At 44.7% G+C, this 576716-nt stretch overlaps 1 protein-coding gene and 1 long non-coding RNA gene across 2 annotated transcripts; one reads left to right on the top strand and one right to left on the bottom strand.

Annotated features, from left to right (window-relative positions):
• Positions 1 to 97621: 97621 nt before the first annotated feature.
• On the top strand, positions 97622 to 145809 carry LOC146339000 (uncharacterized). Its single transcript, XR_014784738.1, has 3 exons — positions 97622 to 97707; positions 107383 to 107540; positions 142753 to 145809. It is a non-coding gene; the product is annotated as an uncharacterized LOC146339000 (long non-coding RNA).
• On the bottom strand, positions 111091 to 566621 carry CDH8 (cadherin 8). The gene is made up of 11 exons (XM_084813265.1): positions 566370 to 566621; positions 427329 to 427623; positions 371615 to 371734; positions 314575 to 314742; positions 278711 to 278898; positions 267043 to 267296; positions 253558 to 253694; positions 193327 to 193448; positions 169940 to 170057; positions 119221 to 119472; positions 111091 to 113301 (listed from the first exon to the last, which is right to left on the bottom strand). Exons 1-11 carry the CDS (start codon positions 566619 to 566621, stop codon positions 112808 to 112810), a joined length of 2400 nt encoding a protein of 799 aa, XP_084669391.1. The 3' UTR covers positions 111091 to 112807.
• Between the last annotated feature and the right edge of the window lie 10095 nt (positions 566622 to 576716).

The raw sequence follows: 576716 nt of genomic DNA, 5'->3' as shown, positions 1-576716 counted from the left end.
TCGGTTCCTGGAAAACACCATATCCTATGGCCATCTAGATACTGCCTAGCGGCCATAGGATCACTCCCGTAATGAAGTTACTGATGTAACACAAATGTACAGAATGAAAACAGGAATGGAAGGAGACTGGCATCAAAAATACATTCACAATCAAATTTTTATTTTTAAAAATTCATAGGGGGCAAAGAAGTCTGTTGGATTTATTGCTTGTCTGCCTAGGGCACAGAAAAGAGGGAATTTCAGGAGAAAAATGTTGTTGTTGTTATTATTATTATTATTAATAATAATAATAATAATAATCATGAGGCTCTGATTAATAAAGTCCCTGATACAATGTAAATGCACTGAAGAAAACAGGAATGAAAGGATAATGGCACCAATCATATTAGACTTAAAAAAATAAGTTTCAGAATTCAACAGGGGAAAATAAGAACTCAGTAATGCATGATGAACTGCCTGGCAAAGCAAGAAACATACAGAAATAGGGGATAATATAATACAGACATGTAGGAAAAACAGCAGGAGAGATAAATTCACATTATTTAATTTATTTTCCCTAAGTAGGAGAGGGAGAATTGGATTCACTACCTAATTCTACACAAAGACAAACACAGAGACAACACAGAATGAAAGAGAAATCAAATTCCACAGGGGTAGCCATATTTGTTTGTTGCAGCGAAAACAACAAAGCATCTTGTGGCACTGTAAAGACAAAGAAATTTATCCTGGCATAAGCTTTCATGGAGACTGTCCTCTCCCTTCATAATCCTACATCTCTGTTCAATAGAGAAATGAAATTAAAGTTTTGTTGCTGTTGTTTTGTTTTTGTTTTGTTTTTTTGGCAGAAGGCAAAAAAAGTCCCAGCATCTCCTGCACCTCTGAAACATGAGCTGCTAACAAGGCCTAATTTTGGAGCAGATTCTGTTCTGTTGTCTTCAGAGGGAAGCCCACTTCAATGGGGGAAGCAACAAAATTGGACCCAAGTGGCCCAATTCTGCTCAGGCTATGGGCTTCATCTGAAACCAATGCACATCTATACAATTTATCTGTCTCACCCACCTATTCTAACTGGCAGAGGTCTTTCAGATCACCTGCTGTTATAGATCCTTTTATCTGGAGATACCAGGGATTGAACATGTAACCTTCTGCTCTAGAACAGAGACATGGCCAAATATTACCTTCCAGTTTGCCTCTGATAAGGTGTCATGTGGAAAGCAGCCTCCCAGCAACTGTAGTGGCTGCTTAGTTTCAGTAGAATTGAAGGCATTCATCATTCACAGTCCTCCTTCCAGCTCTTGTCTCTCGTGATGCTTAAGGTGAGGAGAACAACAACATATATGTGTGTGTTGTTGCTGCTGCTGCTTTGCTGGAACATGAAAAACCTTGTCTTAGGGCCCATGGCTCAGTAGTAGAGCACATGTTTTGCAAGCAGAAGGTCCCTGATTCAAAAGTAGGGCTGGAAACAATCTTGCCTGAAATCCTGGAGAGCCACTGCCAGTCAATGTTAATAACACCTGGTCTAGATGGACCATGGATATGATTCAATATAAGGTGGATTCCTCTATTTCTTCCTAAGCTCGTAGTTTGATTTCTGTGTTCTCTATTGCTAAAACAAAAGGTAGTGCTTTCTCATCTGAAAGAACCCAAAGCTGATTCTGGTACTTCTGGGAAATCTCATCATTTGGTGAAGTGGAGACCACACAACATCTAGGGCTTAGATCTGGAGATAGGAATAGCCCAGAAGGGGGCCTAGCTTAGTTTGATAGAGCACATGCTTGCCATGCTGAAGGTGAGAAGGTCCCAGGTTTGATCCTTGGCTTCTCCTGGTAGGATGAGGAAAAGATCCTTCCTGAAACCCCCGGAGAGCCATTGCTACCAGTCAGTGTTGACAATACTGGACTAGATAGACCAAGGCACTCAGTATAAGGCATCTTCCTATGTTCCTATGTTCATGGGCCCATTTTAATACATGGCAGCCATGGGAAAAGACTAAGGCAAGGGTTTAGAAGCTCAGGCTTGGGGGCCAAAGCTGGCCCTCTGGGGGGTCCCAATATGGTCCTCTGGGAGTCCCCAGAAGGCCACACTCCCTTTCCCCTCGCCACTGATTGTTTGGTGGTTTCCTGGGTTTTGTGTGTTTCTTCTGCCATTTGAAACAGTTGAAATGCTTCTCCTAAGGCTTTGTTACAGGCAGTAAGTGCTTTAACCGAAAATAGGCTAGTAGTTTTGGTATTTGGGCCCTGCTCCTTTTGCCTTCAACCATGCCCACCAATGGAATGTGGTCCCTGAGAGCTTCTGAAATGGAAACCAGCCTTCAGGCTGAAAAAGGTTCCGCACCCCTTGCCTAGTCCTTTTTTGTATGCAATTTTGCCCAGTATACCCATTTTTGCCAGCCATTTCCCTGCTGTAACACATTTTAACACAATCTTCACTAGTCTAGCATATACATTTTGTGCGCAGTTTCCCCTAATATTCATACTGTATGTGCTGTTTTTAAAATAAATGGAGAACCCCATTTCAAAAATTCGATAAGTGCAAATGCTGAAGGATAACCTAGTTTCAGTTTGTGTATTGCTTCCAATGTGCAAAATTAGGTATGCTTGCATTAAAATACAAACTGAATGATTCCCCCATCCCCACCCCATCACTAGTGCTGCACCTGGATCCATTTTATTGGCACCAGCGATACAGAGCAGTGGTAGGGAGAAGGTAGATTGAGATCTACTGGTTGATCTTAGCGCTGAGCCGAGAAAAAAATTCCACATTTTTTTGACCATTCTCATACCATTTGATAGAAAAGAAATTGCTTTCAGAAAGTAATTCAAAGGAGGAGCAATTTTGGAGAAATTCTTGTGGGTTGAGTTTGGAGTTTTTGTGTTTACTTGACTTATGAGGTGGCTTTGAAGTGTGCATGAGTGTGCTGTCTGTCATTATGCAATAATCTCTGTGGCATCCTGTGGCCTCCTTGGCTTCCCACACTTCAGTTAAAGCCATTGTGGGGAAGACATCATAAGGCAATGCCTCTCATGGGGCTTTTTCAGTTGCCTGGGAGGCTGCAGAGCAATGGCAGCAAGATGTGTTATAGAGAGAATAAAACATGCACAGTGCCCTCGGCCACTTCACAGTGATTAGGTAAGCTCAAAAATACCTCCAAAAGAAATCCAATTGTGCCTCAAAAAAGTGGAAGCCTCAACACTATTGATGCTGTTGCTACCTACAGAAGCAGTGCAACAAACCAAAAACCCTTATGAAAAAAGAAAGAAGCTGTGCTACAAGCCCTGCCAAGAGTGAGCCCTATCTGTGGGAAACAGTTGGAGAATTTCTCCTCCCCTAGGAGAAATTTGGTGAAATTGTCCTCCCAGTTCCTCTGCCCACAAACAGGCTGGAGAATTTTGAGTGGCCATTTTTGCACAGCTCTACTCTTGCCTAAGGCTCGCCATCTTCCAGCCTCTTCGGCCTATGCCAAGCTTACCATGTGCATCATCGTCATGATGCCCTGCCATGAAATAAGCCTCCATTTAGCTTTTGGCATGTCACTACTAAATCACATTTAGAGCAGTTTACACTACAATAGCATGGCTGTATTGAAGTTTCTGTAATGTGTATAAAAAGTCAAGCAATAATGCCTTTATTGGCCCATAGGTCAATAAACAACAGGACGTTTCTCACATAATGTGCCATTATGGTGCTTAAAGGAACACGTTTAAAACATTAAAGATTGAGTCATTAGGCTCACTGATTGCTTTGCTTTGTGCTTAAAGTCAGTTTAATAGAGTGGCAGTTGAATGATTAAATATGATGATTGATGTTTGTAGTTGTTTGTCTTTTGTCACTTTCCAATGTGTAAATGCATTCAGTCTTAACACTTGATAAATGAGTCACTGTTTTTAATTGTTTATGGAAATAATCAAGAAGTTTAAGAATAAATGTTTTATTTATTTTAACTCTCCTATTATTCATGCTATTTCCCTGCCTCTTCTGGAAAAGTTATTTGAAATGAAGGAACTTTTTTTTTTTAAGCACCTTATTTTATGGCAAACTGATGTAACATTTTACTGTATCGGATTTCATTTTGTAGTATTTCATTGTTTGAACTTTTAAAGGCCAAGCTCTCACCTGAGATACCAAATCCCACTTTAATTTCTGGCTCATTTTATCCAGTTTAACATTTTTAAACAACCCTTCATCTTCGCAGATCTCTAGGTGGTGTACAAGTATGACTGAAATAATATAGTAAAAATACTAAAATCATGTCATTATGACACAGACAAAACAAGGAAGCAAATACAATATAACAGAAGAAAAATACACAAGCAACTAAATGCATGTGTAATCAAAAATGTTCTGAGCTGGTGCTGAAACAATTGCAGTTTTGGTGCCAGTTCATCTCCATGGGGAGAGTATTCCAAAGTCAGGTTGCCACAACCATGAAAGCCGTCTCCCTTATTGACACATAATGTACCCGAGGCATTCTATCCTCACAGCAGCAACGGAAAGTAGACATGGAAGACAATACTTCTTGGAGCTTTAGAGCACAATCTTATGGCTGCTAGACAGTGTCTACATGGCCATAGGATTTTTTTTTTCATTTTCTGGGTACTGAGCTTGGAGCCACTGCTCCGAGGCTGGTTCCCCGAAAACCGACTCCCCTCCCCCTCCCCCACTGCCTTGTAGGCAGCACTGTTCGTCCCCAGCTCCGCGCTTGCAAGACCAGTGTGGAGCAGTTGAAAAGGGGGCATTCCTGGGGGCAGAGAGGAGAGGGGATGGCGGAAGCACTGTTATGATGCTTCCCATGCATTGTCAGGCCTCTCCCGCACACACGCTCCAAGGTGCCTTGGCTAGACAGCCAAAACCAGCCATCTAGCCACAAATGCAGGGCAGCCAGAGTGCAGAGGAGAAGGTCCCCTCTGTGCTCTGCCCACCCTGCATTGGATAGCCAGTCACCGAGTTCAGAGGGCCAACTATCCCCATAGGATTGTGCCCTTAAAAACTAATGTTTTAGGTTTCAAACAAAAATTATTTATTATGTTTAGATTCCACCTCTCCTCTAAGATGTTCAAGGTGGTACATACGGTTCTCTCCTCCCATGCCATTTTTTTCCCAACAACTCTGTGAGGTACATTAGGCTGAGAGAGAGAGGAGGAGGGGAGGAGGAGGGCAAGAGAGACAGACAGACAGACAGACAGAGATCCCAAATTGGCCATTGAGTTTCATGGCTGAGTTGGGATTTGAAGCCAATCTGCCTACTCATATTCTGACACTCCAAATATTATATCATACTGATTTCAACAGTGCAGGTTAAGATAGAGACCAACAGACAAAGGAGCCTGCTGGGACAGATTATGGGTAGGGGTGTACGAACCCCACTTACTGTTCCACTTCGGGGTCTGCTGGGGGGGGGAGGCAATCCGTCCCTCCCACCGGAATCCTCCCCAGCTGGTTCTGCTCTGTGGCAAGTCCATAGAGCCGCCGGCCGGGGCCACCCACAGCTGGACTTCTGTCCGCTGCCGGGCTGCGGCCGCAAATGGCTTCCAGTGTAGGGAACGCCATTTGAATCCCTGCCCTTTGCCGTGATAGGCTACATAAATATTTACTGTTTGAAAATGCAGGGAGGCTTATACCTTCTACCGAGCCTCCTAAATTCCTCCCCCGGGGGCTAAAGAAAGGGGGGACATCATTGGTGTCAATTGACTTTTTTTTTAAACCTTTTCTTTAGCCCCTGCATGGGGAAGGGGTGAATTTAGGGGTCAAAATCAGCTAGGTGGGAACCTATCTAATTCATATTTCCCTAACAAATATGTTAACCAGAACTCAGTTACTATTCATATTTGCAGTTCTCCAAATTGTATATTAGTAAAAGTAATGTTCAAAATGTATATTAGGGAACATTGTTTGCCCCCCAAAAGTGTACATAAGGCAAAATTACATACAGAAATACATATATTGGGAAAAATTCACACAAAACTGTGTACAACTTTTGTGCCTGTTGTTGTTGTTGTTGTTCTTAAGTTGCAAAATGATGCAGAAAGCCAAAGGAATGAATTTAAGATTGGGGGGGATGAGAAACGGAGAGGAAAAAAATCAAAATTGGTGCATCTGTAATTAAGACCAGCCACTATCTCTCAGATTAAACTATCTCATAGGGCTCTTTCAAGATCAAATCCAGGTGGGGATCATTTTTGCCATCATGAGATCTTTGGAGGAAGGGTGGGGATACATATCCTCACCTTTCCTTCAGATGCAGCATAGGCCATCATACATTTCTAACAGCTTCACCAAAATGGGCTGATTGATATGTTCTGCCCCAAATCCATGTTATGAAAAGAATGATTCAATTTACTTCATGATTCAGTTGGCCTTGGACCATTAGGGACAGCTCTACTCCTGTTGATGTACATGGCTAGCTCTCTTCTTCTTCTTCTTCTTCTTCTTCTTCTTCTTCTTCTTCTTCTTCTTCTTCTTCTTCTTCTTCTTCTTCTTCATATACAGTATACCATGGACATTTTTTAAAAAACAACAACAACAACAGGAGCAGCAACAACCAGTAGACATTCACTTTAAAGAAGAAACCTGGGTATAAATGCTACAGGTGTGCACCAACCCCCAGCTTTGACTCAGAGCCCAGTTCTGCCCTTCAAAAAATGGACCAATTCTAGGGATGGCAGAGAATTCCACCACGGATCTCGGGAAGGCCGAATGCATAATTACATAGACTAAGATGGCGAAAATAAGGGGAATGCAAATAGCGTCCACTACGCTATTTGCGTTCCCCTCATTTTCGCCGCCTTAGTCTATGTAAATACTTACGTAGATTAAGACATCAAAAATAAGGAACGCAAATGGCAGTGGCCGTAGCCGCCGCCATTTGCATACGTGTTGTTGTTTTTTTCCAGAGCCCTCCGCGGCCGGAAATCCGGCTGCGGACGGCTCTGGCCTGGCTGGGCCTGGCCGGCTGCTCCGCGGAGCCACCGTGGACCACAGCCGGCCAAGGAGGATTCCGGGGGGGAGGAACATAGCGCCTCCCCCCCGGCCACGATTCCAGGGGGAGGGACGGAACGCCTCCCCCCCCATAAACATAATCTGCGAACAGGTAAGTGATTTTTGTCCATCCCTAACCAATTCAGCTCAGAGTTGGAGACTATCCACTTCGACACTCCACTGAACCTGAGTCAAGGTTTGGACATCCAAGGCTTTATGCCTCCCACTGACTATCATGCTATATCCATTGTTTATCTTCATCACAACTAGATGATAGTTGCAGGCATAGAAGCCCCTTAGGAAGTGATTATGCCTGCCCAATGTCAGAAAAATAGGTGCAGGCAATTTATGCCAATCTGTTTTCTATTTCTTGGCAGAACTGGATGAAAATTGTAGAGATGATTGTCCCTCCTGAGGGAACAAACCTGCCACATTTCAGAATGATCTCTGCTGGGAGGCTGTGCAAGAACAGCCTTGGCATTTTTAGGGTATCCAAAAGAGGACACACTTATCCCCCTATGTCCCTTGTGGACCACTGTTTGGAAAATGACAGCCAGACAAAAGTTGTTCCTAATTAAGAAACCTGCAAAGTTCCAGAAGGTTAGGTGAAAGGGCTTATGTGGAAGGGGAGCCCTCAAATCTGTTGGGTGTGTGTGATTTTCTTCTCCTTTCCCTCCCACCTGTGTTTATGTTAGGGATGGCGGAGAATTTCTCCCCGAAACTTCGGGGGGCTGAGCGCCAACGTGTTCGGCCCCCCGAACAAGTTTCGGGGAGAAATCCTCCAAACCCCCCCGCCCCCTGCACCCCCCCCCCCGGGATGGGACTTACCTTCACCGAATATCCCTCCCGGTGGCGGGTCCGGCAGGCGGTTCGGCGGGTGTTCGAGCGGGGTGGGAGCGGCAGCCGGTCTTTCGACCAGCTGCCGCCGCCGCCATTGCAATCAAAGAAAAAAAAAACACCCCCTGATAGGCTACGTGACGATTCACGTAGCCTATCATGGCTAGATTTGCAAAGTCAGCCGTGATAGGCTACGTCAATCGTCACGTAGCCTATCACAGGTGACTTTTAAAAAAAAAAAGCGCGTACGGATAATGGCGGCCCCCATAGGGAGCCGCCATTCCCGTTCCTTATTTGTTCGCTATAGTCTACGTAAAGATTTACGTAGACTACGGCGAAAATAAGGGCAACGCTATTTGCGTTGCCCTTATTTTCGCCGTAGTTGACGTAAACATTTACGTAGACTACAGCGACTAAATAAGGAACGCGAATGGCGGCTCCCTATGGGGGCCACCATTAGCGTACACGCTTTTTTTTTTTTTTTAAGTCACCCGTGATAGGCTACGTGACGATTGACGTAGCCTATCACGGCTGACTTTGCAAATCTAGCCATGATAGGCTACGTGAATCGTCACGTAGCCTATCAGGGGGCGTTCTTTTTTTAAAAAAAAAACTTCCGCGTTCGTGGCCGGGCGAGGTGGGAAGCCTCCTCCCTGGCCTGAATTTCGGCCGGGCGAGGCGGGAAGCCTCCCCCCTGGCCTGAATTTCGGCCGGGGTGAGGCAGGAAGCCTCTCCCCCCGGCCTGAACTTCGCGGGGGGGGCAGCGAAGTGCCTCCCCCCCACTGCGAACATCCTTCAACAAAAGGTAAGGGACTTTCGTCCACCCGTAGTTTATGAGCAATTTGTTTGAGAATGGATCACATCATAGAGCAGTCCCAAGTAGGGATGTACGAAAGTTCCGCCGCAGATCTCGGGGAGGCCGAATGCCAGTGCATTCTGCCCCCCGAAATACGTGGCGGAACGGCCCGCCACTCCCTCCACCCCCCCCCCGCAGGATGGGACTTACCTTGGCCGGATCTCCCTGGCGGCGGTGGCAGCGGCTCCAGTGGCGGTTCGGCGGTGGCTGCGGCGGCCGGTCTTCCAACCGGCTGCCACTGCCGCCATTTCCAGGTTAAAAAACAAAACAAAACAAAAAAAGTGATAGGCTACGTAAAGATTTATGTAGCCTATCACAGCTAGATTTTAAAAAAAAACACCGTGATAGGCTACGTAAATGTAGGGGTGGATGAAAGTCACTTACCTGTTGTTGAAGCTTGTTCGCAGTGGGGGGGAGGCGCTTCGCTGCTCCCCCCGTGAAGTTCAGGCCGGGGAGGAGGCTTCCCGCCTCACCCGGCCGCGACCTCCAAAGTTTTTTTTTAAAAAAAAACCGCCCCCGTGACGATTAACGTAGCCTATCATGGCTAGATCTGCAAAATCATGGCTAGATCTGCAAAATAGCGTTGCCCTTATTTTCGCCGTAGTCTACGTAAATCTTTTAGCGACCAAATAAGGAACGGGAATGGCGGCTCTGTATGGGGGCCGCCATTACCCGTACGCGCTTTTTTTTTTTTTTTAAAGTCTCCCGTGATAGGCTACGTGTCGATTTACATAGCCTATCACGGCTGACTTTGCAAATCTATCCGTGATAGGCTACGTTAATCATCACGTAGCCTATCACGGGGGCGTTTTTGTTTTTTTTTCTTTTATTGGAATGGTGGCGGCGGCGGCAGCCGGTCGAAAGACCGGCTGCCGCTCCCGTCCCGCACGAACACCCGCCGAACCGCTGGCCGGACCCGCCGCCAGGAGGGACATTCGGCAAAGATAAGTCCCGTCCCGGGGGGGTGCGGGGGGCGGGGTATGTGTGGAGAATTTCTCCCCGAAACTTGTTCGGGGGGCCGAACACATTGGCGCTCGGCCCCCCGAAGTTTCGGGGAGAAATTCTCCGCCATCCCTACGTAAATGTTTACGTAGCCTATCACAGTTGACTTTTTAAAAAACACACATGCGTATGCAAATGGCGGCGGCCATGGCCGCCGCCATTTGCGTTCCTTATTTTGGCACGTTTTAGTCTATGTAAACATTTACGTAGACTAAGACGGCGAAAATAAGGGGAACGCAAATAGCCTAGATGCTACACTATTTGCATTGCCCTTATTTTTGCCGTAGTCTAAGTAAATCTTTATGTAGACTACCCGGGCCCAAATAAGGAACGCAAATGGCAGTGCCCATGGGTGCCACCATTTGCGTACACGCTTTTTTTTTTTTCCAAAGTCACCTGTGATAGGCTACATAACGATTTACATAGCCTATCACGGCTGACTTTGGAAATCTAGCCGTGATAGGCTACGTAAATCATTACATAGACTATGACATGTGTGTGTGTGTGTGTGTTTTTACATTTACTTTGTAATGGCGGCGGTGGCAGCCAGTCGGAAGACCGGCTGCCGCCCCCGCCGAAACGCTGCCAAAACGCCGCCGGGACCCACCTCTGAGAGGGACATTCGAAGGAGGTAAGTCCCATCCTGGGGGGGGCAGGGGGTGGAGAATTTCACTGCCAATTTTGGGGGGCCGAATGTGTTGGCATTTGGCCTCCCCGAGATTCGTGGAGAAATTCTCCGCCATCCCTAGATAATTATTGAAAACCATTGGGAAAGTGGCCATGTCACAGTCCCATCCTTGCCCTCCTCCAGCGATTGCAGTCCCTGGTAAAACGTACCTTTGGATTAGAAGGTGGAACTGTCAGTCACTCAGTCACACTACCTCCTTCCTCCTACTCATAATCATTATATTTAGAAAAAAAATGAACCAAAATATGCTGTTTTCAGGAGTATTCAAAAGTTGTGTTGCTAACAAAACCTCATTCTGGAATGGATTCAATTCTGTTGGCATCAGAGGAAAGCCCACTTCACCTCAGGAAGCTACAGAACTGGACCAAAATGTCCTAATTCTGCTCAGGCCTCTGGCTTCATCCAAACCCAATGCACATCGCTAATAAACGTTTTGCTGCCTATAGTTGCCACTGATTTAATGGGACACTCTCATTATGTAGATGCATTCTTTACCTTATCTGCAGAACATGTTACAGGATCATGCAATGTCATACTAGGTGAACAGAGCCATCCAGGACGTATTTGACTGCTAATACTTCTGACTCCTGTGGCTGGAGTATATCTGCAAACAAAACAGTAGTCCTGTAAGTATTACCCTTACGGCACAATCCTATTGAGATAGGCGGCCGCCTCTGAACTCGGAGGAGGCCGCCTATCCAAAGCAGGGCAGGAGAAGCAAGCATAGAGGGGATTGTTCCCTCTGCGCTCCTCCTATCCTGCTTTTTTGGCTAGACAGCCAATTGCGGCTGTCTAGCAATGGGAGGGCTGAGCGGGAGAGGAGGCTGCTGTATGACACGTTGGATGTGTTGTACAGGCAGCTACACTCTCCCCACCCTGGAATGCCTCCAGCCATGCCCCTTTCTGGCTGCTCTGTGCTCCTCTTGCGAGTGCGGAGGTCAGGGCTGTTCCGCGTTGCCTTGGAGGCAGCACGGAAGTGAGGGAAGGTTGGTTCTCCAGGAACCGACCTTGGTGCACGGGTTCCGAGTTTGGTTCATGGAAAACACCATATCCTATGGCCATCTCGCCACTGTCTAGTGGCCATAGGATTGCTCCCTCCTTGTACTTCTTTTTTCCATAATAAAACTAGTTCACATTCAGCAGTATGAGGGCTGCTGCTCTTTTCCATTGAAAGAAAAAAAATAGACATATCACATTGCCAGTGAGTAATCTGCAAGCTAATCGTCCATAAGAATCAACTTGTCAAGAGGAAAGTTAAAAGTAAGATCCAGCCTACGAAGTCTAAGCTGCATTAGCGTCCCAATGGGGATAATTAGTTCTGCAAGAATAATCTTCCAGCATGACAGAATAGTCTCCCCCCATCACGTGCGCACACGCGCGTGCGCACACACACACGCACACACCATTCTCAGTAGACCAAACATCTTTTCAGTGCTGCCTGAGAAATGGGAATATTTAGTGTCAGAGCCACTAATCAGCTGACTTAAATACAGACACATCATGTAATTCAAACACATCGGAAGCTCTCTGTCTCTCTCTCTGTGTGTGTGTTTGCAATAGTGGAAGCATTTTAAGAGGGAGTTGTTAGATAATGGCACAGATTTTATGTTTGATACTTGGTGTCATGTGAAAATGTTGCTTTGCTTTGCTTCCATGAATAGGTCTTTGCACTCACACACCACTGAGTGGTGCATCCTTACACCTGATGATCTAAATAGGGAAGATTCCATGATTAATATTATATTTCAGTCATGCATCCCTTACCCAACACAAGATCATGGGGAAAAAAAATTCACACTGAGATCCACAAAGAACTAAATTATACGAATAATCCAATGAGCATTCACATCACACACAGGTCAAGCTGAAAATCACTACACAATACATAAGCCACCTGGAGGCTGCACATCCTGCATCCTGGGAAGAATATCATGGCAAGGCAGAGACCAGCCTAGCCCATATATTGACCAGGGAAGGAACAGTTCTGGGAAGCTTGATTCACCCTTCCCTGCCAGAAAGAACACCAATAAGAATTTTGACAGTAAGAACGAATGCCTCTGTTGTCTTTTCCTCCTCCCTCCCAATCCCTTTTTTTGTTTTGCATCGTATCTGTTAGATTGTAAGCCTGAGGACAGGGACCGCCTTAATATTAACCTTTGCAAGCCACGCTGGGAGCCTCTTTTTTTTTTGGCTGAAGAACAGGGTAGAAATGATGTTAAGTAAATACATACATACATTCATTTCATATAGTCTGTAACCCATCTCTTCCCACCTCTGATGACATGTTCTTCAGCTCCATCTGCACTAAGCCCATGCATGTACAAGCTGTATGTGTGTAGGCTGTCTTCATGCAATTGGAGAGACCCTGCTTTTTTTTTGTACTCACTTAGGCACTGTGCCCACAGAGTGGATGATGGTGGAGACTGGAGATGGAAACATTGGACCTGATCTCACTTTCCCCCTCAACATATTAACCTATTCACTGGATGTGTTTTCAGGCTGTCTGAAAAAAAGGGAAATACTGGGTAGGGATGTCAGAGAATTCCGCCACGGACTGAAATGGGATCGAATTCCCTTCAGTCCGTGCCACAGAATCCTCTGTGGAATGGCACCACGAGGTCCTGCAGAGCCAGCAGTCATGTGGCTTTTTTTCGTCGTCCTCAAAGAGTCGAGGAATTTTCATAATACAGTGTAGTATATTCCGATAATAAATACATAGGTTTTTTTAAAAAATGAATTGTGCTCATTGCCTTGTTTGCATTTTATTTTAATTTCATTTTAAATTGAAATTATTGTCTGATGGATAAACTCTTTGTTTAAAGCAACACTGTTTTAAAGAAAGAAAAAACATTTTCAAATGACCATGCCGCTCCAGGACCGGCGTGGCCATTTTAAATGGTTTTGTCTTTCTTTAAAACAGCATTGCATTAAACAAAGAGTTTATTGCTCAGGCACACCTAAGACAGCTTTCTTTTGGGAAGCCCCCAGGAAGAGGAAGTGTTTTGGCTGAAAATAAATGGAGACAGAGGATTTCAATTTTTTAAAAAATATGTAAATATTTATGAAAAATAACAGTTCTTATGGAAGTTATGCAGACTCACGGAAACAGCTGGGCACCGGAATTATGGTTTTTGGTACAGATTTATCTTCATAATTTTCAGAGTGGAAAAAAAAGAATTCTGGGGGCTTGTGAACAGCAGAACAGAGCACTGGCCACCAACTGTGGAAGTCAAGCGGCACTGAAGGTACACAATTCGTACATCCCTAATACTGGGTACTTTCCACAGTTCTGCCTTGCTTTCTTTTTACCGTGTGATCACAGTGTTAATGACATCACAGGGCTGGTGTCAAGGGTAGGCAGGGTGGGGCACCTGTGAAGGGCCCACAGCCCAACAGAGTCCCCACTGACAAGAATTCCCTGAACTTCTTCACCATGGCAATGTCCTTGTTCACCTGCCTCTTGCTCTGGCCCAATGATAGTGAAAACATTGAGCAGTAGTTGCCACTGCCTGCTTGCTCACTGGCTCTCTTCTTGTCAAACAAGAAAACAGTAGCAATGAGGAGAAAGAGGACGCTGAGCGATAGCAGCTGGTGACAACAGCAGTGAGAAGATAGGCTCAATGGGGAAGGGGGTATTGAGGGTGGCTTGCCCAAGGGTCCTCAAAACCTGAAGCTGGCACTCGAATACAACTTCAGGTAGGCCTGCACAGAACTCAGGAGGATAGTAAATGATCAGGTAAGCAACATTCATGTCCATGTGGTAAATCTGAGGTAGGTCCTGAAATTAAATAAGGTTCTGTTGTCAGTAGCAGTGGCTCAAAATGGTAAATTCAAATAAAAAAAAATATGCAGGAGAAATACATTCTGATGGAAATGTATTCTCTGTTTCTAGCTGGACAGAACTAGGAATGTATTTATCCTGCAGGATTCAAAGCTGAACTAGCAGTCCCTGAATTTAAAGTGCAAACTATGGATTTTAGAAAAAAGGAATACAGGTTTTCAGGTTCCCAAGCTCACTTTCAAGGCCTAGATAATAGAATCCAGGAGTTGGAATAATCCTAACAAAGGAAATTAAGCCTGTCCCCCTTGTCCTGCTTCTTAAATTACACAATTACATATAAAGAAGCCACAACCGGGACTCTGGTGTACAGGCAAGGATTGGATATGTAGATGGAATCTTAAGGCACTTCTAATCAGGTCAAGGAACAGTCCAATGATCCAAATGCCACTGAGGAAAATGTCTACTGGCAAAGACTCAGGGAGAGTTGAAAGGTTCTGTCATTGTAAGTTTTTCATTTGATTTTCATTTTTCTCCCATTAGCTTCAGGAACTGCCATAGGGAGTTTTACAGAGCTCTCATCAGTTATGAAACAAAAAGGAAGTCAAAGATGCATAATTCATATCACCAAAGTGACAAGTTTATTAGGCATAACTTCCAGCCTTGGATTATAAGAATGCATTGAATTTCTGAAAGAACATGGACTACCCTCCTGTGAACTTGAAAATATGTGGCCAGGATCCAAAGACCTGTGAAAGTAGTTCCATGTAGGGATGTACAAGAATTTAATTTACATTCGCAAAACGCTCAAAGAAGCCCCATTCACAACCCCGAACATGAACGTATGCAAGTGTTGCATGTTTCCGAAGTTCCGAGGTTATTAAAAAAATATGTATTTTTCAATAAGGATGCACATTAACACTTTAATAAATGGGGGGGGGCACATTTTGGATGTGTGCTTTTAAAAATGTACATTTTCTCCAATTGGAAATATACATTCTTCCCATTCGGAAAACAAAACAAAAGAAAAAAGATGTTCATGTTTGGGAAAGTGAATAAGATGAACTGAGGTTTGAGGAGGAGTTTGGAGAACCACAGTGACATTGAACAATACATGTTCACGCACCCCTACATCCATGAGCCCAAGAGGGATTTGTAGCCTCTCCCCACCACCACACTCACACACACACATGCACTACAAAGCCCCACCTGCCTGCAATTAGGGGTGCTGAACACATTCAAGATGGACTGAAATGAGCTCAGATTTAGAAGAATCCAATCTGCAGAATCCACTGCAGACCACCAGCACCAGCACTGCCCCCCCCACACACACACACACACCGGCCACATGGAGTCCATGGACTTCTGGATATTTTTCTCTTCTTTTTACTTTCCCAAAATTTAAGGATATTTATTCATAGGGAAATATGCCAGTTTCTGCTGAGACTGGTAAATGTGTGGGGAAAATTTGAATGGAATGCAGGACAATATGCTCAATGTTACATACTGAGGTAAATTATGTAAATTGTCGCAAACCCTCTTACGGAATTATTTGTGTATTTTTCTGCACAACTTAAAAAAAAAAGAAAAAGAATCCATCTGTGAATGGATGATGGAACAAAAGGTGCCTGACAATCCATGAAACACAGACACAGGATTTTACACAATCTGTATATCCCTACCTGCAAGGCAATAGCATGCCATCATGGCATGCAATAGTGTGGGGGGTGGCCATCAGTATAAGGAAAAGAAAAGCATTCTGCTGAGTTTTGTTTATGTGAGTCTGTGCAGTTCTTTGGATTCCAGGATAGACAGACAGACAGACAGACAGACAGACAGGATGGCAGAGAGAGGAAGGGATGTTTGGCCCCGTTGACTGTCTACAACATATAGACAGCTGAAATTAGACATGATCCAACACATCCTGATTACTAGGAAATTCCAAAAAACTGAACTTGGAGTATCCTAATCCTATGCATGTTGCCCTGGAAATAAGTCCCAATGTATTCTATAGGGTGTACTGCCAGGTTAAGTGTGCATTGGATTGCAGCCTTAATGTTGCTCATTCAAAATTCAGGTCAAGGAATCTGCCTCGAAATACCATCATCCAGCATTTCAGCATGAAGAAGCCAAGAAGGAACATATGACAAAAAATGGAGGTTGTAGAAGCCACCCTTTTACAAACACTGGAACCAGCTTCAGATCAGGGGAGGAGTGGATTTGCAGCAACAGCTAGGGATATAAGTCTGAATAGGAGCAGTAGCATCAGATGGGAGGGTACAAACAAACCTTTATACATACACTAGAGGAATATTTGGATTTCTGAAAGGATATTTCCAGTGGCAATCCTAAATGTAGCTGTGCTTCCAGATTTCAATCTGTATTTAGTGTGTGTGTGTGTGTGTGTATGTGTGAGACAGAGAGACAGAGAGACAGAGACAGAGACAGAGAGAGCAGTTTGACAAGTGAACCAATTACTTAGAAGGCTGGTGGGCTTTCACATGCTGGGCAGAGGTTGGACAGCCACTTGTTGCGGGTGCTTTATATATCTAGTTTTCCAGAATCAATCAAGAAGAGGGTTAGATTAGACAACCTACAAGGCCCCACCCAACTCTGTTATACTAGGATTCTATGGAACTAGTTGTAAACAGTGAAATATTCTCTTCAGTCCTAACTTTAGTATATGTCTTTTCCAATTAACTCATCTTGTTAAAATGTGAGTGTTTGTATTGCTTTCTCAAAGACAGGAGCAGAGATCTTCAAAGGTAGATTAAACCTATCAAAACAAACTCTTCTGTCTTTTTGTTATTTTCATCTGTCACCACCAATGGAATAAGTCCAAATATTCAGTGAAAATCAAAGTGAATCTTTGTATCTTGCTTTCTCTGTTCATTCTCTTTGCTGTGAACCAGTACACACAATGTTTCCCAGTGGGGCTAGAAGAAGAAAAAGAAGGAAAAAAAAGATATCTCAGTTGTCCATCAACTGCTCACAGCCAGAACACAAAGTGATGCCTGCCCACCCTCAGCCTCAGGAAAGGAGCAGACTAGCGGTGGGGGTGGGGGTGGGGGTGGAGGGAAATGCCAGGTTTAATTGTGATTCAGCTGGAGAAAAGGAGATAGTGGCAAAGGAAATGCACCAGAGGGAAGAAGTGTGTATGTGTGATTAGAAAGTGAACCGAATGAAGAAAGGTGGATGGAAAGTGAGACATGCATTTAGAAACACTTTTCTAGAGAGTGGCGGGGAAAGGATGAGAGACGATTTTGACTATTTTGTGAAGGCAGCAAAGACATTTTAGTTAGGGATGCGCAAATCAGCAAAACTAGGGATGTACGAAAGTCACTTACCTTTTTGAAAGGTGCCATTTGCGATGGGGGGGAGGCGCTCCGTCCCTCCCCCCGAAATTCTCTCCGGTTGGCTCTGCTCCACGGAGATTCTGTGGAGCCACTGGCTGGGGCTGCCCGCAGCTGGACATCCAGCCGCTGGGCAGCCTGCAGGGATGCAAATGGCAGCTGCCGTACCCACCGCCTTTTGTGTCCCTGTATTTTGCCGTGATAGGCTACGTAAATATTTATGTAGCCTATCACGGCAAAAGAAAAAAAAAACAGCCAACGCAAATGGCGGCTACGGAGGCTGCCATTTGCGTTCCCTTTTTTTTTTTTTACCATTTTAGCCTACATAATTATTTACATAGGCTATTACTGCAAAAGGAAAAAGGGAACACAAATGGCATAGTGGCTGCCATTTGCATTCCCTTTTTCTCGCCATGATAGCCTACGTAAATATTTACATAGGCTAAAATGGCAATAAAGGGAACGCAAATGGCGGCCGCCATAGCCACCGCCATTTGTGTTCGCTGTTTGTTTTTTTCTGTGATAGGCTATGTAAATACTTATGTAGCCTATCACAGCCTCCGCAGGGACACAAATGGCATCCCTGCATTAGCCGTGATAGGCTACATAATTATTTACGTAGCCTATCATGGCTATAATGAGGAAGCGAATGGCGGCCGCAGACGCGGCTGCCATTCGCAAGTCAGCGCAGACGGCAGCAGGTAGGTGCTCTGTTTCACGCGCCTCTCGTGGGGTGGGGGGGCGGGGGGCTTCGTTCTGCCACGGATTTCGGGGTGCTGAATGCACTGGCATTCGGCCTCACCAAGAGCTGTGGTGGAATTCTCTGACATCCTTAAGCAAAACACAAGCTCACCAAAGTTCTCTGAATTCCATCTTGAAGCCTGTTCTGGCTTGTCTCAGATCGCAAGCTTGGGGGGTGGGGGGGTCTTTCTCTTTCACATGAAAATCCATGTGAATTTTTGTGCATATTTTTTTCCAAATGTATGCATCAATTGTGTGCATGTTTGAAATATATGCATTCTTCTTCCACTGATGAAAGCACATTTGTGTGCATTTTTCAAAAGTACACATGTTGTTGAACAAATTTGGGGGGTCCATAAATCATATTGCAAGCTCGGAAATGTACAGATTTTGACTGCAAATTATGTCTGAGTCCATGTTCAGTCCAGAAGGTATGAACTGGATAAAATCCTGATCAAAAACGAACTTAAACAAATTTCTCATACATCTCTAATTTTAGTTGTGACTGGGAGATTCACAGCAAGTTTGTGTGTACTTTCAAGATTAAGACATGTAATCTGAAAAAAGAGATGGAGGAGAGACACTTTTGTGTAAATAAATTGCACCCCAGTCTAGGAATGTTGGAGAAATCTGCTATGGACTCCAGTGAGGCCGGATTCTTTGGAATCCAACCCCATGGAGTCCATGGCAGAATGGACTACCCCCCCCACCGCCACCCCCCAAAATCCCCCGGGGATGGAGCTTACCTGGCAGTGGATGCGCCAAGTCGGGTCGTCCTCCTTCCGCAGCCAGCCTGCAGAACGAAATGGCAGCCATCGTAGTGGCCGCCATTTGCATCCCTGCCCATGGCCATGATTGGCTACATAAGTATTTACATAGCCTATCACGGCAAAGAGCAGGGATGCAAATGGCACCCGCTATGCATTTGTTGTGTCCCTGCTCTTTGCTGTGATAGGCTACGTAAATACTTACGTAGCCTATCACAGCCTAAGGAAGGGACACAAGTGGTGGCAGGCAGCTCCGTGGCTTTGTCGTGGAGTGCAGCCGGCAGGGGAGGATTTCGGGGGAGAGGGATGGATCGCCTCCCCCCCAGTGTAAGCCCTGACCAGAACCAGGTAATGGATTCGTACATCCCTACCCAAGACAGACTGACAGACAGACAGACAGACAGACAGACATTAGATTACAAATTATTTCCCAGTATACTTTAACCAGAGATCTCTTCAAGAAAATTGGAGATCTCAAGGGAACGTTTTGTGCAAAGACGGGCATGATAAAGGACAAAGAAGGCAAGGACCTAACAGAAGCAGATGAGATTAAGAAGAGGTGGCAAGAATACACAGAAGAACTATACAGGAAAGATCTGAATGTCCCTGATAGCCATGATAGTGCGGTCACTGAACTTGAGCCGGACATCCTAGAGAGTGAAGTCAAGTGGGCCTTAGGAAGCATTAGTAACAACAAAGCTAGTGGAGATGACAGTATTCCAGCTGAGCTATTTAAAATCCTAAAAGATGATGCTGTTAAAGTGCTGCATTCAATATGCCAACAAATCTGGAACACTCAACAGTGGCCACAAGACTGGAAAAGGTCAGTTTACATTCCAATTCCAAAGAAGGGCAACGCCAAAGATTGTTCAAACTACCGCACAATTGCGCTCATTTCACATGCCAGCAAGGTGATGCTCAAAATCCTACAAGCTAGGCTTCAGCAGTATGCGAACCGAGAACTACCGGAAGTACAAGCGGGGTTTCGAAGAGGCAGAGGAACTAGAGATCAAATCGCCAACATTCGCTGCATCATGAAGAAAGCAAGAGAATTCCAGAAAAACGTCTATTTCTGCTTCATTGACTACGCTAAAGCCTTTGATTGTGTGGATCACAACAAACTGTGGCAAATTCTTAAAGTGATGGGAGTACCAGACCACCTTACCTGTCTTCTGAGAAACCTGTACGAGGGTCAAGAAGCAACAGTAAGAACCAGACATGGAATAACCGATTGGTTCAAAATTGGGAAAGGAGTACGACAAGGCTGCATATTGTCACCCTGCTTATTTAATTTATATGCAGAGTACATCATGAGAAATGCCGGGTTGGATGAATCACAGGTCGGAATTAAGATTGCTGGGAGAATTATCAACAACCTCCGATATGCAGACGATACCACCCTAATGGCAGAAAGCGAAGAGGATCTCAAGAGCCTCTTGTTGAGGGTGAAAGAGGAGAGTGCAAAAGCTGGTTTGAAACTCAACATTAAAAAAACTAAGATCATGTCATCTGGCCCTATCACTTCCTGGCATATAGAAGGGGAAGAAATGGAAGCAGTGACAGATTTTACTTTCTTGGGCTCCAAGATCACCGCAGATGGTGACTGTAGCCATGAAATTAAAAGACGCTTGCTCCTTGGGAGGAAAGCTATGGCAAACCTAGACAGCATAGTAAGAAGCAGAGACATCACCCTGCCGACAAAGGTCCGTCTAATCAAAGCTATGGTTTTCCCAGTAGTAATGTATGGCTGTGAGAGCTGGACTATAAGGAAGGCTGAGCGCCGAAGAATCGATGCTTTCGAACTGTGGTGCTGGAGAAGACTCTTACGAGTCCCCTGGACTGCAAGGAGGTCAAATCAGTCAATCCTAAAGGAAATCAACCCTGACTGCTCATTGGAAGGACAGATAATGAAGCTGAAGCTCCAATATTTTGGCCACCTAATGCGAAGAGAAAACTCCCTGGAAAAGACCCTGATGCTGGGAAAGACTGAAGGCAAAAGGAGAAGGGGACGGCAGAGGATGAGATGGCTAGATAGCATCACGGATGCAATGAATATGAACTTGAGCACGCTCCGGGAGAGAGCGCAGGACAGGAAGGCCTGGCGTGCTATGGTCCATGGGGTCACGAAGAGTCGGACACGACTGAACGACTGAACAACAACAACAAATACTTTAACTAGGGATGTGCAAACTCACCCCAATCCGGGTTCTCTGGATGTCCACCCCCCCTGCCCCTGCTTGGCAGTCCCCAGACCACAGTTGAGCTCCTCCCACACTCGGTGAGCAGCCTGCTCTCACCCCAGAGGCCTCGTTGAGCTCCGCAGTTGCCATTTCTTAAGAAGAAAGAAGTGGCGGTCACAGAAATGCTCATGTCTTTGTATGAACCAAAATGCACAATTTGCGAATGCACATATTCTCATGTGTGAAATGCACATTTTTGTGAAGGTGCACATTTGTGTGTGTGCAAAAAATGTTTTTGTTTTTTTTTTAAAAAACCATGCATTTCGCGAATAGGCAGATATGCGCATTCACAAAAATGCTCATGTTCACAAGTGCGCAAATATGCACATTTTTGCGATTGCCATTTTCATTTCTCCAAAAATGGTGACCACAAAGCTCGAAGAGGGCTCTGGAGTGAGTGCAGACCATTCGCCAAGCATGGGCAAAGGGCAAGCAGAGGCAGGGGCTCGGCAAGTGAGGCTCGGGGGTGCAGGCAGGGGCAGTTCCACTGGATTCCTCTACTGAATAGGGCGCCCACACCATCCCTAACTTTAACACAGTGTGTCTATAGGTCTACAGGTAAAATATTAAGAAAGTTAGGTAATAGTTGTCCAAAACTATCATTGACTTGCTATGAAGAAAAAGAATCAAAACCACTCATTATCCCACTGAAGTTAAAATGAGAAAAGTTAGCAATAACTCTTAACTGAAATCTATGAAGACAGATTTAAGCTCAACACAGACCGAACCACTGCGTTAAAGTCAAGGACTTTCATACCTACTTATTTATATATAGCTTGCTTTTTCCTGAGCATTTGAATTGGCTCCTGAAGATACCCCTCCCCCGCCTCATGACTTTGATCCTTTTGTCTGTGAATTAGGAATGTGTGAAATTTCACTAGTCTCATCAAAGGTGTTCAAATCATTGAATTTACAATCTTCACATCCTTATTTTTGCATGCTTTGCAGCAGTTAAAGGCACAAATCTTCCATCTATTGAAAGGGGGTAATCCTTAAAACTAGCCGACACAATCTGTGACCCAAGAAGATGAAGACATGTCAGAGTTGAAGGGGGTGGAGGACAAGATTCCCTGCAGGGGGTGCACCATCACCATGTCTCCCCAGTATACCTTACTCTGGTCACTCCCGTCCCCCACCACAGAGAAGAAAAGAGAGAACAATGCACCCCCTTCCCATTGCCTGGCTGTAGTGGTGGGGAACAAATGGGTCAAATTTTCTTTCTTTTAAGAAAAGAAAGAGGGACCCATTCACTCCCTCCCCCATTCACTTACCAAGTTGCATGCAGGAAGGCAAGGAGCAGATCCTTCTCTGTATCTAACTGTTTTCCAAACATTTCACAGACCTTGTCTGTGAAAAATAAAGACATTGTAGTAGGGATGTATGAAACCCACTTAACTTTTCGCGGAATCTTTCATGGTGGGGGGGATGGGGGGTAGGCGATCCAGTCCTCCCCCCCCCCCAGAATCCTTGATGGCCAGCTCCGCTCCGTGGCCAGGCCCGGGAGCAGCTGGCCAGGGCCATCTGCAGCCAGATTTCCAGCCGCGGATGGGCTGCTGCGGACTCAAATGGTGGCCGCTGTAGCGGCCGCCATTTGCATCCAGCCAGGCAGCCGTGATAGGCTACGGTTACGTGATAGCTATGGTTGCCACCTTTTGCGTTCCCTATTTTTCACCAATTTATCTTACGTAAATATTTACGTAAGATAAAACGGCGAAAAAAAGGGAAATACAAATAGCGTAGTGGGCGCTATTTACGTACCTTCATTTTTCGCCGTTCTAGCCTACGTAAATATTTATGTAGGCTAAAATGGCGAATAAAAAAGGAACACAAATAGCACCCACTATGCTATTTGCGTTCCCCCCTTTTTTTTGCCGTAATAGTCCACGTAAATATTTACATAGACTAAAATGGTGAAAAATAAGGAACGCAAATGGTGGCCGCCGTAGCCGTCGCCATTTGCGTACGCCTTTTTTTTTTATCCAGATGTGATAGGCTATGTAAGTCTTTACGTAGCTTATCATGTCTAGGTAAAAAAAAAAAATACAGACTGCAAATGGCAGCCGCAGCAGGCGGCAGCCGGTCGAAAGACCAGCTGCCGCCGCAGCCGGTACTGGAGCCACCACCGTCCGGAACATCTGCCCCAGGTAAGTCTCGTCCTGGGGGTGATCTGTGGGGGGTGGCGGGCCATTCCACCATGGATTTCGGGGGGCCGAATGCCAGTGCATTCGGCCTCACTGAAATCCGTGGTGGAATTCTCCGCCATCCCTACATTGTAGTGACTACTGCTGAGTTGACAGGAGTTTAGTGAGACTCATGTTCAGTTAACTTAGTCTGTGCCCAACCCAAAGTATTTTGCTAGCTTTGGATAAAAACTCTGGAAAGAGTTGTGCAAATAGCGTTGCCCTTATTTTCGCCGTAGTCTATGTAAATCTTTACGTAGACTACAGGGACCAAATAAGGAACGCGAATGGAGGCTCCCTATGGGGGCCGCCATTTGCGTACACACTTTTTTTTTTTTCAAAGTCACCCGTGATAGGCTACATGACGATTAACGTAGCCTATCACGGCTGACTTTGCAGATCTAGCCGTGATAGGCTACGTTAATCGTTACGTAGCCTATCACAGGGGCGTTTTTTTTTTCTTTTGAAGTTTGCGGCCGGGGAGACGGGGCGCTTCTCCCCGGCCTGAATTTCGGCCAGGCGAGGCGGGAAGCCTCCCCCCCCCGGCCTGAACTTCGGGGGGAGCAGCGAAGCGCCTCCCCCCCACCGCGAAGCAAGCTGCGAGACCAGGTAAGTGACTTTTGTACACTCCTACCTGGGAGAAACTTCAGAATTTCTCCTCCCCTTGGATAAATTTGGTGAAATTGTCTCCCAGATTTCTCTGCCCATAGGTAAGGTGGAGAATTTCAAGAGACCATTTGCACACAGCTCTAGTGTATATCTGTACACAAGGAGAACTCATTCTCATGAACATCTATTGGATGTTTATCAGAGGAGTAGAGAGGTGGCGTGTGGTTCCAGCGATGGACAGGGCTAGAATGTATGGCCATGCAGCCCACTCCATGTATTATTTTTTACACATAGAGGGGTGTGTGTACCTTCTTTTGATTACCTTCAGTGAAGTGGGGGAAGGTGCAAGGTAGCAGGAAGGTTATGAAATTGTAATCTGCCTTGACTGCCATTTTCTTGGGAGGAAGGTGGGGTGCAGATCAAATCAAATCAATCAGTCAACCCATTGCTAGTGTTGACTTTAGAACTTGGAGAGAACTTAAATAGTGGGTCCATTTCTTGGCTATGATTTCCACTGCCCCTTACCTTCTCCCTCTGAGCCCAATGTGCAGAAAAAGGAAAAGGAGGAGGAGGCTTTTGCTTCTTCACCCTGTCCCTGCTATTGCTTGTATGCTTGGAGAGGTCTGGTGAACAGGCAGCAACCTCAAGGAGGATGAAAAAGAGCAAAGCCAGAAGGCTCTGGAGGTCAGTGGTGGGTCCTCTGTTGGGTCATGGGTCTCAGCAGATGTCTGACAAGGTCGACCCCTGATGTCCCTCAAACCGCAGCCCTTGAGTTGGGAATATCCCCACACCACCCTTAATTTGTCAATTCAATTTGCAAATGAGTCTTTATTATTACTATTTTAGAAGGGAAGAAGTTTATTTTAAGAATCCTTGCTTCCCTTCCCAGTTCTCATATTGTATCACATATGTCATTGGTTTGGCCTGCAGCTTTCCTTACATATCAGTCCCAGAAGGAAACTGTAGTGTCAGAGAGGGTATTTTCTTCTTCTTCCTTGAATACAACCATTTGTTTCTACAGCTTGTGGGCCTGCAAATATTGAAGATTTTCTGTAGGCATCCCAGTTGTCAAAGAGAGTCTCTGGATTTAGTCTTGTGATGGAAAACAAATCTAGCAGGTCAACCAGAAGAGAACGTGCAGGCCTAAGCTGGCAAGTTCTGAAGAGATTTCATTGCTGGAAGGAAACTACTGAAGAGGAAGTTTGATCATAGCTCCAGATATTTCAAACTCGTGCATGTCTCAGTGGAAACTATAACTAAAATAGTGTAAACAGAAACTAGTATTTTGATGCCTCCTTTTAAAATATACATTTCCACCTGTGCTGTAGAATGAAAAGAGACACAAGCAACAAATGTATGGAGCTTCACTAAAGGGATGTGCAATAGGAGAACACTTCCTTAAAATGTACTATAGCTTCAACCCTAGCAGTGAGAGCATCCTGAGTGCTCAACATGAAACCCAGGAAAGCACTCTCCAATTGTCTATCTTAATTAAAATGGGGAAGAGCACCCTTAAGTACTGAATCAAGTCCACATGTTTTCTTTGCCTGCTCATCCCCACAGCTTCCCTTCACCCCAGATAGACAGCTCTGTATTGGATGAAGCTGCCAAACCTCAAAGGTAGTTCCCTCCTATATATCCTCTTGAGGTGGGTGGATATGAAATATAATTGAGTAAGCCCCCGTTACAACCAAGAAACCTCAAGATGCTCGCCATCCCCACATGCCCACCCCAACTGAACCTGCATACTGTGGATAGCATGCAGAAATCAAAAGGTCCAAGTATAGGATGGGGGAGTTCTGGCTTGGCAATTGTATATATTAAAAGGATCTTGGTGTCTACGTTGATTACAAACTTGTGATAAGCCATTAAAGCTGGCCTTCAGAGTTAGTTTAGTCTATCTCAGCTCCTTGAGGAAGCTAAACATTTTTCCAGCTTAGCCTTAAAGAAGAGATAGCTGGTCATCATGGAGGCTGAGGCCTTTCTCATCTATAGTCCTAGGTTCAATTAGAGAGCAACCCTATGCCCCCTAAACAGCTTCTGGGGAGACATAGGATTGTTTCTGGGATCCAAGGTCAGAAAGAGGGATCTGACCTCAGAGACCAGAAACTGTACTCCCCTCCCCATCTCCCTCATAGCTGGTGCAGTTGTCTCAATGCTGGTTACATCTCTGAGCTTGAAAATGGAGCACGGAGATGGGGAAAAGGGGGTGGTCCTGGGGGTGAAGAAGAGAGTCCGTGGAAGCTGTTTTACACAGCTTCCAATTGGGTCTCTAGGCTCCTTCCCCTCCCTAAATTGCCCTTCTAGACAAAATGCAGGATGGCTGGAGCACAGAGGAGAGGATCCCCTCCATGCTTCAGCCACCCTGCATAGGATAGTTGCCAGCCTCCGATTTTGGAGGCTGGAGACTATCCAGTGAGGATTGAGCCCTTAGTCTTTTAAAACAAAACTTGCATGTCTGCTGTACGGCTTCATACACAAGATGCCTTGTCTTCCACTAACCCCTTCCTCCTGTCCTTGGTCAGTTTTATAGTTTTCCCTTTGTGGCTTGATGTCATTAGCTGCACATGACACCAGCTCCCATGTGCTTTGCGAATGCTGCAATTGCTTTCTGGTGGAGTCGCGAAGCTAGCCAAATTTCCACCCATGCACCGCATCTCATGAAGCTGAACATGAGCCAGCAGGATACTGTGGATGCTAATAAAATAATATAAATGAGGGCAATATTAGGCTGCATTAACAGGAGCATCGTGTCCAGGTCACAAGAAGTACTCTTCTGCACTGATCAGACTGCAGCTGGAGCACCATGTCCAGTCCTGGCTGCTGCATTTTAAGAAGTCCATTGAGAAATTGGGCTGTGTCCACAGAAGGGCATCCAGAATGGTGGGTGGGCTGTAAACCAACTCCTATGAGGAGTGGTTGAAAGGTTAAAGGAAGAATGAGGATAGACAGGGCGATTGTCTACAGTGGAGCCTGGTGGTTCTGATTTCAGTGGGGCTGTGAATCCATTCTGGGTTTCAGTCAGAACCATCCAGAACTGTAAATGAGCTATATAAGGTGCTGGACCTATTTTGGGGATGGGGTTCAGAATGTTGGATAGCTTCTTTGGAGCTCTGGCTGGTTCTGACCGGAACCCAGAATGGATTGACAGCCCCACCAGATTTGGGGCCACCAGCCTCCACTGGTTGCATTACGCATCTCATCTCATCTGAAGGGCTGCTGTGCAGAAGATGGAAGAGACTTCTTCTCTGTCACGCCGGAGGGCAGGACTAGAACTAATGGGTGGACATTTCAAGGAAGCAGATTTCTGTTCATCATTAGGAGAAACGTCCTAATGGTAAGAGCAGTTTGACAGTGGAACAGACTGCCTCAGGCAATGGTGGTGGGCTCTCTGTTGCTGGAGGTCCTTAAGCAGAGGCAGAGCAGCTGTCTGTCAGGATGCTGTACCTGCATCCTGCATTGATCCTGCATTGATTATTGTCATCATCATCATTTGCATTTATATGCCTCCTTTTTTCCTCCAAGGAACCCTAGGTGGCATACATAACCCTCCTCTCCTCCATTTTATCCTCACAACAAGAACCCTGTGAGATAGGTTGGGCTGCGAGTCTGTGACTGGCCCAAAGTCACCCAGTGAGCTTCCATGGCTAAGTGGGGTCTAGAACCTGGATCTCCTGACTCCCAGTTCGACACTCTAGCCACTACACCACAGTGAGCAGGGATTGGACTAGATGACCTCTAAAGTCCCTTCCATTTTCTGAATTACAAATTCTAAACTTCTATCAAATAAGCCAAATGGTTCTCAGTGTGGAGGAGGCAAACAAGGTTTCCCCTAAGCCTGTTGTGGGGAATACCTACCTCACACCCCCCAAACTGCTACTGACAAAGTAGTGAAAATGTTTTGTGGCGGGTGGGGGAACACTGTAAAGGAAGGCTGCAGTGTCCTTCTGATTAACCTGGGACCATGGAGCACCATGCCAACCCACTTGGAGCCAAAGCTTCGCCTTGCACAAGAGTGGGGGAAACATGTCACCTGCCTGCAAGCTATGACCTGTCCTCCTCCTCCCCCTCCCCCTCCTCCTCCCCCTCCTCCTCCATCATCATCATCATCATCATGAAGTTTTATTTTATTTGAAAATAAAGTTAACAAAATAAAGGCAACAAAAAGAAGAAGTTGAAGAATGTACGTAATAATACATCAAAATCACCAAAGAAACAAAGGGATTCTTAGTCTATAAAAAGGTAAAGGTGTCCCCAACCAGTCGTGTCCGACTCTGGGGTGCGGTGCTCATCCCCGTTTCTAAGCCGAAGAGCCAGCGCTGTCCGAAGGCACTTCCGTGGTCATGTGGCCGGCATGACTGAACACCGAGGTGCACGGAACGCTGTGACCTTTCCCGCCGAGGCGGTACCTATTTATCTACTTGCAATTTCTTGCTTTCGAACCGCTAGGTTGGCAGGAGCTGGGACTGAAGACGGGAGCTCACTCCGTCACACAGCACTCGGGTCTCGAACTGCTGCCCTGCCAACCTTCCGGTCTGCAGTTCAGCGTCTTAACCACTAAGCCGCCGTGGCCCCTTTCTTAGTCTATAGCTGACCTGTTCATAGAAGATCTACAATGAAACAGCCTAATTAGGAGGTCAATACCTACTAACATAAGTAAAAAATACAAGATATACAACATAAAGGGCGTGTGTGTGAGGGTATGTTATTTTGTGTGTATTAATCAAAACCAATATAGGCAGTGGTGAACGACCCTTTCTTAATGTTATCAGCATGGTTAAATTGAGAATTTAGCTTTCCCTGCCCGCCCCCCTGCCCCCACCCCAAAAATCTAAAATAGGGTTTAAATTAGGGTATTAAATACTGACTTAATAAGGTGCCCTAGTAATTTTTTTTTTGCTATTTAAACTGGGTACCTCCTGGTTCATAGCTCAGTTTCAAAATAATAGTGCAACTAGGAATATCACCTGTTTTTATTTGTCCAGCTACCCCACTATTGTCTATTCTGATGGGCAACAGCTCTCCAATATCTCAAGCAATGTCTCAAAGACCAGTGCTTTCACATCACCTACTACTACCTAATCCTTGTAAGTGGAAATATTAGTGATTGATCTGGGGGCCTCCTGTATGCAAATCAGTTTCTCTACCACTGAGCTATGATGTCTCTCCCTTAGTTCAAACCTTCAAAAGTCCCTCAAAATTTGCTTGAAACAATGAATACTATCTAGAAGGAAATTCCACTACCCATAACATTCTTCACTCAGATCAAACAATAACAAGGAAGGTGTTGTGTCATGGAGATTCTATTGTATTTGAATTATTTCTTATTAAAGGAAGAGATAATTTTGATTACCAGCCAAGAGAATGAAAGAAAGCTGAAAGTATAAAAGGACATGTTTGAAAAGCCACTTTGGAATGTGCAAGCTATTGATTTGCTTTTCTCTTTTTGCTGTGACCCCTTGATCTATGATTTTATCAGTTTGACCTGCTTTAAATTAATCTGGCAGCACAGCAGAAAAAAAGTGATTGAAAGTGGTAAGACTTTGCCCTCATAAATTTGAAATGAAGAGCAGAGGCCGCTTGCTGAGTTGAGCCAATTGTGGAAATACTGGTGTGGGCAAAGATTTAAATCTAGGATTGCATGCTGGAGACAATATCACAGAGTTTTGGACTTTTGAGAAGATTTGTTTAAACAAAGAGAAGTAAGAAAGTTGGAGGAGGTGAAACAGTATATAGACTATGCTGAGTTAGGCCTCAGCTGTGGTTTTGCTCATTTTCTAGTGGTTCAGTGGTACAGCATCTCCTTCACTTCTAGAAGGTCCCAAGTTCAATCCCCAGTATCTCTAGGTAGGGCTGGAAAAGAGTCCTGCTGCCTGAAACTTGTTGGGAATATTGCAACCTTGTCTGCACATTACTAGAAGTGGGCAGTGTTGCATTTAGTTAGTTTATGGGAATTTTGACCACAGCTAGCTCTAGGATCTCTATAGCCTACAGTGTGGTTTCCTGTGTTCCTCCCCCCCACCCCGACTTCCTCCATTGGCATTGCTGAGAGCAGTTGCATTTGCTTTCTCTCTCTTGCTTCCGCCAGTGTTACAGAACACAGAATGGACTGGACACACTATTCTTTGAAACTGTAACCCTGTACCTGCATATAATGTGCAAGTATATTGTGAGTAAGCTCCTTTACCTTTCTTCACTAAAGAACAGTATGGTCTAGGGATGGCGGAGAAATCTGCCACAGACTCCAATGAGGCCGGATTCTTTAAAATCCATCCCCCCGGAGTCTGTGGCGGAATGTACTGCCCCCTGTGCCACCCCGTGAAGGCCAGTTGGGATGGACCTTACCTGGCGGCAACCAGTCCAGGTCCGTCATCCTCGCCTCCATTCTGCAGCCATCCATGGCAAAGAGCAGGGAGGCAAATGGTGTAGCGGACACCATTGGCGTCCCTGCCCTTGGCCATGATTGGCTATGTAAATATTTACATAGCTTATCACATCCAAGGGCAGGGACGCAAATGGCATTCCGCTACGCCCGACACCATTTGGTGGCAGCGGACGGAAGTCCGGCTGCAGACGGGCCAGGCTGGTGGCTCCGTGGACTCACCACGGAGTGGAGCCAGCTGAGGAGGATTCTGGGGGGAGGGCCAGATTGCCTCCCCCCCCCACCGTGGACCCCTTCAGCGGACAGGTAAGTAAGTTTCGTACACCCCTAGTGTGGTCTCCTTTTCAGCTGTGCGTATGTGGGACTGGTAAATGTTCATTCTGTTCTGCTTTTTTGTTTTTCTCTGCTAACTGCCTTTCTAATGGAAAACATCAATATGAAATAATTCCCATCAAAACCTTGGAGAGCAGCTATAGTCAGTACTGACCATACTGGGCTAGATGGACCAACGGTCTGACTCAGTATAAGGCAGCTTCCTATGTTCCTATGTCAGGGCTGGGGTATAGGCAGCAATCTGAAGTGAGCCAGGAACCATCAGCCAGAGGATAAGACAGATGTCAGGACCAAAGACAAACCAAAGCCAAACAAAGAGAAAGGAAAAAGCAAGGATACAGACACATGCACCAGAACTCAGGAAGACCTTGTGTCAGGAACGCCTTGGCAGCCTCTCTCAGTAGATTTTAATAGCCAACTCAAGACACAGACGAAAAGGAATTCTTTTCAAAGCTTTAATCCCATTACAACTTTCAGATGCTAATCACCAGCGGGTAAAGCAAGGAACAGCAGTATGGCCTAAGCTTCAGGCAGGCAGTTGATCCCCATTTGAAAGAGAGTCACTTGAAGACCCAGAACTTATGGGCTAGGGAGAAATCCTCCCTCTTTCCCTTGGGTCCATGGGAGGCGGCTGTTGCTTGCGCGCCAAATGGGCGCTATGCCTCCTTTCCACGCCCTCCATCGCTCGTCACTCTTGCATCTGCATCGAGCATCTAAGAAGCCCCCCTCCCGCACTCCCTCACTACCAGGGTCACTAACTATCTCTGGAATGCTGACAGGAGGAATCTCTGCCAGGTGCTGAGCCTGTGAAGGATGAGCTGGCCCCTCTCCCGCGGATTGCTGTTCCTCCTCAGAATCAGAACTGCTCTGGGGCTCTCTGGGCTCACTTTCCACGCTGACACCTTGCTACTCAGACAACTGGAATAGGCAGCTGTCTTGTACTCCTTCCTGTCCAAAGATCCAATGACCAGCCTGGGTTACTGAGGCAATCCAAGGCCTAGGTACATCACTGAGTTACTGACACCTGCAGTTCAGTGGTTCACTATACAGAGGAGCTTTTCACAGCTCCCAGAAATACGAATAGATGGCCACCTCTGTCTGTGCTCACCACCCATTTGCCGAACTGCCGCCACTGCCCGCCCCTGTTCACCACACCTGCGGCACAGTCCATGCATGGTCAGTCACTGAGCAGCACTCAGCTGCCCAACCCCTCAGCAAGCCACCATTTTGCAAGAAAAAAAGGTGGCTCAGGCTTTTCCGTGAAGATAATATTGCATAAATGGCAGCCGTAAAGGGACCATTTACCCAACATTACAGGTGTAAATGGACCATTTACATCTCATAGCACCATGAGTTATATGATGGAAGAAAGGTGAGATATAAGTTCAAAATAATCAAATAAGGAAATAGAGGAAAGCTAAACTTTAGTTTTACTATCTTTTAAATATTTGTTTTTAGGGGCACAGGGAGGGTTGTCCATACTATTGTCCTCTGGAGGGTCCAGCAAAAACTTCTGACCTTCAATAGTTGTGTAGAAGAGGGAATTTGCCATCGACAATCTACATCTGCTGAGCCTGGAGGATACTAAAAGAGGTTTTCATGGGCACACTGGTACCCACAGGCTGTCCTAGCAGGAGGAAGTTTCCTCTCTAGGAAGATCCTCTTATAAGGTTAAAAATAGAAAATTAACTCACTGTCACGGCAGCCCCCATAGAATAGTTAAGGAGGCAGTCATTATTATCATCATAATGATCTTCATCATCATCATCATCATCATCATCAGTATTCGTATTATTGTCACAGGCATCATCTGATTTCCCCAAATCAGGTAAATATAAAATGGCCACCGTAACAGTATAGATGCCATTCGTTGGGTCTTTGAATGCAATTCCCCCAGAATGAAAGGAACTGTTGAAATGGAGAGTAAAAACTAGAACCAGGCATGAAAGAAAGAAGTAACATTTAACTACAGGGCTACTCCATATGGAAGTAAAATGTAGTAATAATAATAATAATAATAATAATAATAATAATAATAATACTTTTATTTCCTTTTTAAAGCCACATTCATTTATTTTTACCTTTGTTTCCAGTGGACATCTACTCGGTCTTCTACTATGTGTAGCTTTGTTTTCTTTCATCCAAATGAAACCTGCAGGTATTTTACAAAAAAAAAAAAAAATACACAGAGAATCTGACGTGCCAAATTTCAGAAAGATTTCACACAGGATTCCAGTTTTAGAGACCACTTAAACGGAGCATCCAGTAACCTTTCAACTGCTTTCAACAGAAAACCCACCATATTTTTCTGCTTGTAACTTTGGTGTTTTCAATCCATGCCACCTGAAATTTTCAAGCCTTCTATTCTGCCAGGCTATTGGACTTGCTGAACTTCAGACAGACTGGACAAAAGCTCATTGTTTCAGAGGTAATTAAACTAAATAATTGTGCTCCCACATTCATTTTTTTCCACATCTTTTTTCTTTTTTTACATAGTGTTTGTTTCATTTGTGGGGAGAGATGTCTGGCAACTCCTTTCCTAACCCTCAGTCCTTTTTTCTTGGTCCATTCTGTCTCTCTGACCCATCTACTTGTTTGGAGCAGCTCATCCAATGGTAATCAGGTACCCTTAGGTTCAGGGGAACTGAACATGACCCTTCTCTGACTTCAGCCTTTCTGAGACAGCAGACAGCTGATTGGAATAATGGCTACCAGTCATGATGGCTGTATATTTCCTGCAGTATCAGAAACAGTATGCCTACCAGTTGCTAGGGAACATGAGTGGTAGGGTGCAATTATATCCTTGTCTGGTTGTGGACTTCCCATCCACATCTGGTTGGCCAGTGTGCAAAGAGAATGCTGAACTAATTAGCCTTTGCTTTGATCCAATGCAGCTTTTCTTCTGTTTATATGTTAACAGTGCCAGCAGATTCATCACTCCTGCAACAAAACCTCTTAGCACATAGATGTTGCCAAGATATGAATTGATTGGGCCTATCACTATCACGGTGTCATATAATGGCATCAGATGTGCCTGTGCAGAGAAACAAACATGTACAGGTTCAGTATGAAGTGTAGCATGAAGGGAACACTGCAGGGGAAAGAACAGACAAAACATGTTTTGCAGTTGTGGAATGGATTCCTTGTTGACAGTACTCAGGATCCAACTAGATCTGACAATGTAGGATCCCTGATCAGGACTCTTAGTGTTTCTGTTTTTTAAGGACAAATTCAGGAGGCCCTGATTAGGATCAGGGTTATGATGTTGGAAGGGGGTTCCTCCAGAGCAGTTTATCCCAACCAAGTCTCTCCTGCACACATACATACACACAGGCACGCACACAGACACATTTCATAGTAGTCCTAATGTGGTCAGTGAGGCTTGCAGTATACTCAGAGACTGAGCTCAGAGACTGAGCTCTCTGGAGAAGTTAGTAGTTTTACCTAGGGATGTATGAAAGGTACTCACCTTTCCGCGGATTATGCTGATGCTGGGGGGGAGGCGTTCTGTCCCACCCCCCGGAATCCTGGCCAGGGGGGGAGGCGCTCCATTCCTCCCCCCCCCCAGAATCCTGGCCGGCTGGCTCCACTCTGCAGGGATCATTCTGTGGAGCCGCTGGCCGGCTCTGCCAGCAGCCGGACATCCGGCCGCTGGCTAGCATGGACGCAAATGGTGGCCGCCGTAGCCGCCGCCATTTGCGTCCCTGAAGTCAGCCGTGATAGGCTACGTAAATGTTTACATAGCCTGTCACGGCTGATTAAAAAAAAAAACACGTGCGTACGCAAATGGTGGCGCCCATGGCCGCCGCCATTTGCGTACGCGCATTTTTTTTTTAATCAGCCGTGATAGGCTACGTAAACATTTACGTAGCCTATCACAGTGTTTTTTTAAAATCTAGACATGATAGGCTATGTAAATCTTTACATAGCCTATCATGTTTGTTTGTGTTTTTTTACTTGGAAATGGCAGCGGCGGCAGCCGGTCAGAAGACCGGCCACTGCCGCCACCGCCGAACCGCCGCCAGAGCTGCCGCCACCGCCACCAGGAAGATCCGCCTAAGGTAAGTCCTGTCCCGGGGGGGGGGGCGCGGTGGGCCATTCCGTCACCGATTTCCGGGGGCCGAATGCGCTGGCATTCGGCCTCCTCGAGATCCGTGGCGGAACTTTCGTACATCCCTAGTTTTACCTAAACCATCATAAAGTAACCCACTGATGTTTGTTTGATTTTAGAAATTATCTACCCACTAAAAATACTACTGTGAAACTTTGAAAATTAAATAGTAATGCTAGCAAAAGTTTTCTTTTTAAAAAGTCCAACAATTTTATTTAATAAGGGGGAAGAGGGAAGTAAACAATAGGGATAATTCAGAAAACTATATTAAGGTAAGTCTCAAACTAAAATAAAAATAGGTGGGGATGGAGTCCAATGATTCAGTTATTCATTAGGGAGTGTTTAAGGACTATCATCTCAGGCTTGACTGATGTTGCACAGCCTTGGGCAGTTGTAAGCCTCAACATGCCACTCTCTGGCTTCAATGCTGGCCCTGGTGCTGGATGAATGCTGTCTTAAGGCAACTGGCTGCAATTCTCTCCTCCTCTGTCTTCTTTAGTTGGCGCTTTTCAGTCACTCTCCTCCCAGTCTCCTCTACTTTAACCATATAAGTTATTTGTGCTGCTGCTGGATTTTTATGCCACTGTTTTAAACTGGGTTGTTTTCATATTCCTTGTTCATGGGACATATTCTGATTCTGTTATTCTTGTCATTGAGAAAAGCCCAGGAATGTGCTGTTTTGTGGGCAGGACACATGTTGACTGGATTTGAACATACATGCCCCAGGAAATATTAAACTGATTTGGTGAATTAGTTTCTCTCCTGAATCTTTGATGGGAATGGAACACTCAAGCTGGAAATAGTCTGGGGCTTCTGGGATGACATGCCCTAGTTGCACCTGGAACATGATCAAATGCAGGCCCTTCATTACTGCCATAAAGTTTGTGAACTATATATGTCTGTGTATTCTTACCTTCCAATTCATACAGGACTGGAGACATCATTTTTTGAATATGAAATGGTCACTTGCATCTTCACAGTAATTTAGTACTTTGTCCTCTTTGATGTAATTCATTCTTTAACCCTACTAATCCTCCTGTCATGTCTAGGTGAGAGGTGTCCCGAATATCATATTGTCCTTTCTGATGCTGAGTGGCCTGAATTTGACACCTGATCACATTCCCTTTCACTGTGATTAAGTATCCAGCCAGACACTGTACATACTCATAAGCTTCAGAGGTTTCTACTCCATTTAACAACTCTACAGGCAAACAGACCAAAGAGAACTTTGTATGATATAAATCCTGTGATGGATTGAACACTATTTCTATATGTCCTCACCACATATGGCAGCAATTTAACCCCATCCTGTTGATTAGCATTTACAAAGGAAGCCAGCATATCTCCCAGAGGTCTGTTGAGGAACTCAACTAACCCACCTGACTAAAGACGGAATGCTGTACTTTGCATCTTGTTTATCATTAAAAGATCACACACCTCCCCAAATAGCTGAGATTCAACATACCACTATCTGTGTGGATTATGGAAGGCATACTATGAAAACAAACAAAGTTTTCAACTAAAGCCTGTGCAACCATAACAGCTTCCTGATCCATGAGTGGAGAAGCTTCTCCCTATTTAGAGAAGTAATCTGTTCTGTAACTACTAGGATAAAATGCTGACCCTGAGGAGTAAATGCAAAATTCCAGAGTTTAGCCAGAAGAGATAAGGAATTATTTTTAAACAAGCAATGCGTGGAAGCAGAAGAAGATAATAGAATAGGAAGGACAAGAGACTTCTTCCAGAAAATTAGAAACATCTGAGGTAAATTCCAAGCAAAAATGGGTATGATCAAAAACAAAGATGGCAAGGACCTAACAGAAGCAGAAGAGATCAAGAAAAGGTGGCAAGAATATAGGGAAGATCTGTATAGGAAGGATAATATTATTGGGGATAGATTTGATGGTGTGGTCAGTGAGCTAAAGCCAGACATCCTGAAGAGTGAGGTTGAATGGGCCTTCAGAAGCATTGCTAATAACAAGGCAGCAGGAGATGACGGTATCCCAGCTGAACTGTTTAAAATCTTGCAAGATGATAGGGATGGCAGAGAATTTCTCCCCGAAACTTCAGGGGGCCGAGCGCCAACGTGTTCGGCCCCCCGAACAAGTTTCGGGGAGAAATTCTCTGCACCCCCCCCACACCCCGCACCCCCCCCCCGGGACGGGACTTACCTTTGCCGAATGTCCCTCCTGGCGGCGGGTCCGGCCGGCGGTTCGGCGGGTGTTCATGCGGGGTGGGAGCGGCAGCCGGTCTTTCGACCGGCTGCCGCCGCCGCCATTCCAACAAAAGAAAAAAAAAAAGAACGCCCCCATGATAGGCTACGTGACGATTAACGTAGCCTATCACGGCTAGATTTGCAAAGTCAGCCGTGATAGGCTACGTAAATCGACACGTAGCCTATCACGGTGACTTAAAAAAAAAAAAGTGCGTACGGGTAATGGCGGCCCCCATAGGGAGCCGCCATTCCCATTCCTTATTTGGTTGCTGTAGTCTACGTAAAGATTTACGTAGACTACGGCGAAAATAAGGGCAACGCTATTTGCTTTGCCCTTATTTTCGCCGTAGTCTACGTAAACATTTTTCGTAGCCTCCCCCCCGGCCTGAATTTCGGCCGGGTGAGGCAGGAAGCCTCCCCCCCCAGCCAGAACTTCGCGGGGGGAGCAGCGAAGCGCCTCCCCCCCACCGCGAACAAGCTTCGACGACAGGTAAGTGACTTTCGTCCACCCCTACAAGATGATGCTGTCAAGGTGATGCATGCCATCTGCCAGCAAATTTGGAAAACACAAGAATGGCCAACAGATTGGAAAAGATCAACTTATATCCCCATACCAAAAAAGGGAAGCACCAAAGAATGTTCAAACTATCAAACAGTGGCACTTATTTCACATGCCAGTAAGGTAATACTCAAGATCTTGCAAGGTAGACTCCAGCAATTCGTGGAACGAGAATTGCCAGATGTACAAGCTGGGTTTAGAAAAGGCAGAGGAACTGGAGACCAAATTGCCAATATGCGATGGATAATGGAGAAAGCCAGGGAGTTTCAGAAAAAAAATCTATTTCCGTTTTATTGACTATTCTAAAGCCTTTGACAGTGTGGATCATAACAAATTGTGGCAAGTCCTTGGTGGTATGGGGATACCAAGTCATCTTGTCTGCCTCCTGAGGAAACTGTATAACGACCAAGTAGCAACGGTAAGAACAGACCACGGAACAACGGACTGGTTTAAGATTGGGAAAGGAGTACAGCAGGGTTGTATACTCTCACCCTACTTATTCAACCTGTACGCAGAACACATCATGCGACGTGCTGGGCTTGATGAATCCAAGGCTGGAGTTAAAATCGCTGGAAGAAACATTAACAATCTCAGATATGCAGATGATACCACTTTGATGGCTGAAAGCGAGGAGGAGCTGAGGAACCTTATGACGAAGGTGGAAGAAGAAAGTGCAAAAGCTGGATTGCAGTTAAACCTCAAAAAAAACAACAACAAGATTATGGCAACCAGCTGGATTGATAACTGGCAAATAGGGAGAAAACGTGGAGGCAGTGACAGACTTCGTCTTTCTAGGTGCAAAGATTACTGCAGATGCTGACTGCAGCCAGGAAATCAGAAGACATTTACTTCTTGGGAGGACAGCAATGACAAATCTGGATAAAATAATTAAGAGCAGAGACATCACACTGACAACAAAGGTCCACATAGTTCAAGCAATAGTATTCCCTGTAGTAACCTATGGCTGCGAGAGCTGGACCATAAGGAAGGCTGAGTGAAGGAAGATCGATGCTTTTGAACTGTGGTGCTGGAGGAAAATTCTGAGAGTGCCTTGGACTGCAAGAAGATCAAACCAGTCCATACTCCAGGAAATAAAGCCAGACTGCTCACTTGAGGGAAGGATATTAAAGGCAAAACTGAAGTACTTTGGCCACATCATGAGAAGACACGATAGCCTGGAGAAGATGCAGATGCTAGGGAAAGTGGAAGGCCAAAGGAAGAGAGGCCGCCCAAGGGCAAGATGGATGGATGATATTCTGGAGGTGATGGACTCGACCTTGGGGGAGCTGGGGGTGGTGATGGCTGACAGGAAGCTCTGGCATGGGCTGGTCCATGAAGTCATGAAGAGTTGGAAGCAACTGACTGAATAAACAACAAACAACAACGAGGAGTAAATGCTAAAGACTATAGAATGTTTACTGCTGTCAGTTCCAATGTTTGGCTTGCCTGAGAAGACGTCTTTGGAACTCTTGGAGTTCTCCCCTTTCTGGAAGCCACATATGGTGCAACTTCAACACCAGTCTCTGACATCCTTCTTCCAGCCAACCCAACATTAATGTTCCCAACTCTCTGGCCTACTTTTTCCATTCCCAAATGACCTTATCCTGTTACTTCCCTCCCAACCACATTTTCTGATGTCCACTTCTGATGTCCCTGAATTGTAACAGTGCTTGCTATAGCTAGTGATGCCTCATGCCCAGAGACAGTCCTAATGGACTGCCATAGGATAAAATGGGATGAGAAACATACATTTTAAAGAAAAGAACTACAAACAAGTTACACTAATGCAAGGGCACAGCACATACTGAAGCTGAAACCCTACTCCACAAAGTGTTTTGGTGACTCATTTAGGAGGAAATTCCACCCTGTACATCTACATCTCCAAAGGCATTTTTGTTTGCATGCAACATGGTTTGCCCTGGCACAGAATATGATTTGCACAATGCTTCAGTTGCATGATAGCTTCAGTTGCATAGACTCCACGTGTTTATTCCAGTGAACAGACAGACCTGGGCTTAGGTCCACCACTATGCCATTGACAGACAGACAGCTCCAAGGTAGTGGTGAAGCTGAAACTAACCATAGCATAGGATACCATGCCTTATCCATATTGCCTAAACAATGCATCTGTTAAGGGGATGAGCCATTTTTGGAGCTTGAGAGTGGCTTCTTTAGCTGGTGTCATGACCCTCCAGTTTACCTCTGTTTTTAAAGAACACTTTCAGCAATTTTGTTTGTTTGTTTGTTTAAATATTTATTTATTTATCTGAGCAGCGGAAGTACGGTATTTTGTCTGAAAGCAAAAGAAAATGCCTTTTCCACTTGTATATTTGCACTATTCCTCTATACCACAGTACCCCCTAGAAGTTATGTAGCAGAAAAGCGGGAAAGGAAAGGCTCCTTATAGTGCTCAGCTCTCAATTTTGTGATGAAACCAAAAGTAGATATAGCAGATTAACAGCCTTGTGTAGAGAAACCCCCAGGTAAACATGGAAACCCCTTTACAAAACTTATTACATTGAAAGTTGTTGTTGTTGTTGTTGTCTACTCTGACTCGCAGCAGCTTCTGAGGTTTGCAGAAATGACTCTTTCCCAGCCCTACCAGGAATGTTAGACACTAAAATTTGGATCTTCTGCATGAAAAGCAGGTGAACTACTCCAGCTACAGCCCTTCCCCTAATACATGTCTGTGGTTAAAATAATAGCAGCTAAAAGCTGGAAAAGATACTCAGCAAGGGGATAACCCATTTAGGTGTGCCATACTGATGACTGAAAGAACACAGTTGAAGTGAGTGTGCACAGGGGGCATTAAAACAGCTTGGGCACCATCCTTCCACACATAAAGCTGAAGTCCCTGCATATGAGATTTCTAATACATTTTTCCTCAACCTCCCTTTTCTGTGCAAGTAAGTAGAACAGGGAAGGCCTGGCGTGCTATGGTCCATGGGGTCACGAAGGGTCGGACACGACTGAACGACTGAACAACAACAACAACAAAGTAGAACAGTGGGCCATTATAGGGAATGGGAGGTCCATGCATTCTCCCATTTCCCATCCAGTCCCCCTGTTCTACTTGGTTAAGTTTTTGATTTCCAGGATTTGATCGTTTGACCAAGCAAAATAGAAGGCTGGTTGGGTGTATAGGAAGCACGTCCCTATGCTTGCGTATGTGTCTGAGGGCCAAACTACACATGAAGTCACTAGTGATGCCAGTGCAATTAATACGCCTATTTCTGTTATGTAAATAGCAGCCACAGGGAAGCCTGGGCAACTTTGGCTCCATGGTGATAGAGAAAGGAAGTGCAAACATTTTTTTTTTTTTTCTGAAGAGCCGGTGTGGCAGAGTGGTGAGAGCATTGGACTGGGAGCTGGGAGATCCGGGTTCTAATCCCCACTTGGCCATGGCAGCTCACTGGGTGACTTTGGGCCAGTTGCAGACTCTTAGCCCCCCAACCTACCTAGCAGGGTTGTTGTTGTGAGGATAAAATGGAGAGGAGGAGGATAATGTACACTGCCTTGGGTTCCTTGCAAGAGGAAAAAAGGCAGGATATAAATGTGTGTGTGTGTGTGTGTGTGAGAGAGAGAGAGAGAGAGAGAGAGGGAGGGAGAGAGAGAGAGAGAGAGAGAGAGGGAGAATTTATTACCTTGCCACCGTCCTGACAAAAATATCTTTTTCAAGCTGTTGTCCTTCTGGAAATTCTCCAGCCTATCTGTGGGCAGAGAAAATGTGTGTGTGTGTGTGGGGGGCAATTTCACCAACTTTCTCTTAGGGGAGGAGAAATTATCCAACATTTTCTCACAGGTAGCGCTCACTATTGGCAGGGGGTGTAGCACAGCTCCTTTCATTTTTCATAAGGGTTTTTGGTTTGTTGCACTGCTTCTGTAGGTGGCAACAGCATCAACTGTGTGCTTCCGGTTTTTGGAGGCAGACTTTTGAATTTCTTTTGGTAATATTTTTGAGCTTACCTAATTGCTGCAATGTGGCCGAGGGTGCTGTGTGTGTTTTCTCTCTCTATTACACATATTTCCATTGCTCTACAGCCATCCAGGCCACCTGCACATCCTGAGCTGAAAAAGCCCCAGGGGAGGGATGGCCTCATGATGTCTTCCTCATGATTGCTTCAACTGAAGTGTAGGAAGCCGAGGAGGTTACAGGCTGCCACAGAGATCATTGTATGATGACAGACAGGACACTCATGTACACTCCTCAGCTACCTCCTAAGTAAGGTAAGCACAAGAACCCCAAACCCAACCCATAACAATTTGTCCAAAATTTCTCCTCCTTTGAATTTCTTTTTGAAAGCAATTTCTTTTCTATTAAATTGAAAGAGAATGGTCAAAAATATGTGGGAGAAATTTTTGAGCACAGCACTAGTATAAAGCAATTTTCTATGTTCCTAAGTGGAGTTTCCCACCACTCCCAAGAAGGCTGTGTGGGGGCCAGGGCATCCCATGTCAGAATTATACTTAAAGGAGAGGGAAGGTTAAAAAAAGAAAAGAAAGCTTACCCATGTTCAGAGTAAGAACAGCTTTGTCATGTAGTGGCAACAGTTACTGCCTCCATGTGATGGATATTTTGTGTAATGCAGCATTTGAGGGTGAATTGTCTTACCATGTGGATTGTCCTCCCCTCCAGCTAAACAATTCTGGAGGCAACTTTTGACATCATAGAGACAAGGCGTTTGATGGAGGCTCACTGCAGGTTGAGGTGAGCAAGACATGTACACATTCAATCAAGGGTGGGAAGCCCTTGGGACAAGCTAATTGGCTTTGTGGTGTCCTCAAAGTTGCACAGGGAATGGATTTCATGAAAGCATCAGCAATCACGAATAGGAGATTGTTTCATTGGCTCTCAGTCAATAGAGAAAGTGGGGGTGGATATGAGTACAGAACAATCCCTGCAGCATTGATTGGGAGATGGGATTGAGGAACAGAGGCACTTTGCTTTTGGCCCAGTCAAGGGCTACTACATAAGAACTAGACCGAAATAATGGCATGGCAGAGAGAATTCTCCATTAAACAATCCTGTTGTATCTCTAGGAAGCCTACTTCATGCTTTGAGACTCTTGCACCTTTGAGACCATGGGTAGGAATTTTTTTCCAGTTTGCTTTTCACCAGAATTTACCCAGTTTGCACCTCTCAGAACTGAACATGGACCAGTCTGTGGTCTGACATCCATACACTTCTGCACTTGTGATGTGATTTACATGTGCTTAAAAATGTGTCCATCTGAAAAATGTGTGGCCAGAAATAGGCTTTGTCAGGTGGGGGGGGGCGGAAATGTGTACAATTTTTTTAAAAAAATGCACAATTGATCTGTACGTTTGGAGTAACATGCATGGAAATATGGATCTCAATGTAGTTAATTTGCATATTTTTTGTTATGTCATTAGCAGCCACAGGGAAATGCAAAACAAACAAAAAAAGCTCATGATCTGATAGTGGACACAAGCTGGAACAAGATTTGAGATGGAAATCGGAGAACACTGATGAACTTGAGTTTTCTTGCACATCCTTACATTTTTAGCCTTTACACAGGCCACACATCCACAGCCAAAGGAGTAGAGAGAATGTGAATTTGTTACTCCTTATATAGATCATCGACAACATAGTTTACTAAAGCTCCTGCCTATTACATCTATGCCATTGTGCTGGAAACAAATAGGTGTTTGAAGTCTCATGCAGACCAATTTTGGCTGCAGAATTTTTATTACCAAGGTAATACCAGGGATGGCAAAGAACTGGCCCAGCTCTCTAAGCACCAAGGGTGTTTGTCGCATTAGCAGTTAAGAGACCCATTTGGCTTCTTTCGTTTGTGCTCTGCAGATGAACTCATTTGATGTACAATCATTGATAAACATGGGACCTCATAACACAGTTGTTTTTCAGAATATCTTTTCAAAGTGAAAGCAGCAAGTGTCCTCCGGAGGGATTTCAAAGGCGGTAGATGCAAGCCTGTCAATTTAATTCAAAAGTGATATATAGACAGAAATGAACTCTCAGAAGAAAAGCAGTGAGGTTAAAAACATGGAGCACGAAAAATGAAGCAGCGCTTAAAGTGTTATTATTCAAGTAATCTCTTTTTTTTTTCTTCCCCCTCTGAGAGACTCATAAAATAATTAGGCTCTCACCTCCAGAAAAGTGTATATAAGCTGATTTTTCTCTTGAATTGCTGTTAATGGAGATGTGGAGGACTTTGCTGTGATTGGGTACACCTTGCATATGCTGTAATTCTAGCAAGTATCTGGGAAATGGCCCTGAAACTAGCAGGTGTTATTGATCTTGCTTAAAATAAACTAGGCTAAACATGGACAATATGCTGCAACATTAATGGATTTCTTGTGGGTCATAAGTAAACCTCCAAGTATTGACTGGGCATAATAGAAGACAGTGCACTTTAGGGAAAGAGAAGAGGCCACAAAAAGGGAAGATGATGAATCTGAAGGTGCTTAGAAACCTTATTTAGAAAATGTCTAAATTTCTCTGAAAGTTGGGTTGACCGATTGAAAACTCAGAGAAATCCTAGGCATGTTTACTCAGAGGTAAGTCCTCCTGTGTTCAATAGGTCTTAATCCCTTGCAACTATGCATAGGATTGCAGCCTCTCAGGACCACTGTGGGGAATTGCACAGTGTGGCATGTAGTGTATGTGTGTATGTAAACCACCATTACAATAAGTGCTCTATCCAAGAATGGAGAGGTGCAACTTTGGGCAAGACAGTTTCTATTTATGGTTGATTTTATTTTATTTAATACATTTCTATACCGCCCAATAGCCAAAGATCTCTGGCCAATTCCCTTTTGCCTTCATAAACATGTGATTTTGTATAGGAAGGGAATATTCCCATGTTAGAGAAGGGATGTTGGAGGAATCTATCTAGGGAGTCAAGCCCACCAAGCTTTTGTTGGCTTGCCCCGCTCCCCCCCCCAGCTCTGGCTGGTTTGTCCATGAGCTGGCCCAACTCCACCTGTGCTGAGTCAGGCCAGCTTACAGACTTCCGCTGCTGCCATTGCCACTGCAGCTGTGCATAAATATCTGCTTTCTCCCTGCAGGCAATTCTAACACTGGTCATTGTGCACTGAAGTCTCCTTTCTTCCTGCTGGGTCATCAGCAGGGAGAAAGAAGACTTGTGCACAATGACAGGCATTGGGCAATTATTCCAGTGCCAGTCACTGTGTGAAAAAGTCTCTCCCTGCTGCTGCCTCAGCAGGGAGAAAGGCGACTTGTGCACAACCACCGACGTGAGAGTCCATGAGTTCTGGTGGGGAGATCTGTAGCTCAGCTCATGAATGCAACTGAGCCAGGGACTACAGGGAAACTGTCAAGCCCCAAGAGGGCTGGATTTCCCTGTGTCAGACATCCCTATGTTAGAGTTTGTCTCTCTGGCTTATATCTGGGTGACCAGCCAGTGGTGATTAATACATTTAATAATAATCATAATAATAATAATAATCTGTCAGAGAGACCCTTCCATGTTTATCAATAAAAAAGGGTGAATAGATGAATGGGCTGATTCTACTAAACACTGGGTGTGCACACATCGTGTTCTTGTGTATGAAGGAATGAGCCAATCTTAGCATTTATTATTTAATAGATGTATATACCACTTTCCACATACATACATACAAATATATAAATATAAATAATCTTTAAGTGGTTTACAAGGAGATTAAAATACATTAAAACACATCATAACATGCATTAAAATTCATCATAATTAATACAAAAACATTGCTATAAAACATTTATAAAACACATTCTCTTAATCTTATCTTAAATAATTACAGGGAATGAAAATGATGAATTGATATTGTTGTTGATGACATTCTTCTGTTTTGTACTGAGGTAAGAGAAAGAAAAGAATTGGACCAGATATAACTTGATTGGGGGATGGGGGTGGGAAAGGATCATAGTCACTTTATTGAAAGTAATATGAAGGCTATTTCTTCCAAATGTGTCTGCGCACTGGGATGCAGACTGCTTTACACATTTAGATTTGGGTAGATTAAGCTTTGGCTATAGGGCATTAGAGAAATGAAATTAATAATCATAATAATGATCATAATAATCAATGTGTCTGACACACTTAATCCTATGTGCATCATGTGTGTTAATGGATGCCAGGGTGCAGACAATTTGATTGAAATAGGAATAGCTGAAGCACAACCATGTGGACTCTAATGCTGGTCCTGACCCACGGGATGTCACATACCTATTAATTCCCCACCTAGAAGGGAAGTGTCTGCTGAATGGCTCATGTTTGCATCTGGGTTCCTCATTGAGGCTGTTTGTTTCCTCTCCCCTCCAGGTACTTACTATAAAGCTAGTGCCTTGCTAAAGGTGTGAGACTCAGTCATGGCAAGAGCCAGAAGGCAAGAGCCAAAAGCTCTTTGCCCATGGAGGGGGCAACTTGGGCCAGGATTCTGGCAGACTAGCCATGCCCCCCAAGCTGCTCCCACTGAGCTGCCCACAACTTTCCCAGGCCCTGTCCACCTCTGGTGTGATTGCCATGTTTTTTCAAAATCTCAACACTATGCACCTAGGAAAGGAAAGGTTCCTCCTGTGCAAGCACCAGGTCATTACTGACCCCTAGAGGGACGCCTGCTTACGCTGGCATTTTCATGGCAGACTATAGCGGGGTGGTTTGCCATTGCCTTCCCCAGTCATGACTACCTTTCCCCCAGCAAGCTGGGTACTCATTTTACAGACCTCAGAAGGATGGAAGGCTGAGTCAACCTGAGCCAGCTACCTGGGACCCAGCTTCCGCTGGGATCGAACTCAGGTCGTGGGGAGAGTTTCAGTTGCAATACTGCCGCCTACCACTCTGCGCCACACGAGGCTCTTATACATAAAATGGTGCTGTGAATTGCCCATATATGCAAGATTCACAGCACCATTTTGCATATATGTCTGTGTACACAATATTGCAATCTCCATGTTTTTTCAAAACATGGTGCTTGTGGCAGAGACGGATGGGTCTCAGGTAAGTGAGGGCAGCTCAGCGAGCAGGCATGGGGCTCGAGTGTGGGTTTGAGGACATGCAAGCAGGGGCTGGCAGGAACCCAGATAGCCCAGGGGGGCTGTCCACCCCTACCCATGGCCCTTAGCCCATGGCTCTTAGTTTGGTGCTGATGCCTGGAATCTCTGAATAGTAGATGTCCACCCACTACAAGAGAGCTCACTGAGAGCATTGCTGGGTCACCAAGATCATCCCTCAAATTGTAGGGATGTATGAAAGTCACTTACCTGTAACAAAATTTGATTCGCGGTGGGGGGGAGGTGCTCCGTCCCTCCCCCCGAAATTCTGGCCGGGGGGGAGGCGCTCCGTCCCTCCAACCCTGAATCCTGGCCGGCCGGGCCGCAAATGGCGGCGGCCATAGCCGCCGCCGTTTGCGTCCCCGCAGTCAGCCATGATAGGCTACGTAAACGTTTACATAGCCTATCATGGCTGAGTAAAAACAAAAAACAAAAACCCGCGCGTACGCAAATGGCGGCGTCCATGGGCGCCGCCATTTGCGTTCCTTATTTTGGCACGTCTAGTCTATGTAAACATTTAGGTAGACTACGGCGAAAATAAGGGGAACGCAAATAGCATAGACACTACGCTATTTGCGTTCCCCTTATTTTCGCTGTAGTCTACGTAAATGTTTACGTAGACTAGACGTGCCAAAATAAGGAACGCAAATGGCGGCGCCCATGGACACCGCCATTTGCGTATGCGCGGGTTTTTTTTTTAAACTCAGCCGTGATAGGCTACGTAAACATTTCTGTAGCCTATCATGGTATTTTTTAAAAATCTAGCCATGACAGGCTACGTAAATCTTTATGTAGCCTATCACTTTTGTTGTTGTTGTTGTTGTTTTACTGGAAATGGCGGCAGTGGCAGCCAGTCGGAAGACCAGCTGCCGCCGCCACCGAACCGCCACCGAACCACCGCCGAACCGCCGCCGAACTACCGCTGGAGCTGCCGCCAGGAGGATTCGCCCAAGGTAAGTCCCGTCCCGGGGGGGGGCAGGGGGGCAGACCATTTTGCCACCAATTTCGGAGGGCCGAATGCGCTGGCATTCGGCCTCCCTGAGATTCGTGGCGAAATTCTCTGACATCCCTATCAAACTGCCAAGCTGACAGATATCAATTTGTACAGCTTTATAATGGTTCTGACAAGAAAGAAGTTTTTGCTCTGTAAGGATTGTCCAGATAGTGGTACTTCTCCCCATGTGCAGCAAAAATCAAGAAGGGATTGTTGTTGTTGTTTCCCCAGGGGTTCACTAAGGAGAAGCTTCTAGATTGGCTGACACTTGGTTCTCTCTTCTTCTTGCTAACTTCAGTGATGATCAAGAGTCATATCTAGTCCCTGACGCCCTCCCCCATGCACACACACACACACACTCCAAGTCTTCCAGCGCAAACCTGGGAGAGAGGGTGGATTTCAGACAGTCCTATCCACACAAAGCAGGAAAGCAGATATCAATCTACTGTTCTAACTTCTCAAGGAACTTTGAGCCTGTCCTATATATTCCATGAGCCTTTATCAGGAATTAAGTAGTTCACAGTGGATTTTATGTCACAGGATGTCAAGTGGGGAATAAAGCATCATCAACAACAAAAAGTGTATTGCTTATATCCATAGGCCATTGCAAACACTACAGAAGTAAACAATATCTAAAACATTATCTGAATCTTATCTGAAATACCATATCCTCCCCTCTCTCAGTCCCACCACTGTCACAGGCACGTTTGGTGGGAACCCAGGAGAGGGCCTTCTCAGTGGCTGCCCCATGGCTGTGGAATGCCCTTCCCAGGGAGGCTAGGATGGCTCCCTTCTTGATATGTTTCCAGAGGCAGGCTAAAACATTCTTATTCCAGCAGTCCTTCAGGATATATTTAGAACCTGGGGGTAAGCTGGTAAAATGCTGTTTTAAAATGCTGTTTCAATGTTTTAATATAATTTTAATTGTATCATTGTTTAATTCTGTTTTAACTTTTGTATATTTTCATATATTTTAATTGTATATGTTTTAATGTTTGTAAGCCGCCTTGTGTCCCAGTACTGGGAGAAAGGCGGGGTATAAATAATAATAATAATAATTATTATTATTATTATTATTATAACAACAACAACATAAAACATAAGAAATTGGCCTTGCCAGTTGTCATGTAACATAGCAATGCTAACTGAAGTATATCTTTCATTAAAAAATCCTGTAGTTACTTTAACTTAATTTGCTCAGACTAGAGAGTCACCTTTACAGTCCACTGATACTGTCTTCATAATACCTGCTCAAATTTCCTTAGCTGCTTTTGCAGTCACCACAGTGTTCATTGCCACTGAGTCAATAAAAAAAATGCAGACTCTCCACAGCCCTCCCCCCTCCCCGATCCCCTTCTGAATGAATGAGATTAATATTCTAGATCCGGAGTCAGTTCTGTACAGTCTGAGCCACAGATCTTAAACTCTTGAAATTAAGGCCCTTGTGCATTTAACAGCTGCTGCTACACAAATGCAACAGGTGTAGCATTTCACCAATAGGAAGGTGCTGTGATGGGGAAGCTCTCCCTAATGAATTTCTGCCTGTTATGCAGCTGATTCAGATAGTGCCCCTTTAAACTTGGGGAAGGAAATTGTGGGGACATTTATGAAGAGGGGCAGTCCATCTCATCCAGCGTGATGAAGTTCTTTATTAACACTAGTGTTGTGCTAAAAATTTTGGGACTTCCAATTTTGGCTTTTGGGGATGGGGGGGAGAGAGGTGAGAATTTTCTCCTTGGCAGACAGGGTTTCCACATACCTTATTTGTTGTTTATTCAGTCAGTCGCTTCCGACTCTTCATGACTTCATGGACCAGCCCACGCCACAGCTTCCTGTCCGCCGTCGCCACCCCCAGCTCCCCCAAGGTCGAGTCCGTCACTTCCAGAATATCATCCATCCATCTTGCCCTTGGGCGGCCTCTCTTCCTTTGGCCTTCCAATTTCCCTTGCATTAGCATCTTCTCCAGGGTATCCTGTCTTCTCATGATGTGGCCAAAGTACTTCAGTTTTGCCTTTAATATCCTTCCCTCAAGTGAGCAGTCTAGCTTTATTTCCTGGAGTATGGACTGGTTTGATCTTCTTGCAGTCCAAGGCACTCTCAGAATTTTCCTCCAGCACCACAGTTCAAAAGCATCGATCTTCCTTCGCTCAGCCTTCCTTATGGTCCAGCTCTCACAGCCATAGGTTACTACGGGGAATACCATTGCTTGAACTATGTGGACCTTTGTTGTCAGTGTGATGTCTCTGCTCTTAACTATTTTATCCAGATTTGTCATTGCTGTCCTCCCAAGAAGTAAACGTCTTCTGATTTTCTGGCTGCAGTCAGCGTCTGCAGTAATCTTTGCACCTAGAAAGACAAAGTCTGTCACTGCCTCCACGTTTTCTCCTTCTATTTGCCAGTTCTCAATCCAGCTGGTTGCCATAATCTTGGTTTTTTTGAGGTTTAACTGCAACCCAGCTTTTGCACTTTCTTCTTCCACCTTCGTCATGAGGTTCCTCAGCTCTTCCTCACTTTCAGCCATCAAAGTGGTATCATCTGCATATCTGAGATTGTTAATGTTTCTTCCAGCGATTCATACCTTATTAAGTGTAGGCAATTCTTGAGGGGTCTTTTTTCTTTCTTATGTAAACACCTCCTACACTTGCAGGAGCTCAGAACTCTTCTCTAGCCTGACAGTTCTTTCCGAACTCCCAGGAGGCCATGTGACCTCACCCTCTCCAATAGGCATTTAGAAAGTACTCCTGGCTGGAGAAGAGTATTGGGATCCTGCAAGTGCGGGGGTGTTTAAAAAGAATAGAAACAAGACCCCTCAGGAATTGCCTATACTTAAAAAGCTATGTGGAAACCCTGTCCCCCTCCCCAAGGAGAAAATTCTCCAAAATTTCTCCCTCCCTGCAAAAGAAGCAGAAAACATGATGCCTCTTTCCCAGATAGAGAAAAGATTCCCCCAAAATAAGGGGCAGAATTTGACACAGCACTAATGATAACTACAGATATTTTAGTTTTACCCAGCAGTTAGAGGCGAGCACTTTCCTCCATCACAGGCTGAGTTTCTTTCCAGCTGCCCTCAGGCAATTCCAAAAGGTGTCAGTGGTCAGGTGATAAAGTCGTCAGGGGAACTAAATACTTTAATTAGGCTCTTCTGCCTGCAAACAACAAATCTCTAACTTAAGAATGTCAAAGGAATGAAAGTGACTTGCTAGCTGCTTTGTCAAGAAGTTGAAAACCTTTGAAATGCAAATGGATATGTTGAAAAAATAAATAGGATGTTCAGATCAGCCCCACTGAAGAGACAGAGGCAGAAGGACAGGAGGCAAAAGAGACTTTTAAAGCAAGTTAATTCTGAGAACCAAAACTAGTACTATCTTATTGCCAAACTACTTACTTACTTACTTCCCTTCAAAGAATCTCTTCAAAACATATATGAGGTGGGAGATCCATGATCAGATCTCCCAATGACTTTTCTCATAACTTAACATCTGCCATTGGATGGAGGGGACAAGGAAAGGAAACGGGCTTGGAGCATCAGCTGTTTAACCTCCCCCTGCCTGCTGTTTTCCCATTTGAACTCACCTCTGACTGCAAGCTGCTATTAATCTTACTGAGGGGGGGAGGATACTCATAAACCATATTGCCCCCCCTCCCCAGTGACACTATTACCAGCTTCAGGGGGTGGGTGTTATTGGGAAAACTGTGCTGGTAGAAAGGGAAGTGGTTAGTTCCCTCCCACAGCAGCAGTGTCCCAACCCAATTCATCCCCCCCACCACACACACACACACTTACTGTATATATTTATATTTAGGCTGCTTTTGAGCCTAACTATAAAAAAATACATTGGAAGATCTGAGCATGGATCTTTCATGTCCTGCGTTGCTCGATCCTTATAGCTGTTTCAGATTGTCTCTAGTTCCATGTGCATGGCCTTACCAATCATCTTATTGGTTTCCAAGGAAGAAGGAACAACAAGTTGGGCATAATTATAGCTGGAATGATTCATGATTCACTGCGGCGCAGGAATGTATACAAAATAATAAAACTTTTCCGAGATGCTCTGAATTGCTTTTTATTTAATAAAAGTGGCTTGTTAATGGAGAAAGCAAGTGCACTACAGGGCCACTTCTCCATTTGTGGTATTTTAAAATCCAATTGAAACAATTAGCGGAGATAAAGAGAATGGTTGTAAGCATCCATTAGAAGTGAAGCTGGCGAATTGTGACGGCTGGAGTTTCATTCTGCATCTGCAGCTGTGTACCCCGATGGCAAAGAGTCTTGTCATAATAAGAACAGGGATTGTTTCCTATAAGGGTATTGCTTGCAAAACAAGAGAATGCATTAACTCCATAGGAACTTTTCCATGATGAGCATCAGCTTGTCACCCAAAGGGAATTTAAATCGGATGATGACCGGCTCGTGGACAATTTAATTTGCTGCTTAGCTTAGCAGCTTCCAAGTCCCTCTGCTATGAATAACATTCAGTTAGAAAAGCTAATGGCTAATAATGAGACAATTGACCTCAGGGGTCAGACAGGCAGAATCCCCCATTGCTTGCTTAAGGATATTGTTGTCGGTGGTGGTGGAACTGCCTTACATAAAGTTGACATTCCAAACCAATCAGAAGGGGGAAAAGATCTAGATGGTCACAATCATGATTCTTACTGTACTGAATGAAACTGTCTACTGGTCTCTTCATCCTTCACACTCCCACCCACATCTGACAAGCTGGTTCCAAAACTTAGACTTGGAAGAATATCTCCTTCTGTGGTTATCAGATCACATTCCATTCCTCCCCTCGTCCAATTCCCAGGTGGCTAGGGAATTGCTGCTGGAACAAGATGTAGGGACTTTTTATGATCAGGACTCTGTCTGAATATCTTTTTTAAAGCTTAAAAGCAATGGAATCTTAAAAACAGTGGGGTACCTGTGCTGGGGAAAGGTGAAAGGGAAAGTGCCAGTAGAAACAGGATCAATAGCAGCTATAGAAAAAATCCAAAGGGGTGGGGGGAAGACAGTTGCACAAATATATGGTTCCCAACATGTTTTGAGGAAATTGTTAAAGGAAATATGTCATGCTTCTTGATTAGGGCTGTGCATAGGGGTGTACGGATTCCCCACATCTGTTCCAGTGGGGAATCTGTGTGTGGGGGGAGGCGATCTGTTCCTTCCCCCCAGAATCCTCCAGAGTGGCTCTGCTCTGCCTCCGCGAGGATTCTGGGGTGGTGGTGGAACCGGCTTGGGGGCTGCTTACCTTCCCTCCTGCCAGCCAGAGCCGTTTGCTTCCTCCCTGTCCCTGCCGATTGCCATGTCTTTTCTTAAAAAAAAAAAAAAGCGATCAGCAGGATGTGCCCATAGACTTATATGCAAATAGTCATGAATGTTGTGTCTATGTGTCCATAGGTGTATACGCAAGATTCACGGATCTATTTTGCATCTAAGTTTATGGGCACATCCTGCCAATCCCCCCCGCCCCTTTTAAAGAAAAGACATGGAGATGGGCAGGGACAGGGAGGAGACGAACGGCTCTGAATGGCAAGAAGCAGCCTAGTGCCGTTCCGTCTCCAGTCCTCCTGGAGCAGAGGTAAGTGGTCCCAATCCACTGTGGATTCCTAAGGCTGGATTCCAAAGAATCCGGCCTCATTTGAATCCACAGTGGATTTCTCTGACATCCCTAGCTGTGCATCGCTCTGGTGTTGACTCTGAATACTGACGGGGGTGCCTTGGTGAGATCCAAAGCAGATCAGAACAGCACCAAGGTGCTCTGAAGCAAAGCGGGTCACCGCACCTAGGTCTGCCTCAGAGATATGGAGCTACTTTGATGCCTTCTGAAGCCCAGACAGCCTGCCCCTAAAATGTATCAACTTGTGAAAGATCAGGGAGAGAAGGAGCTTTGGCAAATATCAACTCTAGTTGCCAGACTAGGGCTGAACTTAACCCAGCTGTCTCCAATCAGTGACAGTGTTGCGTGTGTGTATGTGTGTGTGTGTGTGTGGGGATATTGTATATATTGGAGAAAGCCTGTGTTTGTTTCATTGAGAGAGTGATAGCACGCACTATTAGAAAGAATTGATTAGTAAGATCCATGTGATGTGTGCGTGTTGTACTGTACTGTAGCTTTCAACTCTTTCTTCATAGTTTTCCAGCTAGATCCTTTGAACGAATGAATGAATGAATGAATGAATGAATGAAAAAGGACTTTCCTTATTCTTGGCTGTCACCCACTGCCTTTCTCAATTCCTGTATTCCTCCCCTTCCCATTTTTGAACTCTATATCTTTTCCCATCACCATCATCATCACCACCACATAAAAGCCTTTTCTTTGCTTGTACATAGTTCTCTGTTTGCTTTTCTTTTGCTCTTGTGTGTCTCTGTGTGTGTGCTTGCGTTGTGGTCAAGCAAAGCACACATGTCCACATTTCAAAATACATTGGGCAAAGCACTACACCCTAACATACATTATTTAAATTGAATATTACACTATGTGGCAATGTGAGCCCAATCCGAAGCATCTTCAGGGTCTTGGCATTGGGGCTGCCCATTGTGCAGATTTCATGTGCAACCAGTGCTTCTGTGCAACCAGTGAAAAGCTCTTTGCTTTAAGAGTTCGTGTGGAAAATGGCACAGCCTGCCTGGCAGGCTGTTTTCCCAGGTAATGTGTATTCCATTCAGTCAAAAAAGAGAACCTGAGGTCAGCAAGTGTGAAGCTGAACTTCAAGCGGAAATGGGAGAGGGGTTATTTGCACTTCAAAGAAACCTACAGCAGACATTAGCAATAGTGACCTCCTCCTAATCACCACTTAAACACCTAACCTCTCTATTTATTCCTTTATTACCTTTGGTTTGAATTTCTGAGAATAGCACATTTTACCTGTGCCTAGCATAAAAACTACTTGGCCAGACTGTGTGACATATCGCAGGTAAGATCACCTCCATAGGGACTGACAACTCTCCAAATTTCATTATTTATCTTGAAAACTGAAACGGTTATGGCAATTTATGTTTTCCAATGGGAATGAATTTGATGTCAATGAGAAAATGTCAGATATGAATGATTCGGATATCTGAATCTCACTTTGGATCCGAATCTGAAATGAAGCAGAGTGGCTCTGAGTAGGTCTGAAGTGAAGTGGGGCCACTTAGGAAGGTCTGACGCTGCATCTGAAGCTAAGCGTGGGGGTCCGTGCACAGCCTTATTCTTGGAATGGTCCCTGTTTGGGACCATATGGTTTAGGTATGATATTAGGTGATTTTTAGAGGTGTACGGAAATGGTCTCTCAAAATTCTCCACCTTATTTGCGGGCAGAGTTATTTGGGGTACAATTTCATCTAATTTCTCCAGGACAAGGAGAAAATTGCAACAGTTTCTCACAGGGTTCCCCATTGGCAGGGATTGTAGTACAACTTCTCCCTTTTTTTCATATGGGGGTTTGGATTTTTCATACTGTAATGTCATCAGCTGTGTTGGTGGACTGGCCCCCATTTTCATTCAACACAATACAGGGGTGAGGGTCCTGAGGGAGTGTTGTATCTACCTGAAGGAAAGAGGTAGAGTTAGTGCTGAGTCAAAATTTTGTGGTTTCATTGAGCTTACCTAATCACTGCTACCCTCCTGCTTGCACCTCCTGATCTGAAAAGGCCCTATGGGAGGAATTACCTCATGATGTTTTCCCCTGGGCTTTAATGGTAGGATGGGAGGCCAAGGAAGCTACAGACTGATGGAGAGATGATTGTACACTGAAAAACAGGACATTTGTACTCACTCCTTGGCAACCTCCTAAGTAAGATAAGTCCAAGAAAGCCAAACCCAACCCATGAGAATTTCTACAAAATTTCTTCACCATTGGATTTCTTTTCGAAAGCAATTTTTCTATCAAATGGAATGAGCATGATCAAAAACATATGGGAGAAATTTTCAGCACAGCACTAGTAATTTTGGGTTCTGGAGTTAATGGTCTTACAAATGGGTGCAGTGCGTGTGTGTGTGTGTGTGTGTGTTCCCTTTTTCACTTTATGGAAAACACAAAATGTGATCAGTTAGGAAGGAAAGGACAAGGAAACAAAGAAGGGGAATGGGGCTTGGACTTTGAATGAGAAAATCATATTAATTACAGCTCATATTGGTTGTGTGAAGGACTAGAACTGTCTGCCCTTTTTGTATTTAGTTTGATTTTAGGATATTATGGGGTCAAATCTTTTTTGTGTATGTCATACTGAGTTTTGGCCAAAGACTTTTGTCTAGCAGCCAAAGGTTTAGAATGTTGAGGTCAGGAAGTTATGTACAGAGGAGCAGGAGATTATAAAGTTCAACAGAAGATCAGAGGGAGAGAGAGAGGGGTGGGGAGAAGTTTCTACTCAGGCAAGTTAGTTTTTAGAAATGAACAAGAAACTACCCACCTGATTGGTTGGAACTGGGGCTCGTGAGAGAGACATGATTTAAAATATATAAGCCAAAGGCAGAAAGTTGGAAGAGCACAGAGAAGGAAGGGGGGTGGGAGGAAGGAAGGAAGGAAGGAAGGAAGGAAGGAAGGAAGGAAGGAAGGACAGATCCTTAGATGAAAGAAGGCATCAGATCTTGTAGAACTGGAGAGTTGGTTGAGAGAGTTGGACCAATGACAAGAAGATATTGCGTGTATAAGAGACCTGGATAAAATAGGGACATAGTAATGAGGTTAGCTGGATGTGGTATCCTTCCTTGTTTTATTACTCTATTGGTCATATGACTTTGTGTGCATTGAGTGTGTGTGTGTCTGTATGTTCATTCAGATTTTAAACTTTTTCGATTAAAAATTTTCTTCAGCAAATTTGTAAACTTTGTTATCTGAAAAGTTGGACTCTTTCTTTTCTTTCTGGGTTACCTACCCCACATCTAATAGCCAACTCCCACACTGACAGAAGACCCAGAGAGTGTTAAGACTGGTTTGGTAGAGGTAACCAGAGGGGTGGGGGGAAGGGGAGAGAAGATTTACACTTGGTGGCAGTGGAAAAGGCCACAAGAAGGGAAGGGCAAAAGGGGAACATTGTTTTGCCTGTTTTCCTTTCCACTCATGGTATAGGGCATTGCCAGTCTGTGACAGGATGTAAATCTGTTAGGCACAAATTGCTAGGAAAAAGAGAGAGAGAGAGAGAGAGAGAGAGAGAGAGGAAAAATCAGACATATGAGCAATCCAGGTAAGTATCCCTCTGCTATTGCTGATGACAGGCTGCGTGTTCAAATATGGAAAGGAAAGTGAGGTCCTCACTCAGTCCACTGAATGATTGGTGGTGGGGCTTTTCCTTCCAGTGCTGTAGTGCAAATTGCTCCATGACCGTTAGTGCTGTCATAGCCATCAGGTTATGTAGCCAAAGGTGGCGGACATCTGTGCAGTTGGTAAAAACAAGACCTGGAGCTGATTGTAGTTCAGATCACAAACTTCTTATTGCACGGTTTAGAATCAGACTAAAGAGAATAGGGAGGACCCACAGATCAGTTAGATAGGAGCTCACTAATATTCCTCATGAATATGCAGTGGAGGTGAAGAATAGATTTAAGTGACTAGATTTAGTAGATAGGGTCCCGGAAGAACTATGGACAGAAGTTCGCAACATTGTTCAGGAGGCGTCCCAAAAAAATGTCCCAAAGAAAAAGAAAACCAAGAAGGCAAGATGGCTGTCTGCTGAGACATTGGAAACAGCCCAAGAAAGAAGGAAAGCAAAAGGCAACAGTGATAGGGGGAGAGATGCCCAATTAAATGCAAAATTCCAGAGGTTAGCCAGAAGAGATAAGGAATTATTTTTAAACAAGCAATGCGCGGAAGAAGATAATAGAATAGGAAGGACAAGAGACCTCTTCCAGAAAATTAGAAACATCAGAGGTAAATTCCAGGCAAAAATGGGTATGATCAAAAACAAAGATGGCAAGGACCTAACAGAAGCAGAAGATATCAAGAAAAGGTGGCAAGAATATATGGAAGATCTGTATAGGAAGGATAATAATATTGGGGATAGATTTGATGGTGTGGTCAGTGAGCTAGAGCCAGACATCCTGAAGAGTGAGGTTGAATTAGGGATGTATGAAAATTGCTTGCCTGTTTGTGGATTATGCTGATACTGGGGGGGGGAGGCGTTCCGTCCCTCCCCCCGGAATCCTGGCCGGGGGGGAGGCGCTCCGTTCCTTCCCCCCAGAATCCTGGCCAGCCGGCTCCGCTCCGCAGGGATTCTGAGGAGCCGCCGGCCGGCTCCACCAGCAGCCGGACATCCGGCCACTGGCTAGCAGGGACGCAAATGGTGGCGGCCGTAGCTGGCGCCGTTTGCTTCCCTGCAGTCAGCCGTGATAGGCTACGTAATTTTTTGTAGCCTATCACAGCTGATTAAAAACAAAACACGCGCGTACACAAATGCTATTTGCGTTCCCCTTATTTTCGCCATCTTAGTCTACGTATATGTTTACATAGACTAAGACGTGCCAAAATAAGGAACGCAAATGGTGGAGCCCATGGGTGCCACCATTTGCGTATGCACATTTTGTTTTTTGTTTTTTTAATCAGCAGTGATAGGCTATGTAAACATTTACGTAGCCTATCACGGTGTTTTTTAAAAATCTAGCCGTGATAGGCTACGTAAATCTTTACATAGCCTATCACATGGTGTTGTGTTTTTTTAACCTGGAAATGGTGGCCGAGACAGCTGGTCGGAAGACCGGCCGCCACAGCCACCACCGCCAAACAGCCGCCGGAGCTGCCGCTGGAGCTGCCGCCAGGAAGATCTGCCTAAGGTAAGTCCCATCCCGGGGGGGGCAGGGGGGCGGGCCGTTCCGCCACCGATTTCAGGGGGCCGAATGCGCTGGCATTCGGCCTCCCTGACATCTGTAGCAGAACCTTCGTACATCCCTTGGTTGAATTGGCCTTAAGAAGCATTGCTAATAACAAGGCAGCAGGAGATGACGGTATCCCAGCTGAACTGTTTAAAATCTTGCAAGATGATGCTGTCAAGGTGATGCATGCCATATGCCAGCAAATTTCGAAAACACAAGAATGGCCAACAGACTGGAAAAAATCAACTTATATCCCCATACCAAAAAAGGGAAGCACCAAAGAATGTTTGAACTATTGAACAGTGGCACTTATTTCACATTCCAGTAAAGAAATGCTCAAGATCTTGCAAGGTAGACTCCAGCAATACATGGAATGAGAATCGCCAGATGTACAAGCTGGGTTTAGAAAAGGCAGAGGAACTGGAGACCAAATTGCCAATATCTGCTGTATAATGGAGAAAGCCAGGGAGTTTCAGAAAACATCTATTTCTGTTTGATTGACTATTCTAAAGCCTTTGACTGTGTGGATCATGACAAATTGTGGCAAGTTCTTGGTGGGATGGGGATACAAGTCATCTTGTCTGCCTCTTGTGGAATCTGTATAACGACCAAGTAGCAACGGTAAGAACAGACCATGGAACAACGGACTGGTTTTAGATTGGGAAAGGAGTACGGCAGCGTTGTATACTCTCACCCTACCTATTCAACCTGTACACAGAACACATCATGCGACGTGCTGGGCTTGATGAAACTAGGGATGTCAGAGAATTCGGCACGGATCTCGGGGAGACCGAATGCTAGTGCATTCGGCCCCCCCAAAAAAGTGTCGGAATGGCCTGCCCCCCCCCGCCCCCCCGGGTCGAGTCTTACCTGCTGGGGTGGATCTTCCGGGCAGCAGCAGCTCCAGCAGCCGTTCAGTGGCGGCGGCTGCAGTGGCCAGTCTTCCAAACGGCTGCCGCCGCAGTCATTTCCAGTTTAAAAAAAAAACAAAAACGTGATAGGCTACGTAAAGATTTACATTGCCTATCACGTCTGACTTTAAAAAACAAAACAAAAAACGTGCATACACAAATGGCGGCGGCTACGGCCACCGCCATTTGCGTTCCTTATTTTGGCATGTCTTAATCTACGTCAAGATTTACGTAGACTAAGATGGCGAAAATAAGGGGAATGCAAATAGGCGCTTCGCTTCTCCCCCCGAAGTTCAGGCGAGGGGGGGGAGGCGTCCTGCCTCGCCCGGCCGAAATTCAGGGTGGGGGGGGAGGCTTCCTGCCTCACCCGGCCGAAATTCAGGCCGGGGAGAAGCGCCCCATCTCCCCGGCCGCGAAACAAATTGTAAAAAAAAAAAAAAAAACGTGATAGGCTACGTAATGATTAACGTAGCCTATCACGGCTATATGTCCAAAGTCATCTGTGATAGGCTACATAAATCGTTACGTAGCCTATCACGGGTGACTTTGGAAAAAAAAAACGCGTACGCAAATGGCGGCGCCCTATGGACGCCGCCATTTGTGTTCCTTATTTGGTCCTGGTAGTCTACGTAAAGATTTACGTAGACTACAGCGTACAGCTTACGTAGCATTTGCATACGCGCTTTTTTTTTTTTCCAAGTCACCCATGATAGGCTACGTAACGATTTACGTAGCCTATCATGGCTGACTTTGGAAATCTAGCCATGATAGGCTACGTTAATCGTTACGTAGCCTATGACGGGGTTTTGGTGTTTTTTTACACTTTGTAATGGTGGCGGCGGCAGCCAGTCAGAAGACTGGCTGCCGCCCCCGCCCCCGACAAAAGGCCGACGAACCGCTGCCGGGACCCGCCGCCGGGAGGGACGTTAGCCAAGGTAAGTCCCATCCCGGCGGGGGGCGGGGGGTGGCGGAGAATTTCCCCGTCGATTTTGGGGGGCCGAATGCATTGGCGCTCGGCCCCCCAAAGATTCGGGGAGAAATTCTCCGCCATCCCTAACGGCTGACTGCAGGGACGCAAACAGCGGTGGCTACGGCCGCCGCCATTTGCGTCCCTGCTAGCCAGCGGCCGGATGTCCGGCTGCTGGCGGAGCTGGCCAGAGGCTCCGCAGAATCCCTGCAGAGCAGAGCTGGCCGGCCAGGATTCCGGGGGGAGGGATGGAACGCCTTCCCCCCCACCATCAACATAATCTGCAAACAGGTAAGTGACTTTCGTACATCCCTAGATGAAACCAAGGCTGGAGTTAAAATCGCTGGAAGAAACATTAACAATCTCAGGTATGCAGATGATTCCACTTTGATGGCTGAAAGAGAGGAGGAGCTGAGGAACCTTATGACAAAGGTGAAAGAAGAAAGTGTAAAAGCTGGGTTGCAGCTAAACCTCAAAAAACCAAGATTATGGCAACCAGCTGGATTGATAACTGGCAAATAGAGGGAGAAACGTGGAGGCAGTGACAGGCTTTGTCTTTCTAGGTGCAAAGATTACTGCAGATGCTGACTGCAGCCAGGAAATCAGAAGACGTTTACTTCTTGGGAGGACAGCAATGACAAATCTGGATAAAATAGTTAAGAGCAGAGACATCACACTGACAACAAAGGTCCACATAGTTCAAGCAATGGTATTCCCCGTAGTAACCTATGGCTGCGAGAGCTGGACCATAAGGAAGGCTGAGTGAAGGAAGATAGATGCTTTTGAAATGTGGTGCGAGAGCTGGACCATACGGAAGGCTGAGTGAAGGAACATAGATTCTTTTGAACTGTGGTGCTGGAGGAAAATGCTGAGAGTGCCTTGGACTGCAAGAAGATCAAACCAGTCCATACTCCAGGAAATAAAGCTAGACTGTTCACTTGAGGGAAGGATATTAAAGGCAAAACTGAAGTACTTTGGCCACATCATGAGAAGACAGGATACCCTGGAGAAGATGCTGATGCTAGGGAAAGTGGAAGGCCAAAGGAAGAGGGGCCGACCAAGGGCAAGATGGATGATATTCTGGAGGTGACGGACTCGACCTTGGGGGAGCTGGGGGTGGCGACGGCCGACAGGAAGCTGTGGCGTGGGCTGGTCCATGAAGTCATGAAGAGTCGGAAACGACTGACCAAATAAACAACAACAACAAGCCATCAGGTGGACCGCAAAGCACTGAAACGTAATTTATCAGTATATGTACAGCTGCAACCTTAAAACTTGTCTATAGAATAATGTTGGTATGCATAACAACCTTAGTCCAAAAAAGGGCCGCCACTTGGCAGAATCACATCATATGGATCAGGATGCAAGATCAGAGCAACACTGACAACACCTTGCTGTTGGAGATAGCTTTTTCTTGGTGGTAATGACCTGGGTCACACAACGCAGCAGGCTCATCAGAGGCTGCTTAACCCGCAATGAACCAGGTGACATTTTGAATATGCAATCCATGCTTGGGGGTTGTTTTGTCGCACAACCCCAACCACTGAGGGTTATTTGAGGGTTATACAACCCTTGCATAAGCCTTAGTTTGTTGCATGGTTATGTTAGGGTTGTTAAACCCTCAAATAACTCTTTGTGGCCAGGTTCAAACAACATGACAACTCGCGCTTGGGATTGCTTATTCCAAATGGCACCTGCACTCATCATTGTGGGTTAAACAACCCATGGTGAGCTGCGACATGTCATGCCCAATATTAATTACTTCACTTCCTTCAAAATAAGGCAAGCCATCCTAGTTTCATTTGCAGCCTCTTTTGTTCATTCTGCTGAGTGGAGCTGTGAAGAAATGCCATAGATATATATAGATATAGATATAGATATAGATATAGATATAGATATAGATATAGATATAGATATAGATATATAGTCTTGTTACATAATGTTTACTTTCTGTGGCCTCTGTGAAACTACAGTGCATCTGAGTAGGCCTGAGGCCTTCCTTTGTTACTGCCAAAGACCTGTATAGTACTAGGTTAGTGACATTCTGAAGGAAGAGAGAGAGAGAGAGACACTCCCTTATTGTTAGATAGGGCCTGTATCAAGTGAATTTGACTCTCCTTGGCTGGAGATTCCAGCTAGGTGAAAAAGAGCAGTTGGGAAATGACAGTTAAAGAGTTGGCAGTTGATAGTTAAGTTAGTCAGTCTGTGGTTGTCAGAGAGGGAGAAGGTCTGCTGATTGGTGGATGGTGTTTTAGAAGGACTAGGGGAAAGCAGAGGAGAAAGTGAATAGCAATGGCCTGAATATTAAGCTATTCCATCTCTGTGGGATAACCTTACATGTCTGTCGAAGATCTAGGGATGGCAGAGAGTTCTGCCACGTGAGGCTGGATTCTTTAGAATCTGTGGTGGAACAGCCTCCTGCCCCCCCCCCCGCAGAATCCCCCAGGACAGAACTTACCTGGGGCAGATGAGGTGGATGCGGCGGCGGCAGCGGTTCTGGCGGTGGCGGCTCTGGCGGCTGGTCTCCTGGCCGGCCACAGCCGGGCTGCTGCAGCCGCCATTGGTGACTTTGCAGCTGTGATAGGCTACGTAAGAATTTACGTAGCCTATCATGGCTAACCCCCCAAAAAAACAAAAAAAACCCAGCGTACGCAAATGGTGGTGGCTACGGAGGCTGCCATTTGCGTTCCCTATTTTTCGACCTTCTAGCCTATGTAAATATTTAATAATGTTGGTATGCATAACAACCTTAGTCCAGAAAAGGGCCACCACTGGGCAGAATCACATCATATGGATCAGGATGCAAGATCAGAGCAACATTGACAACACCTTGCTGTTGGAGATAGCTTTTTCTTGGTGGTAATGACCTGGGTCACACAACGCAGCAGGCTCATCAGAGGCGGGGAAAAAAAAGGAATGCAAATAGCACCGACTACGCTATTTGCGTTCCCCTTTTTTCACTGTAATAGCCTACATAAATATTTACGTAGGCTAGAACGGTGAAAAATAGGGAACGCAAATGGCGGCTGCCGTAGCCGCCGCCATTTGCGTACGCTGGTTTTTTTTGGGGGGGGGGTTAGCCGTGATAGGCTACGTAAATTCTTACATCGCCTATCATGGCAGCCTGGCTGGATGCAAATGGCGGCTGCTACGGCGGCCACCATTTGTGTCCATAGAGGCCCGTCCGCGGCCGGAAATCCGGCTGCGGAAGGCCCTGGCTGGCTGCTCTGCGGAGCCGGCCGGTCAGGATTCCGGGGGGGAGGACCGGATCGCCTCCCCCCATATCGAGGATTCCAGGGGGAGGGACAGAGCGCCTCCCCCCACACCGCGAATCACATCCGCGAACAGGTAAGTGAGTTTCGTACATCCATATGAAGATCAGGAAAGGGTGCAGGTGGCTTTGTTACACCAGGAGGCTACCCTTGCCATAGTGAGCTGCGACATGTCATGCCTGATATGAATTACTTAACTTAGTTCAAAATAAGGCAAGCCAAGCAGTTATATATATATATATATATATATATATATATATATATATACACATACATACACACACACACACACACACACACACACAAATGGACAAAAACAACAGGAGGAGCTTTGGGAGTTGGAAGAGGACAGTACCCAAGAGCTGGACGTGGTTATGAGTGTGATTTGGCTGAGGTGGAGGTGGAGGGAATTTGGCCTGAGCTAAAAGACGTCATTACGAGGCTTGTAGCAGCAGCAGTGTATCTTGAGTCCATAAGAATTTTCACTAACCAGTCTCTTGAAAACCCCCAAAGTAAATATTAGTAATTCCTTATCTACAAAATATCCCTTTAATAAATTAACTTGTTTAATGATTCATCTTGTCTCTAATATTGGTGCCCATCTCATGTCTAAGCCTCTTATATAGCTACTAGGAGGTTTTAAAGATTTCTAACAGAATGGTGGCAGCAGAAAAGGGACAGCTTGTAGAACTCTTAGTTATAGTGGCAGAGGTCCTGAAATGTAAGCATTTGCTTGAAATAAGAAACCCCATAGGTGGGATTGCCAAGTGAAGGAGAAGTTCCCCCATAGGTGGTAGCAGTGCTGGGAAGAGAAAATCCCCCAGAGGGATCCTGGACATTTCTCCCAAACTCCTGGCCTGACTGCACCACTGCTTAGGACAACTTCATGTACAGAGTGCCCCAAAAGTCGGTATACAGTTGTTTAGAATGTTGATAGGAGCAGGAGAGAATGTGTGAGTAGAAAATGTGTGGGTGGAGTCAGAATGACAGTTGGGAAGAGTGAGTGACAGGGAGTGACGGTTAAATCAGTTAAGTGTAGAGAGTGAGGGGAGTGAGGCCCTTAAGTAGGTATACAGTTGTTTAGTTTTTTAGTTATTTTTTTACTGATATTGTGAATGATGGCAGTGAACTTCATTCAAGAACAAAGAAAGTGGATTCTAAAGCAGTACTGGAAGACTGAAAATTCTCTCCCCCTCTGATCAACGTTCTAAACAACTGTATACCTACTTTTGGGCCACCTTGTATTTATTTTTTACTATAGCTCAGCTAAGCAGGCCACCTCAGTTGACTGCCTAAGATAAGTAGCTCTCCTACCCTAACTCCATTGCTTTACCTGTGAAACCCTGTGGTTTGCTGAAGGAAAGACATGTTTTACGTACTCTGAGTGCTTTGTCTTTATTAACATCAATCAATATATATAAAGAGCAGTTCCCCATGGAGTCATTTCCATCTGCTGGTAACAGAAGTGAGGTGGGGAAGAGAAAATTTCACTCTATCAAAAATCAATAGGACTTACTTTAGAGAAAATATGTGGGGACTTTAATGCAGAAAATATATTTGGGTGCTTAAAAGGGCAACCAAAAGGATAAAGGGGTTGGAGCAACTCTGCTATAAGGAAAGGTTACAATGTTTGGGGCTTTTTAGCTTAGAAAAAAAGAGAGAGAGTAAGTGGGGTATGATAGAGGATAATAAAATTGTGCAAGTTGTGGAGGAAGTGGATAGATATATGTTTTTCTTCCTTTCTCATTATCCTAGAACCCAGTGTTATCCAAGGAAGCTGAAGAGGGGGGAGGATTCAGGACAGACAAAAGGAAGTGACAAACAGAAGCAACTGTGGAACTTGCTAACACAAGATGCAGTGATGGCTGTTGGCCTGGACTGCTTTAAAAGGGTACAAGATAAATTCATGGAGGATAAGGCTATCAATGGCTACTAGTCATGATGATGGCTAGATATTTCCTCCAGTATCAGAAGCATTGTGTTTCTGAACACCAGTTGTTGGACAACACAGCCAGGAGAGTATTATTCTGGTCCTAACCTACTTGTGGGCTTCCCATTGGGGCATCTGGTTGGCCACTGTGGAAAATGTAGGGATGTCAGAGAATTCTGCCATGGATCTCAGTGAGGCCATATGCCAGTGCATTCGGCCCCCAAATCCATGGTGGAATGAAGCCCCCCGCCCCCCCACCATGTGAAATGGGCCCAGAATGGAGCACCTACCTGCTGCCGTCCGCGCTGACTTGCGAATGGTGTCTGCGTCTGCGGCTGCCATTCGCTTCATCCATATAGCCGTGATAGGCTACATAAATACTTACGTAGCCTATCACGGCTAATGCAGGGACGCCATTGTGTCACTGCAGAAGCCATGATAGGCTACGTAAGTATTTATGTAGCCTATCATGGCAAAAACAACAACAACAGCGGACGCAAATGGCGGCGGCTACAGCGGCCGCCATTTGCATTCCCTTTTTTTGCCATTTTAGCCTACGTAAATATTTACGTAGGCTAAAACGGCAAAAAAGGGGAACGCAAATGGCAGCTGCCATAGCCACCGCCATTTGCGTCAGCTGTCTTTTTTCTTTTTTCTTTTGCCACGATAGGCTTCGTAAATATTTACGTAGCCTATCACGGCAAAATACAGGGATGCAAATGGAAGTGGCTATGGCAGCCGCCATTTGCGTCCCTGCAGGCTGCCCAGTGACCAGATGTCCAGCTGCAGGAGGCCCTGGCCAGGGGCTCTGCGGAATCTCTGCAGAGCAGAGCCTGCCCGAGAGAATTTCGGGGGGAGGGATGGAGCGCCTCTCCCCACCGCGAATGTCACCCTTTGAAAAGGTAAGTGACTTTTGTACATCCCTAGGGAAATGGAATGCTGATGTAGATAGGCCTTTGGTCTAATCCACCACAGCTCTTCTTATGTCCTTATACCATGAATTCTCTTTCAGAAATCTAACTTGTGGAGTAAATAGACTTTGCCTTACTGTGCCCCCCCCCCAATGTAATATAATATAAATATTTCTAGTGCTGCCATTGAATTCCTGACATACTGGGGCGGGGGGGGGGAGGGCATGTCTACTAAGGAGCAAAGATAACTCTATCATGACACTTTCATGCTTCTAAATAAAACTTTTCCAAGCATCCAGCCTCAGAGGGCCAAAGGAAACGTTACTTTAAAGATGAGCAAGGAACTGCCGCTGCTGCCGCTGCTGCTGCTTCCTCCTCCTCCTCCTCCTCCTCCTCCTCCTCTTCTTCTTCTTCAAGCACATGGGCCCCAATCCATATCAGGACCCTAGCATGGCAGTTGCAGGCTTTACACCTTTCTCTCCCTCCCACAGTAGTCCCAATCCAGATCAGGCTTCCTGCACCTGCAATTTATATTGCCAAATAGTGATCTATTAAAGCAAAAGGATCATTATTTGTCAATAATCCCCCTCTGCTTATTCTTGAATGAAAAAGAAAGAAAAGAAGACAAACCTGCTTGCTACTTCTTTAGTGTGTGCTTTGGGTCAGAGTCCTCTTGTCTGTAGTGTGAAAAAAACCATCATGGCCTATGTTACATGTTTTCATTTTCTGCTGGTAGGTGGGGTCATACAAACTGCCGCACATGTTGAAAGCATTCACATGTTCAAAGGTTTGCGCTAGGCAGCTGTTGCATCCCTTCCAATGATGTGTGCGCTGGCTACATCCCCTGCTGGCATCATGGCAGGTGGCAATGTCAGGGACCCTGTGTGCATGCCAATCAGGGCCAAAACAGACATTGTTTTAATTTTTACTCTGCAGGGCCTTAATCTGGAGCTGCGTCCTCATATTGGATAAGGGATGCTGAAGGAGTTGCACTGGTTACCAGTTGTTTTCCAGGCCAAATTCAAGGTGTTGGTTTTGACCTTTAAAACCCTATATGGTTCTGGCCCAGCCTATCTTAAGGAGCGCCTCCAGCAACACCAGACAGGCCGCTTAACAAGATCAGCCTTGGATGGCCTTCTCTCTGTCCCATCAGCCAGGACAGCTAGACTGGTGAGATCAAGGGAGAGAGCCTTCTCTGTGGTGGCCCCCACTCTGTGGAACTCCCTCCCTAGGGAACTCCGCCATGCCCTCTCTTTAATGAGCTTCCGTCATGTAGGGATGGCAGAGAATTCTGCCACAGATCACGGTGAGGCCGAATGCCAGTGCATTCGGCCCCCCGAACTCCATGGCAGAATGGCCTGCCACCCCCCCCAGCCCCCTGCGGATCCCCCCTGGGACGAGACTCACCTGGGGCGGATCTTCCAGGCGGCGGCAGCCGGTCTTCTGACAGGCTGCCGCCACCGCCATTTCCACTCTTGTAAAAGAAAGAAAGAAAGAAAGAAAGAAAGAAAGAGAAAGAAAGAAAGAAAGAAAGAAAGAAAGAAAGAAAGAAAGAAAGAAAGAAAGACGTGATAGGCTACGTAAAGATTTACATAGCCTATCATGGATAGGTTTTTTAAAAAAAACACGACGTGATAGGCTATGTAAATCTTTACGTAGCCTATCATGGCTGGGTGGGTTAAAAAAACAACAACAACCCGCGTACGCAAATGGCGGTGGCTATGGCCGCCGCCACTTGCGTTCCTTATTTTTGCCCTCTTAATCTATGTAAATATTTACGTAGACTATGACGGCAAAAATCAAGGGGAACGCAAATAGCGTAGCGGGCGCTATTTGCGTCCCTTTTTGATTCCCCGTTTTAGCTTACCTAAATATTTACATGGCTTCCATGCACTTCTGCTGCATTGTGCCCCATTCCTCTGACTTAAATCCTGCATACTGGGCATAGGGATGTTGCAGGTACTTGCTACCGGGGTGGAGTCTGATGGACTCTCACCCCCCTGCTCGCCCCTCCCAGACCCCTGTTGGCAGACCACATGCACTCACCAGACTCATCCCCAATGGGCCATTCACACCTGCAATGCTGCATAGATCACCCCTTTATGGCCCCAATCTGTGCAACATTGTTGTTACAGAAAAATCTGAGCTCTGGGAAGAAGCAGGCAGCCCCATTCTGCTTGCTGGTCATTCACTGAGCTGTCAGGGGGCTCACACGGCAAGTGGGAGGTGGCTTAGGGAGTGACTAGCGACCCTGGATGGAGGTGAGTCTATCCCCGCCCCAAACTGGCTGTGCCTATGGGTGTGGCTGTGATCTGGCAGTGACCTGGGCAGGGGGTGGGGCCATCCCTTTTCCCCATTCCTTTTCACCCTCCATTGGCAGTAGCAACTTTGGACACAGGGTTCTCTTCCCACTTAGCACTATTACATAGTACCACCATTTGGCTGGTGGACTTTCCTCTGAGCAGGGGGACATTGAATGGGGGGGAGCAAGCCCCATTCACTGAGCACCTACAAGGTTGATTAGGTTCAGTTCTACTCGCTGGACTCCTCTCACTCAACCCTGAAGTATGGTGGCTTCAAGTGCTGTTTGAAAGTGGGTTTTTTTGTAGTGTATACTCTGCTTTTCTTGCTTCGTGAGCCACTGATGGACCAAAGCGATTTCATGAAAATCTAGGGATGGCAGAGAATTCCGCCATGGATCTCGGTGAGGCCGAATGCCAGTGAATTCAGCCCCCTGAGCTCCGTGGCGGAACGGACTGCCACCCCCCCGCCCCCCGCAGATCCCCCTGGGACGAGACTTACCTGGGGTGGATCTTCCGGGTGGCAGCGGCTGCGGCAGCGGCGGCTGTGGCAGCTGGTCTTCTGACCGCCTGCTGCCGCTGCCGCCATTTGCAGTTTTGTTAAAAAAAAACAAAAAAAAAACGACGTGATAGGCTATGTAAAGATTTACGTAGCCTATCATGGCTGGGTTTAAAAAAAAAAAGAAGTGATAGGCTACGTAAAGATAGCCTATCATGGCTGGGTTTAAAAAAAAAAAAACCACGTACGCAAATGGCGGCGGCTACGGCCACCACCATTTGCATTCCTTATTTTTGGCCGTCTTAATCTACGTAAATATTTATGTAGACTATGATGGCGAAAATAAAGGGGAACGCAAATAGTGTAGCGGGCGCTATTTGCGTTCCCCTTTATTTTGGCCGTCATAGTCTACGTAAATATTTACGTAGATTAAGACGGCCAAAAATAAGGAATGCTAATGGCCGCGGCCATAGCCGCCGCCGTTTGCATACACTGTTTTTGGTTGTTTTTCCCAGAGCCCTCCGCGGCCGGAAATCTGGCTGCGGATGGCTCTGGCCTGGCTGGGCCTGGCCGGCTGCTCCGCAGAGCTGTCGTGGAGCACAGCCGGCCGTGGAGGATTCCAGGGGGGAGGAATGGATCACCCCCTCATTGAGGATTGTAGGGGGAGGGACGGAACGCCTCCCCCCGCACCATCAACATAATCCGCGGAAAGGTAAGTGACTTTCGTACATCCCTAGAAAATCCAGATATAACCAAAAAAATGCTTCTGAAACTGTTTCCATGTAGATTGGGCCCAGGGGAGGGAAGAAGGTAGATAGGATTTCCTGGTAGATCTTTGAGTGAGTCATAGTGGATTGGTAAATTTTTCTGAGCCCTTTTTTTTTTTTTTTTAACAAAAGGAAGAGAAGAAAGATTTATTCTTCATACCTGTGTGTGTGTGTGCACGTGTGTGTGTTTGTGTTTGTTCTAGATTTCTCCCAAGCTTTCTTCATGTCAGCAGCCTGAGATTTCTCTCTCTCTCTCTCTCTCTCTCTCTCTCTCTCTCTCATCTGTCTCAGGTTTCTGACATGAAGAAAGCATTGTAGAAATCTAGAGGGGGGAGTTCCTGGGCTGAGCATGTGCTCAGAGGCACCCTGCAATTTAATTCTAAGTATATGTCTTTTGCACTTGACTCTTGTTGATGGAGCTTGGATTCTATTAAGCAACAACAACAACACAAAAGTAGATTCCACAAACGTGAAATCTGCCTATGTAGAGAATGAAAAACAACTGTCTTTGTTTTAAAGAGTGGCATTAAACATGGAGGGAAAACTACATATTCATATATATGTATATGTGTGTGTGTGTATGATCTTCTGATTCCATCTGGTTCACGTACAATATAACTTTCAGTAACTTGGTAGCAACTAGTTCATACTAAACATAGCATATGCCAGGAAGGAACAGTGAAGTTAGGCTTGCTGCTTATTATAAATCTGTATTCTGAGCAATTATAGACTGTGGGTGGATGGATGATGCCCCATGTTAATAAGTGTTCGCAATCCTAATCAGAGTGATATTCTTTGAATGGTGAAAATAGCTGCCCCATTTAGGTCTTTAAGCAGAAGAAAAAAGTCTGAGGATTCTAAAGTCTCCATGGCAATGCAAAGTGTCCATTTTCAATGACTCAAAGTTTTCAGGGACATCTTTACCCTGAAGAGTTGTCAACCAGACACTATTTTTTCTGGTGCTCCTTTTAAAATGGTGTTCTGTCAAGTAATTGGTACTAGAAGCTGAAAAAAACAGTAAATATTCTTCTATGCTTCATGTATAACCATAGAAATTCAGCCACTGTAGCTTGAATTTTGGGCTTCCAGAGCTCAAATACGGAGGTTTCACAGTGGGCCTGGCCTCCTTACCTTTTGTGAATCCTTACCTTAGCTGTAACTTTTAGAAGGCTTTGAAGGGAGGACATGATTGTCTAAAGTTAGGGGGGGACTTCTTGATTTCATTAAAGCCCCCCTGCCCTCCCCCTTTAATTAAAACACCACGGCAATTTCTCAGGCCATCCCCACCTGTGAAGGTTCCTGGTTGAAGTGCCAGTTGGAAGTTGGAACTGCTTCAGCCCAGGGATGTCCATTGCAGCTAGATCCGGCCCTTTTAGGCCCTGATGGACACCTCCTTCCTCCGGATTAGCTTGCCTTTCTGAGCCGAGCGGCTGTTCCCAAAATTCGGGAACTTTATTCCCCCACCGTAAACCCCTCTGTGAACCCCATTTCTGTAAATTATGGCTGTAATTTCTGCACATAATTTTTATTTATTTATATTTATTAAATATATTAATCACCCATCTGGCTGGTCACCCAGCCACTCTGGGCGATGTACAGCATACAATAAAACAGTTTAAAACAATAAAATTCTACAATAAAAACATTTTCTAAAATACCCTAACCCACCCCAAATGCCTGCCTGAACAACCACGTTTTTAATGCACGATGGAAGCTCATTAAAGAGGGGTCATGACGGAGTTCCCTAGGGAGGGAGTTCCACAGAGTGGGGGCCACCACAGAAAAGGCCCTCTTCCTCGTCCCCACCAGTCTAGCTGTCCTGGCTGATGGGACAGAGAGAAGGCCATCCGAGGCTGATCTTGTTAAGCGGCCTGTCTGGTGCTGCTGGAGGCGCTCCTTAAGATAGGCTGGGCCAGAACCATATAGGGTTTTAAAGGTCAAAACCAACACCTTGAATTTGGCCCGGAAAACAACTGGTAATAATGGGATCTACAGAGGGGTTTACTGTGTGTGTGTGTGGGGGGGGGACTTCCCACTCTGCCCTGCCACTGCGCAACCATCCCTCTCTCCCTGCCACCACCATCCCCCAGCCTGCCCCCCCCCATGCATTAGAAAGGTAAGGCAGTGGGCTCTCCAGGCTGGGGGCTGATGGTGGCAGGGAGAGAGGGGTTCCACTATCATCCTTCCGCCACTGTTGCCATTGCACAACCAAAAGTCCTCCAGCTTGCAGGCGTGGGTGGGGATGGAGTCAGGAGGGGAACAAGCCAGCAAAAGCTTGGCAAGCTCTATCCACCAAATGGATTCCTCCACCATCCCTACTCCAGCCAGTGTTTCAGTTGGTGATGTGTCTTCATTGTGCACAGGCTTTCCCTGGGCGGGGAAAGCCTGCATGCAGTAGCAAATCTCCCTGACCAAGGCGGCAGGTGTCAGAGTGGCTGGGTGGAGGGCTTTAGATGGCCTTATGGGTCTTATGGCTGGGTGGAGGGCTTTAGATGGCCTTATGGGTCTTATGGCTGGATGGAGGACTTTAGATGGCCTTATGGGTCTTATGGCTGGGTGGAGGACTTTAGATGGCCTTATGGGTCTTATGGCTGGGTGGAGGGCTTTAGATGGCCTTATAGGTCTTATGGCTGGGTGGAGGGCTTTAGATGGCCTTATGGGTCTTATGGCTGGGTGGAGGGCTTTAGATGGCCTTATGGGTCTTATGGCTGGGTGGAGGACTTTAGATGGCCTTATAGGTCTTATGGCTGGGTGGAGGACTTTAGATGGCCTTATGGGTCTTATGGCTGGGTGGAGGGCTTTAGATGGCCTTATGGGTCTTATGGCTGGGTGGAGGGCTTTAGATGGCCTCATGGGTCTTATGGCTGGGTGGAGGGCTTTAGATGGCCATGCATGTTACTTTGTGAAGCACACAGCTAACATTCATCTTCTCCCCACCATTCTGTGCTTTACAACTGCTTCTGCAGTCTTGATATGTTCAAGTAACAAACAACAAACAGTTTGCCAACTCTGTTTCAGAAAGAAATACTCTGAGCATGTGCAGTTTCACATTTTAAACTTACTTAAGCTGTAGCACTATCAGGACCATAGGAATATAATGGAGGCTTTTCTCTCTTTTTTTTTTAAAGGAAGGATATTGCAGCAACTAGCATAAGCACTAATGGGCCCCAGGGTGCTGATGCTGGGCCTGTTTGCCACTGTCCCCATCACTTGCTGCTCTCTGGTGGTCATTTGGGGGTCCCCTGGGCTGCAGGGCCCTGAACTTTAGCCTGGAATTATTTATTTATTTGTTTGTTTGTTTATTTCTTGGCCACCTTTCAGGGCAGAAGTCCAGCCCTAGCTTGGGGAGGGGAAGGAGCAGGGCTGGGGGAAGAAGCACACGCCTCCATGGGCAGGAAGGGGAACCTCCATTTGCCAGAAGTTCTCTATCCCTTTTTATACATATTTACATGCTTGCTTTAAGGCCCACCGAATAGGGATGTCAGAGAAATCCACAACAGAATCAAATGAGTTTGGATTTCTATGAATCTGACCTATGGATTTGGCAGCACAGTGGCTTTTCCCTAGTCACATAGATTCTGTGGACTTGCAGACCAAGGTTTGGGGGCTTTCTGGAATTTTATGCAAATTAAGTTGTAGAAAAATACATTAAAAAAGAAAGAGCTGAAATTGTGCATTTTCCCCATAGGCTAAAGTCTGGAAATGTGCATGGGGGGAGGGGGATTTGTGTATTTTTGGGAGTGTAAATTTTTGGAAATGCAAATTTGTGCAAATTCAGGAAATTGGAAAAAAAAAATCTGATTCTACCAATGAGCAGAGGATGGAATGAAAGTCACCTGACAATCTGTGGAACACAGACGGAATGGATTTTACAAAATCCATACATCCCTACCACTGAGTTCATTGGGACTTACTCCCAGGTATGCAGGTACAGAAGCAGGCAAGTGTGCTCAAGATTCCACCCATAATTATGTTCATAAAGAAATTATTAAGATGATTCCTGGCTTAAATTCAACTCTAATCTCCCATTTTGGAACAGAGAACTGCTCAGGATCAGGAACTCACAAGTGCAGGGATTTTAAACCTTTCAAGCAGATCTATCATTCAAGATTCCTTTTATTACATGAACAAGGAATAACGTTTCAGGGAGGTACACCCTAATATGGAAAGGACAGTAGAAAGGATGGCAACCATGACAATGACAAGTCCAGAAAGAATACTTTAAGGATTTGTCAGATGCCTGCATACAAATGGAGACTCTTCATCTACCATCCCTTTAGCAGTGTCAGTGTAATTTCACTTGCTTGATCCATTTCTTTCTGGGCTGACCCCCCCTCTGCAAGGTTGCTGACTTCCACTAGCACCTTTCCTCTTCTGGCATCTCTGAAAATCTCTACAGAGATGCCTTGGCTGATGGCAAAGCAATTACATTCAAAGCGATTCCAGGTCATCGTCATGATTTCCTCCTTAGCATGCCACTGAAATGCACAGCTTAAGCCAGCCAGCAACTCATTGCTGTTAAAGGATTTGTGTTTCCCAATATCAAGAACCACAGTATACACTGATTCTTTCACATGGAAGGAGTTTCCCTACCCCGTAAGCTCTCGGTTTTGCATAGGGGATGGTGTTGGGGCTGCATTGTGCACAGCTGGTGTAGCAAAGTTTCCTCTCTCGAACAGCTCTACCCTTTCTGCGAGGCTTAATGTTTTGTGCCTGGAATTGCTTTCCAGAATATCTGTGTGATACCACTTCTCTTACTCACTTTAAATCTCTCTTCAAAAACCCACCTTTTCCATGAAGCTTTTGCCACAATCTTTATCCCTACCGATATCATCTTTATCCCTACTGTATCCAAGCCTAAGTATGCACAAATGATTCTGTTCTTCCCCTGTATATTTCTTCCGCCATTTCATTCTCCTTCTTCTGCTGTCTCCCTGTCTCAAATTTTAGATGGTGGGAGCCTTGAGACAAGGATCTGTCCTATTGTACTTTGTAAAGCACTATGCACATTGATGGCACTATAAAACTGAATTCACAACAAAACCAACAATAAATAGTATGCCATAAAGAACCGCAAAGCTAAGTGGAGCTGTGTGTTGTTAAGTTTTATATAGCCTATATTCCTGGAGATGTTTAACTGAAAGTAGCTTTTTATACCTTTTGGTGCATGGGTGATTGGATTGGGCCTGTTTTGGGCAGGGAGTTAGACTGTGAACTCTTTACTACTTGGATGTCCTCATCCATTGTCAGGAGGGCTAACTTTGTCAGTTTAAGGCTAGCCTCTGCCTTGTTCCTCAGGTATATGACCCTCTTCCTCTCTAGATATGGAGGTGGTTGGAGAACATGTCTTGCTCTCCAGGAATTGTATTTAATCTATAATACAATTTAATATTAAATACACCCCCAAAGCACCCTGGGCAAAAGACAGCCTATGACTGGGGGATGATAACAGGTATGTTTCATTGACCTCTAAGGAAGCCAGAGAAATCTGCAAAGGAACCAAATGAATTCAGATTTTCATGAATCTAACCACTGGATTCCTCAGCACACTGGTTTCCCCCCATCACACAGACTCCACAGACTTGCAGAGCATTTTCCTACCTTCCCTAAACGTTTTGCAAATTTCATCATAGGAAAATATGCACAATAATAATAATAAAAAAACTGGCCAAAACTGTGCATTCCCCTCATAGGCTAAATCGTGAAAATGCACATTTTTTGGGGGGGGGGATTTGCACATCGTTGCACATGTGAATTTGTACAAATTTGGACCCCCTCCGATTCCATCCATGGGCAGACAATGGGATGTCTGACAATCCTTGAAACACAGATGTAACTGATTTTACACAATCCATACATCCCTATTCACCCCCTATAAACATCTAGACCAGTCTACCCCAACCTAGTACCCTTCAGATGTTTTGGACTACAACTCCCAGAATGCCTAATGATTGGCCATGGTGGCTGGAGCTGCTGAGATTTGAAGTCCAAAAGATCTGGAGGGCACCAGGGTGGAAAAGAATGCTTTAGAGGCAGATTCAGTCTCTCTCTCTCTCCCTCTCCCCCCTCTCTCTGTGTGCATGCATGTGTGTTTGTAACATAAAAAAATGCCATATATAATATTTGCCTCCACTGTACCAAGCCCATGGGAGCCAGGAACAGGGCCCATGCCAGATAACAAGTTTTAAAGATATGCCATGCTGACTTGGGTGATCTACAGAAGGATCAGTAGTCCAGCTCAAACCTGCCTCAGTTTTGAAAGCAGGGTCAGACATTCAGACAAGAAGGGCTTAGTTCTTGGATAGGTCCATAAAGATGCTGTTTGGAATGCTGGAGAAAATTCAGTCCTGCTACCCACCCACCCACTGGAAATACAGACTTGGAGTGAAGTTCAATATCTACCCAATGGTGAAAGAATACATATTGTGCAATCTTTCCTCAGAAAACAAGTACTTGATTGTCTGTACAGACCATAGCAGAGTGGAAAAGCACTAAGTCGAGTTTATTCAGAAGAGAATGAGGTTCCTGGATTTGACAAGTTGTACTTTAGTTGTAGCCTGGCAACACAGGGTAGCATTCTGTCTGAAAGCATTGTACAAAAAGTGTTTATTGAGTCCATCTCAACCTCTGGTGAGCAAACTTAATTACAAAACTGCCATGGAAACATCAGCATGGTTCCAGTTGATTGATAGCCTTTGTTATCTCCTAAAACACATAGAAAGAGGAAGATGGAGTATATAGGTAAATGAAGGTAAATTGGAGACAAAAAAAAATGGGGGGGGGTTACCATAAAGTTGCAATTGGGAAGGTAAGTTAAAAGAACATTTTGCTTATTGTAGAAAATCTATGGCTTTTGTTTGTTTTAATGTTAAGAGGTCAGGCACATATATTAATGTAAAGTAAGCAAAATGAAGTTTCTCTCCAAGCTCACCTTTAAATTGAAGTGTGAAGGTTGATCTCCAGGCAACAGAAAGAAAGAACAATCCTTGGGCACAGCACAAACTGATATTGGCACAAAAAGGTTTTGGTGGTGATCACTGTGTTCTCAGTTACACAGAGGATAAGGCCTCAAGAAAGCTTGATCCAAGAGCTTTTGAAATCTGGGAAAATCCACTGACTTCAATGTTTAGACTAAGGGCTATTCAAGATTATCAAATTTCCATGAGATAAATATTCCCTTGTAACATATCTGTAGGTGTGGTGTGTGGAAGCTGGGACCAAATGACTCATGGGCTTAGAACTTGACAGCTAAATTTTAGTTGCATGCATCTCCTGAGTGTTATAAATTGATGGCAGCTTTGGACATTACTCAGAAGTGCCCAAAAGTATATGATGGCTCCCTGAGGGTGGGGGGAATGTGTCTAGAAATCCCATATTACTGGGAAGATTTAGAATATAGGCACACAAATCCAATCAACAGGTCAAATGCAGTGGTATGGCTGCTTCCATGTTACTCCTGGTAGAACATTTTAAGTAAGGCAATCACCTGGGTAGGGCTGCTGATGTGGCTACTTTCTGTTGAAGAATCAACAATGATCGAGGTAACATGATCAAGGTGTGGAAAGTGACCATATCACTGGCCAATTTATTTGAATAGTTTTCTTCAAACATTACTCAGAGCACTATGGTAGCAGCCACTTCAAAATGACTTCCCAAACTATGGCCAGTAATGTACAAATCCACTCTATAATCTACTTCCAAAACAATTCTTGCCTACCTACTCTGTTGCTTCTTAATCAAGGGAATGCATTACTCCTTTCAAATCCAATTCATTTCTTTGTCCTCTACCCAACCTATTGTCCAACCAAAGCAGGACATAGAGTGATCTCACCACTCTATCTTCTATTATGTCTTCCACTTCCATAGACATAAATCTAAGTGCCATAATATCCATTTTCCACCTCTGAGGAGAAGCACCTCAGTATACCATTACTTTTGAGGACAGCCTTATATTCTAACATGGTCAGGTAGCTTCCTTCCTTAATATGTGGGAGAGCCTTTGTTTAACCTCAAGACACTGTGAGGGCAAAAATGATCCACACATTTCTTTGTTGAAGAGACAGTCTTAATTGACTTGACTGTTCCATTTTAATTTATTTTCAAAGACTATATAATCTAAAATACAATTGTCTTCAGTTGAGTAGATAAAGATACACATACATATGGCACCAGTTCCTAAAGGAGGACATGATCTTGGCAGATGAAGCTCCTTCTGCAAAAGAATTAGGTTTATTTTTTAGTGATCACCTCTCTTTATTCCAAAGTCATAGTAATATTGAAAACAAGTTGGAACAAGTTCAGAGACACTGCATAAAATGCTTCTAAAGGATCCAAGATGGATTTTTTTTTTTAACGATTCATTAAGTGACTTATCTGTGACTTAAGACCAATATAGCACCAATTCTCTAGGCCCTTTCAGCATTTGGTAGGGGTGAGTAGGAGTGTCAAAGAAATCCACAGTAGAATCAAATGAGTTCAGATTTCTGTGTATCCAACCCACAGATTCCACAGCAGACCAGATTCTCCAGAGTTGCATGGATTACGTGGACTTGCAGAGATATTTTTTTTAAACTTTCTGGAATTGTATTTATTTATTTATTTATTGCATTTCTATCCCACTTTTTTTCCTCTTGCAAGGAACCCAAGGCAGCTTACATTATCTTCCTCTCCATTTTGTCCTCACAACAACAACCCTGTGAGGTAGGTTAGGCTGAGAGTCTGTGACTGGCCCAAAGTCACCCAGGGAGCTTCCATGGCCAAGTGGGGATTAGAAACTGGATCTCCTGGCTCCCAGTCCAACCCTCTCACCACTATACCACACTGGCTCTATGCAAATTTTGTTGTAGAAAAATACTTAAAACAACAACAACAACAACAACAACAACTGAAAATGTGCATTTCCCCTATAGGTTAAAGCACAAATGTGCACATTTTGGGGGGATTTGTGCAATTTGGCAGGGCTTCACACATTTTCACTACACCCCTCCCCAGCACCACCAGAAGTGGATGCCGCTGCTGAAATCCCAGCAATTTTGCTAGGAAGCCATGTGCACAGGGAGTGCATGCCCTGGCTTTCTGCAGAATGGGGCTCCTGAGAGCCCACTAGACAGTTGTTTGGTGTGTGGAAGGGAGCCCCATTCTCCAGAGAAAAAGGCCACATGAGGGTAGGGATGTATGAAAGTCACTTACCTGAACCCGAAAGTTGATTCGCGGTGGGGGGGAGGCGCTCCGTCCCTCCCCCTGAAATTCTGGCCAGGGGGGAGACGCCCCATCCCTCCCCCCGAAATTCTGGCCGGGGGGTAGGCGCCCCGTCCCTCCCGCCGCGAATCCTGTCCTGCCGGGACGCAAATGGTGGCGGCCATAGCCGCTGCTGTTTGCGTCCCTGCAGTCAGCCGTGATAGGCTACGTAAATGTTTACATAGCCTATCACGGCTGAGTGAAAAAAAAACAAAACCGCGCGTACGGTTCCTTATGTTGGCACGTGTAGTCTATGTAAACATTTATGTAGCCTATCACGGTGTTTTTTAAAAATCTAGCCGTGATAGGCTATGTAAATCTTTATGTAGCCTATCAGTTGTTTTTTTTTTTTAACTTGGAAATGGCGGTGGCGGCAGCTGGTCGGAAGACCGGCCACCGCAGCCGCCGCCGCCAAACCGCCCCCTAACCGCCACCGCAGCCGCCGCCCCAAGGGACATTCGCACAATGTAAGTACCATCCCGGGGGGTCGGGGGGGCAGACCGTTTCTCCACCAATTTCGGGGGGCCGAATGCGCTGGCATTCGGCCTCCCCGAGATTCGTGGAGAAATTCTCTGACATCCCTACATAAGGGGAGCCATCTCTGCATGCCCTGTTTCTCTGAAGAAACAGCTGTTCTGTTGGGAATTGGTGTGTGGGGAGCATGTTTCCCAGCAGAATCACACTCCCAACAGCCCATTACATCAATGTTTGGCAGGCTGCTGCAAGCTTATTCTGCTAGGAAATGAGGTGTTTCCCAGCAGGGAGGTGGGAAGCTTGGGGGCAGCAACAGCAGGAACCAGGTGGGGGTTACACAAATGGCCATGATGGGGCCTCATGCAGCCCCTGGCCATGTGTTGCCCACCCATTTATTTATTTATTTATTTATTTCTATACCGCCCAATAGCCGAAGCTCTCTGGGCGGTTCACAAAAACTGAAACCAAACAACACACAATAAAACAATTTAAAATATATAGAACATTAAAACCACAATATAACAATACAACCACAATAAAACCTAGCAGCAGTATAGGAGTTTAAAATACAGATTTAAAACAGCAAAGATAAAAATTTAGAAAGCTAAAATGCCTGGGAAAATAAAAAGGTCTTCACCTGGCGCCGAAAGGAGTACAATGTAGGCGCCAGGCGAACCTCACTAGGGAGCTCATTCCAGAGCCGGGGTGCCATAAGAGAAAAAGCCCTCCTCCTAGTTGCCAGCCGCCTCACTTCCTTTGGCAGGGGCTCACGGAGAAGGGCCGCTGATGATGATCTTAAGGTCCGGGCAGGCACATATGGGAGGAGGTGATCCTTCAGGTAACCTGGCCCCAAGCCGTTAAGGGCTTTGAATGTTACCACCAGCACTTTGAATCGGGCCCAGAAATGGACTGGCAGCCAGTGCAGCTGGAAAAGTACTGGCGTAATATGAGCTCGCAGGCCAGTCCCTGTTAACAATCTTGCTGCCCTATTTTGGACCAGCTGAAGTTTCCGGACCGTTTTCAAAGGCAGCCCCACGTATAACGCATTGCAGTAATCCAGACGAGAAGTTATCAGAGCATGGATAACTGTAGCTAGGCTATCTCTGTCCAGATAAGGGCGTAGTTGGTATACCAGCCTAAGCTGATAAAAAGTGCTCCGTGCCACTGAGTTCACCTGTGCCTCAAGTGACAGTTCTGGATCCAAGAGCACCCCCAAACTACGAACCTGATCCTTTAGGGGGAGTGCAACCCCCTCCAGAACAGGTTGAATATCACCTAGCCGGGCAGACGAACCACCCACTAACAGTACCTCCGTCTTGTCTGGATTGAGTTTCAGTTTATTAGCCCTCATCCAGTCCATTACCATGCCCAGGCACTGATTCAGAACAGCCACTGCCTCACCTGGTTTTGATGAGAAAGAGAGGTAGAGCTGGGTGTCATCCGCATATTGATGGCACCTCAGCCTACACCTCCGGATAACCTCCCCCAGCGGTTTCATGTAGATGTTAAACAGCATGGGGGATAAAATAGAGCCCTGTGGAACCCCATGGCACCCATGGATTAGAGCAATGGTGTGTACATGTGTGTGTGTGTGTGTGTGTGTGTGGGTGGAGTTTAAACACCCCTCCCACTGCTCCACTGCTCTGATCCAATTTGGAGTTTCCTGTACTTATTTTAGAGTTTAGGAAGTTCTGAGACCAAATCACAGCTTTTGAGATCACTGCTGCTACTTAGATGGGAGATGACTAGAGTAGACAGGAGATGGAGACAGGAGATGGAGACAAGACATGGAGAAGTCTGTTGCTACTTAGACAGGAGATGACTGGTGCTAGTTGGTCAGAAGATGGAGGAAACTACTGCTACTGTTTATCAATAAGTTCTACAGTAATAAAGCACTAGTTGGAATATGGAAGTCAGAGCTGGGAGAATATGAAACAGGGAACTAGCAATTCCTTAGTGTTCTGTAGTGGTTAGGAAGATGAGCTAGGAAGCATTGTATATCCATATGAACCTGCCTTACATTGAGTTACTCAATTTATCTGCATAGTAGCCTAGCATTGTTTGCTGTGGCTGGCAGCAACCCTCCAGGCTCATATGTTTTAAAGTACTGCAAAAAGTCTGCTTTATTATCCCTGTGGACCTGCAAAGTTTTAATTAATGGGTCACGGGAGTGCACCTTTAATGAAGGGGAGTCACAAAATTGTGTTTCCTCATAAGCAACAAATAGGTGTGCATCTACTCACAGGAGGATTCCTCTAGCAATACAGTAAGGCTCAGATGTTAATAAGAAGATATAGGACCAAGACAAAATGGGGCATCTTTGCTGGTCCCAGGCACTCCATCCTCCCCATCTAGATTTGGGCCTAAAAGACCAAGGAAAAGTGTGGCTGCATGGAGGATAAGTTGTAAGCAAGCACAATTTGTGACATTGTACAATATCGTCAGTGATCATAGGGCATGTCTGTTGTCATCAGCCTTAGCTTCCCATTTCCTTGCTTTGTGCAGCTTGAGCCAACATGAGATATAGCCTTAATTTTGCTCTTTAACCAGTAGTGTTTTTATATGATTGAATAGTTCTTTATGTATACACTCCACCCTGCCCCCCTTCAGACAGAATAGCAATAGCTGATGTTGCCTCCCCCTCAATATGCTTTCAGTTACTTCATCTTGTAATGTGAGAAAATGAGGTATATAACTATTTATACATAGCTGTCAGGTAAGAGATGAAATGTCAAAGTGTTATACAGAACTACTATAAGGTGCTTTCCCTTGATGTGAAAGGCAATAATAGGAAGCAGGAAGGTGTATTGGGAAGATCAATGTACAATCCTGATGGTTCTGCTCATGAAGATTGTGTGATCCTAGGGATGTCAGAGAATTCCGCCACAGATCTTGGTGAGGCCGAATGCCAGTGCATTTGGCCCCCTGAAATCCGTGGTGGAACGGAGCCCCCCACCCCGCGAAATGGGCCCGGAACGGAGCACCTACCTGCTGCTGTCTGCGCTGACTTGAGAATGGCGGCCGCATCTGCTAAATGTAGATTAAATATTTTTGCTGAAGGCTAAAACAGCAAAAAAAAAAGGGAACGCAAATGGCGGCTGCTGTAGCAGCCACCATTTGCGTCCACTGTTGTTGTTTTTGCCGTGATAGGATATGTAAATATTTACGTAGCCTATCACAGCAAAATAAAGGGATGCAAATGGTGGTGGCTACGGCAGCCGCCATTTGCATCCCTGCAGGCTGCCCAGCGGCCGGATGTCCAGCTGCGGGTGGCCCTGGCCAGCGGTTCTGCGGAACCTCCACGGAGCGGAGCTGGCTGGAGAGAATTTCGGGGGGAGGGACGGAGCGCCTCGCCCCCACCGCAAATGTCACCCTTCAAAAATGTAAACGACTTTCGTACATCCCTATGTGATCCCATGTTCTAGAAACAATAAGGACAAATAACTTCAAACAATAATCAACTTCTGCAAAAATGCTTTCCAGAAGTGTGGCTGAGTGTAAGGGAGGAGAGGGAGTAACGTAGGAAACTGCCTTATTCTGAGGCAGATGAATATTCTATCCATGTCAGTATTGTCTGAAATGACTGGCCGTGAAACTTCCCAAATGGACATTGCTGGGAGGGACACATGGGAGGCATTCCCAGCCTAAACTGGAGATACCAGAGTTTGAAACTTGGATTCTTTGCATGCAAAGCATGTGCCCTGCACTGAGTTAGAGTCCTCAAAGCCTGCACTCTCAAATGTGGTGCTCCTACCTCACAACTAGGGATGTACGAAACACCTACCTGGCTCCGCGCCGGGCAATCAGCAGTGGGGGGAGGTGCTCTGTCCCTCCCCCCGGAATCCTGCCTGGCCGGCTGTGCTCCGCAGCCAAGCCACAGATCCGCCGGCTGACTCCGGCCACCCACAGCCGGACATCCAGCCGCTGGGCAGCCCTGCAGGGACGCAAATGGCGGCTGTCATAGCCGCCGCCATTTGCATCCCTGTATTGAGCCATGATAGGCTACATAAATATTTACGTAGCCTGTCATGGCAGGGGGGAAAACCCCAGCGTATTTGCATATGCTGGGTCCCCCCCCCCCGCCATGATATGCTATGTAAATACTTACATAGCCTATCACGGCCTCTGCAGGGATGCAAATGGCGTATTTATGTAGCCTATCATGGCTATGAAGAGGAAGAAGCGAATGGCGCGGGACAGCTGCCATTCGCAAAGCAGTGCAGACGGGAGCAGGTAAGTGCTCCGTTTCGCACGCCTTTTGTTTTGCACGCCTTTTGTGGGGTGGGGGCGGTGGGGACTTTGCCCAGCACGCCTTTCATGGGTTGGGGGGGTGGGGTCTTTGTTCCACGACAGATTTCGGGGGGCCGAATGCACTGGCATTCGGCCTCACCGAGATCCGTCGCGGAATTCTCTGACATCCCTACTCACAACCCAGTCCCTGGAAATATACCTTTAAATGTCTTGATGTTGGTTGATGCTTGCCTTTGTCCTTCATTCTGGTAGGGTGCTATTGTGCTCATGTTTGGCTTGTGGTCTTCTTCCCAGAGGCATCTGGTTGGCCACTGTGGGAGCAAAATGCTGGATAAGCCTTTGGTTTGACCTAGCACACTCTTATGTTTGATCATCTACCCTCTCTCTCACCAGCTTTTCCCCATCTTTGCTGGTCCCAGGCAGTCCATCCTCCCCATCTAGATTTGGGCCTAAAAGACCAAGGAAAAGTGTGGCTGCATGGAGGATAAGTTGTAAGCAAGCACAATTTGTGACATTGTACAACATTGTCAGTGATCATAGGGCATGTCTGTTAAGTCATCAGCCTTAGCTTCCCATTTCCTTGCTTTGTGCAGCTTGAGCCAACATGAGATATAGCCTTAATTTTGCTCTTTAACCAGTAGTGTTTTTATATGATTGAACCGTTCTTTATGTATACACTCCACCCTGCCCCCTTCAGACCGGTTTGAGATGTAGGGTGTCACCTAGTCCTGGGGAGAGAATGGATATGAGGAGCCACATCTTCCTTATCTCCCACATTACATTGGGGATGTGAGGGTATGCTTTCAGTGTTCAGATTCTGGAGTGATATAGCTTTCTATGTGCAGGAATATATGTATCAGTGGTCTCTAATCCTTTTTGGTCCATGGGCATGTTTGAGATTCCGAGAAAGTGTTGTGGGCAGAAGTCACAAAATGGCCAACCCCATGAGCATGACAAATTGCAAAATGGCTGTCCTTGGACATGGCAAATCACAAAATGGCAACCCTGTGCGAATGGTTGTCACAAAATGGCACCCCTGTGGCATGACAAATCACAAAATGCCCACCCTGGATCCATATTTCCCCACCCCCTTCCCAAATAAACCATACAGTGCAATCCTATCTGTGTCTACTCAAAGGTAAGTCTCATTGAGTTCAGTGGAGCTGTATGTATGTATGTACGTATGTATGTATGTATTTAATTTATATCCTGTCTTTTTTCCTCCTTAAGGAACCCAAGACAGTGTACAGAATCCTCCTCATCTTCTCTATTTTAGCCTCACAACAACAACCCCGTGAGGTAGGCTGGCCCAAAGTCACCCAGTGAGCTTCCATGGCTGAGGGAGGACCAGAACCTGCATCTCCTGACTCCCGGTCCAGCACTCTAGACCACTACACCACACTGGCTCTCTTACTGCCAGGTATGTAAGTGCAGCCTTAAAGATGCATCAATGAAAAAGAAACAGCTGCTCATCTTACCCCCCCCCACCTTAAATTTATATCCCAAACCCTAAATGTAACACAGAGGAACAAAGATACAGGGTCCCATCTGTATGTTAAACATTAATTCTTCAAGAAATGTGTTGCCATAGCTAACAGATTCAGGATGGGAGGAGGGGAAGGAGCAAGGAAAAGCTTCCCAGTGTCATCCCTTTAGTGAAAGGTGCATAGTTATATTTTTTTTGAAACATTTCAATCTGAATACAAATCTCTCTCTCTGTCTCTCTCTGTCTCTCTGTCTCTCTGTCTCTCTCTCTCTCACACACACACACACACACACACAGGACAAGATAATCAAGATTAAGGACGGGGGGAGGAATCCTAAATGCAGACCTCTGCAGAGGGTTGCCATAGTAATGCCAGGGCCCAGGCAGGTTTCCCCTCCCCCCAGCCACCTACATCCAAAATAAAATACACTTACAGTGCAATCCTATGCACGTTTACTCAGAAGTAAATGTCACTGAGTTCAGTGGGATTCACTCCCAAGTAACTAAGTATAGAATTGCAGCCTTAAAGATGCATCAATAAAAAAAAGAAGCAACAGTTCACCTTTCTTTTCACACACACACGCACACACACACACCATTAAATTTATATTCCAAATCCTAAATGTAAAAACAGAGGAACAGAGATACTGGGTTGCACATGTACGTGGAGCAGATATTTCTTCAATAATGTGTTCTCATAGCTAATGGATTCAGGATGGGGAGAGGAGGGAGGTGATATGGGTGGGTCAAGCCTTTTACCCTTTTATTCACAAACACATGTAGCAACAGGAATATCAAGAGTAGGGAGGGGAAAAGGTGAGCAGTGCCAGAGCCATTAGGCTATGAACCAAGTGTGACTGGCTGGTGACAGAGCTCTGCAGAGGGTTGCCGTCACAATGCCAGTGCCCAGTAGGTACGTCCATTGCCGGAAAATCCGGCCCTTTGGGAGCTTGCCAGATTTCCATGACATGCCTGGCTCAGCTTCCATTTGCGAGCCAAGAGTTTTCCCTGAATTCTGGGGATTTTTTTCCTTTTTAAAAAATTGTTTGTGGAAATACACATTTGCACAAATTGTGGCAGACATTTGTGTAATTTATGCAAATTGCAGCTACACTTTGTTCAATTTACACAAATTGAAGCTGCAATTTGTGCTAATTTTGCCAATTGTGGCTGCAAGTTGTGTAAATGTCTATTTCTTTTTTTAAAAAAGAAAAATCCGCTAGGTGGCCCAACTTGCTGTGGACTGATGAAAGCCCATGAAAGTTCATCGAGTTCCCCCCTCCCCCGCAGATGGATTCCTCTGACATCCCTAGTGCCTGGGGGCATTTTGTGCCCACCCATCCCAAAATAGACATCCCCTTTTGGAGCTGGTAGTATGTGTCCTTACTTTTCATGCAAACTCCCCTCCTCCATACTAACGAAAGAGCATGGGTGGATTTTGCCCTGCATCCAAAATAAAATCCTGGAGGACATCATTTTTTTTTTTCTGAATGAGCAGCGCAGACATATATGGAAAATAAAGGCAAGCAGGCTGTGCATGACCAAACAAGCTTTGCAAGCACAGCAGGCATGGTAGTGTGAGAGCGGAAATGGCGGGAGAAGCCCTCACTTTAAACCCTCTCCCAGCACACGTGCACCAGAAAACCAGGACAAGGCAGGAGGATGAATGGGCTCCCCAGAAAGGCAGCCAATAAATACTTAAAATAAATAAATACAATGAAATGATGCAATCCAGTAATTAACACCCCCCACACACCCCTTCTATATGCTCCCCTTTATTAGTAAAAATCCTGTAATCATCACCTCCACCCCACTCACTATCTGCAATCTTGATCCACTCTCCTGTCTCCCATCTCACTCTGTGTGTGTGTGTGTGTGTGTGTCTCTCTCTCCCCTCTCCTCTGGTCAAAAATGAAAGGAGGCAGAGGCAACCAATCAGAGATAACCAGGCATAGCAGAAGAGGCAAGATACATACATCCTCTTTAGAGAGCATGGATCTAGAAATCAGAGCAGTGGCAGCTGGCGACTTCAGTTCCAGAGGTGCTGTGATTCCATTCAGGGTTTTACTTACCACCAGCCAAAACTCTAACGGTGCTATCCAAGCACCTTGGATAGCACCATTATTTGTTTGTTTGTTTATTACATTCATATCCCACTTTTTTTTTCCTCTTTAAGGAACCCAAGGTGGCATACATAATCCTCTTCCTCGCCATTTTACCCTCACAACAACAACAACAACAACCCTGTGATATAGGTTGGGCTGAGACTGAGAGCCTGTGACTGGCCCAGAGACAGTCACCCAGTGTGCTTCCATGGCCGAGTGAGGACCAGAAGAACCCGGATATCCCCACTCCCAATCCAACACTCTAGCCACTACACCACACTGGCTCTACACCACTACACCATGCCATTTGAGTTTTGACTGGTGGTAAGTGAGAACCTGAATGGAATCACAGCCCCTCCGGACCTGGAGTCACCAGCCAGCAGTCACTCAGACAGAGTGGATTCAGAATTACACAAAAGTCCTTCTGCACACTGAGTTCCTTATGTGAGTTCCAAGAAAGAGACTGGTGGGTGCACCTGTAGGCAGAATGTTGCAGACCGTGTGTGTGTGTGTGTGTGTGTGAGTTGTTGTTGTTGTTGAGTCGTTCAGTTGTGTCCGACTCTTCGTGACCCCATGGACCACAGCATGCCAGGCCTTCCTGTCCTCCGCTTTCTCCCCGAGTGTGCTCAAGTCCATATTCATTGCATTGGTGATGCTATCTAGCCATCTCATCCTCTGCCATCCCCTTCTCCTTTTGCCTTCGAAGTTCAATCCTTCCCAGCATCAGGGTCTTTTCCAGGGAGTTTTCTCTTCGCATTAGGTGGCCAAAATATTTGAGCTTCAGCTTCAGTATCTGTTCTTCCAATGAGCACTCAGGGTTGATTTCCTTTAGGATTGACTGATTGGACCTCCTTGCAGTCTGGGGGACTCGTAAGAGTCTTCTCCAGCACCACAGTTCGAAAGCATCCATTCTTGGGCGCTCAGCCTTACTTATAGTCCAGCTCTCACAGCCATCTTTCTCCCACATTTCTATCTTTCAACCATTCTCATTCAATTAGAAAGAAAGGGAATTGCATTAGAAAAGAAATTCAATGGAGGAGAAATTTCAGAGAAATTCTCAGGGGTTGGGGTTGCGGTTCTTATGATTATGGGGTGGCTGTGGAGTGTGCATGAGTGTCCTGTCTGCCATTGCACAGTAATCTCTGTGGCAGCCTGTAGCCTCCTCGGCTTCCTGAACTTCACTTAAAGCCATCACGAGGAAGACATCATGAGGCAATTCCTCCCCTGGGGCTTTTTCAGTTCAGGAAGTGCAGGTGGCCTGGGAGGCTGCGTAGCAATGGAAAGATGTGTAATAGAGACAGAGAACACACATGGCACCCTCAGCCACCTCACAGTGGTGGTGGTGGTGGTGATGGTGGTTGTCATTATATTTATTTATATCCCACCTTTTTCCCAATACTGGGACTCAAGGAAGCTTTACAACATTAGTTAAGCTCAAAAATACAATTAAAAGAAATTCAAAATTCTACTTTAAAAAAGTGGAAGCCTCCCCACAGCTGATGCTGTTGCCACCTACAGAAGCAGTGAAGTAAACCAAAAAACTTTAAGGGAAAAACAAACAAACAAACAAACTGTGCTACAATCCCTGCCAATAGTGAGTCCTATCTACGAGAATCTGTTGGAGAATTACTCCTCCAATAGGAAATATTCAGTGAAATCCCGCCCCCATTTCTCTGCCCACAAATAGACTGGGGGATTTTGAGAGTATGGATGTATGAGAGTCACTTACCTTTCGCGGATTATGTTGATGGTGGGGGGGGGAGGCGCTCCGTCCCTCCCCCCGAAATCCTGGATGGGGGGGAGGCAGTCCATTTCTCCCCCGCGGAATCCTGGCCGGCCAGCTGTGCTGTGCAGGGATTCTGCGGAGCCGCCAGCCGGCTCCGCCAGCGGCCAGACATCCGGCCGCTGGCTAGCAGGGACGCAAATGGTGGCGGCCATAGCCGCCGCTGTTTGCGTCCCTGCAGTCAGCCATGATAGGCTACGTAAATGTTTACATAGCGTATCATGTCTAACTTAAAACAACAACAACGCGCATAAGCAAATGGTGGTGGCCACGGCCGCTGCCATTTGCGTTCCTTATTTTGGCATGTCTTAGTCTACGTCAAGATTTATGTAGACTAAGATGGCGAAAATAAGGGGAACGCAAATAGCCATTTGTGTACGCGTGGGTTTTTTTTTTAAAAAAAGTCAGACGTGATAGGCTACATAAAGATTTACGTAGCCTATCACGTTTTTTTTTTAAAAAACCTAGCCGTGATAGGCTACGTAAATCTTTATGTAGCCTATCATGTCTTTTTTTTTTTTAAACTGGAAATGGCGGCGGTGGCAGCTGGTTGGAAGACTGGCCGCTGCCGCCGCTGCTGCCGCCAGGAAGATCCACTCCAGGTAAGTCTCATCCCACAGGGGGCTGGGGGGGCAGACCGTTCTGCCACTGATTTCGGGGGGCCGAATGCGCTGGCATTTGGCCTCCCCGAGATCCGTGGCGGAATTCTCTGACATCCCTATTTGAGAGGCCCTTTGCTGTAGTGTGTGTAGAGGGTCATTCAGTCATATGAGCAGAGCACTTGAAGACTGAAATGGTACAGCCCAGACACAATTTTACCACCTGAAAAAAAGACAACAGAGATAGTAAAGAAAGAAGTCATCTTTAGGGCACAGAGGTTCTGAGCCATTTGAGACAATTTTCACTTATGAAAACTAAAGCTCTGCAAAATGTTTGGTAGAAAATTAATGCTTTCAGTGAGATGAAATATCCCTATGCGTGTGCGTGCATGTGCATGACCCCCCCCACACACACTTCCCTCATTTAGGGAACTCCACCATTCCCCCTCTTTAATGAGCTTCTGCCACGCATTAAAAACATGGTTGTTCAGGCAGGCATTTGAGGTGGGTTAGGGTATTTTAGAAAAATGTTTTTGTTGTAGAATTTTATTGTTTTAAACTGTTTTATTAATAGGGATGTACGAAAGTCACTTACCATTTCGCGGAATCTTTTGCGAAGGGGGGGAGGCGCTCCGTCCCTCTCCCCGGAATCCTCGATGGGGGGGGAGGGGCTCTGTCCCTCCCCACAGGAATCCTTGACGGCCGGCTCTGCTCTGCAGGGATTCCGCAGGGCCGCCAGATGGCTGCGCCAGCAGCCGGACATCCGGCCGCTGGCTAGCAGGGACGGAAACGGCGGCCGCCATAGCCGCCACCGTTTGCGTCCCTGTATTCAGCCATGATAGGCTACGTAAAGACTTATGTAGCCTATCACATCTGGGTTTAAAACAGAACAAAACACATACACAAATGGCGGTGGCTACGGCTGCCGCCATTTGCCTTCCTTATTTTTGGCCGTCTTAGTCTACGTAAATATTTACATAGACTAAGACAGCAAATATAAGGGGGAATGCAAATAGCGTAGCCATAGCTGCTGCCATTTGCATACGCTTTTTTTTTTAAACCCAGACATGATAGGCTAAGTAAGTCTTTACGTAGCCTATCACATCTATGTAAAAAAAAAAAAACAGAAGTGACCAGACTGCCAATGGCAGTGGTGGCAGCCAGTTGGAAGACCAGCCGCCGCCGCCAAAGCCGCCGCTGGAGCCGCCGCCGTCTGGAACATCCGCCCCAGGTAAGTCTTATCCCAGGGGGGATCCGCGGGGGGCGGGGTAGTGGCAGGCCATTCCACCATGGATTTCGGGGGGCCGAATGCACTGGCATTCAGCCTCACCAAGATCCGTGGCGGAATTCTCTGACATCCCTAGTTGTACATCGCCCAGAGTGGCTGGGTGACCAGCCAGATGGGCGATTAATAAATTTAATAAATAAAAAAAATAAAAAATAGGGTGGAATCCTATGCATATTTAGCCAGCAAAAAGTCCTACTACAACTACCATGCTGGCTGGAGAATTCTGGGAGTTGCAGGATTTTTTCCTGGCTAAACATGCATAAGATTAAACCTATATTCACCTTTTCCTGTGCTATTTGCTGTTTCTAACTGCCCTAACAGCAGCTGATTAAAACAAAACATACTGTTTAAAACAAAGCAGAATAGGGCTTCTTTTTTCTTATTTCTCACTATGCAACCTTAACAATCAGAGATCATGATGGTTCAGACCAAGATAGTTGAACATTGTCCCCATTGATTGAACCAATCACATGTAACTGTGATGATGTCACACAGACGTTTCATAATGGGGACAGTGCTTTCTGCCCTCACTCTGAATGTGAAAATTCTTTCACCCTGTGAACGTTCATCCCACCACCACCACCACCCCCCCAAAAAATCACCCAAAGAGGAGCAAATGTTTTTCACTGCTGATGACAACTTTCATGGGGGTGGAGTGGGGGGCACCGCCTGGTTCAGCTCTGCCCTATTATAAACACCTTCCACTTTGACTGGAAGGCAATAGAAAAGTACAGCAAGATAAAGGCTCCAGTATTTTTCAATAAATGTCATCCTTTTCTACTATTGTAAATCGCCTTCTAATTTGTTGTTGAGCAGCCTGTACAGGCTGCCCTTTTTTTCGCAACTGAAGGATTCTCTCTCTCTCTCTCTCTCTCTCTCTCTGAAAGCCTGCTCCTTAAGATATTATTAATATCAAGTAATTTCACATTGTATTATAGAACAAAGCCCCAGAATCTCTTTGGTGCCATTATGAAACATAGTCCTATGCAGAGTTATAAATCTAATCCTATATTGTCTTTTGCAATCTGGGAGCTTTTATTATCAAATTGGTATGCCTTTGAGGCATCCCTACTAGGTGCTTCAAATTGTGAACGGGGCAAGGTCTGATGATTTTCAAACTGAAATGAAATTCTCATACAGCCCTAGGGAGGATTGGCTGCAGTCCTGAAGGGGTGCTGACCCTGATGTGGCATGGAGGGATGAAGAGTGCCTGTAAGCCAAGCCTACAACATAAAGAGCATATCCTGATTAGGGATGCTGGAGAAATTCAAGATGGACTAAAATGAGCTCAGATTTCTCAGAGTCTGTGGACTGTGGAATGATGTTTTTCTTTAACTTTCCTGGAACTTATGCATATATTTATAAGTGTAGGAAAATAAACATGTATCTGCTGAAGAAACATTGAATAGAATGGGGACAATACACTAAATGTTATGAACTGAGGTATATTCTGTAAATACTTATGTAAATACTTACGTAATTATTTGTGAATTTTTCTGCATGATGAAAAAACATATTTGTATCTATCTGTGGGCAGACAATGGAACCAAAGGCTCCTGACAATCTGCAAAACCCAGACAGAGTGGATTTTACATAGTCTGTACATCCTTAATCCTGACAGGTGCATACACATGCATGCACAAACGTGCACGTGCACACACACACACACAGGGCTCCACTCAAATATAGCTCTCTGAGCATGTTAGAGTTTGTCTCAAGCAACAAAAGATACACACACAAACATTTTAAGAAGAGTGGTTTCCTTCTTCTGGATAAACAGTGATAGGAGGAGAATCAGTTCAGCATGGCTCATGCAACATGGACAGTGGGCTTTTCTACACGAGTCATTTATCATGCACTGACATTCTCTACTCATAGCTGTTTATGGGTTTTTCAGACAACATCATGACCCTCCAGCTTTGCTTCTGTGCCTAAACTAAAGAGCATTTTCAGCGAGCTTTTTAGACAGGGAAAATGCTGTATTTAATTGTAAAAGTGAAAGAAAACCCTTTTTTCACTTGTGCATTTGCACTATTCTGTTATACCACAGTGCCACCTAGATGTTATGTTGTGGACAAGCAGGAAAGGAAATGCTCTTTGTGTAGTGCTCTGATCTCAATTATGCAACAAAACTGAAAGTAGATATAACAACTTAAAAGCCTTGTGTAGAAAAGCTCAATGTCATGGGGCGGGTGTGTGTGTGAGATTGCTGGCATTATTAAGGAGGAGGGAGACTCACTGGCAGACTGCGCTGGGCTGCTTCCTGCACAGCAGAAGACACAGAGGTAGAAGGCATCACCAAGGCTGCAGTTTTGAGTCCATCTCTCTCTCTCTCTCTCCCCCTCCCTCCTACTTCATGGTCAGCAACATTGCCCACTTACCCAGCCTATCTCCAGCCTCCTCCATATCCTCCCTCCAAATCTCTTCCCTCAACCAAATGTAGACGAGCCAGAGGAGGAGCAAAGTTGGGAGGAGAAAGGTTGCTGTTGGATCTCCACCTCCTTGGGCAAGCAACTACTATATATCCTACTTGGGAGTTCTTTCTAGGGATGTGCATATCAGCAAAACTCGCGCTTGCTGAAGTTCTTCAAATTCCATCACAAAATTTGTTCCAGTTGATCTGAGCCCATATCCGATTGCAATGTTAGTGTTGTTGTTGTTGTTTTCTATTTGCATGAAAATCCATGTATGTTTTTGTGTGTCTTTTTCCAAAGGTACAGATCAATTATGCACATCTTGTGCACAGATGCTGGGGAACATGGGTGGGAGGGTGCTGTTGCACTCGTGTCCCGCTTGTGGGTTTCCCGTAGGCAGCTGGCTGGCCACTGTGTGAACAGATAATGCTGGAGTAGATGGACCCTTGGTCTGATCCAGCAGGGCTCTTCTTAGGTTCTTATGTCCCTGATGATTGAATTATGTTAGAGGTCAGCAAGTGACCTGGCTGAACCACACTCCTTGCTTAGCCAGCTTCTGGGACAAAACAGAGCTTTTAGAATCAAGGTGTGCACAGCATACCCCCCCAAAAAAAAATAGCAGGATAATAGGGTTTCTTGGTAGCACCCCACCCTCACAAAAGTGTATTGAAGACTAAAAAGCATTCTTTAGCATCACTTGTGAAAGCAGCCTTAGGAGTAAACGTGCTGCAATGTTAATGAGCACATTTCCCAAGCTGCCGCCAGACGCTGAATGGTTTAGCTTGCCTTTATTAAGCCGTTTGGAAGATGTCTTAGTTGCACTTCCACAAAAACAACTGTCGATGCTTTTATAGTTTCTCATTGAAAATCCTATGCCAGTACTTGGAGTAGGCCTAGTTCTCCAGCACTCCAGCCTCTATCAGTATTGTATAATAGAACAGCTCGGTTCATTTTGCAGTGTGATTACAAAACCCATCACGGTGAATTATGCAGTAAGCTAAATTGGTTTCCGCCTTCCACAAAGCCGGAATATTATCATGCACAAATAGTGTACAAATGCAGAAATAATATGTGTCCAGCTTATCTGAACCATGGACTATGGCAAGACACCCCCTCCTCATTCCATCTGTAACAGGCTTGCTGCTAATGACACCTGCTATATTATGAAAGCAGAGTCTAAGCATGCTGAATAGTCTTTCTTTTCTTCCTACAAAGCTTCAATTTTCTAGGGCATTTTGCCCAGTACGGAAGGCTCTCCAAAATGGAAAATTAATATTTTGGAGGAATCTCTACTCTTTTTCAGGCTGGCATAATACCTGCAAATGTTTGTCAGTCTGCTGCCTGAGTAGTGTATAATCCCTACACTTTTCTGTGAATAGATTTTCATTTTACAGACAAACCCTGGCCACAATCCAACATAGTTAGGTGTGCTTAATCCCACTGACTTGAATGGCTATAAAATGTGATTGACTTTGGCCACTTGATTTAATTGTCAATAGCTGTTCACTGTAACCTTCCTACTACTATTGTTTCTATTAGTACAGGGCCAAACTTTTGGCCCAGACAAGTGTTGTAATTTCAGTCCTAACTTAAAATATATGAGGTGTCCACTTTTTTTTTCTTTAAACAAACAAACAAAAAGCTTTTTGTTGCTGCTTTAAGCAGAAGCTCAGCAGTTTGAAGCAGTCTGACCATGTTCAAGGGCTCAAATGCCCCTGGGAAAGGCACCATTCCCAGGGCATTCAGGACCAGGGTGTGATAAGAAGACATTGTTTAAAAGTGTGTGTGTGTGGGGGGGAGAGGCATAACCCTTAGACACCTCATCTCTAAGGTAAGAGACCAACAGTTTTGTTACATTCCCCTACCTCAGCCCCCAAAGTTGCCAAATACCCACCCTCGTTTTCTTGGTGGGTTAATGGATCCATGAAACAGTGGGTGATGGGATATTCAGCATCCATCTAGTTGCTATAATGATTTAAAAACTGTATTTTTTGTTTTTCCAGATGATATTAAATTTTAGTTGTCTTTTAAATATTCTATTAATTGTTTTAGTATTATATTAAATTAACTACAACAAAACAACAACAATAACAAAACATGTGTTGTTAAGCCTTCAGTTTAATATGTGTTAGGGGTAGATATATATGTTGGGTTTTTTGTAAAATCTGCTCTGTCTGTGTTTCACAGATTGTCAAGTGCCTTTCATTCTGTTGTCCATTCATATGTATTTATTCCGATTCCCTGACTTTGCTCAAATTTGCACTCACACAAATTCACACTTCTGAGAAAATGGGCAAATCCCCCCCAATGTATAAATCCCCCAAATGTGTGCAATTGCATGCCTTAGCCTATTGAGGAAATACGCATTTTCAGTTGTTGTTGTTTTGTATTTTTCTATGACTGAACGTTGCTAAAATTCTGAAAAAAAAAAAACCACCCTGGTCTGCAAGTTCACGGAATCTGTGTGCCTCGGGAAAAGATGGTCTGCTGTGTAATCCATTGGTCAAATTCATAGGAATCCAAACTTATTTGATTCCTTTGCAAATTTCTCCAACATCCCTACTTAAGCACTTCCATATTCACTCAATTTCCAAAATGCTGGAAAATAATAACACTTGTTAAAGATCACACCCTTAACAGATGTTTTATTTAGGCAATATGCATATGGTATGTTATCTTGTGCTGTGGGTTGTTTCAGCTTCAATATTGGAATCCACTACCTTGGAATCTGATGGCTGCCAGTGGCAGAGTGGTGGACCTCAGTCCTGGATTTGTCTGTTTACTGAAATAGGCACATCATGGAGTCTATGCAACTACAGCTATTACACAACTGAAAAGCAATTCCATGTTATAAGTACCAACTGGTAAGCATTACCATTCTCATAGAATGACCAAGTTGGACAGACCTTAAAGATCATCTAGTCCAACTCCCTGTCACAGGTAAAGCATTTTAAAGTATCTTTCCTTTTAGCCGGTTAAGTGAAGGAATGGACAGGGTGGAGAGTAAAAATGGCCTGGTTCAGACTATCATGGGGGGAGGGAAAGAAGCCACTGTGGCTTCTTCCCCCACCCCATGCATTCTGCGTGCATGATCGCTGTTAGCATAATTACCCACGACACTTCACAGGTTGCGGTGTCATCTGAACCCAGTGTGGTGTGCAGCAGGGTGGCTTCTTACCCACACTGCAATCCATGGCTTAAAGTAAGGGTTGTAGGGTGGATAAGAAGCCACCTCCTGCATGGCGTTGTGGGCAATTATGCAAATGGTGATTGTGCACATGACACATGCAGGATTGAGGGGAGAAGCCACGGTGGCTCCCCCCCCCCCATGATTGTCCAAACTGGGCCGTAGTATTAGTTCCAGAACAACATCAAGCCTGGAGGTACCGCAACGTTGTGCATCATTGTGCACTGCAGAATTGGAGCTGCATTGTGGCTAGGGATGTACAAAGCATGCTCCTTCCATTCTTCTTGACTTCCACAGTTTGCATCCAGTGTTCCATTCTGCTGTTCACAAGCCCCAGAATTCTCCTCTTTTTTTCCCGCTCCAAGAATTACATAGATAAATCCGTACGGACAAACGTAATTCTTGTACCCAGCTGTCTCCGTGAGTCTGCATAACTTCTGTAAGAATGACTATTTTTTGTAAATGTTTACTTTCCCCCCCCTCCCCTGCCAATGCAGGAATTACTTTCAGCCAAAACACTTCCTCTTCCTTGTAGGGGCTCCCCAAAAGAAGGCTGTTGTAGGTGTGCCTGAGAGAGAAACTATTTTGTTTAAAGCAAGGCTATTTTAAAGAAAGAAAAAAGCTTTTAAAATGATCACGCTGGTCCTGGTGCTTAGCAGGGAGAATGATACATGGTGCAGGGCTCCAGGACTGGCATGGTCATTTTAAAAGGTTTTCTCTTTTTAAAAAACAGTGTTGCTTTAAACAAATAGTTTCTCTCTCAGGCACACCTAAGACAGCCTTCTTTTGGGAAGCCCCTAGGAAGAGGAAGTGTTTTGGCTGAAAGTAAACTCCCCAACGGAGAAGGAGGATTTCAATTTAAAAAGAAAACCCACAAATAAGGCGGTAAGCACAATTCATTTTTTAAAAACTTAGGTATTTATTATTGTAATATTACTATCCTTCTGATTTACAAATTATACTGCATTTTTATTTATGAAAATTTCATGACTCCTTGTGGACAACAAAAAAAAAGTGCCGCATGACTGCTGGTTCTGCAGGACCTCGTGGTGCTGTTCCGCAGAGGATTCCATGGCACGGACTGAAGGGAATTCGATCCCATTTCAGTCTGTGGTGGAAGTCTCTGACATCCCTAATTGTGGCAATGATCTTCTGTCCCAGGTCCTAGGTCTGTAATACACAAACCATGAACAAAAATTCATGCACAGAGTGGAATTCCCTGATAAATGAGTTGCCGGAACATTTTATGGAGTAGCATTCCAAATCAGAGAGGGTAGTTGAGTTCTGAGCCCCAAAACATTTATTTTTAAAGAGCAGACACACAATTTAAGAATAGAAAACCAATTTGGGTGTACTGCTGTTTCATTTATCATGCAGTGTTATGGGATTTGTTCCTCTCCAAGCTCCATAGCCACTTCCTCAAGGTTTTCTTCTTCCTTCACTCAGGGTGACATTAAGATGTAGATGTAGATCAGGATTGCAATGACAGTTTAGGGAGATAAATACTACTTATATAAAGTTTGTGCAATTGTTCAGTCCTTTATATACATATATATTAGGGATGTTAAGACTGCATTACATCCAGTCTGCACTGGGTCCACAGCCTGGGTTACATTTTCCTGTCCGCCCTCCACCAACCCGCAGACTCAGATTATTCTTTCCTGTCCAGAAAAATATGGAAATAAATTCAAAAAAGTTACAAAACAACTTTAAAAAAAGAAAAAAAATGTTCTGTATGTGGGGGGGGGCAGTATTCTGCTTACCTGCAGTAAAATGGTGAGCGTTGTGTGTGTGTGTTTTCTTTAGAACCAAGTATCCAAGTTTGTGGGGTTCCTATATCCATAACAAGACTTGGGAATGCCTTTCATGGGCATTCTCCTAAGTTTACTGGCTGGAAGATTGCCTGAGCATCTTTGAAACATGGAGGGAAAGGGCTCTTGCTTAGAAAGACTCAGGCAGTCCCCCAGCCAACAAACGTAGGAGAATGCCCATGCAAGGACCCCAAGTCCTTTTTATGGATACAACTGCACGGACTTGGAGACTTCATTCTAAAGAAAATCACAGACACACACAGTGGTCACTATGTTACTGCTGGTAAACAGAATACACTCCTCCCCACAACTGCATTTTGGAAATGGAAAATTGTGTGTCTGTTGCAGGGGGGAGTCACATGCCTGCAGAATCTGCTTGACCCACAGATGTTGGTTCAGCATGGGATTCACAAACTGGACTGCAAGAAACCTGGACTCATTTGAGTCCATTATGGATTGCTCTAACATCTTTAATATATATTGCTTTACCTAATTGATTACAAGGCAAGACTTTTTTTTATCAAGTGGCGAATGGCACAGTGTAAGACTGCAATATTATTATTATTATATTATGGGGAGCTACTATGCATAACCCCAGTACTTACATATGGCTTAGATTTGACAAGATTTGCATAATAATTATGATGCTGTTCAATATAGTTATGATGCTGTTCAGTAAGCTATGAAATCCAAAGTTCTTATGGCATAAACTCAAAAAGTACTTAAAAGTACCCCCCCCCCAGCTCTTTTGTTCATTCTGCACTATGGGGAAGTATGAACCTATTGTTCAGGACTTTTGTTTTGGGATGGGATTACAAAACTAACCAAACCCCTGTGTGGGAGATGTACAGGAGGAGTAAGGAGGAATGCTTTACCTGGCTTCTCCTGCACTGAGCAGGAGGTCAGACTGGCTGATTTTAAGGCACCTTCCAATGCTAACCAATTCTGTGTGGGTGGTATTGGTTGGGTATTTGTAATTTGGAATGGTAGCTTAACAAAATGAAGTTTGAGTAAATATGGAAAGCACTTAAGATAAAATGCTAAACTGAAAGTTTTTTTGTTAATTGAATTTGTTTACATATTGGGAAGGCTATGTGATTTTTTACCATGTGCAGTGGAGCTCTGCAGCATGATGGGCAGTGGGGGTTTTGAGAACTGTTTCCTGAGCCAAGAAGAGGCATAGGAAATAAGTATCAATTCTCTCCGGGGGGCCCTGCCCCACAAACAGTGTTGTGCAAGCCAAATTTTACCAGACAAGCATGTATTTCCATCAATTGTATTACCCTCCCCTCTCCCTGCAATGGGTGGGAAAAGGAGGCAGACTTTTTATTGTGGCAGCGATTTTGATTTTTTCTAAAGTACATCTCAAAATGAAGCATTGAAAGAGAGAAAAGAAGGCCATTTATCCAGTGGGAGCTCCAGTTCAGAAGTCACATGAAATGGATTCAACCCACAAGAGAAAAGGAGAATCCAAACCAAGAATCATTTTCCCTTACCCTCTCCCAACTGCCTAGTTTAACTGACATAAAACTCCCTCCTCTCCTGTATTCTCTCCCATCTCCCTGGTTATCAGCCACACTAATTCAAATTCTTATCCCCACACACCTCTTCCTGGGCAACAGAGGATCAAACTGAGCTTGCTCCTGGACAGGCCTTATGAACTTCCATCAAATACAATGGGCTGAAAAACAGTGTTTTAATAATCAAACAAAAAACACAAAAACTGAAACCACGTTATGGTACTACTATGGCAAAGCACATACTAGACTTTCCCTCTGACCTCACACAACAAATGGTTTTATGGTTTTATGTACAAATGTTGTACAGAGAAATGGACGCGTTAACGTTTAACCCCAGCAAAGTCTATGACAAAGAAAACAGATATTTGTCAAACTGCTAGAGGTCACTCATTAAATTTTAAACTCCTATAAATAAGCAATTTCTTACCCGGTCTGCCTCAAAATTAGCATGTACCATCCTCAAACTGACCTTGCCTACACAGCCACATTGCAGATCAATCTATTGAGCTGTTTTCTGAATAAAAGCCATAGAACCTCCTGCCTCCTGCTTTCTTGTTACACTGGCAGGACACCATTCATCTGACTCATCCTTAACATAGGGCCACAGCTGCGACCCCATAATTTACACTAGATAGCTGGGTTTCCAAATTGAAAAAGATGTGGGGGTTTGTGTTTATATATGTTGAAAACTGAAAGGCAGATCAGATCACAGAATAGGGATTCAACCTGTGCTGGGTGGGGTTACACTCCCCCTGAAGACTCCGGGTCACAGTTTGGTTATGCATTTGGACTCAGCCCTGGACCTGGATGGCCAGGTCTCAGCAATGGCCAGGAGTGCATTTGCACAGCTGAAGATCATGAGCCAAATGCGACTATTCCTAAAGATGTGTGATCGGGCCATGACCGTGCATGTCTTAGTTACATCCTTTAGGGATGTACGAAAGTCACTTACTTTTTTGAAGGGTGACATTCATGGTGGGGGGAGGCGCTTCATCCCTCCCCCCAAAATTCTCTCCGGCCGGCTCCGCTCTGCGGAGATTCTGCGGAGCCGCCAGATGGGGCCGCCCGCAGGTGAACATCCAGCCACTAGGCAGCCTGCAGGGATGCAAATGGCGGCTGTCATAGCCACTGCCATTTGCAACCCTGTATTTTGCTGTGATAGGCTACGTAAATATTTATGTAGCCTATCATGGCAAAAAACAAAACAAAACAGCGAAAACAAATGGTGGCGGCTATGGCAGCCACCAATAGCGTTCCCTTTTTTCCCACTGTTTTAGCCTAGGTAAATATTTATGTTGGCTATTATGGCGGGAAAAAAAAGGAATGGAAATGGCGGCCGCCATACCCGCCGCCATTTGCATTCCCTTACTTTTGCTGTGATAGGCTACGTAAATACTTACATAGCCTATCACTATGGATGTCAGAGAATTTCGCCATGAATCTCGGGAAGGCCGAATGCCAGCGCATTCGGCCCCCGGAAATCGGTGGCGAAACGGTCTGCCCCCCCGCCCCCCCCTGGGATGGGACTTACCTAGGGATGGATGAAAGTCCCTTACCTGGTCCCGCAGCTTGCTTTGCGGTTGGGGGAGGCGCTCTGTTTCTCCCCCCGAAATTCTTGGCGGGGGAGAGGTGCCCTGTCCCTCCCCACTGAAATTCTGGCTGGGGGGGAGGCACCCCATCCCTCCCCACTGAAATTCTGGCTGGGGGAGAGCGCCCTATCACCCCGGCCATGAATCACGTCTCCTGCCAGGACGCAAATGGCGGAGGCCGTAGCCGCCGCCATTTGCGTCCCTGCAGTCAGCCGTGATAGGCTAGGTAAATCCTTATGTAGCCTATCACGGCTGACTTTGGGGGGGGGGGAAAGTGCATACACAAATGGCGGCGCCCATGGGCGCCGCCATTTGTGTTCCTTATTTGGGCACGTGTAGTCTACGTAAACATTTACGTAGACTACGGCAAAAATAAGGGCAATGCAAATAGCGTTGCCCTTATTTTCGCCGTAGCCGACGTAAATGTTTACGTGGACTACATGTGCCCAAATAAGGAACGCAAATTTGCGTACGCACTTTTTTTTTCCCCAAAGTCAGCCGTGATAGGCTACGTAAGGATTTACGTAGCCTATTACAGTGTTTTTTGAAAATCTAGCCGTGATAGGCTACATAAATCTTTACCTAGCCTATCACGTTTGTTGTTGTTGTTGTTTTCACCTTGGAAATGGCAGTGGCGGCATCCAGTCGAAAGACCGGCCATCGCCGCTGCTGCACCACCACCGAACCGCCGCCGGGAGCTGCCAGCACCAGGGACATTCGGCAAAGGTAATTCCCATCCCGGGGGGGGGGACTGTTTCTCCACCAATTTCGGGGGGCCGAATGCATTGGCATTCGGCCTCCCGGAGATTCGTGGAGAAATTCTCTGACATCCCTAGACTTACCTTGTGCGAATGTCCCTGGCGGCGGCGGCTCCGGCGGTGGTTCGGTGGTGGTTCGGCGGCGGCAGCTGCGGCGGCCAGTCTTCCGACCGGCTGCCGCCGCTGCCATTTCCAAGTTTAAAAAAAAAAAAACGTGATAGGCTACGTAAACATTTACATAGCCTATCACGGCTAGATTTTTAAAAAATACCATGATAGGCTACGTAAATGTTTACATAGCCTATCACAGGTGAGTGGAAAAACTACAACAACCGCGCGTATGCAAATGGCGGCGCCCATGGGCGCCGCCATTTGCATTCCTTATTTTGGCACATCTAGTCTATGTAAACATTTACGTAGACTACGGCGAATGTAAGGGAACGCTATTTGCGTTCCCCTTATTTTCGCCATAGTCTACATAAATGTTTACGTAGACTACACGTGCCAAAATAAGGAACTCAAATGGCGGCACCCATGCGTGCCGCCATTTGCGTACGTGTGGTTGTTGTTTTTTTACTCAGCCGTGATAGGCTACATAAACATTTACATAGCCTATCATGGTATTTTTTTAAAATCTAGCCGTGATAGGCTATGTAAATGTTTACGTAGCCTATCACGTTTTTTTTTTTTTTTAACTATCACGGCTATGTATCACGGCTGACTGCAGGGACACAAACGGCGGCGGCTATAGCCGCCGCCATTTGCGTTCCTGGCCAGCAGGATTCGTGGTGAAAGGAATGGGGCACCTCCCCCCTGGACAGAATTTCAGGGGGGAGGATGGGGCGCCTCCCCCCCAGCTAGAATTTTGGGAGAGAGGGACGGGGCGCCTCCCCCCCACTGCGAATCAAATTTTGGTTCAGGTAAGTGACTTTCGTACATCCTTACCTATCACGGCTTCTGCAGGGATGGAAATGGTGTCCCTGCGTTAGCCATGATAGGCTACGTAAGTATTTACGTAGCCTATCACAGCTACATGGATGAAGCGAATGGCGGCCACAGATGCAGCCGCCATTCGCAAGTCAGCGTGGACGGCAGCAGGTAGGTGCTCCGTTCCGGGCCCATTTCGCGGGGTGCGGTGGGGGGCTTCATTCTGCCATGGGTTTTGGGGGGCCGAATGCACTGGCATTCGGCCTCACTGAGATCCGTGGCGGAATTCTCTCACATCCCTATGTGGACTAGGTGGAGCACCGCCACCTCCTCCTCCTCCTCTGCTGCTGCCACCACCACTGTCACCACCACCACTATTGTTGCTGCCGCCACCACCATCATCACCACTGCCAGCTCCTGAGCCCTGGAAGCACACCAGCAATTTTTTGCCGGGAGCCACCATTTTTAAAATGGTGACTACCTGCCCAGGGTAGGGATGTAAGAACTCACCCTAGCTCATTTTCTCCAGGCACTCACACCCCTGCTCGCACTTCCCCAGACCTGTGCTCAGGCCACCCATGAGCTTGGCAAGTTCCCCAGGCTCACTGCAAACCCATTTGGTGAGCGCCCACCATTTCTGTGCCTTTGATTTCTACATAAAACAGGACGTGAGAAAAAATTGTGCTTAAGCGCAGCTTGGAGCTGGGAAAGCTAAATAAGATAATATATAATATAATAATAATATAATAAATAATATAATATAATATAAATAAATATATAAATTAGAGGAATATTCCCTCTAATATTGCACTTATTTAGCTTTCCCAGCTCCAAGGCATGCATATTTAAATATGCACATTTTTTAACTTCCTGTTTTACGTAGAAATCAAAGGCACGAAAATAGCAGGTGCTCACTGAACGGGATTGCGGTGAGTCCTGGGGAGCATGAGCGGGCACGAGCAGGGGCGAGCGGGGGCGAGCAAGGACAGCATCTCGGCAAGCGCAGTCCGATGGTCGTGGGCGTTGGGAGCCAGGCAAATTCTCGGACCCAGTCGGGTGCCTGCAACATCCTTAGTCCAGAGCTCAGTAGCTGGTGGCAGTGGGTAGTGGCGATGGCGATGACGATGGTGGTGGAGGTGGCGGCAATGGAGGCGGAGGCAGCAGCCCAGGTAAGGAGCTGGAAGTTTGTGCGGGGGTGTCAGGGGGCCCCTGATGGCCAAATCCGACTTCAGGTTTGGGGCCAAGTCGCGTCAGGGGGGCGGGTGAATCAGCCCAAGCTGAATCAGGCCTGCCTCCGAAGCCACGAAGCGGCTTCCGAGTCAGACTGGGGGGACCCTACACAAGCCTAATCGTAGTTAGAAAGATTTGGGTTCAGAGTTGCCCTCTTGCATGTGGATGGTATCTTCTGCTCGTGGAACAGGAGTTTCAGACATTGTGCTACAGCTGCAGGAGTGACTTTAGGGTTATGGGATCTACTTTGTTCTTCACTAGAATCCTGGGGCCCAGCAAGGTGCCAAATTGTAGCTCAAGGCCAAATTGTAGCTCAATTGTAGCTCACAAGGCAGTTGTGAGAGGTGCGGAGCAAGGTGCCTCTGCACACATTCTCAGCCCAGTTTCAGTATCACAACTGGAGGTTGCGTGAAATTCTTTCTTATACAAATAAGGATGTGTCAGAGAAATCTGCAATGGGATCAAATGAGTTTGGATTTCTATGAATCTGACCCAGAGATTCTGTAGTGGACTGGATTTTCCTGAGTCACACTGGTTCCGCGGACTTGCAGACCATTTTCTTTTTAACTTTCTGGAATTTTATGCAAATTTAGTCATAGAAAAAAACATTATTATTATTATTATTATTATTATTATTAATAATAATAATAATTTTTAAAGACAGCCGGAAATGCCCATTTGCCCCATAGTCTAAAGTATGAAAATGTGCATTTTGAGGTGGATTTGTGCATTTTGTGAAACTAGAAAAAAAAATCTGATTCTGCTAATGAGCAGACGGAATGAAAGACACCTCGTAACTCATGAAATGCAGACCGAATGTATTTTACAAAACCTGTACATCCCTACATAGATGTTTACCCCATCCCCCCTGCCAGGCTTTCTTGAATGCAGCAGGCTAATTTAGGAGGAAAACTAGGCATTTTATTCTTTATTTATTCATTACATTTATATTCTGCCTTTATTACCTCCAAGGAGCCCAAGGGGGTATACATGATTAACCCCCCCCCCTCCATTTTATCCTTTCAACAATCCTGTGAGGTAGATTAGGCTGAGACTCAGTGACTGGCTCAAAGTCACCCAATGAGCTTCATGGCCAAGTGGCAACTAGAACCTACATCTCCCCAGTCCTACTCCAGCAGTCTAACCACTCTACCACACTGGCACCGGCTTTCAGTTGTCTTTGTTGTTAAATCATTGGGAGCCAGAAACCCTTGCTGACCTACTGCAGATTATCCAGAGATCTACCAGTAGAGTGTGATCTACCTTCTGCCAATGCCTGTGTTGGAGCATTGTGAAAAAAGAAAATAAAAAGTGAAATGGAATCCTAGGTTGTTCTGCCTGTGTAAACCAGTTGTGGAAATGTGAGAACTTTTAGAACCTATTCAAACTGTCTATGGCACAGCACAGGTGACTGTTTTTATTTTTATCTTTGAATCCAACCCACAATATGTCCCTACATTTATATCATTTGATCCAAGTCTATTGCTAAAATGTTATTTGCCTTTATTCCAGTTTTACTCTCGTCCATATTTTTCCCCGTTCCCTTTTGTTCTTTCAATCTTTGGTGAATGCAGTATGCAAATACAGAATAATTCAATACCTAAACAAAACAAACAAACAAAAACCAAAGCTGCACCTGTTGAAATATCCCTTCCCTTTTTGGCAGAACGTTTGCAGATTTCAACCATTAAATACTGTATGACAGACTGCGACAGTTGGCATCTTACCTTTTACCTTAGAATTTGATTACTTTCCTTCACTTAGTTGTATTGATGTTTTAAAAGTTGCATAAATGCACATATTAAAGCATCACCCACTGATGCTAGTGATCAGTATCTTTTTGACTGACATCGGTGAGATTTCTGTCATGACGCTGGTGAGATTTCTGTCATGCTTTGACTCTCCTACAGTGCAGGCAATAGGGTTTTTTTAAGGGGGGGGATCTTATTACTTGAGGTACTGCTGTGGTCTCTGTTGGCACTTCCAATCAAAAAGGCAATCAGAAGGTCATATGTTGAGAGTTTCTCTACAAAGGAACCTGTTAGGCACTACAAGGAGGAATACATTGAACACAGGAGCTACTTGGTCTAAATTCCTGTGTGACTATGAGCAGTAATTTGATCCATATATTGTGGCGATCATAGTTTTTACTGGAACAGTGGCATAAATCATATATTCCCAAGTTTTGTCTGTAGAGGCAAAACTTCTCTAAGGAGGGAGGTGGGGGCTGGGGGGAAGGTAGAAGTATCTAAGTCACAGTTCCATTGGGAGGCTTATGCCTCATACAGATGGTTCAGCTGGAGACTATGCATAGCAGAGGGTCATTATCATGCCTGCCCATGCCACTCAGCAGCAAGCGTGTTTGTTCTGGGTCCACTTGATTTTCATTATGGTTGTGCAAAACTAGGGGTGTACGAAACCCCGCTTACCTGGCTCTGCAGGGTTCTACTGGGGGGGGAGGCGCTCCGTCCCTCCCCCCGGAATCCTCGCCGGGGGGGAGGCGATCCAGTCCTCCCCCCTGGAATCCTCAAAAGCCAGCTGTGCTCTGTGGCGGCTCTGCGGAGCAGCCGGCCAGGCCCAGGCCAGGGCCATCCGCAGCCGGATTTCTGGCAGCGGAGGGCTCTAGGTAAGTTGGGGGGGAAAACACGTATTTGCGTTCCTTATTTTTTGCATTCCACTGCCATTTGCGTTCCTTATTTTTCTTCATCTTTTTTTTTTTTTACAGAGATGTGATAGGCTACGTAAAAACTTACCTCTCTGTAAAAAAAAGAGAAAAAGACAAGACTGCAAATGGTGGTGGCAGCAGCCTGTTGGAAGACCAGCCGCTGCAGCTGCCACCGCAGCCGCCGCCGAAGCCGCCACCGCCCGGAACATCTGCCCCAGGTAAGTCTCGTCCCGGGGGAGATCCGCAGGGGGGGCGGGGGGGGCAGGCCTTTCCACCATGGAGTTTGGGGGGCTGAATGCACTGGCATTTGGCTCACTGAGATCCATGGAGGAATAATAATAATAATAATAATTATTATTATTCCATGGAGGAATAATAATAATAATAAAGGGCAATAGCGTTGCCCTTATTTTCACCGTAGTCTACGTAAAGATTTACGTAGACTACAGTGACCAAATAAGGAACGGGAATGGCGGCTCCCTATGGGGGCCGCCATTATCCGTACGCGCTTTTTTTTTTTTTTTAAGTCACCCGTGATAGGCTACGTGACGATTTACGTAGCCTATCACGGCTGACTTTGCAAATCTAGCCGTAATAGGCTACGTTAATCGTCACGTAGCCTATAACGGGGGCGTTTTTTTTCTTTTATTGGAATGGCGGCGGCGGCAGCCGGTCGAAAGACCGGCTGCCGCTCCTGCCCCGGACGAAGACCCGCCGAACCGCCCGCCGGACCCGCCGCTGGGAGGGACATTCGCCAAAGGTAAGTCCCGTCCCGGGGGGGTGCGGGGGGCAGGGGGTTGTGGAGAATTTCTCCCCGAAACTTGTTCGGGGGGCCAAACACGTTGGCGCTCGGCCCCCCGGAGTTTCGGGGAGAAATTCTCTGCCAACCCTAGTGTTTTTCAAATGTACACATGCTGTCAAACACATTTGTTTTGGTCTGCAAATCACCTTGCAAGCTCAGAAATGTTATGTATGGACTTTGATCGCAGATTGCAACGGAGTCTGGGTTCCATCCAGAAGATGTGAAGTGGGTAAATCTTGATAAAAAATGAACTGAAATGAATTGCTCATACATCCCTAATCCATGCATTGCATGTAATGTTTGTACAAGGCCTAAGTGGTTTCAGTCTAATCAGCCATCCTAGTAGGAGTGGAAACACTGCAGTGCAATGCCTCCAACAACCAGCTCAGACAGCTGATCCCAGGAAACCATGGTGGGGATACTTGCGCGGGAGAGATGTTGAAGTAATATACCACAAGACTGTTCCAGTGTTTAATTATTGTTATTGTTTCTTTCTTTTGGGAGCAGGAGTGTTAAAAGGGTTGGGGGGAGTCTGTGGGACCTTGGAGGGTGTGGTATTGAATGCTTGCTTGGAAAATTCTGGATATTCCAATCCTATTGCCTCTGCCACTACATCATCCATTCCTGTCTCACTGCACTTTCTGTGATTCCGATGCCAATTAAAAAGAAACCAAAAAAGTCTTAAAATAATTTCAAATGATAGTGGGAGTCATGTAGCTTTGACTTTCCAAAGCAAGGTTCAGTTTCAGACCTGGGTCAAAGTGGGTGGCCTCTGAAATGGTCCAAGCCAAATCAGGTAGTTTTCCAAATTGTTGAATCGGCCTCTAACCTGAATCTTGTACTTGATGTGTTTGTGTGTGTGTGTGTGTGTGTGTGTGTGTGTTTATATGGACACATGCTCTTCTATATTTTTAGTATTACTTTTCTTCCATTTTCTACTTGGGTTTTGATTTCAGGTCATATCAATTGTCCATACCTCTCAATATGAGACAGCTTAAAATTGAAATATATAAAAACACTTTTCATTTTGAGCTGTAGATTAATAGAGCTTTCCCAAGGAGATGTTTTTTTCATGAAATCTGCAGTGAAATGTGTTCATTCTGCTTCATTCTGAACCATTAGTGAATGCAGATTTCCCTTCTTTAGCTTAATTCCTCATTAATTTTGTGATGAATCTGTGTAAGACTGCATGTGTAAGAGACAGACAGGCAGAAAGAGAGAGAGAGAGAGAGAGAGAGAGAAGTTTTGGAACACTTGGATTCATTTCAATGCTCATGAGACTTCATTAATTTGAATAAAACCTTTACAAGCATGTTGAAGTTGTGTTAGAATTAGGGATGAGCGAGAAGTCCAGTCTGTCAGATTTTTTTTTCTGGATTTCTCTCATCCACATCACCCAGAAACAGATGTGGACCAGACAGATTTTTTGGAGTGGAAATCCATACATTTCTGGACCTGCAATGCTTTCCACTGAACACAAAAATGCATCTGTTAAAATGTGCTCATTTGACAAGAAAATGTGTATATATTTTTTTATAAAATGTGTACCAATATGCTTTAGCCAGTGGGTGGATGTGGACAAAAATGCATTCAATTTGAAAAAGGCATTCAAGGGTGGGGGGGAGCACACAAAAATGCACATAAAAAAAAAATCCCAAAAAGAACTCAGACACGGAACCAGCTCAGAATGGACTTGGAGGTGACTTGGAGGTAGGAAAATTGAGGAAGTCAGTAGAAACTGACCATGCCATGTCTACTGGTGCCCTTAAGAATGGGATGGGAAACATTTTTTTGTAAATAATATGTGTGTTCACTCAGAAGTAAGTTCCACTCAATTTATTTAGGATGCAATTCTATGCATGTTTAGACAAGTTGGTTGGGGAATACTGGGAGTTGTAGGACTTGGTTTCTGTGTAAACATGCATAGGATTGTGCTCTTCATGTTCTTCCATGCAAGTGTTCATAGGATTGCAGCCTTGGTATAATCCACAGGGCAGAATGTTGGTTTGAAGTCAAATCCCAGTTTTATGTAGTGGACTTTGGAAAACATCTTTTTCCCACGCTCCCTTCAGGGTGTTCCAGGAGTCTGCCTTGGGTTAATTCACCCTGTTACATTTCATCCTTAGTCTCACTGAGGATGACATTCAGTGATTATCCAATGGCTGATATGGGGACCTCAACCTGGGTCTCTCCCTGGTCCAGGTCCAATACTTACTCCGGTATACCACACCAGCTCACCTATCACTGAGCCTCAGTACTCTGTTTGCGAAATGGGACCACCAAGATACAGATTTTGCAGCCTTTTCAATAGTATTAATGCCACAGTAATACTAGCATACATAATAACATTTGCAACTTGAAAATGAGGAATTATTTCTTTCCAAATCCAAATTTGAAATTGTCGAGAGCCTAAAACTGGTACAACCTCTTTTGGGACGTCAGTTCTGAACAGAAAAGCTATCTTTGTCTTATGAAAACTGCTAAAAGGAATTGCATTTACATTAAACTTGGAAGCATGCATATTTTTGTGTCCTTTCTCCCCCTTGATTTTTTTTTCTTCTTCCTGGTTTTCACTTGAAGATGACGTATATTTTTGACCCCATCTAACATTTGCTAGGGGTGCAGGGAATCTAACATTATGTGTCGAGTTCCATTGACCAGAAGGGCTGCTCCATTCACTTCAGTGAAGACAGCAATAAAGTTTGGCTTATGCAGAAGTTCCACATGAATACTGGAATACACAAAGGTTTGGGTAGGGGCCAATTGCCCCCCCGTTTCTTTTTTTCATTCATGACTGACTTGACCTGCTTTTAATAAATATGGAAATTCATATGATGGCCGAGAGCCAAATACTTCATTGATTCCTAAAAGGGCTTTGAAGAAACTGCAGCTCTCAGTAGATTCAACAGTCTGATGATGCATCTTTCTAAGATGCAGCTATAACTGAAAGAAACAGTGGTCACAATGAAGGTATTTATAAAAATATATTTCCACAAAGTAGGAAACAATACAGGAGTTTTGTTTTTGCTTTTGTCTTCTGAATACAATACATGGAGTAAATAAACAAAAACAATAGCATCAAAACAAAAATAGAAAAAAGTAAAAATGATCTTTCATGTACTACTTAATTTTATTATACAGTTGCTACTTCTAAATGGTAAGTTTGCATTACAAGTTGAGGATGCCAACAGATTCTAAGCCTCTGGTCTGTGAGCAAGATTCCTGTGCATACCCATGAATATTCTAGAAAAAAGGCTAAAACATAAGCAGGAAAATTATGTACACACTGGATCCTCTTCTAATAAGGTGGAGAACTAGAAGCATCTTTGACTTTACAGTGCAATGTGTGAAATTTTTAAAGTCTAGAGTGTGTGTGTGTGTTTCAAATATTCACATGAACCAAGTTTTGCTTCCAGCTGTTTGTGCTTGTATCAAAAACACCACTTACTAGGTTTATGAAGAAAATATAAAAATGTTCCAATATTAGTTTCCTCTAAGAACATTTTTTTTACCCTGCTAGCATTCACTTTCAACTTCTCTACTGCTAATGTTCCTTGTGTTTGTTTTCAAAAATGTACATTTTATTTAACTTTCATTATACATAGAGAACAACAACAAAAGATTCTAAAGTTTTAGTGATGGGTAGAATTTAGATGGTTCTCTTTCCTTACACTCTTACCAGTATTCAATCTTAATAAATAAAAACAGTAATGGACATCAATAAAATATTTATTTTCAAGGATTAAACAAATAAATTTGTTCTTTAGCAATAAAATCAGCTTTTGTTTCATATATGTGAGTCCATCCTCTTTCACTGATTCTCCCCACCTCCTTTTGCTTATAGAAGATGAAGTAGATGACAGGAATGATCCTTCTAGAAAACAATCCATTTTGTTTTAAATGTAGAGAACTTAGGGTCTCTTTCCCAACTCTTGAACTTCTGCACAGCTGTGGATTTTGAATCCTGTCACTGGAATGGATTAAGAACATGTGAATATTTAAGGCTTGACACAATATTTAAAGATGATATTCAGTCTGTAGTTTGTGTGGCCAACAATTACCATATGTACAACTTACGGTCACTGGCACTGCACAGTTATGGCCAAGAGGAAATTTATCAATGTTTTTGTTGTTGTTGTTTTAATTCAGCATTGCAAAGATTAGAAGACCAGATATTGCTTTCAACATTCTTCGTGTGTGTGTGTGTGTGTGTGTGTGTGTGTGTATGTCTGTAGTGGAATCTTTGTTGGCAATGTGGAAACAAGCCATTACCTCTCAACAGACTGTCAAAAGATACTCTTCATCAGCAAAAATCCATAGAGGTCCATTATGTAGGGAAGCATCTTCTCCATTTGATTTCCGTTCACATCACTGAAGACTGTCAAATCCAAACCCCCATCTTCAGAGTGGTCATGTGAATATAGAATATCCAAAGACTTCTAGACACTCTACGTACTTAACTTCACACTCCACAAGACTCAGACCTCCTAACATATACTTTTGATTTATGTACTCTTTTTTTTTTGGTTCAACATTACAATGTAGTTGATTTTATAGATGAACTGGCACTAAAGTTGCCCCTAAACAAAAAGCCACATTAGTCATAACTAACGGTAGTGGCCCTAGAATATTACATGAGTGTTTAAGTCAAGAGTGAAAAAAATAAAAGTTTGTAATCCACTGTCAAGTTTCTTTGTCACTTTCACCCACTGAGTAAAGTTCCCCAAGTCTTTTGAAACGGGGGCCCCATTCACTGAGGTAGTCAAAATTCTGATCTGAGTCTGACGTAGAAGACTCTAAGGAACTTAGAGAGCCAGCTACTGAGCCTCTTCCCTCATACCCATAAATCTGAATGGAATCGTATGGAGGAGCTGTAGGATCATTGTCAGCTTCGTGGAGCCTTACATTGATAAATTCATCAACATCAACGCCATTTGGAACGGGTGCCAGGCCCTGTCTGGGCATAAATTGAAGATCAGGTTTAATATCCTTGCGAGGCAAGAATCCATTTATTCCATCAGGGTTTTGCAAAGTTGCAATGTCAAATGCTTCTGTATCTTCTTCGCCACCTCCTTCGTCATCATAACGGATTATGTTTTCCCTCACATCTTCTTCATCTTTGATAATAAGGGGCTCATTTTTATGTCTCCTCAGTGTTACAAACAGCACCACAATGACTGCAAAAGAAACATCACAAGATCATCATCCTCTGAAAACAACATGTCATGCAAGAGAAAATCATTTCTGGGCGTGGTTTAAACCATATTTATTTCTATTAGGGCTGGAACAAAAGTTACCACTTCAGGCAAAATCCTTTGGCAGGTGATTTCCCTCCACTACCACAAAAAGAAACACGGGGGCTGGGAATTCCAAGGGCAGTGACCTGAGATTTTTTTTTTAAAAAGGATAAAAGAAGAAAGCCGCTTACACTGGTAGTTGCCAATGGTATTTTCTCTCTTAACCCCCCCCCCCAACCTTTAGAAAATATATATTTGTCACATAGCATCATCACTTACTGGTGGCTTCTCAGAAAAGCTCTACTGCTGCCACAGGTGATGGCAAAAGTTATGTATTTAATATAAAAACAAACCCCAAAGACAGACAGACAGACAGAGGGCTGCCAGCCAACGATTCACCACATGTGTCACCACTCAATTTTGAGAGGAACTTTTTACTTTGGTTTCATACTGTAGGTTTCCATGGGTGCGTGCGTGTGCACACACGTGTTTTATGTTGTCTTCTATGGTTTTAATTGTTGTGAACTGTCCAGAGAACTCCAGCTATTGGGCAGTAAAGAAATGTAATAAATGCATTAAAGAACAAACTGCATGGGACTAGCCACAGCAGCCAAAGACACCGCTGGGCACTAATAGGTAGAATAGGTTCTCGTATATGCTAGTGCTGTGTCAAAAACTTCATCCATATTTTTTGGACCACACTCCTTCAATTTGATGGAAAAGAGATTCTCACGAATGGGATGAAGAGCTCTTGCACTTATCGTTACTTTCACAGGGACCAAGAGGAGTGTGTGAAGGCCAAAGCAGATGCTACTTTAATATGTAGCAAGCAGCTATGTCTTTGTTTTATTATTAGTATTAGTATAGTGCAAGCACAGGGCCTCCAATCTGGATTGGAACCCTAGCATGAGGGGTAGGAGGGGCTTTGACTCTCCCCCTCCTGTCCTGCCCCCTATGCGCTATGGTCCTCATCTGGACCTCCCTTTCTCCACCCATGCCTGCAATGTATAGTGCCAAATAGTGAATCCGTTTGCTTTAATGCAGCCTTCTCTAAACTGGATCCCCCCCAGATGTTGTGGACTTCAATTCCTGCCAGCCCCAGACAGTGTGGGCAATGGACAGGAACTCTGAGAGCTGCACTCCAAAACATCTGGAGAGTTCCAAGTTGGAGAAGGCTGCTTTAGGGTACAATGCTATGTGGAGAGGCAGCCGCCTCTGAACTCAGACGCGACCACCTATCTAACTCAAGGTGGGAGGAGTGCAGAGGAGATCCTCTCCTCAATGCTCCAGCTGCCCTGCATTTGCGGCTAGATGGCCAATTTCGAGGTCAGAAAATGACCAATCCTATGGCTGTCTAGCCACTGTCTAGCAGCCTTAGGATTGTGCCCTTAATGTATCACTGTTTGGCACTATAAAGTGCAGGTGTGGGGCATCCAATCTGGATTGGGAGTGCAGTGGGGGAGAGGGTTAAAGGCCCCCCCCCCGTGCTAGGGTCCTGAGCTGGACTGGGGCTCTGTGCTTATACCACGCTAAAGAAATAACTTATAACTTAAATGTGTTCTTTGTCCCTGAGTGTCCTGTCCTCCATTGTATAACCATCTCTCTGGTAGTCTGCTGACTTGCCAGCTACCCATGTTTCAATTAAAGCCTAGGAAGACATAATGAGTCCCATGGGGCTTTTTTTTCAGATCAAAAAGCATGCACAGCTGGGAGGCTGCAAAGTGATGGAGATTTGTGTAATAAAAAGGGGAGGGGGAAACAGCAGCATCAGCCACCTTGACAAAAAGGTAACTTCACAAACACCACCCAAAGAAATGCAAAAGAAATTTGCTGAGAGTGGACAAACCAACCAACCAACCAACCAACCCAGAAGCCTCTTTGGCAGATGTCTGGAGGACAGATTTTGGTACAGCAATATCCATAATAGTTCAGCTGATACCTTGCTGGTCTGCGCACCACCTACTAATTTGACAGGATCCAGGCTGGCACAGCAAGTTTGACTGCAGTTTCTGAGGAAGCGGCACCCACTTTCATGAGCTATTCACCTGTATCCCCTACCGGAAAGTCCTCTGTGTCCTATAGCTTTGGGGGTGACTGACACAAGCAAGATCCTGTCAAGTGGATCCACCTCCCACTAAAAACATGATGCTTTGTTTTTTGTTTTGTTTTTTCACATGCAGGTCAGCCTATGTGCTGAACCAATATAATAGGAGTGCAGAACCTCTGGCTCGTGGGACACTCCAATCCAGGGGGTCCTCCTGGTGTTCCTTTGTGGGGTGTGGCTTAGCCTCCAAGCCCCTCCCCCTGGAAGAATCCCACTGGAAGGCATCATCACTGATATTGCCAAGCTGAGATCTGAGATAACAAACAGGATGCCGCTGCCAGCAAAAAAATTACAGCAAAAAAAAAGGGGGAATGAAAATGGCGGCCACTATGCCATTTGCGTTCCTTTTTTTTTTTTTTGCCGTAATAGCCTATGTAAATATTTACGTAGGCTAAAACGGCAAAAAAAAAAGAAAAGGGAATGCAAATGGTGGCCGCCATAGCCACCGCCATTTGTGTTCCCTTAGTTTTGCCGTGATAGGCTACGTAAATACTTACGTAGCCTATCACGGCTTCTGCAGGGATGCAAATGGTGTCCCTGTGTTAGCCGTGATAGGCTACGTAAGTATTTATGTAGCCTATCACGGCTATATGGAAGAAGTGAATGGCGCAGCTGCGGCCACCATTCGCAAGTCAGCGCGGACGGCAGCAGGTAGGTGCTCCATTCTGGGCCCATTTCGTGGGGCGGCGGGGCTTCGTTCCACCATAGATTTCGGGGGGCCAAATGCACTGGCATTCGGCCTCACCAAGATCTGTGGCAGAATTCTCTGACATCCCTAGTTATCACCAATCCCAGATGTGGTGGAGTCAGTGGCACACCAGCAGGGGTATCCCTGCTGTTATCTCAGATCAGAGACAACAGTAAGGATGCTGGGTGGCAGGACCTGGCCCATGCTGGGAAGAGAAGCCGCTCTTCCTGGTGCAGACCACGTTGCAGCACCAGGCATCCAGAGAGGTGTTGGGTGCCACATGAAGACAGGGACTAGGCTGGCACTGGAAGGAGCACCTGTTCCTCCTGACACCAGGGAAGTCTTTCTCTGTGATGACAGAAGGCACAAAACTCCATCCCTCTCCAAGCATGGAGAGAGAGAGAAGTGAGGGGATGATATTAGGGAGTGGGGCCATGCCCTCTGACATCGTCTGACTGACCCATGATGGGCCTGATGGGGGGCAATATGATGCCCACCCGTCCAAAACAGTTTTGCACCTCTGCAATACAGGCTTGTGGGATCTGTCAAGCTCAATATCGCTCTGGTTCACGAAGTTCATTCTCTCCCATTTCTGCATCAGACAGCTAATTTCTTTGTTGTTTTTCTTTCTTGTGTTTTAGTCTGCATGGACATGCATATGCATTTTCATGTGAATTTTTCAATATATACATTTTTTTCAAATGTATGCATTTTTGTGTGTACACGCTTCTTCAAATATACACATTTTTTGTGTGCGTATATAGTTTTTGCAAACCGCATTGCAAAGTTAACGCAAGTATGGATTCCAATGTCAAACTGCATTCCAGTTTGTGCTTAGGTTTAGGCAGTGCAAATTTGATGAAACAAATGTCTCACCCAGTCATACTTGTTGTTCTGCACAGGTAGGATGAAAGCTGAATTGGGACTTATAGATTAGACACTCCCTTTTCAGGGTTAGCATATTTTGCTATAAAATTCATTAAATGCAACAGGACTATTTTTTCCACTTCTCTATTTGTGAACTAGCTCACCATTATTACTGTTACCGTTATTCATTATTATTATTATTATTAGTAGTATCAGTAGGAGTAGAAGTAGTATATTGCAGATCATTAATCCAACAAAATGATTTTTTCTCTTACCATTTAGATATGCTATAGAAAAACTAAACTCAAACCTTCCACAATCAACACGAACACGTTCAAGATAGCCCTTGGAGCTCTGGTATTGAGAATGGTGCATTAACAACAAAAATATTTACCAATGCAAAGAACAGTAAAGGGTTTTTAACCTAATATGAACATGTTGATTGTAGAAGGTTTGAATTTAGTTTTCTACTGTGCATTTGAATGCTCAGTAAAAAAGCTCATTTTGTTGTATTCATGACCTAAAATATTTTGTAGAAGAATGTGTATTTCTTCACCAAGTTGTTGTTGTTATTGTTGTTGTTGTTAAGTGATTCCTTCCTTTACAAATCTATTTCAAACCATCACAATTTACAAGCACATTTATGTGAAGGCACTAAGCAAGCCATTGGACCAGTTAACAATCAATTTGCAGGGCAATAAGTCATTTTACGTGAGCTTTGCTTCCATTGACAGTTACTCCCACATGTGATGAAAATATCATCACTCAGCTAGTAAGGGATGCCCAGACTTCAGAAATACTGATAATAAATTAGCTCATTTGTCTTCAGATGCTTGTGTTCAGAGATTGCATGTATGAATATTTAAGTACAGCTATATTCAAAAATTAGGAGTGGAATTACATCAGTATATTTATCCTCTTCATTGGGCAATCCCTGTGCTGTGTTGCACCAAATGCTGGTGTAACACATTTCCAAGCATACTGGTGCAAAGTGCAAACCCTTTTTGATCAGTATAAGCCATGGACAGTATTATAAGAACCATTATCATTATGAGATTATCTTTTACTCTTGTGGCTGGTAAAGGCTTCTGTTATTAGCTGAATAGAGCACAGAAGCTATTACTCCTTTGGTCTGATCTAGAAAAATTCCTTGAAAAATTAGCTTCCAATTTCTTTTCCAACAAAATTTCAGTAGCAATGACATGAGCAGAAATATGACATGTTCAAGTCATGTGGCTTGTGAGATATGCAATCCAATCCAATTTTAATTGGAGCAATGACACCAGCGGCTCAACCCCTTCCACCCATGCAGTTCTCCTAGTCTGAATCATCCCGCCAGAGCTGCTGGCCCTGAAGCAGGAAGAAGAAGAAAAAAAGCATAACACTCATTCCCCCCCCCGCCCCGCCCCAATGGGGCTAAGAACAGCCTTTAGGGATTATTTAGGCTTGGAAAACAGCATGCAGGAAAGGGTTGAACATTGCTGAAGCTAAGCAGGTCTGGGTCTGGTCAGTGCTTGGAGGGGAGACCACCTGGGAACCACGTGTAGACACCTTGAGTTCCATGACGGAAGAAACGTGGGATATTAAACAAACAAACAAACAAATGTAGCCCTCCAAGAATATACAATGACTCAAGCAGGGTTTGATAAGCCTCCTGGTTTTGCTGCCTGCCTAACTCAGCAAAAAACAGAAGAGGAGTCAAGCGTTTGGAGGCCACAGTACATGGGCTGCCGACTGTGTCAGTCTTGCTGAATCACAACTTGCAAAATGCTGACCTACAAGGATATGATGCGAGCATTTTGATATCCAGGCACAAGTGGCATCCTAGATTCAACGGCGCTATCATTACATTTCCAGGATGGCAGACTCGAGGCGGCCTTCTGTTCTGACATGCATATAAAAGCCACAGGATTTTACTTAAGCAAACCAACCACTCAGCTCTCACTACAGCCCTTTCTTCTCTCCTCTGCTTAAAGCAATGTATGATGAACCAGTGATACAAAGACCTGCCTTATGCCGAGTCAGATCATTGGTCCATTTAGCCCAGAATGGTCTACCCTAGCTGGCAGTGGCCTTCTAGGATCTTGAGCAGTGTCCTTCCCAACTCCTGGGAGCGTCTGCATGCAAAGTATGCACTGTACAGCTAAACTGTGCTCCCTTCCCATCAGGAAGTCTTTCTGACCAGCAAATGAGTACGTACCTAGCAGCAGAATGATGCAGGCTAGTATTGCAATTAAAGCTCCCATGCTGAGGCCAATAGGGAGCACATATGCTTCGGCATTGCAGGACTGGGCAACACCCTCATTGCTGCAACCACAGACCTTGATGGTGAGGGTGCTGGTGCTGCTCATGGGAGGATTTCCACTATCGCTGATTATGATGGGTAGAAAATAGACTTCTTGCTTCTGACGGCTGAATCCGCTATGTTTCGTCAAAATGTTAAGGGTATTATCTGGAAGAGAGTGAGGGGTGCGGGGGAGGGGGTATTTTAGACAATAGCTGTAAAAGAAAGTCTACCTTTTACTAGGATTGAGCCAAAACTACTTACCTTGTTTTTCCATAATGTTAGACAAGTGTCTCCCATTTTTCCCAGTTTGGGGCACTAAATGTGAACAAATATGTCTTGCATTGATGCCATTCTCTGCACCATCCCCCCCCCCCCGCAACTTTGGTCTCATTTGAGACTATTTCAGACATTTGAAGGCGGCCTCCCACATAAGCCTGGCCCCTTATGGTGCTGGTCATTGGAAGACTTCTCCATATCCCATTGCTTTCAGAGGTATGCTTCGCTAGGACACAGAACAGGGATTTTTCTGTGGTGGGACCCAGGTTATGGAACTCCTTTCAAGAAAGACTAGGTTGACCCTCTCTCATATGACCCTTAAGTGAGTTGTAAAATCATGGCTCTTCTGTTAGGCATTTTTTTCAAATTGCTGCTTGGTTCTGCTTTTGTTTTTATGCTTGTATTTTGATTATTGTAGGCACAGTTGTGCCTCCAACAGATAAGGTCATCAGTCAAAAAAGGATTCCGCCATGTTAAATGGAAATCAGGGTGGGGGGAAGTATTCTAACCTTAATAATATTGAAAGGGTTTCACCAGCCTTACTGAAAATTGCACGTGCCAGACAGAAAAGTCTATTTCACATAGCCTGAAAATGTCAGGAAGATTGGTTAAAAGGTGAGGGAGAAAGGGAAGTTTACAGGGAAAAAACAAAACTCGGTCACACAGTTTTGGCACTGTCTTGGCAATGTTTTGTGCCTATCATTTGCCAAAAAAGCTGGAAGCTATATATGAAAACCATATATGTTTTCCCATTCCTTTTCTATTGTAGTTGGTGGAATGGAATTTCTTTTTTGAAAATTGAATTTACTTTTTTTTAAATTTAATTTAATTTAATTGGTATAATGAAGCCCTATGAGATTTCATAAGCCGGCACTCGGAATGTTGAGGGGGGGGGGAAATAACTGCTGTGTAGAGAAAAAGCAGCAGCAGCTAACTGAGTTTCTGGGTCCTCTGTGTGTGTGTGTGTGTGTGTGTGTGTGTGTGTACACAGACAGGCAATCCCCTTAGCGTGAACAGACCCCACGGCTTCTGTTTACTGGTCTGCACTCCCAGCCATTCCCCTTATTCCTCTGCTCCCCCCTTTCCCCTTAGTTGTTTGCATTACTAAAGTCCTTTTCTGGATTCAAGTGCTGGGAAGAGAGGCTTGAGACAGAAGCTATGGCATGGAACAGGAGTGAAACTTTGCTTCATAAGCAGGCCTGTCTTTCCTCAATGGCAGAATGTTTTGCTGCCTGGAGTTTGAGAAGCAGGCAATCGTGCTGACAAAGCTGTGGTCAAGTCATGGAACAATGGATCAGTAAATTCAGTATGAGAAAAGGTTATGTTTGTTACTCCCTGCAGATGGCAGCTTGAGTCTGGAGTGTTCCCATGTACCCTGATAAGGCCTAGAGTAACATCAGCTGCCTAAACCAATAAGAAACTGTCCCTGCAGGTTTCTGCCTTCCCCCGCCCCCATGTCATTCAGAACCAAATTTTACAGTTAGCAACTGCAGAAAAGAGCCGATCAAAAAGCAGAAAATAGAGGGCTGTCAGGGGATTTAAGAAAGCAACAGCGCCTGTGAAAAAGGCAGGAACCATGTTTGTTCCAATCTGGCTTGCTTGATTTTTACCTCTTGCTTAACTCTGAACTTTATTAGCAGAATTCGATTTGTTTTGAGAGCTTTTTTTTGGTTCTTGCCTCCCATTTGGGAGAAGAAAAGTCCTCTTTCCTCTTTTTGAATATGCTTTCTCTTGGCTTTGAAATTACTGTGGACTCTCTTTCCCCAAGCCAGTTTCTCTGAGCCAGGGACCTGGCACCTGAGCAGCTTGGTGTAGTTTTTGCCCACTATTTTATTTTGCTCACTGGTGAAGCATGGGCTTCACAACTCTTTTCAACTGAAAATATTGTCTTTACTTTCTACCTGGATTAATTTTCCCTACCTGGGCTTTGCTGAGCCCTACACTCTGGATTCTAGGAAAGGTGTCTTTCAAACTTCCACTGGGTCCATGAAAGCCTGGTCTTCAGATTTCTGCTTGGGATTGTCAAGGACAAGTCTTTACGGGGCCAAAGGTGTGGTGGGAAAGCGTTAATTTCTGCATAGTGTTAGCTGGTGTTTCAGTGTTTTATGGTAGGAAGGAGTGGGGCCCTGCAAGAAGATTTACAAGTCAGGCCACCTGGAGGGAGGAAGAGATGTGGGCCATGCTGGAACCGAAGGCGCCAGGACAGAGACCTTATCAGGGACTCAAGGTTGTAAACCAGCTCAGCCTGCCTAGAGGCCAGCGCAGTTGGAGAGGTGTAGAAAAAACCCAGCTCATCTTCCCCAAGAGAAGAGAGGGGGGACGAAAGAGCTAGATGCTAGGTAAGGAATAGGAAAAAGAAACGAACAGCCATCCTTCTTTGTCCTTTGGTTTCCCATCTGGTCCGGGTGGAAGGTGTTGGAGCACTGGCATTAGCAAAGGATCCTACTCGGAGGTGTGAGTAGACTAGGGTTACATAGTCTTTTACTGTTTTAGTCTATGCTGGGTTTCCAAATGGGGAATTGATATTTGGGGAAATTCTACATTGTACTTTGTCTTGCTTCTCTTCTCATTCCCTTACCCCTTACTTGTAAATAAGTATCTACCTCAAAATTATTGCTGCTCTTTCTTTCCTGGGTCAGTGCTGAATTCAGTGGCTGCCGTCTCCTCCACTGGGTAGGGAGGAGGTTGGGGGTGTTCTTGTGGGCTTGGCTGAGCTGGCCGCAAGAGGTGGGGGCAGAGGATCAAGTGGGGCTGGTTAAGCCTAGAGATCCGGCCTTCCTCTACAGGGATCTGCAGAGATAGCTATACATTCCTTTTAACCCCCAGCCCTACCCTGCCCCGCCCCGCCCTACCCTATCTTCCTTTTCTCTAAAAGTTTGGACCATAGTGCTATATAGCTGAAAGCTTCAAACACCGCGTTTCACTGATTTGGATTGGTGGAAGTTTAAGTATAGCTAAGCACAACTGAAATTGGTGCTGGGCTTACTTGGACATACTAATATTGCTTTGGGCCTAATAACATTGGGCCTACCGGGCCTACTAATATTTGTTTTTTAAAAACAAAATAGGCATTAACTAGGGATGTTAGAAAATTCCACCACGGATCTTGGGGAGGCCGAATGCCAGTGCATTCGGCCCCCCGAAATTGGTGGTGGAACAGCCTGTGCCCCCCCCCAGGATGAGACTTACCTGGGGCGGATCTTCTGAGCGGTGGAAGCTCCAGCGATGGTTCGGCGGCGGCAGCGGCCGGTCTTCCGACTGGCTGCCGCCACCGCCATTTCCAGCTTAAAAAAAAAAAAAGACGTGATAGGCTACGTAAAGATTTACGTAGCCTATCATGGCTAGGTTTAAAAAAAAAATCGTGATAGGCTACGTAAATGTTTACGTAGCCTATCACATCTGACTTTTTAAAAAAAACACGTGTGTACGCAAATGGCGGCGGCTATAGCCGCCGCCATTTGCGTTCCTTATTTTGGCACATCTTAGTCTATGTCAAGATTTACGTAGACTAAGACAGCGAAAATAAGGGGAACGCAAATAACGTAGCGTCCACTACACTATTTGTGTTCCCCTTATTTTCACTGTCTTAGTCTACGTAAATCTTGACGTAGACTAAGACGTGCCAAAATAAGGAATGCAAATGGCGGCGGCCGTGGCCACCGCCATTTGCGAACGCACATTGTTGTTGTTTTTTTAAGTCAGACGTGATAGGCTATGTAAACATTTACTTAGCCTATTACGGCTGACTGCAGGGACGCAAACAGCGGTGGCTACGGCTGCCGTCATTTGCGTCCCTGCTAGCCAGCGGCCGGATGTCCAGCTGCTGGCGGAGCCGGCTGGCGGCTCCGCAGAATCCCTGCAGAGCAGAGCCAGCCGGCCAGGATTCCGGGGGGAGGTGCAGAGCGCCTCCCCCCCTGGCCAGGATTCTGGGGGGAGGGACAGAACGCCTCTCCCCCACCATCAACATAATCCGCAAACAGGTAAGTGACTTTCGTACATCCCTAGCCCTTAGCAAGAGTTAAACTGTAGTGTATTTTGCATAGTATACACATGCATTTTCTTTGTAATTACTGCATGTTTCACATTTCCCTTCGGTATATGATGTTCTTCTGCATTTAATTTTCTTTCTAAACCATTAATAACTTAAGACTTCTTGTGTGGCATGTTTTCATTTGTTTAACAACTTAAAAGGGTATTCACTCTGTTCCTGCTTAGGTTTTAAAATATATTTTCAAACATACTTAACTTTTCAGTAAGTTTTTAGATAGCAGGGAGATGTATTGGGACCAGTGCTTTTCAACTTGTTCATGAGGCATTGTGGTGTAGTGCTTAGAATGTTGGACTGGGACCTGGGAGATCTGGGTTCTAGTCCTCACTCACTGACTCTGAGCCTAACCTACCTCACAGGGTTGTTGTGAGGATGAAATGGAGGAGGAGGATACCCACGGAAGCTGCCTTGGATTACTTGCAAGAGGAAAAAGAGCAGGGTATAAATGTAATAGTAACAAATGTAATTATAATAATAACAATAATAATAGTAACTATAATAAATGATCTGGAACTAGGACTAGGTGGCCAAGTTTGCTGATGAGACCAAAGTATTTTGGGCAGTTAAAACAAAGAGGAATTTCAAAGAGCTCAAAAAGGATCACTCCATAGTTGAAAAAATGGACTTCAAAATGGCAAATGCAGTTCTATGTAAGCAATTGTAAAGTGATGCACGGGGGGGGGGGGATCCCAACTTCACTCGTATGCTCGTGACAGACCAAGACAGAGATCTTGGGGTTAGGGTTGACAGTTTGATGACAATGTCAACCCAGTGTGCAGCTGCTTGAAAAAAAGGCACATGCCATGTATTTCAAGGCATTAGGAAAGGAATCGAGTCGACTTGGCTGAGAGGATGGGAAAATGCTGCAAGGCACTGATGTTTCAATTCACCCCTAGAGCCCCCGCCTCCCCCCATCCATGACTTTCTGGTCCAAGTCAGGTAAATACTGTATAAGGACAGTAATTTTGCATCTTCTCAGGGCAATTTCTGTGGATTCAAACAAAAAGAAAAGTGCAAACTTCCCAATTACACAGGATTCTTTGTACAACATAATTAGAAGCATGCCATATCATGCACTCATACATTTTCATTAATATTTATCACAGAAGCTTCCACACTGCCAGTCGCTTTTTCAAAACCACTTTTGAGTGAGAGATATAGATTGAAATTGTATGCAAGCCTATTTATTTATTTATTGCATTTTATTCTGCCTTTTCGCTCAAACGTCTCCCAAGGTGACTTACAAAGAGAGGAAATAAGGCAGCCCCTTTCCACCAGCTCACATTCTAAAAGATATAACACAAAAGGAAAGGGGATTGGGAGGGAGGAGGAAACACAGAGCCAAGATGGAGAAGCCATGTGGTGTAGCTGTTTCTCATAACACATTGCATGGTGCCGACAATAACACAATGCAAAAGGAGGATAATCAAATCAAGCATGCTAAAGGTTTTGGACAAGTCGAGTTTACAACCCAACAAAGTACATGCACACTGAACTCAAATAAACAGTAAGTGAAGACAATTCCTGCCTGTAGGCTTACAATCTAAAAAAAGACACGACACACAAGGGGGAAAAAAAAGAAGAATAGGCAGGGATGAGGGGGGAAAATACGATGCAATCCTAGGCGCATTTTGGCAGAAATAAGTTCTACAACTCCCAGCATTCCCTAGCCAGCCTTTCAGTAGGAATGGTTCTGCTTCTCACTTTCATTTCCTTCAGCACAGCCTGATGGAGTGGGATGTTTAGGCTGCCTTCAAGGGTAGACCTTATAATAAGGGTAGAACTTACAGGATCTATACAAATGGACAGGGTTTTTTTTTTAATAAACATTTTATTTTTGAAATGGATGATCTTTTTCTACAAGAAAATGGTGCTGATTCTGAAGTAAATGTGCTCAGCCTCAGGATAGCAGCAGCAAGCTCCATTTTATATCTGCAGTCATAGTTGTGATATAATTTAAGACAGTTTAAGGTATAAAAATGCCCTACCCCGTGTCTGGCTTGCCTGGCTGCAGAGGGGGTGTGTGTTGCAGGTAGGGATGGCGGAGAATTTCTCCCCGAAACTTCGGGGGGACGAGCGCCAACGTGTTCGGCCCCCCGAACAAGTTTTGGGGAGAAATCCTCTGCACCCCCCCGCCCCCCGCACCCCCCCCCCCGGGACGGGACTTACCTTCGCCGAATGTCCTTCCCGGCAGCGGGTCCGGCCGGAGGTTCGGCGGCTGTTCGTGCGGGGCGGGAGCGGCAGCCGGTCTTTCGACCGGCTGCCGCCGCCGCCATTCCAAGAAAAGAAAAAAACAAACAAACACCCTCGTGATAGGCTACGTGACGATTAATGTAGCGTATCACGGCTAGATTTGCAAAGTCAGCCGTGATAGGCTACGTAAATCGTCACGTAGCCTATCACGGGTGACTTTAAAAAAAAAAAAGCGCGTACGGATAATGGCGGCCCCCATAGGGAGCTGCCATTCCCGTTCCTTATTTGGTCGCTGTAGTCTACGTAAAGATTTACATAGACTACGGCGAAAATAAGGGCAACGCTACGGCTGACTTTGCAGATCTAGCCATGATAGGCTACGTTAATCGTCACGTAGCCTATCACGGGGGCGTTTGTTTGTTTGTTTTTAAACTTTCGAGTTCGCGGCCGGGCAAGGCGGGAAGCCTCCTCCCTGGCCTGAATTTCGGCCGGGGCGAGGCGGGAAGCCTCCCCCCCGGCCTGAATTTCGGCCGGGGCGAGGCGGGAAGCCTCCCCTCCGGCCTGAACTTTGCAGGGGGAGCAGCGAAGCGCCTCCCCCCCACCGCGAACAAGCTTCGGCGAAAGGTAAAGGACTTTCGTCCACCCCTAGTTGCAGATGACGGTGGGGAGAGAGACGTATGACGCCACCATTGGTGGGCTTAGGTGGTGCCACTGGGGCTGGGAGAGGGCCGAGAGGCCCTTTTAGCTCCCTAGGCCCCTCCTCAACACCTTCTTGAACCACAGCTTCCTCCCGCACTCCCTCCCTGTATGCAGTGTGGGCTCTGCTGATCATCCTTTTGGGGACTGAGTAGGAATTTTTGGCTCACAGTCTGCTTGGCCAGGGCTGTGTGTCTTTTTGCCTACTCCACACTGTAAGTGAGGAGGGTGTGTCCTACTAGGCAATTTTGGTCTTATTGGATAGTCACGTTATCTGGTCACATTTTCAGATAGGCTGTTAGGGGCAGGCAATGCAGATGAGAATAGGGATGGTGAGCATTCAGAGGCACTGTTTGGTGACAGGTGATGCCTGATGCCTCCCACTCTGGGTTTTGTGGTCCCATTGGGGGGATAAGTCTTACCTGTGAGGCCAACTCCACCCACCTGGTGTTTTGTGGCCTGGGAGGCGGGTGACAGGGGAAGTCCTTCCTCCCCCAAAAGGAGTAGTCCTGGAGGTGGCAGTCTCAAGGACGCCACTCAGCAGGCTTTGAATGGTTCACCCAATACAGTGCCAAGCTAGATGCTGGCACAGATTGGTTGCCCATCTAGGTCTTCCCCCATTGCAGATTGATCAATAAATGTAGCCCAATTTGATACCATCTATTTTTGTCCTGTCTCTTTATTTCCACCTCTGCACCCACAACTACACATGCTCAGAGCAGTATTATTTTTTAATCAGGGTTGGCAAACAATTGTACACCATGGATTGGTGAGGCAGGGGTGTGAACTTGTTTCTGTATTCCAAAGGCTGCTTTTCTGTGTGATTCTGAGAATATCACATGTTATTTTGATTATTATCATCATCATTGCTGTTATGGTTTGGGGCGTTTTTGTGCATGTGTGAGGTGGGGGGAGGGTTGCAAAGGGTTCCTGCTGGCTTCCAAGGGATATCATCATCATCATCATCATCATATACAAAGGGATGCCTATACTTTCTCCTCAGCAGTCCAGTCCTTTCTTCTTACAAGTAAGATATGCATAATCTGGAGAGCTTTGGCTATTGGTCATCGTAGAAATAAATAAATAAATTTGTACTGTGCTGCTTCTGAGTAGGCCTGCTCTGGTGGATGCTTTGTGATGGATTTTTGGATGATTTCAGAACAAAAACATGGATGTTGGAGGCTTTCAGAACTTGTTCTAATGTTCCAAAGGCTGCTTTTCTATGTGGCTCTGAGAGTATCACATCTTATTTTAACTATTATCATTGTTGTTATGGCTGTGTCTGCTCCCATTCATAGAATCATAAAATCATAGAATAGTAGGGTTGGAAGGGGCCTACAAGGCCATCAAGTCTAACCTCTTGCTCAATGCAGGAATACAGGTCAGAACATCCCTGACAGATGGCTGTCCAGCCTCGTCTTGAATGCCTCCAGTGTGGGAGAGCCCACCACCTCCCTAGGTAATTGGTTCCATTGTTGTATTGCTCTAACAGTCAGGAAATTTTTCCTGATGTTCAGCCGGAATCTGGCTTCCTGTAACTTGAGCCCATTACTCCGTGTCCTGCACTCTGGGATGTTCGAGAAGAGATGCTGGCCTTCCTCTCTCTTCCATTCATCATCTTAAAGTCACCTGACTCTATGTGAAATGCGAGTAATTGCTAGAACAGGAGAATGTGGATGCAAAGGAGTACTTTTGTGTGGTTATGTGATCTCCCCCGCCCTTGCATCAGTTTTCTCCTTCTGTGGTATGGGTCAGGATTCAAAGACTGCTCCTCATCCACTGATCCCCCTTGACTCTGCCTCTCATGAGCTTTTTGTTCTGACTGTCATGCCTCTGCTCACTTGCCCTCTGTCCCGCCATTCAGACTGGCCACTGGCCTCCACTGAGTGATAGTGGTGTTTAAAATTATGCATGGTTAGAGAAAGTGGATAGGGAGACATTTTTCTCCCTTTCTTATAATACTAGAGCCCGGGGTCATCCCATGAAGCTGATTGGTGGGAGGTTCAGGACAGGTAAAAGGAAGTCCTTCTTCACACAGCGCATAAACTATGGAATTCGCTGCCACAAGATGTAGTGATGGCCGCTAATTTGGATGGCTTTAAAGGGGCATTGGAAAAATTCATGGAGGATAAGGATATCAAGGCCTACTAGTCATGATGGCTTATAGCTATTGCACTCATGTCCTGCTTGTGAGTTCCTCGTGGGCAGCTGGTTGGCCACAGCATGAACAAAATGCTAGACCCTTGGTCTTATCCAGCATGGATCTTCTTATATTCATATTAGAGATATGACCTCAATGTTCAGAAGCACTGAAGCTCTGACTGCAAAGACAGAGAGAGAGAGAAAGACAGAGACAGAGAGAGTGGTGTGTGTGTGTGTGTGTGTGTGTACGTATACGTGTACGTATACGTACACACACCTTGACATGGCACAACATCATGACTGATCATGGGGCATGTCGGATATGGCATCAGCCTTAGCTTCCAGTTTCCTGCCTTTGTGGAGTTTGGACCAATGTAAGATAGCCTTATTGTCAGGTCTTTTAAACCAGCAGGTTTTTTTATGATTGAATTTATATACCGCTCCACATCAAAGATTTCAGAACAGTGAACAACAAGATAAAAGAGTAAAACACCATATTAAAACAATTAAAACATTTTAAAAGAAAGAGATTCTGAACTTAATAAACTGTGGCTTGTCACTCACGGAAGGCCTCTCAAACGTACACACTTCTCTCACACATTTCCCTTCTCAGCAATTATCCACTCATTCATTCATTCATTAGATCTTCATAGACATCTCCCAGTAATAACACTGTGTGATGTCAGAAATTGTGCTTAGAAATGGAATAGATATATTGGAGAGACACAATTTTAACCCAACAATAATGTTATTGTGCTCATTCAGATACTGGAACACACAAGAGCGGGGAGCAATCGCTTTAGCTATGAGAATTGGTTGTATATGGTTCATGGCTGATCATTCCTTCTGTTTTCACATAGTGACACTTGTTACCTTCTTCACAGCCCTTGGGTAGAGCTGACATCATTAAACTAGTCAGCATTTAACTTATGCAATTGCTGAATTTACAGAGGCCTGCATTCCATTACTATGCAAAATATAGGCAGTGCTGCAAATAAAGCTAATGTTTACCTCAAGTGAGGTAAGCATTGGCTTAATTTAATGGCACCTGTTGTGCATTAGTGGCAAATCAAATAATGAAGCATAACTTAGGTAATTACTTGAATTCACTCTCCCACAAAATGTATGAGATGTTTCTATTACCTTAAAAATCCCTATATCATTGACACTCAGCATCCCTCTCACCCCTCCACTTGTTAGCAATTCTGTGTGTGCCAGCAAGCACTTAAACATGTAACATACTTTGATTTATTTGCTTACTTAACAAGTCATCTTAGTTCTGTATTGCTTTATTACGAACACACTTTTGAATCACAGGTAGAATCTGCAACAAAAAGTTGAAGTGTGGAATTCAGGTTTTTCTATTTTTCTCTCCTTTTTTTCTGTGCTCATTGATCAATACATGTTGGAGCAGACCAAAGACCTATCTAGTCCAGCATTCTGTTCCATATGGGAAGTTCAGAAGCAGGACAGTACCCTCCTGTATTTTCCCCAGGACAGGGTACTGCTTCTGAGACTAGAGGTAGCATCATGACTAGTAGTTATTGATATCCTCCATGAATTGGTCTAATCCACCTAAGTTGGCACCCATCACCATCAGATCCTGGTTTTCCTAAGGAAAAAGCAGTTGGATCCATATTTAGTGACAGTTAGACCCACTGAAATTGTACACCCCATTGATTTCAGTGGGTGTCCTCTATGACTAAATCTGGATCCAGCCCAATGTTCCATGGGAAGGTCCAGTGGAAACTAGGGATGAGCAGATGAGATTTCTCCCTCTTCCATTCATTTATTGTTCCATAGATTCACTCTCCCACTCCTCCCAGTTTAACTAGAATGGCTAAAATTAATCCTACAACTATAGCATGCGCAGTTCGCTTCAGCTTTCATTTCCTTCAGATCCATTGCAACTTTTCTCCTTCATGTTACCTGCATACACTTTCATAAACCAGGGCTGAAAAGTAAAGCAAAAACAAAACTGATATGATTGGATATATGGATGGATAGATATATGATAGACAAAAAGACAGACAGACACAGACAGATGAGTGCATAAAAATAATGTTGTGAGATGTTCTACCCATGCACATAGGTGCTCCTGTGCCCTAGCAAATAGCTATTCAAAAAGTATCTTGATGCAATCAGAATCACACCACTTTTTCTTTGTTTATTGCTCAGTCAGTGCACGAGCACATCAGTAAGACTCAACATGAAAATAAACTTAATGCGATCATGTGTATGAACGCAGAAAGACTACTTTTTTTGAAGAGTATTTTCATTGTTTGCATTGGTAACATGGAGGTGAGAAGACAGGAATTAACTGAAGGAAGTGAAAACTCTGATATCAAAATTGTCTATGAACATGTTCTGTATAAAACTGGGATATAAATGAAACAAAATCAATAAATCCATCAATCCATCAAGGATGTCCAATGCATCAGTTCCTCTTCAGAAATAGGACCAGCAATTCAGAACTCTAAAATCTGGAAGGACTTTAGATCATGACAATTTAAGAAGCATCCATCATTACAACAAACAGGTGGTGGTGGGGGGGAAGATTTCTGTGAGGGCTTTGGCACAATGCCTTAGTCCGCATCCTCTACTGTAAGTAAGTCCATAATGAGAGAGAACGAAACAATACTTGGCCCATTCCCTGGAGATACAGTTAGAAGAGAATCCCTTCCACCTTTAATAGTGCTAGTGAAATAAGACAATATACAAGGGCCTTCAGGCACATAGTTGAGGGCTTCAGAGGTATATAATACACTGACAATCACATCTGCAATAGCTTGACCTCAGAATGTATATTGGTGCCCCTTGGGTTCAATTTTATAAGCACACAGGTGTAAACACCTATGCAGTCTACAATTCAGTTAAGCTCGTTCAATAACTCATTAAAAACAGTTTCAATCTATGTAAGAATTCTGAGCTTTTGTTAATGGCTTAAGCTTTGCACCTGACCAGGTAATAACTGATAAAACAGATGTGTTCTGTTCTGTCCTCAGAATCTTAGCTTCAAAATATGTTTGGGACACCTCTTTTCAAGCTTGTAATAAGTAGGGATGTACAAAAGTGACTTACCTTTCCGCGGATTATGCTGATGTTGGGGGGCGGCGTTCCGTCCCTCCCCCCAGAATCCTGGCCGGGGGGGAGGCGCTCCGTTCCTCCCCCCCCGGAATCCTGGCCAGCCAGCTCCGCTCCACAGGGATTCTGCGGAGCCGCCGGCTAGCTCCACCAGCAGCCAGACATCTGGCCGCAGCGCTGGCTAGCAAGGACGCAAATGGCGGCGGCCATTGCCACCGCCGTTTGCGTCCCTGCAGTCAGCCGTGATAGGATACGTAAATGTTTACGTAGCCTAACATGGCTGACTTAAAAAACAAAAACAAAAATGTGCATATGAAAAGGGCGGCGGCCATGGCTGCCGCCATTTGCGTTCCTTATTTTGGCATGTCTTAGTCTACGTAAACATTTACGTAGACTAAGACGGCGAAAATAAGGGGAACACAAATAGCGTAGGTGCTACGCTTTTTGCGTTCCCCTTATTTTCGCTGTCTTAGTCTATGTAAATGTTTACGTAGACTAAGACGTGCCAAAATAAGGAACACAAATGGCGGCGGCCATGGCCGCTGCCATTTGCGTACGGGCGTTGTTGTTGTTGTTTTTTTAAAGTCAGCCGTGATAGGCCATAAACATTTACGTAGCCTATCACGGTGTTTTTTTAAAATCTAGCCGTGATAGGCTACGTAAATCTTTACATAGCCTATCACTTTTTTTTTGTTTTTGTTTTTTTAACTGGAAATGGCAGCGGCGGCAGCCGGTCAGAAGACCGGCCACCGCAGCTGCCGCTGCCGAACCACCGCCGGAGCTGCCGCCAGAGCCGCCGCCGCCAGGAAGATCCGCCCCAGGTAAGTCCCATCCTGGGGGGGGGGGTGGCAGGCCATTCCACCACCGATTTCGGGGGGCCAAATGCGCTGGCATTCGGCCTCCCCGAGATCCGTGGTGGAACTTTTGTACATCCCTAATAATGAGCACTATTGAAATGGCAGATGGTTTTCATGAAGTAACCATGCACAGGCAAATAGAGGAAATGAGGAAATGGCCATGCAAGGAGAAATAACCAGGGGCAATTGACAAGAAATTAAAACAAACAAACAAAAAGTATTGATGAAAATGGAATAGAGATCATGTGTGTCTGTTTTTAAATGGAATCCAGTCCAGTTACTTGTGTGATGGTGGAATTCAATTTTTATTTCTGTTGTCAACACCTGTTTTTGTGTGGTGGGTTGGATCATAACCTGAAGGGGCTAATGTACTATCTCTGGTAAATCATGAATGTAAGCTCTGAGCCATCTTGCCTGTAACAGGGTTCTGATAAATACACTGTAACATGCAGGGTGGTTCACAACAAGTTCCTTTTAGGGATGCTGGAGAAATTCGAGACAGGCTAAAATGAGCTCGGATTTCTAAGAATCTGACCTGCGGAATCCACTTTGGAGCAACTCCCTCAGGCCACACGGAATCACACATTCCACCACAGATTTTGGGGGGCCGAATGCACTGGCATTCAGCCTCACCGAGATCCGTGGCGGAATTCTCTGACATCCCTGGAAAAAAAAGGGAACGCAAATGGTGGCTGCCGTAGCCGCCGCCATTTGCATTCGCTGTTTGTTTGTTTTCGTGATAGGCTACGTAAATATTTACATAGCCTATCATGGGCCGGTGTAGGGACGCAAATGGCGTCCCCTACACAGGACGCCATTTGTGTACACACCAGCCCGGCAGCGGCTGGAGGCCCCGCTGTGGGTTGGCCCGGCTGGCGGCTCCGCGGAGCAGAGCCAGCTGGGCAGGATTCCAGGGGGGAGGAATGGATCACCTCCTCCCTCCATCGAGGATTCTGGGGGGAGGAACGGATTGCCTTCCCCCCACCTGCGGAACCTGGCGGAGCCAGGTAAGCGGGGTTTCATATACCCCTAGAATATTCACAATGGTCGTTGGCATGCACTGGAGCCCGTCGGCATGCACCACAACTTAAATAAGCCCTGGTAGGCTGCAACATTTGTGTGAACTGACTGACACAGAACATCAGGAGAACCTGCTGAATGGGGTGAGCTGTGATGTGGGAGGGGGATTCCCAAACATTGGGTGGAGGGAACTTCTGCAAACAGAATCCTTCCTCTTGCAGAAGGCAGATCCTGGATCCAAACCACAGGATTATTTAGGGCAGACAACACACCAGCAAGTGCATATTTCATCTCCCCACAGGTGAATTGTCAGGGCCAGACCGGTCAAAAGAAAATATTCAGGTATTCCATCTTTCTCTCCTTAATGGATTTGCCGTGGTAAGAAAGAAAGAAGTGGTGGGAAAATATGGCAGGGTTCCAAATGGAAGACAATGTCATCTGATATCTTTGTAAAAGATTGTGAATGAGGCAGGGCAATAAATAAAATAAAAGGCTTGCCTGGAAGCATCCACAGTCCATGGTAGCTAGTTCCCAATTTCAGACCATGGTGAGCTCCAAGTTACATATGCATGTGTGTAACAAAACCCGGAGGGCATTTTTTGGAAGAGCGGGATTTTGGACTTCACAAGTGGTTGGGAGATGTGTGTGTGGTGTGCATGCAGGTGTGTGTGCACATGTGTGTGATGCTTAACCCTTTTCCCCACCTACCATTCCTCCACACCAAACTGAGCCAAAAGCAGCTGTCTCCCTTATCTCTACAGGAGTCCGACTGTGTTTGCCACAGAGAAGGCAAGAGATGAATATCATAATGACATAATATAAGAAGAGCCATGCTGGATCAGACCAAAGGTCTGGATTTGCTAGTCCAGCATTCAGTTCACACAGTGGCCAACCAGCTGTTGACCAGGAACCCACAAGCAGGACATGAATGCAACAGCATATTCCTGTCCATGTTCCTCGGCAACTGGTGTACATAGGCTCAGTGCCTCTGTTACTGGCAGTAGCACATAGCCATCAGGACTAGTAGCCATTGATAGCCTTCTTCTCCAGGAATTTGTCCAAATTGGTGGCCATCACTACCTCCTGTGGTAGCAAGTTCCATAGTTTAATTATGCATTCTGTGAAGAAGTCCTTTTATCTGTCCTGAATCTCCCACCAATCAGCTGAGTTCTAGGATTTTGAGAGAGAGAGAGAGAGAGAGAGAGAGAGAAATTTCTCCCTCTCCACCTTCTCCAGACAATGAATAATTTTGTAGCCCTCGTATCTCCCCTTACCCTCCTTTTTTTCCAAGCTAAACCATCTCAGCTGTTGTCACCTTCCCTCATAGGGGAGATGATCCCTTGATCATTTTAGTTGCCCTTTTCTGCACTTTTTCCAGGTCCAAAATATCTTTTTTTAGGTGTGGTGACCAGAACTGGACACAGTATTCTAAGTGTGGCTGCACCACAGACTTGTATGAAGGCAGTACGATATTGGCAGTCTTATTCTCAATATTGGCAGTTTTATTCTCAAATATCATCCATTCCACCCCAAATCAATGCTGAAGAAAAGAAGCACTAGGTAGGGAAATGCATTCAATTGCTGCATAACATTACTTGGCACTGCTTTCCATAGCCTTGTGGCATGGCGCCACCTCTCCTCCTTATTCCCTCTTTCCCTCAACTCCTTTGGATCCATATGTTGGTGCCTGACATGCTGCCTGGAGATTGCAGGGTGCTATCCATGGAAATATGCATTTTTATTGAGCTCCTGCAACTTGTAACTTGCAAACAGCCCATCTTCTTGTTTAGTAATAAAATCACTTCATTTAATTTATGTTCCTTTCCCAGCAGACACTTAAAAAAAACACACCAAAAAACAAATAGCACTTGGAAGCTGAGAAAACAGCAGGCAGCTCCTATAGGAGCAGACAGCAAAGCTACTGCACGAATTAGCTTCGACGCAGGTGCTTGAGAGGGTGGCGTATGGCTTGCTCTCCACTCATCTCCCCAATTAACCTCCTGATCCTTCATCATAGTGCTTTTCATGTTATTTATTTATCTATGCCTTGGTTAACAAAACAAATCACGTTTCATGAGGAAATATGCAACCTATTAATATGGGTTCTAAGTTAAATTGAAGGATAGCTGAGCTGTGCCTTTTATTATTTATTAATTGAGTCATTTGCTTATTTAAAACTCACTAACGTGCCTTTCTACTTTAGGAGCCCTCCAAGGTTATTAACAGGGTCCATGTTGCAGCTTGCAAACCATGAACACATCAAAATACGGAACTATTCTATAACACACACACAAGCGGTTGGATCCAGTATTACACTGGATCAACTCCAACTGGACTGACAGAAGTGGATTTCTCTGCCCCCTCCTTCCCATGGCTGCCCCTACAACCCACTGAAAATGCTACACAGAGAGTCAAAAGACCCTGCTGAATGGAGTGAGCTGTGGTGAGGAGGGCAGGGGGTCCCCAAAATTCAGGCAGAGGGACCCTCCATGAGTAGATCCCTTCCTCTTTCAGAAGGCAGATCTTGGATCCAACCCAAATAGTGTCCCTATTCCCACACCTGGGATCACTGCATGAGCCTTTTCCAACAACACCATACTGAAGACTCAGTTCTACTTGCTGTACATAGGATTCATTTTACACCTACTAGCCTGAATTGCACTGGCTTCTGAAGGAAGGGTGTGCTAATAAACTGCCCACAAATTTACTGTTTTGTAAGACATACAGTGCAATAAGTGTCTACTTAGACATAAATCCCATTGTGTTCAATTGGGCCCTCTCTGTGTGTGTGTGTGTGTGTGTGTGTGTGTGCGCTTGTGCTGTGTGGACAAGCAAACAGTGTGTGTCAAAGGACTACACACAGTCCACATTTTCAAAAACTGGGCAAAGCACTACACACATTAACAGCTATTATTTCAATAATAAAATACTACACTGTGTGTTGCAAAGCAAGCAAGCTGTGTGTTGCAAAGCAAGCAAGCAATATGAGGCATCTTCAGGGTCTTGGCAGGGGCAGAGGTGGGCAAGGTGCTGCTGTGCCCACCTGACAGGGTTGCTGTCTTTGCTTTGTGCCTACCAGCCAGTGTTTTCCCAGGCAATTCAGCCAAAAGTAGTACTATTTGCACTTCAAAGAAACCTACAGTAGAGTTTAGGGATAGTGATCTCCTCACCGCTTCAACACCTAACTTGATCATCCCTTTATGAACTTGGGGTTGAGTTTCTGAGAACAAGACATTTTACCTCTGCCTAGCACAAACACCTCTGGGCCAAACTGTCTGAAATATGGCAGATGGGATGCCCTCCAAATGGGCTTTACTTTTCCCAACTTTCATGCACTTCTGTGCAAGCAATGAAAATTTATCACCCTTTGCTTTGAGAGATTTCCTCGAAAAAATCAAATTTCTCCTGCATCTTGGCCCAAAACTAGTGGGCAGAACTATCTGTGATGTGGTGGTGGGATGACCTCCAGGGGGCTGAGAGTTCCCCAAATTGCATGTATTTATCATGAAAAAGTTATGGCTGTTTGTGTTTTCCCATCCAAATCAGTGGGAAAACTCCAAAAATGAGTGATTCAGCTGTAAAATCTTGCTTTGGATTTGGATCCGAGTCGAAGTAGATGGGGTCCAAAACAGTCCGAAGTAAAGCGCATCTGCTTCAGAAGGTCTGAACCAGCATCTGTTCAGCAAAGCACTGGCTCCATGCACAGCCCTAGCACTTACTTTCTTGGTAGGTGTTATGCTATGGTGTTGGTGTCAGGGAAAAGTTGTAGAAACAGAGATCAGGTAAATAGAAGCAGTTGGAGGGTATGCAGGGCTGGTCCAACATACTTTGTTGTCTGAGGCAAAGGACAAGATGGGTCCCCCTGCCCCCTTTCCACATACAGTAGGGCACTGGATTGGCAATGCAATTTATTTCAACACCTGCACTTGAGGGCAGAAGGCTAGTTTAGGGGGTGCAAGATAGACACACTCAGCTCTGTCTTCCAATGGAGCATTGTTGCTGTGGGCTCTGGAGAGAGCTGCCACTGCTACCTGAAGTGGTGGCCTCATTCTGCCAAATGGTTGGGCAGTACTGGGGGTATATCTTCCTTTCAGTTGCTACTGGCATTTCCTCATCATGCTCTGAGACTTCCCACTTGAAGTATGACTTAATTACACAGGGGGCAGGGAAGTTCCCCCTTTGCAGCTTTGTGGTCTTGGATGCAAGTCATAAAGTATCGTGACTGGCGGTCTGCAGCTATTTTCAAATGCCTAGCGATGGCAAAAACAGTCTATGGTCTCATTCAAATATTGCTCATCACACATAGAAGCTGCTGAAAATGTTTCCATGTGGTGTAAGGATGTGTGAAGCAGCAAAGCTCAAGCTCACTAAAGTTCTCTAAATTTCATCTCGATGCTTGTTCCAACTTGAGTTTATATCTGATTGTGTGTTTCATCCCGCCCCCGTGTACATATTTTAGGTGTATTTTTTTCCAGATGTATGCATAAATTGTGCATATCTTTGAAATGTATGCATTCTTCTCCCATTGATTAAAGCATGTTGTGTGCATTTTTCAGAAGTACACATATTGTAGGGGTGGACGAAAGTCACTTACCTGTCGTCGAAGGCCGTTTGCGGTGGGGGGGAGGAGCTTCGCTGCTCCCCCTGCGAAGTTCAGGCCGGGGGGGGAGGCTTCCCGCCTCGCTCGGCCGAAATTCAGGCCGGGGGGGAGGCTTCCCGCCTTGCCCGGCCGAAATTCAGGCCGGGGAGGAGGCGCCTCTCCTCGCCCGGCCGCGAACGCGAAAGTAAAAAAAAAACAAAACGCCCCCTGATAGGCTACGTGACGATTCACGTAGCCTATCACGGCTAGATCTGCAAAGTCAGCCGTGATAGGCTACATCAATTGTCACGTAGCCTATCACGGGTGACTTTAAAAAAAAAAAAAGCGCGTACGCGAATGGCGGCCCCCATAGGGAGCCGCCATTCGCGTTCCTTATTTAGTCGCCGTAGTCTACGTAAACATTTACGTAGACTACAGTGACCAAATAAGGAACGGGAATGGTACCTCCCTATGGGGGCCACCATTATCCGTACACTCTTTTTTTTAAAAAAAAGTCACCCGTGATAGGCTACGTGACGATTCACGTAGCCTATCACGGCTGACTTTGCAAATCTAGCCGTGATAGGCTACGTGAATCGTCACGTAGCCTATCAGGGGGCGTTTTTTTTTTTTCTTCTTTCATGGCAATGGCGGCAGCGGCAGCCAGTCGAAAGACCGGCTGCCGCTCCCGCCTCGCTCGAACACCCGCCGAACCGCCGGCTGGACCAGCCACCGGGAGGGACATTCGGTGAAGGTAAGTCCCATCCCGGGGGGGGGTGCGGGGTGCAGTGGGGGTGCGGAGGATTTCTCCCCGAAACTTGTTCGGGGGGCCGAACACGTTGGCGCTCGGCCCCTCGAAGTTTCGGGGAGAAATTCTCCGCCATCCCTAACATATTGTTCAAATTTATGCATGCTGTCAATGCATCTTTTTGGTCCACATATCACACTGGAAGCTTGGAAACGTATGGACATTGACCACAGATTGTGTCCAAGTCTGTATCTGGCCTGGACATTGTGAGCTGGGTAAGTAAATCCTGATAAAAATTAAACTGCAATGAATTTCTCAGATATCCCTAATGTGGTGGTATCCCTACTGCAGTGGCACTCCACCTTGCAGGATGCAACATTTCTATTGTGCGTATGGGACAAGGCAGGCGAATGGCATAGAACCTCAACTTGCCACTCATGGCCAGAAGGGGCATCACTGATATGGATTCCTTCACATTTGTCTGTCTCCTGCACTAGGACCAATACAAAAGTTATACCTTGTTGTGCGGAGCACCATGACATGATAGGGAAATGTGTTTTCAGCAACCTCTACCTTGGCTGACCAGTGTTTCCAAATATATCTGCAATGACACATATACAAGTCTATGTCAATGTAACACATTAACACCTGCACCTTTACAAGTGCATGGACACTGGAGTGCCAGGGTGTCACCTCGGACATGCTCAGCACACACTGTGGTTTGTGAGCTGAATTACAGATGTTAGTAAAGGCAGCTTGTGCAGCTTGGCTTGGATAGACGTTTCAGGGGTGCATAATGTTTGCCTTGTAGAAGAAGCAAGGTGCTCTCCTACCCTTCTAAACACCCCCCCACATTTCTTAATAAACACCCACTGTAGGGCAGTAGTGGGAGGAGAGTCATTGCATGGGGAGTGGAAAGGGGAGGATTGTCTCATTCTAATTCTCCCCTCCTTCTCTGGTGCCTTGTCCAGGATGAAAGGGCCAGTGATCCATGGCTACCTCCATTGCATTCTGGGGATCACAAAAGGCTGGGAGAGAGGAGGGATTATTTCCCAAACATCTCATTGCCTTGTGGGAGCTGAACTATTTCCAATTTCTTTTAGAAATAACTTGCTCATTCCCATCCCAATCCAATGTGAGCAGGGATGCTCACTCATCTCTATACTGGGTGGAGCAGTAAGCATATTCCTTTCTAAGCTCTCATTTGGTAGTTAAGCAGTTCTTAGACCTATTTAAATATACCTTTACTTGGGTGGGCGTTGCTTGCTTCATCTTTGGTTGTTCCCAGCCCTTTCTAGTTCCATTTAAATTATTCCACTAAGACAGTTTATCCTGATGTGATGCCACATTTGCATACAATGGAAATAATACTCCAGGTCATTGGGAGGTCTGACTTGGGTGGCATATAATCAAGGCATTAAAATGAATCACGTAGGTGGAAGACTTTACATACACATCTGGGAAACACAACCCTGCATGAGTAAATGTATGCAGAAAGTACAGCTTAGTATCAGGTCATAATTGCAGTTTATAACTTTAAGGTATTTGTTAAAATACAAATTTTACCATGATTAAGGTTTTTGTGTGTGTGTGTGTACCTGGTGCTGCTTTAATTCATGGTACTATCTTCAATATGTAGAGATTTGTAGATTTCCCTACTGTGTAGCCTTCTACCTTCCTAGCTAGTTTTCTTTCTTTCCCCTTTTCATTAAAAAAAGTTCTTAGAAAGATCAAATCATTAATGGCATTAAAGACTGTACTATACATTATATGTGCTGGTTATGTTATTTTTGAACAAAAAGAAAGAATTTTTAATTGGGAACTTTACAGCTGGAAACCTGAAGAGCTCTCAAGAAGGACATTTCTCTGTGTTTAGATAAAAGTTGGCTGACGTGAAATGAAAATGGTTATATTTGGGGGCCTTCTAAATACATGGTTGGGAACTAAATTATTTCTCTACATTACACCTAATGAGGTGACAGATTAGGTGAGATTTGAATTGGATTGCAGTGCACATTTAGCCAACCATTGTTCACCAGCCATTGGACTATATACCAGCTCACCTGATGGGATTTTGCCACCTTTAACCAGACCACACAACCACTCATTCCAGGTTGCTATGATGGGGCCGGATGAGATGATACTTCTTTCCCAAGCTGGCCAATCATGTAGGGAGGAGTGTCCCATCTCAGGTAATCCAGTACTCTTGTCCCACTGATAAGGACATTTTGTGGTGCTGCCTTGCCCCCATGAGGGAATATGTTTGTGGGAGGGACAGAGAAAGCAGGATGACGTTTTCTCTGAGAGGGCTATTTAAGTTCTCAGAACCTCCCCTTCCTCCTCTTTATAATTTATGGCTGCTGGAGTGAGCAGCATCTTGGAGACAGGGATAGTTCTTTAGGTGCACTGTTTGGAGTGTGTGTGTGTGTGTGTTTTCCCATCAGAGTGCTGTGCATAGTCACTGCCACTCAAGTGGAAGCTTGCCTGCTTGGAAACCAGATGGCTTGTGACTGACAGAGGCAGTTCCATCCAGGGATGCCAGGCAGTTTGGGGTAGCCTTGCCACGTGTGGGAGCTATTCATTTTGCCACATTTCTCCCCGATGCGCTCCCAGTGTGGTTGAGCTGGGCCTGGTCTTCTTCAATGGCCATGTGGTCTTGATAGAAGATGTTCTCACCCTTTGGGGGCAGTGGCCCAGTGTGGTCTAATGAGTTAGCCAGTTCATGGCCTTTCAGTGCTGCATGGACTAGCATGGCCTGGTCCTGCCAAGGAACAGCTTTGGCCTGGAGGGCCAGAGGGTGGTTGTGTGGGCCCTGATTTATTAACTGGAACTGGTGAACTGCCTGTCACCAATTGGCATTATTCCTTAGTGGCAGGTATTCTTTTTTTCTTTTCTTTTTTGCAATAATGCCACCAACAGGGGGCAAGGGGGAAAGAAGGGCAAGACCCCTAAGGCTCCTGCCAAATGGCCTCCTCCACCACCAGTTTCTTTCTCCAAGGAGGATGTATCCCCAGATATGGCTGCCATCTTCACATACTTGGATTGCCTGCATTTGCATGGAGGCTGCTCAAAGCCAATCCAAACGAATGGTAAAGAGGGAGGCCATACAGAAAGCCCAAGAGAAGGCTTGGCTTGCCATTAGATCTTAGGTAGACACTCTCAAGGTAAGAACCAGCAAGCCTGTGGTGAAGAGTCACTCTGCAGATGGTGCCACTGGGGAAAGCACAGTGCTGCTGTTTAAGACTATCCTCCATCTAAACAGGATCATGGTGAGTATGGCTCTTTCTTTCAGCCTTGGGCCTGTCAGTGTTGGGGACATATGGGTCCACGGTAAGGATGCTGGAGGAATTCGAGATGAACTAAAATGAGCTTGGATTTCTAAGAATCCGTGCTGCACAAGAGTCTGTGGACTTTGGGATTTTTTTTATTTTATTTTTTACTTTTCTGAAATTCCAAATATTTATTTGTAGGAAAATACACAAGTTTCTGCTGAGGAAAAGTTGAATGGGATGGGGGATAATATGCTAAATATTACATACTAAGGTAAATTATGTATATTCTTATGAAACCCCTTATGTAATGATTTGCTTATTTTTCCACATGATGAATATATGCATCCGTCTGTGAACGGACAATGGAATAAAAGGTGCCTGACAATCTGTGAAACACAGACGGAGTGGATTTTACACAGTCCATACATCCCTAGTCCATTGAGCCAATGCCCTGGCTATCTGGACAGATTTGACCTTATCTTCAACCAATTGAGATAGGGGCTCCTTGACAGTCTGGGTTTGCTTTTCAGGGGGAAGAACATCAGCATGATGAAACATCTGCCTCTGCTGGATCCACTACCTTGTCTGACTGTGAGCCCTTCAGAAGTTCTTCTTATGATAAATTCCAAGCCACCTTAGCTCGTGCTGCAGCATGGCAAAGACCACTGGGGGTCCTTCACATGTCCTGGGATCTGGGCAGCTTAACACAGCTGACCCTTTTGCAGGTACCAAGGATGAGGCAATTCCATTTGGCAGAACTTTTATTCCCTTAAGCCTTCATCTAATGTGGGCCACCAAGGAGAAAAAAAGAAAATGTTGGGGAAGATTTGTGGATGTCTTCTCCTTGCTGTTCCATCAGTCAGAAGAACTGAAGGAGAAGAACAACGGGGAATAAGATATATAGAATTTGGTCAAACTAGCTGGCTGGCTTTTTTTTACCTCTATGGGGGTTGTGCAGCAAAGGTTCCCAACAAAGGATGGTGTCTTGACCAAATGTTGTTCACTGCTCCGAAATCTTCTGATGTGGAGAGGTATATAAATATTGTAAATGAATGAATGAATGAATGAAATATGTACATCATGCATTGCATACAGAGTTCATCAGCCCAGCTTGTCTGGGATATATGATGAGATCTTTTGTATGAGGGCCTCCTTTGATGCTTCCCATCCTTTGGATAAGAAATAGCCTGATTTGTGGTTGCCATTCATGACACATTCCAGGCCTGTACAGGGTGACCAAGTGGACAGTGGACACATACTGGCAAGCTACAGCAAGCCTCTTCTTCTCATGGCACTATAGGTCAAGGGACTCAAGCCTACCTGTTATGCTAGGAGCCGTGCTGTGTCCATACCCCTTGTATATTTAGACACAAATGCCCCATTTGTGCAGGCCAGCAGCCTTTCATGACATGCTGTAGAGGTAGGGGGTTAACCAAGGGATAGCAAGGGGAATAGGAAGCAGGGATCTTGGAATCAGCCTCCTCTGAAAGGAACCCAGCCCAATTAAAATGGAAGAGTTATCCCATTTGCTTTCTCATTAACCACATGTGGTAGAAGCAAAATATTTGTATGAGGGGTTTAGAATTTATGTTGAGTCTTATTTTGCTAAGAATCAGCAATCTGTCCGGGGGCATGGAACAAGTAGTCAGTGAAAAGATCCAAAAAAAAGGTTTGGGCAGAAACCTTTTACATATCTGCCCCATCCCATCTTATGGGTATCACCACTGTGCATAGTCCAAAAGAGAGCTTTTGGGGAATGTAGACTTGTTGTTCCTCAAGAGCCATTCTGGGAACAATGCCATCCTGGCCACCTCTGAACAGTGCACTATATCTCTCACTATGTCTGCCATCCACCTGGTCCAGAGGTGTACCAATGGTGCCATTGTGGGCAAGTGTGACATCACATCCATTTTCTGCCTGCTGTTGGTTCATCCAGTTGCCCCTTTCCCCCCAGGGAGCTTTCTGTGTGGACAGGGGCTTGCCTGTGGGTTTCATGCTCCACTCTAATCAACCTTAGCCAAATTGCCATTGTTCAGTGGTTGGGCAAGCATGGCATGACAAGAGATCACCTCTACCCATCCTATTCCAGCAAAGTTGGGTGCGGAGCCTCAGCTCAGGTTCTGGTGTTTCACCTGGGGTGGGAGAGAATGACCTGGGTTTGTTGAAGGGCAAGACCCTGTTTTTGCAGGCTCAATTGGTTTTTGAGGTGATCCAGCAGTGTTGAATAGGAGTGGTGATAACTGATAACCCAGTGTAGTATCCTTCCCCTTACAGTCTGGAGGGGTGATGGGGACATGCATGTACTGAACAGGACCAGGAAAAAAATAAATAAGAGAGAATTGCATATTGTATTAGAAGGTCTTCCAGGGGTAGGGAGATTTGTCACCCAAGAATTCTGCTCTCTTGGGTTGAGCTATATAGGGCACATAGGATCCACCTTTCTGATGAAGGCAATGGCTTGTTCCTCTGCACAGGGCAGGATGATCTTCTGTGCAGGTGGGGTGGGGGGATGAGTGACTAAGCAGAGGTTTGTTGCTCACCTATGGCAGGTATACAGGGGAAAATTCCAGCTAGGGTTAGGAGAAGTGGCACATTTAAGGTGAGTTATTCCCAGGCCTTGCCACTCATATCTGTGGGACCTATTGGCTTTTGTGGTTAACTCTCCTCATGCACTCTGAACTGTGGGACCCTGGGAGGAGGTGACACAGGGAGGCCTCCCTACTCAGTTATAAAAAGTGTGACCAAGAGGAAGGGTGGCTGCACTATGCCTGATGGCCAGGCTGGACTTGCCAAATCAAGGCAAAATAGTCACCTGGCAGTTATGTTTATTCCCAGAGACACCCCAACAGATCCTGTTATATAAGTAACAGATCTAGCTTGATTTTAACCCACCTGCCTTGTCTCTCCTCTTTAATTCTTCCTCCACTCACAACATTCCTGCACATCCACACAAGGATGAAACATTTGAATGTGACCTATGCTCATATGATCAAATGCGTGTTGACTATGCATCACATTGTCAAATTCCCAAATACAATCCAGAGATCAATTGCAAGATTCTGGTCCATGCACATTAGATTTCATGTGTCTTAGACCATATTTGATCGTTATGTCTCAGTGGGGATGTGTGGAGATGTTTGAAGCAGGAGAGGCATCCTGGGTGGGCTGGTGCACGCTCCCCGCCTCCTACAGTGGGTGGCCTATAATTGGTCACTTCCCTCCTATTGGGTCAGACTGGGACAAGTTTTGTCCTATCCGACCCATGGTTAATATTGCCTTAGTTGTATGTGGAGCGATGCCAAATAAATAGCTTTATCACATGAGGCTTGCTTCTTGTCTGTGGCTACTTGAAGGCATCACTTTGGCCTGAGAGTGATACATCACTTCCTAAGCAGACGCAAAAAGTGAGGAAACCAAATGGATTAGAAGGGAACCACATGTTCAACAAAGCAAAGTCATGCAGATCATGTACAATGTATTCTTTATGAGAAAGTGTCTTTACATAAGCTTGACAATAAAGACAGAAATGTCCTGTTCAGCCAGAAGGCTTATTAAAATTATCAGTAAATAAATTATGCAGCTTTATGATATTTTGAAGCTGATTTACGATAACCAAGCTGTATGCATGCAGACGCATTCATGGATAATTCAAAATGATCCACTTTTTGCTCACATCAAAAATGTGTGGTGTGTGTTCTGGAAAATCAAATTGATGGCTGCTATCAAATTTCATATAAGGATTAAACAACAAAAACAAAACACTGGTCTATAACTCCAGCTCACCTATCAAATTATGCCACATGTCAAACCAACATGACTGTATAACATAGAATAAGTGATCTATGATAGAAATATATGATATGACATCTAAAGGTTCTTTTGGGAAGGTGTTGCAGCAGCGCAACTAAATATGCAGTGGTGACAATTGCTTGGGGACTGCCGTCCCAAAATATATTTGCTTGGAAAATAGTATTTTCCTGGCACACAAATTAAATTATTTTATTTTTTGGAGGACTGTGACCTTCAGTGTGTGTTCCTTCCAATAGTGAAATCTTATGGGGAATATGTTTATTCAAGTCTCAGGGGGGACCTATTAGACAATACCTGTGTCATATTTAGTGATGAGCAGAACAACTCATCCCCCATGCGTGTGCCATTTAAAATAAACAAACCCCACCATGATCCTTGTGGATGCTTTTGCGTCTAGCTAGGTATGGATGAATCTGGCTGAATGACTGGCCAGTGAATGGGAAAACAACTGTCATCCAGGAACTGATCCTGGATGAGCATGCTAGTCTGTATCATGGACACCTGGTTAGATAAGACTGGAGGAGTAAATCTCTTCCAACTTTTCCCACTTGGGCTCTCCAGATCGCAGCAGGCAAGACCTGGGAGGCAGGGAGGCACAGTCATGGTGGTCTGCCATGAGTCTGTCCCCTTGTCCAGGTGCCCCATCCCAGTCTTCCAGTTTTGACTGTGTGAATCTGAAGGTAGGTGTTAAGGACAGAATACAGATTCAGTTGGTATACTGCCTGGCCCACTGCCCAACAATTTCTTGTCATGAAATAGCTGGGGTGGTTCTAGAGTCTCCTTGGCTTGTTGTACTGGGGAACTTCAACATACATTCTGATGCCACCTTGTTGAGGGTGGCTTGGAACATTATGGCTTTCATTACAACCATGAATCTTTCCCAATTAGTATCTGGCACCACCCATTTGGCAGGGCACATGTTGTATCTGGTATCCTGCTTTAGGTGGGATAATGGTGATCTGGGAGTGGAGAAAGGTTTTATAGTTCTTTTGCCATAGTGAGATTTACACTTAGTGGGACTTGGGGCCACTGCATGGGTGGAGGACTGATTGATGGATCCAGATGGTTTTCTGACAGCTCTTGAGGATTTTCCTGTCACCTCAGCTGGCATCTGTTGAAGCCCTGGTTTACCTTTGGAATGGGGAAATGGCCCAGGTGGTTGACACAATTGCTCCTGAGTGTCCTCTCCCATGGTGTGGAGCCAAATGAGATCCCTGGTTACCCAGGGAGCCGTGGGTGATGAAACAATTGGGACGTCAACTCAAAATGAGTCTGCTCGAACACATGCTAGAACATCTTAGAAGGCCTACTCCATGGCAGTGAGGGTGGCAAGTAAATTGTAGTTCCCTGCCACCATTGTATCTGCACAGAGTCATCCAAATGAGCTTTTTCAAGTGCTAAAAAGCCTATTACACTCTGGGAAATAAGAAGAAAAGGTGGGCCACTTGATATCCCATTGTGACAATTTGTGGGACACTTTGCAGATAAAGTTAATCATACCCAAGCCAACTTTGAGGCAATAGTTGATACAGGTCTGGTGCATGTAATTTTGACCCCTCCACACACAGTACTGAAACAAGAAATAAAACAGTGTTTAACAATATTAACTTTGGCATAACTGAACACAAACAGGGAGTACAAAAAAAAATGCCATGGTGAAGAGCTGGTTTTCCTCTCTCTCTCTCTCTCTCTCTCTCTCTCTCTCTCTCTCATTCTCTCTCTCTCTCACCATTCCTTTTTCAGGGGAAAAAATGAACTTTAGGTAATTGTCTACATAATTTGCAGTTCTGTTCCTTTTGAAAAGTTTGAACTTTAGATAATTGTCTCTTAAGTATGCTGAAACTTTTCTCTGACCTTTAGTCCAGGAGAGTAGTAATCTTATATGGTCACTTCCAACTGAGTTGCACTTCTACTATTTCTTGTAGTTGGGTTTGCTAACACTTCAGAAGGGGAGGGGGGAGGCAGAAAACCTCAAGTTTCCAGGAAGTTCCTCAAAGAAGTGGCTTCGGACTCGAACTCTATTCCTATCTCTTTATATAAAAAAAAGTTCCCAACATTCTATCCTGCTCTCCCGAAGTTCCATCATGCCCAGGGTTGTCTGTCATGGGGAAATCTGGCCATTTTGGGGGCTGATGGATCCCTGCGATGGACCCGGCTCAGCTTGCATTTGCGAGTTAAGCTGTGCAATAGTTCCTCAAACCTGCACAAAACGGTGGTGGTAGCAGTGGTGGGTGACAGCAGCAGGAGTCCCTACCACTGCTGCTGCCCCCGCCATGTGCAAATCCCTCGTATGCTCTTTGCCGACACCGGCAAGGAAAGTGCGAGGGGGTTGCACATCACGTCAATCGTCACGTAGCCTATCACGGGTGACTTTAAAAAAAAAAAAAAAGTGTGTACGGATAATGGCGGCCCCCATAGGGAGTGCCAGTGCATTTGGCCCCCTGAAATCCGTGGTGGAATGAAGTTCCCCAGCGCCCCCACCCCACTAAAGGGGCCCGGAACGGAGCACCTACCTGCTGCTGTCTGCACTGATTGCGAATGGTGGCCATGTCTGCATATTTACGTAGCCTATTGCAGCAAAACTAAGGGAACGCAAATGGTGGCTATGGCGGCCACCATTTGCATTCCCTTTTTCTCGCTGTTTTAGCCTACATAAATATTTACATAGGCTAAAATGGCAAAAAAAAGGGAATGCAAATGGCGGCCACCGTAGCTGCCACCATTTGCGTTTGCTGTTTTGTTTTGTTTTTCCCATTATAGGCTACATAAATATTTACGTAGCCTATCATGGCAAAATACAGGGATGCAAATGGCGGCGGCTACAGCCGCCGCCATTTGAATCCCTGCAGGCTGCCCAGTGGGTGGATATCGGGGGGAGGGAATTTCGGAGGGAGAACGAGAAAGAGAATTTCGGGGGAAGGACAGAGCACCTCCCCCCGACCGTGAATGTCACCCTTCAAAAAGGTAAGTGACTTTCGTACATCCCTAGCGCCCACTACGCCATTTGTGTCCGGAGACGTGCTTACAACGATACAGCACAGCAATGGCTGCCAGCCATATCGACATTCGGCAGTGATGCAAAACAGGCAGCTGGCTCCACAGGATTGATGTGGAGTGGAGCTGGCCGGGACAGATTCTGGGGGGAGGGACGGATCGCCTCCCTCCACAGGTGGATTCTCCCACGGAATGACATGTTGGGAATCCGCCCATCCCTATCTCTCATTCAGCCATTCTTATTTTTTCCTAGGGATGTATGAATCTCTTACCTGGCTCCACGCCGGGCAATCCGCGGTTGTGGGGAGGCGATCCATTCCCTCACCCAGGAATCCTCCCCGGCTGGCTCCACTCCACGGCAACTCTGTGGAGCTGCCAGCCGGGGCCTCCCGCATCTGGACATCCGGTCGCTGGGCTGCACAGGGACGCAAATGGCGGCCACCATAGCCTCCATTTGCGTCCGTGTCTTGAGCCGTGATAGGCTACATAAATATATATGTAGCCTATCACGGCCAAAGACACGGATGCAAATGGCGGCGGCTATGGTGGCCACCATTTGCGTTCCTTCCTATTGCTGTGATAGACTACGTATGTATTTACGTAGCCTATCACGGCTCAAGACATGGACGTAAATGGCGGTGCCTATGCCATTTGCATCCCTGCCCTGAGCCGTGATAGGTTACGTAGATACTTATGTAGCCTATCATGGCTTGCCAGGGATGCAAATGGCGACCGGTGTGGTGGCTGCCATTTGCGGTCACAGCCCGGCAGTGACTGGAGCTGCTGCCGCTGCCACCACTGCCGTTGCCGGAGCTATAAGAGCCGCCGCCAGGTAGGTTCCGTTTCGCTTGGCTTTTGCAGGGTGGTGGGGCGGGTTGTTCCATTCCGCCACGGATTCCGGATTGGAATTCAGCATCCCTGGGATATGTGGCGGAATTCTCTAACATCTCTATTTGTTCCTAAAGGGGAAAGTAAAGCACTATATTCAGGGATGATTTTGAAATGCCTGTCCGTGGCCCCTTCCACTTGTTGGAAATAACAGTATACTTGGGAGAACACCAAGAGATGTGCACGTGCGTGCACCCCCCCAGTTCACACCTCCAAAAGCATCCCAGAGATTATTGAATATACATAGTGGCCATGGAATACACTAGTCTATCGCGGGGGGAAATTCAGATGTAAATAGCGCATTGGAGTCCACTTGTGGCAGTAAAGCCCTGACTTTGACCAAATTGCAGCCATTTTCAGCTGTGTTTTTTGGTCAAAATCAGTGCTTTACAGCTGCAAGTGGCGTACAACACGCCATTTGTATCTGTATTTTTCCCAGTGATAGGCTAATGGCAGCTGCCATAAGCGTATCGCTTTATATAGGGAGCCGGAGAGGCGCTCTGCAAACTGCCCCGGAAGTGGAGCAGCTCCAGAGTATTTCGAGGGGCCCTGAGTGGCACTGATGGCCCCTGTATGACCCCCCCAGACCGGAAAGTGTGGGGTTCGTACATCACTAGTTGCATGTCTGACTTTTGTTTCTCTTATTTTCCATGATGCGATCTGCATTTCCCCCTCTTTTTCATAATTAGTTGTCCGTTACGAGGAAAGCAGAGAGCTACACAGGGGACGGTATCCCCCTCCTCTGATTGCTGGAAATCTTATCCAGCAACTCCTCAACTTTCTTCATTTTCACCAGTCATTGTCCAGGCAGTTGGAAGCATTTCCCCCCTCTCCCATTCTTTACAGACATAAGACAATAACCACAGATATAAGGGCCACTGCTTTATTAAAGAAATTATTAAGGATCTTCAGTGGCCAAACAACAAAGGCTTAGCACTGGCACCTCTGGGTAAATCCAGGCAGCTGTCTGTAAGGCAGCAGATCCAATATGCACCATATCTACACCTTTTATCACTTTCCCACCATGAAGACAGGGAAGGGACCCTGACCCCTCTCCTCTCCTAGCCAACATTCGGTGGGGCCAAGTTTTCCAGGGTCCCAGGGAGGCCTCATCCCGCATCCTCTCGAGCTGCATGGCCAAGCCACCCCTCACCTTCAGGTGCCTCTGGGTGTCTGCCAGGTGCCAGCTCATCTAAGCTGACTGGATGCCTGAGCTACCTGCCTTTTCTGATGAAATAATCCAGTAAGTCAAAATGGTACCACTCCAAAGGCCCCTGATATATTAAAAAAGCACAGGGGGGAAAAAAAAGAAAGAACCACTCCACAGCCAACCAGGAAGTTCCCCTCAAATTCTTACTCAGCCTCTGTAACTGGATGACTGGCTAACACCTTACTGCAAAACAAGGAGGGCAGGAGGACTGCTGTGCCAGGGAACATAGGCCTGATAGTGGCCATTATACATTATACATTATATAGTGGCCATTATACATCATCTGATTTGCTAGGTTCCATGCCAGCCTCCCCCTTCATGGATCACTGCCTTGTTGTGGCGAAGGGGCTTGCATAACTCAGTGAAGCCATAAGCTATGCCATGCAGGGCCACCCAAGATGGACAGGTCATGGCAGAGAGTTCTGATAAAATGACCAGGAAGAGCAGAGGGAATTTCCAAGTAGTGCCAGAAAGAGTGAAGCGGCTGGGCCAAAGCTGAAAGGGCACTCAGCTGTGGATGTGTCTGGTGGCAAAAAGAAAATCCGATGCTGTAAAGAACAATATTGTTTAGGAACCTGGAATGTCAGATCAATGAATCAAAGTAACCTGGAGGTGGTCAAACATGAGATGGCAAGATTGAACATCGACATCTTGGGAATCAGCGAACTCAAATGGACAGGCATGGGCGAATTTAATTCAGGTGACCATCATATCTACTACTGTGGGCAAGAATCCCTTAGAAGAAATGGAGTAGCACTCATAGTCAACAAAAGGGTGGGAAAAGCAGTACTGGGGTACAATCTCAAAAACGATAGAATGATCTCAGTACGAATCCAAGGCAAACCATTCAACATCACAGTAATTCAAATCTATGCCCCAACCACTGATGTCGAAGAAGCCGAGGTTGATAGGTTCTATGAAGACCTACAACACCTTGTAGAACTAACACCCAAAAAATGCAGCGTTGCCCTTATTTTCGCCGTAGTCTATGTAAATCTTTATCTAGACTACCCATGCCCAAATAAGGAATGCAAAGTCAGCCGTGATAGGCTACATAAAGATTTACGCAGCCTATCATGGCTGACTTTGAAAATCTAGCCGTGATAGGCTTCGTAAATCTTTACGTAGCCTATCATTTTTTTTTTTTTTTACTTTACTTTTTTCTTTCATGGCCGGAGAGGCGGGGTACTCCCCCTGGCCAGAATTTCGGTGACGAGGGATGGGGCGCCTCCCCCATGGACAGAATTTTCGGCGGGGAGGGACAGGGCACCTCCCCACCCACCAAGAATTTTGGGGGGAGAAACGTAGCACCTCCCCCCTCCCAAAAAAAGCTGTGGGACCAGATAAGGGACTTTCGTCCATCCCTAGCTACACATGGACATCACCAGATGGTCAATATCGTAAAGATTACGTAGACTACAGCGACCAAATAAGGAACGCGAATGGCGGCTCCCTATGGGGGCTGCCATTTGCATACACGCTTTTTTTTTTTTTAAAGTCACCCGTGATAGGCTACGTGATGATTAACGTTGCCTATCACAGCTGACTTTGCAGATCTAGCCGTGATAGGCTACGTTAATCGTCACGTAGCCAATCACGGGGGCGTGTTTTTTTTTTAACTTTTTATTTCGCGGCCGGGCGAGGCGAGGCGCCTCCTCCCCGGCCTGAATTTCAGCCGGGCTAGGCGGGAAGCCTCCCCCCCAGCCTGAATTTCGGCCGGGCGAGGCGGGAAGCCTCCCCCCCCGGCCTGAACTTCGGGGGGAGCAGCGAAGCGCCTCCCCCCCACCGCGAACAAGCTGTGAGACAAGGTAAGTGGCTTTCGTGCACCCCTACCTCCAGCCGCTGCCGGGCTGGTGCGGACACAAATGGCGTCCTGAGTAGGGGACACAATTTGCATCCCTATGGTAGCCCTTGATAGTCTACATAAATATTTACGTAGCCTATCACGGCTAAAGCGGAAATACAAATGGCGTCCCCCATGCCATTTGCGTTCCCGCTCTAGCCGTCATAGGCTACATAAATACGCTAGGATTCTCCATAGGCTACAGAGAAAACGGGAATGCAAATGGCGTAGGGGACGCTATTTGCGTCCCTGCTTTAGCTGTGATAGGCTATGTAAATATTTACATAGCCTATCACGGGCTACCATAGGGACGCAAATGGCGTCCCCTACTCAGGACGCCATTTGCATCCGCACCAGCCTAGCAGCAGCCGGAGCCGCCGCCAGCAGAGCCGCAGCCAGGTAGGCTCCGTTTCACGGGGCTTTCGCAGGGTGGTGGGGCGGGTTGCTCTGTTCTGCCACGGATTCCGGGGGGGCGAATTCACTGGAATTCACCCCCCCCCAGATCCGTGGCAGAATTCTCTATCATCCGTAGGTATATTCCACAAAATCTGTGATTGTCACAGAAGGCTTTACAAGTAGATTAGATGTATTTGTGGAGGATAAGTCTATCAGTGATACCTGTAAAATATCTTTGTATTCAGTGACAATCCACCTCTGAATACCAGGTATGGAGTAGCAACAAATAGCTCATTTATTTGAACTTGTGGGCTTCCTGGTAGCATCTGGTCAGCCAAGATGCTGGAATAGATGGACATTTGATCTAATCCAGTGGGTTCTTCTATTTCCTTATATTCTTTTTTGCAGTGGGATGTGTGTGAGCTAGAATGTATGGGCTTGCTGACTATATGGGCTTGCTGACTATATGGGCATGCTTGGAGAGGAAAAAATAAAAAAGTCTAGAAGGAGAAAGATTAGTTTTGCTTTCCCTGGAGGAAGGGATACTCCTAAGCACAATACTGAAAAGTATGCTTGGATCACAAGATATTCAAGTCTGAGTTTAGCAATCTTGTTGAGATGCTCACTTTGATTTGATTTGCCATTCAGTTGTTGAATAAAATCGTCAAAAGTCCACCGTATATAATGACCAACTTTCTTGGCAGTTCTTTCTATCATCAAAGCTGAAAGGATACATCTGTATAAAAGCCACTGGTAAGTGATTAAATCGCTTGTCAGAAAATTTCCCTATGAAGAAACATTTTTATCAGCTAAAAGGCAATAATGGTGGGCAGGTATTGAAATGCCTGCACATTATAATCCCTGCTCATGGGGTTGGGTAACTGTTATAGCAGAATAATGTTTGCCTGCTTTGTAGAATTTCAAATATGGGCTATCTTCAGGAAGATCCACTGATTTATCATCTACAGTAGTTAGCAAAAAAGAAGAAATATCTAGCTGGGTGGGTCTCTATGAAATTAATTCATATTCTCGCTAGCAAGAAACATGAAGAATATTTTGTACAGCAACACACCAGAGCCAGAACAAGTGGCTGACAATATCACACAGTGACACACGGTGTGCACCAGATTCAGTAGAATCCCAAATCCAGAACTGAACTGGCCTGATTCAGCCAGATTTGGAAGACATCTGAATCAAAGCAGGACTCCTCCAAAGTGGTATAAATCCAAATCTGAACACTCCTGAAGATTTGGGATTCAGAAGGACACAGAGATACAGACATTGTGTCTCAAAAAACTCATACATCCCCGCCCCACACACACACACAACTCAAGCTCTGGGTAAATTTTATGAAGAGAAATAACAAGTAACCTTGGGGGTGAACATGTTGTGTTAAGCAGGGCTGACCCAAGACATTTTTCTGCCTGAGGCAGAGCAGAAAATGGGAGCCCTCACACACCCAAGCCAGGTTGCATAGGACGCAAAGCCAGCCATGTTATTTAGGCACATGAGGCAGAAAATCCCACTGGCACCTTTCCTAAACTCTAGCAGGAAAAATACAATATTAATGAACTGAATAGCTAACCATTTGCTGCCCTTTAAAATCTGCTGCCTGAGGCAGCTGTCTCACTCTGACTCGTAGTAGGGCCACCCTTTGCATTTTAGCTAGAGGGGTGTTTTTGCCCCTTTAGCTGAGGCATTGGGGAAGGGGAGGGATGGAGGCTGGGGAGGCCTCAGGATACGACATAAGCCGCCTCCCTGGTCTCCTTCCCTCCCTGCCTATGGGAACACCCCCTTTCTGTCCTCTTCTTCGGAGGGGCAGCCAGCATGGTTCTCTCCATGCTGGCTGCAAGGGGGAGGGGGAGAGGAGCTCAGACTCCTTTGCCAGAGGTCGGAGCACCATCTTTGACCTCATATCCAGGAATCCGAAATATCCTATGGCTCCCCAGATGCTGTCTAGGGGCCACAGGATTGCTCTCTTAATGTAGCAAATTTGGTAGGTGTCAGAGTCAGTGGCAAAGTCTGCTTTATATGCAGAAGACCCCAGGCTCAATCCTTGGCAGCTCTGCTTAAAAGAATAGCAGGTGTTGCAGAACTGAGAAAAGGAACACTCCAGCTGAGAATTTGGAAATTGAAACGATAGTACTGGGTAGATGTACCAATGGTATGACTCTGTATATGGATGGAAGTTTATATGTTCTTATGTAATATTATACAAGTCTTTTAGTATTTGCTTTGGGAGGGGCTATGTGGCTAAGTGGGTAGAGCAGATGTTTTGTATGCAAAAGGTCATACATTCTGTCCCCTACATTCATCTCTAGAGGAGGCAATATTGGATAGGGTAGACCACTGCTATTGTATGCAGGTATAACATGCTATACAATAACTCCTCTGCTTGTATCCCATTTTTTGGTTCTTTTATTGCTACACTGAACTTTGTCATGCCAAAGGCATGGTTCATCTTATCTTGAGCTATATCAGTTAGAGGTGTTTGGGTTTTTGATAGTTCCTTTCTATGTTTGCCTTTTACATCCATGTTCCTAATTTTAATTTCTGCTTTTCCTTACCTCATCCCTATTTCTTTTTGTCTTAGTTCATCTCTTTGTCACTGTTTTAAATTGATGCCATTTTCTCACACCTCATTGTACTGAGAAAGAAATGCAGTAATGCATTGGAGAGAATAAAGCAGAGCGCCACATTAAGGCATCTTTGTCTCATACACCTGCTAAAGCAAAGACATTTCCACTGTCTTTCATAGTCTCACTAAACACTCTAGCTTATTTGGTGTGCAACCTTGATTTCACAGATCTTCCTCCCTGCTCCCCGCCATCCCCAAGCTACATACATACACACAAATAGATTGCATCTGATTCTTAATTGGTTTGATTTATAAAATGAAATAAAATTGACTCCCTCTCAGTGCTGCATTCCCTGCCTTATGAATTAAAAGAAATGGAATGATTGTTTCCCCCCATTTCATTTAATGTGTGTTTAGCTTATGTCTGTTTTACAGAAATGCAAACAAACCAAGTGTTCACAAGTCCTGAGTTATATGAATGATCTTTCTCTAGAGGATATATTCCTGCACAAGTGCACAAGTAAAACTGCCCCTGTGCACATAGGTTCTGGATGACTGGCCAGAAAGATCTGAAGCTGGGGGATGAGAAGGAACCACTGAAATAAGGAGAGGATGAAGAAGATTTCAAAGGATATTGTGAGAATCTACCTCGAACATACATGGATGGCTGCTAGTCATTTCCCAGTTACAGAGGTGTGTTCAAGATCATTTCTAACTAACTCTGTGATTCTAAAGTGCTTACTTTAAAAAGCATCCTAGCTACAGAAGTGGAAAGGAAGAGCAGAGAGACTATGCTGACACATACAACTCCATCAGAGAAGTTTGATCCATTAGTTATGGTCTGTTATAATTTTGGGAATCCTGACGGACGTTGGCTTCCACCAAGGAATTAAGCTGGTGTTCCACTTTATATTGGCTGTGAGAGTATTAGTAGTGTGGCACTAGAAAAATCAAGAAGACCTGCCTATAAAACTCTGTGTCCCACCAGTGTGAGACATACACTATGATAGGATGTGGGAGAGGGCTTTTTCTGCTGTGGCACCCCAGTTCTGGAATGCCATCCCCTTGGAGGCCTGATTGGCACAGACATTGGTTTCATTTTGGTGCCAAGTTAAAACATAGCTTTTTATCAAAGCCTTTGAGGGCTAAATGCATTCCCTAAAGTGGCACACTGCTTTAACTGTTTTATTGTTTTAGATTTTAAATTGGTATGGTTTAATATGTTTTTAGCTGTTTAAATTATGTATTGTTTTATACTGTCTAAACTGATTTTATCTGTGTGCCACCTTTAGATCCTAATGATATATGGCGGGAGATAAATATTTTTAATCAATCAATCAATCAATCAATCAATAATACCTTGGGCAATTAAATGTGTGCTCAAGTTAAAATGCCTTAAATTTACATATCTGATATCCCTTAGAGAGGGGTAAGGGGTACCAGGTTGAGTGACATTGATAATTGTTCATGACAAATATATGTGACTAATCCATGTGATTAATCTATTTAGCTAATCTATATGTTTTAATTTTAAATCTAATTCATGTTTCTAACGTAAGGGTTTCTCTTATATTGTTTTGGTCCCCCTCCACAGGCAGATTGCAAGAAGAGAGGGGGGATATTGCTCTTGAACCATTAGGGAGCAATAGGGTTTCAGCCATAACTCTTATGGCAATTGGCAACTCCTTACAGATGTAGAGAAGGGAATTTACTTTTGCCCAAGAGATATGCAGGAAGAAGATGATGGAAGTTAGTTTACTTCCCACAATTTTGGGGGTCTTGGTTATGCCATTCTAGATGTTTCCCAGTGGTATAAGGGCACACTGGCTTCAGGTTCTCCTGGGCATTAACTCCTTGTTCTTTCCTCCTCCTGCTCTTCCCAAGTACCTCTAAGATGCTGCCCCTGTCTCAAGCAGAGGCCTTATGAATCCAAGCAGAGCATACCCATGGCCTCAGTGAACCAGCAGCCCCACTTCAGCTGGACTGTCCTTTGTTTCTAACTAAGTTTGACCCATTAGGTTTGATTATAGTATTGTGATCTTTCTGAGTTTCTGTAGTCTATGGAAGTTTCTAGGGCTTCTCTTTCCTCATATAGGGAGAGTTACAAACACAGACTAATTAAAAAACTAAAACAAAACACAGCACCTCTGAAGAAGAGCCTAAGGATGCCTAAAAGAGGACAAACAGCTTACCAGATGTCCTCTTCCTTGTGGACTTCATTCATCTGGTTGGCCTGCCCAGTCCAATGAAAACCTTGATGGATTACGTCTGAATTTTGGTGGAGGAGAGTGGGGGATCTGTCTGTCTGGATCCCTGCATCCTGGGTACAGGAGAGGAGTGAGTGAGGTTTTAGCTGGAAAGAACAGACAGTATGATGAAAGTATATGTGTGTGTGTAGGTGATTTTGGAAATACAGATTCTCTCCTCTGGTTTCAAGATTTTATGTTGAGCTGAAAGAGGCCATCTTTTCTGTTTATAAGTATTGTATAAACAATTCTGCCTATATCAGAAAGAGCAGGTAGCTCACAATGTAGGAGAGAACAGTCAACCATCTGCTAGAATTTTCTAAGTAGACCCATCTTTTATGAAAAAAACACAGGTTCCTCTCTATGGAGGAAAAAGAAATATGGGGCAAGAGAGATAGAACCACAAGACTCCAGGCAGATGCAAAGTGAGGTTGCTTGCAATGCTAAGGAAGAGATTACTATTGAGGGTTTTTTCCGCCCCTACTGGAATGCTCTTTCCTCCCCTAATCTGAGGTCACTTCTACAAATAATAGTTAGAATGCTGTAGTGTGGAAGACCGAGTGTTAAATATCCCTTGACTGATATGTGGCAAACAAAGATCACATAAAGCCATGTGATGGCACTAGGCTGAGCAGTAACCACACTTAGGTTTCTGAAAATCTGGTCATGTGCCTATGGAAGTGTTAGGTGCCAACCCTGATGCCCATTCAGAACCTAGTATCCTGGATCTCCTGGAGCCTCAATCCCTTGGGGTGACTCTCCCTGGTCCAGAAAAACTCCCCCCATAGAACCACTGTCTTTGTTCCCAAGACCCTTTTGTTCTCCACCCATTTTTCTCAGGGGAAAAGGAAAACACACTCAGCAAAGTGGTGATGGAGTGCAAGCTTCCAGATACAAGAATTGTGACTTTAAAGATCTGCAGTTATCCAAGAGCAGGTGAAGCCTGGGACATAGCCAGGACAGAGGATGATATAAGAGAGGGTTCAGTCTGGCTCCAGACCCTAGCCCTCTTCATTCATTATATGTATGAAAGGGCTCCACCAGTAGAAAGTAGAGATGTATGAGAATTTTCTTTCAGTTTGCAAGTCATCTGAACTTGCCCTGTTCACAACTGAGAATGCAAATGGGAGTGCATTTTCTAAAAATAAAAAATCAAAAATCACACATTCCCATACTTGTGAACACACTCAAAAAATGTGTACATTGTTGGAAAAATGCACACTATGAAATGCACATTAAACATATCTTTGATGCTTTAGTCAATGAGGACAAAGTGTGTACTTTTGAAAAAACAGGAGCAGAAAACTGCACTTTCCCCACTTGAAACACACACTGTTCCTGTTCTAACAAACAAACAAAACAAAAAAAACAAAACAAAAAACAGGTCACAAACAAAAATGGGAGCAAGCTGAACTGAGCTTCAATGTGAAGTTCAGAGAATTTTGGCAAGTTCAAACATCCCCAGTTGACCATCCATAGTAGGAAGGAAAGCAGGCTGTGCCTCTGGACCCTCCTCCAACATCACACCTCTCCACTGTCCCCACCCCTTGATGTTCATGCACACAGTGTGCATGTCTGTAAAGGAGTAGCACACATAGATCCTATACATTATAAGGGCCCCTGGTGTTGCAGAGGTCTGAGCTGTGCAGGGTGGCTACACATGACCACTGTTTATTTGTAGCTGTCCTGGAGACAGCCATGGCAATTGTGTAAACATCAGCGGGGGGGGGGGCAGCAGAGTATAAAAGGGTCTGCTCATCCTTTCATGAGATTGACTTGTGAAAGGAGCAACTATCAGGAGACGTTATCAGTCATAGAGCAGTCTGATATGGTATCTTGTTGCATCAGCCTAACCAAACCTGCTACTGACTGAATGAAGGCTACCATTCTTTTGATCCTCTGTCATGGCTGGTTCTATCCAACTATGCCAAAACTCCATCTTGTTCCATGACCACCCACTCACAATCAGGAGAGAATATCAACAGTAGACTTCAGAAGAACAAAATGCTCAGTGGATGAAGCCAAAAGGACACTTAGGACCAATGCTGAGTAGAATTTATACCAATATTTTGCCTAACTATAATTCATTATTTTTCCCCCCAAGGCAAATAGTATTTTCATGGAGTTTTTATCTGATGCAATTTTATTTTATTGTTTTGGGCTTTCTTTTTTAAATCTCTTATTAGAAGCTGTTTTTTTGTTTTGTTTTGTTTTTTCAGGGCACAAACCCACAAGGCAGGGTACAAATATTTAAACAATAAACACATGTACTGAATAATTCCCAGCAAGCTTTTACAGATCCCTGGGTTGTTCCTGGATTTCACGATAGCAACTCTTCGAAGTAAAATTGAAGATTCCTCATCCTCAGCTTCAGTATATTTTTGAGGGAAGGCCAAAAGAGTGTTGATAACACTAATGAAAGTTCACAGAGGGGGTGGTCAAACATGCAGCTGCAAAGTGATAAGAATAGATGCTGTTAATGATTGATGAAACAGTGACATTATGCCTGTAATGCTGGGGATGTTGCCCTTTTAAGGCCCCCATTTGCATAGATGGGAATCTTATGGACAAGAATGAGCAGCCATTTGAGTGGGAAATGGTGCTCGATGAGGGAACAGACGCCTGTGCACTTGCACAGGTTGGTGTGCGCTGAGCCGGGCAAGTGCTGGGGCTCATGGACTGGTAGTCGGGGGCGGCGGCCGGGGGGGGGGATGGCAATTTCTTGCTGGGCCTTAAGCCCCAATCGGGTACCCACACCATCCCTAAATAAAACTGAGGGTCCTGATGCCAAAGCTCACTGATGTGCAGACACATGTAGAATGCCCTGCAGCAGGTTCAATCCCTGACATCCCCGGTAAAAAGGATCCGGTAGCACGTGATGGAAAAGACAAAAGATGTCTGCCTGAAACCCTGAAGAGCCACTGCCAGGCAAGGTAAATAATACTGGGCTTGGTAGACAAATAGTCTGTTTGGGCATAAGACAACTGAATACGCCTGGGGATGTTGATGCTTGAATCTGAGGAAAAAGCTTTCGTTTAAAATGCCCATAATTCATTTCAATAAGTACCGATTGGCAAGCTGCTACCTGTGATGAAATAAGAGGCCTGCTTGACAAACTGCTTATCATAAGAATGAACTGCTCCCGTCCACTTCAGACAGTAGGTGGGAGAGGGACTTTGTGATTGAAATCTCCCTCATATAAATAAAGCTACCTGCAAATCATATAGTAGCCTGGTCTTCTCTCTGATAACCTAATTTTCTATGTGGAAGAATATTCTTTCACAGTCAGTCTCTCCCCCGCCCCCTTTCAGTCTGAACTGGCACAGTTCAGATTTACTATGTAATGCCCCCACCAGTCTAAATTGGCATGGTCCATGAACTGTTTGTGTAAAAACCAAAATGCTATTTATGTTTGTGTAGAGAGCCTCCAAGTGTTACATCTGATTTGTTGCCTTACAGACATATAAATGGAATGGCACCCTTTGAGCCATTATGGAAATCATGCATAGTTGCTCTCCTGAATTTAAAAAATAAAAAAATAAAAAAAATCAGCTGTCAATAAGATAGTTGGGATATCTGCCAAGATTCTGCTCATGAGATAAGGCTGATAATTAAATCTAAATTAATTCTTATTCAAAAAATTGTGGTCACAAAGCTCCCTTATGCACCAAGGCAAACAAATGAGGCAGCATTATAAATTATAAATTCAGGCCCACATGCTTAACCCTGAAAAGCTAGCATTATGGGAAAAAAAGGGAAAAGAAAGAAAGAGTTTTAGTTTGGATGATGATGACAATGATGATGTCCAGCCTGGAAATTTCAGTTCCAAGGGGGATACCTTTTCTAAATTTGTCAACAAAAAACCTGCCAAAACTGAAACGATTATAAAGAATAAAGCAGTGTGTTTTGTTGTTGTTGTTGTTGTTTTAAGAATAAATAAATAGGACTGAAAGGAAAAGAGCAGTACTCACTAGAAGCCACCAATGCCCTGAATGTTCCTGTGTGGTTCCCAAGGTTGCATGCTACCAACCATAGCTGAAACTGAAAAGACTTCATTACCAGAAGTGGTCTCATGGATACAAGGAGTCTGGAGGCCTAAAAGTTTGGAAAGTTATTTCTGTCCTGAGTGTCTCCATCTATCAGGGCAAAGGCAGGCTCCAGGTTTGAGGGGGCCCTGGACAAAGTGTCCTCTGGAGGACCTCCTCTTTTTGCTAGCAGACCCTTGATGGGCTTACCTGTCCATAGTGGAAGTGGTCCAGGCAGTGTTGAGCAGTCGTGTCTAGCCACCTTTTAAATTTCCCACAATGCACCAGAGCCATGGTAGTTTGGGGGGCATGATGGGAAATAAAAAGGGTGGCTAGATCCAGACCACCTACCCCTGCTCAGCGTTCTGGCCCAGAAAAAAGAAAGAAAAAAGAAAGTCCTGGACCAGAACAGACATCAGCAGTGGGCTCTGCCAGAGTGCTGGGGTCCTCAACGCTGCCTAAGAATGCCAGGTGCTAATGCTGGCCCCCATTGGGGCTAGCTAGCTGCATGGCAAAGCATGTGTAGACTAGCCCATTCCAGATAAGGAAAGATCAGCTGGTACTGGTGGGATCCAGGTCAGAAAGCTTTGCCAAGTTTTTGTAAATCTGTATGGAATATTCCCACTCATGCTCAGATCATAAAGCTGTAGTTACTCTGGATGTATGTTCCACGTGTACACAAAAAGTAATATTATGTTTAGCAATGTCCTTGTTAAAGCAATTTATACCTGAGGTGAGTAGGTTACCACTGAAGCTGGAGAGAGAACAAAGGAAAGGCTAACATCCCCCCCGCCCCAAGCACCTGCTATCGTTCAAAGTTCTATATCTGAGAAAGGACAGCTCTCCAAAGACACAGAAGGAAACTGTCAACTGATGACGGAGAGACAGACTGATCAAGAACAGCAAAAGAAGCATATTACAATCACGGGTGTTGTTTCAGCACAAAGCAAACCACTGGAGCAAGACGTGCGCTGACTATGCATAGCTAAAGAGTACAGAACAAAAGTTGCAATCTGAATACTGAGCTATTTTCTCTTGCCATCTTTAATGTTACCGATACGGGGGGAACAGAGTTGCTCAATGGATGTAACATATAGCTGCCTTATGCTGAATAACACCACTGCCCATCAAGGCCAGTACTGTCCTCTGTGACTGCCGGTAGGGATGACTTTTGCATCCCCTAACATGCCCCAGACTTAGTGTCATTCCAGGGTGCTGTGGAGGGAAAATAGTGGCTGCTAGAAACAAACGAAGACAAAAGAATATTTGGAGAAAATTCTGCAAACTGGCCTTTTTCTAGGGGGATGAAAAGAAAGGGAAATAATGTAAAACATTTTCTCAGAAAACTGTCTTCTTAAGAAATTCCGCTCAACTCTATGTCAAAGTACACATGTATGTGTGTATTTTATTCTTATTTATTTATTTATTTAAATTATAGGTGGGGGAATCAGAGATGTTCGATTTCTTCAAGGTTCTTGGAGCTCCACTCCAGTATTCAATTGGAATCTGGGGTTCTTTTCTACATCATTTGCGAACAGTGCACATTTCCATATACATTTTTTGAAAGTGTTCATTTCCCTCCCCAACACCATAGGCTAAAGCATGAAGATGTGTATTTGGGGGAAAACACATTTTTTTTTTAAAAAAAATGTACATTTCTCTGAAGTATGCATTTTGTTAATGAAGCTTCAGAATGTGCAAGCTTTCTCCAAAAGCTATGCCCCTGTTTGCATGTGGAGTTGTGAACAGGGCAAATTTGAGTTAAAAGCAGGTCAGAATGACATTCTTATATATTCCTAGTTTAAATGCATTTCAGTATATTTTTAAGAGCATTTTTTTAAAAAAAAAATTGTTGTGAGCTACTCTGAGTGGTGCATGGACACTAGAATGGCAGAACATGCAGTTCTAAATAAATAAATAATTTGCTACCTCTAGTTCTCAATTCCTAATTAAGATCATAATCCTTACAGGGCTGCTGTGCAGATGAATGACACAGCAAATATTCAAGAAATCTGTCAACAATATGTTTTGTAGTTGCAGAAGCAGCAGATGGGAAGAAGAACCAGGACAAGGAGAAGGAGGAGAAGGGGAAGAAATAGAGCTGCATATTATAATATTAGGTGTCACTACATTTCTCAATAATCTCAAAATAGCAGTGGATAAATAATATAGAGATTTAAAGAACAGAAGAATATTAATAATTGAAACATCATAAATATAGTTCTAACAGTACTTTCTGCCACAAGAATGATATCTAATTTATATTTAATGATACAGAAACTGTAGTCAACTAAAGCTTAATTATCGCAATGTAGACAACCATTAAAAGTCCAAATTTGTAAACTGATTAGGATTTCTTCCTAATTAACTGCATTTAACAGGATTGGGGGGGGGAAAGTAGGGATGCAAACAAGAATGTTGTTCTTGTTAGCAAATCATGTGAACATCTCCCCTTTGCAACCCTGAACACAAATGTGAGCAGGAAACAATTCTCAGAAAAGTTTTCTAATTTCTGGAACTTGCATTCACATTTGAATTCCATTGAAAAATTTGGAAAAAATGCAGGTTGCAAAGATTAACTGAATTTAAGTTTGAGTATAGGTTCAAAAATGCTAAATTAGTAAATTCACATTAAAATGCGAACCAAAGTAATTTCTCCCTATCCCTGGGACAGCAGATGTCCTGCTTCTCCTCCCTTCATATGTTGAATGTACTGTGTTTGCAACCACCTGTGCAGGGCTAGAATTTTGATCCATAGAGAAGCAAAGGTATGCTCCTCCTTACAAAGGTCACTCTCATTTCATCCTTAGAGGCTATTCATAACTTCTTCGCTGCATGTGTGAATGATTCATCCCAGATCAAATGGCACAGATGGAACTCTCAGACTACCTCACATTACCTCAGGAAGAATACTTTTCAGTGAGGGCTGTTCACACATTCATCTGCAGCTTATCGAGTGCTGAGTGATCAAAATGACTGGCATGCATGTCTGAACCAGCCCTGAGAACTATACATGCTATACATACACAGTTAGAATTTTTTTTTCCCTACAGAAAGAATAAGGAAGTGAGCTCAGTTGGTTTAAAATTAAAGATCATTCAACATTCATTTGAAACGAATAGAGATTATAATCCAGGAAGCAGGCTGTGTGGATTTTATGGACACGGGTAGCCTTGGATGTGTGTGCAACAAAACATATTAGATACATTAAATAAAAAATGATTTTACACACACACACACACACACACACACTCTATTCTGCGAACAGGCTTTGACATTGCTTTCCTAGGAAAAAGGTTACTTCCCTAATGCAATGCAATTAGTCACACAAAAATAGCATTGCACATATTTGTTTGAGGATACACTCTGTTTTAAAGGTCTATGTTCCTATGCCATTCAGCAAATGACTTTAGAGGAGGGAGGAGTAGGAAGTCTCTCAGAAGGGTGACATATTGAAGTGAGAAGGTTAATGAGTGGTATGGACTGTTTAGCTAAGCTCAAAAAGAAATGAAAATATTCAGGCATGTTTTGTCACAGAAGCTTGCTGCTTTGAGGCATTTACTTGGTCATTACGTTTAATTGATTTAGCGGAACTGAGAATCACAAAATCACAAAATCATGGAGAATCAAAATATCACAGAAAAAATAATAATCAAAAAATCATAGAGGTGGTTTGTAGGACACCTAATCCAACCCCCTGTTTGATGCAGGAAATCCAAGGCTAGAATATCACCATTGGATGGTTGTCCCAACTTCTGCCTGCAGACTGAGAGACAGCCTACCCATCTCCCTAATTGGTTCCATTATCAAACTGATCTCACCATTAAAACATTTTTCCTCTTGTTCAACTGAAATCTACTTTTGTATCTGCCCCTTCTTACTTAAGAAAGAAATTCCAGTATTTCTCAAAGATAGGGATGTGCGAACGTACCCCTGTCCAGCTTCTCCAGGAGCCCGCCCAGCTCCTGCTCCCACTCGCTGGTCCCCAGACTGCTCTCAAGCCCCTCACACACTCAGCAAGCAGCCCACACTCACCCCAACAGCCTTGTCGAGCTCTGTGATCGCCATTTTTTGATAAATAAAATGGCCATCGCAAAAATATGCATATTTGTAGATGTGCAAAAATGCACATTTTTGTGAATGCACATATTTGCGTATGCATGGAAATGTGCATTTTCACAAAAACACACATTTTAGTGCATACGCAAATATGTGCATTCACAAAAATGTACATTTCTGGAATTGCCATTTTATTTTTCAAAAAATGGTGACCACAGAGCTCGATGAGGCTTCCGGGGTGACTGCGGGTCACTCATTGGTCGCGGACAGGGAGTGAGCAGGGGCAAGGGCTTGGTGAGTGGGGTTGGGGTTAGGGCAGGGGGGATTCTGCCAGATTCCTGGACAGAATCAGGCACCTGCACCATCCCTACTCAAATAATATTTATTTATATTATCCTTCCATATCACCAACCATTCCTACAATGGAGGGATGCAGAACCTCTTTCAACCAAAGAGAATATCTCAGGGGTTGCATTCTAGTGGTGGATGGGAAGAAAAGAAAAAGGGGCAAGGCTAAAATACCAAACATACCAGCATATTGTACAGTTCTCATTGCCAGTCACTCAGCATTAGGAGAGGCATTTTGCCCTTTTAGAATGGGGAAAAAACTGCACAGAAGTTCCAATGTGTCTATAACTGTCTTACACTGCAGCACCCAGAACAGTGGAGCGTACCCCGAATGAGGTCTCAATAGAGCAGAATAAAGCAGAACTGTTATTTTCAATGATTTTGAAACTGTTCCATTAAGGCAGTCTAAAATCACATTAGCCTATTTTGCAGCCATATCACATTGCTGATTCACGTCCCAAGATCCTTTTCATGTGTACTACTGCCAAATAAAATACGTTGAATAATTGGTCCTGGATGTGTCTTTAGTTAAGACTGACTGTTCAAAGGTTTTTTTTTTAGTTATATATTGTTTGTGTATATTGTATAAGTGCTTTTATGTAAATGGCTTTTAAACTTTTTAATATATATTGTATTTTAAAGTTTTAACTTCTGTAATCTGCCCAGAGAGCTTCAGCTATGGAGCAGTATAGAAATGTAATAAATAAATAAATAGTCATGTATCCCCCATTCTGTACCCGTACATTTGATTTTGTCATTTTTGCCTAAATGCACAACCAAATACAGAGAATCCATATAGAACTGTGAGAATCAAATATTACAATCACACACACACACACGGCAAGGCAAGGTCTGAGGGTGAAAGTATGGGAGGTTGGGAACATCTCCGGCTTTGTCCCAGGGTAGCCCTCAATTCAATACTGAAAATATTAAAGAATAGACTTCTAAATGTTGCTTAGAATCTTGCCTCCTGAAACCTTCCCCACTCTGTGAAATCTAAAATGGCACCTTAGAGGCAGAGTGGAAATTCTGCAGGCCAGCTGTCCATCAGCACACATACAATGTATGAACAATCCATGGATATGCACAACTTAAGAGAGTTACAGCCACCCACTGCATCAATCAACCCGATGAAGAGCAGTCCCTAATGCGACAATCCACACATTCAGAAAATAATCTTTCAAGTCCGTGACTGTTTACTGTTCATATGCTGTCAGATCTTCAAGTACATCTGCGTGCCAGGAAATGAGGCCGGGGTAAATTTTATTAGTCAATGGCAGTAAAAGGAATCCAAATTTGTCTTCTTCCTTCCTCAGAGTGAATGGAATGACAATTCTAGAGTGTGACAGGATTAAAATGTACCCTTTCCTTTCCAAACAGCAATGCTAAACTAAGTTGTCCTTCAGACTTTGCTGACCTAACAACATTCTCACCCCTTTTTTTAGTATACGCTTGATAGCAATTGTCCTTTGTCAGGCTTTGTGTGACAAGCTCCCACCTGGAGATTCATGGAGGCTTTTGATGGAAGCTCTGTGTCTTTTAAACATAGGTGCACTTCCAACAATGTGCATTGTTGTTTCTGAAATGGAACCAATTCACTGCTCCATTTTAAAATGTCTAAATACTGTACAAAGCTCCATGCACTGTTTTCAATTCTTCTATTTCATTTGTGTGTGTTTTTCCTGTCATTCCCACATTGCCAATGCACAGATTTTGATTCCAGGGTTGGAGGAGCCCTTGAGCAAGATGCTCCCAGCAGGGACCCCTCCACCTTCTCACCACCACTGTGCCTCTCCCACGAGGCCCAGAGGGAGAAGATGAGGCATGCAGTGTTTACTTCTACTTTTACTCACTCCTCTCATTGCTCACCTCATCAGAGAGGGCAGGTAAACAAGCAGCAACAGGAAGGTGGAAAAAGTGGCTCCAGGGATTGGCAGTGAACACAGTCCCACTGGAGCATGAGGCTTGGCAGGTGCTCCATGTTGCTGACCCCTGTAGTTAGCCCTGCTACTGCATTGAAAACACACACACACCACACAAAAGCCATTTGGATTTTCATTTCAATTGTTATTGTGTGGTGTTTCTTTGAGACCTGTGTGTAAAGTTCCTTTCAAAATCCCCTCCATATTTGTGGGCAGAGAAATTGGGTGGCCGACAGGGGGGTGGGGGGGTATTTTACCAAAACTCTCCAGGAGGAGGAAAAATTCTCCAACAGTTTTTCAGGAGTAGGGCTCACTATTAACAGTGGTAGTAGCACAGTGACTTCTCCTCCCCCCCCCCCGCTTTAAAAATTGTATTTATTTTGTCGCTGCTGTACATGGCAACAGCAGCAACTGTATTCACAGACTGACCACCATTTTGAATTCCCCACAGTGCTGCAGACATAGCTTTGTTTGGGGGCATTTTGAGAAGGAAATGTCTGTCACCACACAAAAAAGTGGAAATATTCAGAGAAAATTCTGCAAAGTGGCCTATTTTTATTTTTTTGGTGTGGGGATGAGAAAAAGAAATGTATTTAATTTCTTTTTAAATAATTGTAGGACAGCTTTCATGACAGGAACCTTGCAAGGCAGCTTTCAACAATAACATCCCATATAATAAAAAACCCATACAATGATAAAATAGCAATAAAATAAAATAAAAACAATGATCCCCAGCAATAAAACATCTGGCCTAGCCAGTGCTAAAATCTACAACACAGTTGCAGCTACACACCAGAAAACCTCAGAAAATTTCTCAGACAAATATATTGTGAGAAATTTCAGCTCATCTCTACTTTTATCCATGCCCACATGTGGACCAGTAACATGTGGGGGGGGGGAGCAGGGGAGATGAACTAAAGGAGTTGAAAACTGCTGCAGACTATGAACACTGCAATTCTGGAACTGATTTCAAAGATTCTCCTAGTTAAATTAGAATTCAGTAGGAGTGGAAAGCAGAGAAGAGAGAGAACTGTCTGACCAACAAAGGACCAGAACGGAGGGATCTGTTCATCCTTAGTTAAACATGAAGCCAACATTTCTTTGTCAACAAATAATCAATACCATATTTTACACTAGATATCACCGACACATCAAAATTAGCAACAAATCTATGATAAGATAAATCTCTTATACATGACTTGGTGAACTAATTACTGTATCTTAATTCATTCTAGCCCAACTTCTCATACATTGCACCAATGCCAGATATCTTGAGAACATACCATTACACAGCCATAAAGATTAAAGCCAAAATTCTCATTAGTAAAGAACAAACAGAACAAAGCAATGAAAGAGAAATAAAGTACATCATGCATGACTCCACCATGTGATATTTACCTTGGTTTTTCTCAATTGTGAAATTGGGATTGTTGGCCATTTCAGGTGGAAGATTGTAAACAAAATAGTGTCCATTTTTAGGATCATCTTTGTCAATGGCTCTCATGGTGTGAATCACCTAAAAGTTTTAAAACAGGGAAAAGAACGTTTACCTAAATGTGAGACATTGCAGGGTTACTTCGATTAGACTATATGTGGGAAGGAAGAAGTTTACATGATTTAAATATAACATGAAACAGTAAATGCATTTGGTTGTATCCAGATTAAGTTAGCTGAATGTGTTTCTCATTGAAATCAACAGGACTTTTAAGTCATGACTAACTTGTCCCATTGATTTCAATGGGACCCAAATTCAAATAAGTCTAGATCCAATACTTCATTAAAAAAAAAGAGACCTATGTGGGATTTTTAACCTTTATTTGCAAGTTTTTACTCCTGTGCTTTAAAATAGTTTCTTCAGCAGACATCAGCGCACAATAACTATTGCATAGTCTTGTGATTTTTAATCATTTTATACTGAATTTTGTAAATTGGTTATTTTTATAATAGAAAAGTGGTATATAAATATTTTAAATAAATGGATTCATAAAATAAATCTGATGCCCATGCTGCGGAGGGGGAGAGGGGGAGCTCCACCTTCTGATTCCCACAGATCAACTTTTTGTGTTAAAGGTACAAGATCAGGCTAGTCTGTTTTTATTTTGTGGCCCATTCACAACCCTAGACATCATCCTTGTGGTTTTCACTCAGATGGAATGCTTTCAAAAAGGCCATGAGGAAAGATGAAACAACAGCACAATGTTGACATCATAGACTTGATTTAGACAATGTTAAGCACTTTTAAATCATCTTGATTTCAGTGCAAGAGAAACGTATGCTTCATTTCCCTATGCGATTCAATGGGCCATGACAGCCCAGCCCTAACTGTGTTTCCTTCAAGTAACTCGCGTTGATTTCAATTGTGCTTACTTTTTCATAACTATGTCCAAGGTTGCAGCCTAAAAGTGTGTAACTTTAGCTGTATTGTTTTCCGCATTAGGGTATTGATTGCTAAGTATCTCTTGACTGTTCCCTTCTCAGATATTCTGCAGCACTCAGTCTGTCATGAGAGTAGCTGCTGTTAGCTTTACTGTTTATTAACCCCTCCCTCCCTTGACAGGTGTTAAATTAGCATAGAAAAGATAGGAAGATTGTGTTCTCTCACCAATTACTGCTGTTGTGAATAGTTTTTTTGCTTATCTTGTAAGCTTACATATGTATATAAATGTCACAGTCTGTATTTCATGGTCTTTTGGCCCCACTGTTTATATTTCTTTTTACTAGTTAATAAATAGATCCCTTAGCTACTGTTTTCAGAAGGCTATGGAAGGGAGGGAGGGCGGTAATTTGGCTAACACATAAGGGACTTGGTAGGTAGAGCTTGTAGTTTTAATATAGGAGGGTTTCTCTATATTTCCTCCCGTAATTTGAGTACTGATCCAATTCAGGATAAGTTCTGTTTCAATATATCCAAACATCTGCACACAACAAGGTTCTGGCCTTCCACTAATTCACCAACCTAAGAGGAATGATTGTGGAATAAAGATACTTTTTCTGCAGACCAGCTCAGAATGTTCAATCCATGTTGCTGGGGTGTAACAACTTAACTACAAGTTTTGGGAGGAAGAATTTCAGAAAATATTAGGATTCCAGTACTCTTTCTTTCCTACCTACCAAATGTGTCTTGTGTCTTCAGCATTCTGTAATCCTGCAGGGAATATCCTGTGATAATAATGATTCCCTGTGATTCATTTTCCCTTCAAATCACGGTGTTAGAGAGCCTCCCCCATGCATGCATAAATGCTTGATCTTTTGCACACATTCCATGTTGGTGTGCACAAAACAGTCTCAGCCAGTCTTGGCCACCACCTCCTTTGCCATTGCCCCGTTATTCGGGTGGAAATTGATGCAAATTATATTCCAGCCAGGGATGCTGGGACATGTAGTCCCAACCCTTCTTCACCCCTGCTGCTACTTCCTCCCCTTCTCCTGACCTAGGTAAGGTTAGTGGACCAAGGCATGGCAAACAGCGGTGTAGCGGTGGCGGGTCATGCTGGGGTATTGCTCCAGCACTTTTTTGAAGCCAGCCCTCAGCGAGGTCACAGTCTAGGGAAGGAGGAGGGAGCAGAGGTAGTGTGGGTGGCTGCCTCTTGGCTGCTGGCCAAAGGAAGCAAGCGAGAGAGGAAGCCTGAAGGAGCTCTGCAGCCTCCTCTTGCCCCCCCCCCCTCAGCTTTTGGCTTCTCCGCCTATCCCTGCTCCGTGCCTGTGCACCCGGCGCTGCCCTCGTCTCCTGCAACACTGGCCACCTGTTCAGGGCTGCTGCTGTCCATGGCAGCAGCAGGAGAGTGGGGAGTGGGGTGCCACCATTATTTACTTATGGGGCAGGGCAGGAGGATGGTTTGTGCCAGTTTTTAGGATTTATCACACAATTCTATGCATGTTTACTCAGAAATCAGTCCTACTACGTTCAATTGCCAATTGGGCTTTCTCCCAGGTAAGTGTGCATAGGGCTGCAGCCTTAGCTGCCTTCCCACAATCTCTGTAAATTTAATTTGAAATAAACACCCATTGGATTGCACTGCTAATTCTTGAACATTAATTTCTACCATAAGCAGAACTGCCAAATGCAACCTGCTGTGTCAGCTACACTTTTTGGTACAAGGTTGGCATGTATCTGGGCAAACAAACCTTGGTGGAGCGGAGGGAAACAGAAAAAAAATCAGTTGGGGGGAGAGGAGAAAGAAGGTAGGTGTGTGTGTGTGTGTGTGTGTGTTTCAATCCAGCTGGATGTGTGGACGTTTCTGTTGCAGGATGGGAGACATATAATGAAGGAGCTTAGAAAAGGATAATGGGTAATGTTGTTGGGCTATGGGAGTGTGCAAGGGGGCTGTTTAAATGAGAAGGGATCTGTCCATGAGGGCTGAGTTGAGAGGTTGAAGCTTCCATAGAGTATCATATTTTGAAAACCTAAAATGTTGTGTTAGAGTGAGTGAGTGAAAAAAATTAGCACCCCTGCATTTTTTCTCGGACATCCAATTGAAATACTCCTGCCTTACTCTCAGCTGCACTGTTTTTGGATCCCAGGTGAAGGCTGTATATCTTACAAGGCTGTATAATCTTAGAAGGGGCGTGGCTGTGACTGTCACGGAGGGACCCTGCACTTCTGAATTTGTGACTACACTACTGATGGCAAGAGATGGAAAGCAGTGGAAGTGGCAGTGGATGTTCAACAATTGCAGCAAGTGCTTGTGGTAGGCCTCACACAGTATCCTTCTCACCCCATAACAATTACATGAAGTCAAACGGGCATATAATTCTATGAGTTTAGATCCCTACATATAACCATCATGATTATTAGCCAATTGATAGACCTACCCACCAAGTATTTAACTACTCTTGTTTTACAGCTGTCTAGGCTAGTGGGCTTCACCAAATCCTAGTGCAACCAACTCCATAATTAAAATAAGCTTGGTGTGAAGAAACACTTTCTTTTGTCTCTCCTAACTCCACTGTCAATTGATTTAATTGGATGACCCCAGTTTGTCATATTTCTAGAGCTGTGAGCAAATTGTTCTCCCTATTTGTGAGTAGAGAAATGGGGAGAGGGTTTTTTTCACTGAATTTGTCCAGGGGGATATTGCTCTGGGACAATGAGGAATGCGTGGGTGGGGGCATCAGACACACACACACACACTGGTGAAGAATATTCAAAGACCATATTGCAATGTGGCTTTTGGGGGTGGGGGGGATGGAGTGGGGGGAAGAAAAAGAAACATCTCAGAAGTTTTCTCTGAATTCTAAGAAATTGCAGCTCAACTCTAAACATCACGGGGGGTGGCACTTTCACTTTCTTCACACACCATGCTTAATTTTATAAACCTTAACGGTGTTGTTTCCCCAACTTAATCTCTGAGATTAAAGCAAGATTAGAAAGCCACATAACTGTGCAGAGGGAGGGTTATTAAATGGAATGCTTGAATCTCTCAGATATCTACTGTAGAGCTCCACTCAAGATATAACAGAAGTTGAGTAATTCTCACTCATCTTCACATCCAACCTTTGTTTTGTATTACCTTGCTTCCACCACCACCACCACCAGCAACTGTCTCTCCCTCAAAAGGATGTGGGATGTTGTGTGAAATAGTGCTGAGAAAATGTCACTTTTTTTGTTTCACATATTCAAGTCAAGAAAATAAGAGTCCGTGTTCCCATAGCAACCTTCACCTCACCCATGCACACATCCAATGAGATTTTTTTTTAATGTTTTTTAACCAAATATACGTCTTTGAAGTCAGGCAATCATCAGCTGTCAATGTTTCTTTTTTGTGAGCTCTGCTAGAGGCTCTGCTAGAGCTTGTCACTGCCCTGCTCTTGCTGTGCTAATATCCCCCTGCCCCACCCCTCAGTGCTGAGTGATTGCTTAATGAATGACCATTACTAAAGTAACTCCTTGGCACTTTCTAGCTTAGAGATTACAACATAAGAAAATTGAAAGGGAGAGGGGTGCTCATGATTGACCTGTCATTGTAACGTTTCCCAGAATGTATTGCTTTCCTATATGCATGCTGTGAATTGCCTGGGAAAATCTACCTAATAATAAAAAGTGGTCTGGAAAATATTGTTTGAAGAAAAAAAAAACACTTTTTTTTCAGATCGTTGTACATTGCCTTGATCTTTTTAAAAGCAGGCAAATAGTGTGTCTAGATTAGAGGCAGCATTAACAGTTCTTACTCTGAAAACATAGTAAAACATAGGCACTTTCCAGATAAAATTGATCAGATTAGGTGTGTTACTCTGCACGCTGTGGATACAGTTAGTGAGCAAGAGGCAGCCTGTGGCAAACCGGTTTTGTGGGATCGGTTCCAGCTTCTTCCTCCTGATGAAGTGGACAAGGTGCTTTCATCTGTAAGGCCGACCACCTGCTTACTTGATCCTTGCCCATCTTGGCTCATTATGAGCTGCAGAGAGAGACTGGGTGAGGGGATCAAGGCAGTGGTGAACGCCTCCCTCGAGGAGGGAGTGATGCCATCAGCCCTCAAGGAGGCAGTGATAAGACCGCTCTTAAAGAAGCCCTCCTTGGATCCTCAAGTTTTGAACAACTTTCGCCCAGTCTCAAATCTGCCATTTTGGGGCAAGGTGATTGAGCGGGTGGTGGCGGTGCAGTTGAAGGCACACTTGGAAGAAACTGATTATCTAGACCCATTTCAATCAGGCTTCAGGCCTGGGCATGGGACAGAAATGGCCTTGGTCGCCTTGGTGGATGATATGAGGAGGGGTCTGGATAGGGGTGAATGCTCCTTCCTTGTTCTCCTCGACCTCTCAGTGGCTTTTGATACCGTTGACCACGGTATCCTCCTGGACCGCCTGGAGGGGTTGGGCATTGGAGACACTGTATTGCGGTGGTTCCGGTCCTTCTTCTCCGGCAGGTACCAGAGGGTAGCACTGGGAGATGAGGTTTCGGACCCGTGGCCACTTACTTGTGGGGTGCCACAGGGTTCCATCCTCTCCCTGATGCTATTTAACATCTATGTGAAGCCGCTGGGGGCTATCATCAGGAGGTTTGGGGTGCAGTGTCATCAATATGCAGATGACACGCAGCTCTACCTCTCATTCAAATTTTCACCAAGGTTGGCCGTAGAATCCCTGTCCAAATGTCTGGAGATGGTGAGTGGCTGGATGGGGAGGAATAAGCTGAAGCTGAACCCTGACAAGACCGAGGTACTTTTGGTGGGAGACAAGAGGAGGCTGGGGGATGTTGACCTGGTGTTGAATGGGGTACGGCTACCCTTGAAAGACGAGGTCCGCAGCCTGGGGGTCATTTTGGATTCCCAGCTGTCCATGGAGGCTCAGGTGTCAGCTGTGGGCCAGACAGCGCTGTATCAACTCCATCTGATACGGCGACTGCGCCCCTTCCTTCCCGACCATCTGCTCCCATCAGTAGTACATCCCTGGTCTCCTCTCATTTAGACTACTGTAATGCGCTCTATGTGGGGTTACCCTTGAAGACGGTTCGGAAGCTGCAGCTGGTACAGAACGCGGCAGCTCACCTGATTAAAGGCAGCCGCCGGCGAGATCACATCACTCCAGTGCTGAAGGAGTTGCACTGGTTACCAGTTGTTTTCCGGGCCAAATTCAAGGTGTTGGTTTTGACCTTTAAAACCCTATATGGTTCTGGCCCAGCCTATCTTAAGGAGTGCCTCCAGCAACACCAGACAGGCCGCTTAACAAGATCAGCCTCGGATGGCCTTCTCTCTGTCCCATCAGCCAGGACAGCTAGACTGGTGGGGATGAGGGAGAGGGCCTTTTCTGTGGTGGCCCCCACTCTGTGGAACTCCCTCCCTAGGGAACTCCGTCATGCCCCCTCTTTAATGAGCTTCCGTCATGCATTAAAAACGTGGTTGTTCAGGCAGGCATTTGGGGTGGGTTAGGGTATTTTTTTAAAAAAAAAAATGGTAGAATTTTATTGTTTTAAATTGTTTTATGGTGTGTTGTACATCGCCCAGAGTGGCTGGGTGACCAGCCAGATGGGCGATTAATAAATTTAATAATAATAAATAATAAATATAGTGTGGCATTGGTTTTAAGTGTGCTTTCGAGAGAAACGGAGAGATCAAGTCCCCATCTTCTACAGGACAGCCTGTAGAAGATGGGGACAGATATTTGAAGGCTGCTATCATGTATTGCTTTACTGTTCTCTTCCTCTGGCTAAACATATCCAGCTCGTTCAACCGTTCTTCACAGGGCTTGGTTTCCAGAACCCCTCACCATCCCGTTTGCCTTCCTCTGGACATGCTCCAGTTTGTTGATGCCCTTCTTAAATGGTGGCACCCAGAACTGAACACAATGCTCCAGGCAAGCCTTGATCAGCTCAGAACAGAGTGTACATATTCTTCCAGTGATATGGACACTATGCTTCTGTCTATGCGGCCTTAGATTGAATTAACTTTTTTTTAGCAGCTCCATTGCACCGCTGGTTCATATCCAGCGTATATTCGACTAATACACCTAGATCCTCTTCAAAGTATATTCGACTAATACACCTAGATCCTTGTACTTCTGCCAAGCCAGGTGCTCCACCATCCAATACTTGCGCCTTTGATTAGGGATGGCCAGACTTAGAGAACTCCATCTGTGCTCGCCAGGCACTCACTGAACCCTCACCACTGCCTGTCCCTTAGGGATGGCCCAGGTGCCCGATTCAGTCTGGGAATCTGGTGGACCTGCTCCTGCCTGCAGCCCCGAGCCCCACTTGCTGTGCCCCTGCCCCTCCTCGCGCTTGGTGAATGGTCTGCACTCATCCCAGCAACCTTGTTGAGCAGCTTCACGGTTGCCATTTCCTGAGGAATAAAGTGTTATTTGCAAAAATGCGCAAATATGCACGAAAATACATATTTTATGACAAATGCACGTTTTCGTACACATGCTAATGCGTGCCTTTGCAAAAATGCACATTTTCATGCATACAAAACCCTGCATTTTTACGATCACCATTTTTTTTTTAAAGAAATGGTGACCGTGGAGCTCGATGAGGCTGCTGGGGTTGAGTACAGGCTGCTCGCCAACAGTGGGAGGGGCTCGAGCACAGTACCGGGACTGGTGAGTGGGGGCAGGGGCTGGGTAGGAGTCTGTATAACCTGGACAGGGGTGAGTTCGCACATCCCTATGCCCCTGCTTGCCATTCTCACCACTGGACAGCCCAATGACTGCCTGGCAACTGCTGCACAGCCACCCGGTCAGTTACCAAGTTGCCATTTTGTGTAAAAGTGGCAGCTTGTTATTCTGCATAAAAGGCCTTTTACAGAAATGGCAGCCATAAAGCTGCCTTTTAGGCAAGATTATTTATTTATTTATTTATTACATTTATTTTCCACCTTTTGCCCTGTTAAGGAACCCAAGGCAGCATACATAATCCTCCTCCTCTTCATTTTATCCTCACAACAACCCTGTGAGGTAGGTTGGGCTGAGAGTCTGTGACTGGCCCAAAGCCACCCAGGGAGCTCCCATTGCCAAGTGGGGACTAGAACCCAGATCTCCCAACTCCTGGTCCAACACTCTAGTCACTACACCACACTGGCTCAGATTAGAGGCATGAATGGTCCATAGAGGACACCTTCAACATCCCTGCCTTTGATTCTTTATACACAAATGGAGAACTTCATATTTATCTCTGTTGAAATGCATCTTGTTAAGTTTTGGCCAAGTGTTCCAGCCTGTCAAGATCCTGTCAAGATCCTGTTCCAGCCTGTCATGATGACACCCCTTCAGATATTTGAAGATAGCTATCATGTCTACCCTTAACCTTCTTTTCTCCAAACAAAACATACCCAGCTCTTTCAACTCTTTCCTCATAAGACTTGGTTTCCAGACCCTTCACCATCTTGGCTGCCTTCATCTGGACACAGGTTAGTCTGCATTATTCTAAAAATGCAGCACTAAGAAGTCAGTAAAGGCAGTCTTCCTAGTAAGGAAACACATTGCTTTAGAAGGAAAATCAATATTGTGCCCCTCAAGGGCACCAATCTATGTTGGACTGGGCAATATGCTAAAATTTCATATACGTTTTTCTAGGGATGTCAGAGAATTCCGCCACGGATCTTGGTGAGACCGAATGCCAGTGCATTCGGACCCCCGAAATCCATTGTGGAACGGCCTGCTACCCCCCGCCCCCAGCGGATCTCTCCCGGGATGAGACTTACCTGGGGCGGATGTTCCGGACGGCAGCAGCTCCAGCGGTGGCTGGTCTTCCGACCGGCTGCCTGCCACCACCGCCATTTGCAGTCTCATCTTTTCTTTTCTTTTTACATAGTAGTGATAGGCTATGTAAAGACTTACGTAGCCTATCACGGCTGGGTTAAAAAAAAAATGCATACGCAAATGGTGGTGGCTACGGCCGCCGCCATTTGTGTTCCTTATTTTTGGCCGTCTTAGTCTACGTAAATATTTACATAGACTAAGACAGCGAAAAATAAGGAACGCAAATGGCAGCGGCTGTAGCCGCCACCATTTGCGTACACATTTTTTATTTTTTACCCAGAGCCCTCCATGGCTGGAAATCCGGCTGCGGACGGCCCTGGCCTGGGCCTGGCCGGCTGCTCCACAGAGCCACAGTGGAGAACAGCCGGCCATCGAGGATTCCGGGAGGGAGGACCGGATCGCCTCCCCCCTGTCGAGGATTCCAGGGGGAGGGATGGAACGCCTCCCCCCCCCGAACAGAATCCACAAAAAGGTAAGTGACTTTTGTACATCCCTACATTTTTCAATACCATTTTTAGGCTTTGCCTTTTCTTTTCTCTTTTTATGTTTTTTACTCCATAAACATAGAATTTTATTTATTTATTATTATTTATTATTGCATTTATATCCCGCCTTTTTTCCTCTTGCAAGGAACCCAAGGCAGCTTACATTATCCTCCTCCTCTCCGTTGTATCCTCACAACAACAACCCTGTGAGGTAGGTTGGGCTGAGAGTCTGTGACTGGCCCAAAGTCACCCAGTGAGCTTCCATGGCCAAGTGGGGACTAGAACCCAGATCTTCCGGCTCCCAGTCCGTCACTCTCACCACTACACTACACTGGCTCAAGGTTCATTTACAGTGCTCTTGAGCCAGCACAGAATTTTGTGAATTTTGTGAATTAAAAACAGAATTTTGTTTTTAAGTCCATTTGCACCCTACCTTTCTTGAGGGCTGGGGGTGCTGGAATATGGGGATGACTCCATCTTATCTTCACACACAAAACCCCACAGTCATTTGATGTAGGTTTCAGAATGACTGGCTCAAGAGCACTGTAAATGAACCTTGAGCAAGGATTTGAATCCAGACTTCTCTGATTCAGGGATGATACTCTCAACAAGGTCCAGTGTCAAGAGTAGGCATGGTAGGGCTCCCACAGAGGGGCCATACCTCAGCAGGGGCCCCTTGACAAAAGCTCCCCTGGACTTGCTCTTCCTCTTCACTACTGCAACCTGCTTATTCACCTTCCTCTCATTCTGGCCCAGACAATGATTGTGTTGAGGAGAAGAACAAGGAGCCCCTGCCTATTTCCTCACTGGCTCTCTGCCTGTCATAGAATCAAAGGGTTGGTAGGGGCCTACAAGACCATCGAGCCCAACCCCCTGCTCAATGCAGGAAGCCTGATTCCCAGGTGGTCTCCCATCCAAGTACTAAACAGGGCTGACCCTGCTTAGCATCCGAAATCCGATGAGATCAGGCACATCCAGCCCTTTGCTTGTCATGCAAGCTAGTAGCAGCAAATAATGAGAAAAAGGATCAGGAGCAGTAGCACCTGGTAACAACAGCAGTGAGAAGGTAGACTCCCTGAGGGAGGGGAGCCCATATTGCCCAAGGACCCCCTCCCCCCCAAATAACCTGGAGCTGGCTAGGGATGTCAGAGAATTCCGCCACAGATCTCAGTGAGGCCGAATGCCCCCCCGAACTCCGGGACGAGACTCACCTGGGGTGGATCTTCTGGGCGGCAGCGGCTCCAGCGGCGGCTTCGGCAGTGGCAGCGGCCGGTCTTCCGACCGGCTGCCGCCGCCACCATTTCCACTCTTGTAAAAGAAAAAGAAAGAAAGAAAAAGAAAGTCGTGATAGGCTACGTAAAGATTTACGTAGCCTATCATGACTAGGTTTAAAAACACACACACACAACATGATAGGCTACGTAAATCTTTACGTAGCCTATCATGGCTGGGTGGGTTAAAAAACAAAACCAAACCGTGTATGCAAATGGCGGTGGCTACGGCCTCCGCCATTTGCATTCCTTATTTTTGCCCTCTTAATCTGCGTAAATATTTACATAGACTATGACGGTGAAAATCAAGGGGAACGCAAATAGCATAGCGGGTGCTATTGGCGTCCCTTTTTGATTCCCCATTTTAGCCTACATAAATATTTATGTAGGCTAAAACGGGGAATCAAAGAGGGACGCAAATAGCGCCTGCCACGCTATTTGCGTTCCCCTTGATTTTCGCTGTCATAGTCTATGTAAATATTTACGTAGATTAAGAGGGCAAAAATAAGGAATGCAAATGGCGGCCGCCATAGCCGCTGCCATTTGCGTACGCGGTTGTTGTTGTTGTTTTACCCAGAGCCCTCTGCGGCCAGAAATCCGGCTGCGGATGGCTCTGGCCTGGCCAGGCCTGGCCGGCTGCTCCGTGGAGCTGCCGCAGAGCACAGCCAGCCTCGGAGGATTCCGGGAGGCAGGAACGGAGCGCCTCCCACCCTGGCGAGGATTCTGGGGAGAGGGACGGAACGCCCCCCCCCATCAACATAATCCGCGAACAGGTAAGTGACTTTCGTACATCCCTAGAGCTGGCACTGTTCTAAACCCTTATCAATGTTCAATATGGGCACAACAAATGTGCATAGTGGCCAGTGCTGACTTGCAGCACCACAATCAGTGGCAGGTGGCTTTGAGGCACTCACCATTGTAAATAGCCACAATGCCTTGACAGAGTACCATTCTACCATAGAGAGCACTTGAACATGATGGATTCCCAGCTGCCCGTCACTGGGTCTTGGCAAGACCAGGCCTGAAGAGACAGGGGAGTGCAGGGTAGACAGGAAGATAGAGGTACCCATAACAGGTTCAGCACCACTGGGCCTTCCTGGGATGTTTAGTCCTCGGCACATATTACCTTAGGTTACATACAAATATTCCCTTCACCTCAGAGAAGGATCTTCTTCCGATGGAAGAAGTCTTCCTTTGGCAGAGGAACCTTTGGATCCAACCACCTAGTTACAAACAATTAAGGGTCAAGTGTAATGATTCTGGTATTTTTTTAGAATGCTGTTGACCTCTGATAATTTTCTTGAGCACCTGATCTTGAAGATGGCTATATTTAGGAAACATTTCCACAAGCATTAGTAAAAGTCTTTAGATACTGAATCCTCCCCATATCTTGACTAGACCTGGACTGAACGCTCCATTTTGGGGGGCTATTCAAGGAGATAGGTAAACTGACCCAAACATTGGAAGTACAAGAACATCTGTGAAATAGTTTTTGGGTGGGGTGATTTTGCTTGCTACTAGAGATGGGAAAATGAGCAATGTTCAAGATCACCATGAATGTCATCTTGCCACTCAGCTCATACCTGATTCCCATTTGTGTTTGTGATTGCTACTCACTCTGTGCAAATGGGAAACCTGCAGCAAACAAATGGACAATTTGTGCAAATTTTCCCAATTTTGCACAAAATTAACTGGGAACTGGGAGTGATATGAATGTGAACACATGTTTGGCAATTTATGAATACCTTTGGCAGACACGTGCTCGTGCTCACATTCAGATCTTCAAAGGGGTCATGTATGTTTGATGTTTTAAAAGCAAAAAGTGAATTCCCAAACATCTCTACTTGACACCTACCTGAAGTAACTTTATAAGGTGGCCCATTCTCTCTGCAGCTTCCCAGCCTAGCTGAACTTCTTAGAATGGGAACTATGCCATTTCATAAAGATATACAAAATAAGTGACACTCACTGAAGTTGTCTCCCCACTTGAAAGCAGTAGACACCCCCCCCTTTTCTTTTCTTTTTTGCACAGGAAATGAATGGACCTTTGAAGGTGGAGTCTGATTTTCATCCCACCTTCATTCTGGACAGTCACTGTGAGGGACAGTTTCCCTTTAGCTTCAAGGCAAGAGTAAGCGTTTTCCAAAAGTAAATTGAATTGCCAATAGGCTTGTCAGCTTTCAGTTTCAAGTAGCACGCTTTAGCACCTAATGAGTAAATATACTCATGAGAGTTTATTTGCCATCTAAAGCAGCAAGCTCGTTCACCTCCTTTAAATTAAATTACTTTGTTTCGCATTATTCTTTCATTGGTCTTTTTGACACTTTTTAAAATATACAATATTCAGTAGGAGCACAGGAATAAATGAGGGACAACGAAGGTAATTATGGACAAATCAATAAAGACAAGTGCAGCAGAAGATGTCTGGTGCAAATAAACCCTGGGACAGTGAAGCTACATGATCCTACAAAGTCTCTGGTGAGTTGGGTCAAAATTCCAAGCAAATTCAAAATGGGGGGGGGGTCAATTGTATTTCAAATATGACATAGGGATGGTGGAGAATTCCACCACGGATTTCAGTGAGGCCAAATGCACTGGCATTCAGCCCCCAGAAATCTGTGGCAGAATGGCCTGCCCCTCCGGCCCCCCCGTGGATCCCCCCTGGGACGAGACTTACCTGGGGTGGATGTTCCGGATGGCGGCAGCTCCAGCGGCGGCTTCAGCGGTGGCGGCTGGTCTTACGACCGGCCGCAGTGGCCGCCATTTGCATTCTGGCCTTTGCTGTGATAGGCTACGTAAGTCTTTACGTAGCCTATCACGGCAAGCCAATCAAAAACAAAAACAAAAAAAATGGCATATGTAAATGGCGGCTGCTACGGGGTCCGCCATTTGCATTCCTTATTTTTCGCCATTTTAGTCTACATAAATATTTACGTAGACTATTACGGCGAAAAAATAGGGGAAAGCAAATAGCGTAGTGGGCACTATTTGCATTCCTTTTTTATTTGCCGTTTAAGCCTACGTAAATATTTACGTAGACTAAAATGGTGAAAAATAAGGAACACAAATGGCAGCCGCCGTAGCTGCTGCCATTTGTGTATGCCGTTTTTTTTTTTTTACCCAGACGTGATAGGCTACATAAGGACTTAGGTAGCCTATCACAGCTCCCTGTCTGGACACAAATGGTGGTCGATAGGGATGGATAGACTGACCTCCATCCATGCTGTCGGGCACTCGCTGACCCACTGCTGTCCGCCCACCCCTGTTTGCCCCTGTGGATGAGCTGCTGTGTGGTTTCTGGGTGCCCAGCAGCCACCCAACACCTCAGCAAGCTGCCACTTTGCATCCCCCCCAAAAAAAAGTGGTTCGGGGGCTTCTGGATATGTAATGGTACGTAAATGGCGACTGTAAAGGGGCCATTTATGCAACACTGCAGGCGTAAATGGACCACTTACGCCTGAAATGTTGCAGAAATGGCCCATTTATGGCTGCCATTTATGTAACAATCCCTTTATGGAAAAACTTGAGGGGGTTGGGCGGCTGCCAGGCACTTATGGACTGTGTGGTGGCTCAGCAAGAGGAGTCAGTAAGTGTGGCAGCTCAACGAATGGGGTCCAGGAAGCCAAGTGGGGCAGGGTCTGCTGGACTCCACCCCCTCTCAGACTCCCACAATATCCCTGCATGCAACACTATATTTTAACTATTCAAATGGCTTTAGGGCTGCGTACCTACTTAGGAGCAAGCCTGAATGAACTAAACAGGATTTATTTTGGAATGAACACCAGGCTGTAGGTTTTATTATTTCTAAGGTGTCTTATAGGCCAATTGGGTTGAACTGTGAGATAACGATGGAATGAATGAATCTCTGAATAAATAAATACATGTCTGAATAAGGGCGCAATCCTATCCAGATAGGCGGCCACCTCCAAACTTGGAGGCGACCGCCTATCCAAAGCAGGACAGGAGAAGCACGGAGGGGATAATTCCCTCTGCGCTTCTCCTGCCCTACATTTTCGGCTAGACAGCCGATTGCAGCTGTCTAACCATGGGAGCACGGAGCAGGGGAGGAGGCTGCTGTATGACACACTGGATTGTTGTACAGGCATTTCCACCCTCTCCACCCCGGAATGCCCCCAGACCTGCCTCTTTTTGGCTGTTCTGCCCTCCTCTTGCGAGTACGGAGGACGGGGCTGTTCTGCACTGCCTCTGAGGCAGCACGGAAGTGAGGGGAGGTCAGTTCCCAGAAAACAAGATATACTATGGCTGTCTAGCTGCTGTCTAGCAGCCATAAGATTGTTTCCTCCATGAGTGAATGAATGCAAAGCAAATGGTATTAGGTATAACATTATGAAACTGATTATTCTTATACAATTTAATACAGTCAAACAAATCAAAAGTAAGTAGAATTAGGAATGTTGGAAATGGCTGAATTAGGAAAACAAAGAAAATTTGTTTCCAAACCCCTTCCCACCACCACTAAATTAGTTTCAGATTGAGTACATGGATTCTCTGGGTTTGCAGTAATTTGCAGCATGCACAAAACATGAGGAGCCTCAGTGTCAGTATTTTCTTCCTAAACTAGTGATTTATTAACATTAAATATCAAATTAACTTATCTGGTGTGAGTGGGTAGAAACAGGTGTGTGTGGGGGGGGGGGAGGAAGAGGAAAATCAACCCCTTCTAAAGGTGCGAAAATGTGTAAAGAATGCCAAACACAAAATGGCATGCTTTTTCAGCAGATCTGACTTTAGTATTCTGCTGTTACAGATTCAGAAGAAAAGCAAAAAGAATTCATCTGGCAACATTATACATCAATAGTTTTTAATGCATTTTGTCACGTCACCAGCAGCCGTGGTTGCCACTCTCCATTATATCAGGACCCAAAATAGAACACGTGGAGAAATGAACTGCATTAGATGGTTCACTCAGTATATTTACAGACTGCAAATAAGGTTTTCTAAGAGGTTGAGATGTAATCAGCTCCCTTAAGGTGATTCAAACTCAATTTAACTTAGCTATAAGTAACCTGCAAATGTGTAAATGTATTCAGATAGTAGAAAACAACTGCATTCTTTCTTCATGTCAGATGATAGAGATTTAATTTGAAAGAAGCAAGAGAATTTGGATCCAGACTAGAGGAAAGCCATCTAGATTTGTTTGGTTATTTCTGTGCATGGTTGTTAGTTTAAATCTGCATATGAAACTGAGTTCTCCTACACACACAAACACTCCACCACCTCCTTGGCACTCTGAGTTACAGTCCACTGTCCTCCCTAGCTCTTTGACAGCATTGGTTTGTAACTCCTTTGCTGGGATCCACACATGTGGATCACAACATGACCTACAGTGTCTCACACTAGTGGTGTCTCTGTTATTTAAAACAACAACAACACATTTTTGCAAGAGAAAGTTACAAAGATGGAAAGGGAACAAGCAAGAAGGTAAATGCAAAAGAGGACAAAGTTAAGCATTGTGAACGTGAAGGGAATTTAACATGTTCAGCTTCTCAGCCCTGTCTGCCAAGCTGAACCTGTCAACAACACCCCCCGCCTGCCAACTATTGAGATATAGGAATCCCATCCTTGAGATATAGGAACTCCATCCCCTTAGGCTAGCTCTTAAAAACCAAAACAAGGAAACAAGGAAACATGGAAACAAGGAAACAACAAACAACAAGGGGAAAGATGGACATGGATTATTTTAAACATTAATTTTTACTGCTGCCTTAGTTTGAATGGTATTTTAGATTGCTGCTTTCAGTTTATAATTGCTGCTTTGGGGGCAGTTATTGCGCTGTGTTAGGTTACTGTATGCTTATGTGGTGAAGCTGCTGAGTGCTCAATGAGCAGAAGTGTGGGGTATAAATAATAGTTTGATTGAATTGGTTGATTGACTGATTGATTGATGGATTGATTGACTGAAATTGTCAAGTGGTTGCCTTCTTGTATGTTTGACATGCTGGGTAGGGATGATGGAAAAATCTGCAACAGAATCAAATGAGTTTGGATTTGTAGGAATCCAACCTGCAGATTCCACAGCAGACTCCCCCCACCCCGCCCCCCAAGTTGCACGGATTCCATGGACTTGCAGACCTTTTTTTTTTTTTTTACTTTCCAGAATATTATGCAAATTTAGTCATAGAAAAAAACACACACACAAACACACACACCAGTCGAAAAAGCACATTTCTCCCATGGGCTAAAGCATGAAAATGCCCATTTGGGGGTGGATTTGCACATTTTGGAGGGAGGGGGATTTGCACGTATTTGCAAATGCAAATTGGCGCAAATTCGGGAAACTGGAAAACATCTGATTCCATCAATGAGTGGATAGCAGAATAAAAGACACCTGACAATCCCTGAAATACAGATAGAGTGGATTTTACAAAATCCATACCTCCCTAGTGCTGGGTCTAAAAGAGTTAAATATTACTGGTTTACAGAGATACTTCCTGTTCAGACCCTGTGTAACAGTTGCATTTTAAGCACACCCCTTCTCTTTTCCTCTAGTGCTTCTTCCTCCATCCTTCTCTGTCATCTGCCTATTTCACTTATGCTTCCACTAGGTTTGTCCTTCCTTTTAATCCAGTTCTATTTCCCCGTTCTTTCCTTGATCTTTTCTCTGTTCCTCTTTTCATTTCAACATTCAGATTTCTTGCCTCTTGTTGTCAGCAAAGCAAAACAATACAATACAATAATAAAGTTCTCCCATTCTGTGTCCAGTATTTCACTTCCAATCTGGAGCTTTTTCTCCTTCCATTTAAGAATACACACTGTCTGCCAACTTTCAATTACTGACTTTTCCCACAAAGCAGTTAGAATGTCCACAAACATCTGTCACATCACAGCCCAACCCATTTGTGCTTTGGGGAATGGTTCTCAGAGAGTTGACATATGGGATGCAACAGGCTGTGGTTGGCTACTGGTAAGTAAATATAACATAGGATAAAAGATGAAGAGGGTGGGGACAGTACAGGTGGAATCATCCCACTCTTAAATGGAAATAGTTGCTCTTCCTGGATAGGCTGTTACCTGCTCCTGACTCCTATCACTGCTTCCTTCATACACATTAAAAACAATTCTTAAAGTGTCTTCATCTTCGGGCCAAGAGAAAACTCAGCTACTTGATCTAGCCATTACCACAGTAATGGAAGACCAACTGAAAGGCAGTAATCTCTCTGAGTATTCTTGTTATATTTCATTCCAAGGAAACCAAGAAAAAAATTTAGCCTGAGAGGAAAAGTTTCCAGGGCAGGGTTCAATTGGAGCAGAGAGGTTTATTTCAGGTTGTTATTCTTCTTTGCAGCTTGGTCTGTCACAAGGATTTGATGGGAGGGATTGGAAGGGTGTAGTTTGTGGATCAAGGGGAGTACTCCCCTTTCCTCACCTTGACACACCTCAGATAGCAGTGTGTCGTATCCCTCCCATCTTTGTAGACACCATTTTATTTCTTTGCAGATACCATTTTATTTCTACTGTTTCAGCTATATCATCATCAATAGTATTCCCTCACCCTCTGAGATGGGTCAGGTGGTTACAGATGAGAGGGTCTTTTCAGTAGCTGCCCCAGGCTATGGAGACCCACCCACAGAGCTCTGCCTCTTTTCTTCTGGCAGATTTTAATGGCATGCGTGTTTCACTGAGCTATTGGTCCTCAAGCAATTTAATTGCCCATTAATTTCTGCTGATAGCTATTGATGAAGTCATTCCTGCTTAATAAGTTGCTATCTGAAATCATTATGCCTCTATGTAGGGTTTTTTATTATTTAAAATGCATAATTGTTATTTTCTGAATTAATTGTTGTTTTTGATTGTGTTAGCCACCTTGGACATTTTAGATGATTAGAATATATTTATTTTAAATAATATCATAGTCAATGTTTGTAAATCTGTCCTGCAATGACACTACAATGTACAGCAGGCATGGAGAACCCCCAGCCCATGGGCCGGATATAGGGAACTCCCTAGGCTTGCCCCCTCCCTCAGTAGAGAAAAGCTCTTATTTCCATTAAGCAGCTGATCAGGGATAAGAGCTTTTCTCTGCTCTGGAGAGGGACATTGCCTGGAGAAGAAGTTGCTGAGTCATTCAGTTCTGCTCATATCTGAAACTTGTCCTCCTTACTGCTGCATAAACATGCAGAAGCTAGTCCTGCTTATTTCTGAGTAGGCTTAAAATGGAGAAGAATCACATTTTGCCCCCAGCCATGCTTCCTTTGCTCACACCCAGTTGGTCCCACCCACAGATGGAACGTGGCTTCACACTCTGTGTTTGGCCACAACCACTTGGCTCCACCGACAGAAAGAAATTAGCAAATAGCGTTGCCCTTATTTTCGCCGTAGTCTACATAAACATTTACGTAGACTACAGCGACCAAATAAGGAACGGGAATGGCGGCTCCCTATGGGGGCCGCCATTCACGTACGCGCTTTTTTTTTTTTAAAAAAAGTCACCCATGATAGGCTACGTGACGATATCACGGCTGACTTTGCAAATCTAGTCGTGATAGGCTACGTGAATTGTCACGTAGCCTATCAGGGGACTTTTTTTTTTCTTTCATTGCAATGGCGGGGGCGGCAGCCGGTCGAAAGACTGGCTGCTGCTCCCGCCCCGCTCGAACACCGGACGAACCGCTAGCCGGACCCGCCGCCGGGAGGGACATTCAGGGAAGGTAAGTCCCGTCCCGGGGGGGGCGGGGGGCGGGGGGGGAGGATTTCTCCCCCAAACTTGTTCGGGGGGCCGAACACGTTGGCGCTCGGCCCCCCGAAGTTTCGGGGAGAAATTCTCCGCCATCCCTAGAAAGAATTGGGCCTCCGAGACCTTTGCTAGATTGGAATTCAAACCTTGGACTGAAAATTGTTCCCCACTCTTGATGTACAGGTTGATGATTTCTAAGGCCACACATTTTTACTCTGAGCATACCATTATGCTTGTCTACGTTATGTTTGCTGTGCAGCCCAATCTACTGCTTATTGCAATAAGATATGATCTGAAAAGCTGATCCCATGCTGAGGCTAGTTCAGAACTAAATGGGTTGAAAAATGTGGTATAACTGTTTTTAGGATTGCTTATAGTGTGGGTTCTAGGTGTTGGGAAGCCTTTGGGAAAAATGCCTTCAGTGGACCCCATTCCTCCACTTTGTCACTTTCATCTCTGCCCCTTCACATGCCCTCTTCCCCTGGGCCTAGTCTACATGGCCATCAAGAAGGAGAGTGGTTGAGTAGATGTTGCTGCTCATTCTCATTGCTCCTGTCACCGTTCACTTGCTTAGAGGGGAGAGATGACCCAGCAGTGACAGCAAGGAGGAGGAAAAGCAGGTCTAGCAAGCTCTGGGGTTCGCAGTAGGCTCTCCTGCAGAGGTTTGGGCAAGTGCCCAAAATTGTTGACCTCTGACACCAACCCTGATCACTTGCTAGGAGTTCCATTTCACCAATCTCATTCTCATTCTCCAATGGATCAATAGGTTCTTTACTATTGGGTTTTTGATTTTATTTTTGTATTTTTTAATGTATACAACCGGGCAACTAGGGCAGGGATTTGAAGAAATGACTGCTGGGAGGTGAAAACATTGATTGTTTGAAATAATCAAATCTTTGCAAACATAGATTCTTGTACTGGCCCACAATAGGAAGCAAATTCTAACTCTATTATCAGGTAAGCTGCTTTGGTAAATGGTGAATTTACTGCCAAACACCCACGAGGCACAAGAATACTGGATTAACAACTCTAGTGTCATGCTGTCAACTGCTGTTTATTTAAATTAAAATGTCACTACCCAGAAATAAATTAGGCAGCTACAAGGCTGCAGATTTCTGTCACTCAGTGTCTTCACAAGCCGGATAATAAAAACGATTTTGTTTCATTTGTACTGTATTCCTTCCTTGGAGATTGGGTTCTGTTGCATCATTCAACACAGCCCAAAATTGGGGATTTATTGTATGATAGCCAAAGTAGATGCTGTGGTTTCATGCTCCATATAGGACCTGGCCAGTATTTCTTTCCCTGATATGTACCTGTCTTCTTTAGGAGTGCTCCTGCCTTTAGGCATGAACTACACCCCATGCCACCCTTTTCCTTCCTTATTCTATGCTTCCCCAGACAGCATCTCTAATCTCAATCTTCTGTTTAAGAATGTGTGAGTTAGCAAGATCTTGCAATGTCTACTTAAACCTAGGGATGTTGGATAAATCCATTTGGGGGATGGAGTCCAACATGTTTTCCTGGGTTCAGCCCCGCAGACTTAGTTCCGGTCCTGCTATGGCACCTGACTAGGTTTGCGGCATGTTGGGCCAGTTCGTGGATTTTTTTGGACATTTTGTGCATTTTTCACAGGTTTTGCAAATTGCACAAATTTCTGAGCAATCTGCACAAATAAAGCAGAATTTGTGCAAATTCTACCCGATTCACACAGATCTGGCCACAATTTGCACGAATTTGGCTGCAATTTGCACGAATTTGGCTGCAATTTGCATGAATTTGGCTGCAATTTGCACAAATTTGGCTGCAATTTGCACAAACTGCTCCGACATTGGCACACATTGCTCAGAAATTTGTGAGAAGTTCAGAATCTATCAGGGAAAAAATGTGTGAAAAATGTTCCTGGAATTCGAGGGAAAGCCTACAGCTCAACTCACAAATGCAAAGCAAGTCGTAACTCCATCAAGTCAAAAAAGAACTGGACTTCTCAGTGATGGATATCCCTACTTAAACCAGAGATTGAGCAAGAAACTCTGCACCTAAGGGGAGGGGGTAAATTGTCCCTGTATTAATTAAGAACAATGGAGCTTTTTGGCAAGTACATCCCCATCTCGAAGCACATAACTGTAGCCTCTTTGCATGACCTGACCAATCTGGAGAGACCAAAAATATATTGCAAAGGGGGGGGGAGGATGCAGTGGAATCATTGCTGTAAGCCCCACCCCCAACTTATGCACATGTAGTTAGTCATGTGAACAGACTGTTTGTGTGTACAAACAGTCCATGTGCATGCTTGTCCACGCAAAAAGCAAAGTTGCCAATCACATGTACAGAACCTATGTGTGTACAATTTGTGTATGCATGAGGTCTACTCATATCATATGACTAAATCAAAGATGGCCAGGATGGCCACCTTCAGCCCTGCAGGTGGCCCTACGCCCAGTTTCAAAAGCCCTCTGCAAGCAATATGTTCAGACCTCTGGCAAGAGCAATCTGTCCCTCCCACAGCAGCCTGCAGTGCTCGATGGGAAGGAAGAGAAATAGAAGGATGGAGAGGGAGAGAAAGAAAGAAGGATGTCAGAGAGAGAGAGAGAGAGAGAGAGAAGGTGTGGCTCTACCCACTTTTGGCTCTGGCTAAACCCACCGGTCCCTTTGATCCTCTCCACCACCGGCATGTGCCCTCCAACAGATTACCTCTGAAGGAATGCAGGCTTTGACAGAAAAAAATGGTTCTCCACCCCCAAACTAAATGAACAGTCAGATGCAGATGGAGGTGGGACTTATTGCTATGACCCTGGTCACTCCAGCTTTTGTTCAATCTATTAGTTGGTCTGTAAAGTGAGTGAATAAAGCACCTGTCACCTTAGTCCACATTGCAGTACACATGCATCCAACTTTGTTCTCTGTGGTGGTGTTGTGCAGTGCAATGTTGGAGTGGTTGGCAGGAGTGCAGGACTGACTAGGGTGCTAATCTAACCAGGGTGCTCCTCTTCCTGTCCAGGTGAAGCCTTATTATTCCCTGTTGCCACGTCTGGTACCCATGCTACAGATTGGGCTCTTGTCAATTAGAATGACAATCTTTCATTATAAGAACTGACAGGCCTTCCCTACAAATGTGGCTGTACACACATGGATACAGCAGTTGAACAATATAAGAAATATAATATTTAATCATGGCATTTTTAAAAAATGTGATATACTTGTACAAAACAATGAGTTCACACAGACAACCAAACTAGACTGGAGTAAGAGAGCTTGCTTGTCTGCAATGTCTGGCCAAGGGTGGGTTTTGTTTTGTTTTGCCATAATCAGGCAAATAAGTATGTTTCAAATGTATTATCTCTATGGGATCAAATCTGACCCATGTATCAAAGTGGAGGGGCTGTGGCTCAGTGCTACATCACGTCCCTTGCATGCAGAAGATCCCTGGCTCAATCCCCAGCATCTCCATCTATTTATCTCAGGTAAATAGGGATGTACAGATTTTTTTAAAAAATCCGTTCCATCTGCATTGTGTGGATTATCAGGTGCTTTTTGTTCCATCATCCATTCATTGACAGAATTGGATTATTTCCAATTTCCCCAATTTGTGCAAATGCACAATTCTGCAAATTCGCACTTGCAAAAATGCACAAGTCCCCCAAAATGTGCAAATCCTCCCATGCACAAATCCCCACGCTCATTTTCTTGCTTTACCTGGGCAGGGGGGATGTGCGTTTTTGGCTGGTTTTTAAAAATGTAATGCATTTTTCTATGACTAAATTTACATAAAATTCCAGAAAGTAAAATAAACAAACAAACAAAAAGAGTTTGCATGTCTGAAGAATCCGTACAAATAGGGAAATGCCGGTCCACTGCAGAATCTGCAGGTTGGATTCATAGAAATCCAAACTTATTTGATTCTGTTGCAGATACTTCTGACATCCCTACGGGTAAGAGGCCTGGGATCTGGGAAATAACATTGCTGGAGACATTAGAGATTTGCTGCCAGTCAAAGAAAACTAGATGGCCCATCAGCATAAGTCAGGTTCATATGTTCAATTTCACACTGAACCAGGGGAAAAATATAGCTCACATTAGCAGACAGGTGACCAATAGGTTTTAGAGAAAACTACGCAGCACAGACAACATAGAGATATTTACTTTTCCGGTTTTTCCGTTTTCGCACAAATATGCTTCGTTCCCTGATGCAAGTTCAGGAGCGTTGTCATTCACATCGAGAACTTTGATAGCAACAGGCACTCGAGATATTTGACTGGGGTTTCCTAAGAGAAGAAAAACACAGCATGGAAAAAGAGAGAGAGGTAAGCACACTTCATTTCATACTAATGACATGAAGGACCTAAGGTAGATAGACACATCCATGCTGAAAGCTTGCTGTGCCTTTTCTACTTCCTATAATTGGGCTGCTTTATCTAGCAGCAAAGAGTGTGGGGGGGAGATAAAGAAGAATGGGCAGCATTTCACAAAAGAGAGACAGCAAATAAATCCTTATTGCACAGAGCGTTTGCTGGAGATTAGCTTGATGAAGACCTTCTTGGACTAAATTGGTAGATGGTTTTTTCCCCCTTTTTTCTGATGAAGTTAGGATTCTTTTATTGATAAAGGGCATTCTGCATGGGGAAAAGAGGCTGTAAACAACCAAGATTTATTTCGTTTCTTATCTTTGCCATTTTACTCTATTAGCCAGCTGACTGCACATCTATTATTTCTGTTTCGCAAAGAACAAAACAAAAAAAGAAAAACAAAAAAGGAAAAAGGAGAAAGAAAAAAGAAAAAAGAAAAAACAATATAACAGAAGTATTCTAATCAGATTTTGTAAGAGAGGTGAAGTGTGGAATTGATGCAGGTAAAAAGGGAGTATATTGTGAGATTATTCAAGTATTTGGGTTCATTAATCTGATCCAGACATGTGGCTTTGAATGCAAAATGTCTGTGCATTAAGGGAACAAAGGCTTTGTCCCACATTTATACCTACATTTTATCATATTTCTCTTAACTAATAGCCCAGTTTTCTCCATGGGATGTATTCCCAAATACAGCCCTAATCAGTTTATCCTAGTTTCTAATTATTCTAAACTATCAAACAAAAAAATACACCTGCTACTTTAAGTATCTGCCCTTCCAAATCCAGTTATTTTGAGTCTATGTTCTGACAAATCCTAGGTTCCTCAATAAGATCAGTAATGGCAGACTAACCTTCCTGAAAGGTAGTTTGTCGCAGATGACAGTTTGCTGGAGATGCAGCAATAATGGAGCGAATCTCCACATAATTCTGGTATGACTTAAGATTGCATCATTCTGGGAATCAGATTTTTAGTCTCATAAAAAAGCTACAGAAGGCTATGAACTGCCTGGAGACTCATTGAGAATTTCCATGCATACAAAAATATGCACAAAAATCTGTACAATTTTTCATATTGCCTCATAAAAAATGCAGACTGATGCAGGAACAGGATGGAATTAATTTGTGCTTGGAAAACATGAGATGGCATTATATGAAACTAACAGGTTCACATAGAGATGGGATAACAAGTGATGTTTCTGGTTGCCATGATTTTCGGTACAGCATTTTCTCTCTCACCTCATGCCCATATCCCATTTGCATTTGCAATCACTGCTTGCTTTGTGCAAATGGAAAAATCTACAAATTGAGCAGTGATTGAATGGGAGATTTGCACAAATTTCCCCAAATGTGCACAACTCTCATCCATAGGAGAGAGTGGGGTTGATTCAGTCTACAGAGGAAAATTTGCACAAATTAGGAAATTTGCACAAATTGAACTAGAAATCAGGAATGAGATGAACACAGGTACGTGTTCAACAATTTGTTAATATTTTCAGCACACACGTGTTTGCGACTGCATTTGGAGTTTCAAATGAGTCATGCTTGCATGTTTTCTGAGCAAAAATGGCATTCTCATGCATCCTTATTTTTACCTTATTATATAGCATGGAAAAGCAGTTCTTTTCTCTTCCCTATTTACTTTTTGGAGTGTATGCAGCCCATGGCAGCAGATGCTGGATGGGTTGCTCTACATACCTGCCTGCTGGGTGGGTTGCTCAAAATAAATTAAGGACCTCCAAATTTTTGTTGGACACCAACTCCCATCATCTCTGATCATTCGTCATGCTGACTGGGACTGATGGGAGTCCCACAATATCTGGATGGCCACAGGTTTCTCAGCCCTGTTCTACGCAAAGTGGTTGAAACAGGACTGATTTCAATGAATCTACTTCTAACTATGACTAAATCAGAATCCAGACCGGTATCTCCACTCTACATGCAGCATCACAATGTAGCATGGAGATTCTCTACACAAAGTAGCAATATATGAGAATTGTGTTTCAAGGGTGAAATCTCAACAGATATTTCTGGTTTGGCCATGGTGGATTTTGTTCCATTACCCCTTGCCGGCATCCATTCAATTCATAGCTACTTGATCCAATACAAAGATTCTGCATTTTGTGTGTGTGTGTTTTTAATGGTGGCAATTTGCACAAATTAGATCTTTTGGGATGGATCTTGAAATTTGTACAAATGGGCTCATTTTTTAAAAAAAAATATTGTGAACTTGCGCAAGTCCGCATGATTGCAAGTCCACTTGTTTGCTATACAGCCCTAAACAGTAGGGGTGCACGAAAGCCACTTACCTGGTCTCGCAGCTTGTTTTGCGGTGGGGAGGAGGCACTTCACTGCTCCCCCCAAAGTTCAGGCTGGGGGGGGAGGCTTCCCGCCTCACCCAGCCGAAATTCAGGCTGGGGGGGAGGCTTCCCGCCTCGCCTGGCCAAAATTCAAGCCAGGGAGGAGGCGCCTCGCCTCGCCCGGCCGCGAAATAAAAAGTTTTTTTAAAAAACGCCCCCGTGATAGGCTACGTGACGATTAATGTAGCCTATCACGGCTAGATCTGCAAAGTCAGCCGTGATAGGCTACATTAATCGTCATGTAGCCTATCATGGGTGACTTAAAAAAAAAAAAAGCACGTACGCAAATGGCGGCCCTCATAGGGAGCCGCCATTCGCGTTCCTTATTTGGTCGCTGTAGTCTACGTAAATCTTTACGTAGACTACGGCAAAAATAAGGGCAACGGAAATAGCGTTGCCCTTATTTTTGCCGTAGTCTACGTAATCTTACGTAGACTATAGCGACCAAATAAGGAACGCAAATGGTGGCTCCCTATGGGGGCCTCCATTATCCGTACGTGCTTTTTTTTTAAAAAAAAAGTCACCCGTGATAGGCTACATGACGATTTACGTAGCCTATCACGGCTGACTTTGCAAATCTAGCCGTGATAGGCTACGTTAATCGTCACGTAGCCTATCACGTTTTTTTTTTTTACTTTTATTGGAATGGCGGCGGCGGCAGCCGGTCGAAAGACCAGCTGCCGCCTCTGCCCCTGTCGAAGACCTGACGAACCGCCGCCGGGACCCACTGCCGGGAGGGACATTTGGGAAAGGTAAGTCCCATCCTGGGGGGGTGCAGGGGGCGGAGAATTTCTCCCCGAAACTACTTTGGGGGGCCGAACACATTGGCACTCGGCCCCCCGAAGTTTCGGGGAGAAATTCTCCCCTATCCCTACTAAACAGGCATATTCCTCTCTTGTAAATATCCTTGTCAGTTTCATCCTCTCACACACTGCTTCATTTAGTCCAGCAGAGCCTTATTCTATGCTTGTCAAATAACTTGTTATTTTATACTAGTCATTTCTAGGGACGGTGGAGAAATCCACCATGGACTCCAATGAGACCGGATTCTAAAGAATCCGGCCCCCAGAGTCCATGGCGTAATGGACCACTCCCCCCCTGCCACCCCCCAAAATCCTCCCTGGACAGACCCTACGTGCTGCCTGCCAGTCTCGGTCCATCCGTTGCTGCCGTCCATCCACTGCCCCTGACTGCAACTGCAAATGGAGTAAATATTTATGTAGCCTATCACAAAAAGAGCAGGGACGCAAATGGCATCTGCTACCCCATTTGCGTCCCTGGTCTTTTCAGTGATAGGCTACGTAAATATTTTCATAGCCTATCACGGCAAAAAGCAGGGACGCAAATGGCATCCCCTGTGCTGGATGCCATTTGTGGCCGCAGCCCAGCAGTGGACAGAAGTCTGGCTGCTGATGGGCCCGGCCGGTGGCTCTGCAGACTCAGCACAGAGCAGAGCCGGCTGGACAGGATTCCGGGGGGAGGGACGGATCGCCTCCCCCCACCCTGCAGACTCCCAGACCGGAACGGTAAGTGGGTTTTGTACAGCCCTAGTCATTTCATCCTCCACCAGTGCTTTCCAAGCAAAGATGGGTGGGGAATTGACAACTTCTTTGACAGGTACAGAATATGTAGGCATGGCAGAGAATTCTGCCATGGATCTCGGTGAGGCCAAATGGCTTTGCATTCGGCCCCCTGAAATCCATGGCAGAACGAAGCCCTCCCACCCCCCACCCCATGAAATTTGAAATTTGAAATTTGCAATTTGAAAATTGTGGTAAATTCTTATCAGAACCAAACTGAAATGAAATCCTCACCCATCTGCACTGGCCAGGTTCACTAGGTACAGCTATTCCCAGCATGGGGAGGGGCGGCTGTATCTGTCTGTATCTGTTAAAGATGAGGAGCCTGTCAGAAGAAGGAAGTGGCAACCTTAATAGAGCACTCAGATGGTTGAATACGGGGAGATTCAAACCCAGACTTTTAAATGCTAAGCACTCAGAGTCCTGAGCATGGATGGATAAATACACCAGTTTCAGTTTCTTGCACATCCAATTTAAAAACAAACAAACAAACAAACAAACCAAAACCAAGAACCTCACCATCTCTCTGTCCTGAATTTAAATAAATAAATAAATAAATAAATAAATAAAACGTGAATTTGGGTACGTTCTTATCAAAAATGAACTGACACTAAATTCTCACATATCCCTAGAAGGAGCTACTTTGCCTTGCTACATAATAGGTTAAAAAAAAAAAAGTCAGCCTCCCTTCCCACTGAAACAATGCGTTCATTTTTGCTTTCTACCACTGGAAATAGGTGAAATGCCTTCTCCCATGATGTGGGGCACAGGAAGCTGCCTTTCACCAGCCCAGAATATTTTTTCATCCTACCGACTATTGTCTACTCTGACTGGCAGTAGCTCTGACTGGCCACCAACATAGGCACATTGAAAAGGATGAGACAAATTCATGGTGGATAAAGCTGTCAATGGCTACTAGTCAGGATGGCCATATATTACCTCCAGTATCAGAGACATTATGCATCTCAATACCAGGAGTTAGGGAACATGAGCATTAAGATTCTACTCCATTAATATCCTGGTTGTAGGCTTCCCAGACCTGGAGGGATTAATCCTGGGATCTTCTACATCCAAAGTATGTGCTTTACCACTGAGTACGGTCCCTCCTTCTAGAGCCCTCTTTCATTCCAAATAGGGATGTATGAAAGTGACTTACCTTTCGCAGATAATGTTGATGGTGGGGGGGGGGAGCGTTCCATCCCTCCCCCCGGAATTCTGGCTGGGGGGGGAGGCACTCCATTCCTCCCCCCGGAATCCTTGAATGGCTGGCTGTGCTCCGCGGCAGCTCCGCGGAGCAGCCAGCCAGGCCTGGCCCGGCCAGGCCAGAGCCGTCCACAGCCGGATTTCCAGCCATGGAGGACTCTGGGTAAAAAAACACAAAACAACAACAACAAAAACAACCGCGTATGCAAATGGCGGCAGCTATGGCCACCGCCATTTGCATTCCTTCTTTTTAGTCATCTTAATATACGTAAATATTTACGTAGACTATGACGGCAAAAATCAAGGGGAATGCAAATAGCGTAGTGGGCGCTATTTGCGTCCCTTTTTCATTCACCGTTTTAGCCTATGTAAATCTTTACATAGGCTAAAATGGCGAATCAAAAGGGGACGCAAATAGCACCCGCTATGCTATTTGCTTTCCCCTCGATTTTCGCCGTCATAGTCTACGTAAATATTTACATAGATTAAGACGGTAAAAAGAAGGAATGCAAATGGCGGCAGCCGTAGCTGCCGCCATTTGCGTATGCATTTTTTTTAAACCCACCCCCAACCATAATAGGCTACATAAAGATTTACATAGCCTATCACGTCTTTTTTTCTTTTCTTTTTTTAACCTAGCCATGATAGGCTACGTAAATCTTTATGTAGACTATCACATCTTTTTTTTTTTTTCCACAAGCTTGGAAATGGTGGCGGCAGCAGCCAGTTGGAAGACTGCCCACCGCCGCTGCCGCCGCCCGGAAGATCCACCCCAGGTAAGTCTCATCCCAAGGGGAATCCGCGGGGGGCGGGGGGGTGGCAGGTCATTCCGCCACAGATTTCGGGGGGCCGAATGCACTGGCATTCGGCCTCACCGAGATCCGTGGTGGAATTCTGTGACATCCCTAATTCCCAATATGATTATTTCCAGGGAAAGGAGCACATACATAAATGCTACTCAGCCCCCACCAGTCTTTGCTTTGTCTTCATGGACATGAGGAATCCATGCAGTAATTTGATCAGGAAAGCTCACTAAACCTGGTGTACAGATAAATGCAACCAGTCAGCACATTCACAATTTATCACATGGGTCAGCACGATTTCATGCAGTGAATTGGCTTTGCTGAAGTGGTGTGTACATTTAACAGGGAACAATAATGTACTTCTTCTTCGGGGTAGGGATATAGTCACATGCAAACTGCATATTCAGAACATTTCAAGCACAATTTCTTTATCTGAACAAACAAACAACAAAAACAATAAGGGCATGGGGTTCTCAGTGTCAAGTGTCACATTTAAATACTAAAGATTTCCTTTTATTTAAATGAATGGAATGATGGTGTGGTTCAAATTTTAGAGACATTAGAGCGGAATGTAATTAATTAGATAAGCTTCTGAAGAAATTATTCATGCCTCTTGTGGCTAGCCCCATAATGTTTGTCTTTCATGTGAAATGCAAACATTAAACCTAAAGATATTATAATTAGAAACTCAATGAGAATTCATTGAAAAATAATAATTTGCTAAACACTAGAGAAGTATTTGCTGAGTTTGGACATCTCCAAGAAGGGGATACTCCTTGATGATTAGCTTGCAATTCATACTATAGTTGCAATGGACTGTTTCGTGCTTATTAATCAGTTAAATCATTATTTTTATTACAGGGCTGAACAACCTACAGAGGGGTCCCCACATATTTTAGGTCAGTGGGCACATTTGGAATTTTGAGGAAGTGTCATGGGTGCTCTCACAAAATGGCTGCTCTGTGGCCCAATTGCCCATTCATAAAATGGCTGCTATGGTGGGCATGGCCAGTCAGAAAACACTCATTTCCCAGAAGGCAAAGTGCTGAGACTACAAGAACAGTTACTTGCCTAAAAACCTAAGTTCAAGGCAGAGGCATGACCTAGGGATGGTGGAGAATTTGTCCCCGAAACTTCGGGGGCCGAGCGCCAACGTGTTCGGCCCCCTGAACAAGTTTCGGGGATAAATTCTCCGCACCCCCCCGCCCCCTGCACCCCCCCCGGGACGGGACTTACCTTTGCTGAATGTCCCTCCCGGCGGTGGGTCCGGCCAGCGGTTTGGTGGGTATTCGTCCGGGGCAGGAGCAGCAGCCGGTCTTTCGACTGGCTGCCGCCCCCGCCATTCCAATAAAAGAAAAAAAAAACGCCCCCGTGATAGGCTACGTGATGATTCACGTAGCCTATCACGGCTAGATCTGCAAAGTCAGCTGTGATAGGCTACGTAAATCGTCACGTAGCCTATCACGGGTGACTTAAAAAAAAAAAGCGCGTACGGATAATGGCGGCCCCCATAGGGAGCCGCCATTCCCGTTCCTTATTTGGTCGCTGTACTCTACGTAAAGATTTACGTAGACTACGGCGAAAATAAGGGCAACGCTATTAGTGTTGCCCTTATTTTCGCCATAGTCTACGTAAAGATTTACATAGACTACACTGACCAAATAAGGAACGCGAATGGTGGCTCCCTATGGGGGCCGCCATTTGCGTACACACTTTTTTTTAAAAAAAAGTCACCCGTGATAGGCTACGTGATGATTAATGTAGCCTATCATGGCTGACTTTGCAGATCTAGCCGTGATAGGCTACGTTAATCGTCACGTAGCCTATCACGGGGGAGTTTTTTTTTTAAAAAAAAAACTTTTGAGTTCGCGGCCGGGCGAGGCGGGAAGCCTCCTCCCCGGCCTGAATTTCAGCCGGGCAAGGCGGGAAGCCTCCCCCCCCCAGCTTGAATCTCGGCTGGGCGAGGCGGGAAGCCTCCCCCCCTGGCCTGAACTTTGCGGAGGGAGCAGCGAAGCGCCTCCCCCCCACCGCGAACAAGCTTCGAGGACAGGTAAGTGACTTTCATCCACCCCTAGCGTGGTCGCAGTTCCAAAATACAAAACCCCTCTATGGAACTCAAATGAAGAAAGCATTGGGGAGTACAACCTCTCTTTGTAGCATGCCAGCCTCCCAATTAGAAAAAAAAAAATTAATACAAATCTTAAGAAATAAAATAATAAAATCAGGAGGAGCAGGGAGCATGGCGACCACCAAGATAAGGTGTCCACAGGCATACTGGTGCCAAAGGGTTCCATGCTGGAGACCCCGACCCATAAGGAGACTGTAGCATGCAAAATAATATGTTGGGCCATTCCCAACTTAACCCACCTAATTCCTTCTTCCATGTAGCCGTGATAGGCTACGTAAATACTTGCATAGCCTATCATGGCTAACACAGGGACGCCATTTGTGCATCCCTGCAGAAGCCATGATAGGCTACATAAGTATTTAAAGCATAAGTATTTAAACCTTTTTTTTTTTTTTTGCTGTTTTAGCCTACATAAATATTTACGTAGGTTATTATGGCAAAAAACAAAAAAAAGGAATGCAAATGGCACCCACTACGCTATTTGTGTTCCCCTTTTCTTCGCCATAATACCCTATGTAAATATTTACGTAGGCTAAAGCGGCCAAAAATAGGGAATGCAAATGGTGGCCACTGTAGCTGCCACCATTTGCGTATGCTGTTTTTTTGTTTTTTGTTTTTTGGCTTGCTGTGATAGGCTATGTAAATACTTATGTAGCCTATCACGGCAGCTTCACAGGAAGCAAATTTATTTATTTATATATTTATGTATTACATTTATATCCCACCTTTTTTCCTCCAAGGAACTCAAGGCGGTGTACGTACTCCTCCTCCTCTCCATTTTATCCTCACAACAACAACCCTGTGAGGTGGGTTGGGCTGAGAGTCTGTGACTGGCCCAAAGTCACCCAGTGAGCTTCCATGGCCGAGTGGGGACTAGAACCCGGATCTCCCAACTCCCAGTCCAGCACTGTAGCCACTACACCACACTGGCTACAGTGGCTGCCATTTGTGTCCGCATCAGCCCGTCGGTGGCCGGAACTCCGGCTGTGGATGGCCATGGCCGGCGGCTCTGTGGAGCCGGACCAGGGAGGATTCCGGGAGGAGGGATGGAGCACCTCCCCACCACCACGAATCCAAGCTGCGAAAAGGTAAGTGACTTTCGATAGGGATGGACGAAAGTCCCTTACCTGGTCCCGCAGCTTGCTTTGTGGTGGGGGGGAGGTGCCCCATCCCCCCCGCTGAAATTCTGGCCGGGGGGAGGCGCCCCGTCCCTCCAGCCGCAAATCTCGTCTCCTGCCGGGACGCAAATGTCGTTTTAAATGCCGTTTGCGTCCCTGCAGTCAGCCGTGATAGGCTACGTAAATGTTTACGTAGCCTATCACGGCTGACTTTGGGGGAAAAAAAAAGTGCGTACGCAAATAAGGAACACAAAAGGCAGCCAAAGTCAGCCGTGATAGGCTACGTAAGGATTTACATAGCCTATCACGGTTTTTTTTGAAAATCTAGCCATGATAGGCTATGTAAATCTTTACGTAGCCTATCACATTTGTTGTTGTTGTTGTTGTTGTTTTACTTGGAAATGGCGGCGGCGGCAGCCGGTCAGAAGACCGGCTGCCGCCGCCGGGAGCCACCAGCGCCAGGGACATTCGACAAAGGTAAGTCCCATCCGGCGGGGGGGCGGGGGGGGTGGACCGCTTCTCCACCAATTTCGGGGGGCCGAATGCGTTGGCATTCGGCCTCCCAGAGATTCGTGGAGAAATTCTCTGACATCCCTACTTTCGTACATTCCTAGCTAGATGTTGTGAAAGGGTTCCTCTTCACCATGAGCAGAATTCTGCAGTCATCCACTTTAGTTGTCTTCTGTGGTTTGCCAGGCCTTTTGCTGTTGCTGAGCTTGCCAGTTAATTCCTTCTTTTTCAGGATGTTTCAAACTGTTGTGTTGGCCACTCCCAATGTTTTTGCTATCTCTCTGATGGGTTTATTTTGTTTCCTCAGCTTAATGATGGCCTCCTTCAATCTCATGGACACCTCTTTGGACCTCATGTTGGGAGTTCCAGTGAACAGCTACCAAATGCAAATGTAACACTCAGAACCACCTCCAGGCCTTTCATCTGCTTGATTGGTCATGGGGCACCTAGGAAACAGGCCACCCCTGGCCATGCAGCTGCTTGTCAGCCATTCATTCCATTACTTATGAGCTCCAATGATGGGTGTGTGTGTATGCCACTGGCTGTCCTTTCTGAATGGTTAGTGCCCCACTTTGATCAAACCCCTTGAATTACAGCTGGAAGTCCTGACTTCGCTCCCATCTGGGTGTGTTTCCTTTCAACTTCAATGGGGTGGTGTACAGAGGCCAACTGCCAAAACAGTTATCCTTGTTCCAATATTTCTGGCCCTGACTGTACTACCTCCAGTATGGCATACCTCAGGGGAAGTATACCTCTGTATGCCCATTGCTGCCGGGAACATGAGTGATTGTGTGCTGTTGCATTCACATCCTGCTTGCTGGCTTCCTTTGGTCATCTGGTTGGCCACTGTGTGAGCAAAATGGTGGAGTAGACAGCTAGGTCTTTGTTCTGATCCAACATGGCTCTTGTTCTTATGAAAGGAGTCCTGATGCTTGCGGCTTCTCATGTTAGCATTGTGGTACAGAAAGAAGCATGGTTGTTACAGGTTCCATGCTGCCAGAGTAACATAAAAATGAAGCCATTCAGTGCAATCCTATGCATTCCTACTCAGACGTAAACTCCATGCAGTTCAATGGGACTTTCCTCAAGGTTGGTGGGCATAGGATTGCTGCCTTAGAGCCATTTGACTCTATTGAAAACAAGATGGTAGAAAGACTCTATTGTTTATTGAAAACAAGATGGTAGAAAGGTGTTGTTGCTTGCAGCAACATCACTTCAGATTATAGTTGAACAGGTCATGTTTGAATGTACACTTCTCCCTGATGTGCTAGTTTTCTGCTTGCAGAGAGCACTTGCAGCCTGAAGCAGTAGCTTCAGGGATGGGTTTTCTATAATAGTAATACAAGCTGCAGAAGAGGCAGAGGAACTAGAGATCAAATCGCCAACATTTGCTGCATCATGGAGAAAGCAAGAGAATTCCAGAAAAACGTCTATTTCTGCTTCATTGACTACGTTAAAGCCTTTGACTGTGTGGATCACAACAAACTGTGGCAAATTCTTAAAGTGATGGGAGTACCAGACCACCTTACCTGTCTCCTGAGAAACCTGTACGAGGGTCAAGAAGCAACAGTAAGAACCAGACATGGAACAACCGATTGGTTCAAAATTGGGAAAGGAGTACGACAAGGCTGCATATTGTCACCCTGCCTATTTAACTTATATGCAGAGTACATCATGAGAAATGCCGGGTTGGATGAATCAGAGGTCGGAATTAAGATTGCTGGGAGAATTATCAACAACCTCCGATATGCAGACGATACCACCCTAATGGCAGAAAGCGAAGAGGATCTCAAGAGCCTCTTGTTGAGGGTGAAAGAGGAGAGTGCAAAAGCTGGTTTGAAACTCAACATTAAAAAAACGAAGATCATGGCATCTGGCCCCATCACTTCCTGGCATATAGAAGGGGAAGAAATGGAAGCAGTGACAGATTTTACTTTCTTGGGCTCCAAGATCACCGCAGACAGTGACTGTAGCCATGAAATTAAAAGACGCTTGCTCCTTGGGAGGAAAGCTATGGCCAACCTAGACAGCATAGTAAGAAGCAGAGACATCACCTTGCCGACAAAGGTCTGTCTAATCAAAGCTATGGTTTTCCCAGTAGTAATGTATGGCTGTGAGAGCTGGACTATAAGGAAGGCTGAGCGCTGAAGAATTGATGCTTTCGAATTGTGGTGCTGGAGAAGACTCTTACGAGTCCCCTGGCCTGCAAGGAGGTCAAATCAGTCCATCCTAAAGGAAATCAACCCTGAGTGCTCATTGGAAGGACAGATAATGAAGCTGAAGCTCCAATATTTTGGCCACCTAATGCGAAGAGAAAACTCCCTGGAAAAGACCCTGATGCTGGGAAAGACTGAAGGCAAAAGGAGAAGGGGACGGCAGAGGATGAGATGGCTAGATAGCATCACCGATGCAATGAATATGAACTTGAGCACGCTCCGGGAGAGAGCGCAGGACAGGAAGGCCTGGCGTGCTATGGTCCATGGGGTCACGAAGAGTCGGACACGACTGAACAACTGAACAACAACAACAACAAATACAAGCTGCCTGGAAGGAAGGAATATGTTTGTATCCCCTGCAACTGAACAGTTACTAGTGTTTTCATTTCTCCAAACATGAAATGGTATGTGCAAGTCTTATACTTCCAAATAATTACGTTTAGGATTCACCAAACATGCATACTCTGATCCACCAAAGGAGATCCATGCACTTATCATTTGCTGGATTATGAACTACAGATATAAATAAGATGTGCATTGCACACTGCTTCCAATGGGATGTGCATTTCATTGTTTGTATATAGTATGCCCTTTTTTCTTTTTCTTTTTACATGAAAGTTGAGCTGGATTGGTACCAATAGTAATAGCCTTTCAAAAATCTAAATATACTGCTGGGTTGGCTTGATATCTTGTCTGAAGTCCCCCCCACCCACAAGTTTGCAAAGTTGCTGTGTTAATATTTCCACGACGAGATACACATTTATCAGGACTGGTGGATCTAACAAGATAACCTACCTGCCTGATATTCTGTGCTGTTTTACATCTCCCTCTGCCCACCCCACCCATTCCTCAGTGCAATCTTTAATCTGTAAAAAAAAAACAGTGCACTGAGCAGCAATACTGACATGTAAGACTACATTATCGAATTCCAGGAATGGTGATAGAGTGAAATCTAAGGATAAGGCTGAGAATGAGATGTTTTCTCTGGATGGCACATAAATGGAGGAGAGCTAAAATTAGGGATACTTCTGCCATTCTTCTCATCTGGATTTCTCCTTAGCTTTCTGATTTCTGAATTACTTGAACCCTATCCATGCATTCGGAATCTGGGTAATGTAAACATGTGAGTAGGGGGAGTGTCTGTATTGATAGCCCTCTATCCATGGAGGGCAACTTTCTGTAGGGGAGAGCTCCTTCTATCTGTGGAGGCTCTCCACAGAATTTGGAACTGTGACTTTACCCAGATTCCAAATGCCTGAATAGGGCTTTGGTCTTATATCTGAAGTGGAACCAATATGTTAGGAATTCTCCATTGTTCACTGTGGCATTAAGACCACCTCTGAGAACACTTCTGAGATATTCTGATCACGTTACAACTATTCTGCACCAATTACATTTTTGAATCCAATTTAAGGTGCTGCTCTTAAATGACCTTAATGGTTTGGAACCAGGCTGCTTCTGGAGGACTGCTTCCACTCATATATTCTGTACCCTGCTAAGCATCTGAGTCCCAAAGCACATGTTTCTTTAATGATGGAACTAGCAGCTATACCTTTTTCTTATTAGTTTACTCTAAAGTAAGCACAGGGGCCCCAATACAGATCAAGACACTAATCTGGTGGAGATGGGGCTAGAACATGGAGGAGTGAGGCTAGAATACTCTTTCTCCTTTCAGGCTTAGTGAATACTCCTGAATAGGGCTTGGGTGTGGAACATATCACCTGACAGAAATAGAGGAAGTTGCTTTTGAGCATATGTTGAGTACATTTCCTTCCCAGCTTAGTCAGGTTAGGGATGGATGTATGAAACTGACTCACTGTTTCGTCCGGGGTCATTCGCGGTGGGGGGAGGTGCTCTGTTCCTCTCCCGAAATTCTCCCTGGCCAGCTCTGCTCCGCAGTAACTCCGTGGAGCCACTGGCCAGGGCCTCCCGCAGCCGGACATCCGGCCACTGGGCTGTGCAGGGACTCAAATGGCGGCTGCCGTATCTGCTGCTATTTGCGCTCCTGTCTTTTGCCGTGATAGGCTATGTAAATATATACATAGCCTATTGCAGCAAAAGACAGGGACGCAAAAGCCGGCAGCTACGGCGGCCGCCATTTGCATTCCTGCCTATTGCCGTGATAGGCTATGTATATATTTACGTAGCCTATCACGGCCTCCGCAGGGACGCAAATGGCATCCCTGCGTTAGCTGTGATAGGCTATGTAAATACTTACATAGCCTATCACAGCCATTCGAAAGGAGGCAAATGGCAGCTGCAGATATGGCCGCCATTCGAGGACACCAGAACGGCCGACAAAGGTATGCTCCATTCCAGGTCCATTTTGCGGGGTGGTGGGGCAGGTGGCTTTGTTCTGCCATGGATTCCAGGGGGCCGAATGCGCCGGCATTCAGCCTCCCTGGAATCCATGGAGAAATCCTCCAACATCTCTAAGTCAGGCATCTTAGATAAAAAGGGCAGGACTCTGAAGCCCCAAGATCATATTTAGTTGGTAACTCCTTCAGTTTAGTTGTGTAACTCCAGAATGTGTGTGGACTCAAGTGAGAATCAATAGGTAGAATGCTAATTTCTCAAAACATTTCACTCCAAATCCCTCAGAGAATAGATAGGGCTGAAAAACATTCCCCCACATTTCAAGCCAAACAGACCCCAAGGCTCTCATTGGCTAGCCTGTAAAGCAGCCAGCCACATTCGTCCATGCTGTTTCTACCCATTAAGATGGTGTCTCACAGCACAGCCAAAACACACACATGCACACACACAGGGAATCTGGGCAGCCATCCCTATTGAGGAGTAAGTATCTAGATCCATTTCAGTCAGGCTTCAGGCCTGGGCATGAACAGTCCCATGTTCTGTTCATGGGACAGAAATGGCCTTGGTTGCCTTGGTGGATGATATGAGGAGGGCTCTGGATAGGGGCAAATGCTCCTTACCTGGTCTCCTTGACCTCTCAGCAGCTTTTGATACCATTGACCACAGTATCCTCCTGGAGTGCCTGGAGGGGTTGGGCATTAGAGACACCGTATTACGGTGCTTCCAGTCTTTCCTCTCCGGCAGGTACCAGAGGAGGTTTCGGACCCATGACTGCTCACTTGTGGGGAGCCACAGGGTTCCATCCTCTCCCCGATACTATTTAACATCTATGTGAAGCTGCTGGGGACTATCATCAGGAAGTTTGGGGTGCGGTGTCATCAGTATGCGGATGACACACAGCTCTACATCTTGTTCAAATCTTCACCAAGGTTGGCCGTAGAATCCCTGTCCAAATGTCTGGAGACAGTGAGTGGCTGGATGGGGAGGAATAAGCTGAAGCTGAACCTTGACAAGACTGAGGTACTTTTGGTGGGAGAGAAGAGGAGGCTGGGGGATGTTGACCTGGTGTTGAATGGGGTACAGCTACCCTTGAAAGACCAGGTCCGCAGCCTGGGGGTCATTTTAGACTCCCAGCTGTCCATGGAGGCTCAGGTGTCAGCTGTGCGCTGTATCAACTCCATCTGATACGGCGGCTGCACCCCTACCTTCCCGACCATCTGCTCCCAGGGTACATGCCCTGGTCTCCTCTCATGTAGACTACTGTAATGCACTCTATGTGGGGTTACCCTCGAAGATGGTTCGGAAGCTGCAGCTGGTACAGAACGTGGCGGCTCGCCTGATTAAAGCCAGCCGCCGGCGAGATCACATCATGCCAGTGCTGAAGGAGTTGCACTGGTTACCAGTTGTTTTCCAGGCCAAATTCAAGGTGTTGGTTTTGACCTTTAAAACCCTATATAGTTCTAGCCCAGCCTATCTTAAGGAGCGCCTCCAGCAACACCAGACAGGCTGCTTAACAAGATCAGCCTTGGATGGCCTTCTCTCTGTCCCATCAGCCAGGACAGCTAGACTGGTGAGGATGAGGGAGAGGGCCTTCTCTGTGGTGGCCCCCACTCTGTGGAACTCCCTCCCTAGAGAACTCCGCCATGCCCCCTCTTTAATGAGCTTTTGTCACGCATTAAAAATGTGGTTGTTCAGGCAGGCATTTGGAGTGGGTTAGGGTATTTTTAGAAATATGATGTTTTTAATGTAGAATTTTATTGTTTTAAACTGTTTAATTATTGTACCTCGCCCAGAGTGGCTGGGTGACCAGCCAGATGGGTGATTAATAAATTAAATTAAATTAAGTAAGTAAGAAAGTAAGTAATAGTTTATTACAGTTGCAAGACCAGCAAAGTGAAGAAGCACTGTAAATACAATAATATAAACATGACAAGAGTTAGTTAAAAATGCAAGTAAATAAGAATTACACATAACCCACTCATAATAGCTAAACACACACACACACACACACATTATCAAACAATTGACATCATCTCACACTGACAAACAATTGCAGCAGAGTAGAATCTAGCCAACTTAGAGGTTACCTGAGAATTCTGGTCATCCAAGAGATAATCTGTATAAAACACATCAGATCTCCTAGGTTTTTCCTCTGTTGAGGAGGGATACCTTGAAGGCTTCTCCCCACAGGAAAACAAACAAACATATTGTTGCAGGACCCCTCACTTATATATTCTTAATTAAAAGAACTAGGAGAATATTAAAATTAAGGAGAGAGGATTTTCATGGATCTCTGTAGAATCAATCATAGTAATGCAAGAAACAATTCTCTCCCCACCCACCCCAAATGGTGAACAAAAACAAACAAACATGGTCGCTGTTTATCCTGTGGGAGCTCCAATTTAACACTCACACAAAATGAATTCATCCATGAGGAAAAGAAGCATCCAACCCCAAAAAACAGTTTCCATTACTCTCTCCCACCCACCCACTTTAACAGTTATAAAACTCCCTTCTCCTGGCATTCTCGCCTGTATCCCTTGTAACCGGCTACACTAACTCCAATTCCTACCCCCTCCTTCCTGGCCAAGAGAGGACTGAATGGAGCATGCTCATGGACAGGCCTTATGAACTCTAATATAATAAAATGGGCCATGGTGAAGGAACCCCACATGTTGAATAAAAGCAACAACCACATGATGGTACCACTAGAGCAAAGCATGTACCAGACATTCCCCCTAACCTGACACAACAAACAATTTCCTGGAAGATGCTGTACATATGGAGAAACCAGCCTATATAAAGCTTAACTCCAGCAATGTCTAGGAGAAAGAAAAGAGACAGCGGCCAGATCTACATCTTGTGTCATATCGTTGCAAACCCATCACAGTAACGCTATATCCCTCTTGTGCATTTATACCTTGTAGGACACGCAATGACATTTGTTGTGGTATTTTTGCTAATGTGGAATAAAACATAAAATAACTAGGGGTGTCAGAGAATTTCTCGCCAAAACTAGGGGGGCCGAGTGCCAAAGTATTCGCCCCCCCGAAGTAGTTTCGGGGAGAAATTCTCCACTCCCCCCTGCCCCCCGCCCCCCCCGGGACAGGACTTACCTTTACCGAATGTCCCTCCCAGCGGCGGGTCCCGGCGGCGGTTCGTCGGGTCTTCATCAGGGGCGGGGGCGGCAGCCAATCTTTCGACCGGCTGCCGCCGCCGCCATTCCAATAAAACTAAAAAAAAAAAAAAAACGCCCCCGTGATAGGCTACATGACAATTAACGTAGCCTATCATGGCTAGATTTGCAAAGTCAGCCGTGATAGGCTACGTAAATCGTCACGTAGCCTATCATGGGTGACTTAAAAAAAAAAAAAAAAAGTGCGTACGGCTAATGGCAGCCCCCATAGGGAGCCGCCATTCGCGTTCCTTATTTGGTCGCTGTAGTCTACGTAAAGATTACGTAGACTACAGCGAAAATAAGGGCAACGCTATTTGTGTTGCCCTTATTTTCGCCATAGTCTACGTAAAGATTTACGTAGACTACAGCGACCAAATAAGGAACGCGAATGGCGGCTCCCTATGAGGGCCGCCATTTGTGTACGCGCTTCTTTTTTTTTTATGTCACCCGTGATAGGCTATGTGACGATTGACGTAGCCTATCATGGCTGACTTTGCAGATCTAGCCATGATAGGCTACGTAAATCGTCACGTAGCCTATCACGGGGGTGTGTTTTTTTTAACTTTTTATTTCACGGCTGGGAGAGGCGAGGCGCCTCCTCCCCGGCCTGAATTTCGGCTGGGTGAGGCGAGGCGCCTCCCCCCCCCGGCCTGAATTTTGGGGGGAGAAGTGAAGTGCCCCCCCCCCACTGCGAAGCAAGCTGCGAGACGAGGTAAGTGACTTTCGAGCACTCCCAAAAATAACTGTACGGTAGCTAGGGATGGGGGAGAATTTCTCCCCGAAACTTCGGGGGGCCGAGTGCCAACGTATTCGGCCCCCTGAAGTAGTTTCGGGGAGAAATTCTCCACCCTCCCTCCACCCCGCCCCCCCCCGGGATGGGACTTACCTTTGCCGAATGTCGCTCCCGGTGGCGGGTCGCAGCGGCGGTTCGGCAGGTCTTCGACAGGGGCAGGGGCAGCAGCCGGTCTTTCGACCTGCTGCAGCCGCCACCATTCCAAGAAAAGTAAACAAAAACAAAAAACGCCCCCGTGATAGGCTATGTGATGATTAACGTAGCCTATCATGGCTGACTTTGCAGATATAGCCGTGATAGGCTACGTTAATCGTCACGTAGCCTATCACGGGGGCATTTTTTTTTAACTTTTTATTTCGCGGCCGGGCGAGGCGAGGCACCTCCTCCCCGGCCTGAATTTCAGCCGGGCGAGGCAGGAAGCCTCCCCCCCTGGCCTGAACTTTGGGGGGAGCAGTGAAGCGCCTCCCCCCCACCGCAAAGCAAGCTGCGAGACCAGGTAAGTGACTTTAATGCACCCCTAACGGTAGCAGTATATAGAATGTGTAATGTGCCCCAACAGTTATCAGTGCACTTCAATACTGCTATAAAGCAGTAGTGTAGATCTAGCCCAAATCTATCCAACTGCTGGAGGTCACTCATCAAATTTTTAACTCCTATAAATAAGCAATGTCTCATCTTTTCTACCTCAAAATCAGCAATGGCCATCCTCAACCCAAACTTTCCCACATGGCCAACTTTCAGATCAATCTGTTGAGCCATTTTCTGAGTACAGGCCATAGAATCTATGGGTTCTAGTCCCCACTTGGCCATGGTCTGGGTTCTAGTCCCCACTTGGCCATGGAAGCTCTCTGGGTGACTTTGGGCAAGCCACTGACTCTCAGCTCAAGCTACCTCACACGGTTGTTGCTGTGAGGATAAAATGTAAAGGAGGAGGAAAATGTAAGCCACCTTGGGTTCCTTGCAAGAGGAAAAAAAGGTGGGATATAAATGCAATCAAACAATCAATCAATCAATCAATAAATTGAGGTTTCCCAGCTTTTGTGCAGTTTTTTTCCCCTATTCTAAAAGGCTGAAATCCTCTTCCTAAGGCTTAGTTACTGACAGAAAGAGCTGGTAATCCTGATATTTTGGCCTCACCCTCTTTCACCTTTGGCCTCACTCACCACTAGAATGTGGTCCCCAAGAGCTTCTCCAAAATTGAATTCAGATTTCTGGCTTAAATAGGTTCCTCACCCTTGCTGTAGAGAAGAGGAAAAACACATGGCTACTATGTCTTTAATGTGTTCTTGGGCCCTGAAGCCAAATTCTCTGGTCCACTAGTGACAGCAGTTAGCTTGGTGGATACCAAGGACAATTCCATTCCTTAAGTGGGCCTGTATCTCTGGAATACCCTTCCCAGGGAAATACGTTTGCCTACCTTCTCATCCTTTAAGAGGTCCCCGAATATCTTGTTTTATTCTCATTGGCTTTTGAATGATTTATGGAGCTGTAACTGTTTTATCTGCTGCGCCTATGTTACCGTTGCTGTTTTAACTGCTGCTATTTTTATTTGATTGTAGTAGCTGATTCATTTATATGCTGCTGTCATTTTAATTTTCAAACATTGTTCTTTCTGTGTGCCCAGCTAGAATGGGATCCTAGCTGAACAAATGGGAAAAGTGGGGGGGGGGCACAATTAGTTGGGAGGTTCTCCTGCCCAAGCCTCATTCAATTTAAAGGGAGCTGCAATACCTACCGCTTAATTTTGCAAGGTGGAATTGGAATCACTGGGGGATGGTGGCCTGATTTTGGTAGGGCTAGAAATCCATCCTGGGTTTCAGTCAGAACCAGCCAAACTCTAAAGGAGCTATCCAAGGTGCTGAAACTATTTTGGGGATAGGGTCCAGCACCTTGGATATATGATTTAGAGTTTGGGCCACCAGCCTCCACTGCCCAGAGTACCTGGTCCAAGGATACTGGAAGGGCTGCCTTTTGCCCATATGAGAGCATCTCTCTCCCTTCTGCCACACTCAGTGTTAAAAATGTTCAATTCAAGCCCTTATTTGAGTACTACCACTCTCTGAGTCAAAATGATGGCGCAAAGAGAAATGCTCCAGAAATTCACATAATAAGGAATCCTGCTTTTCTACGGGGTTTGACTGCATGGAGAAATCCTTCTGAACTAGGGTTGTTTAGGGAATGCAGTCTTTGAAAATTACTCTTTGAGTTGTCTTGATCTGAACCTCTCAGAAGAATGCATAGACTGAAGCTATTCAACAGATTTTGCATTTCTCCGAATGTTGTAACCACTGGAGGTTGTTGGCTCCAATTTCACTGGAGCTATGATTCCATTCTGGGGTTCAGTCAGAACGGGCCAGAACACTAAAGGAGCTATCCAAGGTTCTGAACCTATCCCCAAAATGGGTTCAGCACCTTGGATAGTTCCTTTAGAGTTTGGCTGGTTCTGACTGAAACCCAGGATGGATTCATAGCCCCACTGAAATCAGAGCCACCAGCTTCCACTCGTTCTGATGCAGTTAAACATTATGACACTGTAACAGAGAAAGCACACTTAGGGTACAATCCCATGCATCTTTAGATGGAAAAGCAGTCCTACAACTCCCAGCATTCCCCATCCAGCCATGCTGGCTGGGGAATGCTGGGAGTTGTAGGACTGTTTTCCCATCTAAACATGCATAGGATTGCACCCTTACTATGCATCTCACATGTGCACACATACATATATACACAACAGAAACTGTGCGTGCCTAATGTCTCTGAGGAACACATTCAGCCAAACATTTTATGCAACCTCTCCATTCCTTTTCATGCAATTAAATTGAATACTGCACCACTTTGCGGTTATTCCAGAGTCATAACTAACACTTACTGCTAACTGCCTTTGATTATCTGATAAGTGAGAGATCCATTTGGTTAGTGCCCTTCAGATTTGTTGAATGGCAATTAGGGGTACACTCATATCTTTCCATTAGACTCTGATGGCTGTGTGACAGTAAAATCTCCTGAGACCGCATTCATAATTTTTTGACCACAATGAGTTCATACTCATGGTAACATGTAATTTGGAATAGACAAATCTTTCAATTTCACTTTCTTCTGCATTTTAATTTTTAAAATTTAAAATTTAAAATTAATTAAAATTAATTAAAATTAAATTAATTAAGTTAATTCAAAATTAATTTTTTTTTAAATTTAAAATTTAAAATGACCTGGTGTTGAATGGGGTACAGCTACCCTTGCAAGACCAGGTCTGCAGCCTGGAGGTCATTTTACACTCCCAGCCGTCCATGGAGGCTCAAGTGTCAGCTGTGAGTTGGACAGCGCTGTATCAACTCCATCTGATATGGCGGCTGTGCCCCTTCCTTCCCGACCATCTGCTCCCAGTACATGCCCTGGTGCCTGGTTTCCTCTCGTTTAGACTACTGTAATGCACTCGATGTGGGGTTACCCTTAAAGACGGTTCGGAAGCTGCAGCTGGTACAGAACGCAGCGGCTCACCTGATTAAAGGCAGCTGCCGGCAAGATCACATCAGTCCATTGCTGAAGGAGTTGCACTGGTTACCAGTTGTTTTCCAGGCCAAATTCAAGGTGTTGGTTTTGACCTTAAAAACTAGGGATGGCGGAGAATTAATCCACTAATCTCCAGGAGGCCGAATGCCAACGCATTCGGCCCCCCGAAATTGGTGGAGAAACGGTCCACCACCACCCCGCCACCACCCCGGAATGGGACTTGCCTTTGGCGAATGTCCCTGGTGCTGGTGGCACCCGGTGGTAGGGATGGCGGAGAATTTCTCCCCGAAACTTTGGGGGCTGAGCGCCAACGTGTTCGGCCCCCCGAACAAGTTTCGGGGAGAAATCCTCCGCACCCCCCCCACACCCCCCCCGGAACGGGACTTACCTTCACCGAATGTCCCTCCCGGCGGCGGGTCCGGCCAGCGGTTCGTCCGGTGTTCGTGCGGGGCGGGAGCGGCAGCCGGTCTTTCAACCGGCTGCTGCCGCTGCCATTCCAATAAAAGAAAAAGAAAAAAAACGCCCCCGTGATAGGCTACGTGACGATTAATGTAGCCTATCACGGCTAGATTTGCAAAGTCAGCCGTGATAGGCTACGTAAATCGTCACGTAGCCTATTACGGGTGACTTAAAAAAAAAAAAAAAGGCGTGTACGGATAATGGCGGCCCCCATAGGGAGCCGCGATTCCCATTCCTTATTTGGTCGCTGTAGTCTACATAAAGATTTACGTAGACTACAGCGACCAAATAAGGAATGCGAATGGCGGCTCCCTATGGGGGCCGCCATTAAGGTACGTGCTTTTTTTTTTTAAAGTCACCCGTGATAGGCTACGTGACAATTAACGTAGCCTATCATGGCTGACTTTGCAAATCTAGCCATGATAGGCTACATTAATCGTCACATAGCCTATCACGGGGGCGTTTTTTTTTTTAAAAAAAAAAACTTTCGAGTTCGTGGCCGGGCGAGGCGGGAAGCCTCCCCCCCCAGCCTGAACTTCGCGGGGGGAGCAGCGAAGCGCCTCCCCCCACTGCAAACAAGCTTCGACGAAAGGTAAGTGACTTTCGTCCACTCCTACCCGGCGGCAGTGTGGCGGTGGTTCGGCGGCGGTGGCGGCCGGTCTTCCGACCGGCTGCCGCCACCGCCATTTCCCAGTAAAACAACAACAATAACAACAACAACAACAACAAATGTGATAGGCTACGTAAAGATTTACGTAGCCTATCACGGCTAAATTTTCAAAAAACACCGTGATAGGCTACGTAAATCCTTACATAGCCTATCACGGCTGACATGTGGGGGGGAAGCTTGTACGCAAATGGAGGCGCCCATGGGATTTACGTAGCCTATCACGCGGCTGACTGCAGGGACACAAACGGCGGCGGCTATGGCCGCTGCCATTTGCGTCCTGGCCGGCATGGAGGATTCGCGGCTGGAGGGACGGGGCGCCTCCCCCCCAGCCAGAATTTCAGCCAGAGGGACGGGGCTCCTCCACCCCGGCCAGAATTTCAGCCGGAGAGACGGGGTGCCTCCCCCCCAGCCAGAATTTCAGCCAGAGGGACGGGGCGCCTCCCCCCCAGCCAGAATTTCAGCTGGAGAGACGGGGCTCCTCCCCCCCACCGCGAAGCAAGCTGCGGGACCAGGTAAGTGACTTTCGTCCAAGGTCCACAGCCTGGAGGTCATTTTAGACTCCCAGCTGTCCATGGAGGCTCAGGTGTCAGCTGTGAGTCGGACAGCACTGTATCAACTCCATCTGATATGGCGGCTGTGCCCCTTCCTTCCCGACCATCTGCTCCCAATACATGCCCTGGTGCCTGGTCTCCTCTCGTTTAGACTAGTGTAATGTACGCTACGTGGGGTTACCCTTGAAGATGGTTCGGAAGCTGCAGCTGGTACAGAACGCGGCGGCTCGCCTGATTAAAGGCAGCTGCCAGCAAGATCACATCACTCCAGTGCTGAAGGAGTTGCACTGGTTACCAGTTGTTTTCCAGGCCAAATTCAAGGTGTTGGTTTTGACCATTAAAACCCTATATGGTTCCAGCCCAGCCTATCTTAAGGAGCACCTCCAGCAACACCAGACAGGCCACTTAACAAGATCAGCCTTGGATGGCGTTCTCTCTGTCCCATCAGCCATGACAGCTAGACTGGTGAGGATGAGGAAGAAGGCCTTCTCTGTGGTGGCCCCCACTCTGTGGAACTCCCTCCCTAGAGACCTCCGCCATGCCCCCTCTTTAATGAGCTTTCGTCGTGCATTAAAAACGTGGTTGTTCAGGCAGGCATTTGGGGTGGGTTAGGGTATTTTAGAAAATGTTTTTATTGTAGAATTTTATTGTTTTAAACTGTTTTATTATATACTTGTACATCGCCCAGAGTGGCTGGGTTACCAGCCAGATGGGCGATTAATAAATAAATAAATATAAATAAAAATTGCATGTTCTTTCCATCACAAATATGAATAAATTGGTGAATTTTGGTCTATTCTTATCAAATCTGAGATGAAACAAAACTGTCACCAATCTACACTAGTCAAATGCAATAGATACGTCTATTCCCAGCATGGAGACGACCACGTTGTAGCTGTCCGCCATGTTGCTATTAAAGATTAGGAGCCTGTCTAGGGGTGAACGAAAGTCACTTACCTTTTCTCGCAGCTTGTTCGCGGTGGGGGGGAGCACTTCGCTGCTCCCCCCGCGAAGTTCAGGCCGGGGGGGGAGGCTTCCCACCTCGCCCGGCCGAAATTCAGGCCGGGGGGGAGGCTTCCCGCCTCGCCCGGCCGAAATTCAGGCCGGGGAGGAGGCTTCCCGCCTCGCCCGGCCGCGAACACGAAAGTAAAAAAAAAAAAAACAACGTCCCCTGATAGGCTACGTGATGATTCACGTAGCCTATCACGGCTAGATCTGGAAAGTCAGCCGTGATAGGCTACGTGAATCATCACGTAGCCTATCACGGATAACTTTAAAAAAAAAAAGCGCATACGCGAATGGCGGCCCCCATAGGGAGCCGCCATTCGCGTTCCTTATTTAGTTGCTGTAGTCTACGTAAATGTTTACGTAGACTACGGCGAAAATAAGGGCAACGCTATTTGCGTTGCCCTTATTTTCGCCGTAGTCTACGTAAACATTGACATAGACTACAGCGACCAAATAAGGAAGGGGAATGGCGGCTCCCTATGGGGGCCACCATTCGCGTACGCGCTTTTTTTTTTTTTTAAAGTCACCCGTGATAGGCTACGTGACGATTCACGTAGCCTATCACGGCTGACTTTCCAGATCTTGCCGTGATAGGCTACGTGAATCGTCACGTAGCCTATCAGGGGACGTGTTTTTTTTTTCTTTCATTGCAATGGCGGGGGCGGCAGCCGGTCGAAAGACCGGCTGCCGCTCCCACCCCGCTCGAACACCGGACGAACCGCCAGCCGGACCCGCCGCCGGGAGGGACATTCAGGGAAGGTAAGTCCCGTCCCGGGGGGGGCGGGGGGGGCGGAGGATTTCTCCCCGAAACTTGTTCGGGGGGCCGAACACGTTGGCGCTCGGCCCCCCGAAGTTTCGGGGAGAAATTCTCCGCCATCCCTAAGCCTGTCAGAAAAAAAAAGACCTGGCAATCCTAATTCAGATAACCAATCCTAATTCAGTGAACATGGTTGAATACACAGGGGTCTAAACCCAGACTTTTAAGAGCCAAGCATGCAAAAGCCAGTTTTGGATTCTTCTCCATCCTTTTTTCTTTTTTTTAATACATAAATAACACATTCTTTCCATCCTGAATATGAAGAAACTTGTGAATTTTAGTAAATTCTTCTAAAAAATAAACTAAAACAAAATCCACATCAATCCATACATGTAACCTAGATATATGGGACACATCACAAAGAGCAGATTCTTGAAGGTAAACTAGAAGCATAACCACTTCAGCTCAAATTAGCTACCTGGTGTCAGGAGCAACCCAATAAAGATATGGTTTTCTCTGCAAACAGCTAATGTGTCTTTGCATTAGATGTCGTATGTACATTTTGCCACTCACCCAGCAACCTACCATTTCCCCAGCACTAAGTATGGTATAAATATAAGACAGTCAGACGAATGGCCTGGTTTCAAATTGCCACTCAGCCATGAAGCTTACTGGGTGAGCTTTGCCAAGTCACCATCTCACACTACCTCACAGGGTTGTTGTGAGAATAAAATAGGGGAAGAAAAGCATGCATACCACCATGCATCCTTGGAGGAAAGGGAAGGTTATACACACACACACACACACACACACAGTTCAATCCTATGCACATTTACCCAGAAGTTAATCCCATTTTATTCAGTGAGGGTTACTCCCAAGTAAGCATGCGTAGAATTACAGCCAAATCTTGGATATGCATAATACATTTGCTTGCATTTTAAAGTTCACTGTTATGAACCTCATTCCATATCCAGATTGGCTGGAATTTAAAAGACTCGTACTATAGTGCTAAGATTAATAATGGCACATAAAAACAGTGCACATTAGAAGGGAGAATCAGGCACACTATCTCTAATGGTAAAAGACTTCTGATCATTGTCAAAGGACAAGTACCTGCAAATCTATAAGCAACTGTACTTACGAAAGCTACAAGTCTGATTAGAGATGATCAGGCCTTTTGCTGATTCACCTTCATGGATTACACACCTCCTTCAAGGTCACTGGCTATGTATGGGATCGATAGGTGGTCTGGAAACAACGAAGAGACCTGTGTCACCTTAAAGACTAACAAAATTTATTCTGGTGTAGGCCATAAGCCATAAGATGACAGTGTCCATGAAAGCTTATGCCAAAATAAATCAGTTAAGTCTTTAAAGTGACACAGACTGTTTGTTGTTTTCTCTGCTACAGGCCAACACGGCTTCCCCTTTGGATATGGAAATATACAGGCAAGGGTGAATTTTCATTGCCTGCATCACAAGGAATTTAGGATTCCTAATCAAATCAGTGTTGAGGTCCTATTCACAAAACCTTTTGAGGTGCTTGTCCAGCCATTTATGTCCTATCCATACTGATGCTGGAGCACTTTCAGCAAGCACTTCGTACAAATGCACCTTCTCAGGAACACATTCTGACACACAGGCTACCGTAAACATCTTAAGAAGTTTAATCAGAACTAAACAAGGGCTTCTTCTGACAATGCTGTAGCTTCTGTCTCTCTCTCTCTCTGTGTGTGTGTGTGTGTGTGTGTGTATGTTTGTTTGTTTATTTATTTGACTTCCTGGTTGCATGTGGATATCAGCAACATCAGCACAATGCCTAGCTGGTTGTGGAATCACATGCCTATACACATTAAGGAACATAGGAATCTGCTTTATATCGAATCAGGCCACCGGTTTATCTACCTCAATATTATCTACTATACTGCCAAGCAGCTGATCTCTCTACAGTTTCAGGCAGGAGTCTTTTCCAGCCCTATCCAGAGATGCCATGAAACTAGGGATGTCAGAGGATTCCGCCATGGATCTCAGTGAGGCCGAATGCCAGTGCATTCGGCCCCTTGAAATCCGTGGCAGAACGCCCCCCCTGCTCCACCACCCTATGAAAGGCGCGCAAAATGGAGCACTTACCTGGTGCCGTTTGCGCTGCTTTGCGAATGGCAGCCACGTCTGCGGCTGCCATTTGCTTCCACATTTTTGCCGTCATAGGCTACGTAAATATTTACATGGTCTATCACGGCAAAAAAAGGGAATGCAAATGGCAGCGGCTACGGCGACCGCCATTCGTGTTCCTGTTTTTTTGCCGTGACAGGCTCCGTAAATATTCACATAGCCTATCATGGCAAAAGACGGGGACGCAAATGGCGGCGGCCATAGCTGCCGCCATTTGCATCTGCAGGCTCCGCACGCCTGCAAATGCACCCGACCGGCAGCTCCGCGGAGTTGCCATGGAGCAGAGCCAGCCGGGTTAGGATTCCACCGCAAATCACCCATTTGAAAAGGTAAGTGACTTTCGCACATCCCTACATGAAACCAGGAACTTTTGTGTGAAAAGCATGTGCAATACCACTGAGGTAGAGCCCTTCTCCTGAGATTGGAACCTCTTAAATTCTGTGGATAATCAGAAATATTTTAAGTGGTCTGCTTGCATGCATGCAGCAAAAATGGGTAATATATGCAATCCAATAATCCTTCAATCTACTTTGCATAAGTAGGGCAGGCAACAGACGAACAAGTATTTGTATCTGTAAGCACTAGGGATGTACAAAAGTGACTTACCTTTCCGCGGATTATGCTGATGCTGGGGGGGAGGCGTTCTGTCTCTCCCTCCGGAATCCTGGCTTGGGGGGGAGGCGCTCCGTTCCTCCCCCCCCGGAATCCTGGCCAGCTGGCTGTGCTCCGCAGCGATTCTGCGGAGCCACCGGCTGGCTCCGCCAGTAGCTGGACATCCGGCCGCTGGCTAGCAGGGACACAAATGGCAGCGGCCATAGCTGCCGCCGTTTGCGTCCCTGCAGTCAGCCGTGATAGGCTACGTAAATGTTTACGTAGCCTATCACGGCTGATTTAAAAAAACACACACAAGCGCGTACGCAAATGGCGGCGGCCATGGCCGCTGCCATTTGCATTCTTTATTTTGGCACGTCTTAGTCTACGTAAACATTTATGTAGACTAAGACGGTGAAAATAAGGGGAACGCAAATAGCATAGCTATTTTTTGTTTAAGTCAGCCGTGATAGGGTACGTAAAGATTTATGTAGCCTATCACGGTGTTTTTTTAAAATCTAGCCGTGATAGGCTACGTAAATCTTTACATAGGCTATCATGTTTTTTTTTTTTTTTTTTTTAACTGGAAATGGCGGTGGCAGCGGCGGTCGGAACACCGGCCGCCGCCGCCGCCACCGCCGAACCGCCGCTGGAGCCGCCGCCAGAGCCGCCGCCGCCAGGAAGATCCGTCCCAGGTAAGTCTTGTCCCAGGGGGGCGGGGGGACAGACCATTCCGCCACTGATTTTGGTGGGCCGAATGTGCTGGCATTTGGCCTCCCCGAGATCCGTGGCGGAATTCTCTGACATCCCTAGTAAGCACTCACATTGGGAGGGGCAGTCACTCAGTGGCAGAGGACCTGCTTTGCATGCAGAAGGGCCAGGTTTGATGCCCTGGCTGGATCTCCAGGTTCAGAAAACAAAACAAAACCTCCGGCCTGCAACCCTGGAAAGCCACTGCCAATCAGTGTTGACAATACTGGGCTGGATGGAATAATGTTCTGAGTTGGTATAAGACAGTTTCTGATGTTCCTATGGTGAGAAAGAACCAAACACTCTCTAAACTAGGGAGGGACGAACCCACCCCCTTCTGGTATCAGTGGATGCCTGCTGAAGCGCTGCCCCGCTCAAGCCCCCAGACCCATGCTGGAGCCCCCACAAGCTCACCGAGCCACCTGCTCTCACCCTGGATCCCATCCGTGAGCACCTACATTTTGCTGAGCTTATTTTTATGGGGGGGAAGCAAGTAATTAAAAAATGACCTTATATTTAAATATGTACAAATTTGGGCTGGGGAAGCTTGATATATGCAATATTAGAGGAGTAAATGGGCCATTCATGCCTCTAATATTGCATAGATCAGCCTTTCAGATGAGAGAACTTCGGCTATTGGGCAGTATAGAAATAAATAAGTAAGTAAGTAAGTAAGTTTTGCAGCCCAAATTTGTGCATATGTAAATATGAGGATTTTTAATGGCCTCCTTTTCCCCATAAAAATAAGCTCAGCAAAATGGCGGGCACTCACGGACAGGTCCAGATGAGTACAGGGAATGTCCAGGAGGGCACGAGCGGGGGCGTGCAAAGCCAGAGACTTGGCAGGTGTGGTCCGGGGGCATGGGCATGAGCGGGGAGAGGTAGCCCGACAGACTCCTGGAACCAGTTGGGTGTCCGCGCTATCGCAACTCTAGCCCCCACCCCCATCCCAAGAGGTCTTGTCCTATAAACAAATCATTTGAGTCCCATTAGAACAGGAGTGTGCAACTTGTAGCACTCTAGATGTTTTTGGTCTACAATTCCCAGCATCACTCACCATTGTCTGGACTGGTTAGGGCTGATGGGAGTTGTAGACCAAAACATTTGGAGGACAAAAGTTAGCCTCCCCTTTACTAGAAGGAGGTCTGTTGAGATGTAAGCCCAAAGATGGACACAGATTCATTGTTACCCTTCTCCCTTAAAAATAGGGATTTTTCAAGCAACATTTGGAACTACACAATGGAATGTGATTGTAAACTGCACATGTAGGATGTACCAGGAAATCACACCTATGCATTTCCCTTATGTGTGCACACATACTTTATTGCTTGGAGCAGGGGTGGACAACCTGGGGTGGTGGTGTTTGGGCACCATTTTCAACATGGGGGGCAGGGCCTATTTTACAACACAAATACAGAAGAGGATTATATCCCTGCTTCACACAAGAAGCATCATGAGCTCCAACAAAACTTTATTTGGGGTGAGGGATTTTTTTAAAAAAATAAAGAACAAGAGGAGAGGAAGTGATGCACAGACACAGTACAGTAATCCTTCAAGCCTCAGGTCACTCCCTTCTTAGTACAAAGACTACATCAAATCCTGGAACAACCAGCAAGTCAACTTTTAGGGTGCAATCCTCTAGGTTGTGCCCTTGTTGACTGGAAGCCTCTGAACTCAGAGACTTCCAATCATCCAAAGCCCTGCCACTGCCAGGATCAGCATCCAATCATCCAAAGCCCTGCTGTCCTCCATCTTTAGTGGTGGTGGTGGTGGTGGGTTGCTTCTGAGCCTGTCTAGTTGACAGTGCTCCAGAGGGGGAGAGGAGGAGGCTGGAGAGACCTCAGGATATCTTGTATCCTGGCCCCTCCGGTGTCCTCCCCTCCTTGCCCACTGGAACACCCCTGTTCTCTTCTCCAAGGTTACTCTTCCAACCTCAGAGGGCAGCCAGTGTGGTTCATTTCGCACCGGCTGCAAGATTTCCAATTCCTCCTTCTGAGGGTGGAGTGCTGTCTCCGACCTCAGAAGGGGGATTCTAAGCAATCCTACGGTTCCTGGGACACTCTCCCAGGGACCATACAATTCCTCTCCCCATGAAATAGAAATCTTTCTACCACGTATTATATATTTATTTGTTTTGTTTATACCCTGCCTTTCCACCAAAAAAAAAAAAAAAAGGCACTCAGGCAGCTAATAGTAATACAACTAAGAATAAAATAAACTTTGTTCAAACAATCATATTAAGTGTATTGGTGGACTTTTTATGGTTTCTCTTTTTTAAAAGAGAAAGCATTGTGTGTGTTGGGATGGAGGTCTACAGCATGGCTGACTTTTGACTTGTAAGGAGACCAAGAGAATATTTCCATCAAGAGTGAAGAAGGATCTTAGGAAAGCTGAGATCTCATGTTCCCCAAGTATCTCCGAGGTCAATATGTGGCATTCTCGTTTCCATGATAAATCTCAGTAAAAACATTTCTCTCTTCCCAAAGCTCAGTAATTCTGCCCCAGATCATTGTTTTATTGTACTTGTGGAAAATCTTTAAATAGCTTCACAGAGTCTTATTTGGGGACCAGAGTGGCTACCATGCTGAGGCAATGCTTCCAGTTCCATCATGTACCGCTGCTATAATGAGGCCCCTGTTAAGAATGCTGTACTGTATTGAATATTTTCTGGCATCACACAACATCCTTTTCATAACATTGACAACTTAACATGACTTGTCAGGACACTGGTTCCCATAAGAACATAAGAAGCTATGCTTGATCAGACCAAGGGTCCATCTTGTCCAGCATTCTGTTCACACAGTGGCCAGCAGCCAGCTGCCTGTGGGATACTTCCAAGTAGGACATGAGTGTGATAGCACCCTCCCAGTTGTGTTGCCCAGCAAGTGGGGTACATAGACACACCACTTCTGATACTGGACATAGCATATAGCCATCAGGACTAGTAACCATTGATAGCCTTATCCATATTCCAGAATGATTTCCTTCATCTTTAAAACTGGTGAACAACACCAATGGAATCTGCAGGGATTGTCTTTGGCTGGGGAAAATGGATAAATGTAAACAATGTCTGGGGTTGCAGAGAAGCCTGGAATACTAGCTTTACTTTTCACACTGTTATCAGTCACTTTTTTTTACATCCGCTGACATAATACAACTTTTGAATGCTTTGACTTTTTGAAAGGCATAAATGTATTCTTGGCATTGCATCCCCCTGCCCCCGTAATGGCACATTTTGTGTCTGGTTGCATATTTAAGAAATGTGGCCTACAAGCAAGCAAGCAAGGAAGCAAGCAAGCAAGCAAGCTTCACTCTGTATGCCAGCCTTAGCCTCTAGCTTTCCTTCTCCAGACTTAGGAGCCATACCATTTTTAAACACTGAAATACTGGATTCTGTCCACGGATTTGAACAATTGAAATTCTGTGTCAAGTACAGTATTACAAATCATGTTTTTGTCAGTCATAATTGGGGCAGACATTTAAATGCAATAATGGGGGGAAAAAACATGCTATTAGAAAGTGATAAGGAATGCTGAGGGTGTTGGTGGGGGAAAAAAAGATTAATGCATGAAAAATACTAATACAAGACGAGGAGCAAACGTTTTTCAGACAAATTCATTGAAAAATGCAGTACTTGTTTATAACTTTGGTATCCATCATTTATTACCCCTTCTGCTTGTGCCTTAAGAACTATGGGCAAAATCTAGCCAATGCCATAAGCATTTTATGTCTTATTGATTTCAAAATAAGAGAGCTAAGAATGTAACTAACCCAAGACCCAAACTACACATTACTTTGAAGATGCAGCTGGCAGGTAACTCTTTCTTTCTTTCTTTCTTTCTTTCTTTCTTTCTTTCTTTCTTTCTCTAAGGTAAGCACAGGGCCTCCCATCTGGATTGGGAGCCTACCATAGGAGGTAGGAGCATTCTAACCCTTTGTTCCCTGCTGTGGCCCCAGTCCATATCGGGGGCACCATATTGCTCACCCCTGTTGTAGAGTATGGACTTGATCCCTGAAAAACAATGCTTTCTCTCTCTCTCTCTCTCTCTCTCTCTCTCTCCATCATCTTTTCTGGGGTGGGGGTGGGAGCAGTTACTGCCTGGAGATCAGTGTTCAAATCTGAATAACAAGACGTAAGAACACAGATGCACATTCTGCAGCCATTAAATTCACAAATAAAACAAACTCTCTTGACTTCAGGTTCTTAGTCATTTTGCCAATGCTATCATCAAATATTATCTATCCTTCCTTCCTGCCCCCACATCTCTCACACATATTTCTTTCCTAGAAGTTAACAAATGCTGCACCCACTGCACTGAGGTAGTGCACTCTGCCATCCGTCTCCTGGCTGTGTTCTTACAGCATAGGGATGCTTGAGGCATTCAACTTTTGTGAATTCAAGTATGAAATGACCTAAACTGACCTGCTCTGCACATCCTGAACCAATGTGCAGCTCTTCCTCCTTATGCCTATAACATTATATCTTCAAGGATGCATCAAGGGTAGGGAACTCATTATTTTATTGTGGGGGTGGTGGTGGGGAGATGACTCAGCCAGCCAGCCAGCCATGGGCAAAATGATGGCAGGGGGCAAGGCCATGCCCTTGACATCATTTGGTCCCCAGCCAAAGTGCCAGCTGGAGGAAAGATCCTTCATCTGCCCCATGCCTTTCCCACTGAGGAGGATACAAGTTGGGTGAAGCTAGGGGAGAGAGGAATCCCTGTTCTTACCTCTGATTACTAGTCAGAGATAACAGTAGGGATTTCTCTATGGGAAAACCCATACCCATATGCAGCAAATGTCCCAGACCAACCAAGGCACCAGTTGCACAATGGTTCCTCCAGCCAGTGCCTCAGTCAGGGCCAGGCTTTGCTTCTCCAGCTGGAGAAATCAAAGCTGGGTCCATGACTGAAGCACTGGCAGGAAGAACACTCCTCCAGTGAGGACAGCTTCACTTGCCCTACACCTTCAGCCAATGAGTGGGGAAGCAGCAGACTAAGGGGAATCCATGCTGTATTTCTGGTCAGTGATCAGAGATAATAGAAGTGATTCCTCTCCCCCATCTAGCTCCTAGCTTCGTCCAACCTGTGTCCTCCCCAATGGCAGAATTGTGTCCTGCCCAATGGGGCAGGTGAAGCTGTCTTGAAGTATTGGCTGGATGTTCATTCCTCCAGCCAGCACTGGATTTCTCTCCTGAAAGCTTTGCCCACCCCACATCCTACCCAACAAGGGAAGGTGAGGGGCAGGCAAAGCTTCCCCAACTGAAGCACCAGCTGAAGGAGAGTCAGTGTGGAGCTAAGGGAAAGCTCTCTTATCCTCTGTTCCCCACTGGTAAAATAATAATTTCTTATTTTCCCTCAGGACTGTTATGAGAATCAATGAGACAAAAGAATTTGCACTGCAAAAATGCTACAGAAGTGACAAATATTAATGAGTAATGCTGTGCTAAACCCTACGTTCCCTTTTGCAACCTCTTTGTTTCCCTGCAAAAGAGGCAGTCATCTTTCTGCCGCTTTCACAGGGATTTTGAGAATTTCAGAGAAATTTCTCAGGGTGTCAGGGCTTCCTTCACTGTATGGAGGTGGCTGAAGGGTTTGAGTGTGCTCTTTATTTTACTATTTTTAAAGCATTCTGTCCTGGCAGCCTGTCTGGTTCCTTGAGCTTTCTGAAAAGCCCCTGAGAGGACTTACCCAAGACATCCACTGTTTGAGTTTTTAAGTGAGGCTGCCTACTGAGTGCCTGAAAGCTCAGCAAAGCATGTATAGTTTTTGTTGTTGTTAAAAGATATTTTAACAAGGAGAACTGCTGCAACTAGAACAACTCCAGGTCAAGCAGCCAGAGAAGCTGCAAGTATAGAACAGGATAAAAATGGTAAAAGAAAGAGCACACACACAGCACCCAGCCACCTCCTTACAGTAAGGTAAGCGCTGAAGCCCTGCACCCAGATAAATTTCTCTGAATCTCTCCCCCCTTCCCACAATTTTTGGCTGTAATTTATTTTCGCCCCTCCCCACAACGAATGGTTGAAAATAAAAGGAAAATAAAATTCAGCACAGTGGTAGTAATAAGATCTACCATCTGTCAATACTTTTATTGAATTAACCTGGGAAAGAACTGATTACTTACAGCCTACTCCTCTTTCTCATTGAATTGAAGGCATGGGATTTTGCAAAGTGCTTAACAGTTATTTAGTATCATCTCCTCTCCCTCCCTCTCTCCAGGGGAGGAAATTATTACAGTGAAATTTGCTAATACTTGAAGTCCATTATACAAGGTGTAAGGGGAAAATGAGCAAACATTCATGATAACGACTTTGTTGCCCACAATCATGCACGGAAAGTGAAAATAAAATGGAAAAGTTAAAGCAGTGAACAAACTATTGGTGACATTGTAATGTGTGCAGGAGGAGGAGGAGGAGGAGGAGGAGGAGGAGGAGGAGGAGAAGAAGCAGCAGCAATATCCTGAGTAATTCTGCTACATCTTTTTCATTTTAATTTATTCTCATGCTATATTTTTTTTAAGTCACATAATTTATTGTCTTTAGGTAATGTTTTTCTGTAAAGAATACACAGTGTGGCAGTTACATTATTGTATATATTCTTGGTAAACCATAAAGATCATTTTTGGCTTGCTGACAAAAAGCATAACACAAACACACAACCTCCATTGTAGACAATGCAACAGATAAAAAAAAGTGTCTCTCTCTCTGTCTCTCTCTTTCTCTCTCTCTCACGCATGCACACACACACAGAGGGAAAGAGTTAGATAGGTAGTAAGTTAGTTTTGGTACACATTACATGGCTTCATCCAAGGGGAATAAAGGGTGGAGAGGTGTGAAGTCACATGCATCAACCCTTCTCCCAAAGGACACAGTCCTGCCAGCTCCACCATCAATCTTCCTTCATGGAGTGAAGATGTCTGAAGGGAAACTCTTTGTGAGTTTGACTGAACATACTTAGAAATCTCATTGCAGTCAGAGATCCTGACTGCACAGGGTTCCTGGTTATGGGGAAAACTCCAAGCATGTTCAGTTGAGTGCATAAAGAATCCGCCTTCCAACTAGTCTGCTCAACATGGAAAAGCCAGGGGTGGAGTCTTCAGTGATGAGGATGTTGGCAGCAGGCCCTTCACCCTTTCCACTCTTTATCTCCCCTCCCCCCACATTCTTTGAATGCCTGATGAGAGCTATAGATTGCAAACAGTATAACCTATAGAACTTTGGAGGTTCCCAATGTTCCTTGCTTTCCAGATGAAGAGAGAGACAGAGAGAGGATGAAGAATGAGATATTTGGTTACCTCTAGAGATATATGAGAGTTTCATTGCTCACAAAACTTGGGAGCATGTTCAAAGCCCCAAATGTGAATATGATCATGAACACATCCACCCAAAATGTTCAGGAATTGCTGGACATGCACATGTGTTCAATTTGCACAACTTTCCAAGTTTGATTTTGTGCAATATCCTAATTTGCATACATTTTCCTGTAGATTGAATTAGCCCTGTTTATGGAGGAAATTTTTCACAAATTTTGGGAAATCTGTGCAAATTGGGGGAATTCTGTGCAAATAGGGGGGCATCTGTGCAAATTTCACATTCGATCACTACTAGATTTGCACAGTTTTCCCATTTGGACAGAGTGAGCAATGATCACAAATGCAAACAGGGATCAGGCACAAGACAAGTGGCAAATCCTAGAGATCTGGAACATCGCTTGGTTGCCCATCCCTGGTTACCTCTATAAAGAGCTGAAAGGGGCATGGGTACATAGTCTATTCCCAATCTACACCCAAATTCTGGTGGTGGTGGTAGTAGTAGTAGTAGTAGGGATGCTGGAGAAATTCAAGATGGGCTGAAATGACTTTGGATTTCTAAGAATCTGACCTGCAGAAACTGCTGTGGACCATCCCCTTCAAGCCATGCGGAGTCCGTTTTTATTTTTTTGTTACTTTCCCAAAATTTATGCAATTATTCGTAGGAAAATATGCAAGTTTCTGCTTAGACATATGCCATTCTGGAAAATGTATGTGAGGAAAAGTTGAATGGAATGGGAGACAATAGGCTAAATGTTACGTATCATGTAAATTATGTAAATTGTTGCGAACCCCCTTACAAAATTATTCGTCTACTTTTCTGCGTAATGGGAAAAACAATTGAAAAAATATGTGAACAGACGCCAGAACGAACGATACCGCACAATCCACGAAACACACACGAGACGGATTTCACAAAATCCAGACATCCCTAGAAAGTAGGTAAATATGGCTTTTGTATTAGAAATTATAAAACACTAGAGGGGATCCACTCCTCACACATTTAAAGGATCTATAAGGGGTGCAGGACTGTGTAAGTTCCAGACCCCACATGCTGACATGACTGCTGGCCATGTCCCCTGCTGACCATGAATTCAGGAGCTATACGTGTATAGAGGGAGCTCCATGGGCATACATTACTGTGCATGTAGGGCCCCTTTTCACAATTGCAAAATGGACAGCCAGTAGAGGGCATACAGTGGGCACACCGGTTGGATAGTAAGGGTAGCCTCCATGACCTGCAGTTCCCTCAGACATGCTTTAAATTCAAAAGGGGTTAAACTAACCAGTCCCACAGGGCTGGACTATTGATAAATTTCACCAGTACTGTCAACCCTGACTGGCAAGATCTTGAGAAGAAGCCTTCTGCATCCCTGCTTTCTGAAATTCTCTTAAGTGAAGATAGAATGAACCTGAGACTTCATAAACTCTGCCACTGAGCAATGACCTCCCCTGTTCGGCAGGGGAGGTCAAGGGGGAGGCCTCTAACATTTTTAAAAAATATATTTTTCTTGTAACACATGCTTCCACACCAGTGGGACTCTGCTTCTAACCTCTACTGAGTAGAGGAGCAGGCACAGGCTAGTCTAGAACAATCAGAAAGCTAGACACAAAAAGGGAAAGAGGGTATGGAAGGACAAGACTCTCCAGTGGTGGTGACCTGCAAGGTGTGTGCAATGCTTGTTTTCTTGCCTGAGAACAACATGGCCTACACCTGCAACAAGTGTAAGTCGATCATGCTGCTGGAAGAAAAAGTAAGAGGACTGGAGTGGCGACTGTCAAACCTCTGGGGAATAAGAGAACATGAAGAGTTCTTGGACAGAATAGTGGAACTACTGGTGAGGGTTCAGAGGAGGGCAACAAAGATGATCAGGGGACTGGAAACAAAGCCCTATGAAGAGAGACTGAAAGAACTGGGCATATTTAGCCTTGAGAAGAGAAGGCTGAGGGGAGATATGATAGCGGTCTTCAAGTACTTGAAAGGTTGTCACAGAGAGGAAGGCCAGGATGTCTTCTCGATCATCCCAGAGTGCAAGACACGGAATAATGGGCTCAAGTTACAGGAAGCCAGATTCCAGCTGAACATCAGGAAAAGCTTCCTGACAGTTAGAGCAATACGACAATGGAACCAATTACCTAGGGAGGTAGTGGGCTCTCCCACACTGGAGGCATTCAAGATGAGGCCGGACAGCCATCTGTCAGGGATGCTCTGACTTGGATGCCTGAATTGAGCAGGGGGTTGGACTCGATGGCCTTGTAGGCCCATTCCAACCCTACTATTCTATGATTCCATAACCTGTCTCATATAAGAGATGAATGAAGGTGATGCCAAAACTGTTTTGAAAAATTCATGACCTTGCTATTGTTTACCTTGTCATACCATAGGTTACCCCTCCTTAAGGAGACTAGAATTGGTGAGGAACACTCAGGCATGTCCTTTCCTGTCTGGAGCTGCTGAGGCTAAAAACAGGAACATTCAGTTCTGTGAATGGCTATCCCATATGGTGAGCTATCAGAACAGCACCATAGAACATCTTCCTCATAGTGGACTTAGGGATGTATAAGAAATCGGCTTCAGTTCTTTCTTTTTTTTAATCAGGACTTTACCCAGTTCACATCTTCTGGACCAAACATGAACTCAGACACAATCTGAGTACGGTAGAAATCTGTACATTTCATCGGTTGCAATGTGATTTGTGGACCCCCCCAAAAAAGTGTTCAACAGCATAAACACATTTCAAAAATGAATTTATTTCAAAATGTGTACATTTCAAAAATGCATGCATTTCAAAAATGTGCACAAATATGCATCTGTTTGGGAAAAACCCACATAGAAAAACACATGGATGTTCATGCAAAAAGAACAAAACAACAAAAACAAAACAAAGCTCGCAATCTGATACGGACTTGAGTTGGAACTAGCTTCAAGATGGAATTTGGAGAACTTTGGCAAGCTCGGGTTTTGTCAGTTTGCACAGACCAAAGTGGACTGTCATTAGCCTCTGGACTGGGCCCACCAGATATGGCTGGTCTTGGGCACTCCTGGATATGACAGAATATAAAAGCCTTCGTGTTTGGGCTGTGACCTTGCCTGCACAACCATTGTCTTCCTAGCTATAGTTTGTTCCTGCACAGTCCTTGACTTTGATTCCCAGGCCTAACTTGGCCCTCATCTCATACTCTCTGGTACCATTATGGCATGGCTCCTAGTACCTGACTCACCTTTGACTGCTGCCTATGGCTCAGCCCTGACATTCCCTCACTGAGTTCACTTTGTATTATAAGGTGACCAGCCTCCTCTGCGTTGCCCGAGTTGCCAGGAACTGTTAAATGTAACATTTCAGTCTCCCTTTTCACCTTCTTTTATACTACTCCTGATTCCTCCTCACAGGCTCACTCCCACAGGAGCTATAGGTAGGGATGTCTGTCACTTGGAAGTCTGGCCCTTTGGGAGCTTCACAAACTTCCACTGTCTGCCTGAGTCAGCTTACATTTGCGAGCACAGTCATGGGTTTTCCCCAAACTCCATTTTTTTTTGGGGGGGGGGAGGTAGCCATAATTTGCACAATTTTGTATAATTTATGCAAATAGTGGCTGCACTTTGTGCAATTTGCACATATTACACGAATTTGTCCAAATTACAGATGTAATTCGCACAACAACAACAACAACAACAACAACAACAACAATTAAAAAACCCAGAGAAAATCTGGAGTGACTCACTGAGGACTGAGTTGGGCCAGTTAGTGAAAAACAGATCGAAGTCTGGGGGGCTGAGCCAAGAAAAACTTGTCAAGCTCCTCCCTCCAAACAGATCCCTCCTACATCACTAGCTATAGATGGTGTAGGGTACAGCTTTTCCTGTTCCCTTGATGACCTCAAATCTCTTAACAAAAAAACATTTTGCGTTAAAGAAAAAAAAACCAATAAAAAAAAAAGAAATTGAGTAAAAACACCATTCTAGTGCCTAATACTGAGCCAAACTTTCCATCACATCCTCAGGGGACAATTCATTCTGCACGAAAGAAATGGGAGAATTCTGCTCCATTGCAGCAGGTGAGCCAGTTTTGGAAAACCTTTTGATGTGGAAGGGGATTTGGCTTACCACACTTAAGGCACAAGCCTCTGCATATTTAGACAGAAAGAAGCCTTACAACATCCAGCATGCTCTCTACCCCACATGGCTGGCTAAGAAATGCTGGGTTTTGTAGGACTTTTTTCTGTCTAGATATGCATAGGACTGCGCCTTTAGTAGTTACAATGATGTGTTACGTCCAGGATCGGAGGTACTATGCCTCTCAATACCGGTTTCTTGAAAATAAGGACTTCTATTTGTTTATTTGTTATACTTATATCTCACCTTTCTTCCAAAGGTGGCTTACATGGTCTTCTTCCTCTCCAATTAATCCTCATAACGACCCCATGAAGTAGATTATGCTGAGATCCTGTGACTGACCCACAGTCACTCTAACCATTACACAACACTGACTCTCAAAATAGACATTTGACCTGATCTAGCAGGGTTTTCTTATATTGTTATGTTCTTAAATGAGGTACCAAGGTTTTTCCACATGCCTTTTTGACCCCCCCAAAACAAGCTGCATGCATCTGCTCAGAATAGATTCACAGCTCTCCAGAATCTTCCAACTTTGCTATATTTCCCACTAGGAGCAGTCCAGAGCTGCTTGTTCTAGGAAATCATGCTGGACTTCTTTTTCCAAAGGTGTTGTTGTTGTTGTTGTTGTTGTTTAATGAGCTCACACACTCATTTCAATAAGGTAAACCAAACCCTTCCCAACACCAGAAAGTTTGGCTAAATTCACCTGCCCCATCCTATCTCTTCCCATGAATGACCAGAAAAAGAATAAAATAAAAATCCTGGGAGTAGAATTTAGTTCAGCACTAATAATATCTGGTGTTAGGTAGGAATGGACCAAACGGTCAATTTCATTTCCTCCCATATTTGATTTTTGGAAGAAAGACAAAAACATCTTTAGTTCTTTCTCTTACTATAAAGAGATTTGTGAATGTTGGTAAATTCCTATTAAAAAGGAAATAAATGAAATGAATTTCTCGCCCACCCCCAGTATTAGGACAGAAACCCAGAAGAATATGTCTGTGGTCAAACATAAATTAAGGGAAAATGGTACAATGATGACTAACTGATGTACTTCACCCTCTTTCCCTGCTTTTGTCTTAGCTGTATTGTTATCCTTGGTGGCTCCCAGCTACATAAATTTCCATTTATATTTACTCCTGTTACATCAAATAATTAATAATAATTGACTATTGAGATTTAGGACATTGAACACCATCCTGGAAGCAAAGGATGTCTTGATATGCAGCTGTAGAAATAACATCTCCCGAGGTTATTGCGTTGCTCTAATAAGAGTGAAATATCATGTACATAGTACAGGGAGGGAAGGAGCAGTTTGAATTGTGACATGTGGACAATTGTGGAAATTTAGTACCCTGTAAGTAGAATCCTAGAGCTTGAGTTATCCAGTGTTAGACCTTGAATAATCAAATTGTCCTCAGCATATTATATATAGCAAGCATTAGTGAAATGGATATAATGCAAGTTAAAAATAAAATGCATACGCACATCCCACTTGATGTTTTAAAGCATTAGAAGAACTGTAACAACAATATTAATTGTGCATTTAAAGCAAAAGTATACAACCCACTAACTTTTTAATTGTCAAGCTGGAGACAAAACAGGACAACTTGACACTTTAAGAAACAGCTGGGTTCCTGGTATTCTTTTATGATTTCCTGCAATAAATGATAGGCCACAATTCTCAACAGAGGGAAGTGTGATTAAGCTCACTGAAGTCAATAGGTTTCAGCAGACTTGACTCAGATTTTGGATTGTAGCCACACTGCAATGCATAGTGTAGCACACTTATAGTTAGGGATGGTGCAGGGACCTGATTCCATCCCATGTATGCCTGCAATCTTGCATATATAGGCCCATAAATGGCACATTTACACCTGTGATCTTACATATATGGGGCATTCATGACACCGTTTTGCATACAACTAGGTGTGTGCATATTCACAATCACCATTTTTCCCCTGCAGAATGGTGATCGCAGCGCTCGAGGATGGGTCCCGGGTGAGTGCCAGTAGCTCGGCAAGTGGGGGGGGGTCGAGCAGGGGCAGGGGCTCAGTGATCCGTGGGGTGCTCAAGCATGGTTCCGAGGGCACACGAGTGGGGCACAGTGAGATGTGGGGAGCTCAAGCATGGTTCCAAGGGCGCACGAGTGGGGGCACAGGCTGGGCAGGTGCCTGGAGAACCTGACGGGGGGTGGGTGTCCATCCCCACTGGTGAGTCTGTAGAATATGGAATGGAGATGACTAGAGTGGTTGATGACATGATCACTCCTCAGCAACCTCTCCTGCTTTGCAGAGCCAATTTGGCTCCTTGGTGTACACCTTAGCATATTCACGATTGCCATGGGGGGGTAAAATGGTGATTGCGGCACTCAAGGACAGCTCCCGCATGAGCGCTGGCAGTTCAGAAAGGGCAGGGGGGTTGAGTGGGGGCAGGGGCTCAATGGGCATGGCTCGGGGTTGCGGTCGGGGGGTTGTCCGCTGGACTCCCAGACCAAATCAGGTGCCTTCACCATTCCTACTAACCAGAGCTTTGACAGGAGCACCAGTTATATCAGCTGGGAAATCCTCCAGAGCCCTCTGGAATCCATTGGAATCCATCCATTTCCAGGGGTGGACCATCCTAGCAGGCCTGGCACAAGCAATATGATGTTGCTTGTGAGACATGGATGTCTCCCATAAGTGTAAGAAGTATCCCAAGAGATCCCAATATAAACATGTCAATTAGCTTTCTTCCTTATTGCAGGAAAGTTGACTTTGAGTTGTCAGGTTCCTCTGTCACACAGTCTCTTTGTTAAGTGTTCAGACTTAACCATTCAGTCTTGGGATACATTCCTCATTACCTGGATAATTTCTTTGTAAAACACTAGGGAAGCCACAAAGTCTCCTAGCTCAGCCTTATATATGACATTTGTCAGTTCTCAGACACGAATTGACAGTACAAGAAACAGTTCCATTTCCCTGGCATATAAAATGAAGGGTCAATAACAGAAAATAAAGTTGATTTTTTAATATATATTCTAAGGACAAAATGCACACTCCTAGATATAAAGAGGTCATTTGGCCAACAAGCCAGAACCCTTTAGATTTTGATCCACTTTATCTCCTGATTTGATATTACTCCTGGCTCACAAAGGACCCTTTCCCTAGAGTGAAGCTGGATACAAAACAAAAAGGAGACATGAAGAATCAATTCATGGGGCCAGTAATTTTCACTCTCCCCTTTGCTAGGGTTTAATAAAAGTATTTCTCTCCTACACGTCTAGTTTTTACTTGAGAACAATCTCGGAAGCGAGGTCAAAGTCCTTTTGTGTGTACTCTTTTATCTTTTTTAAAAAAATCAATGTGATGTTTCATATCAGAGTAGTGGCAAAATAGGGGTAAAAAGGAATTGACTGGGAAAAAGGTTGTGTGATTGTACATTCAATGGAAGCTGGTGGCTCCAAATTTGGTGGGGCTGTAAATGCACTCTAAGTTTCAGTCAGAATCAGTCAGAACTCTAAAGGAGCGATCCAATGTTTTGAATCTATTTTAGGGATAGGGCTCAGCATCTTGGATATCTCTTTTGGAGATGTTGCTGGTTCCGACCAAAACCTAGAGTGGATTCACAGCCCCACCAAAATCTGAGCCACCAGCCTCCACTGTGTACAGTTGCCTGTGTTCTAACATGTTCTATGTTCCAAAATGAAATAAGACAGCATGGAAAGAGATAAAAGTTTGATCCAATTTGATTTCAAATTGGCAATTCCATCTACTAATGGGCATGTAATGTATTCGAATCCAATGTTTAAAACTCATATGCTTAGTCCCAATAAACACTGTAGGTTCATTCTACAAATAGTGGGTAGTCAGGATTCCATCTTTCCTGGCCCCATCCCCTCAGTGCACTTGATCTCCATTTATCAAAGAATGCATATATTGAGGTCTATGTGCAGGCAGGCCTATTTGCATACATGAGTTCCTCCTTCCACATCCTCTGTCCCCTCAATTTTTGCAGGTACATATCACACGTATAGAACCTTCATGCTTTTAGGTGTCTATGTTTATGTTCCTCTGTAGATGTGACCTCCAACACATGGAGGCTGCTTTCATAAGCAACCCTTTGGATTCAATCGATAGCTCTAAAATAAGGATGTTGGAGGAATCTTATCTGTCTGAGGGGTGGAGCTGGCCGAATGGTCCACCAGACTTCAACTCACTTTCCCATGAGCTGACCCAACCCAATCTGCATCAAGTCAGGCTACTACACAGATTTTTGCTTAAAAAAAAAAAAAGTGTAAAAAGCAATTTGCACAAAGTACAGCTGTAATTTGCACAATTGACCCACACTGCAGACATAATTTGTTTGATTTGCTCAATTTGCGGCCACAATGTGTACAAATTGCTTCTTACACATTTGTTGTTGTTGTTATTGTTATTGTTATTGTTATTGTTATTGTTATTGTTACTGTTACTGTTATTATTATTATTATTTTAAATCCCAGATTTTGGGAAGAAAACTGCAGCTCAGCTTGCAAATGCAAGCCAAGTCGGGGCATTTTGGAAATCTGGCAAGCCTAAAAATGGCCAGATTTCCTGGCAACAGACATCCCTACTCTAAAACCCATGTTTATTTTTTCAATCACCAGTTCAGGAAACAAGATGTCTGAAGAGGTTCCACTTCCAATGGAGTCTATGGATGTTGTGTTTTTGACATGCTGCAAAAAAAATCATTTTCTAAAAGCATGCTGGTAACAGATTCCAGCACTGAGATCAAGATCTTCCCCACAATCCATTTCTACTGAATTATCATTGTTAGACAACTGCAAAATAATGCTATATTTGAAGGGCGGGGGGAATGACTGATTAAGAACATAAGAATAGCCATACTGGGTCAGACCAAAGGTCTATCAATTAAAACAAATGGATCACTCTATGGCAATGAAAATGAGAGACACCAGGGCATGGAGTTGGGGAATCCAGATCAGGACCACAGCGAGGGGCAACGAGTTAAAGCCTCTTGCCCTGCACACTAGGATCATACCCCTGCACTTACTTTAGAGCAAGCAACCAAGCAAGCAAGATGTTGCTGCTAGCTTCATCTTCAAAGTAATGCGTAGCTTGGCCCTGATATTTAGAGGCATACCACCTCTGATAATAGAGGTAATATGTATCCCTCATGAGTAGTAGCCAGTGGTAGCCTTATCATCCATGTAGATCCACCTTGCCTGGAGGTGAAATCCCCCTATTATCTTCCAGACTATATTAGCTGCAGCAGAAGCACCTCAAATCATGCTCCAAAAATTCTCTATTCCTTGAGCTTCAAGAGCAGTTTAATTGTGACAAGTGTGAGATCACTATCCTGTCCCAATAGCTACACTCCAAACTTTCCAATAATTAAAACCCTTGATAAATATTCAGTGATAATTTGTTGAGATTGCCATTGTTTTTCACATGTTCAGCAGGAACAATTTGTTCTGTAGGAGAAATTGACTTCTCACAAGCATAAATCACAATTAAAAATGTAACAGCACCTCTCCACTGTAACTCCAGCCAACATAATTCTTTACATCCCTGAAGCGTTATATATATATATATATATATATATATATATATATTCCTTTCAGCCTAAGCAAAGTATTTCCCCCCCTGATGCATTGCACAGTTCAGTCTTTGTTTCAATGCAAGTGTCATATAATTATGCTGGAAATACAGACCATTTAACCAGCGGGAACTCAAATACACAGCACTATTCGACATCATTATTATTTTCACAGTTACTCCATAAAGAACAGTCTTTCCATGGTGATAAATGCTGTGGGTCACATGATACCTACTGACTGGGATCATATTAAAGAGGCTTGTGTCGAATTACAGCACAATCCTAGGCTGGTTTACTTGGAAGTAAGTCCCACTGTGTTGATAGGATTGGAGCCTTCTAGGATTGCAGCCTTATAGTTCTAAAAACCATCCTGTTGGGTTCTGATGCCTTATGCTTCTAGTGCAATTCCACTGGAATTGCCAGTATTCACCAGATCCCATTCCTCTTCTATAATTAAGTGATATCTGAGGTAAGTAATAACTAGCGCTTTGCCAAAAGTTTTCCCCACATTTTTTGGACTGTTCTCATTCAATTTGATAGAAGAGAAATTGCTTTTGAAAAGAAATGCAATGGTGGAGAAATTTCAGAGAAATTCTCAAGGTTTGGGTTTCTTGGGCTTACCCTACTTAGGAGGTGGCAGAGAAGAGAGCACAAGTGTCCTGTCTTTCATTGTACAATCATCTCTTTGGCAGGCTGTAGCCTCCTCAGCTCCCCACACTTCAACTGAAGCCTAGTGGAAGGCATCATGAGCTAATTCCTCCCTTAGTGTTTTTTTCAGATCAGGAAGTGCAGGCAGCCTGGGAGGCTAGCTGTGATTAGGTAAGCTCAAAAACACCACAAAAAGATATTCAACATAAAGTATAGAATGTCCTGAGAATAAGGCAGAACAGTGGAAGCCCCTTTCATGGGGGAAGACAACTTTCTGGAAACTGGAGGGCAGATTTTGGTAAAGCACTAACTCCACCTCATCTCTGGCACTTGACACAACAATCCCCTCACACCTGCATTGTGGTAGATGAAAAATGGGGGCCAGCCTGCCAACACAGCTGATGCGGTTGAGGAATGAAAAAAACCCAAGCCATTACCCAAAACGAAAGAAGGTGTGCTGCCAATAGTGAGCCCTAACTAAGAGAAACTGTTGCGATTTTCTCCTCCTTGGAGAATTTCAGTGACATTATCTCCCAAATTTCTCTGCCCACAAATAAGGTAGAGAATTTTGTGAGGCCATTTGTACACAACTCTAGTAATAAAACAAAGTTGTGTGGCATGTGTGTGTCTTCCTTCACATTTTGCAAAGAAACTACAGAAGTCATAACGGCAGCATTCTTTCAAAAGTGGTGACTCTTTGTGAAAGTCACGGTATGAGAGGTGTGGCGCTTGAATTCAGTCTGTTACAGAGCAATGCTATGGTTCCTGGGGCATCAACCCAGCAACCTCTCCTAAGGGCAGAGACATTCCTACAACCTTGGGAGGGGGAATGCGACATCAGGTCTGTCCCGTCCCCACCCCTCCTTGCAAATGCCATGGAAAGCACCAAACTGGCTTCTCTTTCCAAAGTACCTCACAATGAAGCATTCCAAGAGGCAGGAAATGGTGGATGTTTATTCTGTGGGAGCACCACTTACACAGAATGAATTCATCACCCCAAGGGGAAAGGTTTAACCCCCCCCCCATCACTTTCCTTCACTCTCTCCCACTTTAAGTGACATAAATCTGCCTCTACCCCTGCATTCTCTCCCATCCCCTGGTAACCAGTCACAGTCACTCCAATTCTTATCCCCCATCCCTCCTGGCCAATAGAGAATCAAAATGAGTGTGCTCCTGGACATACTTTATGGCCTCTATGGCCAAAAATGGATTTTATCCCTAGCCTAGTTCATGTCTGGTTTCAGAACCAGGCTGGGTGAAGACTGTCTGAAGCAATGGGATGCAACAAAGTGAAACAGGGCAGGGGGTCTGTTAGCTTCTCCTGTCATTTTCAGGTAAATAGATTCCTCCGCTGCTGTGTTCCTCAGCGTATATCAAGGATGGCTCACCCCCACACAAACGTGTCCAAACCCTGACTTCATCTCAGGGTGTTCTTTGGGTGGCACTGCCAACACCATCTGAGGTAAGTGGGTGACGACCCAGAAAAGTGCCTTTTCGGTGGTAACACCTTATCTTTGAAATTCCGTTTCTAGATAGGGTTATTTGACAATGAGTTCGTTACCTTTTTCATGTCTGGTGAATACATTATCATTGTTATTGTTATTTGTATTGTTATTATTTTGTTCACGCCTTTTAGATACACTGGTATTTATTTTATCTTAATGTTCTGTGGTTTTATGTTTGAATGTGATGGTTATTGTTTTTAATTCCTAGTTTTTGATTATTACCATGTTGGAAACATGGCTGAAGGGTAGGGTACAAGGGGTAAAACCCAACTTCAGTCCTCCTTAGAGTAGTTCCACTAAAATGAATGGGACTTACATTAGTGATGACCCATTTAAACGGGTCTACTCTAAGGAGGATTTATGTTGGATTTTACTCAAATACTTACAAATACATTAAAACAAAATATATGCAAATGGAACAGGTAATATGGATGATATGTCCAGGCCCATTTATTGGGGTTCTCAAATTCACAGTTTACCATTTCAGGCATATGCTAAAAAAAAGAAAAAAGAAAAGAAAAGGGAGAAGGAAACCACACTTACATTCTCAAGATGTATCATGACAACTCTAAATCTATTCCTCTGTAAGATTTGGATTTAGAGAAATGTGGCCTATTCATAGCACAGCCTAATAAAAGGTGTGGATGTTTTGCATCATGCTGAGACACCTTGTAAGGTGATGGCGACTGTTCAAACTGGTATTTCCATAATGTCTAGAGGACTGCCACAGTTCATTTTTCTTCTCTCCAAAGGTCATGATTCTTCCAATAGAAAACAAACTTTCAAGTAAAATCCTAGCCCACTGAGTCTTTTCCAAGGCTGCCTGATCTGTTGAAATGTCCTGTTTTCCCTGGCCTGCTCTCTCAATTTCTACAAAACTACTGGCTCATTTGCCAAAATTAGATAAATGTATTGTGTTCAAAGTGGACCGGGGGAATGATGCATAGCTATTTAAACCACAGGCAATTGCTTTACCTGTATTGCGGCATTTGATGGCAACACATTGCTTTCTTTCTTTTTTTAGTACACTTGGTATCTCCAGGCTCAATTGTATGATGATGCTTTATCTATGGAGGCCCAAATAGCTAAACCAGCATTCTTTAGTAATTTGTTGGGGAGAGACAGCCAGTTTTGCTCTACTTTCCAGAAACTCGCCTTCTCCCAGCTACACACAATTTGAATTTATTATAGAACTGATGTGGATCCACAATAAAGTGTTGCAGAATACCCTCAGTGCCCAACAGGAATGCTCACTCGTAGGTCAAGGGTGTTGATCCTCTTTCAGCCCCGAGGCCAAATTTGATTTCAGAGAAGCTCTTGGGGGCTGCATTCCAGCAGTGAGCCAGAGGAAAGGCAAGAGGCATCTGTGCCAAAGGCAAAAGGGGTAAGACCAAGAATATCAACAATTCCAGCCTATTTTAGCTTATATAGCCAAATTGTCCAAAGGGGATAGTCTGAAGGCACATGAGGCAGCCACCTTGCTGAAGCTAAGCAGGTCTGGGTCTGGTCAGTGCTTGGAGGGGAGGCCACCCGGGAACCACATGTAGCCACCTTGAGTTCCATGATGGAAGAAAGACGGAATATCAGTGTAATAATAATAAATACAATAAATTACATAAATTAAAGCTGCTATGGCCGGTAACTAAGCTTTAGGAGTGTCAGTTCAACAGTGTAGAGTAGGGAACAAACTGCATAAAAGCTGGGGAAAAAAAGTAAAGGTGTCCCCAACCAGTCGTGTCTGACTCTAGGGTGTGGTGCTCATCTCCATTTCTAAGCCGAAGAGCCAGCGCTGTCCGAAGACGCTTCCGTGGTCATGTGGCCGGCATGACTGAACACCGAGGTGCACGGAACACTGTCACCTTTCCCGCCGAGGCGGTACCTATTTATCTACTTGCAATTTCTTGCTTTCGAACTGCTAGGTTGGCAGAAGCTGGGACTGAAGACGGGAGCTCACTCCATCACACGGCACTCGGGTCTCGAACTGCTGTCCTGCCGACCTTCCGGTCTGCAGTTCAGCGTCTTAACCACTAAGCCGCCGCGGCCCCTAAAAGCTGGGAAACCACCTTACATTCACCTTACAAACAATTGGTGGTTGAGAAAGGTAGGTGGGGCATGGGAAGGGGGGATGGTCCTCTAGGGAACCCTGGCAGGCTGGATTGGAATCCTAGGCAGGCTGGATTTGGGCCCCAGGCCTGAGGCTTAAGACTTTGTACCCCTGTCTTAGAAGATCCATGTATCATATGGAGGATAGTTCACTGTTTCTGGGGTGCACAACCTTTCTGCCCCAAGGCAAAATCCAATGTCTGCTGGTAGGGGCCACACATGTGTGGCCCCTACCAGCAGACATGCTTACATGCATGCATCCACGTGCAAGCACACACACACACACACATACACAGACGCATACAGCTAGTGGGGACTGTCATTTCTACACTATCACTAGTGGGATAGGCAACCTTTTTCTATCCATACCTAAGCAAGACTGAATCCCTCAGCAGCATTTTCAAGTAGCATCCGAAATACCAAGCCTCTGCATATATACTCAGAACAGAAGTAAGCATAAGCAGCATGTCTACTTGCAAGTATGCGGGGCAAGAATCTGTGTGTCTACTCAGAAGTAAACACGACTGAATCACTCAGCAGCTTCTTCCCCAGGCCATGCCCCCACTCCCAGGCCAGGAAAAGCTCTTAACTCCAAGAGCTGTATGTTTTGAGCAGGTTATGCACCAATATTCAGTTTGAAAGGCTGTCCACTCCAAGTCTGGTTTAAAGAACTATAAGAAAGGAGAACTGAAGATTTGAAGCCGCCCATCAAGAGTTAGTACCTGGCCAGCAGATTGAGCAGGCACACTGGTCACCTGGGTACACTCTTCCCAACTATGATGAGCTGTGTTATATTTCTACTGAAATTATAGTCATTATTTGTACATTTGAATATGCATTTTTTTTTACATGTTGTTGTTGTCATCATCTGTATCCCTCTGACCCAAATACCGATTTCTAGAACATTATAAGTTGTTCAGGATTCAAATGGGCCAAACCCCATCTCCATTTTATATTGAGAGAGAGAGAGAGAGAGAGAGAGGGAGAGAGAGAGAGAGAGAGAGAGAGAGAGAGATCTACAGTATTCTGTGGCTCAACTGACCACAACATTCAGTAGGTTCTGGAGGCTCCCAGGTCCTCGCTAGGGCCTGTTTTTGTTTGTTTGTTTTTGCTTGTTAACTTTTTTTTTAAATTACAAATGCATATACTTCTGTATACATAGGTATTCCTAGGGATGGGCAGATTACTTATCCCATTCTGGTCCGGGGCATCCGCAGTGGGGGGGAGGTGATCCATCCCTCCCCCCGGAATCCTCCTTGGTCAGCTCCGCTCTGAATGTTTCTTGAATGAAACAGACTATCTAGATCCATTTCATTCAAGCTTCAGGCCTGGGTTTGAAAAGGAAACTGCCTTGGTTGCCCTGTGGTATGACCTTTTCCAGGAGAGGGACAAGGGGAGTGCAACCCTGTTGATTCTGCTGGCTCTCTCGGTGGCTTTTGATACCATTGACCATGGTATCCTTCTGGATAGGCTATCTGGACTGGGAAATGGAGGTACTTCACTGCAGTGGTTCTGCTCCTACTTGGATGGCCAATTATAGAAGGTGGTGCTGAGGAATGATCACTCTGTCCCTTGGCAGTTATGCCATGGGGTGACACAGGGCTCTATTTTATTCCCCATGCTGTTTAACATCTACATGAAACCGCTGGGAGACGTTACCTGGAGATATGGACTAAGGTATCACCAATATGCAGATGACATCCAGTTCTGTCTCTCCTTTCCATCAAACATAGGTGAGGCAGTGGGCATTCTCAACCAGTGCCTGGCTGTGGTAATGGACTGGATGAGGGCCAATTAATTGAGACTCAGTCAAGAGAAGATGGAGGTACTGTTAGTGTGTGGTTCACTTGCCCAGCTAAGAGATGTTCAACCTGTTCTGGAGGGAATTGCACTCTCCCTAAATGATCAGGGTCATAGTTTGGGGGTGCTGTTGGGTCCAGCATTGCCCCTAGAGGCATAGGTGGACTAAGTGGCACAAGAGCACCATTCATCATCTTAGGCTGATATGCCAACTATGTCCTTATAGCTTCAATTATCTATGCTCCGCCAACTTCTCTTCTGGATTACTGCAATACATTATATGTGGGGCTGACTTTGAAAAAGGACTGGAAACAGCTGTTCCAAAACAGGGCAGCAAGATTGTTAATGGGGACTGGCCGTCCTGACCATATGATGCTGGTACTTTTCCATCTGCACTGGCTGCCAGTCCATCTCTGGGCCCCATTCAAACTGCTTCTATTAACATTCAAAGCCCTAAATGGCTTGGAGCCAAGTTACATGAAGGATCATTTCCTCCAAAACACACCTGCCCAGACCCTAAGATCAACCTCAGCGGTCCTTTGGGACCCTCCATCAAAGGAACTGAGGTGGTGGCTACTAAGAAGAGGGCTTTTTTTTTCCTGCTGTGGCACCCCGGATGTGGAATGCACTCCCCAGAGAGGCTTGCCTTGCACCTACACTGTGCTTTTTGGGGGGGCAGGGGAAACCCTTTTTTATTTTCCCAGGCATTTTAGTTTTTCAGTTTCCATTTTAAATGTGGTATTGTATTTTAAATCTTTGCACTGCAGCTAGGTTGTATTTGATTATTATTATTTTATTTCTATACTGTAGTTTTATTTCTATACTGTAGTTCTACACTATAATGTAGAACTTTTAAATTTCTACATTGCATTTTATCACCATGAATTTTATGGTTTAAATTGTTGTGAACTGCCCAAAGAGCTTCAGCTATTGGGTGGATAAAGAAATAAATAACATATGCACTTTGTAAGCTATTTCTTCAATGTAGACATTTTTGTATGCAACTTTCCCTAACATACACATCCTTGTATGAGACTTTCCCTAATATATGCATTTTTGTATGCAATTGTTGAGCTGAGAACTGCATTGCAACATTCGGAGAAGAGCACAACGCAAAGGCTAACTATATCCCAATCCACATATTAACCAGGAAGTATGAATTAGGTCAATTCATTTTAAAATGCAGACCAAACAAAACGATCCACCATCCCAAGTGGTAATATTTTCCTAGTGCTCTATCCGTGTTGCTTTCTATAGCAATTTTTTTGCTTAGATCTTTTGTTCTGTTTTGCTTTGTTCAAGCCTATGGCATTTTGTGCAGGGAATATCCATAACAGGTAGGAGAGAGCAGAGGACAGGAAGGCCTGGCATGCTATGGTCCATGGTGTCACGAAGAGTCGGACACGACTTAACGACTGAATAACAACAATCCATAACAGGTAGGAAATTATAGAACATAAGTCTTCCAAGCAACATGATCAGAAGGCAGTAGACATAACCAATAGGAGGGCTTTTCAAGTAGTATAGCAATGCTTAAGGCAATTTATTTATTTAGTTATTCCTTTACTTCATCAAAACTGCTTCTGAGGCAGATTACAAATTATTAAAAAAAAAAACCAGCAAAAAGGATTTTAAAAACAGCAACAGAGTGAGATAAGAGCAGCACAGTGGATTAAATAAAAGCCTGCTTAAACACGCATACACCCCCCCTAAAAAACAAGAACCACTAAAATGACACACTGAGGGCCAAACTAGATGTTACTTTAATAGTACGATTAGCAATAGCAATCACACCTTAAAAAAAGAACGCACAGGGTGATTTGTATTAGAACTGCAGCATGCAGGAAAGGGAAGCTTAAACCATCCTGAAGAAAATCCCTCTGCCCCCTAGTGCATCAATTATCTGTAGGAAAAATTGACAAAAATTTCCCCAGCATGACAATTAGTATTAGGGGGAAAAAACTCCCTTTGGTGCCAATGGCAGCTTTTCCCTAATACTAATTGTCATGCTAGGGAAAAGTTATCAGGATTACATCTAGAGAGAAAAGCATTGAACTGCCACATTCTGTGATCCTGATGCAAATCACACACCCCACCCATATACCCTAGGCATCCATATATATATATATGTATGTATGTATGTATGTACGTACGTACGTACGTACGTACGTACGTATGTACGTACGTATATGTATATGTATACACACACACACACAAACACACACACAGAGAGAGAGGGGGGGGGCATCATTGCTAATCATGCCATTGAAGTAACTTCTGTATTGACCCTGAATTAAAATGTCTACATAAAGAAGATTTTTTTAAAAAAAAAAATCTGGCACCCTAAAAGTTCTCACAATAGATGCCAGATCCACAGACCTAGAAATGGCACTCCAAAGATGAGGTGCCACCACAGAAAAGGGCCATTCTCATATCCCACCTAGCCACAGCCAGCAGGCGAGTCCACAGACAGGCCTCTCCAGGTTATATCAGGATATGGACAGGTTCATAGAGTAGGCAGTCTCTGAGATAAAACAAATCCATTTTGGTTTCTCCCATTTAATTTTTCCAGTCTCAAATTCAATTTTGCCCAAACTTTGATACGTTTTCCAATTTGAAATTTGGTTTGTCCAAAACTTTGATTTTTAAAAAAGTACACATTTTGTATTCATTTCCCCTTACGCATGCATTTATGTAAGCAATTTTGTTTAATGACAACTTTTGGGGGGCGAGCACGTTTCCTAATGGAATGCGTTGTTAATGTTATTTTCATTTATATATACTTCGTATGTGTAATTCCCCCTGAAATATGCATTTGTGTAACCATGTTTTGACTGGGAAATTCCATTGTCAAAATTCAGAGAAGTGCAGATTTTGAAGGGCAACTGCATTTTGGCTTGCATAGTGGTTTGGAAGTGTGGAAGTTGACATTAATATGTGGACCAAATGAATTTCTCCCCTACCCCTAATCTCAAGGAGTATAAGAGGACTTGGCTAAGGCTCTGAAGTCAGGGACAGGGTCTATGTCCCCAGGAAGTTGCACCACTTACGGTCCCTACAGTTAACAGAAAATAGGTGCACCCACGAGAGCTGTCCGGTGTGTGCAAGGAAAGACATCCATCCTAGAGAAGCATGGAAAGAGTCCCTGTTGCTAGGTTGTGAACTGGATTTATCTACAGCAGATGCTACAAAGGGAATGCTAATAAAACCAGTGGCCTTGTTCAAGGCACATAGCATGTGCAGTCTAATTCTGGCAGCTTGCCTGCCTGCAAGGAAAAAAAACTGCTAGTTTTTCCCATAGTGTTACAGAGAGAGAAAAACTAGTCTTCCTTTGTAGCAGAAAATAAACAAAATTCTTGGGGCACGGCATCAAGTGGGTGCATATTCATAAGAACAACATATAGGCTGGTCAAAAGTGCTTAGTGATGGCTAGTTATATACTTCCGTTCGTCCATATGGAAGTTAAAAATAATGTGAACAATCTTCTAAGATTCTAGAAGAATACCTTTTCTATTCCGTCTCTAAGATACATAACTAAGATATATTCTCTATTATGAATTTAAAGTTTTTATTCATTGAGCACATCTGAATAGTATCCTGCAGCCAAAGAAATTGACCAGATTGCAAAGAAGAAAATGGCTTTTTTCTGGATTGAATTGGACACTCTAGAACTGTCAAATGAGGAGTTTCAATGTGTCCCAGGCAAATCCAGAAAGAGAATGTCTCATCTTATTGTGTCCATCAGCTGATGGAAGCTCTTCAATCCATTGTAGGCTTCTGTGAGCAGAAAGTGAGCAGAAATATAATTCTGCATATTCTCCCTTTCTCTTACACCCCTCTGCACTACTGCAGCAATCCTGTTCCAAAGGATCCCTCAGCCACATGGGTCAGACTAGGGGTAGGGGGAGTGGTGCAGGGGATAGGGAGGGAATGGGTATCAGTGGATATTACATCTCCCCCTTTCCACATATGGAAGCTTCCACTGGATCAAAAAGTTTTCCATCAGTGGAGGGACATAATAGGTAGGATCCAGCAGTGCCCTACCTCTAGGAGCAAGCACCACCGGTCCCTGGCCTGCCCTTCCAGAAACTTGTGTTTCCTGTAATTTGAGGGCTTGCCCCAGGAAGTGCTATATCACCATTGTTGGTGGTATAGGCTGTGCATGTGCACTGCAGTACTGCGGTCCAGCAGTGCTCACTGCTAGTAGTAGGATCTTACCCAATGAGATAGAACCCTGATTATTTCTGATTAGGGTACTAGTTCCCCTCTACTCAGCACTGGTTAGGCCTCATCTGGAGTACTGTGTCCAGTTCTGGGCACCACACTTGAAGAAGGATGCAGACAAACTGGAGAGGGTTCAGAGGAGGGCAACAAAGATGATCAGGGGACTGGAAACAAAGCCCTATGAAGAGAGACTCAAAGAACTGGGCATGTTTAGCCTTGAGAAGAGAAGACTGAGGGGAGATATGATAGCACTCTTCAATTACTTGAAAGGTTGTCACAGAGAAGAAGGCCAGGATCTCTTCTTGATCATCCCAGAGTTCAGGACATGGAATAATGGGCTCAAGTTACAGGAAGCCAGATTCTGGCTGAACATCAGGAAAAACTTCCTGACTGTAAGAGCAATATCACAATGGAACCAATTACCTGGGGAGGTGGTGGGCTCTCCCACACTGGAGGCCTTCAAGACAAGGCTGGACAGCCATTTGTCAGGGATGCTCTGACTTGGATTCCTGCATTGAGCAGGGGGTTGGGCTCGATGGCCTTGTAGGCCCCTTCCAACCCTACTATTCTATGCTTCTATGCTTCTATGCTTCTATGCTTCTATGCTTCTATGATTCTATCCAGAGTTGAGATGTTGTCTCTCTCAACTTCCAGAGTTGAGCACCAGTACATATGGTAGAGAGAGCCAACATCTCTACAAGAGGGAGTCACAACAGGCAGTGGTAGAGGCACAGGAGCTGCAACTTCAGCAGTGTGTGCAGGCATATCATTGCATAAAGGGTAGCAGCAGCCAAGGCAGGCTGCTGATATTGTGGACCATGCTTATGCTAGGCACTGCTACTCACTTAGAATCTGTGTTCCTGCACAGCAGCCTCCCTCCCTCCCTCCTCCCTCCCTCCCTCTGCTTTTCAACACCTTCTGGAAACAGCACTGGGCATATGCAAGTGTTTGGCAGTGTAAAATAGTGTTTCACCAGCAAACCATGGGGATGAGAGGATTCTACCTGTTTAGCTCCTTTATTGTTCTGAGGTTTCACTCTATCCTACATCTGACTCCCTCTGAATTCCAGTTTAACTAGGAGAATCTCTAAAATTAATTCCAGAAAATGAAGACGCATGGTTTGCCACAACTTTCATTTCCTTTGAAAGAATCTGTCCGGGTCTGTGTGTGTGAAGTTTGCCATGATTTCAGTAGCTCGTGGCCCCTGCCCCCAGGCTCTGGCTTGCTAACCTGTGAGCTGGCCTGACTCAATGTGTATGAGTTGGGCCGGCTGAGGGATTTTCTCCCCCCCGCTTTTAACATTGCCATTTATGCAATTTTTGGCATAATTTGCACAAATTGCAGCCTTAAATTATTTAATTTTGCACAAATGGCACCTGTAATTTGTGCAAACTGTGAGTGCAATTTGCATAAACTGCAGGCAAAAAATGTGTACACAGCACATGGATTAGGAGAATTGTGCACACACATGAATACACATTTTCATGAAAACTAAAAAAAATGTCATTTTTTTAATGACATTTGAGAAGAACTGAATTTAAGATTAGAAATGTTCTCGATGTTGAGGATGAAGTTAACACTGGACCAAAGAGAAACTGACAGAAACCAAAACTGACAGGTTTGTCCATCCCTGATCCTGATTGTACAGAGTTCCCTACTTGTGTGCAATGGGCTTCTCTTCAGAACTTCTAATACACATGCCAGCTCCACCTAGGGATGGATGGACTCACTCAAGTCCACAGTCAGCAGGTGCTCGAGGAGCTGCCGCCCACCCATGTGACCCAGGCTGCTCATGCCCCTGGAGGGCTCAGCGAGCCACCCAGAAGCACCCTGAAGCAACCCACTTCGCCATCCAAGCTGCCATTTTAATGCAAGATATGGGCTCTAGATTTTCATAAATCTAATGTTACACACAATGGTGGCCTTTAAGGGCCATTTCTGCAACATTAGAGGCGTCAAATTTGTGGACATGGCCCTTTATGGCCACCATTGTAGACAGCATTAGATAAAGTATATGAAAAACTAGATCCCCCATCTTGCATTAAAATGGTGGCTCACATGAAGGACGGGTGGCTGCCAGGCACGAGAGGATAGGTACAGTAATTCCCAGCCGATCACACTGCTCAGCAGGCAGTGATGGCAGCTCGCCAAGCCAGGCTCAAGGGGGCGAGTGTGTGTGTGGGAGAGTCCAATGGACTCCTGGACCCAATTGCAGCCCACAACTGATACACATGGAAATGCATGTCAGCTAGCATGTAGCGCTTGCTACCACAAACCCCCTCCTGTGTATTTTTTGTTGTACCAAAAAGTAATGTCCAAAAAAAGAGTGATGGTTTCATATCTACAGGGCAATCTTTACTTTGCATAGAAGGAATTACGATAATGATAAGAAAATAATGATAAAAAATATGCGCTGATATTGCTCTCACTTGCCAATCTTTTGTTACATGAAACTTAGTTCAACATCATCTGGATTAAGTGATTTATGACAATTAATAAGGAAAACCATTGCTGTTTCATAAAAAAGCAAAACCTGTCTGATAAAATATTTGGAGAGTAAATTAGTCTCAGACACAGAACTGTGTGTGTTTTTTTGTGGTTTTTTTTGTCATTTTGATTCTTTGTTTTAATTTGAATAAGATTAAAATTAAAACAAAGATTTGGGGGACTATTTTCTAAGGTTCAAGCTACAAGTTAGGCTAACTGTGTAGTACAGCTATATCTTCTGTTGTTGCTTTTTAATTAATTAAAAATTGCTATTGGGACTCTAGCATACAGGGCGGGGAGGTTTAGACTTGGGGGAAAAAATCCCAATGGATGATTTTCATCCCTATTATGGCTGGGGAGGAAAGGTATAAACCTCTTATCCTCACTCTTTGCACTCCTAATAACAGCTGACCCCTGTATCTGAAATCAATGAGAGAGAAAGAGAGAGAGAGAGAGAGAGAGAGAGAGAGAGAAGATTTAGCTACATGCTATGCATTTAGCTTAATATGAACTTTAGTCTTTATTTTATTTTTATCTCATTTTGTTTACAGCTGTTGAAATTCTAGTAAGCGACAAGTGAACTATTCACATAATTCATTTCTCAGTATCTTATGGATAGCAATGGAGCAAACTCTCCCAGTTAGGCTCATAATTGGGCTCTGAAAATTGTATTATTATCCCCCCAAAGAAAACCTTGTTCCTTCTAAGCCAAATTACACCCTAGCTGGACCCAATTATGCACCCAATAATATTATCAGGAGTGTGGCAAGGTCCAGTACTTCTCCCACCATGATTCTCTAAAATTCCTTCCAACCCCCCATCCCACCCACCCATCCATCCAGCTTGCTTGCTACTGCCCCAGTGGTAGCAGCAAGATGAAAGAAGAGAGGGAAGTCTCCTGTATCTTTCACTTGCCTCATATATGAAGCAAGCATTCGAAGTCAGTTAGATGTTTATTTCTGAACCAGAAATTATATATTAAAAAAAACACAACAACCTACCATTCTTTGCCAGTGCTATTTACTGATTTGTGTGTAACTAATGTGTTTTCTTAGCAAAACCATAAAGGAACAGGAAGAAAAGCAAATGCTTTTTGAAGAAGAAACCAAGAACACTCAATGTACCAAGAGAAGATACCTGGAAATATATCTTATGTAGGTGGTTATTTATTTGATGATGATGATGATGATGTCCATACACTGTGTTTTAGGATGGCAGTGAGGATGGGTAAAATGACCTCCCAGGTAGAAAAAGCCTATTTATTTCAAGGAAAAAGTGAGATGAGTACATGCCATAAGAATGTCAGCCCTTAGATGCTACTGCAAATCTATTCATTAGAAATAGCTATTCCATTCCTTCCTGGTATAATTTCCATTTGATGGGATATCTGATTAAAAACAACAGCAGCAGCAGCTAACAGTAATGTATGCAGAACAGACATGCTACATAATGCTTTTTAGCATTTCCCACAGCCTACATTATAAATAATGGTTCCTGATGCATCCTGATGCATCACCAGAAACCAGGAACACAAGACAAAATAGTCAAATAACAAAGTAAGCACTAATGGACAATCACTTACTGTCTTCCGTTGCTACAATAGTTATGTTGTGCCATGTGCTCGTTTCTCTGTCCAGCGGGGTTGCCAATGTTATTCTTCCATCTTGTGTATTAATGTTGAACTGTCTCTCAAGGTCAGTGTTCCGATCAATGGAAAACCTACAAAATGGACATCCTTGAAATTTACCTAAATACATTTATATGGCCTGAATGCATTGTAACACAATCTACTGTAATCCATCACGAACAGCAGTTTTATAGCCCCAGTGGATCTGAGGAGCTTAATCGTGTTATAATTTATAAGACAAAAATGATGGACTGAGAATCAGGATGGAATTATAGTCCAAGGAGTAATTAGCTGTATGCTCTCAGCATGAAGGTTAGAAGCTGTCATCAAGACCAGTAGGTAGCATCTTTTAAAATGTACTGTGAATCAAGAGTTAATTAGATGATCCATCACATTTATTGGACAGCTCGTGCTGTATTTCATAGCAACTACTGATAATTCTGTCGATACATTAAGCAGTCAGGATTGGGGGGGGGTTGTTTGTTTCTTTTTTAACAAGATGCAACTAACATTTTTATCCCAGCAAACACCACTTTTTATTAATTAAAGAAAACATGTCACCTGCTAATGTTTTAATGCAGTGCTGCAGGCAATTGCTGGTTAATAGATCACCCTTTACTGGTAAAATGCTTCCCCCCAAAACCCAGAGAGATCGACTGCTTTATAGATTAGCATCACTGGTTTGTAACAAAACAACTTCGATCAGACAGCTAAGCAGAGCTTGTAAATGAGAATATGCAGGTACATTATGCAGCTTTAACATAGAAGCCAGCTTGACTAACAAGAAAGAGCTTCAGTAAATTGTTCCAATGGTGCATTAAACAAAATGGTGATTTAGGACTCCCTGCAAGATCTCCAGGAAAGCTTTTATGTCAGTCCATTTTCATATAGTTGTTTTATTAAAGCATTACTTGTAAAAGAAACCAAACTGGAAAACTAGGTCTTCCAATTTCTTATGGGTCATGCACAATGAAGGAAACAGAAAGAGAGAGAGAGATTGGAAGGTACTGATATGGTATGGTAGTCACAGCTCTGCGGGGCTTCACTAAATCCTAGTGGTGAATTTATATAAGATACTTTAATTACTATTGTTTCAAGGTATGGCATCCCACAACATCATGCCACAACTGTTTTGCATCTGTTCAGAATTATGCTTCAGCATGCAGTGATAAATTAGTATGAAGCAGCGAACTGGGTTAGATATAATATACTGAGGGTAGCAAATGCAATAGGGACATGTAAGCAAATTAATCTTTGTAAGTACCAATATGAAATGATCTGATCTGCACCTCCTGGACAAATGTGAAGATCAGAACTTAGTTATCCATTAGCTATCCATTTGCACTTCCTGGGTGTTCTGATGCAGTTCTTGGGTCAAAAATGTATCACAAATATGTCTTAAAATATGTATTTTGAGTGACAATATGTTTAAAAATAGGTATTTAAATGCAAGTTTTAATGCACATATATTTATCCCTACACACGCACACACAAACACACACACTCATACTCATATTAATATAGAAATGGGATGGAACAACTTATGGGTGAATACATGGAAAGTGACACATGCCAGAAATAAACAGATTTGTCCATCCACAGAATGTGAGAATATCAGAATATTTTCTTTAAAAAAATGAAGTAATAATTTTCTGGATTAGGCCAAGCATTCTTGGCCAGTATTCTGTTTCAAACAGCAACCAGCCTTATGCTTCTAGGAGTTACAAGCAAAGCATGAATGTCATGCCTTAGTGCAGACTTTTATTGATCTTTTATCCCCATATGTAGTTGGGCTACATCTCTCATCATCTACAGCCAGCCTGACCAATGGTCATCCAATAACAGACCAAGGTTGGGAATCACTGACCTATTGTTTGATTCCAGCATTTCCATGTACACAGGTATACTGCCTCTCTATAGGAAGTTCTGTTTAGCCATCATGGCTGAAGATAAAGCCACTGACAGACTTGGTTTTCTCCCCATGCACTTGCCTAATGAAGTTTTAAAAAGAGATGGGTCAACATGTGATGTTCGTGCTCACTGAGGTTCTCTGAATCCTCCTCAAACCTCAGGTCACGTCGTTCGCGTTCCCAGACAGTTCCTGAGAATTGCGCTCTCACTTGTCTTTGCATTCGGCATTGTGAACAGGACATGTTTGCATGATTTGCAAACAGGAATGAAATTCTCCTACGTCTCCGCATTTAAATATCCAGTCTAAGATAGTCAGTCTTACCACAATTTATGATCTCGAATTCCGTAAGTCTATTACATATTTTCTGAATGACTCCTAGAGCTCAGCTGAAATTTCCCAGAAGACTTTTCCCCCCTGAAAACATTTCTAAGATCTTCCTTTTCCTCACCCCAAAGGGTCACCTTGCAGAATTTTCTACATAGATTCTCCCCACCATTTCCCTCCTACAATGCCCCAGAGTAACGTTAGGTCTGGTACTTCGTGGAGGAGGGTGGGAAATGGTGGCTCAGTTTCCATCTCAGTTGCTGCTGAGGCCACTTGCCGGAGTGGGGCGGGGGGGAACCTTGGTAAAAATGGAAAAAGAAAAGAAAAGAAAAAAGCTGTGCTACTGACACTGCTAATGTCAAGCCTTATCCTCAGGGAACTGTTGGAGAATTTCTCCTAATGGAGAACTCCAAGAGGCTAATTGTACACAGCTCTACATCCAGTGCTTCCTTTAGCTAGGCCTGAACCAATCATTAATCAGCTTTAACCACCAATGACTGCAGGTTCCAATATTTAGGAGAGCAACAACAGTGGAGGCCGGTGGCTCTGATTTTGGCAGGGTGGTGAAGCCCTTGTGGGTTATTTGGGGGATAGGGTTCAGCACTTTGGGTAGCTCCTTTAGAGTTCTGGCTGGTCCCGACTGAAACCTAGAATGGATTCACAGCCCCACCAAAAGAGGAGCCACCAGTCTCCACGGAACAACACATTTCTCTCTAGCCACTCCCTATACATTTCCTGGGTTTATAAACCTCTACAGCCCCCTTAATGCCTTTTCCTGAACATGTGAGGGCTAAAACTGGGGATGGAGCTGGGCTAGCCCTGTCCCCAACATTCCTGTGCAAATAGAAGTAGAACTCCCCTGCAGACCTTACTGATCAGCATAGCAAGGTCAACAATTTCAGGAGGGTGGGGCCAGCCCCTGATACCCCCCCACAAACACACACAAGCACACACAGGCTGCAGGATGCTGGGCAACCCAGAAAACAAAAGCTTTTTAATGAAATGTTAACGGGGGGAAATATCCATCAAAAGAACTACGTATCATCCCAAAGGTCAAAAATGAGCTTGCAATCAAGCGAAATTTGATCTTTGGGGCACTTGGTAGCACTCTAGACATCTTTTTTTATTACCCCCCCCCCCAGAAAACAGGTTTTTTTTCGGGCTTCAGGGGTTCATTGTGGGGCTGGCAGGAGGTTCTGAGAGTCCTTGTTCATGTTAAAAAAGAATTCTGAGTCAGCACTTAGTCAGTGTCCACTAAAACAACCTTCCCCAACCTGGCACCCTAGATCTGTTTTGGGCTGCAACTCCCATCACCCATTACCATTGGCCATAGTGTCAGGGGCTGATGGGAGTTGTAGTTTTCCTGTTTGCCTCCCCCCAAACCCCCCTGCAAGTATTTGAAGGCATACTGCCTTTGAATATAGAGGTTTCTCATAGCCATTGGCAGGCTTATCCTCCATAGTTTTGTCTGATTCCTTTCTAAAGCCATATAAGTCGGTGACCCGTTTTCACTGGGTAGTTTGCACAATCAGAGCAAGGGAAATAACAACAGGCTATGGGTTATTTGAGGGTTGCTGCTCCTTCAAACAAGCCATGGTGCCCAGGTTCAGACAACACGGCAAGTCATACAAGCAAGGGTATTAGGGAAATGGAAATCTATCCGGCATGCACAGGAGGGTTAAAAAGCCACCGTGGCTTGTTAACCACACTGCAATCATATGAACTCATCTGTGTCTCATCCCAACCCACCTAACACGGTTGTTGTTCGAACAGAACAGGGCAGCCCTAACTACATTGTGCTGAACTCCTTAAAGGAAGGGTGGCATACACATGAAATAAGGAAAGGTGAAGAAGAAGGAGGAGGAGAAGGAGAAAGGGAGGGAGGGAGGGAGGGAGGGAGGGGGAGGGAGGGAGGGAGAAGAAGAAGGGGGAGGGGGGAGGAGGAGGAGGAGGAGGAGACAAAGAAGTAGAAGTAGAAGAAGAAGAAGAAGAAGTAGAAGAAGCAGCAGCAGCAGCAGCAGCTGTTTACAAATATCTAATTCACCAAAATAAAAATATTTTGAGGACAAACAGATTCTGGTCTAATCACTACCCAGATTTTCAACTCATCTGTTATTCAATAATACAATGCTGAGATGCTAAACTAGCATTTACAAAAAAAAAAAAGCACACAAAAAAACAAAAGCCCAATGCACACTGGATATGCAAGACTTCCATTTTTGTTTAAAAAATAAAATTGTGAACCCTGATTCATATGTGTAAGCAAAAGTCATATTTCATATTGATTTTATTTAGCTAAGTAAATAAATGCCTCCCTTGATGTAATTCTATTTACAATCTCTGTGGCTATAAAACGTGTGGATTTGTGAAGGTTTCTGTATTGACTTTCAACAAGCTAGTCGCAACCTCAAAATGCATTAAAAAGTATAACAATTTCTCTAAACCAATGAAACAGATTTACAAGTTTGCAAGGAGGTAAAGCCCCCTCCTGACTCTAAATTAACATATATCATGTGCAGTGTTTGCAGCTACCTTGTCTTGCTAATGATATTATAGCTCTTTTTAATGAGGCCACACTGTCAAACATGTAAGCAATACATAAACACACATTTCTATAAAATGGGGGTGGGGGAAAGAAAGAGAATATCTGGATAAATAATAACCTTAGAATTTGCCTTAGTAACACCACAGTTTATTGGGAGTTTGTTGTTAGGTTTTGTTAGTGCTACAGGAAATAGGTGGTATGATCATACATTCAGCTGAAGGTTCCAAGGTGGATTCATATGCAATTTCCAGCAGTGGTACTTCCCTGCTTCTTTACTCATTTCTAGAAAATTCTTGTTACTTTGCAGGGATGTAAATGAAGGTTTATGACAGCACTTGGCATTATGAAGCCTCAACCCATCAGCACCACCATCCTTTTTTTGCTTTCCCCTGCTGAGATGTGAATCATAATATTGATGCCGTAAATCACTGCATCTCAGCAATACCATTCCAACCAGAGAGGGCATGTTACTAGGTGACTGAGATAAACAGCCATGCCTCAGGAAGGCATGAAATATTGTATCTAGGATTTTAGGGCCTGCTGTGAATTAAAAATAAATAAACAAAAAGATTTACTTTGCCAAGGATGAAATATCTTTGGGGTGTATGTGTGTGTGTTGGGTGGGGGGTCCTTTCAAGGGGAAAGAGGTGTCAAATGGGGAAGGTCTGACTCAAGACCTGACAGTTTCTGAATGTATGAATTTATGAGAACAAAAGATGCGTAGGAAGTGTGATAAATATGACTTATCCAAATTCAATGCATTTGGACCTGGATTTTTGACAAGAGTAACACTTAAAGCTCCCACATGAAATCTCCTGATTTCCTCCTCCTGCAATAATTTAGCTATTCGGAGAGGATTTCACACTTCTCCAAATATTCACGCTTCACCAGATTTCACACTTCTTCTTTGCAATTCTAGGCAGTTCAAGATGTATCAAAATGCACATTTAATATATATGTTGAGATGGGAAGTCACCTATGGAGCTTCATGGATGAGTGGGAAATTGAACCCAGGTTTCCTTGGTCCTAGTCCAGCACCCTAACATTTACAATAGTTTGTGGCAAGGGTTTTTGAATATCACCCATAATCCACCTGGGGACTGGGATTAACAAATTATAAAAAGCTAAAGATTTAAATTTTGAGCGTCTAAGAGAGCAATCCCATGGTCGCTAGGCAGTGGCTAGATGGCCATAGGATTGTTCAGTTCTGGGAATCAACCTTAGAGAACCAACACTCTGAGGTTGGTTCCAAGAACATCACCTCCCCACCCCCACTCCCACCACCTTGTAAGAGGTGAAGTTCACCCCGGGCTCCACACTTGGAAGAGCAGTGTGGAACAGGGCAAAAGAGGATGTTCCCAGGGGCAGGGAGGGGTGAGGAGCGTGGAAGTGTCTGTGTGATGCTTCCTATGCATCTTCCAGTCTTCCCCCTGCTGTTCTGAAGTCCCACTCTGAAATTAGCCATCTAGCTGTGAATGTAGGGTGGCTGGAGTGCAGAGGAGAGGTTTTCCTCCATGCTCCACCCACCCTGATTGGATAGTCAGTTGCTTCTGACTTCAGAGGCAGCTGACTATTCCACATAGGATTGCACCTTAAGACTTAAAAACACATGCACAGGAGATAGTACTATAGCAGGTGTAGGCAATGTGATGCTTATTGGTGCTTATGCACCCCCAGACACCTTTCTTGGCACCCATAAATTAACACATTTTAAATTAACACATCACTTTACCAGCAACTCAGATTGCTGTGAAATAGGTTTCTGTTGGGTTCAGCTGAAAACTGTGGGTTTAAAGGAGGTGTTTACTGTGTGAGGGCTTAGACCCCACCTCAGACCCCACCTCTGCCCTGTACTCAGTCTTTTCAACTGGTTACTTGTTCTTTGTGCCTAGCCACACCTCCCCTGGCAGCCATTTTGTTATGGTGCCCACATGTTTCTCCAAAGTTGCCCACAACCCAAAAAGGTTGCCTGCCCCAGTACTAGAGAACAACTTCATTAATGGCAGATTTTGAAGAACTCAAAAAGCTTACATGGGTCAATGATGGATAATGCTCCAATAAATAGATATTCTCTATCAGTATGTCAGGATTGATTCTGAGCACAGGGAGATAGTTAGCAGCTCAGATTCAGAAGAGGAACAGCTAGAACTGGGAGATGCATTTTCCCAAGCCAGTTCAGATATGCATAAGCATGCTTCTCAGGTTACTAACTACCAGATGGCTGGGCCTGAACCTTCCCCCTCTTGCCCCCTCTGTGAGAAGCCGGGAGGAGGAGGAGAAGAGTGGGGGCTGTGACCTAAGAGATGCTATACTATGTTGCAGAGCTAAGAGGGAAAAGTCAGGGGTGGAGCTCAGACGGGTGACCCGGTTAGCGATGTGTGAGAAGAAATATAGGGAAGCATCACTGGAAGGGTGGGACATCCCTCCCTAAGTTAGTCTAGCCAGCAAGCCTCACTTCAAACTGCAGACAATGTTGATGTTCCCATTTGAATCCGCTGAAGGCATTCCTTTGTAGCCTGAGAGTCTTCGAGGATTTGCATTTGTAATGAACCTTTTGATAATGAATTAAAGGCCTGAGACTGAAGCCTCTCTATTTGTGTGTGAGAGTGCATCAGGAAAGAGGGGGCCCAAGAGAAACATGATACAGTATTGCCCACCCCACTTTTCCTTTTTGTGATATCATCACTTAAGGTTTCATATTATCTGAGCAACAACCATCATTGTATAATCATATAGCACAGATGGCAGCTTCAGAGAATTTGATGGAAGGATTGTGCTTATGAGAATAGAGAGAGGCTTAACGTTTTTAAAAGCAATTAAAAATGAGGAAGTGCCTGAGGCTTGTGGAATTTTAGAACTCTCCCCTACCCCACTTTTCCCTTAGTTCCTATCATTTGAATGCTTATTTTGCAAATAAAAACACTTGTGGCACCTTAATGACTCCTTAGTGACATAAACGTTCAGTGGCCAGAGACTAGTACCTGATCAGATGCATGAAATAAATGGCCAACTAGGTAGGTTGGTGTCTATGCAGGGAGGAGGAAAAGGAAGAAGGAGGAGAAAAAGAAGAAGGGTGAGGAGGACAAAGCAATTCACAAAATGAGGTTGAAAACCCAAGCAATGCAAGACACGATAGGAAGGGCATCATATTACTATATAGAACACAAACAAATACAAGCATCTATCAAATGAATTCAAGAACCAATCAGAAGAGGTGTGACTCACTCCCAGCTAAGGTCACTGGTAGTGAATTGGTACAGTAAGATGAGCAGTATAAACAAAGATGCTTTCTGTGGTGAACTAACCACGGCCAGTCTTCACTGAGTCCCACTACCCTCTTGTTTTTGTGCCCTAGTACACTATTATTGGTTGAGGTTGTAATGTTATGTTAGTAATATTTTGCTGTTAGAGCTGACAAGGAGTGTCACTCTTCTCATTGATACATTATTTTTACAATTATTGAACAATTGCTGCTAGAAAAGAAGTGGGTAATACAACAGAAAAATGTGTATCCCCATTTACATTGTACAGTTGTTGTTGTTGTTGTTTATTCGGTCAGTCGCTTCCGACTCTTCGTGACTTCATGGACCAGACCACGCCAGAGCTTCCTGTCGGCCGTCGCCACCCCCAGCTCCCCCAAGGTCGAGTCCATCACCTCCAGAATATCATCCATCCATCTTGCCCTTGGCCGGCCCCTCTTCCTTTTGCCTTCCACTTTCCCCAGCATCAGCATCTTCTCCAGGGTATCCTGTCTTCTCATGATGTGGCCAAAGTACTTCAGTTTTGCCTTTAAGATCATTCCCTCAAGTGAACAGTCTGGCTTTATTTCCTGGAGTATGGACTGATTTGATCTTCTTGCAGTCCAAGGCACTCTCAGAATTTTCCTCCAGCACCACAGTTCAGAGATTCAGAGACAATTCTGTACACATTGTACAGACAGAGCCCAGCCCAAATCAAAATCCCTCTGATTTGGAAAATCTTGCAGACAGAAGTTATTATCAGCATTTACTTCATAATACAACTGAGAAGCCAAGGCGTTTGGGGGTAGGGGGTGGACGAGGGACTAATAAAGTAGGGATACAAAAAAGTGCACGTGCACCCAGACAAAACCCAGGGGGGGGGAAAGGGGGGGGAATGCCCAAGGAATGGGCATTATATGATTCCAGCGATAGAGCCTTTGCTCCTGGAGTGTCCTGGGGCATCCTAGGAAGCAGTGCTCTGAAGTTTCTGCCTGCTTCGTAGATGCTCTAGGAATGGTGCTTCTATGGCAGAAATCATAGAGCTTGTTCCTAGAGCATTTCTTATTTATTTCCTGGGTGAGTGGGTGGTTCTGAAAAAGTTCAAGGTAACTGAGTGTGGGATATCAAGAGCCTTCAGCAAGAGAGTGAAGTAGAAAGGCGAAGAACCAGGCTTCCTAGATGGCTGAGTGGTTGGATAACGAAAGTTTCTGGGAGGAGCATTGGTTCTGACTGATCAAAGCAGTTGTCGGGCCTCTGAAATGGTCTTGGGCAGGACCTGGATTTGAGTGAGTGAATGAATGAGTGAGTGGTGTGTACAGGAGAACAGGAGAGTGTGTGTGCAGTTGAGTAGTGTGTGTTTGAGTGAGTTGTATATTTGTGTGTGTGTGTGTGTGTGTGTGTGTGTGCATGTATCGATACAGATGCTTGTACATGTGCATGCTCATGTACATGCGTGCATACATCTGTGGCCCCCACCGGACACCCAAGGAGGTCCTCAAGGCCAGAAAGTTGTGTACCCCTGAAATAAAGCGTACCCAAGAAATACTCAATGAGCCATATTGAAATGTGCATTCTGATGGGTTGATTGCATCATGTGATGCCCCATCACAATTCTTCTCTGGGCAGATCAAGGCAAATGATAACAGTTCATGAGAACTTCTCCAGAATTAGATGAATCCAAGCATTACCATTTTTCCAAGTTGTGTTTCTAATTAGGGATATAGGGACTGTGTAAAATCCACTCCATCTGTGTTTCGTGGATTGTCAGGTGCCTTTTGTTCCATCATACATTCACAGACAGATTCTTTTTTTCTTTTTGTTTGGTCACATGTAAAATTATGCAAATAATTCCCTAAAAGGATTTGCAAAAATGTACATAATTTACCTTAGTGCATAAAATGTAGTGTATCGTCCCCCATTCCATTCAACTTTTCCCTGTGAATGTTTACCTGTCTCAGCAGAAACTTGTATATTTGACTAGGAATACATTTGTGTACATTTTGGGAAAGTTAAAAAAAGAAGAAGATCCAGAAGTCCATGGACTCCAGGCAGCCTAAGGAGGTCAGTCTGCAGTGGATTCCACAGCGAATTCTTAGAAATCTGACCTGGTTTTAGTCTGTCTTGAATTTCTCCATTATCCCTGTTTCTAATAGGTGTTCCTTGTTGAGGCTGGGGCTTTCTGGTAGTCCAAAAGTTGACCCTGTGTACTTCACCTTGGCTACAAAAGAATTAATACATTTAAATAAGAGAGGAAAGTAAAATCTTGGCGAGGAGATACAAATCCCCTTCCTCGAGTGCCTCAGGGCCAAAGTAAATATGACATAGAATGTGTCTTTGCATTTAAAAACAAACAACATGGTAACAGCATCTCCTAGGGTAGTGGAGGTTATCGGGGGATTTTCTCACAATAAAAATACCAGCTTCAGAGGAGGGATTTTCCTTAGGACTACAGCAGGAGAAGAAAGGGTTCACTTCCCTTCCCCGTTCAATGCTTGCTGCAATCCCATGTAGGGATCTACTCTTTTAGCGTGGGAAGATGTCCTTTAAGACAGAATGGGTACCATTTACAGCCCGTCACCAGGTGATAGGCCCAACAAAGTATTTTAAGTTTTGAACACAATGTGATTCGCAGTGCACAAACAGAATAAAATTGGCATTATTGTTTTTTTAAAAAATCCCCAGAAATATATAGTACAGAAAAGAGAATGAAGAAAAGGATGAGAACAATAACTTTCCAATTCTTTCTTCTATTGGAGGCCAACACTGGTGGGTACCCAATGGGACCCATGAGCAGTGGAGACTGGTGGCTTCGATTTTGGTGGGGCTGTGAATCTATTCTGGGTTTCAGTCAGAACCAGCCAGAACTCTAAAGGAGCTATTCAGAGTGCTGAACCCTATCTCCCAAATAGTTTCAGAACCGTGGAAAGATCCTTTAGAGTTCTGGATGATTGCAACTGAAACCCAGAATGGATTCACAGCCTCACCGAAATCCAAGCTGCCAACCTCCACTGCCCATGGCTGGCAGGCAGGTCACTGCTAACTGCTAGGGACCATTCTCCTCCTTTTTGACACCTCTATGTGCTTAGGAAGATAAGAAAGCAAGGTACCAGGCCAGCACAGAAACAAAACAGAGATGAGACCTCCTAGTGCTAACCAACAAAAGGCATTGTGCATCTTATCTTCCTTAAACTTTTTTTCATAAGGAAAAAAAAAAGATGGAAGAAGTGGAGAAAAAAACAGGGGGTACACATTAAAGATGACATAATCTGCTCCTGCCCCCATAATATCCCATGAATGAGACAGTGCAAGTACACAATAGAAGTCCATCAAGGCCAATATTGTCTACTCGGAGTGGCCACAACTCTCTAGGGTCTCAGGTAGATGTCTTTTCTATTATCTACTACCTGCTGCTTAAAAAAATAAAAACAAAACTGAAGATGCCAGGGATTGAACAATGGGACTGTCTGAATACAAAGTGTGTTCTCTGGTACTGACTGACTGGAGACTTGGAGTGGTTTTATTATTCTCTATCACCTTTGAGATCACTGTCACCCTCTTCCTCTGGTCAAAAGGGAAAGAGCAGGTGTTGGAGAAAGTCTCTACAAGAATGAGAAGGAGCAGCAACTATAGGGATGTACAAATCCCCTTACATGCCATCCGTGGGGGGTCCGCTGGAGGGGGAGGCAATCCATTCCTCCCCCCAGAATCCTCAATGTGGGGGAGGCAATCCGTTCCTCCCCCCCCCGGAATCCATCCAGGCAGGCTTTATGTCGCACCTGCAGAGCCGGCCGCCAGTTCCACAGGCTGGAGAAAGTCAATACAGCTGGCAGCCATTGCCATGCCGTATCTCTGTCTCAGTCAGTCCCCCAGATGCAAGTGGTGTAGCAGCGCCATTTGCATCCCTGTTCACGCGATAGGCTACACAAATATTTGTGTAGCCTATCACAGCCAAAAACAGGGACGCAAAAGGCATAGCGAATGCCATTAGCAGCCGTAGAGCTGGTCGATTAGCCTAAATGCAGCTGTAAATGGCTGCATTTAGGCTAATCGACCAGCTTTATGGCTGCAAATGCTGCCCACTATGCTATTTGTGTCCTGGGGACTGACTTAGACAGAGATAGGGCATGGAAATGGCTGCCAGTCATATCAACTTTCTCCAGCTCTGCAAAGCTGGTGGCCGGCTCCGCAGGTTCGATGTGGACAGAGATCCAACCTGGACGGATCCTGTGGGGAGGTGGAGGTGGGTGGTCCGTTCCACCACCGACTCTGGGGGGCCAGATTCTTTAGATTATACGGTCCTTATTGGAATTCTCCACCATCACTAAGCAACTGCCATTATTTGTTCACTTGGCTAGTCTATTCCTCTGAGTGGTATTGCCAGTTTAGGCCAGCCTGGGGCAAGGAGGGGGAAGAAAACTGAGTGCATCTTGTGGTCCCAAACTTGAAGCCAGCACTGCCCCCATTGTTCCAATGGCCTTGTTACTTTCCTTCCATTCAGGGTTACCACTCTCAGAGCAGCTTACAATAGTACTAAAACAATGAAAGCCATCATATGAAATCCACATTAAAACAGCAGAGCAGTTTAAAGCACACACGCACACACTCACAATGAGGGATGTATGGATTTTGTAAAATGTGAAGGTTTATCAGGTGCCTTTTGTTCTGTCTTCTGATCATTGATGGAATCAGAGTTGTTGTTATTGTTGGTTTTTTTCCAAGTTTCCAAATTGGGCAAACTTGCAATTGCTAAAATGTGCAAATACCTCAAAACGCACACATCCCCCCAAAATGTGCGTTTTCACACTTTAGCCTATAGGAGAAATACATATTTTTGGCCTGCATTTTTTTTTTCTTTTACGTATTTTTCTATGCCCAAGTTTGCATACAATTCTGGAATGTACAACAACAACAACAAACGGTCTTCAAGTCCATGGAATCCATTCCACTTGGGAAAAGCCTGTCCACTGCAGAATCTATGAATGGGATTCATCAAAATCCAAACTCATTTGATTCCTTTGTGGATTTCTCCAACATCCCTAGTCACAACCATGTTTCCACAAATCAAATAAAGCTCATTAAACAATAAATAGCACTTAAAAAAAAGTTCAAACAATATTTTTAAAGGCCTCGGAAAATAAAATGATATTTCCTTGAAAAGACATAAGATTAAGTCGTCGGGCAAACCTCCTTGTTGAGACCATTCCATGGATGGAGCACCACCAATAAGAAGAGCTTTTCTATGGTCTCCACCTGCCTAACTTCCAAAGGCTGGGGTGCACTGAGAAGAAGGTTTCCAAACATGGCCTCCGTGTATGGGCAAGTCCATGTGAATATGGGTGGTCTTTTGGATATCATACATATTATACAGTGCTGAAGCTCTTTGAAAGAAACATACTTCAAAAGTTTTAAAGCAGTAGTACCTTATAGAGCTGGAAGAAACATCAGGGTCATGGGCAGTCACCTGACCAATCACAGAGTTAATAGCAGCATTTTCATGCACTTCCAGTAGGTATGTTGGTGATGAAAAGACTGGAGGTTCGTCGGCATCCTCAACTACAATTTTTACTGTTGCTGTATCCTTGAAGGGTCCCACGCTGATGAAACGTGGATCAATATGTACATTAGTTGCCTCTACCTTCAGGGTATAGGATCTTTTGAACTCAAAGTCCAGGGGCTGTTAAGAATGACAAAGACAAATGCTTTTTCTAATGATCACAGCAACAAGAACAAGCAAATACAATGCCATTTAAGCTCCAAACAGTGAGATTTAATGCAATCTCTTCCACCTTAATTTGATTTGGGCTGTAAATTTTCTAGGCATTTATTGATATCTGTTTATGGGTCAAGTTTCAATGAAATCCCACCAAATTGGGGTTACTTTTTCTCTTTCTAAAAACAAAGAGCACAGACTCAAAGAACATTCTCTCAGTAAGAGATCTGTCACTACTCTCCTTTAGCCCTGTAATAATTTTTACTGCTTATGGCCTAGGTTGTATATTAATCATGTACCCAATCAGCATTCTGTGTGTTGGTGATAAGGAGCAAAGGGTGGGAGGGATACGGAAGCTTTATGTGGATTAAAAATTCTGCTGTTTGCAGAAGTGTGTGTATATACATATAAAACTTGGAAATGAGTGTTATTTAATAAGGCAGTACACAATCTAATCATATGAAAAAAGTGATAATATTAGAGAGGTCTGTCCGGCCCTTTTTAGGCTCGACTGACTCCCAGTGAGCGCCTGACTTGGCTCACATTTGTGGGCCGAAGTGCAGGGGATTTCCCCAAATCTGGGAACTTTTTCTGCTTTTTTAAAAAAATATTATTTGCATGAATAGAATTGTGCACAAATTGCAACCACAATTTGCATAATTTGCACAGTTTTGCTGCCATTTGGTAATTCAATTTTGCTGCCCTTCTCTGTGAGCCCCTGCCAAAGGAAGTGAGGCAGGTGGCTACTAGGAGGAGGGCTTTTTCTGCTGTGGCACCCCGGCTCTGGAATGAGCTCCCTGGTGAGGTTCGCCTGGCACCTACATTGTATTCCTTTCGGTGCCAGGTGAAGACCTTATTTCCCAGGCATTTTAGCGTTCCAGCTTTCTAAACTTTTAGCTTTGCTGTTTTAAATTTGATTTTAAACTCCTGCACTGCTGCTAGGTTTTATTGTGGTTGTATTGTTATATTGTGGTTTTAATGTTCTATATATTTTAAATTGTTTTATTGTGTGCTTTTTGGTTTTAATTTTTGTGAACCACCCAGAGAGCTTCGGCTATTGAGCGGTATAGAAATAAATAAACAAACAAATAAATAAATAAATAAATAAGATTCATGCAAATGTTCTTGGATCAAAGTGGACCCAGGCCTCCCCTCCTTGCCCACTGGAATGCCCCCTTTTTTACCCTCTACTACCCTCTTCTGAGAAACCATCATGGTACTTTCTGCAATGGCTGCAAGCGTTAGGGGGGCAGAAAAATGCATGCTCATATTTCTGAACCCAATGTCATAGCTGTGTCTACAGCTTTGGGGAAGATGTGGCAGATGCATGCAGGCCAGATTTACAAAATTGCTCCTTGCCTCACAGCTTGTTGTGATGTCTGAACCCAGTGAGGGTGGGTGTTTGGAGTGGTTAACAAACCACTCAGAACCCATGTCCTGTTCTAGGGTTGCTGGGTGGTTTGTTAACCACCCCAACCAACCACTTTTGCCTAACCCCAGCAAAGGGTAATTATGAAAATCCAGCTAGCACATAACAAGCATGCACCGGGAGGGTAACAGGCCACCATGGGTAATTAACCATCTTCATGTTGTGCGAACCAGGTCACTGTCTGAGAAAGTGTAGGACTGCTTGACCCATTGGTCTTAGGATATTATGTGGTTAATTCCTCTCTCTCTCTCTCTCTCTCTCTGCTAGGCAATTTCAACCAAAAGATTCATAGTTTAAGAAGTCAAAGATTTAATCAGAATATAGTGGTCAGAAGTTGTGCTCAGGTGCAGGAAGATGGGGGGGGGGAGGTTTTAAAACAGGAAACAAACTTAGTTTGCATAAAATGGACAAGAAATTACCCTCATGATAGGTTGGAGTTGGGGAGGGGATACATTTAGAAGATATCAACCAAAGCCAAAAAGGCAGACAGGCAGAGAAGTAGAGAGAACAGAGATTTCTAGAGGAAAGAAAGAGAAAGTGCTGCTTGAACTGGAGAAATGATTTGAGTGAGCTGGACCATTGAAATGACAGTATTGTGTGGATAAGGAACCTGGATAATGCACAGTCTAGTTAGGTTAGCTGGGTGCACCTGGTGGTTTCATTACCCCATTGCTCATATGGTTCTTTGTGTTCTTTGTGTATCAGTTCAGATTTTAGCATTTTTTCTCTACTGATACCCCCCCCCCAGCAAAATTTAAACTTTGTTATTTGAAACTTTTTTGTGGTGGGGGAAGTTACCCACCTCATATCTATTAACCAACATCCTCACTATCTATAGTAGATGCCTGGGCCCCATTCATCAAGCCATGGGGCACTAACGGAGCCAGCTGCTGCATGCCCTGGAGTTCTGGAAGCTTCTGGGAGTTGTCATCATTGCCGCAAACGCCCCAATCACTCTGGCTATTTCCTCCTTGCAAGGAGGAAATGGAAAGAAAGGCCAGCTGAGGTGTGCCTGGTGCTGAGGACTCATCCTGCCCCCCACAGCCTGTCAAGCAAGCCCTTATGAGCCAGTGGGGGCAGGATAAGACCTCAGTGCCTAAGAGCTCTAGCCATCTCCTTGTGAGGAGGAGATGGCTATGATGCTAGGGGCATGTGTGGCACTGAGGACTCATCCTGCCCCCACTAGCTTTCAAGCAAGCCCTTAACAGCTGGCAGGGGCAGGATGAGGCCTTGGCACTGTACATACTCCAGCCACTCTATCCATATCCTCCATGTGAGGAGAAGATGGCTGGAACACTTGGAGTAAGTGCAGTGCCAAGGCCTCTGGTGGTCAAGCCCCTGTGTACATAAAACCCTTGTACATACAAGGGCTTGACTGCCGGAGTCCTCAACACATAGAGGAGGGGTGGCTCATGCAGCTCAGTGGGCAGGGGCAGGACAAGCAGGGAGGCTCACCGAGCAGGTCCAGGCCACGTGAGCAGGGGCAGCAGCTCATTGAGCTCGCCTGCGCTCCAGATGGAGGTGACTCCATCTATCCCTGCTTTTTTGGGAGCCTTTATTCACAATAGCAGGTTTGACAACATTATTATGGGATCCATTGCCCCCTCACACACACACATAAGTGGCTGGATATGCAATTAAGTCAATTGTGCATGCTGTGTGCAAACTGATTTTTGTATCAGGAACAAATACAAAAAACCCACCACCCAGCATCTCTATACACAGCATAAGTGACTGGCAAATTGTGAATCAAAATATCAAATCATTTCGATAGTGCTTGCATAGGAGAAATTCCTGACTGGTTATGCTAAAAAAATTAATATGTAAAAATGGGAGACAAACAAGAAAGTGTCACAGACTTTTTAAAAATAAGTATCCTATAGCATCAATTTTATGAGCAAAGTTCATATCTGCTGCAACTTCAAGAAATCTACATGTGTGGAGTTACAATCCAGCTCTCTGATGACTCACGATGATTAAAATTTCAAACTTGCAAATTTGCCAAGCTTTGGAAAGATATGTAAATTTGCATTACAATGTCCCATAGAAAGGAACAAAGACACACAGAGAGGATGACACAGTAGCTTAAATCTGCAATGCAAATGGAAAGAGCACAAATAGAAATCACAAAACTCTTTCAGGAAGTCTCTGGAAGCTTAAACATATATTCGTACTTTCAGAAATTGTGTTGATTTTTAAAGATATGAATCCAGCTCTAATGGAACTTCACAATTTTTAGTAAACATGACAAGCACTCGCTTCTCTACTGACTCAGAAATTAAGCTTTTGTACCTATGAATAGGTGGCTGTAAATCAGCATATGCACAATTTGCCAATCATGCATCCTGTATCATTTTAGCCATTTCAAATTCGGCAGGCAAAAAATCATAAAACCAAAAGCATTTGTCAGTCTAGTAGTTCTCTCAGCACATCAAGGGAAATCTGTACTCCAGTTTGCATATTTGAAATAAAAATCATTGGAAAATGTACATTATGGTATGGGGCAACTGGAATCTGTGACCTGGTTGGAACCAGTGTCCATGCTGTGGATGCTTGACAGAGCAGGAAGTTAGGATCAGGAGAGCTTGTGCCATCTCCTGTCCTGACGCCTTGATAAGAACATAAGAAGAGTCATGCTGGATCAAACCAAGGGTCCATCTAGTCCGGCATTCTGTTCACACAGTGGCCAACTAGCTGCACATGGAAAATTCACAAGCAGGACATGAGTGCAACAGCACCCTCCCACCGTGTTCCCTAGCAACTGGTGTACATAGGCATACTGCCTCTGAAACTGGAGGTAGGCTAGCATATAGCCATCGTGACTAGTAGCCATTGATCGCCTTCTCCTCCAGGAATTTGTCCAATCCCCTTTTAAAGCCATCCAAAGTGGTGGCCATCACTACATCTTTCCAAAAAAAGAAAGAAAAGAAAAGAAAAGAAATGAAGATACATCTTGTGATAGGAAGCAGGCCTCTGACTTGGCTAGAAAGCAGGGGTGGGGGACCTCTTTCAGCCCAAGGGCTGATTTCCATTTCAGAGAAGCTCTCAGGGGCTGCATTCCAGTAGTGGGTGTGGCAAGGGAAAAGGGTGGAGCCTAGATAGATCGATAGATAACCCTGCATATTGTCACTTAAAGCTCTTATTAAACCTTAGGATTTCAACCTTTTAGAATGGAGAAAAAAAACTCCACAAAAGATCAGAAACCACCAAATGGTTGGTGGTTGGGGGGAAAGGGGTATCTGGGGAACTTCAGGAAGGCCAGATTTGGTGCCTGAGTTTCCCCACCCCTGCTATGAAGTTTGACTTTGAAGTTAGCTGAAGAGGATGGAAAGCTGCAGCTAAAGGCCTTTGTACACTGAAGATACCAAGGTGGGCAAGCTACTGTCCCTCTGAAATGGTTTTCACTTCTTCCTTCCGCAAAACTGTTGCAGAAAGAAAGGTCAGCCAAAAGTTTCAGGGGGCTGAAGCATCTTCCCAGTGAAGAAATTCTACTTTTTATTTTTTTTTTTAAATGTGACTAAGGAGGAACATGATCAAGGCTTATAACATTATGCATAGTATGGTGAAAGTGGATATAAATCCTTCTCCTACTTTCATAATATTAGAACTCAGGGTCATCCAATGAAGCTGACTACTGGGAGATTTGGAACAGACAAAAGGAAGGACACAGCACAGCCACTGTGTAAAGGAAGTTCCTGCTCCAGGATAAGGGATGGCCCAAAGCAGATGGCTTTAAAAGGGGAGTGAACAAATTCAGGGATGATAAGGCTATCAGTGGTTACTTTATGCTCCCTCCAGGATCAGAAACAGTGCCAGAGGGAACAACAGTGGGAGAGTGCTATTGTCCTCATGTGGATGTGTGGACTTCCCAATGGATCTGGTTAGCCACTTTGTGAAGCAGGATGCTGAACTTAGAAATGTATGAGAATTGTCTTTCAGTTTTCAGATCACTCAAAAATTCCCCAGTCATAATCCCAAATGCGAACAGGACCACTTGGTCTTTGAAAAAGTTCGCAACTTGCTGAACTTGCAGTTGTGTCTGCAAAATGTGCACTTTAAAAAATGACATTTCCACACTTTCGGAAGCAATCCTATGGCCCCTAGACAGCATCCGAGGGGCCATAGGATATTTTGGATCCCCAATCTGAGGTTGGAGAGAGCTCCTGACCTTGGAGGGAGAAATTGAAGCACCAACCCACACTCCCTTCACAGCCAGCGTGGAAAGAACATGAACTCAGAGAAGGGGAATAGGTGGCGTTTCGGTGGGTGGGGAGGGGAGGAGACTGGAGAGGCCAGGATGTGAGTTATCCTGAGGCTAGGGATGTATGGACTGTGTAAAATCTGCTCCATCTGTGTTTTGCAGATTGTCAGATGCCTTTTGTTCTGTCGTCCTCTCACGGACGGATGCATTTTTTTTTCATCATGTGGAAAAATACGCAAATACTTACATAAGGGGTTTTGTAACAATTTATATAATTTACCTTAGTACGTGACATTTAGCGTATTGTCCCCCATTCCATTCCACTTTTCCTAAGCAGAAACTTGCATATTTTCCTACAAATAAATATGCGTAAATTTTAGGAAAGTTAAAAAAAAAAAAGTCCATGGGTTCCACGTGGCCTGAGGGGGTCGCTCTGCAGCAGATTCCACAGGTTGGATCCTTAGAAATCTGGGCTCATTTTAGTCTGTCATTTCTCCAGCATCCCTACCTGGGCCCTCTTCAGCCTCCTTCCCTCTGACGCACCCCAGCTAGATAAGCAAAAAATCCCCAAAACTATCAAGGGTAATAGGCAAGGTGGGAGAATGGGGAGTTCAATATTGCCTCCGCTGCTCCTCCTGTCTTGCATAGGATGCTCATAAGCCTCTGAGTTCAGAGGCTTACAATCATCAAGTGAATGAGAGAAAGGTATGCACTTTTGAAAAAAGACGAAGTACATTTCACATTTGAATGAACCAAAAAACCCAGCTTGCAAACATGAACAGGTGCAAGCTGAACCAAGCTTGAAAGTAAATTTTGCAGAATTTCAGTTAACTCAAGTATCCCTGGTTCTCCCATCCCTAGTGGAACTTGATGGATGTTTGGTCTGCTCCAGTAAGGCTCTACTTAAGTTCTTATGACTCAAAAGAGAATATAATATAAAATTTCCATTATCAAATAATATTTAAACCAAAATGTCAACAGGCACAGAAACAATGTCCCTGAGCATGCAGACCATTACAAAAAAGTAAGCAAATCCTGCATACTGCAGAGAAGTAAACACAATGACCATACAAAACATTAACTGAAATTATGCCTAGTTTATTCTTTCCTATAATGTTAGAATCACTTAGAACAGGAATTGCTATTGTGCCTGAGACAACCATGCCTCTATATTTTATTACCAAAATACCCAAGGGTATGATCCAGCCAAAGTTTAGCCTCTTTTAAGGTTCAATCATTTCAGTGGGAGAAACATAAGTGACATAACTGGGAGTTATTATTTTATTTTAATTTATAGAGCAATCATATCCAGATGTAAGCCCCACTGAGTTTAATAGAGCTTAGTCCCAGGACATTGTACACAGGACTGGAGCAATCATTCAAATTATTATCATCATCATCAATTGTGTTTTCAAGTATTAAAGGGACTTGGGAATGCCCCTTTAATTAAGTTGCAAAAAATAAAATAAAAGTTCTGCCATTATAAGTCCCAATATTTTACTGCTGATAAAAATGACCCCTGTTTAGCTAATAACATAAAAGTTGGCATCCCTGATCTACCCAGTAAGGTACACAGTTGTGCAAAATGTCAAAGCAATCCAATAGAAATTGCCACAGGTACAGGCAAGTAAAGATGTGCTGAATATTGACAACTTGTTCATTTTTACTCTAAGCTGCAGCTCAACATATCATATATAACTTTCAAATTTGGGTGAAAACTACTGATGTACTTTGTTCAGTTTTGTCAAGGAGCTGTGTCTTTCATAAGAATGGCCACTGCAGGAGAATCTGGCAGTTTGGGGGCTTGCCAGATTGCCCCGGAGCTGCATGCTTTTCCCTGATATCTGGGAACTTTCTCATCCCCCCCCCCTTAAAATTGCCACTTACACAAATTTTGGCCATAATTTGCACCAATTCAAGCCATAATTCGCATCATTTGCACATCTTGCAGCCTTAATATGCTTGATTTTGCACAAATTTCAGGTGCAATTTGCACAAATTAGGCATATGAGAGCCACAATGTGTGCAACTTATGCAAATTGCACCTGCAATTTGCGTAAATGGCGACTTTCATTTTTATTTTAAACACTGAAACCCGTGAGATGGTTGGACTAAATACCAACTGAGACAGGCCAGCTTGTGGGTAAGTGAGCTGGAGTCCAGGGGGCTGTGCTGCTGGAAGCTTGGTGACCTTCAGCCCACAGACAGATTCCTTTGACACCCCAAGCCTTTCATTTGTTTGGCGAAATTCTGAGCAGCAGTTCAAAAGTTATTAACATTGTTTCTACCCCATGAAAGCCTATGGCAGCAACTGCTGGCAATGTTAGGTCAGGCATGCTCAGTTTCACTCTGAAGCTAGAATGCTTCTAGTACTTCAGTATTTGGGGAGCACTTCCAGTGTTCCTGACAGCATTCTGATTGGGGGGGGGGGCAGCAGGAAACTATCAACTGAGATAAGAGTGAGGTAATTTTGAAAGTTGAGGGAATCACTCTCACTGACTGATGAAGAGTGGATAGGGAAGGAAAGGGTATGTTAGAATCCTGTGCAGGCTGACTCAGGAGGAAGCTTTTATGAACATACAGGGACATATTTATTCACTTGTACACATCTACTCAGTTAATGACTTATTAGTGTGTGTGTTTTCCCCCCTTCCCCAGAACAATGTAATAATACCTTTTCTTTTTAAAGAACAAGACAATTCAACAACAAAAAATCTGCCAGTTTAAGACCAGAGTTAAGGCTACCATGTGTTTGCTCAAGCCCCACAAAGCCAGAAAATTGGAAGCTAAGGTTCATGCCTTAACAGACATGCCCTGTGATCAGTAATGATGTTCCACAATGTCACAAATTGTGCTTGCTTACAAGCAACAAATAGGTGTGGGTCAACTCACAGGAGGATTCCTCTAGCAATACAATAAGGTTCATATGCTTCATAAGGCAATACAGGACCAGGACAACGTGGTGCATCTTTGTTGGTCCCAGGCACTCCATCCTCCCCATCTGGATTTGGGCCTGAAAGACCAAGGAAAAGTGTGGGTGCATGGTGGGTAGGTTGGAAGCAAGCACACTTTGTGACACTGCACAACATCGTCACTGATCATGGACACATCTGTTAAGGCATGAGCTTTAGCTTCCAGTTTCCTGGCTCTGTGGAACTTGAGCCAACATGAGATAGCCTTAACTCTGGACTTAAACCGGCAGGGTTTTTCTTTTTCTTTCTTAAATCATTGAATAGTATGATGCTTGCAAGTATTAAAGTGCTCCATGAACACTAATTTGTAATCTTGTTTCCCAGTGTGAATGAAATATGAGTAAAGAAGCATTATTTTAGTTCTGCAAGTGGAATCACAAAGTGCATTTCAGATTGTCACGCCATTTCTCTTTCTCTCTCATGCAAATGTAAGGATCTGCAGCACACTTTTTTTATATAGTGTTGTACATTCCAAAACGTCTTTGAAATATTTCTTTTTTCTTTTTCCTTGATGGAAAATAAAGCCCAGGACTCCTATTGGAAATGTAAAAAGTGCCAAGAAATAGCACGAGAACTTTTATTGGTGCTTGCTGTAAAACTCAGCAACATAGAAAGCCATAGGTGTGTGTGGATCGGCGGAATAAAACAACTGGCCAAGACTGTGATTAGGGGAAAGCAGTAGAAGGAACTGTGGTGGCCAGAAGAAATCTCAGTTTGAGATAGAAGATAGGCTCCTCCTGACCCCCAGAGAGTTAAAGGTAGTCTAAAAGAGGGATCACTGTTCATGTTGTGAATACGTATCCTATTTTATTTTTTTAACCTCTGGTAAACTGTAGTGTTATTTTTTGGGGGGGTTGCAGGTTTTTGTGTTGTTTCAATGGTCTGGAGGAAAACTGAAGATGCCAGTGGAGCAAAAAAAAAAAAGGGAAGCAAATCCTCTCTTAAACCATGTTCAGCTCTTTTAAAAACAATGGGTAATATCCAGTCCTATCTAGAGTAGACCCACTGAAATGAATGGAATTTAAGTTAGTCACTACTAACCTAAGTCCCATTTATTTCACTGTGTCTACTCTAGGTAGTACTAACAATGGATACTACTCAATGTCTCTTAAGATTCTCTTAATGTCTCTTAAGATAATTCAGGGGGGATTATTTATAAATGGGAAGAAAATGACCTCTTAAGTAATAGGTTTTGATTGGTTAAATGTTCTTAAAATAAATATGCTTGGTTACCATTCATAACAGGTATGTGCATCTTCTCCAGCTAAACAGCTCTCAATAGCTTTTTCTTCAGACCAGATTTCCCTAAACTCTACCCAACCAATTTCTCATAAACAGGAACAGCTGCTATGCAGCCGTCTTCTCTGTCTCCAGCTCTCACTGCTTCTTCTAGCTTCTAAGATGTTTCATTTGTTTCAGGGCTTACTTGCTGAAGTTCCTCTGGGCCAGACATAAAATAGGAACCTAAAATGTATTATGTATTGGTTTGCTCAAAAAGTTATTATGTTTGGTATATTAAACGTATAGTTTATTCAGACAATACTTACACATTTACTAACTGGGCTTATTTATCTATTTTAATTATAAGTTTATGAGCAAAGCAAATGATACACAAAGCATACTGTTATGTTTCTAAAGTAACCAAGTAGCTTTAGAGCTGTAAAGAGTGCTAATAAATACGTACTGTATTTTTTTCCCTATTTCCCCCCCAAATTCCATTTTTCCTCATCTCGTGGAGAAAAAAAAAATCCCCCATGGCTTCAAAATTTCCAGAAATTTTATAACTCTAGCTAGAACATGATTTATAACTGGGGGGGGGGGAATTAACTCTTATGCTAAAGAACAAACCAAAAAATACACTATACGGAAGAGTCCAAATCAAGCTGCCGCCCGCAATATTACTTATTATGTGTATTTCTGTGTGGAGAGTTGGCATGCCTTGTCCCACTTATGCCAGGATACTTAAGAATTCCCTCAGCTACAAACATGATGGCCCTTCCCACATTGTTTGATGGGAAACAGGGAGGGAAGACATCCAGTGCCAGAACAAACAGACAAGGTTTCCCCTTGCTCAACCATTTTATGAGCCTAGCATCCATGCTCCACTGCCACAGTGATGCGCAGCATATCTGTGTGTACATATGTTTCCTTTGATAGATGAGAGAGACAGAGAGTGAGAGAGAGGAAGAGAGAGAGAGAGAGAGAGAGATGCAGGGCCAGCATCTAGGACAGGCATGGCTGGGTACCCACTGGCAAGAGCTTCCTGGACTTGCTCCTCTTCTTCACCTTTGCAACCTGCTTGTTCCCCTGCCTCTCACTCTGGCCCAGACAATGGTGGTGGTGAGAAGGAGAAGCAGTAGATGCAACTGCTTGCTCGCTCACTGGCTCTCTGCCTGTCAAGCATGCAAGTGGTAGCAATGATGAGGAAGAGGATGAGGAGCAAGAGCAGATGGTGACAATGGTAGTGAGAAGGTAGAACGTGAAAAGGGAGGAGGCCCATTGGGGATGTCTTGCCCAGGGGCCCTTAAAAACTTGGTGTGTGTGTGTGTGTGTGTTCATGTTCATGCACATATCTGTGTGTGTGTGTGTGTGTGTGTGTGTGTGTGAGAGAGAGAGAGAGAGAGAGAGAGAGAGAGATTATATGTCTAAGGTTTGAAAAATAACATGAAATAATTCAAGCCAGAACCTGCCATACTCTGATAACATAGAGATACTTTAAGGACTCATTTGTGCAACACCAAGTTCCACAAACGCAGTCTCCCAAGTTGCGATTTACCTTTCTCAATCTAATAATGCCTTCCTGAGTCTGGGAGTCTGAGGTGATTTCAAAGATATCCATTCCATCTCCTTCAATAATGTCATAGGATGACTTCGCATTCTCGCCAATATCCAGGTCATTTGCTTTAACTCTTCCTACCGGTTCACCAATAGCAATATCTTCCAGTACAGAGAAATGATACAAACCTGAGAGAAAGAAGGAAAAAGAGAGATGAAAACAACAACGATTGAACATGAAATCTGATTACAGCCTCTTTTATTCATGTTCTTCAGTTCATAAATGTGGCTCTTTTACTTACACATTGCATCATATACTCACTGCATGATAATGCACAGTCCATTCCAAGAATGGACCATTTTATTATCATCCCTGTATGGCAGTGTGGAGTTGTTAATGCAAAATATGAAGCTATTTTTGGCTAAAAAGAAAAGAAAGAAAGAAAGAAAGAAAGAGGAAAAAGAACAAAACAGAAAGAACAAAAGGTAGCTTACAAGATTCTGCCAGGCATTTTGGAATGTACCTCTGTATTTATGGGCTTGCTGTCCATTCCTGTGACACCCAATTATGAAATCTGTGATTTACTTATTTGTTTGTTTTGTCTGTGCCAGGGACTCAGGGGTCTGAGACAGACATCTAGCCTAATGAATTACTGTGGGGAATTGGTGGGCAAGAATCAGAACGCTCTTCAGTGACAAACGGGGAAATAAGGGTGTGCAACATCGCACTCTGATTGGTAAGCAATATAAAGCCCCTGGATTGACTAGGCCTGCTAGGAACACTAGCAGATGCCTTTTTGTTTTTGCATGGTCAAAAGAGTTGACCCTGGAACTTCAGGCTTGTCAAGGCTCCAAATTCACACTCTGACATTTCCTTCCATTGCTAATAGCCATTTCAGAGAAGGGTTTTGTTTTTGTTTTCTCAGCAGGGGAGAGGAAAGGTTTCAATTCCCTCTCTCTGCCTCCTTTGATTTGGATAAGCATCAAGCCCCCATTCAGCTGATGACTGCATTTTTTTTAAATGCATGTTAAATGCAAATACACACTTAATATCATGTCTTGTTTGCCCCTATACGTTTTGTAGTAAAATAACACTGTGGACTTATAACCTGTGTAATCTTTGCTGCAAAAATAGAGGTCAGTGGACCCAACTGGCATAACAAGAAATGGACCGTTCTATTTATGGCAATTGGCAAGTCTGACATACTAGGTGAGGTATCTCAAAAAGAGAAGAGGTAAATAGAATAGGGAGTTATATTAAATAGAATTTGTCTGGGGTCCTTCAGAATGCATATTTTAATCAAAATGTTTCCTTAATGATATTTGACTTCTGAGTACTAGGTTGCTGGGTCAGCCCTGCAGTTAGGCAGACTGAGGCATCTGCCTAAGGGAGATGGGTGGGGCAGAGGGGCATGGGACAGCCCACCCTATTCCCCCTTAGTCCCCTAAGCTTGTTTGTGCTGTGCCCTCAAAGCTAGCATTTTGCCCCCAAGTGCAGTAGAGAATTCCATCCCACCAATTGCCAGCCCAGTTGGATTCTATGTGGAATGGTGCAGGGAAAGATCATTGCCTTAGGCAGCAACATGTCTTAGACCAGCCAGGGTAGGTTGCTATTTGGATGTGATCATGTTTACATGTAGTATGTAATAATGGTACAATACAATGTTCATTCTTTTAGACACTCAATAATAAAGAAATAACAGGGGGAAATTTGGGCACCCAGCCTAATGAACTCCAAGTAATTTGGAACTCTATCCCTGGGAATATTCAGATGAGGAGAATTTTAGAAGCATTCTTTAAAAAAGGAATGAAGCTAGCAGCATTTCCCAGGGTTCTTGGCCCATTCCTAATTCAGATCCTAGGAAGTCACCTTTAACTGGCTTAAATTGGGTTCCAACAGAGTATTTTACATTACATCTCAGATTTCTCATTACTTAGGGAAAGAATCAAATTGCTCATTCTAATGACATCTCTCTTTGACTTTTAGCAATGATCTGGATGCCAGCAAAGCATGGATAACCTCTGGCTCCTGAACACATCTACAGATGGCCTAATTATGCATGCTTCTTGGTAATTCACTTGTTTCTGCTATGGGTAAGAGGTGAAATTATCAGTTTCAGGACTACTTATCACTGAAACCAATCAGATAAAAACCATGCATACCTGATGAGTCAGAGAGTCTTAGACAGAGGCACCAGGACCTATTCTTTCTTTTTTTTTTCTTTCTTTCAGGGACAGAATTAGTTGTGTCGTGTTTTAGCATAATTGTCATAACTATTTGCATATATTATAGTTGGCTATGAATCTCTGAATCGTTATGAAGTGCATGTGCTTAAGGAGATACATTTAGGGAAGTGTGTTCAGCATACAGAGTTTACAAATATAAAAAGTGACCATTATCCAGAAGATGACACTCTGCTTACTAATAATGTACTATCTAGTATAGCCACAGAACCTCCTAGGAAATGTTGTTTTTTTTGGAAGATCTCTTCCTCTTAAATGGGCTAGCAGAAAGGGGATTTCATTTCTGAATGAGAAGTAGAAGAAACAGGTGAGTTTGCTACTTATCTGGTGAAGCAGAGAGCCAACTGGGCATCAGGACATGGTCTACTAGAACCAGAAATTAAGGATGTCACGGGAGTCCAAAAGGCAGGTGGAGTCTGGAAGACCCTTCCCACCCCCTGCTCAGCCTGACAGCCCCTCAGACCCGGCATGCCCAACTGCCATGATTACTGGACTTGCTGGCCAAGCCACCATGCGGTCTGCAAACACCCAGCAGTAGGGATGGGTGGACTCACCTCCATCTGGGGCACAAGGGAGCTCGACAAGCTCCCCACCCCACCCCACTCATGTGGCCTGGACCTGCTCAGCGAGCCTCTCTGCTCACCCTGCCTGAGCTGCATGAGCCACCCCTCCCCTGTGCACTGAAGTGTCTGGCAGTCAAGCCCTTGTGCACACACAGGCTTGACTACCAGAGTTCTTGGTGTCATGCACACACCCCAAGTGTCCTGGCCCCTTGTCCTGGCCCTGCAGACTGTTAAGGGCTTCCTTGACAGCCAACATGGGCAGGACAAGGCCTCAGAGCTGCACATGCCCCAGCTGCTCTTGAAAGGAGGAGATAGCAAGAGTGGTTGGGGCATGCACAGCAACAACTCCAGGTTCTTCCCTGCTGCTTGCCGAGCTGTGGGGTGCTTGGCCACTGGGTTTGTCAGCACCCCATGCCTCAGTGGGCAGGGCTGGGAGGTGGAAGGCACGGGGAGTCTGCCAGCCTCCTGGATGAAGGCAGACACTCACAACATCCCTATCCAGCAACCACCTGTTTCCTCAGTGAGCCACCATTTTGTGAAACAATGGTGGCTTGGGTTTTTCCGTAAATGTAATGCTATGTAAACAGTGGCCGTAAAGGGGCCATTTACACAACTGGGCATAAATGGCCCATAGTTGCACAACATCATTCATTACTGAGCACGGGACACCTCTGTTAAGGCATGAGACTTAACTTCCTATTTATTGCCTTTGTGCAGTTTTAGCCAACACAGAATAGCTGTAGCTCTCCTCTTAAACTGGCAGGTTTTTGTTATAATCACACACACACACACACACGCACACACACTATTCACCATAAGAGGTCAGCAGACATTTCAGGCACGTGAATGAATTCTGTTACAAACTGACCTGATCTGTAACTTCTAGACTAATTTCAGAACTAAGTTACGCACTGGCCTTTGCAAATTTGCAAATGCTTTGACACAGTTCTCAGCTCAAACATGTGTCAAATCATGTTTACATATGCTTATTTCGAGAGAAAATACATTTTAAGATACGTATTTTTAATTGAATTTCCATGATGATTTCCTAATGTTTAAAAATGCAAGTTAATGTAGAAATGGGATAGAAAGGACTTCTTGGTGAATATGAAAACCTGGAATAGAAACAGACTGATCTCCCCATTTCTACTTCACATATGTATGTGGATATATATGTGCACAGAGAAAACAGTTAGATGCAACTTTGGATAACGTCATTTCCTGAAGAAGCAAATCTGAGACATGATGCTTGTAAGTCTCCTTGAAGGTCATTTGTCATTTGAGGTTACTCAAGACCCTTCATATATATATATGAAGGGTGTGTGTGTGTGTGTGTGTATATATATATATATATATATATGAAGGGTCTTGAGTAACCTCAAATGGCAAATGACCTTCAAGGAGACTTACAAGCATCACACACACACACACACACACACACCCTGCAAGGCCTTCATTTGGAGTCTTAAAATGCAACATATTTCTTATTCTGTTTTGTTCTCTATATTCAGTATTTGGCAGCCCTTATACTTGCATTTTATTCTGTGCTTACTGCATCAATTTAACACATTACTTTCACAAAATGGGTTATGAAACAGAACATCAGTTTGCTCTTTCACATTTCCTTCATTATGTGGGTGTGTGTGGGTTGTTTTAGGATAAAACGTAAGTACGGACAAACCCTAAAGTCATCCATAACAAAGTTTAAAACAAAAACAAAAAAACCTGACTTGCAATATTATCCTTCAGTAATTGATTGATGTGTTCGTAATTAATACAAGAATCCGCGTGTACCAGATAGCTTAAATGGTTTAAACAAGTAGGCATTTTTTCTTAATGTATTTAAAAAAGAGATATTACAAAGCAATGCACATGCTTCCTTCCTTGCTTTTTTCATATTTTGTAACCCATGGTTTCAAAATGTGCAAGATTTATGAAGAGGGGTCTAATCATGTGATTAGTGCAGTTTTGATAAGGGATTTCATCTAATGCCCCAATCTTGCACAAAGTTTGTAGTCCTAGACATGATTACTGCCATGACCCTGGGCACAAATCCAGATGCATGTTGCCAATACGTCAGGGCCAGACTTTTAGGAAATGTCTCAGCATCACTGGAGTGCACATCTTAGAAAACACAGATGTACGCTTTTAATGAGGGATGAGTGAGAATTTAATTTCATTTCATCATAATTTACCAAAATTCATGAAGGTCTCCATATTTGGGACAAAAAGTGCTTGATTTTTTTTTTTAATGCATGTGGGAGAAAACAAAATTGACAGCTTCATCCATCCGGTGATTTGAGTGTTTAACTCTTAAAAGTCTGGGCTCAAATCCCTGTGTATTCACCCTGCCCTGTTAGTGCTTCATTAGAGTTGCCATCTCTCTCTCTCTCTCTCTCTCTCTCTCCCTCCCTCCCTGACAGGCTCCTAATATTTAACAGCAGTACAGCCAGCAGGTACATTGTGGTCCTCTCCATGTCGGGAATAGCTATATCGATTGACTTTGGCTCATTTTGTTTCACTTCATTTTTAATCAGAACTTACAAACATTTGCAAAATTCATTGTATTTGGGAGCAAAAGAACTTGAGACTTAACAAAAATGGATGTGGGAGAAAGTGAAACCGACAGAATCACACAGCTCTAGTCCCTCCCCAAATTTCCCTGTAGGAAGGTGTGCGTTCTAGGTTCCATGGAAGAAATAGCTTTCAAAAGTAGGGATTAGACACAATTCTCACCCATCCCTAGGAAGGACCAAAACTACTCCTCAAATTTGCACACTATAGGCCCCAAGTTCAATCTGTGCCATTTCCAATTAAAAGGATCAGGGGGCAGATGATGGAGAAGATGCTTGCCTGAGACTCTGGAAAGCCACCACCAGTCAGAATATTTGTTTGTTTGTTTGTTTACAATATTTACATACCGCTCCACATCAGAAGATTTCGGAGTGGTGAACAACAAAGATAAAAGAATAAAACACCAGGTTAAAACAGTTAAAACATGTCTTTAAGTCAAATTCCAATAAGGTCGAGTTTAATAAACCGCTGATGGTCATGCAAGGAAGGCCTCTCGAAATAATGTCTTCAGGAGGTGCTGGAAGGAACCCAACATTGGTGCCTGCCTAACTTCCAAAGGCAGGGAATTTCACAGGAAGGGAGCCATCACACTGAAGGCTCTTTTTCTGGTGGACTCCAACCGGGCCATGGGTCCTTGTGGAACCACCAAGAACATGCCTTCTAATGACCTCAGTGATTGGGCAGGGTGGCAAAGAAGGAGGTGTTCCCTCAGGTATCCTGGTCCCAAGTTGTTTAGAGCTTTGTACATTTGTACTAATACCTTAAACCTGGCCTGGTAGCGAATAGGCTGCCAGTGCAGTTCCCTCAGCAAAGGAGTTGCACGCTGAAAAGGGGCAGCTCCCAACAAAAGCAGGGCTGCTGCATTCTGCACTAGCTCCAGCTGACAGACCATTCTTAAGGGCAGCCCCATATAGAGCACATTGCAGTAATCCAGTCTTGCGGTTACTAATGCCTGTACCACAGTAGTCAAGCTATCCCTGTCCAGGAGAGGCTATTAGGGATGTGAGAACACATCCCAGCTCGGGTTCCCCAGGCACCCCTGAGCTTTCCCCCTGCTCGCCAGCCCTCCGGGCTGCAGTCGAGCCCCCCCCCCCCCCGCATGCTCGATGAACAGCCTGCAACTTACCATGGCCTGTTCGTGTCTGTGCCGATGGCCATGTTTTAAAAAAATGGTGATCAGCAGCACTTGCCCATAGAGTTATATGCAAAATAGCTCTGTAAACTAGAGTCCATGGGCGATTCACAGTGCTTTTTGCATATAAGTCTATGTGGGCACTCTCAAGAAGGGAGGCTAGGGTGAGAGGCATAGAGCAGAGCCTTTTCAATGGTAGCCCCCCATTTGTATAGAAGTCTCTCCATTGGGAAAGGCAATCAGCTCCTTCCCTGTTGTGTTTTAGGGAGACCCATAAACCATTAAAAATAATAATCAGATGGCTTTTAATTAAGATGTTAGATTGCATTTGCATTTGTTCTCAGTGGCCCTGTTTTTAAATCATGGCTGGCTGAAATGGGATGAAACTGAATGAACTGGACTGATTGTATTGATACTCTGCTCATCATGTCTATGTTGCTTTTTTAATATCATGTGTGTGCGCATGTGTGTGCATGCGCGTGCATCTCTCTCTCTCTCTCTCTCTCTCTCGATACATCTGTGTGTAATTGATTTTGTTATACATTGCATCCCACCTTGGGAAAATCTCACATTTTGAATGGCAGTTAATAAATTCCATAACTAACTAAAAATAAGAAGGATATGTTCAGACTGCTTCACACGGAGCACAGTGTTGAGATATTGTGTATGTGCATACACTTGTTTTAAAACACTAGTCATCTGTTCCTATGAAAAAAATCTTAGAAGTAAAGTGCTAGGATTAAAAAAAAATGCATGACTTATAAAGTGCCCCTAAAATTATTTCCAAAGAAACCCAGTAGTTGGAAAAGTTAATTGTTCTTTTTCTAAGGCCCAGGGTGTCTTATTTGTTCAAAACTTCAGACATTAAACACACACACACACTTCAGTTTTGCCCAGGAATGCTAAACCTGATGACTCACTGAATATTATCTGGGTTCATTTTAATTTATTACAAATGTAACATGTAATGGGTTTTATGAATTTTGATCACCTTCTAAACCAGTGAGGTTCCACTGCAACTATGAACTTTTTGTTGATAATTTTAGGGATATACGAAATTGGCCCTACCTGGCTCTGCCGGGTTCTGCTGGGGGGGAGAGGCGCTCCGTCCCTCCCCCCGGAATCCTCACCGGGGGAAGAGGTGCTCTGCGCCTCCCCCCCGGAATCCTGGCCAGCCAGCTCCACTCCGTGGGGATTCCGCGGAGCCGCCAGCCGGCTCCGCCCGCCAGCAGCTGGACATCTAGCCGCTGGCTAGCAGGGACGCAAATGGCGGCAGCTGTAGCCGCCGCCGTTTGCGTCCCTGTAGTCAGCCATGATTGGCTACGTAAATCTTTACATAGCCTATCACGTCTGACTTTAAAAAAAAAAAAAAAAGCACGCGTATGCAAATGGCGGCGGCTTTGGCCACCGCCATTTGCATTCCTTATTTTGGGCCGTCTCAGTCTATGTAAATATTTACATAGACTAAGACAGGGAAAATAAGGGGAACGTAAATAGCATAGCGGACGCTATTTGCATTCCCCCTTATTTTCACCGTCTTAGTCTACATAAATATTTACGTAGACTAAGACGGGCCAAAATAAGGAACGCAAATGGCGGCGGTCGTAGCCGCCGCCATTTGCGTACGCACGTGTTTTTTTTTTAAGTCAGATGTGATAGGCTACGTAAAGATTTACATAGCCTATCACGTCGTCGTTGTTGTTGTTGTTTTTAACCTAGCCATGATAGGCTACGTAAATCTTTATGGATTTACATAGCCTATCACGTCTTTTTTTTTTTTAACACTGGAAATGGCGGTGGTGGCAGCCGGTCAGAAGACCGGCCGCCACCGCCGCACAAGCCGCCGCCGGAGCCACCGCTGCCCAGAAGATCCGCCCCAGGTAAGTCTCGTCCCGGGAGGGATCCGCGGGGGGGGCGCAGGGGGGCAGGCCGTTCCGCCACGGAGTTCAGGGGGCCGAATGCACTGGCATTCGGCCTCACCGAGATCCGTGGCGGAATTCTCTGCCATCCCTATTCAATTTTATATTCCAGGCATATACTCTTAAGAATGTTGCCCTTGTAACAACTATCAGAGATGAAGGGGGAATTGTATAGAGTTGCTTCTGCAGTTAATCTGTTTTGCTAGCCAGCACAACTAGGATCAGTCACTTTATAAGTCTGGACTGTCAACATCAACCAGTTACATACAAGATAAGGAAATGTTAATCCTTATTAGAAGTGAGTGAGGTTATGGTAGGGTTTTCACCTGATTCACACACACACACACACACACACACACTATCTTAGTCAATTAGCTGTATAATTGTATGATTTAATATGAAATCTTAGTCATATTCATTGTATGAGTTTAAGCTGAGTAATTAATTGATTAAATATCAATAGGTCTGAATCAGAAAACAAACAAAATAAAATGGTGGGTTGGATCCAGAGATGTGTAGAGTGGACTAGAGGATACTGGGGAACTCCTGCAGCCCTCTATGCCCTTGAAATCTCCTCTGGGTGGTTGGGGGAGCCTTTCTAGAACAGTTAGGGTTGGCGGAGAATTTCTCCCCGAAACTTCGGGGGGCGAGCGCCAACGTGTTCGGCCCCCCCGAACAAGTTTTGGGGAGAAATCCTCCGAACCCCCCCCCGCACCCCCCCCCGGGACGGGACTTACCTTTGCCGAATGTCCCTCCCGGCGGTGGGTCCGGCCGGCGGTTCGGCGGGTGTTCGAGCGGGGCGGGAGCAGCAGCCAGTCTTTCGACCGGCTGCCGCCGCTGCCATTGCAATAAAAGAAAAAAAAAAGCCCCCTGATAGGCTACGTGACGATTAACGTAGCCTATCACGGCTAGATTTGCAAAGTCAGCCGTGATAGGCTACGTCAATCGTCACATAGCCTATCAGGGGGCGTGGTTTTTTTTTTTTAACTTTTGCGTTCGTGGCCGGGTGAGGCGGGAAGCCTCCCCCCCCAGCCTGAACTTCGCGGGGGGAGCAGCGAATTGCCTCCCCCCTACCGCGAACATCCTTCGAGGACAGGTAAGGGACTTTCGTCCACCCCTAAGAACAGTGTGTGATGGCACTGGGGGAAGGATGATTTGTTTCCACACTACCCTCTTCCTCCAGCAGGGAGGCACCACTAAATTCTGGTTCCCTCTGCGAGTAGAGGTGGCCTGTTCACAGAGGGTCTCCCTGGATCCACTCTGGATCCAACCCTATAGTTCTAAAAGGGGGTCGGGATTTTTTAAAGGTCATAATACTTTGTTGCAGGTTAGTAGAGGCATTCTCCCTTCTTTCACACAGAGGAAGGGATGTCTCTTTGAAGACCGCACTTGCCATCTGGAATTTCATAAATACTTGTATGAAATATCTCTATTGCTATGTCTATATATTTAATGGAAGTACTAATAAAACTTAATTTAAAACATTTACATTTCACTTAAAATATTTAAACTTCTGCTGCCTGATTCATCTGCTGCCCTGTTAACTTTCTAGTCAACTAGACTGCTTGCAATCAATTCATCTAATTGATTAATCAATTGAGGGAGCAATCCTATGGCCGCTAGTCAGCGGCTAGTCGACAGACGTAGGATATGTGGTTTTCCAGGAACCGACCTCGGAGCCTGTGCTCCAAGGTTGGTTCCTGGAAAACCAACCTTCCCCCCTTCAGTGCTGCCTCACAGGCAGCATGGAACAGGAGCATGGAGCAACCAAAATGGGTTGTTCCAGGGGGCGTTCTGGGGCGGGGAAGGTAGAAATGCCAGTACGACACAACCTATGTGTCATCAGGCAGCTTCTTCCCCTGCTCCACCTTCCCATGGCTAGACAACCAAAATCTGCTGTCTAGCCACAAATACAGGGCAGGAGAAGCGCAGAGGGAATGATCCCCTCTGCACTTCTCCTGCCCTGGATTAGATAGGCAGTCACCTCCGAGTTTGGAGGCGACCGCCTTTCCTCATAGACTTGTGCCCTAAATGTTACAACTCTTTTCTTTAGATATATATGTAACTGCAGTTTCCAAAGAACTCTGGATTTGTATTTTCAAGTTCCCAACTATCAGAAGCAGGACTACATTTCAAAGCAGAGTGACATGGACGTTCTATTGACACTGAAAACATGAAACAACAACAACAAACTTTTTGTACCAGTCTTTCAAATTCCATTGTCTTGGAAGTCCTCAACTATGACAAATTGTGAATTGCCCAATGATGATGATGATGTGGGGGGGTCATCTTAATGTAGAGGGGGGGGGAATGTATATTTTTACTCTTACAGCTTTTGGGGTCAATTCTAACCCTAATGACTGGGATAACCAAGAAACCAAATGCATAAAGTGTTAGAAGTCAAAGTGTTGCTTAATTTATTAGTTACTTGTCTACAGATGCTTAGCCCAGTACCTGTTCATTTTGTATGAGAAAGAAACATACAGGGTGAAAACACAAGCAAACTTTTCTTGCCTGTTTTTGTAACTATTTTCATAACTTTCCTTGACATCACCACACATGGCATCAGGGGACAATAGTACCTAGGGATGGGCAGATCTGTCAGTTCCACTGTCTCCCACATTCAGGTTTTTAAAATTTCAAGGTCTTTCCCTCCTAAATATGAAACTGTCAAATTTTGGCACATTCTGGAAGTTTATGTAAGTTTTAGATGTTGCACTAGGTTTTTGTTATGATTTGTTTTGTTTTCAAGATAGATAGACCTTTGGTCTGATCCAGCACAGCGTTGCTTATGTATCTGCTCTAAGGCTTTGAAGATGGAGCAGGAGGGAAGACATACATGGGGGTTGTAAAAACGCAGCAGTATGGTTGGGGGGGGGGGTGGAGAAAGCATAGAACCGAGCTGAGGTGCTTGGTGTTATGAGTAAACATGCAAAGTACAGAGAGAGAGAGAGAGAGAGGGATTGCACAGGAGGATGCAATATCACATGACATACACTGAATGTAGCTCAGTTCCCTGGCTCTCTGTGTCTTACTTCTGAGTAAACATGGATAGACTGGAACTGTCCTCCCTGTTGCTAGCTTTGCTTTACTTCTGAATAACATGCATGCAACTGTAACATGGTAAGAGGTAAATTACATTATATTCTTAGTAAAAATGTTAACAGAAAAGTAGATTGATAATTTAAAAAACAAATAGGCTTTGCCCCTTTGGCTCCACACACCTTCCCTTTAAGCTCTACCCACCTCTGGAATGTGGCCCTCAAGATCTTTCCAGGATTCAAATTTGGCCCTTGGGCCTGAAATGGAAGGATTGCAGCTAGGAATGTGTTAACCCACCCCTGTTCAGGTTCTCTGGCGGCCTGCCCAGCCCCTGACTCTGCTCGCAGGTCCACGGAGCAGGCTTAAGCCCCTCCTGCGCTCAGCAAGCAACGCCCACTCACCCCAGTGGCCTCATCGAGCTCCACAATCAGCATTTTTTGAAAAATAAAATGGCTATCACAAAACTGTGCATATGACCATATGCAAAAATGTGCACTTTTGAGAATGCATATATTTGTGTTTGTGCGAAAAAGCACATTTTTGCCCTTACACAAATATGAGCATTTGCAAAAATGCACATTTCTGCATACAGTAATATGTGCATTCACAAAAATGCATATTCCCACCTATGCAAATATGCACAGTTGCAAAAATGTGCATTTTCGCGCATATGCAAATTGAGCATTTTTGTGATCACCATTTTATTTTTCAAAAAATGGAGACTGCGGGGCTCACGAGGCTGCCAGGGTGAGTGTGGGCCACTTGCCGAGCATGGGCAGGGGGTGGGCAGGGGCAGGGGCTTGGCGAGTGGGGCTTGGGGGTGTGGGTGGGGTGTGTGTGACTGTGTGCTCTGCTGGATTCCTGGACGGAATCGGGCACCATCCCTAACTGCAGCTAACCAGTGGTTATCTAAATATCTCCCAGTCTAAAGAGACTGTCTAACCTGTAATAGCCTGAATGTGGCTTACCAATGCTCAGCCTAATTTTGAAAGGTCTGTAGTGGCTAGGGATGTACGAAAGTCCCCTTACCTGGCTCCGCTGGGTTCTGCTGGGGAGGGAATGCGCTCTGTCCCTCCACCCGGAATTCTTGCTGGGGGGGGAGGTGCTCCGCACCTCCCCCCCCCGGAATCTTAGCCAGCCGGCTCCGCTCCGCGGGGATTCAGCGGAGCCGCCGGCTGGCTCTGCCAGCAGCTGGACATTTGGCCGCTGGCTAGCAGGGATGCAAATGGCGGCGGCCATAGCCACCGCCATTTGAGTCCCTGAAGTCAGCCATGATAGGCTATGTAAAGACTTACGTAGCCTATCATGTCTGGCTTAAAAAAACAACAATGCACGTACGCAAATGGCGGCGGCTACGGCCGCCGCCATTTGCGTTCCTTATTTTTGGCCGTCTTCGTCTACGTAAATATTTACGTAGACAAAGACGGCCAAAATAAGGGGAACGCAAATAGCATCCGCTACGCTATTTGCGTTCCCCTTATTTCCGCCGTCTTAGTCTACGTAAATATTTACGTAGATGAAGACGGCCAAAAATAAGGAACTGCAAATGGCGGCGGCAGCTGGTCAGAAGACCAGCCGCTGCAGCCACTGCCGCCACAGCCGCCACCGGAGCTGCCGCCACCGGAGCTGCCGCCGCCCGGAAGATCTGCCCCAGGTAAGTCTCGTCCCAGGGGGGATCTGCGGGGGGCGGGGGGTGGCAGGCCATTCTGCCACAGATTTCGGGGGGCCGAATGCACTGGCATTCAGCTTCACCGAGATCCGTGGCGGAATTCTCTGCCATCCCTAGTAGTGGCCTTTCAAATTATGAGCATCCTACAGTCTTAGCATATAGTGTTGAGTATTAGGGCAACTGTTTCATAATGGATTCATTGTGCACTACTTAGCCAATATTTTGTTATTCTAAAATTGACAGTGGAGGGCTGGTCTATGCATTGCAAATGCCATATGGAGGCTATCTTATACCCCTGCATATGGCTTCAGTTAATGCATATTAAGGCATTCAAGTGAAGTTTCTTACCATGAAGAATGGGAGATTTTCATCACAGGAGAGGGAAGGAAAGTTAGGGGATTGGATGGGTGGTTGTGCTGGTGTGGAGAGAATCAACCCCAATACATGGTCAATTGTTGCAAATCAAAGATTGACAACATAATGGCAGCCACATTGACCAATTTTCTGTGACTTGCATTATGTGATGCAGAGGGAAGCATGTTTTAAAAAATCTGACCCAACAGACTAGCATAGACTAACACAGATTATCCCCCTACATATTTTTATCCTCAAAAGCAAGCATGGGCATTATTAAGCTGTTAGCCTCCATGGAAATTGCTCACCAATTAGGAGCAGAGGAATATTTGCTTCTTCACCCTTATGTGTCTCCTTCATCAACTAGATCAAATATTAACTTATTTCCGTGTCTTGAGCAAAAACCCTCTGACAAGAGTATAACTATCTCTGAGAGAATTATAAAGCTTAAGTAGCTCGCAACAGTGGACCTCCAGTTATAGATTTAGAACTACCTGCACAGCTTCTAAAAAAACCTGTCTCTTCATATTATGGTGATATGGATGATAGAAGAAGTCTCATCTATAGATTTTTTCATCATTAAGGAACAGGTCACATTACATTGGCTTCTGCTATTTCACAAAGCAAATAAAGATGTAAGGCAATCTGATGTATAAACACAACTCTGTCATTGCATCTCATAATATGCAACTAATCTCAAATCCCCCCCCCCCCGAATATGGAGAATTTATGAACTGTAGTAAATTCTTATAACAACCAATCTGAAATGAAATTCTCATCCATCCTTATTGCAAGCCAGGACAAAGTGTTCTCTAAACTTTCTGGCAGCAGTGGCTGTGCTCCTTTCTACTGGTTAGCACCATTCCTCACCCCTTTTCTCCTTACACAACACCAGAATGAGGGCAGGAATGAATGTTCTTTTCATTCTGGACAGGATCGTTGCCATCACTCTGAACTGGCTGTGGTTCTGATTGGCTACAAGGCAACATCATGAAGCAAAAACAACAATGAGGGAAGGAAGGATTGCCCTCATTCTCATTTTGCTTCATGATGCTCTGTAGTCACCAATATGAACTTACAAATTAAATTCAAAAGGATTCTCAACTATACTGAAAAGACACAATTTATAACTTCTATGGAATACTAGAAGAGGCTGAGCTACAAGCTCACTGTTTAAGCTTGTAGCTCTTCAACCTCAAGTTTACACACACACACACACACACACACACACAACCCTGGCCATACATGTGCATACACACACACACATACACACACACACTAGCTCTCAGCATGGTTCAGCTCAGCTCTTCCCTTACAGCTAAGCTATGTTCCAAAGGAACAGCAAGCAATCTGCTGGCATCAGTTACTGCGTGAGAGAGCTGCATTTCGCCTTCTACTTTATCAATTAGCCTTGACAGCATGCTTGAGCAGCTTCTCCAGCAGGATCCACTGCTTATGACTCCCCTGTGCCCCCTTTTTTTGGGAGGGGGGAAATGTCAGGCTCAAGGATCTGCCATTTAAATTGTGGAAATGTAAAATGTTGGCTCTAGGGCCCAGCTGCTGGGCACTTAGCATGTTGGCAACATTTACTGCCAACAAGAGACCTGGAGGAGGTCCACTGATACAGGACAGGACACTTTTGCTTCGGGCTCCCTCAATCTTGGAACCAGCCCAGATCTTGATTACAGCAGTTGTTGTAGCTCTAGCCCCCTCTGCATCTCTCCATTCAAAGCTCCCTGTTTCAAAGCCAATTCAGAGTGAGGACAAGAAGCAGTGTCTCCAATCTTCATGGGAACACCTTGCAGCCAATTAGATTTGACTGCCCGATGATGTCTGAAGCCAAATTAGAATGAAAGCATTGTAGCTTGCCTTGCCATGCAAGGACAGAAAGAAAAAAAGTAATGAGCAGAGGTGGGGAGCATAGTCACAGCTCCTAGTCACCACTGCCACCAAAACCATGAACAGGCAGGACAGAAAGTGGAGAAATAGGTAATGGGGAGATTTTAGTGACACTTTGCATACACACCACTCCTTTCAGGCCAAACAACAACAACAAGTTGTTGTAAGACTTGCAGCCCTCCTGATGCTTTGACCTACAAATCCCTCCCTGTTTGCTATGCTGGCTAGGGCTGATGTTAGTTGTAGGCCAAACCATCTGGAGTGCCACAAATTGCCCACCCTTGCTGTAGGACATCTCCACTGCTAAGGCCCATCACTTAAAAAAGAAAAAAAGAAAAACATTCCAGCATGTAAAATGATAATGGGATGGAGGGTTGTTCTAACCTTCATAAATTCAAAATGGTTCCCCCAATATTTCTGAAATATAAAGCTGCCATAAAAGCTGCTGATTTTATACCCTGGAAATTTCAGGACAATTGGTGAAATATTGAGGGAGAAAGTAGTTTAAGGGGGGGGGACACTTTCCTCTGTAAAAGGCGACCCGTGAATTTCTGTTGGTGACCTTTTTGCCCAGGATTTGTGGAGGAAAAAAAGAAAGGAACAAACAAAGGGTTTTTGTTGTTGTTCTTTTACTAAAACGTTGATGATTTCCTATTCCACATGTATTGGGGTAGGTGAAATACTATATATGATTTTTAAATTTCTGTTTTGTTTTGTTCTTAAATATGCATTTTAACTAGGGGTGGACGAAAGTCACTTACCTGTCGTCGAAGGACGTTCGCGGTGGGGAGGAGGCGCTTCGCTGGTCCCCCCACGAAGTTCAGGCTGGGGGGGGAGGCTTCCTGCCTCACCCTGGCTGAAATTCAGGCCGGGGGGGAGGCTTCCCGCCTCGCCCGGCCGAAATTCAGGCCGGGGAGGAGGCGCCTCGCCTCGCCCGGCTGTGAACGCGAAAGTTAAAAAAAAAAAAAAATGCCCCCTGATAGGCTACGTGACGATTCACGTAGCCTATCACGGTTAGATCTGCAAAGTCAGCCGTGATAGGCTACGTCAATCGTCACGTAGCCTATCACGGGTGACTTTAAAAAAAAAAAAAAAAGCGCATACGCTAATGGCGGCCCCCATAGGGAGCCGCCATTCGCGTTCCTTATTTAGTCGCTGTAGTCTACGTAAATGTTTACGTAGACTACGGTGAAAATAAGGGCAACGCAAATAGCGTTGCCCTTATTTTTGCCGTAGTCTACGTAAATCTTTACGTAGACTACAGCGACGAAATAAGGAAGGGGAATGGCGGCTCCCTATGGGGGCCGCTATTATCCATACACACTTTTTTTTTTTTTTTAAGTCACCCGTGATAGGCTACGTGACGATTGACGTAGCCTATCATGGCTGACTTTGCAAATCTAGCCGTGATAGGCTACGTGAATCGTCACGTAGCCTATCAGGGGGCGTTTTTTTTTCTTTCTTTCATTGCAATGGCGGTGGTGGCAGCCGGTCAAAAGACCGGCTGCCGCTCCCGCCTCGCTCGAACACCCGCCGAACCGCCGGCCGGACCAGCCACCGGGAGGGACATTCGGCGAAGGTAAGTCCCGTCCCGGGGGGGGCGGGGGGGATGTGGAAGATTTCTCCCCGAAACTTGTTCGGGGGGCCGAACACGTTGGTGCTCGGCCCCCCGAAGTTTCGGGGAGAAATTCTCCGCCATCCCTAATTTTAACAAGTAATGAGTGTCAATGGAACTCACCACAAACCCACACAGACACAGAAGCCTCCCTAGTTCTTATCAGCTGTTGATTTAGAATGTAGGGGTGGGGGAGAATTTCTCCCCAAAACTTCGGGGGGGCAAGTGCCAACCCATTCGGTCCTCCTAAGGTTCGGGGAGAAATTCTCCCCCGCCCCCCCTGGGATGGGACTTACCTTTTACGAATGTCGCTCCCGGCGGCAGGTCCCAGTGGCGGTTCGGCATGTCTTCGTCAGGGGCAGGGGCGGCAGCTGGTCTTTTGACCGGCTGCCGCAGCTGCCATTACAAGAAAAGTAAAAAAAAACAAAAACGCCCCTGTGATAGGCTATGTAACGATTAACGTAGCCTATCACGGCTAGATTTGCAAAGTCAGCCATGATAGGCTACATTAATCGTCACGTAGCCTATCACGGGTGACTTTGGGAAAAAAAAAGCACGTACGCAAATGGCGGCGGCTATGGCCACCGCCATTTGCATTCCTTATTTTGGGCCGTCTCAGTCTATGTAAATATTTACATAGACTAAGACGGGGAAAATAAGGGGAACGCAAGTAGCGTAGCGGACGCTATTTGCATTCCCCCTTATTTTCACCGTCTTAGTCTACATAAATATTTACGTAGACTAAGATGGGCCAAAATAAGGAACGCAAATGGCGGCGGTCGTAGCCGCCGCCATTTGCGTACGCACGCGTTTTTTTTTTTAAGTCAGATGTGATAGGCTACGTAAAGATTTACATAGCCTATCACGTTGTTGTTGTTGTTGTTGTTTTTAACCTAGCCATGATAGGCTACGTAAATCTTTATGGATTTACATAGCCTATCACGTCTTTTTTTTTTTTTAACACTGGAAATGGCGGTGGTGGCAGCTGGTCAGAAGACCGGCCGCCACCGCCGCTGCAGCCGCCGCCGGAGCCACCGCTGCCCAGAAGATCCGCCCCAGGTAAGTCTCGTCCCGGGAGGGATCCGCGGGGGGGGGTGCAGTGGGGCAGGCCGTTCCGCCACGGAGTTCAGGGGGCCGAATGCACTGGCATTCGGCCTCACCGAGATCCGTGGCGGAATTCTCTGCCATCCCTATTCAATTTTATATTCCAGGCATATACTCTTAAGAATGTTGCCCTTGTAACAACTATCAGAGATGAAGGGGGAATTGTATAGAGTTGCTTCTGCAGTTAATCTGTTTTGCTAGCCAGCACAACTAGGATCAGTCACTTTATAAGTCTGGACTGTCAACATCAACCAGTTACATACAAGATAAGGAAATGTTAATCCTTATTAGAAGTGAGTGAGGTTATGGTAGGGTTTTCACCTGATTCACACACACACACACACACACACACACACACACACTATCTTAGTCAATTAGCTGTATAATTGTATGATTTAATATGAAATCTTAGTCATATTCATTGTATGAGTTTAAGCTGAGTAATTAATTGATTAAATATCAATAGGTCTGAATCAGAAAACAAACAAAATAAAATGGTGGGTTGGATCCAGAGATGTGTAGAGTGGACTAGAGGATACTGGGGAACTCCTGCAGCCCTCTATGCCCTTGAAATCTCCTCTGGGTGGTTGGGGGAGCCTTTCTAGAACAGTTAGGGTTGGCGGAGAATTTCTCCCCGAAACTTCGGGGGGCGAGCGCCAACGTGTTCGGCCCCCCCGAACAAGTTTTGGGGAGAAATCCTCCAAACCCCCCCCCGCACCCCCCCCCGGGACGGGACTTACCTTTGCCGAATGTCCCTCCCGGCGGTGGGTCCGGCCGGCGGTTCGGCGGGTGTTCGAGCGGGGCGGGAGCAGCAGCCAGTCTTTCGACCGGCTGCCGCCGCTGCCATTGCAATAAAAGAAAAAAAAAAGCCCCCTGATAGGCTACGTGACGATTAACGTAGCCTATCACGGCTAGATTTGCAAAGTCAGCCGTGATAGGCTACGTCAATCGTCACATAGCCTATCAGGGGGCGTGGTTTTTTTTTTTTAACTTTTGCGTTCGTGGCCGGGTGAGGCGGGAAGCCTCCCCCCCCAGCCTGAACTTCGCGGGGGGAGCAGCGAATTGCCTCCCCCCTACCGCGAACATCCTTCGAGGACAGGTAAGGGACTTTCGTCCACCCCTAAGAACAGTGTGTGATGGCACTGGGGGAAGGATGATTTGTTTCCACACTACCCTCTTCCTCCAGCAGGGAGGCACCACTAAATTCTGGTTCCCTCTGCGAGTAGAGGTGGCCTGTTCACAGAGGGTCTCCCTGGATCCACTCTGGATCCAACCCTATAGTTCTAAAAGGGGGTCGGGATTTTTTAAAGGTCATAATACTTTGTTGCAGGTTAGTAGAGGCATTCTCCCTTCTTTCACACAGAGGAAGGGATGTCTCTTTGAAGACCGCACTTGCCATCTGGAATTTCATAAATACTTGTATGAAATATCTCTATTGCTATGTCTATATATTTAATGGAAGTACTAATAAAACTTAATTTAAAACATTTACATTTCACTTAAAATATTTAAACTTCTGCTGCCTGATTCATCTGCTGCCCTGTTAACTTTCTAGTCAACTAGACTGCTTGCAATCAATTCATCTAATTGATTAATCAATTGAGGGAGCAATCCTATGGCCGCTAGTCAGCGGCTAGTCGACAGACGTAGGATATGTGGTTTTCCAGGAACCGACCTCGGAGCCTGTGCTCCAAGGTTGGTTCCTGGAAAACCAACCTTCCCCCCTTCAGTGCTGCCTCACAGGCAGCATGGAACAGGAGCATGGAGCAACCAAAATGGGTTGTTCCAGGGGGCGTTCTGGGGCGGGGAAGGTAGAAATGCCAGTACGACACAACCTATGTGTCATCAGGCAGCTTCTTCCCCTGCTCCACCTTCCCATGGCTAGACAACCAAAATCTGCTGTCTAGCCACAAATACAGGGCAGGAGAAGCGCAGAGGGAATGATCCCCTCTGCACTTCTCCTGCCCTGGATTAGATAGGCAGTCACCTCCGAGTTTGGAGGCGACCGCCTTTCCTCATAGACTTGTGCCCTAAATGTTACAACTCTTTTCTTTAGATATATATGTAACTGCAGTTTCCAAAGAACTCTGGATTTGTATTTTCAAGTTCCCAACTATCAGAAGCAGGACTACATTTCAAAGCAGAGTGACATGGACGTTCTATTGACACTGAAAACATGAAACAACAACAACAAACTTTTTGTACCAGTCTTTCAAATTCCATTGTCTTGGAAGTCCTCAACTATGACAAATTGTGAATTGCCCAATGATGATGATGATGTGGGGGGGTCATCTTAATGTAGAGGGGGGGGGAATGTATATTTTTACTCTTACAGCTTTTGGGGTCAATTCTAACCCTAATGACTGGGATAACCAAGAAACCAAATGCATAAAGTGTTAGAAGTCAAAGTGTTGCTTAATTTATTAGTTACTTGTCTACAGATGCTTAGCCCAGTACCTGTTCATTTTGTATGAGAAAGAAACATACAGGGTGAAAACACAAGCAAACTTTTCTTGCCTGTTTTTGTAACTATTTTCATAACTTTCCTTGACATCACCACACATGGCATCAGGGGACAATAGTACCTAGGGATGGGCAGATCTGTCAGTTCCACTGTCTCCCACATTCAGGTTTTTAAAATTTCAAGGTCTTTCCCTCCTAAATATGAAACTGTCAAATTTTGGCACATTCTGGAAGTTTATGTAAGTTTTAGATGTTGCACTAGGTTTTTGTTATGATTTGTTTTGTTTTCAAGATAGATAGACCTTTGGTCTGATCCAGCACAGCGTTGCTTATGTATCTGCTCTAAGGCTTTGAAGATGGAGCAGGAGGGAAGACATACATGGGGGTTGTAAAAACGCAGCAGTATGGTTGGGGGGGGGGTGGAGAAAGCATAGAACCGAGCTGAGGTGCTTGGTGTTATGAGTAAACATGCAAAGTACAGAGAGAGAGAGAGAGAGAGGGATTGCACAGGAGGATGCAATATCACATGACATACACTGAATGTAGCTCAGTTCCCTGGCTCTCTGTGTCTTACTTCTGAGTAAACATGGATAGACTGGAACTGTCCTCCCTGTTGCTAGCTTTGCTTTACTTCTGAATAACATGCATGCAACTGTAACATGGTAAGAGGTAAATTACATTATATTCTTAGTAAAAATGTTAACAGAAAAGTAGATTGATAATTTAAAAAACAAATAGGCTTTGCCCCTTTGGCTCCACACACCTTCCCTTTAAGCTCTACCCACCTCTGGAATGTGGCCCTCAAGATCTTTCCAGGATTCAAATTTGGCCCTTGGGCCTGAAATGGAAGGATTGCAGCTAGGAATGTGTTAACCCACCCCTGTTCAGGTTCTCTGGCGGCCTGCCCAGCCCCTGACTCTGCTCGCAGGTCCACGGAGCAGGCTTAAGCCCCTCCTGCGCTCAGCAAGCAACGCCCACTCACCCCAGTGGCCTCATCGAGCTCCACAATCAGCATTTTTTGAAAAATAAAATGGCTATCACAAAACTGTGCATATGACCATATGCAAAAATGTGCACTTTTGAGAATGCATATATTTGCGTTTGTGCGAAAAAGCACATTTTTGCCCTTACACAAATATGTGCATTTGCAAAAATGCACATTTCTGCATACAGTAATATGTGCATTCACAAAAATGCATATTCCCACCTATGCAAATATGCACAGTTGCAAAAATGTGCATTTTCGCGCATATGCAAATTGAGCATTTTTGTGATCACCATTTTATTTTTCAAAAAATGGAGACTGCGGGGCTCACGAGGCTGCCAGGGTGAGTGTGGGCCACTTGCCGAGCATGGGCAGGGGGTGGGCAGGGGCAGGGGCTTGGCGAGTGGGGCTTGGGGGTGTGGGTGGGGTGTGTGTGACTGTGTGCTCTGCTGGATTCCTGGACGGAATCGGGCACCATCCCTAACTGCAGCTAACCAGTGGTTATCTAAATATCTCCCAGTCTAAAGAGACTGTCTAACCTGTAATAGCCTGAATGTGGCTTACCAATGCTCAGCCTAATTTTGAAAGGTCTGTAGTGGCTAGGGATGTACGAAAGTCCCCTTACCTGGCTCCGCTGGGTTCTGCTGGGGAGGGAATGCGCTCTGTCCCTCCACCCGGAATTCTTGCTGGGGGGGGAGGTGCTCCGCACCTCCCCCCCCCGGAATCTTAGCCAGCCGGCTCCGCTCCGCGGGGATTCAGCGGAGCCGCCGGCTGGCTCTGCCAGCAGCTGGACATTTGGCCGCTGGCTAGCAGGGATGCAAATGGCGGCGGCCATAGCCACCGCCATTTGAGTCCCTGAAGTCAGCCATGATAGGCTATGTAAAGACTTACGTAGCCTATCATGTCTGGCTTAAAAAAACAACAATGCACGTACGCAAATGGCGGCGGCTACGGCCGCCGCCATTTGCATTCCTTATTTTTGGCCGTCTTCGTCTACGTAAATATTTACGTAGACAAAGACGGCCAAAATAAGGGGAACGCAAATAGCATCCGCTACGCTATTTGCGTTCCCCTTATTTCCGCCGTCTTAGTCTACGTAAATATTTACGTAGATGAAGACGGCCAAAAATAAGGAACTGCAAATGGCGGCGGCAGCTGGTCAGAAGACCAGCCGCTGCAGCCACTGCCGCCACAGCCGCCACCGGAGCTGCCGCCACCGGAGCTGCCGCCGCCCGGAAGATCTGCCCCAGGTAAGTCTCGTCCCAGGGGGGATCTGCGGGGGGCGGGGGGTGGCAGGCCATTCTGCCACAGATTTCGGGGGGCCGAATGCACTGGCATTCAGCTTCACCGAGATCCGTGGCGGAATTCTCTGCCATCCCTAGTAGTGGCCTTTCAAATTATGAGCATCCTACAGTCTTAGCATATAGTGTTGAGTATTAGGGCAACTGTTTCATAATGGATTCATTGTGCACTACTTAGCCAATATTTTGTTATTCTAAAATTGACAGTGGAGGGCTGGTCTATGCATTGCAAATGCCATATGGAGGCTATCTTATACCCCTGCATATGGCTTCAGTTAATGCATATTAAGGCATTCAAGTGAAGTTTCTTACCATGAAGAATGGGAGATTTTCATCACAGGAGAGGGAAGGAAAGTTAGGGGATTGGATGGGTGGTTGTGCTGGTGTGGAGAGAATCAACCCCAATACATGGTCAATTGTTGCAAATCAAAGATTGACAACATAATGGCAGCCACATTGACCAATTTTCTGTGACTTGCATTATGTGATGCAGAGGGAAGCATGTTTTAAAAAATCTGACCCAACAGACTAGCATAGACTAACACAGATTATCCCCCTACATATTTTTATCCTCAAAAGCAAGCATGGGCATTATTAAGCTGTTAGCCTCCATGGAAATTGCTCACCAATTAGGAGCAGAGGAATATTTGCTTCTTCACCCTTATGTGTCTCCTTCATCAACTAGATCAAATATTAACTTATTTCCGTGTCTTGAGCAAAAACCCTCTGACAAGAGTATAACTATCTCTGAGAGAATTATAAAGCTTAAGTAGCTCGCAACAGTGGACCTCCAGTTATAGATTTAGAACTACCTGCACAGCTTCTAAAAAAACCTGTCTCTTCATATTATGGTGATATGGATGATAGAAGAAGTCTCATCTATAGATTTTTTCATCATTAAGGAACAGGTCACATTACATTGGCTTCTGCTATTTCACAAAGCAAATAAAGATGTAAGGCAATCTGATGTATAAACACAACTCTGTCATTGCATCTCATAATATGCAACTAATCTCAAATCCCCCCCCCCCCCGAATATGGAGAATTTATGAACTGTAGTAAATTCTTATAACAACCAATCTGAAATGAAATTCTCATCCATCCTTATTGCAAGCCAGGACAAAGTGTTCTCTAAACTTTCTGGCAGCAGTGGCTGTGCTCCTTTCTACTGGTTAGCACCATTCCTCACCCCTTTTCTCCTTACACAACACCAGAATGAGGGCAGGAATGAATGTTCTTTTCATTCTGGACAGGATCGTTGCCATCACTCTGAACTGGCTGTGGTTCTGATTGGCTACAAGGCAACATCATGAAGCAAAAACAACAATGAGGGAAGGAAGGATTGCCCTCATTCTCATTTTGCTTCATGATGCTCTGTAGTCACCAATATGAACTTACAAATTAAATTCAAAAGGATTCTCAACTATACTGAAAAGACACAATTTATAACTTCTATGGAATACTAGAAGAGGCTGAGCTACAAGCTCACTGTTTAAGCTTGTAGCTCTTCAACCTCAAGTTTACACACACACACACACACACACACACAACCCTGGCCATACATGTGCATACACACACACACATACACACACACACTAGCTCTCAGCATGGTTCAGCTCAGCTCTTCCCTTACAGCTAAGCTATGTTCCAAAGGAACAGCAAGCAATCTGCTGGCATCAGTTACTGCGTGAGAGAGCTGCATTTCGCCTTCTACTTTATCAATTAGCCTTGACAGCATGCTTGAGCAGCTTCTCCAGCAGGATCCACTGCTTATGACTCCCCTGTGCCCCCTTTTTTTGGGAGGGGGGAAATGTCAGGCTCAAGGATCTGCCATTTAAATTGTGGAAATGTAAAATGTTGGCTCTAGGGCCCAGCTGCTGGGCACTTAGCATGTTGGCAACATTTACTGCCAACAAGAGACCTGGAGGAGGTCCACTGATACAGGACAGGACACTTTTGCTTCGGGCTCCCTCAATCTTGGAACCAGCCCAGATCTTGATTACAGCAGTTGTTGTAGCTCTAGCCCCCTCTGCATCTCTCCATTCAAAGCTCCCTGTTTCAAAGCCAATTCAGAGTGAGGACAAGAAGCAGTGTCTCCAATCTTCATGGGAACACCTTGCAGCCAATTAGATTTGACTGCCCGATGATGTCTGAAGCCAAATTAGAATGAAAGCATTGTAGCTTGCCTTGCCATGCAAGGACAGAAAGAAAAAAAGTAATGAGCAGAGGTGGGGAGCATAGTCACAGCTCCTAGTCACCACTGCCACCAAAACCATGAACAGGCAGGACAGAAAGTGGAGAAATAGGTAATGGGGAGATTTTAGTGACACTTTGCATACACACCACTCCTTTCAGGCCAAACAACAACAACAAGTTGTTGTAAGACTTGCAGCCCTCCTGATGCTTTGACCTACAAATCCCTCCCTGTTTGCTATGCTGGCTAGGGCTGATGTTAGTTGTAGGCCAAACCATCTGGAGTGCCACAAATTGCCCACCCTTGCTGTAGGACATCTCCACTGCTAAGGCCCATCACTTAAAAAAGAAAAAAAGAAAAACATTCCAGCATGTAAAATGATAATGGGATGGAGGGTTGTTCTAACCTTCATAAATTCAAAATGGTTCCCCCAATATTTCTGAAATATAAAGCTGCCATAAAAGCTGCTGATTTTATACCCTGGAAATTTCAGGACAATTGGTGAAATATTGAGGGAGAAAGTAGTTTAAGGGGGGGGGGACACTTTCCTCTGTAAAAGGCGACCCGTGAATTTCTGTTGGTGACCTTTTTGCCCAGGATTTGTGGAGGAAAAAAAGAAAGGAACAAACAAAGGGTTTTTGTTGTTGTTCTTTTACTAAAACGTTGATGATTTCCTATTCCACATGTATTGGGGTAGGTGAAATACTATATATGATTTTTAAATTTCTGTTTTGTTTTGTTCTTAAATATGCATTTTAACTAGGGGTGGACGAAAGTCACTTACCTGTCGTCGAAGGACGTTCGCGGTGGGGAGGAGGCGCTTCGCTGGTCCCCCCACGAAGTTCAGGCTGGGGGGGGAGGCTTCCTGCCTCACCCTGGCTGAAATTCAGGCCGGGGGGGAGGCTTCCCGCCTCGCCCGGCCGAAATTCAGGCCGGGGAGGAGGCGCCTCGCCTCGCCCGGCTGTGAACGCGAAAGTTAAAAAAAAAAAAAAATGCCCCCTGATAGGCTACGTGACGATTCACGTAGCCTATCACGGTTAGATCTGCAAAGTCAGCCGTGATAGGCTACGTCAATCGTCACGTAGCCTATCACGGGTGACTTTAAAAAAAAAAAAAAGCGCATACGCTAATGGCGGCCCCCATAGGGAGCCGCCATTCGCGTTCCTTATTTAGTCGCTGTAGTCTACGTAAATGTTTACGTAGACTACGGTGAAAATAAGGGCAACGCAAGTAGCGTTGCCCTTATTTTTGCCGTAGTCTACGTAAACCTTTACGTAGACTACAGCGACGAAATAAGGAAGGGGAATGGCGGCTCCCTATGGGGGCCGCTATTATCCGTACACACTTTTTTTTTTTTTTAAGTCACCCGTGATAGGCTACGTGACGATTGACGTAGCCTATCATGGCTGACTTTGCAAATCTAGCCGTGATAGGCTACGTGAATCGTCACGTAGCCTATCAGGGGGCGTTTTTTTTTCTTTCTTTCATTGCAATGGCGGTGGTGGCAGCCGGTCGAAAGACCGGCTGCCGCTCCCGCCTCGCTCGAACACCCGCCGAACCGCCGGCCGGACCAGCCACCGGGAGGGACATTCGGCGAAGGTAAGTCCCGTCCCGGGGGGGCGGGGGGGATGTGGAGGATTTCTCCCCAAAACTTGTTCGGGGGGCCGAACACGTTGGCGCTCGGCCCCCCGAAGTTTCGGGGAGAAATTCTCCGCCATCCCTAATTTTAACAAGTAATGAGTGTCAATGGAACTCACCACAAACCCACACAGACACAGAAGCCTCCCTAGTTCTTATCAGCTGTTGATTTAGAATGTAGGGGTGGGGGAGAATTTCTCCCCAAAACTTCGGGGGGGCGAGTGCCAACCCATTCGGTCCTCCTAAGGTTCGGGGAGAAATTCTCCCCTGCCCCCCCCCGGGATGGGACTTACCTTTTACGAATGTCGCTCCCGGCGGCGGGTCCCGGTGGTGGTTCGGCATGTCTTCGTCAGGGGCGGGGGTGGCAGCTGGTCTTTTGACCGGCTGCCGCAGCTGCCATTACAAGAAAAGTAAAAAAAAACAAAAACGCCCCTGTGATAGGCTACGTAACGATTAACGTAGCCTATCGCGGCTAGATTTGCAAAGTCAGCCATGATAGGCTACATTAATCATCACGTAGCCTATCACGGGTGACTTTGGGGAAAAAAAAGCACGTACGCAAATGGCGGCCCCCATAGGGAGCCGCCATTTGCGTTCCTTATTTGGTCCCTGTAGTCTACGTAAAGATTTACGTAGACTACGGCGAAAATAAGGGCACTGCGATTTGCGTTCCTTATTAGGACATGGGTAGTCTACGTAAATCTTTACGTAGACTACCCGTGCCCTAATAAGGAACGCAAATGGCAGCACCCATTGGCGCCGCCATTTGCGTACGCCCTTTTTTTTTTCAAAGTCACCTATGATAGGCTACGTAACGATTTATCATGGCTATATAATTTATCATGATATTAACGATTTATCATGGCTGACTTTGAAAATCTAGCCATGATAGGCTATGTAAATCGTTACATAGCCTATCACGTGTTTTTTTTTTTTTTCCCCATAACTTTTTTCTTTCGCGGCAGGGGAGACGGGGCGCTCCTCCCAAGCCAGAATTTCAGCGGCGAGGGATGGGGCGCCTCCCCCCTGGCCTGAATTTCGGTGGGAAGGGGCGGGGTGCCTCCCTACCCGCCAAGAATTTTCAGGGGGAGAACCGAAACGCCTCCCCCTGACCCCAAAAAAAGCTGCGGGACGAGGTAAGGGACTTTTGTCCATCTCTAGTGCCCACCCAGTGAGACCTTGCAACTTCTTTTTTGCCACAAGCCTCGTTTTTGCACACAACTGCAGGTATAGATATTTACAGAAATCCCGATTTGCGCAAAATCATGGCCATAAATAATGCTATTTATGTAAAATTGCAGGTGTACATGGTCTAATTAGACCATGTATGCCTGCAATTTTGTGCAAATTGTGCTATTTACAGCCACAATTTTGTGCAAATCGTGATTTTTGTAAATAGTTTTTGCACCAAATTTTGGCTTGCAGCAAAAACAAGTGGGAAACTGCAAGTTTCCCCAACTTGGCACCCACTGAGTCAGGCAAGCTCAGGGATCTTCCATCTGGCATTCAGGGGGCTGAGCTGGCAAAAACTCACCAAGCTCCACCCCCAAACTGGATTCCTCCACCATCCCTACTGCAGGCTTTGTGGGCCTTGTTTTTATTGAGGCAGCCATTTTTTTTTCTGTTAGCTGGTGTTTGGGGAGGAATCACAATGGATACCACTGTGTGTGTGCAGACACACACACACACACACACAAACACACACCACTGGCTGCCTCATTTGCCAGGGATATCTGCTGGGAAAATTGCCTGCTGGGAAGTTTAGTGGGCATGGATAGAGCAAGCAAAGGGAAGAAAAGCAGACCTGAATATTTTAAAGTAAGTAAATGCTTTAAAGAAATGCTGGTATAGATCTCTATGTGTGTCTGTGTGTGTGCGCGTGCGCAGACGCCCATGCACATCATCCTGCTTGTAAAAAAAAAAAAAGTATTGCAAAGTAATTTTACTTTGTTTCACTCTCTCCTTTTCCCCAATTACCTTTAAATTAATTCACTTTTAGCTTTCCAAAGATGTGTTACTGAATATCAGATGTTTAAAAGTATCGTGCTGTAACTTGGGGAGGGGGATCACAGATTGACAGTGCATTCCTATACATGCCTTTTCAGAATTTCTATTTCACCCCTAGTTAAGTGGGTATAGGACTGCAGCTTTGATCCCCAGCTAAGAATCATGTTGGTTGGGGGGGGATATGGGGGAAACGAGGACAACATTCATTTTCTCTTGAAAAGTTCCAAAGCCTATCTATGTTCTGATCCAGTATATGTTTGACTGCAAGAGTGATGAAGGGAAAGTTGGTGTGGGTATGTACAGGAAAAAAGGGACAGGAATCTTTTCTTTCTGAAAATTAGAACTTCTCACAAAGATCCAAAAGTGTGGCATTTAAAGGCAGCAACAGAGGTTTAAAAGGTTTCTCATTCCCTCCCTCCCTCCCTTTCTTTCTTTTGGGATGTGATGGATAGGGGAAGTGTAAAACCATAGATTCAGGTTGCAACCCATATATACACACTTACATGGAAATATGCTCTGTTTAAGAGAGTTGAGAAAGAGTGGGAATGGGGGGGTCAGAAATCCACGTGGGGCAGAGAGATATAATAGTAGTTTGGGATGTTACTTACTTTCCAGACTCCACAAAGGTTTTTACTCATACAGGGTATTAAACTTTTACATAGGTTTTACGGCTTTATCTTTTTCCCCACTGAATATCATTTTAGCCAGACTAACAGTGCAATCTCCTATGCTTATTGCCTCAAGAGCAATGCCCTAAGTTTTTTTTCCACAGGGTACCCATATGACTACAATGAGTAGTTCCATATGAGAATACAAATGTTCTGGTAGATTTGGATTGCCTAGCTATAATAACTAAATGGAACCTACATGTTCAGAGGCAGTACCCCTAAAAATGTAAGATGATGTGGGATAGCAGTGGCTAAGTTTTGGTGGGTAAAGCACTAGGTAGCTTGGGGAGAAATTATCTTTTCAAATCCAGGGAAATTCCATTTTCAAAAAAACAAACAAACTTGTTTGTTTAAGATTGGGGTTAAAGCTATGTCATGTTGGCTCAAACTTGAGAAAGCCAGAAAATTGGACGTTGAAGCTGATGCCTTAACAGACATGTCCTGTACTAGTAATCAGCAATGATGTTGTATGGTGTCACAAAGAGTGCTTGTTTACAGCTTACCCTCCAAGCACCCATACTTTTCTTTGGTCTTTCAGGACCAAATCTAGGGATGGTGGAGAATTTCTCCCTGAAACTTCGGGGGGCCGAGCACCAACGTGTTCGGCCCCCCGAACAAGTTTCGGGGAGAAATTCTCCGCACCCCCCCGCACCCCCCCCGGGACGGGACTTACCTTTGCCAAATGTCCCTCCCGGCGGCAGGTCCGGCCGGCGGTTCGGCGGGTGTTCGTCCGGGGCGGGAGCAGCAGCCGGTCTTTCGACCGGCTGCTGCCGCCGCCATTCCAATCAAAGAAAAAAAAACAAAAACGCCCCGGTGATAGGCTACGTGATGATTAACATAGCCTATCATGGCTAGATTTGCAAAGTCAGCCATGATAGGCTACGTTAATCGTCACATAGCCTATCACGGGTGACTTAAAAAAAAAAAAAGGGCGTATGGATAATAGGGGTGAACGAAAGTCACTTACCTTTTCTCGCAGCTTTTTCGCGGTGGGGGGGAGCGCTTCGCTGCTCCCCCCGCGAAGTTCAGGCCGGGGGGGGAGGCTTCCCGCCTTGCCCAGCCGAAATTCAGGCTGGGGGGGGGAGGCTTCCCGCCTCGCCCGGCCGAAATTCAGGCTGGGGATGAGGCTTCCCGCCTCGCCCGGCCGCGAACACAAAAGTAAAAAAAAAAAAAATACACGTCCCCTGATAGGCTACGTGACGATTCACGTAGCCTATCATGGCTAGATCTGGAAAGACAGCCGTGATAGGCTACTTGAATCGTCACGTAGCCTATCACGGGTGACTTAAAAAAAAAAGCGCGTACGCGAATGGCGGCCCCCATAGGGAGCCGCCATTCGCGTACGCGCTTTTTTTTTTAAGTCACCCGTGATAGGCTACGTGAATCGTCACGTAGCCTATCACGGGTGACTTAAAAAAAAAGCGCGTACGCGAATGGCGGCCCCCCATAGGGAGCCGCCATTCGCGTTCCTTATTTAGTTGCTGTAGTCTACGTCAATGTTTACGTAGACTACGGCGAAAATAAGGGCAACGCAAATAGCGTTGCCCTTATTTTCGCCGTAGTCTACGTAAACATTGACGTAGACTACGGCGAAAATAAGGGCAACGCTATTTGCGTTGCCCTTATTTTCGCCGTAGTCTACGTAAACATTGACGTAGACTACAGCAACTAAATAAGGAACGCGAATGGCGGCTCCCTATGGGGGCCGCCATTATCCGTACACACTTTTTTTTTTTAAAGTCACCCGTGATAGGCTACGTGACGATTCACGTAGCCTATCACGGCTGACTTTGCAAATCTTGCCGTGATAGGCTACGTGAATCGTCACGTAGCCTATCAGGGGAATTTTTTTTTTTTTCTTTCATTGCAATGGCGGGGGCGGCAGCCGGTCGAAAGACCGGCTGCCGCTCCCGCCCTGCTTGAACACCGGACAAACCACCAGCCGGACCCGCCGCCGGGAGGGACATTCAGGGAAGGTAAGTCCCGTCCCGGGGGGGGGCGGGGGGCGGGGGGGCGGAGGATTTCTCCCCGAAACTTGTTCGGGGGGCCGAACACGTTGGCGCTCGGCCCCCCGAAGTTTCGGGGAGAAATCCTCTGCCCCCCCGCCCCCCGCCCCCCCCCCGGGACGGGACTTACCTTCCCTTTGCAGATCTAGCCGTGATAGGCTACGTGAATCGTCATGTAGCCTATCACCGGGGCGTTTATTTTTTTTAAAAAAAACTTTTGAGTTCGCGGACGGGCAAGGCGAGGCGCCTCCTCCCCGGCCTGAATTTCGGCCGGGCGTGGCGGGAAGCCTCCCCCCCGGCCTGAATTTCGTGGGGGGAGCAGCGAAGCGCCTCCCCCCCACCGCAAAAAACTTCGAGGACAGGTAACTGAGTTTCGTCCACCCCTAAGATGGGGAAGATGGGACCAGCAAAGATGCCCCATGTTGTCCTGGTCCTGCATTGCCTTATGAAACACTTGAAAATTACTTTATTGCTACAGGAATCCTGTGGTCTTAAAATGGGAGGTTTTTTTCATCACTCAATATAGTAATGGTATGATCAGTGTGTGTGTGTGTGAAATGACTGCCGTCACTTGTGTGTTAACTGTGGGTCACAGTGTGAAAGAAACTGTCATAAAATACCAAACATCATGCAGTCGCTGTGGGATGGCAGCTAGGGATGTCAGAGAATTCCACCACAGATCTCGGTGAGGCCGAATGCCAGTGCATTCGGTCCCCCAAAATCTGTGGTGGAACGAAGCCCCCGCCCCCCCCCATGAAAGGCGCACGAAAGAGAGCACCTACCTGCTGCCATCCGCGCTGATTTGCGAATGGCGGCCGCATCTGCAGCCGCCATTCGCTTCCTCATCATAGCCGTGATAGGCTACGTAAATAATTACGTAGCCTATCACGGCTAACGCAGGGACGCCATTTGCATCCCTGTGGAGGCTGTGATAGGCTACAAAAGTATTTATGTAGCCTATCACGGCAAGCAAAAAAAAAACAGCGGACTCAAATGGCGGCGGCTACGGCCGCCGCCATTTGCGTTCCCTATTTTTCGCCATTTTAGCCTACGTAAATATTTATGTAGGCTATTACAGCGAAAAAAAAGGAACTCAAATGGTGTAGTGGGTGCTATTTGCGTTCCTTCCCCCCCCACACCATAATAGCCTACGTAAATATTTACATAGGCTAAAACGGTGAAAAAAGGGAACGCAAATGGCGGCTGCCGTAGCAACCGCCATTTGCGTCCGCTGTTGTTGTTGTTTTGCTTGCTGTGATAGGCTATGTAAATATTTACGACGCCTATCACGGCAAAATACAGGGACGCAAATGGCGGCGGCTACAGCAGGTGCCATTTGCATCCCTGCAGGCTGCCCAGCGGCCGGATGTCCAGCTGCGGGCGGCCCTGGCCCGCTGCTCTGCGGAATCTCCGCAGAGCGGAGCCGGCCAGACAGAATTTCAGGGGGGGGGGACAGAGCTCCTCCTCCCCCTGCAAATGTCACCCTTTCAAAAGGTAAGTGACTTTCGTACATCCCTAATGGCAGCCCAGAGTAACAGGGTAATTTTGTGCAAATAAGTGCCATAGGCACTTAAACTATTGCTTTATTTAAATAATGATAATGATAATGCACAATTAACACATTTTATAATATAGGTGAACCTCAATATATGCCCACATGTTAATTTCCTGGTAAAAATAGGAGAGAAAGATAAACTAACATAGTAGATGGCTGTATTAGAAAATTCTATTAGAATACAACTATTTTAAATAAAATCATTCCTCATTAAAATTCCCTCTCCCCTACTCCACCCTTTCATGCAGATTACAAAGCACTGCAGAACAGCTCAGCAGGATATCAAATTATTTTAACTTAACCCAGCATGACATACACTGGAACCCTCACAGTAAATATGGATTTTGAATTAAAGATCAACAATTAACTTGATCCAGACTTATACACTTTTATTTCTCCTCTCATCTCCAACTAGTCATTTCTTTATGTCTTTCATCAACTACACATGTATGTTTTGGAGGCTGTGTCACCCATCAGCTCTCAAGCTATAAGGGTAATCCAAAGTGGCCCTGAAAACACTGGGAAAACCAATGCAACAAATAAGAAATGGAGTGTGGGTAGGAGAGACATGGCAGGAAGAGGAGAAGGAAGGGATACAAAAATCACAAAAAGGTTATATAGAGATAGAGATATATTTTCCCTAACTTAGATTGGTGATCACATGTTGTTATTGCTTTAATAAACCTTAAATCCCATAAAATAATGTTGAGCTGAGTCAGATGGATCCCATCCCAGCCCAATAATGTAATGGCCTTTAAGAACCTACATATATGAATATCCACTATAAAATACTAATTAGCCCTTGTGCAATAATCTATTTGAGTGCCTGTGTGGAGTAAGCATTGTGCTAGACTGGGAGTGTGAAGATTAGGGATGTCATGGGTATCTGATTGGGGCTTGAGGCCCAGCAATTTCTTGCTGGCTTACACCCTCCTCCTGGATGCCAGTCTGCGGATCCCCACACTTACCCAACTCGGTGTGTGCCAAGCTGGGGAAGTATGGGGATCCCTGCTCCCTCACCAAGCCACAAAATGGTGGCTTCCCCCCTCCTTTTTGTAAAAGGCCATATTACATAAATGGTGGCCATAAAGCAGCCCATTTATGCAAAATTACAGGCATAAATGGTCTAAATTTTGCACAAATTGTCACTTTACAGCTGCCATTTTCATAAAATGGCCCTGGGGGAGGGGGAGGCCAGCCAAGCTGCCATTTTGCATTAAATGGCAGCTCAGTGAGGGAACAGGAGGCCACATGCTTTCTGATGGGCACCTGTGGGCCATGCATGGAGAACAGTGTCAGGCGGCCCGTGGGGGTCTGGCGAGTGGCACATGAGTTGGGATGAGTCTGTCCATTCTTATCGAAGATTGAGTTTCAAATCCTCATTCATCTATGAAGCTCACTGGGTGATCTTGGGCCAGCCCGTCTCTTTCAACCTAACCTACATGACAGGGTTGTTGAGGATAAAATGAGGGGAAGAGGAGCATGTAAACCACTTGGAGCTCTTTGGAGGAATGGCAGGATGGAAATGTAATAAGTGGATATTTGAACATTCCTGGTGCCATGGTGGAAGTAACATTGGGCTTGGCGCATGCCCACACTGACCGCTGCTGCTCCCCAGCTCAGCACAGTAGGCCTAGCATTCAACCCGCTCAGGTGAATCATGGCTGAAAAACTGTAGCAGTCAACATAGACTTGCCACAGTGCAGACATTATTACCTCTGCACTATTCTGTGCACCAAGGTGCTTGGCAAGATTTTACAACATACGAAGTGTGTCTTCATGACCATCAGCCAAAGTGGGGAAAGGCCATAGCTCAGTTCTGAGAGCCCATGCTTCGCATGCAAAGCCTCCCAGGGTCAATCCTTGGCATCTCAAAGTATGGCTCAGGATTGGAAGACTCCTGCCTGAAAGGATTCCCAGCTACACTGAAAAGGCACAATTTATGTGGAATAGTAGAAGAGCTACAAGCTCACTGAAACCCTAGACTCTAGAGACACTGCCAGTTAGTGTAGACATTGCCAAGGCAGCTTTCTATGTTCCTAATGGGTACTGTAGAGGTGTACTGTGAAGTTTGGAGGTTGCACAGGTCAATCGATACCCAAGGGCACTAATTGCTTCAGGAATAATGAAGAACACAGCAACTGGAATGGAACTGTGACTGGGGAAAGCAATGATGGCAACTGAGAGCACAGAAGCAGTTGTGGAGAAAAGAGGAGCAAATCGGAGAATCTAGGAAGAGGGGCAGTAACATTAGGACCTTCAACTGTTTGTGCAAGATGGAAAAATGGTGTCATAAATTACTCAAGCTGAGTAATCAGCAGCCGCTAGGATTACTTATTAAACAGTCTAAGGTCAAGAAGCCAAGAGTATCAGTCTGAACCCAAGGAAAACAAAAACAGATATAGGGACATGCTGAAGAATAGCTGGAGTCATTCTGGGTTTGAGGATAACCAGAGCTGGGTCCAGGAGCTGGCAGGAACATTTCCTGCTATGGATGAGCATCAACAATTGCTTCCAGCACCTGAACTGGTTTTGAGGCTTGTCTTTTATGCAGAGACTGCTTGATAAGTGAGGCCAGCTGGGTCAAGTTGCAGATGTCTTCTGCCTGCCCATGAGCTGGGCCCCTCCCCAAACACTCCCAGGTTGGAATGTTCTGTGTCCTCCTCCATCCCAAACAGAGGCACAACAAATGGTAGCAGAAAGACATAGTGAGAAAGATAACAAAACCACAGGGTCACAAACATGACTTCCCTGCATATATAGTGAATGATCGAACAACCTTGATCTGCTTCCTTGCACTCCAAAATATGACTCGTTTTATGCAAGCAACAAACCTTGTCTCTTTCAATAAATAAACAGAACACACTAAGAAGCACTCCAGTGATGTCTCATGAAAACCAACAAGGAAAGCATGCACCAGTGGCACCACTTACTCTGTGCAAATTTTGGAGGGTTGTCATTGACGTCAGTCAGTGTAATTGTCACAGTGGTGGTTCCAGACAGTCCACCCATGTGCCCACCCATATCTTTTGCTTGGATTACAACAGTGTATTCCTCTTTGGCTTCCCGGTCCATGTTTGAAAGAGCCGTTTTAATAATAGCTGGAAGAAAAGAAAGAGATGGCAAAACACAGAGAGGAAAGTTAGAGCTACATGAATGTGATTGAGAACATGTGTAACTATACGGATGCTTCTCTTGAAACAGTATGTGTTCAAAGAAAATGCAGCTGAGCATTATCATCATCATCATCATCATCATCATCATCATCATCTGTGCATCACTTCCCAATGCAAAAAAGCAATCTTGACGCAACTTAAATTAGGGATGGATGGATTACTTACCGTCCATTCTGTTGTCTTTTCCACTGGGGGAGGGGGAGGTGATCTGTTCCTCCCCCCTGGAATCTTCTGGAGCAACTCCGCTCTGGCAGGATTCCACAGAGCTGCACACTGGCTCCGTACCTCTGGCAATATGGTAATGGCAGCCACCATTACCATATCGCCAGTGGTCTGGAGCCAGTTTGCCATTCCGCCTGCAATCCTCCTGGAGCGGAGGTAAGTGATCCCTTCCGCCGCAGATTCCGGAGGCTGGATTCCAAAGAATCCAGCCTCATTTGAGCCTCTGGTGGAATTCTCCAATATCCCTAACTTAAACACATAAATACAGAAATCCATAATTAATGTTAAAGACAACCCAAATTCAATATAACCTAGTGCTGTGCCAAAAATGTATCCCAATTTTTTTTTTAACATTCCCATTCAATTCAATAGGGAACTAATTGCTTTCGAGATGAAATTCAACAGAGAAGAAATTTTGGAAAAATTATCATTGGTTGGGTTTGGGGTTCTAGTGCTTACTTTACTCATGAGGCGGCCATGGACCTTAATTTACTTATGAGGTGGCCATGGAGTGTTACGGATGTGCGAATCCCTTACCTGGTTCCGCGGGCGGGCGTCCGTGGTGGGGGGGAGGCGATCCATCCCTCCTCCCAGAATTCTCCCCAGCTGCTGCCGGACTTCCGGCCGCAGCCAGTCTTCGGACGCAAATGGCGTCCAGCTTAGGGGATGCCATTTGTGTCCCCTGCCTTTGCCGTGATAGGCTACATAAATCTTTACGTAGCCTATGATGGCAAAAGACAGGGATGAAAATGGCGTCTGCTAAGCCGTTTGCATCCCTTCCTTTTGCTGTGATAGGCTACGTAAAGATTTATGTAGCCTATCACGGCAAAGGCAGGGGACGCAAATGGTGTCTGCTACGCCGGATGCCATTTGTGTCCGAAGACCAGTAGCGGCGGACAGCAGAGGGCAGCTGGACAGACCGGACCTGCTGATGACCAGGTAGGGTCTGTCAGGGGGGGATTCCGCGGGGTGGCAGGGGGATATTCCATTCCACCATGGACTCTGGGGGGGCGGATTGTAAAGAATTTGGCCTCACTGGAGTCTGTGGCAGATTTCTCTGCCATCCCTATGGAGTGTACAGATATTCATTGTACAGTCATGTTTCTGGCAGCCTGTAGCCTCCTCAGCTTCCCATACTTCAATTAAAGCTATCATGAAGAAGACATCATGAGGCAATTCCTCCCATGTTTTGTAATTTTTTGTTTTTGTTTTAGTTCAGGAAGGGCAGGTGACCTCGGAGGCTACAGAGCAATGCGAAGATGTGTAATAGAGAAAGAAAACACAGACAGCCCCCCAGCTCCCTCACAGTGATTAGGTAAGCTCAAGAATACCACCAAAAGTACTTCAAAATTCTGCCTCAGAAAAGTGGAAGCCTCAACATTGTTGATCCTGTTGCCACTTCTAGGAGCAGTGCAATAAAACAAAAATGATTAGGGAAGGGAAGGGGAGGGGAGGGGAGGGGAGGGGAGGGGAGGGGAGGGAGGGAGGGAGGATGGACGGATGGACTATTGGCTACAAGCCCTGCCAATAGTGAGCCTTATCTGCAAGAAACTGTTGGATAATTACTTTTCCACTTAGACAAATTCAGTGAAATTGCCCCCCCCAATTTCTCTGCCCACAAATAGGCTGGATAATTTTGAGAAGCCATTTGTGCACAATTCTAATATCAACCATAACCAGCACAACAATACAAAGAAAAATAAGCACCACAAAAACTTAATATAAAAACGATGCAATGCAAATGCAATTCATCCGCACTACACAAAATCTCACCCACCACTTAGAAAGAATACCACAAAAGGACCCCACAACAATTGAACCATAACTACTGTCCAAATGCCTGAGAAAATAAGTACATCTTCCCCTGGTACCAAAAAGATGCCAGTGGCTCCACAAGGTGAGCTTCCTTGGGAAGACCGTTTCATAAATGTGGCTCTATGAAAAGACCCATTCCTGAACTACCACTCCTGAGCTTCTCTTATATAGTTCTCTTATGATGGAATCTTATTCATGTTAGGCAGAAAAAAGTCCCACAACTCCCAGCATCCTCCAGGCATGCTGGGAGTTGTAGGACTTGTTACTGTCTGAACATACATAGGATTGCATGCTTAAATACTCTTATTCAGGACCATCCCTGCCATAAGCAGAGTGAATTGACCTGCTTCAGATGGAACCAAGAGTGGGAGGGAGCATAGATGAAGGAATGAATTGGTGTCAAAATAGTGCAGCACATATTGGCCCTAAAGGGGTAGGGAACTGGGCTCTAGGCAGAGAAAAATAGTGGGCTGGCACTGCTCACTGTATTTATTTGGCTTTGTTTTTAGGGTGGCCCACTGCAAAAGAGCACAGAGCTCCTGCACCTTTAATAGTTGTGCAGACATGGAAATTCTCGCAGGTGTCATGCAAAATACAGGGCAGAGCTCTTCCTATGTACTAGGAATATTGTAGCAGAGAACTTGCACAAGATCAGTCCTTCCCTCCTCTGAAATGGAATATTGGGAAGTGCATTTTTTTCCATTTCATGTCAGAGAAGAACCAGTCTTTTGTGAGCTCGCAATCTCTATACCTCTAACATTACATTGCTCATGACAGCAAATGGCTTATGAATAGCTTTTCTTTTACTTTTTCCAAGAGTGATCGAGTGTGTGGTTAGTGATATCTAGTCTCCTCACACACACTCACACACATACCTTCTCTTCAATTTAGGAATTCTCACCTTACAGATGTATCTCCCCTAATGATTGCCCTTAGAGATACAGGGGGAAGAAAAAGTTTGTGAGCCCTAATGCTAATTATAGAAATTCCATAGTTGTACCATGATAGCCTTTGTGAATCAAAACCAGCCCTTTTCTAAATATCCATTAGGGTTTATATTAACCAATTCCATGTCTTATGAAATAAAATGATGTATAAATTAAGTAAACAATGAGCACTCAAGAGTCAGGTTATGTGCAAAAGTAAGTGAACCCCTTGTTGCATCCACTCAATTAAAGGGAATAATTAGAATAAGGTGTTAATTATGTCAATCTTCAGGGGTGAGTTTGGGAGGCCCCACCCTATAAAAGATCAGAAACTTCGTGAGTTTGGTCTTCACCATACGGTTCTGTGGAAACACGTCATGCCATGATCAAAAGACATCTCCAAGGACCTTGGAAAAGTAGTTATTGCTGCTCATCAGTCTAGAAAGGGTTACAAAACCATTTCTGAGGATTTGGGGCTCCACCAATCTACTGTCAGACAGACAGTCTATAAATGGAGAAGGTTCAAGACCAAAGTCATTCTACCCAGGAGTGGTTGTCCTACCAAAATCTTTCCAAGAACAAACCAGCACATCATACAGGAAGTAAAAAAGAACCCCAGAGTAACATCCAAGGATCAGTAGTCCACTCTCACCCTGGCTAATGTCTCAACAATCAGAAACAGACTAAACAAGAATGGTGTTCACAGGAGGATAGCCAGGAAGAAACCTCTGCTCTCTAAAAAGAACATTGCTGTCCATCTGAAGTTTGCTAAAGATCACATAGATGGTCCCCAAGACTTCTGGAACAAAGTTCTGTGGACAGATCAGTCAAAGATAGAACTTTCTGGCATCAATGAGAAACATTGTTTGGTGAAAAACAAGCACTGAGTCCGAACAGAAGAACTTCATCCCAATCATCAAGCATGGTGGTGGGAATGTGATGGTTTGGGCCTGCTTTGCTGCCTCAGGACCAGGATGGCTTGCCATCATTGACACAACCATGAATTCTGCAGTGTATGTATCAGAAGATTCTAGAGGAGAATGTCAGGTCATCAGTCTGTGAGCTGAAGCTGAAACAAAAGTGGGTCATGCAACAAGACAACGATCCTAAACATTCAAGCAGATCTACAAAAAGACAGCTGTGGAAGAAGAAATCTCATGTTTTAGAATGGCCTAGTCAAAGTCTGGACCTAAACCCCACCACAATTTTGTGGCAGGACTTGAAGTGAGCTGTTCATGCAAGGAAGCACTCAAACATCCCCGAGCTGAAGCCATTAAGTAAGGAGGAATGGGCCAAAATTCCTCGAAACTGATGTGAGAGACTGACCAACTGTTACAGGGAACGTTTACTTGAAGCCATTGCTGCTCAAGGGGTTGCCACCAGATACTTTATCTAGAGGTTCACAGACTTTGTCACACATGGATAATGAATGTTGAATCAGTTGATAGGGATATACAAAAGTCACCTTTCTGCGGATTATGTTGATGGTGGGGGGGAGGCGTTCCGTCCCTCCCCCCAGAATCCTCGACGGGGGGGGAGGCGATCTGTTCCTCCCCCCCGAAATCCTGCATGGCCGGCTGTGCTCCATGGCAGCTCTGCGGAGCAGCCAGCCAGGTCCAGCCCAGCCCAGAACCGTCCGCAGCCGGATTTCCGGCCGCGGAGGGCTCTGGGAAAAAACAAAAACCCGCATACGCAAATGGTGGCGGCTACGGCCGCCACCATTTGCATTCCTTATTTTTGACCATCTTAATCTACGTAAATATTTACGTAGACTATGACGGCAAAAATAAAGGGGAATGCAAATAGCGTAGTGGGCGCTATTTGCATCCCTTTTTGGTTCACCATTTTAGCCTACGTAAATATTTACGTAGTCCCGAGATGGGACTTACCTTTGGCAAATGTCCCTGGTGGCGGCGGCTCCGGCGGCAGTTCGGCAGCGGTTCGGCGGCAGCGGTTGCGGCGGCCGGTCTTCTGACCAGCTGCCGCCGCCGCTATTTCCAAGTTAAAACAAACAAACAAAAAAAAGCAATAGGCAACGTAAATCTTTACGTAGCCTATCACTTTTTTTTGTTTGTTTGTTTGTAAATCTCTACGTAGCCTATCATGGCTAGATTTTTAAAAAACACCGTGATAGGCTACGTAAATGTTTACATAGCCTATAATGGCTGAGTGGAAAAAAAAAACCCGCCCGTACACAAATGGTGGTGCCCATGGGCACCGCCATTTGCGTTCCTTATTTTGGCCCATCTAGTCTACATAAACATTTACGTAGACTATGGCGAAAATAAGGGGAACGCAAATAGCATTCCCCTTATTTTCGCCGTAGTCTACATAAATGTTTATGTAGACTAGACGGGCCAAAATAAGGAATGCAAATGGCAGCGCCCATGGGCGCCGCCATTTGCGTACGCGCGGGTGTTTTTTTTTTCCACTCAGCCGCGATAGGCTACGTAAACATTTACGTAGCCTATCACAGCTGACTGCAGGGATGCAAACGGCGGCGGCTACAGCTGCCGCCATTTGCAGTCCCAGCAGGACAAGATTTGCGGCGGGAGGGACGGGGCGCCTCCCCCCCGGGTCAGAATTTTGGGGGGGAGGGATGGGGCACTTCCCCTGCGGCCAGAATTTCGGGGGGAGGGACAGAGCGCCTCCCCCCCACCGCAAATCAACATTCGGGTTCAGGTAAGTGACTTTCGTACATCCCTAATTAAGATGGCCAAAAATAAGGAACGCAAATGGTGGCTCCTGTAGCCGCCGCCATTTGTGTACGTGGTTTAAAAAACAAACAAACACAGCCATGATAGGCTACATAAATCTTCATGTAGCCTATCATGTCGTTTTTTGTTTTTTGTTTTTTTTACAAGACAAATGGCAGCGGCGGCAGCTGGTCAGAAGACCAGCTGCCGCCGCCGCCGCAGCTGCTGCCGCCGCCACCCGGAAGATCCGCCCCAGGTAAGTCTCATCCTGGGGGGGATCCGTGGGGGGCCAGGGGGGGCAGGCTGTTCCGCCACAGATTTCAGGGGGCCGAATGCACTGGCATTCGGCCTCACCGAGATCCGTGGCGGAATTCTCGGACATCCTTAGTTGTGGATGAAGAAATGTTGAAAAGCATCATGCTTGTGTGTCATTTGTTTACTCAGGTTATCTGTTGTTTTTATCTAGGGTTATTGGGTTAGATTAAGATCTAATAACATTTTAGGTTGGAAATATGTGACAATCTTAAGGGGGAATGTACTCCGTAGAAGAAGAACAAGAAAAAAAAATGTGATCAATTAATGTCATGTTGTTGTGCTCTACCACCGCAGTGCTTACAGTGCTGCTATCGCCGTTGTTGTTTGTTATGATTAAATTAAATCTTTGTGTCTATTCCCACTGCAAAAAACGCAAACAAAACCCTCAAGGAGACTTACATACACAAATACAGAAATCCACAATTAATATAAAAGGAAAAAGAAAACCAAAAATCAGTATAAACCATAGGCAGCAATTTGTACCCCATCACTGAGATATAGCCCAAAACAAACAACGTCCTGGCTAAATCTACTGGGTGGTTAAGCTATGGGTGTGCCACTCCTATTACATTAGTCTAATTATATTCATGACGGTGGTGGGAAATACTAAAAATAAGCTAAGCTTTGATATGTTATTGGTGTCCATCTTGCTAAAAGTTTATTGCTAGGTCCCCCACCCACAATCCCTGAGCAGTCCTAAGCAGTAGTGCAGCACTACAGGGTTCTATTTTCTTTGAATGGCCTTCATAGTATCTGTTTATTTACAAATGTAGTAGATCATAGTGGAAGCAGACTCTTAAAGCAGGGAGAACAATTACTAATGCTGCATTCAATCCCCAAGAAGGAGCTGCCTTCCCAAAGGATGCTTCAGTCTTATCCAACTCCAGGTAGAAAACGGTCTGCTTCTGTCCATGTCCAGTACAAACTGAAAACTGCCTCCAGCAGTCACCTTCCCTCCCTCAAGCACTGTCCCTCCCCTCCAAAGTAGGGCTGTATGAAAATTTCACTTTTGCTCACAAAACTTGTGAGCATGCCCTGTTTGAAGCCCCAAACATGATTGCAAGCACAAGCACGTGTCAGTTGAAAGTGTTTGCAAATTGCTGGGTGTGTGCTGACGTTCAATTTGCACAATGGTCCCAGTTTGATTTTGCACAATTTTCCCAAATCGAGGAAATTTCCCCTATAGGCTAAATCAGCTCAATTTTAGTCTATGGATGAAAGTTGCACAAATTTGGAAATTTGTGCAAATTTGTGCAAATTTCACATTTGATCACTGCTCAGTTTCTGCAGTTTTCCCAATTGTGCAGAGAGAGCAGTGATCACAAACATGAACAGAAATCAGGCACGAGTTGAGCAGCAAGATGATGCTTGGAGAATCCTACTACCTTGAACATAGCTCGTTTACCCATTCCTACTCCAAAAGCATGGGAGAGAGCTTTCCAGCCATCAAGGAACAAAGAATAATATTAATATTAATGATGATGATATGCCAATGACTATCCATTAGTTGCTAGGTGATCAATCTGTTTACAGTAATCAAGACATAGCCAAACTCATAATGCTACCCTCGTTCTCTTGAAAGGATGCATCTCCCCAATGCACACACACGCACGCACACACGCACACAAATCCTGTTTTTGATTTTTTTAAAAAAATGAAATCATTTGTCTGTGAAAAGAGAGCAAGGAGTTCATGTTACAGAATCGTCTTAGTAATAAGTGAAGCGTTAAGAGTGTCAAGGGAAATTCAATCCAGCAGTGCAGTAGGCTTTTAAAATCACAGTGCTTGGGGGTTTCTTTCTCAGGCACAAGAGGAAAAAAAACAAAAACACTTCTCTCCAGGAGCTTATCCTCTCAGAGCTCTCTGCTGGAGGACTCTGCATATCTGGAAGCATTTACAATTATACACTAATGACCTGATATTCATTTTTATTTTATTTTTATTTTTATTTTTTTTAAGTAGTAATTGTATAACCCATGGTAATCAAAACAAAATGTTTGCAGGCAAGATCATGCACCCCTGTGATGATTCAATTTTAGCAACCCATTTCTTTCCACATGGCAAAGCAGAGAACATCTTTAGATTTCAATAACCGAGGATATTTCACTGCATAAAAATAAAAAGGCTTGAAATCCATAATTCAGGAGCCAACACAAGATAGGGCCTGGGAGCAGTTACAATGAGTCCCCAAAGCCCCTTTCAGAACCGTCAGTCGGTGGTAGAAGAGCACTAGATAATTTGGTGAAGTTCAGACCATAAACCAGCACTGGGGACCCAGCTTGATAATACTTGGGTTAAAGGAGAAGTGAGCATTGGCCCTCAGATTCTTCTTCAGCTTCAAATCCTTCGATTAAAATGAAATCTCAGCCAGGGAAAGTTTCCCAGTTTATGCCCTGCTTTGTAGATTTCCTCTTGAGAAAACTGGGTTTTCTCAAAGGGGGACATTATCCAACATAAAGGACCCTCTTACCTCAAAGGTCTCCAAGTAGAGATTTTCCTGGGGGAAGCCCTTTGAATTAGGTCCCCAGGCAGAGCAAGGGATGTATGTGAATGTCCTTTTTGCTTACCAAACATGTCCCGGTCAATCTTTACGTAGACTACGGCGAAAATAAGGGCAACGCAAATAGCGTTGCCCTTATTTTCCCCATAGTATACGTAATCTACGTAATCTTTATGTAGACTACAGCGACCAAATAAGGAACGCGAATGGCGGCTCCCTATGGGAGCCGCCATTAGCCGTACATGCTTTTTTTTTTTTTTTTTTAAGTCACCCGTGATAGGCTACATGATGATTTACGTAGCCTATCACGGCTGACTTTGCAAATCTAGCCGTGATAGGCTATGTTAATCGTCACGTAGCCTATCACGGGGGCGTGTTGTTGTTTTTTTACTTTTATTGGAATGGCAGCGGCGGCAGCCGGTCGAAAGACTGGCTGCCGCCTCTGCCCCTGTCGAAGACCTGCCGAACCGCCGCCGGGACCCGCCGCCCGGAGGGACATTCAGGAAAGGTAAGTCCCATCCCGGAGGGGGGCGGGGGGGCAGAGAATTTCTCCCCAAAACTACTTCAGGGGGCCGAATATGTTGGCACTCGGCCCCCCAAAGTTTCGAGGAGAAATTCTCCCCCATCCCTAGTCTCAACCAGACAAGTTCTCCAAATCTGGAGAGGGTGTCATAGGAGGAAACCTCCTGAAGAATGGGATGAACATTATTGAATTATAAGGCAGTTGAAGACTTCTTTCCTCCTCTTTTTCCACTTTGAAAAGCCAGGCCATAGCTAAGCACCCAGCAACCACATACTTTGAAAGGGGAGTTCCTAATGCCCATATGAACAATGCTACAGCTGTCTTTTTGTCAGAAGAATGGCCCTGTGAATGACGCTACATCATCACATGAGGGAAAGGAAATTGAAATAAATCTTCAGACCACCTCAGAATTCGGTTTGTAAGTATTACTATCGCCACTCCAAAAGTCAAATGAAGGCTACCTGGATCTCCCATTAAAAGCAATGGGAACCTTATAGGATTTGCAACATTTTAAGTGACTCTAAAACCTGGATCTTCAGTTAAATCTATCCATGGCCGAATCCTTGAAAGTGTAATAGAAAGTCTGAAAATGCCATGCTAACAGGATGGGATATGGTGAAACAGTCAGTAGAACACTGGCTGGATCTCCCACTGAACCCAATGAATGAAAAGGAATTACAAACATGAATGAACTAGTTCTGAATCAGTAATGAACTGAATGCAGTTCTAATAAATGAATATTAAAATGAATAAATAATAATAATGAAAATAAATGGTGTAACTAAACTTCTTCTTATCGTTATTATTATTATCAACATCTTTTTTTTTCCTGCACTGCACCCCACCCCTCCATGTAGGTAAGGTAATGTGTGATGCAAAGGCTTTGCACATATGGCAGTATTAGATGTAGTGCTATAGTAGGGATGGTGGAGAATTCCACCATGGATTCCAGTGAGATCTAACTAAAGAATCCGGCCCCCCGGAATCCGTGGCAGAACGGCCTCCTGCCCCCCACCCCCCTGTGGAATCCCCCCAGGACAGCACTTACCTGGGGTGGATGCAGCGGATTCAGCGGCGGTGGCAGCAGATTCGGAGGCGGTGGTGGCGGCGGCGGTGGCACCAGCGGCAGCTGGTCTCCTGGCCGGCCATGGCAGGGCTGCTGCTGCCGCCATTGCCAACCTTGGACCGTGATAGGCTATGTAAGAATTTACGTAGCCTATCACGGCTAACGTCAAAAAAAAAAAACGCAGCGTATGCAAATGGCGGCAGCTACGGTGGCTGCCATTTGTGTTCCCTATTTTTCGCCGACTTATCTGACATAAATATTTACATAGGCTAGAACGGCGAAAAATAAAGGAACGCAAATAGTGTCCACTATGCTATTTGTGTTCCCCTTTTTTTCGCCATTTTATCTTACCTAAATATTTACGTAAGATAAATCGGCGAAAAATAGGGAACGCAAATGGCGGCCTCCGTAGCCGCCGCCATTTACGTACACTGTGTGTTTTGTTTTTTGTTTTTACATTAGCTGTGATAGGCTACGTAAATTCTTATGTAGCCTATCACGGCTGTCTAGCTGGATGCAAATGGCAGCTGCCATTTGCGTCTGTACCAGCCCGTCCGCGGATGGAAATCCGGCTGCAGATGGCCCTGGTCGCAGAGCAGAGCCGGCCATCGAGGATTCCGGGGGCGAGGACCGGATTGCCTCCCCCCCGTCGAGGATTCCGCGGGGAGGGACAGAGCAAAGGTGAGTTTCGTACATCCCTACACTATAGTCCTTCTCCTCCCTGTCCCCGTGTTCATATCCATGGATCTGGCAAGTGAATGGAATTGTTGTGAACTGTACATTCTGCACTATTCAGGGCCAAATTAAATGTTCTTGTGATCATGTTGAGCTATGCATGGTTGGTTTATTTATTCCATAAGAAGAATAAGAAGAATAAGAATAGACACCATACATTTTCTGTTATATTGTAAATGTACTGATGGACCCAGGCAACCCCCCCCCCACAAAAACACACATTTGCAGAATCTTGCAGAGATCCCTACATTCAGTGATATAGATAAGATTAAATATCTACTGTCCAGCCCAGAGAGGTTTATAATGTTTAATATGGCTAAATTTACAGTGAAGGCTGCCTAGCTTAGAGAAGCTTATCTGACCTACCTTGAGATTTAAGGCTTGTATGTTTTATTTTCTGTACATGATAGACTCTATTTTATGTATGTTTTATTCTCAGAAGTGTGTATGCTTGGCCACTGGCAGGGATGAGTCCCAGTGCACTGAGATGTCTGACAGTTCCAACTCTGAAGCAGAGTTGGAACAGCTAGATCAGAGCCTGGGGGGGAGAGGCCCTCCCTAGTGAGCCAAGATGCTGGAAGGGATTGCTCAGAAGATTTTAACAGACAGATGGCCCAGATTGAGTTGCTGCCCCCTCTCTCCACCATGAGAATTCAGGTTTCTGAGAAGGAGGAGGAAGAGGGGCATGACTTGAAGGATGCTAGGGCATGTTGCAAAGCCAACTGAGAAAAGTTACGGGCAGGGCTCATATGCTCCACCAGGATAGCCACTCTTGGAAGCCAACATAGGAGGGAGCCACCCTGAGGGAGGGGCATCATTGTGAAGCAAGTCTGGCCATGAAAGGTTCATTCCCAAACTGTTGGCAACTTCTTTACCCCCACACACACAATTCATGTCTTCTAATTAGGAATCCCAGATTAGTGGTTTATGGGCCTGAGGCAATCGGAGAGTTTCTTGGAATTTGCATTTGTAAAAAGGCTAGTTCCTAGCAAAATAAAGTAGTGACAGCCTAAAGCTTTGTCTTCTTGTGGTGTTGATTGTGAAGGGGGAAGGACAATACAAATCCAACAGCTACAACCTGTATTTGGTTGCCTTACTACCAATGCATTGAAGGTTTATTTATTCCAGAGTAAGTGTGCACAGTCCTGATTTGGATTGAGATCATGGTACACCAGGAGAAGGTAAAGCTTCTGTAACAATTTTCATCCTGAATTTACACAAACACACACAAAGACGAAGGAGGAGGAGGAGGAGGGCACACGTCCATTTCTATGGTTGGTTCCTGGAAGCATGGATTGGGTAAAAATAACCACACACACAACAGGGCAAATTTTTCACCCATCCCTAAAGCCTATGTATGTTTACTTGGATGGGGCTTATGCCTAGTAAGTTGATGATTGTTGCCTGAGAGCCAAACTAAATATTGGTAATCCGTACATTTATGTGCTTGTGATGCATTCCACAGAGAAAGAAAAATGAGTGTTTGCCAATATGCATGGATTTTGACAATGCACAAAAAGTAGTGTGTACATTTCTAAAATTCACACAAAGATTTTTAGGCAATGGAGACATGGGTCTATTATTGTGTCCATCTGAAAAAAATACACACAAAAATACGTACTATTAAAAAACAATGTTTGCACAGAACCAGCACAGAATGGACTTGGGGATAGGAAAAGGAGGAAGTCTGCAGAAATGGACTTGTGAGATCCCCATCCCTGATGGCATTGTGCTGAACCCTTCATGCCAAATACTACCTACTTTTTCCAAGGTCTCTCTCTTCATCCCCCATCCCCCAATTCCAAATTAGCACTCAAAACCCAAACTATGAGGGATGCTTGGGGCTTTTGTTTGGCCCACACTGGTGGAGACAAAATCAATTCACAATCCTCAAACCACTGTGTAGACTTACCACATCAATCAGTTGGATATCCACAATTTTGTAATGCAGTTATCTATCTGTCTGTCTGTCTGTCTGTCTGTATTTGTATTTGTATTTGTATTTGTATTTGTATTTGTATTTGTATTTGTATTTGTATTTATAAAACACCTAAATATTCCAAAGTGGTGTACACCAATCATAAAAAAACATAAAAATAAAGACCAATGCATAAAATATATCATAAGCTGGAAGGCTACACAACGCAGGGGAGGTTTGCAGAAACAGATGGATCTTCAGCATTTGCCTAAAAATAAAGTGTCGGTGCACGTCTAATGCCAGAGGAGAGATAATTCCATATAGTGGGTGCCACTACACAAAATGCCCTGCTCCAAGACTGTAGAGCTGAACTCAGAATTATGTGGTACCACTACGAGCGCCTCACCAGATGACCTCAATGATTGAATTGTTTGATAGGGGAGAATGCAATCTCTCAGGTAACTGGGTCCCAAGTTTTCTAGGGCTTTCTCTACTAGCAACAAAATCTTAAATGAGGCCCAGCAGTAAATAGGCTGCCAGTGCAGTTTCTTCACATGGGTGTACTATACTGCTGATAGGTCGCCTGTCTCAGCAACCTAGTTGAAGCATTCTACAACTAGCTTCAGCTTCAGGACTAGCCTTAAGGGCAGCCCCATGTAATTGCAATTGCAATTATTGCATTTATATCCCACCTTTTTTCCCTCTTGCAAGGAACCCAAGGTGGCTTACATTATCCTCCTCCTCTCCGTTTTATCCTCACAACAACAACCCTGTGAGGTGGGTGGGGCTGAGAGTCTGTGACTGGCCCAAAGTCACCCAGTGAGCTTCCATGGACAAGTGGGGACTAGAACCCAGATCTCCTGGCTCCCAGTCCGTCACTCTCACCACTACACTACACCGGCTCTCATGTAAAACACATTGCAGTAGTCCAACTTCAAGGTGGCCAAGTATCTCCCAAATGCATAAAAGATGCCCCAAATGCAGAAAGTTTGGCCTGAAATTAGTAAAATATGGGCAAAATCCATAAAATGAGGGCAACATTTAGGCAATATCTTAGCATAATTTTGGGTGGGTTGGGATGGATAAAGAATACCATTTGACGCAGCAACAGGATGGAATGGAACAACAATACAGAAATGTGAGAAACAGAATGGAACTGAAATATGCCGATCCCCCAGTTCTACAAATTACAGCCTAGAAGCACTCCTGCCCCTCTGTATACTGCCACTAGTCTCAGCTTCTTCTCAAACATTTGTATTTTCAGCTCTTCATTGTAGAGAGATATTTAGGAACACCCTGGGCAGACTTGCCACTTACTGCCTTCACTGTCCTCTTGAGTCTAAACTCCCAGTTGCCAGACAACGCTTGTCTGCTAATGGGAAAAAGCATCACGGGGAATGAGAGCGTACTGTATAACTGCCTTGTTTAAAAGACCCATATAAGTGGACCCATGCAGAGTTTGCAATAACGGTGGCAATTTTTAATGAGCATGCAAAGCCATAACAGCAGTAAAAGAACAACAACAAACCTCTAGACTTTCATGCCATCAGCTTGCAAAACCCATGATCCTTCTGCTGCAGTGTGTTCGTTCAATTTTCTAGTTATCCCATTATATCTGTTAAATCCACAGAAATCCTTAAAGGTTACCGGAAAGTATTTTACAGCTCATCCCTGATATCTGCTGCCCATTGCTAGGAGGGTGTGCTTGAATTACCAATTTCTGCAATCTTTGCAATGGTCACATAAGACAGAAGAGACAGGGATGCTCACTCCAGCCAGGATCTGAGAAGAAACTCTTGTTGGTGGCTAAGGCAATGGGATTTTGAAGCAGTTGTTGTTCAGTCGTTAAGTCGTGTCCGACTCTTCGTGACCCCATGGACCATTGCACGCCAGGCCTTCCTGTCCTCTTCCAAAAAAGCTCTGCACATTTAGAATTGTGAATGAGTGGTGTTTGTAATATGCACTGGATATGCCATATGTAACTGGGTTATCGGATGTAGCCTGAGACATTCCTTGGGCAATCGAGACTACTGTCTCCTGCCCCAATTGTGTCCAGCTTTAGTACTGTTCTGGTGTTCAACCTAGGGATGTACAAAAGTCACTTACCTTTTTGCAGCTTGGCTTCGCAGTGGGGGGGAGGCGCTTCACTTCTCCCCCCAAAGTTCAGGCGAGGGGGGGAGGCATCCCGCCTCGCCCAGCCGAAATTCAGGCCGGGGGGGAGGCGCCCCGCCTCGCCTGGCCGAAATTCAGGCCGGGGAGGAGCGCCCCATCTCCCCGGCTGCAAAACAAAAAGTAAAAAAAAAAAAAGACCCCGAGATAGGCTACGTGACAATTTACGTAGCCTATCACGGCTAGATTTCCAAAGTCAGCCGTGATAGGCTACGTAAATCGTCACGTAGCCTATCACGGGTGACTTTGGAAAAAAAAAAGCGCATATGCAAATGGCGGCGCCCATGGGGCACCGCCATTTGCGTTTCTTATTTTGGCATGTCTAGTCTACGTAAAGATTTACGTAGACTACAGCGAAAATAAGGGCAACGCAAATAGCGTGCCCTTATTTTTGCCGTAGTCTACGTAAATCTTTACGTAGACTAGATGTGCCAAAATAAGGAGCGCAAATGGCAGCGCCCCATGGGCGCCGCCATTTACATATGCGCTTTTTTTCCCCAAAGTCACCCGTGATACGCTACGTGACGATTTACATAGCCTGTCATGGCTGACTTCGGAAATCTAGCCGTGATAGGCTACGTAAATCATCACGTAGCCTATCACGGGTGTGTTCTTTTTTTTTACTTTAGTTTTTTATTTTTTTGCAATGGCGGCGGCGGCAGCCAGTCGGGAGACCGGCTGCCACCCCCACCCATGACAAACCGCCGCCGAACCGCTGCCGGGACCCGCCACTGAGAGGGACATTCGCTGAAGGTAAGTCCCATCCCGGGGGGGGCGGGGGGCCGGCGGAGAATTTCCCAACCAACTTCGGGGGGCCGAATGCATCAGTGCTTGGCCTCCCGAAGATTCGGGGAGAAATTCTCCGCCATCCCTACCTAGAGAGGGATGAATGAGCGATGTTTGAGATCGGTAGGATTGTCATACGTAATGCCCATCCACATTTGCGATCGCTGCTTGTTCTGAGCAAATGGGAAACTTGCACAAATTAAGCAGGGATTGAACAGGAGATATAGGCAAACCCCCTCCATAGACTAAAGCAGGGGTGATTCAGTCTATTGAGGAAATTTGCACAAATCAAACAGGGAATTGGCAATGAGACGAACACGAGCACATGTTTGACAATTTGCGAATATTTTCGGCGGATACGTGCTCCTGCTCACATTTGGAGCTTTGAGCAGGGCATGCTTGCATGTTTTGCAAGCAAAACCATTTTTTCCCCAAATTTTATTATTATATTTATATCCCACCTTTCTTCCATTGTGGAAGTCAAGGTGGCCACATGTGGTTACCAGGTGGTCTCCCCTCCAAGCACTGACCAGACCCAGACTTGCTTAGCTTCAGCAAGGTGACTGCCTTATGAGCCTTCAGACCATGCCCCTTTCTCATACATCCCTAGTTCAACCCCAATTAGGGGTGTACGAAAGCCCACTTAACTGGCTCTGCTGGGGTCCACAGGTGGGGGGAGGCGATCCGTTTCTCTCCCCCGGAATCCTGCCCAGCCAGGTCTGCTCTGTGGCCAGTCCGTGGAGGCACTGGCTGGGCCGATCTGCAGTGGGGCCTCCACCCACTGCCGGGCTGCTGCGGACACAAATGGTGTCTTGCGTAGGGGATGCCATTTCCGTCCCTACGCTAGCCCATGATAGGCTATGTAAATATTTATGTAGCCTATCACGGCTAAAGCGGGGACGCAAAGGGCGCAGGGGATGCCATTTGCGTCCCTGCTTTAGCTGTGATAGGCTACATAAATATATACATAGCCTATCAAGGGCAAGCGTAGGGATGCAAATGGCAGCCGCTATGACGGCCGCCATTGGTGGCTGCAGCAGCCCGGCAGTGGCTGGAGCCGCCGCCGCTTCATCCGCTGATGCCAGAGCCACCGCTGCCGCATCCGCCATCACGTAGGTTCATCCCAGGGGATTCCGTGGGGTGGCGGGGGGGGGGAGGCCATTCCGCCACAGACTCCGGGGAGCTGGATTCTAAAGAATCCATCCTCACTGGAGTCCACAGCAGAATTCTCTGACATCCCTAACCCCACAATGCAATTAGGATTGCATGAGAGGGAGAGTACTATTTCACTCAGTGGCCCTATCTCCTCCACTGAATTCCCTTCTACCTGAACTGTCATTCTTCATGCACTGGAGGTAGGGGTGGACGAAAGTCCCTTACCTGTCGTCGAAGGACGTTCGCGGTGGGGGGGAGGCGCTTCGCTGCTCCCCCCGTGAAGTTCAGGCCGGGGGGGGAGGCTTCCTGCTTCGCCCCAGCCAAAATTCAGGCCGGGGGGGAGGCTTCCTGCCTCGCCCCGGCCGAAATTCAGGCCGGGGAGGAGGCTTCCCGCCTCCCCCGGCCGCGAATGCGAAAGTTTAAAAAAAAAAAATGCCCCCTGATAGGCTACGTGACGATTAACGTAGCCTATCATGGCTAGATCTGCAAAGTCAGCCGTGATAGGCTACGTCAATCGTCACGTAGCCTATCACGGGTGACTTAAAAAAAAAAATAAGCGCGTACGCTAATGGCGGCCCCCATAGGGAGCCGCCATTCGCGTTCCTTATTTAGTCGCTGTAGTCTACGTAAATGTTTACGTAGACTATGGCGAAAATAAGGGCAACGCAAATAGCATTGCCCTTATTTTCACCATAGTCTACGTAAACATTTACGTAGACTACAGCGACCAAATAAGGAATGGGAATGGTGGCTCCCTATGGGGGCCGCCATTATCCGTACGGGCTTTTTTTTTTTATGTCACCCGTGATAGGCTACGTGACGATTGACGTAGCCTATCACGGCTGACTTTGCAGATCTAGCCATGATAGGCTACGTTAATCGTCACGTAGCCTATCAGGGGGCGTTTTGGTTTTTTCTTTTATTGCAATGGCGGCGGCAGCAGCCGGTCAAAAGACTGGCTGCCGCTCCCAACCCACTCGAACACCCGCCGAACCGCCGTCCGGACCCGCCGCCGGGAGGGACATTCGGCAAAGGTAAGTCCCGTCCCGGGGGGGGTGCGGGGTGTGGGGGGGTGCGAAGGATTTCTCGCCGAAACTTCCTCGGGGGGCCGAACACGTTGGTGCTCGGCCCCCCGAAGTTTTGGGGAGAAATTCTCTGCAATCCCTAACTGGAGGACTAAATTCTGTAGCAGGGAGTTGGCTGTACTTGTGCAGGTGACCCAAGTGATTTAGAATCCACATCATGCAGAGTTCTAAATCATGTGGGAGCCTACATAAATAGAGAAGTCCAGCACATGAAGGACAAAGGTGCCATACCATATGAAAGGAATGCAACAGAGGGAGTGAGGATGTTGTGGGCGCCCGACTGGGTCCGGGAATTCATCAGTCTCCCCCTGCCCATGACCCTCAGACTGTGCCCGCCGAGACGCTGTCCTTGCTCGCCCCCTGCTCGTGCCTGCTTTTGCCCACTTGTGCTCTCCAGGACTGTCCGCAATCCCATTTGGTGATTGCCCACCATTTTCGCGCCTTTGATTGCTACATAAAACAGGAAGTAAAAAAAAAATGCATATTTAAATATGTGCAGTTTGGAGCTGAGAAATCTAAATAAGCACAATATTAGAGGGATTATCCTTCTAATATTGCACTTGTTTAGCTTTCCCAGCTCCAAACTGTGCATATTTAAACATGCAAATTTTTAAAATTCCTGTTTTACGTAGCAATCAAAGGCACAAAAATGGTGGGTGCTCATCGAACAGGATCACGGTGAGCCTGGAGAACTTGCCACCTCGTGGGCAGCCCCAGTGTGGGTCCAGGGGTGTGTGAGCGGGGGCGCTGCTTTGGTGAGTGCCCAGAGAAACAGAGCTAGGTGAGTTCTTACATCCCTAAGAGGGACTGGGGCCAATACATGCAGTCCTGCTCTCTCCCTCATGCAATTCCAATTATGTATAGGTGTGTCTATGTGTATGTGCGGGCAGGGGGGCACCTGGACAAGGCTACTGTGAAAATACTTCCTGTGTGTTACACCAGAGACCTGGTGTATCCAGGGTGATGCTCTAGAGTGCTCAGGAAATGACCTGGAACATACTAGGATGCTGTTTGGAAAACTACTGGGTGGTGAAAACATTGTCTGTTTGCCATGCTGAATGCTTGGAGCATGTGAGAATGCCCTCCTTGAGCACACTCATCTTATAAACCAGAGAGGAGATACAAAAATAGGACAGACGGGACTCTTTGCATATGCTCACAGTGAAGTGCAGAGGCTATGCAGCTTCTGCAATTCACTCTGGAGTTTGGGTTGAGCAGGATGGATGTATTCTCCTCTGTGGTAAAATTTGCATCTGCCCTGGGTGCAGAAGCTAGTAAAATAAGCAGCATTATTTGAAACAAACAAATTGTCCACAGTTGAATGCCACATTCCAAGAAAGACATTGGGCCCAATCAAGAGATGTATCACATTCATATCAATGGAATTAGCAGTGCAGTCCTATATATCTACTCAGAAGTATCATTACAATAAATGGAGCTTACTCCCAGGGAAGCGGCCATAGGAGTTCAGTCTTACTATGAATAGAAGTGCAATCCTATCCATTTCTACTCAAAAGTAAGTTCCATAGAGTTCAAGGTAGGTAGGTATAGGGTTACAGCCTTATTTTCTCTGGATCGTGGCCATTTAGTTGTGGGATGATTTCCAATGATTTCAGTGGACTTATTTCTAAATAAACATGCATTCAACTGGTGTATTTAGTGAGCAATAGGGCAGCATTTTCAGCTCAGCATTTTACAATCCACAAAGTGACTATATATTAAAAGTGTCTTAGAATGTAAATGTTCAAAGCAATTTGCCATCTTTTGTTTCCCATTAATACTAAAATATGCCACATTAATATAGGAAATGTTCAGCCATAAGACACAACATCAGCTCATATTGAAACAAATTGTAATTGCACCTTAGCATTGTTTTGTTAGTGCTGTTTTGTGTTTGTTTGTTTCATTTTGATGGGGTCTTGCTAGGGATGGGGGAGAATTTCTCCCCGAAACTTCAGGGGGCCAAGTGCCAACGTATTCGGCCCCCCGAAGTAGTTTCGGGGAGAAATTCTCTGCCCCCCCCGCCCCCCCCCCAGGATGGGACTTACCTTTCCCGAATGTCGCGGCGGTTCAGCAGGGCTTCGACAGGGGCAGGGGCGGCAGCTGGTCTTTCGAAAGGCTGCCACCGCTGCCATTCCAAGAAAAGTAAAAAAAAACAAAACACGCCTCTGTGATAGGCTACGTGACGATTAACTACATGACGATAGGCTACGTAAATCGTCACGTAGCCTATCACGGGTGACATTAAAAAAAAAAAAGCGTGTATGGCTAATGGCGGCACCCATAGGGACCCGCCATTCACGTTCCTTATTTGGTCGCTGTAGTCTATGTAAAGATTACGTAGACTACGGCGAAAATAAGGGCAACGCTATTTGCGTTGCCCTTATTTTTGCCGTAGTCTACGTAAAGATTTACATAGACTACAGTGACCAAATAAGGAACGCGAATGGCGGTTCCCTATGGGGGCTGCCATTTGCGTACGCGTTTTTTTTTTTTAAAGTCACCCATGATAGGCTACGTGACGATTAACATAGCCTATCATGGCTGACTTTGCAGATCTAGCCGTGATAGTCTACGTAAATCGTCATGTAGCCTATCACGGGGGCATTTTTTTTAACGTTTTATTTCGCAGCCGGGCCAGGCGAGGCGCCTCCTCCTCGGCCTGAGTTTCGGCCAGGCGAGGCGGGAAGCCTCCCCCCTGGCCTGAATTTTGGCCGGGCGAGGAGGGAAGCCTCCCCCCTGGCCTAAACTTTGCGGGGAGCAGCGAAGCGCCTCCCCCCCACCGCGAAGCAAGCTGTGAGACCAGGTAAGTGACTTTCGTGCACCCCTAGGTCTTGCACAGGAAAACCTTCCAGTGGCTTGCTCTGAAGTTCTGCAGAAAGAGCACATCTTACTAGGGATGTTGGAGAATTTCTCCACGAATCTCCGGGAGGCCGAATGCCAATGCATTCGTCCCCCTGAAATTGGTGGGGAAATTCTCCGACACCCCCCGCCCCCCCCAGGATGGGACTTACCTCGTGTGAATGTCTCTCGCGGCGGCGGGTCCCGGCGGCGGTTCGGCAGCAGCGGCAGCGGCAGCTGGTCTTCCGACCAGCTGCCACTGCCGCCATTTCCAAGTAAAGTAAAAAAAAAAACAACGTGATAGGCTACGTAAAGATTTACATAGCCTATCACGGCTAGATTTTCAAAGTCAGCCATGATAGGCTACATAAATCTTTACGTAGCCTATCATGGCTGACTTTGAAAAAAAAAAAAAGCACGTACGCAAATGGTGGCGCCCATGGGCACCGCCATTTGTGTTCCTTATTTAGGCACGGGTAGTCTACATAAAGATTTACGTAGACTACGGCGAAAATAAGGGCAACGCAAATAGCATAGACTACCCGTGCCCAAATACGTAGACTACCCGTGCCCAAATAAGGAACGCAAATGGCGGTGCCCATGGGCGCCGCCATTTGCGTACGCACTTTTTTTTTTTTCAAAGTCAGCCGTGATAGGCTACGTAAAGATTTACGTAGCCTATCACGTTTTTTTTTTTTTTTTACTTTTTTCTTTCATGGCCGGAGAGGCGGGGCGCTCCCCCCTGGCCAGAATTTTGGCGGGGTGGGATGGGGCACCTCTCCCCCAGCCAGAATTTCGGCAGGGAGGGGCGGGGCGCCTCCCCACCCACCAAGAATTTCGGGGGGAGAAACGGAGTGCCTCCCCCCCCCCGAAAAAAGCTGCGGGACCAGGTAAGGGACTTTCATCCATCCCTACATCTTACTCTGCTTTGAAAACAACTTGGGACCTAATCTTTACCCTGCGCTCATCACACAAGGGTTTTACTTCCGTAACCATTTTTGTGAAACTCTGGTGGAAATGACTAATCTTCCTTCTTTGTTCATTTAATCCCCCACCACTTTCCAACACAAACCATTTCTTTTAATGGAACCAAAGCATGACCATTGTTTTATCTAATTCTAGGACAGTGCCTTTGTCACTTCCCACACACATAGTAACAAAAGGCATCCCTTTCCGTCTTTCATTAGCACATATCAAATATTTGAGCAGCAATGTGCTATCTCCCCATAATCACCTTTTATGTAATGTACATAAATTAAATCCTTATCCAGCTAACATCTCATATCATATTCTATCATCTCTCTGACCTTAACACTGAACTCCCCCCCCTTTTCTAATGAAAGAATGTGTACATCTTTGCAATATTCCCACAGCAGAGCATTAAAACTGCATACTGCAGCAGTATAACAGAAAAAACAAACCCACCCTGAAACATATCCAAGATTAATAAAGTAAATAGTGATACAGGTTGAAGATGGGGAGAAAGAAAAGACAGAAAAACTGCAGGTAGACAGAATTTAAATTGTACAGAGGTAGCTGGCTTCTGACCAACAGTTGGCTTCCTAGTCTCTGGTCATCAGGATTTTGCTTAGTAAAGCTAGAACTCTAAACTGTTCCTAAGGAAGTTAAATGACATAAACAAAACGATGTTGCAGTGGTGGGGTTCTGTTGTTGTTATCCCTTATGAGTTTAAATGAAGTCCAGGTGTTCTGAAATAAAGGACATGTGCTTTAAAAGAAGGGACAGATGGTAACTCCATCATTAGTTTTAAAAGAATGTCCCTAGGTAATTACCTTTGTGTATACCTACATTTTGAAAACATATATGCAAAAATGCACAATAGAAAATATGCCTAAATGCCTTAGGATACAGCTGATGAATCTCAAAATTTATAGGAACTAAACTCATTTGGGGAATGGGGATGGCAGAACTTAAGTTACTTCGATAGCACGTGTGCACCCCCCCAAAAAAAACTGTTATATTTTCCCAAATGGTTAACACATTTTAAGGGCTTTTGAGATTAAGCACAGTTTCACCTGAAAACTTTAGCTATTGAAGATTGTGCTCCATTTAATAAACAGTCTTCCCCATTATGCACTAGTTCCATGTTCAGATTGATCTTGTGGTATATGGCCTCAACTGCATACCTGTGTAACCATGCAGCATTTAATGGATTTGCTCAGCTGTAGCTAAGGGCATTGCTGGAAGTTAATGAGATCGCAAAGATGACCTTGTAAATATTCCTGGGTTAATATTAATACAGTGTGATCTAGAAGACAAACTAGTTCAGTCTCTCAGGGCAGTACTGGTGGTACGAAGTGGATAATAGGTGAAGGGAAAAATTCAAATTTACAAGAGAATATTGGCATCATAAAAACATTTACTTAGAAGTAAGACCAACTGATACAAATAAAGACCAATTTCAACTGATACAGATAAAGACCCGGGTGGGGGGCACCGAGCCCTAGAATCTACCTAATATGCACTTTCAGAACCAATACACAAACTTTGGTATTTGTGCTAGGGTTGGTGGAGAATTTCTCCCTGAAACTTCGGGGGGCCGAGCGCCGAAGCCTCCCCCCCCCGGCCTGAACTTTGGGGGGAGAGCTGGGAAGCACCTCCCCCCCACCGCAAAAAGCTGCGAGACCAGGTAAGTGGGTTTCGTGCACCCCTAATTTGTGCATTTCCAAATTTTGCAATGCAGTTTTCCAATCCAAAAAGGCATACAAAAATGAATATTTTAAGGTAAAGTGCATGTGAGAATGCACATTAGTAAAAACAATGTACAACATGCAGTACATTAGGGAAAACCACATGCAAACATGCATGTATTAGCCAAAAATGCATACAAAATGTATGTATTAGGAGAAATGTCCACAACAATGCAGCTGATGCTGGAGGCTGTCCGACACAGATGAAAGTGCCAGATGCAAGTATGGCTCCATGATTGGACAACCAATGAAGTAGAATGCTAAGTTAGTAAATGACATAGTTTGCATTGGAAATGAGCAGAGGGAGGTAACCTATGCTCACAAATTTTGACAATGCAGTACAAAAAGATAAATCAACTGCAAGAATCCCCTGGCATTTGCAGTGGAACTGAGTAGGGATGGCGGAGAATTTCTCCCCGAAACTTCGGGGGGCCGAGCGCCAACGTGTTCAGCCCCCCGAACAAGTTTCAGGGAGAAATTCTCCGCACCCCCCCACCCCCCGCACCCCCCCCGGGACGGCACTTACCTTTCCCGAATGTCCCTCCTGGCGGCGGGTCCGGCCAGCGGTTCGTCGGGCCTTCTTCCGGGGCGAACGTGGCAGCTGGTCTTTCGACCGGCTGCCGCTGCCGCCATTCCAATAAAAGAAAAAAAAATGCCCCTGTGATAGGCTACGTGACGATTAATGTAGCCTATCACGGCTAGATTTGCAAAGTCAGCCGTGATAGGCTACGTAAATCGTCACGTAGCCTATCACGGGTGACATTAAAAAAAAAAAAGCGCGTACGGCTAATGGCGGCCCCCATAGGGAGACGCCATTCGCGTTCCTTATTTGGTCGCTGTAGTCTACGTAAAGATTACGTAGACTACGGCGAAAATAAGGGCAACACTATTTGCGTTGCCCTTATTTTCGCCGTAGTCTATGTAAAGATTTACGTAGACTACAGCGACCAAATAAGGAACGCGATTGGCAGCTCCCTATGGGGGCCGCCATTTGCATACGCGCTTTTTTTTTTTTTTAAAGTCACCCGTGATAGGCTACGTGACGATTTACGTAGCCTATCACGGCTGACTTTGCAGATCTAGCCATGATAGGCTACATTAATCGTCACGTAGCCTATCACGGGGGCGTTTTTTTTTTAACTTTTAATTTCGCGGCCAGGTGAGGCAAAGTGCCTCCTCCCCGGCCTGAATTTCGGCCGGGCGAGGCGGGAAGCCTCCCCCCTGGCCTGAACTTTGCGGGGAGAGCAGCAAAGCGCCTCCCCTCCACCGCGAAAAGCTGTGAGACCAGGTAAGTGACTTTCGTGCACCCCTAGAACGGAGCAGACCAATGCAGTAGTGTACACTCACAGTCCTAGAATCATCTGCACATCGTTTTTGATCAGGAAGCTTTGGGATTTGTCCTCATAATCCAATGACTGTTTGAATAAATACTAGACATGAGCCATGAAGGTGTGCTTTGAATGTTTTGAGGACCAAATGAGACCTTCTGCTAGGGATGTCAGAGAATTCCATGATGGATCTCGGTGAGGCCCAATGCCAGTGCATTCGGCCCCCGAAATCCATTGCGAAATGGCCTGCCACCCCCCTGCCCCCCGAGGATCCCCCCCGGGACGAGACTTAACTGGATCGGATGTTCTGGATGGTGGCAGCTCCAGCAGCGGCTTCGGTGGTGGCGGCGGTGGCGGCTGGTCTTCCGAACGGCTGCCGCCGCCGTCATTTGCAGTCTGTGTCTTTCCCCCCCCCCATAGACGTGATAGGCTATGTAAAGACTTACATTGCCTATCACATCTGGGTTTTTTAAAAAAACAACGTGTAAGCAAACGGTGGCGGCTACGGCCGCCGCCATTTGCATTCCTTATTTTTTGCCCTCTTAGTCTACATCACTACGCTATTTGCCCACTACACTATTTGCGTTCCCCTTTCTTTTCTTCGTCTTAGTCTACATAAATATTGACGTAGACTAAGACGAAGAAAAATAAGGAATGAAAATTGCGGTGGCCATAGCCATAGCCGCTGCCATTTGCGTACGCGTTTTGTTGTTGTTGTTGTTACCCAGAGCCCTCCGCGGCTGGAAATCTGGCTGCGGACAGCCGTGGCCTGGGCCTGGCCGGCTGCTCCGCAGAGCCGCCACGGAGCACAGCCGGCCATTGAGGATTCTGGGGGAGAGGACCAGATCACCTCACCCCCGTCGAGGATTCCGGGTGGAGGGACGGAACACCTCCCCCTCACCATGAACAGAATCCGTGAAAAGGTAAGTCACTTTCGTACATCCCTACCTTCTGCTAATCATGGAGGAGGGGAATTTAATGAGGACTCCCCCCTTTTCACCCCCACCCTCCGTATCAGGGGGTGGAGTGGAATTTCAGGAAGTTGAAAAGGGAATCTTAATGCCCCCCTCCTGAATTGCCATGGTCCTGATCCAATCACAGCCTCACGGCCTTACCCAGAGGTAAGTAAGCAAATCACGCTGAGCTCTGCAGAAGATTTAGCTTGGCCCTGAGCCACAAGGTGTACACTCAGTCTGCAGTGAGTCAGGCCAGTTGGTGGATTTTCTGTTCTTTTTGTGTTGTCCTTTACTTGCGGAATAGACATTTGCGCAATTTAATTTGCGCAAATTGTGGCTCCAAATTGTTCAAATGATGCAAACTGCAGCCAGAATTTGCAGAAACTACACAAATTGTGGCCACAATTTGTACAAATGTCTATTTATGCCCTTGGGGGGGCACATAAAAAAATCCCAGAATTTGGGGAAAACACTCAGCTCAGCTCCCAAATGCAAGCCGAGTTGGGCACCCTGAAGAAGTCCAGCAATCCCTAAAAGAGTTGGATTTCCCACAGACAGCCTGGCATAAACCAGCAGCCAGGGCAGTCAAGTATGTCACCAAAGTAATAGCATGAGAAGCACTCTCACTCTACATGCACCCTTCACCATGGGACTGAGCAGAGCTATGAAGCCCAGGTGCTTCACTGAGGTAGTAATGGCCAGCAGAAGAGGTAGTAATGGCCAGCAGAAGAAAAGCAGATGTGAGACCAGTCACACCACACACAATGCACTCTTTGCAGTGCAAATAAGCGGACCAATGCAGCCAGCACTCTCATCTCTTGAGACAGTTCAGAAACTTCGGCTGAGGCAGAATGCAGGCATTCAGTGTTGGTGGGGATGATTTGATTTGATCATATAATGCCTGTACTGCTCACAACTTCAGTGGTTATCAGTGTGTTTCTGAGCCCAATTCAAAGTGCTGCTGTTGAACTTGAACACCATTAACAGTTTGGGACCAAGTTATTTGAAAGACCACCTTCACCCATATCGCCCTCCCACACTTTAAGGAAGACCCCTCTCATTTGCCTAGCTGTGAAAGCAGTTCAATTGGCAACCACATGAAAGAGGGCCTTTTCTGCAGTGACCCACACCTCTGGAATAAGTTGCCATTGGAGGTCTGCCAACCCTCATCATTGTAGGCTTTTAAGATGGTCCTGAAAACATACCATTTTATTTTTGCTTTCCCCCAATATATTTTCTGTTGTTGCTGGTTTTTGGTGGGTTTTTTTTTTACTGTGTGTTTTATTGCTTTTTAAGACTATATCAGTTTTTGTTATGTGTTTTATTATTGTACACCACCTTGGGAGGGCTGAAAGGCAGCCAAGAAGTATTTTAAATTAATTAATTAATTAATTAATTAATCTTCACAGACCATACACTTTGACAGTTTGACATACAAACACAAGACATGTGAGGCCATAGGTGTACAACTTGAATTATACTTTGATTGAGATTTAGGATGAGCCTGTAGGCATTCTACTGAATCTGATACTTTGAACTCGAAAACATGTATTCACTCTGAGGTGTTCTTCTGATACTTCAAGCCAGAAGGCATACTTTGCCTGTTTGAACCCCACAAAGGTGTCTCTCTCTGTTGGTTTACTACTGGAAGATGAGGTAGTGACATAAAATAACAGTACAGGAGTGCTTGAGGCTCTAAGGTGGTATGAACTCATTTCTAAGGGGTGAAGTGGACAGCGATGGTAGCGGAGAACATTGAGAAAAGCAAAAATGATGCCACTTGGGATGTGGGAAGTAAGACAGTGGAGCTATGCAGGGATGAACCACCCCAGGCCTGCCCCGTGAACCACTCACCAGACCTCCGCCACTTACCCGCCCCGGTTCGGCTCCCTGGTTGAGCCAGTGGGTTGTCTGCAGGTGCTTGGTGAGCGGCACATGGCCACCCGACTCCTCAGCGACGTGCCATTTTGCGTAAAAACGGTGGCTCGTTGTTTTATGTAAAAGACATTTTACATAAACGGCAGCCATAAATTGGCCATTTACACAAGATTACGGGTCTATTCTACGCAAAATGGCAGCTTGCTGAGGAGTTGGGCAGCCACAGACTGCCAGCCAACGTGACCAGAAAACTGAACATGGCAGATAACTGGCAGTGGTCCGTGGACAGGAGTCCAGGAGGCCAAGTGGGTGGGAGTCCAACAGACTCCACCTCCCACTCAGTCTCCTGTGACATCCTTAATTGGAGCAGGTGGAGCCAGGCAGGAGGTGGAGCCAGGCAGGAGGTGGAGCCAGGCAGGAGGTGGAGCCAGGCAGGAGGTGGAGCCAGGCAGGAGGTGGAGCCAGGCAGGAGGTGGAGCCAGGCAGGAGGTGGAGCCAGGCAGGAGGTGGTGGTTGGAAGAATTGCTGAGCAAGAGGCTCCTGCTGGATAGTGCCCAATGCCACTACAAAGGGAGGCACCAGTCCAAATGTCACCTGATGGCAGATTCACCTTAGCTGTGAGGCTGCCACCTGCCAGCTCTACTGCCACTGCAAATGGAGTTTGTGTGTAGAAGTCAGCAGCAGGACTCTTCAGCACACCTGAAGCTCTTTCTGCAGGCTCCAGGAAAATGTGTGCATGTCCGCAGCCATGTGAGAAGGCCACCATGACTCTAGCATGAAATGGCATGCTCTGTGGCTGGAGGAGGTGAAGGAGGCTCAGGAGAAGAGGCAGGGGCCACCCACCCATACTGCATGAGAGAAGTTTCATCACCAATATATCTAGTAGTCAATTCATTAAGATTTTAAGGAGAAGAATGTGAAACACAGAACGAAAGACTGATTCCCCTTCCCCCCAGGGAAATGTTGTGTTGGATTGAACTGCCTGCCTCCCACAACTATAAGAAAAAAAGGACCCACAAACCAGAAAATACAGAGGGGGTCATGCACACAACCAGGAGATACAAGAGTGAAAGTTGGATTTACTCTTGCTCAGGGAATAAGTAAATCCATTGCATTGGAATTTTAAAAAAGGAAATAATATGAGAAAAGCTGGTCGGAACAATATGTCATATCTTATACCAAACAAATAGCAAAGGGAATCCAACACTTTTGTTTCCAAATACATAACTTGGAATTTTGGAAAGACAGACCCAGGAGAACAGGAATTTAAGGCGAAAAGAAACAAATAAACAAAACACTAGTAATATAGATATTTTGGGGTGCAATTGTATGCATGTTTAGACAGGAAAAAAAATGTCCTACAACTCCCATCGTCCTCCAGCCAGCATGTAGGATTTTTTTCTCTCTGTCTAAACATGCATAGGATTGAACCTTTAATTATTAATGAAGGAACAGTGGTCTACTGCACTGAATCACGAGGTGAAGCACTTCAGTTTCAAAATTCATAACTGGGGGAATTTCATAAACACATACCCAAGAGAACTGGAAATCTACTGGAAAATGAAATAATTATATTGTAATTAATTATATTATAGAAGAATGGTGATCAAAATCAAAATCAATCATATACTGAACGTTGGAGTTGAAGCAAAAGGTAATCGAACAACAATGAAGATCAAAATCCAATTTGGGGGGTCGGGGGGGAAATACAGTAAGGGTACACATGTAATCCCTCCAACTCACACTAGAGAACTTGCTTGAGAACTTAATTGAAATTATTATCATTATTATTATTATTATTATTATTATTCCTAACTAGGGGAGGGAGAATTGGATTCGCTAGCTAATTAGACACTAGGAGAAACACATACACACAACACGGAGAAATGCAAGTGGTTGCAAGAAAACGTATGACAGAACTATTAGGAGGGCAATGGTATACACGTTTAGAGAAAGAAGGAAAAATCTTCTACAACTCACAGCATGCCACGGCCGGCCATACTGAATGCCGGGAGTTGTAGGACTTCTTTCTGTTTAAACATGCATAAGGTTTCACCCTGAATTGTAAAAGGTTTTTAAATGAAATATGAACAAACAAAAGTTGAAGCCAAGCCTCAAGCCAGAAGCAAGCCACCTAACCCAATAATAACTGACTAACTAACTATCCAAGTTCCTTCCAGACACAGTAAACTGCTCTGCCAGTGTGCCCAGTAGACTGAGAAAGGCAGAAGGCCCAGAGATTTTTTAATGAAAGACAATTGCTGCTACAAAACACATTGATTAGAGCCACTAGTAAAACGTGCCCGAGGATTAGAAGGTGGCCATGTCAGTAACCCAACCACACTCCCTCCTCCCCTCTCGCCCACCCCCTGCAGTGTTAAGAGCACCACAACTAAAATACGGTTTTTTATTTATTATTGCATTTATATCCCGCCTTCTTTCCTCTTGCAAGGAACCCAAGGCAGCTTACATTACCCTCCTCCTCTCCGTTGTATCCTCACAACAACAACCCTGTGAGGTAGGTTGGGCTGAGAGTCTGTGACTGGCCCAAAGTCACCCAGTGAGCTTCCATAGCCAAGTGGGGACTAGAACCCGGATCTCCCGGCTCCCAGTCTGTCATTCTCACCACTACACTACACTGGCTGGTTTTGTATTTATTTTGGGAAACATGGAGTCTGCACAAGTGCACATGCATCCGAAACATCAGTCTGTGATAAAGCCTTCCTCAAGGTTGGGATCCGATACTCTTGGCTTGATAGGGAACCTCGTTTCAGCTTGGGAAACAACAGAACTGGACTGAAGCTGCCCACTTCTGCTCATCGTTCATGGTTCTGATGCACACCCCTACTAGTTTTATTTTTACCAGCATAAACTGAACTTACTTGGAAGTAAGCCCTATTAAACTGAGCAGGATTTACTTGCAAGTAAACACGTTTAGCCTTATGCTGCAAGTTTGTTAATTTACACTGTTTTATATTCCACATTTCAATTGCCATTAGAATACCGGGAGGTTTTCTTTCTCTTCTCTCCCCCCTCCCGCCCAACTGCCCATTTCAGAATTATTTCTAGTCATGATCATTTTAATTGTTGTTTCCCGTACATTCTCCAGTACTATCATATCCTGTTCAAGATGGGGTTTCCAAAACAGCATGAAATATTCTAAACAGAAACACATGCATTGCTGGTGCTAGATTAGAAGCCAGCGATCGTAACTGCGATCTAATCACATCTCTGCAAAGCTCCACAGCAAGCGAACTTGCAAGCAAAGCCTTAGAAGACACCACTTTAAATATACTAATGGCAGAATTAGAATGCAGCCCATCCACCATGGGTCATGAGAAGCTTGGACTGAAACAGGCATTATTGTGAATAATTTGGTACAAGGAGATTAAAGAGTTATTAGTTCAGGAGATGAATCAAATCAAAAATAAAAATAAACATTCATCGCAAATTTCCATAGGAAAAGAAATGGGGAAACGCTTCTTTAAAAGTTTGTAAAGCTATTGTTCTAACAAGCTGAGCCAAGGCTGAGCCTCAGACTTTGCTTTCATTTCTCATTTCCAAAATGGAAAGTAATGGATGGTAGCTCAGTTTTTTTGCACATGCAGAAACTCTCAGGTTCAGTAGCTGACATACTCAGTTAAAAGGATCAGTTGATGGGAAAGCATCCTCTCTGTATTTCTGAGCATGCTCATCCCCCCCACACACACACACACCTTCATTTAAAGGGATACAGCTTTCCAGGTAAAACCTTACATTTCTTATATAAATTAAGATCTACCTACAACTCCAGAAATCTTCATTTTTCTGTATCTCACTGTGCATTCCACCTGCAGATTAGTATAATCTCAATGAGTGCAGCAGTTTGTTTTAGCAAACTCATATGAAATGCAAATAAGTCAAATACAACTGATTTTTTTCCTGTTGTTATCCCATGTCTGTATTGCTGAACAAGGTGTTGCTTCAGATTATGTGCCATTATGATAACTGTAATGGTAATAATGACTGTTGCAATTTAGTAACTTTCCACACACAAGCTGAAAAAAATGAGAACTATTTCTGAGCGACTTCTAGCGACCAACCACAGGGGGAGAAACCTACAGAGGCGACTTGAAGACAGTGAGTTATTAGAAAAGAAACATTTGCATGACTTTATAAATAATTAGACGGCCAACTTATCAAGAACAGGCATAGGAAAAATTAAGTTATAGCCTCATATGAAACTGGCAGGCAATATTGTGATTTATAGAGGTTATAATGATTAGGGCCAGTGTAGGATACATCACTAATTTGTTGTCATTGCATAGTAAATTTATCCTGTCTGACAAGCTGTCTAATTTTTTTCAGGAATACACACACACACACACACACACACTATATATATTGTTTGTCTTTTGCTTTCTGATTAATGAAACAACTGCAGTGCTAAAACACATCGGTGTTTGCGAGCCTACAGACAGGATCAAGAGTTTTCTTCCATAGTGAAAATACTCATTTTTTAAAAAAACTTAAGCAACTGTGAGAGGAGATGAGAGTCAGGACTGAGCCTAGGCCGTCTGGTTTGATTTCAGACACTGATTCAGATACGCAGCTAGAATGAGGATGTCAGAGAATTCCGCCACGGATCTCGGTGAGGCCGAATGCCAGTGCATTTGGCCCCCCGAACTCCATGGCAGAATGGCCTGCCCCCCCTGCCCCCCCACGGATCCCCCCTGAGACGAGACTCACCTGGGGCGGATCTTCTGGGCGGCAGCAGCTCCAGCGGCGGCTCCGGCAGCGGCAGCTTCGGCAGCGGCGGCGGCCAATCTTCCGACCGGCTGCCACCACCACCATTTCCAGGCTTGTGTGTAAAAAACAAAAAAAAGCTGTGATAGGCTACATAACGTAGCCTATCATGGCTAGGTTTAAAAAAAAAAAAGACAAAAAAGACGTGATAGGCTACATAAATCTTTACGTAGAGTATCATGGTTGGGCGGGTTTAAAAAAAAAAACGCGTACGCAAATGGCGGAGGCTCTGGCTGCCGCCATTTGCGTTCCTTCTTTTTACCGTCTTGATCTACGTAAATATTTACATAGACTATGATGGCAAAAATAAAGGGGAACGCAAATAGCGTAGCGGGCGCTATTTGCGTCCCCTTTTGATTCGCCGTTTTAGCCTACGTAAAGATTTACGTAGGCTAAAACGGTGAATGAAAAAGGGACGCAAATAGTGCCCACTACGCTATTTGCGTTCCCCTTTATTTTCGCCGTCATAGTCTACGTAAATATTTACGTAGATTAAGACAGCCAAAAAGAAGGAACGCAAATGGCAGTGGCCATAGCCGCCGCCATTTGCGTACACGGTTGGTTGTTGTTGTTGTTGTTGTTTTTACCCAGAGCCCTCCGTGTCTGGAAATCCAGCTGCGGATGGCTCTGGCCTGTCTGGGCCGAGCTTGGCCAGGTGCTCTGCGCAGCTGCCATGGAGCACAGCCGGCCATTCGAGGATTCTGGGCGGAGGAATGGAGCACCTCCCCCCCCGGCCAGGATTCCGGGGGGAAGGACGGAACGCTTCCCCCCACCATCAACATAATCCGTGAAAGGTAAGTCACTTTCGTACATCCCTAAGCTAGAAGAAGCCCAGCAGAGAAACTGTGTAGGGGAGGAAATTCCCCAAGACTCTCAGGAGTCAGCAAAGAACCTTCCCAGGGGCTTATCAAGGAGGAGGGCTAGGCTCAGAGACCATCTCCCCCTGCCCCCACCGCCAGCTATGGTAACCCAGTCCCTGCCAGAGGGAAAGGGAGCATCAGAATTAACAGGTGCCAGAGCCCGCCACAGAATTAAGTGGGCAGAGCTGAGGGGAGGTGGGAGGCATCCCACCTCACTGACTGTCTATCAGAAGCTGGGCCAGGAGGAACCTCCCTGAAGGGGAGGAGCCCAGAAAGACCTGGCCAAGCATGGCAGGAAACCCATCCATTTTAGCTCAGAGGCAATTGCCCTGCTTTCAGTAGCTCCCTTATCAAAAGATTTATTTTTATAATTAGTGCTAGAGAACAGCTCTTAGTTTTTGAAGTTGCTTCAGAGGTGAAGAGGTGCTATTAGCTGAATAAAGAGTTTGCAGATTGCACCGTGAGGAGTCTTGGTTGCCTCATTACCCAGCAGGAGGGCTTAGAAACCCTGACAATGAGCTTCCTCTTGTGGGGGTTCAGGGGGCATCTCCAATGTGCGGAGACTCCCAGTGGGGCCTAGGGATGTTCAGATTGTATTTAATCTGTTCCATATGAGTTCCATGAATTGGGTGGAGTTTTGAGGTCTGTCATTCGCAAACTCACAAATTCGGATTGTTCCTGGCTCAGAAAAATGCATAAATAAATTTGCAGCAACTTACGGAAGTATTTATGTAACAATTTACAGAATTTATCTTTGTGAATCATGTAACGTTTGCCATCTGCCGTGCAGTTTTGCCTGCAAATTTATTTACGTAAATTTTGGATATACTTATTTAAAGCCACATGTCCACAGAATTTGCCTGATGGACAGATGCTGGTCTGACACACACTTTGCAGACCAGATTACAAGATATCTGGACTCATTTCCTTTCCTTTTGTTTCAGATTTCTCTGACATCCTTAGTGGGGTCCCTTTTAGGTGGAGCAAGAAGGCGGAGGAAATGGGTACAAATAGCCGAAAGTCACAGGGAAAAGCAACAACTCTAAAGTAGAACCTCTCCCCATCAGCCATCCCAGGAGAGAGGCACTCCTGCTACATCAGCCCAAGGTAACTCCCTTAGGGATGTATGAGAAATACATTTCAGTTCCTTATTTTGGTAAGATTTATCGAGTTTGCACCTTTCAGGCTCGGTTTGCAGACTGGGACACAATCTGCACTCAAAGTCCATGCATTTCCGAGCTTGCTATATGATTCGTGGAACCCCCCCCCCTGTCTTCGATATCACGTGTGCATTTGAAAAATGTGCATGCAAAAATGCATACTTCTGAAAAATATCCACAAACCTGTTTTAATCAATGGGAGAAGAATGTGTACATCTCAAAGATGTGCACAACTGATGCATACATTTGCAAAAATATGTACAAAAATACACACAGTTTTTGATGTGGAAAGAAGAAGAAAACCCACAATCTGATATGGACTCAAGTCAGAACAAGCTTTGACATGGAATTCAGAGAACATTGGGGAGCTTAGGTTTTGCTGATTCACACATCCCTTGACCTGGAGGAAGCCTTACAAGTGAACACCTTCTCAGAAGTAAGAACTTAGTTGTGAGGAAGGTAGCCATTAAATGGGCATGACTGGAGAGAGCTGCATATAACAGGCAAGGGAGTGAGGCCCAGGAGGAAGGAGGTCTGTGGATAACATGTTTAGAGGAGGAGACAACAGGAGGAGAAACTGGAAAACAACCCTTACGTTCGGGCAAGGCAAGGCCAAAAGGGCTTGAAGTTTGCCTCTTCTTCATACCACTTTTGAGGACCTGTCTACGCCAGTCCATTCCACCACACTTCCAAGACACAAAATCCATGTTGGGGATATGCAAATAAGAGCCACCTTGGTTTTCAGTGGCTGGGCTGGGTCATGAGTTTAGGAAAGTAGTGATGTGGTCTTTCTGGAAAACATTGAATTGAACATTATCCAAGAAAATGTTCCAATTCAGTACTGAAGATGTTCCGGTTCAAATGACCTTATGAAAATTAGGCTGAGAAGGGCAGTGGAGGAAGTCTCCAGGGCCACCTCACAATGCCTCACTTTCAGGAAGAACCCCTCAACGTACAGCATTAAGGCCTGAGCAGCTCTCCGGAGAGGCTGCCTGTCCCATCTCTTGTTCTGAGGAGACTCTAAGGGTAAGAGATCAGGCAGGCAGAAGCGTGCCAGCATGCCAGCCTGATCTCTCACTCTGGTAAAGTATTAGACTCTACCAGAGCCCTGCTGGCCACACTCCCACTGTGGTATGTGCTGCGGCAGCAGTGCCTGCGGGGACCTCCCAGTGGGGTTGGAGGGGAGCACAAACTGCTGCCCTCCTGATCTTCAGCCTGTACAAAGGGATTCACCATGCTCCATGGGAGCCCCCCCCCCCGCTGCAGTTGCCACAGGACCCCCCTTCCATGTGTGTGTGTGTGTGTGTGTGTGTGTGTGTTTGTTGCATGCAGGCATGTTTTCCTGGGCAAGTTTAAGGTGGTTTCCCATCTGGGAAAAGTATACCTTTGAAACCTTGCAGGGAATTGTCACACTATATGAAAACGGATTGGAAATGGAAATGAGGACTGCTCCTTTTCTGCATGAGCCCATGAATTGTCCCCTGGAGAGTCTGCACACCTGCCACAGAGGAAAGAGAAAGTGTGATATGTGAGAAGGAGGAGTGGTATGATATATACACAAGCAATTTATTGATGTTGATGATGACGACGACGACAATGATGATGACGGTCTGACAGTCGAACAGGTGACTTTTGAAAAAAATTGTGTTATTTATCAGTTTGCATGTGATTACATATATCAGTGTAGTTAGGGTGTTGGGCTGGGACTCTGGAGATCCAGGTTCTAGTCCCCACTCAGCCATGAAGCTCACTGGGTGACTTTGGGCTAGTCACTGACTCTCAGCCTAACCTACCTCAGAGGGTTGTTGTGAGGATAAAATGGAGAGGTGGAGGACCATGTAAGCCACCTTTAGTTCCTTGCAAGAGAAAAAAGGGTGGGATATAAGTGTGTGTGTGTGTTACACACACACACACACACACACTTATATCCCACCCTTTTTTCTCTTGCCCTCTCTCTCTCTCTCTCTCTCTCTCTATATATATATATATATTCCTCTTGCCCTATACACACACACACACACACACACACACACATATATATATATATATATATATATATATATATATATCCCAATTAGCATATCTGGTTCTTTTACAGATACCTGCTATGCTTTAGGGAATTTTTAAAAATTATTTACATCCCTCCTTAGCCTTCAATGAGCTCAAAACACTGTTCTTGGCGTTCCCCCCTTTTCTTCTTCTACTCACAATAACCATGTGAGGAATGTTAGGCTGAGAGGTAATGATTAGCCCAAGGTCACCCAATGAGCTTCATGGCTGGGCAGGGCTTTAAACCCACATTCCTAAATCAACATTCTAACCTCTATAACACACTGGCTCTCAAACCCTTGCTGGAGAGTTGTATTTATTTGATTTGAACCTCACCATTCTACCAAGAAAAATGGCATTCAAGGTGGCTTACATTTATACAATTTTTTTATACTGTCAGCTTTCTCTAGCCTAATTCTTTCCCTCATCCTTGACCTCCCCCTGCTTTTTCCTCTGATTATGAGTATTATGACTATTAATTATTACCTTAAAAAAGAAGATGACTCAAGGCAACTTTCAAATTCACAAAGCAAAACATACATAAATATAAAACAATTTAAAACAGCTAAAAACAATTATCAATAAGACACCACGGCCCATATAAGCAACTAAAACATCAGTGAAAACCATAAACAATTCAACGGATGCATTAAGGAGCCCATTATATGCCATCAAATGCCTGGGAGTAGAGGAACATCTTAATCTGGTGCTGAAAAATATGACAATGTTTTGTCAAGCAGACTTTGCCTGGGAGAACACAAAATGACAGTGAAGGGTGTTTGTTCATTTGTTTTTAAACTGTATATTTATTAACTTTGAAAATTTATTCCCCCCCCCCTTGTTTCTGTCCTGCTGCTCTCTCATTTGCCTTCTCCTTCTGGACCCAACGAGAGAGAGAGAGAGAGAGAGAGAGGCAGAGGCAGAGGCAGAGGCAGAGGCAGAGGCAAAGAGAGCACACAGCAAAGTAAGGGAAGGCAGCCTGAAATTCTCACTCTGGTCCCTGCTCTCATGTTCAGAGAACAGAAGTGAATAGCAAGGAGGAGGAGGAGCAGAAGCTGGGCCAGGAGGCTCTGAAGGTTGAGAATCCCCCCACCCCAGCAGGGGTGTGTTCCTTGGCAGTTGCTCAGCAATGCCTACCCTGGCCTGGCTCCAGCCCTGTGACAAGTGCTGTGAAGGGGTGGTATGGATTAGGGGTGGACGAAAGTCCCTTACCTGTTGTCGAAGGCCGTTTGCGGTGGGGGGGAGGCGCTTCGCTGCTCCCCCCGCGAAGTTCAGGCCGGGGGGGGAGGCTTCCCGCCTCGTCCTGGCCGAAATTCAGGCCGGGGGGGAGGCTTCCCGCCTCGCCCTGGCTGAAATTTAGGCCAGGGAGGAGGCTTCCCGCCTCGCCAGGCCGTGAACGCGAAAGTTTAAAAAAAAAAAAAAACGCCCCCTGATAGGCTACGTGACGATTCACGTAGCCTATCATGGCTAGATCTGCAAAGTCAGCCATGATAGGCTATGTCAATTGTCATGTAGCCTATCATGGGTGACTTAAAAAAAAAAAAAGCGCGTACGCTAATGGCGGCCCCCATAGGGAGCCGCCATTCGCGTTCCTTATTTAGTCGCTGTAGTCTACGTAAATGTTTACGTAGACTACGGCGAAAATAAGGGCAACACAAATAGCATTGCCCTTATTTTCACCATAGTCTATGTAAACATTTACATAGCCCCGCTCGAACACCCGCCGAACCGCCGGCCGGACCAGCCACCGGGAGGGACATTCGGTGAAGGTAAGTCCCGTCCCGGGGGGGGGGTGCGGGGGGCGGGGGGGGTTCGGAGGATTTCTCCCCGAAACTTGTTCGGGGGGCTGAACATGTTGGCGCTCAGCCCCCCGAAGTTTCGGGGAGAAATTCTCCGCCATCCCTAGTATGGATAGAGGTCAAGAGGCAGAAGTAAAAAGGTAACCAGTCACATCCCACACCATATTCAAGTGAAAAAGTATAAAACTAAAGGGAAGGTCCGGGTTATGGTCATTCCTCCCAGGAATACTCCTCTACCAGCATAAAGCTGCTGGTAATGCACGATCTGTGTTCTTCTAAGCTTGTAAGTTGTGTCTTCATTCCTTTGTTAACAAGTGCCATCGATTGTATGATCTTCATTCTGTAATGGTCATGACTTTGCTTTTTATCACAGTAAAAAATGATAAATTGCAGCCGACAGTGATGGTGCATTTTTGGTTTCAACTAGGGTTGTGCGACACTGGGGATTCTGTTCTATTTGAGCCTGGGATTCCACAGTGTTTCAGTGCTGGTAATTGTAGCTGATCATAGAGGATTTTTTCTCACAATTTTGGAATGTTTTGCACATTTTTTTCGGGTCCCACCATTTGCACAAACAATAGTTTGTGTGAATTAATTTTGGGGGGAGGTGGACCCCTGGTCTTTCACAGGTGCGCAAGAGTGCAGATTCAGCTGTCCAATATGTGTGGTCTTGCCTTGTCAATTTCCTAGTATGTTTAGCTATCTGAGGGAACACTAAACTGGATAGGGGAATTGGTGCCAATTTAAAGGCTGGGAAGTAAACCAAGGGGAGATTTGCACAACAGCAGTAACTGCTGTGAGAAGGAGAGCAAAAAAGCAGTGGGAGCCAACTCCCCTTTCTGGACTTGCTGGAGACCCAGGGAAGTGTTGAACAGGAAGAGGGCACTGATAAGTGTCAGTGCAAACCGTACTAGCAAGATGATTACATTGCCAAGAGGAAGATGTTGTCCTCCCCCCCGTCCCGCCCCGCTATGGTGCACTAATTTAATTTGTATTTACATTTTTCTTTTCTTTTCCAGTGCTTCTGAATTGTGAAAATGGGTTCTTCCTTTGTCTTACTATCCCCTCCACCAGGCCCTTTGCAACTGTGTGCAAATTAGTCTCATCGTGTAAATTTCTTTGTATGTTACCAACTCCAGTTCAGTGCTCCTGTTGTTGACAGCTGAAAACATACAAGGAAATTGACAAGATGGACAGATGAATCTACACATAGTGAACAGCTGAATCTGCACTCTTACGCACTTGCAAATGATCAGGGAAGTTATAGATATAAATAATATGACCCCATTGGCACAAATGTTGATCCACACTTAAAAATATAATAAAATAAAATTTGTGTAAATTGCTGCCAATTAAAAACAGAACAAAACATAGAATTGTGTATTGCATCAACTCACTACAGATTGAGTCAATGCCAGTGGCAGGAATCAGAATCCACCAGGGGATTTTGCCAGAATCCAAACTGGCAAAATCCATTGAGTTTTCACACCCCAGAGTTCTCATATATCCTTAGTTTTAACAACTGTGCTTTGTAGGCCCAAGAACAGCTGGTAATCAAGAACCTAGTTTTCTCCTGTGGAGTGGTGTTGTAAGACACATGTAAAGCAAGATCTGGCTTCAGTACAGCTATAAATTTAATATGAAGCTGCCTTATAGAAAATCATACTGTCGCTCCATCTAGCACAGCATTGTCTATATGGACTAGCAGTGGCTGTCTGGGACTTTGCAAAGGGATTTCCCCCTCTAGCACTACCTAGAGATGCTCGCAATTGAACCTGGGACCTCCTGCATGCAAAGCATGTGCTTTATTACTGGGACTATGCCTCCTGCCCAATGTCAGGCATGTCTGCACTTATTCTGTCTGCTATTATAAACAGTAATACCATTCAACTGCAAAACCATTGAGTTCCCAGAGATGCACTAAGAAACCTATATCATTTACATGTTTTATGCATGCCAACTTCTGCAAGGTTTAATTTAGAATGCCACAAACTGCTGGAAACTGTCTGTAGCTATGTTTGATCTATTACTCTTGGCTTTCCAACAACTCCACATAAAACCTCCATAAAAGTGTCTATGGTGCATACAAGATATTATCATACCTACTTCTTGCAAATGCTCGAGCTTATCAAGAAATATGGTGGCATGTTTCTTTCATCAAGCTGTGTTTTTTTTAAGTGCTTTTGCTCTAAAGCAGGTGGCTTCTTGAGTAATCCATTGCACACTGCTTTAATCTAAGGGTTTTATATTCCTTTATAGCTATAGGCAGACTGAATTCTACACCACAAAATTGTCTTCTGAAGTAGATCCATTTGCATCATTTATGTTATGTTGGAGGCTTTTTTAGACAGAGTTTCTGCTAAAACATTAAGGTGATCCAGATTTGGAAATAGTTCTGGTAACAATGCATGTGCAACTCACTGAAGTAATTGAGGATGCATATGTCCATCCATATTGCAATGAAGACAGCGTTGTGTAACCAATTCCATGCCATTTTGTTTGAATGGGGAGTGAGGTGGCGTCAGATGTGACAGTCCTTAAAAATGGTTTGGAAACTTCAGCTGATTCAGAGTACAATGGCCCATGTCCATTTCAGTTTCACCTGTATTTATTCATAAGCCCATTCTGTCCCTTTCCTCATCAAAGTTCTAAACCTGTAACAAATTAGTTGAGTGCATCACTTAAGCTGCTGTATAAAACCCTAAACAGTCCAAATCCAGAGTGCCTGAAGGAATTTTGCTCAGGTCCACAACATAAGCTGTGTTCTCAGGATGGAATGTGCCCATTGTTCTATAATAAAATGATTAAAGGGGCACAGAGGTGCCTTTTTAGTTAGTGCGAGTTGCAAAAAGAAAGAAAATTAGTTCCACCATTATAAGCCTCACAGTTCTATTGCTTATAAAAATGGTATGTGTTGTGCTAATAACTTGAAACTTGGCATCTATGATCTGCCTGAAGACGTCTACAATTGTGCAAATTGTGCAAAAATTCAAACTGATCCAATAAAAATTGTCACAGGTACAGCAAGTTACAAACTGCTAAAAATTGACACATTGATCCTTTTACCCCAATCTGTGGCACAGCATAGCATATATTTCTTTCAAACGTTAATGAAAACTACTGATGCACTTTATTCAGGCTTGTTGAGGAGATGTCACCAAACCAATGAAAGGCACGCTATGAGCAGAGGTTCAAAAGTTATTAAGGTTTTTCTGCCCCATTAAAGCTGATGGCAGCAACGGCTGTCAACTGCTGGCAAAGTTATGTCATGCATGCTCACTTTCATTTTGAAGCTCAAATGCTGCCAGTACTCCAGTGTCTTCAGAGTAATTATGTGTTACACAAAAAAATGTAGTGGACTCTATGTGTAATGTGTATTCCTTTAGTTATAGGGCGTGACCTCACAATGTCAGATGGCACGTTACTACAAGGTCTGAGATCTTAGCACTGGGGGAGGGGAGAGGAAGACTTTGCCCCCTGCTGTAATCCCAGTCTGGATCAGGTGTCAGACACTTACTTTTGAGTTAAAAAAAAAAAGGAAAAAAGGAAAACAAACAATGTTCCATAGATATTGAGGATTGGGACCCATTTCTGAAGGCAAAAATACAGAGTAAGGGCCCCAATCCCTGCTGTTGTTCCTTTCTGAGTAGCAGGAAAAGTATGTGCATGGATCATGTCTCACACTACAAGTATTCACACATTACACTGAACATGTATTCACACCCTATATGCCCATTAATAATTAAAATGTGGGAGTCTAGCCCTATTCAATCATTCTTATTTGTAAGGGTGAGGAGGGAGAATAGGTACAAATTTGGACCTTAGTGTGCGTGGGGGTTGGAAGACTTTAACACTTTGGCCCCTGTTCTGGATCCAGTCTGGATCAGGCCCCAAACACCTACAATTTACATTACCAAAAGATATCAAATTTGTAATGAAAATTGTAGGCAAATGGTGAAAGTTCCCTGCCACCACCACCCCTCTCTAAGATCCTGATCCGTGGGTCCCCGGCACTTAATTTTAAGTAAAACAAACAAACAAACAAAAAACAGGAACATGAGCCTTTGCTTTTATGTGAGAAGTTTCTGTGTAAACCATAGCAAAACCTTACTGACGGATTTAGGTTTGTTTGTTTTTAACACCTCTACAACACCATTGAGAGTGGCTGGTTAACAAAGCTTCAACAAATTCTGAATTAATTCCACACTGCCAGCCACTGTGGTGTAGTGGTTACAGTTACAGCTGTGCACAAATGGCCTCTTGAAATTCTCCACCTTGCTTGTGGCTAGGGATGTACGGATTCCCCACCTTCCGATGTGGTGGGGAATATGCCCGGGGGGGAGGTGATCCGTTCCTCCCCCCTGGAATCCTCTGGAGTGGCTCCTCTCCAGGAGGATTCTGCGGAGCCATACACCGGCTCCATACCACTGGCAATACGGTAATGGCAGCCATCATTACCATATCGCCAGCGCTCCAGAGCCGGTGTGCCTTTCTGCCTGCAATCCTCCTGGAGCGGAGGTAAGTGATCTGTTCTGCAGCGGATTCCAGAGGCTGGATCATTTGAGTCCGCAGCAGAATTCTCCAACATCCCTACTTGTGGACAGAGAAACTTGGGAGATAATTTTTATTTATTTTTATTTATTATTTTATTTAAAACATTTCTATCCCACCCAATATCATTAAGATCTCAGGGCGGCATACAGATAAAATCAATGTAAACAGTATAAAACAATAAATAATTTAAACACCTAAAAACATATTAAACTATTAAACAAGCTAAAACCAGTTAAACAGTTAAAACAATGTGCTAGGGAATGCATTTAGCCCTCAAAGGCTTTGGTAAAAAGCCACATATTTGCTTGGTGCCGAAACAAGACCAATGTCTGCACCAATCAGGCCTCCAAGGGGAGGGCATTCCACAACTGGGGTGCCACAGCAGAGAAGGCTCTCTCCCACATCCCACCACAGCAGATGTCTCGTGCTGGCGGGATGTAGAGGAGGGCCCCTCCAACAGATCTCAGTTCTCGGGCAGGCTCATATAACGAGAGGCACTCCCTTAAATATTGAGGCCCCAAGCCACTTAGGGCTTTAAATGTCATCACCAAAACCCTGAATTTTGACTGGAAGCATATTGGCAGCCAGTGCAATTCCTTAAAAGCCGGTGTTATATGGTTTTTATGGGGTGTTCCGGTCAGCAGTCTAGCTGCTGCATTTTGCACTAGCTGCAACTTCCAAGTCATCTTCAAGGGCAGCCCCACATAAAGTGCATTGCAGTAGTCTAATCGGGAAGTTACCAGCCCATGCACTACTGTGGCTAGGTTATCCCTGTCCAGGAAAGGCCATAGCTGGCAGATCAGCTGAAGTTGGCCCCAAGTACTCTGGGCCATGGAGTCCACCTGGGGCTTCGGTGACAGGGATGGATTTAGGAGTACTCCCAAGCTACGCACCTGCTCCTTCGGGGGAGTGCAACCCCATCCAGGACAGGTCACTTACCCAATTCCCGGACTCGGGAGCCACCAATCCACACAACTTCCATCTTGTCAGGATTTAGCTTCAGTTTATTGGCCCTCATCCAGCCTATTACAGCCTCCAGGCACTGGTCCAGCACCTTCACCACCTCAGCCGACAACAAGGAGAAACATAGCTGAGTATTATCAGCTACTGGTGACATCCCACCCCAAAACTCCTAATGACCTCTCCCAACGGCTTCATATAGATGTTGAACAGCATGGGGGATAGAATAGAGACCTGTGGCACCCCACAGCTTAAAAGCCATGGGGTAGAACAGGAATCCCCCAATACCACTCTCTGGAATAAGCCCTGCAGATAGGAACGGAACCACTAGGGATGGCAGAGAATTCCGCCACAGATCTCGGTGAGGCCGAATGCCAGTGCATTCGGCCCCCCGAACTCCGTGGCGGAATGGCCTGCCACCCCCCCGCCACCCCCCACAGATCCCGCCCGGGATGAGACTTACCTGGGGTGGATCTTCCAGGCGGCGGCAACCAGTCTTCCAACTGGCTTCCACCGCCGCCATTTTCAGTGTTAAAAAAAAAAAAGACATTATAGGCTACATAAAGATTTACGTAGCCTATCATGGCTAGGTTTAAAAAAACAAAAACAAAAAAACCGACGTGATAGGCTATGTAAATCTTTATGTAGCCTGTCATGTCTGACTTAAAAAAACAAACAAACTCGCATACGCAAATGGCGACGGCTACGGCCGCCGCCATTTGCATTCCTTATTTTGGCCTGTCTTAGTCTATGTAAATATTTACATAGACTAAGATGGCGAAAATAAGGGGGAATGCAAATAGCATCTGCTACACTATTTACGTTCCCCTTATTTTCGCCGTCTTAGTCTACGTAAATATTTATGTAGACTAAGACGGGCCAAAATAAGGAACGCAAATGGCGGCGGCCGTAGCCGCCGCCATTTGCGTACGCGCGTGTTGTTTTTTTTAACGTCAGACGTGATAGGCTACGTAAAGATTTACGTAGCCTATCATGGCTGACTACAGAGATGCAAATGGCGGCGGTTACGGCCGCCACCTTTTACGTCCCTGCTAGCCAGCAGCCGGATGTCCGGCTGCTGGCGGAGCTGGCCGGCGGCTCCACGGAATCCCCGCAGAGCGGAGCCAGCCAGCAACGATTCTGGGGGGAGGGACGGAGCGCCTCCCCCCTCCCAGTGGAACCCAGCAGGGCCAGGTAAGGACAATTTCGTACATCCCTAGGAACCACTGTAGCACAGTGCCCCCCAACTCCCATCCTCTAGAGCTGATCCAGTAAGACATCGTGATCAACGGTGTCAAACTCAAAAGCCACTGAGAGAACCAGTTATTTCACCAAATTACTCCAGGGGGAGGAGAAATTCTCAACACTTTCTCCTAGGTAGGGCTCCCCATTGGTAGCACTTGTAGCACAGCTGCTGTTTTTTTGTGGTTTTTTGGTAAGGGTTTTGGGGTTTTTTTGTGCTGTAACAACATGAACCCCCTTGGCAGGTTAGCCCTTGGTTTGCATTCACCCCAATGCAGGTGGGGGCAGTGTTGTGCCTAGCTCCAAGGAGGAGGTGGAGTTAGTGGTCTGCCAAAACCTGTCTTTCCTGAAACTTTTCTCCCCCCATGAAAGAGGCTTCCATTGTTCTGATTCATTCAGGATGTTTTATAATTTATTTATGTGTTGTTTTTGAGCTTACCTCATCCCAGCTAGCCTCCCATGCTGCCCGCATGTCCTGACCTGAAAGAGCCCTATGGGAGGAATTAACTCATGGTGCCTTAAACTGGGCTTTAATTGAAGTGTAGGAAGCTGACAAGGCTACAGGAGACCAGAGAGATGCTTGTACAATGAAAAACAGGACACACTTGTGCTCACTCCTCGACCACCTCCTAAGTAAAGCCAAGAAACCCAAACCCAACCCATGAGAAATTCACCACTGAATTTCTTTTTTAAAGCAATTTATTTTCTATCAAATTAAATGAGAAGTGTTGGGGAAAAATGTGGGAGAAATTTTCAGCACAGCACTGGTTACAGTATTGGACTGGGATTCAGGAGATCTGGGTTCTCGTCTTCACTTGGCCACAAAGCTCACTAGGTAACCTTGAGCCAGTCACTGACTCTCAGCCTAACCTACCTCACAGGGTTCTTGTGAGGATAAAATGGAGAGACAGAGGATTGTGCAAGCTGCCTTCGGTTACTTGCACAGGAAAAAAAAAAAGATGGGATATACATGTAATAATAATTAACCAAATAAATATTAATAGTCAACAGATACTATATATCTGACACATGCAATAGAGGTGAAAAGAAATGAAGCACACATCCCATTTATATTATGTACATTAAAGAAGAATCAAAATTCATAATCTGAAAATATTACATAGTTCTTAAATGTATAGGCTGCTTCTCCACAACAGAGACCTCAAAACAGCTTCCAATTAAGACGGGGAAAATATTTATGTGTTGTTTTTTTAAATCTTAACAGCAAATTCACATTACTAAAAAATAATAATAAAAAAAAATACAGCAGCACTACCGAGGAGGAGGAGGACGAGGAGGAGGAGGAGAAACTTATACAGGAAAATCCACTACTAAGAACTCAAAAAGGCACAGGGGAACAGATGAATTTCAACTGAACACTGAAAGGTCATAGAATTCAAAGAGCCCCAAAGTATTGCTTCCTGGAAAATAATTCACCATAGGCAAGAACTCAGATTCTGAAGATTAGTCTTTTCTGCATTCCAGCTGCCTTCAAAATTTAAGGCCTTGACTATTGTGCACCGTATTCATAATGCCATCCTTGTTGTTGGAGCCTGCATGAGATTGCAAAAAATGAATGGTTGTCAAGCACCTGGCAGATTATAATATATTGCTGTAGAGCCAGTGTGTGTGTGTGTGTATGTGTGTGTGTGCGCATGCGCGCGCTATACCTAGGTTTAAATTCAATAGAATTTGTCAGGGAGACTAAGACTTGAATTAGATACCTCAAGAGTAAGGATGCTTTTACAAAAATCTCATCATTCTGAATTACAGATAATTGTGAATTTCAGTACAAACTGAACTGACCAACACCTCCCAGATCAAGACCATCCGGTCCAAGCCCCTGCTCAGTGCAGGAAGCCTAATTCCAAGGTGGTCTCCCATCCAAGTATTAACCGGGGCTGATCCTGCTTAGCTTCCAAGAGCAGAAAGACAGACAGACAGACAGACAGACAGGACAACTCACATAATTTTTGCATGTATTTTTTCCACGAAATATGCATTTTGTACTCATTTTAGTCTAAAATATGCATTTTTGTATGCATTTTATCCTAAAATCAGCATTTGACAAATTTTGGTATTTTTGAGCTCCCCTAATAGAGTGTGGATTGGAATTTAGTTGTCCACCAACCTTCATATTTCCCAAATGTTAAAGAAAAGATGTTTACAAATGCATATTTTGAGATATAATAGTCTGAAATATATACATGCAAATTTCCATGCAGATTTTTGCAGAAATGGGACAGGCTTACGGGTCTGTCCCATTTCTGGGACAACAGATTGGATCCTCCATCAGCCCGTGAGTATTCCCTGTTCAAGGGCTGTCATGAAACCTGGTTAACAACTCTGGATAGTGAACAACTTTGAATAGTGTAGGCATTCCGGCAAAAGAACACTCTTCAGTACAGAAGGGAGCTAGTAAGTGAAGTATGAGCCCCTGTGATATATACTTGTAGCCAGGGCTTTTATATTTGCCTGGTCAACAAAGCAATGTATTTCACTAGCTACAATTCTGCTGTTAGCTTTGGCAATTTATAGACCTCACAGAACCAATGCCAGGACTCAGGTGTGCCACACATGACATTATATTCTACTCTGTCTTCCATTCAATCACATAACATGCTATCATTGTTTAAAAAGGATGCTTATGGAATCTACCTTTGCGGGTTCTACCTTGGATGCTGAAGGCGCACTTTACCAGCTATGTTTATTAGAATGGAAGTAGAAGTGTAAAATTTCTGGAAATTCTGAAGCCATCGGGGGGGGGAGTTTTTTTCCTGCTCCTTCCCCCCCACACACACACAAAATTGAAATTTTGGGAAAAAATGGAAAGTAAGCAATACTTTTTTAAAGAACTCTTTACAGATCTAAAGGCACTTTGTTACTTTAGGACAGCCTTCCTTCAACCTTGTGCCTTCCAGATATTTGGACTTTAGCACTTATCAGCCTCAGGCAGGATGGCCAACAGTCAGGAATTATGTATGTATGTATGTATGTATTGATTTATCTATTTAATTTCTTAATCGCCCATCTTGCTGGTCACCCGGCCACTCTGGGTGATGTACAATAATACAACAGCTTAAAACAATAAAATTCCACATTAAAATGTCGTATTTCTAAAAATACCCTAACCCACCCCAAATGCCTACCTGAACAACCACGTTTTTAATGCATGGCAGAAGCTCATTAAAGAGGGGGCATGGTGGAGTTCAACAGAGTGGCTAGGTGACCTAACAGAAGCAGATGAGATTAAGAAGAGGTGGAAAGAATACACAGAAGAATTATACAGGAAAGATGTTAATGTCCCTGATAGCCATGATAGTGCGGTCACTGAACTTGAGCCGGACATCCTAGAGAGTGAAGTCAAGTGGGCCTTAGGAAGCACTACTAACAACAAAGCTAGCGGAGATGACAGTATTCCAGCTGAGCTATTTAAGATCCTAAAAGATGATGCTGTTAAAGTGCTGCACTCAATATGCCAACAAATTTGGAACACTCAACAGTGGCCACAAGACTGGAAAAGGTCAGTTGAGTTTACATTCAAGTTCCAAAGAAGAGCAATGCCAAAGAGTGTTCAAACTACCATACAATTGTGCTCATTTCACATGCCAGCAAGGTTATGCTCACAATCCTACAAGCTAGGCTTCAGCAGTATGTGAACCGAGAACTACCGGACGTACAAGCTGGGTTTCGAAGAGGCAGAGGAACTCGAGATCAAATCGCCAACATTCGCTGGATCATGGATAAAGCAAGAGAATTCTAGGGATGGCGGAGAATTTCTCCCCGAATCTTCAGGGGGCCGAGCGCCAACGCATTCAGCCCCCCGAAATCGGCGGTGAAATTCTCTGCCACCCCCCCGCCACCCCCGCGGGATGGGACTTACCTTTGGCGAATGTCCCTCCCAGTGGCGGGTCCCGGTGGCGGTTCGTCGCCCTTTCGTCGGGGGCGGGGGCGGCAGCCGGTCTTCCGACCAGCTGCTGCCGCCGCAATTAAAAAGTTAAAAAAAACAACAACAACCCCGTGATAGGCTACGTAACGATTAACGCAGCCTATCATGGCTAAATTTCCAAAGTCAGCCGTGATAGGCTACGTAAATCGTTATGTAGCCTATCACGGGGTTTTGTCGTTGTTGTTATTTTTAGACTTTGTTTCGCGGCCGGGGAGACGGGGCGCTTCTCCCTGGCCTGAATTTCGGCCGGGCGAGGTGGGAAGCCTCCCCCCCTGGCCTGAATTTCGACCAGGCGAGGCGGTACAGCTCCCACCCCTCGCCTGAACTTCGGGGGGAGAAGCAAAGCACCTCCCCCCCACCATGAAGCACCCCTGCAAAAAGGTAAGTGACTTTCGTACATCCCTAGAGAATTCCAGAAAAACCTCTATTTCTGCTAGGAGTGCACAAAAGCCACTTACCTGGTCTCGCAGCTTTTCACGGTGGGGGGGAGGCGCTTCACTGCTCTCCCCCCGAAGTTCAGGCCGGGGGGGAGGCTTCCTGCCTCGCCCGGCCAAAATTCAGGCCGGGGGGGAGGCTTCCCGCCTCTCCTGGCCGAAATTCAGGCCGGGGAGGAGGCGCCTCGCCTCGCCCGGCCGGAAAATAAAAAGTTAAAAAAAAACAACGCCCTGTGATAGGCTACGTGACGATTAACGTAGCCTATCACGGCTAGATCTGCAAAGTCAGCCATTATAGGCTATGTAAATCGTCACGTAGCCTATCACGGGTGACTTTAAAAAAAAAAAAAAGCACGTACGCAAATGGCAGCCCCCATAGGGAGCCGCCATTCACGTTCCTTATTTGGTCTCTATAGTCTACGTAAATCTTTACGTAGACTACGGCGAAAATAAGGGCAACGCAAATAGCGTTGCCCTTATTTTTGCCGTAGTCTACGTAATCTTTACGTAGACTACAGCGACCAAATAAGGAACGTGAATGGCGGCTCCCTATGGGGGCCGCCATTAGCTGTCCGCGCTTTTTTTTTTTTTTTTAAGTCACCCGTGATAGGCTATGTGACGATTTACGTAGCCTATCATGGCTGACTTTGCAAATCTAGCTGTGATAGGCTACGTTAATCGTCACGTAGCCTATCACCGGGGCATTTTTGTTTTTTTTTACTTTTATTGGAATGGCGGCGGCGGCAGCCGGTCGAAAGACCGGCTGCCGCCCCCACCCCTGACAAAGACCCGACGAACCACCACTGGGACCCGCCACCATGAGGGACATTCGGGAACGGTAAGTCCTGTCCTGGGGGGGGGCGGGGGGCGGGGGGGTGCGGAGAATTTCTCCCTGAAACTTCTTCGGGGGGCCGAACACGTTGGCGCTCGTCCCCCCGAAGTTTCGGGGAGAAATTCTCCGCCATCCCTAATTTCTGCTTCATTGACTATGCTAAAGCCTTTGATTGTGTGGATCACAACCAACTGTGGCAAATTCTTAAAGAGATGGGAGTACCAGACCACCCTACCTGTCTCCTGAAAAACCTGTACGAGCTAGGCTTCAGCAGTATGCAAACTGAGAACTACCGGAAGTACAAGCTGGGTTTCGAAGAGGCAGAGGAACTAGAGATCAAATCACCAACATTCGCTGCATCATGGAGAAAGCAAGAGAATTCCAGAAAAACGTCTATTTCTGCTTCATTGACTACACTAAAACCTTTGATTGTGTGGATCACAACAAACTCTGGCAAATTCTTAAAGTGATGGGAGTACCAGACCACCTTACCTGTCTCCTGAAAAACCTGTACGAGGGTCAAGAAACAACAGTAAGAACCGGACATGGAACAACCGATTGGTTCAAAATTGGGAAAGGAGTACGACAAGCCTGTATATTGTCGCCCTGCTTATTTAATTTATATGCAGAGTACATTATGAGAAATGCCGGGTTGGATGAATTACAGGTCGGAATTAAGATTGCCAGGAGAATTATCAACAACCTCCGATATGCAGACGATACCACCCCAATGGCAGAAAGCAAAGAGGATCTAAAGAGCCTCTTGTTGAGGGTGAAAGTGGAGAGTGCAAAAGCTGGTTTGAAACTCAACATTAAAAAAACTAAGATCATGGCATCTGGCCCCATCACTTCCTGGCATATAGAAGGGGAAGAAATGGAAGCATTGACAGATGTTATTTTCTTGGGCTCCAAGATCACCGCAGACGGTGACTGCAGCCATGAAATTAAAAGACGCCTGCTCCTTGGGAGGAAAGCTATGGCCAACCTAGACAGCATAGTAAGAAGCAGAGACATCACCTTGCTGAAAAAGGTCCGCATAATCAAAGCTATGGTTTTCCCACTAGCAACGTATGGCTGTGAGAGCGGGACTATAAGGAAGGCAAAGAAAGCTTTACTGAAGCTGAAGCTCAAATATTTTGGCCACCTAATGCGAAGAGAATAGTCACTGGAAATAGGGGTGGACGAAAGTCACTTACCTGTCATTGAAGCTTGTTCGCGGTGGGGGGAGGTGCTTCGCTGCTCCCCCCACGAAGTTCAGGCCGGAGGGGAGGCTTCCCGCCGCGCCTGGCCGAAATTCAGGCCGGGGGGGGAGGCTTCCCGCCTCGCCCGGCCGTGAACTCCAAAGTTTTTTTTTTAAAAAAAATAACGCCCCTGTGATAGGCTATGTGATGATTAACGTAGCCTATCACGGCTGACTTTGCAGATCTAGCCAAGATAGGCTACGTTAATCGTCACGTAGCCTATCACGGGGGCGTTTTGTTTTTTTTCTTTTATTGGAATGGCGGCGGTGGCAGCTGGTCGAAAGACCGGCTGCCGCTCCCGCCCCGCACGAACACCCGCCGAACCGCCGGCCGGACCCGCCGCCGGGAGGGACATTCGGCAAAGGTAAGTCCCGTCCCGGGGGGGGTGCGGGGGGCGGGGGGGTGAGGAGAATTTCTCCCTGAAACTTGTTCGGAGGGCTGAACACGTTGGCGCTCGGCCCCCCGAAGTTTCGGGGAGAAATTCTCCGCCATCCCTACTTCCTGTCCTGCACTCTCTCCCGGAGTGTGCTCAAGTCCATATTCATTGCATCAGCGAGGCGCCTCCTCCCCGGCCTGAATTTCGGCCGGGCGAGGTGGGAAGCCTCCCCCCCGGCCTGAATTTTGACCGGGCGAGGCGGGAAGCCTCCCCCCCCCGGCCTGAACTTCGCGGGGGGAGCAGCGAAGCGCCTCCCCCCCACCGCGAAAAGCTTCGAGGACAGGTAAGTGACTTTCATCCACCCCTAACAGGAAGGCCTGGCGTGCTATGGTCCATGGGGTCACGAAGAGTCGGACATGACTGAACGACTGAACAACAACAACAACAAGGCTTGGTAACAGTATATAAACACCTTGTCTTAAATTCTAAAAGAAAATATTTCATAATTCCAAGCTGTTAAATTTTGCTAATTTTTCAAAAAAACAAAAACAAAAATGGTTGTTGGAAAAAAAATGTTACCCCTGCTCCCCAGTTCTTTCCCTATGTTTTCCTATTTTTTCTGGGCATTCCCATCTCTGAATAGAAGTCAAAAGGTCAGACATGTATATTCTTTTCACATAAAAATCTGTGCGTATTTTTGTTTCTATTTTTTCAAAGTTACACATCAATTGTGTACAGTTTTGAAATGTATGCATTCTTCTCCCATTGATTAAAGTGTATTTCTGTGCATTTTTTCAAGAGCAAGCCATTTTCATGTGCATTTTTCAAATGTACGCATGCTGTTGAACAGATTGTTGAGGGTCTGCAAATCCTTTGCAAGCTCGGAAATGTGGACTTCGACTGCAGGTTGTGTCCAAGTCCATGTTCGATCTTGAAGGTGCAAACTGGTTAAATCCTGACCAAAAATGAATGGAAACAATTGTCTAATACTTCCCTACTGAAAGTATCATGCAACTGAAGCTACTATTCCATGTCAGAAGTACCCAACTGGCAATCCATACTATCCACATGAAATGTGGATAGTATGGCCTCTCTAGGGGCCATAGGATTGTGCCATTAATTGGTTAAAAAGGAAAGACACTTTAAAATGCTTAACCTGTGACAGGGGATTGGACTAGATTATCTTCAAATGTCCCTTCCAGCTCTGTCATTCTGATTATATGTAGATGGTATTGGTTACCTACAGCTCTGTGTCTAGCAGCTGAGTGACAAGCAGAAACTCACGAGGTGGAGTTTTCCCTGGCATCTGGAGATGGGACCTGCACTGCTTGAACATCCACCTGTCATACAACTGAAGTACAGGCATACCCACCAGTGCTGCTTCCATCTTCATATGCTAAATAAAATTGTACCTATTGAATTTCTGCCTGCCATACAACTGGGAAGAGTACTGGGCCCTCTGTGCTTTACAAGGAACTTACATCATGCCTGGAGCTCTGTGTCTAACAGCTGAGTGACAGGCAGAAAGTCAGTAGGTGGCGTTTCTCCCAGATGGGAACTGCACCCATTGACTTTCTGGCTCTCATGCAGCTGAACTACAGGCAGGATGTCATAGGTGATGCTTCCATCCTCAAAGCTGCACCTGTTCAATGTCAGCCTGTCATGCTCCTGGTCTAAGAGTACTGACCTCTCTTCCTCTTACTGAGTACTCAGCAGCCCCTTCCCTTTATGAAGTAGAAGGGCAGAGGGTGGTAAAAGCCAGACAGGAGTCCTGAGGCCTAGCAATTTTGGGGTAAAATTTGGCCTAATGAAGGTGGCCACTCTCAGGCAGACACAGTCAACTGTAGCCCTATAATTCACATGCGCACATTGTGTACAGAGAAGAGAAAGTATGATGGTCACCAACTTAGATGAGTGTTTTTTTAAAAAAGAAAACCAAACACATAAAGCAAATTCATACAGGAGAGATCGATCAAAAGCTTCTACTTCATCCCCCAACTGATATATAGCTGCCTTCTCTGACAGCCAAATGAAACCTTCACGTTCAGAGATGGTATTTCTCTCTCACATCGACCACTATTGTCTAACAGAATCAAATGTTTTGGTGTGTCTGTCCATGTAGGTTTGTGTATATATGGGTGTGCGTTTGTACACAGGTGTACCTCTGCTGCTCAGGAAAGAACTTGTTTCTGTGGAACATATATGACCTGGTGAAAGGAAAGGAAGCACCTTCTTTTGAGTATATGCAGAGTCCATGTCCTGCCCAGCCTTAACCAGCCTTCCAGCATTAGAGATTAAAAAAAAAAAAATAGAGACATTTAATTCCGAAGGCCATATTTGACTACCGCCTCCACACAGAATGCCTCCACACAGACCGTTGTTCACTGAGATTCAACAGGTGGAGCTCTAACATTCCCCCAGCATTTAAAGCCAAACATACCCCAAGGCTAGTGTCAAGAAGAAGAAGAAGAAGAAGAGGAAAAAGAAGAAGAAGAAGAAGAAGAAGAAGAAGAAGAAGAAGAAGAAGAACAACAACAACAACAACAACAACAAATACTGCAGAGGTGGACATATTCCTCCCAGTGGAGGCTGATGGCTCCTATTGTGGTGGGGCTGTAAACCCATTCTGGATTTCAGTCAGAACCAGCAGAACTCTAAAACAGAATAAAGTTCAGCACTTTGGATATCTCCTCTGGCTGGTTCTGACTGAAACCTAGAATGGATTTACAGCCCCACCAACGTTGGAGACACCAGCCTCCACTTATTCCTCCATGCTGTTTCTGGCCATTATTAAGCTAGTCCTGTCAGCATATGCAGCACAGCCAATGCAAAACGTCAGAAGCTGGGAAGCCTTCTTGGCTGAAGAGGGATATTTTGAAGGCATCTTCCCAGAGAAACAAACATTTTATTTCAAAGACCCCCCCCCCCACACACACACACACAATTTATATATTCCCATTTAAAAGGACTAGGGGAATATTAAAACTGAGGAGGAAGGATCCTTATGGATCTCTGTAGAATCATGGTCATGCAAGAAACAGTTCTCTCCCACCCAACCAACCAAATGTTCTCATGCATGCCAAACTTTACTAGGCAAGTTCTTCCACCAACTATAATGGTGGAAAAGGTGGCATCAATTTTTATTTTCCCAAAGTACAATTCAAAATAAAGCAGAGAACAAAAACCGTGGCCGTTTATCCTTGGGGGCTCCAATTGGATGCTTACACAAAATGAATTCACCCCACACACACAAAAAAAAGGGGGGAGAACCCCCATCATTTCCCCTCATTCTCGCTAAGCTGCCCACTTTAACTTACATAAAATGTCCACATTCTCCCTGGTAACCAGTCACACTCAATCCAGTTCTTACCTCTTCAATAGAAGATAGAACTGAGCTTGCTCCTGGACATAGATTGTGGGCACCACTACCTAAAATGGGCTCAGAAGGTGGGGAATGTATTTTAATAACTACAACCATTTTACAGTACTAATAAGCAAAGTGAGTACTAGACCTTCCCCTTGACCTAGTGACACAGCAAAGAGTTTCCCCAAAGATACTGTAAAAACAGAGAAATTGTCCCATGAAGTTTAACTCCATCAGGGTCTATGAGAAAGAATACAGACAATACTTGTAAAACTGCTGGAAGTCAATTGTCAAAAACTAAACTCAGATAAATAAGCCATTTTTATTTTTTTTATCCTTTATACCTCATAATTGGCATGGACCATCCTCAAACTGATCTTTCCCATACTGTTACATTTCAGATCAATCCATTGAGTGCTTTTCTCAGTATACATTAGTATACATCACAGTACTGACTACCCCACCCCCATTTTGAGTTATAATGGCAGAAACTGATGTATCTAACTCACAATTTAGGGCCATACATGTGGCCCTAAAATATAGACTCCTGAGAAGAGACTATATCAGTGGCTCAGATGATAGGGACAGAGCTTTGATTAAGTGCCTTTTTACCTCTCCCACTGAATCATGATGTATGGCACAGTTGAGGTTGGGGTGTGGTGGCTAAGAGGTAGAAGGTGCCATCCTGAATCCTCCATAAGCACATTAAAAATTATTTTCTGGGAACCAGCAACCTGTGCCAGTGTCCTGTATAAAAAGGCAGTCCATGGGAAGTGTGTCCGGGATCCATGGAGGCTGAATAAGATACAATGTATCTATATCTAAAACCCTGTGCAGGTGTTTGCCTGTACATGAGTACAGTTAAAATGTGTAGGGGATTTGGCATGCAAGTCCACCCCCCAATCCCCATTTCCCCAAACACTCAGCTTCTTTCTAGATCTTTGTGCACTTAGTGTGATGATCTGCAAAGGGTTCTGTAAGCATGTTCACCAGAAAGCACAGAATTCCTGATGGTGGAAACGCTGTGTGTTCAGATGAACGGGTGTATAGAACCCTTGGTAGATTTTCACGCTCAATGCAAAGAGCCATTTGGATGCAAAATGTGTATTCCTCCACTGACTTATCGGCCCTCCCTTGTATACACACACACTTCATGTCAGTAGTAAAACCAAGGCTTAGTAACTCTGTAAGAACAACACTGCACCCAGGAACATTACCAAAAACTGTTCCTTCTCTTTGAAAGGCTTGAACAAAGACTATTAAAATATGCTGGAATGTTTCCATTGACAACGGTGAGCTTTTGACTTGGTCTTTTCTGCTATCTTGGTCTTGGTTGCCTCGACAGCATTAGTAAACAGACTTCTTTCTTTTCATCTCTGTACTTTGTCAGGCCTTTCTGTGCTACAGGGGGAAATGAGTCAGATACTTATTCTCTACAGATTGCCTAATGTTGACAGCCACCTACCTACGCATTATGTTGAAGCGCAATGAGCAAAACAGCATTCAACAAGCAGTGTTCCTTTCATATCACATAACCTGGGGAAAGCTGGCATTCAGAAGCACCCACCTGTATGTGGTTCGACTGAAAAGTATGGCTGGCCCTCCAAGATGCTGTAGACCAGCTTAGCACTGTTTCCATAAACAGGGTCATCTGCATCTGTGGCTGTCACTTTAGTCACATAAGTACCTAGTGGAAAAGAAAACAATATTTGATGAGCAGTTCAAGCCTTTGGAGTATATATCTGCTACCTGTTACAGAAAAATCCAGCACATGACCTCTCTTCACAATGGCCCTATTCAAACAGGAAGGGTGGTTAAGGTAACTAGGCTGGGTGGTGGTGGTAGGAAAACCATGATGTGCACGCCCATCACACAACTGGGAACCATACCATACCACACTCCATTGTTTACTTACCCATCCCTGCATATTAGCTCCCTGGCCTCCCACTGCTGGTTATCCCAGTGGCCTTTGCACTGCAAAAATGTGTGTGCCAACTGGAGCATCCAGTGCTACGTGATGGCGACCATAGAGTCCGGCCACAATGCCTAGAGTGTATTCAGAACTGTGGGATGCTCTAGGCTGTTGTCTCTGTGATCGTGGCCTAGAAACCACCTGGAGCCCATTTTAATCACTGGAGAGTCCACCACACATAATGGTAAGCCACCCCAGGAACCCTTAACCCTGCTCTAGTGGGGTGATTACCTGGGGTGGTTTACTAACCATCATTGTTGGGATTTTCTCCGCCTACATGACATGCTAAGCCACCATGGTTCACTTAACAACACTAACCACAGTGGCTTAGTGTTGCATGTGAATAGGGTTACTATCTTATTTGAAATCTTAATAGGAAAAACAGAGTACAGCAGCATCAGTAAAGAAACAAGTGAAAACAGAGCAAGCAATCCCGCAATCAGAACACCCCAAAAGCTCTTGGAATAAAGCTGCCTCTGCTCATTATCTGAGGACCTGAAGTGAGAGAAGAAGAAAGGTCTCCTTTTGGGAGAGATCCCCCCACCCTCTGTGCCACCACAGAGAAGGATTGAATCCCTCAGCAGCACTTTCAGTAGCAACCCAAATGCCAAGCCTCTGCATGTCTTCACAGAAGTAAGCATGTGCACCATGTTTGCTCACAAGTAAACGGGACCAGCCTCTGCATGTATACTCAGAAGTAATCAGGACTGAATCACTCAGCAACACTTTCAAATGCTATCCCAAGTACCAAGCCTCTACCTGTCTACACAGAAGGCAGCATCAGCTGCATGTCTACTCACAAGTATACAGGGCAAGCCAATGCAAGACAAGCCTCAGAAGTAAGCAAGACTGAATCACTCAGCAACTTCTTCCCTGTGCCTCATTATCTCCTCTATCTGGGATGAAAAATCTCTTCTCTCTGATCAGCAGCTGATCAGAGAAAAGAGCTTTTCACCTATGAACACTGAGAAAGAGAGCCATTTTCAATGCTCAGTAGGGAAAAAAAGGCCTTACTTCCTGTTGGAGACAAGAGCTTCTCACTGTCAGGAGTAGGGATGTACGAAAGTCACTTACCTTTGACAAAATTTGCTTCGCGTTGGGGGGGAGGCGCCCCGTCCCTCCCCCCTGAAATTCTGGCCGGGGGGGGTGCCCCGTCCCTCCCGCCGCAAATCCTGGCTGGCCGGGAACGCAAATGGCAGTGGCCGTAGCCGCCGCCGTTTGCGTCCCTGCAGTCAGCCGTGATAGGCTACATAAATGTTTATGTAGCCTATCACAGCTGAGTGAAAACAAAAACAAAAACCGCGCGTACTCAAATGGCAGCACCCATGGGCGCCGCCATTTGCATTCCTTATTTTGGCACGTGTAGTCTACGTAAACATTTACGTAGACTACGGCTAAAATAAGGGGAACGCAAATAGCGTATTTGCGTTCCCCTTATTTTAGCTGTAGCCTACGTAAATGTATGCGCAGCTTCTTCTTTTTTTCACTCAGCCGTGATAGGCTACATAAACATTTACGTAGCCTATCACGGTATTTTTTGAAAATCTAGCCGTAACAGGCTATGTAAATCTTTACGTAGCCTATCACTTTTTTTTTTTTTTTTAACTGGAAATGGCGGCGGCGGCAGCTGGTCAGAAGACTGGCCGCCACCGCTGCCGCTGATCTGCCACCGGAGCCGCCGCCGCCGCCAGGGAGATTCGCCAAAGTTAAGTCCCGTCCCGGGGGGGTGGGGGGGCAGACCTTTTTGCCACCGATTCCGGGGGGCCGAATGTGCTGGCATTCGGCCTCCTCGAGATTCGTGGCGAAATTCTCTGACATCCCTAGTCAGGAGATGGGGCAGGACCTGGGTAAGAAGCTTGCAGGCTAGATCAAGACTCCCCAGAGGCCATAGCTTCTCCATGACTGCTCTAAGGTAACCAAGAAAGAGAGCTCAGGATGAGAGTTCACCCATGAAAGCAGGCCTAATTCTGAATTAATGTAGCTATCAAGGGCAGGGAGTAGCTCTAACCCAACTGGAAGATTATCACTGAGTGCACCACCTCACTTCTTCCTATACATGGGAAGGGTTCCCATTCACCTGTAAGTGAAAAACTAAAGAGCTGAACTAGAGATATCGTTGCAGTGAGGCCAAAACCTAGCCTCAGCCTTTGACACTGGCTGCCACAGTCTTTATCAAGAAGCATCCCAACATTTGTGCAAGGTGCTGGTATCCTTGCAGTTTATGAGTCCTTCTCAACACACACACATCAACACACACATCAAATGGACGAGCATTTTTTTAATAAGAATAGTTGTCTCTCACTATTTAGCTGTTTATTTAAAACTTTCCCACCTTGCCGCTCTACTCAGGGAACAAACATACAAGCAAACCAAGCCATCAGTAACAATTAAAAATGAAAAATAGCAGCAGTACAGCATTAACATCTTAAATAGGTACAAAACCTAAGTTTTACTAAAAGCAGAAGAAAACAAAGCAACTTTCACCTGGTACCTAAATGCGAGACAATAATGCAGTCACCTGGCAAATACATCTGGGGAAACGATTCCCGAGCTAAGGAGCCATAATTGAAAAGGCTCCATCATTGCTGGCTACTAGGGATATGCACATGCTAGGGATGTTAGAAAAGGGAGTCCATGGCGGAACGGACCACCCACTTCCACCACCCCACGAAATTGCCCTGGAACAGATCCTACCTGCCTCTGTCCATGTCCGGTCTGTCTGCTGCCGTCCTCTGCCGGTCTGCGGAAGAAAATGGTGTCCAGCGTAGCTGACACCATTTACATCCCTTCTCTTTGCTGTGATAGGCTATGTAAATATTTACATAGCCTATCAAAGCAAAGAGCAGGGATTCAAATAGCATAGCGGATGCCATTTGCGTCCCTGTTCTTTGCAGTAATAGGTAGGGATGTCAGAGAATTCCGCCACGGATCCCAGGGAGGTGATCCTCCTGGAATCTGTGGCGGAACAAAGCAACCCCCCCGCCATCCTGCGAAATGGGCCCGGAACGGAGCCTACCTTGTGTTGGCCGTCCGGTGCTGCACAAATGGCGACCGCATCTGCGGCCACCATTCGCATTCCATCAAATGGCCATGATAGGCTACGTAAGTATTTACGTAGCCTATGACTACGCAGGGTTGCTTTTTGCGTCCATGTGGAGGCCATGATAGGCTACGTAAATATATACGTAGCCTATCATGGCAATAGGCAGGGATGCAAATGGCGGCCGCCAGAGGCACTGCCATTTGCGTCCCTGTCTTTTGCCATGATAGGCTATGTATATATTTACGTAGCCTATCATGACAAAAGACAGGGACGCAAATGGTGGCGGCTACGGTGGCCGCCATTTCCATCCCTGTGCAGCCCAGTGGCCAGATGTCTGGCTGTGGGCAGCCATGGGCGGCCCCGGATGGCGGCTCTGTGGAGTCGCCACAGAGAGGAGCCAGCTGGGGAGAATTTCAGGGGGAGGAACGGAGCGCCTCCCCCCCACCACAAATGACCCCACGCGGAACGAGGTAAGGGTTTCATACATCCCTAGTAATAGGCTATGTAAATCTTTACGTAGCCTATCACAGCAAAGAGCAAGGATGCAAATAGTGTCCACTACGCCATTTGCATCCCTGCTCTTTGCCATGAAAGGCTACGCAAAGATTTATGTAGCCTATGACGGCAAAGAGCACGGACGCAAATGGCATCCGCTATGCCAGACGCCATTTGTGTCCGCAGACCAGCAGCGGACGGAAGTCTGCCAGTTGCCGGAGCCGGCCAGTGGCTCTGCAGACTCGCCGCAGAGCGGAGCCGGCTGGCAAGGATTCTGGGGGGGAGGGACATATCACCTGCCCCTTCCCACGGACCCCCACGGACTCCAGGTAAGGGGGTTTCATACATCCCTAGCACAGACCCTCAGATTCAAGCCCAATTTAGAGCATCAGAAAATGGCCCGATTCGACTTGGACCAATTTGGAGTCTGTCCACTTTGACTCATCCAAAACATCTCTAACTTCTGGATGTGGAGATAACTGGAACAGGGCCTTAGTTTATTATCTTCAAACATGGGCAGCTTTGTGTGGGAGAAGGCTGTTCTCAGAATAACAAAGTATAACATGGATTTTTTTTAAAAAAAAAATCTTGTATTTATCCATCATTTATTAGATTGGAGCCCTACAGGAAATCAATTTTACCTCTTGTAGACTGCCTTGTGTATTTGAAGTGGTGATGATGATGATATGTGGGACTTGGAGCAAAATGTAATGGGTTATTCCTGTGCAGGGCTTGAGCTAACCAGCCTACCCCCATCCAGGATATGATTAGCTGTAAGGGCTCAACCATTCTCCCTTCTCCAGCCCGCCTGCCCGCCCTCACTTGCACTCTCTCTCTCTCTCTCCCTCTCTCTGTCTCTCTCTCACACACATAGAGTTTTCTGTTGTTGTTTTCTTTTTCTTTTCAACTGACACTTGGCAGTGGAGAGTAGCGCCAACTGAATTACTGTAGCAGCAGATTTGCTGCATCGGCAGGACGTTAGACCACATGATCTTTGAGGTACCTTCTAACTCTATGGCCCTATGCACATTACATGGCAATTTAATGAGACAATTGAGCTGTTTTGAGGATATATATATATATATATTCTTTATTTCAGGGTAGCTGAATACCTGGGGATTATCCTGAGCCTGTTGATCCCTCCCTCTTGTTTCTCACTGTCTCTGTTTTGGCTTTAATCCTGTCAGTACATGGGCACCGAGGACACAATTATACGAAGTGGTGGTAGGGATGGAAAAGATTATATCTGGCCTCATCATACTATTTCAAGGTGGATTACAAGTCAAATAATGGAATACAATAAACATTAAAGCATTAAAATAATCAAAGAAATGAAACTGTAATAAAACGTTAAATGCAGAGAGCATGAAAAACAAAACAGTAAACTGAAGCAGATATTGATTGATTATGCTTATATCCCACCTTTCTTTCAACCTGGAACTCCAGGTGGCTATATGTGGTTCCTAGGTAGCCTCCCCTCCAAGCACTGACCAAACCCAAACCTACTTAGCTTCAGCAAGGTGGCTGCCTCATGTGCCTTCAGACCATGCCCTGAGACCATAAAGGAACAATCTGAGTGTATCACCTGCACCACCCAAAAGTGTCAAAAGGCCTGGATAATAAAACTATGTTTACCTCATGCCCCAAACTTGTAAGGATAGGTATCATGTGCACAAATCTATGGAGGGCATTCCAAAAGCATTCCATATGTATTAAAATAATTGCCACCTCCTTTTCAAGGAAAAGTCTCCAAGGCAGCTAAAAAAACAGATTAATAACAATATAAAGCTGTATACAGGCACACATTTGGGGGGAGGGGGAATCTATTAAAAATGCATTTGTAGCGCAACATCAATCAGCAATACTAATTAGAACAGCAGAAAAGGGGAATGAGGAGATAAAGTAATCGGGGTCAAATGCCCCCCCTGTCAAAAAATGAGAGGATAATCTTAGCCTGACACCTGAAAACCACTAAGGCGGCCATATAAACGTCCTTATTTAGATTGTGGTTTATTACTCCAGAGTAAGTGCATGCACTTCCAATTTCAATTGGGACTATGGCATGGGGGGGGGGAGCTTTATCCCACCTATTTTCATCCCAAAATCCTCTCTCTCCATGGAGGAATTAATAAAACAGGGGGGGGGGGAGCCATATCTCTATTGGAGTATATGGAAGTGTTTTTAAAAAATGCAGAGGAGGGTGGAATTTCAGGACAAAAATGGTGAGGGGAAGCTTAAAATACTTCTCCTGGATTGCCACCATCCCAATGTGCTTACTCAGGAATAAATGAACCAATCACATAAAGCTGAGCTATTTTTGATGAGAATGTTTAGTTTGGCACTCACCTGTGAGTAAGCCCCACTGAACTCAATGGGGCTTACCTGTAAGTAGACACACACAGGATTGTATTGTAAGGAAGAAGCAATGCAAACTTCCCAAGGGAGGGAGTTCCCCAGTTTTAGTGCCACCACAGAGATGGCCTCATCCTATTTTGCCACCTACCATATTTAAGTTGGGGGAACACACATCAAGATCTCTGAGAAATATCCCTTAATACCCTCAAGGTATCCTGGATTCTTAGGGTTTTGAAATTATCAGGATTGTCAGCCAAGGCTTAAATAGAAATGCTCAAGGAATTTGACCTTTGTGAATTCTGATGTGAGCTGACCTGACCCAACACCTCCCAAATGAATGTGAGGATTGGAATACAGCTAGTCACCACCAGCTTTCACACTTCCTGAATGTTCCAACACAATTCTACACTGTGTGTGTGTGCATGTGTGTGCGTGTGTGCACATGTGTCTGTCTGTCTGTCTGTCTGTCTGTCTGTCTGTCATTCTGTCTATCTATTTATCTATCTATCTATCTATCTATCTATCTATCTATCTATCTATCTATCATGAATATTGTGACAGAAAATGTGTTTAGAAGACTGGATTTTAAGATCAAATATATTTTTGCAGTATATTATTTATTATATTTTAAATACATATTTAAATGTGAATGTTCATACTGATTTTTAAAATAAAATAAAATGCAGATTAGTCCAGAAACAGGACAGAACAGACTCACATATGACACAGGGCTTCTTTACACGGAGCTTTTAGCCTGCTACTGAGATTGCTCACTCACAGACGTTTGTGGGTCCTTAGATGACATTGTGAACCTCCAGGGCACAGCCAGAGGTGTTTTGGTTATTCCATCTCAAAAACATCCGGAAATAATGAGCAATTTATTAAAGTCAGGATGTTGTGCTATTAAAACAGCCATTACTTGGCACTGTTTAATTGAGTTCTACAGAACCTTGAACATTAAATGTTTCCCCTTTCAGCAATCACATGGTCATTGCTGTAAATGTGGAAAGGGTCCAAAATGGGAGGACTATGGTTTTTTTTCTTTAATATAAAGGCAGCCACAGACTGGAGATAGACTGATTTAGAACATAAGAACATAACAACATAAGAAAAGCCATGCTGAATCAGACCAAAGGTTCATGTAGTCCAGCATTCTGTTCACACAGCGGCCAACCAGCTGTCTACCAGGAGCCCACAAGCAGGGAATGAGTGCAATAGCACCCTCCCACCTATGTTCCCCAGCAACTCGTGTACATAGGCTCACTGCCTTTGATAGGTGGCATGTAGCCATCAGGAGTAGTAGCCATTGAGAGCCTTCTCACCCAGGAATTTGTCCAACCCCCTTTTAAAGCCATCCAAATTGGTGGTCATCACTACATCCTGTGGTAGCAAAGTCCATAGTTTATTAGGGGTGCACAAAAGCCACTTACCTGGTCTCGCAGCTTGCTTCGCGGTGGGGAGGAGGCGCTTCGCTGCTCCCCCCGAAGTTCAGGCCAGGGGGGGAGGCTTCCCGCCTCATCCGGCGGAAATTCAGGCCGGGGGGGAGGCTTCCTGCCTTGCCCGGCCAAAATTCAGGCCGGGGAGGAGGCGCCTCGCCTCACCTGGCCGCGAAATAAAAAGTTAAAAAAAAAAACGCCCCCGTGATAGGCTACATGACGATTTACGTAGCCCATCACAGCTAGATCTGCAAAGTCAGATCATCACGTAGCCTATCACGGGTGACTTAAAAAAAAAAAAGCGCGTACGCAGATGGCGGCCCCCATAGGGAGCCGCCATTCGTGTTCCTTATTTGGTCGCTGTAGTCTATGTAAATCTTTACGTAGACTACGGCGAAAATAAGGGCAACGCAAATAGCCTATGGGGGCTGCCATTAGCCGTACGCCCTTTTTTTTTTTTTTAAGTCACCCGTGATAGGCTACGTGATGATTTACGTAGCCTATCACGGCTGACTTTGCAAATCTAGCCATGATAGGCTACATTAATCGTCACGTAGCCTATCACGGGGGCGTGGGTTTTTTTTTACTTTTATTGGAATGGCGGCGGCGGCAGCCGGTCTAAAGACAGGCTGCCGCCCCCACACCTGACGAAGACCTGCCGAACCGCTGCCGGGACCCACCGCCGGGAGGGACATTCGGGAAAGGTAAGTCCCATCCCGGGGGAGGGTGAGGGGGGGTGCGGAGAATTTCCCCCCAAAACTACTTCGGGGGGCCGAATACGTTGGCACTCGGCCCCCCAAAGTTTTGGGGAGAAATTCTCCCTCATCCCTATAGTTTATGCACTGTGTGAAGAAGTACTTTTGTCCTTTTCCAGACTTAAAACTTTATTTTCATGGGTACCAGCTATATGCCATCAAGGTGAAGCTTTTGGAAGCTATGTACTTTTATTTTAGAATAGTCATATTATTTGAATTGCCTTTGTAAAATGTAGGATAAAGCTACCTATTAGAATTATGTGGACTTCCAAGTATTTGCAAAGGAATCATATGAAAGGGATACAAAATTCCAGATGAATAATACAATATAATATATTGATTTAAGTTTTCACAGTCACACATTTCAAAGAACCTGGCAATGATGCAGTTGCACTGAAAATCAATGGTTTGAAAATGTGATATATTTTCTTTCTTTGATTTCTAGCTATAATAGTTTGAGGAAGCCATTGCCAGAAATCTAAATATCATCTATTGTCTCTGAAATGACTTTGCCTTGCCCAGTTTCTCTTGTACTTTGCATTATCCAGGGTTCCAAGAAAATGTCAACAATATTTTAACTTTTCAGATCAGTCTTTGGAACCTGATTGCAAAGAAAGCTAAACTCACAACCAAATCACATCACCTAGCATTGCTGTAGGCATGCCTGTTAGAGTTGCATGTTAGAAAATGAAAATCCTGACATTAATTAATGTGCAATAAAGATAACAGGAAGAGAGAAGAGCCATTGGAAAGAGGCTAACATTGCAATCCCATACACCTTAACTTTAGAGTAAGTCCCATTGAACTCAGCAGAAATTAATTCTGAATAGAAATGCATAGAATTGCACTTTTAGACTACTCCACTGCTCTCCAAGGCTAGCATCATTTTCAGTAATAGAATTTGTTTTTTGCTTTCAAGTCCATCATATTGTCATACCAGGAGTTTGTCCTTATTTTGTCTCTACTATTTGAACTTGAAATACAGAACAGTGGGGGTGTACCAAGATTTTGTTCCTGCTCTCAAATCATGTGTGCGCACATACACAAATGTGCACACACACAACCCCCCCAAATCTACATGTTCACACTTTAGCCTATAGGGAGAAATACACATTTCCAATCTGAGAAAATGTACATTTTGAGGAATGCACATTTCCCCCTGATTGAAAATGCATTTTTCTTGGGGGCGGAGGGCAGGAAAGGTGGTCACATTCAGGAACATGAATGAGACAAACCAAGAACCATAACTAGTTTGTTTCATGATGACACATATTCTCCCAAGAACAGTGGACTTGGGTGGGTATGCAAATGTCATGTTAATATCTGTGTTCACGGGAGATTCTGTGTTCCAGATGTGCAAATAAACATACAACCAAACAGAATGCCTAACAGGTAATTAAACCAAAGACATGATGTCACCGCACTGCAAACAGCTTATAATGTTCTTCACCCTATATGTTTTCAAGCACACACTCATATAATATATTCCCACCCACCCTGCTACACAACCACTTGGGTAGTGGTTAAAGAGAGTTTGGGAGAGAAACATATATTGCATGATTTCATGTTTATATCTGTGTTTATTTTGCTTTTATTTATTATTACATGCATATCCCACCTTTTCTTTTCCTCTTGCAAAGAACCCAAGGAGGCTTATATGGTCCTACTCCTAGTAGTGGCTGGTGACTGCAGTTCCAGTGATTCAATTCTGGGTTTTAGTTACCACCAGCTAAAACTCTGAAGGTTTTATCCAAGGTGATAAGCCTTATCCTCAAAATGGTTTCAGCACCTTGGATAGCACCTTGAGAGCTTTGGCTGGTTGTAACTAAAATTGTGAATGGAATCACTAACCCTCCAGATCTGGAGTCGCCAGTCACCACTGATTCTATCTTCACAACCGTCCTGTGAGGTGGGTTAGGCTGAGAGTCACTGACAGGCCCAAGCAGTGAGCTTCACGGCCAAGGTGGACTAGAATCCAGCTCTCTCAAGTCCCAGTCCAACACTTTAACCACTACACCTCACCTGCCTGCCTGTGCTGTGAGACAAGACAACTTCAAGTTAATCGCAGTTTCATTTTATGTCACATTCAAGCATTTCTCTTTGCCAAGCATTTCTCAGCCAAGCATGAAAATGAATTACCCTAATAATTTCAGATGTTCCGGTTGACAACTTTGTACAGGTTGTAAAACCAAATCATCACTGACCAAGAAGCAGGGAACACCCTCCCTAATTTTTCTTTATTATGTAGATAGAACCACCAAATAATTTCATGTGCCACTCTTTCTTGCTGCTAGGGATTGACGAAAGTCACTTACCTGGTCCCGCAGCTTTTTTTGGGGGGGCGCTCTGTTTCTCCCCCCAAAATTCTTGGCTGGTGGGGAGGCGCCCCGTCCCTCCCCATTGTAATTCTGGCCGGGGGGGAGGCACCCAATCTCTCCCCGCCAAAATTCTGGCCGGGGGGGAGCACCCCTCCTCTCTGGCCACAAAAGAAAAAAGTAAAGTAAAAGAAAAAAAAGTGATAGGCTACGTAAAGATTTACGTAGCCTATCACGGCTAGATTTTCAAAGTCAGCCGTGATAGGCTACGTAAAGATTTACGTAGCCTATCACAGCTGACTTTGAACAACAACAAAAAAGCGCATACGCAAATGGCGGCGCCCATGGGCGCCGCCATTTGCGTTCCTTATTTGGGCACGGGTAGTCTACGTAAAGATTTACGTAGACTACGGCTATTTGCGTTGCCTTTATTTTCGCCGTAGTCTACGTAAATCTTTACGTAGACTACCCGTGCCCAAATAAGGAACGCAAATGGCGGTGCCCGTGGGCACCGCCATTTGCGTACGCGCTTTTTTTCCCCAAAGTCAGCCGTGATAGCCTACGTAAATCTTTACGTAGCCTATCACGGTGTTTTTTTTTTTTTACTTTGAAATGGCAGCGGCGGTGGCCGGTCAGAAGACCGGCTGCTGCCGCTGAACCGCCGCCGAACCGCCACTGGGACCCGCCGCTGCGAGGGACATTTGCACGAGGTAAATCCCATCCGGGGGGGCGGGGGGGCAGAGAATTTCCCCACCAATTTCAGGGGTCCAAATGCGTTGGCATTCAGCCTCCTGGAGATTCGTGGAGAAATTCTCCGACATCCCTACTGCAAGACTGCACTCATGGGGAGACCCGAGCTGCTACATCTCACTTTGGGGATTAAGATCCCCACCACCACCACCAACCAGGCTTTGTTAACACGTCCTACACAATGAGTCACTGGCAGAGGTGAGACTCAAACCCTGTCCTACATATGTGTTCAAATCCATTCAACCACAATTATTTGGAATCCACAACTCCATCTAGAGCTGAAATGAATTTATCTCCTCCCTGCAAAAATGTTCTTCTTTGACTTTCACTGTTGAACATTCTCTGTGAACACAGTGTGTGTGTGTGTGTGTGACAGAGAGAGAGAATATTCCAGTACTATTTAATGATCAGTATCAGCCTTTGATATGCACAGGTTCTGCAGCAGCTGTCAACATTTGGTAGAATCTAACAACCAGCATGCAGTAGCCATCCATATTTGACACAATATGACAGTGTCAGATAGTGACTTATAATGGAATTTAGTCAGATATGTATGTTTCAGACATTCAGTGAGTCAGTCAAAACAGGTGAAGGAATTTCACACAGCAATGTCAAATTCTAGGGATGTACGAAAGTTCCACCACGGATCTCGGGGAGGCCAAAGGCCAGCGCATTCGGCCCCCCGAAATTGGTGACGGAATGGCCTGCCACCCCCCCGCCAGCCCCCCAGGACGATACTTACCTTGGGCGGATTTTCCTGGCGGCGGCGGCTCCAGCGATGGCTCCAGCGGCGGTTTGGCGGCGGCGGCCGGTCTTACGACTGGCTGCCGCCGCCGCCATTTCCAGGTTAAAACAAAAACAAAAAAACGTGATAGGCTACGTAAAGATTTACATAGCCTATCACGGCTAGATTTAAAAAAAAACACCATGATAGGCTATGGAAATCTTTACGTAGCCTATCACGGCTGACTTAAAAAAACAAAAACAAAAACACGCGTGTATGCAAATGGTGGCGGCCATGGCCACCACCATTTGCGTACGCGCTTTGTTTTTTTAAAATCAGCTGTGATAGGCTACGTAAACACTTACGTAGCCTATCACGGCTGACTGCAGGGACACAAACGGCAGTGGTTACGGCCGCCACCATTTGCGTCCCTGCTAGCCAGCGACCAGATGTCCGGCTGCTGGCGGAGCCGGCCGGCAGCTTCGCAGAATCGCTGCGGAGCACAGCCGGCTGGCCAGGATTCCGGGGGGGGGGGAGGAATGGAGCGCCTCCCCCCCCAGCCAGGATTCCAGGGGGAGGGACGGAACGCCTCCCCCCCACCATCAACATAATCCGTGGAAAGGTAAGTCACTTTTGTACATCCCTATCAAATTCTGATCCCAAAATTCAACTGTTGATTGAAAAAAGGGAAAAAGCACACACCAAAATGCCATTAAAATCAAACTTTTGCAATTTGAACATGAAACAGATTTTGACATTTTGAAAAAAAAATGTTTATATGTATATTTTTCAGACCTATTCTCAACCCAAATGTCCAGGTTTCTCCAACCCTCCTAGGTAACCCTCCCAGAACAGTTGAAGAGGAGTTTTCACAGAACTCTCACCCAGCCAAGCACTATTGCATTTACTCTCAGCAGCACTGTTACAATGTAGCAGGGCATTATTATGCACATTTTACAGATGGGAGGGAAACAAAGAGCGTACCTAAGTTAAGGTTTTATTGTGTGCTCACCATTCCTCAGGCATGGAAGTTAACCAGTGCTTTACACAACATTGTTGACCTTCAGTGTTTCTATTGTGCTTTCTGACCACTTCCTGGTGGAAGGTGGGTGCAGATGGGGTCTTGTTTGAAATCAGGAAACAAAGCAAAACTTTCCACCAGGGCAGTCATTTTATATTCCACCTTGTTCCACTATATCGCAGTGCCACCTAGAGGTTATGTAATGGAAGGTACAGAAAGGCAGGAAGGGGAAAAAGTCTTGTGCGCTGAGATCTGATCTTAATCCTGAAGACTCTAGAAACAGAAGTATCAGTTTATAAGGCATCATCTAGAAAAGCTCTGAGGGTGCAATCCTACACTCACTGGTCCTTCAGCTGAGATGCCAGAAGGCTCCTAATGACACCGGAAGTGGAGATTGCTGTCTTCTACTGAAAACAAGACCACAGAAATGCCTTTGATGAGCACTGTGGAAAGACTCTGTTAGCTACGTTGTTCCACCACTGAGGTCTACCCATGACATGAATCCCTGAAAATGGGTTGGAGACATGGGCTGGGTGTGGGTGCTATGGGGGAGGAGCATAATGCTGATTGGCAACCCTCCTCATTGCATGAACATGCCTACAAACAGAGAAAGATCCAACCATGCAAGTGAATTCCCACGGATTCACTCATCCTGAAACAAATCCCCATTTAGCTCTTATGAGGGCACTTAAGGGAAAGGGGGTGTAAATGCTAACTTAAGAAAGTTATTATTTATTCATTAGTCATTATTTGTTTTTTTGTGAGTGGACACACACTTTTGAAGTTAAAAAAATAATATTCATCTTATACAATTCATAGGCACTTAAGAACACATAGGCCCTGTTCAGATGTGCTTGGGGAGGAGGTGGTTTCACTAAATACAGGGGGGGGTAGCAAAACAGTGACATCCCCCCCTCTCAGTGATCTTCCCAGAGTGGTTAGCATGCATCCTGTCATCCTCTGTGGTGCAAACGGGATCCAGGCAGCCGCTCTAGTGGCCGCCCTGGCCATGCGACCATAGAGAAAGTCTGCGGCAGCTAGAACATCACCGGCAGAGGTGGGCACTCTAAATGGTTGAAATTGCCTGGAAGTCATCCTGAGCCCATTTTAACCACAGGGGAGCCTGTCAGATGACACAGTAACCCACCCGAGGCCCCCTTGCCCTTTTACACGGGGGTGGTTAGCAGGGGTGGTTCTAGAACCATGGATTGTGGATTTTTCTCCCCACACATGACACACAAAGCCACCATGGTTACTGAAAATTCCCTAACCATTATGGCTTCGTGTCAAGCGTGAACTGAGCCATAGAGTTGGATCCTTACATAGTCATGCTTAGAGAATTCCCACTGAAAGCAAAGAGACTTAAATTAGTTGTGATTTAAGCATGAGTAAGTCTGGATTAAGCCTATTGACACTTGGGTTTGACAAGAGGGTTGCTCAAGTTTCTGTTGATTTTTCTTTTGGATGGGGTGGGGGATCACTAATTCTCCATTCCTCTCTTGGAGGCTTCCCCTGGAAACATACAGGGAAGGTTATTTGCCACAGTCCAACTTTCTTTTGCATTCTGGGAAACAGAGTGACACACATGAAGTCCGGGTCATCAGTGCTATCAAAGGACTTCATCTGACAAGAATTCCTACCAAAGATCAAGCACCCATAATACCAGCTGCCCTGCCCCAAAATATATACACTTTGTATGAGTATATGCAATTTTGAATGTATTTTTGTGGTGAGGAAGCATATAAATAACGGTTGACAAATGCTGGAGTTAAGTATTTGTGCCTTAAAAAAAAAAAAAAAGTGACTCAGGTTTTACCCAGAAGAATTAACTGCTAAAAAAAGAGATGTGTTTTGTTGTTGTTGTTGTTGTTGTTGTTGTTGTTGTTCAGTCTGGAAAGTATTCTGAGCTCATATGTTCCTCTGTCAATGACACAGCAAGCATATTTAGTCGGAGATTGCACATTTGACAACGTATCAGCTTTTGTTTTTACCAGTATGTTGCTATTATGACCTAAGTTGCTCGTGATCCTGCTTATTATAATACTTTAAGTGATTATCCAATGGCTGCTGCAACAACATTCCAAAGGTGTTTCTTCTTTCCTTCAGGAACACACCTAGTGTTATCTTATGTAACATTAGCACATTTTGGATAGACTGGGAAGTTCTAGCATGCTATTTTAACAACTTGCTGTATCTTTCCTCAAGACACTTTTCTGTAATGCTAATCACATGCTGGGTAAGTGCAGATTGCAAAGAGGTGCAAGGTATTTTAATTAATGAACAGCTTCTAATATGATTTAAATGTTAACCGAGAATCATTTTTTCATTCTCTTAGTGCCACTCTCAGAGTTCCCTCCATGCACCATGCTAACAATGGCAGTCAGAGGAAGATTTCATTTCATTTCATTTCTTACATTTGTATACTGCCCATTAGCTGAACCTCTCTGGGCAGTTTACACAAATTAAAAACTTCAAAGATGCATTATCATACATAGTATAGAAATATTTACATGTAAACATATAGACAGATATATATGTTTACATGTAAATTGCACACACACCAGCAATTTCAAACAATCAACAATAAGAAAAATCTACGACCTGATGAAAACCCCATCATATGCTGCCAAACGCCTGAAAGTAGAAGAAGGTCTTAACCTGGTGCCGAAAAGGTAACAGTGTTGGCACCAGACAACCCTCATTGGGGAGATCATTCCAAAATTGCTGGGGCACCACCGAGAAGGCCATCTCCCTTGTTGACACCTTCCAAGGTTCCATCGGGCCTTTGATGATGAATGTATTGTACAGGTAGGTCCTTGCCAGGAGAGGCACTCTGTCAGGTATTATTATCTCCAGAAGTAGATAATAATTGTTCTCTCCCCACTAGGGATGGGTAAATCTGTCAAGTTTGGTTTCTCTCAGGCTCTCACAGTGGTGGCACAAGATATCCCACTGCCAGTCTGTCTCTCATCGCCACCAACCCCATTGACACTGCCCGCCTAATGTCTTGCTCTGAGGACCCCTCATTGGGCAAGGATGGCACTGGACGTGAGGAGGTCATGGAGACCATGCAACTAAAACAAAACACAGTAATCTGCACACAAAATTGGATGCATTTTTCCTAGTATACACATTTTTGTATGCAGTTTCATCTCATATATATATATATATATATATATATATGGACATTTGCCCAATATACTCATATACACACAATTTCCCCTAATCTAATGCTGCTTTGTGTGTTTTAGTCATGAATATACTTATTTCTAGGGATAGACAGAAGTCCCTTACCTGGTCCCGCAGCTTTTTTCAGGGGGGGAGGCGCTCCGTTTCTCCCCCCGAAATTCTTGGCGGGTGGGGAGGCACCCCGCCCCTCCCCGCCAAAATTCTGGCTGGGGGGGAGCGCCCCGCCTCTCCGGCCACGAAAGAAAAAAGTAAAGTAAAAACAAAAACAAAAGCGTGATAGGCTACATAAAGATTTACGTAGCCTATCACGGCTAGGTTTTCAAAGTCATCCGTGATAGGCTATGTAAATCTTTACATAGCCTATCACGGCTGACTTTGAAGAAAAAAAAAAGTGCGTACGCAAATGGCGGCGCCCATGGGCGCCGCCATTTGCATTCCTTATTTGGGCACGGGTAGTCTACGTAAAGATTTACATAGACTACGGCAAAAATAAGGGCAATGCTATGGCGCCCATGGGCGCCGCCATTTGCGTATGTGCCTTTTTTTTTTCCTCCCAAAGTCAGCCGTGATAGTCTATGTAAAGATTTACATAGTCCATCACGGCTGACTTTGAAAATCTAGCCGTGATAGGCTACGTAAATCTTTACGTAGCCTATCACGTTTTTTGTTTTTGTTTTTACTTTACTTGGAAATGGCGGTGGCGGCAGCCGGTCGAAAGACCGGCCGCCACCTCCGCCAAACCGCCGCCAGGACCCGCCGATGTGAGGGACATTCACACGAGGTAAGTCCCATCCCAGGGGGGCGGGGGGGTGTCGGAGAATTTCCCCACCAATTTTGGGGGGCCAAATGCATTGGCATTCGGCCTCCTGGAGATTCGTGGAGAAATTCTCCGACATCCCTACTTATTTCTGTGCATAATTTTCCTAAATATGAACATTTTTGTATGCCCCATCCCCAACCTGCACCACAAAATTCTAAAAAGTGTGGTTACATTCCACTGTGAATATTGGTTTGTGATGAGCAAGCTTGGTACATTCTTTTTGAAATGTGAACTGAATGAAATTCTCACCCATCTCTCTGCATGTAGTACTTTCTGTTTGCTGACAAACTACATTAAAATCCTTCATAAAACAAACATATGTGTTTGCTGTTGCTGTTTTGGCTCTGGTTTTTTTATGTGCAAGCCAGGGTGCCAAATCTGCATATTACTGAGGAAGAAAAATGTGTACAGCACCCTTGAAAAAGGGAGGAAAAGCATGGATGGTGGTGTTCCATTTAAATGTGTGTAGCAGTGGGGGGCAGAGATAAAACTTGTATGCCCTGAAGAACTGTGTTCACAGCCTCTAAAATTTACATCCATTCATATTCAATGAAGAAGTCATTTTTTAAAAATAAAATAAAATGCAAAGTGTTGCTATACTATAGGCGAGAGCAGACTTCCTTATCCAAAGGGTTTTTCTGCTTCCCCACTCCTTCCCCCCCGCCATTTCTGAACTCTTGGAAACAGAAAATTCAGGAAATCTTATGCATGCTGTGAAGGTTTGAGGCCTAGAGAGGCAAGGGAAAGAAAAAGGTCCATCTTTGAGCCCTGGAGTGTTTGTTGTTATTGTTGTTGTTGTTGGGTATCCCTGAGAGGAGGAGTTTCATTTCCCTAGTTAAGCTTCATTTTCATTTCCCCAGTTAAGTTTCATTTCTTCCTGTTTGAAACAGTACTTTCAGTTTTAAGTGAGGAGGGTATAAAAAGAGAGAACCAGAAAGATTAGAGAAGTAAGAGCAGAGTCAAGAAGAGCAGAGCACAAAGAAAGAGCAGAAAAAGCAGCCTTGAAGAAGTCTAAGTGCAGCTAGCATAGACATACTTGCATTTTTGCAACTTTTATTTTCTCTTAATACCTTTTGTATCACTCTGCTCTATTGTGTAAATACTTGTAGTTGTGATTTCCTTGCTTTAATTTACTAACAAACTGTAGTGGTTAAACCCTGTGTCTAGAGTGTCAATCACCCCATGCCTGCAGACTAAACCCCACATTATTGGAAAGGGAAACATAAGAGAAGGAAGGTGGCAAGAGATCCTTAAGGAGTTGCTGAGGGGGTCCAGGTCATAAGAAAATCCTGACACAGGCTTACTTAGAAATAAGTCTCATTGCATTCAATAGGACTTACTCAAATGTCCTGTTTGTGGGTTTCCAGTGGGCAGCTGGTTGGCCACAGTGTCAACAGGTTACAGAATGCTGGACTAGGTATAAAAATTAAATAAAGAATAAAAATAAATAAATAAATAAATGCACCTTGGTCTAATGCAGCATGGCTCTTATGTCCATGCATAACTGCACTTTTAAGAGATCCTGAGTATTGACTTTTGCTTTGTATCCTTACAAATTATATCAGTGGACTACTGAGCTTTCAGTGAAAGCAAAGGTGGCCCATGTAATAGTGAAATCAACCCACCCGCTGCTCTGGGTCATATAACCTTTCTTTCCAAAATGAAACATTTGCTGAGTCCGCTCCCGCTCCCCCCACTCTCTCTTTATAATCTCATAGGTAGCATGATTGTTGTTGTCATGGTAACTATATTTCTTAGAATAACACTACAATAGTATCATAAAAACCTGTATAACTTGTTGACATGTAAATTATTGTTAGCTTGAAGTTTAAGAAATGTTCACTTTTATTCACTTTTTCTTTTTTAAACACATCAAAGTGAATGAAGTATGTTTAATTAATTTCAGGCTTTATTTATGCAGATTCATGGTTTATTGGAGGATAGGTATATCAATGGCTATTTGCCATGAGGGGTAACTTTATGGACCCTCTATGTTCAGAAGCAGCAAACCTTTTTAATGCCAGATGATGGAGACAAGCAGGAAACAGCTACTATCTTCATGCTCTGCTTTCAGCCTTGCAGGAGGCATCTGGCAGAACCCATCTGGCAGAACCTTGGTGGAAACAGAATACTTGGCTGGATAAAACTCTGGTCCGATAATAGTAGATCACTTTTTACATTGCTAGGAAATGTGTCCTCTAGTTGTTATATTTTCTCAATGTTATTAATGAGTTTATCTTTCCTGTACTCAGGCTTGTGCAACTAAAAGATCTGGTGGAGCTCCACTATCCCTAGTTGAGTTTGCAGAATGGCACCATTGGATACTGCCCAAAGTTTTCTTCATATGGTAGACCTACAGATTTATTTAGTGCTGTCCTGAAAAGTTCTTCTGCATTTTTCTGGACCATTCTTTTTCTTTTCTTTTTTTTAGAAAAGAAATTACTTTCGATAAAAGGTTCAAAAGAGAAGAATATGTTAGAGAAATTCTACTAGGTGGGGTGTAGGGTTCTTGCGCTTACCGTACTTATGAGGTGGACAAGGACGATGCATGAGCATGAGTGTCCTGTCTGTCATAGTACAATCATCTCTCCAGCAGCCTGCAGCTTCCCTGGCTTCCCATACTTAAAGCCCAGTGGAAGACATAATGTAACTCTTCCCCCATTGAGCTTTTTCTAGGGATGGGCAGATTCCCTACCTGCCGGTCTGTGGGGAATCTGCCCATGGGGGGAGGCAATCTGTTCCTCCCCCCAGAATCCTCTTTGGCCAGCTCCACTCTGCGGCAATTCCACGGAGCCGCCGGCCAGCTCTGAAGCACCAGAGATACAGCCACGATGCTGTATCGCTGGCTGAGGGGTATTGACTGAGGATGCAAATGGCTCCAGGACACCATTTGTGGCCTTAAAGGTCTTAGTTTAAGGTAGATGCAGCCGTAAATGGCTGCATTTAGCTTTAACTAAGGCCTTTACAGCTGCAAATGGCATCCTGGACTCCATTTGCATCTGCAGTCAATCCCCCTCAGCCAGCGATATGGCATGGCAGCCATATTGCTGGCGCTCTGGAGCCAGAGTATCCGGCCAAAGAGAATTCAGCAGGGAGGTGGGATGTGGGAGTAAGTGTTCCATTCTGCCACGGACTCCGGGGGCCTGGATTCTTTAGAATCCAGCCTCATTGGGGTCTGTGGCAGAATTCTCTGCCATCCCTAGCTTTTTCAGGTCAGTGTGGGGAGCCACAGAGGGTGCAGAGTGAAGGAGAAATGTGTAACAGAAAGAAAACATATACATAGCACTGTTGGCTACCTCAGAATTATAAATTAAAAAATGTTTTTAAAGCACACTGAGGATGAGGTAGGGGTGAACGAAAGTCACTTACCTTTTCTCGCAGCTTTTTCGCGGTGGGGGGGAGCACTTCGCTGCTCCCCCCGCGAAGTTCAGGCCGGGGGGGGAGGCTTCCCGCCTCGCCCGGCCGAAATTCAGGCCGGGGGGGGAGGCTTCCCGCCTCGCCCGGCCGAAATTCAGGCCGGGGAGGAGGCTTCCCGCCTCGCCCGGCCGCGAACACGAAAGTAAAAACAAAAAACAAAACACGTCCCCTGATAGGCTACGTGACGATTCACGTAGCCTATCACGGCTAGATCTGGAAAGTCAGCCGTGATACGCTACGTGAATCGTCACGTAGCCTATCACGGGTGACTTAAAAAAAAAAAGCGCGTACGCAAATGGCGGCCCCCATAGGGAGCCGCCATTCGCGTTCCTTATTTAGTTGCTGTAGTCTACGTCAATGTTTACGTAGACTACGGCGAAAATAAGGGCAACGCAAATAGCGTTGCCCTTATTTTTGCCGTAGTCTATGTAAACATTGACGTAGACTACAGCGACCAAATAAGGAACGGGAATGGCGGCTCCCTATGGGGGCCGCCATTATCCGTACACACTTTTTTTTTTTTTAAAGTCACCCGTGATAGGCTACGTGACGATTCACGTAGCCTATCACGGCTGACTTTGCAAATCTTGCCGTGATAGGCTACGTGAATCGTCACGTAGCCTATCAGGGGACGTTTTTTTTTTTTTTCTTTCATTGCAATGGCGGGGGCGGCAGCCGGTCGAAAGACCGGCTGCCGCTCCCGCCCCGCTCGAACACCGGACGAACCGCCAGCCGGACCCGCCGCCGGGAGGGACATTCAGGGAAGGTAAGTCCCGTCCCGGGGGGGGTGCGGGGTGCGGGGGGGTGCGGAGGATTTCTCCCCGAAACTTGTTCGGGGGGCCGAACACGTTGGCGCTCGGCCCCCCGAAGTTTCGGGGAGAAATTCTCCGCCATCCCTAGGATGAGGCAGAAAAATGTAGGAATGTACAAGAATTTCAGTACAGTCCTCAAATCACTCAAAAATGCTCCATTTGCAACCCCATATGTGCATGTAAGCACACATTCTCCAAAAATGTTCACAAATTGCTGAACTTGAGTTCACATTAAAAATGTTCACTTTTTTAATGCGCTTAAAAATGCAAACATTAAGAAACGCACAATTTTTAAAATGCACAACTTTCAAAATGCACAATTTAAATGATGCTAGGGCATTGTAGAGGATACAAAATGGCGGCCAAGCTTCCAACACAGTTCGCTGCTGCTTCCAGTTGTTGTGGCCACACTCAAAAACTCACTGTGAAAAGGAAAGAAGCAGTGATACAGCCGCTGCTAATAGTGAGCCCCAAATCTGAGAAACTGTTGGAGAATTTCTGCTCCTCCCTGGAGAAATTCAGTGGAATGGTCCCTCCCCCCAATGGGGTTTGATCCAGATTCATGCTGGATCAACAGGGCTGTTGTATGTAGGGATGGCGGAGAATTTCTCCCCGAAACTTCGGGGGGCCGAGCGCCAACGTGTTCGGCCCCCCAAACAAGTTTCTGGGAGAAATTCTCCGCACCTCCCCCGCACCCCACACCCCGCCCGGGACGGTACTTACCTTTGCCGAATGTCCCTCCCGGTGGCGGGTCCGGCTGGCGGTTCGGCAGGTTTTCATGCGGGGCGGGAGCGGCAGCCGGTCTTTCGACCGGCTGCCGCCGCCGCCACTGCAATAAAAGAAAAAAAAACACGTCCCCATGATAGGCTAACGTAGCCTATCACGGCTAGATCTGCAAAGTCAGCCATGATAGGCTAGGTAAATCGTCACGTAGCCTATCACAGCTGACTTAAAAAAAAAAAAAAAGCGCGTACGGATAATGGATTTACGTAGACTACAGTGACCAAATAAGGAACGCGAATGGCGGCTCCCTATGGGGGCCGCCATTTGCGTACGCGCTTTTTTTTTTAAAGTCACCCGTGATAGGCTATGTGACGATTAACGTAGCCTATCATGGCTGACTTTGCAGATCTAGCCATGATAGGCTACGTTAATCACCATGTAGCCTATCACGGGGGCGTTTTTGTTTTTTTTTTAACTTTGGAGTTTGCGGCCGGGCGAGGCGGGAAGCCTCTCCCCTGGCCTGAATTTCATGGGGGGAGCAGCGAACTGCCTTCCCCCCACCGCGAACAAGCTTCGAGGACAGGTAAGTGACTTTCGTCCATCCCTAGTTGTATGTGCATCCTAGGGATGGACGAAAGGGACTTATCTTGTCCCGCAGCTTGCTTGGCGGTGGGGGGGAGGCGCTTCGGTTCTCCCCCCGAAGTTCAGGCGAGGGGGGGGAGGCGCCCCGCCTCGCCCGGCCGAAATTCAGGCTGGGGGGGAGGCGCCCCATCCCTCGCCGCCAAAATTCAGGCCGGGGAGGAGCACCCCGTTTACCCGGCCACGAAAAAAAAAGTAAAAAAACAACACACACACACACCTGTGATAGGCTACGTAACGATTTACATAGCCTATCATGGCTAGATTTCCAAAGTCAGCCGTGATAGGCTATGTAAATCGTCACGTAGCCTATCACGGGTGACTTTGAAATAGAAAAAGTGCGTACGCAAATGGCAGCTCCCATGGGGACCGCCATTTGCGTTCCTTATTTTGGCACGTCTAGTCTACATAAAGATTTACGTAGACTATGGCAAAAATAAGGGCAACGCAAATAGCGTTCCCTTATTTTTGCCGTAGACTACGTAAATGTTTACGTAGACTAGACCTGCCAAAATAAGGAAGGCAAATGGCGGTCCCCATGGGAGCCGCCATTTGCGTACGCGCTTTTTTTTTTTTTTCAAAGTCATCTATAGATGTGACCTTGTGAGCATAATGCTTTGTTAGAATGGCTTCTTTATATCTTTCTCTGATCTTTGGGGTGTACATGGCGACTGCAGTAAAACTACTTCACCAACTGTCAACTATAGCATCATCTATTTCACTTCTGAACTGTGTGGATGAGATTAGCCGTGTTCAAGATTGTCACTTCATGAATAAGACTTACGCCAAAATGGGACTAGCAAGCATATGGGACTAGCAAGCATATACTAGTAACATAAGTTAAAAAAAAAGTATTTTTTAAAATAAATTATGTAAAAACATACTTTTGTAAACTGCCCAGAGAGCTTCGGCTATGGGGCAGTATAGAAATGTAAGAAATAATAATAATAATAATAATAATAATAATAATAATAATAATAATAATATAATAGTTCATCACATAGCATAGTTCTGGGGGATTCAGGTGGGAGGGAAATGGCAGCCACCAGATTTGTTTATTTATTTACAACACTTCTATACTGCTCCAAATCTATGTACATTCTGGAGTGGCCAGATGGCAAAACCCCCTCTGGCAACAGTGGAAATTTTCACCATCCAGAATATCCTCCCTCCCCAAAAAGTTCCTCAAAGGCACCTCACCTTCATGACCTAAGAATGAATTTGAAAAAATGGGGGTGGGGTGGGGAATTTGGTCACGTTCATATCCCACCTTTCCCCAAAGAGCTCAAGTGGTTATCCCAGGATATCCTTAGAACCTAGATTATTTTCAGGATTGTGACTTCCACAAGGACACCGTTGTGAAATTCATGGCTAAGCAGGGATTTGATTCTAGTTCTTCCTGAAACAATTTTAATATGGCTGGAGCAGAGATGTGAATCTAGGATGTGAACAAACTCCAAAGTGTCTGCTCAGTTCACACACTCTTTTTCCACTCTTCCCCTCTTGCACCTAAGATCTCCCCTCCCTTTCTTGTTTTAAACTAAAAATACAGTAATACTGCATTTCCACCTGTGTTTTCACTAGACATGTTTAGCTTGAGAAACTGATCTTCACTACTCCTATGGCAGATCCAGATCTATTCCACAATCTAGATCCCTCCATGATTTGTGGCATCCATTCTTTTCATCCATATTTCAAGGAGCTTTTCTTGATATCCTAAGAAAGGCTACGTCATGCAGTGTTACTTCTGCAGCAGGCCATAGAGTCTCACCTGTTCTGTACCAAATGTATAGAAGTGCAACACACCTACCGTATATTGCAACACACTTATCTAGCACAAGTGATTTAGACTGTAGTCTTGTACTCACTTACCTGGGAGTAAGTCCCATTGAACTCAGTGGGGCTCACTTCCGAGTGGACATGCATAGGATTTCATCGCATGAGAGTTAACCAAATCCTGTTATGGAGATGTTGGCAGGCTGATGCATCAGAGGCCAAGCAAAGAAGGAGGAAGTGACTTTTGTTGTTCATTGACATTCTCCTGAGCATCCAGAGCAAATATGGCAGTGTTTTGCAATTGCTCTCTGAGTCACCCTGTTGATGCCTTGTGATGCATAACTAAAATGATGGATAGATAGACGATAGATACAGATAGACAGATGATACTGAATCTGAAAATGTGAGATTCTCAAATCTAGAAAGTGGTAATTACATAGGGCGCCGCCATTTGCGTTCCTTATTTGGTCCCGGTAGTCTACGTAAAGATTTATGTAGACTACACTGTAGTCTACGTAAATCTTTACGTAGACTACTGGGACCAAATAAGGAACACAAATGGCGGTGCCCATAGGCCGCCGCCATTTGCGTACACGCTTTTTTTTTTTTTCCAAAGTCACCCATGATAGGCTACGTAACGATTTACGTAGCCTATCTCGGCTGACTTTGGAAATCTAGCCTTGATAGGCTACATTAATCATTACGTAGCCTATCACAGGTTTTGTTTTTGTTTTTTTTACACTTTGTTTCACGGCCGGGGAGATGGGGTGCTTCTCCCCAGCCTGAATTTCGGCCGGGCAAGGCGGGAAGCCTCCCCCCCCGGCCTGAATTTTGGCCAGGTGAGGCGGGACGGCTCCCCCCCTCTCCTGAACTTCGGGGGGAGAAGCGAAGCGCCTCCCCCACCGCAAAGCACCCCTGTGAAAAGGTAAGTGACTTTCGTACATCCCTACTTCAGATCTTCAGGGGAAGCCGTTCTCACACTGTCCCGCCACTTAGGGATGTCAGAGAATTCCACCACGGATCTTGGTGAGGCCGAAAGCCAGCGCATTCGCCTCCCCGAACTCCGTCACGGAACAGCCTGCCACCCCCCCCCCCGCGGACTCACGAGACTCACCTGGGGCGGATCTTCCGGGCGGTGGCGGCGGCTCCGGCGGTGGCTCTGGCGGCGGCTTCGGCAGCGGCTCCAGCAGTGGCCGGTCTTCTGACCGGCTGCCGCCGCCGCCATTTCCAGGCTTGTGTTAAAAAAAAACAAAAGATGTGATAGGCTACGTAAATCTTTATGTAGCCTATCATGGTTGAATGGGTTTAAAAAAAAAAACTGCATACACAAATGGCCACCGCCATTTGCGTTCCTTCTTTTTACCGTCTTAATCTACATAAATATTTACATAGACTATGATGGCGAAAATAAAGGGGAATGGAAGTAGCGTAGCGGGTGCTATTTGCGTCCCCTTTTGATTCACCGTTTTAGCCTACATAAAGATTTAGTTGGCTAAAATGGTGAAGGAAAAAGGGACGCAAATAGCGTCCGCTACGCTATTTGTGTTCCCCTTTATTTTCGCCATCACAGTCTACGTAAATATTTACGTAGATTAAGACAGCCAAAAAGAAGGAACGCAAATGGCGGCGACTGTAGCCACCGCCATTTGCGTACACGGTTGGTTGTTGTTGTTGTTGTTGTTTTACCCAGAGCCCTCCGCAGCCAGAAATCCAGCTGTGACAGCTCTGGCCCGGCTGGGCCGGTCTTGGCCGGCTGCTCCGTGGAGCTGCCGCAGAGCACAGCCGGCCGTTTGAGGATTCCGGGAGGAGGAACGGAGCACCTCGCCCCCGGCCAGGATTCCGGGGGGAGGGACGGAATGCCTCCCCCCCACCATCAACATAATCTGCGAAAGGTAAGTCACTTTCGTACATCCCTAGCCACTATCACAGGCATGCCTGGTGTGAACCTGGGAGAGGGCCTTCTCGGTGGCTGCCCCAAAGCTCTGGAACTCCCTTCCCAGGGAGGCGAGAGTGGCACCCTCCTTCATATGCTTTCGTAGGCATGTAAAAACTTTTTTGTTCCAGCAGGCCTTTGGGGATAACTAGTCTGGACCTGTGAAAATATGATGGATGGATACGATTTTTCTTCTTGTCTTTTAATGTTTTGATATTTTTACAATTTTAATATTGATGATTTAATTATATTTTTAACTTTTGTACACTTGCATTTATATTTCTATTTATAGGTTTTAACTGTATAAGTTTTAAAGTTGTAAAGCTTATAATAATAATAATAATAATAATAATAATAATAATAATGAGAGATATAAAGAAAGCCACCACCCATAGTCCCTTACTCCTACTTAAAAAGCTGCTCTGTTTAGAGATAGCTCTCTGGCCATTCTGTTTATACACATTTCATCAGAGCATTAGTGCCTTCTAAACAGATTTAGGGCACAATCCTATGCATGTTTAGAGAGAGAAAAGACCTACAACTCACAACACTCCCCAAAGCTGGCTGGGGAATGCTGGGAGCTGTAGGACTTCTTCTGTCTAATCATGCACAGGGTTGCACACTTAGTTCATGAGAGAATGCACTAAGGAAGGGCATGGTCTTCTTGAGGTCGAGTTCTTTCTGCCTACTATGTAGAGGATGGCGTTGTTACATTGCCTGTAGGAACTGCCTTATAGATTCCCAAGGAAGATGGTTTGTTAGGATTAAGAAGGTAATCTTTAGCTTCCATAACCTGTAGCAAAAAGCTGCAGATTTGGGTGTTCTACTTACTTACTTGCGTATGTATTTATTTATTTTAAAAAGAAACATATACTTTGCACACTGTTTTTAACCCTTTTGGCAATTGTTGCAGAAAAATATTGCTTGGTTGACTATTTTAAATGCCCCAAAACAAGGTGGAGGTGGCAGGAGGAAGGAACTTAGGAAAAAAGACAAGTGAGAGACATGATAAAGATGTTTAAACTATGCATCGTGTGGAGAAAGTGGATATTCTCTCTCATAATACTAGAATGTGGGGTCTTCCAGGACACAGTTTCAGGACAGAAACAAGAAGCAGTTGTTCACACAGCACTATAGAACCTGCTACCGCAAGAGGTTGTGATGGCCACAGTGCCAACTTGAACAGCTATGAAAGGGGATTAGACAAATTCAGGGAGGATAAGGCTATCAATGGTTAGCAATGCCTATCCATCATGATGGCTATCTTTTACCTCCTATATTGGATGCAGTAATTCTCTCAGATTCAATTGCTCTGGAATGTGAGTGGAAGGCTGCTTATTGAACATGAATGTGAGCTTCCCATTGGGACTAGGTAGGCATTTGGTCTGATCCAACAGGGCTGTTCTTATTTTGCATTCTGCAAGCTCACAGACATGTGTTCTTGGCTACAGCTGGAAGTCCCCCTTCCCCAAGTCCAGCCCATTTCAAACATGTGAATTCACACAGGCCAGCATCTTGAACTGTCCTGTTTTCCTCTGTGCTGGAATGTTGGTCGCTGTTTTGAGGTATACTTCATTTCCCAAGTTTGGCTGTCAGAGGTAGAAATGTCCCATTTTCAAGCTTTAGTAGCAATCTGTGTCCCTTGGGCTACAATTGTTCCAAATTTAAATTATCTAGGAGGAGCTGTGTAAGGACTAAACTACAGGAGGTGTTAAATGCATCTTTGAAAAACCTACTTTGAAGATGGATTAGATATGTTTATATACATATATGTTTTCAGTAAAATAAGATTAAAATGCCAGTATCATTTATTGAGACCGGCCAAAAAGAACAAAATAACATTTGTATCTACTCAAAAACTTGCACACTACTTTGTAGAATGGTCTTGTTTTACCATCATCACCATTTTGTCCCTACCCATTTGGGGGAAAGAGTGGCTAAGCTGGGTTTGGACGTACACGTTTTATTGTATCTTTATGTCTTGTATTGGTTTTTATTTATTTGATGGTTCTCTATATTTTTAATATGTTAAAGCCACTTTTGGCACCTTTCAGGGTGGAACAGTGGGATATATTTTAACAAACAAATGTACTATGATGCCCCTCTTGTTCTCCTACTGTTCCTCATGGTTTCCATGGAAGGTTGTGTGAATATTTAACTCTTATTTAGAAAATCAAGTCTGAATGTAGGTTACTCAGACTCTCATTGATCCCCAAGCCCCCAAGCTCTGAGGGATGGGTAGGCTGGGAATACAGAGAAATGATCTGCCTGACTTGTGTACTCCACCCCATTCTGCTACCCCTTCTAGGAGTGGAATTTGGGTTAAAAGCAATCTATTTCTCTCTAGAATCTAGATCTTTCTTTCTTTTTAATGCAGATGACATCAGCTGGGGAGGAGACTGGTAATTAATGGGATCAATTAATGGGACATGGAGCAGGAATTTCATCCTTTCCTCCTCCCCTGCTATAATTCCCAAGCTTGTATTTGCTTTGGAGAGAAATACCAGTAACAATCAAAGAAAAATTAATGAACAGCAGCTCACATTTGTCTAATTCATCAGCATTCATCATGCAGCAAAGCAAAGCAAACTGCCCATGTTTATAGGACTCCTATGATTATAGAAATTAGAATCTGCCCAGGTAATTTAAAAAAAGAAGTTGAACTGGATGATCCAAAAGGGATGGCCAAGTGGTTTGCTGAATTATAAAAGAACCAAGTTTCAGTGCAGTCCTATGTATGCCAATTCAGAAGTAGAGTTTACTGAGTTCAATAGGATTTACTCCCAGGTAACTACATACAGAATTGCAGCCTCAGTGTCTGCCTGTCTGCATGTGTATAAAAGACATGGTAAGTTAGCACTTTCAGTCTGCACAATTAATATATTCTCCCCACCCCCCAAAAGGGGAGGAAGATTTCTGCTGAATGTGACACAATTCGTGATTGCTACTGAATGTTCCCCCACTCCCCCTTTCTCTCTTTCCTAAAGGGTGGCTAGGCTAGGAAGCTCAAACCAGGTTGTGGGAGCAGATTTAGGAGCCATGCTCCTTTAGGCCACCACAGACAAACATATGGCAGAAGCGACCATTTGGCCTCCAGGCAAAGGGTGAAATCAAATTGAGCAGCCAGCTGTCTTCTAAGGGCTGATTCATGAGAAAATACTATTGACATCAGCTCCACAGGCAACATCTTATCTGTATTCATGGTGGAACATTAAGCACTGGGGATTCAGTACAGCCAGACAAAGGGAGAGGAACTGAGAGTTAAGCAGTACAAAAAGCTATCATACCGAGGCAAACCACCAGCACCAAAATGTGGATTCCAAATCAAGCCTGAATACGCATTTTCCAGGATTCTTTAAAATAAAATGCATCCTAAATTATGTTTTTCTCTTCCTCCCCTCCCAAATGGGAGATAACAGTGTAACTGTAATGCTGCAATGAGTATAAGATATCAAGATTAACAAGGGAGCCATTTAAAGTCATTTATAGTGCAGGCAAAATGCTGCTGTTTTATTCTAGCTTTTTGTTTGTTAAAACACACACACACATGCACACACACACACACCATTATATCCCAATTCCATTTTTCCCCAGAACACATTCTTTATTTATTGTATTTATTTATTAAATTTCTTAATTGCCCATCTGGTCAGTCACCCAGCCACCCTGGGAGATGTACAATAATACAACAGTTTAAAACAATAAAATTCCACATTAAAACAACGTATTTCTAAAAAATACCCTAACCCACCCCAAATGCCTGCCTGAACAACAACTTTTTAAATACGTAGTGGAAGCTTATTAAAGAGTGGGCATGGTGGAGTTCCCTAGGGACAGAGTTCCACAAAGTGGGGGCCACCACAGAGAAGGCCCTCTCCCTCATCCTCACCAGCCTAGCTGTCTTGGGTGATGGGACAGAGAGAAGGCCATCTGAAGCTGATCTTGTTGAGCGGCCTGTCTGGTGTTGTTGGAGGTGCTCCTTGAGATAGGCTGGGCTGGAACTATATAGGGTTTTAAAGGTCAAAACCAACACCTTGAATTTGGCCCAGAAAATAACTGGTAACCAGTGCAACTCCTTCAGCACTGGAGTGATGTAATCACGCCGGCAGCTGCCTTAAACAACATGAGGACTTCCACATAATGACATCTAACTTCCCCCCATTTTTGGAACACACATCTCATCCTTATGAACATATATAGCATGTCAATTCTGTAAAACAATTTAATAAATGCACCAGCAGACCAGCTCTCTGCACTGGTTCTAAGCCTCTTCATTCTTTGTCATGGCACGCACACTTCCCCCCCCTCCTTTTGGAAGGTTCTTCAATTTGCACAAATGTCTAAGCAATTTGTGCAGAGTACAGCTGGATTTGTGTAATCTGTGCAAATTCTGCTGTAATTTGTGCAAATTTGGCATAATGTGTGCAAATTGGTCAAAAATTTGCACAAATTGCAGAACCTTCCAAAAGAAAAGAAAAATCCACAAAAAAAGTTCCTGGAGTTCTGGGAACAGCCTGAAGCTCAGCTTGCAGATGCAAAGTGAGTTGTATTCACTGCAGGACTCCATCAAGCCACAAAAGTACCAAATTTCCCAATGACAAACATACCTATCTCCACCCAATCTATCCAGCATGGGAAAGAGGGGCCACGCCTTTGGGAGAAGGATTTTTACTCAGTAGTAGAATGCATGCTTTGTATGCAGAATGTCTCAGGTTCATTCCATGGCATCTACAGTTAAAACTTAAAAGGCTCAAGTGAAGCAGTAGATGATAGGAAAGACGTCAGCCTGAGACCCTGGGGAGCCACAATCACAATGTATACAGTACTTGGCCAAATGGGCACATTATCTTTTCTCGGCAGCTTCCTATATTCCTAACAGTGGAGGCTGGTGGCTCCAATTCTAGTGGGGCTGTGCACTCATTCTGGCCTTCAGTCAGAACCAGCCAGAACTCTAATAGAGCTATCCAAGGTGCTGAACCATATTCCCAAAATGGTTCTGACTGAACCATTTTGGTTCTGTCTGAAACCTGAAATGGATTCACAGCCCCACATAAATTGGAGCTACCAGCCTCCACTGATTCCTAAGTGTAGCTCTACCCTACTGCAAGACTCCCCATATCCCTTGTCTGCCGGTGGAATGCTTCCCTATTGTCATGGATCTGATTTTGTGCAGATAGGATAGGACAGTGAAGATGGTGGATCAGGTTACTAGCAGGGATATTGGAGAAACCTGCAACAGGTTGAAATGAGTTTGGATTTCTATGAATCCAACCTGTGGATTCCACAGTGGCCCATTTTTTTCCAAGTCATGGAGACTTGAGGTCCAGGTGTGTTCGTTTGTTTTGTTTTTATTTGGGGGTGCAGCAGGGGGATTTGTGCATGTGTACATTTCCAAACAGGATCAGACTTCTCGTACATCGCTTTAAAAAATCTGATTCCATCAATGAGTGGACGATGGAACAAAATATGCCTGACAATCCATGAAACACAGATGGAATGGATTTAACAAGATCTGTACATTACTAAGTTTGACTCTTAAAGGATAAGCAACAAATTCATGGAGGATGGGCCTGGGAACATAGGAAGCTGGTTCTTCCAAGTCAGATCATTCGCCCATCTAGTATTGCCTACACTGACTAGGGATGTCAGAGAATTCCGCCACAGATCTCGAGGAGGCCGAATGCCAGCGCATTCGGCCCCCTGAAATCGGTGGCGGAACGGTCTGCCCCCCCGCCCCCCCCCCAGGACGAGACTTACCTGGGGCGGATATTCCTGGCGGCGGCAGCTCCAGTGGCGGCTGCGGCGGCGGTTCGGCGGTGGCGGCTGCGGCGGCCGGTCTTCTGACTGGCTGCCACTGCCACCATTTCCAGTTAAAAAAACAAAAAAACAAAAACGTGATGGGCTACGTAAAGATTTACGTAGCCTATCATGGCTAAGTTTTTTTTTAAAAAAACATGATAGGCTACGTAAAAGTTTACGTAGCCTATCACGGCTGACTTAAAAAAAAAGGGGTTTCAGGCAGTGCTCTTTCCTACCCCTACCTGGAGAGTCCACGGACTGAACTTGAGGCCTTTTGCATGCAAAGCCTATTGAACATCACAGGTACATGCAGCTCTATTTTCAGACAAAGGCAAAAGAGGGAGAGGAATATCTATCTCACTTTCCTTGAGAGCTTCTCAGCAGGAACTGATTGCTTAGTGTCAGAGTCAGGGTGCAGAATACGAGGACCCCTTGGCCACTTCCAGCATAGACAGTTCTTATGGTGCCTCCAAAGCAAAATTCAAGGAGCTGCTTATGCAAGACATGTAGCAGCAGGAAAACAGGGGACCAGGGGATACAGTTTCTAACTGCTCTTACTTCACAGCCATATTTTATAACATCTGATAGACAGACAGACAGACAGACAGACAGACAGACAGACTCAACTATTGCACTACTTTCAGTTTACCCTTTAGGCTAATTTGTAATGCAGCCTGGTTAGCACAGGACCTTAAAAATATAGCACATAAAAATCAATGTAAACCTAGAAAGGGGGTGGGGGAAAATAAAGTTTAGTAGGATTTGATAAGACAACATGTGTGCTCAGCACCACCTTTCTATTTACTTACTTACTTACTTACTTATTTACATAACTGACATTGCACAGTGCTAACATAACACATTGGTTTCTGTTATTTCAAGCAAACCATCTGAAACTAAAGAAATGATGCTGTTTACCAGCTACTATGTAGCAGCAGCAGGGGGCAGGGCCTGCAGTGGGTGGTAAGGACCAGATAGCTGACAGCCAGATATGCATATGTGCATTGCAGTGGCCAATGGGAAATAGCTGCAGATGGGATATTTAAGGCAAAGGCAGAATCCCCCCCCCCGCACTCCACCCCACACACAATGTTGGAACACATCTCAACACCCACCCAACCTCCTTTGTTGCAGTGCAGGGTTAGAAAAAGCCTGCACTGTTTGGTTTGGTGGTTCCCCATCACCACCTACTCTGCATTGACCTTATCAGGGGAGCCAAGCTAGGTAGTTTGGCCTTAAGCAGGCCATAGCAGCCACACAACTGGTGGAGACAATGCAGGCAGAAAATTGAATAGAAAATATTGCTGAGCACCCTGAGATATCAAGTTTGCTGGGGTGGGGTTCTTCAGACCTGTCTCCTGGGGTATCTTGACCAGGAAGTGGGGACAAGAATATCCCTGGGGCATGTCTATCTTACATACCCATAGTTTTCTGGCTTGGGGGGTGGGTGGGTCTGATTCTGATATGGTCTCCCTCAATACACCATGAAGTGTGTTGTGAGAATGACATGGGGGGATGACATGCATTAACAGCGTCAAGGTCAGAGCCAGGTCAAGCTCAACCACAGATTATTATCCCTTAATGGGATAACTCTCATTGTTCCTTAGCTGACAAATGTTGCTTGTTGCAGATCCTATTAGATATTAGTTGTGGCCCAATCGTGCCCCCAAACTTTGTGTCTTGTGTCATTATTCATCACTGTCTCTGCAATGAGCACATGCCTCACATACCTGAAGGGGGGGGGAATCACGTTCTTCTACTTAGCTTAGGAATTCTCCCGACCCTCTAGCCCTATTCAGGCATTCTGTACCTGAAGAGGGTAAGCACGCAACAAGAAGGAGCATGGCAGGTACTCATGGAGGGCAATTGTTTGAAAGAGGGTTGTATGAGAATTTTGCTTTTGCTCACAAAACAGGTGGGCATGCCCCAGTCAAAGCTCCAGAACTCAGCGGTGTGTCCACTACGCCATTTGCGGCCCTGTTCTTTCACGCGATAGGCTACGCAAACATTTGCATAGCCTATTGCATGAAAAAAAGCAGGGATACAAACGGCGTCCACTACGCCATTTGCAGCCATAAAGGTCTTAGTTTAAGCTAAATGCAGCCATTTACGGCTGCATTTACCTTAAACTAAGACCTTTACAGCCAAAAATAGCATACTGGACGCCATTTGCATCCGCAGTCAATACCCCTCAGCCAGTGATACGGCATGGCTGCAGTATCTCTGGCGCTCCAGAGCCAGCTGGTGGCTCCGCGGAATTGCTGCGGCCAAGGAGGATTCCGGGGGGAGGGATGGATCGCCTCCCCCGACAGGCGGATTCCCAAGTGGAAGAACAGGTAGGGAATCCACCCATCCCTAACCAATTGGCAAAACTGTACTTGTAATTTCTTATTCTTATTATTATTATTAATCTGGTAACCAACTGGCCCAATGCTGTGTTGTAGACCTCTTACACCAGGAGTGTTTATACTGATACAGCTCTCCATGTAAGCCAGAACCTGGATTTTCCATCATGTTCAGGGGAGCCCCAAAGGTTTTCAGGAGTACAAAATACTGTTTATTTAAAACAACAACAACAACAAGGGACCCAGAAGAACAGTTCAATGAGGACTGTGTATGCTCAGTGACCATGTAATGCTGATTGACTGATGGTGGAAGGGAACCCACAACAGTGGGGGTGGGGGGTGGAATATCCCAGAAAAGGGAATGGCTGCCTGGAATCCTGTACAGGAGCATTCAACACTGCAACAGTTTCTTGCATGTCCCACTTGTTGACTTTTAAAGGGGAATGTAGAGCAACTGCAATTGGAGAGAAACGTGAGATGGGAGCCAAGACTGCACCCCACCCCTTACAAAGCTACAATGATGCTGGATGACAGGAACTGGATTGTCCTTCCCCTTCACAATCAACACCACAAAGAGACAAAGCTTCAGGCTAATACCACTTTACAATCTTAAAAATGATAGAATGTTCTCAGTACGAATCCAAGGCAAACCATTCAACATCACAGTAATTCAAGTCTATGCCCCAACCACTGATGCCAAAGAAGCTGAGGTTGATCAGTTCTATGAAGACCTACAACACCTTCTAGAACTAACACCAAAAAAAGATGTCCTCTTCATCATAGGGGATTGGAATGCTAAAGTAGGAAGTCAAGAAATCACTGGGATAACAGGCAGGCATGGCCTTGGTGTACAAAATGAAGCAGGACAAAAGCTAATAGAGTTTTGCCAAGAGAACACGCTGATCATAGCAAACACTCTTTTCCAACAGCACAAGAGACGACTCTACACATGGACATCACCAGATGGTCAGTATAGAAATCAGATTAATTATGTCCTTTGCAGCCAAAGATGGAGAAGCTCTATACAGTCAGTCAAAACAAGACCTGGAGCTGACTGTGGCTCAGATCATGAGCTGCTTCTTGCAAAATTTTGGCTTAAATTGAAGAACGTAGGGAAAACCCCTAAACCATTCAGGTATGACCTCAATCATATCCCTTATGAATACACAGTGGAGGTGAGGAATAGATTTCAGGGATTAGACCTGATAGACAGAGTGCCTGAGGAACTATGGACGGAGGTCTGTCACATTGTTCAGGAGGCAGCAACTCAATCCATCCCAAAGAAAAAGAAATGTAAGAAAGCCAAGTGGCTGTCTGATGAGGCTTTACAAGTAGCTGAGGAAAGAAGGGAAGCGAAAAGCAAGGGAGAAAGGGGAAGATATATCCAACTAAATGCAGAGTTCCAGAGAATAGCAAGGAGAGACAAGAAGGCCTTCTTAAACGAACAATGCAAAGAAATCGAGGAAAACAACAGAATGGGAAAGACTAGAGATCACTTCAAGAAAATTGGAGATCTCAAGGGAACGTTTTGTGCAAAGACGGGCATGATCAAGGACAAAGAAGGCAGGGACCTAACAGATGTAGATGAGATTAAGAAGAGGTGGAAAGAATAAACAGAAGAACTGTACAGGAAAGATCTGAATGTCCCTGATAGCCATGATAGTGTGGTCACTGAACTTGAGCCGGAAGTGGGCCTTAGGAAGCATTACTAACAACAAAGCTAGCGGAGATGACAGTATTCCAGCTGAGCTATTTAAAATCCTAAAAGATGATGCTGTTAAAGTGCTGTATTCAATATGCCAACAAATTTGGAACACTCAACAATGGCCGCAAGACTGGAAAAGGTCAGTTTACATTCGAATTCCAAAGAAGGGCAACGCCAAAGAGTGTTCAAACTACCGCACAATTGCGCTCATTTCACATGCCAGCAAGGTGATGCTCAAAATCCTACAAGATAGGCTTCAGCAGTATGCGAACCAAGAACTACTGGAAGTACAAGCTGGGTTTCGAAGAGGCAGAGAAACTAGAGATCAAATCGCCAACATTTGCTGGATCATGGAGAAAGCAAGAGAATTCCAGAAAAAACGTCACTTTCTGCTTCATTGACTACGCTAAAGCCTTTGATTGTGTGGATCACAACGAACTGTGGCAAATTCTTAAAGTGATGGGAGTACCAGACCACCTTACCTGTCTCCTGAGAAACCTGTACGAGGGTCAAGAAGCAACAGTAAGAACCAGACATGGAACAACCGAGTGGTTCAAAATTGGGAAAGGAGTACGACAAGGCTGCATATTGTCACCCTGATTATTTAACTTATATGCAGAGTACATCATGAGAAACGCCGGGTTGGATGAATCACAGGTCGGAATTAAGATTGCTGGGAGAATTATCAACAACCTCCGATATGCAGACAATACCACCCTAATGGCAGAAAGTGAAGAGGATCTCAAGAGCCTCTTGTTGAGGGTGAAAGAGGAGAGTGCAAAAGCTGGTTTGAAACTCAACATTAAAAAAACTAAGATCATGGCATCTGGCCCTATCACTTCCTGGCATATAGAAGGGGAAGAAATGGAAGCAGTGACAGATTTTACTTTCTTGGGCTCCAAGATCACTGTAGACGGTGACTGTAGCCATGAAATTTAAAGACGCTTGCTCCTTGGGAGGAAAGCTATGGCAAACCTAGACAGCATAGTAAGAAGCAGAGACATCACCTTGCTGACAAAGGTCCGTCTAATCAAAGCTATGGTTTTCCCAGTAGTAATGTATGGCTGTGAGAGCTGGACTATAAGGAAGGCTGAGTGCTGAAGAATTAGGGATGGCGGAGAATTTCTCCCCAAAACTTCAGGGGGCCGAGCGCCAACGTGTTCGGCCCCCCGAACAAGTTTCGGGGAGAAATCCTCCGCACCCCCCCGCACCCCGCACCCCCCCCGGGACGGGACTTAACTTCACCGAATGTCCCTCCCGGTGGCTGGTCCGGCCGGCGGTTCGGCGGGTGTTCGAGTGAGGCGTGAGCGGCAGCCGGTCTTTCAACCGGCTGCTGCCACCGCCATTGCAATGAAAGAAAAAAAAACAACGCCCCCTGATAGGCTACATGACGATTCACGTAGCCTATCACAGCTAGATTTGCAAAGTCAGCCGTGATGGGCTACGTGAATCGTCACGTAGCCTATCACGGGTGACTTAAAAAAAAAAAAAAAAGAGCGTACGCGAATGGCGGCCCCCATAGGGAGCCGCCATTCGCGTTCCTTATTTAGTCGCTGTAGTCTACGTAAACGTTTACGTAGACTACGGCGAAAATAAGGGCAACGCAAATAGCGTTTTGTTTTGTTTTTACTTTTGCGTTCGCAGCCGGGCAAGGTGAGGCGCCTCCTCCCCGGCCTGAATTTCGGCCGGGCGAGGCGGGAAGCCTCCCCCCCCCTGGCCTGAACTTCACGGGGGGAGCAGCGAAGTGCCTCCCCCCCACCGCGAATGGCCTTCGACAACAGGTAAGTGACTTTCGTCCACCCCTATGAAGAATTGATGCTTTCGAACTGTGGTGCTGGAGAAGAGTCTTATGAGTCCCCTGGACTGTAAGGAGGTCAAATCAGTCAATCCTAAAGGAAATCAACCCTGAGTGCTCATTGGAGGACAGATACTGAAGCTGAAGCTCCAATATTTTGGCCACCTAATGCAAAGAGAAAACTCTTTGGAAAAGACCCTGATGAATGGAAAGACTGAAGGCAAAAGGAGAAGGGGACGGCTATCCTTGACTTGATCCTAACCAACAGAGGTGACTTAGTGGATAAAGTAGCAGTTACAGGAACTCTGGGGGAAAGCGACCATGTTGTACTTGAGTTCTTGGTTCTAAGGGAAGCAAAAGCCGAGTGTAGTCAAACGCGTACCCTGGATTTTAGGAAAGCTGATTTTCATAAACTCAGAACAATGATCAGTAAAGTCCCATGGCAAGCGACATTAGCGAGAAAAGGAGTCCAAGATGGGTGGGAGCTTTTAAAAAAGGAAATTCTCAAGGCACAATCACAAACATTTCCAACAAGAAGAAAAGGTGGAAGACAACAGAAGAAGCCAATGTGGCTTCACAAAAAGCTTAAGGATGACCTGAAAACAAAAAAGGACACATATAGGAAGTGGAAAGAAGGCCAAGTAACAAAGGAAGAGTACAGGCAGATAGCACAGAATTGCAGGGGTGGCGTCAGGAAGGCTAAAGCTGAGAATGAGCTGAGGTTAGCAAGGGATGTTAAAAACAACAAAAAGGCTTTCTTCAGCTATGTGCATAGTAAAAGGCAGAGGAAAGAAATGGTGGTTCAGCTATTAAATAAGGATGGCAAAACGATAACAGATGACAAAGAAAAGGCAGAGGTGCTCAATTCCTACTTTGGCTCAGTCTTCTCCCCAAAGAGGGTCTATGACCCCCCTGGCAAAGGCGAAGTACAGGCTGAAGGGGCAGGATTGCAGCTTGAGATCGACAGGCATATGGTCAAGGAACACCTCATTACTTTGAATGAGTTCAAATCTCCAGGGCCAGATGAACTGCATCCTAGAGTCATAAAGGAACTGGCAGAAGAACTCTCAGAACCGCTGTCTATTCTCTTTGAGAAATCATGGAGGACGGGGGAAGTGCCAGATGACTGGAGGAGGGCTAACGTTGTCCCTATCTTCAAAAAGGGTAAAAAGGAGGAACCTGGGAACTACAGACCAGTCAGTCTGACATCAATCCCTGGGAAAATTCTGGAGCAGATCATAAAGCAATCCATCTGGAAGCACCTTGACAACAATGCCGTGATTACTCGAAGCCAACATGGATTTGTCAAAAACAAGTCCTGCCAGACAAATCTGATCTCATTTTTTGATCAAGTAACCTCCCTTGTAGACTGTGGGAATGCTGAAGACATCATATACCTCGACTTCAGCAAAGCTTTCGACAAAGTGCCCCATGATCTCCTGATGAGCAAACTAGCTCAAACTGGGCTAGATGAAACAACGATCCGGTGGATCCACAGTTGGCTACAGAATCGGACTCAAAGAGTGCTTATCAATGGGACCTTCTCAAACTGGGGAGAGGTAATGAGTGGGGTACCGCAGGGCTCAGTCCTGGGCCCAGTGCTCTTCAACATTATTATTAATGACTTGGAGGAGGAGGTGCAGGGAATGCTGATCAAATTTGCAGATGACACAAAATTGGGAAGGATAGCTAATACTTTGGAAGACAGAAATAAAATTCAAAGTGATCTGGATAGACTGGAGTGCTGGGCAGAAAACAACAGAATGACATTTAATAGGGACAAATGCCAAGTTCTGCACCTAGGAAAAAGAAACCAAATGCACAGTTACAAGATGGGGGATACATGGCTCAACCACACTACAAGCAAGAAGGATCTTGGAATTGTTGTCCATCACAAGCTGAATATGAGCCAACAATGTGATGTGGCTGCAAAAAAGGCAAATGCTATTTTGGGCTGTATTCATAGAAGCATCGCTTCCAAATCCCGGGAAGTACTAGTTCCCCTCTACTCAGCACTGGTTAGGCCTCATCTGGAGTACTGTGTCCAGTTCTGGGCACCACACTTGAAGAAGGATGCAGACAAACTGGAGAGGGTTCAGAGGAGGGCAACAAAGATGATCAGGGGACTGGAAACAAAGCCCTATGAAGAGAGACTGAAAGAACTGGGCATGTTTAGCCTTGAGAAGAGAAGACTGAGGGGACATATGATAGCACTCTTCAAGTATTTGAAAGGTTGTCACAGAGAAGAAGGCCAGGATCTCTTCTTGATCATCCCAGGCTGCAGGACACGGAATAATGGGCTCAAGTTACAGGAAGCCAGATTCCGGCTGAACATCAGGAAAAACTTCCTGACTGTAAGAGCAATACGACAATGGAACCGATTACCTGGGGAGGTGGTGGGCTCTCCCACACTGGAGGCCTTCAAGATGAGGCTGGACAGCCATTTGTCAGGGATGCTCTGACTTGGATTCCTGCATTGAGCAGGGGGTTGGACTCGATGGCCTTGTAGGCCCCTTCCAACCCTACTATTCTATGATTCTATGATTCTGTGATTCTATGATGAGATGGCTAGATAGCATCACCGATGCAATGAATATGAACTTGAGCACGCTCCGGGAGAGAGCGCAGGACAGGAAGGCCTGGCGTGCTATGGTCCATGGGGTCACGAAGAGTCGGACATGACTGAACGACTGAACAACAACAAAGCCTTTCTACAAAATGCAGATTCAAGGAAGCTCTCAGACAGCCTCAGGCCCTAAACAACTGATCTGCAATCTCTAATAATGGAAAATGAACCAGAGGATAGTGACGTTGCCAACAGTTTGCCTCACAGTCAAACTTGCTTTGCAGTGATGCCCCTCCTTTAGGTTCCCCCCCCCCATGTTGGCTTCTAAGAGTGGCTATCCTGGCAGAGCGTCTAAGCCCTGCTCCTAACTTTTCCTGCTTTGTGACACACCCCAGTGTCTCTGATGTCATGCCCCTCCTCCTCCTCCTCCTCGAAAACTTGAGTTCTCGTGGTGGAGGGAGGGGGCAGAGATTCAGCCTGGGCCATCTGTTTGTCAAGGCCTGCTGCAGAAGAATCTCTCCCAGCATCTTGGGGCTCTAGGGAAGGTCCCTCCCCTGAGCTCTGATGTAGCTGTTCCAGCTCTGATTTAGAATCAGAGCTGTCATCTCAATGGGCTTGGACTCATTCCTGACAACTCCACTATTAGGATCAGGTGTTACCTAATCTCGCCCATTACCCTGAGTGCAAGCACTTTAATTTAGGTCATCCCATAGAAATCATTGATTTCCCACAGATGGTATTTTATAAATACAAGAATAATACCATAATAACCTGGGGACAGGGGCAGTGTTTAAAGATTAGAAATTCACAGAAAAAAGACTTGGATGGGACCAGGTGGATAATATTCAGTTTTCACTCTCACCCATACTGTTATCACACAAGTGATCTTAACAGTGGGTTGGATCCAGACATAGCCATGCTTAGTGTCAATTAATTGAAATCAACAGGACAAGTTAGTCATGATTAACTTGCCCCACTGATTTCACTGGGTCAGTTCTAAGCAGGCCTAAGTCAGGATTCAACCCACTATGAACAAGGATCATATCTCACTTACTGTACACTTTAGCTGTTTGATTTAAGGGGTGGGGTGGGGAATCAACCTTGTCACTTTTATTTGTAGGGGGGGGAGGACATGATTTGATCTGGGTCTTCATAGTGAAGATCAGGATGCTTCTGCAAACACTTATTCCTTGGAGTAATGGCTTTGTTCTGCATGCCCTAGAACCAAGAGTGGAACTTTTATATGCCGTGTAGCCCTGAAGCAATGAAGATGTTGTACAAGCTATTTCATTTTTAGATAACTGAGGAGAAGCTATACATGAGATAGAGGGTGAGTGCATTAATCTCTCCAGCAACCCACAAATAAAAGGCATCTTTTCACTGGGATTTTGGCATTTTATTTGTGGAGTGCTGGAGAGATTAATGCACTCACTCTCTATCTCATGTATAACTTTATGCAGTTATCTAGCTCATACGATATATTTGTTGCTTAAAGGCTCCTCAACCAACATACACAGGTTCTCCTTTGGTTCTCAGTCATGCACAACTCTAACATAACTTCAAGGCACAAATATTTCCATCAGCATCCCAACCTTGGCTGCAAGAAAACCTAGATGAAAGCAAGCTGTTTGTGTATGAATGCACAAGGTTGATTTTTTTTTTTTTTAAGGCATATTGGGTTTGCCTAGGGATGTGCAAACACACACCAGCTTGAGTTCTCTGGGCATCTGCTGAAGCGCCGCCACCGGTCCCCCACCCCTAGGCTGACATTCGAGCCCTCCCGAGCTCAGTGAGTTGCCCACACTCACCACAACCCCATCCAGTGAGCACCCACCATTTTGCCACCTGTTTTTATGCATAAAAAAGGTAGTTAAAATGTGCATATTTAAATATGCACAGTTTGGGGGCCGGGAAACTTTAATAGGTGCAATATTAGGGGTATTATGAGTGAGGACAGTTACTGAGCCTGCCTGAGTTTTAAGATCTTTGGGGGAGGCCCTTGTCTCAGTCTCACCACCATCAGAGGTCATCTGATGCGGACACAAAAGAGAATCTTCTCACTGGAGGCTGGGGGCTCCAATTTCAGTGGGGCTGTGATTCCATTCGGGGTTTCAGTCAGAACCAGCCTCTTTAGAGTTCTGGCTGGTTCTAACTGAAACCCCGAAAGGATACAGCCTCATTGAAATCAGAGCCACCATCATCCACTAGACCTTCCTGCTTCCAGGTTCTGGAAGGCCTGGGTAACTCCTTTGTTGTTCTTCCACCAGCAGGCAAATATGTTTTTATTCCAGCTGGCCTTTGTTGCTGAAGGGGCTTTTAACTGGCTGAGTGCTGCTTATTTTATTTCTTGTTGTGTATAATTGTGTTTTTCATTGATTTGTTCTTGTTCTGTTTTCATTAGGCTTCTATTTTTAATTTGTATTTTATTCTTTTTCACAAACTTGAGTGCCATTTTTGGAGGAAAGGCAGGATATTATTATAATAAATATACAATACATTTCCACTGTATTAGAGTAAAATCACTTTGACAACCCTGATATGTGTGTGTGTGTATATATATATATATATGTGTGTGTGTGTGTGTGTGTGTGTGTGTGTGTGAATGAAATGACCTATAAAATGAGCATCTGTAATAGGGGTGGGCCAACATGTGATGTTCGAGCTTGCTGAGGTACTCCAAATTCCCCCTGGAAGCTGGGTTCATGTCATTTGTGTTCCCAAGTGCAAACATATTTTTTTTTGTTTTCCCCCATTTGGGAAAAGTGTCCATTTTTTATTGGGGAAAATGAACATTTTTAGAACTGCACACCCCAAATGTCCAGTTTTTCCACATTCAGTAAAGCACAAGAAATGTGCTTTTTTCCCCCTTTTTTTTTTTGAACAGGCTCACAGATTTGGAACTGCACACATTTGGGGCTGTGAACAGAGTCTGCTCAACTGTTTTGCTAAAAATTATTAAATTAATTAAAATAGCTCAATGTCCTGTGTCCTCATCAGTCAACATTAAAAACGTCCTCTTTCCTAGAGCCAAATTAACAAATTTAACAGTGCAATGTGTCACAAAATAATCTGTCCCAGCCAATAAACACTTTTTTAAATTATTATTTAAAGAAGAATTAGCTCTCACTCCAGGAGTAAGGGTATCAAGGTACTGAATCCTCCAGTCTAGATACAATGAGCATTCCAAAAGAAAATTAATCAAATCCTCTACCTTTTGGCATCCAGCTGGACAATGTCTATCCACCCTATTTTGGCCACTAACGTCCATTAACTGCAGGGTGTTCAATCTGCATTTGGTTAATAGCCATCTAAAACCATATGGGCAGATAAAAGACAAATAGGCAATTTCCCTAGAAGGGCTACAAAATCTGTATACAGCATGTTAGAATGGCACTTTGCACTAGTACTGTAGTAGTCTGAAAATCAACATCAATCACACACAGTGGGGCTTAGATCTGAGTAAACATGTAGGACTGTGTTGTCTCTGGCTCTCTTTTCCCCCTCCTCTATCACTGTAGTAAGTCTGACTTACAGAAACAGCAATGAGCAAAGCAATCATGAGGGCTGTGGGCTCATGTTTCAGTGGGAAAGGTAGAAAAACACATCTTGTTGCTTCTAGGGGAGAAGAAAATAGAAGCTTCTCTTCCTGCCTTGACCACGCTCCTGCAATCTCGCAATTGATACAGACATTGAGTCAGGCTGAGCTTCAAGGTGGGACCCGGAGAACCTTAACCAGCTCGAGTTTTGCTGATTTCCACATTCCTACAAGCAACTAATGTTAAGTTTTGGTTTTTTAAAGTGACCACTCAAAATGCGTTAATCCTGGGAACTGTTAGTAGCATCATCAGGTCATTAGAGAGCTGAAAAGCAAAGAAAACATAGAAAAAGCAGCAAACACTGAAGGAGTTGGAATTCCTTTGGGGAGAAGAGATTGGGAACATGGGGGTGTTCCTGGACAGTTACAGGGCAGGTAATGTAGGAGAGGAAAGGAGCAGTAGCTCACCTGTACAGAAGCATCTGTACGGAGCTACCCCACCAGAGCCTGCAACATGGCTCACATTCACTTGCCTCCCTCATTGATTGACTGCTCGCCTCTCAAGCTGTTTGAGAGGATCGTCTGTGTGTACCTCAACCAGCATGCATTCTATCCCCTCTCCTTTTCCACTGCTCCCCATCATCTGCAGTACTGGAGATTTGGGGGGAGGGGGGTGCTCTGAAGAAAGCGGCTGCAGGGCCCTGGGTGTTTGCCTGAAGGTCCAGCCATAATGGTGCCATACCCATACATAGAGAATTGTGGATATGTTCTGTTAGGGAACTGTGCACCCAACATTTGTTTTGCCTCTAACACTCAGACTACAGCAGAAACAAATGTTGGGTGAGCCAATTATCTGTCAAATTCTCTAAATGTGAGTTTCCATGTAAAAATCATCATTTTAACGTCTATATTTTGTATTTGCAAACTTCCCCTGATTTCAGCTATAGCTGCAACATAATAGCTCCTGATGATAGTCCCAGTTTTTCAGTTTTTTTTTTTTTTAATTATTATTGAAGTTGCTTGCTGTTGATAAAAGTCACTTGCAGCACGAAGGAGAATAGCAGAAGTGACAGCAATAGGAAAACAGCTAAAGCAGTGACAAACTCAGCTCCTACCTTGAATTTTCTACTACACTGAAGGTTAAGGGGAAGGGGTAGAACCGACTGTATATACCGACCTGCTGTAACAGTCATTCATAGCCCAAGTAATTCTATGGGACATACACATGCTGCTAAAAAGCAGCTGCTCCATCTTGGGGCTTACAGAGGGAATAAGGTGGAAAAAAATCTATCACTTCGAGCTTCTTTTGTGTATTAACTTGGAAGCAGCAGGTCTTAGAAATGTTTCACTGGGGGCAGGGGAACTATGAAGAACAAGGTTCTATTCATACTCTATTTACACAGTTGCAGTCTAAGCCCCTCCTCCTGCAATAGAGGTGGGTGGGAGGGCCTCTTTGATGACCCCAGCTGCAGAGATGGAGCAAAACAATGGCTACTAGTCCTGATGGCTATATGCTACTCCCTGGTGCAGAGACAGCATGCCTGTAAATTATTACCAGTTGCTGCTGGAAAACAACAATAGGAAGGCTACTGTCTTTCTCCCCTGCTTGTGGGCTTCCTGGAGGCATCTGGTTGGCCACTGTGGAAAAAAGGTTACTAAGAACATAAGAAGAGAAATGGGTCCATGTCAGACCAAGGGTCCGTCTAGTCCAGTATTCTGTTTTCACAGTTGCCAAACAGCTACCCACAGGAAACCTACAAGTAGGACATCAGTGCAACAGCACCCTCCCACCCATGTTCCCCAGCAACTGGTACACATAGGCATACTACCTCTGATACTGGAGGAAGCATATAGCTATCAGGACTAGTAGCCATTGATAGCCTTCTCCTCCAGGAATTTGCCCACTCCCCTTTTAAAGCCATCTAAATTGGTGTCCAACTCTACTAGTGCTGTGCTGAATCCTGCCCCTAATTTTGGGAAGCTTTTTCTCTCCTTACGAAAGAGGCATTGCAGATTCCTCAATTTGTGGCAATTTCTGAACAGTTGCTCAAAAATTTGCACAGCTCATCAGAAATTTGTGCAAATTGTAGAAACAATGGGGGAAAAGATGCCCAGGGAATTCGCAACAGGCCTGACTCACTGCAGACCAAGTTGGGCACCATAGCAGGAACCAAAACAAAGTCTGGAGAGCTGAGCCTAGGAAAACCCATTGAACTTCACCCTGCAAACAGATTTCTCTGACATCCCTAGCATGAGATTTCTGTGTTGACTGAGGCTGGGGAGATGGAGGTTCTACTGCGGATTCGTCCCCTGAGCTTGCTCAGAAGCCAAATCTTGTTTCCCCTATTAAATGTACATCCGGGCTGGGATCAAAACAACTCCCTTTCTCATAGTACTTGAACATGGGGTCATCCAGTGAAACTAAGATGAAGAATTCATTTATAGAATTTATTGTCACATATAGTGTTGATGGCCACTAGCTTAGACAAATTCATGGCTATCTACTAGAGGAAATTAACCATGATAGTTAAGAGGAACCTCCAATGTTCAGCAGCAGTATGCCAGTGAAATTATCAGTTGCTGAGGAAGACAGTGGGAGAGGGCTATTATTCATTACATTTCCATACCACCCAAAGGCCAAAGCTCTTTGGGCAGTCTACAACAATTAAAACCATATGATACAATATGATAAACTACTATATAAAATTCTAAAACTACAATATAAAATGAAAAGTCACAACCAGTTAAAAAAACCCTAGCTGCAGTGCAAAGATTTAAAATGCAGTAATAGTTTCGAAACAACAGAAACTGAAAGGCTAAAATGCCTGGGAAAACAAGGCACTGAAAGAGCACAACAACATAGGCACCAGGCAAGCCTCTGTCAAGATAGTTTTCATGTTCTGCTTGTGGGCTTTTCAAAAGATGTTTTGCATAGCATCCCTCAGAATTCCCAGACAGCATGACCATTGGCTATTCTGTCTGGGACTTCTGGGAGTTGCAGTCCAACACATGTCAAGGCCACCAAGCTGGGGAAGGGCAAGATAGACTTTTGTTCTGATCCAGCTGGGCATTATGAAAGCACATTGCTTTGACTCATGGGCATTATCAACATTTCAAGGCAGTGTTTCACTTTTTTGGAGTTTGTTTCTCTTCACACTGCCAAAGGTCTTGGTGTGCATGAGTGTTTGCAGCCCGTTACCAAAACGTTGGCAAAAATATAAATATCTAAACCAAACCAAAAGCCTTCACTGAGTGTGCCTCACTGTATAATTAACACATTAAACCCACATTTGGGTCATAGAAGCTGACACAGTGGTGGAAAACTCCTATGCCAATTTCAGCAGAAGTGATTTAAAGGAGCTAAGACGTCAAACCTCAGAAAATGCTATAATTGACAAGCCAGCCCAATCTTAACTCCACAAGCGCTCCTGGGCCCAGTCCGGTTAGAATGGAAGATGGCTTTGTACAACTGGTTGTACCAACTGTCAGAAAAATGACAGTTCTGCCCTCTTACGCTAATGTGTATGGCTGTAGTACTGTTTTAAAACTGCAATAGGGCAGTCTATTGTTTTCAGAACCCTGACAGGATGCAGCGATGGCAATAAAGCGTCCGGGCATTTTTCCAAGTAAACATTTATGAGCATCTCGCCTTGACAGCTTTATATTACTAAAAGTCACATTGTTGGCCAGTTCTGAACAAAACAAAACAAAACAAAACCTCAAAACAAAAACACTCTACTGTTACTTCAGGATCTCTTTACACATTATATGTGTATATAAACACTGATGCTGGGGGAGAGAGGGCAGGACAGGAGAGGGAGCCTGAGTGACTGACAGATCCACCTAATCATAGGGTAGGGTTTACCAGGAGATCTCCAGTCACTGTGCTTTGGGGGTGGAGAAGAATGGGACCATGAGATGGCCACTCTTCCAATTCCACCAGGCTTAAGTATGAAAAAAAGGAACCTTAAAATTGTTATTTTAAGCATCATAACTTCCTAGCTGCTGCACCTATCCTTCCAGAAATTTACAAGTTTAATGCCTCAGGACACCTCTATGGCATGTGCCATTTTCATAACAACTCCACACACACACACAATCAATGAGGGTAGGGAAATGGGAAATCACCCCCTCCTTAAATTGTGGACTCCCCTTCCACATGAACCATTGCACCTACCCTTCTAAAACTTTGCAGGTTTCCTAGTTAGGGGCGCCTCTAGGCTGTATGTCATTTTCAGTAGAATTGTATACAAAGAACATAGGAGAATAAGTGTGTCCATTTTTGCAGACCTCAAAATGTCAAGGCTGCCCTTGCACAAAGCCTTCTGCACCTATCATTTTGAAATGTAGCAGATCTTATCCCCTCAGAAGGGGAAACTCTACCTCAATTCTGTCCAGATTATATCCTTAAAAACAAATAAAAAACATAAAGGTGCCTCTCTCTCTCTCTCTCTCTCTCTCTCTCTCTGTCTCTCTCTCTCTCTCTCTCTCTGGGTAAGTGTCAGTAACATTTATATTTCTGAGCAGAACTGGACACATAAAATAGAAGGAATTTTTGGAGAAAAGCTAATGAATAATTAATATTATAAATTATAATTAGTAAATGCTGATGTAATGTAAAATGCACTGAATGAAACCAGGAACAAAAGTGTGAAATCAAAATGGACTGGGAATTATACACACACACAATCCAAATAAATAATGGGGAAAGAAGCTTGTTGGATTTAACTTGTCTGCTGAAGACACACAAAACATGGAATTTCAGAAGAAAAGTAATGAATGAATAAATAAAATATTATAAATTATAATTAATCGATGCTGATGTAATGTCATGTAATGCAAACTGAGTTGAATGAAACAAGATCATAAGGAGAAACGTGGTGCCTGTGCTCACAAATGTACACCCACCCAGACACTCTTCTTGGCACCTAACCCCACAACATCCAAAAAGAAAAGAAAAGAAAAGAAAAGAAAAGAAGGTACTTTTTCTTAATTGACACAGCTGGGATTGCTGTAAAATAGGTTTATGTTGAAGAAATTGTGTTCAAAGGAGTTGTTTATTGTGTTGGGGCTCAGACACCAGCTCTACCTTGCACTCAGTCCTTTCAGCAGGTTACTGTCCTTTGCCAAGGCTCTCATGGCAGCCATTTTGTGGCAGTGCCCAGGACAGCTTATCAAATTGCCAAATGTGCCCAGGGACCAAAACATTGTCTACCTCTATGCAACTCTGTACACCTGAGAGAAAATGGAAGAAAGCTTGCTTTTGAAATGAAGACTGAACAAAATCCTCAAATATTCCTAATGACACCACACTGGCTTTCTGTAATATACAGATGCAGTCATTATGGAGAGAAGATTAGCTATGGCTCTCTCTAAAGCGGCAGTGGGGGTCTGCCAGACCATAGGCTGGATGTGGCCTGCCAGCCCTTTCCGTAAGAAGGCTCTGGGGTTTGGTCAAGCCCCCTCGCTGAAGCCCTCCCCCTAAGAAAAGACTTGATATCTGTTTCGCAGGAGATGCTAAGGACTGAACTGAGAACTTTGTATATGCCAAGCTTGTGCCCGGTCACTGAGAATGACCCCTCCCTGAGCTACAGAACACCCCTTATTCCTCTCTCCTCATTTAGCAATTCTGCTTGGCATCTTCTCAGTTCAAGCAGTTAACTGATTAAATCCACTCAAAGACCTTACCATCCCAGGCATAACATCTTTCCTTTTAGTATTGCTAGCTAATTATAGTGCGGTGGGAGGAATAAATGAGTACATATCCTAAGTGGAGCATCTGTGTAGAGGAATGCACACAAATGAAGAATTAAACATCAACATAATATCAATAGAATTATAGTGGTGTGTTGGATCAAACCTTGATAAATCTTCTTCAGCTACACTACCCTAAGCGCAACACCGTGACTGGAATACAAACATAACTAGTGCTGGGCTGAAAATTTCTCCTACATAATCTTTAACCATTCTCATTCAATTTGATAGAAAAGAAATTGCTTCCAAAAATAAATTCAAAGGAGAAGAAATTCTGGATACATTCCCATGCGTTAGATTCAGGTTTATTGTGCTTAGCTTACTTATGAGGTGGCTGAGTTTTGTGCACAAGTGTCTTGTCTTTCATTGTACCATTATCTCTCTGGCAGCCTGTATAGGGTTGGCGGAGAATTTCTCCCCGAAACTTCGGGAGGCCAAGCGCCAATGTGTTCGGCCCCCCAAACAAGTTTCGGGGAGAAATTCTCTGCACCCCCCCGCACCCCGCACCCCCCCCCCGGGACGGGACATACCTTTGCCGAATGTCCCTCCCGGCGGCGGGTCCAGCCGGCGGTTCGGCGGGTGTTCGTCCGGGGCGGGAGCGGCAGCTGGGCTTTCGACCAGCTGCCGCCGCCACCATTCCAATAAAAGAAGAAAAAAAATGCCCTCGTGATAGGCTACGTGACGATTAACGTAGCCTATCATCGCTAGATTTGCAAAGTCAGCCGTGTTAGGCTACGTAAATTGTCACATAGCCTATCACGGGTGACTTCAAAAAAAAAAAAAAGCGCGTACGGATAATGGCGGCCCCCATAGGGAGCCGCCATTCCCGTTCCTTATTTGGTCGCTGTAGTCTACGTAAATCTTTACGCAGACTACGGCGAAAATAAGGGCAACGCTATTTTCATTGCCCTTATTTTCGCCATAGTCTACGTAAAGGTTTACGTAGACTACAGGGACCAAATAAGGAACGCAAATGGCGACTCCCTATGGGGGCTGCCATTTGCGTACGCACTTTTTTTTTAAAGTCACCCGTGATAGGCTACGTGACGATTTACGTAGCCTATCACAGCTGACTTTGCAGATCTAGCCATGATAGGCTACGTTAATCGTCACGTAGCCTATCACAGGGGCGTTCTTTTTTTAAAAAACGTTCTAGTTCGCGGCCGGGCGAGGCAAGGTGCCTCCTCCCCGGCCTGAATTTCAGCCGGGCAAGGCGGGAAGCCTCCCCCCCGGCCTGAATTTTGGCCGGGCGAGGTGGGAAGCCTCCCCCCCCGGCCTGAACTTCACAGGGGGAGCAGCAAAGCGCCTCCCCCCCACCGCGAAAAGCTTCGAGGACAGGTAAGTGACTTTCGTGCATCCCTAAGACTGTATCCTTCCTCCATTACTTCTTACACTTCCCACCCAGGGGAAGACAAAAGGAGGTAATTCCTCTCATAGGGCTTTTTTCAGATCAGGAAGCAGGGATGTCAAGAGAATTCTGCCGCCGACTGAAATGGGATCGAATTCCATTCAGTCCGTGCCACGAAATCCTCTGCGGAACGGCACCACGAGGTCCTGCAGAGCTAGCAGCCATGCAGCTTTTTTTCGTTATCCGCAAAGACTTGTGAAATTTTTGTAAATAAAAACGCAGTATAGTAATATTATGATAATAAATACATATATATATATATATATATATAAAATGATTTGTGCTTACTGCCTTGTTTGTAGGTGTTGTTTTTAAATTGAAATCCTCCTTCTCCATTGGGGAGTTTACTTTCAGCCAAAACACTTCCTCTTCCTGGGGGCTTCCCAAAAGAAGGCTGTCTTAGGTGTGCTTGAGCAATAAACTATTTGTTTAAAGCAACGCTGTTTTAAAGAAAGACAAAACTGTTTAAAATGACCACGCCAGTCCTGGAGCTTAGCAGGGAGAATAATACATCGTGCAGGGCTCCAGGACCTTTTTCTTTCTTTAAAACAGTGTTGCCTTAAACAAAGAGTTTATCCCTCAGGCACACCTAAGACAGCCTTCTTTTGGGAAGCCCCTACAAGGAAGAGGAAGTGTTTTAGCTTAAAGTAATTAGTGCACATCAAGGCAGGGGGAAAAAATACGATGTAAATATTTATGAAAAATAGCAATTCTTATGGAAGTTATGCAGACTCATGGAGAAGGCTGGGCACAGGAATTACATTTGTTGGTACAGATTTATCTACACAATTTTTCAGAGCAGAAAAAAAGAGGATAATTCTGGAGACTTGTGAACAGCAGAACGGAGCACTGAATGCAAACTGTGGAAGTCAAGCAGCACAGAAGGTACACAATTCGTGCATCCCTGTCAGGAAGTGCAGGCAACCTGGGAGACTGCAGAGCAATGGAGAGATGTGTAATAGAAACACACACACACACACACACTTCCCTCAGCCATCTCACAGTGATTAGGTAAGATCAAAAACACCACCAAAATAAATTCAAAGTAAATTATAAATGCACTGAGAACGAGGGAGAAAAATGGAAGCCTCTTTCATGGGGGAAGAAAACTTTCAGGAACATGGAGGTCAGATTTTGGCATGGCCCTATCTCCACCTTTCCCATGGAGCTGGACACAACAATCCCCCCCCCCCGCCACCACTACAGGGTTTTCAGGGAAAGAGTGGTATTATCAGCAACTGCATTAGAGGCAAGATGCATCCATGATCACCCCTCAGATATTTAACATTTGGAAGACCTTGGAGAAGGAGCTGAACTGTGAAGAATAACAGCAAGAGTTGAGTCAACATTTCTCAGCAGACATCTTTCTCAGAAAACTCCTGAGATTTTTCTTTTCTTACCCACTAGAAATAAAAGGCCATGCTGCAGAATTTTCTCCAGATTTTCTTCACCATTATTTTTTTTGTGGTGGCTGCATTCCCTTCCCCCACCCCATGCCCTGAAATGTTGGTACGAATGGGGTATTGTGGAGGATGCAAATGGGGGGCAGGCTGCCAACACAGTTGATGCTGTTGCAACTTGCAGTGGGAGTGCAAAAAACAACAAAGAAAATCCAAGAAAGAAAAACCTTAGGAAAAAAGAGAGAAAGTTGTGCTACAACCTACAACGCTTGCCAATGGTGAATCTTACCTGTGTGAGAAACTGTTTGAGAATTTCTCCTCCCCTTGGAGAAAAATCAGTGAAATTCTACCCCCAATTTCTGCCCACAAATAGGGTGGAGAATTTTGAGAGGCCATATGCGTAAAGCTCTAAATATAACTCATGTGTTGTTCAGGTGAGACATTCCAGTACAACTATTCAACGTTCAGAATGGTTAAAAGTATTGTTTCTAGTAGTGCTGTGCCAAAAATCTCTCCCACATGTTTTGACTATTCTCATTCAATTTGATTGAAGAGAAATTGCTTTCAAAAAGATATTCAATGGTGAAGAAATTTTGGACAAATTCTCATGGGCTGGGTTTGGGTTTCTTGGACTTACCTTACTTAGGAGGTGGCTGAGGAGTGAGCCCAAGTATTCTGTCTTTCACTGTGCTATCTTTCATCTAGGCATGGCGGAGAATTCCGCCACGGATCTTGGTGAGGCCGAATGCCAGTGCATTTGGCCCCCTGAAATCCGTGGCGGAACAAAGCCCCTCACCCCGCAAAACGGGCCCGGAATGGAGCCTACCTTTGTCAGCCGTTCCGGTGCTCCTCGAATGGCAGCCACGTCTGCAGCCACCATTCATGTCTTTCTAATGGACATGATAGGCTATGTAAATACTTACATAGCCTATCACGGCTAATGCAGGGACACCATTTGCATCCCTGCGGAGGCTGTGATAGGCTACGTAAATATTTACATAGCCAATCATGGCAAAAAAAGGGAACGCAAATGGCGGCGGCTATGGCGGCCGCCATTTGAGTTCCCTTTTTCACCATGATAGGCTACATAAATATTTACGTAGCCTATCACAGCTAAAAAAGGGAACGCAAATGGCGGCCACCATCGCCGCCACCATTTGCGTTCCCTTTTTTTTTTTTTGCCATGATAGGCTATGTAAATATTTACATAGCCTATCACGGGCTGGCATAGGGATGCAAATGGCGTCCCCTACACAGGATGCCATTTGCATCCTCAGCAGCCCGGCAGTGGCTGGAGGCTGCCCTGTGGGTTGGCCCAGCCGGCGGCTCCGCGGCCTGGCTGTGGAGCGGAGCCAGCCGGGCAGGATTCCAGGGGGGAGGAACGGATCGCCTCCTCCCCCGTTGAGGATTTTGGGGGGAGGAATGGATCACCTCCCCCCACCTGCGGAACCCGGCGGAGCCAGGTAAGCGGGGTTTCATACACCCCTATATCTATCTGGCAGCCTGTAGTCTCCTCAGCTTCCTACACTTCAATTAAAGTCCAGTTTAAGTCATCATGAGGTAATTCCTCCCATAGGGCTTAAAAATAAAATCAGGATGTGCAGGCAGCCTGGGAGGCTAGCTGTGCTTAGGTAAGCTCAAAACCCCCACAAAAAATAAATTATTAAACATCCTGAATGAGGCAGAACAATGGAAGCATTTTTCATAGGGGAAGAAAACTTCAGGGAAACTGGAGGACAGATTTTGGCAGAGCACTAACTAGGGATGGGGGAGAATTTCTCCCCAAAACTTCGGGGGGCTGAGTGCCAACGCATTCGGCCCCCCGAAATCGGTGGTGAAATTCTCCGGCCCCCCTGCCCCCCCCGGGATAGGACTTACCTTTCACGAATGTCCCTCCCGGCGGTGGGTCCCGGTGGCGGTTCGTCGGGTCTTTGTCAGGGGCGGGGGCAGCAGCCGGTCTTTTGACCGGCTGCCGCCGCCGCCATTACAAGGAAAGTTAAAAAAAAAAAACCACCCCCGTGATAGGCTACGTGACGATTAACGTAGCCTATCATGGCTGACTTTGCAAATCTAGCAGTGATAGGCTACGTTAATCCTTACATAGCCTATCACGGGGGTGTTTTTGTGTGTTTTTTCTCGGCCGGGTAGACGGGGCACTTCTACCCGACCTGACTTTCGCCAGCGAGGGATGGGGCGCCTCCCGCCCGGCCTGAATTTCAGCCGGGCGAGGCGGGAAGCCTCCCCCCCTCGCATGAACTTCGGGGGGAGAAGCGAAGCACCTCCCCCCCACCGTGAAAAAAGCTGCGGGACAAGGTAAGTCCCTTTCGTACATCCCTAGCACTAACTACACCTCCTCCCTGGGGCTAGACACAATACTGCCCCCACCTGCATTGCAGTAGATGAAAACTGGGGGCCAGCCTGAGAATATACTTGATACTGACGTTGAAGCATGAAAAACCCCAAACCCCTTATCAAAAAAAATAAAGACGTTGTGCTACAAGCCCTGCCAATGGGGAGCCCTGCCTGGGAGAAACTGTTGAGAATTTCTCCTCCTCCTGGAGAAATTCGGTGGAATTCCCCCCCCCCAATTCCTCTGCCCACAAGTAAGGTGGATAATTTCAAGATGCCATTTGCACACAGCTCTAGTTTCCAGTGGAAAGCCTTCATCAACCATGGATATGCAAATATGAGGTGGGAATGAAATATAGTGTATTTTGTTCATCAGCAAGTTGCTCTGAGTGCATCGATCTATATTTAAACCACAGCCTTGCAGAATACTTTGGAGCTATACACACTTACCCACGATGGACATTTCTGGAACAGTTGCATGATATGGACCATCAACAAACTCTGGTGGGTTATCATTGATGTCTTGAACCTTAATAATGAATTCCGAAGGGGGCTCCAGTGGTTTGTTTGTATCCCTATCGACCGCTTGGGCCGTTAGCGTGTACTCGGCTTTTTCTTCCCGGTCAAGTCTTTTCATTGCATGAATATCCCCAGTCTTGTCATTGATCACAAAGATAGTCCCAGCTCCATCGCCTGACAGGATGTACTTGATGTTGCTGCTTCCAGGATCCAAGTCTGTGTGTAGCTGAAATGGCAAAATAAGCAATTCAATGATAAAAGAAACAGCACACAGCAGTTTACGTTTGCATGGGCTTTGCCACACATTCTCCCCACCCACACCCACCATTTGTGCTCTAATCCAAGATTTATTGATCTATATTAAAGCTTGAACACAGAAGGAGACCAGGCTGGATTATCCACTGGGCTGAAGGAACTACAGCCCCCCAGCCTAACATCTTGGGGGGGGGGGCACTAACTAGCCCAGATTCTCAGCTTTCAAATAAGAAAAAAGCAAGTCTCTAGCTCTAATAAAACCCGAGATACAAAACGAAGTGTCCAGATTTCTATCCAACCATTTTTTTTTAGAAATAATCTTGTGACCACCTCTCAGTGCAAGAGTGAAGTCATATTCCACAATTAGAGATAAGGATAGAGTGACTACTTGCCTGCAGAAGGGAGTTCCTGGGTCATTTTGAACCCAGTTTATTTTGGTCTATGCTTTTGGAATAATGATAGCTGCCCATAGAAAACCATTGAGAAATCCAGAATTTGTGTAGCCATGATTCAGCAGTAGCTGGATGTGCAGTGGCGTATCCAGCCCAAATCAATAGGTAGCAGGAATGACAGGATGTTATATTCTTTCTAGCTCAGGTCTTTATGCAAAATAAATTATTATTAATCACATTTCTATACTGCCCATAGCCGAAGCTCTCTGGAGAGTTTACAGAAGTTAAAACATTAAATACAGTATAAAAAGTGTAAAAGCCATTTACATAAAAGCACCCAGACAATATACACAAGCAACATATAACTAAAAACAACTTTGAACTGTCAGCCATAACTAAAGACACATCCAGGACTGATTAAAACTCATCATGTGCTGCCAAATACCTGAGAAAAGACATAAATCTTAACCTGGCACTGAAAAGATAATACTGTTGGTGCCAGGTCGACCTCATCAGGGAGCTCATCATTCCACAGATGGTGGGGGCACCACTGAAAAGGCCCTCTCCCTCATTGCCCCCTTCCGAGCTTCCCTTGGAGGAGGCACTCGGAGGAGGATCTTAGATGCTGAACGTAGCAGACGGGTAGGTTCATTTTGGGTTAATTATTATATAATGTTATATAATGTATATAATAATGTTTATAATAATAATAATGCTTTTTATTACCACATTTATAAATTTATAAATTTATAAATAACCCCCTTGCAAATGCAAATAAAGTTTGCCATTATACACATATTGTGTGTGTGTGTGTGTGTGTGTGTGTGTGTGTAGTGGTGATGGTGTAGGTGAAGGGGGGGGGGAACCAATGGCTGAGTATGGGTTATGTCAGCCCTGCAAAGTGGTCCATTGTTGTTGCTGGGAGGGGGTGTAGTAGTGTACCGCTGCAGTATTGTTGTCTAGCCTGCTGGTGCTTTGGAGGTTTTTTTTTGGGGGGGGGATATGGTTGGGAGGGGTGTGAAGTTAAGAACTAGGAGAATGTTTGCATAAAGTTTAGTAACAGTGCAATCATCTACATACCAACTCAGATGTAAGTCCTACTGGGTTAATGGGCCTTAACACCAGGTAAAAGAGTGCACAGGCTATATTTTCTTACCTGGGAGTAAACTGCAATTAGCTCAAGGACTTCTCTGAGTAGACATGTGGAAATTGGGCTGTTTTTACTGTCTGTTCCCTCTAAGGAGAGCCTTGTGTGGTGCAGAGTGGTAGGCGGCAGTATTGCAACCAAAACACTCCCCATGACCTGAGTTCGATCCCAGCGGAAGCCGGGTCTTGGGTAGCCGGCTCAGGTCAACTCAGCCCTCCATCCTTCCGAGGTTGGTAAAATGAGTACCCAGCTTGCTGGGGGTAAGGTAGTCACGACGGGGGAAGGCAATGGCAAACCACCCCGCTACAGTCTGCCATGAAAATGCCAGTGTAAGCAGGCGTCCCTCTAGGGGTCAGTAATGACCCGGTGCTTGCACAGGAGGAACCTTTCCTTTTTCCTTCCCTCTAAGGACAGCTCAGCTGCTCCAACTTAAAAGTATTCTCCAGCTACTCCACTGTCTCCTCCCCTTACTGACAGACAGAAAGCCCTTGTCTCCCTTTCCAAGTGTCTGTGTGCATGTCCATGTGGGTACAGGTGTACGAAACCCCATTTACCTGGCTCCGCTGGGTTCCGCAGGTGGGGGGAGGCAATCCGTTCCTCCCCCTGGAATCCTCGATGCGGGGGGAGGTAATCCATTCCTCCCCCCCCAGAATCCTGCATGGCTAGCTCTGCTCCGCTGCCAGGCCGCAGAGCCGCTGGCTGGGCCAACCCGCAGAGGGGCCTCCAGCCACTGCTGGGCTGCTGTGGATGCAAATGGCGTCCTGCGTAGGGGACGCCATTTGCGTCCCTATGCAAGCCCGTGATAGGCTACGTAAATATTTACGTAGCCTATCACAGCTAAAGCAGGGATGCAAATGGCGTCCCCTATGCCATTTGTGTTCCCCTGCTTTAGCCGTGATAGGCTACGTAAATATATACGTAGCCTAACACGGGCCGGCATAGGGACGCAAATGGCGGCTGCTACGACGGCCGCCATTTGCGGCCGCAGCAGCCCAGCAGTGGCTGGAGCCGCCACCGCCGAAGCCGGAGCCAGGTAGGCTCCGTTTCGTGGGGCTTTTGCAGGGTGGTGGGGCGGGGGGCTCCATTCCACCACATATTCCGGGTGGCTGAATTCACTGGAATTCAGCCCCCCTGGGATCCGTGATAGAATTCTCTAACATCCCTACATGTGGGAATTTGAAATGCTAGTAACTCAGTCACTCTTTGTGAGATTTTTGCGGGCTTCATGGCAAAAGCGTTCCTCTGCCTAGAACAGCAGTCAGTTTCCCCTCCCTTAACATCCTCCTCCCACCATTATAGAAGAACAGCAACACATCAGCTCCCCAGTAAGTAAGTGCATTGAGTTTGAGTATCTCAGCCAATGTCTCAATAGTCATTGAATTCTTTCTGTGCTTTGCAGTAACCTGGAGGAAGGAAAAGGGGAGAGGGGAAAATATTTTGGCTGCGATTCTGTGCACACTTAGCTGAGAGTTCAGTTAAGTCTTATTGAACACAGTGGAACTCTTTTCTAAGCAGACACGTCTCTGGTTGTGTTGTATACTTTTATTTCGGAGTAAACCCCATTGAACACAATGGTACTTCCTAAAGTAGACATGCACAGGGTTGTACTGTTAATAAAGTGCCTTTGAGTTCATGCTCATGCAGAAGGTAGAGGCATGTAGGTAAGCATACGCAAAAGGCTGTTCCTGAACTTTCAAATGTTTACTGTAAGAGTTGGTGCCAGTTTTCAGGCTCCTTCCTTGAAGGGGTACTGGATGCATCTCCTGTAGGGATGTACGAATCCCTTACCTGGCTCTGCGCAGGGGCATCCGCGGTGGAGTTCCGGCCGCAGCTGGGCTGCTGTGGCCACAACTGGCGGCCATCGTAGCGGCCGCCATTTGTGTCCTTGCAAGCAGCCGTGATAAGCTACGTAAGTATTTACATAGCCTATCATGGTAAAGGCAGCCACACAAATGGTGTAGTGGCCGCCATTTGCGTGGCTGCCTTTACCGTGATAGGCTACGTAAATACTTACGTAGCCTATCACGGCTGCAAGGACGCAAATGGCGGCCGCAGCAGCCTGGCTGCAGCTGGTGGGGAGACCAGCTGCCGCTGCTGCTGCCGGAGCTGCCGCCAGAGCCGCCGCCGGAGCTGCCGCTGGAGCCGCCGCATCCGCCCCAGGTAAGTTTTGTGGGGGGACGGGAGGCCGTTCCGCCACGGATTCTGGGGGCTCACTGGAATCTGTGGCAGAATTCTCTGACATCCCTAATCTCCTGTCTAGTGCACATGCGTGTATATGCATGTTTCTACATTGAGCAAAACACCCACAAAAATCCATACACTTTCCAGAGCTTCCTACTTTCAGTTTCTCTGCAGGATTAGGAAGGGCTCCTTTACACAGCAGACATGTGGTTTGAACTGAGGGAGTGCCTCCTTCCCTCCCTGGCAAAGGAGCGGGGGGGGTCTTGTTTTTGTAGTTTAACTTCTACTGTACTCTTTTCTCACAGCCCCCAGGAAACCTCTGACTTCTGACTTACTTCTGAGTAGACATAAAATGTAAGATTGTGCCATTAAGTTTGCAACCCTTAGCACATTTACATGGGAGCAAACCCTGTTGAGCTCAATGGGACTTACTTCTGAGTAGACATAAGATCACCCTGTAAGTTTGCAACCCTCGGTACATGTACTTGGGAGTAAGCCCATTGAACTTAATGGGGGTGCTCTGAAACAGAGGACATTCCTTCTGAGCTTGGTGGGGTGGGGGATCAGATGTGTCTCCCTTCGTTGCAGGGAGGCATTTTACCCTCTTTTCCCTCCAACTGTGAAATGTGATCAAGCAAAGTCCTTCCTCAACAAGACTTGAGCAGAGGCAGGAGTTGCAATTGGTGGGCGATTCTTGCCCTCACACCTGTCAAATCTGCTCCTGCATGCCCCTCAGCCCATCCTAAATGTCCCAACAACTGAAAACAAATGCCCAGAGCAGGCAGACACAGCGGTTTCTTCTGCTATTGGATAATTTCACAAAATACCACATGTTTTGTGTTTGGGGAAAACACGGAATAGGCTGGGGGAAATTGTGGGAGGCAGCCTGGAGGGTAATGGTGTCATCTAAAAAGCCCACAAACTTCCGTGACAGAGCCATCTCAATAGCAGGATAAAACCTCTGTGTGATGACGCCCTATGTGTGTGCACACAGTATGGCATAATGCAGTTCACGGTTGGCCATTTTATATGCTAAGGAGGCTTATTATGAACATAGTGGCAGACAATTATGTTTTTCTAGAAAATCTATTTACTGAATTTTATTACATTTATGTTTTTCCTTTCCGCGGGAGCTAAATCCTTCCCCATTTTTAATCTCACAACAACCCTCTGAAGTAGGTTAGGCTGAGAAGCAGTGACTATCTCGAGGTCATCCACATGGGAGGTAATTGCTGGTCTGCATGCAGCAAAATGTTCTGGGACAGTCATGACTCTGGGTGTGTGAGTGTCCTGTCTGTTGTGTCTGAGGCAGTGAAATAGTCTGTGTCTCTTTTGCACGTGTGTGTGTGTGTGTGCATGCGTGTGCGTGTGCGCACACTGTAAAAGGGGCTGTTAGTGTTTGTAATTGAGTTCTCCAGCATGGATTAGATCTTTTGCTTCCAGGAAAGAATGGAAGATGATTTTCACTAAAATAGGTTGTGTGTGCACGTGTGCATGCATGTGTATGCATGTGTTACACATACAATAGCTTTGGCTTTGGGTGTGTGCATGCACAAATGTCATATGTGAGTTCAGTACTGGGGTGAAGGGGGGACTCTGGAGCTAACCCACTAGAGAGGGTTAGCTCCATGATTTATCATGACCTTGATCTAGGAATGGACAAACTCATTGGAGTCCATGCTCAGTGGATGATCCTGCTGCTGCTGCCACTGCCACTTGCCCACATGAGCCAGGCAGGCTACATGAGCCCCTGGTGTAGCGGCTGCCATTTGCGTGGCTGCCTTTTGCCGCAATAGGCTACATAAATACTTCTGTAGCCCATCATGGCTTGACAGCCACGCAAATGGTGGCCGGTGTAGCGGCCGCCATTTTCAGCCACAGCAGCCCAGCCATGGCCGGAATTCTGGCTGCGGCTGGCCCTGGCCGGCGGCTCCGCAGAGTTGCCGTGGAGCAGAGCCAGCCGGGGAGGATTCCAGGGGGGGCGGAGCACCTCCCCCCCACCGCTGATGCCCTGGAATGGATTGGTGAGTGGGATTCATACATCCCTAGAATCTGTCAGTTTTGCTTTCTCCCACATTTGACTTGTTTTAATCTCAGGGTTTTTTCCCATCCAGAATATGAAATAATTTGTGAATTTTAGTAAATTCTTGTCAGAAACAAAAATTTTACCCATCCCTACAAAACAGAATGTAATCAAAGGTATAATAAGGGTGCAATCCTATGGAGATAGAAGTCAGCCTCCAAACTCTGGGGTTGACACCTATCCAGTACAGGGCAGCCAGAGCTCAGAGGCGATGGCCGCAATCCTCGCTTTCATGCGTTGGCCGCCCTGCATTTTCAGGTAGATGTGCGATTTTGTGGGTCTAGCCAGGGATGGGGGCAGGGGGAGGCCATGGGCTCATAGGAAGCCTCATAAATGGCTTCTGCAGTCTCCACCCCTCCCTGCCCCTGAGACCACCCACTTTTCACTCTCTCTGCACTCTGCTTCTGAGCATGGAGAGTAGGCAGTATTGAGAGAACCACGCTGGCTATGATGGGGTGGGGTAGGGGCAGGCAACAGGGAACCAAGCTCGGAGCTAGGGCTCTGAGCTCAGTTCCCGGGAAACCAAAAAACCCTATGGCCCTCTAGACAGTGTTTAGTGGCCATAGGATTGCTTCCTCCAACATTCACCTCTTATACAACCAACTATTTTTAAAGCCCTGCTTCTATCATGAAAATGTATTTTGATCTATTATCACTCAAAAATGAACAAATGTACAAAATGCCCCCTAAGTGATTATATAAACGACAGAGTGAAGTAGTAACAAATACAATTTGTTTTGGCTAGTTTGTTTTTTTTCTTTCCACTTTTTTTTTAAAGCTTTTTAGAAGGAGGATTTGAGTACATTTAGAAAATTTGATCACACTGCTTTTGGCTTAGTTGACAGCACCAGTAAAGGATCCTTCAGCTTGACAGCTGTTTAATTGAATAATAGTAAGGAAAGACTTAAGTAGTGCTCATTTCCAGCGGGCTATTCTTGAAACAATGTTTTGCAATAACAAACTACTAAAACAGGATGAGAAGCTTTATTTTCAAAATAATTGTGCTCCCTGAATATTATGCAAACCCCTGTTCACTAGGCATTATGTAAGTCTCACTGGAATGATTGTTAATCACTTATTAATCACTTATCAAGTACTTTCCATGTATTGAGGATTTACTCATCTCCGAGGAACAGGCTTTTGATTTCCAGCACTGCATTGTGGATTTCCAGCCAGCTTACATTATTCTATATCTAAACAGGGTTATATAAAGTTGCCCTTTCTCTCCGTCCCTCTCCCCCTCCCTCACCCACACACATATTCTTCTTACAATATGGATACCTCTATACACCACTAATTACTGAAAATCAGCATTCGGCTAATAAATCCAAGGTGTTGGTTGTGCTTTATAAATACGTGGAGGTACTAAATGTCTAGTTACAATAAACACATGTTTGGTCTCTCTCTCTCTCTCTCTCTCTCTCTCTCTCTCTCTCTGAATATAGGGGAGGGGGTTGGAACACTCAAAATATCAAGTGCCTGTAAATAACTACATGCATTTAAACAATAGTCATTTGTTTTAAAATAGGAACTATAATTGCATGGCAACACCCTAGCCCAACCACCTTAAGTGCAATTAAAAAGGAGTGTTAAGTACATGATTTACTCTCCCAGTATATCTGTTGGGGGCTGGATCAGACAATGCCTATTCCCAGATTTGTCCAATAGGTGTGGTGGGGCCTGCCATCACTGCCCACCCACCAAGCCTGCCTTTTCTCTGTCCTCTCTGGAAGTCCACGCTAGTACCTATTTTTGAAATTTGAAACTGTTATGCATGTAAAGCCAAACTATGTGGTCAATTCTGAGATTTTATTTTGGATATTGACTGAAAATGGGCATAGAAACATTGGCTTTTATGCAAGTAGACTTTATTCAAACATTACAAACTAGGGTTGGGTAAACAAGCAATTTTTGTAATTTCCCAGATTCACCAAACACCATCTTGAAATTCGGTTCACCACATTTCCCACATTCACTTGCATCGTCATTATTATTATTATTATTATTAATATTATTATTATTTTATTGCATTTATATCCCACCTTTTTTCCTCTTCCAAGGAACCCAAGGTGGCTTACAGTCAGGGCCAGAAATATTGGAACAAGGATAACTGTTTTGGCAGTTGGCCTCTGTACACCACCACATTGAAGTTGAAAGGAAACAAACCCAGATGGGAGCGAAGTCAGGACTTTCAGCTGTAATTCAAGGGGTTTGACAAACTGGGGCACTGACCATTCAGGAAGTACAGCCAGTGGCATGTACACATCCCCATCGTGGGTGGCTCATAAGTAATGGAACAAACCAACATCATTTCAAACTGAAGGATCGCCTTTAATACCTGGATAAAAATTCTTTGCAGTCAATGACTGCCTGAAATTTGGAACCCATGGACATGACCAAATGCTGAGTTTCCTCCCTCGAGACGCTTTGCCAGGCCTTCACTGCAGCTGGCTTCAGCTGCTGCTTCTTTGTGGGTCTTTCTGCCTTCAGTCTTGTCTTCAGTAAGTGAAAAGCATGCTCTATTGAGTGGAGATCAGGTGACTGACTTGGCCATTGAAGAACATCCCACTTCTCTGCCTGGAGAAACTCTTGGGTAGCTTTTGCTGTATGTTTTGGGTCATTATCCATCTGCAGTATGAAGAAGCATCCTATCAGTTTGGCAGCATTCGGCTGCATCTGAGCAGAAAGTATAGCCCAGTGCACTTCAGAATTCATCCTGCTGCTTTGATCAGCAGTCAGGTCATCAATAAACACCAGTGACCCGATTGCATTGGCAGCCATACATGCCCATGCCATAACACTGCCTCCACCATGTTGGACAGATGATGTGGTATGCTTTGGATTATGAGCTGTTCCTTTCCTTCTCCATACTTTGCTCTTCCCATCATTCTGGTACAAGTTAATCTTGGTTTCATCAGTCCAAAGAATCTTATTCCAGAACTGGGCAGGCTTTTTTAGGTGTTTGCTGGCAAAGGCTAATCTGGTCTGTCTGTTCTTGAGCATTACCAGTGGTTTGCACCTTGTTGTGAAGCCTCTGTATTTACATTCATAAAGCCATCTCTTGACTGTAGATGTTGACAATGACATGCCTACCTCTGCAAGAGCATTCTTGACCTGGCTGGATGTTTTGAAAGGGTTCCTCTTCACCATGAGCAGCATTCTGCGGTCATCCACTTTAGTTGTCTTCTGTGGTCTTCCAGGCCTTTTGCTGTTGCTGAGCTTGCCAGTTAATTCCTTCTTCTTCAGGATGTTCCAAACTGTTCAGTTGGCCACTCCCAATGTTTCTGCTATCTCTATGATGGGTTTATTTTGTTTCCTCAGCCTAATGATGGCCTTCTTCACTCACATGGACACCTCTTTGGACCTCATGTTGGGAGTTCCAGTGAACAGCTACCAAATGCAAATGTAACACTCAGAACCATAGAATCATAGAATAGTAGGATTGGAAGGGGCCTACAAGGCCATCGAGTCCAACCCCCTGCTCAATGCAGGAATCCAAGTCAGAGCATCCCTGACTGTCAGAGCATCCCTGACAAATGGCTGTCCAGCCTCGTCTTGAAGGCCTCCAGTGTGGGAGAGCCCACCACCTCCCCAGGTAATTGGTTCCATTGTCGTATTGTTCTGACACTCAGGAAGTTTTTCCTGATGTTCAGCCGGTATCTGGCTTCCTGTAACTTGAGCCCATTCCGTGTCCTGCAGTCTGGGATGATCAAGAAGAGATCCTGGCCTTCTTCTCTGTGACAACCTTTCAAGTACTTGAAGAGTGCTATCATATCTCCCCTCAGTCTTCTCTTCTCAAGGCTAAACATGCCCAGTTCTTTGAGTCTCTCTTCATAGGGCTTTGTTTCCAGTCCCCTGATCATCTTTGTTGCCCTCCTCTGAACCCTCTCCAGTTTGTCTGCAACCTTCTTCAAGTGTGGTGCCCAGAACTGGACACAGTACTCCAGATGAGGCCTAACCAGTGCTGAGTTGAGGGGAACTAGTACTTCCCGGGATTTGGAAGCGATGCTTCTATGAATGCAGCCCAAAATAGCATTTGCCTTTTTTGCAGCCACATCACATTGTTGGCTCATATTCAGCTTGTGATCGACAACAATTCCAAGATCCTTCTCGCTCGTAGTGTGGTTGAGCCACGTATCCCCCATCTTGTAACTGTGCATTTGGTTTCTTTTTCCTAGGTGCAGAACTTGGCATTTGTCCCTATTAAATGTCATTCTGTTGTTTTCTGCCCAGCACTCCAGTCTATCCAGATCACTTTGAATTTTGTTTCTGTCTTCCAAAGTATTAGCTATCCCTCCCAATTTTGTGTCATCTGCAAATTTGATCAGCATTCCCTGCACCTCCTCCTCCAAGTCATTAATAAAAATGTTGAAGAGCACTGGGCCCAGGACTGAGCCCTGTGGTACCCCACTTGTTACCTCTCCCCAGCTTGAGAAGGTCCCATTGATAAGCACTCTTTGAGTCCAATTCTGTAGCCAACTGTGGATCCACCGGATCGTTGTTTCATCTAGCCCACTTTGAGCTAGTTTGCTCATCAGGATATCATGGGGCACTTTGTCGAAAGCTTTGCTGAAGTCGAGGTATATGATGTCTACAGCATACCCACGGTCTACAAGGGAGGTTACTTGATCAAAAAATGAGATCAGATTTGTCTGGCAGGACTTGTTTTTGACAAATCCATGTTGGCTTCGAGTAATCACGGCATTGTTGTCAAGGTGCTTCCAGATGGATTGCTTTATGAACTGCTCCATAATTTTCCCAGGGATTGATGTCAGACTGACTGGTCTGTAGTTCCCAGGTTCCTCCTTTTTACCCTTTTTGAAGATAGGGACAACGTTAGCCCTCCTCCAGTCATCTGGCACTTCCCCCGTCCTCCATGATTTCTCAAAGAGAATAGACAGCGGTTCTGAGAGTTCTTCTGCCAGTTCCTTTATGATTCTAGGATGCAGTTCATCTGGCCCTGGAGATTTGAACTCATTCAGAGTAATGAGATGTTCCTTGACCATATGCCTGTCGATCTCAAGCTGCAATCCTGCCCCTTCAGCCTGTACTTCGCCTTTGCCAGGGGGGTCATAGACCCTCTTTGGGGAGAAGACTGAGCCAAAGTAGGAATTGAGCACCTCTGCCTTTTCTTTGTCATCTGTTATCATTTTTCCATCCTTATTTAATAGCTGAACCACCATTTCTTTCCTCTGCCTTTTACTATGCACATAGCTGAAGAAAGCCTTTTTGTTGTTTTTAACATCCCTTGCTAACCTCAGCTCATTCTCAGCTTTAGCCTTCCTGATGCCATCCCTGCAATTCTGTGCTATCTGCCTGTACTCTTCCTTTGTTACTTGGCCTTCTTTCCACTTCCTATATGTGTCCTTTTTTGTTTTCAGGTCATCCTTAAGCTTTTTGTGAAGCCACATTGGCTTCTTCTGTTGTCTTCCACCTTTTCTTCTTGTTGGAAATGTTTGTGATTGTGCCTTGAGAATTTCCTTTTTTAAAAGCTCCCACCCATCTTGGACTCCTTTTCTCGCTAGCATCGCTTGCCATGGGACCTTACTCATCATTGTTCTGAGTTTATGAAAATCAGCTTTCCTAAAATCCAGGGCATGCATTTGACTACACTCGGCTTTTGCTTCCCTTAGAACCAAGAACTCAAGTACAACATGGTCGCTTTCCCCCAGAGTTCCTGTAACTGCTACTTTATCCACTAAGTCATCTCTGTTGGTTAGGATCAAGTCAAGGATAGCTGATCCTCTAGTTCCTTCCTCTACTTTCTGTAGGAGGAAGTTATCCGCCACACAAGTCAGGAATTTCCTGGAGGGGCCATGTTTTGCAGAATTTGTCTCCCAACAAATATCGGGGAAATTGAAGTCCCCCATTACTACTACATCATGCTTCCTTAAAACACTGGCTATTTGCTTTTCAAAAGTTTCATCCTTGTCTTCTCCTTGATTGGGTGGCCAGTAGTAGACTCCGACCACCAGGTTCCATTTATTCTTTGCTCCATTTATTTCAACCCAGATGCTCTCGATGGGGCTACCAAGCTCCTCCTCCTGTATTTCTGTGCAGAGATATGCATTTTTCACATACAGTGCAACCCCACCTCCCTTTCTGTTCCTCCTGTTCTTTTTGAACAAGTTATATCCTTCAATTGCTGTATTCCAGTCATGAGAGTCATCCCACCAAGTCTCAGTTATACGTATCAGGTCATAATTTCCCTCTTGTATTAAGAGTTCAAGTTCATTCTGTTTGTTTCCCATACTCTGGGCATTAGTATATAGACATCGAAGACCATGTGCTTCATAGTCTGGCTTTCTTCCTACATGTGTCTGAAGACTATTATTGGGCGCTATCAGAGCTGTTCTCTCCATTGCAGTGCATGCGCCTATGTCCATTGTTACCCCCAACATTACATCTCCCTTCCCCGTAGGATTCAGTTTAAAGCCCTCCTGATGAAGTTCTTCATGCTGTGGCCAAACACATTCTTCCCAGCCTTTGTGAGGTGCAACCCATCCCTAGCCAACAGCCCATCTTCCAGGAAGTATAGCCCATGGTCCCAGAATCCAAATCTCTCTCGTCGGCACCACCTTCGTAGCCAGTCATTCACCCGGAGTATTTTTCGTTCCCTTTCTATCCCTCTTCTAACTACTGGAAGGATGGATGAGAAAACTATCTGGGCCCCAAAGTTCTTGAGTTTCCTTCCCAAAGCTTCAAAGTCTGACGTGATCTCTTCGTAGCTCCGCTTGGCGGTATCATTTGTTTCCACATGGATGAGAAGAAAGGGATACCTGTCAGTGGGCTTTATGAGCGCAGGCAACCTTTCAGTCACGTCTCTAATCTGTCCTCCCTGGAGACAACATACCTGGTGAGTCCATGGGTCTTCGCGACATACTTGGGTCTTGATCCCACGCAGCTCGATCCCACGCAACCACCTCCAGGCCTTTTATCTGCTTGATTGGTCATGGGGTACCCAGGAAACAGGCCACCCCTGGCCATGCAGCTGCTTGTCAGCCATTCGTTCCATTACTTATGAGCCACCAGCAATGAGTGTGTGTGTATGCCACTGGCTGTCCTTCCTGAATGGTTATTGCCCCACTTTGGTCAAACCCCTTGAATTACAGCTGGAAGCCCTGACTTCACTCCCATCTGGGTGTGTTTCCTTTCAACTTCAATGTGGTGGTGTACAGAGGCCAACTGCCAAAACACTTATCCTTGTTCTAATATTTCTGGCCCTGACTGTACATTATCCTCCTCTCCATTTTATCCTCACAACAACAACCCTGTGAGGTAGGTTGGTGACTGGCCTAAAGTCACCCAGCGAGCTTCCATGGCCGAGTGGGGACTAGAACCCGGATTTCCTGGCTTCCAGTCCAACACTCTCACCACTGCACCACACTGGCTCTCGTATTTTCTTAATTTCATTCTAATGGAGAGAGTGCACATTTCAAATGTGAAAAATTAGCATTTTTAAAAAGTGCACCAACAATGTGCATTTCCCTCCAAAGCATGAAAAATGCTTTTCATTTCTTCTCTTCTTCTTCTTTTCTTTTCTTTTTTAAACATAATAGCAAACTATGGAATTTGCAAGCATTTTCAGAGAAAATTGGGGTTACAAATAGGACATGCTAACATAATGAACATAAATGAAATTCCCATACATCCCTCTTCTCAAAACACATATGGGATGGATCTGGGGACCAGTATCATTTCATCCAGTCTTAGGTTTTAAAAGTACACAACTTTGGTTATATTTCTTTTAAAAAAATCTCACAAGTTTCAGTATTACCATACAAGTGATGCTTGTGAAATACGTGCATATGCATTCCATTCATTCACAGACATTCATCTGAAAGATAAGATGGATAACTAAGATGATAAAGTGCAAACAAAAGGTTTGATAACCATCAGTTGTCATTGGCTAGGGTCAATGGAGAGCAAATATATCCTCCCCCGAATACTAATATCAGACTGAAATGGCAATCATATTTTCTCCAGTTTGAAGGAAATGATAAATGTGATGTTTACAGAAATCTTACTTTCCCTACTTTGTAGCAGATGATGGCAGTCAAAGACCATCGAGGCAGCTATATGAAACATTCATAAAAAAATATATTTTATACAAACCAACAAACAAAACATGATAGAAGAGATGACCTAGGCAAGGATCAAGACAAGTGTAGATTGCATCCACACATGGCAGTCACTTTGAGCCATTACATTTTTTTTCTCAAAACCTATGCCATTTTTTTTTGTCATAAAACAAAAAAATCAAAAATTATATCTGAAGTCATTCAGTGTGGCAATTTCATTCCCCAAGACACATTTCTTTAGTTCCATAAAATATGTATGAGAATGTAAAGTAATTGTCAAGATTCAGAACCCTTTGCTCATGTCAAGGTTAAAGATCATTAAGCTCATAATTATGTGGGGCCATGATGAATGGTGGAGAGAGAAAGGGAGGATAAATGAATGTGAATTTCCACTGCAGAGACATCACAAATATCAAAAATGTGAATCTGCTCTCTATACCTGTAGCATTCTTGTTTGCATTTGTTTCAGAATTATTCATTCATTCAGTTTCTGTACTGCCCCATAGCTGAAGTGAACTAACACAGACACATACACATACACACACACACACACACACACACACACACAGAGAGAGAGAGAGAGAGAGAGAGAGAGACTTGAAAAGTATGTATATCAGTGACATTATTCCAGACAGAGGGAGTACAGCTTAGGGCACCTAGTATGAAAATGACTCTTCCTTTCGGAAAAATCACATTGTACCTATTCTGAGAAACATGACGCAAATTCAACAGAAAGACCTATACTCAGCATCAAGCATTGGAGACTGTTTAAGTTTCCCTACTACCCCTGTCCCCAACAGTAGCTAATTGCCGAGCTCCTCATTATCATGGAGACACAATACAAGAATTGAAAAGTAGTCTACTATACTGATACTGCATCTTCATGCCAATGAATCTACTGCTGTTTTTGGCACCTAGATTGGTTAGAGGGCCAATCCAATGGCAGAGACACCTGGTTGACCACCTACCATGACAATCTCATTCTCACCTCTGCCTTGCCTGATGCTTCTTCCCTAGTATTAGGTGGTGGCATCATCACCAACACTACACACCAGGTGGAGGAGCTGTGGGTAATGCTTTCCCCAGTGCCACTATCACTTTCAATTAAGGGATCCCAGAAGAAGCTACATAACTTTCTAGACATCCTCATGCCAAATAGACTAGTAAGGATTAAGTCAGAATGGGAAAGGAAAGGTGGTGGTGGTGGTGGTGAATGGATGGAGTCATTGTGTGTGTTACTCAGCATCCAGCCATACAAGCAGCTTCTAATGCTTCCTCCCAAGAGGGGGCACTTCCGTGGTTGCACAGTGACTAGATGCATGATTTACTCTCAATTTCCCTTTCCTTCCCTTTTCAGATTAATTCTTACTAATTACATTGGAATATGGAACTGGAAAGCTGACACCATTGATAGTAATTTAAACTTAAAGAGGCAGTGAGTGGTATGGATGAGAGGGGAGAGAGCATTAGCTCCAATTCTAGCACTCTCCACATTGACATGACCTTGAGGACTAATTGTTAACCAGAATAAGTTGCCAGCTGCAGATACCTTATGACCATAATTTTGGAAGAAAGGATACGACTGTTGTGGTAGAGCTTACTCCTGACTCTTTACCACCACAAAATCACCTTTAGAACATAAATATCCAACAATTGTTAATCATTGTTTGATCCTCTGGGATCCAGCTCTGATCACTGGGTGATAAACATGTAAGCGTTGCATGTATCTTACTGCCACAAATCTTATTTATTGTACTGCAGTAATGAATGCATGTCTCAGGAAAAATTAAGTCAGCATCATGGATACACCTATATTCAGTATCTTGTGTGCATACCTCACATCGGACACACATAATAATTACAGGAACAGCCATTGTGTAAACAAATATGCTCAAAGGATCATGCATAGTAGGGAGTCAGAAAATATGTGGTTCTGTCCTAAAGTAAAAGCCTGCAGAGGAAGAAATAAACTATAGTGATTGTTCTGCAGGATGTAATGAGGTGTGTGTGTGTGTGTGCATACACATACACACACGCACCCCCCCCATCTTGGACTAATATACCATATTTGCATATCCACATCATGCATGGGAAAGTACCTTAAACATTTTGATAATCCTATCAGTCCTTCAGCTACACTCACACTAACTAGGAAAACAATGTTGTACCCCATATTCCAAGCTGCCCTGGTGACTTACATATCTGAAATGGAGACATTTCCATATATCTCCTTAGAAACATGGGAGATAAAGTCTTCCTCCCAAATGGTTAAAGTCATCCCAGACCACATGGAAACCTGATATTTGATGCACACATTGTTCAAGATGCTAGAAAAACCTGTAAGGAAGATATCTGTATGTCTCTCCCTAGAAATAGGAAAAATGAAGTTTACCCTAAAGAGTTACAGTACTTTCAGGACATCCAGTGGCTGAGATTTGTGTCATCTATGCCCACAACTCTGGATGGGGTAAGAAAGATAAGAATTCAAGGGTGTTTTAGTATGTGAATAAATTCTTGCAAGTAATTAGATATGAGAACCCCTGTGTCATCTCACCTCTTAAGCTATCCACTGCCATGTCTCCTACAACCTCTCCAGGTTCCTGATAGGGAAAGAAGAAGAAGAAGAAGAAGATCTGTACCTCTGTGACCTGCAGCCTGTGGGATGCATGCATCCCTTGGCTGCTTTTGATGCAGTCTTTGTAGCCATGGAGATCCACAGACTTTTCCTTGAAGCCCAGCTGATAAAATGGACTGCAGAGGGGGGAGGTGCTGTTCCGACATTGCTGTTCCAGACACCAGTGTCACTGGAAATCCCTGGGGGAGAGGCATTTTTCCCCCTCCCAGCACCCAGTGACCCCATCTGTGGGATCAGTGTTTCCCCACTACTACTACTGTGGAGAAAGTATTAGCAATGCCACTGGAGATCAGCAATCCGTAAATCTCAGTGGGCTGAGGTGTGTGTGTGTGTGTGTGTGTGTGAGTGAGTGAGAGAGAGAGAGAGAGAGAGAGAGATGTATGTATAAGTTTGGACATGCACAAATGTACTCCCCACCCCATTCCCCATCCAACACCAGATGAGGTCCTTTGGGGCAAAAATGTTGTGCACCCCTGATCTATGGGAATACCTGCTGCTACCCCTACTTCACCAACTGACCCAAGATATAGTATTCTTTTCTTTTCTTTTCTTTTATCTTTCTTTCTTTCTTTCTTTCTTTTTGTTTTGCTTTGTAGATGAGGAATGGGGAGGAGATAGTAGATCTGGCAGCAGGCTTCTTCAGTTGTCTGAATCACACACACACAAATAACCACTGTGAGGTTTCTAGAGCATTTGCTTCAAACTCTCTAAAAGCTCTGATCAATTTATAAAGAATGGGTGATCACCCATCCCTACATATGACACACAGATTATCAGAAAAGTCTGAAAATTGGGGCAAGAAGTTTATAATAGTACACCTCACTTCTTCATAGAGCAAACCTATCCATACATGGGATACTGTACATGGAATACATGGAAAATATCCCAAATGTGGGTGTGCATTTGTGCCTATGCCGGGATTCAGCTAGCAGCACAAATGAGGGTTAAAAGTGGGGTGGGGTGAGTGTGTGTATGCAAGCCCTGCTTCCAACATCCCAATGTGCCCATCTCCTCTGTACATATCCATGCCTTGAGCATGAAGATCTGCAGAGGGGCTACAAGAGTGTCCAGTTTAACGTTGTGAAGAAACAGAACTGCCCCCTTTTTTTGTTTGGTTTTAGGATATTATGGGGTGTAATCTTTTGTGTGTGTGCTTATCAGTTTCAGCCAAAAGTTTAATAGTTTAGAAGTTAACAGTTTAGTCAGAATGCAGGGATCAGGAAGTGATGCTCAGAGAAGCAGGAGATTATAAAATTCAACAGAAGGTGAGAAGAAGAGAGAGAAGTTTCAGCTTAGGAAATGGAAATTTAGATTGCAGAAATGAACAAGGAACTCTCCTGATTGGTTGGAATTGGGAGTGGGGGGAACAATTTTAGAGACATAAGGCAAAGGCAGATGGGAAGAGAATAAGAGGGAGAGTGAGGGAAAGAAGAGGCAAGCCAGAGTCTTAGATAAAAGTATCAGAGCTGCTGGAATTGGAGAACTGGTTGAGAGAGCTAGACCAATGACAGTAAGATATTTCTTGTATACAGATAAAATAGGGACACAGTCTACTGAGGTTAGCTGGATGCATTGATCCCTGGGTGTTTTTATTACCCTATTGCTCATATGGTGTATGTGTGCACATGCACGCACGCACACACACATGTGTTGTGTGTATCCATTCAGATTTAAACACTTCTTCCTATTAGCATTTTTCTTAAGTACAATTTGAAACTTTATTATTTGGAATGTCGTCATCTCTTTTCTTTTGGGGTTATCTCCCCACATCTAATAGCCAATTTTCACACTACCTAAAGTAGATACTTGAGATCAGAGATTTCCACCTGATGGCAATGGAAAAGGCCAGAGGCAGGGAAAGGCAAAAAGGAGTGGGGGCACACCATTTTGCATGTTTTTCTCTCTACTTATGGAACAAGGCATTGCCAGTCCATGACAAACATACTTGCAAACTCACCACCATCAGCCATTCAGGAAAGCTGATAAGGCAGAGTTCTCCATCGTAGGGAGGCTTGTAAGCACATTTACATGCTGAACATGCTTACAATCCCCCTCCACAGGAACCATTAGTGATAAACACAAAAGGTGCCTGCATACCCAGAGATGTTGAAGGTGGGGCTTCTGTACATGCCTTCACTCTACGATCATTTTAGCTTTCATGTGTGCTGCCCAAATACCTGCATAGGGCCTCTGTGTGTCTTTCTGTGTGTCTCTTTGTCTCTGTCTCTTGCCTGTCCTTCTGTGTGTGTCTGTGTCACTCTGTATTACATGGTTGAGCCCTGGCATTAAAATCAGTTTCAGGAAAAGGCCATGGGGCATCCAGGCTGTTTCTGTGAACTGCAACCCCATATTTTCATCAGTTGGTAATGGCAGAAAAGGTGCTGACATTGACAATAAGCAGGAAAGGGAAAAGTACAGCCAATTAGAACTATACTCTTGGATCTCTTACTTTAAGAGAAGTGGGGAAGATGCAACACAAAATATTTGTATTTGAGTTTATTAGGGAATAATTAATTCATCCATGTATAATTACAAAGGGATCACCTAGCTGCTTGATCAATGAGCATTGAAGAAGAGAGCTAGTCTGGACAGAACACTAAACCACAGTTTACTGTTATGAGAATGAGCCACAGCAAGTCTCTGTCAGGCCTCCTCCTCCTCTGGTGTAACCTCTCCTGATGCCTCCTCTGGCACGGTTGTAAAGAGAAGATCAGAAGTTTTTACTTCTAGTTTGCGGTGTCATCTGAATCTAGCCGTACCGTTGTCAGCTTCAGTTATGAAGTTGGTGTCTTTCAACTAACCATAGTTAAGACTAACCACAGTTTGGGGTTCAGATAACTGTGGTTAACCTAAAATAGAAGCAGACACTTCCAGTCTCCTCCTCACAACTGTCCCAGAGGCGGAGAGGGGACCATGCAACTCTCTGATGCTCATCCTCTTAATGCTATACCTTGGGCCAGCATTATGTCTGCAAACACGGTTGTGTATTAAAGCTGTTGTTCTTCAAACCTTGATCCATATTTCTGGAAACACCAGATGCAGTTCCCATTTTTTGTAGTAGCCATTGTTTTTGGAAAGTATTAATTTTGGGGTCATTACAAGGATCATTCATGAATCATTGGCTCCGTGATACAGATACAGATATATATATATTCTGAGGCCTGATAGGGGCAATCTTTTTGGGAAGTGTCTCATTTGAAGTCAGACTGTGTTTAATGAACCCAGGGACACAGCACCTTTAGCTTTCTGGATTCATTCCCAACTTTCTTTGAATGCTAAGAAGCCCCAGCTCACTTTCTAAGTAAATATTGAGGGATGTCAGTGGCTTTTGCATTCATTTATATACATCAGTGCTTCCAATAATTGTAACACCTTTCTCATGCTGTGAGCCTTTCCCTAGCTTTTTATTATTATTATTTGTCCAGTGTGACTTCTGTTTCTGCTAGATAGATGAAAAACCATTAGGTGGCAAGGAGAACTTATCTTAGTGCCACTGGTGTCTTGTGATACCTGAAGGATGATGGATGCATTCATCAATGACCCACAGTTTAAATGATCATTTACCAGTATAAGCATTCAAGAGAAGCGGCAGTTCATTTATTCTCAAGGAACAATTTCTATTGCAATTGCAGCTTCAATTCAATATGATGTATTGTTTCCTTCAAGGACCTGCTGGCCCTGTTAATAGCACTGAAGTGTAAACCTTTGCACCCTCTGGAGCATAGCTAGATGGATACTATGGGGAAACCTGCACAGTTGTGCACACAGAAGCATGCATGCATACACACATCCTACCCTGGCTTGAATTATTTGAGCCCAGAGAATGTATACCATGTGCCACAACCAGATAATATAAACCTTATAATTCAGACTTCTACTTAGCCACATACCTTATCACCTGTGCTGGGACAGAACTGATAAAAAGACAGAAGAGTTTGAACTCCTTCTCCTCCTCCTCCTTTTAGGACCCAAAGGACTACCATGGGTATATGTGTGTAGGTGAGATAAACATGCAAAAACAAACAAACAAACAAAGGGAGCAATCCTATGGTTACCAGCGAGCGGCTAGATGGCCATAGGATATGCGGTTTTCTGGGAACTGGCCCCAGAGCCTGTGGTCCGAGGTAGGTTCCCAGAGAACCAACTTCCCCCTCTTTCCATGCTGCCTCACAGGCAGCATGAAACAGCCCCGTGCTTGGAACAGGAGCATGGAGCAGCCAAAACAGGGCATTCTGGGGGGCGTTCCAAGGCAGGGAAGGGGGAAATGCCAGTACGACACATCCTATGTGTCGTCCGGCAGCCTCCTCTCCCGCTCCGCCTTCCCGTGGCTAGACAACCAAAACTGGCTGTCCAGCAGCAAATGCAGAGCAAGAGAAGCAAGGAGGGAATGATCCCCTCCGTGCTTCTCCTGCCCAGCTCTGGATAGGCAGTTGCCTCCAAGTTCGGAGACAGCCACGCCTTTCCCCATAGGATTGCACGCCCTAAATTGTATAATGATTTTGAATGACAAAATGGGCAAACGTGTAGGCCTGGATGAATCTATCAAGTTAGATTCCATTCAGTTTTTCAGTTTTCTTACTTTGTGTTTATTCTGTCCTATTTATTTCCACATCAGATTATAAATTTGCTTCTTCTTTTTTTAGGTGCACACTCATATGCGTATGTATTTTCATGCACATTTACTTAAATCAGCACAGTTTTGTGCACACTTTTCCAAATATATGCATGTTTGCAAGCAGTTTTTTCTTAAAACAATGTGGTTTGTGCACAGTTTCTCATAATATGCACACTTTTGTGTGTACTTCCCCCTATTGTACAAATTTTTGTGGGCAGCGTTTTGTATGTTTGCTTGTTTTTAAATTTGTGAACTGCACTGCAACGTTCAGGGAAGTGTGAATATTGCCATATCACTACATTCTGGTTCATGAGTAGGTTTTGGAAGCGTGCATTTGCTAAGTTTGAATTAAAATGTGAACCCAACAAATGTCTCAGTCATCTTTACAAGGTTAAAAGCAGGGCCAGATTATGATCTATTCTGACTTCTTCCAGGTGTGCTTTTACCCAGAAACATGGGATTCAATTTTCTTTGTTTCATCCATGTTGAGTTTCCTGTATTCTTAAGATAGGATGCTATGTTATATTAGTGAGACCATGGGTCCATTTAGCTCAGTATTTTTTCTTCACTAACTGGCAAGAATTTTTGAGGGTTTCAGAGTTCAGACAAGAATTCTTTTACAGTCCTACCCGGAGATGCCAGGGATTGAAGCTTGGACTTTATGCATGCAAAACATGTACTCTAAGACTGAGTTATGACTATTTTCTATGTGCAATAACCTTTCATGGGAGAGCACATTAACTATCTGAGCTTTGTATGCCTCTTGATGCTTACTAACTTCTTCTGTACACCCAGTATCATTTCAACACATGTTGGGAGATATATCTATATCTATAGCTATAGCTATAGCTATAGCTATAGCTATGGGGGAGCATTTGGGGCAAAGCCCAAAAAGGCACGAAAGGAGCCCATGCCTGAATTCAATATGGAGATAAAAAGAGGCTGACTGCCAAATACTTGTTAGGGTCCAAACCAGCAAGTGGAATTGTAGATAGCTGAGTAAAGAGGCTCTTCATCAGTGGATTGCTATTTACATCCATCCCTGGCATTTTAGGGGTTGCATCTTCCTTCAATCCATTGCACCCATGTGCAGTTCAGCAAATTAATTCATCAGTTATCAGTTCTATTTTCCTGAGGAACTTTTTCCCCAAAACTTTCCTTCAGAATCCTGCCAAAATTGAATTCTGCCTCATCAAGTATATTGACTGAAGTTATTATTCAAGTATTCTTCAAATTCATCTACTATTAGGGGGAGATTCAAGAGGAGAAAGTATATACGTTAGGAGAAATGTAAGTTGAATGGCTAATGTGCATAACAACTGGTGAAATACCCAATGAACAAAGAGTATTTTTGTTTTTGTTTTATAGTTCCTTATTTTAAAACACACACACACACCTCTTTGTCCATTGTGCATTTTACCAAATAGCAAAGGCACTAAGACATTTATAAATAAGTAATAATGGGAGTTGGCAAAGGAATAAATACACACACACACACACACAAAGCCACCTTTGTCAGTGGCAGTAGAATATCTCTATCAAGTTGTACAGATTACAATAGCCAGCCAGCACTTTACAGTTCTAAATTCACCCACTGAAAACACAGCCATGATGCAAAGCTTTTAACTGCCTGTTCCTCTATCAAAGATGCTGCAATTTACACAAACGCCATGATTCTAGAGACAATATATTAATATACCTTGTTTCTTACCACCGGAACCTGTATATAGACAGGAGAGTTTGTTACAGCTGGTTTGTAACATCATGAAATAACATCTAATAGAGTAGAGGAAAAGAGTAATTTGGAGACAGGTAACAAATACACAGATATAATGGTGCATGCCACAATACAAACTGAAATGTCTGAGTGTGCAGGAGTTGAGTGCTCTGGTTAAGACCACATAATGTGCAAAGCTGACAGTCCAAATAGAAGCTATCTCCTAGCAATTGGCTGTCAAACACATCTTGAATTTAAAAATACAAACATCAGCTATGCAGCCAGTATCTCTACTAAAATTGAAAGCCATCGGGAAGGTGACTTTTGGCAGTGCGAATGAAAAGAATGAGTGGCACCATGTGAAAAGGCTTTAAATGGGGGTTGTAACAGAGCTGGATTTTCATGGGGTTTGATTTTCACATCAAGATATGCATGCTCAATGAGGGAGGCACTTTCATTGGAAAACAAAGGACATTGCAGAAAGTGTTTCTTTGGTCTTGGTCCAAGACCCAAACACTAATCACAACTCAGAAAGGAATGGTGTGATCCCTGAATTAGCTCATACTACAATGAATTTCACCACCGATTTCAGGGGGCCGCATGCGTTGGCACTCGGCCCCCTGAAGTTTCGGGGAGAAATTCTCCCCCATCCCTAAGGGCTGTGCAAGGCTGGGCACGGATGTCTCCCGCCCCGTCAGATGCTAGGCATTGTTTGTCGCCAGTTATTCTTATAGGGCTTCGGGCATTGTGGCCCTCCATTTGCTCTTCTCCATACGAAGCCTCCCTCTTTCATGCTGCAGCTTTAACAGCCTTTTTTGGGGCCCTTAGGATTTCAGAACTGGTCTGGGCATCCAAATCTGACACCACCAGGAGGGCCTTGAGGTACTCCGATATCCAGATCCATCCCAGCTTGATTCACCTCCATATTCGATGATCAAAAACCGACCAGTCAGGCAAGGGAGCATTGGTGGCCCAGGCCGACGAGTTATGCCCTGTCAGGGCCTTGCAGGCTTTCATTGGGCACTGCGGGGCCAGTGAGGGTCCCCTATTTTGCCATGTTGACGGTTCACCACTGACAAAGTTCCAATTTTGGGCAGTCACTAAGTTAGCCTTGACCACACTGGGTCTGGGGCATTATCGTTTTGGGACTCACTCATTCCATATTGGGGCAGCCTCTATGGCAGCTGCCATAGGTTTTTCATCCAAGCAAGTGAAGGCGGTAGGGAGATGGCGCTCCAGGGCCTTCCGCTCTTACATTCGCAAGTTGCCTGATGCTTCATGATGATTCTCTTCGCCTTCCCCAATGTTTTATTTAGATGGGATTCGACCAATGCCGGTACGGGTGCTCATTTGTGGGCACAGTATGGTTTATTGGGCTGCCCGCAGAGCTTCTACGTCGGCCTTCGGATCCAGGCAGCAGTTTCCTCAAAAGGTGGCAATACAATGGCTCGGCCGACGGGGTATGTGATGGGACGCTTTTCTCCCCACACTCTTTCATCGAGGTTTGGTCAGTTTCCCTCCACAGGTCCTGGTGTTGCACCTAGGAGGGGCTGCAAGCCTGGAAAGGTCTTGATTGAGCAGGCATTGGCTGATCTGTGGACGATCCAACATCGTTGGCCGGGGGTGACCATATTATGGTCCTCAGTGCTCCCTAGAATCATGTGGAGGGCGCAGAGCAATGCGGCCATGGAACGGGCCCGGCGCAAGGTGAACAGAGAATTGGCACATGGGTTGTCAGAGCATGGTGATGGCTATATCAACCACCAAGGAATCCATTGGACTAGGAGGGAGCTTTACAGGCAGGACAGCGTCCACCTGTCAGACATAGGGAACGACTTATTTTTGTCCGATCTGCAAAGAGGCCTGCGGGAACTTCTTCTGCGCAGGTGGGGGGAGTTTCACAAGCAACAGGCTTGTGACTCCTGTGGTGGCTAGGACAGGCAAAACAGAAAAGGGAGTAGGGATGGTGTGCATGCAGAGGCACCTTATGGTGACAGGTGATGCCTGAGGCCCCCCGAACGGGTTGTGCAGCTCGGCGGGGGGATAAGGGTTGCCTGGGAGACCAACCCTACTCACTCACCCAGGTGTTGTGCGGCACCGGGTTGGGGGTGACACCGGAAGGTCTACCTCCCCCAGAAGGGGCAGTCCAGAGGGATGGTGAGATCACCGCCACCCCTCAGGCTGGGTGTGTTTTCGCCCAAGAAGTGTCGGATAGCTGCTGACACAGTTAGATGCCCGTCCTAGTTACCCCTTTGCAAATATTTCAATAAATGTGGCCCAATTTTCAACCCAAGCTTGTTGTCTGCATCTTCTTTGACCCATCTCCACTCGCAATGAGCTGAAGCTTGGCCAGAATCCATGTATATATTTGCTATAAGTCCCCCCTGACATGTTATGAAGCTCAGAGACAGCAGTGCCCTGAGGAGGACTCAGAATCTGATGAGCAACTGCTCACCCCAACTCAGTGAGAATGTTGCAACTCCTTCAAAAGCCTTCCTAGCCATATATATATATATATATATATATATATGGCAAAACTGCATACAAAAATGCATGTATTAGGAGAAATTTGAACAAAAATGCATACACATTTTCATGTGGACATTTATACAAATACTGGAAAAATGAGAAACTCAGAGAAACCAAAGTTGGCAGATTCATCCATCCCTGCTTAACAGCACCCTCAGTAGAAGGACAAGCAGTTAAAAGCACAGCATCATGGCTGTGTTTCCAATCAGTGAATGCAGAGCGATAAAGCTCTGACTGCTACAGCCTGCTCAAGTTGATAGAGAAATTCTACCACCTTTGACCAGTTTTGCGCTCGCTCTCTCTCTCTCTCTCTCTCTCCCTCTGTGTGTGTGTGTGTGTGTGTGTTTGATTCTTTTGCTGTGCAGCCATTTATTAATGTAATTCCACCACCTTCTATAGTTACCTTGACTAAATGAGAACGTCTACATTTTTTGTCACCAGTTACACCACAAAATCTTCACAAGTAGCAGAATGTTGTGGCATAGTTCTGAGGAACTGTAGCACTTCACATTGCAGGTGGCAGGACATCAGATTTTGTTAATGTTCTTTCAGGTAAAAAAAAAAGAACTAAATAAATGTAAAGAAAAGTAGCACATCAGGAAGAAAGAGAAAGCTGGGCTAGAACATTTCTCCCCAGTGCACCAATACTTGCAGGAATGTTTTTATAACTAGTATCCCTGGACATGGAACCTCTGCCTTTGACGTGAAATGGTCTGGCCCAGTAAGAGATCATTAACCTGAGTGTTCCAACTGTGCATGGAACAATACACAGTTCCATGCACAGTATGGCCTGGCAAGAGATGCATCACCTGGTCTGCATCATCTGGCCCAGCAAGAGAGATATTATCTGGAGATGCATAATGAGATTATCTGGAGATGCAGAGATGATCTTGAGAATTATTTTGAGACAAAACGAATTATCTTGAAATAATCTTGAGAATGATTATCTTGAGATTATCTTGAGAAAAGAGTTCAGATTATCTTGAGATGCATCAAGAGATGCAAGATGATACATCACCTGGCATCATCTGGCTCAGTAAGAGATGCATCACCTGATCATTCCAACTGTGTATTTTCAGGTTTCAGTGTTGGGACTACTGAGGGATAGACTAGGCAGTATCAGTAATTTTCAGTGTGATGTGTCTACTCAAATGCTCAATTACAAATTCCCAGATTGAGAGAGAGAGAGGGAGAGAGGGAGAGAGGGAGAGAGAGCAAGCACATTATTTCAGTATTGTTTCTAGAGACCATGACCTACTTTTGATGGCAATATCAAATGGCACCTGCATCTTTGTTAGAGTATTGTGAATTCCATAATACCTGTACTCATAAAGACATGTGCAAAGTTCTTGTAGCACTGATGACTCTTTTTCAGTCCAGCTAGTTTCAACCATCATGCCCACTCCTCAAAGTTCCCCCCCAAAATATCCCAGAATGTATGCTTGATCCTTATTTTACCCCAGAATAAGTCTAATGAGATGAAGCAACTTTTCCAAACAGCATCCAGAAATTTGAAATAGCAAGGTATTTTCAGTAGCCACATTCAATATGGCAGCAACCTTAGGGATATGGATGCCACCATTCTGAACAAAATTAATAAAATGACAGATTGATCAGATTTAGTTAAGAAGCTGACTGCCTTTATTATTTGGTTATCCTTTCCTAACCCATTTGCGAAGTGAAAGGGGTGCATACAGACATGCCATTCCCTGTGTCAAAATTCTGTCTTTAGTCAGTGAAAGGGCCAGTGCCTTTTTATGTAACTGTTGGCTTCTAGGTAGAAGGGTTTTGAGTTGGGGGGACTTATACAGGTGATGCTCCTCTGGAATTTCATGATCCCCCAAGAAGCCAACAGTTCATTCATTGCAGGGATGTCAGAGAATTCCACCATAGACTCCAGTGAGGCCGGATTCTTTAGAATCCAGCCCCCCAGAATCCATGGTGGAATGGCCTCCTGCCCCCCCTCGCAGAATACCCCTGGGACGGAGCTTACCTGGGGCGGATGTGGCAGCGGCGGGTCCGGCGGCGGGTCCGGCGGGTCCGGCTAGTCATAAATACTTACGTAGCCTATCATGGCAAAGAGTAGGGGTGCAAATGGCGTAGCAGCCGCCATTTGCGTCCCTGTTCTTTGCCGTGATAGGCTAGGTAAATACTTACATAGCCTATCACGGCTGCCTGCAAGGACATAAATGGTGGCCGCTACGACGGCTGCCATTTGAGGCCGCAGCAGCCCGGCTGTGGCCAGAACTCCAGCTGTGGCCGGTGGCTCCGCGGAGCCACCATGGAGCAGAGCTGGCTGGGGAGGATTCTGGGGGGAGGGACGGGGCACCTCCCCCCCACTGCAGATGCCCCAGCACGGAATAAGGTAAGCGTTTCATACATCCTTAATTCATTGGAATCTGGCAGCAAAAGCACCATTTCAGGATTCAAGGGACAGAATGTGGAATCTGGTACTCGTTAACCTACATAGGAAGGCTTAGGGAATGGCTTCATCTCCTCATCAGGGTTACTACTCAAGGTTTCTGTATCTGAGGACTCCTAGTTCAGGTCTATGACAACCAGTGACTTCTTTGCTGCATGCCCATGTGTGCTCTATATGACTGGGAACTCACAGAGGTTCCGATTGCATGGAGTACACATGTAGCTGCTCCTTCACAAACATCCCACACAACATGTGGAGAAGCCAGTGGGACACATGTTGTTGGGACCCAGCAGGTGGAGTCCTTCTTCCCTCCACATGTTTAGCGTATGCATGGAGGGAATGCAGGAAGAAGGCTGATATATCAATGATACCCTAACAAATCCACAAGAATATGGTCTACAAATAACATCAAAAACATGTTCAAGCTATGAATTGTGATCACCACCTCTATTCGCTCATTCATAATTAGTGATGGAGTCTTAGTTGCATGCACTGTGAACAATGCTACAAATCACCATCATACTAGTGTCATTGGGGGGCGGGGATCAGCAGTACTGAGCATTATTATTTATTTTAGTTCTTATATTTATTTTATCAACCTTTTGAGCTTGTAGCAAGCTGGAGTAACAATCAAACAAGCCTGAAAAGTTCTGAGAATAACCCATTTCTATGTAATCTTTTTAGAGATATTTTGTAGTGATGTACTAATCCCTTACCTGGCTCCATGCTGGGGCATCCGCAGTGGGGGGGAGGCACTCTGTCCCTCCCCCCAGAATCCTCCCTGGCCAGCTCTGCTCCACGGTGACTCCGCAGAGCCACCGGCAGGGGCTGGCCGCAGCTGGAGTTCCGTCCGTGGCCTGGCTGCTGGGGACACAAATGGCGGTCGTCGTAGCAGTCGCCATTTGCATCCTTGCAAGCAGCTGTGATAGGCTATGTAAGTATTTACCTAGCCTACCACGGCAAAGAGCAGGGATGCAAATGGCAGCCGCTATGCCATTTGCGCCCCTGCCCTTTGCCGTGATAGGCTACGTAAGTATTTACGTAGCCTATCACTGTAAAGGCAGCCATGCAAATGGCAGCCGCTACTCTATTTGTGTGGCTGGCTGCCTTACCGTGATAGGCTATGTAAATACTTACGTAGCCTATCACAGCAAAGAGCAGGGGTGCAAATGGCGTAGCAGCCACCATTTGCGTTCCTGCTCTTTGCCGTGATAGGTTACGTAAATACTTATATAGCCTATCACGGCTGCAAGAACGCAAATGGCGGCCGCAGCAGCCCCGACACAGCTGGCCGGGTGACCAGCTGGAGCCACCACCGCCGAAGCTGCCGCCGCCACCACCAGAGCCGCATCTGCCCCAGGTAAGTTCCGTCCCAGGGAGATTCTGCGGGGGGGGGGGCAGAGGCCGTTCCGCCACAGATTCCAGGCAGAATCCTCACTGGAATCCGTGGCAGAATTCTCTGACTTCCCTAATATTTTGCAAATATTATTGGAAGCCTATAATTGGGAGTAGGGTGGGGGAAAGCATCGAGACAACTGTGAAACTCACAACAGTCCTTAAGATAGAAACAGTTCCTCTAATAAGCAAATACAAATCAGTAAACTGTGATCTATCTATCTATCTATCTATCTGTGCATGCGCATGTGTGCGTGCACGCATGCGCGCACACACATACATATATATATATATATATATATAGAGAGAGAGAGAGAGAGAGTTTTAAAAAGATGGCAAGGAAGGCATCTGCTAATGACATGTTGAAAGTTGTTATAAGACCATGAGGGCATATTAAGTTTTGCATAGAAAATACAGCCATGAGCTATTTAACTTCCAGATGCCCCTTTACTGATTACATTTACAACGGATGTCTGCTGGATCTTCAAAGGCCTCCAGCAAGGAACAGACAAGCCATGGAGGACTAAGATAATGTTTGCCTTCAGGAGTCCCCTGAGAGTTTTACATTTGTTTAAGGCTTCTTCTTCTTTTTTTAAGTGAAAGTACAAGGCAGCACACAGACTGAATTTGACAACAACTGCACTTCTTAAGCCAACTGTAGAGTAAGCCGAAGGAACGTGGACACAATTAGAAGGATGAGAGAAGTCGCTTGGAGGGAAGTAGCATTTCCAAGTGATACCTACACAGTGAAGAAGTTAGAAGCGAGCAGCTGGACAAAATTAAGAAAAAAAATGTTCCTGAATTATGGACAGTGAGTTATTTGCACACAGCAGAGGTTTCAAAATTGGTTCCTTTTTATATATATATATATTGTGGCTGAAACACAGAATGAATGGATTGGAGGGAGGAGGAGGAGAGTTCTCTAGTAAGTTTATTTTTTCCTAGTTTGCTAATGGACAAAATGCATCTCATCACAGCCATGGCAACTGCATTTCTCCTGCTAAACAAAGGCTCCTGGGCCATAGATATTCATTCTGCATAGTGTCTCATTGGCCCTAGACAGCTACAGTTCCCTCCTGGCTGAGGTCTCCCCCCCACACACACCTCCAAATGGACATTTAACATCCCTAAGGCAGTAAACAGGCAACAGTCTGGCCATATAGCACAGCCTGAGCAGGCTGGATTGAAAGACAGGGCAAAAATCCTTTAGTCCTTCCCCCACTGTGGTCCAAATCTTCATCATCCCCCCACCCACACACATCTCCCATTTATATTGCCAAAAAGGAATCCAGTTGTAATGTAAATTGCAGGTGTAGGGCAAAGAGTTACCACCCCCCAGCCCCCACTCCAGGGTCCAGACCCATATTAGGTCCTATGTGCTTACTTTTAAGTAAAGCAAAACACAACTCTACATCTTTAAAGCAACATGTAGTTTGATCCTCAGGAGAGGAGGAAATGGGATGTACTGGTGGGGAAAAAAAACAGAAGCATCAGGGACCCATCTCATCTTTCTGAAAGCGGAAATGCAGCACAAATACCTGATCCATGATTGTTTTCCCACATGGTGGGTAAATGAAACATTGGAATCCAGGCCAATGTGCTGATTTTCTGAAGGTCTTGCCCCTCTCCATTTTATCTTCACAATCCTGTGAGGTAGGTTAGGTTAGGCTGAGAGTCAGTAACTGGCCCAAACTCATGCAGTGAGCTTTATGGTCAACTGGGACTTCAACCTGGGTCTCTCTGGTCCAGCCCTCTAACCACTGCACATGTGTCTCTTGCTGCAGCCCACAGACCACATCCTGTGAGCCAGTGTAGCACAGAAATCCTCTAATCCTATCCTCTGGCAGGGATTATGGCATTTGTAGTCCAAAACAGCTGGAGGGCACCAGGTTGCCTACCTCTAATCTACATTGTCAAATGCTGCTGAGAGGTCTAGAAGGAGAGCAGGAGTCATATTGATGCTCCCCAACTCTAGAAAAGATCACTGACCAGGGAAACATTGCAGATACATTGCAGTCTGAAACCCTGTCCTGTCTTCCTGAACCAATACATCTAACAACAATAGCATCTAGAGCCTGCAACAGTTGTCATTATATTTGCAAAACAGGCTGGAGACATCAAGGCTGTTACAGACCAATACATTACTCAGAATATTCTGGAATGTTTCTGGGAGTGGACCAATTTATCTGGTCCCCCATGCCAATAAAGACTGGAACATCCCAGTATCTGTGCCCTAGGCCATGGCGATGGTATACCTCTTCTAAAAGGTCCCTACTATTCTGAAATAGACAAACAGCTCTGTGTCCTGCCACATAAGAAGACATGTTGATGACACACTGGAGAAATCCCATGGTTGTCAGGGCAGCTATGAAGTTCTGAGCCACATCCAATTAGGCAAATTCCACATGGATGTTGAAGGTCCTCAGTGCTAGTAACCAGGGGAATTGTAACACCAACTCTGAAACTACCTCAGCACGCTTAGTCAGGGCAGAAAGGGCAGGGTACACCAAGAACATATCTAGTTTTTCCTGACACCCAGTATTACAACAGAATACAACTTTTCAGTTTCTCTACCAGGTACCTTGTATAGGTGATGGTACTACTTCAGGTAACAGCGAATCCCCTTACATCTTTCCCCACCCCCAAGAACTGGTAAAGCAACTAGTACTTAAGTTCCAACCGATGTTAATTTCAGCTACCCATTGACAAGAAAGGTGAAGCTGAATTACCCAGATCTGGGTCAAACCTTTTGGATTGTAAGACTCTTGGGAAGGGATTGTCTTGTTTTATTGGTTGAGTGTATGCTACTCCAGGACTATTTTTTGGCTCAGGAGCAGGACAAAAATACTTCGGCTGGGGAATGCCAGAAATTGCAGGACTTGTCCGTCTGTCTGTCTGTCTGTCTGTCTTAACATGCAGAATTTTGCACCCTAAGTAAGTAAGACGGCAATCCTATACACACTTATGTGGTCTCATTGAACTCAAAGGGGCTTACTTCTGGGTAGACAAGCATAGGATTGCACTCTAACTGGGTGGTGTTCTAGTCCCCAATTGGCCATGGAAGCTCACTGGGTGACTTTGGACCAGTCACAGACTCTCAACCCAACCTACCTCGCAGGGTTGTTATGAGGAAAAAATGGAGAGGAGCATTATGTACACTGCCTTGGGTTCCTTATGAAGGAAAATAGGTGGGATATAAATGTAATAAATAAATACATAAATAAATTCCTTAGTGGAACTGGAGATGGAGTTGGGTCCAGATCTGTACAAACTCATTTAGTTAAGTGTTAAAATAAATAGAGCTGTGCACAGCTGACCTCTCAAAATACCCTGTTTGTGGTAGGGATGGCGGAGAAATCTGCCACGGACTCCAATGAGGCTGGATTCTTTAGAATCCGGCCCCCCAGAGTCTGTGGCAGAACGGACTACCCCCTGCCATCCCCTGAAATCCCCCCGGAACGGACCCTACCTAGCAGCGGCTGGTCCGGCTCCATCGTCTTCGTTCCGCAGCCATCCACCGCCGGGGTGCAGAACAAAATGGCATGCAGCGTAGCAGATGCCATTTGCATGCCTGCCCTTAGCCGTGATTGGCTATGTAAATATTTACGTAGCCTATCACGGCAAAGAGCAGGGATGCAAATGGCATCCCTTACGCCAGACAGCATTTGCGGCCGCAGCCCGGCAGCAGATGGAAGTCCTGCTGCGGGTGGCCCTAGGGATGGACGAAAGGGACTTACCTTGTCCTGCAGCTTGCTTCGCGGTGGGGGAGAGGCGCTTCGGTTCTCCCCCCGAAGTTCAGGCGAGGGGGGGAGGCTCCCTGCCTCGCCCGGCCTAAATTCAGGCCGGGGGGGGAGGCGCCCCATCCCTCGCTGGTGAAATTCAGGCCGGGGAGGAGCGCCCTGTCTCCCCGGCCGCGAAAAAAGAGAGTAAAAAAACAAAAACAAAACACACACACCCGTGATAGGCTACTTAACGATTTGCGTAGCCTATCACGGCTAGATTTCCAAAGTCAGCCATGATAGGCTACGTAAATCGTCACGTAGCCTATCACGGGTGACTTTGAAAAAAAAAAAGTGCATATGCAAATGGCGGCACCCCATGGGCGCCGCCATTTGCGTTTCTTATTTTGGCACGTCTAGTCTACGTAAAGATTTACGTAGACTATGGCGAAAATAAGGGCAACGCAAATAGCATTCCCTTATTTTCGCCGTAGTCTACGTAACTCTTTACGTAGACTAGACGTGCCAAAAGGAACGCAAATGGTGGCGCCCCATGGGCGCCGCCATTTGTGTATGCGCTTTTTTTTTTCCAAAGTCACCCGTGATAGGCTACGTGACAATTTACGTAGCCTATCATGGCTGACTTTGGAAATCTAGCCGTGATAGGCTACGTAAATCGTCACGTAGCCTATCACGGGTGTGTGTGTTTTTTTTTTACTGTACTTTTTAATTTTGTAATGGCGGCTGCGGCAGCTGGTCAGGAGACCGGCCGCCGCCCCCGCCGAAACGCCGCCAAAACACTGCCGGGACCCGCCGCCGAGAGGGACATTCGCCAAAGGTAAGTCCCATCTCGGGGGGGGGCAGGGGGCCGGCGGAGAATTTCCTCAACACTTTAGGGGGGCCGAATGCGTCGGCACTCGGCCTCCCGAAGATTCGTGGAGAAATTCTCTGCCATCCCTGGGTGGCCCCAGCTGGCGGCTCTGCGGACTCGCCATGGAGCAGAACCAGCTGGGGAGGATTCCAGGGGGAGGGACGTATCGCTTCCCCCCCCAGTGGACCCCGGAGCAGAATGGTAAGTGGGGTTTGTACACCCCTAGTTTGTGGGCAGACAAATTGTATGAACAATTTCATCTAATTTATTCATGGGGAGATTTTCTCTAACCGTTTCTCATAGTTAGGGCTCAACATCAGCAGGGGTTATAACACAGCTTCTTACTTTTTCCTACGGGTGTTCTTGCTTTTTTGGTTTTTGCATTGCCACTGCAAGTGGCAACAGCATCAAAGGTGTTGATAGCCTGGGCCCCATTTTACATACTCCACGATGCAGGGGTGTGTGTGGGGGGGCGGTATTGTGTCTAGCTCCAGGGAAGAGGCGGAGCTGGCCTGGTGTGTCAAAATCTCTCCCCCAATTTCCTGAATGTTTTTGGACTATTGTCTCTAGCCCCATGAAAGAGACTGCCACTTTTCTGCTTCATTCTCAGGGCATTTTGTAATTTGTTTTGAATGTCTTTTGGTGGTGTTTTTTAGCCTAACTAATCACCGTAAGGTGGTTAAGGGTGGTGGGGGGGTGTTTATTTCTGTTACACAGCCCCTCTCAATTGTTCTTCAGCATCCACAGCTGCTTATGTTTCTTGAACCCAATGGGAGAAATTACCTCATTATATTTTCCCCCGGAGTTTAACTGAAGTGTGTGAAGCTGAGGCAGCTACAGGCTACTGGACATATGATTGTACAAGGAAAGACAGGACACTCTTATACATTCCTTTGTCATGTTATAAGGTAAGCACAAGAATCTAACCCATGAAAATCTCCCCCCTTTTTTTTGGAACTCAATTGCTTTTAAATTGAAGGAGAATGGTCAAAAGCTATTGAAGAAATGTTTGGGACAGCACTAAAAACAAATACGTACCTTCATCAAAGCCACAACATAACTAAAGCAATTCAGTCTGTTTACTGCAGAGAAAGTAAAATGAAGCTTCATGTTTTCACTTAATCAAATCAGTATCTTTTTTTATGTTATATGACTCACTTCATGAGATTACAGGAAGATCTTTTTGGGAGGTGAGGCTGCGCTTTGAAAATTCACTATAATAATAACCTGAGCTTCAAAAAAAATGTAACATGTACATATCAAAATATACTTTTGTTTTGCCTAGAGAGTCCCCAATATTCATGTAATTACTATAAAAATAATGCAAATTAGTATTTTTTTCATGTGTTTGGCCTGTCTGCAGGAGACAATTTGTTGGGTTTCTTTTGAAGTTTATAACAGCATAAACAAGGACATTGACATTCTCCTCATGGATTTAGAGCAAACACCCATTTTATTGAATGCTTTAAAGAGTTTAAATGAATGAGATAAGCAGCTCTTATTGGCATTCATCTAGCGTTTATTTTACATCTTTAAAATCCAATCTCAGATGGTAGTTCAGCATCATATAGATTAAGTTATCGCCTGTTAATATATCTCACCCATGGAAAATAGGCATTGTGCTTCAGTGATAAAGAGTAACATGTCTATAACTCAGAGGCTGAGTGTACAGTGAGAATAAGTAATCACATCAAGATGAGTTTAGACTGGGAGGGAAATCACCATTTATAAAGCCCCTGGAGAGTTCTTCTGAAATTATGTAAGATCTTTCAGGACTTATGTTTATTTACACATTCCTTTTCAAGAGAAATGAATAGAAGTTATTGACCCACGGAGTGTGTGTGTGTCTATCTTCATATACACACATGCCCTTTAACTAAAGAACCCCCATCATTTCCAACAGACAATCATACAATATTTGAACATAAACCAAAATTCATCCTGCTATGGTCTATCAATGTGTAACATTTAAGGACAAGGTGTCATACTGTTCCCCCCGCTTCCAGATGTCAAGCTATTTTCAAAAAAGCAATAGTGGTGTAACATTTTTATCAGGACTATCTGACATGTCACAAAGTAACAGACATGTTTTCAAGTTTACCAGAACTCTTCTTCCTTGTAATGCCTGTGTGTACTTAGACATGCATCTTCTACTCACAGGATCAGCCAGGTAGTATGTTCTGAGGCTGCTAGTGCATGGACAGACAGGCTGGCCTTGCTCAACTTGGAAGGCTGGCCCAGGCGCAACAGCATAGAGCCACCCCTCTTTCCAATGCCAAGAGAGACTGTAGCATGGCAGATGCTCAGGGGGATGCATACCTGCCACCATCCCACATGGGATGCGGCAGAATCTCAGAAGCCAGAGAAAGAATGTATTTTGGAAGGAAATACATTCAAATAATATTTGTTTAAATACAAATGTTCATTCTTCCTTGCCCATCCACTGACTTGCCCAAACCTCCATTCAGCAGGAATTCATACTTCTACCGCACACCATCCCCTGCAGGAGGGAACTACATGGAACAAATTCTTCAAATCCTAAAGCATATTGTCCGTGATGCAAAGGATTACTTGGAGTTGGAGGAAGTTGGAGTTCAACCATAGAGCTGAAGTGGTTAGACAGATAGAGGCCTGTGGTATACACATACTCATCCACCTCCCCCCCCCCCAAATGACAACCTCTGGTTAGGGGTGTACAGATTTTGTTAAATGCATTTCTGTTTATGTGAATCAGGAACCCTGATAAAGCAGGGTCTGAGATCTCACAAAGAGTTCTACTCATATTCAATTGAATGAAACCAGAACTCTCTTTCAGATCTTGCCAATTAAACATGGCAAGATCTGAACTGAAGGAGGTGGGGCGGAGCAGCATGCCTGGAGACCATTCAGACAAGCAGCTGTTATGTATTGATCCATCTGTTTCCAAAGTCAATTCCATAGGCATTTCTTTGAAGGTCCTTGTTCCATTTATTGATATACCCTAGTTGCTCATTTTTCATATTCAATAAATGTAGGGATGTCAGAGAATTCCGCCACGGATCTTGGTGAGCCCGAATGTCAGTGCATTTGGCCCCCCGAACTCCATGGCGGAATGGCCTGCCAACCCCCGCCCCCCCGTGGATCCCCCCCGGGACGAGACTTACCTGGGGCAGATGTTCCAGATGGCAGCGGCTCCAGCGGTGGCTGCGGCGGCTGGTCTTCCAACCGGCTGCCACCACTGCCACTGCCATTTGCAGTCTGTTTCCCCCCCCCCCATTCGTGATAGGCTATGTAGAGACTTACATAGCCTATCATGTCTGGGTTAAAAAACAAACAAACGCATACACAAATGGCGGCGGCTATGGCCGCTGCAATTTGCATTCCTTATTTTTGGCCGTCTTAGTCTACGTAAATATTTATGTAGACTAAGATGGCGAAAATAAGGGGGAACGCAAATAGTGTAGCGGACGCTATTTGTGTTCCCCCTTATTTTCGCCATCTTAGTCTACGTAAATATTTAATAGTCTATCCAGCTTATTGCCCTCTTCAAAAGAAAAATGTTGTTTGTTATACAGCAGGTCCTTATGTACTCTGTTATGATATCTCTCCAATTCCACAATTTTAGTTGTAATATACGATCCCTCTCTTTGTCTGCATTCTTAACATATGAGGGCATTGATAAAAAAAAACAACTGTCCTCTGAAAAATGCTTTACCTTCTTCACAAATACCAATCCTACTCATTGATTGTGCATTATTTATGTGTGTGGGGGGGGAAATGAAACAAACATGTACATGCATGCTTTATTTTATCACCTAGAAATAAGATTTTGAGACACAATTTCTTTTTAAGATTATTACCTATACTTATCTTCAGCAAAATTGGATTATGATCCACATAGATTGCCTCTAAGGTGCTAGCATCAACAAAAATGTAGGGACATATAAGAATTTCATTTTTGCCAACAAAACATGTGAGGGTGCCCCGTTCAAAGCCCCAAATGTGAGCTCAAGCTTGAGCACATACGTGTCTGTCAAAAATATTTGCAAATTATCAAACGTGCTCACATTCATCTCATTCCCAATTCCTAGTTTAATTTGCACAAATTTCCCAAATCATGCAATTTTCTCAGTACTCTGAACCATCCCACGTTAGGCTATGGAGGAAAATTGTGCACATCAGGGAATTTGCGCAAATCTCAGGAGATTTGTGTAAATCTCCTGTTCAATAGCTGCTCGATTTGCACATGTTTCCCATTCGCACAGAGCAAGCAGTGATCACAAACATGAACAGGAATTGGGCACAAGACAAGCAATGAGACAATGTGCAGAGAATCCTAGCAATTTTGTACATTGCTCGTTCACCCATCCTTACATGTATTGCCTTAAGATGCTAGCCTCTTTAACTGTATTTATCAGTCTTGGGTATAAGAAAGAAATCTATCCTTGAGTAATTCTCATGGGGGTGTGAGAAATATGTATAATCTCTTTCAATAAGGTATAGAAACCACCATATGTCCACTAATGAAAAACATTTAATTACTCACTTTCATTTCTCACATTTTTCACTTCTCACTAAGGCCAGTAATCTTGATTTATTCTGCCAGTCTTTTAACCTATCTGACTTATTATTTGAAACCCCACTGAAATCCTCTGCTAATGAAAGATATCATTCTGCAATTCTTCTTCTTTTTTAATCCTATAGAATGGTCCAGATTTGTATCTGGATCATATATATTAGCCAGTGCATGCCTTTTCCCTGAAACTGAACCTAAACAAATAAAATATCAGCCTCCTGGGTGTCTTCAAATTGTTTCTATATCAGAATCTATGTTTCAATATATGTAGCTACTCCTATGGTCTTCGTCGAATCAGAAACAAAATAATCATATCCTAATTTAAATTGCAGTAACAATTCATATATATTCTGCATGTTTATGTTAGTATTACTGCATCTGCATTTTCATTATATAGTTTCATAAACACTCTTCTTTTAATTGCATTATTTAAGCCTTTCACATTAACAAAATATATCTTCATTCCCTTATATGGAATGAAACTATATAATTTATATATATATTCCTTATATGGAATGAAACTATATAATTATATAATATATATAATTTATTATTATTATTAATAATAATATTATTATTATTTAGTAAGGCTGCAATCCTATGCATATCTAGACAGAAGGAAGTGCTACAAGTCCCAGCATTCCCTAGCCGGTTGTAAAGCTTTTTTTGGAATTTGCAGGACTTTTTCTCTCTCTAAACATGCAGAGGATTGCACCCTAGTTAGTTTGCTCTGTTGCTCTGTGGTTACTTTTTACCTTCCTTTCTGGTCTGAGGTTGTCTTGTCGTATACTGAAGCAAGAAGTTCTGCTCCTCGTTTTCCCAGTGACTCCTTCTAACTTAGTTTACTTTCCATAACTACTTTGCTCAGTTGTAGGGATGGGAAATCAGCTTGGTTTGAGCTCATTAAGGTTTCCCAACATCCACCTCAAATCTCAATTTGCCTCACTTCTGAGTGATTTTGTTCAACATTTGTGTTTTGTTTTTGTTTTTCAGTCAAATGAGAAAAGTGTCTGTTTCAGAACACATTTTTTGGAAGTGTGCACCCAAATATGCTCCCCCCCCCCATAGATTAAAGCATGAAAACACATTTTTTAAAAAAATGCACATTTTTTTGAATTATATTCACATTAGAAAAATGTGCAAGGTCGGGAACATGTGAGCTCCCCCCCGCTGCCCCAAATGTGCTCATGTTCATGTTTGTGTTCAGAGGTGCAAATGGAGGAAATCTGAGTAAAAAAAGGAAAATGAAATTCTTGTACATCCCTATTTAGTTATATCTGATCCTCAATTGCTTCCCTACTCTGTTTCCTACCTCTGTATTTTCTTGGCAGATCTCTCAGTATATTTCCTAAAAAAAAAATTACCTTCTCTTACATTATAAATCACCATATATTATATATTTTTTACCCTTGCAGAACACCAGCATATTAGAGCGTGATCCTATGGCCAGTAGACAGCAACCAGACAACCATAGGATTGGTTGGTTTCTGAGAACTGACCTTGGAGTAGTGGAGCAGATCATCCCCAGGCTCTTAAGAACAGCGTGGAAAAGGGGGGCATTCCCGGGGCTATGACATATAGGAAATTGGCCATCAAGCCACAAATGCAGGGCAGCTAGAGAGTAGAGGAAAGGATCCACACTGGAGGCATTCAAGACGAGGCTGGACAGCCATCTGTCAGGGATGCTCTGACTTGGATTCCTGCATTGAGCAGGGGGTTGGACTCGATGGCCTTGTAGGCCCCCTCCAACCCTACTGTTCTATGATTCTATGATCCCCTCCATGCAGCTCCTCCCACAGTACATTGAATAGGCGGTCACCTCCACTTTTGGAGGCAGCCACCTCTCCACACATGCTTGCTCCCTAAAGCAGAAATCCCCACTGGTACTTAATCTGTCTAAATCTCAACTCCTCCATTATCTTGCTAAACCCTTTCCTTCCAGATAGGGCTCTAGGGTTCAGAAATGCCTGTATTCTGGAGTCTTTAATCTGGGGCTTTATTAGCCCCAATAAATACTTGAAATACAAGCTGTTACTTCTGAAATTACAACTTCTTACCATAACATCCCTAGGTCTACTTTCCCATGCTACATTTGCATTTATTTATTTATTTATTTGTAGTGCTGTGCCCAAAATTTATCCCACTTTTTTTTTTTTTTTTTTACCATTCTCATTCAGTTTGATAGAAGAGAAATTACTTTCACCAAGATATTCAATGGTGAAGAAATTTCAGAGAAATTCTCATGGGTTGGGTTTGGGTTTCTTAGGCTTACCTTACTTAGGAGGTGATGGAGGAGTGTGCACAAGGGTCCTGTTTTTCATAGTAAAGTCATCCATCTGCCCACAGCTTACTATGCTTCCATTAGTCCTGCTTAAGGCACTATGAAGTGGTTCCTCCCATAGAGCTTTTTCAGATCTGGATGTGCAGGCAGCCTGGGAGGCTAGCTGTGGTTAGGTAAGCTCAAAAATATGACAAAAATAAATTATAAAACATCCTGAATGAGGCAGAACAATGGAAGCCTCTTTCATGGTGGGGTGGGGCGGGGGGGACTTGAGGGAAATTGGTGGATAGGTTTTGGCAGAGAACTAACTCCACCTCATCCCTGGAGCTAAACACAACACTGCTCCCACCTGCACTGTGGTGGATACAAACTGGGGGCCAGCCTGACAACCCAAACCCCTTACCAAAAAAGAAAGAAGATGTGCTACAAGCCCTGCCAATGGGGAGCCCTAACTTGGAGACACAGCTGATTATTTATTCTCTCCCTGGAGAAATTTGGTGAAATTGTCTCCCAAATTTCTCTGCCCACAAGGTGGACAATTTCGAGAGGCCATTTGCACACTGTTGCACTATTTATTCTATATACTCAGTTCCATACAATATTTTGTTCCCTCTCCATTTCTGCTGCTATTACTCTAATTATCAATTCATGAATAAATATTTGTAAAACTTCTATTACATTCTGTGGGATACCTCTAAGAATTAAATTATCCTTTCTTAGGCTAATATCCAACTCAGATATGAGGTTTATTCTCCTCTCTGTTGTTTGACTTAACCTTTCCTTAACCTCTGTTAATTCATTCTTAAGGTTCTAAATCATCTTATCCCTTTCATTATCAACTGCTTTCTATATACCTACAGTCAGGGCCAGAAATATTAGAACAAGGATAACTGTTTTGGAAGTTGGCCTCTGTATACCACCACATTGAAGTTGAAAGGAAACACACCCAGATGGGAGCGAAGTCAGGGCTTCCAGCTGTAATTCAAGGGGTTTGACCAAAGTGGGGCACTAACCATTCAGGAAGGACAGCCAGTGGCATGCACACACACTCATTGCTGGTGGCTCATAAGTAATGGAACTAATGGCTGACAAGCAGCTGCATGGCCAGGGGTGGCCTGTTTCCTGGGCACCCCATGACCAATCAAGCAGATAAAAGGCCTGGAGGTGGTTCTGAGTGTTACATGTGCATTTGGTAGCTGTTCATTGGAACTCCCAACATAAGGTCAAAAGAGGTGTCCATGTGAGTGAAGAAGGCCATCATTAGGCTGAGGAAACAAAATAAACTCATCAGAGAGATCGCAAAAACAGTGGGAGTGGCCAACACAACAGTCTGGAACATCCTGAAAAAGAAGGAATTAATTGGCAAGTTCAGCAACAGCAAAAGGCCTGGCAGACCATGGAAGACAACTAAAGTGGATGACTGCAGAATTCTGCTCATGGTGAAGAGGAACCCTTTCACAACATCTAGCCAGGTCAAGAACACTCTTGCAGAGGTAGGCATGTCATTGTCAACATCTACAGTCAAGAGAGGGCTTTATGAATGTAAATACAGAGGCTTCGCAACAAGGTGCAAACCACTGGTAATGCTCAAGAACAGACAGGCCAGATTAGCCTTTGCCAGCAAACACCTAAAAAAGCCTGCTCAGTTCTGGAATAAGATTCTTTGGACTGATGAAACCAAGATTAACTTGTACCAGAATGATGGGAAGAGAAAAGTATGGAGAAGGAAAGGAACAGCTCATGATCCAAAGCATACCACATCATCTGTCAAACATGGTGGAGGCAGTGTTATGGCATGGGCATGTATGGCTGCCAATGCAACCAGGTCACTGGTGTTTATTGATGACATGAGTGCTGATCAAAGCAGCAGGATGAATTCTGAAGTGTATAGGGCTATACTTTCTGCTCAGGTTCATCCGAATGCTGCCAAACTGATAGGACATCACTTCATATTGCAGATGGATAATGACCCAAAACATACAGCAAAAGCTACCCAAGAGTTTCTCCAGGCAAAGAAGTGGGATGTTCATCAATGGCCAAGTCAGTCACCTGATCTCCACCCAATAGAGCATGCTTTTCACTTACTGAAGACAAGACTGAAGGCAGAAAGACCCACAAACAAGCAGCAGCTGAAGCCAGCTGCAGTAAAGGCCTGGCAAGGCATCTCGAGGGAGGACACTCAGCATTTGGTCATGTCCATGGGTTCCAGACTTCAGGCAGTCATTGACTGCAAAGGATTTTCATCCAGGTAGGTATTAAAGGCAATCCTTAAGTTTGAAATGATGTTGGTTTGTTCCATTACTTATGAGCCACCAACGATGGGGTGTGTGTGTATGCCACTGGCTGTCCTTCCTGAATGGTTAGTGCCCCACTTTGGTCAAACCCCTTGAATTACAGCTGAAAGTCCTGACTTCACTCCCATCTGGGTGTGTTTCCTTTCAACTTCAATGTGGTGGTGTGCAGAGGCCAACTGCCTTGTTCCAATATTTCTGGCCCTGACTGTATATCTACTTCCATTATTTTGATTAGATCTCTTTGGCGCTCAATTTATCATGCACATTAATTTGGTATCTATCTTCTTTCCTACCCACTCCCAAGTTGTTGCTGTTTTCCTGACTTAAAAGGAAAAGAAAAGGAGAGAGGTTTGTAGCAATTTCTTCCTTTCAGCACAGATTTCATATTCTTTGTTCCTTGGATCAGCTAAATATGTGTTTAATCCTCCTGGATAAATCCTGCTTTTCTGCCCTGTGTCACTCAGGTTTACAAACGTTGAGCTCATCTCTTTTTTTAATGTCCATTCACCAAAAAGTAGGTTAAAAAATATACAAAAAAGTTCTAAGCAATCATCCTTATGCCATCCCAGCTTAACCCCCAACCACTTCATAAAAATAACAGACAATACTCACTTTTCTTGAACTGCTTCAGAACCTTGAGCTCCCGCAGTTAAATATGCAATAGTACGTGTGCATATTTGTTTAATCCCTACTTCTAACTTCATTAATTTACACTTACTTAATTAGAAAAAATAGCTCAAGGTTAAAAATATTTGTTGAGATAAGAGGAAACAAACTCCACAGACACTGATTTGTCATTCTTCCATCTCCACTTGCAGTTCAGTTTTGAGCTAAATCCCTTCAACTCCCTTCAGTATTCTACTCGAAGATACAAATGGAGGAGAGTCAAAGTGCCTCCCACCCACACCTGCCTGGGTGGGCACTGATTTGGGAGAGAAGAAGAAAATGTGAGTGAACTCCACTTCTTGTTGTCATGTGGCTGAGTAACATTTAAAGGAGACTTGCACTGAGGAGATATACAAGAACCTGATGTCACATTCAGAGCAGGGATGGGAGCACAAGGGATACTTGAGCTGACTGGGATTCTCTGAACTCCACTATGAAGCTTAATTTGCATGGCTTTCATTTTGTTTATGACCTGTTTTATTTTTGTTCAATGGGAAAAATGAACATTTCAGATGGGAAACATGCACATTTCAGAAGTCCACAATTTTCCTCATGGAATAAAATGTGAAAATCTGTATATTTATTTTTGAAGTGCATTTTAAAGTGTGTATTTATTTATTTAAAAAATGAATGTGATCAGAAGTTCAGGAATGTGCAAGCACATTTGGGGGGAGAAGGAACAAAAACAGAAACAGCTTCCATTCATGTTTGTATTCAGGTTTTGAGACTGGATAAGTTCTGATAATGTACAAACTGAAACATAATTCTCATACATCCCTAAGTCAGAGCTTCTCCAGCTCCCCCATGCAAGTCTCTTTTCAAACAGTACTCCAGCCACATGGACACAGGATAACTCACTCACACTTAGTGGCTCTGTTCAGACATCATGCTAAACCATGATGGTTAGCGTTTTTTAGCTAACCATGATGGGTTAGTATGTCGTCTGAATTATGTTTTCCCCCAAACCATGGATTAACCACGCTCACTAACCACTTGCTGCAACATGGTTAGTGGCCCCAACCATGGCTTAATGTGATGTCTGAACAGGCCCCCGTGGTTAACTAAGTGCTATCATAGAGCTCCACGGCAAGAACGGCCAAAATCAGCCCAGCCATTCCTGCTAGCACCCCAGATCTCCATGGTCAAAATCCTCCTAGCAACACATGACACTGGAGCGAGAGCCAGCCTCCTCACTGTCTGTCCCTGCCCACAGTACACAAATTGGAGAGGTACATGGGGAGAAAAGATGCTTTCAATCCCATGCCACTGTTATTGGCACAGTGACCTTGAGCACTTAGCACGCCCAGGCAGAAGCACAAGGACCTGTGTCTGCCACGATAAGGGAAAACATCCCCAGCTGGCCAAGAAGCAGCATCCCTGCCTCACATGACACCCCTGTCCCCAAACTTGCAACCCCCAGGTCCCACAAAATGACCACGCTCAGCAGCTTCCTCCAGAGGGTATATATTGGCCACCTGCAGCAGCTGCCTCCACTAAGGCTGCTGGGATGCATGGCAGCCCATCTGGAGGATGGTGGAGCTTCACAGTAATCATGGTGGTAACTAAGTGAGTGGCTAAGCTAGCCAGGTTGTGGGCCATGATTTCCTGCACGTGTGTACCTGTACCATGGTTAGCCTAACTAACCACCCTTTCCCAATGGGCCAATTTCTGAATATCAGTCTGAACAGGGCCAGTTTCTCCATCAGTATCCTTGCTGTCTTCAGCAGTGCCATGCCAAACATTTCTCCCACATTTTTTTTTCTCCCCCCAACCCTCTCATAATCCCTATGATACCCCTCCCACATGCATTCATTCCCCACCTTCGATTGTCTGCAAAGGGCTACTGACTCTGATAATGGCCTCTACAACATAGCCCAATTTGCTGGATACAAACATTGCCAGTATGAAAAGGATAGTTCCCTTTTGGATAGCTTTGATAAGGTATACTGGAACTATGAACAGGAAGTTCACAAAGTTTTCTCTCCAAGTTTGTGTGGGCTCAGCTACATGCATGGAACATTCTAAGCATTTGCAGTAATAAGAACCACAACAAAAAACTGAACCCGACAACTATTAAAGAGTGAATAAGTAGACAGATGTATAATATGTTTCAAGCTTCCCATGGGAGAGAGCCTGGGGAAATCAGAAATTTGGAAAAATGGATGTTTTGTTCCACTTTATAATCAATACAAGGAATAGATCAAAAAGTTTCTGGCACTGCAGCAATGGAGAGAGAAAGGGAGTTGAATAACGGCATACACTGGCAGGTGTTAAACCTCCCTAGGCAAATATCCTTGTTCAAAATCACACCAATGAAGGATGTAGCTGTCTTTTGAATACACACACACACACGAACCTGAGCTTGCTTATTTAAATAAATAAATAAATAAATAAATCCATTTCACTAAATGGGACTTAAATTATGCATAAGTACTGCAACCTTAGGACACGTTCACACATGTACACATACCTCACATGAATATATATATATATATATATATATATATATTCATCTCTTGAAAATCCAGTATGTTATAATTTATAGATGAATGTGACAAGTGGCTCCATTTAAATCATTGTGGTGATACAAAAGTTCTGTCTGTGGTGTTTGATCTGGAGTGGCCCATTTACACAGCAAGTCAACACTTCATGCTCTAGCCATCGCATATGACCAACAAATGATACAGACATTTTTTAGGGCCAAAGCAGACATGGTGGAATCAGGTCTCCCAACAGTTATTTTAACAGTTGCAATTTTGGGCTAGGGCAGTATGCTGATCAGAGCACTGATGCTAGGTGGGAGGGTAAACGTTAGCTCTACCATTTCCCTGATCTAAATCTCTTACGTATCCTGTTATTAGATCCACTAGGGGAAAATAACAGCAACAGTTACCTGTATCACACAACGTCTCTTCTGCCCCGCAGATCAAATAGTAGCTCTTGGCATCTGTTTTATGGAGCAGTCCTGTGCATACCTACCCATAGGTATGTCCTACTGAGGTAAATGGGACTGACTCCCAGGTAAAATTGGGAAAATCGAAAATGATGTATATAAAGTAGGGATTTTTAAAGAAACATTTGCATATTTATCCCATTTTTATTTAGTGTCTTTGGCCTATTTGGTCATTGACATGTAACTCTTTAGCTTGTTTTGCAGTTTTATATTTTAAAAGGAAAATCCAGCTAGTGTGATTATATTTTTATTTTATTTTTTTGTATCTGCTAATTAAGCACACCTATGTACCACACTACTGTTCTCCTATGGCTCAATCAGGCTAAGCATTAAGGCAAGCTAAGGGGCAATCCTAAGGTAAGGATTAATCCTTAGGGCAAGTTAAGGGGCAATCCTAAGGTAAGCCAATAAATGGTCAATGGTCAAAGGGTTTTACAAAGAACAACACAGAGTTCCAAGAGAGAGGTCTGAGCAGCAGCTAAGGTTCAAACACAGATAAGAAATTTCTCTTGGTCCAAACAGGGTAGTGAGATTACTAACAGGGACTGGCCAATGTGGTCATATCATGCCAGTACATTTCCAGCTGCACTGGCTGCCGATCCATGTCCAGGCCTGATTTAAAGTGCTGGTATTAACATTCAAAGCCCTAAACAACTTGGGGCCAGGTTATCCGAAGGATCATCTCCCATATGTACCTGCCCTTACCCTAAGAACATCTTCAGGGGTTCTTCCCTGGGAGCCCTTACCAAAGAAAGTGAGGCAGGGTGGTTACCAGGAAGAGGGCCTTTTCTGCTGTGGCACCCTGGAATGAGCACCCTCAAGAAGATCAGCTGGCACCTACATTGTGATCTTTCTGGCACCAGGTGAAGACCTTTTTTATCTTCCCAACATTTTAGCATTCTAGTCTTTTAGCTTTGCTGTTTAAATCTGTTACTGTATTTGAAATACCTGCATTGCTACTAAGTTTTATTCTGGGTGTACTTTAATACTGCAGTTTTAAGCTTTTATACTTTATTTTTGTTTGTATGCTGTACTTTGTGGTTTTAATTTTTGTGAACCACCCACAGAGCTTCAGCTATTGGGCAGTATAGAACTGTAATAATAAAAAAGTAAATAAACAGTCAGATACAATACCCAGTCCAAAAAGCAGTTGAGCAACAGCCCAAGGATCACTAGCATGGAGGTTCAGTCACAACTCACAAGGCAAGGTCAAGAACACACGACACTGCAGCTGGCGGACCAATGTTATTTCAGACACCAGAAAACTCTGACTGAAAGCTTGCTTGCTTGCTTATTTATTTATTTAATTAAGTAATTAATTAAATTATTAATCACCAATCTGGCTGGTCACCCAGCCACTCTGGGCGATGTACAACATATAACAAAACAGTTTAAAACAGTAAAATTCTACAATAAAAACATTTTCTAAAATACCCTAACCCACCCCAAATGCCTGCCTGAACAACCACATTTTTAATGCACGGAGGAAGCTCATTAAAGAGGGGGCATGACGGAGTTCCCTACGGAGGGAGTTCCACAGAGTGGGGGCCACCACAGAAAAGGCCCTCTCCCTCGTCCCCACCAGTCTAGCTGTCCTGGCTGATGGGACAGAGAGAAGGCCATCCGAGGCTGATCTTGTTAAGCGGCCTGTCTGGTGCTGCTGGACGTGCTCCTTAAGATAGGCTGGGCCAGAACCATATAGGGTTTTAAAGGTCAAAACCAACACCTTGAATTTGGCCCGGAAAACAACTGGTAACCAGTGCAACTCCTTCAGCACTGGAGTGATGTGATCTCGCCGGCGGCTGCCTTTAATCAGGCGAGCCGCCGCATTCTGTACCAGTTGCAGCTTCCAAACCATCTTCAAGGTTAACTCCACGTAGAGCGCATTACAGTAGTCTAAATGAGAGGAGACCAGGGCATGTACTACCGATGGGAGCAGATGGTCAGGAAGGAAGGGGCGCAGCCGCTGTATCAGATGGAGTTGATACAGTGCTGTCCGGCTCACAGCTGACACCTGAGCCTCCATGGGCAGCTGGGAGTCCAAAATGACCCCCAGGCTGCAGACCTGGTCTTTCAAGGGTAGCCGTACCCCATTCAACACCAGGACAACATCCCCCAGCCTCCTCTTGCCTCCCACCAAAAGTACCTCGGTCTTGTCAGGCTTCAGCTTCAGCTTATTCCTCCCCATCCAGCCACTCACCATCTCCAGACATTTGGACAGGGATTCTACAGTCAACCTTGGTGAAGATCTGAACGAGAGGTAGAGCTGCATGTCATCCACATACTGATGACACCGCACCCCAAACCTCCTGATGATAGCCCCCAGCGGCTTCACATAGATGTTAAATAGCATTGGGGAGAGGATGGAACCCTGTGGAACCCCACAAGTGAGTGGCCACGGGTCCGAAACCTCCTCTCCCAGTGCTACCCTCTGGTACCTGCTGGAGAGGAAGGACCGGAACCACCACAATACGGTGTCTCCAATGCCCAACCCCTCCAGGCAGTCCAGGAGAATACCATGGTCAACGGTATCAAAAGCCGCTGAGAGGTCGAGGAAAACAAGGATGGAGCATTCACCCCTGTCCAGAACCCTCCTCATATCATAGCTTATATAGCCAGAGCTTCCAGAGCTTCCAGAGCCCCACCCAGCGCTCAGCTGCAGTTCATTACAGGCCCTCTGACAGAAGTCCTACTCATAAAGAAGGCCTAGCTCCCAATGAGTCCTTCCTCTTGAGGGGTCCTCAAATACTTCTTCTCAAAGGAGTGCTACTGCCTCTTCAGGTGACAGTGCTTTGGGGGGCTGGGGAGTTGCTTAGCCTCTGCCTCAGAGGCACAGCCCTCCATTCTCACTGGGATGAACTTGCAACCATCTCCCCCAAGGGCCCAGGCTCTTCCTGATTTTCTGACATGGCCCCTTCTTCGTCTCTGGAAGCTCTAGCTCCTCCTCCTCTGAGGGGGATTCCTCCAGTAGGAGCATGACATCTACCATATCAGGCACTGAAGTGTATCATTTTTGTAGCCAATGGCTATTAAAATATGAATCACATATTCCAATATGTTAAAAACCAAAAAAAAACAGAAACAATGCAGGAAAATCAACATAAAATTAAGGAATACAAATGACCCCAAATTAAAGGCATTTCTGGAAGAACATCCGCTTGGAAGTTAACACTATTGTGGTTCAGGAAAGCTGCTCAACATTCTTGCTGCCAATGCATACAATGAAGTATGCCAGAGCTGGGCTTACAAGATGGATATCAGAAGTAGTCAGTGCCTTATTAAGGGATGGGACAGTTACAGTGGTGTTGAAGGAGGCAGTAGTAAAACCACAGTTGAAGAAACCAGGTATAGATATCTGAGCTATGGAGAATTATCACCCACTATCAAATCGACCTTTTCTGAGCAAGGACTTGGAGCAGCTAGTGAGCTCCAGGCAGTTTTAGATGATACTGAGTATTTAGATCCATAATTTCAATGCAGTGATCATTTAGAGAAAGAGTAGTATGCCTCCCTAGGAGATATAGTCTCTTAAGAACTACACTTCACAAAATTTCTTACATCTGGCATTTTCTGTTCATTTGCAAGGTGCTGTTTCTGTTGCCAACTTTCCAGACACCAGAAGGCCCCCAAAGAAACATATATAGTCTGAAAAGAAAAAAAGAAAACAACAACCTTCTTTTGAGCCCAGAAGAAAAGTGAGTAAGGGCATAGGATTGAACTCTAAGTAAGCTATCCTTAATTTACAAGTTCATAAGCTGTATTACCCCAGCCGTGGGCGTTGAACTCTTAGGTTAGAAGTTCCAAGATAGTGATAGAACAGACTCAAAGGTTTGCTTACAAGGAGACTTTATTGAGTAACTTACAGCACATAGGCGTACCCAGTGGTTGGATCAAACAGCTTCTCTGAACCACGAACCACTGGGTACAATGGGTCTTATACTCTACAGGTTAGCAATAAGCAGCATTTCAGCAGCGTTTCAGCAGCATGTGCCCCTAGCGTTCATTCTCAGCATAAACTAGCAGCACTTGGTTCTGCAGCTTTAAGGTAAACAAACTCTGCTTCTCAGGCTCATCAGTGATAAGACATTCTCTTCATTAGCAAGGAATGTTCTGAGAAGGCTGTTATCGGCCCTTTGAATCATCTTCACATGCTCAGAGACGTACTAGCAGGGGAATTGCACCAATAATGAACTTAAGCAAGCATTATGGATCTCTAGGATCCTCTAACACTATAAATGACTTGGCTACACTTCTGGGGCCAATACATAAGCCTGTAAGAGATTTATGTCAGTGTGATTTTGTGATAAAAAAATCTTTTAGAGTTCTGGATATTCATACAATAGTGTTAAATTTCTTCAAATAATAATAAACTTTTCACATTAAAATACACGTATCACAATATTTCTTGTTGGAATAAATGTGTGTTTCAAAAATGTATGCCAAAGTGTCCCCATGTTGTTGTTGTTCAGTCGTTCAGTCGTGTCCGACTCTTCGTGACCCCATGGACCACAGCACGCCAGGCCCTCCTGTCCTGCGCTCTCTCCCGGAGCGTGCTCAAATTCATATTCATTGCATCGGTGATGCTATCTAGCCATCTCATCCTCTGCCGTCCCCTTCTCCTTTTGCCTTCATTCTTTCCCAGCATTAGGGTCTTTTCCAGAGAGTTTTCTCTTTGCATTAGGTGGCCAAAATATTGGAGCTTCAGCTTCAGTATCTGTCCTTCCAATGAGCACTCAGGCTTGATTTCCTTTAGGATGGACTGATTGGACCTCCTTGCAGTCCAGGGGACTCGTAAGAGTCTTCTCCAGCACCACAGTTCAAAAGCATCAATTCTTCGGCGCTCAGCCTTCCTTACAGTCCAGCTCTCACAGCCATACATTACTACTGGGAAAACCATAGCTTTGATTAGACGGACATTTGTCGGCAAGGTGATGTCTCTGCTTCTTACTATGCTGTCTAGGTTTGCCACAGCTTTCCTCCCAAGGAGCAAGCGTCTTTTAATTTCATGGCTACAGTCACCGTCTGCAGTGATCTTGGAGCCCAAGAAAGTAAAATCTGTCACAGCTTCCATTTCTTCCCCTTCTATATGCCAGGAAGTGATGGGGCCAGATGCCATGATCTTAGTTTTTTTAATGTTGAGTTTCAAACCAGCTTTTGCACTCTCCTCTTTCACCCTCAACAAGAGGCTCTTGAGATCCTCTTCGCTTTCTGCCATTAGGGTGGTATCGTCTGCATATCGGAGGTTGTTGATAATTCTCCCAGCAATCTTAATTCCAACCTCTGATTCATCCAACCCAGCATTTCTCATGATGTACTCTGCATATAAGTTAAATAAGCAGGGTGACAATATGCAGCCTTGTCGTACTCCTTTCCCAATTTTGAACCAATCAGTTGTTCCATCTCTGGTTCTTACTGTTGCTTCTTGACCCTCGTACAGGTTTCTCAGGAGACAGGTAAGGTGGTCTGGCACTCCCATCACTTTAAGCATTTGCCACAGTTTGTTGTGATCCACACAATCAAAGGGTTTAGCGTAGTCAGTGAAGCAGAAATAGACGTTTTTCTGGAATTCTCTTGCTTTCTCCATGATGCAGCGAATGTTGCCGATTTGATCTCTAGTTCCTCTGCCTCTTCGAAACCCAGCTTGTACTTCTGGTAGTTCTCGGTTCGCATACTGCTGAAGCCTAGCTTGTAGGATTTTGAGCATCACCTTGCTGGCATGTGAAATGAGTGCAATTGTGCGGTAGTTTGAGCACTCTTTGGCGTTGCCCTTCTTTGGAATTGGAATGTAAACTGACCTTTTCCAGTCTTGCGGCCACAGCTGAGTCTTCCAAATTTGTTGGCATATTGAATGCAGCACTTTAACAGCATCATCTTTTAGGATTTTAAATAGCTCAGCTGGAATACTGTCATCTCCGCTAGCTTTGTTGTTAGTAATGCTTCCTAAGGCCCACTTGACTTCACTTTCTAGGATGTCCGGCTCAAGTTCAGTGACCGCACTATCATGGCTATCAGGGACATTAAGATCTTTCCTGTATAGTTCTTCTGTGTATTCTTGCCACCTCTTCTTAATCTCATCTGCTTCTGTTAGGTCCCTGCCTTCTTTGTCCTTTATCATGCCAGTCTTTGCACCAAACGTTCCCTTGAGATCTCCGATTTTCTTGAAGAGATCTCTAGTCTTTCCCATTCTGTTGTTCTCCTCCATTTCTTTGCATTGTTCATTTAAGAAGACCTTCTTGTCTCTCCTTGCTATTCTCTGGAACTCTGCATTCAGTCGGATATATCTTCCCCTTTCTCCCTTGCTTTTCGCTTCCCTTCTTTCCTCAGCTACTTGTAAAGCCTCATCAGACAGCCACTTGGCTTTCTTGCATTTCTTTTTCTTTGGGATGGATTGAGTTGCTGCCTCCTGAACAATGTTACGGACCTCCGTCCATAGTTCCTCAGGCACTCTGTCTATCAGGTCTAATCCCTGAAATCTATTCCTCACCTCCACTGTGTATTCATAAGAGATATGATTTAGGTCATACCTGAGTGGTTTAGTGGTTTTCCCGATGTTCTTCAATTTAAGCCGAAATTTTGCAAGAAGCAGCTCATGATCTGAGCCACAGTCAGCTCCAGGTCTTGTTTTGACTGACTGTATAGAGCTTCTCCATCTTTGGCTGCAAAGGACATAATCAATCTGATTTCGATATTGACCATCTGGTGATGTCCATGTGTAGAGTCGTCTCCTGTGCTGTTGGAAAAGAGTGTTTGCTATGATCAGCGTGTTCTCTTGGCAAAACTCTATTAGCCTTTGTCCTGCTTCATTTTGTACACCAAGGCCATGCTTGCCTGTTATCCTGGTGATTTCTTGACTTCCTACTTTAGCATTCCAATCCCCTATGATGAAGAGGACATCTTTTTTTGGTGTTAGTTCTAGAAGGTGTTGTAGGTCTTCATAGAACCGATCAACCTCAGCTTCTTCGGCATCAGTGGTTGGGGCATAGACTTGAATTACTGTGATGTTGAATGGTTTGCCTTGGATTCGTACTGAGATCATTCTATCGTTTTTAAGATTGTACCCCAGTATTGCTTTTCCCACCCTTTTGTTGACTATGAGTGCTACTCCATTTCTTCTCAGGGATTCTTGCCCACAGTAGTAGATATGATGGTCACCTGAATTAAATTCGCCCATGCCTGTCCATTTTAGTTCGCTGATTCCCAAGATGTCGATGTTCAATCTTGCCATCTCATGTTTGACCACCTCCAACTTACCTTGATTCATTGATCTGACATTCCAGGTTCCTAAACAATATTGTTCTTTACAGCATCACATTTTCTTTTCACCACCAGACACATCCACAGCTGAGTGTCTTTTCGGCTTTGGCCCAGCCGCTTCACTCTTTCTGGCGCTACTTGGAAATACCCTCTGCTCTTCCCCAGTAGTATATTGGACACCTTCCGACCTGAGGGGCTCATCTTCCGGTGTCATCTCTTTTAGCCTTGTGTTACGTTCCATGGGGTTTTCTTGGCAAGAATACTGGAGTGGGTTGCCATTTCCTTCTCCAGTGGACCACATTTTGTCAGAACTCTCTGCCATGACCTGTCCGTCTTGGGTGGCCCTGCATGGCATAGCTTATGGCTTCACTGAATTACGCAAGCCCCTTCACCACAACAAGGCAGTGATCTTCTAAATTGTGTGTGAGGGCCAAAACAAACATTACTTTGAAGATGTACCCCGCAAATACAGCTTTTATCATTTTTATTCTAGAACAGGGGCAGAGACCTGACATCAGACTCTAAAATGGTGTGTAGTGGGCCTTAATCACTTTCCCCTGCTATGGGCTGAATCTGGATTGTCCCACCTCCACATCTGCAATTTCTATGGCAAAACAGTGATCCATAAATCAAACGGATAACAATTTTGCTATAGAAATTGCAGATGCCTCCCCCATCTGGAGAGGTCCATAGCATATAGATGAAGGATTAAAGCCACCCTACCCAATCTGGACCCCCTCCCCCAATGCCTCTTTGCAGTTAGCAAAACAAAACATAGCTTTATGACTTTAAAGTAACACTGTTGACTTGGATTTCTTGTTAATTTTTTTTCTTTTCTTTTTCTATTAAGTTTCTCACATTCACTTTCAAGTTTGCCTGACCAGAGAATTTTAGGTATAGCCTTCTCAGAACATATTCAAATTCAATTTACAAATAAAACCAAAAACAAAACAAAAACTTTCAGTTTAAAACAATTTGTTAAGGGCTTTCCATCTTCACTCAAGCTCAAAATGCCAGGAAATTACAACTGTTAAGGACCATATTTGTTGTTCAGTCATTCAGTCGTGTCCGACTCTTCGTGACCCCATGGACCATAGCACGCCAGGCCTTCCTGTCCTGCGCTCCCTCCCGGAGTGTGCTCAAGTTCATATTCATTGCATCGGTGATGCTATCTAGCCATCTCATCCTCTGCCGTCCCCTTCTCCTTTTGCCTTCATTCTTTCCCAGCATCAGGGTCTTTTCCAGAGAGTTTTCTCTTTGCATTAGGTGGCCAAAATATTTGAGCTTCAGCTTCAGTATCTGTCCTTCCAATGAGCACTCAGGCTTGATTTCCTTTAGGATGGACTGATTTGACCTCCTTGCAGTCCAGGGGACTCGTAAGAGTCTTCTTCAGCACCACAGTTCGAAAGCATCAATTCTTCGGCGCTCAGCCTTCCTTATAGTCCAGCTCTCACAGCCATACATTATTACTTAATTAGTCCAAAAGAAAGATGATGTCAAGTGCTTTACCTGCAGCAGAGGGTTGAACTAGATGACCTACAAGGTTCCTTCCATCTTTTTCACTCTATGTGGATAGTAGTGTTAGCCAGCTGAGTACTTGTGAAGTGGACTGGTAGCTTCAGTTGCACAGATTCCATACATCTATTGCAATGAAGGCAAATCTGGAACTTAGGTCCACCACTCTGCCACTGATTGCCATCCAGCTCCAAGGCAGTGGTGAAGCTGTAACTAACCACAGCATAGGATACCATGCCTTATCCATATTGCCTAAATAACACATCTGTTAAGCATGTGGCCATTAACAGCTGTAATTTCCCAGCATTTTGGAGCTTCAGGAAAGCCCTTAAGACAACATGTTAAACTGAAAGGTGATTTGATTTGTTAATTGAATTCTGAAGAGGAAGTTAAATGTGCAGGGACATTTATCTAGCCATACCTCATGGTTCCCTTGCTTATTGAAGCAAGGTAATACCTTCAAAGAATACCTTCAGAGGGGAGGAAAATCTTATTGAGATGATCTAGACAATTGAAATTTCAGCCTGTCTGGATCTTTCCTCACAATGTATAACCCATTTCATATCTCTCTCTCTCTCTCTTACACACACACACACACACATGCTCGCCTTCACCAAGTTCCACTCATGTGATAAAGAACAAGAGAACCACCCACTCTCGCTGCTCCGAAGCTTCAGCTAAGTAAAACAAAAAAATGGGAAGGTTTACAGCAGAATCCAACACATGTCTATTCAGAAGTAAATCCCACTGACCTCAACTGTGCTTATTCTCTAATAAATGTGTTTAGGACTACAGCCTTAATCATGGATCTCCTACATCATATCTTCTTTGGCATTTTGTTTCCTTTTACAACATTGCAGGAGTGAAGCCTGCATGTTTCAACCGTAACAAAATCACTTTAAAAGCATCTCAAAGCACTTTAAACCATAGCTCTTGCTCCCCCCTTTTGTCCATTTCTTTGTTTGCTTGTTTTTAAATATATGGAGGCTGACGTTCTTGATTTCTGTCTTTCCTCCCGACCCACCAAGGGCTGAGTTTTATAATACCTCAACCTGAATGAAGCTAGTATTATATTTTGAAAGATCAAGGAAGTACAATTCTGCTTTGACTGATCGTGACCCAAAGCTGTGCTTTGAACTAGTAGAGAACCCTTTCAGGGCAAAAGCTTAAAGAAGCTTATAAAGATGAAACTAGTCCTCTCTGCAGTTTCTCTCATTTAATTTTCTTGAGCATTATGGCAGAGAATTCTCAAACATTCTCCTATTCTCCAAACATTTTCATAGATTAAAATAAGGAAAATTTTACAAACCCCTCTTGTCTCAGTAACTGTGTCACCTACACTCTGCCCAATTACACACAGTGAAATTCACTTATCCACCTGCTGTACAATAAATTTGTTGTAACATCTTGTTGGTTGGTTGGTTGGTTGGTTTGTTTTAAATGAATGGATGAATGAAAACTTTAGAAAATCCAGTGTTGAATAGTGCTCTGGGGGACATGGGTCCAAAGGATGGGTGGAATTTTTGTTTCAGTTCATTTTTGATATGTATTTACCCACATTTGTAAATTTCTTCATATCCAGGATGGAAAGAACTTAAGATTTTTAAAACATGGAATGCAAAGGAAAGAAACATTTGCAAATTCATCCATCCCTAGTTCAAATCCTCACTCATCGATGATGCTTACTGGGTGTCTTAGGTCCAGTCACTTTCTCTTAGCCTTCTTTGTCTAACTAGACTGTTGAGAGCACAGCAAAGGGGAGGACAACCATGGATGCCACCTTGACCACCATGGAAGACAAACAGGATGCAAATGTAATAAATAAACAATCTGGTTACAGATGTGCTGCAAAAATAAACCCATTGGGGAACATTATCTGGGTAGCATCTGTTGGGCGGCACAAGGGAGTTAAAGGAAAGTAGTGCCCTATCATTTTGCGTTTGTGGATATACATTTCCATGGAGGTCTTTACTATCTCCCCCTGACCTCAAAATTGGCATTTCAATCGTATGCATTCATTTAAAATATGTGTTTGTACACTTTACAACACATCTGGTTTCAGAATTTCTACAAAAACAAACTGGCGATGTTGGAGAAGCCCATTTGGGGTTGGAATTCGATGACTTTTCCTAGGCTCAGCCCCTGAACTTCATTTCGGTTCCTGCTGCAATGCCCAACTCAATCTGCAGTGAATTGGGCTGATTCATGGATATTTTTGGAAGGCTCTGCCATTTGTGCAAATGTCTGTGCAACTGTGCAAATTACAACCAAATCTGTGCAAATTACAGCCAAATTTGTGCAAATTCCGCAAAGTACAGCAGAAGTCACATAACTTGCGTGAATTCGCTCACAATTTGTGCAAATTGTGGAAACTCCTCCCCCCTCCCCCAATGCACAGAAATGTCCCTGGAGTTTGGGTAACAGCCTGCAGCTTGGCTCACAGATGCAAAGCAAGTCATCCACATTGCAGAACTCTGTAGAGCCCGAAAGAACTGGATTTCCCAGAGATGGCCATCACTAAAACATACACAACCCTCTGTTCCTAACATAAAAAGGTAAAGGTGTCCCCAACCAGTCGTGTCCGACTCTAGGGTGCGGTGCTCATCCCCGTTTCTAAGCCGAAGAGCCAGCGCTGTCCGAAGACGCTTCCGTGGTCATGTGGCCGGCATGACTGAACACCGAGGTGCACGGAACGCTGTTACCTTTCCCGCCAAGGCGGTACCTATTTATCTACTTGCAATTTCTTGCTTTCGAACTGCTAGGTTGGCAGAAGCTGGGACTGAAGACAGGAGCTCACTCCATCACGCAGCACTCGGGTCTCGAACTGCTGACCTGCTGACCTTCCGGTCTGCAGTTCAGCATCTTAACCACTAAGCCACTGCGGTCCTAACATAGATCTGACATTTTCCCAGTCACTGTGGAGTATCTCTGACATCTTTGAAGGATGGGTGCAAGCTGCCAGTTACCTTAACCCAAGGGTGCAAAACCTCAGGTCTGCGAGCCAGTTGAGGATCTGGGGGCAGGGGGCGGGAAGTCTGGCCCTCTGGGGTTCTCCAGGGCCTACTTCCTCTAGCCTCACTCCCTTTCCCCTGACCACTGTTAGTAGTTTCCCCCAGCTTCTGTGCAGTTTTCCCCTCATTCTAAAAGGTTGAAATGTCTCTTCTAAGGCTAACGTAGTGGCAGTATGAGGCTTAAGCAAAAGAGTACTGGTAGTTTTGCTCTGCCCCTTTTGTGTTTGGTTTCACCCATCACTGGAATGTGGCACCTAAGAGCTTCTCTGAAATGGAATTTAGCCCTCAGGCTGAAAGAGGTTCCTTAACCATACAAGGTGGCTAAGGGGTTTTGCTTCTTCTTTTTTAACATTAAAGCCAAGTGTTCTGTGTTACATTTTCTGGAATCCTCAGCCACCTCAGATGGTCACAATAGACAGCAAGCCCACCTCATAGATTTTGGTGACCCCCTTCCCCAATTTCATGTGGCTTTGATTCACCCCCAACTTCCCTGCAAATGGCTGAAGAACAGCTGGGCAAAATGTCTGGCAAAGCTCTAGCTAATATAGTAAGTTTAAAGGCACAACTAAATGTTTTCTGTAACTGTTTAATTGGGACATACATTAAACACATACACATAGAAAAATATGTTCCTTCCTCAAACAGAAGCACCACATGGAGACATAAACATAGCTTCCAGCCAAATGCACTTAATGGAAATAAATTAATAAATAGGAATTTCTCAGAACATTTCAGTCTAATGGAAAGGAAGAACATATTAATCCACTTGCCAACTGAAATTTTGTACAAGCCCTTCTTCAGCTGTCCCTGCCTTCAGAGGTTAGGCATGTCCAGGAAGAGTCCTCTCTCTCTCTCTCTTTCTGTGTGTGTGTATGTGTGTGTGTGTGTGTGTGTGTGTGTGATGGCACCTATGTTCTCTACCCAGATTCATTACCACAGTCCCTTAATTGTTATCCTTTAAATAAACAGGAAGGACGTCTCCTGGCATCTAAATTTCTAGTGGTTTTTCAGATCCCTTTATCCTTGTTTTTAGTTGCTGTTTTTAATGTGTTTTTAAAATGTCTCATTTATTTCTTATGGCTGTTTTGTTTTCCTACAGAGTTTTCTGCTTCGTAAAACTTTTATTAAACTTCTTTATTGTTTTAGTACAGTCTGTAAGCTATCAAAAGGTGGAGTATGCATTGTGTTGAATCTACGATCTTCCCAAATCGGTAGTCATTTCCATTCAATTGTTCTGAAAAAGTGGGAGCCTAATCCTTCCACAAATTTCTACTTAAAGCAGGATGGCCATGTGCCCTTACAGAGCACAGTCCCTTATTTGAAACGCTATTAAAGGACAGTTCTGTTTGAAGGCATGTCCAGTCCAAGACCACTTTAGAGATAAATAACCATAAGAAGCGAGAGCTGCAGGGGATGAACTTGCCCATCAACCGTTTGTACCTCAACAGCAGGCTGAACAGTGGGCAATCACAGGGATGTTGGAGAAATCCATCCAGGGAGTGGAATTTGATCAGCTTCCATTGATTCAGACCCCCCAAACTTTGGTCTGTTTTTATTCTTCAGAGCCCAACTTGCTCTGCAGTAAGTTGGGCAAGTTTATGTTTTTCTGTCTTTAAAAAAAAGCAAATTACAGCCACAATTTTCATGAATTTGCATAATTTGGAGTGCAAATCTTTGCACAAATTATGGCTGACTGGACAGAGTTTGAGGGAAAAGCCAGGGCTCAGCCCATGAATGCAAGCTGCAGAACTCCATCAAACAAAAAAGCGAGACGGAATTCCAAGTGACAGACATCCCTAGGCTCACATGTCACCTGGTCACAGTTTCCCCTGCTATGGTAAGATGCACTGTATTGTATTTAAATTATAGTAATATTTTCTATATTTCCATTTATAGTTATACATTAGCATATGCAAATTGTATGCAAATTGGTATCCTTTTCTGGTGAAACATTTCCATATATATATATATATATATATACACACGTTGTTGTTGTTGAGTTGTTAAATCGTGTCCGACTCTTTGTGACCCCATGGACCATAGCACGCCAGGCCTTCCTGTCCTCCGCTCTCTCCCACAGAGTGCTCAGTGACAACCCTGAATGCCTAGGGTTGAATTAAATGGTGGCTTTGCCTTAGTGGAACACATTTCTATTTGCATAAGGTGGGACACCCATTTTTGCTATGTGCCTTCCTTCCCACTTAAGCCCCCACCTCCTGAATAGCTGCAACAGAGGATTGGAAAACATAATGTACTTTATGGGATATGGTATCTGTGGTAGGTAGGGGGTGAAAATTGGGTTGTGCAAGCAGAAACACTTTCTTCTAAGGCAAAGTCACCATTTGAGGAAATCCCTAGACCAGGGCTCCCCAAACATTTTGGGGCAGTGGGCACATTTGGAATGCTGAGAGAGTGTTGTGGACACAAAATGGTTGCCATAGGGGCCTTTACCATTCACAAAATGCCTGTCATGGGGAGCCTGCCTATTCCCAAAATGGTTGCTATGGGGAGCACGGCTGCTCAAAAAATACCCTTCCTAGAAGGAAATGGGGTGAGACTAAACGAAAAGTAACATGCCCAAAAACCTAAAGAAAAAGGTGGGGTCTGACCACAAAAAGACACTCTTTCAAAACCACAGATTATTACTGCTCATTCCATTGAAGGCAAACTGCTGAGGCCTAGAGACAACTAACTTGACCAAAAAACTGAGTACAAACCAGAGCCAGGGCTGATTTTCAAATGCCAAATCACATATTTGACCCTAAAATGCACAACAAAATACCCATTTCAGAAAAGGGAAAAGGTGATGCACAGAGAAAGAAACACAGATACATACACACTGCCTACCAGCAATACACACACACCAGGCAACACACACACACACACATACACACACATGTGTACACGCAGATCAAGACACACAACATGCCAAAACAAACCAACCAACGCATACATGGCACGGCACAGGCAAAACATCACTCCCTATCACTTCCAGTGTACATTTTTCTTTCTTTCTGGGCAGCTGGGAATGCTTTAAACCAAAGTGCTGGCCTACAGCCACCCACTATTTTCATTTTCTGAGAATGGCTCTGGGGCCCACAAGGGGCACAGGGGCATTCTGGGAAATAAAGATGGTGCTAGAGGCTGGCACCTCATTTTGCAGCATGCCAGCCGCCCAGCTTAAAAAAAGAAAATGGTTTGATCTAAAGTGCCTTAACCAAAATCAGGAGGGGTAGGGATCATTTTGGGCATGTGACCATGGACATACTGGTGCCAGTGGGCACCACGCTGAAGGCCACAGCCTCAGGTTATTTCCTCATTTTATTTGAAGGAAGATATATTTGTGTGGTTTAACTTAATAAATAAGGCATCATTTTAGGCACTAAACATAATAAACTCTCATTTGCACAAGCAGATTCATAAATTCATGCTGTTAAAAAACTGTTTTCCATCAGAAATGGCCCAGTCTCCTATGGTTTTCATTCAGACTCTAGTTGTAAACAGCAGGAGGGACTTTGCCCATCACAAATATACCCTTATCATTAGAGAATTCCCCTTTAGTACTTGAAAACCAATAGAGAAACTCTCTGAAAACATTTTCAACTCAAGCAAAGCACACACGGCTGTACATTTCTGACTCCCATCTTTCCAATTTTTGCAGTGAAGTGTATCACATTTTTATGCTACACAAGTTCCACATAATGAACAGGGATGAATAATAAGTGGGGAAAACATCAAAAACTCTTCCAGTTGTTCATTATTCTAAATAAAGCAGGTAGGTATGTTGTTAGCAACTTGTGCCTGCACACTGATACATGTTTACTTAGAAGTAAATCCCACTGAATTTAACCATGCTTATTCACTAGCAAGTATCCATAGGATTTCAACTGAAGGCTTAATCCTAGGGAGTAAGGCCCATTGAACACAAGGGAAATTACTTCTGACTAACTATGCACAGGATTGGATTGCATGCCTGTAATCCAGAACACAATTATTATGGAGTAAGCTAGAAATTGATCAAACTGATGCTTTTGCTTTCACCCACTTTCATTAAAACAAACAAACCTCAAGTTATTTCCATTCCAAATAATAAATTCATGCATTTAAAATTTTGATACATTCTTACAAAAAATGAATGGAACCAAACTCTCACCCCATTTACACTGGACAAATTCAACAGGTACATCCATTACCAGCATGGAATCTGGAGAGAAGCATGCTGTAAACGCATTCTCCTCTCCCGACTCCACGGTGCTCCTCTTTTTAATTGCTATTAAAGATGAGGAGCCAGTCAGAAAAAAAGAGGTGGCAAGCCTAAATGAGCACCACAAACAAGGTGGAATACACAGGGAATCAAACACAGGGCATCTCTACACCAACCTAAAATCCTGCATTTAAAATGGGGCTTTCTGCTTCTGTTTTAAATGCAGGATCACCACTGGCTCCCTTTACATGCACTGCCTCCTCCGCCCTTCTGAGTCTTGCATTTTCTTTCATTGATCTCACTCCTCTTCTTGCCACTTTTCCTCTTTTCATGGAGGAAACTGAAGCTGAACACAATGGGGTAATTTGATAGTTCATTATCTGCGATCTATTTGAAAACAGAACAAAGAGCATTTAGTGCAGGAGGGTTATGGCGTCATATAAAGAGCCCGCAAACTTCCATGAAAGCACAATCTCAATTGCAGGATAAAAGCTCAGTGTGGAGGAGGCCTCAGTCAGACTGTCAAGAGGCAAGCACTCAAAGCTCTGGGACTGGATAGATGAACTTGGCAATTTTGATTTCTCTCACATTTCATTTATTTTCAATCTCAACTTCTGTCTGTCCCATTTATGAAGAAAATGGAGAACTTTTCTAAGTTCTTATCAAAAAATATACTGAACAAAAAGGTCACCCATCCCTCGCAATCCTATGCACACTTTTCTAAGAATAAGTCCCATCAAACACAGTGGGAATGACTTCTGAGTCACATGCATAGGACTGCTCTGCCTGCGTGCTTACATGTGTGTGGCTACAAGGGAGAAGGCCTTTTCACTAGGGTCATCCCATGGGCGAAATACCTTCCTCAGAGAGGCTCACCTGGTGCCTACATTGTGGTCTTTTCAGTGCCAGGTGGAGACCACTTAAAAAAAAAAATCCCAGACATTCTAGGAACTGTTCTTAGTGCTTGTAAATCTTTACACTGTTTTATCCCTGCTGCTGGTTTTACTTCTGGTTGTCTTTGTGCGGCTGGTGATTTTATCTTTATTTTTATCTGACTCATTTTATCTTGTTTTTATCTTACTAGTTTTGTTTTTTATTGCTCTTTTTTTTGTACACTGCCCAGAACCAGGTCGTTTCAAATGTGAAAATAAACAACAAAACGACATGAAGGATTGTTGGACTCACCCCAACAACCCTGCAAGGTTGGACAGGCCCAATTCAGCCACAAGTTCTCCCAAGATTACCCAGGAGCCTCCCTCCCAGGCCCATAGGCACTGTATTTAGCACTGAAGTTATACAGGACACACCACACCAACTGGAAATTGGAGAAAAGTTTATTGGGGGAAAGGCACAAAGAAGAAGGGAAAGGAGCGAGGTGGTCGGTTGTGCAGAAAATCACAAGCAAGATTACAATACCCAAAAGTCAGAAACGCCAGTCACCTGGACACCCACTCCCAGGAGCAAAACAATAAAATTAGCTAGCCCATCCTATACATACCAAAGTATGGGCTTCTCAGGATAGCCATCAAGCAGCAACACACCCTAGTACCACCAGGGCAAAAGAAGAGACAGCTGTCCCTTTTTTCCCCCCACCCCCTTTATTGCCCTGCCCTAGCAACTCAAGGCAGATTTGAAACACCCAATCATAGCCCAGTCCCAGGACACCCCACTCCACCCTCCAAGGAGACTGGATATTCCCACCAGACATGGCTGTTATCACTTTCCCAGTTAGCAGGAGCAAAGTGTGGCCTTGAGCTGACAGGCTGAGAAATGGCCAAATAACAATCAGCTTCCAGGTGGCTATGTTGTAGGTGACAACCAGGTCTGCCATCATGGCTTCTACTACCCTCATTCTTGACACTATACAGTAAGCCCAATTGGGTTGGAGTTACTTCTAAGGAAACATCCATAACATTGCACTGTACAACTTTAAAAATGAAGAGTGCGTTGGAATGATTCCACCTGACTATATGCCAGCAACATATTTTTATGTCAACACATTTCCAAATAACTATTAAAAAGAGAGAATTCCCTAAACCCATAGCAGTAACTATCTGCAGCTGAAATCTAATAATGGAATCACAGAATTAGAGGTTGGATGAGAGAGCTCGAAGTGCCATTTTAAAAGACAAACTAGTCCAGGAAGCAAAATTAATTATACATACACCATCTGACAAATAGTCAAGTTGTAAACATCAAACAGTGGGGATCTCACTGTCTCCCTCAGTAACTAGTTCAATTTGCAAAATAGTTTTTCCCTTAACTTTTTAACATTTTTTTTTTTGGGGGGGGGATGTTAAATCTATGACCTGACCCAAGTCTTGGGGCCATTGTGAAGATGCAAATATCGTTATGACTGAAAGCATGCCTGAATACCAATATATTTTAGAAGGAAAATATGTCTGTTTTGTGAAAAGTCCATGCACACTTATTTCGCTCCTGCACTTTCTCACCTGCAGCCACACATCTGAGGAGAATGTATATTCTTCAAGTTATTGCTGAGCCATGCAACAATGAGGAAAATGTCAAGCAAAGGGCTGGATGCACTGGATCTCATCTGATCTTGGAAGCTAAGCAGGGTCAGCCCTGGTTAGTACTTGGATGAGAGACTGCCTGGGAATTAGGCTTCCTGCATTGAGCAGGGGGTTGGACTTGATGGTCTTGTAGGCTCCAACCCTATGATTCTATGTGTCAGAGGTTATGCAGTTGTCTTCAGCAGCCCTAGTTTCATACAGTCTGCAGAAATGGGGTGGCAGCGAGAGAGAGCACTATATATAAGCCTACTAGTTTGGGCTTTAGCTCTGCCCACTTTTGGTTCTGGGTCCAGCTCCACTCACTACCAACCACCATGGGTATGTGCTCTGTGACAGATTATTCCTGAGGAAATGTTGCCCTCGACAAGAAAAAAAAAGTTTCTCACTACTCATCTGCAGCTGTAGGTAGATACTCCTAGAGGTGTACACAAATTGTGTTTCTGTATGCAACATATGTTGTTTGCAATCCTGAATGCAAGCAAGAATGCTTCTTTTCTTTTCGAGAAATGTTTGCAAATTTCCAAATTTGCAATTGTGTTCAAAGATGTGTATGTCTTTAAAAAAATAAATAAATAAACATTTTCAAAATACACTTTGGAAAAAATATGCACAGAAATGTGCACTTTTCTGGTTCAAACAGGTTAAAAAAAAACCCATCAAAATCAAAAAAGGAGCAAGCTGAACGGACCTTTGAAATGATTTTCGGTGAGCTCAGAAATGGCTGGTTCTCCCATCCCTCGCTATTCCCTTGTCCTCTGAACACTTGGAGTCATTCTGCACACACCACTTGACAAAACGAAGCTCCCTGAGCAGTGCCATCTGGCTTGCAAATGATAACACTAGACAAGAAAGAGGATGAGCAGAACTGGTGGCGATGGAGCTTGGCGGAAGGCTTTGGAGCACAGGTCATTAGCAGTCTGGTTGTTGGTCAGGCCATGTTCTACCCAGGCATCAGTAATGAGGTGGTGATGAGGTGACACCGTGGCAGAGACCTGAGATGGTGGAATGGATTGCATCATTTCAGATGGCAGGTCAGTGCATGTATGTGTGCATGCATGCAATTCTCTCTTACAAGCAGAAGACTATCCCAGCAGAGTGGGCTTTGCCCATTATTTCTCCATAATGTCCTTTTGCTTAAAGCTTTCGGGGTGCTTTTCTCATCTGTTTGTATGTTTACATGGGGGAATATTTTATATTCCCCATGTGCAGGCTGAAGCAGTATAGTCTTGTTGCTTGTTCAGAATCATGTTCAGGGCTTTACAGGCTGAGGAAATAGAATCCGGTCGTAGAATTTTGGACTGTACCACTTCACGTGCGCGCACAGGGATTTTGTGCTTTTTGGATGCTTCTCAAGACGCTAAGCTCCATGCATTCAGTAAATGAGAATACTAGGAAGAAAGAGAGGCATAATTCTCTCCCTGATTTGCTGTTTCATTAAGTGGAGGGACCTATTTACATGGGAGGGTAGCATTCAAAATTATGACACCCCCCCCCACGCAGTCTGCTATTATGAAGCTCCACATTTCTATTACTCATTCTGTGTAGATAGGGTGAGAATCTGAAGCGTGGGAGGGTGATTATGTGCCTGAAATGTTGTGAGCAGAATCCAGATAGGCACAGCCAGCCTCCAGCAAGCCCCATGCCTCAATTCTGCATGCACCCGTAGCCTTCCTGTGGCTGCTGTCCCCCCTCCCAAGGACAACAAATCACTTTGGGGAAGGAAGATGATATAGTCACTGGTAGAAGGCACCAAAGAAGAATGGGAGCTCCTGGGGAACCCTCAGTCATTTTTTAACCCCAGCCTTCAGAGTGCCATTCTTGCCAGGGAATCATGGGACTTGTAGTACAGCTCACGACTCCCCATTCAGGGAAGAAAAATCCCTCTATTAGGGAAGCACAGCCCTTGCAGGTGACCCTCTTCCTGCAAGGGTTCCCAATAAGGGTGGATGTTTGCCCCAGAAGCAATTTCCTAGGTGCAGACAACAAAGGTTCCCTACTTTTTGGAAGTGTTTCATCTGGAACAATGGCTTTTGGGGAAGGGAAAATGCCTCTCTCCTTCCCAGCTGGAGAGTCTTTTATCCCAAGGCTGATTTCCCATTTCTTATTCTGTGTAGGGTGGCCATGTGCCCTGCTTTACAAAGGACAGCCCTATCGTTGTTGTTGTTGTTGTTGTTGTTGTTATTGTTACTACTACTACTACTACCACATCCATATCCCACTTTCCCCCTTCTTGCAAGGAACCCAAGCCAGCTTACATAGTCCACTCCATTTTATCCTCTCAACCCTGAGGCAGGTTAGGTTGAGAGTGAGTCCAAAGTCACCCAGTGAGCTTCGCGACCAAATAGGGACTAGAACTTAAGTTTCCCTAGTCCCAGTCCAACACTCTAATCATTATTTATTTATTTATTTATTTTATTTATTTCATTTCTATACCGCCCAATAGCCGAAGCTCTCTGGGCGGTTCACAAAAACTAAAAGCAAACAACACACAATAAAACAATTTAAAATATATAGAACATTAATATATATTATACCACACTAGCTCTTAATCTGAAGTGCTATTAAAGGAAAGTCTTCTGTTTGAAGGACTTTCCAGTCCAAAACTGGTTTAGAGATTAAAAAACCATAGAGAGGCAGAGCAGGGGCTTGAACTTGCCCAACCACAATTTGCACTTTAACAGCAGACTGAGCAACTTATGTACACACATCACATGGTCACAGTCTCCCCCACCATGGTGAGACATACTGTCCTTCTATATAAGTTATAGTAATTATTTCTAAATTTGCATCTATACTTATAAATTAGCATATGAAAACTTTATGTTAAATGTGTATCCTCTTTTGCTCTTTGTGTGTGTGTGTGTGTGTGTGTGTGTGTGTGATGCATTTGCTCCTGTGTGTAACTTGCCACCTTAATCCCATGGTACATACAGAATAGCTGTCAGTAAAATTTCATTACTCCAGTAATATAATGGTAGACTTTTTAAAACAGGGGAAAGTGATATGTTCTTATAATTTATACAACAGCAATCACCCTTTTCAGCACGGTCTTAATTTGTGAATGAAGGCATGATGATTGTAACTCATTCTCTAAACATAAAGGCATATCTTGTCTAAACACAATAAAGGAGGTCAAGTGTGTTGGCAAGGAGAAGAAGAAGAAATGGGTTTTCTGAATGAGGATTGGCTGCCAACTTGGAGAGCTCCTTTAGATTATCAGTGGAAAGAGCCAAGGGTGAAGAGGTGCATAGGCAATGCCATATCTATGAAATTAATCTGGTAAGAAAGCTATAGTCCATGGCAAAACACTTGTCAGTATACCCTGCCAGCCCTGCATTGACTGTCGACTACAACCATCTATTCAGTATTTTGTAGTAAAAACTTTGTTTTCACTTCAAGGTGCTTAATACTTTTCCTGGTGTTTGGGTCATGAACATGCTGAGAAACTAAAGGTGCATATATTAGGAGAAACATGAATAAAAAAGCCTTTGACTTACATGTGGAATATATATATATATATATATATATATATATATATATATATATATATATATATCAAGCAAGCTGATATAGAAAATAGATGAAACAAATTTAAGGTTATATAAAAGAAGAAGAATGAGACACTGAGCAAAATTGAACTTGAGAGATTTATCTGTCCCAAATTACAGCAAACAAAGTAGATTAATACCAGGAAAGATAAGGAATATAAGAAGTGTACTTTCATCCAAGTGATTTTTAAGCTTTTGCTTAGGGATTTGCATAATATTATTTATCTGTTGGAGGGAGCAATCGTATGGCTGCTAGTCAGTGGCTAGATAGCCATAGGATATGTGGTTTTCTGGGAACCAACCTTGGAGCCCGCACTCCGAGGTCAGTTCCTGGAGAACCAACCTTCCTCCCCTTCCTCACTGCCTTGCAGTGGAGCCTCGCGCTCCATGCTTGAAACAGGAAGGTGGAGTGGCCAAAATGGGGCATTCCTGGGGTGTTCCAGGGCAGGAAAGGCAGAAATGCCTATGTGTCATCCAGAAGCCTCCTCCCCTGCTCTGTCTAGCCGCAATTGCAGGGCAGGAGAAGCGTGGAGGGAATGATCCCCTCTGTGCTTCTCCTGCCCTGCATTGGGTAGGTGGTTCGGAAGTGGCCACCTATCCTCATAGGATTGAGCTCGAATTATTACTATTTATAATTGTTAGATGCTTTACAGCACAGGTTCTCTAGGAATCATATAAGTTCGATTAAAATATTACAATAATAAATAAAATCCAACTAATCTTTAAAAATCCAACCCAGCATTAAAACATCAGTTAACTAGGGATGGCGGAGAATTCTGCCATGGATTTCAGTGAGGCCAAATGCACTGGCATTTGGCCCCCCAAAATCCGTGGCGGAATGGCCTGCCCCCCCTGCTGATTCCCCCCAGGACGAGGCTTACCTGGGGCGGATGTTTCAGATGGCGGCGGCTCCAGTGGCTGCTGCAGCTGGTCTTTCGACCGGCTGCCATGGCCGCCATTATCGTCCTGGTCTTTGCTGTAATAGGCTACGTAAGTATTTACGAAGCCTATCACGGCAAGCCAAGCAAAAAAAAGAAAACGGCGTATGCAAATGGCGGCGGCTACAGCGTAGTGGGCGCTATTTGCATTCCTTTTTTTTTTTTTTGCAGTTTTAGCCTAAATAAATATTTACGTAAGCTATTATGGCAAGAAAAAAAGGAATGCTAATAGTGCCCACTACGCTATTTGCATTCCCCTTTTTTTCGCCGTAATAGCCTACATAAATATTTACATAGTAAATATTTACACATTGCTAAAACTGCAGAAAATAGGGAATGCAAATGGCGGCTGCCGTAGCCGCTGCCATTTGCCTATGCTGTTTTGTTTTGTTTTTTGCCCAGCCGTGATAGGCTACATAAATACTTACGTAGCCTATCACGGCTGCCTGGCTGGACGCAAATGGCGGCTGCTACAGTGGCCGCCAGTTGTGTCCGCAGCAGCCCATCTGTGGCCAGAACCCTGGCTGTGGATGTCCCTGGCCGGCATTTGTGTCCGCAGCAGCCTGTCCGCAGCCAGAACCCTGGCTGCAGATGGCCCTGGCCGGCTGCTCTGTGGAGCCACCATGGAGCGGAGGCGGCCAGGCAGGATTCCGGGGGGAAGGACCAGATCGCCTCCCCCACCGAGTATTCTGGGGATCGCCTCCCCCACCACGAACACAATCCACGAAAAGGTAAGTGACTTTCGTACATCCCTACAGTTAACAAATACCAACACAATAAAAGAAAGAAAGAAAGAAAGAAAGAAAGAAAGAAAGAAAGACAGACAGACATCACAGGAGCTCAAAATAACATTGGGATCTTTAAAAGGCTGGAAGAATAAAGAAGTGTTAGCCCAGTGCCAAAAGGACAAGTGTGAACCCTGCAAGGCCGCCACCATGGCTTTGAGAAGGGAAGTTGGAGGAATCCAGTTGGGGGGTGGAGCTCAATGGACTCCATTGCACCTGATCTCGTGAATTTAAGCAGGGTCAGCTCTGGCTAGGACTTGGATGGGAGACTCCCTGGGAATCAGGTTTCCTGCACTGAGCAGGGGATTGGACTCGTAGGTCTTGTAGGCCTTTTCTAACCCTACGATTCTGTGAGTCTATGATTCTACCAGCTAGCCTGACTCAGTGTGGAACAAGTGGAGGCCGCTAGTAGGGATGTCAGAGAATTTCGCCACGAATCTTGGGGAGGCCGAATGCCAGCGCATTCAGCCCCCCAAAATTGGTGGCGAAACGGTCTGCCCCCCCCGCCCCCCTTGGGACTTACCAAGGGACTTACCTTGGGCGAATCCTCCTGGCGGCGGCGGCAGCTGCAGCGGCGATTCGGCGGCGGTGGCCGGTCTTCCGGCCAGCTGCCGCTGCCGCCATTTCCAGTGAAAAACAACAACAACAACAAAAGTTATAGGCTACGTAAAGATTTACGTAGCCTATCACGGCTAGATTTTTAAAAAATACCGTGATACGCTATGTAAATGTTTACGTAGCCTATCATGGCTGAGTCAAAAAAAAGTGCGTACGCAAATGGCGGTGCCCATGGGCGCCATTTGCATTCCTTATTTTGGCACGTCTAGTCTATGTAAACATTTACGTAGACTACGGCGAAAATAAGGGGAACGCAAATAGCGTAGCATCTACGCTATTTGCGTTCCCCTTATTTTCACTGTCTTAGTCTCCGTAAACGTTTACGTGGACTAAGAAGTGCCAAAATAAGGAACGCAAATGGCGGCGCCCATGGGCGCTGCCATTTGCACACGCACGGTTTTTTTTTTACTCAGCCATGATAGGCTACGTAAACATTTACGTAGCCTATCACGGCTGACTGCAGGGACGCAAACGGCGGTGGCTACAGCCGCCGCCATTTGCAGGCCCGGCTGGCCAGGATTCAGGGGTGGAGGGGCGGAGCCCCTCCACCCCCGGCCAAAATGTCGGGGGGGAGGGATGGAGTGCCTCCCCACCCAGCCAGAATTTCGGGGAGAGGGACGGAGCGCCTCCCCCCCACCGCGAATCAAATTTCGTTAAAGGTAAGTGACTTTCGTACATCCCTAGCAGCTAGTGGAACTTCCATAAACAATTTTCTTTTGCCTAAAAGGTTGTGCAAATCAGGCCCGTAAATTGCACACGTTACAGCTGTATTTTGTGCAGCTCATGCAAATCTGTGTAATTTGTAGCCATAATCGATGCAAAGTTTTATTTGCCCAAATTGCAGCCAAGACACACAAACGAACATGCATTAACAGTCCCTAGCACTTGGGGAAACCATGTGCCACGGGAGTCCAGTGAGCCCGAAATGGGCCAGATTCCCTGATGATGGACATCCCTAGCCTTGAGTGCCATTTTCTTGGTGGAAAGGTGGGGTATAAGTCAAATCAATAAATCAATTAATATGTCCTCTCCTTCATAGCCACCCTCCAAACTTTAGATTGGGGAAGCACCTGGAGAAGCGGCCTTCAATAGATGACATTAAGGCATTAATAGTTTCATATAGCAGGGAGGAGTTATGTCGGGTGCCAAGGTCCCAAGCTTTGTTATATCTGGGCAGCATCCCACATTATTTCCCCATGATTATAAAGATCAATGATATATGGGGCAGGGGGGGAGATGCCTCAAAATAAGAGGCATTTTGAGCACAGATGGTACCATTTAGAGCCTGGTTGCTGCATTTGGCATCTAGGTTTTCAAACTGGACCTGTGATTCATTAAAATAAGAATAAATCCAAACTGGGATTTCTTAAGGTCCCTACATAGCATTGGGCATGCCTATACGTCTCTAAATCTTGGCTCTTAGGGATAAATCCTGAGGTCTTTTCGATATGATTTGGGACATCTTCACCATTCCAACAGCTGCAAGAGTTGTATGAAGAGATGAGTGAAGGCCTCATTGGGGCCTGAAATCCTGACTCCACAGAGGCCCAGGATACCACTAATACATATCTGGTGCATCCATGATATTATCACAATAGCAACAATGTAAGTACATACACTGGAACCACCAGAGGCCTTCAGAAGTGAATCAAGCCCTCTCTGGTGCCCCTGAAAACATGTCTTCAGTAAGTTAATAAGCCAATAATTTTAATAATAAACGTCAAATTACATATATAAAATGTAACTTTTTTTTAAAGCAGGTATTCCCTAAATCATGCAGATGTCCTTTCTGGCAATTACAGGTGAAGTCTGCAGTGGTCATTGTAATGTTTTATACAGAGGCAATTATTTGACCTTTCCTCAAACATTATGAGTGTTGAAGAGCATAAGAAAATCTCCCATGGATGATGTTACAATAAAAGGCAGTGTATGAGTGCCAGAAAGGCAGTATTCAGCATTCAGATGCACATTGAAGCCAAAGCTGCAACTGGCTGTTTGTTGGAATGTGAACTCCCTTGATGAAACCCTTTAGAGCTTGTGGAGTTGCCACCAGAAATGCTCCAGTTTCCAAGCTAATCACTCAAGAGCTTTTTTTTTTTAACTAAGGCAGCATTCACCAGGAAACAAACACCTGACCATAATTCATTCCCTAGATATGTTATGTCTACAATTTTAAGATAACTGTTGGTGGATCTGTTCAGAGGGGAATGTCAAAGCTTCCCTATTCTATGACTTCTAGACAGGTGTTGGCAGAAAATATCTATGCATTATTCTGATTGGTTGACTTACATCACTAACCAAAACATAAACAAAGAAAGGTGTAGGGGCTTCAACAGAGATGGGAGAATCACCTAGGTTCTCCAAAAATCAACTTGGTGCTCATTTCAGCCTACTCCTGTTCACAATGTCTTTTTTGGCTTATTTGAAGCACACGTTTCAAATGGGAAACATGCATTTATATGCATATTTTTCAAAACCGTGCGCTTTCTTCCCTTTGAATAAAGTGTGAGAATGCATATTTCTTCAGAAATGCACATTTCAAACTGCATGTTTAATACATTTTTTGAACATGATCAGAAATTTGTGAACATTTCTTGAAAAAGTGTGCTCATGTTCACCTTCAAGATTATGGATGGGGCACGTTTGCATGATTTGCAAACAGACTAAATTTTCATACATCCCTAGGCCTTGTGTCATTTTGTCAAGGTCAGGGTAGAGCCCTTCATCATGGCTCAATGTAAGTTTCTCTGTTAACCTCTGTCATCAGTTGCAACTGGTGAAATTGGCCTGTAGGTGATGCACTCTTTTTTCTAGGGATGTCAGAGAATTCCGCCACGGATCTCGGTGAAGCCGAATGCCAGTGCATTCGCCCCCCCAAACTCCATGGCGGAATGGCCTGCCACCCCCCACCCCCCGCGGATCCCCCCGGGATGAGACTTACCTGGGGCAGATGTTCCAGGTGGTAACGGCTCCGGCTTTGGCTTTGGCAGGTTTGGCGGCTGGTCTTCCGATCAGCTGCCGCCACCGCCATTTGCAGTCTTGTCGTTTGTTTTTTTCTTTTTCTTTTTTACAAGATGTGATAGCCTACGTAAAGATTTACGTAGCCTATCATGGCTGGGTAAAAAACAAAAAAACAAAAACCGGCGTACGCAAATGGCGGCGGCTACGGCCGCCGCCATTTGAGTTCCTTATTTTTGGCCGTCTTAGTCTACGTAAATATTTGTGTAGACTATGATGGCGAAAATAAAGGGGAATGCAAATAGCATAGTGGGCGCTATTTGCGTCCCTTTTTGATTCACCGTTTTAGCCTACATAAATATTTACGTAGGCTAAAACTGTGAATCAAAAAGGGATGCAAATAGCGCCCGCTACGCTATTTGCATTCCCCTTTATTTTTGTCGTCATAGTCTACGTAAATATTTACGTAGATTAAGATGGATAAAAATAAGGAACGCAAATGACGGTGGCCATAGCTGCCGCCATTTGCGTACACGGGTTTTATTTTTTTTTCTTACCCAGAGCAGTCCGTGGCCGGAAATCCGGCTGCGGACAGCTCTGGCCTGAGCCTGGCCGGCTGCTCCGCGGAGCTGCCATGGAGCACAGCCAGCCGTTGAGGATTCCGGGGGGGAGGAACGGATTGCCTCCCCCCCCGTTGAGGATTCTGGGGGGAGGGATGGAATGCATCCCCCCCACCATCAACATAATCCGTGGAAAGGTAAGTGACTTTCATACATCCCTACTTTTTCCTCGCAGCTCACCTTGGTGGTTTTGTAACCCAGGAGTCTGGCTCTTCCTGGGGCAGCCATGTCCCTCTGTTAAGGTTCTTTTCTTTCACGTTGAGACTTAGGGTGCAACCCTAACTACATAGGCAGCTACCTCCACCTATCCTAAGCAAGGCAGGAGAGGCACGGGGGGATCGTTCCCTCTGTGCCTCTCCTGCCTTGCTAGTTTTCACTAGACATCCATTTTCAGCTGTCTAACAGTAGGGGGGAGGGGTGACCAGGAGAGGAAGCTGCTGGCTGGGGAATGCTGGGAAATGTAGGACTTTTTTCTGTCTAAACCTGCATAGCATTGCGCCCTTAAGGGTACAATCCCATGCAGGTTTACACAGGAAATTGTACTACAAATTCCAGCATGGCTGGCTGGGGAAGGCTGGGAGTTCTAGGACTTTTTTTTCTTCTTCTTTATAAACATGCACAGGATTGTGCCCTAAATAAATAATATTGCCCATTAGATGGCTGTTGAAGACAACATTGTTCCATTGAGCAGCTTTCAATAGGGATTATTGTGAGAGCCCACGGGGTGGTGGTGGTGGCATCCAATGGACTCCCCCTCACCCACCCTCCTGCACTCAACTCACTAAACTGCGGGGCGCTCTCAGACCCGCTCGGCGAGCCCCACAGCTTGGTGAGCACCCAGCAGCTGCCCCTTCCTCCTAACGAGCCACATTGTGCACAACACAGTGGCAGCTCGGGTGCTAGTGCTACTGGGTAAGTAATGTTGTGAAAGTGGCAGCCATAACGGGCCCATTTATGCAACATTACAGGCATGAATGGAGCATTCATGCCTCTAATACTGCATAAATGAGCCCTTCATGGCTGCCAATTAGGCAACATTACCTACCCAAAAGCGCCTGAGCCACCATTGTTGAGTACAATGCTGGCTTGCTCAGAAGACAGGCAGCCCGGCGGCTTTGTAGGGCACTCGTGGGCCCATGACAAAGCTCATGCAGTGCTGTGAGTAGGGGTGGGCAGTGGCAGCAGCACATCGAGCGCCCAACAAAGTCAGGCACAGATGAGTCCATTCATTCCCAGCTTTGAATAGTTCCTGCTGCTCTGTTTTTGTATTAATCCCTAGTTTTATTGTATAAAAAGTTGTTCAGCTATTTGTACTTTCTGTAGTTAATTATTTTTTATTGTTTTCATTTGCACATAGCCTCAAGTGGTCATTGAATTAAGGGGCAATCCTAAAATAGTAACAATAAATGAATAAGTTTCTCTCCCAATTAGATACGGTTTCATTCTTCTGCTCTCCTTGGTTATTTGTTTTGAGTTGTTATGTTATCTTCACAAACAAGTGTTGGAAAGGCAAAGCCCTGTGTGGAAGGGGGAACCTCCATCTCCAATCTAGAGATGTACAAAAGTCACTTACCTTTTGCGGATTATGCTGATGGTGGGGGGGAGGCGCTCTGTCCCTCCCCCTGGAATCCTGGCCAGCTGGCTGTGCTCCGCAGGGATTCTGCAGAGTCGCCAGCCGGCTCCGCCAGCAGCCGGACATCCAGCCACTGGCTAACAGGGACGCAAATGGCGGCGGCCATAGCCACCGCCATTTGCGTCCCTGCAGTCAGCCATGATAGGCTACGTAAATGTTTACGTAGCCTATCACATCTGACTTAAAAAAAAACCACCGCGCATACGCAAAATAAAAAAAACACAAAAAAATTCACGTATGCAAATGGCGGCGCCCATGGGCACCACCATTTGCATTCCTTATTTTGGCACGTCTTAGTCTACGTCAAGATTTACATAGAATAAGACGGCAAAAATAAGGGGTACGCAAATAGCGTAGCAGACGCTACGTTATTTGCGTTCCCCCTATTTTCACCGTAAAGATTTACATAGCCTATCACGTTTTTTTTTTTTTAAACCTAGCCGTGATAGGCTACATAAATCTTTATGTAGCCTATCATGTCTTTTTATTTTTTTACTGGAAATGGCAGTGGCGGCAGCTGGTCAGAAGACCGGCCGCCGCTGCCGCACCACCACCACAGCCGCCGCCACAGCTGCCGCCACCAGAAAGATCCGCCCCACATAAGTCTCGTCCCAGGGGGGTGGCGGGGGGGTGGCAGACCGTTCCGCCACCAATTTTGGGGGGCCGAATGCGCTGGCATTCGGCCTCACCGAGATCCGTGGCAGAATTCTCTGACATCCCTACTCCAGTCCAATCTAGTTTTGCAACAGAGGTTGTCTCTCACCATTCCCCCCTTCTCAGTGCAGCTTAGAAGGAAATGGCTAAGGCTATTCAATCACTAACCTGTTGATTTAGCACTTTTGGACTCAACTTGAAGTACCAAAATCAAATGGAGGGAGTCCATCATGAAGAAGTTACTTCCCTCTCTCCTTTCAAAACCAGTAAACAAGCACTTTGGGCTTCATATTTACAGCTGATGGTTGGTTGATCCACTTTGTGATCAGAGTTGAACAAGATAAAACAATGTTGTGTCCACATCTCTACATATCTGCACTACAGAGATACACAGTAGCCCTATGCAGGTGTTCTCCTAGATGTGTTCTTCTAGAAACAACATGTGGCGGTGGGGGGGGGAGGAATGAGGACAATGATCACACTAATTCCACTCCCCTAATAGCCATCACCATCACCCTCCACAAGTTGGAGGGATAACTTCTGAAGTGGGGAGGCTCTCTGTTTGTGTTTGCTCCTGATATGATGTAGAACCCTGGAATAGAACAGAGTCCTCTATTCAGATGTCATGGAGTTACCCTAATCATATTTGTCCCCCCTACTCCCCTGCCACCATACGTTGTTTAAACCTAGATGCAGCCTGAATATGGCTGGACTGGTATAGTAGTTAGAGGGTGAGCCAGGACCATTCTAACATCTCTACGCAGATCACTCAGTGACATTCCACCACTCATGCTCTCTCAGCCTGACCTACCTCACAGGGTTATTGTGATGACAAAAGTGATGGGGAGGGGATTAATTATGTACTCTTCTGGGAGACTTTTGGAGAAAGGGCGGTATAAACACATAAAGAAATGAAAATATTCAGGATTTAGAAGGTTACCTGAAGGATCGCCTCCTCCCATATGTGCCTGCCCGGACCTTAAGATCATCATCAGTGGCCCTTCTCCGTGAGCCCCTGCCAAAGGAAGTGAGGCAGGTGGCTACTAGGAGGAGGGCTTTTTCTGCTGTGGCACCCCGGCTCTGGAATGAGCTCCCTAGTGAGGTTCGCCTGGCGCCTACATTGTACTCCTTTCGGCGCCAGGTGAAGACCTTTTTATTTTCCCAGGCATTTTAGCTTTCTAAATTTTTATCTTTGCTGTTTTAAATCTGTATTTTAAACTCCTGTACTGCTGCTAGGTTTTATTGTGGTTGTATTGTTATATTGTGGTTTTAATGTTCTATATATTTTAAATTGTTTTATTGTGTGTTGTTTGGTTTTAGTTTTTGTGAACCGCCCAGAGAGCTTCGGCTATTGGGCGGTATAGAAATAAATAAATAAATAAATAAATAAATAAATAATTAGATGGAGTTTCAAAACTTCAATGCAGCTTCCTAAGAGGGCATTAACAAAATCATCATCTTCACCATTATGAACATCATCACCACTCAGTATATTGTAGGGATCTATATCGGATCTGGATGAAGCCCAAAGCCAGAGCAGAAGCCAGCCACTTTAGTCCAGTTCTGTTGCTTCCCAAGGCGAAGCAGGCTTCCCTCCGAAGCCAACTGAACTGAAGCCAGAGCCAAATGAGGCATTGGTACAACTCATGTTTCAAATACATGGGAGATATGGAGACCATACATCTCCTGCAATGTGTCTTTTGGTTTAATTTCCCTACACACAGGGAGAGGTGGGAGGAAGTGAGTGCAGTTGAGACTGAAAGGTCCACCTTCTAATCCTAGGTCATGTTTTACCACGGGCTCCAATCACTGTGCTTTTGGGAGAGGACAGAGTTGGGACTGTGAGATGACCATTCTTCTAACACCATTAGGTTGCACAATGAAAAAAGTATTGAACTGGCTTTAAATCATCATAACTCCCTAGCCTCTGCACCTTTCCTTTTGAAACTTTGCAGGTTTCTTGCTGGGGGAGCCACTATGAAGAGTGGAATTTTCATACAAACTGCCTCCCCTCCAAAGGGGGGGGGAGAATTACTCACTGCAAACAACTGGTGATTCCCCGCTACAGAGGAGGGGCTGTGGTTTAGTGGTAAGGTAGATGCTTTGCATGCTGACAGTCCAAGTTCAGTCTCAGGGATTTCCAGGTTAGGGATGTCAGAGAAATCCACAACAGAATCAATTGAGTTCAGATTTTTATGACTCCGACCTGTGGATTTTGCAGCAGGCCAACTTTTCCCAATTCACACAAATTCCGTGGACTTGAGAACCAGTTTTTTTTGTTGTTTTGTTTTATTTTTTACTTTCTGGAATTTTACTCAAATTTAGTTGTGGAAAAATAAATAAATTCTCTCTCACACACACATACAGACACACACACACACACCAGCCAAAAATGCACATTTCCCCTGTAGGCTAAAGCATGAAAATGTGCATTCTTGAGGGATTTGCACACGGGGGGATTTGCATATTTTAACAAGTGTGAATTTGCACAAATGTGAATTTGCACAAATTCAGGAAACTGGAAAAAAAATCCAATTCCATCCATCAGTGGATGACAGAATGGAAAGCACCTGACAATCTGTGAAACACAGATTTTACAAAATCAGTACATCCCTATTCCAGGTAGAGCACAAAAAATGCAATCCTGAAACCCTGGAGAGCCACTACCAGTCAGTGTCAATAATACTGGTCTAGATGGACTTGGTAAAGGGGAGGTTCCTATGAACTGCTGCACCTATCCTTCTGAAACATTTCAGGTTTCTTACTAAGGGGCACCTGTAGGCTTGCCTGTAATTTTCAGAACAACTATCCAAAGGGAACATAGGGGCATAAGTGTATCCTCTCTTAGAGTCTTCCAAAATGTCAAGGCTCTTCTTGTGCAAAATAATATTTTTTTTAAAAAAAAATCCTCCATATATCATTCTGGAATTTGGCAGGCTTGTTCTACTGAGAAGGGGCAACTTTCCTTACAAATTTCATCCAATTCTTCCAAGAAATATATATAGGCAGAATTGGATGAAATTTGTAAGGATATATATATATATATATATACACACACACACACACACACACACACACACATATTTCTTGGCAGTCTTGTATGAAATTTGTAAGGATAGTATAAATTCCTTTACAAAAGAAATCAAAATATAAAGACATGTAGCATGAAGGCCCCTGCACCTATTTTTCTAAGGATGGGATGCAGGCATCCTAGGGGATACAATGCCTGCAACTATCATCCAGTTCTAAGATTAGATAGATAGATAGATAGATAGATAGATAGATAGATAGATAGATAGACAGACAGACAGACAGACAGACAGACAGTTATAGCTATTCACTGGAAAGCATGAAGCCTCAGATTTACAAATCTCAAACTGGGTTCTGTACTGAGTAGAATCAGATGGATCTGGTGAAGTTCAAGCCAAATGAGTCCATTTTTTAAAGAATTGAATCCGGGTGCGAGCCACAGCTGGGCATCACTGAACATCTCTAGTATATCGGAGAGAATTCCTAATTACAATAAAGTTTTAATAATGTATAGCCATCAATTAAAAATGGTGGGTTTTGTCCATTTGTCTTTGAGTTAATGTCTTGCCATTCATTTCAGTGAGATTCAACATTTTAGCCACTGGACTGATTGAATGGACTAATCTTCCATCCTTTCTTGAGCATGGTTAAGGAATAACATTTAGATTGCAGTCATAGAGGTTCATGCTAAACTAACAAGGCTGGCACTTTTTAAAAACCATTTTGCTGACTGGCCATGTTTTGCCAATGCATTCAAAGCAAATCATACAAATGAGGTTTCGATGAGCAGACAGATCGACAGAAAGATTTAGAGATGGGTGAACCAAGATATGCTGAAACATGGCCCTTTGTTTTCAATTTTGTTGTCGTTGCAAAATTTGCAACCATCCAGAGACCTCAGAATATATACATTGGCATAGCCTACTAACATATGAGGCCCCAAAATACAACATAATATTGTCTTCTGCAGACAGTGAAAAATCTCAGAGGCAGCACTATCCAGATTTTGGTTTCCTTTGGAGAAGAGATCACTGCTGCTTTCTGGCTTTTTGTAATGTTTGTTTTATTTACTGATATCCATGTAGGATACAATCAGGATAGCAGCATCTGAACTGCTACCAAGCATCAGATCCATGTCCCTGCATAAGGGGGCTTTTCACTGGTGGCCCTCCACCTCTGGAATCATTTTCCATCAGGGGTTCATCAAGCCCCTTCTTTGCATGTCTTCAGGAAGACTTTGAAGAACTACCTGTTTTCACTGGCTTTCCTCTAATCTGCATTCTGCATGTTTTATTAGTGTACTCTGTTTTCATATTGTCACATAGTAATTTATAGTAAATTAATTAATTAATTGTGTATTTCTATGCTTCAGTATTTTTTTCTTTTAATCTTGTATGCTACTTTGAGAGGGCCCTACTCTAAAAGGCAGCCTAACATTAATTTTAAATAAAAACAAACATAAAAATACAGATCTCTAGAGAAGGTGCCTTTGACTTGCAGCTCTATCACTGCTTCTATATTTGATCCAAAATTGCTTCTTTTGTTCCTATGTGCATGTGTGTACATGCACGCACCCACACAGTCATGATCCTGCCTTCAGTAGCACCCAGGACTCTCTCACAAGGGGGCAAAGAGGTTTCATCAGGAATATCAGTCATGCAAGCTGTGGAGGGGATGAACCCTGATGCAGGCCCGGAGTCTGAACTGGCCAGCCAGGAGCCCCTCAGAAGAGAGCCAGATTTCAGCAAGGAACCAGCCCTGTTTACACAAGAGGCCTCCCACTCAAGGATGGGTGAACAAGTTATGTTTGAGATATCTAGAATTCTCGAAACATCTTCTTGCCACTCATCTCATGCCCAATTCTCATTTGCATTTGTGATCACTGTTCATTCTGTGCTAATGGGAAAGTTGTGCAAATTGAATTGCAGTCGAATGGGAGATTTGCGCAAACCTACCAAATTTGCACAAATCTCCCCAAATTTGTACAGTTTCCCCAAATTGTGCAAATATTCTCCATAGACTAAAGCAAGGCTGATTTAGTTTACTGAAAAAAAATGTGCAAATTAAACTGGGAATCAGGAATAAGACCAATGAGAGTACATGTTCAACAATTTGTAAATGCTTTGAGAGGACATGCAGTCAAGCTTGGGCCTTCAAACGGGGGATGCTTGCATATTTTGCAAGGAAAAACAAAATTGTCATACATCCCTACTCACAATGCCCAGAGCTTGCTTCAAAGCACTGGCAACATGCAAGGTAAGAGCTGACTGACAAGTGATGGAATACTAGGCTCCAGGCCAAAAGACTACCCTTTTAAGCTTCTCTATTTCAGGAAGAGATGGAGCCAGGGAGGGGCATTCTGTTCCAGAGTAGAATAAAAGGTCTCAGTTGAGCTCCAGAGTGATGGCATAAGTACACGTGATCCTAATGTGTCATTGCCAATCACATCAGGGTGTTGTGTTAAATACTGTGTGTGTGTGTGTGTGTGTGTGTGTGTGTGTTATTGGGACTGGAGTGCACAAGACATTAGCCCACTCTCACCAGCATTAATTATAGGGAGAATATCTCATTGGTTCTAATAGAATCTTTTTTCCTAGCTCTAATTGCAATATAGAGGGCAGTTTTCAGGGAGGAAAAAGGAAAGGTTCCTCCTGTGCAAGCACTGGGTCATTACTGACCCCTAGAGGGATGCTGCTTACACTGGCATTTTCATGGCAGACTATAGTGGGGTGGTTTGCCATTGCCTTCCTCAGTCGTGACTACCTTTCCCCCAGCAAGCTGGGTACTCATTTTACCGACCTCGGAAGGATGGAAGGCTGAGTCGACCTGAGCCTGCTACCCAAGACCCAGCTTCCGCTGGGATCGAACTCAGGTTGTGGAGGGAGTTTCAGTTGCAATACTGCCACCTACCACTCTGTGCACTGCAATCCCAATAACATCTCCCCCTTCCCACTTAATATCAAACAAACAAACAAACACAAACAATTGGATTGGTTGTCAATAATGCATTTGGGCATCATGTTAAGAGTCCAGATCATGTTGGAGGAACTTGTTTTCTACTGGGAACTACCTAAGAACTTGCTATTCTATCTTGAGCCTATCAGCTCTCCTCATGTGTCTGTTGTACCTTGTGGATTCTTGGCTTCAATCAGGATAGATATGTGCACACATTCACCTTACATTAGTCTCCTCTCTTTAGCTGGGTGAAGTTGGGTATATCCCCTTCACCAAACCCTGATGGCATTCTCATTTCAAAAATTCCAGGGAGATCTCAGTAACAACAAAGACATGCCCTGGCCATCTTCAGCCAGTAAGAAATATTAACATTCTTATGTCAGATCCCAGACTCTGATCAGACTTTTCTTTACAGGGAAACCATAGTGATAAGCTTATTAACCGTAACCAGAAAGCAAACTCACACAACACTGTACACAGTTTAATTTCTCCGAAACTATCATGACATCAGACTATTAAGCATCTCTTTCACACAGGTGTTTGTTAATATTCATTTCTTGGGTTGAATCATAATGATGTCGAGCATTTATCTTCTCCTTAAAAGTAGGTATACTATTCTTGGACCAAAGAGCTATTTGAAATAGAAGCCACTCTGCTTGGTGACATCACTGGCATAAGGGTGACTGAACAATGCAAAAGGAGACAAGGATTTTCTGCCTTTTAGCAGTTGTGAAGACAGGAGGATATCAGTATGTGTGGCTTTCATTATCCCTGCTTGACCAAGCTGTGACTGCTGAAATTTTCTCTTTTACACTAAAGCTAATACTAAGAATTCTTAAGGGATGCTCAAGATTGTGCTTTGCTGAAAACCTACCTGCCCTTTCTCAACGTCTCATTTCCCTTGCGAAAGAGGCAATCATTGAGATGTTGAGAAGGTTGGAGAAATTTCTCAGGGGGCAGCGCTTCAGTGCTTCTCTTACTGTAAGGAGGTGGCTAAGGGACGTGTGTGTGCTCTTTCTTTTATCATTTCCCCCCACCCCCCGTTCTGCCCTTGCAGCCTCTCTGGCTGCTTGAGCTTCTTGGAAAGCCCCCTAGAAGACTTAGCCAGGACTTCCTTCCTTGAGGCTTTCCAGTGCTGCCGCCTGGTGAGTGCCTGAAAGCTGGGACAGATACCTTTTTGGTTTTGCTTTGTTGTTATTAAAAGTCATTAGAAGAAGAAGAAGAAGAAGAAGAAGAAGAAGAAGAAGAAGAAGAAGAAGAAGAAGAAGAAGAAGAAGTGGCGGTGGCAGCAACAGCTCCTTCAGCTTTGAGGCACTTAGTGAGGGAAGCCCTGAAGCCCTGCACCCTGAGAAATTACACAGAAATTCTCACCCCTTCCTAGAATGTTCAGGTGCAATTTTTTTGCCCCTCTACCCCAACAAATGACAGAAAATGAATAGATCAAAAAAATCCAGCACAATGCTAGTTCAAAAGACCCCACTCCACATATATAGCCAAAATATGGAGGGGGCAGCAGGACTACACTCACCAGCCCTGTCCTCAATGACTATGAGATCTCTGGCCAGGCATTCAGTGGAGCATCATAAGGTAAACCTACATTAGTGGCGCACAATCTATGGCCCACAGACTCGATGCAGCCCCTTGTTGTGAGCCTCTGGTGCTGCTAATGGTGGCTTGGAAGCAATAATGCCAGTTGGAGATGCAAGGAGATATAGGAGGCTAAAATCTCCTCCCTTCAATGACCCTGAAGCAGCTGACATTGCTGCTTCCACAATCCTGAAGGTGCCTCCCCTACAGCCCAGCAATCTTGCACAGGATCGCTGGGATAGGGGTGATCTTAAAGCCTCCCCATTTCCCAGTGATCTTGCATATGTTTGTGTATATGAGAGAGCACACATAGGTTTGTGTGTGTGCACCCTCAGGGACAGAAAGGTTGTACACCCCTGACCTGCATGCTTACAGCTGTCCATTCATAGGTTCTTCACCTGATGGGGAACCCAGAACACACAGGATTCCACATCCAATAGAAAGCCTGTACGTGCATAGGCTGTCCTTGCAGTTATTTTGCTAAATCGCTGAACATCAACAGGTAAGTCAGAGGGTGCATAGACTCTGTGGCAGAGTTGCTGTGCTCTATGCATTGGCCATAGCATTTCTATTTTACCCTGAAGTCTGCTAGATTGACATCAGGAAGTGTTATTCTCTGTCTGACACTTCACCACAATGGTACATCACCACATTGTGTCAGTGTGAAGCCAATTAAGAGTGAAGGCTTCTTGCTATCCAGGACAGCTTTTCCCAACTAGATGTCTAAGGAATCCAATTGGGGTGTGAGGGTGGAGCTCAATGAGCTTTCATCATCTTGGCCCCTCGGACTCCATTCTTTCTTCCATTAGCTGTCCCAACTCAGTGCGCAATGAGTTGGGCCAGCTGATGGGATTTGTATAAATGTGTGTGTTTGTTGGTAAAAAGAAAAAAAAGACGTCTGCACAAATTATGGTCACAAATTGGACAAATTTACATAGTTGGTGCAAATTTCAGCTGTAAATTGCACAAATCTGCATAATTTGCACAAATTAAAGCCATAGTTTGTACTAATTATGCACATTTCTGCATAATTTGCAGCTGAAATTTGCACAAATTAAGCAATTTACGATGGCAAATTGCGTAAATGGCACCCATGGGTGCCTTGTCAGGGATTGTGGGGAAATAGTGTTTAGAAAAGAAAACCCCATTAAGTTCCCAGATTTTTCAGGGAAAAAGCCCATGGCTCAGCTCACAAATGCAAGTGGACTGCAGCCAGGAGCTCCGGGGAATTTTGATGAGCAAAAAAGGGGTGGATTTCCCCGTGATGGCCATCCTATTCCCAACCTAGGGTCCCACAATATTGCTGAATTATAATTTCCATCATCCAGAGCCAGAATAGCTAATGGCCAGGGATGATGTGAGTTGTAGTCCAACTCAATCTGGCAATCCTAGGCTGGAAAAGACTGTTCTGGGTAATTTCTGGGTTAAAAAATAAATAAATTCACCAATTGGCCATTGGGAGGAATACCACCATTGTGCAATGGGTAGCAATAGCAAGAAGAAGAAGAAAGAAGAAGAAGAAGAAGAAGAAGAAGAAGAAGAAGAAGAAGAAGAAGAAGAAGAGTGAATGGGGACAATTTGTGGGAATGTTTCCAGAGTGACTATCTTCCCAATTTCAATTTTAACTGCAGCTGGGGAGTGATTCTTCCACATGTTGAAGCTACTTAGAGAAGACCATTCCAGAAGAGAGAGGAGAGTTCCAAAATATTCCCTAAAACCAGCGGCATCCTTGGCATCAAAGGAAGTCTAGTAAAGGGCCTTGGCTGAGACAGTCATCTGTTTGCAGCCCCCCCCCCTGTGAGGGGGAGGGGCCATGGCCTAGTGGTAGAGCACCTGTTTTGCATGCAAAAGGTCCAAAGTTCAATCCCTGGCATCTCCAAATAGGGCTGGAAAAAATCCTGCCTAAAGCCCTAGAAGTGCTGCCAGTTAGTGTCAACAATACAGGGTCAGATGGACCAATCGTCTAACTCAGTAGAAGGCAGCTTCATATGTTCCTTCCTATGTTACTATGTGCTTAAAGAACAACACCATGTTCCACATTCACCAGTTAAAGTTGGAGATGTGGCAGTGACCATCTAACCTTCAAATCAAAAATGCCGGGAGCTGTGGGGTGGAGATAGAGTAGAGTTATGACTCTCTGACATAAAAGAGCTCATTCACATTTCGGGGAGGGGGGTTGTGTGTGTGTGTGTGGGGGGGATATTTCATTTGTTCCATGTTTGGAGAGTGAGGGAGATTTTACTAGAAGGAGGGGCCCTTTTTGACTCTTGGAAATAAGGAGCGGGTAACAACATAACCACCAACTTCAAGTAAGCTGTGATTCCTGTCCCAGTATCTGCAGGGAGCTCCCAAATGTATTCTGAACAAAGGCGACTCTAATCATAGTGCATTATGCTTCCCTTTGCTCTTACTTCACCCACACACCACTGACTGTTGCACAATTCAGGTTTATTATAGCCTATCTTGATTTTCTTTACCATTTTTAATGCATATGAAACAAAAGTCTGTAGGGAAAGGTGTTTTTTCTTTTCTTTTCCTTTTATAAAAAGGGATGTTCTTATACACATTAAGGAAAATTTGATGTAGAATATCTAGGAACACTGCAGTTGCCTTAGCAGCTTGTCACTGTATCCTCATGGGTTTTGAACACTCAGTCTTCTGTTTTGCCAGTCTGCTTTTAGGTTCTAGGTAGGTTTTGGCATCTGTCTTGTGTTATTATGAAATGCATTGTTGCTTTAGTAGCTATGGATAAGAACTTTGTTTCAGTTCAGTTGATAAGAATTTGCCAAAATTCACAAAGTTCTCCATAACTGGGAGAAAAAAAAGAAAATGAAAATATTTGAATGTGAGAGAAACGGAAACTCACAGATTATTCCATCCAGGCCCAGGGCTTTGATTGCTTAGCTCTTAAAGTCTGGGTTTGAATCCCCATGTATTTAACAATGTTAGGGTTACAACCTCTTTTTTCTGACAAGCTCGCTATCTTTAACATCTATATAGCAGGCAGATATATAATGGTCTTCTCCGTGCTGGAATAGCTGTAACTATTGTATTCAGCATGCCCAGAATGTTGTTTCAGTTTGCTTTTTTATACGAATTTACCAAATTTGCCAAGTTCATATTCAGAAGAAAAAGAACCAGTGTTTTTTGTGTTTTAATGCAATGTAGGAGGATGCAAAACTGACAGATTCACTCATCCCCATCATTCAGTAAGGGACATTGCTTATTCTGTCTGACTGGCACCATATTTAACCCTTGCCCTTCTTGCCCATGTACTATGTTAGTTCTATAAGCAATTATCTTTGCAAGTGAAGATAATGGGAGTTCCTAGTTCCTACTCTGCTGCACAAGGCACTGATGTTGCTTAGAAGCCCTGACTTATGACTAGTGAGACCTAGCATAACACATGGGACACACACACCCCATGTCAGATGCCAGTTCCATACATCTATAGCTTTGCTTACATTTTTTTAGCCCGTCTTATCTGAAGGTTTTGGGTGGCTATTAGCTAGAAATATGGCCCATACATAGCCTGTGATGATAAAATTAAACGTATCACAAATATTGGATCAAGAGCTCTCTCATGGCTTGCCTCCATCAGTGCTTACTTTAAAGGACAGGTGCCCTGTGGTGTGGACATCTATGTTGTGGAAGGGAATGGGTTTCATCCCAGCTTTAAGGAACAGGGAAAAGATGGGTGGTGAGAGGCAGGCTGTGTAGGAGCAAAGCCACCTGTCTTAATAGCACCCCCTTTCCTTGTGCTGTTCAATAGGAAGGGGAAAGCACATGCTCATTGACAGTTTCCTTAATGCTTAAGGGTGCGATCCTATGCATGCTTCAACAGAAACAAACCCTGCAACTGAGTGGCTGGGGAATGCTGGGTGTTGCAGGGCTTGTTTCTGTCAAAACATACATAGGGCTGTACCCTAAATCACATTATTCGAGGACTTACTCTATCAGTGCAGGTACAAAATAAGCTGAAGACATTATGAACTTTCTGTGGAGCCAGAGAGGCAAACTTTCTCCAAAGGACCTTGCTCCTTTCCTTTCCTTTCCTTTCCTTTCCTTTCCTTTCCTTTCCTTTCCTTTCCTTTCCTTTCCTTTCCTTTTGGTTAAATACTGAATAGCAGCTGGAAAGGAGGGTTGGGTGATATGGAGCAGATATTTGCTCTGAAGGGAATACACTGTTGTTGTTGTTTTCATTTGTGTAGCATGCAAGCAAGGGAGGTAAGACTGTGCTTAAAAATGAAACCTTTCAACATGTGTCTAGTCTACATCAGGCAGCAATAGATCTTCAGGGCCAATCTAGATGCAACATGAAATGAATCTTCACATTTAACGGGCATGTGTTTGTTCGTTTTTAAAAATAGCTGTGCGTGTGTGGTGGGGAAAGGCTGGTAATAATTGGGACCTCAGTCAGTGGGGAGGGGCAGCTTCACTCTTTTCTCCCATGCTGCATCCCTTATGAAAATCATTCCTCCAAAGCTGCTATTTGCCTCCCCTCCCTGGCCGCTGATATCCTCATAAGTACTGACCCTACAGCGGCTACCTGCATTTTTAAACAGCATGCACATTAAATATAAAGACATCTTTAAGGCACATCTATGCATGCTTAGACCAAAGAGAGAGAGAGAGAATGAGATAGAGAGAGTGTGTGTCCTTAGGTGTGTATGAACCCCACTCACCATTCTAGGTGGCGGCGTCCGCTGGGGGGGGGAGGTGATCTGTCCCTCACCCCGGAATCCTACCCAGCTGGCTCCGCTCTGTGGCGAGTCCACGGAGCCACCATCCAGGCCCATCTGGACTGCCATCCGCTGCCGGGCTGCTGCAGCTGCAAATGGCAGCTGGCGTAGCAGCTGCCATTTGCATCCCTACGTTAGGCCGTGATAGGCTACGTATATATTTACGTAGCCTATCACGGAAAGAGCAGGGACACAAATGGCGTAGCGGCGTGATAGGCTACGTAAATATATACATAGCCAATCATGGCCAGGGGCAGGGACACAAATGGCAGCCGCTACACCAGCCGCCATTTCATTCTGCAGCCCGGCAGCGGATGGCTGCATAATGAAGACAACGACCTGGAGCAGCCGCCGCCAGGTAGGGTCTGTCCTGGGGGGATTTCGGGGGGTGGCGGGGGGTAGTCCATTCCACCACAGACTCCGGGGGGGGCGGATTCTAAAGAATCTGGCCTCATTGGAGTCCATGGCAGATTTCTCCGCCATCCCTAAGAGTCCTACAACTCTCAGCATCCCCCAGTCAGCATGGTAGTTGGAGTACTTTTACTGTCTAAACATGCCTAGGATTGCACCCTAAATGTCACATCTAGTTTGTCCCTCATTGGGAAGGAAAGGAACACTGTTCATCCTCAGAGCTGTTCATCCTCAGATCTATTTTCCTTATTACATAACAGCAAAGCAAAAAAAAAAAACAACAACAACAGCAAAAGTGGTTAAGTATTAGTTGAGGATTAAGCTTATATTCTTAAATTGCACATATAGAGGGAGGTCCCAGAAAGTAACCCTTAGGAGATGGGAGACAAAAATCAATTTGAGTATCACTAGCTTAGGCTGTTGGCATAGTTTTATTGTTCTGCATTTCTTCCTTTCTTTTTGGTCTCTCCAATATATCACTCTGTGTCTTTAAAAAAATTGTGTTCCCCTTGGGGACAACAATTTATGCTACCTGCCCTAGGTAGGGTGGATTATAAATCAAAACAATTATATCTTTTCTTTTCGGTAGGCATAACATAAATTAACATGTCAGGTTAGCAGAGTAGCTCAGGACTAGTTGGCTGTTTGTTTGTTTGCACCTTTTCTTTTGTACTCAAAATGTTCCATCAAATCCTCACCCCCATGCTCTGTGGGTGGACTGGGCTTTTTGTTAGATGAAAGCAATGGATAAATATTTCTATAAGAGTTATATATTTTACAGAGTACCCTCTAAGGTGGGCCTATGCTAAAACAACAACACTACTGACTCAAATGGTAATACTTGTTTAAATATTTCCCTCTGCTGACAGAGTCTCACAATAATTTCTTTAATACTTGGGTTTTTCTGGACGTTTACTTGAGTTGCTGCTGGGACTAAAAGAGGTGATGCGTTAGAGAAGGTTGATAACCAGTGTGAAATTAAGCTTACTTTATGGTTTGTAAGCAAAAGACTTGATGGTAAAGAGGAGAAAAGGAATCATTTATATACAATTTTTTCCCTGTTAGATTTTGCAAGATATAAGGGATATTATTTGTGAAGGAGGGGTTATGAATGGTGGTTTATTGTGTGCAAGACACACATGCAGCTTCCACATAAATGGCTGAGATAGTGGGAAATCATGATTAAATGGTTATTGACTCTGGCTCATGCTCTTTACAAGAAAAGGCCAGAAAAGTGTCAAGGACAAAGCTGGGTACAATTTTGGTGTGATGCAGTCAGTATAAACAAGGACCCATTACCATTCATATTGCCCATCATTATTGCAGATGTAAATGGCACGATATATCTATTTTTTATTTGACAGCACTACTGCTTGCTTTCTGTCTCAGTGAACCAAAGAGAATAAATTCCTTACTGAGGTTGAAACAGGGGAAACAAATAAGGCAGCACGCATTTCCAGAAATCTAAAGAGGATCATGATTACTAAAGCAAAACACAACTTGGATTTGTATGTGAGCAAAATGTTAATTTGTACACCACACACACGCGCAACACCAGAATAAGAGATGTTGAAAAGCAAGAAGGTGTGTAACGTTGTGATGCTTGTCTGATGGAGGGGGCAAGATGTATGCCTTTAGAAGCACACCTTTCCATTGGCCTGTTTCCATGCAATGTGGCCACCATCCCTGTGCAATTGTGTGAGACTAGCTAGTCATGCCAGAGGGCTGATTGGGAAGTTTTTAGTGTCTCCTGATTAGCTTTCGGTACATCTTTTTTGACTGCTCCTCCCTGGAGCCATGCTCCTTCCTGGGGCCATAGCTCAGTGTGATAGAGCACATGATTTGCATGCAGAATGTCCCAGGTTTGATCCCCAGCTTTTCCAGGTAGCACAAGGAAAAAATCCTGCCTGAAACCCTTGAGAGCCATTAACAGTCAGTGTCAACAATACTGGGCTATGGTCTGACTCAGTATAAGGCAGCTTCCTATGTTCACAGTGATGTGGGTGGTGCATTTTGATTTGACTAATTGGCCATCTTTACTCATGGTCAGACCTGGTGGGTAGTGCAGGCTTGAAGGGAGGTCAGAAAGACTACCTTGGGGAACACCTGGAGGCACCTAGAGGCACTTAACATTAGGGATCCTACAACATGAGGTTAGCTGGCTTGAGAGGATGAGGAAGGGCCATCCAGGCTTCATCATATTTGAACATTGACCAGCAGGGATGGACTGAAGCAGTCATGGGCTTCTTTGGCCAGCTTCATGGTGGGCAGGTGATGGAAGGTGTGGATCATCCACTGATTGCTCCAATGCTTCGAGCCAGCATGGTATTGCTGAGATTGAGGCAATAGGTGCTCCCTGAAGTCTCCTTAGGTTAGAGCATTCCCACACATATCTGCTGGATGATTGTTTGCCTCCTTGCAGATTCCTATTACAAGTTAATATAAACTGTGACTCTTTAACAAAGTTATGTCCAGTGCCTTCATTCCTGTGGTTGATGATGCCTCCCCTATGACACATGTGTGCATCTTGTAAAATCCAAGGAAATATGTTTCTTGGTTCAGAAAGTGAGCCATTTTCTTGGTAGAAAGCTGGGGTACGAATCAAATCAATCAATCATAAGATCATTTGATCCATGCTGGATCAAAACAAGCACCCATCTAGTCCAGCATTCTGTTCACACAGTGGCCAACAGCTAGCTGCACATGGGAAACCCACAAGCAGGACAGGAGTGCAACAGCATCCGCTCACTCATGTTCCCCAGCAACTGGTGTACATGGGCTCAGTGCCTCTGGTACTGCAGGTAGCACATAACCATCAGAACAAGCAGCCATTGATAGCCATTTCCTCCAGGAATTTGTCCAACCCTCTTTTAAAACCATCCAAATTGGTGGCCATCACTATACCCCATGGTAGTGAATTCCATAGTTTAACTATGTGCTGTGTGATGAAGTATTTCCTTTTATGTATGTGTCCTGAATCTCCCACCAATGAGCTTCATAGGATGACCCCAGGTTCTAATATTTTGAGGGAGGGAGAAAAATATCTCCCTGACCATGTTCTCCACACCATGCATAATTTTGTACACCTCTATCATGTCCCCCCTTACCCCCCCCCACCAAACTAAACAATCCCAGATGTTGTAACCTTCTCTGATAGGGGACATGCTCCAGCCCCTTGATGATTTTAGTTGCCCTTCTCTGCACTTTTTTCCAGCTCTACTTTTTTTTCCTTTTTTTCTTTTTAGGTGCGGTGACCAGAACTGTACACAGTATTCCAAGTGTGGTCACACCATAGATTTGCATAAGGGCAGTATGATATTGGCAGTGTTATTCTCAATTCCTTTTCTAATTATGCCTAACATGGAGTTTGCCATTTTTACAGTGGCCACATACTGGGTTAACATCTTCATTGAGCTGTCCGCCACAACCCCCAAGAACTTTTTCCTGGTCAGTCACCACTAGCTCAGATCCCATCAGGCTATACTTGAAGTTGGGATTTTTTACCCCAACATGCACCACTTTGCACTTGCTTACATTGAACCACATTTGCCATTTAGATGCCCATTCTCCCAGTTTGGAGAGATCCTTTTTTGGAGCTCTTCACAATCCTTTTTTGTTTTAACCACCATAAATAATTTGGTGTCATCTGCAAACTTGGCCACTTCACTGCTCACTCCTAATTCCAGATAATTTATGAACATGTTGAAAAGCATTGCTCCTAATACAGATCCCTGTGGGACTCTGCTATTTACTTCCCTCCATTGGGAGAATTTACCATTTATTCCTACTCCATGCTTTCTGTTCATTAACCAATTACTGATACATAAGAGGACCTGGCCTCTTATTCCATGACTGCTAAGTTTGCACAGGAGTCTTTGGTGAGGGACTTCATCAAAAGCCTTTGAGAAGTCCAAGTAAACCACATCTACTCTGGATCACCCCTGTCTTCAAGTTTATTGACACTCTTAAAGAACTCTAAAACGTTAATGAGACAGGATTTATCTTTGCAGATTTTGATTCTTTTTCAGCAGGGCTTGTCCTTCTATGCTTACTCATTTTATCTTTAATAATGCCTTCAACCAATTTACCTGGAACAGACATTAAGCTAACCAGCCTGTAATTTCCTGAATCCCCCCTAGATCCTTTTTTTTAAAAAAAAAAAATGGTGTTGCATTGGCCATCTTCCAGTCCTCTGCTATAGAGGCTGATCTTAGGGACATGTGGAGTATTTTTGTTATAAGATCAGCAATTTCATATTTGAGTTCTTTGAGAACTCTAGGATGGATGCCATCTGGGCCCGGTGATTTATTTACTTTCAACTTATCAATAAGGTTGAGAACTTCATCTTTTGTCACCACTGTTTGCCTCAGTTCCTCAGACTCCCTTCCTGAAAACATCAGTTGAGGCACAGGTATCTGTCCTATATCTTCTGCAGTGAAGATGGATGAAGCAAATTAATTCAACTTCTCTGTAATCTCTTTGTCCTCCTTCAGTACTCTTTTAACTCCATTGTCATCCAGTGGTCCAATTGCCTCCCTATATGGTTTCTTGCTTCTGCTATATTTATTTTTTTTTATTGTTGGCCTTGATGTTGTTAGTGATATGCTCTTCAAAATGCTTTTTCGCATCTCTTATTGCCTGCTTGGATCACCTTCGTGCAAGCTTGTGCCACCTTTTGTTTTCCTCACTAGGGCAAGCCTTCCCTTTTCTGAAGGAAGCTCTCTTTTCTCTAATAGTTCCCTTAACACTGCTTGCACCACCATGCCAGCAACCTCTTGGACTTGGTGCTACCCTTTCTAACTTCGTATACATTTTAGCTGGGCTTCTATTATTGTGGTTTTGAGTAATCTCCAAGCATTTTGAAGGGATTTAATCCTCTTGACTCACCCTTTTAACTTCCTTTTCACCAGTTCCTTCATTTTAGAGTAGTTTCCTCTTTTGAAGTCAAATGTGACTGTGTTGGACTTCCTGGACAATTTTCCACTTAAATATATATTAAATCTGATTGCACTGTGATCACTGTTCGCACTTGGTTCAACATTTACATCTCATACTAGGTCCTGGGCAACACCCTTTAGGATTAAATCCAAGGTCACCTCCCCTCTGGTTGGTTCCATGACCAACTGTTCTAGGGCACAATCATTTAGGATATCGAGAAATTTGACTTCTTTGTCATGGCTGGAAGATGCATTTATCCAATCAATGTCGGGGTAATTGAAGCCACCCATTATGACAACATTTTCTTGTTTGGACACCTTCCTGATTTCGTTTTCCATCTCAAGGTCACTCTGCATTCTGATCTGGGGGACAATAGTATGTTCCTAGCACTAAACTAGTTTGGAGCCTAGTATTGTCATCCACAGTGCTTCTGTGGAAGAGCCTATCCTTTTTAAGTGTTCCAGTCCACTCGACACTATGCCCTCTTTAACATACAGGGCAACACCTCCTCCAATATGCCCTTCCCTGTCCTTCTTATAGAGCTTATATCTAGACATAAGCATATCCCACTGGTTCTCTCTGCTCCATCAGGTGTCTGTAATGCCCACTATATCCAGGTTTTTCTTTAAAATCAAGCACTCCAACTTTCCCATTTTGGCTCAGAGGCTTCTAGCATTCACATGAAAACACCTATACATGGTATCCCTCCCCAGATGCCTCTGGTGTGTGCATCTTTTGCCATGGGACATTGGCCCTTTTGATTGGCTATTATGTTCTACCATGTACTCCTGGCCTATTTCCTCCCCTTCTACATTTGGGCAATCAAAAACATTTTCATCATCATCCCTTTGGGATGATTTAACACAATCTGAAAGCTTCCCAGCTCCTGTCAGTTTTCTGTCAAGGTTTAGTTTAAAAGCTGCTCAGCCACCGTGTTTATGTTTAGGACCAGCAGTCTGGTTCCATTTTGCTTCAAGTGGAGCCCGTCCCTCTTGTACAGGCCTTGCTTGTCTCAAAATGTTCCCCAGTGCCTAAGAATTCTGAACCCCTCCTCCCTGCACCACCATTGCATCCATTCCCTCAGCTTCACCTGTCTCCTTAGCTGGCCCAATGTGTGGAACAGGCAGCATTTCATAGAAAGCCACCTTTGTGGTCCTGGATTTCATCCTCCTACCTAGCAACCTAAATTTGGTTTCCAGGATCTCACAACTAGGGATGTCAGAGAATTTCTTCACGAATCTCAGGGAGGCCGAATGCCAGCGCATTTGGCCCCCCGAAATTGGTGGAGAAATGGTCTGTCCCCCCCACCCCCCGGGACGGGACTTACCTTGCTCGAATGTCCCTGGCGGCGGCGGCTCCGGTGGTGGTTCGGCGGTGGTTCAGCGGCGGCGGCAGCAGCGGTTCGGCGGTGGCGGCCGGTCTTCCGACCGGCTGCCACCACCATTTCCAAGTAAAAACAAACAAACAATCAAACGTGATAGGCTATGTAAAGATTTACGAAGCCTATCATGGCTAGATTTTCAAAAAACACCATGATAGGCTATGTAAATCCTTACGTAGCCTATCATGGCTGACTTCGAAGAAGAAAAAAAAAAGCACGTAGGCAAATGGCGGCGCCCATGGGTGCCACCATTTGCGTTCCTCATTTGGGCACATGTTGTCTACGTAAACATTTATGTAGACTATAGCAAAAATAAGGGCAATGCTATTTGTGTTGCCCTTATTTTCGCCGTAGTCTACGTAAATGTTTACATAGACTACACGTGCCAAAATAAGGAACGCAAATGGCGGCGCCCATGGGTGCTGCCATTTGCGTACGCGCTTTCCCCCCCCCCAAAGTCAGCCGTGATAGGCGACGTAAACATTTACGTCGCCTATCATGGCTGACTGCAGGGACGCAAACGGCGGCAGCTACAGCCACCGCCATTTGCGTCCCGGCAGACAACGATATTTCGCGGCCGGAGGGACGGGGCACCTCCCCCGCAGCCAGAATTTCGGCGGGGAGGGACGGGGCGCCTCCCCCCCAGCCAGAATTTCAGGGGGAGGGACAGAGCGCCTCCCCCCCACCGCGAAGCAAGCGTCGGGATCAGGTAAGGGACTTTCGTCCATCCCTACGTCACAACTACATTTCTCCACATCACTGGTACCAACATGGACCACAACCACTGACTCTACCCGAGCACTATCTACCAGGCTATCTAGATGGTGCGTGATAACGGCATCCTTCACACCAGGCAGGCAATTCACCATGTGGTCTACAAGCCCATCACAAACCCAGCTGTCTATGCATTTAATGATTGAATCTCCCACTACCACAACCCTCAGTCCCCCTGGAGGCATATCTTCAGTGCAAGAAGATACTTGTTTCTCTTCCAAGGAATGGGTCCCATATAAGGGATCATTTCCCTCTTCCTCAGAATAACACCCTCCTTCCCCAAGACCCGCATTCTCCATGTCAGCAGAGGGGCTGTCACCCTGGGAAGGGGATATAGCTAATAAGTCCCTCAAGGTCTCATCCACCAACCTCTCTGCCTCTCTTAGCTTCTCCAGGTCAGCAGCCTTGGACTCAAGGGAACACACTTGTTTCCTGAGAGGCAGGAGGTCATTCCTCCAAGCACACACCCATGACTTCCGTCCAGCAGGTAGATAGTCATACATGTGGCACTCAGTGCAATACGCTGGATAGTCCCTGCCCCCCCTGCTGGCTTTCTACCTTCATAACTGTACTATTATCATTATTATCATTATTATTATTTGAGTGTGTTTTCCCTGGAGAACTTGATTGTTTACTACAAGAAGTTGGGGGAGGGGATATAGTTATTTATTTACAGTTACTTACTATGAACACAGAATAGGGAGGAAAGAGTAGGGATGTACGAAAGTGACTTACTTGTTCACGGATTCTGTTTGCAGTGGGGGGGGCTCTCTGTCCCTCCCCCTGGAATCCTTGACGGGGGGGAGGCGATCCGGTCCTCCCCCCGGGATCCTCAACGGCCAGCTCCACTCTGCGGCGAGGCCACAGAGCAGCTGGCCAGGGCCGTCCGCAGCTGGATTTCTGGTTGCAGATGGGCAGCTGCGGACACAAATGGCGGCCGCTGTAACAGCCACCATTTGCGTCCAGCCAGGCAGCTGTGATAGGCTACGCAAGAATTTACGTATTCTATCATGGCTAACCCCTAAAAAAAAACAAAAACCCACCAGCGTACGCAAATGGTGGTGGCTACGGCGGCCACCATTTGCGTTCTCTATTTTTTGCCTACTATATATAAAAAACTAATATCTACGTAGGCAATTACAGCGAAAAAAAGGGAACTGCAAATAGTGTAGTAGGTGCTATTTGTGTTTCTTTTTTTTTTGCCGTAAAAGCCTATGTAAATTTTTACGTAGGCTAGAATGGTGAAAAATAGAGAACGCAAATGGCGGCCACGGTAGCCGCTGCCATTTGCATACACTTGTTGTTGTTTTTTTTAGGGGTTAGCTGTGATAGGCTATGTAAATTCTTACGTAGCCTATCACAGCTTGGAGGACGGCAATGGCAGCCGCAGCAGCCCAGCCGCAGCCAGCCAGGAGACCAGCCGCTGCCAGAGCCGCCGCCGCCACCACCGAATCCGCCACATCCACCCCAGGTAAGTTCCATCCCGGGGAATTCCGTGGGGGGGGGCAGAGGAGCAGGAGGCCGTTCCGCCACGGATTCCAGGGGGCCAGATTCTTTAGAATCTGCCCTCACTGGAATCCGTGGCAGAATTCTCTGCCATCCCTAGGAAAGAGTCAACTGCCCTGGCTTCTCATCCTGTTGCTAAAATCACACAGATGCTTAACTTGCTTGTTTGCTGAAGTTTCCTCACTGGGGCTCCTCGTGCTCGGAAAGCTGGCTCTTTCTCAAGTGTGCCTCCTTTTACAGATAGGCCCAGCTGCTGCTGCAGTGAATCTGATTGGAGGGCCTCATTTGAAAAGCAAGGGAAGCTGTGTGTGAACTCCTGACCAGCACTGGCTTTCAGTGGCTGGGAATGTAGGTCAGTTCCCCCCTCCCAGGAATATGGATTCCTCTTTAAGAAGGAGTATTAACAATAGTGAATGGGAGACTATTGAGGGGAGATCCTCTGTTCAATGGGTCGGTGAAGGGGACAGCAGACAAAGGGTGGGTGGTTTGCGAAGGCTGTGGCTTGCAAGGTCTGGATCATGTGTGTGTGTGTGTTTTAACTTAAATGATATGCTGAACCCTTAAACTTGCTTTATTTGGTGAACTGCTCTTTCAGGCCTAAAGCCTGTGCCCAATTTGAAGCAAGCCTGGACTTTTTCCTGCCTTAAGCTGACTCCTATTTCCCCTTTCTAAACTTAGGGTTAGTCTAAAATATGCAGCTGAGGTTCTTTTCAATAATTCAGTGGTCTTTGTTAATGCAAGGCCAGTAAGTCCCTGTCATTTAGCTCTCTTTTGTAAGTCTGTAAGGGGTTACCCCTCTGGGATTTAACTGTGCCCTTGTTTTGGCTTCGGCTGTTATTTATCCATTTTAATTTTTTATCTGAGGTACTTTAATAGATAAGTAATTTCACTTATCTTTCCCTTGCACAGTTGCTTAACTCGCTTGTTTGCTCCTGCTTTGTCACTGGGGCTGAGATGCTTCATCACTGGGGGTACTCGGAGAGCTGGCTCCCTCACAAGCATGCCTGCTTAGATAGATAGGCCCAGCTGCTGCAGTGAATCTGATTGAAAAGCAAGGAAGGCTTGGTTTTCAAACGAGGTAGATTGATTGAGCATTGGCTTGCTCAATCCAATCAATGCTTTTACAGTTTCAAATTTAATTGATATATTGGTTCATCAACTAAGGCTGCAATATTATACAAGATTACCTGAGAGTAAGTCTCACTGAACTCAATCAAGCTACTTTCTGAGTAGACATGTATAGGATTTAAGGATGGGTGAGAAATCTGTTCTATCTGAATTTGTATGCTAATTTAGCGGATTTGCACCTGTGCCAGGCCAATGAGTTGGACACCAACATTTACACTTTCTTGCATTTGGCGCTACAGTTTTTACAGTCAAACCGAATGTGCACAAAAATGTTTGCATCAGGGAAATGTGATCACAAAACATCCATATGCTATGAGAAAGTGTGCACACAATAGTAAATAAACAATGCACAGAAATGCATTATAGGGAAAATAGCTTACAAAAATGCATCCATCTGGGGACAGCTTGCCCCCCAAAAGTGTATATTAGGACATTTGCACACAAAACTTCAGACAATTTTTTGTGCAGACTTATAAAAATAAAATTTGTACATTGATGCAGACTTGAGCCAAACTGAACTTAACTTCTGAAAAAAATGAGAAACTAAACAGAACCAAAATTAATAATTTGCCCATCCAAAATAGGATTGCACTGTAAAACTCATACAATTAATTTGTTCTAACATTTCTTAAATGGGCTGCAGCCCTGATATATATTCTGAGCAGTTACAAAGTTGCCTAATCAGTCAGGCTTTAAAAAATAATTAAAAATGGTTTTGTAATGTAAGTACTTATGGGTGGCAGACACCCTCTTAGAAAAGGCATTTCCCCTTACCTCACACATTTTGAAATGCCTCTTCCAAGATAGTCCGTCCAGGTGTTTTGGCCTATAACTCTCATCATTGGATGGCCTGTCCATGCTAACTGGGGCTGATGGGAGTTGTAGCCTAGGAATATATGGGAACCCAAGTTTGGGAAAAAGCTGATCTAGGCCTTGGTTGCATGATGAAACAACCTACAGTTTGTTAACTATGGGTTGTTTTGGAGAGCACAGGAATGAATGGGTGTCCTGCCTCCCAACTGCTTGCCTGCTTCCAGTGTCCTAAATGATACAGGGATGTCCTATCCCATGATTGTTCTCTGTGATGTGTGAACCTGGAACTCTGGGTTGTTGAAGAAGAAACAACCCAGAGTTATAAACCGAGAACAAATCGTGAGTTATCTCTCAGGGTTGGTTTTTCCTCAACAACCCAGTGCTCTGGGTTCACATGTCATGAAAAACAGCCCAAGCATTGGACATCCTTCAGTTGTTTAGGACACCGGAAGGAGGACAGCAGTCAAGAACCAGCATGCTCGCTCGGTCTCATACATTCATCGTACAAACTGGGCCCTAAAGTCGGAGAGGATTTTTTTGGTCTTCTACAATTCTGAATTATTGTTTCATTTGTATGCAAGCATATGCATATTTAATCATTTAATTTGAAATATGTGCAATGTATTTTGCGTAGTGTGAATTCATGTTACTGGAATGCACTGGGAATGGTTTCCCTGAGACTGGATCTCATGCCACTTCACTGTCTGCAGGAAGGAACCACACCATTATTGGATTAGGTGAGGCGGGTGTAATCAGAGTTCATTCACAAATTACAACCACATATGCAGTAAGAAGGGCCTGATGAGCAAGCAACTTATGAGTGTAGAACAAAGCTGCCCATTAAGTGTGATGCAAGAATGCCTCCTGCTGCATCCCCCCGGGGTTGGTATCTCATTCCACCTCGAATCAAATAAACACACATACACACACACACACACGATCAAGTTGAAGCTGCATATGATGCCCCCTATAGAACTAGGAGGGTCACCTTGACCCAGCCACTCCAGATATATGATTAAGCCCCAAACTATGTTTTATTGTGTTTTTCAAATCTTTTTATGTGAATCAACCCTCCTTTCCTGGGATTTGCACTTATGTGAAAAAGAGAACACTCTGCACAGTTCCGCACTCTTTTTCTCTACAAAAGTAATAAAAACAGACAGTTCCCTGACTAAAAAGGGAGATGACAGCCAAGGTACAGTCTCTTGCTATGAAATGTCTGTTTAAATAAAGTACCATTTGTTGGTTTATTTTTTACCTGGCACTAGGCTCTTTGTTTCATTAGGTGGAAGATAAAGCTTTAAAAAAAGTGCTTGGGAGATGAACGCTGCAGGCAATCTGGCAAGCATACTGAATGAACTGAGTTGGCAAAGCTATCAGAGGGCTTTTGCTTCTCATTCCTGAAGGGCTGGGCATGCTAACAAGACTAAGAGCAAAATTCTGCTGACACTCCATGGGAAAGGAAACTGATTTTGGTACTCCCCAGTGGTACTCCTGGTTAATTTGGAGATGATGCTACCATTCTCCTGAGAAGTTGCATTTAACTGTTCTTAGCTGCCAGCATGGTTTGCTGAGGAAGGCTGGATAATGAGGAGAGGAGAGTAAGAATCCAGAGGAACTTGCAGGAGAGAAGGACGTTTTAAACTCAGCAGTTACCTTGGTGACAAAAGAACCTAGGGCAGTGTTCTGCAAGTAGCAACTCTTCTTAATGCAAGCACCAACACTTGCTAGAACAAGAAAAGAAAACACACACACACCATCCTGTCTCTTACTCCAGTTTCTTCCTGCATTTTGAGACGGAAAAGCCAGGCCTCTATCTATGTAACATGGCTGTTGTTATGCCCTCTCCTGCAGACCTGAGTCCAGGTTTGGGGGAACACTTTGGCAAGATGCTGTCAGTGGGACACTCTGCTCCTCTCCCCTGTAACTGCGCATTTGATCTCCTTTGCCTTCTGGGCCCAATCTCAACTAATGTCCACCAAGTAAGAACAGATGAGTGAGAAGGCAGTGGCAGCAGTTGGTCCTTCTGCTCACCCCAATCACTTTCTTGACCCTTTCCTTGGAGCCAGAGTGGGTGAGCAGGTGACAATGGCAAGAAGATCAACACCAGTTTCAGGGGCCTCTTATGGTCAGCAGTGGGAGCCCTTCAGAGGCCTGGGCCTGGGCTCATGCCCAGCAATGCTGACCCCTGATGGTGGCCCTGCATTCCCATGACTACATTGTATTGACTTATGCTGTGGTAAGTCAATGAAGCAACGTTTGAACTATTGCAGGTTTTTTGCTTGCATCTTTGGCCAACAAGCATCCAAACGTCTTCATCTCACTGATTTCCTCCACCCACTGTGTCTTAGAGCCATTCCATCCATTTCATGGGAGCAAGGCCTAGGTTTGCTACCAAGTGTATATTTGACAGGGCTCCACAGCTGCTCTCTGAGAAGTGATTACTGGAGGCAATCTGGCAAGGATACAGAATGAACCAAGATGGCAAAGGCTATTGGAGGGCTTCGCTTCCAATTCCCGGGAGGGATGAGTGTGCTAATGGAAGAGACAAACTCTGCTGACACACAAAAGGGATGGACATTTTCTTAAATAACACATTAGAATTCAGGGTCAACTAAAGAAACAGAGTGCATGAAACAATTTTCTTCTATCGCTTTCCTGATAGATTGGCCAAACATTCCTTCCTTCCTCCCAATTTAACATGGAAAAAAACCTAAAATTAATTCCAGAACTGGTGCATTCACAGCTGGCCACAACTTTCATTTCCTTCCATTGAATCTCAACTCTGCCCCCACTTTACAGATACTCTGAAGCGATCATTGATGAAAGCAACCCATACAAATACACAGCCAGATTAGCAGATGAGCACAGAAGCAATTGAGCACATAAGGGCATCAAGATTCTGCCCCCCCTCAACTTTATAAATTCACACAAGCACTTGGGTGCATCACACAGGCAGAAGGGGGGGGGGAACGGGAATGAAAAGAAATAATTTCACAGTGTGGCAAACTTCACACATGCAGCTGTTGCAACAAAGTCTGACTATCAAAGCAGAAGAATGATAGATTCTTATGGTACTGGTGCCTAGGGATGGATGGATGCACCTCCATCCGCTCCCTTTGGGCAGTCAATGGGCCATCTTCACTGTCTTCCTGCACGAGCTGCACTGTGGGAGCTGCAAGATGGGTGGGTGACTGGTGGGAAGTGCTCTGAGGCTGTCCATCATCTTACCAAGCTCCAATTGTGTGCAGAAATTGCATCTCAGGTTACTTCCACAAGTGTAAAGTCGTGTCTATGGCCGCCTTAAGGGGCAATGACTCAAGATTACAGGTGTAAAGGGCTCTTTACACTGTAATTTTGAGCCATTGCCCCTTTAAGGCAGCCATAGATGCCACTTTACGCATGCGGAAGTAACCTGAGATGCAATTGTGCACACAATCGCAGCTTGGTAAGGGGGTGGGGAGGGAATGGCAATCATGAATTCACTCCTGCAGCAAAAAGAGTCAAGAAAGAAGTATAGTTTTGCTGCTCTTTACATTCTTGTTAGCCCAATTTTTGAACCAAACATTTTCTGAAAACATTCAATTCAGCTGCACTTCAGATATAGAGAAGGGTGCGAATGTTGGTTCAGTTCAGTTTTGAGAAGAATTTACCAGAATTTACAAAGTTCTTCATATTCAGGACAAAAATAATTTCAGATTTTTTTTAAAAAAATGAATGTGAGAGAAACCAAAACTGACAGACCCATCAATCCAGGTCCAGGGATTTGAATGCATAGCTGATAAAGGTCTAGGTTTTAATTCCTGTTTGTTTATTTATTTTCCTTTGTATCCCACTCTTTTCCTTCTTACAGAACCCAAGGTGGCATACATAATCCTCTTCCTCTCCATTTTATCCTTACAACAACAACAACCCTGTGAGGTAGTTTGGGCTGAGAGTCTGTGACTGGTCCAAAGTCACACAGTGAGCTTCCATAGCTGAGTGGGGACTAGAACCCTGATCTCCAGACTCCCAGTCCAACACTCTCGCCACTACACCACACTGGCTCTATATGTATTCAGCCATGGGAATGCTGAATTAGGATCGCTCCCCCCACCCAAACGCTCCGCATCTTTAACAGCTTAATGGCAGGCAGGTATGTCATGGTTCTCGCCATGCTGGAAACAGCTGTATCTACTGAATTCATTACAAGCAACAAACAATTCAGAGGAGAATTTCTCTAGCAATAAAGTAAGGTTCAGGTGCTTCATAAGGCGATACAGGATCAGTGGGGCATCTTTGCAGATCTCAGGCATGTCATCCTCCCCATCTGGATTTGGGCCTGAAACGCGAAAGAAAAATGTGGGTGCATGGAGTGTAAGTTGGAAGCAAGCCCGATTTGTGACATTGCACAACATTTTCAGTGACCACAGGGCACATCTGTTAAGCCTTAGCTTCCAATTTCCTGACTTTGTGGAGTGTGAGCCAACATATGATAGCGTTACCTCTGGTCTTAAACCAGCAGGGTGTTGTTGTTGTTTTTTACATTATTATTAGTATTACTCTTTTGGCATTAATATGCCATGCACATTACACAATGTCAAAACAAAGCAATCCATTCACCAAGGGATGTATAATTTACATTAGATGTATACATAGGGAAATGGGAGAATAATGGGTCTTTCAGATATGATGCCAAACTAGGGAAAGCCAGTCTTTATATATATGTATCTATATATCTATCTATATATCTATCTATATATATATGCATGCATGCATGCATGCATGCATGCCGCGGTGATTTAGTTGTTAAGACGCTGAACTGCAGACTGGAAGGACAGCAGGACAGCAGTTTGAGACCCGAGTGCTGCGTGACAAGAGTGAGCTCCCAGCTTCAGTCCCAGCTTCTGCCAACCTAGCAGTTCGAAAGCAAGAAATTGCAAGTAGATAAACAGGTACCGCTTCGGCGGGAAAGGTAACAGCGTTCCATGCACCTCGGTGTTCAGTCATGCTGGCCACATGACCATGGAAGCATCTTCGGACAACGCTGGCTCTTTGGCTTAGAAATGGAGATGAGCACCACACCCTAGAGTCGGACACAACTGGTTGGGGACACCTTTACATACATACATACATACATACATACATATATAATCTTTTTAGAGATTGCTGAAGCTGATATTAATAATCAGAAATTAAAATGGCTATTGGAGGAGGAGGAGGAGGAGGAGGAGGAGGAGGAAGATGAAGATATTACCTGTGATATGACTATTTCTGCATTGCCAGCAACTTTGAAATGCTGAGAAAAAATCCTAGATGAGAATGTTGTTGATTGGAAAGCTGGGTGTAACTCCCCCCATTTTATAGCATCATTTATGCGGGGGGGGGCATTTTGAGCCACCTTGGAGAGGGTAGTGATGAATTCTACCATTTTGAGAAGAGGCAGCATATGCAATTATCAGTTTTACTGTAGTAGTAGTAGTAGTAGTAGTAATGCTTTGCCACAATTTCAGATGTTGCCTGAGCTGTGAATAGAAGCCTTGGAAGCATGTCAAACCTTCTGAAAAATGGCTCAGTTGGAACAATGTTTTGTCATCATGTAGTTTCATTCCAAGGAGAATTATTAGTTAAAAATGATGGCTACCTCTACTAGCTGCTGTTTGAATTAAAATAAAGAAATAAATGGAAACTTCTACCATGTCTGTCAAAGCAGTAAGCCATCATACCTTAAAATTTTAAAGACATCATAGCCAACCCCCAAATACTGCCTTTATTCAGCAAGTCCTTTTGTTCCACCCCAACTTCCCTGAACTTGGAATAAAAGCTGAATAGTTGATATGTATCAGGATGATAGAGAACTGATAGCTGTGCACTAACTTATTCTGTTTTAACTACAATGATGGTCAATCGGCTCTTGTGCTTTTCTATTAGTTCTTGTTTAATTTTTGCATAGTTTGTTTTGTTTGCAGTTTTTTTGGTTCATGGGTAATCAGATTTATTTTGGCTCTGAAAGCTGATTTGCGCAAGTGATTCATGCAGTTCTTGTGGTTTCGTGTAATGTCATAATGGGAAGTTGCACGTCTTTCCTGCAGAGGGAGGTGTAAGTTGTCCCTGCCTTAGCTGCAACAGGTGGAGAGAGTAAATTGAGAGACATTCTTATCTCCTTCTCTCTCCCAAAACGCTATAAGTCAAGGTCAACAACTGTAACTTAGATGCAGTCATTGCTGATCAAAAGGTAATGCTTCTTCACCTAAAAAGTATAATTAGCTAATGGATTTCATTGCATTGTAATAGAATGTTGTGATCCCCACTAGGAGAGATAGATAGTAAATGGATTCAGCATAGATGATAAGTCTATTTTCCATGACAGTTAAAAATAGAAAATGCCTAGGGATGGGGGAGAATTTCTCCCTGAAACTTTGGGGGGCTGAGCGCCAACGCATTCGGTCCTCCGAAGGTTGTTCGGGGAGAAATTCTCCGCCCCCCCGCCCCCCCGGGGATGGGACTTACCTTTCACGAATGTCCCTCCCGGCGGCGGGTCCCGGCGGCGGTTCGGCAGGTCTTCCTCAGGGGCGGGGGCGGCAGCCGGTCTTTTGAATGGCTGCCGCCGCCGCCATTACAAGCAAAGTAAAAAAAAAACAAAACGCCCCTGGGATAGGCTACGTAACGATTAATGTAGCCTATCACAGCTAGATTTGCAAAGTCAGCCGTGATAGGCTACGTTAATCGTCACGTAGCCTATCACGGGTGACTTTAAAAAAAAAAAGCACGTACGGCTAATGGCGGCCCCCATAGGGAGCCGCCATTCATGTTCCTTATTTGGTCCCTGTAGTCTATGTAAATCTTTACGTAGACTACGGCGAAAATAAGGACAATGCAAATAGTGTTGCCCTTATTTTCGCCGTAGTCTACGTAAATCTTTACGTAGACTACAGGGACCAAATAAGGAACGCGAATGGCGGCTCCCTATGGGGGCCGCCATTTGCGTACGCGCTTTTTTTTTTTTTTTGAAAGTCACCCGTGATAGGCTACGTGATGATTAATGTAGCCTATCATGGCTGACTTTGCAGATCTAGCCGTGATAGGCTACATTAATCGTTACGTAGCCTATCACAGGAGCATTTTTTTTTTCTTTTGAAGTTCGCGGCCGGGGAGAAGGGGCGCTTCTCCTCGGCCTGAATTTCGGCCGGGCGAGGCGGGAAGCTTCCCCCCTGGCCTGAATTTCAGCTGGGCAAGGAGGGAAGCCTCCCCCCCCCCGGCCTGAACTTCGGGGGGAGCAGCGAAGCGCCTCCCCCCCACCGTGAAGCAAGCTGCGAGACCAGGTAAGTGACTTTCGTGCACCCCTAAAAATGCCACATTGACAGTCAGAATGTACCCATTTATCAGATACTGATGGGGAGGGACAAAACCACAGTGGCAGGGCAATTGCTTTATATTATGGATGGATCATTCTGTCAAGTTTCTCTTTTGTCCACATTCATATTTTTTTTTAAACCTCAAGTTCTTTCTGTCCTGCTTATAAAGATATTTGCTAATTTTAGTGATTTGTTTTTTCATTTAAAACAAAACCAAACAAAATTCTCACCATCTCTGCTGGCCACATTTGCCAGGTACAGCTATCCACAGCATGGAGAGGATCAGTTTGCACCAGCATGTCTTGTAGAATTTAAAAATGAGGAGCCTGTGAGAAAAAAATAGTGGTGACTAGGGATGGCGGAGAATTCTGCCACAGATTTCAGTGAGGCCAAATGCACTGGCATTCAGCCCCCTGAAATCCATGGCAGAATGGCCTGCCCCCCCTTCCCACCACGGATCCCCCCCCGGGATGAGACTTAACTGGGGTGGATGTTCCGGACGGTGGCAGCTCCAGCAGCAGCTGCGGCGGCTGGTTTTCCGACCGGCTGCTGCAGCCGCCATTTGCAGTCTGGTCTTTTTTTTTTTTTAACCCAGATGTGATAGGCTACGTAAAGACTTACATTGCCTTTCACATCTGGGTAAAAACACACACACAAAAAACAGTGTACGCAAATGGCGGCAGCTACAGCAGCCACCATTTGCGTTCCTTATTTTTCGCCGTTTTAGTCTACGTAAATATTTACGTAGACTATTATGGCGAAAAAAAGGGGAACACAAATAGCATAGTGGGTGCTATTTGAGTTCCTTTTTCATTTGGCGTTTTAGCCTCCATAAATATTTATGGAGGCTAAAATGGCAAATCCAAAAGGAACGCAAATAGTACCCACTATGCTATTTGCGTTCCCCCTAGGGATGGCGGAGAATTTCTCCCCGAATCTCTGGGAGGCCAAATGCCAATGCATTCAGCCCCCCGAAATTGTTGGTGAAATTCTCCACCCCCCCACCCCCCCGGGATAGGACTTACCTCCTGCGAATGTCCCTCCCGGCAGCGGGTCCCGGCGGCGGCTCGGCGGCGGTTCAGTGGGGGCGGGGGCGTTGGCTGGTCTTCCGACTGGCTGCCGCCGCCGCCATTACAAAATAAAGTAAAAAAAAACAAAAACGTGATAGGCTACGTAACGATTTACGTAGCCTATCATGGCTGACTTTGGAAATCTAGCCGCGATAGGCTGCGTAAATCGTTACGTAGCCTATCATGGGTGTTTGTGTTTTTTTCCACTTTGTATTTCGCGGCCGGGAAGACGGGGCGCTTCTCCCCAGCCTGAATTTCGGCCGGGTGAGGCAGGGCGGGGTGCCTCCCCCCCTGGCCTGAACTTCGGGGGGAGAACCGAAGCGCCTCCCCCCCACCGCGAAGCAAGCTGCGGGACCAGGTAAGTCCCTTTCGTACATCCCTAGTTCCCTCCTTTTTTTTTTGTAATAGTCTACGTAAATATTTATGTAGACTAAAACAGCAAAAAATAAGGAACGCAAATGGAAGCCGCCGTAGCTGCCGCCATTTGCGTACGCATGTTGTTGTTTTTTTACTTTGCCGTGATAGGCTACGCAAATATTTATGTAGCCTATCATGGTTAAATACACGGACGCAAACGGCGGCGGCTACAGCAGCCGCCTTTTGCGTCCCTGCTGCCCAGCGGCCGGATGTCCGGCTGCGGGCGGAGCTGGCCGGCAGCTCAGCGGAATCCTCGCAGAGCGAAGCTGGCTGGGCAGGACTCTGGGGGGAGGGACGGAGCGCCTCCCCCCCACTGCGAAGCAGATCCGCGAAACGGTAAGTGACTTTCGTACATCCCTAGTGGTGACACTAATTCAGAATCTCAACATGGTTTACATAGGGGTTCAAACCAAGACATATAAGAGTTAAGCACCCAAAGCAGTTTGTCTCTATGAGCAAATCTGTCAGTTTCACTTACTGCCATATTTGATTTTTTTTCATATGTGTTCATTGCTATGGATATATACACATTCATGTATCTACGTATATGTGAAGGTTTGAGGCCTACAGAGGCAAAGGGGGAAAAGGTCAGGCTTAGAGGCTGACCTTTTTTGTTTGTTTGTTCATTTGGGGGGGGGGACATCCCTGAGAGGAGTAGTTTCATTTCCCTGGTTGGGTTTCACTTTCATTTCGCCAGTTAAGTTTAATTTCTTCAGGTTTGAAACAGTAGTTTCCATACTGTAGACAGAGAGAGAACCAGTAAAAACAGAGTCGGGGAGACCAGAGCCTGAAGAGGGAGCAGGAAGAAGCAGTCTGGAGAAGTCTCAGTGCAGGTAGGGTAAAGCACCTTGCATGTTGCAACTTTTATTTTCTCTTAATGCCTTTTGTATCACTCAGCTCTATTGTGTAAATGCCTTTACTTGTGATTTGCTTGCTTTAATTTAATTTAAACTGTTGTGGTTAAACCCTGTGTCTAGGGTGTCAATCATCCCATGCCTACAGCTTAAACCCCAGATTATTGGAAAGGGGAAGATAAAATAAGGAAAGTGGGATTCAAGGAGGCAGAAGATCCTTAAGGAATTGTTTGGGGGCTCCAGGTCATAAGGGCAACCTTGACAGTATATTGTTAAAGAGTGCAAAAAACAATAAGAAAAAAAAGATTTTTCCAATCATTCCCCCCGCCTCCCAGTTCTGAAGAAATTTGTGAAATGCTGTTATAAGAAGAAAAAAAAATGAAAGTCTCACCCACCCCTATTTTACACAGAGAAGATCCCATGTTCTTCTATTCTTTCTTTTTTTGGTCATCTCTGGTTAACAAGGAGTGGGTAGCATTTGATAGGAAAGACTGCGCTTGGACTGAGACTCTGTAGAACCACTGCCATTCAGACATCCCCAACCTAGTTATCTCCAGATGTTTTGGCCACAATCCCCATCTTCTGTTACCATTGGTCATGCTGGCTAGGATTGATGGGAGTTTTAGTGCAAAACATCTTGAGAGCACAAGGTTGGGGGAGGTTGGAGAAGATGGAGGCTGCTGGCTCCAATTCTGGTAGGGCTGTGAATCCATTCCATGTTTCAGTTAGCACCAGTTAGAACTCTAAAGGAGCTATCCAAGGTACGGAACCCATTTTGGGTGTAGAGTTCAGCACTTTGGATAGCTCCTTTAGCATTCTGGCTGCTTTTGACTGAATGGATTCCCGGCCTAACGAAATTGGAGCCACCGGCCTCCACTGGTTGGAATAGACAATATCTGGCTAGATGAAGAACATCTGACTGGGCAAAAGGCAGCTGCTTCTGTCAGTTAAGGATAGGGATGGTGCTGGTGCCCGATTCCATCTGGGAATCCAACAGAAACCCTCTGCCCGAACCCCTGAGCCTTGCTTGCCGAGCCCCTGCCCCTGCTTGCCTCCTGCCCCCTGCTTGCCCCCTGCCCATGCTCAGCAAGCAGCCTGCACTCACCCTGGTGGCCTTGTTGAGCTCCACAGTCACCATTTTAGAAATAATAATAAAATGGCAATCACAAAAATGTGCATATTTGCATAGTGCAAAAATGCACAATGTTTTTGCACATACGCAAATATGTGCATTCCCCAAAAATGTGCATTTTTGCGCATAGACATATATGCAATTTTTTGTGATTGCTATTTTATTTTTCAAAAAAATGGTGACTGCAGAGCTCAAAAAGGCTGCCAGGGGAGTGCGGGCTGCTCACCGAGTGCAGGAGGGGCTCAAACACAGGCAGGGGACCAGTGAGCAGGGGATGGGCGGGTGCCCAGAAAACCCAGACAGGGGTGGATTTGCACATGCCTAAGGATACTTCTTGGTGATATTCTGAACCAGCAGTGCAGAACCTCTTTCATCCCAAGGGCCAAATTCCATTTTGGAGAAGCTCTTGGGACCGCATTCCGGTGATGGCTGAAAGCAAAAGCAGGCCGGCAAAAAAGATGGGGCTAAAATCTCAAATATACCAGCATATTTTTGCTTAAAGCTCTTACTGAGTAACTGAGGAGAAGCATTCAGCCTTTCTTAGAATAGGGAAAAACTGCATAAAAGCGGAGAAACCATCAAATGATGGGTGGTTGAGGGAAAGGGGGTGTGGCTGGGAAAAGTGGGTGTGGCTATCTGGAGAACCCCATTTGACCAGATTGGGACCCCAGGCAAGCTGCATTTGGTCTGGGCCTGAGGTTCTGGAAACCTGCCCTATACCCAGGAAGGAAGTATAGAGGAATCTTTGGTGGCTCCACTAGAAGTTAAGAATTCAATTCTATTTGCTGGAATTCAAAAGCGTAACGAAATAAAAATCCTCTATCTATCTATCTATCTATCTATCTATCATCTATCTATCTATTGTCATCACCATCTATCTACTATCTGGAGCACTATAGAAAGCCTCCAGCAGCCATTGGGTCAACTGCCAGCTTGTCACAGAGGGACTGGATTGCGAAAGGCCCTTTGATCTCTTTGGAATCTTTGGTGATAGAGTAGCTTTTAAATATCTAAATAAATGAGAGCATCCCTGATTTGGAAATTAGCTATTCATCATCCTGAGGAATTTCAGTGTGATCAAGTCTTTCTCTCTCATTCTCTCTCTCTCTCTCTCTCTCTCTCTCTCTCTCTCTCTCTCTGACAGTCTCTTTAATGCAGCCACATTGTTTCTGCACATGAGTACTTTAAAAACGTGTTTTTTGTGTGTGTTTTAAGAAGTGCTGACTTTGTATTAATCCATTTTTATGGAATATATTTTGCTTCCTTGCAGCCAACCCAGGCTTGATTTCCACAGCTGAGCATCACTGACTATTTCATATCTGAAGATTAAACAGCACAGCCTCTTCCGGACCATTAACTAGAAAGCAAGAGAGAGTGTTTGCAGATTGTAGCCATTATGTGAGTCTTATAATGCTATGCACTATAGAAGATGCCATTCCAGTACAGGAGAAAGCTGTGGGGTGGGGGTGGAGGGGCTGAATACAGGTTTGTTCAACCAAGAGTTTAAAGGAGTAGCAAATGGCTTTTATTTTTTCTTTTCTCCCCACACATTTTAACTTATTTTTACTATAACATTTTGACAGAAAGAAAGAAGTCTACATACATTTGAATATTTTAGTTTCAGTACATGCCTCTGAAGTGTGTGTGCATGTGTGTACATATTTATCTATATGAAAATACAGGTTTCTAAGAACTATACATAAACTTCAACACAAGCAGATCAAATATCTAAATAAATATCCATTTGCAGGTGGTGTCTATACACCACCCGTTCAAATATTGAAAGCGTTGTAAGGTCTTCGATCCATTGCATTATAAGAGGTGAGCATTTATCCTTCCGATGTTGTAATATCAGTTTTTTAGCTGTCAGAAGGGTGTGGAGAATCCATTTGCACTGACCATGTGTAATCTTCCAGGAAGAAGGCAGATAATTTAAAAGAGCATGTACATCAGTAAATATTAAGGAAAGTTCCAACGCAACATTTATCGTATAATTATTACCTGCTCTCAAAAAGGGGCAACTACTGGGCATTGCCAAAACATATGCTTAGAAGAAGCTTTAGCTGTGTTAAACACCTCCAACAATTAGCCAACTTAGACAAACCCATATTAAAGAGATGTGGTGCTCATCTCCATTTCTAAGCTGAAGAGCCAGCGCTGTCCGAAGACGCTTCCGTGGTCATGTGGCTGGCATGACTGAACATTAGGGGTGAACGAAAGTCACTTACCTTTTCTCGCAGCTTTTTCGCGGTGGGGGGAGCGCTTCGCTGCTCCCCCCGCGAAGTTCAGGCCGGGGGGGGAGGCTTCCCGCCTCGCCCGGCCGAAATTCAGGCCGGGGGGGGAGGCTTCCCGCCTCGCCCGGCCGCGAACACGAAAGTAAAAAAAAAAAGTCCCCTGATAGGCTACGTGACGATTCACGTAGCCTATCACGGCTAGATCTGGAAAGTCAGCCGTGATAGGCTACGTGAATCGTCACGTAGCCTATCACGGGTGACTTTAAAAAAAAAAAAAAAGCGCGTACGCGAATGGCGGCCCCCATAGGGAGCCGCCATTCGCGTTCCTTATTTAGTTGCTGTAGTCTACGTCAATGTTTACGTAGACTACGGCGAAAATAAGGGCAACGCAAATAGCTGGTCTGCAGTTCAGCGTCTTAACCACTAAGCCACTGCAGCCCTAGAATGCAAAAAACTCATCATCAGTACCCACTAGTTGATCCAAGGTAAAAATGGCTTTATCAATCTATGTCCACCACAAAAACATTTTTCTTACCAATGTTAAATTTGGATTTCCACATAGCCTCAATTTTGCATGAGAAAATGGATCAAAATGTAATTGATGTGACATTATATTCCACAAATCTCTAACAGCCATAACTGTGGGAGGGACATTATCCATACCTAGAACCATGCCTAGAACCTAATGCCATCTGTTTAGAGAGAGGGGCAAAACAAGAAGATTCCAAAACAGACCAAGATGGAAAATCTGGTCTAAATGGAAAAGACCAGCATTTAGTGCAAATCAACAAATAAGCCTGATGATATAAAACAAGATCTGGTAAACCAAACCCACCTTCTTTAATTGGAAGTTGCATCTTTTTCAAAGAAAACTGTGGTGGAAAGGACCCCCCCCCACACACACACACACACACACACAATTTACAAAATAAAGCATTGATATTTTTTAAAAAAAACATATTTGTCAGTTAGAGGAATACCACATGTAACATAAACAATCTGAAGTATAGCATTTATCTTGAGTGTATTTACCTTGCCCCACAAACTCAGCTTTAAAGATGTCTCAATCTATCTCAATCCTGAGAGATGTCATTAATCAATTTATTCAAATTAAGTCTGACCAATCTGAGATATGTTTCTGTGAATAGGTATTCCTAAATAGGTAATAACATCTGGGCACCACTGATATTACCAATCAGCTAATACATTTCGAGATATAGTATCTTCTAATTGGCATCAGTTCAGATTTTGACCAATTAATTGAATAGCCAAGCAAATTACCAAAAGTATTAAAGAACTGCATCAAAGCTGGAACAGGAGACTGGAGTTCCGAGATTAAAAAAAAAAAAGATCATCAGTGTAAAGAATAATTTTAAATTCTAAGCTGCCATGCACAAAGCTGTGAAATGTAATTAATTAATTAATTAATTAATTAATTAATACTGTTCTCCTCATGCATACACATGTTTCCACAGAAACACTGAATTAATGCATTTCTTAGTGTGAACTGGCTGTTTGGCCTAGGGGCTATTGTGACTGATAACACACAGACTGAATGTGTATATCCATATATATATTAGTTCTGTGCCAAATATTTCAATTTTTCCATTTTTGGCAATTGGTGGGGGGACTAGGGCGAAATGAAAACTATTGTGAAAGAGGCTGGGGAGGTGGACAGGATTTCCACTTAGCTTTTAAAGTGTAGGTGGTGGCTGAGGGATCTTCTTTCTATTTTATTTTTATTTTATAAAATCTTATAAGATAAAAAAAAAATACCACCATTTCAAATGTTGGCAGAGCTGCGAACAGAGGCCTGGCAGCATGTCAAATCTCCTGCAAAATGGCCTCCTTTTCTTTTCTTTTCTTTTCTTTTCTTTTTTCTTTCTTTTTTTACTTTGTAAACTTCCCCTGCACTTGCAACAGCCTGGAACTCTTTTACAGAGAGGCTTCTCCAGTCCAGCAGCTCTTCCTGAACTTCCATGAGACCATGTGACCTCGCCCTCTCTCATAGGCATTCAGGAAGCACTTTCGGGGTTCAGAAACCTCTCTGCAAACCAAGAAGAAATGGGGCTTTTAGAGCTGATGTGCAGCAAAGCTCAGTCCCTGACCAGAGCCATCTGGAAGAGTTCCAACTTCCAGTTGGTGTTTCAGATGGTGACTGGATGGTCTCAGGGGTGTGTGACCCTGCCCTATGATTGTGTCCTCCCATATGTGCCTGCCTGGAACCTAAGTTCATCCTCAGCAGTTCTTCTCCATGAGCTCCTACCAAAGGAAGGTGGGTGGCTACCAGGGAGAGGGCCTTTTCTGCTGTGGCACCCTGGCTGTGGAATGAGCTCCCTAGAGAGGTTCCCCTGGCACCTATGTTTCATAGCTCCTTCCAGTGCCAGGTGAAGACCTTTTTATTCTCCCAGTATTTTAGCATTTTAGCTTCCTAGTTTTTTAGCCTTGGTGTTTTAAATCTCTGCATTGTTGTCAGGTTTTATTCTGGTTGTACCATTATATTGTGCTTTTAAACTTTCATATTTTATATTGTTTTATGCTGCACTTTGTGGTTTTAATTTTTGTGAACTCCCAGAGAGCTTCAGCTATTGGGCAGTATAGAAATGAAATAAATGTAACAATTTTTTTTTTAAATCACCTGATAACAGGGGCATAGTCCCACCCTTTGACATCATTTGGTCTGTGATAGGCTTGGTCATTCAGGCCTCCACTCAATTTAAGTCCCCAACCATGTTGTAAAAGAATTGCTTAGAATCTATATCAAGGGTGCAGAATCTCTTTCAGGCCGAGTGCCAAATTCCATTTCAGAGAAGCTCCTAGGGGCTGCATTCCAGTGGTGAGCAGGCTAAAGGCAAAATACCAGAAGAGCCAGCATATTTTAGCTTAAAGCTCTTACTCTTGGTAACTAAGCCTTAGGAGAGGCACTTCAACCTTTTAGAATGGGGGGAAACTGCACAAAAGCTGGGAAACCACCAAATGATTGATGGTTAGGGGAAACGGGGCAGGGTGAGGGGAAGGGAGTAGGGCCATCTGGAGAACCTTAGAGGGCCAGATTTGGCCCCTGGGATTGAAGTTCTGCACCCCTGCTCTACATGATGGGCCTGGGACAGCATAAATGCCATTATCATAACCAATGGCCCTCTCATTAGCTAATGCGTTTAAAGGCTGCAATCCTGAACATAGCAGGTCCTGCTTCTTAGCAGACATGCAGGCGACTGCACTGTAACAGCCCTGTCTTATCCATGTGTATCTGGAATTGAGCTTTGCTGAGTGTAATGGGGTTTGCTCCCTGAGGGACATCTGAGAATGGACCCTTGGCCTGCAGTTGGTAAACACTGCAGTGCTGCTAACACCCAAATAAAATCTGTGGAAAATCTGTGGAGCATGTATCCAGAAAGATGCATTTTGGTCAGGTCATAGGTCTAGTGAGGCGTGCACCCATCACTAGCTTCATGAAACAGGTAAGAGACCTGGGCCATTATGACAGGAGAAAGTCAAGGTGGGTTTCAGGCCTGAACAGTTTGGCTCCAAGCAAGAAATAATGAGAATAAAGGTATGAAATTATTTGCCCAGCTATTTCCTCCTCCGGCTAATGCCTTGAGGGACGAACTTTACATTGTCTGCATCTTAAAGAGAGACTATATCAAGTCATATTTTTCTCCCTTTTGTCTTCTACTGTGCCCTTACAGAAAATGTTTGCAGTCTAATGAGGAGTTTCTTCTAGGCTGCATCCCCTTAAATTTCAAATCAAAAATAAAAAGCCATTCTTACCTCTGATGCGGGTGGCGGGGGGGGGGGATCCTTACATTTGCATCAAAAATATTTATTGGAAATTCAAAAGTGTCTACAAGCTATTCTTAGAATCTAATAAGGCCAGTTCACACTTTATGTGACAGGCAAGTCTTCTGCATGCACACTGGTCTTTGCTGAAATAAATACTGTAACACTGTAAAACATCAAGGGGGAGTGGAGCATGCATCTCCAAACATGCCTGGACTTGCAATAGACAACTGGCAACCCCTCTGCGTGGGCATAAACTGCAAGTTACCGGGAGTGGTTAACCATGCCCCCCAGTTGGGCTACACCTCCTGACTATTAGCCATGCTGCCTGGGGCTGATGGGAACTGGAGTCCAAGAACCCCTGGAACGTCACAGGTTTCTCACCCCTGGTTTAGAATGAGAGAGATTGCCTATAGGCCAAGAAAATATACTTCGCCTTCCTGATGACCCCTGGAGGACCACATGCTCTCCACCCTTCTGTATGCCAATGGTGAACTCACTAACTGCGTGTTCCTCTCAATGAAGCCAAAATTGCACCACCCACACACAGGAGGGAGGTATCAGAAGGTCTGGGGCAATCCCAAGGTTTGGAGAAGCACAAAAACACATTAGGGGAAACACCTGAAGGGCACAGAAAAAAACTAAATCTAATGGAACATGCTCAGTGGCAAACAAATGTGGGGGTGGGGGTGGATTCCAGAGGAGAACAGAATGGAGTGTCCTGGAAGAGGGCATGGCTTCCTGGCATGCTGGAATCCGAACAGGAGCACTCCCTAGCATAACATTTTTCTTGCTGGTCCCACTTGTACCATACTATAAGACTGAACCACCATGCTACTTAACAATGGCATTTTATGAGGGCTGCACTTAATGATGTCTATGGAACACATTGTGACTGCTATGTTCGGTATGCTGCAGTGGAAATGCAATCCATCAGTTAAAAGTTAGTGACATATAAAAGACAGATCAAGTTTTAGCTTTCACAAAGAGACTGGCAACTCCCTATGGTGCTGCTATAGTTAATTAGCATTTTTATTGGGATTAAGCAACTGACAGGGCTCCTGTGCAAAATTCTCTGTGGCGGGAATTGGAATCGTAATAAAATGTGGTGAGAGATGCCCCAGAGGAACTGTCCATGGTCCTTAATTCTCTGAGAGCATTCTGTGTTCAGAAAAGGCTAATGAGAAATGCCAAAACTGAACCCAAACTGGAGCTGTGTAGATGGTAAGTGGGACTACGCAGATAGAGTGGGCATGATTCTAAATTGCTCCCATTCAATACCATGGGGGGCGGAATAGAAAGGCAATCAGCAAGATATTTGGGAGAGGGACAAATTCTGAACCTTGTAAGGAACTAGGAGTGCCAGAAATAGCAGCCTGGTATATATCCTGCCTCCTCGACCCAGGGCCCTGGAATACAAATCTTCACTTTCTCCTACATACTTGATGCATGGAACTGATTCTTGCTAAGGTGGGGAACCTGTGTCTGGACTGTACCATTTCAGACTGCAGGTAGGGGTTAATATAATGGCATAATCCTCCATACAAAACAAAAATGAAAACAAAATCAACATAGAAAACCAGATGGCTTACCCTGTCTCTCCTAAAAGGGACTGTAGGGCCACTCACCTTTCCTATCATAACAATGCTGGGCATTATCCTGGTTAACAATATGTAACAGGGAATGTAGAAGGCTATGTTCCAGCTTCCAATAGCATTGTTCAGCTTGGCAGTAGTTCAATGCTGGGGTGTTTTATGATACACATTTTAGGCTATAAATAGTAAAGAACAAACTTAGAGCAAGGAGGAAAGGAAACACTATGTGTGTGTCACATTACCAAATGCAGTGTTTTATGGTTTTAACAGTGCAATGTCTCATAAGGTTTATGAAGGACCACATGAAATGGACTAGAAAGAAATTCTGGCCCCTGCAAGAACAATATTCGAATATAGTTGACACCCCAGTCTCAGTCAGCGAGTTCCATTTTTCAAGCACACATCAACATAAATGCCAGGGCTTTGAAAGGTCTAATCATTCAGTCAGGTTTTGTTCTGAGACAGGTTTTTCAGGGAAAGTGCTGAATACTGGTGAATGTCTGACAGATAATGTGGGGTGGGGGACTGTCTTAAATTCTTTTCTCCATGTAACTTGGCTCCCCCCAACCCCCCCCCCAATTATAATGGCTGCTTCACAGATTACTTTTTCTAGCACAGTCCATCCTGGTGTAAAACACACACACACACACACACACACACTAACCCAAACATATATTTTATAGCATGTGCCTGACAATCTACATGAACTGGGAGGCTGATACACATGGCATCATGCAGACATTGTGTATGAAGGGCCCTACTGGATAAGGCAGCAGTCCCATCTTGTCCAGCATCCTGTTTCAGAGACATGCTTCCAGGAAACTGAAAAGAAGGGTGTGCTGGCAATAGTCTTCCCTACACTGTTAGCCCCAACAGCTGGGTACAGTGCCATATTGTGTCAAAACATGGAGGTTCCATTATAGACCACCATGATGAATACCCATTGGTAGATCTCTCTATGAATTTGTGTAATCCCCTTTTAAAGCCATGTAAGCCTGTGGTCATCATATCTTATGGCAGTGAATTCCATAAATTCATTGGAGGCACTGATGTCAGTGGGGCAATTAATCTGCTCTGAGTTTCAGTTAGAAACAGTCAGAACTCATCCAAGCTGCTGAACCCATTTTGGGGATTGGGTTCAGAACATTGGATAGCTCTTTTAGAGGCCCTCCTGGTTCGGATTCAAACCCAAAGCAGATTCACAGCCCACTGACATGGGGGCCACCAGCCTCCACTACATAAATTAATTCAGTCTCCATTACAACCTATACAGCTATCGACAGACTTTCACATAAGATGGGAGGGTGTTTCATTCTGCTAAGAGTGAGCAGTGCTGACATGGAAGCTCTCCATGACATTTCAGAAAAGGGGGGAATATGTGGTAGCACATCATATTGGTAGAATGGTGAGAATGTATCATGCAGAGGATGTTTCCATCTTCCATGTCATAAAGATAAATGCCACCCTGAGTGCTAGAGTCACCAACAGACCTAGCCTTGGATTCCCAAATTCTTTTGCCATGCTGCTAGTGGTGCTTCAGCTACTGTTGAGTGAAACAGTCCTTCACTGAGTGAAGCAATTGGATTTCTAGAGGGATTTTTTTTAAGAGACTGTTCCTTCTTTTATCGAGGAGAGGGGTGAGAACAAACAGCACAATAATGTATAAAAGTTACTGGCAAATTCTGGTGGCTTGGTGAGGCATTGGGAAAAACAATAGGTTCCAGAGAAGCATGAAACTGAAAGCACATCAGCCTGACTGTTTGCCAGTATAGCTCCTTTGAGTCTGGGGTTTACTATTGAATTATTCAGTATTGATTCAAGAAATGAAAAATAAAAGGTGTTTGTCACTTTCAAATCCCCGTGTATTTATGTCTGCTGCTTTTGTTCTTCTGTCCCAAACCATAAAATATAACTGCAAAGCATAAACTAAATATCCTAGCTTTCTGCTTTTTACCAAAAAGTGATTGCCTATTAAATTGTGTCCAGTGCCATTTAACACATCCGCAATTATGTGTGTTGTATATTTACCTTGGGTTCCATAATGCTGGCAAATGAGAAGCACAAAAACATGCCTACACATTTTTATTGCCATGTGCAGCCACATAACAGCTTTACTTTATTTCATCAGAGTCTTTGTGAATTCTGCTGTTGTCTCCAGTGGAAGGAACAGTGACATTTGATGCACTGTAGACTGCTTCACACATCTGCCATAGAGTTGTAAATGCATGCATAGGAGATGCCAAACACAGAGCAGTTCTATATCAAGGGGGAAAAAGTTCTATCTAACTCATCAAGTCTGTGGGGGAAAGCAATAGAGAGTGTCACAAGACATATCATTCCACTGCAGAATTAGGTTGCTAGTCATTGGGAAGCCCACTGCTCCTGTCATCATAGCCTTTCTTAAACTTAGGGAGAAAACACTTTGGAAGATAATTTTAGCTTATCTCATGTAGCAATTGGAAACTGAATCATGAGATATAAAGATAAACTTGAAAATTTGAAAGATTTGAAACTTAAATTCTCTTTACAATACACCTTATATAAGCTTATATTAAAGATGGGTAGATCTGTCAAGTCTGTTTCTACAAACTTCCTCCTTTTCTCACCCAAAGTCTGTTCTGTGTCAGTCCCATGCAGAATGCAGATTAAACAACAACAACAAAAACACCTCGAAAAGTCTAGACACATTTTTGTGCAGAGCTTTTCAAATTGCCACACTAATGGATCCATGTTCCTTTGGCTAAAGCATGTTTGTGTGAATTTTAGAAATAGGCACAGGGTGGGGTGTGTGTGCATTTTTCCAAAGGTGTGCATGTTGAACTGTATGTAAGAACTGGAAATGTATGGACATAACCATGAATTACATCCATTTCCAAATTTTGTTTGGGAAGGCTCAGATAGATGAATAATTCAAACAAAAAGAGCTAATTTCTCACCCATGCCTAGCATTGATGAGTTCAACAGAACTCACACCCTAAGTACACAGAGGACTGCAGTCTTACAGCATAGTCCTATCTAGGGATGTTGGAGAAATCCTCTATGGACCCCAATGAGGCCGGATTGAATAGAAGTCCATGGAGGATAGGATCCCCTACCTCCTCCTCTGTCATGAAGTCCTCGCCGGCGGATCCTGCCTGCTGCCGGCTCCGAAGCCCCAGCGATACAGCCGCCATTGCCATATTGCTGGATGGACTGACAAACTGCAGACACAAATGGTGGCCAGCATAGTGGCCGCCATTTGCGTCCCCTGCTCTTTGATGTGATAGGCTATGTAAATCTTTACATAGCCTATCGCGTGAAGGAACAGGGATGCAAGTATGCCATTTGCATCCCTGTTCCTTTATGCAATAGGCTACGTAAAGATTTACGTAGCCTATAACATCAAAGAGCAGGGGATGCAAATGGCAGCTGCTATGCCATTTGCATCCCAGCTCTTTTCGTGATAGGCTACGTAAATCTTTATGCTGGGTGCCATTTTCAGCCGCAGCCCAGCAGTGGATGGAAGTCCAGCTGTGGATGGGCCTGGCCAGTGGCTCCCTGGACTCACTGCGGAGTGGAGCTGGCCGGGGAGGATTCCGGGGGGAGGGATGGATTGCCTCTCCCCCCCCCCGTGGATGCCCCAGATCAGAAAGGTAAGTGGGGTTTGTACACCCGTAAATAGCACTCTACTCAGAAGTAAATCCTCTTGAGTTCACTCATAAAACTTATTCCCAGGTAAATGGGTATAGATTTCAGACTTAGATCCATGTGCATCTCTAGCAATGAATTGGCGATATCCATTAAAAAAAGAAATGAAAAAAAGGAAGAAATGTAGTTAAATAATACTATGCATTAGACAGGGATGTACATTGCTGGGATTGTCTGTACCAGTTGCTTTTTATGATTAATAACAATGTATAATGTTTTATGTATTGTCTGAACTGGTTGCTTTTGCTATAATTTAATATATAACCAGTAAGAACATACAAAGCTTCCTTAAGGTGAGTCAGACCATCCACCTAGTCTATTGTTTTCTTCTCCCATGCTAGTCATTGACCGTAACAAAAAAAAATGACATAACATAACATAACATAACAACAACAACAACACAGATTGATTAGTTGTCTTCTCCACTTGGCAGCAGCTCTCCAGTGTTTCAGGCAAGGGATTTTCCTAGCCTGGCTAGCAGATGACTTAAAAAAAGGGGGGGGGAAAGCTAGAGATGCTGGGCAGTAAACCTGAACCTTCTGAATATGAAGCGTGTTTTTTGCCACCAAGCTATGGCCCTTCCATTAAGGAAAGCCCTATAGAAATGTCTTGTATGTTACAGGACTTTCCAGCATTTGGTGGATTTGCAGGCCTGGGATGGGGGTGGAACATATTAGGAGGCAACATGCAGCTGTGCATTCCTTCCCAGAAGGTGGTGGGCTTAGAGCTTAGGTGGGCAATTTAAAACTACTCCATCTTTAGCCAGCCCTCTCTTGTCATGGTGTTGACACCCCAAGGAGCCTCCTTCCATAAGGTGATAGTGCAGGATTAACTGGTCACTTTGGGCAGAGTAGAGTTGTCTTTTCTTTTTCTTTTTGCTTGTTTTACAGTTTGGCACAGGATGATGGAGTTTTCCTACCTCTTCTACCCTGCTCACTTGGGAGGGGGTGGTAGTGATTGGAGGGTGTATAAAACTTATCACCTTTATCATCAGGGCACAATGGCAGGGTTTTCACGAAAAGCAACACAAATGGGTAAGAACATCAGTGAGCACTCTGAACCACCTTCAAGGTGATGGGGGATTCCTAAGAGTAGCCATTCAGGGCTCCAGGACTTAGGCAGGTGGAGTGCAGAACACATTTAGAAACAACCTGTTTCACTCACCTGGAGTTTTGAGGCTGGGGGGAAGTGACTCGGGAAAATTTCCCTCAGCACCTGAAGAGGTGTGGGCAGTGGGGAGAAAGTAGTTATTACCCTACTTCAGATCTAGTTATGAGACAGAGACTGCTTTGGTCGCCTTGCTGGATGATCTATGCCAGCAACTGTGTCCCCCTTGGTTCTGCTAGACATCTTAGTGGGTTTTGATACCACTGACTATGGTATCTTTTGTGGGCATCACTCTGGGATGGGACTTGGAGGCACTGTTCTACGGTGGCTTATACCCAAGTAAGGATACTTACTGGATTGCAGCCATATATCCTTCCCTCTTAACAGCACAATCCTATAGATATCTTCTCAGAAGTAAGTCCCATTCAGTTCAATGAAGTTCACCCTCAGGTAAGTTGGGAATAGGATTGCAGCTGCAGGGACTCTCTCTCTATACAAATAAATTATGTGCAACAATGTTCTGGGACGGTACCTTCGTTCAGTCTGTACATGGAGGAGCATTCAAACATGCAACTCCCCACTTTCACTCTGAAATGGTACAGTCCCAGGAGCTCTGTGCTATATGATTGATCTGCCTGTGCAGTTCAACAGTTTAGTCAACAGCAAGGAAAAAATAAAGACAAAATGCACTATTCAGTTATTCTTTCCATACTGTGTGAAATATTGTCAGGGAGGAAATTTATCTTGATTTCAGCACCTTAAAATAAGTGTGTGTGTGTGTGTGTGTGTGTGTGTATATATATATATATATATATACATACATATATATATATATATATATATATATATGTATTTCTGACAGGCCATATGAATGCTCTTGTACAGCTGACATACACAGAGATTTCAGGGCAACTTGAAAAAGCTTTTTAAAGTGGTCTGATTCATATGTGGGTGGGTGGTTAAAATGCAGTTGCATGCAAGCAGCTCTGTGTGGCTACTTATTTGTGAGATTGGCTCTCATCCTGGCACAGTCCTTCCTAGTTCAGTCATGCTGTTGTTTCTGGAAGTCAAAGAATCAAAAGCCCTTGCTATATGCATAGCAAGGCAGGACATGTACCTCCTAAGAAGAAGGACTGCATAAAGTTTCTGCAACAGAGGGTTGTTGTTTTTTGTTTCAGTTCAGGGGTTAACTCCATAATATGTTGATTGGTGATAATGAGAACAGGTCCTCATTTGTTAAATTGTCACATTTTTACAAGGATGCTATCCTGGCAGGTGGTTTTCTCTGTGCATTATAGCTCATGATACCAAAGCTAAAGTATGATCTTAATACATTTGCCTATTATGTTAGAAAGACATGTAAACACCCTGCTGAAACAGGTTAGATTCTTTCAACATTTCAGAAGGTGTGCTTTGAAGCATCCATGCCTCAAATTTCTTATTCTCTTTCTGTTTCAGATGCAGTTGTGTTTAAGGAAATGGTGTGTGAAAGCTGCTTATGTATCAGTTCCAATGGATTCAATATTTTACATAATTTGTTTATAGGGATACAGGATTATGCCTCCTGGAAGGTGCAGCTGAATGCCCTTAGCAGACAGCTAAGTGTATCATGCTCTTCTTAGGAGGTGACACCTTTCAGATAGCTGAGAGAGGGATTATAACATAATTAGAAACTGAAAGTAGCATGTTTTGATGCTGCTTCCACATTTATTTGCACATATCCACATGAAGCTTTGCATGCACATATTATAGCCTTTAATTCCCTGACTGGCAGAGACAATCACTTCTTGGTGTATGGCAATAGCAGCAAGAAATAGATAGATAGATAGATAGATAGATAGATAGATAGATAGATAGATAGATAGATAGACAGACAGACAGACAGACAGACAGACAGATGGCAGCAAGTAAGAATGGGGGAGAAATTTGTTCTGTTCACATTTTATGTGAACTTACCAAAATTGCAGTTTCAAAGTCTGTACACAGACCAGAAACAGTTTAGCATTGATATCTGCAGTTTTATGAAGCTTGTGAACAAAGTTTGCCATTAAAATGTGTGCACAGTACAGAAAATTATGCACAAAAATGTGTATATTACAAAGACGTATCCACAAGAACACTTCATCTCAAGGGAAATTGCCTTAGGGAAATCTAGCTTCCCCTTATCTCAGGGATTGAGAAATTGTGGCCCTCCATATGTTTTGGCCTACAACTCCCATCCGTCTCCCATAAGTACAAGGAAATAATCAGTTCAGGAACAGATTCAACACCCCAGTCCTTGGAAGCAAGTTTTATCCTCTTCCATCTGTTGTGTAGATTGCTAAAACTATAAAGAGGTCCCAGTCATTTCTTTTCTTTCTTTCTTTCTTTCTTTCTTTCTTTCTTTCTTCTTTCTTCTTTCTTTCTTTCTTTCTTTCTTTCTTTTTAATTCACAGCAATTCAGGGGTCCAAGTGCTGTTTGAACTAACCAATGGTGAGGGATGATAGAAGTTGTAGGCCAAAACATCTGGAGAGCCATAAGTTGCCCATTCCTGACTTAACAGCTTGTCAACAGCTACCCATCTAGTGGCCTCTTCACATATAACATAGATAACAAATACAGGTGTGTATTGAACTGTGCACTTGAAAGGGAGCTGTAGCCAACTCTAATGCCCTGATTGCTGTACCTCTATCAATGCAGTCAATGCATCCGTTCAGTCATCAAAGTCCTGTTCAGGCTTCCTCTGGGAACAAATTTATGCGTAGTAGTTGCCAACTACTGTGGTCATAGCACTGGCTCCAACCCAAACTCCACATATTCAAAGGTCACATTTGCATGGAGCCTGAAAAGTGATCCAGTCTCCTGAAAAATGGATATTTCCAGATCACACAGGCTCTATACAAACCCCTGAAGATGTGAAGTTTGGTGTGAGGCCTCAGGTGTGACCTTCATCACTTTGCCTGCATCCATTTATACCCAAATGTCCATGTGTACAGGCCTCAAGTGTAAGGTAAGCAAGTATTGTACATGCATGTCTGAACATGGACTTGGTCAAAACTCACATTTGTTTCAAGAAATGTCACATCTTTTTCTCTTCACATGTATTAATTGTACCCTCCTAATGAAAAGAAAAGTATGTATATGTGTGTGTGTGTGTGTGTATATATGTATGTATGTATGTATATATATATATATATATATATATATATATAATCTCCAATGAAGAGGGAGTATGAAAACAAGAAGTACAAGGAAATCGTCAATTCAGGAACAGATCCAACACCCCCATCCTTGGAAGCAAGTTTTATCCTTTTCCATCTGTTCTGTAGAGTGCTGAAACTATAAAGAGGCCCCGGCATTTTTATTTTTTTTTAAATCACAGCAACGCAGGGGAGCAAGTGCTGTTGGAAATACTTCTAGAAAATGAATGCATCTGTTGGTTTTTATCTTGGTGTCTTTCTTCCCCTTTGTATTTACTAATGCATTTGAATAATGGTGGAAATTAAAGGCAGACAGAATGCTTTAACGATGCCATAATGCATAGTAGCTTGTGATTTAATGTGGTGGTGAACGAAAGCTTACTGACTCCTCTCCCTGACTTCCTCTTGCTTCTTGTTGTTCCGAAGAAACTGGCACACATATGGTGCATAAGATCACACATCTTCCTGAGTGCCCATAACAGGATGAAGTTAAGACATGAGTGGATGGCTGCCTTAACTCAAAATCTGTTTTCTTTGTCAGTTTAAGTGCTTGATGGAGAGACTCTCTTCATAGTTTAAATCCATTTGGGAATATTGTGTTGTGTGTGGGGGGTGGGGGGTTTTCTTTTCTCTTCTTCTTCTTCTTCTTCTTCTTCTTCTTCTTCTTCTTCTTCTTTTTAAGGAAAAGAAATGGAATGCATGTGAATAAACACACTCACGTGCCACTGATATAAAGCAGATCTTTACTGGCTGTTATAAACATATGGAGGGCAAAACCTCAACCATCATGAATTAACAGAGAGCTCTGGCTGGAAGTTGATTGAATTAAAAAGATTTGATGAAGGTAGAAGTATAATTAAATATTTGGGGTGTGCATAAGGAGAGTTTCAAAACTAGGCAGACAGGAAGTATTTTTCGCTTGATTTTACTTTCTTTGTAGTGGTGGTCCCCACTGCCCTGCTCACACTCAGTCAGTGCTAGTCAGCAGTAGTAATCCTAAATCTGCGTAAGATCGAGATTTCAGATAATTCAGTGAGCTGCCTTTCAGCACCATGCTAGTATACTCTGTGTTATGACATCATTAAAGCATTCTGTCTCCCTTTAATTTCAGCCATTATTCAAATGCTTTAGTAAATGCAAGGGGAAGAAAGAGGTAAGATAAACCAACAGATGTATTCTTTTTTCTAGAAGCAATTTCTTTTATTTTATTTTTATAAACCACACTGGAAGCTCTGCTGGAAGGCTCTATATAAATCATTTTAAATAAAATTAATATCTACATGTGATCCCTTAGTGTCCAAATTTTGTCTCTAAACTCTGGACTGCCTCAAAATAGAATCAGAAACACTGGGTCCATATCTCTGCTTTAGCCATGAAGATACCTGTGAAAGTTATTCTCTCTATCTCCATCTCTCCCAGCCAAGCCTAACACCACACAGGTTTGTTGATACACTGAGATAACCCTGTGTATGCTGCCCAGTGATCTCAGTGTATCAGCAATGCTGCTTATCTTTCCCAGAATGCATGGGAGGGAGGATGGGAAAGCTACAAGCACAATATACAAGACTATTGTTTTAAGCAGCCCTTACTGGGTAGTCTTCATGCAGTGGAGGCTGATGACTCCAATGTCAGTGGGACAGTGAATTTGCTCTGGGTTTCAGTCAGAACCGGTCAGAACTCTAAATTTGCTATCCAAGGTGTGAAGCATTGCCATGGTGGGAGAATCAGAACAGATAAAAGGAAGGACACTGCAGGAATTATGTAAAGGAATATGCTGCCCCAGGATATGGTGATGGCCACCAGCTTGGATGACTTTAAAAGTGGATTAGACAAATTCATGGAGGATGAGGCTGTCAATGGCTCTACATAACCTCCAGTATAGAGGCAGTATATCTCTCAATACCAGTTGCTGCTTGTACGTCTGTCCTGTTAATGGGCTTCCCATATGGATCTGGTTGGCCACTGTGAGGACTGAATGCTGGATAAGATAGGCTTTTGGTCTGATCCTTCACAGCTCTTCTTATCTTATGTCTGAGTAGTACTTTTGAATTTCCCCACTTCTGAATTTCTGCCCAGGATGTGGACATTCAAATTACCTTATCTTGCCTCCAAGACAAGGTAATTAGAATGCCTCTATTGTCCTGCTTCGCCCCTGCCCTGTAATTTGTACATACATTAGCCACACCTTTCAGTTCCTTCATTTCATTTTCACTTCATTGTTACCAATGTGCCTGTGTGCACTGAAAAACAGAGCAAAAAGCAATCTTGATGTGACTGTACTTAAAGGTTGCATTAGTATTCCCCCCCCACCCTTTCCGTATGGCGTTTTACCAATGTACGGGAGTGCATAGGTACATCAGTAAAACACAGCAGAGATAGATAGATAGATAGATAGATAGATACCTTGATGCAGTATTTATTTTATCTATTTTTCAGTTGCCCAATAACTCATTTTCCCAGTGACTTACACATTGTGACAAAGCAATTTCACATCACCAAGACAACACAAATATCATTTAAAAAAGCATCTAAACAATTAAAAAACAGGAAAACTAAACATCATGTCAAGCAATAGGTAATACAGATCTAAAACATTTTGCCCGGAGGATAAAACAACCACATTTAAAACACAGCACACAATCCATGTTTGAAAGTATCCAATTTTTTAAAAGCCTATGAGAATTTACCTGGTACTAACAAAAAAATGACCTGGTTCACATGACACAACAACACACTGTGGGTTGTCACCCTTCTTTGTTTCAGAGTGTCTTGTCACATTGTTTGAACCCAGAACAATGGCTTAAATGTGGGTTGTTAATAGGGATAGCGTGGATGCCCGACTGGATCTGGGAATCTGACAGGGTCCGGGAGTCGATCGAGCTCGCCTCCAGACCACATCTGCCAAGCCTCTGGCCTCACTCACCCCTTGCTTGCGCCTACCCAGGCATTCCCCAGACTCACCCTGGATCCTGTCCACGAGCACCCGCCATTTTGCTGAGCTTTTTTTAATGGGGAAAAGGAGGTCATTAAAAATGTGCATATTTAAATGTGTGCAAATATGGGGTGGGAAAGGCTGATCTACACAATATTGCAGGTGTAAATTGGTCATTTATGCCTCTAAAATTCTGTAGATCAAGCTGTTCCAGCCCAGATTTGCATGTGTTTAAATGTGCACATTTTAATGACCTCCTTTTTTCCTGTAAAAGAAAGCTCAGCAAAATGGTGGGTGCGTGCGGACAGGATCTAGGGTGAGTACGGGTGGCTTGGCAAGTGGGGGGGTGCTCAAGCGTGGGTCCGGGGGTAGGGGTTGAGCAGGGCCAGCACTTCAGCAGGCACCGGGGGGGGGGTCCACCATCCCTAGTTGTTAAGTATGCACAAGGCGCCCTGAGAACCCATGGCTTGTTGTTGCATTGTTCAGGCTAGTTTGTTGTGATATGCAAACCCAGCAGAGTGGGTTCTGCATGCCTTGTTTGAAAGGGCTACAAAGATGCCTGGCAAGAGCAGCAAAAACCACCCAACTGCTCCTCTCAGTGCCCTTTGCCCCTCCTCCTGCAGCTAGGTGCTTCCTTTGACAGTGACTGGCTTTATCTTATTGTGAGCCAAGGTGAGTTAGCAGCACAGCTATGCATGTACGCCTGATTGACTTACCTCTGGGTAACCGTACATGGCCCCAGTGCAGAGCTATGCCAATTTGGGAGGGGGGGAGAGTTAAGCTTTCCCCCTCCTGTTTTCATGTCCAAATTCCACCCAGCCCCCATGGGGAGATTTAAAAGAAAAGAACATAAGTCTCTCTCTCTCTTTTTCTTTTTTTACCCCCAGCCCCACCCTTTGCCATACAAGTCAGACGAATATTGCTCATCCCTGGCTGTGAGAAACAGTCAAGGAGGCCTTATTTTTTAAGTGTTAAAGAAAGAAAATGAATAAAACCATCAGCTACCATCTGATCAGCTACATGGGCTTGATACTGGCAGTAGGGATGGATGGACTCATCTTCGTCTGGTCCTGTTGGGCGATCAATGAGCCGCCGTCACCACCTGCCCATGGTTACCCTTGTAATGTTGAGTCTTTGCCCCTTTAAGTCAGCCATAGATGCAACATTGTTGTTCAGTCGTTCAGTCGTGTCCGACTCTTCATGACCCCATGGACCATAGCACGCCAGGCCTTCCTGTCCTGCGCTCTCTCCCGGAGCGTGCTCAAGTTTATATTCATTGCATCGGTGATGCTATCTAGCCATCTCATCCTCTGCCGTCCCCTTCTCCTTTTGCCTTCAGTCTTTCCCAGCATCAGGGTCTTTTCCAGAGAGTTTTCTCTTCGCATTAGGTGGCCAAAATATTTGAGCTTCAGCTTCAGTATCTGTCCTTCCAATGAGCGCTCAGGGTTGATTTCCTTTAGGATGGACTGATTGGACCTCCTTGCAGTCCAGGGGACTCGTAAGAGTCTTCTCCAGCACCACAGTTCGAAAGCATCAATTCTTCGGCACTCAGCCTTCCTTATAGTCCAGCTCTCACAGCCATACATTACTACTGGGAAAACCATAGCTTTGACTAGACGGACCTTTGTCGGCAAGGTGATGTCTCTGCTTCTTACTATGCTGTCTAGGTTTGCCATAGCTTTCCTCCCAAGGAGCAAGCATCTTTTAATTTCATGGCTACAGTCACCGTCTGCAGTGATCTTGGAGCCCAAGAAAGTAAAATCTGTCACTGCTTCCATTTCTTCCCCTTCTATATGCCAGGAAGTGATAGGGCCAGATGCCATGATCTTAGTTTTCTTAATGTTGAGTTTCAAACAAGCTTTTGCACTCTCCTCTTTCACCCTCAACAAGAGGCTCTTTAGATCTTCTTCGCTTTCTGCCATTAGGGTGGTATTGTCTGCATATCGGAGGTTGTTGATAATTCTCCCAGCAGTCTTAATTCCAACCTCTGATTCATCCAACCCGGCAACATTAGATTTGTGGAAGTAACCAAACCACTATTTCTGTGCACAATGGCAACTTGGTGAGGCAACAGATGGCTTCACAGTGCTTCCCATCTGTTGCTGAGTGGGCAAGTGAGCCCCCAAAGCCCGGCGAGCAGGGCCTGAGTGGTCAGGTGGTGGGGTCTGTCAGACTCCACCCCCTCCTCAGACTCTCGCATCATCCCTAACTAGCAGAAAACCAGAACAAGCCTCACTGAACACGGGCTAGAGCTCATTTGATAGCAGTGAAGTCAGCAGAGAAGTCATGCTTCTCTTCCAATATCTGCACAGAGCCATCCAATGAAGTGTTTTGTGGTGAACAAAGGCCTGTTACACTCTGACACATAAGAAGAAAATGTGGATCACTTGATAGCCCTTTGTGATCAACGTATGTGACACTTTTCAGATCAAATGGATCATATCTATGGTGATTTGGTTGCCATAGTTGGTGTGTGTAAATTTGTCCCTGCTTATCCAGTTAAAATGGATACTATTAAATCTTTACAGCCCAAGGATATGGACAGTACATTTGGATACAATTAGTATATGGCATGACAATCTTAACTGAGGAAAAAAAAACCCACCATGTATTAATCCCACTGAGATATATACTTTGGGCATATTTGGGATGCCATTATCAAGCTCAGTTAAGATGATGATGAAAAGTTAAATAAAAGTTATTTAAAGTTCTATATTATAGAACTACTTGATACATAGCACTACATAGTAAGAACAAAGTTACGCTGAATATATCACTGCTAACATCATTTATTTATAATGATGAAATTAAAATTAGTGGCATCCTGTGGGAATGGATATCTTATCACATAACAACATTTAAAGATGCAGTGGTTAATGGATCCTGTTTAAGTACAGCTGAATTGGGATTAAAAATAGGTGAACAACTACCTCACTGGATTCAATATTTGCAACCTAGAAAGGAAGGAAAGCATCAAGGACTGCTGAGAGAAACGTTGAGTTGTTATGAAGAATTTATTGTGAAGGAGCCAATTTTTTAAAAAAAGTATTGTGATCTAGAATCTATAACCGATGAAGAGGAGGAGGAGGAGGAGGAGGAGGAGGAGGAGGAGGAGGAGGAAGAAGAAGAAGAAGAAGAAGAAGAAGAAGAAGAAGAAGAAGAAGAAGAAGAAGAAGAAGAAACATTTATATATTACTGGATAGCCAAAGCTCTCTGGACAGTTTACAAAAGATTAATATCTTAAAAATGCAATATAAAACATAATATAAAATCAATTGGGGGGGGACACACGCATTGACTAAGAAAGCGATCCTATGGCCCTAGACAGCATCTGGAGTGTCACAGGATACTGCAGTTCTCCTCCTCTGGTCCAGACAGTAGACAAAACTATGAATACAGAAGAGAAGATTGGCAGCTGTAACATTGTAAGGAAAATTGGAGAGGGAAAGGGGGAATGTTGGTGGGTGGGGAAAGGCTGGGTTGTGCGGTGTCCGATGGGCTCTCCAGAAAGGTAAGTCAGCTAGATGAGCTCAGAGGCCTGTCTAGCTGTGTTCTGTATTTTAAATGGAGGAATAGCAGGGGAATCGTCTCTGTCCTTCTCTCACCCTGCCTGGCTTTTGCTGGCAGGGCATAGGATAAGCAGAGAGGGCTCCAAACTCAGAGTCCTTTGTCTATCGGGAGTGCAACCAATAGGATTGTGCCCTAAAACACAGGTTGACTATAGATAACTTAAAGGGTAACAAATTTATATATACTTTAGAAAACAATGACCAAAAAAGAAGCATCACAACAAAAACGGTGCTATATCTTTACTAATGGACTAGTTTTATCCCCCAAAGCTCAAATATTAGAGAAAACCAATATAAGTTTATATATACACGGTATCTTATTCCTGCATAGCTATTTAGGGTTTATAGGCAAGGAACAGATCAATGTTGGTGGTGTCAGTGATGGTACAATTTTGGGAACAAATAGTAAGCACAATTAAAATTATTTTGAGTTATGAGAGACAGCTAGACCTAATTATTATATTATTGGGATATATGAAGGAGGTAGTGTTAAGTAAACATGAGGAGTTAGCTTGGAATTTATTTACAGCAGCCAAAATATTAATAGCCACCAAATAGAGAAATAATGAGGTACCCACTGTTAAAATCTGGTTATCAAAAGTATGGGAAATTGCAAGAATGGTAGAATTAACAGAATATGTGCAAATAAGAAACAGGAAGAAGAAAGTTTTTTTTTCTTCTTTCGACAATTGAAACCTTTTTTTAGAGCTTGAGTCAAAAATGCAGTTATATTGATAAATATAAGACAAAATAAAAAATGGTGAGATTTAAAAAATAGGTGTATGGTTAAAACAGGATTAAATAAAAACAGGATTAAATAAAAAACCAACAAACATTATGTACAGGCACTAGTCATGTTACTAATTGTATATATTTGGAATATTTACCATTCTTGTAAACAGTTATTGTACTTACAAAATTTACCAAGATGATGGGCTGAATTTACAAAGTCTTAAAAAAAAGTGGAAATGCTCATTTCATAATATTTTACAGCATAAAGCTATGCATGTTTACTCAGATGTACGTCTCATTATGTTCAATAGGGTTTACTCCCAAGCATGTCTGCATTATAGACACTCCAGCCAACCATCCTGCAGATCAAAATGATGATGACTTCAAAGATTTATTGTGACTAAGTATAATCATCAGTATGTAGCAATACAGTTTGACTTAAATTACAAAATTTGGAGTTGGCAAGCAGGCATTAGTGCCCTCATGGCTATTACACACCCTCATGATCTTTCACAGTAATTTCAGTTTTCAGAATAGGTACACACCAAGCCACACTGTATATTATATTTCTGTAGAACAACTTGCCTTGTTTATTTCTTTGTTTTTAAAGTATACTTGCTATTGCTCAATTGCTGGCTGAAGGTGCCAATTTTCCCACCAAAATATTGGACACAATGTGACATCAAGTATATGAGCAAAGCAATCATAACTACCACAGAAGGCTGGCTGAGGGAGGAAGAAAAGATCCCCTCCACCACAAGAGAAGCTCCATTGCCAAAGATGACCCCAGTTATGCCTGCAGAAAGTTCCATTGGTGTAGAACCACCAGTGGTCTTTCCACCATCAGCTAAACCATTTCCCAAGCCCCCTCACTCTCCTGGCCCATCCCTGGATCACATGTCATACTTATTTCAACCTTGAGCTGACAAAGGTATTATCCTTTCCATTGGAACCACTGAGAGGGAAATTCTAAAAACCCAAAGATCCACAGGGGCAGTAAAGGGGATAATACCCCTGCACCTCCCACCCTGGCTAGAGTGAGCCAGTAGGGCTTTGGAAGTGGTGGATCATGTATTTATTTTATTTATTTACAGTATGTATATACCACTCCACATCAAAAGATTTCAGAGCAATGAACAACAAAGATAAAAGAATAAAACACCATGATAAAACAATTAAAACATTTTTAAAAGAAACAAGTTCTGATAAGATCAAATTTAATAAACTGGCTGGTCACTCAAGGAAGGCTTCTCGAAATAATGATTTCTTTTATTTGTTTATTTACAATACATCTACTGCTTAACTCCCCACACCCCACTTTAGATTTCTCTGTGAAGCATGCATAGGGTTCATGCCTATTTAGGAATAGGGGTGTATGGAAAATTGGTTGCAGAGCATTTTTTAATCAGGATTTACCCAGTTCACACCTCCCAATCCAAATATGGACTCAAATGCAATCTGCAGTCCACGTCCATACATTTCCAAGTTTGCAGTGTGACTCATGAATGAAAAAAAAAAAAAAAAGTGCTTAACAGCAGGTGTACAATACATTAAAAAAATTGTGCAGGAAAAATGCAGATTTTTGAAAAATGTTTTAATCAACGGGGAAAGAATGCATACATTTCAAAGATGCGTACATTTGATATGTATACTGGGGAAAAATATGCATGAAAATATGTACACATTTTTATGCAAAAAGACCCCCCACCCCCAGACTGCAATCTGATATGGCCATGAGATGGAATGAGCTTCAAGGTGGAATGTGGAGAATTTTGACGAGCTTGAGTTTTGTTTGTATGCACATCCCTATTTAGGAGCAAGCCCCACTAAATTCATAGAACTTACATCTGAATAACCAAGCACAGTATTGGGTTGCACAATTTCCAAAATTCCACCTGCTCAGAAAACATTGACAAACTTTATCCATGATGCATTTTCTATACTTATTATGGATACAGCCCCTGAAATATAGACACTATGAAAATTATGAATGGGTAGAAACTGAAAGCTCAGTTTAACAACATCAAAGCATAGAACTCTATCTAAGAAGAACACCTAGGGATAGTATATGTGTGTAATGAAGATTGTTCATTTGTTTTGTTTTAGCAGCAGTGAAATAATCTCAAGCATAGGGAGGAGAACCAAAATCCCATTACTGGCTTCACCAAGCCCCACACCCAATGCTACCAAATCTGTGTTTTAAAAAAGATTGTGGTTCCATTCACACTTTGTGTCAGCAGTGTGAGAAATGCATAAGAACATAAGAGGAGCCATGTTGAATCAGACCAAGGGTCCATCTAGTCCAACATTCTGTTCACACAGTGGCCAACCAACTGTCCATGGGAAACTCTCAAGCAGGACATGGCTGTACCCTCCTGTCCATGTTCCCCAGCAACTGACACAGTGCCTCTGCTATTGGAGGTAGTATATAGCCACCTGGACTAGTAGCCATTGATAGCCTTATCCTCTGGGAATTCTCTCTAGGTCTAACCCCCTTTTAAAGGATCCTCAGGAATCTGCAGCAGTTCGGGACCACTTACCTCCACTCCAGGAGGACTGGAGGTGGAACGGCACTCCGCTGCTTCTTGCCAGCCAGAGCCGTTCGCCTCCTCCCTGTCCCTGCCGATTGCCATGTCTTAAAAAAAAAAAAAAAAGTGATCGGGAGGATGTGCCCATATACTTATACACAAATAGAGTCATGAATCTTGCATATAAGTCTGTGTGTCCACAGGCTTATACGCAAGGTTCACCACTCTATTTTGCGTATAAGTCTATGGGCACGTGCACTCAGCAGGATGTGCCCATAGACTTATACGCAAAATAGAGCCGTTCCACTTAATTAGGACTGAGCTGAAACAGCTCAGTGTATTTCCAGAACATGGCAATCAATTTCATTTACACTGCCCTCTCTTGTTGTCAGCCTCAATTGGCTTTCTTTGCTCTCAGTAGCCAATTCTGATGGGCTACATAGCATTGTGATGTCATTACATTCATGATGTAATCCCTGAATGGATGGGATCACTTATGTGACCACACCTATGTGACAAGAACTTAGTCACTCTGGCCCCAGTCTCAATTGATTTTTGTTATGAGATCATATAGACGATATGACATAGCATTGTAACCTCATCACATCCGGTATTTCATTCCCAATTGGCTGTGAGTGCCCATTTTACTAATCCCATAAGAAGACAAATGGAGTAACTAGAAGAAAAATAAGAGTACCCAAACAGAACCAAATAAGGGTTGGCAACAAAGGGTTGAATATTCTCCCAGTTAAAGGGCTTTTCAGGACATGTTTCTACTTCTGTCCTGAATATGTGTGTGTGTGCGTGCGTATGTATATATATATATCTCACACATACACACGAAGCGTATTTAGTGCAGCTCAGGCAAAACCAGTATCTGTGACTGTCTGTGATGCTGCTTTCTTTATTTCTGATCTGTGACCCTTTTTGTCCTGGTTTAGATAGAGGAGGGATTGGGTGTATGAAGATGCTGAAGGTCTGATATATCATTTGCGCTGCTCAGACTGTTTCTATTATGGTTTCTAAACTTTTTGATGACTTAAGTGTTTTGTAGTTATTCCATATTGTGATTGACAATAGAGTGAAGTATTCTGCCTAGCTCTTTATTAATTTTACTCTCTTTTTTGTCCTTGGATTCCATGGGAACATAACAATCTGTCTCCATATCATTACATATCAATGAAAATGGAAGATTTATATTTTCCAGATGGAATGCACATATTAAATTGGTTTTCTAACACGAAGATCTACCTATTCACTGGGGGAAAGAAAGGATGTGCTGCTGTTACTTAAGTTTATAAAGAAATATTTCACTCTACATCTGGGCCTTTTTTCTCTAGTTTTCTTGCCCAGTTCTTTGCATCCTTGTTCCAGTCCCCTTCCATCAGACCTCTTAGCTAGGGATGTACAGACTGTGTAAAATCCGCTCTGTTTGTGTTTCGGGGATTGTCAGGTGCCTTTCGTTCTATCATCTGCCGACAGACAGATGCATGTATTTCTTTTTTGTCATGTGGAAAAAATATGGAAATAACTGTGTCAGTATTTACATAAGTATTTACACAATTTACCTAAGTACGTAACATTTAGTGTATTGTCCCCCATTCCATTCAACGTTTCCTCACAGAAATGTATGTATTTTTCTATGGATTTATATGTGTAAATTTTGGGAAAGTAAAAAAAAAAAAAATCATCCGAAAGCCCATGGACTCCACACGACCTGAGGGGGGTGCTCCACAGTAGATTCTGCAGATCAGATTCTTAGAAATCCGAGCTCATTTTATCCCTCTTGGATTCCTCCAGCATCCCTACTCTTAGCTCAGACCCTGCTTGCCATCAGCTCTGCCCCTAAATTGAACCTTCTCTGCATTTGTTCTGTCTCTCCACCGCAGCTCCAGTCCCAACCCTGCAAGGACATGTTTTCTCACAGCCTGCCTTGAAGTGGAATCCAAATGTTGTGCCCCCCCTCCAACCAGGGAAAATGCTTTAAAAATCCTCACTGTATCATTCAAACACCAGTTCCAATCTATCCCCGATGCCTCCCCCTTCCCTAGATCTGTGTTGCACCTGAAGCAGGTCACTACACCATCCTGAATGGCAGGGTCGGCCATATGTACCTGCCTATTGTTCAACACTGACAAAAGATGTATGGCAGTGGTAGAATATGTTGAGTGGCAACGTCCATTGCATTCCCATCCATGCCAACAAGACCAAGGACCTGCATATCCACACCCTTTACGACCACCGTAGTATTGTAACCACAGAATCTGGATGATGATGAAGATGATGATGATGATGTAATCATACATTACCACCACTACCATTGTCATTCTCCATAGCCCTTACTAAGTAGAGAAAACTAGTCAAATGTCAGCTGCCGCTACTACTAATCCAGTGTCAAAGGGTTCAGGATTAGGTAACCTGTTGGATGCGAGAATCCAAAACAAATGAATGTGTGCCATCCATCTCATTGAAGAAATCAGAATCTCAACTTACCCGGCCAACTAATATAGGTTCTGGTCCAGAGAACTCTTCCAGCACAAACATTTGATTCCATACCCAGCCTCTCTTTGAACGGTTCAACACTCTTTGCTCTTCATTTAGCTCATTTAGTCCTCTACTGGTTCGGCTAGGTAATACTTGAGTATGATTCATTGGAGCCATATACATCGATGGGAATGCAGTAATCCATAATATTACTAATGGAGCCCACGTATCCATAAGCATTTCTGTTAGTCTTTCTGGCATCCTTCCACACACTAAGCAAATCGCTGCCGGCAATGAAACAATTATTTTGCTTTCTTCCAGATCGTAGTCATACGATTCATCATGCGGCAAAGAAGATTTACTTACAGTTCCATCATGTGTCTAGAGCACAGTAAACATAAATAGAAATTGCTTAGATAGTAGAAACACTCTCCTTTGGGCTTTATCGTCCTCAAAGGTGCCTGAAAAATTAAGAGGAAAAATCAAGTTAATAATAAAATAATCAGGAATTTGTAGCTTTCAATTTATCAGATCTTTATATTTTCATATAAACCCCCCACCCCCCAATGATTTAAGATGATTAGATCACAGGTCTAATTTAGCAATTCAGATGTTGTTTAATAATTACAGTTGTGCACAAACGGCCTCTCGAAATTCTCCACCGTATTTGTGTGCAGAGAAATTTGGGAGACAATTTCACCAAATTTCTCCTGGGGGAGGAGGAATTATCCAACAGTTTCTCACAGGTAGGGCTCCCCAATGTCAGGGCTTGTAGCACAGCTTCTTTCTTTTCTAGTAAGGGTTTGGGTTTTTTTTTCATGTTTTAACAGCTTCAGCTGTGTTGGCAGGCAGGCCCCCATTTTGCATCCCACAGATTGCAGGTGTGTGTGTGTGTTTGCAGTGGGAAGCATTGTATCTAGCTCCAGGGATGGAGTTAGTGCCCTGCCAAAATCTGTCCTACCATTTCCTGAAAGTTTTCTTCCCACATGAAAGGAGCTTCCATGGTTGCACCTGATTCTCAGGGTGTTTTATAATGTATTTTTGTGGTGTTTTTGCGCTTACCTCATCACAGCTAACCTCCCAGGCTGCCTGCACTTCCTTAACTGAAAAAAGCCCTATGGGAGGAATGACCTCATGGTGCTGTAAACTGGGTTTAATTGACATGTAGGAAGCTGAGGAGGCTGCAGGCTGCTGGAGAGATGATGGTACAATGAAAAACAGGACACTTGCGTTCACTGCTTGGCCAAGTAAGAAACTCAAACCGAATCCTTAAGAATTTCTCCAAACATTTCTTCACTACTAAATTTCTTTTTGAAAGCAGGTTCTTTTTTAAAAAATGAAATTGGATGAGAATTATTGAAAAAAAGAAGTGGGAGACATTTTTGGCACAATGCTATTAATAATTCACTTCTGCGTATGTTGTGTGAATGACTGTATCTCCAAAAGCAGAAAAGAGAAGCAAACGCAGACCAAGTGATTTTCTCCATGCCACTACAAACCTACAAATCAGCAGCATGTTTGCTAGTAGTCAGCTTACCTGGTCCCCAAAGGTCCTTTAAAGAGGCTGGTCTTTACTTTATGGTGGAAGCCATACAGTGGTGATGCCAGGAAGGTATTTTGCAAAAAGGGTGACATGACCAAAAAGGTCCTGTCTCTTGTACCTACCTAATAAACTTTGGGTCACAGAGAAACACAAAGTCAGCCTTCTATAGCTCTGACAATGCAGAGGGGAGGGATAGGGATAAGTGAAGGAGGTCCTTACTTATATTTCAGTGCAATGAAGAAAGTGCTTATTCTTTATTTTTCTTTTCTCTGGAGGCACAGGCTATTCTGTCATCTATGTGTTTTCTGGAAACAATCAGGAGGAAGTAGCATAAATAGTGTAGTGTAGTGGTGAGAGTGACGGACTGGGAGCCGGGAGATCCGGGTTCTAGTCCCCACTTGGCCATGGAAGCTCACTGGGTGACTTTGGGCCAGTCACAGACTCTCAGCCCAACCTACCTCACAGGGTTGTTGTTGTGAGGATACAACGGTGAGGAGGAGGATAATGTAAGCTGCCTTGAGTTCCTTGCGAGAGGGAGAAAGGCGGGGTATAAATGCAATAAATAAATAAATAAATAAATGAACACCCTTCCCTCAAGGTTAATTTCAATGTGAATTTACCTAATTTTACATTTCCAAGCCAATATGCAAACTGAAACTCAGTTATCCTTTGAAATTTGCACTTCTCCAAATGTTGCAAGGGAGGTCCCCAATCAAAGACGGTGTGCAAAAATGTATACATTAGAATAAAGTGCTCACATCAATGCATATATTTGCAAAATGAAGGGTGCGATCCTATCAGGATAGTCAGCTGCCTCCGAAGTCAGAGGCAGCTGACTATCCTATGCAGGGTGGGTGGAGTGTGGAGGGGATCCTCTTCTCCATGCTCTGCCTGCCCTGCTTTTGTGGCTAGATAGCTGGTTTTGGCTGTCTAGCTGGCTGGGGCACTTTGGAGTGGGCAGAGGAGACCACACGGCACATAGGGAGCTTTGTAATGAAGCTTCTGTGGTCTCCTCCCCTCCCTGCCCCTGGGAACAGCCCTTTCTCACTCTCTCCTTGCTCCATTTATGAGAATGGCGAAGCAGTGGCATCGAAAAAACTGTGCCAGCTACAAAGGGGAGGGGGTGGGGAATGTGGTTTCCTGGCTCCGAGCTCTGAGTGTTGTCTACAGGCGCAGAGTCAGTAAACCAAAAAATCCTTTGGCCCTCTAGACAGCGTCTTGTGTCCATAGGATTGTTCTCCAGTGGCACAATCCTATGCATGTTTACACAGAGAAATGGCCTACATTTCCCAGCACTCCCCAGCCAGCAAGGCTGGCTGAGGAATGCTGGACACTGTAGGCCTTTTCTCTGTGTAAACATGGATAGGATTGTGCCCTCAATGTATTAGGAACGTTGCTTGCAAAAATGTGTATATTAGGCAAAATTGTGTACACTTGTATAAATAATGCATATATAGGGAGAAATGCTCACAAAAATCCATATGACTGTTCATGAGAACTTTTCTTTTTAATTCTCAAAGTTTGGGATGAGCTGAAATTAATACTAGAAAAATTAGGAACTGAGAGAAACCTAAATTGATACATTCATGCATCTGTAATCAGCTGCTGTGTTCCAAGAGTAGTAATTGGTTGCTTTTGACCAGGTCTCTATTTGGCTCTCCTGGCCACTTTTAGAGTGTTGTGTTAGAATCCCTGATCTCTGTTAAGTCACATGAGAAAGTGTATATACCCCAGTGGTGTATACGATTCATTATTGATAACTGCACACTGGTTCATAAATGTATAATTGATCATAGATTAATTATACATTCTGCTTCCCGAGCCACCGTTTTGTCTGTGACCGTTTGTGTTCCAGTGAAACCGGATAAACCCAAAATAGATAGAAGTATATAAAATTATGTATGATGTGGAGAAAATGGCGATGGGGTGACCCAATGAAGTCAAACTATGAAAGATTCAGGACAGACAGAAAGATGCACTTCTTCACACAGTGCATAGTTAAACCATGGAACTTGCTACCACAAAATGTAATTGTGTCTGCCAACTTGGATGGCTTTAAAAGTGATTCCATACCCATTAGATTCCATCCTAAAAGTGGATTAGACAAATTAATGGCCTACAAGGCTATCAATAGCTGTAAGTCATGATGGCTATATATTATCTCCAGTATTGGTGGCAGTACACCTATCAGCTCGGGAGCAGCAACAATGGGAGGTTACTATTAAGCTCATGTCCTGAAATGTTCACTCCCCATAGGCATCTGTTTGACTACTGTGGGAACATAACTTTTGACTAGGTAGGCCTTTGACCTCATCCAGCAGGCCCTTCTGATATTCTTAAGCCTGAAGTCTCCCCAGTTACTCTGTTGTCATTGTACATTTTCACAGGGCCATAATTAAACAGCAACTCTGGTTTCCTTACCTAATATAAAAAGTCTCACCAAGGACAAAGGCAGAAGCTTGCTGAGAAACTGAATGTGGATCAAATTATGCCAAAACTGATTCCAGAATTGAATTATGGCATAAATGCTGTTGCTCTGTTCAGCAATACAACCATTCTGATGTTTGTTATCATGATGGAGGAAGGAAAAGGGACTTAGCTTTCCAGAGCTGCTATTCTGACAGGTTATTTTTTGCAAATACGATGTTCATTCAGGTGCTTAAAAGAAAAGAAATCCACATGTGGCAGGAGATTTATACTCATTTCTCTCAACTCAGAAGTGTCCAATTAAGTTCCCATTGAGCCATCGCTAATGCATCAAGATTCATTAGCCACAATTGAATCCAAGCTCAGAATAGCTCTGTGGGAGAAGCTGGTACTGCCAGGCACACAAAAGTGGCATCAACCACAACAGGGAGAAGAGATTGTTGTTTTAAATGGATTTTCATTAAGTCTAACTTGATCCTTGTGTTATTTTAGGCAGACGCTGGCTTTAAGACATATATCAATAGACGCTTCTAAACACAAGCTGACAGTGGGAAGATGCTTGCCTGCTTTGGTGCCAAGAAACCCATTTGGCAGAAATTGCCCTTTTCTGTCTGTCTTTCTTTGGTTTTTGTTTGCTTGATTGGTAAAACCTGTCTTTATTTATTTACTGCATTTTATCCCAATTTTCAGACAATTACTGTCTCCCAAAGTGTCTTACGGCAGTGTGTGTGTGTGTGTGTGTGTGTGAGAGAGAGAGAGAGAGAGAGAGGGGTCCTGCCATCAGGCTTACAAAGTTCAGAAAGTCAGAACATGAGCCCAATCCTCCTACTACCTTTACCTGCCTCATGGAAAGGTAGATCAGGTAGATCAGAAACCTTGTGCTGCATTTCTGCTTCCAGAAAGATGGTGTGAGGCCCTGGTCCTTGTGCTCCCCCGATCTGTGCATTCCACCCTACCCCACCCCACCCCACCCCAGATTCCCTGAGGATCAAATTGCATGTTACTTTAAAGATGTAGTTAGTTGGCTATGCTGGCTAGGGCTGATTGAATTGCAGGCCAAAGCATCTGAAGGGCTACAAGTTGCCCACTCTTGCATTAAGCCCTAACTGGGGCTGACCTAAACGAAGCACCACTTAGTCCCAGTGGCATTGTGTTGTCACTGTTTTTCCCCCTTCATGGAGCTTTAGGCCAGCCAGGGACAATTGGATGAGGAAAATGGCACCTGGGCAATTTGTAGCTAGTTTCTCCCCCACTTCTTCTTCTTTTTTCTTTACTCGAAAGTAAGTGCATGGGACCTAATATGGATCAGGACCCTTTGCCTGCAATTCACATTACAACTGGATGCCTTTTTAGCAATGTGAAATGGAGACATGACGGCGGTGGGTGCTGATGATACACATTGAGACTACAGCAAGGAGGAGTGTTAAGTCCCCCCCCCCCAATTATTACAGAATATTTTGTAGTATTGTGTAGCCTGACCTTGTGAGGTCACATTCCATAAGTAAAGGAATAGTCATTGAAGATAAAATACAGTAGATTTCCTCTGCAAAACCCTTTGAAAGCACTCGAGTACTGGCAGCATTTTAGCTTCAGAATGAAACTGAGCATGCACAACATAATGTTGCCAACGGCTGTTGCCATAGGCTGTAATGGGGCAGAAAAACCTTAATAAGATTTGAACCACTGCTCAGAACTTCACCAACCCAGTGAAAGGCACAACTCCTTGACAGGAGCGACTGGTGTCCATTGTGCTTGTTGGGGCAGAGGACAGGGCAGCTAATGGTAGGCAGAGCCAAGAGGTCACAGTAGGTGGGGATGCAAACTGAGGCATACAAGTGAACTACAAGATCAGGAGTTCAAAGCAGAAGGTTTGTCCGAGGTGGGGGATTGTTTCTGACCCATACTACAACACAAAATCAGTCCTAGAAGCAGACACTAGAGAACTCAAAATTGGTCCCTTGAATTCACATGTCTGCTACAACAGCAACCTATTTCACAGAAAGCCAAGACAAACCAAGGCACCTTAATTTTGAGATCAAGAGTGCAAAACAGAGCTGGGCACAGCAACACACATAAGCACTCTTTTGAACCAACAGTTTCCTGCTCCAGTAGCTGCCCATTCCACAGAGTGGGAAAACTGAAGCATGGAAATTGACATCATTAATTCAAAGCAGAGGGTTGTGCCCCCCCCCACACACACACACTTCAAAAGTAAAAATTCAGTCTCCCTGCTGGCTGTTGTTTCTGTCTCTCTCAATTCATATCACATTCACATAAAACAAGAGAATATACATTCCAAAAAGCACACTTTCTTGTTCAGTTTCTCCCCACTTGCTCATACAGTCTCTCTCTCTCTCTCTCTCTCTCTCTCTCTCTCTCTCTTCTCTCTCTCTCTCTCTCTCTCTCTCTCTCTCTCTCTCACACACACACACACACACACACACCAGGGGCAGCCCAGGATTCGTGTGGGTGCGTGCAGCCCGACTGCATATATGTTTCCTGGGAAGTCCCATTGAAGCCATTCACTTACTCTCCTCAAGGTTATTCTTGTACTTTCAGCGTATACTTTTAAAGGGAAAAAGCAGAACCATCTGCACATATTAATATCACTTTCTATCCACCTGCTGCAAGCAGACTAGATAATTCCCTCTGTTTCAACAGGATAATCTGGGAATTCTGGGATAATCAGACGAGGCTAACATGCAGCTGGGATGTGCATTTGCTACTCCTCAGGATGCACACACAGACACTTCAAAAGGATCTTTAGAGAGTAAAGTGGGAGATGGATTGTGTATTGCTTAAAACATCCAGCTAGAAAGCAGACTCATATTTACAATACTTCATCAAGAAATTCATTGAAATACTTCTACCAATGCAAGCCTAAGCATCCTCACTGCAGAGTAAGGCCCAGTGTGCTCACTGAGTCTTCTGACTCAGAAGTAAATATGTGTAGGATAACACAATCAGGCTGTTATATGAGCACTTAATGGGGAGTGAGTTTCATTTAATGAAGTAGAACATACTTTGGAGTAAATTTACATGTAGGAATGGGCTGCATATGTCTGCTCTGCCAAAGTTTCTGTGGTATGGCTCGTTCTCTCGTATTTGGCCTCTCCAGCTTTTCTCTCTGACTCATGTTCAGCCTCACACTCTCTTATTTTACTCTAGAGTAAGTGTGCAGAGTCTGAACTTGATCGGGATCACCATGCAATGGGGGGGTAGTTTTATCCAGCTGCTTGCTACTGGGTGGGGATAATTTTGCGAACAGGAAGCAAATACCTGTGTAAACCTCCCAACCCTGTGCAGTGGCCCCATATCCATATCAGGCCCTCCACATTTTTTTCTGGAGTAAGAATCTTACTCTTTTACCTCCCTCTTACTTTCTTTCACACTCTTATTTTACACTTACTGGACTACGGTAATCCTTTGGGCCTGATCCAGATTGGGACCACCACATCTGCTCTGTGTTTGTGTGTGGTTATCCACCTGCTTTCTTCCCAAAACTCCCCCGTTGAACTTTAAAAAGAAAACAAAAAGCCTGCATGAGGGCAAATTGAGTTGTCCTCCCATCTTTTTAAACCCCTGCAGGGGTGTTTTGTGAATGGGAAGCAAGGGGTTGAATGCCACCTCACCCCCTAATGTGTATGGTGGACCCAGTCCAGATCAGTGCCAGATGTTTACTTTAGAGTAAAGCATGCTATGTTACTCTCAGTCACTCTCCTCTGGGTGTGTGTGTGTGTACCCAGCCTATATGGTAATCAATCTGTTCTGTTTGGTTCTGGTGAACCTGATCAGGATCATATTTGGACCTCAAGCAGAGCAATCCTTCCAGATTTGGACCTCAAGCAGAGCAATCCTTCCACATCCCCTATTAGATTACATCCCCTAATAGTACAATAGTACTAGTATTGGTACTAGCAGCATGCACACTCACCCTCCACACTGAGATTACTTCTGAGAGTGTTGCCTGTGCTACTAAGCGCACACAGTTCACTGGAAGCAGCCAGTCCTAGCTCAGACATCGAAAACAATTACTATCCTAAGAGAGGGATTGAGGAAGTGGAGAGGAGGAGAGCAAGCAGCAGCATTCTAACTGCAACTGACTGCTTTGGGGGAGTCACTCATACTACTGATGGGGTTGGACAAGCTGTGGGGTAGGGATGTACGAAAGTTCCGCCACGGATCTCAGGGAGGCTGAATGCCAGTGCATTCGGCCCCCCGAAATCGGTGGTGGAACGGCCTGCCACCCCCCACCACCACCCCGGGACGGGACTTACCTGGGGCGGATCTTCCTGGCGGCGGCGGCTCCAGTGGCGGCTCTGGCAGTGGTGCGGTGGCGGCGGCCAGTCTTCCGACCGGCTGCCGCCACCACCATTTCCAGGTTTAAAAAAAACAAAAAATAAAAAAATGTGATAGGCTACGTAAAGATTTACATAGCCTATCACGGCAAGATTTTAAAAAAACACCGTGATAGGCTACGTAAATGTTTACGTAGCCTATCACGGCTGATTAAAAAAAAAAAAAAAAGCGTGTACGCAAATGGCGGCACCCATGGGCGCCGGCATTTGCATTCCTTATTTTGGCACGTCTTAGTCTACGTAAACATTTACGTAGACTAAGACGGCGACAATAAGGGGAACGCAAATAGCGTAGTGTCTACACTATTTGAGTTCCCCTTATTTTCACCGTCTTAGTCTACGTAAATGTTTACGTAGACTAAGACGTGCCAAAATAAGGAATGCAAATGGTGGAGCCCATGGGCACTGCCAGTTGCGTACGCGCATTTTTTTTTTTTAATCAGCCGTGATAGGCTATGTAAACATTTATGTAGCCTATCACGGCTGACTGCAGGGATGCAAACGGCGGCGGCTACAGCCGCCGCCATTTGCGTCCCTCCTAGCCAGTGGCTGGATGTCCGGCTGCTGGCAGAGCCGGCCGGCGGCTCCGCAGAATCACTGCGGAGCACAGCCGGCCAGCCAGGATTCCGGGGGGGGGGGTACGGAGCGCTTCCCCCCGCACCATCAACACAATCCCGGAAAGGTAAGTGATTTTTGTACATCCCTACTGTGGGGCATTGCCCCACCCAGACAAATACATGGGGCCTGTTCCACAAGCAATTTGCTCCGAACTGGCTGTGTGTGGAGGTCGTTAGGGATAAATGACATCGTGGACATCCAGCAGCCACCCTGGAGCTTATCGCAGAAAAATTGGATTTCCTGAGACTGCTTAAAGTCTGATTCTTTTCCTAAAGTCGGATTCTCCCTGGTAGAGTTGCTGTGTGCCCCAACCCCCGCAATGACCTCGGGTATGCTAGCTCTGCCCAGGGGTGTGCCTTTCACTGTGACCCCGGTCATGGGATGTTTCTCCAGTGTTTTCCCCACCTGCATTTCCCTGATGTTTCCACCATTTCCCTGCTGGCCATCAGAGTTCTTTAAAAAAAAAAAAAAGTAGTGGGTTAAACAGAAACAGCGCTTTAGCGCTACATCGTGAACCAGAGGTAAGCACTCCCCATTCACCAGCCACCAACTGTATTGATGTTGCACATTTAAAGTTGTTACTCTAACAGGGGCTAAGGCTTACACTTAGGGATGTACGAATCCCTTACCTGGTTCCGGTCGGGGCATCCGCTGGGGGGGGAGGTGCTCCGACCCCCCGGAATCCTCGATGGGGGAGGAGGCGATCTGGTCCTTCCCCCCTGGAAGCCTGCCTGGCCGTCTCTGCTCCGCAGCAGCTCTGCGGAGCAGCTGGCCAGGGCCGTCCGCAGTCAGATTTCCGGCCGCGGACAGGCTGCTGCAGACGCAAATGGCGGCCACCATAGCGGCCGCCATTTGCGTCCTTCCAGGCTGCCGTGATAGGCTACATAAGTATTTACGTAGCCTATCATGGCATGCCCCCCTCCCAAAAAGCAGTGTATGCAAATGGCGGCAGCTACAGCAGCCGCCATTTGCGTTACCTATTTTTCGCCATTCTAGCCTATGTAAATATTTACGTAGGCAATTACGGCGAAAAAAGGGAACCTCAAATAGCGCCCACTACGCTATTTGCATTCCCTATTTTTCGCCGTTCTAGCCTACGTAAATATTTACGTAGGCTAGAACAGCGAAAAATAGGGAACACAAATGGTGGCCGCCATAGCCTCCACCATCTGCATATGCCGTTTTTTTTTGGGGGGGGGGTAGCTGTGATAGGCTACGTAAATTCTTACATAGCCTATCACAGCTGCAAGGATGGCAATGGCGGCCACAGCAGCCCGGCATCGGCTGGCCAGGAGACCAGCTGCCGCTGCTGGAGCCGCTGCCGGAGCCGCTGCCACCACATCCGCCACCGCATCCACCACTGCCGCCTCTGCCCCAAGTAAGTGCCGTCCTGGGGGGATTCTGTGGGGG

This window comes from Heloderma suspectum, chromosome 8 (genome assembly GCF_057233095.1).
Source record: "Heloderma suspectum isolate Gila_16-S chromosome 8, 16-S_ref, whole genome shotgun sequence".
NCBI lineage: Eukaryota > Metazoa > Chordata > Lepidosauria > Squamata > Helodermatidae > Heloderma > Heloderma suspectum.
This window is presented reverse-complemented; position numbering and strand designations above follow the sequence as displayed.

Bases quoted from the DNA above. Each gene is read 5' to 3' on its own strand.
- CDH8 (XM_084813265.1), bottom strand. From the start codon at position 566,621: ATGCCAGAAAGACTAACAGAAATGCTTATGGATACGTGGGCTCCATTA. The intron at 314,743-371,614 runs GTGGGTGCTTCT...CTTTTCTTCCAG, and splicing joins TTCAGTCGAACCACATACAG to CTATTATTAAAACGGCTCTT. The intron at 170,058-193,326 runs GTAAATATCTCT...TAAAACTTTTAG, and splicing joins AAAACGGAAAAACCGGAAAA to GTGATTCACACCATGAGAGC.